At 39.3% G+C, this 563,955-nt stretch overlaps 1 protein-coding gene across 2 annotated transcripts; it reads right to left on the reverse strand.

Annotated features, from left to right (window-relative positions):
- Positions 1–9,219: 9,219 nt before the first annotated feature.
- B3GALT1 (beta-1,3-galactosyltransferase 1) lies at positions 9,220–469,906 on the reverse strand. 2 transcript variants are annotated; one of them, XM_058191300.1, is made up of 4 exons: positions 469,718–469,906; positions 274,960–275,112; positions 130,554–130,662; positions 9,220–13,505 (listed from the first exon to the last, which is right to left on the reverse strand). In XM_058191300.1, exon 4 carries the CDS (start codon positions 13,280–13,282, stop codon positions 12,290–12,292), a length of 993 nt encoding a protein of 330 aa, XP_058047283.1. In that variant the 5' UTR covers positions 13,283–13,505; positions 130,554–130,662; positions 274,960–275,112; positions 469,718–469,906; the 3' UTR covers positions 9,220–12,289. The 2 variants fall into 2 exon arrangements, with proteins under 2 accessions (XP_058047283.1, XP_058047291.1); XM_058191308.1 differs by lacking the exons at positions 130,554–130,662; positions 274,960–275,112; positions 469,718–469,906 and adding an exon at positions 78,899–79,038.
- Positions 469,907–563,955: the final 94,049 nt, after the last annotated feature.

A 563,955-nucleotide genomic window follows, 5' to 3' on the forward strand; every position in this document is an offset into this window, starting at 1 on the left:
CATCTATTGATCATCTGGAGATTTGTGGTCCAGCTATGGGTTCCTTAGGTCAGGGGTCAGCAAAGCTGGCTGAAGAACTCTGGGAGCTGAAGTCCACAAGTCTTAAAGGGACCACGGTTGGAGACCCCTGCCTTTGGTGATACCACTGTGGTACATATTGCTAAAGTATAGGGGTCTCTGCTTGCAATCATAGATATCACTGAGGGCTAAATATTGGTATGGATTATTTTTAATTAGAAATTTCTAATTTAATCTTTTCAATGTGACTCATTTTAATATGACTCAAAGGTGCTTTTTTTCTTCTTCAAAAGGCAACTGGATTGTTTTTTCCTCGAGGAAGAAGAAAACTTTTCGCTTCTCATCCAAGAAGCTTCCTCAGTTCTGAATTTCTTCTTCCTCAAGGAAAAACAGTTCAATTACCTTTTGAAGAAAAAAAGCACCTTTGAGACAACTATGACCTGGATGACTGAGAAGCTCCACAGACATTCTGAACCATGAGTTTTCCAGTCTCTCTTTTTTTCTGTATTTAATGTCTTTCTAGCTTTTGTTTGCTGTAGATATGTGGCCCCGAGGATTTGATCAGGAAATGAGGGACATCACACAATAACCCTCTTAAAAATGGGATAAAAGAAGATGGCATTTTGATCAATTTTATACACAGCTAAAAGGACAAGAAAAAGTTGAATTTGCTACAATTATCTTCTTTTATACAAGAAGACAGGTACAGAATTCGTGGCCTCATATTTTTCATTAATTTTTAAGCCCAGCATGTTAATAAATGAAGTATCCATGCTGTAGTTTTCTATAATGGTACAAGTCATTCATAGTTGTCTTTGGTTGCTGAATTAAACATTTGGAGAAAACATTCACAAAGCAGAAGCTCTGATGCATGTGTTTTTTTTTACAAAATGCACAATTGTTACTTAGTGTAATACAGAAATACTGAATTTTTTTTTCAAAGGCATGTAAATAGATTTTCTAAAAAGTCTGTACAAGACATGACTCTGCAGCTACTATAATTGTTAGAGGCAGCTATTTATTTAACAGTGAGAAACTAACAGTAAGAAATGAAATAATCCTTTTAGGGAAAGTTTCTTTTTGCATATATCTGTTTTCAAGCACATTGTTCTCTGTAGCCTCGTTTCAGTGCTTTTATTGGCTTTTGCACAGCACTGTAGATATGTTCAGAGATCCATGACAATTAACTAAATGAGAAAATAGAGTACTTGTAATTAAGATAATCAAACTCTGAAAAACCCACCCTGCTAATACTAATAGCCAACCTGCTTTAAACTGTACAATAATTAAACCTTAGGTAACAGTTGCAGTCATTCTTTGGCAATTTGGGGGAGGGAAAATTGAAATAATTGGTCACATAAAAGCAAAATTGCTTCTAAAGCATCTAAAATGTCATTGGCTTCATCTGAAATAGGTTAGTTGCCAGCAGGACCTCTGCTCTACTTTGATTTTTCAAGTCTTCATGCTGCACGATACCAAATGCATTCAGTCTCTAGTTCCATTGTGTAGTTAAGAAAAAGGTTTTGAAACCGTGTGAGTTCATTAGTATGGGACTCAAGCTAAGGTTATAAACTTTAATTAATTAACTGCACAAGGAACAAAAGATTGCCAAACCCAGGCAATAAAAAAAAATGTAGGCCCAAAGTACTAGAAATCACCTTTCCTTTAAAGCAGGAGTGTAAAACTCAAGGCCATAGGCCTAATCCGGCCCGTGGGATGCTTACATCTAGCCCTGGGGGTCGGCCTAGAAACAGGAAGGGACTGGCCCGTGGTGCCTCTGCCAGCAAAAATGGAGCTCAGGGGGGCTGCGCGTGCCCCCCCCCAGCTCCATTTTCGCTGGCAAAGAGCTAGCAAAACAAACTAAAAAGAAAACAAAAGGAGAAATGTTTCCCCTTTCGCATTTGAACATCAAAGAAGGAACAGGAAAGGAGAAAGGGGAAGAGGAAAGACAGAGAAAAAAGAAGGAAAAAGGGGAAGAGAGCAAGGAAGGAAAATAAGGAAAGAGGGGAAAGAAAAAAAAGGAGAATGAAGAGGGAAGGAAAAAGAAGAAAAGGATGGAAGGAAGGAAGGGAGGGAGGGAGGGAGGAGATTATAATGAGAGTGAGGGAGGGTGTCAGGGAAGTTCGGCCTTAGCACTTGGCCACCACAAGTGCCCCCGACACAAGTGACATTGAGCTGGCCACACCCACCATGGCCATGCCCATCCCTGGCCCTCTGAGGTCAAACAAAACCCTGATGCGGCCCTCAATGAAATCGTGTTTAATACCCCCTGCTTTAAAGGTAAAGGAGTCTCTGCAGATTTTACTCTGCTAGAGTTTGCAGATTACAAGGGGTGGTGCAGGGGGCCTCCATTTCAAGGCCATTGAATCAGCGCTGTTGGATTACATTTCAGTAGTCATGTGGCTAGCATGATGTCATGGAGCACTGTTACCTTCCCACCAAATTGATACCTATTTAGGGCAGCATGGTGGCTCAGTGATTAAGATGCTGGGCTTGTTGGCTGGAAAGCCAGCAGCCCCAAGTTTGAGACCCGAGCGCCATGCAACGGATTGAGGTCCCATCCACGCACCCCAGCTCCTGCCAACCTTGTCGAAGATCTGAGCAGAAAGTCAAGTCTTCAAGGCCCTCTGAAATACCACTTGGGTAGAAGGCATCTAGATTTCAGGAGGAGCCTCATTCTGTGTGTGTGGGGTGTGTGTGTGTGTGTGTGTCATAATTTTCTAGATTGAATCCCTTTAAATAAACACAGTGGTAATCCATATACTAATTCAGATGAGGCCAGCTCCAAAAAGAAAATAAGGCAATGCCAGCAAATTGTTTATTGCAAATATTGCAATAAATATCTAAACAGCCCTGTCTGGTAAAGTAGGAAGGTGGTAAGTGAAGTTGTTTAAAGCTACAGCAATAACTTTTTTTTCTCACTGCTAATAGAAACCCTACCAACTGTGAGTGTATTTTGCAAGTAAAATAGAAAAGGCTTTCGTATTTCATTTCTGAAAGACAGAAGAAGAAAAGTATTCAAAATATGCTGGCCAAAGAAACCTTGGATTGTTTATATTTTGAGATGACGGGTTTTATTGGATGCCCAGAATTCCTTCTGAGGAATGAATTTGGTTTGTGTGAGATAGGTGGTTTACGTAAATGTCAAGAGGAACTGAGAGGTGTAATGCAAACAAATATTTTAATGGTGGATGCTCTGCAAAACATTTGTTGCTCAACAGGACGTAATCTACTTACATGTGTTAATATTTGGCGCCAAAACTTACCCAACATCAACTGGCATTGTTTTGTTTGAAAATTGTATGGGACGCAACGATGACATCAGAAAGGAAAAAGAATTAGGTATTCTACCTATTCAAATGATGGGTAATCATCCTGTGCCTCAGTCTCACTGAAAATTGATGTCATCCAGATGTTAGTCATTCTGACTGAAGAATTCTGGGAGCTTAGATGCATAATTTTGGGGGGGGGCATTCTTGGGGGAGGGTTTAAAGTTGATGGCCCAGCCCCAATGAACATGGTATTTAGAATGGAATTGTCTCTTCTCCTTTATGGCAATGTGATGTTCCAGCTGGCGAAAGTGCTGGGATACAGTAGCTGATCTATGAAACCATGCATAAAAATGTGTAAGTGATCTTTATTAAATGTGAGATTTGGACTGCTGGCATGATGATGATGATTTATTTATTTATTTATTTATTGAGTATGTATTAGATAATATATAAGTATAACCATGAATTGAATACATAAAATGAATACAATTAAAGGGAACATTAGGACAAGGACCGTAGGCAAGCTGGTGCTCTTATGCACGCCCTTTAGCCTGCCAAACTCACAGATATCGTATCATTCTTATCAAAAGCATAGGAGATGTGGAGGAAAGAAACATACACACCTTAAAATCTTAGTCTGACACTTGATACCAGAAAACTGGTACCTTACCTAGAAAAACAACATTATTTGGGTCTTCTTTTTTCCCCCATGTTGGTCAAAATAAGATGAGAAAGAGGTCCAGGTAGCAAAATTATCTTGACAGCTGAACAACAGATAAATTCTGCAGCAGCTGCCGATGATCATACTGGGAAATGAATCTGTCTTGACTAGCTTTGTGAGGAATATATATGCACTTGGATATGTTTTCTAAGTCACCTGCTGAAAATTCATACAAAGAAATTCTATGGCCTCCCCTAAATAAAAGTTTAGCATATCTTTATGAGTTTTTTCTCTTATGTTGGATTTTATATCTTCCTTCCTTCCTTCCCCTCTTGCTGCCAGCCAAAAGCATTCATCATGGCTCTTGAGCAGAACTAGTAGAGACCAGAACCAGACAGTCTTGTTCTTGTATTGGCCTCTAAAAGAAGCAAGACTTTGGCCAGTGGTGTAGTGACCTCACTGGAGCTATTAGGACTGGAATTTCTGCCCCTTTCTCCTCCCTCTTCATTTTGTGGGATTAGGTTTTTTAACAAAAATTAAAATACATGGGTAGAGCCTAATGGAGATTTAGGGTTTTACAAAAATATTAAAGAAGATGTAATCAATATTGGCAGCTTGTCATTGAGTTTTGGTACTATACTTCTGGAGAGCTCTGAAAGTTCCTGAAAGGAAAGGAGTTTGGGTTATAGATTAGCCATCTTTCATGTAGCCTAAATTCTCAGCTATTTCCTGTCTCTTGTGTGTTGATGTGTCATAGTCACAGCTGTCTTCCGCATTTGTCAATGTATTATTTGGTTTAAGAGATCTGACAAGTTAATAATAAAAGAGCTGCCAAGTTAATATTCCATTATATTAAACACTAACCCAGAAGTAACGGAACATATGCTTCTGCTAAATAAATCCCATATGATTTAATTTGCTTACAAATGCATGATTGCAGTTCAGAATTCCAGAACATAGTCAATGCAAGAAATGCAGATAATTTCTGAGAAAGTTTTTTTTTAACCAATGATGACTATATACACAAATGCTGTTCTTTAATTTATTTCCCCAGTTTTTAAAAACGATCAGCAAAATAATACTCCATCCTCTTCCAATATAACTATACTTGAGCTTCGTGTTATCAGAAACCATTTTATTTTTCCGTAAGGAGTGACAAAATGGAACCTGTCTGAGACATTTTCCATTTCCATAGGGAAATATTCAACTTCATCAGCAACTTGGCTGACATCTCTATAACTCCAAGGTAACATTTTTCAACTAGAAGAAGCACTTTCTGACAATTACATTAGATAAAACAATATATACAATTTTGATAAGTAAATACATAAATACAGCCATTTGTATATAATAGTACATTTACACTTCAGATAATGTCATGTTTCTTTAGTTTATTAGACGTTTCGTTGTAAATCAGCATTCTGTACATAGATCTGTTTTAATCCCAATAAAGGATCAATTTATTGATTGAATCTCAATGACTCTGGAATCCTCCAAAGTCACCCACTAGGAATATCTATAATAAAATAGTTCTCCAGAAGATCAGGTTTCTGAAAGTTTCTGGCAATGTCTGCTTTGTCCACTTACATTTCAAAAATAGAAATCAAAGGTGATTTTTTAATTTAGATTGGGATTACTGCGATGAAAAATGTTTTGTTCAAATAATTTCCCCGCTATGAACAAACCATATGTCTTATAAAAACAATGTTAAAGAACTTAAAATAGGTGTAAAAAACAAAGATTAACTTTTGGTTCTGAACAATCTTTGACCAAATGCTGCCAAGACTAGTGGGGTAGGGAGACCTTAGGAGCTTCAGATATCGTACTACGTTTCCCAGCATCCCTTGCCATTGTCTGAGGCTGCTGGGAGTTGAAGATAGCAAATCTGGAGGTCCCTCCCTCCAGAACTAAAGAAGCTTTGATGTCGTTATAAAATCCCAGTGGTTCCCTTTGCTGATTCCATCTTTTTTCTTGTTTGCTCAAAAGAATTGAGAAACAGATTCGTGTTGTTTTTTTTTAATCACTTTTAAACATCATGTACATTAAGAAAGAAAAAAAATCAGGGCTCTCATGCTTAAGGATCTTGAACACTGACAGAAATTTTGATGCAGCTCCATGCATAACCAAATGTTACATTGCAAATTGGTTCTACACACACACACACATACACACACACACATGCAGTGGGATAGAGAAGAAGCTGACTTAAAATATATACAGCATTTTTAAAAGATGAATATTTACAGATCTGTCAAAGAACAGGAAACAAAAATTAGAAAGAAGACAATCCTAAGCGTTAATGGACATCTGGAGAAGATGTAAACATTTCTGGGCTTTGGTCGATGTTCGTCGCTGAAGGAGTTGTTTTCCACAGGCAGTGTTGCTCCATAGGCGGTGTTGCCATTATTAGAGCCCATGGTTTGCAGATGTTAAGTCTTAAAATTACTTGGGAGTGATTGTATCTCACAATACCGCAGACTATGACTCAATGCTGTGCTGAACTCCCCTCTCTGAGCGTGCAGCTACCTCTTGTGCTAAGGAAAGCTAACAAACCAGTTAAGGCATGACAATCTATGGTTTAGGATCCTGCATGCAAGGAAACCTACATGGGAAAGGCTCTAACAGGGAGTCAGGCTTTGGGTCAGGGTTCCAGCCATACGTTGTCTCCAAGTGATGCTTTCCATTGTTCCCTTTTTGCTTATCCTTTTTATGCATTTAATACCCTGCAACTACGAAGCCTGCTGAATCCTTGCTGGTCTTTTGATTGCCTTACTACTGGGTTTTTGTGTGTGTGTCTGTGTGTTTTAAAAAAATGAAGCTCTACCCTGAATGCATGGGCTGTCCCTCTTGCACTTTGGTAGTCTCATTTTGGGCCTCTTGGGATTTGCTGTCAATTATGATACGAGCGAAGTGCAGGAAGGGGGTGATATTTGCCTCTTTTTGAGGGGGTGAATTTCCAGCCCAGCCTCTCATTTGTGCGCATGCCTCTCCTGTCAGTGTCATGTCATCATGCTGCCCGAGAACTTTCTGTAAAATGGGAAGTTAACACATATTCCATCTTGATCCCTCACACGATGAAATGATAAGATAGTAGAACTACTGAGAAAGTGGAATACAGTGGTAGAAAAGTGGAAATACAGTGGACTTGAATAAAATAGCATCTGTAGACCAGACTTTCTCAGCCTCAAGTTCTCCAAACTTGTGACAGCAATTTCTTTATAACCAACAAGGATGGCCAAAGAAGACTGATCATTCCCTCCCTCCTCCCTCAAATACCAACTTATTGTAAAGTGTCACTGCTATTTTGTTTTTCCTTCATATCGGAAAAAGAAAGTCTACAAGAGGAAAATGATCAGCAAGCCATTTGGAGAACTCAAGATTTGACATGACCGAAAAAGTTAACAGTGTCTTTAAACTCTCAGTTTACATTGTTAACGTTCTCTTATCTAAGCAGTGGTACACGTGAAATGTTAGGTTCCCTTTTGAATGTGGGTTTAATAAAGGACAATTAAAAAAATCCAGGAGACACTGGACAGGCTAACTATTTGGGACAAGAAGAACAAGTTAAATAATACACTAAACATTTTAATACGTGTTAGTACATGCTCAGTGCAATTTAAAGCTTCTTTGCGGCTTGAATTCTGCTCTTCTGTTTCTAGGCCTTTTGACCTATAAGTGCAATTGATCCTTCTTTATAACTAAAGCAGGCCACAGGGTGACATGATAGCAGTGTTCATTTATCTCAAGGGCTGCCACAAAGAAGAGGGAGTCAAGCTACTCTCCAAAGCACCTGAAGGCAGGAAAAGACCAGGCAAATAAGAAATTCAGAGAAAAGAGTGGAGCAATATAGCATTCGGCTTTCAAAATTATGAAATAAAACATTCATAAAAGGAAAGGAAGTTGTTTTTGGAAGGAGAAGATACTCTTTCATGTTCCTATTCTCCAAAGCACCTGAGGGCAGGACAAGAAGGCATGGATGGAAACTAATGAAGGAGAGAAGCAACCTAGAACTAAGAAGAAATTTTCTGGCAGTTAGAACAATTAATCAGTGGAACAACTTGCCTCCCAGAAGCTGTGAACGCTCCAACACTGGAAGTTTTTAAGAAGAGATTGGACAACCATTTGTCTGAAGTGATATAAGGTTTCCTGAGGAGTGGGACAACAGGTTTCCTGAGCAGGGGGTTTCCTGAGTGGGGAATTGGATTAGAAGACTTCCAAGGTCCCTTCCAATTCTTCTTATTATGAAGAACTTTTAGGCCCTTGAGATCTTGGTTTTGGCCGTATATTATATGCCTTCTGATAGATGACTGCCTGGGACTTGATTTATTTCTTTACTTAGAATACTTAGAGGTGACTTCCTTTGCAAGGATTGTATGAAAACTATGTTAAGCAGTGCATAATGATTGTTTCTGAAACACATTAATTATCTAACAATATGGATTAACAATCTAGTGAGTGACAGCCTTGCTCAATGGTTAAGATAAAAGGATTAAGCAGTTGTCTTTCTGCTTAAAGAGGAGTTTCTATCAAGCAACATCTATCTCTTTTGGCTGGCTGAATTATGTAGTTGCTGCACTTGGGCTTTGTAATTATTTAATTGTTTTTAATTTAATTATGTTATTATATATATTATTATTATGTTATTATATATGCAGTGGTGGGTTGCGCCCAGGTTTGGACTGGTTCTAAAGAACCAGTAGTAAAACCGGTGGGAGGCTCCGCCCACTGACCCGAACATCATTAAAAGTGATCTGCGCATGTGCGCGCGGGCACGATACAAACCGGTAGTAAAGTAGAAGGTAAGTAGAACCCACCCCTGCATATATGGTGTATGCAGGGTGTTTCATAGACTTCTTTGATCATTGCAATCACTGAACACAATAAAAAGACATTCGGAATTCAGGATAGACAACGTTTTTGACTTAGTGAATTCCTGAGACTGTCTGTGGTCTTTCTCACAAAATGGTTGCTTCAGCAGGGGATGGCTTCCCTCTTCACAGAATAGTTGCCATGCTAAACATTGATATGAAGCCCTTACTTCCTAAAAGGTGTTCTTCTGCCTCCTGTCTTCTCCTCAATTGACTAAGCTCTCTCTCTCATGCCTTTATCCATTTACCTTGGCTTCGCCCACTACACCCTAGATCAGGGGTCTGCAAACTTGGCTCTTTTAAGACTTTTAAGCTTTGCTGGCTGAGGAACTCTGGGAGCTGAAGTCCACAAGTCTTAAAAGAGCCAAGTTTGCAGACCCCCTGCCCTAGACAACTAAGCATACGATGGAACAAAATATGGGAGTGTATAGGCTTGTGCTGGGCTCTAAAGCATTCCTAGACATGCGTATATGTCAAGGAGGGTTGGGAACTTAGTAGGTATTAATGAAGGTGTTCTTAGACATCTCCGGTATTCATGAATTATGATTTAATCCAATCATATTGTAAGCCTGTTCAAGAAGATGCTATCAGTCTAATGGAGTAAGATGTCCCAAAAATCGAACAAAGGGTACTTAAAAGAGGTCTTATGGTTCAGGATGCATTCAGTCACTGCGGCTTTCTACTCATCTCAAGGAATTAGTCCTCTTATTCATTCTGATTAAAATCACCACATTAGGTATATGGGAAGGGAAAGAAGTGACTACAGTAGAGAGGATTCAAAGAGTTAGTATAATGTCCTGTTGCCTTCCCTTTGAAACAAGTTGACTGGCAAAGTCTGAGTTGCCATCAATAATTTGGATAGCCAAAGAAGGAAATGTTCAAAGGCTACCCAATCGATGGATAAACAATATCCTTATACTATCCCGGTCAAATGGTTGTCCACTCTATTTTTGAAGATCTCCAGTAATGGAATACTGCAACCCCAGGAGGCCAGCTGTTCCAATGAGTTATTGCTGTCACTGTCAGAACATTTCTCCTTACTTCTAGGTTGGATCACTCTGTAATAAGCTTCTACCACATGTTACTTCTTGTCCTGCCCCTCTGGTGCTTTGGAGAATAAGTCAGTCACCAAACTGAACTTGGGGTCCATAAACATGGTATCTTTTGGCTTTTAAAATACTATGCATTACCACTGTCCATAATGTCAAATGGAGTTTTGTATTGTAAATGAATAAAATACCAGCACGTCTGTCGAATTGTGATGCTTGTCGATTTCAAATGTTACTATTGATAAAGCCATTTGGAAGGGCACAAATGAGAAATAAATAATTTCCTATTTAACTCATGAAGCTTTTAGTTCCCTCCCCCACTCTTCTTTACAGCAGACAGATCTATAATTCCAGTGGGCATTCTTTATAATCAAAAATACACATGAGCTCCTTAAAAAACAAAGTGTTGCAATAAACTGTCCCAAAGATACTTTTTTTCAAGAGGTAAGTGGACTTTCTGGTCCATCCAGTCAGAGCTGAAGAAGCTTCTTGGATGAGAAGTGAAACATCTTCAAAGAAAAACCTAAAACTCCAGTTGCCTCTTGAAAAAAGCACCTTTGGGACAACCATGACCTGGGTGACTGAGAATCTCCATAGATGTTGCAATAAACTATGTTTTTAACAGTGTTCCATTCAGAATTTTGGCTGTGAACTTTCTTATCTTCCAATCCATAATTACACATATTGTTTATTAGCATTTGGTTACATCACAGTAACGTTAATTCCTTCCTTAGTTATGCGGCATTTCTACTGATTTTTTAAACACTATTCCTGCAAATAAAATGGCACCGTTGATTTTCAATTAGTAAACAACATTAAAAGCAAGTACTTCAATTGTTAAAAGGGAAGTAATGACAGCATTTAGCAATTTCCCCCTTTAAACACATGTGAGGTTTCAAACATCTCTTCATCACTAACTTGACATTATTACCAATACCTTTTGACACCTTCGTTTATAGATGGCAAGGAGTAGGTCTTGCATTTGGCAAGGTTGTTACAATGAAGAAAATTATATATTACTACAATCTGGAGAATATTTTAAATTGGGGCAGCCTACCCAACTGGTTAGCCTACCCAACTGTGAAGAGTATGTGATCTCCATGCTTTTAAAAACAGTAGGAAAGAGAGAAAGATGTTTGTATCAACGTATTTTTAAATTCCCTCTTCCACAGGATGGAAAGTAGTGGTAAAGAATATAGGTTCTATTGTCCCTTGCTACACTTCATGGACCAACTCCTTTAAAACTCCTTTAAAAATCTTGTCTAAGATTTCCAAGAGTTTTGATCAGCTGGTCTTGGATGTTATTTACAATGACAGTTAAGAAGGATCCAACCTCAGGTTTCCTATTCTGAAGTCAATCTCTCTCCAATCTTACTGGGGAAAATTAGACATTTCCTTTGGTCTCTGGCACTGTTCCAGCGGTTGTTGGTTTGTCCATACTATTTATAGTTAATCAAAGGAGGTCCAGTTGATTTCAATAGGGCCTACTTTTGCTAAGTGGAAGTAGGGTTTTTAAATGAGGAGATAGGGATCCAAAAGGCTTGTGTTCAAACACTGAAATGGTTCTATATATAAAACAGTACCTTTTAAAACAAATTACTTTTAGCTACAGTCCATTTATTAGTTCAGCTGTTACTCATGTCTGAATTTAGGGGGAAATGGTAGGGTCATCGGAAGGAATGATGCATGGATGGAAATCTGCAAAGATTCATTCTGAATCCTGTCATAGCAAAAACTTTATCCTGACAACTATAAGAGCCGAGGTGGTTAGAGTGCAGTACTGCAGGCTACTTCAGCTGACTGCTAGCTGCAGTTCAGCCGCTCAAATCTCACTGGCTCAAGGCTGACTCTCAGCCTTCCATCCTTCCGAAGTGGGTAAAATGAGGACCCAGATTGTTGGGGGTGATAGGCTGACTCTGTAAACCGCTTAGAGAGGACTGTAAAGCACTGTGAAGCAGTATATAAGTCTAAGTGCTAAGTGCTAACTACACTTTGAGGCTAAATTGGCATCTAATTTGGAATAGAAGTCTATCATGGCACCATTTCAGTTTGCATTTTTTAAAATTAATTTCAGTGAGGATGAATTTTCCTCAGAACCAATGATCCACCATCGCCTTAGAGAAGGGTTCCTTTCTGACTTTCTAATGGGAATGAATTTTTATGGTATGCTTGTTACGCTCATCTTCCTATGCATACACTTGATAGACTAGACAAGACAAATGCCTCTTTTGTTTGTTTGGACTGATATGAAATAACACCATTATGTTAGGACCTGCAGTTTGTAAACCAGAAGTTATAGCTGGGAAGACCAGCCAAACCCAAATTATTATGAAGGTTTTTCCTCCTAGAAGTGAACACCCCATTGTCTGTTTGCTCTCTATTCATATAACAAGAACCAAAGTATTTACATCTCAAAAAGTCTTAACATCTGAGATGCTTCTTGCTGGACATATCATTCCAAATCCTGTGCATTTCCTCAGGGGATATTTGATGTACCGTAATAACACGCCGGTATCTGCACAGGCTGTAGGCCATCTTCCAGTGATTGAAGCCACTGTTTTGGAAAGGATGGATGCCAAGCTTCCGCAGACAGAGTCCCACATACACGTCCTCAAGATGAAGGAGTCTAGTATGGAGGGAAGTTTTGTAAATCATCTCTGCCACATCGGCAGAAAATATATAGCCTGTGCCTGAGCAAAATGGCGGATAGTTGCTGTCAGGATACAAGTCCCTAGGCATGTACCATTTGCTCCGGACATCCCTGATGGGGCCTCCGTTGATGACGTAGCCAGTAAAGTACCTTCGTCTTGGTTTGGTGTTCGGTTTGAGCAACTTGTAAATGAGGTTGTCCATATTTACAAAAATGTCGCTGTCTGTTTTCATGATATACTTGGCTTTTGAACAAAATGTGGCCACCCACTTCATTCCCATTAACGTTTTCAGGGTCAGGTTATGATACGAGTCGATGAAATCTTCCACAATGATGTCGTGAAAAATTTGACTTTCTTGCTCAACCATCTGGTTTAACACAGAGTCTGTGTTTTTCCCCAGAAGAAAAAGAGTGGAAATCTTAATGCCTTTGAAGTTGTTCTCATCTCCCCATGTCTCCCGGATGGCTTGCCGAGCATCAAACTCTTTGTGTGTTGTGCTGATTAGAATAACCAAAAAGGGAGCATTCTTCTCACACTTCTCTGGCTCATTTATGAGAAATTCAAATGAATGAGGGTTTATTGGACGAGTCCTTATGTTCCCAAAGGAAACATTTTTTCGAGCCATTGAGATGCTGTCATAAGTTTTGTGAACAGTGTAAGATGAGGTGTAGGAGGAAGTGGGACGTGTTATGCTTAAGTACCACAAAGCACTTGCCCAACATACAACTGTCAAGACATATAAACACGAGACTTTTGAAGGCATTGTTCCTGAAGCTCTTCTAATCAACAGAATGAACCAATTGTCTTCTTGCCACTTGCTTCACTTGGTCCGACAGAGGCAGCATGTTATTTTTCAGATCTTAAAAGTTTGACACAATAACAGCATGGCATTTGCTCATAGAAATCCTTGAAAAGTTTTTAAGAGGGGTGTGTTTTCTTGTCCATTCTAATGATAGCTTCCATGTCTTGGGGATGAGATGTTATTTCTGAAAAACATAAATAAAAAAGGCTTATTGATGATGGGTTTTGAATAGCCTACCTACAAAGCTGATGTTGTGCCTCGCCCGCCCTCCTCTCCGCAGCCGGGCCCCTCTCATCTCCTGTTATCTCAGCCAGGGACTGAAAGTGCAGACAAACGGCCTGGCATGCCTCCAGCCCCCAGTCCTGACACCATGCCCGGACAGACCGAGCAAATAAACCCCTCCCCCACAGTATGTGAACATGAGGAGCCTGAAGCCAGTCACAAGCTGGAATTGCCGGCAGTTGGAGGGTGGACGGATCCACGCTTCCGGAGAATGGAGAGGCGACGTCAGCAAAAGGAAGGGAGGGGCAGGCCTGGATAAGTGCTGAGTCATGGAGCCACACCCCATGGCCTATATAAAGGATCTGCTTTCTGGCATTCTTTGAGTCAGGCAAAGTCTAATTTGGATTGCTGAAGTCACATCTTGGACTCCTGCCTGCCCTGAGAACTCTGACAGAACTTTGGCAAAGCTGCAGAGGCTTTGTGGCCACGCTTGATACAGACTTCCCCAACCCGACCATCAGAGGAGGAGTGGGACACGACAGCTGATGTGAAATGCTAAATTATAACCATCCCATTTTGTGCAGAACATAGTTAATAAACAAAGTAATACAAATGCTTAACTACTTTAAGAAATATAGTATTGGTCTCCAATACTTGTCTGAATGATAGTAAACAGCTCAGGGGTGGAATCCTATTGGTTTAATAACCGGTTCACTGAGCACGCGCTTTGCTCACACACAGGCTAGATGCGTGCTGTGTGTGCATGTACCATTTGCAGAAAACTGAACTTCCGTGTTGCTGAGAGCAAGGAAAACAGCTGGGAAGTGGCAATCCACTCTGCTGCCCCGATCAGCTGGGCTTTGGAAGCAGAAATATAAGTGAGTATAACGCTGGGGCAGGTGGGCGGGCCCACTTCAAAGAATGAGAGAACCAGTTCGCTCACATCTGAAAGTTGGAGCTAACGGTTCACCCGAACCGCTCCGAACCGGTAGAAACCCACCACTGAAACAGCTCCAAATCATTCCTCCTTCAGCAAACCTTAAATATCCATCCCAAAATTGATATTCAAGTTGGTTTGGTTTGGGGCAAAGTCCTAGCATGAACTGAGTCACATGAACCACCATCTTATAAAAGGAATGGGAGAGCACAGACTTGTTGGACCTAACAGATATTTAAGAGCAGTCTTATAGCCATTAATTTGACAGTAACTGTAGTTGAACTCCAGGGCCTGGGAATAAGATTGCACTGTTAATTATTTAAGGTACTTCTCTGTTGTAATTTCTCAGACAACTCTAAGAAGCTTAGAGGAAAACATATATAGTACCACATACTATAAAAATCAAGAAAACAATTTAATACAAATAATTTATATTGATATAAATATCACTTATATTTATAGATGCTTTTATTTGCATGTATTCTGAGTCTATAATAAAGTACTTACTATCACTCTACAAAGAATAATACGTTAAGATCTGACGATCTTGAGTTTAAAAAGAGACAAGTTTGACCAGACCTTGCAGGTTTGGATAAAGAAATAAGCATATATTAACAAATAATAATAATAATAATAATAATAATAATAATAATAATAATAATAATAATAATAATAATAATAATAATAATAATAATATACTTTTTCCTATTGCAATTAGAGAATATGAAACAGTGGTAAATTTTAGAGGTTATAAAATTTATGGAATGAGGATGGAATGTAGAATTCACTTATAGACCAAAAAGACCATGATTTCAAGAATACATAAGCAATTAGCAGGACTGAGCTTTATACACCTATAACAAAATGTAGTAATATTTAGGGTTACACAATTGACTTTGTTATCTAAAGGCCAGCATTTAGGATGATGAGGGCAGGTGGTGACAGAGGTGGAGTCTCTTTATCTGAATGCTGGTTATAATTGGCTGCTCCATTTTGGTTTAATTATTTTTTAATTAATTATTTTTAATTAATTATTTTAATTATTGAAAATATTTACAGACCCTTCACATCCTGGACATAAACTGTTTCAATTCCTACCCTCAAAACGACGCTATAGAGCACTGCACACCAGAACAACTAGACACAAGAACAGTTTTTTCCCGAAGGCCATCACTCTGCTAAACAAATAATTCCCTCAACACTGTCAAACTATTTACTGAATCTGCACTACTATTAATCTTCTCATCGTTCCCATCACCAATCTCTTTCCACTTATGACTGTATGACTGTAACTTTTTTTGCTTATCATTAAGTGTTAAATTATACCCTATGACCATCATTTGTGTTGTAAATGTTGTACCTTGATGAACGTATCTTTTATTTTATGTACACTGAGAGCATATGCACCAAGACAAATTCCTTGTGTGTCTAATCACACTTGGCCAATAAAAAATTCTATTCTATTCTATTCTATTCTATTCTATTCTATTCTATTCTATTCTATTCTATTCATTGCTGGATTAAGTGGTTTTCCTATTGTTGTCAGCATTCTGTCAATTTTTTCAAAATGATGAAATTATTATCTTAGCCTGTATTGTTTTTGGCTTGGTGACACAATGCACAGTTCTGGTAAGATCAAAAAAGGGCATGATTAAATGTTTAGCCGCAATCCCTAGACAGGTAGTCCTTGTTTAGTGACTGCAACTGGGACCGGCACTTCAGACATTAAATGGTTGCAAAGTGAAAAATCACATCACAACTGTACCTAGGATTTTACTTCAGCTTTCCATTGCTCTTACAGCTCAGAAGATGCAACCCCAAACAGTTGGGTGAGTCCATATGGCAGGGAAGGTTTACAGATTTCAACTCATGAAGAATCCGAGTAAACAGGAAACCTTATAGGCCAGAGGGGTCAAACACAGGCCAAAGGCATCATGCGCTGACCAAGCCCATGCCCAGTTTAGCAAAGGGGGGAGGGAGTTGCAATATGTCACATGACAACTCGAGTTTGACACCCCTGTTATAGGCTTTTCCCCTCCATCCCACCCCTTTGTAATGTTCATACTAGTGGTGTATTTACATTCAGAGGAGAGAAAGGGCTTGCAAGAGAGCAACCAGGCATCCCATGGAGAATAGACATTGAAGGAAATGCCCTAGACTGACTGCCTAAACTGATTAGGGTGTTTTTCAGTTTTAGTCAATTTTAGCTAAGAGCTGGCAGCGCATTCTAATCATCTAAAGTCCCAGAGCTGAGTTTTGTTAACTTGCAGTTAGCACTGTTTAGGGATGCACTACAGCAGGGCTGTCAAATTTGATTTCATTGAGGGGCGCATCAGGTTTGTATTTGACCTTGGGGGCCCGAGGTGGGCATGGCCAGATCGACATCACTCGTGTTAGGGGGCTCTGTGGTGGCCCGAGCACTCTGCCAGCAAAAACAGGCTCCCGAGCTCCGTTTTCGGCTGCAATGAGTTCCTGCAACCCTCTGCCAGAAAAAACAGACCTCCCGAGCTCCAATTTTGGCTGAAAAGGCCTCCTGCAACCCTCTGCCAGCGAACATGGAGCTCGGGAGCTCCATTTGCCCTGGCAGAGGCACTGTGGGCCAGTTCTTTGCTGTTTCCAGGGTGGCCCCATGGATCAGATCTAAGCACCCGGTCGGCCAGATCCAGCCCCCGGGCTTGAGTTTGACACCCCTGCACTACAGAGAAAAGCAGCTCAGGAGGAGTTAGCTTGTTTAGGCAAACTCTCTACTCTGCTGGAGGGCAGGAGAGAACTAAAGGAGCCAGGCACAGGACAATACCTACTAACTGAATGCAAAGAGGAACATATGTCTGAGAGATTGGCCAAGAATTGGACACAACTTAATGAATATCATCATCATCATCATTGCTGCAAAGGTTGTAACTGGGGATTGGTCACAAAGTTACTTCTTCATTACTGTTGTAACTGTGAACAGCTGCTATCTGAGGCAGCTGCTAAACAAGGACTACGTGTAAAGAAGAAACTCATCTGCCATCCTTAGTGTACATGGGATGGTAAGATTTATCTTTCTTTCCTAAAAAATATCCCTAGTATGTCATAAAGTTGGCTACTTCCAGATGTCTCTGTAATTCCAAGACAGAACGGTTCATGCCAGGGAATGCTGTCAAAATGTACAGAGGTTGTACAGTTAAAAAGCTCATTTGCCTTCAGAGATTTCATGCCACAACCCAGTAGCATCTCGGAGGATCAATAATCTTCGTGGGTCCTGTTTCATATGAAAACAGCCATCGAAAACTTTCAGAATTCACATTTCTGGTAAAACACAAATGGCAATTGCCATAGGAGGGCTCCAGACCAAAAAGCTGTTCTTTGTAGTTGATGCTGCAAAAATGAAACAGGAGGTGCTTTACTTCAAAGAGCCGTGCGGTAATTGTTCAAGCACTCTTTGTACAGAAACAGACCTACACATATGTCATATCTTAAAATCCACCTTCGTTCTTTATTCACAAAGGTATTTGTTGAAAATAGCATCCCTCGGTAAGAAAAGAAAACAAGAAAATGCTAAGTGTTGTAAGAAAAACCTTATTGCCATTAAGATGATTTTTTTTAGTTTTTTTAAAAAAAATATGACTTTACGAATGCTGCTTTTCTAATTTACATTGTCAAAGTCCAACGGAACCTAGCCATGGTGATCATTTTGTGAAATCAGAGGAATGATTATTAGCAATAGCACTTAGATTTATATACCGCTTCACAGTGCTTTACAGCCCTCTCTAAGAGGTTTACAGAGTCAGCCTACTGCCCCCAACAATCTGGGTCCTCATTTTACCCACCTCGGAAGGATGGAAGGCTGAATCAACCTTGAGTCTGGTGAGATTCGATCTGCCAAATTGCAGGCAGCCGGCAGTCAGCAGAAGTAGCCTGCAGTACTGCATTCTAACCACTGTGCCACCGCAGCTCTTGGGATACTTCTTTTAAGTCCCAAAGGTGCTTTTTCAGGAGGCAGCTGCACTTTCTTGTTTTTTCTTTGAAGAAATTTTGCTTCTCATACAAGAAGCTGAAGAAGAAAAACTAAGAAAGTCCAGTTGTCTCCTGAAAAAGCATCTTTGTGACAACTATGGCCTAGATCAGGGGTCTCCAACCTTGGTCCCTTTAAGACTTGTGGACTTCAACTGCCAGAGTTCCTCTGGGACTCTGGGAGTTGAAGTCTACAAGTCTTAAAGGGACCAAGGTTGGAGACCCCTGACCTAGATGACTGAGAATCACCATAGACTTTTAGCTACTTATTTTAAGTTACAATGCTTTAACTTTTCAGCTGCTGTTAAATTACAACTTTTGATAGCTTTTGGTTTTAGTTACCAACCAGCCAGCATGGCCAGTCTTAGGAACTTTAGCACTAGTTCAATAAGCAGTTCTGGAAAAATACAGGTTCCCCAATCCTGCTTTAATCGGATTGGGGAAAATACCACACAGACACACACACCATGATCATGTAATTGTTGTTTCAAATGCTGTTATTGAGAATTAGGGTTGTTGACAGAAATCTGTGAAATTGCTTAGACTCCACCACCATTATCCCCATTACATTAAGCCTTCAGCATAAGTTTAAACCAGGGGTCTCTAACCTTGGTCCCTTTAAGACTTGTGGACTTCAACTCCCAGAGTTGACAAAACAGGCTGATGTTAAATATGAACTAGACAAAAGTAATGTTAAACTGCACATAAACAATTGACAGAGGGAAAAAATGTATTGTTTTTATCAACACTAAAGATAAACAACGCATGGGAGAAGTGTAAGAGGAGATTACCAGTGGAAAAAGCTATGACAAATTTAGATTAATGCATGAGGGGTCCAACGCCAACAGATATCAGAATGGTCTTTTCAGTAGTAAAACTACTGTCAAACTAAAAACTAAAAGTCACAGTCAAACTACTACTAGAAGTAGTTTGACTGTAACTTTTTGTTGCTTGACTGTAACTTTTTGTTGCTATCATTAAGGGTTAAATTGCAACCTATGACCATCATTTGTGTTGTAAATGTTGTACCTTAGATGAAGGTATTTTTTTCTTTTTCTTTTCTTTTATGTACACTGAGAGCATATGCACCAAAGACAAATTCCTTGTGTGTCCAATCACACTTGACCAATAAAAAATTCTATTCTATTCTATTCTATTCTATTCTATTCTATTCTATTCTATTCTATTCTATTCTATTCTATTCTATTCTATTCTAATAGCAATAGCACTTAGACTTATATACCACTTCATAGTGCTTTTACACCCCTCTCTAAGCGGTTTACAGAGCCAGCATATTTTATTTATTTATTTATTATTTTTATTTTATTTGTTTGTCAAGCATATATAAGATAACAGATAAAAGTATAAACATGATTATGAATACATGAAATGGATAAGAATAAAAAGGGACATTAGGACAGGGATGGTAGGCACATTGGTGCGCTTAAGCACGCCCCTTACAGACCTCTTAAGTATGGGGTGAAGTCAACAGTGACAGTCTAAGGTTAAAGTTTTGGGGGTTTGGGGAAGAAACCACAGAGTCAGGTAGTGCATTCCGGGCATTGACCACTCATATTTTCTGCAATGGAGTTTGGAGCTGGTTATACCTTAAGTTTGTATCTATTGTGTGCTCGTGTATTATTGCCCCCAACAATATGGATCCCCATTTTACCCACCTCGGAAGGATGGAAGGCTGAGTCAACCTTGAGCCGGTGAGATTTGAACTGCCAAACTGCAGCTAGTAGTCAGCTGAAGTAGCCTGCAGTGCTGCACTCTAACCAGTGCGCCACCTCGGCTCTATTAGTAAAGAATAACTGTGAAAACTGGGTTATTTTAAAGAGTGAGAAAGAGAAACGGGTATGACCGAATTATGAATTTGGAAACAGTTACTATGAGGATCCTGGACTGGAAAAAGAGACCATTAACCAATCCTGAACAAAGCAAAGACTGGTTGTTCACAATCAACCAGCAGAAATTCACATTCTTTGGGCCCATGTAAGCTGACTATGGAGTCTAAAATGCATTATGACCAGCAAGGTTGAAGGAAGCAAAAGAGGAGGAAGATGAGAGGGACAGGATTAAGATTACTGGAATAGCCTCAAAACAACAGTGATTTTTTTTTTACTAAAAACAGATCAAAGTGGCAAGCATTTGCCAAACCTCATTAGTGAGAGGGCAACCTGAGTAGGTGGAGCCTAACTGACTTCCAAGATCAGTCGTGGAGAACTAAGCTTTAATGCAGAACTAATATGGTCCTCTGAATGTAGATGAATGCCAAGGTCCTGCATCACTCAGCATTAGCCATGCTGGCAAGGCAGTTGGGAGGGGTTTAATTAGGAACACCTGAACGCCTGCCTGATCCCTGCTCATCTTAATGGCTTTGCCATTGAGATCTGCAGCAGAAAACATACTGTAGATATAGCCTTTTAATGAAACCATCTTTTAGCAAAAATCTCAAGCAGGAAAGGAGGCACAGCAAGAATAATAGAGAGAAGCACTTTACACGTTATGTGCTGGTTAGTGCTGGTTCTTCAGAGTTTTGGGTGGGAGTCTTTCCTGGAGAAGGCCAAGAGAAGAACCTGAGCTCTTCTGCATACAAAACATGTACTTTGCCATTTCTTCACCTTTATTATACAAAATTGTATATTTAATACTGTATGTGCCGTCCCAGAAGCATCAACCTTTTCCTTTCCCCTTTTCGCAGCCTCCTTGAAGTATTCTTAGAATTTCCCCGGATTCGGTGTTGTATGTTAGGTCATCCATGATTACGTCAATCCCAATTGGTTACAGCGCTAATATGTAAATTGCCTCCCAGAGGGCTTACACAGTGATGCAAATTACACATTTCACCTTCAGTTACCATAGCCACTGAGATTCGTTTTCTTTGGTGAGCTCACCCAGTGCAACCTTTCCCCTTCTTATCTCTGTTAAATATAATAAAAACTTGGAGAGGCAAACACAAAAGGCCACTTCTGTGTTCTCTGAGCTCTTTTCTTTGCAGGCAAGAACTCTTTCAACGCCCATTAGCAAACACTCGTCTTCCCAATAACTCTGTTGACAATATTTGCCACTAGTCACTTCAATTATCTCACAGTAATAAGTCAGCCTTTCAGAGACTGGGTTTCTCTCTGCTGCAGGTCTAAACCCTTTGATGTTCCGAAAGATGAGAATGGATGTGGCAGGCTGGGGGGCTTTGATTTTCTGAAGGGGTGATTATGGCCTTTATGATATAGAAGTCTTTGCCACAGCCAGATTTTCAATAAAGGAACGACCGGAGAAATCCTGAAACTAATATCAAGGGCAAGGATAGCTGAAATATTACCTAAACTGTATGGGGAAAAGGGACGGATGCACTTATTAAACCGGATCATGACATATAAACTAGAGATAAATCCTTCCAAATGTTGGCATTAAAAGGACAAACGTACTTGGGAGAGTCCTGAGGATCACAGACCAATGTATCTCCTTAGAATTCTTGTGGGACAAATCAGGAGTTGTGTTTGACCTCGCGGGTCCGGTGTAGGTGTGACCAACTTGATGTCACTTGTGTTGGGGGCACCTGTGATGGCCTAGTGTTAAGGCAGGACTTCCCTTAGACCCTCCCTCCCTCTCATTATAATCTCTTTCCTTCCTTCCTCTCTTCCTCCCTCCCTCCCTCCCTCCTCTTCTTTTTCCTTCCCTCTTCATTCTCCTTTCTTCTTCCTTCCCCTCTTTCTTTATTTTTCCTTCCTTGCTCTCTTCCCATCTTCCCTTCTTCTTTTTTGTCTTTCCTCTTTCCATTTCTCCTTTCCTGTCCCTTATTGTATGCTTAAATGCAAAAGGGGAAACATTTCTTTTTTTTTTTATTCAAAAAGTTTTACAGAAAATTTTCCCCACCCTTTCCCCCCAGCCCCCCTCCCTTCACTAATACCCTCCCCCCTCTCACCTGGCTTCCCTGAACAAGCACAAGGTATAGTTAAAAATAAGACAAACATATGCTAAGAAAATTTTCTCCCAAAACTATTATACCAATTTTCCTTCTCTAGCTCTGACTTCCTCCTAACATAACCAAAATCCTTCAAAAAAAATAAAAAATAAAAATAAAAATTAAGAATTAACAATAGTAAAATATATAAATCAATAGAACAAATTAATCCTAAAGTATTTAAAACCAACTAAAGCATAAAAATCCAATCCAATTCAAAAAAATATGTCCCTTATAACTTCTATAACCATATAATTTCCCCCCCCCCATGTCTTTCTTACATAAGATCTTTTGAAAATATTCTATTTAAAATTTAGTGCAACACCTTATAAAATTTCAATACAGAAAATTACAATATCTATTCAACTTTAGTCCTTCCTCATCAAAATCCAGTATAGATCCAAATATCTAGTCTTTTATGATAGATATAAAACATATAATCAACCCATTTCTTCCAGATTCCTCACAAATTGTCTTTCCGGGACACTAATATTTTTGTCTATTAATATTTTAAAAAACCTTGTTTCAAGAATAATACTTTTGTCTCTTGCCATTTTTTTTGGTGCATTAATCTCTGTCTTTCCTTCATTACTCCTTTTAAAAAGTCAAACACAATATTTCCTAGTAATTCCTTATGTCCAAGAATCCAAAAATTACTGCCGTATATTCCATCAGTCCAAAAAGAGAACTCTTGGGAAACATTAAGCTTGTGAGTCTTTTCCATTTGAGGGACAATCTCCTGTAGCACAAATTCAGGCAGTTCATCCAAACTATTTAAAGAAAACTTCTTTACATCACCTTGTTTCTTCACGATCAAATCTTCATATTTATCCACTTTTATTTGTATCTCCTGCATTCCATTTTCCGAATGATTGCACTGGTTAATTTGCTCCAAGCTCTCATCCAAAACGTCCCCATTTTTTATCAATTCATATTTTTGAATAATTAAATACATACTTTCTGTGTAGTCCTGTATAAAGTCACAAATCCATTCTTCTGAAAGAACCTCCATGACAAAGTTCCTGCTGAGAATCCCCTTGTAAAGTACTTAAACAACGTAATATAATCCAACAGTCCACAGTCAAACACAATAAGATAAAATCTCCATTCAGTTTCGATTCAACAGCAAAGCTCCCTTTGATGTATCGCTCTGCTTTCAGTTTCTCTAAAACAAAACTGAAGGGGGGACAGAAATTTCTCTTTTTTTTTTTAAAAAAAGGTAGAAGTCAGAAAATCAAAAATACTTGCAAACCAATAATTGTTCACTCACGCTTGTTCCGCCTGCTTTTAGTAACCACAAAAAGAAATCAATTACTAGCAGAAGTGGACACCTTCCTCTTTTCCTGCTTTTTCAGGAGCGCAGTGAATACTGGAGGTTGGGGGAGGGGTTCAAGGGGATTCGACCTTTCAGGACTTTGCATTACAAAAACAAAGCCCCTAGGGGAATCTACCACAGTTCCCCCCCCCTGCTCTTTCTCTCTCTTTCAACCAGAGAGAGAAATTAAGCCGGGATCAGTTGTTAGTCCGGCTTTTACCATATTCAATGCGGAGTGCCATAAATTAGCACCCAGCGAGAAAGGTGGCGCCACCCAGAAGCCCAAGGGGAAACATTTCTTGTTTTGTTTTGAGTTTGTTTTGCTAGCCCTTTGCCAGCAAAAACAGACCCTGGGAGGGATTGCACACAGCCCCGGGCCCCATTTTCAGCTGTAACGGCCCCCTGCAGCCCTCTGCCAGAGAAAATGAATCGGGGGTGGGTGGCCTTCCTAAACTCCATTTTTTCTGGCAGAGACACCGTGGACCGGTCCTTTGCTGTTTCCAGGGTGTCCTTGCAAGCCAGATCTAAGGACCCATGGGCCGAATCTGGCCTGTGGGCCTTGAAGAAACCTTTGCTTTAGGCATATCTAAGGATCTACCTGGATAACATGGCAGCTACCAGTTGAGGCCTCTCCATAAAGTAGGAAATTGTAGATTTTATTGTTACCAAATATATTTCCTTATCCATATTGAACATCACTGCAGGAAAATGACCAATGTAGTGATCCAGGAGAAGATTTGAGTTTTGAACCTGCTTTTTCTGCTATATACTTGGAGAGGACACAGAGCATGAGAAAGGCTGTATGACTCCTTCAAGTCCAGCTGGTGATTCCCTGGAAGTGTCATGCATTTAACTTCATAACAACATAGAAATGCTTTACCATTGCCTTTTTATATGATTTTTTCCCCTTCATTTTTGCTGTTGTGGCCATAATCTTAGGATTGCTTGGTGGTTTTCCAACCCAGCAGGTCTAATCTTACTTAGATTTTTTTTCAGATCCTCCAAGGTTAGTTCAGTGACCTTGTTAGGACCACAGTTCATCTAGCATTAACCACAAGCTGTGAATCTTGGAACTGGCTAGCACACAGTTACACACTTTTGGAATGTTTTGAGTGAATTTGAGGTGGAAAGCTTTCACATTTAAAGATGTTGGGAGCCACATGAGTACTTGCTACACAAGCAAAATCAGCTAGATTGAATCTGAGGATGTGGAATAAAATTCATAATAATGCAATGCACTATTATCAATCAATTTGCTTATTGTTGCAAATATTATTGAGGGGGGATCTGCTGCTTGGATAACAGTCTATCCTCCATATTAATCTACCCAAGCCTTGTGATCTGAAGAGGACACTCCAGCTTTGAAACAACATGGGAAGTGGCAGTTACTGGTTATAAATCTGCTTGATTGGCGTAGATCGTGATACCAGGGGCCACTTTCGTCAGTGGGAGAGGTCACTGTACTTCATTGGGAAGCTACCGCCCACCTTAAGCTGGGCAGCCCCAGCCAGTAAGGTGCTGCCCTGCCATGGTCTGTTAACCTCAGAGGTTGCGTGCGGTTTAGGGTCAAGCAGATCGACAAGCAGATCGATAACTTTGCACCATGCAACAAACATAAGAAAACTTTAGCCCTAAAGTTGGGCACCTGGAATGTTCGGACAATGACCCCTGGCCTCTCTGATGATTTACAAGAGACAGATGACGTACGTAAGACAGCTGCCATTGACATGGAGTTGAACAGACTGCAGATTGGGAGCCACATGAGTACACATGAATTGCCCTTCAAGAGACAAGACTGTTAGACTTGGGGTCTGTTAAGGAGAGAAACTTCTCGTTCTTCTGGCAGGGAAACCATCAAACGAGTCTAGGGAATATGGGGTTGGCTTTGCGGTCAGAAACACCCTACTAGGATCCATTACTCTACTTGCTGCAGGAAATGAAACTATTCTGTCCTTGCAGCTCCACTCATCAGCAGGGCTGGTTACTCTTAGTAGCGCATATGCATCAACATTATCATCTTCAGTAGAATCCAAAGACAAATTCTACAACGATCTGGTTGCTACCATCAAGAAAATCCCTGAAAAAGAACCACTGTTTATCCTTGGCGATTTTAATGCCAGAGTCAGAACTGATTATAGTTCTTGGACCACTTGTTTAGGTCTGTTCGGCCTAGGAAGATGAACGAGAATGGCTAAAGCCTGCTGGAGTTTTGCTGCTACTATGGTCTTCGTGTTAGCAATACATACTTTAAAACAAAGCCTCAACACAGTGTCTTGGAGACATCCAAGATCGAAGCATTGGCACCAGCTCGACCTGATTCTTACCAGGCGTGTCAACCTCCCCAATATTACAATCACACACAGCTATCATGGTGCTGATTGCGATACAGACCACTCCTTGGTGTGCAGCAGAATTAAACTGCAAACAAAGAGATTACATCACTCAAAGAAGGAAGGAAGACCACGAATTGACATCAACAAGACCTGCAATCAGGGCAAAGTGGAGGAATTTGCACAAGCACTCAAGGAAATTCTCCCAGGCCCAGCTGAAGTAAATACATCTGAACAATGGGAATATTTCAAGAATGCTGTTTATAACACTGCCTTGTCAGTATTTGGTAAGGAGACCAGAAAGACAGCAGATTGGTTTGAAGCCCATTCGGAGGGGTTAATGCCAGCCATCGAGGAAAAAAGGAGAGCTCTAATTGCATATAAAGCCTATTCCAGTGAGCGCAACCTACAGGTTCTGCAAGCTGCTTGTACCAAAGTCCAAAAGACCGCCAGGAAATGTGCTAACGATTATTGGCTGCAGCTTTGTTCTCAGATCCAGATAGCAGCTGACACAGGCAACATCAAGGGGATGTATGATGGCATCAAACAGGCCTAAGGTCCAACACAGAAGAAATCTGCCCTTCTGAAGTCTGCTACAGGTGAGGTTATCCAGGACTGAGCACAGCAGATGGCACGCTGGGTGCAGCACTACTCTGAGTTATATTCCAGAGAAAGTTTGGTAACTGAAGATGCATTAAATAACATCGAATGCCTGCCTGTCTTGGAGGAGATTGAAAGTGAACCAACTTTAGAAGAACTAAATGCGGCCCTAGACTCCTTTGCCTCTGGCAAGGCATCTGGGAAATATAACATCCCAGCCGAAGTTCTGAAGTGCTGCAAAGAGAACATCCCCACTGAACTGCATGAAATCTTCTGTCTTTGTTGGAGGGAAGGTGGAGTACCACAAGACATGAAGGATGCAAATATCGTCACACTGTACAAGAACAAAGGTGACAGGGGTGACTGTAACAACTACCGTGGCATCTCTCTTCTTAGTGTTGTAGGGAATCTGCTTGCCCGTGTCACACTGAAGAGGCTCCAGGTGCTTGCAGAGAGAGTCTATCCAGAATCACAGTGTGGCTTTCGAGCCAACAGGTCCACGACTGACATGGTATTTTCCCTTAGACAATTGCAGGAGAAATGCAGGGAACAAAGACAGCCACTTTTCGTAGCCTTCATAGATCTTACGAAGGCTTTTGATTTGGTTAGCAGGGACGGCCTTTATAAAATTCTCCCCCAGACTGGATGTCCACCTCAGCTCCTCAACATCATCAGGTCCTTTCATGAGGAAATGAAGAGCACTGTAGTTTTTGATGCCTTAACATCAGATTCCTCTGATATTCGAAGTGGAGTGAAGCAGGGCTGTGTCCTCGCGCCAACTTTATTCGGGATCTTTTTTCCTGTCATGCTGAAATCTGCTTTTGGAACTGCAACAGAGGGTATTTACCTCCGGACCAGATCAGGTGGAAAAATCTTTAATCTCTCTAGATTGAGAGCAAAGTCTAAAGTCCATCTGAAATGCTTACGGGATTTCCTCTCCGCTGATGATGCTGCCATCACTGCTCACTCTGCTGAAGACCTTCAACAACTTATGGACAGTTTTAGCAAGGCCTGCCAAGACTTTGGACTAACAATCAGCCTGAAAAAAACACAAGTCATGGATCAGGATGTGGATTCACCTCCCCATATTACAATCTCTGCACAAGAACTGGAGGTCATCCATGACTTTGTGTACCTCGGCTCAACTATCTCTGACAGTCTCTCTTTAGATACTGAACTGAATAAACATACTGGTAAAGCGGCCACCACATTTTCCAGACTTACAAAGAGAGTATGGCTTAATATGAAGCTGATGGAACATACAAAGATCCAGGTCTATAGAGCCTGTGTCCTGAGCACACTCTTGTATTGCAGGAGAGAAAATTGAACACCTTTCATATGCGCTGTCTCTGATGTATTTTTGGCATCACCTGATAGGACAAAGTTCCAAATAGCACATCCTGGAATTTCTAGCACATATACACTACTGAAACAGCGACGTCTACGCTGGCTTGGGCATGTCATGAGAGTGGCTGATGGTCGGATTCCGAAAGATCTCCTGTATGGAGAATTAGTGCAGGGAAAGCACCTCAGAGGGAGACCACAGCTGCAATATAAGGATATCTGCAAGAGGGACCTAAAGGCCTTGGGAATGGACATTAAAAACTGGGAAACCTTGACCTCCGATCGTTCAGCTTGGAGGCTAAAGACGCAGCATGGCCTTCTCCAATTTGAAGAGACATTTGTTCAGCAAGCTGAGGCAAAGAGGCAGTCCTGGAACCAGTGAAATCTGGGGGCTGGGCAGGAGACAGAATGTATCTGCCCTCAGTGTGGAAGGGATTCCCACTCTCAAATTGGCCTTTTTAGCCACACTAGATGCTGTTTCCAGAGCACGAGACCATTGTCTTTTGAGACTGAAGAATGCCAATAGAAATAGCTTATTATTGCAATCAATATCTTTATTAGATCAACCAAAACACAAAATGATTGCAAACTTTTGAGATTTCAGGAATTCTAAATCAAACAAGAGGATTCTTAAAAATCCAGAGAAAAATATGGCTTGTGTTAAAATGATGTGTGCCTCACATTATAACAGGATAAAACAGGATAAAGTTTTAGCTGAAATGTTTGAGATTTTTGCAAAAAATCAGTTTTTATCATGTTATCATATTTTTCATATTACCTTCAGGTTTAAAAGTAGCATTTGATGACATTGCTGGTCAGATGTTTTCAGAAATATAAAGTCCAATTCTTAAATCAACCAGTGGTCTTTGGGGCACTTGAGTAAGAAAAAAAGAAGTAGCCAAAACTGAATCAGGCATTTGTTTGAATTAATCTGAATTTGGTATTCTCTATCTTTTTTTCCTGAAGTTTCTACCTTCTCCCCATTTCCATATCAAGATGTCAGATGATGTGTTGTCATTTCAATAATGATTGACTTAATTGGGCTCTTTGCTCTCTGCACTTAAGCAATCTCACCTTGAAGCCCACATTCATCTTAATCTTTGCATGGATGCTAACGTGCTGCAAAGTCCCCATTTGTGTGATCATGTAAAAAGACTCAGTCCAAGAACAAGCCCAAGTACTATCAAATGCACGCACAAACAAGAAATGCACTGCTTCCTACAAGTTCCACATTGTGGAGTTTTGCACATTGATAAAAAGATGAAAGTCTACTGAACAAAGATGAAAGTCTACTGAACTTGAATTAAAATGTAATAAAAGCTAAAGAAAGGGTCAAGATGCTAAGAGACCCTTGATTTTTTAGTCAAGGAATCTTTTCACTCCGCATTCTTATACACCTCTCCCCATAATCTTCCAATGAATTCCTAATTTCAACTCTGGTCTTATAGTAGTGGCCCAAATTGTGGAAATCTTTTGGGAAAAGTATATTTTTGCAGTTTGATGGCTAATAACACCATTTTTTGGGGGCGGGGGGAGTTTCAAGATAATCATATTCCACTGCTGGAATGGCCTGGGAATAGCCCAGACCTTAACTGAATTGAAAATCTATGGAGCCGACTAAAGAAACTTGTTAGTCAGAAGCAACCCAGCAATAAAACCCAGTTAATAGAAGCAATCATTAAAAACTGGGAAACCTTGACCTCCGATCGTTCAGCTTGGAGGCTAAAGACGCAGCATGGCCTTCTCCAATTCGAAGAGACATTTGTTCAGCAGGCTGAGGCAAAGAGGCAGTCCCGGAACCAGCGAAATCTGGGGGCTGGACAGGGGACAGAATGTATCTGCCCTCAGTGTGGAAGGGATTCCCACTCTCAAATTGGCCTTTTTAGCCACACTAGATGCTGTTTCCAGAGCACGAGACCATCGTCTTTTGAGACTAAAGAATGCCAATAGAAATAGCTTATTATTGCAATCAATATCTTTATTAGATCAACCAAAACATAAAATTATTGCAAACTTTTGAGATTTCAGGAATTCTAAATCAAACAAGAGGATTCTTAAAAATCCAGAGAAAAATATGGCTTGTGTTAAAATGATGTGTGCCTCACATTATAACAGGATAAAACAGGATAAAGTTTTAGCTGAAATGTTTGAGATTTTTGCAAAAAATCAGTTTTTATCATGTTATCATATTTTTCATATTACCTTCAGGTTTAAAAGTAGCATTTGATGACATTGCTGGTCAGATGTTTTCAGAAATATAAAGTCCAATTCTTAAATCAACCAGTGGTCTTTGGGGCACTTGAGTAAGAAAAAAAGAAGTAGCCAAAACTGAATCAGGCATTTGTTTGAATTAATCTGAATTTGGTATTCTCTATCTTTTTTTCCTGAAGTTTCTACCTTCTCCCCATTTCCATATCAAGATGTCAGATGATGTGTTGTCATTTCAATAATGATTGACTTAATTGGGCTCTTTGCTCTCTGCACTTAAGCAATCTCACCTTGAAGCCCACATTCATCTTAATCTTTGCATGGATGCTAACGTGCTGCAAAGTCCCCATTTGTGTGATCATGTAAAAAGACTCAGTCCAAGAACAAGCCCAAGTACTATCAAATGCACGCACAAACAAGAAATGCACTGCTTCCTACAAGTTCCACATTGTGGAGTTTTGCACATTGATAAAAAGATGAAAGTCTACTGAACAAAGATGAAAGTCTACTGAACTTGAATTAAAATGTAATAAAAGCTAAAGAAAGGGTCAAGATGCTAAGAGACCCTTGATTTTTTTTTTAGTCAAGGAATATTTTCACTCCTCATTCTTATACACCTCTCCCCATAATCTTCCAATGAATTCCTAATTTCAACTCTGGTCTTATAGTAGTGGCCCAAATTGTGGAAATCTTTTGGAAAAAGTGTATTTTTGCAGTTTGATGGCTAATAACACCATTTTTTTGGGGCGGGGGGAGTTTCAAGATAATCATATTCCACTGCTGGAATGGCCTGGGAATAGCCCAGACCTTAACTGAATTGAAAATCTATGGAGCCGACTAAAGAAACTTGTTAGTCAGAAGCAACCCAGCAATAAAACCCAGTTAATAGAAGCAATCATTCAATCTTGGTTTCACATTATAACAGCTGCAGAACTAAAAGACTTGGTTCACTCCATGGGAAGACATTGTAAGGCCAGAATTCATGCTAAAGGTTACCCAACAATTAACTGACATGGTGATAATTTTTGAGTATCTCGTTTTTTCTATGTGTTTCACTTTTCTTCTTTTTACTGTAACTGCTATTCTAATAGCAAATCCTTCATAAAAGTTATTGCATTACATTCTTGATTAAATTATCTTTCCATTGATATATAATTTTACGGTACTACTCCCCCCCCAAAAAAAGGTGGTGTTATTAGCTAGTTTTAGAAAATACACTTTTCCCAAAAGGTTTCCATAATTTTGGCCACTATTGTAGATAGGTGATGCCAGGCTAAATGGGAACAAAATTAGGCCTGACCAGAAACTCATTTGCTCAGAGCAATTCAAAACCACCAAAAGAAGAAGAAGAAGGAGAAGGAGAAGGAGAAGGAGAAGGAGTAGTAGTAGTAGTAGTAGTAGTAGTAGTAGTAGTAGTAGTAGTATATATTCTGAAAGGACACCAGAAGCTGGGATTTTAAGAAATAATCTTTTCAGCCCTCCTTGAAAGCAGATCAGTGATTGAATCCTGGACCCATTGAAATGCAAGGTAGGCACATTAAATACTGGCCTAGCCATGGAGGGGCATCCCCTCTTTGATCCCAAAAGGATCTCCTACCTTTTCCAGGATTGCAACATGTAAGTGAGTTTTAGAAAAAGAGAGAGGGATGCATTTGGTTCCTTGAGTTGTTCAAAGTGGGAAATGCAGGGGTGAAATCCAGCAGGTTCTGACAGGTTCTGGAGAACCGGTAGCGGAAATTTTGAGCAGTTCGGAGAATCAGCAAATACCACCTCTGGCTGGCCCCAGAGTGGGGAGAGAATGGGGATTTTGCAGTATCTTTCCCCTGCCATGCCCACCAAGCCATACCACACCCACCAAGCCATGCCCACAGAACCAGTAGTAAAAAAATTTGGATTTCACCACTGAGGAGAGGCCAGAACTTTTGCATGTGTGAAGCTACGTCTTCCGAGTCCTTGCTGCGTAACTGTCCTGCTGAACACATCTGAATCTCACTTTTGGCCTTCTGTTCTGAGAAAATGTCTACATTGAGAGCAATTGTCAGTTTTGCTTAACCATCCAGCTGAGTCATTTTTAATTAACATTCTTAGTCCCCAAATTCTACTCTGAATTAGAATTCTGTTTTAGATATACTTTAAAAAAAAAAACCCACCAAAAACCCCCCGTATGCGTAGAAATCTGCAGGAATTGGGGGCACTGCTTTAATCTAGGATGGGATTATAATTTATCCATATAACACTGCCATTGCAGTCCATATATCTGTTGGTCTTTTATAGGTGCTTTGTGGCTGGGTAGCCCCTTCCATACTTCAAGCCCAATAGGTTCAAATGCGCAATCAATGTTTGGCCTGACTCAGACATGGCTGAGAATTATGTAGCAAAAACCAGGAGACTACCCTAGTTGTTCTCTTTCTGCTAGTTTCTGCTGTTTTAAATGAAGAGAGAAGGTGCATATTAGAGACCAGGTAAAGGAGTTAAGTAACATCATTCCTGAGCCTCTGATGAATGGTTGCAATTTATAAGAAATTTAGTAAGTCCAGGGCAAAGACTTTTGGTTCGGGAAAATGAGTAGGATAGGTATCCACATCAGGGGTGGGTTCTACTTACCTTTACTACTGGTTCACATCATGCCCGCGTGCGCTTCTGCGCATGCACAGATCACTTTTGATGACGTTCAGGTCAGTGGGCAGAGCCTCCCACCTGTTTTACTACTGGTTCTATAGAACCGGTCCGTACCGGGGCAACCCACCACTGATCCACATTTATCTAGAACAGGGGTGTCAAACTTGATTTCACTGAGGGCTGCATTGGTGTTGTGTTTGCCTTTGGGGACCGGGGTGGGCGTGGCCAGCTCAATGTCACACGTGTCGGGGATGCCTGTGGTGGTCTGAGCACCCTGCCAGTGAAAACGGGCTCCTGAGCTCCGTTTTTGGCTGCAACGGCCTCTTGCAACCTCTGCCAGCGAAAACAGAGCTCAGGAGGAGCTCACACGGCCCTCCCGAGCTCCATTTTCACTGGCAGAGGCATCATGGGCCAGCCCTTCGCTGTTCCCAGGGTGGTCCCGCATGCCAGATCTTAGCACCCGTGATCTAGAAATAAATCAAATTACTTTAATTACGACACTAAAGTTTAAGTCTGATATTTATTTTCTTTATGCAAACACAGTGATTGTGGATGTTAGGCAAGAGCCCCTGTCCTTTTTATAGCCATCTTTTTCAGGGGTAATTTTCTACTGCAAGTTCTTTTGAGATGCTGCCTATGGCTTTCACAGTCATAAAGTGTAATCCCATGATCAAAGGCGGAGAGGAGGTTGAGGGGGAAAAAATAATACTTCCATTATAATTGAACCTCTTTTCCAGAGAGGAATAAAATGAGGACCACCGCTGTGCACAGGGTGCTTTTGATTGAGTCAAGAGTTTCGAAACTCCCATATAAGAAATGGAAGATGAAAACGGTCACCAAGGAGATGTACCAGCAAGTAGTTAATACCTGCAGAAAGGAAATTAGAAACGCTCAAATGAAAAAGGACATGGGAAAATATGCTAAAAGCCACATAAAGAGGGTTTCCCCCCCCTCTTTTTGGTGAGGTCAGTAGAAAAAGAAAGGCGTTAGTTAGTTGGGGAGATGGCAAAAGCCTTCCATTACTTCTCTGCTTCGGTCTTTTCTCTAGGTGGGGCGGTATTCATGTGGATCTATACAGAACAATCAACAAGGGAGGGAATGGTAATACAAAACAAGCAAAAGGTTAATTATAGATCAATTGGCTAATGTGAGTGAGGTTAAGTGTGAGTGAACAGGACCAGATCCGGACTAATCTTATTGTATTTCGTTGACAAAGTGACAAAATTAGTGGACCAGAGGAATACTGTCAATATGATTAACTTGGACTTCAGTAAGGCATTTGATAAAGTAGACCATAACCTACTACTAGATAAAGTAGAAAAATGTGGGTTAGACAGCACCACCACCAGATGGATTCGTAACTAGCTGACCAACCACACTCAATGTGTAGTCCTCAATGGAACTACATCCACATGGAGGGAAGTATGCAGTGGAGTACCCCAAGGCTCTGTTTTAGGCCCAGTACTCTTCAACATCTTTATCAATTTGAATGAGGCGATAGTTGGGGAACTCATCAAATTTGCAGATGACACCAAGCTGGCAGGAATAGCCAATACTCCAGAAGATAGGCTTAAGGGCCTCTGGTGGCTCAGCAGACTAAGTCTGCCTGTAATTACTGCTTGCAATTACTGCAAGTTCAAGTCCCATCAGGCCCAAGGTTGACTCAGCCTTCCATCCTTTATAAGGTAGGTAAAATGAGGAACCAGATTGTTGGGGGCAATAACAGTTGACTTTGTATATAATATACAAATGGATGAAGACTATTGCTTAACACAGTGTAAGCCGCCCTGAGTCTTCGGAGAAGGGCGGGATATAAATTCAAATTTAAAAAAAAAAGATATAGAAGGATCTTGACAGAATTGAACATTGGGTGCTATCTAACAAAATGAAATTCAATGGTGAAAAAAGTAAGTTTCTATATTTAGACAAGAAAAACAAAATGCACAGGTACAGCATATATGGTACTTCGCTCAATAGTAGTACCTGTCTTGGAGTCCTAGTGGACAACCATTTAGATATGAGCCAGCAGTATGTAGCAGCTGCCAAAAAAGCCAACACAGTTCTAGGCTGCATAAACAGAGGGATAGAATCAAGATCACGTGAAGTATTAATACCACTTTATAATGCCTTGGTAAGGCCACACTTGGAATATTGCATTCAGTTTTGGTTGCCATGATGTAAAAATGTAGCAATGGATCTCAGCACTAGTCAAGGGAGTTGGGCTAGATGTTCTCCAAGGTCCTCCTATTTCTTCCGTTCTGTGATCTATGAGACTTAAGTTCTCACGGTCCCAGCCAGCATCACCAAAATAAGGAATGCTCCTCTGTAATTCAGCAACATTTGGAGAACCGCAGGATACTAAAGAACCCTTGGAAATAAGATTTAACTTGTAAATTAGAGACTTTGCTCGTAATGTGTTTTGACTTGGGTATTATTAAATATGCAGTGCCCTTCCTTTATTGGGCCTTGAGGCTTTGACTACTTGGAGGGTTAGTGCTTGCTTGTTGCTTGGCTCTTGGGTCAGCACATTCACAGAAGGGGATTGATCTTCTTGGTCCAGGAAGTAAAAAAGGCTTTCTTGAAAAATGTGCTGAAATAGATGTAGATGGTTGCTGGGCAGCCCAGGCTGTCATGAATGAGACTGATTATCTGGATTGCTTTCACTGCCTTCCTGTCTATCCTGGTCATTTTGATAGATGGTTTTTAAAAGGAGAACTGTTTTCTCCCATTCGATCTCTTGTGGCTTAGATTCTTCATTCTTTACTGCACATTCATAAGATTGCCCAACAATGTATATCTAATAGTCAGATAAAATTTTACCCCAGAATGTCAAACAACAGCAATCTCTTCTTCGAATAGAATAGAATAGAACAGAACAGAATAGGATTTTTATTAACCAAGTGTGATTGGACACACAAGGAATTTGTCTTGGTGCATACGCTCTCGGTATACATAAAAGAAAAGATACCTTCATCAAGGTACAACATTTACAACTTAATAATAATAATAATAATAATAATAATAATAATAATAATAATAATAATAATAATAATGATAATGATATTTTAATTTGTATACCGCCCTTCTCCCGAAGGACTCAGGGCGGTGCACAGCAAAATAAAATACAAAAAGTACACATACAATACTAAGAACAACCCTTAAAAAACTTATTCAATTGGCCACATTTAAATAAAATATCTCCCTATAAAATTTACAGAAATTTAAAACCCATAAAATCAATTTAAAATTTTAAAAATTCAAGCCAGTCCAGCAAGATGGAATAAATAAGTTTTAAGTTCGCAGCGAAAGGTCCTAAGGTCAGGTAATTGTCGAAGTCCAGGGGGAAGCTCGTTCCACAGGGTAGGAGCCCCCACAGAGAAGGCCCTCCCCCTGGGGGCTGCCAGTCGACATTGCTTGGCTGACGGCACCCTAAGGAGTCCCTCTCTGTGAGAATGCACCGGTCGCTGGGAGATAGACAATGGCAGTAGACGGTCCCGTAGGTATCCCGGTCCTAAGCCATGGAGCGCTTTAAAGGTAGTAACCAACACCTTGAAGCGCACCCGGAAGACAACAGGCAGCCAGTGCAGTCTGCGCAGGATAGGTGTTACATGGGAGCTCCGAACTGCTCCCTCAATAACCCGCACAGCTGCATTCTGGACTAACTGGAGTCTCCGGGTGCTCTTCAAGGGGAGCCCCATGTAGAGAGCATTGCAATAGTCCAAGCGAGAGGTAATGAGAGCATGAGTGACCGTGCATAGGGCATCTTGGTCCAGGAAGGGACGCAACTGGCGGATCAGGCGAACCTGATAAAAAGCTCTCCTGGAGACGGTCGTCAAATGGTCTTCGAAAGACAACCGCCCATCCAGGAGCACACCCAAGTTGCGCACCCTTTCCATCGGGGTCAATGACTCGCCCCCAACAGGCAGCCGCAACTGCAGCTGAAGGTGCCGGCATCCACAGCCACTCCGTCTTGGAGGGATTAAGCTTGAGCCTGTTCTTCCCCATCCAGACCCGTACGGCTTCCAAACACCGGGACAGTTAAGTTAACTTAAGTTAATAGAATAGAATTTTTTATTGGCCAAGTGTAATTGGACACACAAGGAATTTGTTTTGGTGCATATGCTCTCAGTGTACATAAAAGAAAAGATACGTTCATCAAGGTACAACATTTACAACACAAATGATGGTCAATATATCAATATAAATCATAAGGATTGCCAGCAACAAAGTTACAGTCATACAGTCATAAGTGGAAAGAGATTGATGATGGGAACGATGAGAAGATTAATAGTAGTGCAGATTTAGTAAATAGTTTGACAGTGTTGAGGGAATTATTTGTTTAGCAGAGTGATGGCCTTCGGGGAAAAACTGTTCTTGTGTCTAGTTGTTCTGCTGTGCAGTGCTCTATAGCGTCGTTTTGAGGGTAGGAGTTGAAACAGTTTATGTCCAGGATGTGAGGGATCTGTAAATATTTTCACAGCCCTCTTCTTGATTCGTGCAGTATACAGGTCCTCAATGGAAGGCAGGTTGGTAGCAATTATTTTTTCTGCAGTTCTAATTATCCTCTGAAGTCTCTGTTTTTCTTGTTGGGTTGCAGAACTTAATTTGTAAGTTACAACACTTACAAATTAAATTAAGTGTACAACTAATGATAGTCATAGGCTACAAATAAGCAATCAGGAAACAATCATCTGATAGAAATGATGTTTATGAAATGATAAATTATATGTACATTGAATGGTTTTTAATCAATGCTGTGAAAAATTTAAAGGTTGTATTTTTCTTGGTACCTAATTGACCTAGAGAGAGGGATTTAAGAAACTACCATATACATGGGTCTCCTTTTTATCTCCAAGTCTAGAGAACCAATTAACTTCATTAATCATCCTTTACAACTACCTCTACCAGATGGTGATTTCCATGATCAATTATTTTCTAGGCAAAAGAGGTTCTTGAAATAAAATGTGAAACTCTTCAGCTCTTCCATTCATTGTAGTTGCTGTGGCTTCTGTCATCCTTCTGATTATGGCTCAAAACCTCCTATTAATACAAACAGTTCTATGGTCTTTGAATATATCCACTGGCTGGTGTGGATAGTCCTCCTCTCCCTCTAGGATCAGTAACTAATTGGTCTTACAGGGCTTGCACAAAACCAGGCAAATAAGAAATTCAGAGAAAAGAGTGGAGCAATATAGCATTCGGCTTTCAAAATTATGAAATAAAATGTTCATAAAAGGAAGGGAAGTTGTTTTTGGAAGAAGAAGATACTCCTTCATGTTCCTATTTTCCAAAGCACCTGAGGGCAGGGCAAGAAGGCATGGATGGAAACTAATCAAGGAGAGAAGCAACCTAGAACTAAGAAGAAATTTCCTGACAGTTAGAACAATTAACCAGTGGAACAACTTGCCTCCAAAAGTTGTGAATTCTCCAACACAGGAAGATGTTGGATAATCATTTGTCTGAAGTGGTGTAGGGTTTCCTGCCTAAGCAGGGGGTTGAATTAGAAGAACTCCAATGTCCCTTCCAACGCTGTTATTCTAAATACCTTAAAAAGCTAAGCAGGTGCTTCCTCACTGAAGAAGGGCAAAGGTCTATTGGCCTTAAGAATATTAATGCTTCCGGGGGGACTTCTGGTTAACGTCACGGCAATACAGACAGAGGAATGGGTCTCCACGTTCCCTGTGCTGAATTCTTCATGTTGGTGGGCTCCAGAAGGAGCCTAAGCTGCCCTGTAGGGGCGGTGAAGCAAAGAGGGGTACCCTGTGAGATCGGGGAGAGTCCCAGTTCTCCTGTCCAGCCCGGGGTCTTTTTTCTCTCTCAGCCATGGCAAGAAGAAGAAGCAGCCTAAAGATGGTTGTTACAAAGCTGGGACAACCAAAGAATAACAGCTAAGACTGGTGCTGGAGACAAGAAGGTGAGCCATGGTGGAACTGGGGGAGAGGATTTTCTTTTGCTTTAAATTGAACCCTAGAAATAATTCAGAACCATTTGCTATATTAACCATGTGTTAAAGCAGCGCCTAAGCATTTTGGGGCGCTCTGGAGAAATACCTAATTGGAAATGAAAGTGCAGGAGAATAAATAACAGATTTTGAAATAAACAGAAAATTGACTCCTAAACTGGGAAGAAGCGGTACTGGGAAGGCATTTTTAAATATTGGAATTATTTATATACAAAACTTATTCTGCTTTTACATTTGTTGTATAATCAAAATGACAATGGACTAGTAAAATGAAATCTATGTGGAGAGTGCCACCTGCTGACAAAAAGGGAAACTACAAGGAAGTGATTCAGTCAATGAGACATTTGAATATTATATTAGAGGATTGAATTTGCAAAGAGGACATAAAGGGGCTTTTGATAACCTCTGGGATTACTCAAATGAAACTGAGTATTAACCTACGAGACATAAAGAACTGGGACTAGTGTACTCCTTGAAGGGTAATTCAAAGACCAAATAAATAGTTCTTGGAATGTTGGATAAAAATAAACTTTCTTAAAAAAACAAAATAAGATACTTAAGAAGGAGAAACGAGTGGAATTGTGCAGGAGATGGATTTACTCTTTCAAAATACAAAAGACATTATGGATAAAGGATTTAAGGACATTATGGAAAAAAATGGAAAATACTATACAAAGGATGATGAGTACAGACCAAGACGTCCAGGAAAGGGAGGAGTCAAAAGAAGAAAGGAAGAAGGAAGAAGAGAAAGAGAAGATAACAATGAAAATAATAGTGATTGATAAATTAAACCAGTGGGAAAACATATTAAGAGAGTTGGAAGATATGTTTGAAATGGAGGCAGGGGCCTTGGTAGAAATTTTAGGAACTAGGCAGTGGAAGAGGATAGAGGTGGGAGGAACACTTAGACTGGACTTCCAAGAAATAGATATAGATGGAGACTTAAGAGAGGAATGTGGGAAGCAAGTAAAAAAAAAAAGCATAGCAATCGAAGTATTGAAGTGGGCAAGAGACGATGGGTAGATGATTTTCTTTTTTATTGTTGTTCTGATTTGCTTTTCCTTTTTCATCTCTTCCTTTTAAAGCATAGCAATTAAAGTATAAGCAGGCAAGAGATGATGGATGGATGATTCCTCTTTTTTGTTGCTGCTCTGATTTGCTTTTTCCTCTCTCTCCCTCTCTATTCTTTTTTTCTCTCTCTTTTTTTAGGCAGATGACATGAGTAGAAGTTAGACAGGAAAGAAAGAAAAAGCTTCTTAATAAAGGGTGACATGATTAAAAGCTAGAATAAGTGATAGAAATAAAGGGAATATTAATGTATACATTTTTATTTGATAAAATGAAAGTAATAATGAGAAATTGGTGGAATAATTGAATAATGATAGACTCTAACCTAAGTATTGCTATTAGAAATACACAAGTTGATTGAATGTCATAATAATGTTTAATCTGATTGCTTTCATTTGTATTGGAATGTATGATCCCCAGGTGCCACACTGTTCATGCATCGATTTGACATTTTTATAAAAAAATAAAAAACTTTTAAAAAAGAAAGAATATTAATGCTTCCAACCTTCCATGGGCAACAGTATGGGAACTTATGCTATTTTTTAGTTCTTGTTTATAAACACATAGATTTAAATCCCTAAACATAACAGTGACAAATACATTATCTGGAAGAAGAAGAAAAATCATTACATATACATTAGAGAAGAGGTAAGGCTCGGAGGCACACAGCTGGAGGTTGGTTTGTTTTTTGCTTTGTCCATACAGGTCATTCAGATCATGAATGTACAGCTGATCAGATTATTTGATTTGGTGTTTTGTAAAAAAAATAAAAAAAAATAAAAAAGCACACTCTTTCTTCTTCGATCTTTTGCAAACATTAGAAAGCTACTCTGGTAAAATTTCTTTTCTTGTAGTTTGGGGAACACAAAGTTTCCTGGAAGGTAGCAATGGATGCAAAATATGGTTGTCCAACCAGCTGCTGAATCTGCACCTTAAGGCTGATTGTGAATCCCACGAAGATGTTTCTGCTGTGACCACCTTTGCTTGTGTGCTTTGGGGCACCTGCAAGATCATTTTTCTCTTCCATCTGCTCATTATACCTCATTCTCCTTGCTTATTTCCTGGGTAAGATAACCAGGAAACCATGATCAAGACATTTTCTATATCTCTAGCAGAGGTGGTATTTAGCCAGTTTGGACCGGTTCGGGTGAACCGGTAGTGGTGACCTGTGCGTGGGCCGGCCCACACACCCCATGCTATGCCGTCCTATTTAACCACATTTTCTAAGTCATGTGCATGCATGCAAGCCGTGCACATGAGCAAATCATATGCACGGAAGGCCGCGTGCATGCACAGAAGGCATGCACGGACATTTTCAGTGCCCGGCCAACCAGTGGTAAAATTATGTGAAACTCACCTCTGATCTCTAGATATAGTTCTGCCCATAATGATGTAGCTACAAGCATCCTGCCTAAATGCTGGAAATGTTTTCAACAAAGCAGGGTAACAAGGAACATGGTTGAAAGCAAGCTACAATAGAAATGTATTCCAAAATAACAGGCTATCTTACAGCCTGAGCCACCACGGCCCACCACTGAGTCAGAGCTGTGCATGACTTGCCAAGGTAAGTTATATCCTCACTTACTCATTGACAATTCATCTTGGAGATACTGAAGACTAAAACTTGCTGCATGAAACTACCAAATACTTGTGCTTATCACAAAGAAAAAGGCATGCAATTGAAATAAGGATAAACATATTGATTTAGAACAGTGGTTCTCAACCTTTATAGTGCTGCGACCCCTTTAATACAATTTGCCACAATGTGGTGACCCCTTTAATACAATTCCCCACGATGAGGCGACCCCAACCAAAAAATTATTTTCGTTTTGAATTTATCGCGCCTGAAGCCATATTGGCTAGCGATCTGAACTGCTTGTGATTGCCTTGAGGACGGAGGCATTAAAGCGGAGACTCCTCCCCTATTAAGTTTATCACGCCTGAAGCCAGATTAGGCTAGCGATTGGGAGTGATTGCAGCTGGCTTTAGAGGGAGACATCAGAGCAAAGATTTTTTAATTGATCACGCCTGAAGCCGAATTCGGCTAGCGATTTGAAGAGCCTGCAGCTGGCTTGTGGAGTCAACCATTGGAGCGCGATTCTTCGACTCACAAGTATACTTCCCATATTTCCGATGGTCTTAGGCGACCCCTGGCAAATTATCATTCGACCCCCAATGGGGTCGCGACCCACAGGTTGAGAACCGCTGATTTAGAACAAAGCAGCCTACGCTAGCGGTAGACGACTAAAGCTTTTAGTCATAATTAATAAATTATTAACTAATGAGCTTTTTCAAAAATGCTTATTATTACTCCCATGTCTTTGGAAGTTACATATAAATATGACCTAGGTTTCTCATCCTCACATAACCATATTGGGTTAGTCATTGAGTCTTTCAGCTCAACCTGCCTGACAGAGCGAGCAGGATAAAATTTGGGGACACCCTCATTCTTACCCTGCTGAGCTCTCAAAAAAGATAGGATACAAATGCACTAAACTAACAGGCAATTTAATCACCTTTGAATCTTTTATTTCAACAGTGATAACTTGGGTGGTTTGGAGAGCAAGGGTTAACAAGTCAGTTGACTGCACACTAGAAGCTTAATCTAATGCAATATTTCTCAACAGGTCAGCTTCTAGAATGCAGTACTGCAGGCTACTTTGGCTGACTGCCGGCTGCCAGCGGATCGAATCTCACCAGGCTCAAGGTTGACTCAGCCTTCCATCCTTCTGAGGTGGGTAAAATGAGTACCCAGATTGTTGGGGGGCAATATGCTGACTCTGTAAACTGCTTAGAGAGGGCTGTAAAAGCACTATGAAGTGGTATATAAGTCTAAGTGCTGTTGCTATTTAAGATGTGTAGATTACAATTCCACACTTTCTGGGGAATTCTGGGAGTTGAAACCCACACAAAGTTACCAAGTTTTGAAAAACACGGATCTAAAGCATCCTTGACTGCAGACCTTCCATACCTAGAGATGAATGAAATCTTCTCCTTCTCATTACAGGGAGGTAAAATACAGTGTTCTTAGATTTGCTGAAAATTTGGCTGGGCATAGAAGAAATGGATGGGCATTTAGGGCATATCCAAAATAAAAAGCACTTTTCTTAAGCCCTTTAACTAAATAGTTTCACCAAACTCCTGGTACAGGAGTAGCATATGTGGCGTGTTAGAAACCGGGTTATAGAAATTGTCTAAAGACCTTTTCATTTTTTCCCCAGGTTTTTAAATTATCTGCACAACAATCTTCTGCCACTTGCCATTTGTACCTGTATTTAGCTATTTTGTACTACAGTGTCTTCTTGTTCGTACTTTAATGAGGTTCTTTTTAATCTGAGAATTATTTCTTTACTACAAATGCCATTATTTTTTTAAAAAAAGGATAGGGATCAGAGGTGGGTTTCAGCAGGTTCTGACCAGGTCTGGAGAACCGGAAGCGGAAATTTTGAATAGTTCGGAGAACCGGTAGTAAAAATTCTGACTGGCCCCACCTCCATCTATTCTCTGCCTCCCAAGTCCCAGCTGATCAGGAGGAAATAGGGATTTTGCAGTAACCTTCCCCTGGAGTGGGGTGAGAATGGAGATTTTACAGTATCCTTCCCCTGTCACGCCCACCAAGCCACGCCAATCAAGCCATGCCATGCCCACTAAGCCCACAGAATCAGTAGTAAAATTTTTTGAAACCCACCATTGATAGGGATCAATCAAAATATAGATATATCCCTCTAAATGAGAAGGAAATTGTGGCACCACTGCTTGGAGTGGTGGTGGTTTTAAAAAAGTTCTTCCTCTACAAAAGTGGAGCAAGAGAAGAGAAGAGAACTGGAAAAGCAATTTGCATCTCTCTCTCTCTCTCTTTTTTTTAATCCTTTAGTAGCGCTTTCCTTGGGGGAAATAACAACAGCTTTAAAAATATTAGTTCTCTAAGCATTTCTGAGCTTCTGTGAGACTGGCAGGAAAGTAATAAAAACAGCTAGACAATTGAAAAAAACAAAACAAAAACAAAATTGTGTAACAACGGGGGTGGAGAGGGGGAAATCAGCCAAATATAAAGAGAGTTATTTTTGCTTCTTGGCTGACTTGGGGCCAGAGAACCTTTTGTACAAAAATTTATTAAGTTTTGACATCTTTTCAAGTAGTTTAGATATCATTATTTTGAACCTGGTTCTGCTCCACAGAGGTATTTACCCCACTGATGTTTTCTTCACATCTGCAGAAAAATCTCATCTTTCTCTGGCGTGTTCAAGTCCTCCTTTCCTTTCTAGCATTTCTTCAGTGGGAGATGGTTTTCCCAATCTGACCCAGTTGGGCTTTCCTTGAACCTGTTCTTCTAAATATTCATTTCTATGACACCAATAACATAAGCAAAAAAAACCCTCAGTTGGTGGCATAGCAGGTGGAAAAAAAATTAGGATTAAACTGTTGCTTGGGGTGGGGGAACCATGAACCTCAGCCATTTCACCAGGATTAAGATAGCTTTATATGAAAGCTTCTGGCAATGCTTCATTCAGTATTTATTATAGATTTATTATAGATTTGTGGAACCACCTTTCCCTTACAGCAGGGGTGTAAAACTTGTGTCGTCACCATGCAATGTATCACATGGTGACCCTTCGCTAAACTGGGTATAGGCGTGGCCAGCGTGTGACGCATCCAGCCTGTGGGCTGTGAGTTTGACGCCCCTGCCTTAGAGCATGTGTTGTGCCTCGCTCGCTCCCCTCACCGCAGCCGGGCCCTTCTCATCTTTTGCCAGACACTGATAGTACAGGAGAATGTCCTGGCATGCTTCCAGCCCCCAGTCCTGGCACCATGCCCGGAGAAACTGAGCAAACAAACCTCCCTCCGATAGCATGTGCGCCTGAAGCCAGCCATGAGCTGGGATTACCGGCAGCTGGGGACGAAATGATGCATGGACAGATCCTCGCTTCCGGAGAATGGAGAGGCGACGTCAGCAAAAGGAAGGGAGGGACAGGCCTGAATAAGTGCTGAGTCATGGAGCCACACCCCATGGCCTATATAAAGGATCTGCTTTCTGGCATTCTCTGAGTCAGGCAAAGTCTAATCTGGATTGCTGAAGTCACACCTTGGATTCCTGCCTGCCCTGAGGACTCTGATAGGACTTTGGCAGAGCTGCAGAGGCATGCTTGATACGGACTTCCCCGACCCAGCTGTCAGAGGAGGAGTGGGACACGACAGCATGCGCCTCTCCTGTCAAATCTGATAAGATGAGCAAGCTTCAGGTCTTGTACAGTGGTGGTATTCAGTTGGTTCTCTCCGTTTCAGGTGAACCAGTAGTAGGGGCTGTGGGAGGCTCTGACCACCTGCCCAGACATCATCATGTCCCATTTTTGATGCTCTGCGCATGCGCAGAAGGCCCTGTGCTCACATTTGCAAACTGGTAGTGAAGGTAAGTCAAAACCACTCCTGGTCCCATCCCTGAAATCTTGCCATCTAGCGGGACCCTGGAAGTTTGCCTTTTTTTGTGGCTGCCCCTGACTTATGGAAACCCACATTCTGTGATCCAGCAGGTTCCTGGATCTTGGGAACCTGACTTTTTGAGGGTGTCTGGATTTGGTTGTGGAGCATGCCAAGGGGATTATTGAGGTGCTAGGTTTTGTCTTGGTTTTATTATCCATAAATATATCAGAAGATTGAACATCTTAAAGTCTAAATTCAGTAGTGGAAATACCAATAATGCACTTAACACATGATCAAATCCATGTGTTAGATATGGAGATGGAATAGTAGATTGGACTCAAGTTGAACTAGAAGCCCCAGATAAGAAGACCAGAGAAATAATGATCCATGCATCAACGTTGATGGACTGTACTTACCAAGGAGCATTGTGGGTATGGAATGTTGCAAGTATATTAAACAGTTGAAGAAGAAAAAAAAAAGGGTATTGGAAGACTATCTGAAAAACAGTGAAGAAGATGCATTGAAGCTAGTACACCATGAAAGCTTACTGAGTACCAACCCCCTCCCAAAAACCCGCAAACTGGCCTATAATGAAGACAGAAAAGAGCAAGGCAAAGTATTACAGTACACTAAACACTGGCAGATAACAACAAGACTTGGCAATAGCTAGCTAAGAAGAGAAAAGTTGAAGAAAGAGCCAGAGGGACTAATTCTGACTGTACAAAACCAGAATCGAAAACATAGCAACAGAAAACAAATGCTACTTCTGCAAAGAAACAGAAACGGTGGACCACTTAGTTAGCTGCTGCATAGACTGACTACTAACAACAGCATGACAAAGTAGCAACAATGGTGCATTAGAAGAACTGCAGGAAACATCAGTTGCCTGCAATCAAGAACTGGTGGGAGCACAAAACACACCAAGTAATAGGAAAAGGAGAAATTGAAGTGTTCCGGGACTTTAGAAATCAAGCAGAGAAGCACCTGCCACATAACACTCCAGACATAACAATCATCAACAGGAAAGGCAAAAAAAGTCTGGATAATGGAACATTGCAATTCATTTCAACACTGTGTTTCCAGTCTATTTCCAGCCTCACTCAAATTGCTGTCATCAAATGTTTCAAATGAAGCTCAGATGGTTTGGAAGATCCCTTATAGTATAAAGACGTCTGCCTGTGTGTACATAGATATGAAAAGTATTTTATCTGAATCCCCGCCTACAGCAAGACATACTGTACTGGTGTGCAAAGGCTCCACATCTTATGTTAATATCCTCAGTGCTTGAAGAGAAGTCACGTAAACCTGCTACAATAATTTCCCCCTTCCCCTGTGCCTGAAACACCATTTCCAACTTTTTGTGTTTTTGTTATAAACAAAATATGTTCTCATTTGTGGATTCGGTCTATATGTGTGTGCGCGTGCATGCGTATGTATATCTTCATAGATATATATCTCTATACAGAATATATAGAGATGCTACCATCTGCTGTATTGTTTAGCATCTAGGGAGGGAGTGAAAACACACAGAAGAGAATTCAAGGCACAGAGAGAAAAACAGCAGAGTTTATTTTGTACTTTAGAGGATCAACAGTGGGAGCAGTTCCATAACCAGTTGGAAAGAGTCACACAAGTGCCAGTTGCTGATCTTCTCCTTCAAAATAGGAGTACCTCTTGAGAACAGTATTTCCTTTAAGTAAGCGGTCCCCGAGCTTTTTAGCTCCACAGACTGGTGGCGGTGGGAGAGAGGGAAGGGGATGGTTTCATGCAACCTAATTCCCCACATGTGCAAATAAAACTTCATGCGCTCGCCTGCTGCTTGTGAAACCCGGTTCCCAATGGGCCGTGGAGCGGTACCGGTTCACAGCCTGGAGGTTTAAGTAACACATAATTTAACTCTCTTGGAAAACAGAACGCAAAGTTGTGGATCTTAGCAATAGCAGTAACACTCAGAGTTATATACAGTTTTGCAGTGCTTTATAGCCCTCTCTAAGCAGTTTTACAGAGTCAGCATATTGCCCTCAACAATCTGGGTCAGTGGTGAAATGTAAAATTTGTTTCTACCGGTTCTGTGGGCGTGACTTGGTGGTGGGGGGAATGTGACTGGGTGGGTGTGGCCAACTGTTTTTTTTTTACTTTTAAAAGCATTTTTTCTACAACCTCTTCGGCCGAAGACATAAAAAAATGCTTTTAAAAGGCTCTGATGATCCCAGCTGAGCCGCACGATCATCAGAGGCTTTTTTTTTTACTTTTAAAAGCATTTTTTCTACAACCTCTTCGGCCGAAGACATAAAAAAATGCTTTTAAAAGGCTCTGATGATCCCAGCTGAGCCGCACGATCATCAGAGGCTTTTTTTTTTACTTTTAAAAGCATTTTTTCGTCGAAGAAAAAATGTTTTTAAAAGTAAAAAAAAACAAAAACTTTTAAGATCGCGCAGCTCTGCTGGGCATGGGGGTGGGGGCAGGGATTTTTGCTGTGAAAGCAAAAGAAAGCAAAAAACCATACTGTGAAAGCAAAAGAACCCCAATGCAAGGGTACATGTGTGATGGTCCCAAATTACTCAGGAAAACCAAATATTTTCCTAGGCAAGAGGAATTCTTTAATAAACATTTTATCCCTCACCCTTTGAAAGCACAGATTAAGTTCTGAAGATATGACTATTCAGGCACTGTCACGTCTGTACCTGTCACTTTGTACATCACTTGTCTATGAAAGTTTTCAAGCTTGAAAATATGGAAGATATCATGGTTGCTTAGAAGCTACCATAAGGACTACACTCAGAAAAAGCCCTCCTGCTGATCTTTAGGGTAAAAATATGATGAATTATTTGGTGGTAGAGTAAGACTGAACTCAGGATATAAGACTCACCTAATTGGTGGAACAATATGAAGAAAATAAACCAATTCTAATGATTGAGAAGATGGTCTGATTGACAGAAGGTAGATGTGAACTTGAGAATTTTCAAGTTTTAGCTAAGTAGCCTGGGGCAAGTGGTAGCTTTTGTTTTGATAGTCTGCACAATGGAAATAATAGTGCATAATAATGGAAACCACACAATGTGATTGTGTAAAGACAGCATGACCACAGAAGAACAATCAAAGAGCTGTGGTTAGAATGCAATATTGCAGGCTAATTCTGCCGACTGCCAGGAGTTCGATCCTGACCAGCTCAAGGATGACTCAGCTTTCCATCCTTCCCAGATCAGTAAAATGAGAAAGCAGATTGTTGGAGGCAATATGCTGCCTTAGAAAAGGCTGTTATTGCTACCAATGTCTGAGTCCCATTGAATTTAGTGCTGGATAGAGAAAAGATCAGATTTTTCTTCTAGAACTCAATCACAGCAAAGTCAAGGCAAAATATTATGGAGGAGGGGACAATATTTGATAAGCAGTAGAACAAGTTGGCAGCATTTTTAATTATCATCCCTGAAGAAGAAAAGGGTTTTTTTTAAAAAAAAAAATTACACTAAAAGATCAAGTAAATTTAAATAGCGCAGCAATTTGAAGTATTGAAAGCAACCTTCTCTTTTGTTCAGAATATTTATATTTTTAGGAACTACTTTTTGAGCTTTGTGATCAAGCAGTGTGACATATTCATAAATCAAACCAATAAGCCCTACAGCATTTCAGATTAGTGATAAATGTCTCAGTAAGCAGATGGTTTCTTTATTTTCTTTAAAAAGCTGCACTTTTAAAACATGTTCCGTATAATACAATAGTTCCCAATCTGTCTCTATCCAGAAAAAACTTAGAAGTATAAATAAACCCTCTCCCACAAGGCACAATGACCTAGCTCAAATTATTCTTCTTTGGACACCTGCAAAGACCTGAAGAAGGCTCTAATACTGGGCAAAATGAAAAGAAAGAAAAGAAGAGGATGCTCAGCAGCAAAGGATATGGACTTAGTTACAGTGGTGATGGGACCACCAGCCATGGTGGCTCAGTGGTCAGAGTGCAGTACTGCAGGCTAGTTCTGCTGACTGCCATCTGCCAGAAGTTTGGCAGTTCAAATCTCACCAGGCTCAAAGTTGACTCAGCCTTCCATCCTTCCAAGGTGGGTAAAATGAGAACCCAAATAGTTGGGGGCAATATGCTGACTCTGCAAACTACTTAGAGAGGGCAGTAAAGCACTGTGAAGCGGTATATAAGTCTAAGTACTATTGTTCTTGGGAGACATGGTTAGGGACAGATGGACTTGGACAAGAATCTACCTCAGTGGTTGCTAAGAGGCAACACCAACTCGATGGCACATAAACAATCAATGGATAAAAGCAGCAATCCCAAATCATGGGCTGAGTTGTCAACCAACCCCACAGGATGAATTAAAGATCAGATACTGTGATTTATTTTGGGATAGTTGATGTAGTTACAGAAAGAAGTGAGGTCTCCCATCAGCAGTCCCCGTTTGCATTCAGCCGTCTGTGTTGCTTATACCAGTCCTGACGCTGGATGAAGAAGTCTGCAAGGAAGAGAAGGTTGATGGCAGCTGTAATCACTCACCTGGCTTGAACGAAGGTCTTTTTCACGTAAGTAGGGGTGGTTTGAATTCTAATCCCTGCCTCTGTGCACAACTATTATATTATTTCTGTCAAAAGCTGAATTACAGCCTATTAGCAATTCAGTTTCCAAGTCAAACTTGACACCCTATTGAAGTGTTAATACCACTTTATAATGCCTTGGTAAGGCCACACTTGGAATACTGCATTTCAGTTTTGGTTGCCACGATGTAAAAAGGATGTTGAGACTCTAGAAAGAGTGCAGAGAAGAGCAACAAAGATGATTAGGGGACTGGAGGCTAAAACATATGAAGAACGGTTGCAGGAACTCGGTATGTCTAGTTTAATAAAAAGAAGGACTAGGGAAGACATGATAGCAGTGTTCCAATATCTCAGGGGCTGCCACAAAGAAGAGGGGACAAACTATTCTCCAAAGCACCTGAGGGTAGAACAAGAAGCAATGGGTGGAAACTAATCAAGGAGAGAAGCAACTTAGAAGTAAGGAGAAATTTCCTGACAGTTAGAACAATTAATCAGTGGAACAACTTGCCTGCAGAAGTTGTGAATGCTCCAACACTGGAAGTTTTTATTATTATTATTATTTTTTTATTACTTTTTTCCAACAAACAAAAAAGAAAATACATTATTACACCCTTGTGCTATACATAAAAAAAAGGAAGATTTGGGTCTTCGGATATGTCCTCATAATTGCCAAAATCCACGTTCTCGAGGTACAGGTACCGAAGCGTCCAATTTTCCAAGCGCATAGTCCACGAATGGTTTCCAAGTCTTCCAGAAAATATCTTCTTTATACACACCACTTCTAATTTTAATATCACATGTCATTTTATCATTTAAGGCTAATTTCCACATTTCAGAATTCCACTCTTCTATTCTAAAAATCACATCTAATTTCCAATATCTAGCTATTATAATTCTACCTATTATAATCATTATTCTAATCAATTCTTTTTCATATTTTGTTAATTCTATTTCCTTAATTACCAACAATAATATAGTTTCCACTCTCAATATTATTACTTCCCCCATCATTTCAAATATCATTTTCTCCAATTGTTGTCAAAACTCTTTAACCTTATCACATTTATACCACATATGTTCATAAGTCCCCAATTCCATCTCACATCTCCAACATTTTTACTAATTTTTTATCCATTTGTGACAATCTTACTGAGTCAAATACCATTTCAAACAACTTTATAATTATGCTCTTTAATCCTTATAGATAAAGTTCTCATAATTCTACTATTCCAATTCACATTCCAATCTGACTCTGGTATTTCAATATTAAGATCTTTTTCCCAATTTGTCCTCATCGCTCTTTGTAATTTTTCATCGGAATTTATAATCTTATAGACCCTACTAACGAGTCCCTTTAGCCCAATTTCATCTTTCATAATCCGAGATACTAAATATTCAAATTCAGTTTCACATCTATTTATTGAATAATTTTCCCTTAATTTTTTTGTCCATTTTTCTATCTGTATTTTTTCAAACCAACTTAACCCTAATTTTTCAATAATTTCTTTATTCCTCCTTTCATTTTCCATAACTTTTATTCAATCTCTAATAATTTCTATATTTTCCTCTTTAATCACTTCATTACGCTTTTATATTATTTTTAATTGGCCATATTCCAATTGTCTGCCCCAAAAAGATTATATCTGGAATTAAAATTTTAACAAATTTATTCCACTTTTTACTTAATCCCTTTAACCAATAACTTCTAATTACACATTTTGAGTTTGCTTTATCTAAAACCACCTTGATCCAAATTTCTATATCCCTTAACTCTAAGTCTCTCCAATAGTTATCTTCACCTATAAATATTTTTACCACTATCCGGATACCATACGCACAGTAATAATTAAATAATTAAATATTGTGTTCCAATATCTCAGGGGCTGCCACAAAGAAGAGGGGACAAACTATTCTCCAAAGCACCTGAGGGTAGAACAAGAAGCAATGGGTGGAAACTAATCAAGGAGAGAAGCAACTTAGAAGTAAGGAGAAATTTCCTGACAGTTAGAACAATTAATCAGTGGAACAACTTGCCTGCAGAAGTTGTGAATGCTCCAACACTGGAAGTTTTTATTATTATTATTATTTTTTTATTACTTTTTTCCAACAAACAAAAAAGAAAATACATTATTACACCCTTGTGCTATACATAAAAAAAAGGAAGATTTGGGTCTTCGGATATGTCCTCATAATTGCCAAAATCCACGTTCTCGAGGTACAGGTACCGAAGCGTCCAATTTTCCAAGCGCATAGTCCACGAATGGTTTCCAAGTCTTCCAGAAAATATCTTCTTTATACACACCACTTCTAATTTTAATATCACATGTCATTTTATCATTTAAAGCTAATTTCCACATTTCAGAATTCCACTCTTCTATTCTAAAAATCACATCTAATTTCCAATATCTAGCTATTATAATTCTACCTATTATAATCATAATTCTAATCAATTCTTTTTCATATTTTGTTAATTCTATTTCCTTAATTACCAACAATAATATAGTTTCCACTCTCAATATTATTACTTTCCCCATCATTTCAAATATCATTTTCTCCAATTGTTGCCAAAACTTTTTAACCTTATCACATTTATACCACATATGTTCATAAGTCCCCAATTCCATCTCACATCTCCAACATTTTTTACTAATTTTTTTATCCATTTGTGACAATCTTACTGGAGTCAAATACCATTTCCAAACAACTTTATAATTATGCTCTTTAATCCTTATAGATAAAGTTCTCATAATTCTACTATTCCAATTCACATTCCAATCTGACTCTGGTATTTCAATATTAAGATCTTTTTCCCAATTTGTCCTCATCACTCTTTGTAATTTTTCATCAGAATTTATAATCTTATAAACCCTACTAACGAGTCCCTTTAGCCCAATTTCATCTTTCATAATCCGAGATACTAAATATTCAAATTCAGTTTCACATCTATTTATCGAATAATTTTCCCTTAATTTTTTTGTCCATTTTTCTATCTGTATTTTTTCAAACCAACTTAACCCTAATTTTTCAATAATTTCTTTATTCCTCCTTTCATTTTCCATAACTTTTATCCAATCTCTAATAATTTCTATATTTTCCTCTTTAATCACTTCATTACGTTTTATATTATTTTTAATTGGCCAATTTCCAATTGTCTCCCCCAAAAAGATTATATCCGGAATTAAAATTTTAACAAATTTATTCCACATTTTACTTAATCCCTTTAACCAATAACTTCTAATTACACATTTTGAGTTTGCTTTATCTAAAAACCACCTTGATCCAAATTTCTCTATATCTCTTAACTCTAAGTCTCTCCAATAGTTATCTTCACCTTTAAATATTTTTACCACTATCCGGATACCATACGCACAGTAATAATTAAATAATTAAATATTGTGTTCCAATATCTCAGGGGCTGCCACAAAGAAGAGGGGACAAACTATTCTCCAAAGCACCTGAGGGTAAAACAAGAAGCAATGGGTGGAAACTAATCAAGGAGAGAAGCAACTTAGAAGTAAGGAGAAATTTCCTGACAGTTAGAACAATTAATCAGTGGAACAACTTGCCTGCAGAAATTGTAAATGCTCCAACACTGGAAGTTTTTAAGAAGAGATTGGATAACCATTCATCTGAGATGGTGTAGGGTTTCCTGCCTGAGCAGGGGGTTGGACTAGAAGACCTCCAGGGTCCCTTCCAACTCTGTTATTCTATTCTGTTCTATGATGCACTTATATGTCCATATAGTTTTCTGGACAACATTGCAAAGTGGTTTGCTCTTGCTCTTACTTCCTGGATGGCCCAAAGGTGCTTTTCCCCCTTCTTTTTTCTTTTTCAGGAGGCAACTTGACTTTCTTGTTTTTTCTTTGAAGATCTTTCACTTCTCATCTGAGAAGCTTCTTCAGCTCTGACAGGATGGTGGGGAATGGAAGGATTATCTATCCTGTCAGAGCTGAAGAAGCTTCTCGGATGAGAAGTGAAAATTTTTCCAATCTAACATACAAATAAGGATGTGCCTGTGGTTTTCCACCCTAGTACCAACCAAGTTGGACCCTACTTAGCTATTCAAGGTCTGTTGAAGTCAGTTAGATGCTGCCACTTAGCTTAGCACAGTCAGGAATTTATAATGAAGAATAATGATAGAAGGATATCCTGTTAGCATGCCCATTTCTCTGATTTCTCTCCTCCTCCCCCAAATGTTGCCTTAGAAAATAATTGTCTAGCTACATAATTTGAATTATGGAAAGAAGGGATCGCCTATAAGATTCATCAAATAAATATAGAATGGAATGGAATGGAATGGAATGGAATGGAATGGAATGGAATGGAATGGAATGGAATAGAATAGAATAGAATAGAATAGAATAGAATAGAATAGAATAGAATAAAGTTTTGTACTGGCCAAGTGTGACTGGGCACACAAGGAATTTGTCTCTGCATAAGCTCTGAGTGTACGTACAAACAACAACGTGATAAGTCATAGATCTTAAATTAGTTACACTCATAAATCATAAGATTGTATCATATTGAAGAAAAGCTTGAATTATTTATCAGTCATGAGCCTTAACAAAAGGCTGTAATGATCACATCCTTAGATCTGGATACCCCTTTGGAGACGGGGAAAAATAGACCCTATACTTAGGAACAATGGCTTAATCAGAAGCCACTATATTCTTTTTAAAAAGCAGATATCAATATATGACATGGGCACTGTGGAGAAATAATTCCCCGTATTAAATGATACTGAAAGAGAAAATGAAACAAGAGAAAAACAAAATATTCCAGGCTTGAAGCCAATATGGATAATGAATGCAGACAGAAGGATAGCACCAGAGATACAAACTATAATGCATCAATTTAATACAGTTATGGGTTTAAATCTAGAGCAGCTGAGCCTCTACAAAGCAAGAAAAGAAGGAAAGCTAAATGTGATTAATATTTTATTAATGGTTTTTTTCTCAAAGTGCTCCTGCACTTGATACACTAAGCATTTTACAGGATAAAGCATTGGTGACTAAGAGTTGAGGCACAATGTGGCAGCCCCAATAGGATGGACAGAGGCCAAAGCAAGCCTAATTTGGCACCACACCCAAACAGCTGGAATAAAGCAGAAGAGTCCGTTGATTGACAAGTGCAACCAATCAAGATATAAGCTACAGTGAGAGTCAAAGATTTAGAAGTGTTTCTCAAACTTGGCAACTTCAGGATGTATGAACTTCGGCTCCCAGAACTCGAAGATGTCCACACACATCTTAAAGTTGCCAAGTTTGAGGTACACTGATTTAGAGGTAGCTGTGTCACATTTCATAAATGAGAAAGATCAGTCAATGAAATTGCAATTAAGCAATCATAATGCATCTCTTGAGCATAAGGTATAGACTTTCCCATCATCACTTAAAGAACTTCAATCTTCTTCTCTCTGTGCATTTGGCACGACAAAGAAGGTTAGCGAGCAATACATCTATATTGTATTAAAAGAAAGATTAAAGTTCCACTTCCAATGGCAAAAAATTACAATAAAGAATATCTGAGCCACGGTGGCAAAGTGGTTAGAGTGCAGTAGTGCAGGCTACTTCTGCTGACTGCCAGCTGCCAGCAATTTGGCAGATCGAATCTGACCAGGCTGAAGATTGCTTCAGCCTTCCATCCTTCCGAGGTAGGTAAAATGAGGAACCAGATTGTTGGGGACAATACGCTGACTCTGTAAACCTCTCCGAAAGGGCTGTAAAGCACTGTGAAGCGGTATATAAGTCTAAACACTATTGCGATCTCATTTCCTCTCCCCCACCCATTTTGTCCATCACTTTTGCTCCCATTCCTTCCGGTCATCTTTACTCCCGTCCATCTTCTCTATCGCTACCCACCAAGAAAACTGACACTGAAAGAGCTCAGACATTTCAGGATGAGGTCTGGGTTCTGAAAACCTGAGCAGGAGAATACTGATCACTGAACAACTGTGCACTTCTGCCTCCCTTTGTGCTCGGAGTTCAGGAATAAATTACCTCCAGGCATGTAGTTAATTGAGAAACTGATTAATGAGCCAAAGGATTGAGCCAAACGCTTCCATCAACAAAAACAAAAGCTTGCTTTTCTCCCCTCTCAAGTCAATTAGAAAACAAAACAAAACAAAAATGACCCTCTGAGTATAACGCTTATTTTCAGTTTTCAATATTATTTGCCATTTAAGAAAGTGGTTGTAGAGATCTCTCTCAATTGTTCCTTTGTTTCAAGTTCTTCTGTCTCCATTTCCTACCAGCATAAATGTCTTCAGGAGCTTCAGCAAGTCAATAAAATGTCTAACATTGAGGCTTGAGGAAGAAAGCTCGGAAAGGGAACAATTTTAGAAGAAAGTGGGCTTTCCTTAATTCTTGGAACCCGATAGGAAGTTCTAATCATATGGATATTACAACTTTTTTCTTTGGTTTCATCATCTAGTGAAAAATACAAAGGTTGCATTGAGTTACTGACAGTCATAATAGACCCCGTACTCAGGGGTGAAATCCAGCGGGTTCTGACAGGTTCTGGGGAACTGGTAGCGGAAATTTTGAGCAGTTCGGAGAACTGGCAAATGCCACCTCTGGCTGGCCCCAGAGTGGGGTGGGAATATCCTTTCCCCAGGAGAGGGGAGGGAATGGGGATTTTGCAGTATCCTTCCCCTGGAGTGGGGTGGGAATGGAGATTTTGCAGTAGCCTTCCCTTGCCACACCCACCAAGCCACGCCCACCAAGCCACGCCCATAGAACTGGTAGTAAAAAAAAAAATTGGATTTCACCACTGCCCCCTACTCTGTGGTGGCTATTCCTGGAGAGATAGACAGTGTACAAAAGAGCAGAGGAAAGAAACATCATTGGATTTTTTTTTTTTTAAAAAGCCATAGTAACTGAATTTTGATTTTTTTTAAATTTGCATTTATATCCCGCCCTTCTCCGAAGACTTCGATTTTGATTCCCACCCTGGAGAAGTCTTTGAAATTGCAGCTGTCCCAGCAGAAATGGGATAGTTGCAGGATAAAAATAGCTACTGTTTTAAATAATGAATGTTTCTTCTGCAGTTAAGTAGTGGCTATTTATATATAGCATCAGTCATTGGATGTGGTGCAAAGAGATTTCCTAAAGGCCATTCACGGAGTCTCATTAATCAATTACTGCCTGGAACTTCCTGTCCTCTCTCTGCTATTTATGTCTACTAGAGAGCCTATCGGGTAACACAGTTTTGAGTCTCCTGGAAGGATGACTTCCTTGACAAATTCCACACATTTATCTGTTAGATTTTAACATGGTAAAACGGAGATGGTGCAAGTTCAGAGTAGATGGGGACTGAGTTTTTAGATACTTGGATCATAATTCCCCAAACTAGGGCAGAAAAATTTAAAATATAACAACAATCAACAATTGCTCAGTTTCAGGACTATGAAGTACATTTAAAAAAAATCTGTTGAAATATAGCAGGAAGAAAAAGTCATGGTTTTGAACTGGTAGATGTATAAGAAGGGGACGATCCAGTCACTTTGACCCAAAGCAATTGATTCTTTTCTATGGCTTTATTCTAGCGTGCAATAAGAATCTGATTCAGCCATGCCATGTTTCTGAAAGCCACTAGCCAAGATCAGACTTATGAGCCAAACTGAACTCACAACTCAGGCCTCTGGTGGCTCAGCAGACTAAGTCTGTCTGTTATTAACACAGCTGCTTGCAATTATGTTAGTTCAAGTCCCACCAGGCCCAAGGTTGACTCAGCCTTCCATCCTTTATAAGGTAGGTAAAATGAGGACCCAGATTGTTGGGGGCAATAAAAGTTGACTTTGTATATAATATACAAATGGATGAAGACTATTGCTTAACACAGTGTAAGCCGCCCTGAGTCTTCGGAGAAGGGTGGGATATAAATTCAAATTTAAAAAAACCCCTCAAACTGTTGAGTTGTACCCTTATTTCCCCCCAAATAAGACATCCCCTGATAATAAGCCCAATCGGGCTTTTGAGCGCATGGCAATAAGGCCGAGCGTTTATTTCAGGGTTCAAAAAAATATAAAACGGGGTCTTATTTTCGGGGAAACATGGTATAGGAATTGCTGCTGCCATTTTGCAGATAAATGGGGCATTATCCAGGGGTGGGTTTCAAAACCCGTCCCTACCGGTTTGCTCTCAGGCACGCATGTGCTCTTGGTTTTAGACATGATGTGCCCTTTGAATATTATAAGCGAAAGAACATGATGTGCCCCCCAAAGATTATAAGTGAAGAGTAATTGTACAAGAATTGTACATTCTTTTCATAATTTGGACCCAACTCTCACAGTTAAAACAGGAACATGCTATAGAGGTAGTCCTCAACTTACGATCACAATTGAGCCCAGAATTTCCATTGTTAAGTGAGACATTTGTTAGCGAGTTTTGACTTGTTTCACGACCTTTCTTGCCACCGTTGTAAAGCAAATCACTGCAGCTGATAAGTTAGTAACCCGTTTTTAAAGTAAATCTGGTTTCCCCATTGACTTTGCTTGTCGGAAGGTCACAAAACCTTCTGTGACTTTGGGACATAGCAACGGTCATAAATATGAACCATTTGCCAAGCATCGGAATTTTGATGAAACGATCATGGGGATGCTACAAAGATCATAACTGTGAAAAATTGTCATAGGACATTTTTTTCAGTGCCGTTGCAACTGAACGGTCATTAAACTGAACTGTTGTAAGTCAAGGACTATCTGTAATAATATTTGTGTATATAGGTTGCAGAATAAAATCTATCCCTTGAAAACCATTTCTTCCTTTCTGTCCCATTTCTAATGTATTATTTCCCCCCCACTCCTGAATTTAAAAATCCACTGTCTTTTCACATATTATTTATATCCAGCCTGAATTTCTGCCCAGCTGTCCCTTTTCATCGAATTAATTATGAGTGTACTGTACATTTCAAAATATATGACTGAATCAGTATCACAGACTTGTTCTTAGTCAAGTCTGGGAAATGAAGTGGTTTTAATTTTGTCTCTACATGATCCTTAAATTAGAGATTTAATGAGAATTGATACCTCATTAATTCCTTACCAGAATGAGGCCTTGCATTGAAAATAGATTTTAGTCCTGGTGAGTCTTGGAAAAAATTAAGCCTCGGAAGCTGGCAAGGAAAACAACAATAATTAACTAAGGCAAGCTTCTTAATATGGAAAAGAAGATAGAAAATTAGGAAGACAATCTTTTGAGAGAATACGAAACTGCGAGTAGGAAGGAAAAGAAGAAAGACAAGTAGAACAGAGAGCTGTGGTCTGAAAAAGAAAGAGAAATGAAACGGTATTTATTTTTTAAGACCCACACAGGGAAAGAGTTGCTTATTTTGGAGAACAAGCAAAAGTCTGTTGAGGAGACCCAAAGGTGTTTTTTCAAGAGGAAACTAGACTTTCTTTGTTTTTCCTTCAAGATGTTTCGCTTTTCATCCAAGAAGCTTCTCTATAACATTTGACACCATTACATATACATATGTACATATATGTGTAGATAGATAGATAGAATTCTTTATTGGCCAAGTGTGATTGGACACACAAGGAATTTGTCTTTGGTGCATATGCTCTCAGTGTACATAAAAAGAAAAAAAATACATTCATCAAGAATCATAAGATACAACACTTAATGATAGTCATGGGGTACAAATAAGCAATCAAGTCATACTAGGAAACAAGCAATATAAAACGTAAGGATACAAGCAACAAAATTACAAAGTCATAAGTGGGAAGAGATGGGTGATAGGAATGATGAGATTAATAGTAATAGTAATAGTAATGCACATTAGTAATGTACATATACATATAGCACTTAGACTGCCTACCAATTAGAAGTCAATGGCTGGTGACTTTGAGGATACCCAAAATAGAGATAACAAGACACCAGGGGTGAAATTCAGCAGGTTCTGACAGGAAAATTTGAGTAGTTCGGAGAACCGGCAAATACCACCTCTGGCTGGCCCCAGAGTGGGGTGGGAATGGAGATTTTGCAATATCCTGCCCCCAGGAGTGGGAGGGGATGGGGATTTTGCAGTATCCTTCCCCTGCCATGCCCACAAGCCATGCCCACAGAACTAGTAGTAAAAAAAAAATTGGATTTCACCATTGCAAGACAACATCAACAAAGATATGCAAGCCGTGGACCTGCACTCTGGAGATGCAGCTGACCATGCAGTGGTGCTCAATGATCCTAAAAATGGACCTTGCACTACGCTAGGAAAAAGAAGAAGAAGGAGAAGGAGGAGGAGGAGGAGGAGGAGGAGGAGGAGGAGGAGGAGGAGGAGGAGAAGGAGAAGAAGAAGAAGAAGAAGAAGAAGAAGAAGAAGAAGAAGAAGAAGAAGAAGAAGAAGAAGAAGAAGACGACCTTTAGAGTTTATAGCACTCTCTGGGCAGTTTACAGAGTCAGCATATTTCCCCCAACAATCTGGATCCTCATTTTACTGACCTTGGAAGGATGGAAAGTTAAGTTAACCTTGACCTGGTCAGGATTGAACTCCAGGCAGTGGGTCGAGTTTTTTTTTTTTGTTTTTGTTTACATTTATACCCCGCCCTTCTCCAAAGACTCAGGGCGGCTTACAGTGTATAAGGCAATAGTCTCATTCTATTTGTATATTTTTTTTTACAAAGTCAACTTATTGCCCCCCCAACAATCTGGGTCCTCATTTTACCTACCTTATAAAGGATGGAAGGCTGAGTCAACCTTGGGCCGGGCTCGAACCTGCAGTAATTGCAGGCTTTGTGTTCTTAATAACAGGCTGTTCTTAATAACAGGCCTTACCAGCCTGCGCCATTCACCGGCCCAAGAATGCTTGCAATGCTGCATTCTAACCACTGTGCCATCAGGGCTCCAGAGACGGAGATGGAGGACAATCTGGATTGGTTCTAGGCTTCACTGGATGTTGAAGATTTGTTGTTCTATTCAAGAGAGTTCAAGGAAAGACTTTGGAAATGATTGTGAGTGGGAAAGAGTCCAAAGACCACTGAAAGAAGCAAAGGACTCACGTGGGACAAATCTACCCAGTGCAGGTGGCTTCTGGGGAGCCAGAAGTGGGAGGGCCAGACAATCTCTTGACTGCTGGAGAAAGAGACTCACAGCCTGAGAGACAGAAGGTTAGCCAGTGTAATTAACCGTTTATTTCTCTCTAAACAACAATGCTCATATTTAACCAAGGCTGTAGACCAGAGTTGTCAAACTCGCGGCTCGCAGGCCGGATGCGGCATGCGCTGGCCACGCCCGGTTTAGCAAAGGTGGGAAAAGGCTCGCTGTTATGTATCTTTAAATATTTTGGCGGGAAACAAGCACGTTGCTGATTGGTTAAAGCCGCCGGTTAAACAGTATATAAGGAGAGGTTTTTCCCCAGCCCGGTCGCTGGGTTCACCCTAAATTAAAGAGCTGTTGTCACTACTCTGGTCTCCAGCCTCGTTACTTCCCGAACTTAACACTGGCGACGAGGATGGGATCTCGAGGCTAAGGAGCACCAGTACCGAGCTGAAGCACGGAAGAACCGAACCCAGCAAACACAGGGCAGAAACGCGGAGATGGCCAGTTACACTCCGCCCGCGCCGTTTGACCCAGCTAGAGAGAAATGGGGAACGTACATGACCCGTTTCGAAAGCTTTCTAGAAGCCAACGAACTGCAAGGAGTTCCAGACAACCGCAAAAGGGCATACTTCTTGAGCCACTGCGGTCCCGAGGTCATCGACATCGCGGAAGCCCTGGCAGAGCCAACGCCGGTACAATCGGTATCGTGGCAAACTCTACAAACCCTACTTAAAAACCATTTCGCGCCAACGCCGTCCAAATACGTGCGGCGTTTTGAATTTGGAGAGCGCCGACAGCTAGAGGGCGAATCCATCGGCGACTACATGGCCGCCCTGCGGAAAGCCTCCAAAGACTGTGGGTACAGAGACCTAGACGAGGCGCTGCTGGAGCAACTCATCCGGGGGGTCAGAGACATGCGTTTGCGGAGGCGACTGCTATCAAAAAGCAATCTAACGCTGGCAAACGCCCTGGACGAAGCCAGAGCGCATGAAATGTCCACCCAAGCGGCAGAGACCCTGCAAAAGCCACTCGCACCGAAGGCGAGTTCAAAGTCAACCCCGGTGCACCAAGAAGAGATCCACACCGAATCCGACCGTGAGGATGAGGAAGGGGTTTGCCGAACCGAGAAACGCGGCAAAGAAGACCGGGACGAATGCGGAAGTTGCGGAGGTCAACACCAGCGCCAACACTGCAAGTTCAAGGACGCTACATGTCGGCGGTGCGAGAAGAAGGGGCACCTAGCTCAAGTCTGTCGAGCTCCCCAACCTTCCCGCCGAAAATTCAAATCGGCCAATCAGAGCGCGGGATCGGCAAGGCGACCCGTGATTGGCTCAAACAAAAAGGGCGCGAACTCGAATCAAACGACGGTGATCATAGGCCGCGCCACAACCCGGGTGGAGAAGAAGATCTTCACCAAGCCAAAAATAGAAGGCGTGCCGTGCCGACTAGAAGTGGACACCGGGTCAGCGATCACCATCATGTCCTGGGACACTTTGGCGAAAGCATTGCCGTCAGTCGCGAAGCGCCACCTGCAAACACAACGGATACGAGTCCACGACTACCAAGGGAATCGCATCCCTGTTCGAGGGACCACCTCTGTCCGAGTCGAGTACGGACCACACAAGAAGACCCTGCCCATCACGATCGTCGAAGGGACCCTGCCTAGTTTGTTGGGACTAGACTGGTTCCGCGCATTGGGCATGGGAGTGACTGGCATCTACAGAAGTGACTGTAACCTAAAAGACATACTCATGAACGAGTTCGAAGATGTCTTCAAAGACTGCCTGGGCAAGTACAAGGGGACCCCTATTTCCTTCAACTTAGACCCCCAGGTAGCCCCCATTAGGTTAAAGGCAAGGAGAGTCCCTTTTGCCCTGAAACCTAAGATTGACAAAGAGCTAGATAAGCTCATAAATCAGGGGATTCTGGTGCCAGTCGATCACGCAAAGTGGGAGACACCAATCGTCACCCCAGTCAAACCAGATGGGTCAGTTAGAATCTGCGCTGACTACAAGGCGACATTAAACAAAGCCTTACAGAAAAGCGCTTACCCGGTTCCCGTGGTGCAACACTTGCTGCACTCGTTGGGGCAAGGGCAAGTCTTTGCAAAGTTAGACTTGGCTCAAGCCTATCAACAACTGCCCGTAGACGCCAACACAGCCGAAGCCCAAACGATTGTAACTCACAGAGGTGCGTTCAAGTGTACCCGATTACAATTTGGGGTGAGTGTGGCACCGGGGCTGTTCCAAAATTTAATGGAACGACTTCTGCAAGGGCTCCCAGGGGTAGTCCCCTACTTCGATGATGTATTGATATCAGCCGAAAATTTAGAGGAATTGGGGGAGCGTTTGAGAAAAGTTCTGGGCATTTTCCGGTCAGCCGGACTAAAGGTTAAAGTGAACAAATGCCAGATAGGGGTAGAATCCGTCGAGTTCTTGGGCTACCGAATAGACAAGAAAGGAATTCACCCCACTGAGAGCAAGGTCAAGGCAATCAGAAAGGCTCCAGCGCCCAAAAACAAAACAGAGCTACAGGCATTCCTGGGGCTAGTGAATTTTTACGCGGTCTTTTTAAAAAACAAAGCGACCGTTGCTGAGCCGCTGCATAAGCTTCTGGGAAAGAATACTGTTTGGTCTTGGGGAAAGTCGGAAGCTAGGGCTTTCGAAGCAGTAAAAAACCTGCTCTCCAGCGATAGCCTACTGATTCAGTACCATAGCTCATTGCCATTAGTACTGGTTTGCGATGCCTCCCCTTACGGGGTAGGGGCTGTGCTCAGCCACAGACTCCCAAACGGCACAGAAGCCCCTATAGCCTTCTACTCCAGAACGATGTCCTCCGCAGAGAGGAACTACAGCCAGTTGGATAAGGAAGCGCTAGCAATTGTGTCAGGGGTAAAAAAGTTTCACGAATATGTCTTTGGTAGAGACTTTGAAATTGTTACTGACCATAGACCGTTGTTAGGGATACTGGCTGGCGACCGCCCAACGCCTGTGGCACTCTCGCCACGATTGACCCGTTGGACTATCTTTTTAGCCGCTTATTCCTACAAGCTGCAGCATCGACCGGGAAAAGAAGTGGGGCATGCGGACGCTTTAAGCAGATGCCCACTACCAGGGGCGATCGAAGACCCCACTCCGGGGACGCCCATCCTGCTAATTGACTCTTTGGACTCTGGCCCAGTCACATCTAAGGAGGTGGCTCGGGCATCATACCGGGACATTACTTTGAGGACTGTACTCGGTTGGGTACAAAGAGGGTGGCCCGCTGCGCCGGGCGAGCGTTTTAAGGAATTTGTAAAAAAACGTGGGGAACTCTCGGCTCAAGGGGGGTGCCTGCTATGGGGCGATCGAGTGGTGATCCCGGAGAAATTGAGGGAAAGGGTATTGGACCTCCTCCACGAGGGTCACCCAGGGATCGTAAGGATGAAGGGGCTAGCAAGAAGCTATGTTTGGTGGCCACTCATGGACTCAGAAATTGCTGAGAGGGTAGGGAAATGCCAGGCTTGCCAAGAGTCCAGACCTCTACCCCCAACGGCCCCAGTCAGGGAATGGGAAAAACCCCAAGGCCCCTGGTCGAGAATCCACATTGATTTTGCTGGCCCGTTCCACGGCCAAACCTTCCTAGTGGTAGTCGACGTTTTCTCTAAATGGTTGGAAATAATTCTCATGAGATCCATGACAGCCGAGGCAGTAATCGCAGCCCTGCGGCACCTATTCGCAACCCACGGGTTGCCTGACACGCTGGTATCCGACAACGGCCCGCAATTCACGGCAACCCAGTTTGAGGAATACCTGGCAGATGAGGGCATCCGACATGCCCTCTCTGCGCCTTTCCACCCTGCGTCGAATGGCCTTGCAGAGCGTTCCGTCCGGAGCGCTAAGGAGGCATTGTCCAGGCTCAAGCCAGGCGACTGGCAAACAAAGATAGACTTCTTTCTGGCTATTCAGCACAGAACCCCCAGCACTGCTACAGGCAGAAGCCCAGCCGAATTATTGATGGGGCGGAAGCTCCGGTGCCCAACTGGACCGTTTAAATCCCCATTACACACCAGAGGGTTACAAGGGGAAACTGGAAAAAACTAGAGAAATGGGCATAGGCGACCGAGTGTGGGCCCACAACTATGGGGACGGCCCAAGTTGGCTAGCAGGGCAAATCATAAAAGCAACCGGTCCAAAATCATACTTAGTTGAGTTAAAAGACAACCGAGTATGGAGGCGCCACATAGATCAGATAAGAAAACGAATAGCCGAACAACCCGAGCTAAATGAGACAGATAATGACCAATCATTACTTGAACCCACAGCTGACCATAACCCGGGGGAGGCGCAAGACTTAGCTGAGTTCCCGGAGGTCCAGCGACGCCATCAGGTTCCCGATGGAAACAGCAGGGAAAACTCTGCAAGTAATCCAAGGCCGGATGGCCTAGAAAAAGAGTCTGCAAGTAATCCAGGGCCGGATGGCCTAGAGAAAGAGCTGGAAGGAGCAAACAGCCCCTCCGACCAGCTCAACCCACTCCCAAGGACTGAACCGCGCAGGTCCGAAAGAATCAGGAGACGCCCAGGTTATTTGCGTGACTACGTTGAGAAATAACATGTAAATAATATGTAAATAGAGGTAAAGTGTTTTCTGGGAGGGGAGGAGTGTTATGTATCTTTAAATATTTTGGCGGGAAACAAGCACGTTGCTGATTGGTTAAAGCCGCCGGTTAAACAGTATATAAGGAGAGGTTTTTCCCCAGCCTGGTCGCTGGGTTCACCCTAAATTAAAGAGCTGTTGTCACTACTCTGGTCTCCAGCCTCGTTACTTCCCGAACTTAACACTCGCTACATCACATGACGACGCTATGATGATGTGAGTTTGACACCCCTGCTCTAGACTACACACATAATAGCAACCACCAAAATCCCCAGAAATGGGGAGCTTTATTTTACTGGCTGTTAATTAATTTAGGCTAGAAATGCCTGGCAACTATCAGTCAAGGGTTTGTTGATTTTACCTCATTTTATGGATTGACTGTCACACTTTGGCTATTTACCGTGAAGGAATGAGAGAAAGGCCTTTGGCTGATTTAGCTCAACTATCATGAAATGCTAGAAATGCTAATACCCCAATTTGTTTTGCTTTGGTATGTTAATACACACACAGAGAGAGACAGAGAGAAAGAGAGAGAGAGGGGGGGGGAGAGGGACACACAGAGAGAGAGAGAGGGAGAGAGGGAGAAAGGGAGAGGGAGAGGGACACATACACACACAGAGAGAGAGAGAGACACAGAGAGAGAGAGAGAGACAGAGAGAGAGAGAGAGACAGAAAGAGAGAGAGGGGGAGACGGAGATGTGGAGAGGGAGAGACAGACAGAGAGAGAGAGAGAGAGAAGGAGAGGGACACACACACACACACACACACACACACAGAAATTTTGAGGCATTTTGTTTTTTGTAGCTTCTGTGCTGGGATCCAATTCATGACTACAGACAATTCTTGGGTAGATGACCTGTCCATTGAGAGGCACTCCTAACTGTATCAAGCGGGTCCTAAAATCCAGAAGCTTTTATTTAAAGACAGGCTGTACACCGGGGTCCTGCTCTAAATTTTTTTTTGTTTAATGTAAAAGAGACATTTTTATGGACAAGAAAGTATGAAAGAACCGGAAGTTGTAGATCATGAAACTGGAGTACTTTACTTTCAGTTTCAGAAAAAAACACACACATTATATATGGAAAATAAACCAGACAAGAAAGAACATTGCCATTCATAATGCAATCCTAGCCTCCTTTATTTCAAAAGTATTGACACCATGCTCAGCAACATGTTCTCCCAAGCGAATTTGCAACCTAAGTTCATAGGTAGTATTTCTACGTTCCTCTATAGCTTAGGTCAAGAATAAAATAAGGGCATGAAATGGGGGATGTGGCAAAGTAGAGGAAGTTCTCAGATAGCTCCAGAGAAATTATCACATGCCCTCCAAGGGATTTTATTACTCTAAGCATTTATTACTCTAAGCATCTTAGCCAAAAAAACACATCTCTGTTATGGCAACTGAGATATCCAGATACGAGCTGACTGTGTGGATTATGCAATTGCAAACACCATTTAGTTTCAAAATGCACAGGAAAAATATTTGAAAAAAAAAGCTTAAACTGAACAGGCAGTTAAACGGGCAGTTAAGGGTGAAGGCAGCATTTGTACTTGACTGAGAATAAAAAATGGGGAGAATTTGGAAGAAAATTGGAATATTGGGAACATTTGATGGACTAAAACCTATCCTTGTTTCTTCTTGGTTAGAATTAGATTGCAGTTGCCACCAACTGCTAGCAAATAGATCATCATTTACTCCTCCTCATAATCATAACCATCAATATTATCGTAATTGTCACCACTGCTGCTCAATACACGAGCTCAAGACACAGTTATTCATCTGTGCAGGACTGGCTTAGATTTTAAATTTATAGGGGTTTTAAATTGGTTTTAATATTTATATTTCTATTTTTAATAATTGGGCATTAGAATAAGCTTTTTAATGATTATTTTAATTTGTATATAAATGTTTTTATATGCCTGTGAACCGCCCAGAGTCCTTCGGGAGATAGGGTGGTATACAAATATGAATAATAAATAAATAAATAAATAAATAAATAAATAAAAGTTGTTTCTCCCACTAATGCCCTTTTCCAGAAATATTCCTGCCATAAATATTAGAAAATGTCATTCATAGTTAGCATATTTCAGTCACTAATCGCATTAATACCACTCATACTACTTCTTTTCTCCCCTGCCATTTTTGCTACAAATGGATTCTCAGCTGCTGAAATTTTGCTTGGCTCCTTGGAAAATCTCAGAATGTGTTTGAGGCAGGTGTGGATTCAGCGGGATTAAAGATCAAGAAGGAAGGAAGGAAGTGATGCCTGGGCTTGAGAGTGCACCTTGAAAATACATGTCTTCTCTGCAAGGAGCAGCAACAACCTGGAGCAAGTTCCTAAGTGCTTCTACAGACATTCCTACCTTGGGAATGTCTGTAGAAGCTGACATTCCTAAGGCACTAAAAAGAGGCGGTGATGATGGATTACTGTCATCATCACGGTAAAACCTGAGGAGGGACCTTGAGGGCTGTAGCCTGCCCACACACCTGCACAGCTTTGTTAAAAGTGATCAGTTTGTATTTCATGAAGCTCACATACAAGGAGTACCTTTCACAACCAGCACAGGGATAGTGTATATAGCAAAAGCTAGGGATATAAAAACAATAATGGATCTTGCTCCCAATGGACTAGTTACTAAGAGCATCCAAGAGATTACAGATACAGATTACAAGAGATTACAGATACAGATTAACAGAGTTGGAAGGGACCTCGTAGATCATCTAGTCCAACCCCAACCCAAGCAGGAGATCCTACTTACACCATTTCTGACAGATGGCATTTCCAGTCTCTTCTTGAAAGCTTCCTGTGATGAAGCTTCCACAACTTCCGAAGGCAAGCTGTTCCATTGGTTGATTGTTCTCAATGTCAGAAAATTCCTCCTTATTTCCAGGTTGAATCTCTCCTTGACCAGTTTCCATCCATTATTCCTTGTCTGGCCTTTGGGTGCTTTGGAAAATAGTTTGACCTCCCTCCTCTCTCTGGCAGTCCCTCAAATATTGGAAGACTCCCCTGGTCCTTCTTTTCACTAGACTAGCCATGCCCAGTTTCTGCATATATTTTAGCTTCCAGTCCCCTAATCATCCTGGTTGCTCTTCTCTGCACTCTTTGTAGAGTCTCAACATCTTTTTTTATACTGCAGTGACCAAAATTGCACGCAGTACTCTAGGTGTGGTCTTATTAAAGCTTTATAGAGTGGTATTAGTACCTCCCTTGATCTTGATTGCATCCTTCTGTTTATACAATTCAGGATTGCATTGGTTTTTTTTGGCTGCTATCTCACACTGTTCGCTCATATTTAATTGGTTGTCCACTAAGATGCCAAGATTCCTCTCACGGTTAATACTATTAAGCCTGGTTTCACTCAGTCTATATGTGTACTTTTCATTTTTCTTGCCTAAGTGTAGGACTTTACTTTTCTCTACATTTGCTAACTTGCTAACATTCACCTTTAATTGAAAAAAAAAACACCCATAAACATGGCCAAAAAGCATGTTTAGCATTGGGTACAAATGGTAGTAACACCATTCAAAGACAGATTATATTGGGAAGGAGTGCCACTTATATTAAAGAAGGCCATTTATCTATTAAGTAGGAATAGACAAGTAGAAAAGGTGGCCTTATTTTTTTTTAAAAAAATCCAGCAATAACTTCAGTACATCAGGAAAACACCAATGTGTCTCATGTATTAGGACACTTTGCCCATGAAGATGAGTAGTTGTTGAATTGATTTATTTTTAATCCATAAAAGACTTGCTACGTTGGAACAGCACTCCACTAAAGTGGACAGGATAAAGACTGGAGTTGGTACTGAGCTGTATGAATGGCCCTTCCATGTCCACCATTCCCCTGTGACCTTTGAAAGCTGCTGCTTCAAGAATGGCTCCTACGACCAGGAAAACCAGCTCCTGCTCCAATGACATAATCACTCAGTAACAGTAATGAAGTTGGAAGGGACCTTGGAGGTCATCTAGTCCAACCGCCTGCTCACGCAGAAGATCTGTACTAGGGATCTGAACCGCCAGACTGCCGACCTTTCTGATCGATAAGCTCAGTGTCTTAGCCACTGAGCCACCTAGTCCATCCTTCCACCATTGATCCAGATCCATCACTGTCTAGCACAGGGGTGTCAAACTCTCATCATCATGGCATCATCACGTGAGCTATCGTGACTTCTTCCCCCTCCCCCACCCCGCTAAACCGGGCATGGGCATGGCCAGCACGTGACGCATCCGGCCTGCGGGCCAGGAGTTTGACAGTCCTGGTCTAGCAGCAGCATTGGATCAGGGACAGTTCACCAGATACCATGTTTGCAGTCTTCCCAGCTGCCTTAAAAGACGCTGGAAAGATGTTGCTTCTGCCCCACTTCTCTTTTCGATTTCCCCACAAGTCAGAGAAATGGGGGGGGAGGGGTTAATGGAGAAACAGAAAAAAATGAGATGGAATTGGAATTGACCTTCCTGAAAATTTCTTGTCCAGAGGGTTGGTTTACCTACCTCACGGCCACTTAATGTTCATTTATCTGCACTCCACGTGGCCATAGGGAAGAAGTGAAAACTGGAATACAGGTAGTCCTTGACTTACAACAGGTGGTTTAGTGGCCTTTCACAGTTACAATGACACTGAAAAAAGTGACTTAGTTACGACCTTTGCAGCATTCCCAGGGTCATGGGATCAAAATTCAGACGCTTGGCATCTGGTTCATATTTATGACCATTGCTGTGTCCCAAGGTCATGTGATCACTTTTCGCGACCTTCTGACAAGCAAAGTCAATGGGGAAGCCAGATTCATTTAACAACTGGGTTACTAACCAATCAACTGCAGTGATTCACTTAATAACTGTGGCAAGAAAGGTCGTAAATTGGGGCAAAATTCACTTAATAAATGTCTCACTTAACAACAGAAATGTTGGGCTCAATTGTGGTTGTAAGTTGAGGACTACCTATATTATAATGATGAGTTGCCTAGAGAAACTCAATTTTTGCAGGGCTTCTCTAGGATTTTATCTAAAAAAACTGGATGAAAGTTAGATTAAGCATATTTATTTATTTCGGAAAGATTGAGGGAAAATAAAGAAGGGGATGACAGAGAACGAGGTGGCTGGCTGGAGTCACTGAAGCAGTAGGCGTGAGCTTCAATGGACTCCAGAGGATGGTAGAGGACAGGAAGGCCTGGAGGAACGTTGTCCATGGGGTCGCGATGGGTTGGACATAACTTCTCCTCAGGATTTGTTGAGTCATTTGATCGTTGTTTTTGGAATTCCTACAACCAACCCTTGCTGGCCCAATCCCAGTGTGTCATAAACAAAAGCTCTTCGCAACCTGAAACCATCATTATCAATTGGTCCTGATGGGCTATGCTCATACTTCTTAAAAAAACTTTCAATAAATATAGCAGAACCCCTAAGCATAATCTTTAATAAAGCTTTCATGACTAGTTCCCTTCCAAAACTCTGTTCTCTAGCCACAGTCATCCCTATCTTCAAAAAAGGAGATCCCAGCCTAGTTGAAAATTACAGACCTATCTCTCTATGTTGCGTCTCATGCAAAGTAATGGAATCTATCATAAACCAATCCATTACACTCCACCTTGAAACTAATAACCTACTCTCTAATAAACAATTTGGTTTCAGAAAAAAATTGTCTTGTAACTTACAACTTCTCCACTGCAAAAACATATGGACTACCAACCTTGATCAAGGGAAAGCAATAGATGCAATCTACATAGACTTCTGCAAAGCTTTTGACTCAGTAGTACATGATAAACTTCTCTTAAAACTAAAATCCTACAGCATTTCAGGATCTATCAAACAGACAACAAGTGGTCAAAATTGGCAACACTCTATCAAATCCTGTTCCTGTCAAAAGTGGCGTTCCCCAAGGTAGTGTTCTTGGACCAACGCTCTTCATACTATACATAAATGATTTCTGTGACCTTATCTCAAGTTATTGTGTTCTCTTCGTTGATGACGACAAACTATTCAATACCACTAACAATACTTCTACCCTTCAAGATGACCTTGACTTTGTTTCCGATTGGTCTAAAACTTGGCAACTTCAAATATCAACCAGCAAATGCTCAGTCTTACATATTGGTAAAAAGAACCCTAACAAGTACAAGATTGATGGACGTTATCTTACTGACGACCCCCACCCTTTCAAAGACTTTGGAGTTTTCATATCAAATGACCTAAATGCCAAAGCCCATTGCAACTACATAGCAAAAAAAGCTCTAAGAGTTGTAAACCTAATTTTACGTAGCTTCTTTTCCAAAAACTCTACACCAGAGCATACAAAACATTTGCCAGACCTATTCTTGAATACAGCTCATCCGTCTGGAACCCATACCACATCTCTGACATTAATACTATCAAACACGTCCAGAAATATTTTACTAGAAGAGTTCTTCGCTCCTCCGAAAACAACAAAATACCTTATGCCACCAGGCTTGAAATCCTGAGATTAGAAAACTTAGAACTCCGCTGACTCTGACATGATCTGTGTTTAACACACAGAATCATCTATTTTAATATCCTTCCTGCAAAAGATTACTTCAGCTTCAATCGCAATAATACAAGAGCAAACAATAGATTCAAACTTAATGTCAACCGCTTCAAACTTGATTGCAGAAAATACGACTTCTGTAACAGAGTTGTTAACGCTTGGAACTCACTACCTGACTCTATAGTCTCTACTCAAAACCCAAAATCTTCAACCTAAAACTGTCCACTATTGACATCATCCCATTCCTAAAAGGACTATAAGGGGCGTGCATAAGAGCACAAAAGTGCCTACCGTTCCTGTCCTATTGTTCCCTTCATTATATCAAATTAACATAGTTGTTGCATACTTTTACTTATATATAATTTTTTTCTCTCATGATAAGTTATTGTTTATGTTGATGATTGTATATACTGTTGTGACAAAATGAAATAAAAAATAATAAATAAAAAAAAAGGAATACATCCTTGAAGTAATAATTCAGCAAATGTATTTTTCTATGCATATTTGTTTCTGGGGATGTGAAGAAGGACTGAATAGGAGCTATTGGCTTCTATCTTTTTGGCCCACTGTCATTTTGGGGCAAGTTCAAAAGAACTTTTTAATGCAACTAATTCTGAATTACAGACCTGGTTTGTTTTAAACTGTTATCCCTTCTGAATCCATTTCTCAGATTACCAAAACAGCAGAGGTTTTCTTGTTCTCCCCCTGAACTCTGTTTCCCTGTCTTAGCAAATAAATTACCTAGTTTGCTTCCTTTGGTCTGAATAATGTCATTGCTACAGAGAGGAGGTGGGTGGGTGGGAGACCACAGCTGCAGATCTGAGCTAATATATGTTTATTCTTTGGGAGATATTTCTCCTGTGAAACTTTGAAAAACACTCCTCTTTGATTCTGAACTGTAGCTCATGATATACGACTAGGGGTATTTTTTAATCAGACTAGATCTATTTGTTTCTGCTCTTGTTTGCCACCAGAATGCAATGAATCTACCAGTCCTATATGTAATTTCTCTTCTTTTGGGAGAGCAATATTAAGGTAAAATAAAATCCTGTATTAACTCTCAACCTTCCGTCTATTCTTTTATGTAGCTGTCCCTTTCCTGCTTCCCATCACTCTTCCGTCCAGCCCTAGGTCAAGTATTATTACTGAAATATGGTTAATAAGCACAGGTAAAGAGGATGATATTGATATGTGTATACCACAAGCCTGCTATGAAAGACTAAAGTGGTTATTCTAAATCAAGGATGTCCAAACTTGGCCCCTTGAAGAGTGGTGGACTTCAACTCCCAGAATTCCCCAGCCAGCAACTTGCTCATATTTCTAGCTCATGCTAGCTGGGGAATTTTGGGAACTGAAGTCCACCACTCTTCAAAGGGCCAAGTTTGGACACCCCTGTTCTAAATGTTAGCCTAGTTGTCACAGAGAGTGTGAACCCCCCACAAGATTTCTTTCAAGAGTTTATCAAGAGTTTCCAAAATGTCTCCATTTGCTGCCTATTAAATTACTCTTTGTGTGACTTATTTGGTACACAAATTTAAAGCGTGAGTTGTTAAATGGTTAAGTATATATGTGTGGGAGTGTGTGTGTGAACTCTTGAAATGACTCTAGCTAAAGCCATGTTTTCCTTGCTTTGTTTCTTAGTCGCCATACTGAACATATTGAACATATTGAAGCTGAAGTAGTCTTCAGCAGGAAGGACATTGTAATAGATGATTTTATGAGTTAAACTCAGGTCATGTTGAAGGCGGCGGAGTTCTAAGTTTTCTAAACCCAGGATTTCATGTCTGGTGGCATAAGAGTTGTAAACCTAATCTTGCATAGCTTCTTCTCCAGAAACACTACATTACTAACCAGAGCATATAAAACATTTGCTAGACCAATTCTTGAATACAGCTCGCCTGTCTGGAACCCATACCACATTTCTGACATCAATACAATTGAACACGTCCAGAAATATTTTATAAGAAAGTTCTCCACTCCTCTGATTACAACAAAATATCTTATGCCACCAGACTTGAAATCCTGGGTTTAGAAAATTTAGAATTCCGCCACCTTCGACATGACCTGAGTTTAACTCATAGAATCATCTATTACAATGTCCTTCCTGTTGAAGACTACTTCAGCTTCAATTGCAACAATACACGAGCACACAATAGATTTAAGCTTAATGTGAACCGCTCCAATCTTGATTGCAGAAAATATGACTTCAGTAACAAAGTTGTTAATACTTGGAATACACTACCAGACTCTGTGATCTTTTCCCAAAATCTCCAAAGCTTTAACCAAAAACTGTCTACTATTGACCTCACCCCTTTCCTAAGAGGTCTGTAAGGGGCATGCATAAGATCACAAGCGTGCCTACTGTTCCTGTCCTAATGTTTCCTTTCATTATATCCAATTAATATAGTTATTTCATGCTTATGCTTATATATACTGTTGTAACAAATAAATAAATAAAATAAATACTTAAGGAGAGGGGAAGGAGGACTTATGGAATGTAGAATATTTTCCTCCAATGTGCCAGACATAACAATGATAAGGCTCCTGAGAACCAAGGCCAAATCACGGTGCCCTAGCAATGGCAGGAGGGAGTGCTGAGAAGTTCATCACCCGCTTGGTTGGCTAGCATGACCCGTGACACAAGGGGGGTGGACAGTATCTATTCTTTAATTATACCAAAGACATGGGAATTATGCAGTGTTGGTTTTATCTCTGACCGTGCCAATATGATGTACCCAATAGACAGGATTTTTGAGGAAGCCAAGGCCTCAGAGTTTTGAATTGGTTGGGAGCATTACTCAGAATCATGACAGTGTGTGTGCGTCTATGTGTATATAAAGACTCTTGTGTCTCTTCACCTTTAACTGGCAAAACGGTGCATCCTGTAGGTCATGAATGTTTGAACCAAGGTATTTTCAATGAATTAACTCAAAGAATGACAGAACCCATTAATTTGGTGGAATGAAATTTGGCAAAGTTGTGGCCACTCCACTGCCACTGTGCCTGCCAACTACATTTCCCAGAAACCCACAGATTTAATGGCAGAAGGGATCTCTGCCCTCTTTCCCTGCCTCCCTATGGTCCTTGTGCTCAGTGGCTGTGTTGTGACCCAGGCCCAAGTAGGTAGTATTAAATGCAATCAGTTCAAAAATAAACAAACTTTATTAGAACAGCTGAGAAGTAACTCATTCTCAGTGTAGTCCAAACTAAATGAAAACATATTCTTCATAACACAATTCTTATCACTAACCTTGGTCTAATTAGGCAAACTGCCAAAGGCTTTTCTTGGCAAAAGTTCAGAAGCAGAAGATGCCGACAAGAAATAAATGCAGCAAGACAAGAAGCAAGTCTATCAACATTGTTTTCTGACAAAGAGCCCAAGAGCCATTGCTGGCCTTTTAAGCCTTATGGGAGGGGCCAAGCATCTCTTGGCCCTATTCCCAAGTCGTCCTCTTTGCATTAACTGCTCTTGCCTTCTGGCAACTCTTCTCATGCGTGCACTAGGAACAGGCTCCCCCTGTTCCTCTGCCTCACTACTGTCAGCCTCTGGAGGCTCCAGAGTCTGCACATCACTCCCAGATGGCCCTGGCCCCATCTCTGCCTCTGACGCAGAGCCCTCATCTGGGCCTTCCCCAGCCTCCAGGACTGGTCCATGTTCTTCCTCAGCCTCATCACTGTCCGAATGCGCTGCCAGCCCTGCAGGCTGCTGGTGGACCACAACAGGCTGATGGCAAAACCCAACAGACTATCAGGCATTGGTTGCTATGGAACTTTGGCTGAAATTATAAATCTCTTAATGGTGATGATGGGTGAGGAAATGATGAAGGAGTGACCCTATCTGCCAGCAAGATAGGGCTGGCTGTGGTCGATGGGTAAGCCTTCCTTCTCCCTGGAGAGAGGAGGTCTGCCAGTTGGCTTGGGGCTCCAATGGTGGAGTATCACACTGCAGATGGTTGACAGATCAATAGCAGATCCCACCTCTCTCCCTGCGCATCCTACTCCTCCCCTCCCATCTTTTGATCATAATTTATATTTTTGCTGTGTGTCGTGTGTATGTATATGTGTATGTGTACCAGTATATGTATGTGTATGTGTATATATATGTATATATGGGTGGGTGTGTTTAATGTTTTTAACATTGAAAGCAGCCCATAGTCACTTTGCTGTGAAATGGACAGCAAACAAATTAAATAATTAAATATTCTGGATTGGATGACTATTATTTTGCTGATGGGAAATTGGTGTTTGCTGACTTAAAAAAAAAACAGATTAAAGCAATAAATGACATATATCAAGTATCACCTCTTTAAGGTAGTCCAGCCAAGAAGCACAAACCATGAGCAGTAAGGCTACCTTTATTGTAAGGTTACAGTAACAGAATTTTGCAAGTCTTGAATACATTTGTCCCCTCCTTTATTTTTACTTTCCAGAATATTAGGGAAAGTCCTTCTGAAGCACCTTCCATCTCTCTTTTCCTACTGTAGGCTGAGAAACCTTGGCATGATGGTTGTTTAGTCTTTAGCTCTTCCTCCTGTCTCCTGTCATTTCCACATACATTACATTAAGACTCTCCATTTGTGCATGTGGCAAACATATATGCAGACGTGAATATGTGCAGAGCCATCTGTCAAAAACTATTGTCATAGGACCATAGGACAGCTCTTAGACAGAAAGTAAATATTAGCAGAATTAATAATTACTAGGAATGCTCGTACATTCAGAATCTATTTTACAATTTTAAAAAAACCATTTATGAAGATTAATGCAACTCTTAAAGCAACAGGATTTGTTTTTCAGGCGTTTTCACCTCTTGGAAACCTGAAAAATTTCAAGTTGCTTTATTGAATAGCAGAGAGGTGCCGTGCTTATGCCATGGTTTGAAGCACTTTCACCACTTCATTTCTGAAGCATGAACAGCCTTATAATTACTGATGATTAATTGCCTGTAAACTAATTGATCTCTCCTTTGTTTATATCAATCAATCTCTCTTATACCCACATGAAATGTGCAAATATTCCCAAACACATTACTCTCCCTGCTTCAGGGAAATAGCAATAAAAAAGAAAATACAATGGTGATGGAGTAAGGGAAGAGGCTAGGTATAGTAGGAATGGAAAAGGAAGAGAAAGAGAAAGAGAAAGGGGACAGAAAACCAAATAGATATGAAGAAAGGGGAGAAATGATTGGTCAAGGAAAGGAAAGAAGGAAGGAAGGGAGGGAGGGAGGAAGGAAAAAGAGAGAAACCTTGCTTAGGATTGATGGAAAAAGCTTAAGATTGAGACAGCCCCTGGCCAAGAATACTTTTCAAAGTATTTATATCTCCTGCTCATTTGCTTATTTCCAATAATGTCTTCTTTTTTTCTCAGCAAATAAACCACAGAATATTGGGGTGCGTATTAGAGAAACTAGAAGGTTCATATCAGTGTCAGGATTGTAGCATAACTGGAAATTCCAACATTTGAGAAAATGGTCCTTTGTAACTTAAGACTAAATTTTCCATTCCATCTTTCCCATCACTTTGTCTCCTGTTTCTACTCTAATATCTGGATGTGACTGCTTCTTTGATCTTAATCCACCTTCAGTCTAATTTCAGAGCAATAAACAAGATGAACGTTCAAAATGATGACGGCTATTGTGGCCTTACATGTCTATCCACACAACACTCGGCAGGGCTAAAGCTTGAATACATATGTAAATGCTGATATAAACAACAGTGTACAGAGACGTTGGCGACAGGAAAAACCAGCAACTTAGCCATAAAGATTTGGAGGAGCAAAAATCAGGTTGCAACTTGTCTGGGAAGAGACACAGTGGTTCTCTCAGCCCTAGGAAGGAGACGATGGCAAACCACTTCTGAAAAACTTTGCAAGAAAATGGCGGGAGTTTCTCCAGGTAATCTCCGAGAATTGGAAACGGAAGGGGAAAATAAGGGTTTTTTTTCTTCTTTTCTAAATCAATACAATACAGTATAGGATAAAATAGGATTAGATTTGATTTCTGGTCACATACTTTTCATGTTGTCTCTTATAGCAGATCTTAGTTTTGCAGCATTTTTGCTCACTTGCACAATATTATATTCCCACTAATTAGCAATTGATTTGGGGGTGGGGATTTGCAGCCAGATAATCACTCATTTGAAGGAAACCCATTCAGATATAATATATAATAGAACAACCCAACCTATGATTTTTCCAGTAGGAAGACTTCTAAGTCTACAAGGTTAAAAAAGTATTTTTAAACATGTGGCTTGACTAATCACACTACATTAATTTATACATCTCCTATCCTGGATGGAGGACAGACTTTAGAATTTCCCAAATAATCCTACATTATGTTCATGTAACTTGATGTGACATTTATCCGCAGAGCACATGTTGTAAGTGACACTCACAGATTACAAGGGCAAGGTTGTTGCAGCAAGGGAAAATACCCCTTTACAGAAAATCCCAAGATATTCAAACATTTTTTATAAATGCCTCCATTTACTTAATAATATACCTTTTAAGGCAGCACAACATAATTTCATTCTGTTTGCATGAGAGTAAACTCATGATATTATTTGCAAATAATCATATTATTTGCAAGTAGCAGTGAATGCAAGTAAAAATGTATGGCATCCAAACGCAGGTTCTTTTATCTGGTTCTAGTCAACTTTGATTTACAGTTTTGTATTCCCATCTTGGCTTTAGCCTGCTTCTACACAACTCGCTGTTCCTCTTTAATAAAATCCAACAGGCGTTGCATTCCAGACATTGGGAGAGACATAAGGATTCTAAGTTATAAAGCACATGCATGCTACTTTTGCTAAGCCCCATTTATCTACTAATAGGTAAGCAAACAAAATCATCATCATGAGCAGATTCGGAATAAACAAGACTCACTGTAAAAAATGCCATTTTGCTCTTTTCAGCATTGGGAGCTTAACATGTTTGATGTCCTCACGGCAGTATAAATAACACAGAGAGTCACAATTTTGCTTTCTCCTAGAGGCGACAACGTGTGTGTCCTCCACATAGCGACACCACCAAACTCCACATCTCTCTGGCATTCATGTTCTCATAGCATGAACTGATGCCAGGATGACTCCTATATCTGGTGTTCGGTTTCCCCTCTGAAACATTTTGGAAAAGTGTATTTGTTTTTGTTTTATACAAAAGTGATACCTATGCTGGAAAAATCATGTATATTTTACATGTAAGGCTCAAAGGACCCATCTACAAGGGACTAGTATATATAAAATATATGAAATAGAATGAAATAGAAAGGGTATACAAAAGAGATGATGATAAGCCTTCATACACAGAGACACAAAGGCAGGCAGGTAAACACACACCAACCCTCTCGCCCACCCCCACACATTCTATATTTTATGATGTTATGGTTGGCAATCATATAATTAAATCTCAGTAGATAGATCTATTAAATGATAGTTTACTAGATACTTCTTCCAATTCTGCAGGCTTTTCAACTTTCTCATGGTAAAGGTGAACAGCTGAAAATATGACGTTCTAAAATGGGTTATATTTAGATGTACTTCCTGTACCAAAGTCAGAGCATGTCGTTGTTAGAAATAAGATACTGAGATACATACAGAAGTACTTTATTAATGATATGTTGGGCAGTAAATCATTCAATTCTCTTCATACTTACTTGAAGGTCATTCATACCACACAAACTACATCTTGTCATTAGTACGAATTCCCTGGAGGTCATGGTCTTTTTATCTGGCATTAACTAGAAAACAGCCCATGTAAACCTTCTTGCATTCCATAGCACAACAAAGGAGAATATTACAATAATACATCCCTAATTGATTGTTTCCTGATTGCTTATTTGTCCCCTAGGACTATCATTAAGTGTTGTACCTTAGAATTATTGATGAAGGTATCTTTTCTTTTATGTACACTGAGAGCATATTCACCAAGACAAATTCCTAGTGTATCCAATCACACTTGGCCAATAACAAATTCTATTCTATTCTATTCTATTCTATTCTATTCTATTCTATTCTATTCTATTCTATTCTATTCTATTCTAAAATCTAAAAGAGGCGGGCTCTTTAGCCCCCAGAGATTTGCATATTATAAAATCCAAATGGAAAAAACTTTTCAAAAACTTCTAAAACCAGAGAACATTCTATTTTTTGGTTGGTGGACCCTAAATCAGTATCTATAGTCTTTTTCCTGTGAATAATTTATTTAACATCATACTTTCACATTACATCAGAATACTTTACTCCACAAATGCAAAGCTTCAGAAGAGGCAATTATTAAATATATTACATGTTGATGATCATGTGTGTAGCTTTTTAAATCATACGTTAAATCATATTTTCAGACAGATATGAATATGTTTATACTAAGCCTTCCAAAATTCTCCATAATCCCTTGCATAAACATTAAACCTCAGACGATCTTAAGAAAGAAACCTGAAAGATCCTGACATATACGTTGCCATTAAATGAGCTTTGGTGCTTTCATTCAAAAATCTCCAAAAATTCATAAATCTTGGAATGACTTCAGCCACTTAAATTTTGTTTAAATTGTTATGCTACATCAAGACGAGAAGGCAGCATTTAGAGCTATGATGGACACGATGGCATCTGTCATTTCTTTGTTTCTGACCCCTAGATACAGTAGTGGCCAAAATTTTGTAAACCTTTTGGGAAAAGTGTATTTTTGAGGTTTGATGGCTAATAACACCACTTTTTTTGGAGTTTCTTTTCTTTTTTATTGCATTTTTACAATTAAACAAATCATACATCTTAAGCATAACTGTGACCATATACATACCATAACATTCCAATTCAAATGCACTCTATACATTTTTACTATACATTTTAATTCTGCTTCTATTTTGTCTATTTCTTTTTCATTTTTCAGTTCTCAGTCCAGTCATACCATTTCTCCTATATTGTATAGTATTCCAAATCTATTTGTCCTTTCAGTTCAATTGTCAATTTGTCCATTTCTGCACAATCAAATATTTTTTTTTAATTACTAAACCTTTGGAAGGTATATTTGTATTTCTCCAGCATTGTGCGAAAACTATCCTTGCTGCTGTTATTATATGTAAAATGATATATATTATTCTTTTGTCGAATTTTCCTTTAACTATCCCTAGGAGAAATAGTTCCGGGGTGTATTATATCTGAAGTCCTGTTAATTCCTGTAGCCACCTGTATATTTTCTTCCAGTATTTTTTTGTTTCAGGGCACAACCAACATGTATGATAGAAGATATCTTGTTTTTGACCACATTTCCAACAGTTCAGGCTTAGATTTCGGTATATTTTCGCTAGTCTAGAGGGTGCCAATTGCCAGCGATAGAACATTTTATACTGATTCTCTTTGTATGTTGCCAATTTAGTTATTTTATAGTTTCTATTCCAAATTTCCCCCCAATCCTCCAATTCAATATATGCCTGACGTTTTTTGCCCACGCTATCATTTATTTATTTATTTATTTAATCAAATTTATATACCGCCCTATCTCCCGAAGGACTCAGGGCGGTGATATCATAACTCCCTTCATTATATCTTCGGCTCTATCAAATTCTAATAAGTAGTTATAAATTTTTGTTATCAATTTTTCATCTGGGCCAATCAATAATTTGTCCAATTGTTGTGGCACAGTCTCAATTTCATACCCATCTTTGTCTTTTTTGTACCGTGATTGACGTTGCAAATATGGCCACCAATCTATGATTATACACTGTTTTTCCAATTCCTGCCTGTTTTTTAGGTTCCATTGACTGTCTAGAATTTCATTATACTTGACCATTTTACCTATATCCAGAGTGTTAGGGTGAATCATCACTTCCATTGTCGATAACCAATTGGGGATTTTCATATAATGTTTTCTCTTGGTCTCTTGCCATATTTGCATCAGAGCTTCCCTTAATTTATGTCTAAACAAAATATAAATGAGATTTATTCTCCTTGTCCCATAGGAAGGCATGCCATCCTTTTTGTAGGTCATGTCCTTCCAGTGTAAGTAGTCTTCTGTTTCTCAGGTTAATCCACTCCCTAACCCATACTAATGTTGCCGCTTTATAGTAAAGTCGCCAATCTGGAAGCCCAAAGATACCCCTGATTTTACTACCTGTTAATTTTATTCTTGCTTCCTTACCTGCCCATATAAACTTTGTTGTAATTCTATTCAAATCTGTAAATAATTTCTTATCCAATTTTATAGGTATAGTTTGAAAAAGGTAGAGCAATTTTGGCAAAACATTCATCTTGATGGTTGCAATTCGACCTAGTATAGATAGCTGTAATGGCCCCCATCTTTCCAAATCCAATTTTATTTGTTGTATTAATTTCACATAATTATCTTCTTTAATCAAGGAACCCCTCGCTGTCAGCCAAATTCCTAAGTATTTAATTTTTTTAGTACTCTGTAGTCCCAATTCTTCCTCTAATTCTCTTTTCTGTTTTAATGCTACATTTTTAACTATCATTTTTGTTTTTACTTTGTTAATTTTAAGGCCCAATACTTCTCCATATTTCTCTATTTCCGGTAATAAGATAGGTCCTGTCTCCCTTGGTTCCTCAATAAAAAATACCAGGTCATCTGCAAACACCTGTATTTTATACTCTTCTTTTCTAATTTTGGTTCCTTTAATTTCTGGGTTTGTTCTAATTTTGGTTAATAACAACTCTAATGTCAGGATGAAGAGCAGAGGTGACAGTGGGCATCCCTGGCAGACGCCTTTCATTATTTCAAATGGTCTTGTAATCTCTCCATTTATTATAATACTTGCTTTTCGAGAAGAATATAATGCTTCAATCATTAGTTCAAATTTATCTCCAAATTTCATTTCTCCATTTTGTTAAATCACATATTGCCAATTTAAATTATCAAATGCTTTCTGAGCATCCAGAAAAACAAGCGCTACTTATTTCTCTGGATGGACTTTATAATATTATAATATGTTCATTATTGTTCTCATATTATTTCTGATTTGTCTCCAAAACCATTTTTGGAGTTTCAGGATAATCATATTCCACTGCTGGAATGGCCTGGGAATGGCCCAGACCTTAACCGAATTGAAAATCTATGGAGCTGACTGAAGAAACTTGTTAGTCAGAAGTGACCCAGCAATAAAACCCATTTAATAGAAGCAATCATTCAATCTTGGTTTCACATTATAACAGCTGCAGAACTAAAAGACTTGGTTCACTCCATGGGAAGACATTGTAAGGCTGTAGTTCATGTTAAAGACTACCGAACTATTAACTGACATGGTGATAATTTTTGTATATCTCGTTTTTTCTATGTGTTTCACTTTTCTTCTTTATACTGTAACTGCTATTCTAATAGCAAATCTGTCATAAAAGTTTTTGCATTACATTCTTGATTAAATTATCTTTCCATTGATATATAATTTTATGGTACTACTCCCAAAAAAATTGTGGTGTTATTAGCTAGTTTTAGAAAATACACTTTTCCCAAAAGGTTTCCACAGTTTTGGCCACTACTGTAGATCTCTTATCCCCAACATATCAAGAATTATAAACTCAAACTGTACAAAAAGTTTCACATAGATTCATTCATCCATCCATTTAGTTGAAAACTCTTAGACAAAAAAGCTTAAGAGTTCAAGCACTATTGTGATAATGGTATGCAAAATAGTAGAGCTGAACCCAATTTCTCATTTGAAATGTAAGAATGAAGCTGCTTGGAAAAAACTTTTCCCTTTTGCTTTTGTGGAACACAATAAGAATGTTCAGCATGTGCATTATAAATATTCTAAAATAAGGCTGTTCTTAAAATATTATGTTAAATTGGATTTGTTTGAATTGAGTGTGAATTCATTATGTTCCCTGCAAGACTTCAGTTTACTTTGTGGTAATAAAGCTGAGAAATAATTGAACTAGGCTGGTATTAAATACAAGACAAATCAACCCACATTTTAAGTAAAAAAAAACCAGACACTAAAAGGGAATGTTGATAATTGGAAGTGTGGAGAAGGGAAGGAACAAGAAGGTCACCACACAAAGAAGTTTTTAGTTCAATATATTTTGCAAAGTACTTTTGTACTCCAGTGCTTCAAATGGCTCTCTCCTAATGGTCAGTTGCTCCATTCACTGAAACGGGAAAGAGCCTTAGATACAGAATGGATATTGATGATAAAACAATTCCCATGACCGGTAAATCAGTAACTGGTAAGTTGACAATGTTGTTCTGTTGTGTGATCAGAAGACCTGAAAGTATACCTTAGATCCATGATGGTGAACCTATGGCAGAGTGTCAGAGAGGGCATGCAGCGCCCCCTCTGTGGGCACGGTAGCCGTCGCCCCAATTCAGCTCTGCTGTGCATGTGCGTGTGCCTCCCGCTGGCCAGCTGGTCTTTGTGTGGGGTAGGCGTGGGTGCATGTGGGTGGGGGCTTGTGCAGGACCCACGGCACCTACATTGAATTTTGGGGGTTTGAGCGCGTGTGCACACATTTACACACGCACACATGTGCTTTGGGCACTCGGTCCGGAAAAGGTTAGTCATCACTGCCCCAGATTAATTTTCATTGGCAATGGGATTTTACAATGTATTTTACTGTGGTCCTTTACTTTGAAAGAAATTCACCATCTCTTTCCTTAAAAACCACTGTGAGAAACCCTTCCATACTTCCACCTCTCACAATACTAGACAACACAGTATCAACAGTAGAAACCTTCAAATTTCAAGGTTCTACCATATCGCAAGATCTAAAATGGACAGCTAACATCAAAAACGTCATCAAAAAAGCACAACAAAGAATGTTCTTTCTGAACCAGCTCAGAAAGCTCAAACTGCCCAAGGAGCTGCTGATTCAGTTCTACAGAGGAATTATTGAGTCTGTCATCTGCACCTCTATAACTATCTGGTTTGGTTCTGCAACCCAACAAGACAGATACAGACTTCAGAGGATAATTAGAACTGCAGAAAAAACAATTGCTACCAACCTCCCTTCCATTGAGGACCTGTATACTGCACAAATCAAAAAGAGGGCTGTGAAAATATTTACAGATTCCTCACATCCTGGACATAAACTGTTTCAACTCCTACCTTCAAAACAATGCTATAGAGCACTGCACACCAGAACAACTAGACACAAGAACAGTTTCCCCCCGAACGCCATCACTCTGCTAAACAAATAATTCTCTCAACACTGTCAAACTATTTACTAAATCTGCACTACTATTAACCTTCTCATCGTTCCCATCACCCATCTCCTTCCACTTATGACTGTAACTTTGTTGCTTGTATCCTTACACTTTATACTGATATTGATTGTTTCCTGATTGCTTATTTGTAGCCTATGACTATCATTAAATGTTAAATTTATAGCCTATGACTATCATTAAGTATTGTAAGTATTGTACCTTGATGAAGGTATCTTTTCTTTTATGTACACTGAGAGCATATGCATCAAGACAAATTCCTTGTGTGTCCAATCACACTTGGCCGATAAAAAATTCTATTCTATTCTATTCTATTCTATTCTATTCTATTCTATTCTATTCTATTCTATTCTATTCTATGAATATATCCATAAAAAATTTTTTTAGTCATGACTCCGAATACACCTAACCCTAACTCTAACCCTAACAATAACACTATTTTCACTTTCATTAGCAAATTGATATTTGCATGTACTTTGCTATGGTCCACAAACAATTCTGAACAAAAAGCTGTCAACGTTAATTTCATAGCAAAACCAAGAAGAATATAGACCTAACAATGGTTTTCAGCCACGACCTAACCCAAACCCTAACTTTAATACTACATTTATTTTCACTGGCAATAGGATTTTCTTATATATTTTCTCATTTTCCACAAACAAATCTGAAGGAAAAGCTGTCACCGATATTTTCCTTAGAAAACTGCTCAAAATATTAATGGGTGATTGGAATGGTGTGTTGGATACTCAAAAAGACAAAAAAAGTTTAAGGAAGATTTCAAGCCGGGCGAAATTACCAAAGGCTTTTTTTGAAATGATGGAGGACTTGAAATTAAGAGATATTTAGAGAGAACATAATACAGAAGAGAGGGATTTTACCTTCTTTTCTGACAGGCATCAATCATTTTCGAGGATTGATTTTATTTTGATTTCTAATGATTTGTATTCTAGAGTGAAGAAGACCAAGATTTGTTCAAGAACTCTATCTGATCATAGTCCGGCTTGGATTGAATTTGATCAGGAAAAGGAGGCTAGGAGATCATGGAGGTTGAATGAGAATTTGTTTAAATATGAACAAAATGTAAATGAATGTAAAAAGCAAATGAAAGAATTTTTTATTATGAATATGAAAAAAGAGACATCTATAGAGATGATTTAGGACGCTAGCAAGGCTTATATGAGAGGAAATCTTATACAAATGAATATTAAATACAAAAAGAAATTGCAGAAAAAGAAAAAGGAATTGGAAGAGGAAATTAAAAAGAAAGAACAGTTTATACCTAATGCTTAAGTAATTCTTAAAGCTTGTAAAATATTACTGAAAATGTATTTGAAAGTACTTGTGTTAAGAGAAAGTTAAATAAAAAGATGTATTAGCTTAAAGAAAAGTTTAGAGTTTTAAAAATGATGTATACCAGAAGAAAAAATTTATTTTTTGAGGTAACTTGGAGGGAGTGATTTAAATTTAATGAGTTAGTTAGAACTTCATTGGTCTAATTGAAAGTGAACTTTAAAGTTTGTACGTTAAGAGGAAGTTAAAGAAAGGATGTATTAGAACTTTTTGATTTTAGAAATGTTTTCTTTTAAAAAGTTGTGTTTTAAAATAGATGAAAAAAAAAAAGATTTTTCCCTTTAAAGTTAAAGAATATGAAATAATCCAGTGACACTTCCCCCTCCTTTTTACCCCATATTTTCTCTTCCCCTTTCTTCTTCTTCTTCTTTTTCTTTTCCTAACTTTCTATTTCTATTTTCTTTTATATTTTATACTTGGATAAAACAATAAAAATCAGAATAAAAAAAAAAAAGAACCAGTTGGATCAAAGAGGCATCTAAAATGAGGAGATAATTTAACAGGCAGTCAAACAACTTGACTGAGTTGTACAGCTGCTCTTTAGCATTTGCCAAATACTTAGTTCATTAATGGTGGGTAACTGCACCTGTAAGACATTATACATGGCACGAATAGGACTTTGTGTGAGAAACAACGACATAAAAAATGGAAATTGACATTATTATAATCTCTCAGAAAAGCAGCTAAATCAGGACTTCATCAATGAATATCATGCTATTAATGCCTGGAGTGGAGAAATAATTTATAATGAATTATTTATTTGAGGAACATTGCCTCTCTGTTTCTCTGCCATGATAATGTGAGTAATTAGGCTGTGATTTCTTAACATCATTCACATATATTTGCATTTTTGTTATGGATTGATGGCACTTCGAGAAACACATAACCCATGATACTTACAGCTATATACTGTAGCTCCCTTTGCTTAATTACAAATTCCTTGTATCTTTCCAGCAGCCAGCAGTGTGCGGCAGCAGCCAAAAAATCCAATGCAATCGTAGGTTGCATTAACAGAAGGATAGAATTAGGATCATGTGAGATGCTGGTACTGTTCTATAAAGCCTTAGTAAGGCTGTACCTTAATATTGCATCCAGTTTTGATCACCATACTATAAAAAAAGATGTTGAGACTCTAGAAAGAGTGTAGAGAGGAGCAAACAAGATGATTAGGGGCCTGGAGGTTAAAACATATGAAGAATGGTTGCAGGAACTGGGCATGGTTAGTCCAGTGAAGAGAAGGACCAGGGGAGACATGATAGCAGTATTCCAATACTTGAGGAGCTGTCATTAAGAGGAGGGGGAAAACCTTTTTTCCAAAGCACCTGATGGCCAGACAAGGATGGAAATTGATCAAGGAGATATTCAGCCTAGAAATAAGGAGAAATTTTCTGACAGAACCATCAACCAATGGAACACCTTGCCTTCAGAAGTTGTGGGAACTTCATCACTGAGGCTTTCAAGAAGAGACTGGACTGCCATCTTTCAGAAATGGTATCGGGGCTCCTGATTAAGCAGGCGGTTGGACTAGGTGAATAGAATAGAAAATTAGATTAGACTAGGCTAGACTAGATTAGACTAGACTTTGGAGGTCTTCTAGTCCAGCCCCATGCTTAGGCAGGAAACCCTATACCATTTTGGACAAATAGTTATCCAATCTTTTCTTAAAAACTTCCAGTGTTGGAGCATTTACAACTTTTGGAGGCAAGTTGTTCCACTGATTAATAGTTCTAATTGTCAGGAAATTTCTCCTTAGTTCTAAGTTGCTTCTCTCCTTGATTAGTTTCCACCCATTGCTTCTTGTTCTACCCTCAGGTGCTTTGGAGAATAGTTTGACTCCCTCTTTGTGGCAGCCCTTGAGATATTGGAACACTGTATCATGCCCTAGTCCTTCTTTTCATCAGACTAGACATATCCAGTTCCAGCAACCATTCTTTATATGTTTTAACCTCCAGTCCCTTAATCATCCTTTTTACATCATGGCAACCAAAACTGGATGCAGTATTCCAAGTGTGGCCTTACCAAGGCATTATAAAGTGGTATAATGCCTTGGTAATCATGTGCCTTCACATGATCTTGATTCTACAAGGTCCCTTCCAACTCTGTTATTCTTTTATTCCCTAACTCCACATTCTCCAAGTGAATGTACTCATCTTCTGAGATTCTGGAGACCCCTCTTAACAACAGCAGACTTGAAATCCCCCTCTGCTTTGTAGAGCTGGTGGAATAGAGTTGAAATGAGAAGATGCCTAGGGACCATCAGAGATCTATCCATCCTGCTGCCCTTCAGATGCAACTTCTGCATCTGAAGGAAGCAACCAAAGGCTCTATTTTATTTATTTATTTTTTATTTTATTTATTTGTCACAACAGTATATATAAGCATAAGCATGAAATAACTATACGATATATAAGTATATATATTGTAATAACTATATGAAATTGGATACAATCAAAGGGAACATTAGGCACATTGGTGCTCTTATGCACGTCCCTTACAGACCTCTTAGGAATGGGGTGAGGTCAATAGTAGATAGTTTTTGGTTAAAGCTTTGGGGATTTTGGGAAGAGACCACAGAGTCTGGTAGTGCATTCCAGGCATTAACAACTCTGTTACTGAAGACATATTTTCTGCAATCAACATTGGAGCTGTCCACATTAAGCTTAAATCTATTGCTCGTGTATTGTTGTGATTGAAGCTGAAGTAGTCTTCAATAGGAAGAAATGATTCTATGAGTTAAACTCAGGTAATGTCAAAGGCGGCGTAGTTCTAAATTTTCTAAACCCAGGATTTCAAGTCTGGTGGCACAAGGTATTTTGTGGTAATCAGAGGAGTGGAGAACTCTTCTTGTAAAATATTTCTGGACGTGCTCAATTGTATTAATGTCCGAAATGAGGTATGGGTTCCAGACAAGTGAGCTCTATTCAAGAAATGGTCTAGTGAATGTTTTATATGCTCTGGTTAGTAGTGTAGTATTTCTGGAGAAGAAGCTACACAAGATTAAGTTTACAACTCTTAAAGCCTTTTTTGCAATGTAGTTGCAGTGGGCTTTGGCACTTAGATCATTTGATATGAAAACTTCAAGGTCTATTGGAGGAATGGCCTGGGAGGGTGCTGCCTGGGGAAGGCCGACTCTTCAGAAAGTTTTAAAACATATGGATAAACTCATTTGCTGAGCAGGAGTGTCCATTCATCGGACATCTCACTGCATCACTGCGGACAGTCATGATGTGACTGCTTAATTTATGCTCCTCATTCATAACGACAGGTCTAAAGAAACCAAAAATTCTGAACTGTATTGTCAGTAAAAAAGATAATTTTTATAAATATAAATATAAAGTTGCCACAAAATCAAAACTAATTTCAAATTCCACGTGCAAAAAACTAATATTTGAAACCAACGTGACTATATTTAAGGAAACTCTGATGCTGGGTGAATAGACAGCACTATGGCATGGTTTATTAAATAAACCACATAATCCTGCATCATAAATGAAATGTTAAGCTGTAAACAGCAAATAAATTATGCTGCAATTTATGTAGTGTAATGCACGAATCTTATTACTCCTTTTATATGTAATATACGTTTAATTGGTTGTCAGATTGTATTTTATCTGAAACTGGCGTCTCTTTGGCCTAAGTCTCCCTTTCATTTTTCTCTACTTGTAACTCATTTTTAGGTAGTAGGCCACCTTTTGTTTTCCTTAGGTAGATATTACTCACAGCTAATTCTGATCATTGTAATCCATTCTGCAATGCATACATGACAGTGTTTAGCCCATAGCCCGCTATGGACATTGAAGAATACGGCAGCTCTGAAAACCATCTGCCCGTTTTGTAGCCAAATAAGCAGCTGTCAGATATCCACAGATAGTAGCAGCCATCTCACATTCTTTGTGCACGACAAAAGAGACACAATTGTTTTACTGAAGTAGGTAGCGGATTCATCAGTCATAAATATGCCCAAATCATCCCCTTGGGTACATTTCAACGGAAAGAGTTGGAAATGAACCATTTCTTGCATCCTTCACAAAACATTATTGTGCACAGCGAAGATGATTGTGTTCCTAATAGCTGCATTCTGAGGATCCTATTCCTAGCACATTGGAAGCAGCACAGTCATACAGCTCTGTGTTTCACAATCTTGGCAACTTTAAGATATGGTGAATGATGGCTGGGGAATTCTGGGAGTTGAAGCCCATATATCTTAAAAGTTGCTAAAGATGAGAAACTCTGGTATAGGTGTTGTTCAGCAGTTGGGATTCAGAAGGTCTGTAGAGCTCTCCAGAGAGAGAGAGAGATGGTTTGGGGTTGTGGTTAAAGTACCAGGCTAGAAACCAACAGACTATGAGTTCTAGTCCCACCATAGGCATGAGCCAGTCCCTCTCTCTCAGCCCTGGGAAGGAGGCAAATGCAAACCACTTCCACAAACATGGCTGTCGTGTCCCACTCCTCCGCTGACGGCCGGGTCAGGGAAATCCGAATCAGGCTTGCCTCTGCAGCTCTGCCCAAAGTCCTAGCAAAGTCCTCAGAGCAGGCAGGAGACCAGAAAGTGACTTCAGCAAGATAAGTTCGACTTTGCCTGACTCAGAGACTGCCAGAAAGCAGATCCTTTATATAGGCCATGGGGTGTGGCTCCATGACTCAGCACTCATTAAGGCCTGCCCCTCCCTTCCTTCTGTTGCCTCCGCCTATCCAGTCTTCTGATGCGAGGGTCACTCCAATCAGCAGCTGTTGGAAATAAACTTTCCTCAGGCTCACCTGCTGTGGAGGAGGGGGAGGGGTCTAGCTGCTTCGTTTGCCTGAGCATGAAGCCAGGGCTGGGGTCGGGGGGTGCTCCCTCCTCTGCAGCCTGCTTGGGCATGGAGCTAGGGCTGGGGCCGAGAGATGCCCCCTCCTCAGCCTGTCTGTGCATGGAGCCAGGGCTGGGGCCGGGAGGACATTCTTCAGCGTTCGGAAGCAGATAAGCAGACCTCGGCTGCAGTGAGAGCGGGCAAGACACAACACTGGCCAAGAAAACTGCAGAAAATAGTCCAGGCAGGCACCAGGAATTAACACACAGACTCTGCTGCTGAGGTCTTTCTGTAACTTTCTGCTTCGTTAAGTACATGCTGCAAGATGGGAAGTAGCCTACAGTCTTAGGGATGACATTGCTACACCATGTCAGCAGAGATCAGTTCATGAAGATGTCAACAGATGACAATGGCATAAGAAATATCACTGGTGGTGGAGGGAAATGAGTTCTTCTGCAACATCTGTGCTTTACGGATTGGCTAATAACCATTTTTTGTCTCCCCAATGGGTGCTTTGATTGGCTTCCGTGTTCTTGAAGATAGGGAGGATCATTAGGACGAAAACAAATGCCACTGTTTGTTGCTTAATGAAGCTGAACATTAAAAGCTGGTGTCCATGGCATGTGAAACCAATTAGCAATTTGATCTATGTTCTTGTAGTACAGACCACTCTGTTTATATCATGGAGTCGGGCATATTTGTGGAGGAAATAGGAAGAGGAAGAAATACTAGGTATGTTCCCTGCTTTGAGTTATTCATAAAAACAATAAAAACAGGATGTCAATACATAAAATAATAATAGTATGGCCTTTACTTATAAGAGGTTGCCTTTCGTTTAGCACTATCTGTTATAAAGGAAAGGAGAGCACTGCATCAAAAGGTGCTGCTCATCACCACTTTAATTCATTTGAGATGAGAGGCTACTTCTGCTACTTTATTATTGAACTAATATACCAAGAAAGACCATTTTGCTTCATGCCACATGTATGATGTACACTGGTCTGGCCTGAGATATTTGCTGCCTGAGATGACTTTGTGTCCTTTGTGTCAGACATTGGCTAGACTGGCAGTTGAAATGTGTGTGATTGTGCTGCCCCTCCCACTCACTCACACATGTAACTGTGGTTTAGTGAGTTTATTAATATTCATGAGCGATTCCCTTCACCCAAAACCCAAAACTGTCCAAATCAAGTCCAGCCACGAGCAGATCAAGGATACTACACAGAGCAAGTCCACAAATTAATTGAAAATTGCTCAAACAAAATTAACTCCACCAGTCAAACTTAAATCCACTAGGCAAAACTTAAATAGAATAGAATAGAATTTTTTATTGGCCAAGTGTGATTGGACACACAAGGAATTTGTCTTGGTTCATATGCTCTCAGTGTAGATAAAAGAAAAGATCTTCAAGAATTCTAAGGTACAACACTTAATGATAGTCTTAGGGTACAAATAAGCAACCAGGAACCAATCAATATTAATATAAATCATAAGGATACAAACAACAAAGTTACAGTCATACAGTCATAAGTGGAAGGAGATGGGTGATGGGAATGATAAGAAGATTAATAGTAATTTCTCCTAAAGTCTACCACCATTTCTACAGTTTTGAGTGTGTTCAGTTCCAGATTGTTACGGTCGCACCACGAGGCTAGTTGTTCAACCTCCCGTTTGTATGCTGATTCATCATTGTCTCAAATGAGACTGATCACTGTTGTGTCATCTGCAAACTTCAGTAGTTTAACAGATGGATCGTTAGAGATGCAGTGATTGGAATACAGAGAAAAGAGAAGTGGGGAGAGCACAAAGCCTTGTGGGGCCCCTGTGCTAATTGTACAGGTATCTGATGTGATTCTGCTTAGCTTCACCTGCTGCTTCCTGTTTGTTAGGAAGCTTATGATCCACTTACAAGTGTGTTTAGGTACCTGTAGCTGGTTTAGCTTAGTTAGAAGAGTGTCTGGAATGATGGTATTAAATGCTATCAAAGTCTACAAAGACAACCCATGCGTAGGTCTTTGGTGATTCAAGATATTGTAGGATGTAGTGCAGAGCCATATTAATAGCATCATCTGTTGATCTATTTGCTCGGTATGCAAATTGCAAGGGGTCTAACAGCAAATCCATGATGGTTTTCAAATGGGACAGCACTAGCCTTTCAAAGGTTTTCATGACTACAGATGCTAGAGCAACTGGTCTGTAGTCATGGAGCAAGTAAAGTTCAGAGTCTCCAAGGCAAAATTCCAAACATGGTGTCAATCCAGAGTGAAGCAGGAATCATGATGATCAAAGAAACAGCTAGAAAACAAACACATTGTTCTCAGCAATTCCTCCACCTGTCTACTGTGATAAACAGTCAGCTTCTGGTATAGCCCATCAAGATGGGCAGGGCCCTCTCCTCTTGAGTAGTCTGGCTGACCTTCTCTGCTGCTGCCTTTTCTCTGCCCTACGTGTTCTCGGATGAGGTGCAGAAGGCAGTTCCTCCTCCTCTTTTCTGGCCATCTGCTACTGCAAATTTTCCCCAGCTGAAGTCTCCTCCAAATCCCTTCTGGACAGCTGTTCAGAGCCATCAATCAACTCAGCTCCAGATATGCTAGGAATGGGCCATCCTCCCCCGATCTGACATCTGAGGAGGTATCTGGAAAGTCATCCAAGGGAGACATCACGGTGATAGACTTTTCTCACCACTATTACCCTATGAGGTGAGAGCAATCTGCCTCATATTTCCCAAGAGCCCTGATAGTTGATGGTGGAGTCGAAACTGGATCATGGCCAATGCCTTAACCAGTACACAATCCTGATTGTCATAGAGATGAGATAGCAGAATTGACTCCTTATTCAGAAAATGTGGCTTTTCCCGTAGTGAGCCGCCAAGCTAGCTTAAGGATCAAAAAAAAAAGCCACTTTGATCTACTGGTTAAGACACCATGCTAGAAACCAGGAGATGGTGAGTTCTAGTCATGAAAATCATCTGGGTGACCTTGGGCCAATCACTTTCTCTTAGCTCAGCGGTTCTCAACCTGAGGGTCGGGACCCCGTTGGGGGTTGAATGACGATTTGCCAGGGGTCGCCTAAGACCATCGGAAATATGGGAAGTATACTTGCGAGTCGAAGAATCGCGCTCCAATGGTTGACTCCACAAGCCAGCTGCAGGTTCTTCAAATCACTAACCGAATTCAGCTTCAGGCGCGATGAATTAAAAAAGAGACAAATCTTTGTTCTGATGTCTCCCTCTCAAGCCAGCTGCAATCACTCCCAATCGCTAGCCTAATCTGGCTTCAGGCGCAATAAACTTAATAGGGGAGGAGTCTCCGCTTTAATGCCTCCGTCCTCAAGGCAATTGCAAGCAGTTCAGATCGCTAGCCAATACGGCTTCAGGCACGATAAATTCAAAACGAAAATAATTTTACGGTTGGGGTCGCCACATCGTGGGGAATTGTATTAAAGGGGTCCCCACATCGTGGGAAATTGTATTAAAGGGGTCGCAGCACTATAAAGATTGAGAACCACTGTCTTAGCTCAACACACCTCACAAAGTTGTTGTGGCAGGGAACACAGGAGGAAGAAGGATTAGAGATGTTCACCAGCTTGAGCTACATATAAAAATAACCAAGGTGGTAATATGACCTCACTCCTCGCTTTAATTTTTTTTTAAAAATTGTGAAGAGTACTCAGTTCTATCTTTATACAGATTCAGGAAAAAGAATTGAGGAAAGCTGCCACCACTGTCCCTCACCAACGTATGCCTGAGGCAATTTTATCATTCTCCCAGAAAGCTGGGCTGAAGAAGCTTCTTGAAATAAGAAGCTAAACATCTTCAAAGAAAAACCAGAAAGTCCAGTTGTCTCTTGAAAAAACACCTTTGGGATAGTTGGGCTGGTGCTTAATGACCAGTATTAAAGTGACAACCACTATCATTATTGTGTTCTTTTAGAAATGGTTGCAGTTACATCCTTCTACAACAGGGGTGTCAAACTCAAGACCTGTAGGGTGCTTAGATCTGGCCCACAGGGCCACCCTGGAAACAGTAAGGGACTGGCCTGCAGTGCCTTTGCCAGTGAAAATGGAGATTGGGAGGACCATGTGCGGTCCTCCCGAGCTGTTTCCACTGGCAGAACGTTGCAGGAGGCCATCACAGCTGTAAATGGAGCTCAGGAGCCCATTTTCACTAGCAGAGCACTTGGGCTGACACAGCCCCCCCCAACACAAGTGACATCAAGCTGGCCACACCCACCCTGGTTATGCCCCCTTCAAGCCCTCCCCCCCCCACAAGGTCAAACACAACCCTGATGCGGCCCTAAATGAAATCGAGTTTGACACCCCTGTTCTTCAATGTGGTGGAAAAATCAGTTTGAACCTATAGGGGCCACCCCTCTCCTACAACCTGGCCACATTGCTTTCCGCCTCTGAAATCTGTTTCCCACTCTTTGATAAAAAGATAAACATTTCTCTAAAAGGGAAGGGAAAAGAGAAGTCCAGTGGAGGAATCTGGCTTTGGTTAGGATACCTCAACTGAATGGCTGTCCTAATCCCCATCCAGATATATAGCTGATGACATATGGATAGCAATTGCTGGTTTGGAAGAAATAAACAGAAAGCTTAGGAAAAAAAATCCATGATTTTCAGGGTCAGCCAATTTCATCTGAGCATCAGCACTTCCAGAATCATTTTGCTAGGGAGCCAGGCATGAATTAAAAAAAAGTGCCAAGCCTCTGGAGATATTGGAGGGAAGGGCCTTGGCATTGCCTAATGATTTAGGCAGCACTATTTCACACTTCATTTAGTTAAATGATTGAGCCTGGAAACAAAAAGTGAGGGAAATGTGCCAATCTCTTTTTAATGACTTACTGAGTGTAGTTTTATTTTCATCTCCCCCTTTTGGGGCAAGAGCAAGTTTCTCGTGATCTCCAGATGTTTTTACTAGCCCATCTCCATAACCCATTACAGCTAGTTGCTGTTGTTATTTTCCAGTTAGTGTCAGAATACGTCCTTTCAGCACCATTACGAAATGGATTACATCGTTTTCTAATGCGTAGGTAGCTGTTCTAATCTGTTCAAGGCAGCGTGGTGGTTGCCACACCATGGAAAGCTGCAATGAAAGCTGGAAGGAGCTGAAATCTTATACGTCGCTACACCTTCCAACTCCAGAAGAAAGGAAATTTATAAGGGAAGTGTGGGAAGGACTGCTTCATATACAAGCGCTTCTGTTTTCCGTGGCTTTTGCTAACTGCTTCTAAGTGCGAATAAACATGACAATAATTAAGCGCATCTTGCACTATCATAGAAAAGGCCCAGGAATGAGATAAATTTCAGTTAAGTCCTTGTCTCCAATTGTATCCTTTTCAGAGTTCTTCTTCAAAAGCTGATTAGGATGCCACAAATCCTGATTATGAAGCGGTCTCACATCTTATTCTGTTACGGGAAAACTTACATTTTCAGTTGAAGGAGAAAAGACCACGAAGAATTGGAGAAACAAGAATTATTTATTTAATTAGCTGCGCAAATAGGTACAGACTTCCACTCATGCGGAAAACAAAGCCTGGACCCCAGGCATCGCCCAAGCATATTCTTTTATAGTATTTGGTACAGAAAGTAGCAAACAGGAAAACACGAGGTGATACGTAATTGGTTTACAGTTAACTTGACCATATATGGCATTATCATACACCTTTCAAGACATGAGACATCCTCTGACACGTGTCATTAGTTACTTTCCTTACCTTATTCTTACCCAGTATGTTCCAGGGGTTAAAAAGTTAAGAAGTTAGCAGTTACAATATGTAGAAACATTCCTCTATGTTTGCAACACATGCCTCTGCCAAGCAAGATAACTTCTGCTTTTACATAAAATAATTTTCCATCAGCATTACAAAATTATATGAGCAGTAAAAGTACACACAGAACTTATTGGTGTTTTAGGGTTGCATAGATATCGGGGTCCTTTATCATTTCCATCCTACATGAGGAGGTAAAGAAAAGTGAAAGTCATTTTAGAGTGGCAAGCTCCATGGACCCATAAGCAACTGCAAAGCTTACTAGATTTCACAAACTTCTATAGCTAATTCATCCCCTCTGTTGCAAAAATTGCCTTACCAATCACAGAACTATTGAAGACTCGGGGAGGGGAGGGAACCCTGGCCCAGACAGCTGCTAAACTGGACTATGGAATGCCAAATTCCGGTAGCCAGGCAGGAGTCGAACCCACAATCTTCTGATCCACAGTCAGATGGGTTTGTCAGTAGGAACAGGGGTCATCAAAGTCAGATATGACACTATTTCCCAAATCATCAAACTGGAGTCCAAACCAAGCCTGATGTGAACCATTAGACCTTCCACTTCTTCAGGTTTGCCCTTAAAGTATCATCTTTGGGCTCAGTTACACCTCCCTTAGACACTACTGATCAGCTAAGCCTAAACCAAGACGGCAGTTTCAAGCTGCCCATAGAGTAGTAATCAGCAACATGGAACAGACCAGGCTCAGGGATAGAACATATCTAAAAGTTCCAAGTATCGTGCATTCGTATCTGAAAGTTCCAAGTATAGTATTGACTATTTCCAGGTAAATCAGATCAGCTTGCAAGTGTAGAAAAAGACAAGCTGGAGAGAATGGAAGGTGGCCTAACAATCGGATTCTGAGGTAACCAGGTAACTATAATACTCCTCTTTCCCAGATGAAATGGAGCTAGAGGAAGGAGAGATCTTGGATTTGAGTTCTGTTTTTCCTCTTCTGATTCTTCTAAGCCAGGTTGACTGTTTATGTATTTCTAAGAATTCAAGTGCTTTCTGCATTACCTAGAGAAAGTCTGCATAATTACTTCCAGCAGAAGGCATGACATGAGGTAGCTTAGCAACCGTGAAAACTCTCCACCTTCTCTATGCAGAAAAATGGCCGTGATCAAAAGGTAGAGGCTGCCTTTTAAACAATTCCTTCTATTGCATACGCAACATTGCCTCCCAATGTTTTTTTTTTAAATTCGAATTTATATCCCACCCTTCTCCGAAGACTCAGGGCAGCTTACACTGTGTTAAGCAATAGTCTTCATCCATTTGTATATTATATACAAAGTTAACTTTATTGCCCCCAACAATCTGGGTCCCCATTTTACCTACCTTATAAAGGATGGAAGGCTGAGTCAACCTTGGGCCTGGTGGGACTTGAACCTGCAGTAATTGCAAGCAGCTGTGTTAATAACAGACAGACTTAGTCTGCTGAGCCACCAGAGGCCTGGTTGTAGAACAGGGGTCTCCAACCTTGGCAACTTTAAGCCTGGCAGACTTCAACTTGCAGAATTCTGGGAGTTGAAGTCCGCCAGGCTTAAAATTGCCAAGGCTGGAGACCCATTGTAGAAGATGGTATACTCTGCCTCTAAGACTTGCCTCAGAATCTGAACAGAGTAAACATCCGAGCTGACATTCTCTGATGAAATGCAATCATATGCATTTGCTAATACTGCATTTGTCCAGCAACACTCACACAGCTCTACTTATGCAAAATCTTCAGATGTCTTATGAAAATGAATATATATATATATACAGTGAAATCGTATTTGGAAATGATTCATAAACATAGAATAATGCCTTCCTATTTTGGGCAGAGAGAGATGAAGTAATTTTTAAGGAGACTTGGCAGACGTGGTTTTAAAAACTGGAAATGATAAAACCCACAAATAGCCACTTCCATATTTAAAAAAAAAACTTTCAAAAGACTAAACACACACATACACACCTGTTTTACCCCTTTTCTCCATTCTCTTTTCCAATATATCACTAATTATTTTGTATCTTGTCATATTCTACGTGAGGCTGCCCATTGAAGACCATCCTGCAGCTATGGTTGGTCCAAAACTTACTTATTTTATTTATTTATTTATCAAATTTATACCCTGTCCATTTCACTAGCTGAGTGACTCCGGGCAATCACCATAGATAAAAGCCATTAAAACCATAGAAAAAGGCAGAGTTAAAAAACAGAATTAAAAGCATAATTAAAAGCAGAGTTAAAAAGGCACAGGGAGCACCTTCAAACCACCAACCACCCCCAAGGTTGCATACTACTCTTAGATCCTCATTCATTTGGCAGTAAACAGGTCTTTGTGGTCTTCCATAAGGTCAGAAGAGTCTTGGGGGGTGGGATGGGGGGTCCATAGGGCAATGGCAGAGAAGGCTCTCTTCCTAGACCTCACCAGTCAAAATTCTTTAACTGACAGGATGTTCTGTCCCCCCACCTCAGTCCGGGAGGCACGTGAAATGACTCAATTAGCCGGCAATTTAGTCCACGGCAGCTATCAGCCCTGGCAGCAAACCAGCGAGCGTCTGCCAAGGTTTTCTTTTATCTTCCTTGATGCCGGTGTGTCAGAAGCTCATTACCAGAGCAACCAGGAAGTCAGGAACAAACAGCAATCCAAGCCAAATGCTCAGTCAAATAGTTCAGCTCAAGTTTTCTCCAGTCAGTTTGATTTGTCCGTCACGAAGTAGTAGAGCAGTCCCTCCTGCTTTTATACCCTGTGGGGTGTGGCTCCATGACTCAGCACTTTCTAGGCCTGCTCCACCCCTTCTTCTGTTGTTCCCGCCTCTCTTGTCTACGAAACCTGGGATCTAACCAGGACTGATTGTCCACAGCTGGGTCTGGAAGCATTGCCTGGGTCAGGGGGAGATACAGGAGACAGAGGCCTCGTCACCTCCTCCACCTGGCCTGCCTCTGGCTCCTGGAGCTGAGCAGAGAGGCTGGCCCTGTGGAGGGGAGCCCTGACGGCCCTCCCCCCTCACTCTCTGAGTCACTCTCTAGCAGGGGGTCAGGCCTGGGGGGGGGGGCTGGAGCCACAACACAGGATGTATAACATACCCTCCTTGCCTGACTTGGGGGGGGGTTAAATTGCAATGGAGACAGTAGCTATGAGCATAGCTAGTAACACCCATATAATACCATTATATCATAAACTCTGTTGGCTTCTTATAGACTTCTGGATGCTATTCAGAAATGATGATTGTTACAGATGAAGGAATAGGGCTGGGTTATGTGTAAGACCATCTCTCTCCAGTGATATTTGCCTGCTTCACACATTCCAATTTAATCTTAAAATATCTGCCTATATTGGATTCCTGAGGGAATTCTTTTGTTCTAGTCATTTTGGCTGAATCACGGTTTTTGATGAGGCTAACAATGTGTTTGCGTACGTTTATTTATGTGGTATGTTTGATGTTTTATGTAAACATTTATATCGTCTTTCATCTTTCTTTTACATTCTTCTTATCTTGGGATCCATAGCCTTTATTTGCGTCATACCCAGTACTAGATTTATTATGATTATAGGTGAGATAACTGAAGGATACACGGGAAGATGATCAATAATCTACCAATAACGCTTTGATTAGATGTAATTTCACAAATAACTTTCCTCTGATGATGATAGCTGCTCTGGTGACACTAGAGATGCCCTCTGACATGGATTATATCATTTTAAAATTATTTTTGTGGTAAGCATCATTAAAGGAGAAATGCTGTACATCTGGTAAATCTTTGTATACACATATGTGTCTCTCAACAGATGGGAAGAAGAGTTATCAGCGAGTGATGTGATTAATAACAGCACTCATGCTCTTGAGCGGTAGCACTAATTATCTCTGTCTGTCTGTCTGTCTGTCTGTCTGTCTATCTATCTATCTATCTATCTATCTATCTATCTATCTATCTATCTATCTATCTATCTATCTATCTATCTATCTATCTAGACAAATTCCTTGTATGTCCAATCACACTTGGCCAATAAAAAAATTCTATTCTATCTATCTATGCAGAGTGGGGAGGGGAGAAGGACAGGGAAAGGGGAAGAGGGAAACAAGAGATAGAAATAGAGACAGATTTTTAAGTTAAATCCTGGGTTTCTGATTTATTTGTTTTACTAAAATGTCAAATAATAATTGCATCTTTTCAGTTTAATTTGACAGCGGCTATGTCTGTGAGATGTAGATTTAAGTACAGTGTGATTTAGTAAACTGCACTGTGCTTTGAAAAGCAATAACAAGGTCAGCTCTTGACAATCAACTCCAAAACTATCCTGCTGAATTGAAAATTCGGTCGGTATATCGGTCTTCCATCCACATAGCTAAGGTCCTGTTCTGCTTCAGTAAAGAATATCATTATCTGCTCTCATCCGCTGTTGAAAATCTAGTCTGTCCTATAATAACAATAGAAAGGGAAGATAATAGTACAGCGAGCAGAATACCTGTTGTGCCATATTTATGAACGCTGTCTTAGCCTACAAAATGCCCAGTTACACAGATTTGACTCTTGCTGATGGAAACGCTTGTGTCACCAGGATAAAGGGAACACGATACCCTTTCCATATTTTTCCACAGTGCTCACAAAACGCATTGAAAGTTTGTGAGGAAAATTAGCAGTCCCCTGAAGTAGACTTGGACTGGGTTGATGCTCTGGAGAGAGAACTGCATTAGTCTTTGTTCTTAGAATGGCTTTACATGCAAATCCTCTGCACTTAAACTTCTGTTTCTTAATCACAATAGCAACCTCTTTGACAAGGAGCTCACATTCTCTCTGTGCTTGCAGGATTCTCCAAGAGCTTAGATATGACAAGTGCTCACTTCCGGCAATGTTAGGATTCAATTTTTTTTTTACTACCGGTTCTGTGGGCGTGGCAGGGGAAGGATACTGTAAATTCTCCATTCCCACTCCACTCCAGGGGAAGGTTACTGCAAAATCCCCATTTCCTCCCAATCAGCTGGGACTCAGGAGGCAGAAAATAGATGGGGACGGGGCCAGTCAGAATTTTTACTACCGGTTCTCCCAACTACTCAAACTTTCCGTTACTGGTTCTCCAGAACTGGTCAGAACTTGTTGAATACAACCTCTGACTTCCAGGGACCAAACTGTTCTGTCCCCCTTCGCCTCCGTCCGAGCGATGGCTTCATTAGTCAGCACTATCAGCTCTGGCAACAAAATAGTGAGCGTATGCCAAGTGACTCTGTTATCTCCCTCGACGCCAATGAGTCAAACAGTACTTCAGCTCTTAGTTAAGCAGTTCATTTGCCTGCTACGAAGAGGCACAGCAGCTCTTGCTGCCTTTATATCCTGTGGGGTGTGGCTCCATGACTCAGCAATTCCTAGGCCTGCCCCACCCCTGCTTCTGTTGTTCCTGCTTCTCCTGCCTACAGAACCTAGGGTCCAGCCAGGCCTGATTGCCATCAGCTGGGTCTGGAGGGGGGAAAGAGTCAGAGGATGGAGGCCTCATTATCTCTTCCACCTGGCCTGCCTCTGGCTCCTGGAACTGAGCCAGGGAAGCCGGTGCTCCTGAGTAAATCCTGACAGCCCTTCCCCCTCACTTTCCAAGTCACTTTCTGGCAGGAGGCCCGGCTCCAAGTCACTTTCTGGCAGGAGGCCTGGCTCGGGGGCCACAGAAACAACACAAACTATGAAAGATCTGATTTGCTCCCTATAGGTCTATTTTTATGCCATTATGAACCAGCTTCATAATGGGATATGGGATAAAGTCGGAACATTATCATTACATAATGATGCAATATTCACATGGCATAATTGTTTGGGGTAATCTTGAGCTATCATAACTGTTTAAGTAAAACTAAATCTGATTTTCCAAGAGAGGTTTGTGTTTTTTTTGCTTATCTCATAATCTTTCAAAGTACAGTTGGATTGGACAGGAATGCTTAGCAAATTCAGTATCTATCCATATCAGGAAAGAGATTTCTTTCACTTCCTGAATGCTTAGGAGCTTGAATTACCATTATTCTTCCTGAAGTAAAATGTCATGGACAGCGTGAATTAAAGGAGAAAATGTGCTGTAGAACATGTCTTGTCTGTTGAGAGAATTGAAGCAGGTTTAGATACTTAACTTGTTCAGAGGAATAACATACAATGCAGTCTTTAAGCTAGTGAGACATTCTGAAGGTAGAGATATTTAAAAACCATTTTCCTCTTCCAGCAAGTACATTTCATTCCACGTTAACAATGATTGTGCTTCTAAGAATAGCAATATTAGAATATTAAAGAGCCGAACTTCTGAGGTATTATAGAGGGAGTTAAAGTTACTGTATTATGCTTCCTGAGTACAGTATTCCCAGGCGCAGTGGCTTAAAGACACTGGAGACAGTCTGTGCTCTGGCGGTTTGAGTCTTAACACCATGTGGCAGAGTGAGCAGAGCATGCTATATGCTGGTAGATCAATAGGTACCACTTTAGTGGGAAAATAATAGCGTTTCATATGGTAGTGTGAATCCAGCTGGTGCTGGACCTTCCCCAATGTGACTCCCGAGTGAGAGATAACATTAGCGGAGGGACCAGCCCCAGATGACCCTGTAGAAAGCCACTAAACCTTTCTGAGTGTGGAGCTAGTTCGCCACATGTGGTGTATCCTGGATAGCGTGCAAGCGTGAACTGAACACATTAGCAATTGTCAGCAGACAAACAAGTACCTTCTACTAACACTGCCATCTCCTGGCTAACATAAAAATCACCATACACTAAACAAACAAACAAACAAACAAATAAGTAAAGTTGCTTCAATAATGAGTAAGTTGTTTCAGTAAAAGCCAATTAAAACTTCCATCCCTATTAAAATGCACTAAAATCACCAATGCAATTCAAATCAGACTAAAAATTGGTGATAGCCCAAGATTAGAGTACATTTCTCTTACCATCTAAACAAAATAGTAATTATTTGCTGATCACTGCTTATTATTATTTCCAGGGAGAAGAATGAAAGCAAAGAAATTAATGAAAAGGATATTCCGTAATAAAAGCCAATTTTAAAAAGAGGGGGGGGAAGTAAGAGTAGGGTGGGGGACTTAGGAAGAAGCATAGTTGTAAAACAATTACTAATTGTGCAGAAGTAAATATGAACATATAATTAAGAAGAAAAAATAAAGAAGTCTAATGGTCTGAATATAACTCAAAGATATAATTATTACATATATTTTATAATACTAAATTATAGTTAATCATAATAATAAATACAATATTAATATAATTATTTTTGTAAACAATAATAATTACCAAATTTTTTGGAGTATAAGTCGCACCGGAGTATAAAACGCACCTTATTTTTTTGGGAGGAAAATAAGAAAAAATCTGATTGGCAGGTGGATTGGCCTCTCAGAATACTCCCAATCAGCTGTTCCCAGAGGTGAATTTTAGCAACGATTCCTTGGTTGTGAGTTCTGTGCCTTGCTTTTCTTTCTGGCTCTAAAACTTCTGAAACTCTGTTTCAGAAAAAAACCTTTTTTTGCCTCTGAAAGCCTCCAAAACAGCTTCAGAAAAAAAGCCTCTGAAGCTCTGTTTGGGGGCTTTTTTTCTGATGCTTTTTTCACCCTCTGAAACCTCCATTTAAGAAGCTGGGTGGGACTACATTTGGAATATAAGACACACCCAGATTTTCACCCTCTTTTTTGGGGGAAAAAGGTGCGTCTTATACTCTGAAAAATACAGTAATCTCCTCTTCTGTTAACAGAACCTTGACGAATAAAATGTTTTCCGCTTCCATTTGATTATAAAATGATTTCTGTGTACCATTTGATAATTTCAGAACACAGACCAACAGAAACCTCATAAAACGTTTAAGATTCTTCTCTTGAGTTACATTTATTACATTAATTTAACATTTTGCTGCACCGTTGAATGGTTTCAGTAAAACTGGATAAATAAAATATGAGACTTTTCATCAGATGCAGAGATTGGGGTACGTTTAAAATTTCATTCCTCATGACAAATCTAAGGATCTGCGCAGAATCCATCAGAAACACCAAAAAAATTGTTGGAAACTTTGGAATTCTTTCAACCTTAATCTTACAATCACCTGACAAAGCCACCATTTCCAAGATCAAAGCTTCAATAAAACAAATTATCTAGTTTTTCTCAGTTCCTTCCAGAATCTCTATGATCTGTACATTAACTTGAAAGGAATGAGATTCCAAAGGCCTTATCTTAACTTGAAGAGTCTTCATCATCTTTAGTAAATCAGCTGTAAATATTTCCACCCATGATTTTTCCACAGAGATACTCTGTTGTTAACTGCATCTATGCTGGAATCTATAATATTAACTGTGTCCTTAATGTCTGTTATAACCTCACTAATCTCAAGGAGAACAGTCAGCTTTCTCAGTAATGTCAACATTATGGCTTCACCAGGGGAAGAAAATGGCAGAACTTTCTTGGATGCTATCCAAGCAGGTAACAAATTCTCCCTGATAAAACATACTATTATCACTGTTTTCTGATTCCAAAGTAGCAAGTAATACATTAAATAAGCAATGATAAATATAACATCAATTGTAGCAGCACGTTAGTCCCACGAGGTGGAACAGATTAGGAAATCAATTCCACGGGAAGGCTAAATGTATTTTTTTTACTGAGAGTGGCTAAATACAAATATTTCTTGACTTACAGCCACAATTGGGGTCAGAGTTTCAGTAGCTAAGCAAGGCGGTTGTTAAAAGGATCACACCTAATTTTATAAGCATATTAGGCGCACACACTCACAACCGGTTGTTAAACCGGTTGCAGCCCACCACTGGACATAAATCACTTTTTTCAATGCCACTGTAACTTTGAATGGTCACTCAAAGAATGGTTGTAAGTTGAGGATTCCCTGTAACAGAATCTTGCAAGTCAAACCATGTTGTATCTTCTTCTCCTTCTTAAAGTTCAACGAAAGAGGGAGGTATTTGTCTGAGTTACTTCCAAAGGTTATCTCATAGTTTTTTAGAATTAAAAAAAATGTTTTATCCTCTTTTATTTAGGCAATGGTTCCTGCCTATCTCTATCAAGGCCATCTTCCTCCACACAGTACCACCTTTTTTTGTTATTTTTTTCCTTCATAGTTTGTGGTGGGTGGGGCTGTTCTTTTGGACGTAACTCTCATATGAAATGGATGGAGAGGATTTATCCTTTCCCCCCCCCCCTTACTCATTGTTTTCAATATTAATAGGATCAAATGAGAGTATAATATGGCAGGGCTGTCAAACTCGATTTCATTGAGGGCTGCATCAGGGTTGTGTTTGATCTCGGGGGGGGGGCTGGAGTGGGTGTGGCTTAAGTGGGTGTGGCCACCTTGATGTCATTTGTGTCAGGGGCGCCTGTGGTGACCCGAGCGCTCTGCCAGAGAAAACGGGCTCCCGAATTCCGTTTTTGGCTGTGACGGCCTCCTGCAACCCTTTGCCAGTGAAATCGGAGCTCAGGAGGGCCACTCTCTGGCAGAGGCACCACGGGCCAATCCTTTGCTGTTTCCGGGGCAGTCCCATGGGCCAGATCTAAGCACCCCATGGGCCAGATCCGGCCCCCTGGGCCTTGAGTTTGACACCCCTGTAATATGGGGTTTTGATTACCAGCTATGTATTGATGAGGCAAACTAAGTGAAATGGCTTCTGCAAAGACTTTTATTTTGTCCCAAGACAAAATACATTTAAAAAAATACTTTTTTTTTTTTACAGAAAACCTATGTAGGTAAGGTTTTTGGCATTACAATTAGTAGATTTATAAAGAGATAGTTGAAAGAAAAGTATCAGATGGAGAAGGTTGCTTCTTAAAACCTATTGTCAGATTGGGTAATGAACATTTAGCATTCCTAAATGTAGATGGTCAAATTACAAGATTCTTCTGATCGAATACATAATGACTTTCAACATTTGCATATAAAGTCAGCGGACCATATAATAGGTGCAGGTGACTTGAATAAAACTTGGGATCATTTTTTTAAAGATTGTAACACCAACCACTTCAGTTGTATGCTCCGATTCATAATGTTTTGTTAGATTAATATAATTTAATGATAAGTGCTAGAATTTAATTTAGCGGTTTTTAGCTCTTTTTTAATCATTCCCAATGGAAATGTTCCTTTCTTATCTCTGCGTATAGGATTGCTTTTTGGCTAGCTTATTTTTGTTTTTTGTTTTGTAAAATAAAAGCATGTGAAGCTACAATTTATTCTCATCTGAAACTTATTTCATGAAAATTTACATATTCTTTAAGTTCTCACAAAATGTGTTTTTTGATAAAAATATTCGTAAACAAATAGAACAGGAAATAGTAGAATTGTTTTCATATTAACACAGTTCGAGTTGCATTACATTATTCTCTAATATAAAGCATGGTTTCTTAACTGACTTTTTGGAATAATGAGCTTCAATGTCCTACACCGCTAAAGTAATGGAAAATTACATTAAACAATGGATATTAATTTCCTATGATGTCCACGCAACAAATATTTTGTGTATGCTGGATACCTCAGAGAACATTTAATAAGGGATGGCTGTAATCACCTTGTTACTGAGCATGTAACTCAACAGTTGGAATATTAAGCAATTGGTCTTATCCTCCTATTGTTGCATTTTGGGCTGACAAAGGATATAGATGATAGATAGATAGATAGATAGATAGATAGATAGATAGATAGATAGATAGATGAAAGAAAGAAAGAAAGAAAGAAAGAAAGAAAGAAAGAAAGAAAGAAAGAAAGAAAGAAAATATCAAGAATTGTGGATTTTCCAGGCACATAAATTTACTAAAATTATTTTTCTTCCAAGATCAGGAAATCACACCTTATTTGTGTTAATAGATACCTGATATATGTTGATTGTTTACATTTGAGAATTAAGTCTTTTTTCTTTCCACAAAGAAGCATAGAAGACAACTTTTAAGCAATACAATAAATATTTCTGTGTTTTTCTGTTGATGAGTTGCACTGTTTATACTTCATTTTTCTTTTCTTTTGTGTTGATTTTTTAATGTTATGGTGCACATTTATATCTTCAAAATTAGTTTGCAATGGACAGCAACCAGACAAATCATCACTCCTGTCTGTTTAAAGACACCTGCAAGTTTGACTAGGTTTCTATCTATAGATCTTTTCTTCAACTTGCAAAAATGGGAAGGAAGGAAGGAAGTGTTGTGACCTAGGCCTAAGTAGTTATTACCAGACACAATCAGTCCTAAACAAACGTATTTTATTAGAACAGCTGAGAATTATTTCATTCTCAGCTTAGTCTATTAAGTCCAAAACAAAGTCCTTCAGAAAAAGTCCTTCGGCCTTATCACAAACCTTTATCTTCTTTGGCACCCTGCCAAAGACTTTTCTTGGCAAGAACCCCATGAAGGTCAGAAACAGGAGACAAGAAATTATTGTAACAACATTGCTTTCTTACAAAGAACCCAAGAGCCATTGCTGCTCTTTTAAGCCTTATGGGAGGGACCAATCATCTCCTGGCCTTACTCCGGAGTCCTTTTTGCTTTAGCTTCTCTTGCCTTCTGGCAGCTCTTCACATGCGTGCACTAGGAACAGGTTCCTCCTGTTCCTCTGCCTCTCTGCTGTCTGCCTCTGGAGACTCCAGAGTCCGTGCATCGCTCCCAGATGGCCCGGGGCCCATCTCTACCTCCGACGCAGAGCCCTCATCCAGGCCTTCCCAACTCCAGGACTGGCCCATTGTCCTCCCCAGCCTCCTCACTGTCCGACTCCGCTGCCAGCACCGCAGGCTGCTGGTGGACAACAACAGGAAGGAAGGAAGGAAGGAAGGAAGGAAGGAAGGAAGGAAGGAAGGAAGGAAGGAAGGAAGGAATAGCTATGCGAATGAAGCAGCTCACATAACCACCAGTGACAAGAGTTAAAGCTGAAACTCCATAAAACTTTGTTTTTTCTATCTTGGCTAGTTTGGAACCCTGGGGGTGGGGCAGGGAGAAGGATCAGTACAGGTCATGGACAAACTTCAAGGCAGTCCATAGACATTTTTCATAGTGCTTCATATTGTGTTCACTGGCATTCAAGCTCATTTGCTTTTCTCACACTCTCATAAATCACCACTGGCATAGTTCAGGTGCAGCAGAAAGAGACGTGCCTTTTTCATTTGCAAGTCACATCATACAGGAGCGATCACCTGTATCGCCAAGCTTTAGCCTATCTACTCCATATGCAATAGCTACATATTGGATGCATGCACCGGAAGTTTAGGGAACTTTCCCACAACAGAAGTATGGATGGAAAAAGTGATGGAACTAGCAGAAATGACAAAATCAGCTGTTTTAATTAGAGAAAAGAACATACCCAGCTAGATTCTGCTTGGAAACTGCTTCTGGACGTTGTGCTCAAAACAGAAAATTCATGAGTTTGATTTTTGCTGATTAAACTAGATCAGGGGTGTCAAACTCAATTTCATTGAGGGCCACATCAGGGCTGTTTGACCTCGGCATGCCCGGGTGGTGTGGCCAGCTTGACGTCACCCATGTAGGGGGTGGCCCGAGTGCTCTGCCAGCAAAAACAGGCTCCCGAGCTCTGTCTTCAGCTGCGATGGCCTCCTGCAGCCCACTGCCAGTGAAAATGGAGCTGGGGGGCACACACAGCCCTCCTGGGCCCCATTATCAGCTGCAACGGCTTCCTGCAGTTCTCTACCAGTGCCCCCTCTCCCAAGCTCTATTTTTGTTGGCAGAGGCCCCACAGGACAGTCCTTCACTGTTTCCAAGGTGGCCCTGCGGGCCAGATCTAAATACCCCATGGGCTGGATTCAGCCCACAGGCCTTGAGTTTGACACCCCTGAACTAAACGGTTGTTATAGCTTGGAGGACTAACAGCGATCAACAGCCAGTAATGTAATGTTGGGTCACTTGTCTGTATATTGTTGACCTGCAGAGGCCAGAAATTCCTTGGCTGTCTTACCCTTTGGAGCAAGTGAGCTGTGAGAACAGTGAAAAGATGGAACAAGATCCTCAACTCATTCTTCTCTTTCTCTTTGGAAAAAGAATGACTTGCAAAGACAAGAGCAAAAGATGGTGACATTCACTGAGAACATCTACCACTGCCTGAAGCCTGCATGAACTAGTTCATCCCAAAGAACAAGTCTCCCAAAGCTCTGATTTATTAGAAAGAAGGTTATGATGCAATTTTACCAAGTACTTTACTTTCAAATGAAAAACCAAAATATAGGCCAATGAGGATGGCAAAGTTTCAATTTCTTTTTTTCAGTTTTCTTTTTTTTTTTTTTTTTCTTTTTCTTTTTTCAAGTTTGTTGGTGATGAAGGGGAGGAGCAGTCTGCACCTGGTGATTGCTGGCAAAATCATATTTGTTATCTTCCCTAAGCTGTTTGAAATCCTGATGGGGAGAAGAATCCACAGTCTTCTACTCTAACTTTCAACACATTGGCACCTGATTTCCCACAACCTTCCTTCTGATAGCATTGTGATATATATATATATATATATATATATATATATATTCTGAGGTTTTCATGGGTGTTTGTATGTAGGTCTTTGGTTATTCGGGTTTTCTCCCGCGTAAAATTGGAAGTGTCTTGGCGACGTTTCGACGAAGTCTCATTCGTCATCTTCAGGCTTCAGCTTCGTGCTTCTGGGAGCAATACATACATACATACATACATACATACATATATATATAATATTGAGAAGGGCTCTGATTGTGGGGCCTTTCCATGAGATCAGGATGAAAACCAGGTTGATTTTTCAAGTTTTATCTCAATATCAGGGGTGTCTAGAGGGGGGGAATTGTAAGAATCAAAATGGCCACAACTACATAATTGAAGCCTCTCCCTTTTTCCAACTGTGCATCCCAGAAAGGTGGGGCTTCAACCACACTTTCGTAAGGTGCCTTCAGGAATGTGGACATCCATCACACATCCATTCCCTTCCCATGTTCCTGCTCAGTATATGGGCTTCGAAAAGACTCAAGGATATAATGAAACCATGTCATACTTCACCCTGGATACAGCTGGGATGAAATGAAGTATGAAAGGGTTAAGGAGACAGGAGGTTTTTTCTTCAACATTAGCCTGAGCGTCTTTATAGATTATGTCTGCCTTTTTTCTTCTTTCAATTGATCCATTGATAGTGCTATGGACAATTTATTGCATGACAGCCTTACTGTAAGTCACTGCAGCACACAAATCAAATATTCTGATAAATAAATCAGAACAAGGGGAAGTAATATCCTTGGGGGGAGGGAAGACAAGCCTTAAAGGGGCTTTGTCTTTCTCTCAGGTGATATATGAGGCATAATCAAGAGGGTACAGCAGCCTTCTTCAACTTAATGTCCTCCAAAAACCCTGGACTTCGGTTTCCTGTATTCATGCCCAACCCGACCATTGAATTAACATGAAGACAAAAGCAAAACCTCTAAAAATGCGTGTTTATGATATTGCTGCAATTATTCTGCTGCACTTTGCGGTCCTTCACATTTTTGAAAAAGCATTGCATATAAATCCATTCTACTCCAAAACATGGGTGTCAAACTCGATTGCATCACGTGATCCATCGTGTGTATCATGATTTTTTTTTTTGCCTTTGCAAGAGCTGGGGTGGGCGTGGCCTGCACATGACGCATCCGGCCCTCAGGCCACCAGTCGGACATCCCAGCTGCAGCAATGTTTCTCAACCTTAGCAGCTTGAAGATGTGTGGATTTCAACTCCCAGAATTCATGCTGCCTAGGAATTCTGGGAGATGAAGTCCACACATCTTCACTTATAAAGGTTCAGAAATTTTCAACTAAAGGCTTGCTCAGCTCTGCACTATATCAAATGTAACAATGAGCTATGAATGGGTCTAAACTGGGCAGCTGTATATCCATATAGAGTCAGTTTGGTCTAATGGTTAACCTGGATAGAAAGCAGAGGACTGTGAGTTCAAGTTCCAACTTAGCCAGGAAAGACAGCTGGGTGACTTTGGGCCAGTCACTCTCTCTCTCATTCAAACACACCTCACAGGGTTGTTGTGGGGAAAATGAGGAGGAAAATGTGTTGGATATGTTTGCCACTTTGAGTTATTTGTAAAAATAATAAAGACAGGATACAAATAAAAATAAATATCACTTGGATTGAGTAAGGTAGGGCAGTGAAGCAAGTTTGATTAAAAAAAAAGTAATACAAGAATGTAAGAATGTATCATGCACAAACTGGCTAAAGATTTTCTTTTGTTTAGTTATTTTTACTCTTTCTAAAAAAACGGCAAATGGAAGTTATTACTTGACATTTTCGTCAATTTTGGAAAGTGGTTTGATAGAAGACCTGAATTACCACTCCTCTCTTGACATACATCTGAATTAAGTTACTCCTTGCTCAAATGAAAGTGAGTGGCTGTTTTTCATACAAAATGCCAAGGTTGGCATTTCAAACTTTTTTTTTTTTTGCTATTTGTGGTGAGAACTTTGAACAGTCCAAGCAGATCCAGTTATCTACTAGATCAATTAAAACATTATCTTTTGATTTAAGACAATGCAACCACACCAATATGGAATAACCAGAAACATGTTAAAGAGAATACTTAGCAAAACTTTTTATCAAATACTTGTTCATCTTTTTCTTTTAGCACATTTTGTAAAAACAGCACCGGTATCCTGACTGGGAAACAAAAAATGTGGTTTGAGTCTCTCCTTCAAAATTCAAACCCAACTAAATCTAAACTAAACTAAATGATACTAAATCTCAATTAAAGCTATGGTCATGGCCCACAACCTAGAGCAGGGATCACCAACCTTTTGGTCCTTAGGGAACACTAAATTCATAATTTTAAATCCCATGGGCCACTAATATGAGTTTTTTTAAAAAGAGAAATAGTATTTAATGCAATATAAAAAAATGCAAATAATTTTTCTGTGGACCACCAGAATTTTCTCGTGGACCACCAGTTGGTGACCACTGACCTAGAGCGTTTTGTGCAGTTAAAGTGCTATGAAAGTTTTTACTCTAAATTTATTAGATTTGGAACTCATCAGTTGGAAGAACAGACAATACTCTTAATTAAGAAATCTTGCTTTCTCCTTGTATAGGACACCTTTATGTCATGACTATAATATTTAATTTTTCCTCAGTTTGGTGTAGTGATTAAGAAAACTGGCAAGACCCCAAGTCCCAATCTTGATTTGGCCATGACTATTTGGATCTCAGTTCTTTGAGATATACCAGACAACCCCCCAAAAAACTTTGAATAATACTTTTATTATAAGATTACAGTAAAAGAATTTTGGAAGTCTGAATATGGTTTCCACTTCCCATCCTTTACCTTTGTGAGAATTAGAGAAGGTCTTATATGAGACACTTTCTCAGGTTACATTTCTGCGTGAAGCTCAGATTTCTTTTTCCTGCCTTGTGTCTTGGTTGTGACTCTTCCTTCCTTCTTCCCATTATACTAGGTGACCATGGGCTAGTCTCTCTCAACCCTAGAAAGCAGGCAATGGCAAATCACTTCTGAAAAACCTTGCCAAAAAAACCTTATCCATGCAGTTGTCAGAAGTCAATACTGAATTGAATTCGTTTTGTATTACACTGATATTTGTTTTACATTCCAGCATACATCTGGCGAACCTCTAGAATGGAACTTTTTTTCTCTCTCTCTCCTGTCAAGACAGAAAAAAAAAGCCAATTGATATCCAACTTGTTGGGTAATACAGAAGAGAAAGTTAATCATAATGGCAGCTGTGCACTCATGAACCAGATCATTATACTATCTACCCAGGTCACCCCCATTATTGCTTTCCAATTTCTACATATTGGGACTACAGCTCTGATGCCCTATAGCAATGGATGAATCTTTGTTTCAATTCACCTGAGAGATATAACATTGGGCAAGTTGATCTAGCAGCCCATCATAATCTCTGACCGAAACTGATATTCTTCACTTATTTTTAGAAGTTGGGAGTCTAAACCTTGGCTTTCCAACCACAAGGAACAAAAAGAGGAAATTATTTCCATTTTACAGATAATAAGCACTGATATGCAATAAACAGCCTTGGTATATTAATTGCCATGATAGCAGTACCTAGAATTCCCTTCAACAGAAGCATGGAAGAACCTCTGTATTGGGCAAGTCGCCACTGACAAGGACCACTTGCCATACAGAAAATCCATGGCTGAATTCCCAGGATGTCTACTTAAAATATCAGGAAGGCGGTGATACAAAAAGGCACTTTACTGGACTCTGGAGAGCTGCTATCAACTTGAAAAAAGGTCGTCATTTGCGGTAGTGGGAGAAAACTTCTGGTTGTTTCCATTTGTATTTTCCTGCTTTGAAATACTAGAAAGCATTCCTTCTGCACAGGACTGTATTGAAGCATGCAAAAAAGTTAAGAAACTTATTTCCCCAATGCTTTATATGATATGCTCTGTGGACCAATATCATTCTATTGCATATTTTCAGCTCTATCGCAGCTTGCACAGCACTGACTATACAATTAAATTCTGACCTGAAACAGGCAACTCTAAGACAGAAGACATTTATGGAGAAAAGCTGATATGGTATAACTGCTCTTCAGTGTGCCATTAGTATTCAGCGTGCACATTTTTGCAGGCTGACACTTTGACAAGACATGGAAAGATGCTTATCTGACCCTCTCCTTCTCCCTCTCCCTCCCCCAAGTAAGATGGATGAAATGAGCCAGGGCTAGAGCAATTACATCTTCCGACTGCAACAAATTAAATCAATCCCAGATTTACTGTCTTCTAAAATACTGAGTTAGATGTTGCATTCCCGAGAAAGACATACATAGCCTGGGGGATGTGTTTAGAAATGCAGTTTCTGAACTGGCATTTTGTCAAAATTTTAAATGGATCTGTTTTGCCATCAAAATTTGCACTGAACTGCAGAACTTTCCCAAAACAATACACAAGAGAGGCTAGATCAGTTCTTTAATCTTCAATTCCTTAAATCCTTAGCAATCCACGTTAGTTAGGAAGTCTGGGAGAAGTCTACCACATCAAGACACAAGATTAGGAAAGGCTGATATACAGATAATATACTCCTCCTTTTAGCTCTGTTTTCTTTTTGTAATGTGATGGGCTGTTCAAGAAAAGATTGAAGGCAAATGAGGTCCAGGCAGAAGAAGAACATCATGGCTTCAAAATCTAAGAGACTGTATTGGATAAAACTCAGCAGTACTTTTTCGTGGGGCTGCTGATAAAAATAGGATCGCCAACATGATCACCTACATGTGATGACGGATATGAAAGAAGAAGAAGAAGGAGGAGGAGGAGGAGTAAAGAGAAAGGGAAGTAAGAAAGGATGAAATGAAGTATATGTAAGAAGTAAAAAAGAAGAAATATATTGTTTAATGTAAAAGGGAGAGGTAAATGAAATGTGAAAGATATAATGGGTTATATGTTTTACTGTCTGAGGATGCATGGAATTGAATTATAGTGAATGGTAAAGAAATATATTTTAAATATTAAAAAGAATAAATAAATTAATTGAAATTAATATATAAAACTGAAAAGAAGTAAAAAAGGAAGAAGTATACTATTTAAGAAAAATAGTCCAGCAGATGAAATGTGAAAGATAGAATGGTTTATAGGTGAAAATAATTGAAAGTGAGATGTAAAATTGAATAAAATTGAAATGTTAGTAAATGATGTATCCTAATGAAAGAGAAAAATAATTATTGAACTGGGAATAAGAACTTAAAGAAAACAAGAGGTGGAAGGTAAAAGGCTGTAAGGTAAAAATGGAATAAGTTGAAAGACAATGTTAATAATTAAAACGTATGAGGGGAATTCTGAGAAATATACTCAATAAATGGGAAAATCGGGGTTGTCTGGACACCATAATGAAAAATATTGAAATGAAAATGAATACAGCAATAGAGAGAGATAAGAAGGAGGAGAGAGATGTAAGAAAGGGAGAAGGAGAGAGAGGAAAAGAAGAAAGGGAAGAGGAGAGGAAGAAAGGGAGGGGAAATAAGAGTAGGAGAGACAGTTAGAGAGGGAGGAAGAATAGAGCAGGGGGAGAAAGGAAGGAAAGTAGAGAAGGAGTAGGAGAGGAGAGAAGAAAGTAGGAAGGATAAAAGAAGGAAGAGAGAGGAATGAGAGAAAGAAGAAAGATTGCTGTAAAACAAAAAAGATGAAATGGAAGAAAGACAATCCCAAACATGTTTGAATATATCAGATTAAAATTGAATTAGTTAAAAAACAATAAAACAGAAAGTATATTAGTAAAAATGGAGAAATTAGAACTCGATGGCGAAAGAAGATGTGGTTTATATAAATGAGCATAGAAATATTAAGACATGATTAAAAATATGGAAAAATAATATTTTGGCAGAAATTGTAATTAAGTAAAATGTATTTGGTTATGTTAAGTTGTATAAGTTATGATATGGCCAATACTCTGTTCATAAAATATGTGGGTGTATGTATGTTGTGGGGGGGAAATCAATAAAAAATTGATTAAAAAGAAGAAGAAGAGGAGGAGGAAGAAGAGGAGGAGGAGGAGGAAGAGGAGGAGGAGGAGGAAAAGGAAGAAGAAAAAGAGGAAGAGGAAGAGGAAGAAGAAAGAGGAAGAGGAAGAGAAAGAGGAAGAGGAAGAGGAAGAGGAAGAGAAAGAAGAAGAAGAAGAAGAAGAAGAAGAAGAAGAAGAAGAAGAAGAAGAAGAAGAAGAAGAAGAAGAAGAAGAAGAAGAAGAAGAAGAAGAAGAAGAAGAAGAACTACTGTTCAGAAGAAGGGAGCAGGCCTTTAAATACTCTGAAAGGTCTCTATGCTTCAGAAACATTTTAGGTGTGCTTGAGGTGTCTGATATGACCAACATATTGAGGCATGGATGGAAGAAATCTAGAAAGCTAGATTCTTGCCAAAAAATTATATTGGGGGGAAGCTTTACACACACTTCTGAAAGGCTGCTCACTTTGAAGTGGGGTGGAAGCCAAACCTTTTTTGAAAGACCCCGTTCATATGAGGCCTTTGTATTTCCTCAAGCGGAAGCTTTGAACATGTTTGTTATTGGCATTTCAATGTGCTTGGACTCTCTTGTTCCTCAAATGCATTTATCATCTACCCTGAGTAGTTTTGAACTTTTTTTTTTTTGGTAGATATTTCTTCCTTTGCTTGGAAAGTCAGTCCTGTCACCCAACAATTTGACAGAGTTGCAGTGTAATGATTCAGCCGCAATGCTGCACTGCTATTTTGGGAAATTACCTAGGAGGTTTGCATGAATAAATAGTTAGCTTCAGAAGCTATCAATTTTGGCATTTTTCAGGGTTTTTTTTTAAATGGCCAACCTATATACTATTATGAAAAAGAAAAGGAACTGAATTATTTAGGTTATCTCACTCCCTTTCTGCAATACTAATGTGTGAGGGCACAGACAGACGTGCACACCTGTTTACCGAGTGTTGCTTCTATTGTTCTTTGTGGACAATTGTATTGTAATTTAAGTTTAAATCATATTTAAGACTGTTGAAGAATCATTGGCAGACAATCAAAGAAAGAATGGAGTGAGCAAGTTTCCAGCTAATAAATTCTCAGGGAAAAATGTGATAGGAACGGGTTTAAAAATATAAGTTTTGTACTATAAGTTGACTTTTCAAAAACTATTTTTTCTGCAGAATAGAACAACCATATTTTGCCAGGATCTTATTAATTCAGCATTAATTCAGGAAAAAAAATAATTTCTTATATACCCCTAAAGCAAAGATTGCAATGCATAAGAAAATTGAATGGCAAAATCTCTCCCCAACCCCCAATTCTCTTTTTAGAAAAGAATAGCAATAGCAATTACAGCACTCTCTGTCATATCAGCCTATTGCCCCCAACAATCTGGGTCCTCATTTTACCGACCTTGGAAGGATGGAAGGCTGAGTCAACCTTGAGCCAGTCAGGATCAAACTGCTGGCAGTTGGCAGTCTGCATTCTAAGCTTTAAGTCCTATCTTTAGACATAAACTTTCTATTGGAGCAAGATGCTTTATGATTGGAAAGAATATTGCTCACATCCTTAGGAAATCATTGTAGCTTAATGAATAAGATTATGAATAAAGTTCAGAAAGTTACCTGCGTGCATTGAGTTAGGGAGATCCATCTTGGACAGAGCTCCAAATATTAGAGGGCATCACAGTTTTGCCAGCTGTCCTTAGTTACTTCACTGAGTTTCTGCAATAATTTACATATACAGACACACACACAGTCCTTAACAGACACTTAGGAAATCTTTTCTTTCCCCCCCTCCAACATACTTATTTTGATCATAGTAATATAGATGCTAACCTAGATTATGATCAACCTGATGGTAATCTTCCACTTGAGAACAACGCAGAAGATTTCGAATTTGCGCAGCTCTAACCTGTCCTTTAAAGATCTTGGTGGCAAACCAGGGAAGACACAGAAATGGGACTGGTGATCTCAGGGAAAATAAAATTTCTTTAACAGTTTCTCAAAGCCAGGGACTGAAGGGGTCCTATCTCAAATCAGATAAGGAGAACAACTAGGAGGACTTGCATTTCCAGGTCCTACTATGCCATGTTAGCAGCAAACTGCTTTCTTTTCCCTGCACTCAGCAGACTTCTCACCCAGTCCTTGAGAAGACCACCATCTTGAGGGTAAAATATTAGAAAATATTCTTAACTAGTCAAACTCTTATCTACAAGAATCTCTGACATTTGACTTGATTTGCTTCTCTGGATATTATTTCTTAGTATATTTTTCCTTTGGATGTTCTGACCTTGGCTTGAAGTTATGAAAGTAACTTGATGGATTTAATGTGCAGATAACAAATTGCAGAGTAAACAGATACTGTAAGAGCAATATAAGCAGTCTGATTCCAGAGGCCAAGCCAACAGGGAGAGCTAAAATGAATTAGGTAAGGAGTTCAAGAAGAAAAAAAGAGAGAAGAGTGACTAGATAAGCTGTATGTTCTGATGAATTGTATTTTGAGGTATGAGAGGTGAGAAGGTCATATCCTAAGTAGTTACTAATTGAAACTATGAGGAGCTACCATTAACCTTTTCCCCTCTAAGTCAAGAGTTTGTGCTTGACTAATGTGAGAATCAAAGAAATCTGATAGGATGACTAGCTTTTACCAGACTATATCAACTGAAGGTGACTTTTTGATTAAAAAAAAACAGAAAGAAAACAGGATTGCCTTGTCCATTAAAAAAAAAATCATTCCAGCTCAGAAATCCAGAAAAAACCCCAACACTCTCAAACACTACCTTGCAATGGTGTGGAAAGCATCTGGATTAAAAGAAGAGGAGGGGCAAATCAAATCATAACCCAGGAGTAAATGTAGATAATGCCTTCCAAAAAAGAAATTACAGATCATTAAAACATACAAGAAGTCATAGTGATTGAAAGATAAAGGAGGCATTTTTTCCATGAAATTCTTGAGCTGTCATGTTGACAGCTGTCTTCTTCATAAGTGGAATAAAGTCCAAGAAGGATCCACTATTCTTGAGTTGATATTCTTCAGTGGGAACATCTTGGTTGAGAAGCAGGAGAAGCAGAAATATTAAGGGAAAGTGCCCATAAAGTGCTGGAGTTCTTGATTTTAAGAGGCACTAAAACAGTCAAACATAAGTCTTGAATCTCAGGAAAGCAGCGTTTAATAAACTCAAAGCAATGATAAATAGAGTCCTTTGGTAGGAGTAGCTAAAATGATAAGACGCTCAAGATGGATGAGAATTCTTAAAGAAGGAGATATTAAAAGAACAACTGGAAGCCAAGGAGAAAAGCAAAGAAAACAAAACGACAACCCAATATAGCTCTACAAATAGATCAGTAAAGATCTGAAAACAAAATAAAACGAAAAGACAAAATGAAAAAGGGCACAAAGGTAGAATGCCAACAGGTAGCCTGGTACTGTGGAAAATAGTATCAGGAAACGAAAAGCTCGGAATGGACTGAAGCTAGAGAAGGATGCTAAGAATAACATAAAGAGGTTTTTTTAGACATTCTAAAGAAAATATGTTCTTCAGACATATTTTTAAGAAAAAAGGACGTATTTTGAATAAAAGAAAAAGGAAACAGTATATTAAGCACCAGGTGAAGAACAGAAAATGCTAATAGGTAAGAAAGAAGAAGCAGAGCTATTTAAATCCTGTTTTGGTTCACTCTTCTTCAATGAGACATTATATATTCCACTAGAAAATTGCAAAGAGCAGTATGAAAGGACAGGCTTGAGAGTGATCAAATATCACATTTCAGTATTGGTATTTTCTTCATTGGGTGGGGGTGGGGTGGGGGGAAGGGAGGAGACCTTTTCTTCTATTTCTTGGTTCTAGATCAGATCATTGAGTGCCACATCAGGGTTATGTTTGACCTGGGGGGCCAGGGTGGTTATGGCCAGGATGGGCATAGCCAGCTCGACATCACTCATGTCGGGGGCGCCTGTGATGGCTCGAACTCTCTGCCAGTGAAAATTGGCTCCCATGCTCCGTTTTCGGCTGCCACGGCCTCCTGCAACCCTCTGCCAGCAAAAATGGAGCTTGGGAGGGCTGCATGCGGCCCTCCCGAGCTTTGTTTTCACTGGCAGAAGCACCACAGGCCAGTCCTTCGCTGTTTTCGGGGCGTCCCCACTGGCCAGATCTAAGTACCCCACCAGCCAGAACTGGCCCCTGGGCCTTGAGTTTAACATCCCTGTTTTAGACAGATTTTTTTTAAAATTATTTGTTAATTTTCTTTAGTATTTTGTTGTACTTTTTGTATTCTGTATATTTCTTCCAATACAATTTAAAAATCCAGTTAAAAACAAAATTGGAAGAAATCACCAAGGAAAGCTTGTTTACATTGAGTGAATTTAAGTGGTCAGGGCAGATGAATGGCATCCTAGAATACTGAAGAAAGTATCTTAAAAAACAAAGGGAAGGGGAGAAAAACCTTCAGCAAGCTACTGATCAATAAGCTTAACATTGGTGTCTGGGAAGGTTCTATAGCAGGTCATAAAAAGTTCCTTGGAAACGAAGTATTTATTATCAGAAAGCATGAGTGGGTGAAGAACAAATATTGCCAATTTTTTTTTAATCAATTCGTTAGCTTCCTTAATAGATTGTGGGAATGCTATAGACGTAATATATCGGGACTTTAGCAGAGTGTATAGCAAAGAGTAAGGTTTGATGTTCCATGCTTATCTCCATAAGTTCTGAAGCTTTCTTTCTTTCTTTTTGCTTTCAAACCAGCACACAGATGGTGAGAAATAACTATTTTAAGATCTCAAAGGATATCTAACCACGTTTCTATCTTTAACAACCTTTATGAATGGAAATTGTAGTCCATTTTCTTGGCACTTTCAGATTAGAGCAGTCCTAGCTTGCATTTTTATTTGTTTACATTTGGATATTAAAGACGAGACAATTCATTGCCTGAGAAACTCATTTCCTGGCTGGCTATAGAGGATGCAATTTCCCCATCTCTTTGGCAAAAGGAAGACGAGCCTTTATGCTCTCCGTTTTATTTTCTGAGCTCTTCACCCGAGTGGCTCTGGCACTGACGCGAGCCCTTGAGCTCTCTCTGTTTGTATAAAATGCGCAATTCCACTTCCACGAGATTCCTTTCCAGTGTTTCGGAAGAGCCATCAGGAACTGGAATACAACAGATGGGTAACGATACCATCACCAGCCATCGGCCGAGGTATATAAAATAAAATTGTAGTCTCTATAAATTGCTGCAATGGACACAAGTCTGCAGTTTGGAAAATGTGCAGGAAGAACGTAGATGACCCAACATCTGCCCGTCCTTGCACCCAAATTCATTTCGAAATCATTTGGCCATCGCGTCGCTTGTTCGTTTCTCATTTATTTTGCTCGCCTGTGATAGCACTTCTAAAAGAAGGCATGCGACTGCGCATCAAAGCTAACGTTCAAAACTAACTCAGGTTTTGCTAACTGCAAAGGCAGAATAAGACTGATTTTCCTTCCTCTGAATACAATGACTGCAAGTGCAAAGCATTCTAAAAGAAGCAAAAAAAAAGAAAAAAAGAAAAAAAGAGCCAGTCAGAGGGTTGTAATACAGCTTCTATAAGTTATTGTTTGTGTTCACTGGCTCTCAATCAATCTTCCGGGAGACTTTGGTTGATTTGTGCTTTTATCCTTCTGGTGTTCCATTCAAATGGTTCATTCGTCTTTTTGTGGTCTCAATCGATCCCCTTTGACAAACCCACCACAAATTGCTACTGCCTCTTCTTATTTTTGTCTATAATTCCTGCCCCCCCCCTCTATTTTGTCCTGAATGTGTGTTTGCTGATTTACCAGGATAGACTCCGAAGTTTCTCTTCTTCTCAGCAGGAACAATGCAGCAATAGGGCAGCACTATCAAAGGAATCACTTTTATTTATTTATTTATTTATTTATTATTTACATTTCTATACCACCCTTCTCCGAAGACTCAGGGCGGTTTACAGCCAAGTTAAAAAGACATATACAAAAATTAAAACACAATATTTGAAATTTAAAAATCTGAAACCATAAGGCCGAATATTAAAATAACAAGAAATAAAACCACTCAATTAAAAATTACTCTTAGGCCAACCCTGCTCGTTGAAACAAAAAAGTCTTGAGCTCGCGCTTAAAGGCCTGGAGGTCGGGAAGAAGGCGTAGCCCCAGAGGCAGTTCGTTCCATAGGGTAGGTGCCCCAACAGAGAAGGCTCTTCCCCTGGGGGCCGCCAGCCGACATTGTTTTGAAGATACTCCATATTGTTGTGCTAAAGGATACAAGAGTGGTGGCTGCCCACCCCACCCCGACTCTGTTGATGGGGTTCATCGACTCGTACAGGGCAAAATGGAAATAAAGACAGTCAGAAATCCTATAAAAATCCCTAAGACTCCAAAAGGTTATTTTAGCAGTTAGAATCCATTTAGAAATAAGATAAATCGGTCTAAGGTTTGTGGGATCTATTTTATTTTTCCAAAAAAATAATAATCTTGAAAGCCACAATCATACACTGGCTGGGGTGAGAAATAAGCATGTACAGTTGATGTTTTAGTTCAGGGTTGAACTGTGGGCTCCTTGGTGCTCTCTAAAGTCGGTTGTTTTCTTGCAGACGTCTCATTACCTAGCTAGGTAGCATCATCAGTTCTAGATGGGGATTGCCCCATTCCATTCTAGCACTGATGATGTTATCTAGTTGGGTAATGAAAGATCTGCAAAAAAGCAATCAAGCTCAGAGGGCACCAAAGACCCCACTTACAGCTGAACTCCAGAACTCATCCAAGCTTACAGTTTCCACACAAATACCGTGTATCTCCTTGTTTTATGCTCGCTTTTCTTCATTTCTCCTGTCTAGTTTAGCAATTGATGGCCCTAAAACAGGGGTGGGTTCCAATTTTTGTTACTACCGGTTCTGTGGGTGTGGCTTATTTGGTGGGCATGGCTTGGTGGTCATGTGCCTGAGTGGGTGTGGTCAACTTGAAGTCACTCAGGGCAAGGTGGGGCGGCACATTGTTGTGAGTGGCATCAAGTTGGCCATGCCCACTCAGTCACATGACCAATGCTGCAGAGACAGGGCGATTTCTCCCGGGGGACAGCCAGAGCTTCACCGCTGCCTCTTTTCCTCAGAGGAGCTGCCTCCAAGTCCTTGCGAAGGGACACACACACACACACACACACAACACAACACAACAGACTCACACACAATGTAAAAGCAGCTGCACTTCACCCAAAATGGCCCCTGCAACAAGCAGGAACCTCACACAGCCACAAAAAGCTCAAAAACCAACTTTCACACTTTACACACACACAACACAACACAACTGACTCTCTCTCCCACACACACAAAATGCCACATACAGCTTTGTGAGATTTTGTGTGTTTGTGTAGTTAGAGTGAAACACTACAGAAACACACCAAATCTCAGAAAGCTGCACAAATATTTTATTTTATTTTATTATTTTATTTATATTTTTTAGATCAGGAGTCTCCAACCTTAGTAACTTTAAGGTTTGTGGACTTCAATTCCCAGCATTCCTTAGCCAGCAAAGCAGTTGCTGACTGAGGAGATGGATTCCAGGCAGGCAGATTCAGTTGCTAGCTGATGCAACTGATGTAAAGCATGGCTTTGCCAGCCCGAAAGAAGCTGTAATCAGGTAAGTGAGGAGAGGGGATTGGGTAGGCCAGAAATTTTTTTTTTAAAGGCTCCTCTGACGATCCAGCTGAAGTTGCCTAATAGCAGCCTAGAAGCTCTTAACTCAGCTGGAATTGCCAAAGGAGCCTTTTAAAACCTTTTGTTTTAACATTTTTGGCTGAAGAGGTTGTTAAAAAAAAACCTGTTAAAAGGTTCTGATGATCCCTGCTCAGCCACGTGATCATCAGAAGTTTGGGTTTTTTTACTTTTAAAAGCCTTTTTTTTGGCTGAAGAAAAGATGCTTTTAAAAGTTAAAAAAAACAAAACACCAAACTCTGATGATCGGGGAACCAGTTGGGGGCGTGGCCAGCCAGCCATTACTACCAGTTCTCCGAACACCAGAAGATTTTTACTACCGGCTTTACAGAACCGGAGCAAACCGGGAGCAACCCACCACTGCCTTAAAATGACTGTAAATTATATAGCAATAGTCAGAATTGCAGAACAATTATACACTAAAACATACACAATGAACTACTGTCATCAGAAGAAGTAAATGAGGCAAGCATTGGACCGTCTTAAAAAAATACACAGACAACTCCCATATTCATTTTGTGGTAGCTTAGATTTTCGTATTGTGTTTACTGCTTGGGATAAATATATGTGAGGAAAGGTATTTATTATAAGCAGGTAAAATCTTGCAATGGTTCATCTGGCAATTAACGATGTCCTGAAGCTTTTCCTTTCTGGTAAACCTTGTTGTAGATGTCCAAAAAGGATTTTGGTATAATGAAGGCATCACTTTGACTGGCTTCTCTCTCCTCTGTGTTTTGCCACAGAGGTGTGTTTTGTGGCAGAGATAATAAAGCTGTGTAAATCAGCCAAGGACTGCCTCATAGGGAGCAGGGGTGAACTGGTGAGTTGCAAGGTCGCTTGGGCGAGATAGGAAAAACATGGCTCTTCAGTCTGCAAACAGATTTTTCTCCTTTGAAAATAGGGAATTATTTTCTAATGGTGTTTTTTTAAAATAACAAGAGGAAAGTAAAATTTTCAGGCAGGGCAAGGAAGAGGAAACAGCTATTTATCTCATTTTCATTTATGGGTAGTTTGACAGTTTTCCATCTTTTTTCCTCCGTCCTACACTTATAGCAGCTGGCAGCACCATCAACCTTAAGTGATGTCCAAAACGCTAAACACGGTCAGACAGGCCAAGTTGGTGCTCAGATGGGAGACTACTAGCAAATCCCAGATCTATAGGCTAGATTGGGAACTTGGGGGGAAAAAACCCAGATGAAGGTAATGGCAAATACCTATCTTGTTGTCAAGAAGACTCATCGGGAATCAAGGTGAATTTGAGGGATCGCTTCACCTTTGACTTTCTACTGTGCTGCAAACCTTTTTCTTTAAGATGCGTTCTTAGGATGCCCAGTGGGCATCACAACTGTCTTGTTCCTAAGGAATTTAGGAAGGTTTGCTGCTGGGAAGTGGTGTACAAAATCTTATGTTATGTGCTATCTTTCCTCTGATGGCTATGTCTATGCAGTATCCTTCCCCTGGAGTGGGGTAGGAATGGAGATACTGCAGTATCCTTCCCCTACTATGCCCACCAAGCCACACCCACCAAGCCACATGACGCCCACCAAGCCACGCCCACAGAACTGGTAGTAAAAAAATTTGGATTTCACCACTGGTGACGGGTGCATTCAGAGAAACATTCAAAGCTACTATGAGAAAATAAATAGAGTACGTTTGTTCCATCAAGGCAAACATATATATACAAGAGACCAACAGATAGACGGATATGCACACAGACTCACAGAAACATTTAACGCCTGGCAAAGGAAGCTATTTTCCACACCACAGTAAGACCATGTTTCCAATAATTGGCTTTGTTAAGTTAAATACCAGTTCTCAACACAGGAGGGCATATTCACACAAAATATTTTCTACGGTCACGTCACCTTGTAGTATCTTTCTAATTGCAAGATGAGTTTTGTACATCATGCCTTCCCCAGACAATTATCCCACTTTTATCTGTATTTATATGTATATTTTTATTTGGTTGTTAACCGCCCTGAGTCCCTAGGGAGATAGGGCGGTATAAAAATACGAAAAAATAAATAAATAAATAAATAAATAAATAAATAAATAAAACCCCAACGCCACAGGGCATCATTGCTCCTGTTGAGGGCTGAAGACCGACCAGTTTCCTAACTGATGGTCATCTCCAGAGTCACAATGACAGCTTTTGAAAAACACAGCAGGTTAAAGGGGTAGACTCAAAACCCTAAAACTCAAATGCAAGTCTGCTGCATCATCAGATACTTGTAAAAAAAAAAAAAGAGAGAGAGAGAGAGATCAATTTCATACAGACAATTACTGATATGAAAAATTCATTTCTATTTTCTTGTCTCAAAAAATCAAAACCAACCCCCTTTTCCATGTTTCAGACTGTCATTGTATTAACAAACATAATGTTCCCTCAGTTTATTTTGTTATTCAAAAAAAATGTTACATTTTGAACCTTTTCTATATATAATGGATAAGCGCTTTAGGCTTACAAAAATGTACCAATAAAGATTTTATTTTTCTTCTTACCTTTTAAAAAAAATATCCATATCACTCTCATTGACATTTCAAATTTATGGCTATTACAGTGAAGACAAGGTGGTAAGGGGGTTTGTATATTTACAAAATTCCTATTTATAGCATGACATTATAAAAGCATAAAGTGTAAGGGTTGGAAATAACTATCCATCCACTTCCATCCACTTAGACTTATATACCACTTTACAGTGCTTTACAGCCCTCTCTACGCGGCTTACAAAGTCAGCATATTGCTCCCAACAATCTGGATCCTCATTTGACCAACCTCGGAAGGATGGAAGGCTTAGTCGACCTTGAGCCATTCAGGATTGAACTCTTGGCAGTGGACAGAGTGACCCTGCAATACTGCATTCTAACCACTGTAACCACCACGGCTCCTGGAGGTCATGTAGTCCATTGCAGTACAGAAAGCCATTGCTGTAGCTTTCCTAGCAGATGATCATCTAGCCTCCATCAGTGAAGGTCCAGCCCTCCTCAAACAATCTGTTCTCATGTCAAAAGCAGGGCACATTTTTTTTTAATTTGCATTTATATCCCGCCCTTCTCCAAAGATTCAGGGCGGCTTACACTATGTCAAGCAATAGTCTTCATCCATTTGTATATTATATACAAAGTCAACTTATTGCCCCCAACAATCTGGGTCCTCATTTTACCTACCTTATAAAGGATGGAAGGCTGAGTCAACCTTGGGCCTGGTGGGACTAGAACTGCAGTCTGAGCCACAGAGGCTCCTGCTTTCTGCTGCTAGTTTATCACTAAATGTTAGATACATCCTCTCATTCCCAAAACGCATCCCTCACAATGCCAAATAGAGGAGAGATAACCCTTACTTTCCATCTCCATCCTGCTGTATACATAAAGAGTTTAAGCCTGGAATAACTCAAAATTCCTCCTTTGGAAACATCTCTGCTAATCGCCTACAATATTCTTTCCAGTGGCCCTTTAAAACAGACAGATATAAAGATAATGGTTGCTTATTCCTCATGCTTTCCTCTACCTGCTTTTCTCTGTTTTATCTGTCAGTTAACCGTTTTGTTGTTGGCTAATGTCTAGTAAATAAATGCATTGAATGGGATATGGCTTTGCTCTGATCTTGATTGACAGGAATATGTTGGGTAGAAGCTAAACTGGAAATTAACCACAGGTAATTTTTCTAATACTAATTTTTAATTTTTGTGCATTATTTCCTGCAGCAGAAATAATCATTTGAAATGGGAATTCAAATAACTCTAGCTGGGTATAAATTTAATTAATGCCATTATATTTCAGGGAATATTCCAGTCATAATTATGAATAATTGAAAATGTAATCCTGCTTGCTCGGCATCTAACTGTAAGTAGAAATTATGGCCACCTTAGCTTTTTAAACACAACCATAAAGGAAAATATAGCCAAGATGAGACACTAACATTTAAAAGATACAGATAACTAATTCCCAGGAAGCATACGTACAATTTTTTTAAAAAAATCACATCCTTTTAATAAGTGTGTATATGAAATGCCACATCATAAATGACTTCCTCATTAAATTCAAATGGAGACACACACTGATCAATTCTGTGATTCATGTGTACTATATAAATAGTTTCATAACAAAATTTCCAACAAGAGCGCAACATTTAATAAAATAAGAATGATTAAATATGATCAAGAACAGAATTCAAGCATTTCTGGCTTTCAGTGAGGAATTCTGCCAAATTGATATCTCCATAGGAATGGAGAGACACGAGCAGGGGGGATGAACTAGAAGACCTCCAAGGTCCCTTCCAACTCTATTGTTCCAACTCTATTGTTTAATATTGTTATTACATCATGGCCAAAAATGCTGATTGAAGGACTGAAATCTTCCTGTATCAAGAGAGATTGTGAGATAACCCTCAAACTTTTTCAGATTACACAAATAAATAAGGGCCTTTAAGGATTTAAAGATTTGAATATTTTTTGCAAAAAGTTTAACAAAAACAAGATATAAGAAACTTTAAAAAGAGATAAAGGGGAACAGTTAATTTCTATTATTATTATTATTATTATTATTATTATTATTATTATTATTATTATTATTATTATTATTATTATTATTATTATTATTATTATTATTCTTGAGAAAAGTACTTTGGCATAAATTTGAAGTAAGCTAGTCAAAGAGACCAGATCTTTATGGCAATAGTATAATCTCTTCAAACAGAGATTTTACCAAAGATTTTTTCTGATTATTGTGTGGGAAATCTAGGGTGGGAAAGGAAATCTAGATATTTTTGATACAGATTAAATGAAGCATTGCCATGGAAAAAAGCAATTGTTGAAGACTGTAAAAAAAAATTAAGAGTTTTTTAAAAAAAATTAAATAAAGGCAGGAATATAATAATGGTTTGGGATGCAAGTAAAGCCTTTATTAAAAGTTACCTGATCAACATAATTCTGTATCTAAGAGGAAGAGAAAATACAAAATATTTTGGATAAAATGGAAAGAAGAATAATTAAAACACTCCCCAGGGAATACAAGCATCTCTCAATTAATTAAGAAAATGTTGGATAACCTTCTATCTGAGATGATGTAGGGTTTCCTGCCTGGGCAGGGGGTTGGACTAGAAGACCTCCAAGGTCCCTTCCAACTCTGTTGTTATTAAATGATGGAACATTTAAACAATAGCAGAAAGATATACTGCACATATATTTGTAAGGTAAAGGTAAAGGTTCCTCTCGTACATATTTGCTAATCATTCATGACTCTAGAAGGGCATGCTCATCTCTGTTTCAAAGCCAAAGAGCCAGCACTGTCCGAAGATGTCTCTGTGGTCATGTGGCCAGCATGACTAAATGCCAAAGGCCCACAGAATGCTGTTACCTTCCCACCAAGGTGGTCCCTATTTTTCTACTTACATTTTTTGCAAGTGCTTTTGAACTGCTAGGTTGGCAGAATAGAATAGAGTAAAATTCTTTATAGACCAAGTGTGACTGGACACACAAGGAATTTGTCTTGGTGCATACTCTCTCAGTGTACATAAAAGAAAAGATACATTCATCAAGAATCATAAGGTACAACACTTAATGATGGTCATAGGAAACAAATAAGCAATCAAATCATACTAGGAAATTGGGACAAGTAATGGGAGCTTACCCTGTTACACGGCACTAGGGATTTGAACCGCTGAACTACCAACATTTCGATCGATAAGCTTAGTGTCTTAGTCAGTGAGCCATTGCATCCCCATAAGATATATTTGTATGGCAGGGCAAAAAAACACCAGTTAAACATAAGGTATTACAAGATGGAGAGGTAAGAAGAGGGTTGGGCCTACCCGATTTAAAATTGAAGATGATTGAACTAAGAGACGGTTAGACTGATTTTTTTGATTACTGAAAATCTGCACTTAGAACTTACTGTAAATTTGTTATAGACTTTTTGCTTGAAACAAAAAAAATGAACATGATTCATGGTTTTGATAATTAGGGGAAAAAATCTAGATAACAGATAAAAGAGATTTTTGTAACCACAAAGAGACAATTTTGTAATTGTACTTGTATTTGCTGCAATGAAAATTAGAAGCTGCTTCTTTCTATTTTTTTATCCTTTCTTTTGCACTTATGTCTTTCTTTTTCTCTTCCCTCCTCTCACTCTTTTATTTTATATTCTTTTTTATCTTCTTTTAAACACACACACACACACTCACTACAAGCATCTGTTTACAGCTAAAAAAAATTCTTGGTTCGGAATGCATTCACGTAATTACAATCCTACAGATGGCTACTTAACAGTACTTCCCCTCCCAGCCAAAGTACTCAGATCTGATAATGCACAGAAATTCAATCACAGTTTTGGTCAATACATTAGTTTACATTTTTGTGTAATACCACTTACCATACTGATAGCAGGATCAGGCCAAATTTCTTCACAGATCCGCCATATGGATTCAACCGCAGATTAAATGATAATCTCCAGCAGAGCCTTTTGTTCAGAAGTACATAGTCTGAAATTAGAAGAGATTTTTTTAGTTGTTTTACAAGACAACAATATTAAAACTTTAGGACAGTGTTTACTTTGAGAAGTCCTTTTCAAAACAGTATGTAAGGAGCTTATACTGAAGTTACATTTGGGGTTTTTGATTCCATTCATACAGGCAAAAATGTTGATTACCCCTAAAGGGCTACAGAATCTAGAGAAGAAATAAAGAATAATAAGCCAAAGATGAAAAGCCTGAGAAGAAAGATAACCAAACCAAACCCAAAAATAGTCAGGACAAGGGATGACAGATGGGACAAAACCAACAAGAAGGGGCTGAGGTTGAAAGTCTTTTTGTTGCCTCTGTGTTTTGCTAATATTGTAGAATTGAAATTGAAATGCAAATACAATATAGTGCATATTCCATTTTAACAATTTTAATGCATTGGTAATGGAATGTAAATCCGCTATAGTAGAAGGCACTGAGTCACACGAAGTTCTTATGAATTTGGACATCTGATCCTGCATTATCTGATTTTCTCTGAAAGGTGTTTTCTATTTGACCTATATCAGAGTCTGAATCTACACAGCCAATCAATTGATGGATTACAGCAGACTGTCCTACTTCAAGAACAAAACATCTTATCATTAATTTGATCACTAATGATCATTAATCATTAAAACTGTGTGTGAACCAACTGGTTTTTGGCTTAAACCTGTCACCAATGTATGCATTTTCTATGGAGAATTTTTAGCTATCTCTAATATGGGATCCATGAACAACTGTTTGTAGACCTTTAATTTAATAATATTTGCTTCTTTGAGGTTTCTGGAATTTTTGCCTATCTTTGCTGGAAAACATTATCAGAGTTTTATATGATTCCTACTGCTACACAAAGGGAGCATAGATATTTCCATTTGTATAGCAGACACTTCTTGAAATTGGTGTGCAGTTTCTTATATTCTACGTAAGAATTTTGGTCCACTATTCCGTAGAGATCTGCTTCAAATTACATTTTTTAGAATAAACCAATTTGAACCAGTTTGGTATAATGGTGGTGCTGGTCTACAAACTAGGAGACTATAATAGGGAATGAGTTTCAGCTAGTCATATTCAAGGGGTGAAATGCTCCCGAATCGGACTGGATTGCCCGATCTGGTAGCGATGGCGGCGAGTGGTTCAGAGAACCGGTAGCAAAAATCCCTGCCCCCCTCCTGCCCAGCTGAGCTGCGTGATCATCAGAGGTTTTTTTTTTACTTTTAAAAGCATTTTTTCTTGGCCGAAAAAATGTTTTTAAAAGTAAAAAAAATGCCTCTGATGATCGCGCGGCTCAGCTGGGATCGTCAGAGCCTTTTTAAAGTATTTTTTCTATAACCTCTTCGGCTGAAGAGGTTGTAGAAAAAATGCTTTTAAAAGTAAAAAAAAAAGTTGGCTACACCCACCCAGTCACATTGCCCCCCACCAAGCCACGCCCACAGAACCAGTAGTAACAAATTTTACATTTCATCCCTGTCATATTCTCTTAGCCCAACCCACCTCACAATGGGTGTTGTTATGGGAAAAACAGAAGGCGACAGCATTAGATAAAGTACTTACGTAGTCTTGAGTCGATGAGATAGATGATAGATATATAGACAGATAGAAAAAATGAAAATCTAACAAAAGCAGCAAATAATAATAGTAATAAGTGGAGCACCCAGTTAGTTGCTGTAAGATCATACAGATTGATCACAAACAACAAATTAGCAACAATGGGGCATTGGAATATTTGCAAGAAATACATTTGCCTACAAACAAGAACTGAGTGGGACCACAAAACAGACAAAGTAATAGAAAATGAAGAAGCTAAAATGCTCCGGTACTTTAGAATTCAAAAAGACAGGCAGCTGCCATATAACATGCCAGCCTTAACAATTGTCAATAAAGACAAAAAAAGTCTTGCCAAGACATCGCAGACAGCAGAACACAAGGAAATGAACTGGAGAAAATCACAAAATATAAAGACCTATGAACAGAAGTGGAAGAAAAGAAAGCAAAGTATTACTATTGCTATTACCAATAGTAATAGGTGCATTGGATGCAGTTTCAAAACATCTGGAGCACCACTTGAAGAGCATTGGCACTGACAAGATCAGTACTAGTAAATTGCAAAAGACAGTTTTACTTGGAATAGCTTACATCCTGACATGATAACTTTAATATTATTAAACAACATCTGTTTATCCCAGGTCCTTAGGCCCAATCCAATCTAAACATCTGGCTGACTGTGTGACTAAAAATAATAATAGTAATAAGTGGAGCACCCAGTTAGTTGCTGTAAGATCATACAGATTGATCACAAACAACAAATTAGCAACAATGGGGCACTGGAATATTTGCAAGAAATACATTTGCCTACAAACAAGAACTGAGTGGGACCACAAAACAGACAAAGTAATAGAAAATGAAGAAGCTAAAATGCTCCGGTACTTTAGAATTCAAAAAGACAGGCAGCTGCCATATAACATGCCAGACTTAACAATTGTCAATAAAGACAAAAAAAGTCTTGCCAAGACATCGCAGACAGCAGAACACAAGGAAATGAACTGGAGAAAATCACAAAATATAAAGACCTATGAACAGAAGTGGAAGAACTGTGGCAAAAGAAAGCAAAGTATTACTATTGCTATTACCAATAGTAATAGGTGCATTGGATGCAGTTTCAAAACATCTGGAGCACCACTTGAAGAGCATTGGCACTGACAAGATCACTACTAGTAAATTGCAAAAGACAGTTTTACTTGGAATAGCTTACATCCTGACATGATAACTTTAATATTATTAAACAACATCTGTTTATCCCAGGTCCTTAGGCCCAATCCAATCTAAACATCTGGCTGACTGTGTGACTAAAAATAATAATAACTGTTCAGGAACTGACACAATATTTTTGTAGGGTTTGGTTCTGGGTTCTGACTTGACTATTCCAAACTTCTGAATTTCTTCTTGGTGTCGTAGAAAGTTAGCACCCACCCTTCCTAGAAGGAGGATATATTTTAGAAAATATAATACAATACAATACAATACAATACAATACAATACAATACAATACTATACAATACAATACAATACAATACAATACAATACAATACAATACAATACAATACAATACAATACAATACAATACAATACAATACAATACAATACAATACAATACAATACAATACAATACAATACAATACTATACTATACTATACTATACTATACTATACTATACTATACTATACTATACTATACTATACTATACTATACTATATTTCCCTTAAAAGAGAAATAGAAATCTTAAGGGAACTCAGAAACTCAGAGCCACAATTCCCTGCCCCCAAGCAGATACTAACCTGAGGCCAGCTTTTAGAAATGCAGATTTGGTAATCCATTCAAGACAGGATATTTTGAACAAAGGCAGAATTAAGTAGAATGGTAAGATCAGAACTCATTCAAGATACAAATTAGGAAAACCAATAGGACACAATAGGAATGGCCCAACACCTTTTCAGGACACAAGCCTCCTCATTACATCATCTCAGAGAGTCCAATCTTCAATCAAACTTAACTCAGACAACCTAAAAAGTTAGCTATGACCCCTACAGCAACCAATAGAACACAGGAACAGGAAACTCAAGGGCAAGGCCCAAGAGATGGTATAAATCAGGGGTCTCCAACTTTGGCAACTTTAAGCCTGGCGGAATTCTGGGAGTTGAAGTCCGCCAGGCTTAAAGTTGCCAAGGTTGGAGACCCCTGGTATAAATAACCCTCACTCTCCACTCCCTATGGTCAGCTAACCAGAATCTCATGTGCTTGGTGGTTCTGCTTCACCATTAAGCCATCTTTCCAATCAGCCTCCATATTTCCAATGTCTTCCTCCCCACTTGGAACTGAACTGGATGCAAATTTCTTCCAACAGTGTTTCCTTTACGGAGATAAAGTTGTTCAGATCCTAAAGCAGCAGATCCCTGACAGTGGATAGGAAGTTTCTATTGTGGAATCCCTTGCTTGGTTTTCTCTGGGTATTAGATAGCTCCAATATATTGTCTCTGTATAGAATATTTTCCCCAAATTCTGGTGTATCACCCAGTTGCTTTCTCAGGACAAGCTTGAGGTAAACATCAATTTTCTTGATCGTGATCCATGATTTTTGCCTTGCCATTTTCTTTTGATTTCCATTTTTATCCAATGATTTAATAGCGATATAGCTAAGGCAAAATAGGACTGCAGATCTATGGCTGTCTCAATACTCTGTGAATGGGTGAAGCTGCAGAAGTTTAGAAAATGTTTTATAACCTTTCCAGACTGAAAGACATCAATGACTATTTAACAGAGGTTTCTGGAAATTTATTTGGAGCGAGGAATTACATGCTTGAAATATAGGTAGTGAGAACACTTTGATGAAGGGTATCAAAGTTTGGTGGATTTATATACAGCAAGGCAGACTCAAATCAGCCATCTTTAATACAGTTTCTAGTTACTGCTGTAATTGAATTGACTGAGAAGGGATTGATTTTACAGACTGGTACATCACATATTGGATGGCTTTCTGATCAATCAAATGAAACAAGGACAAAACGTGGCCATTATTTGTTCCCTCAGCCTCCCTTTATTTATCTGCACCTCCCTTTATTTATCTGCAGGATCCGTGTGAGGCTGCAACAATATTCAAGAGCAAAGAGATGCAGAAATATGCAGATTTTTTTAAAAAAATGGGCAAATGTTATTCCCTTCTGCTCCCTCAGCAAATGGAAGACTCTTCATCAGCTAGTGAATGCTGACAAAGCAGAATATAGTATTCTTATTTGTCACGAAGCATTGATGGAGGCATCATAGCATTTATTTCAGTAAAAACCAAGTGTGGGGCCAAGTAACCAGCAGTTCCAGAAGTTTCCCTTATACTGAATGCTATTTACCTCAGATATTCTCCCTACTCACCATGAATTCTCTGAATACAATATCGCATATCAATTTTTCAGATGCACTGAATATTAATTAGGTACTGGTACTTTTATCTTTCCTGATACGAACGAAGTTGGAATTCATCTCTGGCTACTTTCCAACCCACAGCTAAATTAAATCACTTTCTCATCACCAACCAAGATTTTATGTCCTAACAGAATTTCTCCCTTCTGCCTGAGAGAGCTGTGCAAGCAGTGTTTGAAAATGATCGCACTGTATGCGTGAGATGCATTTAAGATTGTATTAAGAGTCAAATGAAAGGAGACAATGAGTAGAAATACAGTTAACTTTAATTAAAATTTAAATCCAATAAAATGGCAATCAGGAAAAAAGAAACAACTCCTCCTTATACTCTCTCTCTCCCCCTCCCCAATATTCAGCTGAAGTCAAAATTCATCTGAACAATCCCTCTTATCCCTTCTCAGTCTTAAAGAAGAACACTACTTTAAAATGTTGAAAAATGAGGAAAGGACTGTGTGGTCTGAACAGCTTTCCAATGCTAATATTTAAAAGGAGTCACTGTGGAGTGGTCATTGAATTTCCTTTCCAGGAAATAGTGGTGCTTGCCCCACTCAGTTTCAGAGGAAGGTGATAACACTGGAGCACCCCAACAGTCCTAGTTATGATATTTTTAATGAGTTAGAGCAGGGGTGTCAAACGCAAGGCCCACGGGCCGTATCTGGTCTCCTGGATGCTTAGATCTGGCCTGCAGGGCTGCCCTGGAAACAGTAAAGGACTGGCCCGTGGTCCCTCCTGCAGCCCTCTGCCAGCAAAAATGGAGCTCATGGGGGCCGTGCGCAGCCCCTCCCGAGCTCCGCTTTCATTGGCAAAGGGCTGCAGGAGGCCACTGGAGCCAAACAAGAGTTCGCGAGGGTCACATGGCCCCGCAGAGCTCAGTTTTTGCTGGCAGAGGGTTGCAGGAGGCCGTCGCAGCCAAAAACAGAGTGTTGTGCCTCACCCACCCTCCTCTCCTCAGCCGGGCCCCTCCCATCTCCTGCTATCTGAGCCAGAGACTGATAGTGAAGAAGAATGGCCTGGCATGCCTCCAGCCCCCAGCCCTGGCACCATGCCCGGACAGAATGAGCAAACAAACCTCCCTCCTACAGCGTGTGAGCACGAAGCCAGCCACGTGCTAGAATTGCCGGCAGCAAAGCAGGAGGACGGAAAGACACAGTGGACGGATGCCCGCTTCCGGAGAATGGAGAGGCGACGTCAGCAAAAGGAAGGGAGGGGCAGGCCTGGATAAGTGCTGAGTCATGGAGCCACACCCCATGGCCTATATAAAGGATCTGCTTTTTGGCATTCCTTGAGTCAAGCAAAGTCTCATCTGGTTGCTGAAGTCACACCTTGGATTCCTGCCTGCCCTGAGAACTCAGACAGGAATTTGGCAAAGCTGCAGAGGCTTCGTGGCCACGCTTGATACAAACTTCCCAGACCCGGCCGTCAGAGGAGGAGTGGGACACGACACAGAGCTCTGGAGTCTGTTTTTGCTGGCAGAGTGTTAGGGCCACCAAAAGTGCCCCCAACATGAATGATGTCAAGGTGGCCATGCCCATCCTGGCCATGCCTTCCCCTGAGGTCAAACACAACCCTGATGCAGCACACAAATCAAGTTTGACACCCCTGAGTTAGAGGGGTATGAAAATTGACTATAGCTCTAGAGATCACATGTGAGAATGTTTCTTCTCCTCCTCCTCTTCCCCTTCATCATATCATCATCATCATCACCACAGATGAAGGCTAGGATGAAAAAGGCCAAATGAATGGTTAAAAAGGAATGTGCTTTGTGAAAGACCTGAGGAGAAAGAGAGAGAACTGATTTGTGTCTAATGGATTTCAATTTTCTTTTTTTCAAGAGAAACTAGATGAATCAATGCTATTAATGTCTGTGGGAAAATGTAAGATTCAGGTAGTCCAATGGCTTTTCTCAGTTTCTAAAAAGCAAAGAATTGTCCACACATACCTATATGGATTTTTAGTGGAGTTAAGCACAGGGCCAGATGTTTTGCTAGATCTGAGTCTCAGCTGGTCCTTTGCAATTCCCAGGTATACAACTGGGAATTGTATACAACAATTTCTTTAGTTAAAAATTTATATTATTAATTGAACAAGTTCTAATTTATAGCACTTTTTAAATATGAATTCTTTAGGCTCTAGATGAGACAATTAAAGGTTTAGAAGGCTATCTGGATTATGTTGATTAAAATCCCCAATGAGCTCAGTATCATATAACATTCTTTAGCATAATAACGCAGATAGGTATATATGAGGCAATTTTCTTCATTTTGTGTTGTCTTTATATTCCATCTCTATGATTATTTGTTATCTTAACACAATAAGAGAATTGAAAGGGATCTTGCTAAAGGACCTGTACTAAACACTGCTACGTTGCTCATGTAAACCTATTTCCATATCTAAAATTTTCTTTTAATCTCTATCAACATGATGGTATCCTAATGGTCTTTTCTAATGTCTTTACTTCCTTTCTTAGAATCTAAAACAGGATGTCATCAACTGCCTAATGGCAAATGGTCTTTAAATCTTGCCCCACTTATAGAAATAATTTGGGGAAATACAACTTTGTGAAGTTGGACTAAGAAATAGTGAATAGCCTAAAGATGTTCACTGCGTTTCTATGAATAAGCATATATTTGAGCCTGGATCCTATAAAGAGGCTTTGAACCTAGTAAATGAAGGCCCATCCTTGAGAGGGCACTGCAGTGGTCCAGAATGGTTCTTTTGAAGGCTTTCAAACAAATTGAAAACATGACTAGTTTTCCACATGCATGATAGGGTTCTCTAAGAGTAAAACTTCCACCTTACAGGGACTTTTCTATTGAAGCAGTTTAAGATTGCTGGCTTAGAACAAATTGGAATCTATGGAACCTTTTAAATTGAATGCCTAGAGGAAGAATTTTACTTCTGAGAGTTTTACTTCATACTTCAAATATGCTCTAGAGTCTCCTTTGTCTAAAAAAAAAAAGGGAAGCCAATGAAAACATGTTCATTACAATAGAGTGCAGCAATATTTTGTGGGTCAAGAGCCACACTTCACAATTTGGAGGGGACAAGGGCCATATAGTGGGTTGAGAAATTCACAAAGGTCAATTGGGCTGGGTTTTTGTAAAATGTGTGTTTGTATCTTAATCTGGGATACATTTCTTTTCAAATGTACTCTGCAGGTTTCATGTAAGTCCTTCATCAGAATGCTAGGAAAGGATGCCTTCCATTTGCAACAGTCATGGGAACCCAACAGTGCATATGATACTGAGACCATAGGCTATTCACCCCAAATTAGCCAACTGCTAAATACATTTAAGATGTGACAAATTTGCTGTGCTTGACATCTCACTGATTTTAAGAGAAGCAGAGCTCATCAAATTATGACTGGATTCCTTCCAGCTTCTATAGCGTGGTGATGAGAAAAGAGTAACATTTAAGACTATATATAGTATCCTTGATATGCAGATGATACCACTCTAATGGCAGAAAGGGAAGAGGAATTAAAGAGCCTCTTGATGCGGGTGAAGGAGGAGAGTGCAAAAGTTGGGTTGAAACTCAACATTAATAAAACTAAGATCATGGCATCCAACCTTCTCAATTCCTGGCAAATAGATGGGAAAGAAATGGAGGTAGTGACAGATTTTATTTTCCTGGGCTCCAAGATCACGGCAGATGGGGACTGCAGACAAGAAATTAAAAGACGCTTGCTCCTGGGGAAGAAAGCTATGGCAAATCTAGATAGCTTACTAAAAAGCAGAGACATCACCTTGCCAACAAAAGTGCATATAGTCAAGGCTATGGTTTTCCCAGTTGCAGTGTATGGCTGTGAAACTTGGACCATAAGGAAGGCTGAGTGTCAAAAAAATGAGGCCTTTGAACTCTGGTGCTGGAGAAGACTCCTGCAAGTCCCTTGGACTGCAAGGCAGTCCAACCGGTCAGTCCTAGAGGAGATCAACCCTGACTGCTCTTTAGAAGGCCAGATCCTGAAGATGAAACTGAAATACTTTGACCACCTAATGAGAAAGAAGGACTCACTGGAGAAGAGCCTAATGCTGGGAAAGATTGAGGACAAAAAAAGAAGGGGATGACAGAGAATGAGGTGGCTGAATGGAGTCACTGAAGCAGTAGGCGTGAGCTTCAATGGACTCCAGAGGATGGTAGAGGACAGGAAGGCCTGGAGGAATGTTGTCCATGGGGTCGCAATGGGTCGGACATGACTTCGCAACCAACAACAAATAGCATCCTTGTGCCTTCCACTATTTTTTTCACACTACCCACCCACCCACCCCAGGCTTAGGATATCCCATACCTAATCTAAATTAAGCTTCTCCTCCAATTGAGTTAAACTATGATTCTAATGAATTGCTGGCAGCTTGCCCAATTATTCCCTATTTTAGCTCAGCTTGATGGGATTTGTAACCCAACAAGTCTACAGGCCACTAGATTAAAGAAAGGTTGGTCTACATTTTTTTTCTTTTTCTGAGCTTTTGGGGAGATTAATAATTGTTTCAAAATGGTTGGCAATCCAGAATAGAACCCAAGAATAACAAGAGCAAAACCAAGTACAAAAGACCCACAGGAGAAATCTTTGTAAAGTAAATCTTCATAATGGCTCAAGATGATTCATTATGAATATGGGTAGCAGGTTTAGATTTTAATTACCAGACTTTAATTACCAAATTTTCTCCTCTCCTTGGTTTCTTTTTCTTTCTTGGTGTTTAATCATATGTTGACTGATTAATTTTCAATGAGATGATCTATAAGAAATTGACAAATATCCAAATGTGCTTCCAAATACAATCAGTGTCTATAACAAACCCATCAATAATTTCCCCATTGCTAATAATAGTGTTATTTTATTCCTAAGTAAGCCTTGCAAACAAGATCAGTTTTATAACATTTTAATTGACACAATATATGAGCAAAATTATAGGGAGATAAAACCAATGGTGCATAAGAGGCCCATGTTGGCATTTCTGAACCTGTCCACTGGTTTCAGAACAAGCACAGTGAACTACAGATCTTGTGGCTGATTTAGTACACATGGATGGGATCTACTTGCCTAGTTCCAAATCAAGATGATCTGGTGATAGTGCAATTTTTTGCCTACAAAGTTATTGCAGCTATTACTTAGTGTTTATGCTATGGAGATTCTCAGTCATCCAGGTCATGGTTGTCCAAAAAGTGCTTTTTCAAGAGGCAATTGGACTGTCTGGTTTTTCTTTGAAAACATTTTGCTTCTAATCCAAGAAGCTTCTTCAGTTCAGAGCTGAAGAAGTTTCTTGGATGAGAAGTGAAACGGCTTCAAAGAAAAACCAGAAAGTCCAGCTGCCTCTTGAAAAAGCATCTTTGGGACTACAAAGTTATTGTTAAGCACTCTTTTTACAATAGATCTCATAGCAGAGATAGGAACACAGTTATATAACCTTGTACCAATTCTGTTTCCATATATAATTGGACAACATTGTTCCAGTATTTAAGAGTATCGGCCACAATATTTGAGGTTCGTTCATTTGCTGATCTTTCAATGTCACATACTATATGCAGTCAACTGTCAATACCCTTCTACAAATTTTGTAAGACATGTATCTATGCAAAAAAGAAATTGATGCAAAGTTAACATAAAAAAATGTGATATTAGAAGACCCAGTGAGGACTATGTCTTCCTACCCTTGAAATTCTGCTGTTGATCTGTACATTCCTATTTTCGTAGAATTTGAAAGTGAGACTGTAATGTGACATTTAGTCAGTACAATTTGTTAAAAAGTAGATATTTATTATCCATGACTTGGATCAGAGATACGTTATCATACTACACTTGTTTAACTTACCAACAGCAGGATATTTGTGATATCCTAGCTAACCCTACTTTATAACTCAGCCTTGTTAATGAAGTCATTATCATTGCCCACTCTTTCTTCATTTCAGTTCTCGTTGGCATGCCAGTCATGTTAATAAACCTGCAAGTTAAGATAAGCTGATGCATCTAATGAAGTGGCCCCCTGCTGAAAGCTCTTTGTGTCATAATAAAACTCCTTATCTTTAGAAAATGGGTTACAAGTTACAAAATATTATACCACAATCAAGTCATTAGACTATAAGACTACGCTCTGGAAGGCTTGTCTGACACGTTCATTCCTGCTTCATTCTTGCTCCAGATCAGGGGTGTCAAACTCGCATCGTCACATTGTCATCCTGTGACGTATCACGACCTTTCCCCCTTCACTAAAATGAGGGTGGGGTGGCCAGCATATGATGCATCCAGCCTGCGGACAGTGAGTTTCACACCTCAGCTCCAGACTTTGGCCTCTTTTATCTATTTGTTGCCTTGGTTGCAGTTCTTCCACCTGCCCCTTAAGCAATGGTGGGATTTCCCTCCCACACACCAGGTTTTGGGCCTAGTAAGCATCTCTGGAGCCTCCTGGGAGCAAAAATGGGCCACAGGGGGGCGTGCCGTCCCTCCTCCACATGTCCTGTTTTGAGCCTAGTAGGCCTCCCTGCACTTATCTGGGACCCAAAACGGGGAGAGTGGGGACTCCTGGAAGGGGCGGGGACGGGAGGGAAAACAATTTAACAACCGGTTCACCCAAATCCCACCACTGCCCTTAAGGCTATTCCCTCTACTATCTACATCCTGTAAATGAAGAGGGTCTGAAGCAGAAGGGGCAGAAGTCCAAATTTACAATTTCCACTGCAAGCTACCACCTTTATCCCCCTTGTGTGAGGGCAGCAATTCTGCCAGCCCCATTTTGTTGCAGAATCATGGTAAGAAGAACGCTGTGAGGACAGCGGTTTTAAATATTAAATAAAACAATTAAAATATTAAATTAAATTTAAATTTAATTAAATTTAAATTAAATTTAAAATATTAAATTAAATTAAATAAAACAATTAAAATATTAAATAAAACAATTAAATATCTCTCTTTTATCTTGGGGACGAAAGGAAAACTCATCCATTGGACTTACATTACTCAGGTTGGGGAAGACAATTCCTATATAGCACTTTATGAAAGCAGACAATCTGGCATTCATCTGATATAGCCTGAGATTCTTGAAAGTTTCAACAAATCATTACAAAGGCAAAGGCACATACACACTGCTTTACAATCTGCATCCATCACAGTGGTTTTTTTTTTTTTTTGAAGGAACCAAGGGCTATTCATAACACATATTGTAGGTAACAATAAACATTCTGGAGTTTTCTTTCTGTTAGGGATCAACCTGAAACTTCAGATTCTCCAGCTGAGAGAATCTTTACCTAGCCTGCAGATCAGGAATTAGCTGAAAAGAGCACAGCCGATAAGATGCAGGTGCAGGATGAATCAGACGTCCCAGAGCCGTTGGCTCTGCAACACACTACAAATGGAGGTGAGCAAAGGAAATAGAGCCACATCCATGCAATTTCTTTGATTCAGCAAATTAGGCAAGCTGGTTGGAAAGGCTACATCAAGGGGTGTCAAACTCGCGTTGCCATAGTGTTGTCATGTGATGTATCGTGACTTTTCCCCCTTGGCTAAACTGGGTGTGGGCGTGGCCAGCACGTGACGCATCCAACCCATGGGTCAGGAGTTTGACAGCCCTGGGCTACATCAATGAAATTGCTATTTGAGCAGTTCTTTGTGGCCCTCAATCTTGATAACCACAGCACTTAGACTTGGCTGTGAACCGCCCTGAGTCCTTCGGGAGAAGGGCGGTATAAAAATTAAATAATAATAATAATAATAATAATAATAATAATAATAATAATAATAATAATAATAATAATAATATACTGCTTCACGGTGTTTTACAGCAGTTTACAGGGTTAGCATATATGACATTTACAAAATATACAAAATTCCAATTTTGTATTGGAACTGGACCATTTTTGGATTATTTGTAAACTGGAAGTTTGTCTCTTTGGACTATCTGGAAAAAAAAAAGCTTTTCTGTTATCAATCCCTAAGTAGAATATTTGCAGCTTGCATCGTGTTTACATTATTACAGTTTAGGATTTATGACTTCAATAAGTACTTTGAGTTTGTTGCTGGCTGTGTGTGCATAATTGGCAGCACAGAGCAGCATCTGAAAGTGGATGATTTCTTATAATAACCCTCTCTTTCTGAAGAAATGAGATAAAAGGACAGATATAGCCTTGATAATAGACATAGATTTGTTTTAATCTCTTTGTCTCTCATAAATTTTTGTGCTAAACTGATTTATTCTCTGGGACATAGCCAGTCCCCATGGTCACATACAACATTTTCAGAACAAGATGTGACCACCCACAGAAATTCTTACCTTGGGAAGGACTTGCCAATTCCAAAATGGCAATTGAAGTTTAGCACATTAAAAAAAATCCTCAATGTTAAAACTGGTTGATCTCTCCATAATACCTAGCCTCTTAGCAATAGCAATAGCACTTAGGCTTCTATACCCCTTCACAATGCTTTACAGCCCCAAGTGGTTTACAGAGTCAGCATATTGCCCCCAACAATCTGGGTCCACATTTCACCAACCCCGGAAGGAAGAAAGGATGAGTCAACCTTGAGCCAGTGAATGGCCGAATTGCAGTCACCAGAAGTAGCCTGGAATAGTACATTCTAACCACTGCGCCACCACGGGTCATAGGCTACTTATCATTAACCTCTAGCTTTCCTTTTGGTTAAGTTGACAAAAATGAACAAAATGAAACCTGAGGTGCAATCAATCACTGTTTGACATTTAAAGACATACCGTATATACTCGAGTATAAGCCGATCCGAATATAAGCCAAGGTACCTAATTTTACCACAAAAACTGGGAAAAACTATTGACTCGAGTATAAGCCGAGGGTGGGAAATTTTTTTCGTAATGCCCTCCCGGAAAATCATCAATCCTCTGGCATCAGCCATCTGAAGCCTACTCCTTCTGGTACAATTTGCTTGACAAAAGTAATATTTCTTTCTCATTTCACGTACCTGTCTGGGAATCTGCCTCAGAATGGCTATCTCCTGCCCCTATAAGTCAGTGCCCCACTCCTATGTTTTCTAAGAATTTCATCTCTCGCCTCTTCTCACAAATTTGACATGAACCTCTCTAGGAACTGCATGCGTGCGTGCATATTTTGAATTAACTCTATAAACTCGATCCACATCCCAATTCATAAAGTCAACACCTCTCCCAAGAAATTCTCCCAACAGTTTAGTCACAACATCTCTCAAGTCTTCTTGGTCCACTTCTTCCAGATTTTGAAACCTAAGAAAATAAGACATTTTATCCATCTGTAGTCCAAGCACAGCATTGCCTGTCGTCTCCTCTCTTTTCTGCACTGCCCGCATCTCACCCTCCAGACCTTCCACTTTCTGCTTGTTTTCTGCTGAGACTTGTTGAGTGTCCTTTAAATCCTTTTGGATAGTCACAATTTCTGCTCTTATTTCATCCAGTTTCTTGTCCATATTAGATAACTTTTCCAAAATTCTCCATTTCTCCAGCAGTTGGTCTCTGACCTTTGCCATTTAAAAAATTTTTAAAATCCTCAGGCAAGCACAGTATCCTTGTAATTTCCTCCGGATCCACCAGGGGCACTCACAGGAGCAACGAGTCCAGAGTACAGTTAGTCAACCAGGAAGTCAAGGGAAGTGATGTCATCAAGATTCTCATAGTGAAGGCGGAAGCTGGACGCCACCATTGTTCCCCAGAGGAGGGGGCCTCAAACCTCCCTCCTAAATTTCTCCATCACCTCTTCTCCAGAGCTCCACAAAACCGTAATCTTGTTATTTTAAGTTCTCCTCTCTCCAAAGTGATTCGTGCTCCTTCCAGTCGCAGGAGAGAAACCCCCGCACTCCGGAGCACTCCACCACATTTGCCGATATCTCCTTCCTTCTCCCTTCCTCAATTCTTCTCCGTTCCTGTTCGCCACCAGGCTGCTGCAATTATAAATCCAAAGCCCGGTGTCACGGGCACAGCGGCCCAGGCGACGACCAAAATAATGGCCGCGGCCTGAGGCCTCCGAACCCCTCCGAGCCTAGGACGCGCCAGCATCGGTCCCCCCAGTCCTGTATATCGGCTGGGAGACCCCTGGCGAGCCGTCCGTGCGGCAGGTGTCCTTTTCGGAACACCTGGCCCCTAAGGGCCTCGGAGGCGGCCGGATTCGGACACTGGAGGCAGGAGAGGCACCTCCAGATGTCCGTTGCCGCCGGATACCGGAAGTCGTCTCACAAAATTCCAATTTTGTATTGGAACTGGACCATTTTTGGATTATTTGTAAACTGGAAGTTTGTCTCTTTGGACTATCTGAAAAAAAAAAGCTTTTCTGTTATCAATCCCTAAGTAGAATATTTGCAGCTTGCATCGTGTTTACATTATTACAGTTTAGGATTTATGACTTCAATAAGTACTTTGAGTTTGTTGCTGGCTGTGTGTGCATAATTGGCAGCACAGAGCAGCATCTGAAAGTGGATGATTTCTTATAATAACCCTCTCTTTCTGAAGAAATGAGATAAAAGGACAGATATAGCCTTGATAATAGACATAGATTTGTTTTAATCTCTTTGTCTCTCATAAATTTTTATGCTAAACTGATTTATTCTCTGGGACATAGCCAGTCCCCATGGTCACATACAACATTTTCAGAACAAGTTGTGACCACCCACAGAAATTCTTACCTTGGGAAAGACTTGCCAATTCCAAAATGGCAATTGAAGTTGTTTAGCACATTAAAAAAAAATCCTCAATGTTAAAACTGGTTGATCTCTCCATAATACCTAGCCTCATAGCAATAGCAATAGCACTTAGGCTTCTATACCCCTTCACAATGCTTTACAGCCCCAAGTGGTTTACAGAGTCAGCATATTGCCCCCAACAATCTGGGTCCACATTTCACCAACCTCGGAAGGAAGAAAGGATGAATCAACCTTGAGCCAGTGAATAGCCGAATTGCAGTCACCAGAAGTAGCCTGGAATACTACATTCTAACCACTGCGCCACCACGGGTCATAGGCTACTTATCATTAACCTCTAGCTTTCCTTTTGGTTAAGTTGACAAAAATGAACAAAATGAAACCTGAGGTGCAATCAATCACTGTTTGACATTTAAAGACATAATTATCAACCAAGATCATTTGGAGACTTGGCTTTACAACATAGTTGGTTCTTGATCTTTTAAAGAAATGTCAATAATTTTTAAGATTACAAGAGATCTAATTGGGTTCAATTTGGAAGTCCAAGATGAGGCAATTAAAATACAACTTTCACATTGGAATTTGGCTTATTTATTTATTATATTTATTATATTATTATTGTATTATATATACATTATGATATACTGTTAATTGGCCTGGCAGCAGGGACGGGATTTATGCAAAAATGCCAATATATTTTGATTCTTGTAGATGACATTTTTGCATAAATAATCATGCTTTTGTGCACTGGTCAATATTATGATACACTGTATTAGATTATTCTGTTTTGTTTTGTTTTTCTTTCCCAGGATTATTAATGATTTCTTAGATTTATATTTTCTTTCCAGCCCCAAAATCAGAAGCATTTCAGGGAAGTTTTATAATAGAATAGAATAGAATTTATTGGCCAAGTGTGATTGGACACACAAGGAATTTGTCTTGGTGCATATGCTCTCAGTGTACATAAAAGAAAAGATACGTTCATCAAGGTAATATACAAGATGCTGGGACATGATATTATGTCTGAAGTCCCAACGTTTTTGTAAGTGCATCTGAGTTACACGTACATTTAACAGGAGCTGGCCTGGCATCACAATGCCACGCCTGACATCTTGATGATTTTGAAACAAATGCCCTTTACGGTCTTCCGAGTTACTTGATGGACATTGAGATTTTTATATTTAAATCGATAACAGAGCTTGCTAATGCTTTACCAGAATGTATATATATGGTGCAGTGTCTTATCACCAACATACAATACAAATCCCAAGCAAAAATGAAAGAAAACGCATAAGCTACATGGACAAAATGATCGAATGAAGTACTTTCTCCCCTCTGCCCCCCTCCAGTATTTATAGATGATACTTTAAGCCCAATTAACAAGAGGTCTGACATTGTTAGAATGGTCAATCAGCATCCAAGGTGTGAATAGCGTATTCTGAGTGACAATACAGATAGTCCTCAACTTATGACCACAACTGAGTCCAAAATTTCCATTGCTAAGCAAGACATTTATTAAGCGAGCTTTGCCCCATTTTACGACTTTTCTTGCCACAGTTGTTAAGTGAATCACTGCAGAAGGGTACAAAAGGTAATCACATGACCCTGGAACCAGTTGCCAAGCATCTGAATTTTGATCACGTGATCATGGGGATCCAGCAAAAGGTCGTAACTGTGAAAAACGGTCGTAAGTCAACATTTTTTCAGCGTCGTAACTTTGAACAGTTGCTAAATGAACTGTTGTAAGTTGAGGACTACCTGTACCCAGCCTGGGATCCCACCAAGTTGCATCAAGGCAATTCAGTCACTGAAATTCGTTGCATTTATACAGGGGCAGGGAACTTGCAGGGCTTCCTAAATCAATCCAAAGTTGACAGAATATTCAAATCAAGCAAACCCCTAGCAGTGCAATTGTCAAGGTTCCAAGTAATACACCCATAGTAAACAGAACTCCGAGGCAAGCAGGTTCCTCAAAGAACAGGTTTATTGGACATATCATATTAGCACAGACTGTTGAAAACCGATTCTAAAAGTTCCTGTGGTTTTCACCTAATTAAAAGTAAAAGTCCACCCCCCTTCCCCAAACCATCAGTCACATGGTCCAATCAAGGTGCTGTACTGTTGCTTGGAAACTTCATTCCTCCATTCTTCAGCCACCTGTGGGAATGTCCTTGGCTCTCAGGGGAAACTATACAAAATCCCAGCTATCTCTATTCCCGTCTCCCTATCCCTCAGCATCATAGTGGTAATACTGAAGTCTCCAAGATGGCCTCAGTCAGGCCAGCTTCAGAGTTGACAGCAATAGGCAGGAAGAGAGCACAGGAGGCTTAGCTGATTAGCAAAAGAACCTCAGAGGGAGACCCAGCAAATAGCTGCCTTGTGCAAGGACCAGGGCAAAGGGTGTCACCCTCAGTGAAAACAAAGTGCTAAGGAAGCATCTGGTGCAATCCTTCTTCCTCTCTTGGACGGGGGAGTGAAAAATGTTCCAGTTGCCATAACGGAAACCCATTCAGCTCTATTGATTTTCATTGTTTCCCAGGATGCTCGGCTCAAAGGTCTGAATTGGAACAGGTACATGATAGATGAAGCGTACAATCCATGCACCGGGTTTTTCTGCATACAATTAATTATTTTCGGATGAAAGATTAGTGGTCTGCAACTAAGCGCTTACTCATTTGAAGTCTGATAAAAATTACCTAAACCATTCTCTGGATTATGATGAATTTTTGCAGTACAACAGCAAGATTTTTTTTCCTTTTTTAAAAAAAGGCTGTTTGTTTGAGTCTCCAAACCTGCTTTCTTCCCCATTCAATCTTCTGTCAGTGTAAATTTTTTTCTCCATTACTTTTTCCTGCCTCGAAATCAATGATCCGCTAACCAGGAGTGTACAGGAAGGGAGCCTCGAAATATTACTATTGAAATATGTTTTACCTGATTAGTCTTACTGCCTTGAAACTGCCTTGAAAATATTGATCCGCCCGACCTTTTAAAATCCTTACGTCTCGCAGGGGTCACCTTTGGAGTGGTTGCAGAAGGGAGTGAAGAGAAAGTAGGAAAGTAGAAATATTTGTATGGGGGTTTTCAAAGCGGAATGTCATTAGCCTTTCCCTCAGGACAAAGAAAATATCAAGACTATCCTCTGCATATTTCATAGACCTTATAACCATGTCAAAAACAAAACTGATTGGTTTGGGATACAAGTAGTCCTTGACTTACAACCACACATTCAGTAACCATTTGGAGTTACAACAGTACTGAAAAAAAAACGACCTAGGAGCATTTTTCACACTTCCGACTGTTGCAGCATCCTTTCCCAAAATTTGGATGTTTGGCAAACTAGCATGTATTTATGACACCTTTGCAGTGTCTTGGGGTCATGTGATCCCCTTTTGCAACTCTCTGGCAAGCAAGTCAATGCGGAAGGCAGTTTCACTTAACAACCGTGTTAACTGGATTACGTCAAGTGCCTGATCTTCGGACCTTTCGCCGTGAGCTGAAAACATATTTATTTATTCAAGCGGGACTGGCCTAATATTTTTAAATTTTAATTGGGGTTTTATCATTTTAGGGTTTGAAATTTGAAATTTGAAATTTTTAATACTGGCCATTTTTTCTAATTTGCTCGGTTTTAAATTGTTGTTTTAATTGTATATTTTTATATTTCTTATCTTTTGGCTGTACACCGCCCTGAGTCCCTTGGGAGAAGGGCGGTATAAAAATTTAATAAAACTAAACTAAACTAAAACTAACTTAACGGCTGCGGGGATTCACATAACAATTGTGGCAAGAAAGGTTATAAAATGGGGCAAAACTCACTTAACAACCTGTCTTGCTTAGCAATGGAAATTTTGGGCTCGGTTGCAGTCGTAAGTCAAGGACTATCTTCACTGGAAAATCAAACAGATTTTATGATGATCAGGGAAAAAGAAGAAATGGAGGACTTCAACTTGTCAGTGCTGTAGTGGTGAGTAAGAAGTTTAGAGCCGCATTCTACAAACTCGTCCTCAGAGGTCAGTTGGGGACCAACTCCCACGATTGTTAGTGGTCAAAAAAAAAGCTCCCCCCCCAAAAAAAAATACGGTTTGAGAAGAAGACGTAAGATTAGATGTAGAAAATAACAGAAAGGAAGATGGAAGTGAAATAAAAGGATCTGTTTTTTGGAAAGAAAAAAGGAACTTTTCTTTCGGAAGCCAGTCTTTCTCTGCTATGTAGATTCTTCTTCTTATACAAAAGAACCTCAAAGGTGCACAGACGAAAGAGGTGACTGACTTTGGGAAAAGTATTTGTTTACTCACATTAAATCCTTCTTTCTTTCCTATCTACCTGCATGAAATGTTCATCACCATCGTCGCTACGTATGGGTTTGCAGTTAAATTTAAGCCATAGCATCATTGTGGCTCTTCTAGAGTTGGCTTCTGCTGACACAAAACTATATGCATGGCTTGAAGCATCATTTGGTAGAACATGATGATGCAGTTTTAATGTTCGAAACAATGAAATGAAGATTTGAAGCCCTGCAGTCATTGTAGTGTTTTTTTTTTATTTGCATTTATATCCCACCTTTCTCCGAAGACTCAGGGCTGCTTACAACTGTGTTAAGCAATAGTCTTCATCCATTTGTATATTATATACAAAGTCAACTTTTATTGCCCCCAACAATCCGGGTCCTCATTTTACCTACCTTATAAAGGATGGAAGGCTGAGTCAACCTCGGGCCTGGTGGGACTTGAACGTACAGTAATTGCAAGCAGCTGTGTTAATAACAGACTGTCTTAGCAGTATGAGCCACCAGAGGCCCTAGTAGTAGGGGGGGAAAAAGGAGAACTGGGTGTTCTATATACCACCTAGTGTAATAATAGGAAGGAAGGAACGAAGGAAGGAAGGCACTTCTGCATATTCCTTACACTCTGTACTGGTGATTCTCCTACCCACTTCCCACAGGTGTGAGGTGATCCTTGCCTTGCTTTGGTTGACATTGTGCCTTGACTTGGACTTACTTTGATTGGGAAACTTTCAAGTGCCTTTTGGACTCATTGGCCCTTGCTCTGTGGTCTAGGATTGGCCTGCTTGTGGTTGGATTTAATTGGGAGAATTCTGGGTTTTTGGTGAAGGGAGTTGCAGGGGCATATTAATAAACCCACTAAACCACAGGTGTGAGTGTGAGTGTGAGCAGGACATCACATGCAGTGACCAGTACTGAATATACATTAAATAAGAGCGTATCATATTTAACAGTCTCATAAACATTTTCTTAAAAGCCTGCCTGCAATTGCAGCTCTTTTAAATGTACTTATTTCCGTTTTTCAGATATTGCCCGCATGGAGTGAATTAAGAGGCAATTTCTGCCTCGCGTTGCAGTCATTCTGTTTTTGTTTTATCATTTCTACAGGCAATCTGTATTGGGTCCATATCTCTTTATTTTGTAACTAGTTCCAATTCCCAACTAAAATGCAATTTGCAGCTCTGGCAGACTTCAAACTAAGGACAAAAGAGATGGGTAGAAATAACTTTGTGATCTTTAAGTATGTTTTTTGTTTCATAGCTGAAGAGAAAAATAGCTTTTATCCCAAAGAAGTCTCAGCTGGCCATTTTACACCAGACCCTAAATCCCTCCTAAGTCCAAATCTGTGAGCCATTTTGTGGCAATCTGTTATCACACTGAGGGGCTCTTTGAACATCCAAACTAATTTACTGATGCAACCGCAACACTTAGCCTATTATTGAGTTTTTAATTAATAAATCATTACAATTCCACAGTTGCAGCAAATGAGAATAAACTGCAGTGTAGGATGAAAAAGAAAGTACTTAAATGTTCATTAAAGGAAATCCCAAAATCTAATTAAAAAGTATTTGGGGATTTTTTTCCTGGAGTCAAAGGTCACGGGTGATTCAATATATCTTACATATTTGAGAAAGAAATTCAGCAACACATTCACAGAAGAAAGCAAACTGACTCATGTTTTTCTCCCATACAAACGTTCTCCTGATAGAATCTAAGAGCTTTTATATACCTGACAAGACATTCTGAATTGGAAAGGAAGGCGTGCAACATTTTTATCTCTAATGAATTGAGAAGGTTCATTAACTCTGAAGTATTGTTCTTGTGAGTTGTATTCTTAGCAAATAAAATTTATTTCTATAGTACAATAACTTTATCCTTTACTGTATTTCAGATCAGGCACTCATTGTGCCAAAGACGAAAGGCAACAAGTAATGGAGCTACAATTAACTTTATAGAAGAGTAATTAAGTTGATTTCATTGCACTATCTTTACTCAACATATTTCTTTTCTGTAAATGACATTTCCATACTGTGGCAGAAGAAGAAAAAGAAAATGTGCTCTAGTTAAAAAGTAGGCATAACGTAATATCAAATGCTTTCCATTAGTGGATGAAGAACTAGGGGCTCTAGACCAGGGTGTCAAACTCAAGGCCTGCAGGACGAATCCGGCCTGCGATGTGATTGGATCTGGCCTGTAAGGCCATCTTGGAAAATGTAAGGGGCCAGCCCACGTCGCTTCGGCCCAGTCTACCTGTGTCGCTTTGATCTGCCCGGTCTACCCCCATCGCTTCGGCATGGTCTACCCAATACAAAGAGGAAACATGCCAGCAGTTTGGGGAGTGGCGTCAAACTGCTGGCAATGCCCACCCAGTCAGCCCAGCTGGTCCCGCCCAAGCTGGTCCCCCACATTGATGCAGCCATCAATGAAATTGAGTTTGACACTCCTGCTCTAGACATTGAAATACATTGTTAGTATCATCATTGTTGTTCAGCTGGCTTGGACTGGAGTTTAGCCATTGGTACTCCATTCTTTAGTGTAGGGTACAAGTTAATTCACAGAAATAAAATCTAGAGGCTTTTCAGATCAAACTGATGAAAAGGAAGGGCTCTACCATTTCCCTATTTGCTCCAGTATTTTCTAAGGCCACAAGTAGGTATTGCCAGACTTTTGAAAAGATCTATCTGATAAAACTATAGAATTTCCCCCTCTAATTTAACAGAAACCTTTAGCAGGGCTGTCAAACTCCTGGCCCACAAACTGGATGTGTCACGCACTAGCCACGCCCATACCCGGTTTAACGAAAGGGGAAAGTCCCAATATGTCACGTGATGTTGCTGTGATGATGTGAGTTTGACACCCCTGCTATGTAAGATACCAGAATAGCTCCAAGATGTTGATAACACAAGGACTTCTAGAAACTTCCAGAAACTGCAGATGAATACTGAAATGTAAACATGGGATCTAACTTTTCTTTCTAGAAGCATGACCATTATATGTCATGGAGATTCAAAACAGTTAATGGGGAGGGTGTTCCCCATTTCCCACAATAATTTTTAAGGATTAGGTTAGCACTACACCAAGAATGCTCCAGCGCTCCCACCACTGCCATCACTTTACTTGGAAGCAGGGGAAATTTCTAGAAACATCACGTTCATTATTCTATTGAATAAACCAACATAACAAAGATTAGCGTAGCTGTGTAATTATTATTCTTATGAAATCTTTCCCCGTTAATTTCTCCTGATGCACTTCTAATGATATCCCTTTCATGGAAAATAACATTTCTCCTTATTCCTTGAATACTACCTTCTTGTCTGATTGATTGTAAAGTAAATTCCTGGATTATAAAATAGGATTCTTAAGGGATTTCTAAGTGAAAACTTTAATATATAGTATAGGTGGAAGTCAAGAAAACTGCAACTCCCGTGGCTCTCCTAATAACATATAAATTGGCCCCATTACTCACATGTACAAAAAAAAACCCTCCACTGGCAAATTATTTGAAAGATGAAAGTCTTGCCTCAAAGGATACCTTTACTATAATAGGCTAATTTTTAGTATTGTCCCTTTACTTCCAATGGAAGGGAACCTCAGTTCTCAGTTCAGTGATGGACAATCTCTTGATGCCTGAGAGCTGAATTTAGTTTTTTGGGGTGGATCAATGATGCAAAATAGATAGACCAAGTAAGGTGTGTGGGATTTCTCTCATTCATTGTACATTTTTGGGGTGTGGGGAGTGGGCGATAGGGAAGCAGTCTTTTAAAAATATCATGTTTATTCTAGGACTCACAGAAACAATACCTAATCAAGAAACAGCCAAACCACAACTTGCAAGGCAAGCTACCATATATAAAACCATTTCCCATGCACTGCTATTGCCTAACCTTGTAATGAAACATCTGCAGGAAAGCCACCAAGCTCAGAGAACACCAATATAAGCTCAACAAGATTGACATTACAGCTATTATTCTGGTTTTCCACCTAACAATGGCAGGAACGACACAATTACAACATTACGATTCAATGATGCAGACAGAGGGGAGTTGGAGACATCAAAAATGGGTTGCCGAAACCACATCCAATTCCAAGAAGAAGACATTGTCATCCTAAGGAGGGCAATGAATTAGTTGGCTGCTTCAGATCCCCAAGAGTTAAACACTTCTGATAGTTTAAGAAAATCAAGCAATTTTCTTAAACTATTAAGCAAATTTCTTAAACTATTGTGGGTAAATATGTTTTTCTTTACCAAATCCTAGTAACATATGGTTTGAAAGAATAGAATAGAATAGAATAGAATAGAATTTTATTGGCCAAGTGTGATTGGACACACAAGGAATTTGTCTTGGTGCATACGCTCTCAGTGTACATAAAAGAAAAGATACCTTCATCAAGGTACAACGTTTACAACACAAATGATGGTCAATATATCAATATAAATCATAAGGATTGCCAGCAACAAAGTTACAGTCATACAGTCATAAGTGGAAAGAGATTGGTGATGGAAATGATGATGAGATTAATAGTAGTGCAGATTCAGTAAATAGTTTGACAGTGTTGATGGAATTATTTGTTTAGCAGAGTGATGGCCTTCAGGAAAAAACTGTTCTTGTGTCTAGTTGTTCTGGTGTGCAGTGCTCTATAGCATTGTTTTGAGAGTAGAAGTTGAAACAGTTTATGTCCAGGATGTGAGGGATCTGTAAATATTTTCACGGCCCTCTTCTTGATTCGTGCAGTATACAGGTCCTCAATGGAAGGCAGGTTGGTAGCAATTATTTTTTCTGCAGTTCTAATTATCCTCTGAAGTCTGTGTCTTTCTTGTTGGGTTGCAGAACCGAATCAGACAGTTATAGAGGTGCAAATGACAGACTCAATAATTCCTCTGTAGAACTGAATCAGCAGCTCCTTGGGCAGTTTGAGCTTACTGAGTTGGCGCAGAAAGAACATTCTTTGTTGTCCTTTTTTGATGAAGTTTTTGATGTTAGCTGTCCATTTTAGATCTTGCGATATGCTGGAACCTAGAAATTTAAAGGTTTCTACTGTTGATACTGTGTTGTCTAGTATTGTGAGAGGTGGAAGTATGGAAGGGTTTCTCCTAAAGTCTACCACCATTTCTACGGTTTTGAGTGTGTTCAGTTCCAGATTGTTTTGGTTGCACCATAAGGCAGCTTTTTAGCTAACCAGTTTTCTCTGGCAATTAAAAATACATGTCTATTTTATAAGACAGTCTCTCCGTGCTGTTTGGAACTTCACCTTGGTTGGATTTGTGATGGATTCTTTGGTTGAATGCTTGCTCTGCCACCATATGCAGCAGGGTCCCATGCTTGAAGTGACATAAGCTTCTTGCATGTTCTCACAATCAAAATAAAATCTGTTTCGCTTTCATAATTTTTCTCTGCTTTGAAAATCTGTGCTGGTGCAAAGCAGAGCACACTTATCTCTGCCACTTAAGCTCAGTCAAAATTCACATTTACATGGACGTTTAAATAAGCCTTCCTAGTCTATGAAAATATAGTATTCTAAAATAAATTGAGGTCAATGGAAGTTTAATCATACTTAGAATCGTACTTAGAAATCATTAGATTTTTTAAAAGTATTTCTGGATAACTTAAGATTCTTACTTGTAAGCATGACTAAAACTGGATCAAATCCTGTATATTATAAAGCTTGCTTTTAATTGGCTTAGTAAAGCATATCCAAATTAAGGACCCTGGATTGTTTTGCTCTGTAAGAGAACAAGTCTTATTAAAATGTATTCAATGCCATACATTTTTTTTTAAGAATTTTAATATGCATCTCCCTTTACCCTAATGTGATTTGGACACAACTGGTTGCTACTCAAGCTGCTCTGCTGCATAAAATATAAAATGCTGGTAATTATGTATACAGAAGCTGGCAAATAAAGGACATTATCCACCAGCCTGCATATTTAGAGGTTTATGTCGGCCTGATCTGAAATTAAAATGCAATATTCACAAGAAAGGAACCATTTCTTGTCTTTTACCAAATCATTAGTTGCTCCAAGTTATCAATAAAATATCAAATAGTGTCCCTGGAAATGCTGAAACTCAGCTCAACTCAAATAACAGAGTTTTATTTACCCAAATAACTGTATAAATCACATAAATAAAAGTCCAGCATGTATTTAACATGTTCTCCTAATAATCAATTTCCTTCATTTTGAGTACTGTGTACAAACTATATAATTATACACCTCAGGGCCAAGATGTTCTTTCTAAGGAGGCTTCAGCAAAGGGTACCAGAGGTAGAGTCACTCACATGTCCTTGTAGCTGGGGTGCAAAGACGGTTACTTCCAGGATGCTGGAAGGACATGTCCTTGTGATACTGCCTCCATCTCATTCCCAGCCTGTTGCTGAGGCAGCTTAGAACCATCTTTAACTCTACTGGTTTAAAAATGCTATTTTCCTTACTCTCACAATACAAAGCCCCCATGAAAACAATCTAGGGTGCTTAGGGCAATACCCCTAGGGATCATGACATCAGGGTTAACATTATTGTCCAGAGCAGGGATCTCCAACCTTGGTCCCTTTAAAACCTGTGGACTTCAACTCCCAGAGTCCCTTAGCCAGCTTTGCTGATCCATCTCATCCTGGACACCGTTTGTTTGTTTTTTTTGAACTATTACCATCTGGCAGACGGTACAGGACAATAAAGACAAGAACAAATCAGATGGTGGTGTTACAATACAGGGCAATGGAGGGGGCTTTGAGAATCAGAGGCTTGCCGGAAGTAAAGGATGAGGACCTTAAGAAAATTCTATCAGAAGCTTTGGCTGAAATGTTAGGATTTGATCCACAAGAGGTTGCTTTTCAAATTGACAAAGTATATAGGTTAATTCATGGATTGCTAGACAAAAAAAATTGCCAAGAGACATTGTGGTTTATTTCTTGACAAGAACAATGAGAAATCAAATTCTGTAAGCCACGTATCAGAAAAAGTTGCAAATAGGAGAACAAGAGGTGATGGTTCTAAAAGAGATTCCCCCTAAGATGTTAAAAGACAGGAAAGAGTTTATATTTTTTACACAAGAGCTCAAGAAACATCAGATTCAATTTAGATGGGAGGTTCCAGCTGGTCTCACAGTGTTTTTTCAAGGAAGGAGATATCGTATTGAAACTGTGTTGAAAGCAGAAGATTTCCTTTTTAATGTGCTGAAAGTTGATCCAGAAGCAACAGATAAAAGCCCACAAGAGAGGCAAATGAATATGGAAGCCGACGTGGCCCTTTGATGTTATTATCCCAAGAACAGCCACAAGAACAAAGGATGACAAGGGCGGCTACTAAGCGTAAAGAAAAGGAGGATCAACTTCAAAGTAAAAGTCAGGATTCTACTACAGAAGCAGAAGCAGTGGGAGGAGCGAGGCCGAAGACAAGGGGGTGTGAGGATCTTCAGCTGATTGCTAAAAGCTTTGTGAGGCCAGTGATGGCAAATAAATTCCTAACCTGGAATGTTAATGGTTTGAATTCAGCGCAGAAAAGAAGAAAAATATTCCATTATTTGAGACAATTTAAAAATGATGTGATTTGTTTACAAGAGACACATATTGTCAGCCTCCACTCCAATCTTCGTATACTTTTGAATGATTATATCAGTAGATAGAATGTGAAATGTTTATTTCTGTATTATAAAACTATTAAGGAAATGAGATGTATCATACCACCGTACAGGGTAAGGGAAAGGAGCCTATTAAGAGTGTCGGCTGACATAACAGTGGGGGAGGGGTGATTAACGACTGAGTGTTATCAGCGCGGGCTTTTCTAACAGACACTGCATTCCTAAGATGACTGACAACTAGAGACCTGTGGAAGAAGATTACCACGAGGGGCCGAGAAGGAGCTGGCATTGGCCCAGACCAGCCTGACCTCCTGGAGGAGGAGGGACAATTGGGGGGATATGATATGTTAGCCATAATTTGTCTCAGATCCAACTTTACTTAGCTGCTATCAAGACTGTAAATAGTAAAAGTACTTTTCTTTATTCCAAATGAAGTCAAGGTGAATTCTTTCCTAATTATAGTCGGAGGTAGCCTGACATTAAGTTGGATCACATCATCATGTCTACCAACCAGGATTGCAATCGCAATACCGGGGGGGGGGGGGAGAAAAAACAAATGTGATGGAAGGCCAGCTGCCGGCTGAGCTGGGGGAGGCGTCCGGAGGAATTTCTGCTGACACTTTTAACCCTGAGCTGGAAGATTGCAGAGCTCGGTGGGCAGAGCAATTAAAGCTGGAAGGGGAAGGGTGGAAACCAAGCACCGAAGAGCTTCCCTCTGGAGTAACTAAAAGAAAAAAGAAAAAAGAAAAAGAAAGACTTTCGGAAGCAGAACAAGAGATAAGGGACAAACTCCAGTTGGAGGAAGCCTTGCGTCTTTCCCGTGAAGTGAAAGTAAGGCAAGCAGCTCGCCAAAGGTATGAATCCCCTATTCGGTCCTCCAGGTGGGAGGGAGAAGAGGAGGAAGATAATACAAAGGGGCCAGCTAGAGGTGATTCCCAGGGCGGTGAGATTTCTGAAGAGCCAGAGCCGGGAACCCTCTCCCCAGAGGAAGCTGAATTGGATGGGGGTCGCGCGCCACCTGCTGATCAAGCAAGGCTGCGCAGGGGAAGGAAAAAGCCAAAAATTCCCCCCCTATCAGAGAAATTTGATGGAAATGCGAAGGAGTTGGGACTGTTCCTGGCGAAAGTGAATGACCACATGATAGACTGGGGGGAAGATTATTGGTCACAGGCAGCACAAGTGAGAGCTGTGACCCACAATTTGACCGGAAGAGCAGCTGCATGGTTTGTATCGCTATATACCAACCACTCCCCCTTGCTGCAAAACTACGAGCATTTTATGACTGCACTGAGGAGGAGGTTTGAGGACCCCCTGGCAGAGCAGAAGGCCAAAGGTCGAATGAAAACCATCAGGCAAGGGAGGAGACCGGTGGCTGATTATAACCAGGAGTTCAGTGATTTAGTTCCCCTGATGAGAGGGTGGTCGGAGGTGACCCTTGTGGATATTTACAAAGATGGTCTGAATGGAGACCTCTATGAACTGTGTCGAGCACGAGCCTCTCCAACTACGCTGTATGGCTGGTACACCCTGGCAGCAGAGATGGAAATCGAACTAGTGAAGGACCGTGGCAGAAGACAGCGCGCTGGAGGGCCATCCCTTGGCCGGTTCCCGGGAGGCACCTATAGGGACGTCCCTAGATCGGAGGGTGGAAGACCACGTTCGTCTGCGTGCTACAGATGTGGGAAAGAAGGCCACCGAGCAGCCGACTGTAGGGTTAAGTTGATACCAAGCGCGACCTCTGGTGGTGAAAAGGAACCAGTGAAACCAGCGGCTAAGGCGCGTAAGCCGGCAAAAGTGGGGGAGGGCGTTGCCAAGAAGGGCACGCCCATCAAGGAGGATGGCGAAGCGTCGACCGATACTGATGACAGCAAAACCACATCAGAGTCTGATGAAGACCTTCTGGTGAGTTGGGCACGGGGCCCCTTGGACATTCCAGTCAATCTACATGTACCCTCTTCGGGTAATAAGGGGGAACTGCTAGCACTACTCGATTCTGGATGCACTAGATGTATGGTCAGTCCCGAACTAGTAGAAAAAATGGAACTAAGATTGAGAACCCTAAGTAGGCCCATAGCGTTTGCCCAGTTGGATGGCTCTGTGGCAGGGGGAGGACCCGCCCATTTCGTAACAGAACCCATAGAAATGATAATAGGAGACCACCGCGAAATTCTGAACTTCATAGTAGCCCCAGGAATGGACCAACCCCTGTTGCTAGGCCTGTCATGGTTGCGGAAATGGAACCCCCATATTAACTGGAAAACGGGAGTCCTACGTTTCCGTTCCAAAACATTAAAAGGGAAAAAGGGGGAACCCAAGAAGGGATCTACCGTGGCCATGCACCAGGATACGTTGGGGGCAATGATCGAACGGATAGACGGGGAGGAGAGGATACCCAAGGAATACTGGGACTTGCGAGAAGTCTTTAGTGAGAAAGCTTCAGACGTACTTCCTCCCCATAGGCCTATTGACTGTGCCATAGACATCCTTCCGGGGGTAAAGCTTCCAAAACCAAAAGCTTATCCCATGACCCAAAAGGAATTGGGGGAGCTACGTAAATTCATAGACAAAAACCTAGAGCGGGGTTTTATCCAACCGGCTAGACCTCGCGTGGCTGCGCCAGTGATGTTCCGGGAAAAGAAAGATGGCTCCTTTCGTCTTATAGTTGACTATAGGAACTTAATCGCGGTGTGCGCCGAAAACATATACCCCATGCCACTCATGAAAGATATGTTAGCACATTTAGCGAAGGGAAAGTTCTTCACCAAACTGGACCTGCGAGAAGCCTACTACAGAGTTCGTATAAAGGAGGGGGATGAATGGAAAACCGCTTTCAACTGTCCACTAGGATGTTTCCAGTTTCGAGTACTACCCTTTGGACTGCAGGGGGCGCCCGCAGTTTTTATGCAACTAATAAATGAAATACTCCATCAGCATTTGTTCAAAGGAGTTCTTGTCTACCTTGACGACATACTTATCTATACCGAAACAATGGAAGAACATATTAAACTAGTAAGAGCTGTTCTCAAAAAGTTATTATCTGCAGAACTGTATTGTAAGCTATCCAAATGTGATTTCCATCAAACTAAAATAGACTACTTAGGGTATCGCATTTCAGCTGATGGGTTAGAAATGGATCCAGAAAAAGTGAAAGCTGTCTTGGAATGGGCCCCCCCACGCACACGTAAGCAACTGCAAAGTTTTTTAGGATTCGCAAATTTCTATCGTCAATTCATCCCCTCCTTTGCTCAAATTGCTTTACCAATCACCAACCTCTTGAAAACTAAAGGAGACACGAAACCCAAACCATCATTACCTCTCGAATGGACAATGGAATGTCAGGCAGCTTTTGAAAAATTGAAACGACTCTTTGCTGCCAAACCTATTTTAAAACACCCTGACATGGATGTTCCTTTTGTAATACAAGCTGATGCCAGTGATGTAGCAGTCGGAGCCGTTTTACTCCAAAACAATGCTGATGGTAAACTACAACCCTGTGCTTTCACTTCTCGAAAATTGACTGAAACTGAAAGACGATGGGCTATTTGGGAAAAGGAAGCATTTGCAGTTCATTGGGCTCTACGAACGTGGAGACAATTCTTAGAGGGTTCAAATCATCCTTTTGAAGTTTGGACTGATCACAAAAATCTAGAAGCCCTAAAGACTCCTAGAAAACTTTCACCTAAACAAGCCCGCTGGGCTCAATATTTTAACCGCTTTAATTTCACTTTACATTACATTCCTGGGGGGAAAAACTTCTTAGCGGATGCTCTCTCACGTTTGCCCCAATACAATTGCACTCGCTCCGAGGTGGTTCGACCAATACTTCCCGTGCAACAGTTGGCAGCCCCGGCTATAACTGGGAGCCACTCAAAAGTTGAACCCTCACTCCCAGATGAACTGACCAAGTCGTTTAAAGAAGCTTTAAACACTGATGACTGGTACTTAGCGCATTCCCATGAATGCACACTCCGTGATGGACTAGCTTGGATTGGAACAAAACTATATGTTCCTCTATCACTCAGAGAAACCATCCTACAACGATGCCATGATGCCAAAATGGCAGGGCATTTTGGATTTGTGAAAACTTTGCATCTTCTTAAAAGACAATTTTGGTGGCCAAGTCTTAAAAAAGACATTCAAGCATATGTAGCAAGTTGCCCTATTTGCGCATCATCCAAAAGGCCTCCGGGAAAACCTCCTGGACTACTTCAAACGGTAGCCAGGCCAGGAACCCCATGGAAAGAAATATCCATGGATTTCATAGTGGAATTACCTGAAAGTTCAGGCAATACTGTTATATGGGTTGTGACTGACCTTTTCTCCAAACAAGTCCATTTTATTCCATGTTCAAAAATACCCTCCTCAAAAACTCTAGCAAGGTTGTTTGTACAACACATTTATAGACTCCACGGAGTTCCTGAGCGCATCATTTCAGATCGAGGAGTTCAATTCACTTCTCAATTTTGGAAAGAATTTTTACGACTCATTGGCTCCGCCCAAGGATTAAGCTCCTCCCATCATCCCCAAACTAATGGAAGCTGTGAACGTTCGAACTCTGTACTAGAACAATATCTACGATGTTATGTTAACTACCAGCAAGACAATTGGGCAGACCTCTTACCTTTTGCTGAAGTTGCCTACAACAACTCAATTCATAGTAGCACGGGATTTACTCCCTTTAAAATAGCTTCAGGTCAAGATTTTGTTCCTATCTCGGAACTCCCAAAGGAAGAAACTACTGTTTCCTCTTTGTCAGAATGGATAGATCAAATACAAAGCACATGGAAAATGACTCGCAAGGCGATCGACGACGCTCACCGTGCGCATAAAAAACAAGCAGATAAAAAAAGGTCCCCTGAGAACAAATATCAAGTGGGCGATAAAGTTTATCTTTCCACCAAATATCTTCAAACCACTCAGAAATCTAAGAAACTTGGACCCAAATATGTGGGACCTTTCCCCATAGTAAAAATCATCAACCCCGTGACAGTACAACTAGATTTACCAAAAACACTTAGGAGAATTCACCCCGTTTTCCATGTGAGCTTGCTGAAACCTGAACACACATCTACTTTCCGTCCTAACCATACACCCCCTCCTATACCAATTCTCATAGAGGGCGAACAACACTTTGAAATAAAAGAAATTTTAGATTCAAGAAAACATAGAAATAAAATTCAATATCTTATTGCTTGGAAACACTTCCCGTTATCCCAAGCTGAATGGGTGAACAAAGAAGATGTTCGTGCTTCGGAAAAGATAGCACAATTCTATAAAAAATATCCTGACAAACCCTAACTTCTCTTTTTTCTTTCTAGGACTGACGTCCTTCTTGCAGGAGGGCCGAATGTCAGCCTCCACTCCAATCTTCGTATACTTTTGAATGATTATATCAGTAGATAGAATGTGAAATGTTTATTTCTGTATTATAAAACTATTAAGGAAATGAGATGTATCATACCACCGTACAGGGTAAGGGAAAGGAGCCTATTAAGAGTGTCGGCTGACATAACAGTGGGGGAGGGGTGATTAACGACTGAGTGTTATCAGCGCGGGCTTTTCTAACAGACACTGCATTCCTAAGATGACTGACAACTAGAGACCTGTGGAAGAAGATTACCACGAGGGGCCGAGAAGGAGCTGGCATTGGCCCAGACCAGCCTGACCTCCTGGAGGAGGAGGGACAATTGGGGGGATATGATATGTTAGCCATAATTTGTCTCAGATCCAACTTTACTTAGCTGCTATCAAGACTGTAAATAGTAAAAGTACTTTTCTTTATTCCAAATGAAGTCAAGGTGAATTCTTTCCTAATTATAGTCGGAGGTAGCCTGACACATATTAAACTATCAGATCAAAAATATCTAATAAAGTCAAAACTAGGTGAACACTTTGTTGCTTCAGCTTTGGATAAGAAAAATGGTATAGTGGTATATTTGAGAAAAGATATACCAGCTAAATTAATTGAAGCATATATTCAAGGGAGATATATTGCTATTGAACTTGTATTAGAAGGCAAAAAGACACTCTTGATTGATATATATGCACCTAACCAGCAACAAGAAAAATTCTATAGAATGCTGCATGATAAACTGACTCTTTGGGATTACAAATCATTTATTATACTAGGGGATTGGAATGGTGTAATAGATACCCGAAAGGATAAGAGAATTTTCTCTAAGAAAATTCCTACACATGCAAAGCTGCCCAAATCTTTTTTTGAGATGATGGAAGATTTTGAGTTGAGAGATGTATGGAGAATGTGGAATCCTGAAGATAGAGATTATACTTTTTTTTCCTGATAGGCATCAATCTTTTTCACATATTGACTTTATATTAATCACTAATGATTTGCTTTTTAGGGTGAAGAAAACGAAAATATTTCCAAGGCGCTTATCTGACCATAGTCCAGTATGGTTGGAATTGCAACAAGAAAAAGGTGGTAGAAGAACATGGAGAATAAATGAAAATTTGTTTAGATATGAAGATAATGTAAATCAATGCAAAAAACAAATGAAAGAATTTTTTGATGATAATTTGAATAGGGGAACATTGATAGAAATGGTTTGGGACGCGAGTAAGGCTTTTATGAGAGGAGTTTTAATATATATGAATAATAAACAGAGAAGCAAACAACAAAAACAGCGCAGGTACTTAGAAGAGGAAATCCAAAAGAAACAACAATTATTAATACATAGTTCCACATGATCAAAAACTTAAAGATGCAATAAAGATATTACAGAGTCAATTTAATATGATAATGGCAGACCAGGTGGCAACAAACATACAGTATACTAAACATAATACTTTTTGTAATGCAAATAAACCTGGTAGGTGGTTAGCATATATGTTAAGGAAAAAACAAAAAGCACGTATTATAGAAAAAATAGAATATAAAGGTAAAGAGAGATATCAACAGGATAAAATTAAAAAAGCTTTTTTAGAATATTATACAAATTTATATGCTAAAGATACAATCTTGAACATGGATATTGATAAATATTTGAAAGAGTACAAGGCTAAAGGTTTAACCTTAGAACAAAGGGAAGAATTGAATCGGCCTATAACTTCTGAAGAAATTATTTTGACAATAAAAATGGGAAAAAATCCCGGTACAGATGGACTTACAGCAATTTATTATAAAAATTTACAGAATGAGATAATAGGTCCACTTATTTAACCAGATACAATTAGGAGGGGGAATACCCCCATCATGGAGAACTACTTTTATCTCATTGATACCAAAAGAAGAACAGGATTGCTCTAAACCTGGGAATTATAGGCCGATTTCACTTTTGAATAATGATTATAAGATTTTTGCTAAAATAATAGCGAATAGATTAATGTTAGTTCTGCAACAAAGAATTCATACTGATCAATCGGGATTTATAAAGGGGAGGCAGATGAGGAATAATGTTAGACAGATTGTAAATTTATTGGAATATTTAGAAAAGAACAATCAGATTTCAGCAGCATTTATATTTCTGGATGCAGAGAAAGCCTTTGATCAACTGCACTGGGAATTTTTATTTAAATTAATTAATTTATAATTTATAAAAAATAATTAATAGACAAAATGCAATTTGGAGATTGTTTTATGAGAATAATTAGAACGATTTATGGAGAGCAAACAGCCCAGATAATAGTTAATGGTAGTTTGACAGAAGTTTTTAAGATTGCGAAAGGAACAAGACAGGGGTGCCCCTTATCACCATTATTGTTTATTTTAACTCTGGAGCCATTACTGGGTAAAATAAGAGATGTAAAGGAGATAGAGGGAATTAAAATTAGACAACATGAATATAAAGTGAGAGCGTTTGCAGATGATTTGGTGATTATTTTGTCAAATCCTATAAAGTCAAGTATATGTTTGTTAGAAATAATTGATCAATATGGAAAAGTTTCAGGGTTTAAAGTAAATCAGAATAAAACAAAAGTAATAACAAAAAATATGACTAGACAACAGAAAAAAAAATTAGAGGAAACAACAGGATTTGAAATTGTAAAAAAGGTTAAATACCTAGGGGTTTATATTACTTCTTCAAATGTGAAATTGTATAAGAATAACTTTGAGGTATTATGGCAAAAAGTTCAGAAGGAAATGCTCAGTTGGAAAAAATTACAATTATCATTATTGGGGAGAATAGCAGCCATTAAAATGAATGTTTTACCTAGATTTTTATTTTTGTTTCAAATGATACCAATAATTAAGAAAGATAAAAATCTGGAAGAATGGCAGATTGGAATTAATAAATTTATATGGAAAGGTAAAAAAGCGAGAGTTAAAATGAAAATAATTCAAGACATACGGGAAAGAGGAGGTTTAAAAATGCCCAATTTTAAATTATATTATGAAGCAGCTGCTCTTTCGGTAATAAGTGATTGGTTTAATTTAACGGAGGATTTTGAATATAGAAGGTTATGATTTATTATATGGATGGCATGCATATTTATTGTATGATAAAAAAGTGGATAGAGCCTTTAAGAACCACGTGTTAAGAATTGCTCTTCTGTGTCTCTGGAAGAAATACTATTACAAGTTGAATTATAAAATTTCTATTTGGGCAAACCCCAGGCATGCAATAGAGAATATAAATATAGAACAGAAACAGGAAATGATTACTTATAAAGAACTTTTGTATTTTGAGAGAGGTAATTTACAATTAAAATCCTTGCATACATTAAAAGAAGAAGGGAGAAATTATACTTGGTTTCAATATGGGCAATTACGAGCTAAGTGGAAAGAAGACCAGAAAATTGATATCATGCAGAATGAAGAAAACTTGGTAAAACAAATTATAAATCAAACTCAGGCGCATATAAAGAGATTAATGTGTTGACTCTGAAAGGGATTTAATAAAGGATTGTATGATAAAATGGGCACAAAATATTCAGGAACCAATATTTTTGGAAACTTGGGAAAAAATTTGGGTTAGAAATGTTAAATTTATGCAAGCACAGAATTTAAGGGAAAATTTTTATAAAATGTTTTATAGGTGGCACTTAGACCCTAAGAAATTATCATGTATGTATCCAGATATGCAAGCAAAATGTTGGAGATGTAATTGTGATGATGCTACATATTTTCATATTTGGTGGACTTGTAAGAAGATTAAGGTTTTTTGGATAAGGATCTGGTGGAGGGGCCGGGATAGCTCAGGCAATAGAGAAGCCTGTTATTAGAACACAAAGCCTGCAATTACTGCAGGTTCGAGCCCGGCCCAAGGTTGACTCAGCCTTCCACCCTTTATAAGGTAGGTAAAATGAGGACCCAGATTGTTGGGGGGACAATAAGTTGACTTTGTAAAAAATATACAAATAGAATGAGACTATTGCCTTATACATTGTAAGCCACCCTGAGTCTTCGGAGAAGGGCGGGGTATAAATGTAAACAAAACAAAAAAAATTATACAAAATGTTTTGAAAAAGAAGTTAAAGTTCCTACTGCAATTTTTCTTATTGGGAATTATTACGGACTGTACAGTAATTGAGACTAAGTTGATTTTAAACTTAATAACAGCGGCAAGACTATTGATAGGACAATACTGGAAGAAAAAAGAGTTACCTACAATAGAAGAATGGATATTGAAAGTTGCTAATTTGGCTGAGATGGCTAAAATCTCAGCCTTTTTGAAAGACACTACACAAGAAAAATATCTAACTGAATGGAAAAAATGGATTGAATATACGCAAAATAGATATCAGATTAAGAGATATCAGATTGCCTTTGAATGATTAGGATGTATTTATCTCTGATTTGTATGGGGGAAGTTAGGATTTGAGAAGAAGGGGAGGATTATAATTTGTGTTAGGGAAAATTTAGCGAATGATTGTTTTTTCTTTTGAACTATACCTTGCGTTTGTTCTGGGAAGTCGGGGGAGGAGGAGGTGGTTTTGGAGGGGAGGGGAGGGATGGAGTGCGGGGGAGGGGGGAAAAAGGGGGGTGAAAATTTTTGTAAAAACTTTTTCAATAAAAAAAAAAAGACAAGGACAAATAGACTGAAAAAGAGCTTCTTTCCCAGGGTAGTATCTATATTGAATTCTACTGTACAGTGCAATATTAATGCAATATTGGGTTTTCAATTTAATTGTAAAGAATGTGAAGGATGTGTGTTTTTCTTTTATTTTTTTATAGTTTTCTTATGTATAATGTACACTGAAGATGGCGTTTAATTTCATCATACAAGTGCAATGACAATAAAGCACTACTACTAAAGTACTACTACTACTATTATTGGGGTCATGATCTGTTCAGTCCCTACTGGCTGAGAAAATCTGCTGAGGAAACAACACTTCCCTGGTTCACTTTGGTCATTTTGGTCTTGGGTGTGAAAAAAAAAACCCCAAACACTTGACTTCCACAGAGTAGTGGAATAGTGGGATAATTTTTCAAAAATACTTTAAAAACCCTCCAACTGTCAGGAGATATTTCAAATGAAAGGTACAAGACTTTGGACCAAAAACAAAGATGATTTGCCAAGATTGTCTTGTTGCACTCAGCAATTAAAGTGTGAAATTTAGCCAGGTATTCTTGATTGAGAAGCTATTTTGGGAGATTGGGTGCTTATTTTTTTCAGATTCCTTCTTTTGTTAATTAACGCAACAAAAATGCTGTGTATGAGAGTTTATGTGTGTTTTAAGTCAGTCGTGAAGCAGCGTATCTCCATTTTGGTTTAATAATTAGAAAGGGAGGTTAAAAGTTCATTACTAATAAGCCTTGGAGACACAATTGAACTCCAAAGTCACAACCTTTAGGGGCGGCTTGCATCCCTGTAGAATGTTTCCTCTTTTTACCTTTTTTTTCTTTTTTTGGTGTGTTCAATGGCAGAAAAAGAAACTTATCAGACAAGGAGAGGAAAGGGAGAAAAGGAGGGAGGGACAAGTCAGGAAAGTGAGAGAGTGCATGCTACACACTGCATTGCATTGCAACCAAGTGTTTGGCAAACAATCCATACAGAACAGCAGATGGTGCTGCAGAATCTGGAAGAGTGCAGATCACTACCTCTTCTCTGGATTAATACATGATTAAGGAAGATGATCAGAAAACCTGAGACTCAAGGACCAGCAGTAAAACAGGCAATAAAGTAGTAGTCAAAATTGTGGAAATCTTTTGGAAAAAATGTATTTTTGAGGTTTGATGGCTAATAACACCACTTCTTTTTGGAGTTTAAAGATAATCATATTCCACTGCTCGAATGGCCTGGGAATAGCCCAGACCTTAAGCCAATTGAAAATCTATGGAGCCTATCTAAAGAAACTTGTTAGTCAGAAGCGACCCTGCAATAAAACCCAGTTAATAGAAGCAATCATTCAATCTTGGTTTCACACTATAACAGCTGCAGAACTAAAAGACTTGGTTCACTCCATGGGAAGACGTTGTAATTCATGCTAAAGGTTACCCAACTAAGTATTAACTCACATGGAGATCATTTTTGTATATCTTGTTTTTTTTACGTGTTTCACTTTTCTTCTTTATACTGTAACTGCTATCTTAATAGCAAATCCTTCATAAAAATTATTGCATTACGTTCTTGATTAAATTATCTTTCCATCTTTCCAATATATAAATTTATGGTACTACTTAAAAAAAATTGTGTTATTAGCTAGTTTTAGAAAATACACTTTCCCCAAAAGTTTTCCATAGTTTTGGCCACTACTGTACAGATAAACTCAGCTGTAGTTACAGATACCTGAACATTATAGCTGTTGAAGAGAGCTTGCTTTGACTTAAACAGGAAGAACCAGCGGGAGGAATTAAGAGGATGATATTTCCAGCCTGTCAGGGTTTTTTTTTTTTACATTATTTGGTGGGCATATAGTATTCCATGGGAATATTAATCTATCCAAAACAGCAATCATTCCATGCAAACGACAGATTGATAAAACCTAAATTTAGAATCCAAAACTCTCAGCTCAGAGATGACATAACAAGGAAACTTTAACCTATAAAATGGATTTTTCCAACACAGCTGGAAGCAGCTGGGAACTTCAGCAAAGGTGTCTCTTTTATGAGAGTGGAAAAATACATCCCAAACAGAATAGGACTGAATAGTTTCCCTATAACAGAATGGTTTTGTGTAGCATGTTGTTGTTTTAACCATTCAGTTGTATCTGACTCTTGGTGAATTTATAGCAGAGGTGGGTTTCAGCAGGTTCTGACCAGTTCTGGAGAACCAGTAGTGGAAATTTTAAATAGTTCAGAGAACCGGTAGTAAAAACTCTGACTGGCCCCGCACCCATCTATTCTCTGTCTGGCAAGTCCCAGCTGATTGGGAGGAAACAGGGATTTTGCAGTAATTTTCCCCTGGAGTGGGGATGGAATGGAGATTTTACAGTATCCTTCCCATGCCACGCCCACCAAGCCATGCCCACAGAGCCCGTAGTAAAAAGCTTTGAAATCCACCACTGCTTTATAGGCAAGTAGTCTCCTAAAAAGTAACATAGCAAAACTATTCTTTGTATTGTCATAGTGGTATATTGCCATTCTTTATTTCTTTTTGTGTTGATTTTTCACTGCCCAGTATAATGTACTTAACATGGCTAACCATGCAAATTTTCTAAATACATCATAAAATAAAATAATAAAATAAAAATATATATTTTACAATACTGCTTAGAACAGGGCTGCCAAACTCCTGGCCCATGGTCTGGATGCGTCACGTGCTGGCCATGCCCACACCCAGTTTAGCAAAGGGGGCAAAAAGTCCCAATACATCACATGACGCCGCCATGATGACGTGAATTTGACACCCCTGGCTTAGAAGCATACTAAAAATCCTACAAATAAATGTAGTGAAAGTGGACAGAGGGGAAAAAGGGGGAATTGAATAGTGGGAGAAAGATAAAAGAAATAGGCACTTATTTTAGAAATAATAAACTACTTCATTGTGATATATAGCAAAAGATCAGAACTTGTCCTTCCTTTCCATCTGTTAAAAATAAACAAAACAGAAATGTTTTGAACTTGGGACTGTCAACATGCAAATCACTGTTCTAACCTGGAATTATAGTCCTAACCCCGTCCAGGTTCTTTTAAATTTTGAAACTGAAAGATGGAAGGTAATAATTATGATTAGCATACTGCGTGTGTGTCAGTACATTGCATATATCTTATAGCTGGGTAGGATGCAAGCAACAGACAGCCACCGCTCTCTTCATCATCTCTAAAATAAATAATGAAATGCTCTGGAGGCTACTTGGAAGCTACCTGTATACAATTTGGCAGGACCCAAATTGTTAATGGGTAATCGTTGTTATAATAATGCAAAAGTGGAGTTCTGTGTTCTGCATTGGTTGTCAGTAAGGCTCTGGAGATCATTCAAAGCCCTGAATTTGATGTACAAATACATAACTTGGAAACTAGGTATCTTCATGACCAACTATTTGATTTCTGCAGAATGGTTCTATGGAGTAACATGACTTTAACTGAGATGCTGTGGATTACCCCCTATGTTAGATCAGGTTAGGGGGAAGAACAATGTTTCCAATCTTCAGCCGTTTGGAATACTCAGCTCCCAGAATTCTGGATGGTGTCCTCCCTAATGGTTTTTAAGAAAGCGGTAAAAGCAAAACTGTTCTGCAGAGTTCTTAATTTACAATATTGCAATAGCACTTAGACTTATATACTGCTTTATAGCCCTCTCTAAGCGGTTTACAGAGTCAGCATATTGCCCCCAACAATCTGGGTCCTCATTTTACCCACCTCTGAAGGATGGAAAGCTGAGTCAACCTTGAGCCTGGTGAGATTCGAACTGCCAAACTGCAATCAGACGGCAGTCAGCAGAAGTAGCCTGCAATACTACATTCTAACCACTGTGCCACCGAGGTTCTTGGGATACTTTGGATTCCCAAAAGAGTGTTAATTATTGCATAGTTATTCTATTTTAGGTTACGTCTTTAATGAGTAGTGTTTAAAATGTGTATAAAGGTAAAGGTTTCCCCTGTCAAGTTGTATCCAACTCTAGGAGGTGGTATTCATCTCAATTTCTTAGTTGAGGGAGCCAGCATTGTCCAGAGACCTTTGTGTGGTCATATGATTATACCCTGAGATACACTGAATGCTGTTACTTTCCCACCAAAGTGGTACCTATTTATCTACTCCTGTTTGCTTGCTTTCAAACTGCTAGGTGGGCAGGAGCTGAGGCAAGGATGGGTGCTCAGGTCTCAGGCTGTCAATTTTCCAGCTGTCAAGCTTAGTATCTTTAACCGCTGAGCCGTCATGCTCCCAAATTTTGTATAGATATACTATAAGCCAAGAGTACAAGTGGAGTTTGCAATATGTGAATATTGCAAATACATCCATAAATGCATAAAATTTTAAAATAAGAAAGGAAGTTGGTCTAATTATTGAAGCAAAGCAAAATCACAAAGACGGCTGGCCACTAATGGTGCCAGTATTGAAAAAAGACAGCCTACAGATTTAAGTTTGCTTAATTTATGCACAAATAAAAATAAAAATAAATATGAGAAGAAATAATAGATATTAAAAAATTGAAGCAAAAAATAAAATAAAATGAAATGAAACCAACAAAAATACCAGAACCAACAAAACAATATTTCAAAGAGGAAAAGGACCTTTCAGAACAAGTTATCATGTTGGCCAAGAAAAGACAGTTTCAGAAGTAGGAACAGTACAAAGCATGAAACAATAATAATAACAAGAAAATGGTAATCCTTTAATTGTTCATTGGTGGGGAATGCTACTTCCATTAATTTAATTTTAATGGATAGAATTCTATGTTCATTAATTTAATTTTTCTTTTATTGTACTGGATATGCTCCATTTTAACTATCCCATGCTCTGTTTGTACAGTATTTTACTTCTCAAATGCATTAACAATATCACCAAAGATACTTTGAAGAAAGAACCAAGCAAATCAGCATATCTCATCACAAACTTCTGCTTGATCCCTGAAAACATTCAACTCAGAACTTCCAAAAATACAGTTTTGGTTTAGCTGACCATGCATTTTTATGGTCCTTTGGCTTTTGAACCGGTGAAGCGGTGGAGATATAACTGACTGTAGCTCTCACTGTTTTCCAGCTGTGAAAGAACAAGCTATTCCAATGGTAACCTAAATTAAACCACTATTTCTGGACCAGCAGACTTGAAGAGAAGAAATATTAGCAGTAAAAATCAACCTGGCTTTACAGTCTCTGTTCAAGTCTAATGAATGGAAATGGCATCCCAGTGCCATAGACATTTCAAATGCAGTAAAGAAGCAGCACTAACATTTTACTTGGCTGGACTCTTAATTGCTTCATAGTCATTATCTTGATGAGATGACAACAACTTTGTGAGTCAGAGCAGTATTACTGTCTCTGAGTTTGGGTGGGATGCAGTACTGAAAATTGTAATATGTTGGTTAAATTCATCATTGACCTGAAATTGTACCCAATTCTAGGTCATCATCCATAACTCTGAATGTAGAGAAAAATGTAGATCTACAGAAAATTGGAGGAAAAGTCTAGCTGATCTGTTACAGAAAAAAGAAATCCAGAGTCTCATGGCTTAAAACAACTCTTTTAGACAGAGAAAATCTGCTCCCCCCGCCCAACTATTCTCATCTGAGTATGGGAAAAATGTAGATCTACAGAAACTGGAGGAAAAGTCTAGCTGATCTTTTACAGAAAAAATAAATCCAGTCTCATGGCTTAAAACAACTCTTTTAGACAGAGAAAATCTGCTCCCCCCACCCATCTATTCTCATCTGAGTTGATGAAAGAAAATACGTTCTTCAAAATATTTCAGATGAGAGAATTTTGGAGACATTCCTCTTACACATATTTAGTAATGACATAGACAAATCTAAAGATGCTACGTGAGTTACTACCAGATTAACTACCAGAGTGATGTCCTTTTCCCCCCGAATGCCATCACTCTGCTAAACAATTCCCTCAACACTGTCAAACTATTTACTAAATCTGCACTACTATTAATCTTCTCATCCTTCCCATCACCCATCTCCTTCCACTTATGACTGTATGACTGTAACTTTGTTGCCTGCATCGTTACGATTTATACTGATATTGTTTCCTGCTTGTTTATTTGTACCCTATGATTATCATTAAGTGTTGTACCTTAGGATTCTTGACAAATGCATATTTTCTTTTATGTACACTGAGAGCATATGCATAAAATTCCTTGTGTGTCCAATCACACTTGGCCAATAAAAAATTCTCTTCTCTTCTCTTCTCTTCTCTTCTCTTCTCTTCTCTTCTCTTCTCTTCTCTTCTCTTCTCTTCTCTTCTCTTTGTCAGGCCTGGAAACCATACTAGACTTTAGGGTTCCAGACGCTGCCACATTTTTCCCCTGAGGGGAAGAAGGGGGGTTGAGGGGTATGGTAACATTCTTCAAGCGGTCAAGGTCGGATGGTGTTCACATCTGCAGGAAGAGTGGCAAGAAGATATTCGAATGAACTGGGAGAACGTGGGACCATGTGACCAGCAAAGGGGTCAGGGGGGTGGGACTCTTGGGGTTTGTATAACTGGGAAAGGAATCCGGAAGTTCAGTTTTGGAATTTCACTCATCATGTGCCAGTTTCCTCATGCTAGTAAAGAACTCTGAAAGACAATGGCTTCTGAGTTTTTTTTATGCAGAAGAGGTTTTTCTGGAACCTTGACATTATTCCAAAACTGAACTTCCGGATTCTTTTCCCAGTTATACAAACTTGTATAGGGAACAAGGAACAAACTTGTATAGGGAACCTTGACACTCTTCTCTTCTCTTCTACCTTTTATTGTGTCATCTTCTCTCCACTGGCCTGCAACCTCCTTAACTTTAAACTTTGGTACAACTTCTATAACACCGGTGTCAAACTCGGTTGCGTCCCGGATCGTGACGTATTGTAACATTTTTTGCCTTTGTGTAGCCAGGGTGGCCATGACCTGCACATGAGGTATCTAGCCTGTGGGCCACCAGTTTGACAGGTCTGTTCTATATGAAACTGAGGTAAATCCAGGTGCTAGCTGTTAGAAAATAGAAAGAGTTCAAACTGAATTCCTAAGAAAGTTATTCCAGATAGTAAACTGTGTGCTTAGTATTGCTTTCCATTGGAGGCGGACTCCATAACTATCAAAAAAAGGACATAGCTATGAATGTTGTTATTGGCTTAAAAGCTCACTTTCAGCCCCAACGTTCAATGTATCTTAAGATGTAAACATAACTGTTGTTCATCTTGGAAATACCAAATCAAAGATAAATAAGGAAGGTTAAGATTCTCAAGTGAGATGGTGATGCACCTGGAATAGAATTAGGTAGTGGTAGGAAGAATTCTTGATGTAGAATATATCAACAGAATACAACAAGATGACACTTATAGCTTAATTGGAGTTGAGCAACATTTATTTCAAACCAGTATTACACTTGGCTTAATGCTTTCAGAAGGTCTGCATAAAGTTTGTGCGATTTCAGTTAATCTGCCACAATTATACCAGAGTTGTAAATCAGTATTTAGGCTACAAGAAACTAGAATAATGCCAGAGGGATGCATACATATCAACCATGGTTGTAAAGTTTAATAACGCATAAATAAATTTCCATTGAAATTTTCCATGTACAGAATAGCGAATTGGAGAAATTAAAAAAAGAAAAAACAGGAATGAATCAGTATTTAGAACTTTGGAGCATGTAAATTTCATCTGAATTTCTACTTTGCTCACATAATTTCAGTGTTGATCTTTTTCCTCATTTGGTTAAGCTTTTTCTATGTTAAATAAATGCCTGAAAGTCTTTTTTATTATTATTATTTCAGATACCTAGTCAATTGAATGCCCTTGAAAAACTCTCAAGGATATCATGATAGTGATAACAGTATAATTAGAAATGTATCAGTGGAAGGCACATAAAAACAAACGTGATATACAGTTCTTTTTCCTTTACCAGATTGAAAAATTGCCTTTAGGTGATATTATAGCAAGAAAGGCTGGGACCCCTATGAAATATGTATGTATGTATGTATGTATGTATGTATGTAAGTATGTATTTATTTATTTATTTATTAGATGAAAATAAACTCACATGTTAGAGCTAATGTTCAGATCTTTTTCATGATATACAATTGAAAACAAGATTCTTTTTTTGTTTTTATTTTTGCTCTTAAAAGTTTCTCTTGCTTTCTAATCCAGATTAAGAATTGGGAGGGAAGTATAGAGATTAACCAAGGCAATTTAAAATTTTAGTTTGAGTTACAAAATATATCTGTCACAGGCATTATACCATATATGCATGGATGTGTGGATCAGTCTAAATCAGGCGTGTCAAACTCAAGGCCTGCAGGCCAGATCTGGGCCGTGGGCTGCTTAGACCTGGCCCACAGGGCCACTCTGGAAACAGTGAAGGACCAGCCCATGGTGCCTCTGCCAGGAAAATGGAATTTGGGAGGGCTGTCTGTGGCCCTCCTGAGCTCCATTTTCGCTGGCAGAGGGTTGTAGGAGGCTGGGGCAGCCGAAAATGGAGCTCGGGAGCCCGTTTTTGCTGGTAGAGCACTCGGGCCACCACAGGCACCCTGACATGAGTGATGTCAAGCTGGCCATGCCCCCACTGGCCATGCTCCCCAGCCCCCCACCCCCGAGGTCAAACACAACTTTGATGTGGCCCTCAATAAAATCAAGTTTGATACCCCAGGTCTAAATCTAGACTGGTATTGTAGGTCTAGTTCTGAAGGATTTGAACAAAACAAGGCAAAATTCAGCTTGGACTGAAAAACACAAATGCCAGGAAAATCCAGCTCTGGTGCCATTATTTCTGTAGCCCACTTTTATGGGGACTGTAAAAAGTTAAAATTATGGCAAAACAAATTAGAAGTGAACATGAAACCCATAAAATGCTAAAAGAGCAAAGCAAATGCAAACACGAAACAAATAAAAAGGAGGACAGAGTAGCATAAAAGCAATTGATGAAATGCCAGCGGAAAACAACTTTACCCCCCCTCAACATCCAAAGCCACAACATTTGAGGGTATCTTTAATCAGCACGGATGGGAGCTTGTTAAATTACTGCATCTCACAAACCATCCAGCATGTGGGTGGTAGTTATCAACTCCGGAGCACTGATATTTCTCAGAAGCTGATTACAGTACAGCTACCTGTACTCTGAGCTCTTTATAGCCCTGTCAGTGCTAATTGGCTCGTTAGTGCCAATGGCACACTAATTACCTCTTTTATCTAAACCTAAATTATTCAGCAACTTGCACCATGCTTAAAAATGCAGATATGAAAAAGCAATAGTGTACGGAACAGATTTTTTGTTTTGTTTTGCATAATAGGACTTTTAAAAAAATTTAAAATATGCTGCAAGAGCTGCCGTTCCTTCTTTGCAAATAGATTTCAATGTATAAGTATTTCACCTCTCCTAAGTAAATGTTCCTTAAATGTATATTTTCATTTTTTAAAAAATAATAATCATTGCGAGTTGTGCCACAGTGCATATTTACACCTTTACACTTTTGAAGTGAAAATGTAATTTCTATATTTCCTTTTTAAAAGAATAAAGTCTTAATTTCTTTCCCTCTTGTGAGAGTATCTATTCCTGAAAGTTGGGGGCGGGGAGTAGAGGTTCTATGGCTTGATGTTATGCAGCCCAGAGGTGGCATGATAACAATTTCATTTTCTTTTCATTTTCGCCTTTTTATTTGCACCATAATGGGGAGGGAGGGATCTTATCTTTCTCACATGCTAGGGGTTGGAGGGAGAATATAAGGAGGAGGAAGATAGTGATGGTAATTGAAACTAGCAAGCAGCTGCCCCAGGCCAGAACCCAGAGTCAGAGTTCTGAAGACCCAGAGAATTTCTGGGAGGCAAGATCTGAGATCTTCAGCCGACCTCCTTATGATCTCAGCCCTTTTTAAAGGGCTTTTACACTTTTTAAAATTGGCCTTCTGCTCTGTTTAACCTCTTCCAATATTGCTGAAGGTTATGTTGTGACCCAGGCTCAAGTAAGTAGTAGGAAACTCAGTCAATGAAAAAACAAACAAACTTTATTTGAACTTCATTCCCAGTGTAGTTTAACTAAATTAAAGCAAATTCCTCCCAACACAAATTCCTCAGTCCAATCGCAAACCTTGGTCCAATTAGGCAAACTGCCAAAGGTCTTTCTTGGCAAATGTTCAGAAGTCACCGATACAAAAATAAATGCAAGAAGACAAAGCTACCAACGTTGTTTTCCGGCAAAGCCCAAGTGCCATTGCTGGTCTGTTTTAAGCCTTATGGGAGGGGCCAATCATCTCTTGCCCTACTCCTGAGTCGTCCTCTTTGCTTGAGCTGCTCTTGCCTTCTGGTAGCTCTTCTCATGCGTGCATTAGGAACAGGCTCCTCCTGTTCCTCTGCCTCATTGCTGTCAGCCTCTGGAGGCTCTGGAGTCCGCACCTCTCTCCCTGATGGCCCTGGCCCCATCTCAGCCTTATTGCTGTCCGACTCCGTTGCCTGCTCCACAGGCTACTGGCAGACCACAACAGGTTAACTTTGGCCTCTATTGGTAAAATTTGAAAGATTTTGGGATTTAAGAATAGGCAAAGGACAGACCATAACTAATATTAACTACTGTGTTTTAAAACTGTGTTTTTGGAAGAGCTCACCTTTGACTCCAAACCACAGAGAAAGAATACCACAATGCAAAGGAAGGGAAGGGGCAAATTTCTGTCTCTTCTGCATTGCAAATTTTACAGTCCTTGACTTATGACTGGTCATTTAACGACTATTCAAAAGTTACGACAGACCCCCCACCCCCAAAAGGTATATGTGGCTCAGATTCTAAGTTCCAATGATTACCCCATCACATGATCATGTTTTGGGCATTCAGCAACTGGCCCACATTTAGGACCATTTATAGCATCCTGAAGTCACATTACCGCTATTTACTACGTTTTTGTGTGAAACTGGTGTTTACTTCCAGTTTCTGGAAAAATATTCATTGTGGACACTTAATATGGCATTCACTTAAAGGATTGCAGATTTGGTTAACAACTGCCCCAACAGATGTCATAAAATCAGGTCAGTTTCATAATCATCCCGCCCCCCCCCCTTTAATGATCAGCACAACTTATGACTATAATTCCAATTACAGGTTCAATTAAAGTTGTAAGTCGAGAACTACCTATAATTGGAGGTGAAAAAACTACCGAAAAGAGGTTTTGCTGTTAAGACTAAACAGAAAAAATTAAAACGTTAGTCTTTGATTTTTGGATCATGATGATCATCAGAACTGTACTAGTGTACTGAGCCGCGGTGGCACAGTGGTTAGAATGCAGTATTGCAGGCTAATTCTGCCAACTGCGAGTAGTTTGATTCTCATCGGCTTCTATCCTTCCAAGGTCTGTAAAATGAGGACCCAGATTATTGGGAGGCAATATGCTGATTCTGTAAACTGCTTAGAGAGGGCCATAAAGCATTGCGAAGCAGTATATGCGGCTAAGTGCTATTGCTAAGTGCTATTTACAAAACTTAAAAATGGTCACCTTGGCTTGTGAAGTATAGAAACGACAGTGGAGAAAGAAAAATCCACCCACTCAAACAGGCCCTGCCACTAGGGGTCAGTGGATCATATAGAACAGGGGTCTCCAACCTTAGTAACTTTAAAGTTTGTGGACTTCAACTCCCAGAGTTCCTCAGTCCACAAGCCTTAAAGTTACTAAGGTTGGAGGTTCCTGGTATAGAACATATCAACATGTAACGTATATACATTTATATTGCTCAAATTATATTACTCACTTGAATGTTTATATATAGTAACTACTGGGCTGTGGATGTTTTATGTTTGGAATTATTCTCGTACACTGTTGAGGGCTATGTGACTGTGGTGGCACAAGAATCAATCTAAACGGCTCAACAGGGAAATTCTTTGCAATTCTGGTGCAGCTTCGGGTGGAACAGGATCAATTTGGCCAACATGCCCAGCTGGCCACAGAGTGAAGGCAGACCATTGCCTGTTTCTCACTGTCAGGAATGTACCACACTGCCTTCTACCTGTGCACAGTCCACCCATAAGACAAACTTCATCTGTCTTTGCCTGCTGTGTGTCAAAAGCAGTGCTTTGTGATTTATGCTGGCTCAAGTCTCTGGTGGCTCAACGGACTAAGTCTGTCTGTTATTATCACAGCTGCTTGCAATTACTGCAAGTTCAAGTTCAAGTCCCACCAGGCCCAAGGTTGACTCAGCCTTCCCTCCTTTATAAGATAGGTAAAATGAGGACCCAGATTATTGGGAGGCAATATGCTGATTCTGTAAACTGCTTAGAGAGGGCCATAAAGCATTGCGAAGCAGTATATGAGGCTAAGTGCTATTGCTAAGTGCTATTTACAAAACTTAAAAATGGTCACCTTGGCTTGTGAAGTATAGAAACGACAGTGGAGAAAGAAAAATCCACCCACTCAAACAGGCCCTGCCACTAGGGGTCAGTGGATCATATAGAACAGGGGTCTCCAACCTTAGTAACTTTAAAGTTTGTGGACTTCAACTCCCAGAGTTCCTCAGTCCACAAGCCTTAAAGTTACTAAGGTTGGAGGCCCCTGGTATAGAACATATCAACATGTAACGTATATACATTTATATTGCTCTAATTATATTACTCACTTGAATGTTTATATATAGTAACTACTGGGCTGTGGATGTTTTATGTTTGGAATTATTCTCGTACACTGTTGAGGGCTACGTGACTGTGGTGGCACAAGAATCAATCTAAACGGCTCAACAGGGAAATTCTTTGCAATTCTGGTGCAGCTTCGGGTGGAACAGGATCAATTTGGCCAACATGCCCAGCTGGCCACAGAGTGAAGGCAGACCATTGCCTGTTTCTCACTGTCAGGAATGTACCACACTGCCTTCTACCTGTGCACAGTCCACCCATAAGACAAACTTCATCTGTCTTTGCCTGCTGTGTGTCAAAAGCAGTGCTTTGTGATTTATGCTGGCCCAAGTCTCTGGTGGCTCAACGGACTAAGTCTGTCTGTTATTATCACAGCTGCTTGCAATTACTGCAAGTTCAAGTTCAAGTCCCACCAGGCCCAAGGTTGACTCAGCCTTCCCTCCTTTATAAGGTAGGTAAAATGAGGACCCAGATTGTTGGGGGCAATAAAAGTTGACTTTGTATATAATATACAAATGGATGAAGACTATTGCTTAACACATTGTAAGCCGACTTGAGTCTTCGGAGAAGGGCGGGATATAAATTCAAATTTAAAAAAAAGTGATGCTGGGCAGATTGTCTGCTGCGCTCCATTTCACTGTAGACAAACAACAATTCCACTTCAACTTATTACCATTCACACCAGCAGGAATGCCCCCTTCCTTCTGGTCACTGAAAGCAGCTTTTCATGGTCGTTTTAAAAAAACAGGTTCAGCCATAAAAAAGGGAAATGCTGCAGGTCTGGGTTTTTGTTGTTGTTGTTTTATTCTATTGATGAAAATGTTAAATGGTGAATTGGTCCTTTTTTTTTTAACAGGTTCATTTGTGTGGAGTTGCCTTTTTGCTTATTTTTAACCAGATGAAATGGTTTGGCCATTTCTTCCTTCTAGCTAAAGTAACCGGAAAAATGGCAACACCCAGGGGAAGGGCCTTCTCTGTGGGGGCTCCCACCCTCTGGAACGAACTCCCCCCAGGACTTCGTCAACTTCCGGACCTCCGAACCTTCCGTCGCGAGCTTAACATTTATTCATCTGTGCAGGACTGGACTAGATTTTAAATTTATAGGGGTTTTAAACTGGTTTTAATATTTATATTATTTTTAATAATTTGGCTTTTAGAATAAGTTTTTTAATGGTTATCTTAATTTGTACATAAATGTTTTTTATTTGCCTGTGAACCGCCCTGAGTCCTTCGGGAGATAGGAATAAATAAATAAAAGAAATACGAATAAATAAATAAATAAATAAATAAATAAATAAATAAAATTACGTTATGTTTTGTTTTTTTAACCAGTCCAAGAGGGATAAAAAAGAAATGGGATTGTGGTAAATACGGTCAGGAGAGAACTTCAGATCATAAAATGGAGGAAGAGACTGAAACCTGGGAAGGAATTTCTTAACTTGGGGTCATTTCTAGCCAGTAGACAAATGGGAAAAAAGCATTTGAAGGCTGCAGTGCAAAAAAACTGCCTTAGACCTTCTCCAACCTGATGTCCTCCTATTGGGTTGGACTTCAGCTCCTATTATTTCCAACCAGAGTGGTCTTTGGCTATACATTCAATACATATGGAAGGGACCAGTATGGGGAAAACTGCAAAAGAATCTTTCTAAGCCTCAAAACTGGATACAGCCGATGACACATCAACAGGCCTCTTGATTGCAGACTTGAATTTCTAGGAAAAGACACCAAGTCGCCCATTTTTTAAGGCATACTTTCCCCTCCCTCTCATTTGTCTTTTGCAACAATTTGGTTAATGGCAAAGTTCACAGCTCCCTGAAGCTTGACTCACAGCGGGTAATAGCCTGATGAAGAAAAAAAAATCACCACAGGACAAATTTCTATATCAACTCAAAACACAAGGAAACAATTCACACATTCAAAGGCACAGCCTACGTTGTTTTCTTTGGATAGCCAGCTGTCATTTCCAATGCTCAAGGGAGCTCCTATCTTTTTTCTCTCCACAGAATTACCTTGTGAGGCAAAGTGGGGATTTCAGTTTTGGGATTCCGTATCCTGGTTAAATGCATACTGAAAATGGTATATAGTTATAGTTTAAGACATAATAGTCTCCTTAAGTCATAGATAAACCTTACGCATATGTGCTAAATATTATTTCCATTACACAGAGGGAACAGCGTATACAGTAGTAGTGTGCAATTTAAGAAATATAATGCCATATAATAAAATGATGATTTTACCCAAGTATCATTATCAAAGCAATGAATTATGCAGCCATTACACTATATCATACCCAATTGTGGGTTTCAAATTTTTTTACTACCAGTTCTGTGGGCATGGCTTGGTGGGCGTGGCATGGGAAGGATACTGTAAAATCCCCATTTCCTCCCAATCAGCTGGGACTCGAGAGGCAGAGAATAGATGGGGGTGGGACCAGTCAGAGGTGGTATTTACCGGTTCTCCAAATTACTCAAAATTTCCGCTACCGGTTCTCCAGAACTGGTCAGAACCTGCTGAAACCCACCTCTGATCATACCCCCCCCCCAAAAAAACATTTTTTAAAAATAAAATTTTGCTGTCCCACATGCCTGAAAATGGTGAAATAATTGAAATGAAAGATGAAAATTTGTGCAAGCAAAATGGTTTCTCAAGGTTGAATATTTTGTTTTTAAAACCTCTCTTTCTCCCTCCCTCCCTGCTGTTTACTACCTCATTCTACCTTTTGAATAATATTGTTTCACTTCCTTAATAAATATATTCCATTATATTAAGTATATTTCTGTTCTTCAGACCTGGAGCGACAAACATGCCTAAACTTTGATATCTTTTATGAGAAAAGAATTGTTTCCCCATTCAGCAGAGCTGTTTGCTCAGAGGACAAATTTTCCTTTTATTAACATAGTTATCCAGCTGCTGAAGGAAAGCTAGAGATACACTGGCATGAAAGAAGAATTTACTCTCAATATCTCCAGAGTCTCAGAATGGAGGCTGGAAATTCAGGGCTCGTGGAATCACATGTCTCTGTAATTCCCCTGTTTGCAATTATTAGATTCCTTATATCTGCCACAAGTTCTCCATTGCTCCTAGATAGCTCACCAGTGTGTCAGGATTGTCTCTTTGTTCTTCTTCCCAGGAAAAGGAAATTCAGTTTTATCGTATCATTTTTCCCCCCTTTCCAAGGTGCTTATAGTAGTTTTCAACTTACAAGAGGTTGCTTAGAGACTTTCAAAGATATGACTGCTGCCCCAAAAGATACAATCTGTTTTTGAAATTACGACAACTCCCTCCCCCCATGCAGGCATGTGATCCCGTAGGCACTTGGCAATTGGTTCACCTTTATGGACGTTTGCAGTGTCTCATGGTCAAATGCCTATGATTTTCAACTTTTTTTTTGCCAGTTTCCAGCATTTTTACTTCCAGTTTCTGGAAAAAAAATACCCGTTGGGTATAATGGATTCATTTAACATTCACAGCATTTAACATTCACAGCATTTATTTAATGACCATTCATTTAACTAACACCATTGTGTTAGTTAAAACACATTGAAAAAAAAAAGTATTGCCAAAAAAACCCTATTGCAACCAGTCTGCCTTCCATTGAAAACATGTATACTGCACATGCCAGAAAGAGGGCTAAGAAAATATCTGCAGATTCCTCACATCCTGGATATAAACTGTTTCAACTCCTCTACTTGGGATGCTGCTACAGTAAATAAAGAAAGTATAAATACAGCCAAATTAAGTATTCTATTAACAACTGTGGCATTTGCTTAATAACTGTACTGTTTGCTTAACGACCAACGCAAAAAATGTTGTTAAATAAGGTCCAGTCACATGGTGGCATGTTTAATGAGTGCAAAAACTTAAAAGCATAATTCTGGGCTCAATTATGGTTGTAAATTTAGGATTTACCTATAGTATGTGCTTGTGTGAATATGTCCATAGCGTATATATGTTGTGTACAGGATCACTATGTCTTTGTGTTTCTGTGAATATAGCTGTAAAGTAGCACATTGCATATATGCATATGCAGATTATATACCTCTCTTATGTGCTGAGTTTCTTCCTATTTTATATGGTGAGTTTCTCCCTAGTTATATATGCTGAGGATCAGGGATCAAATGCTACCGGTTCGGACTGGTTCATCTGAACCAGTAGTAAAATATTCTACCGGTTCAGGCAAATCGGCAGAAAAAAAAAAAGCTACCGGTCCAGGCAAAGCGGTACTTCCGACGATCAGCTGTGTGAAATCCTGCTTTCTAGTGAATCTAAATCATGAAGCCCTCGCTGTTCTACTTACCTTCGCAGACTCAGAAAAGGCTTCTTATCCTCCTTTTTCAGTGCTGCGCGGTAGCGCTTGCGGTGCGCATGCATGGCATGCACCGCGCATATGCGCGTGAACCAAACCGGCAGCAAACTGAACCGGTAGCAGACTTCAGAGCATTTCACCCCTGCTGAGCATGTTGTAGATGAACCTATGTGAGTCTGCTAGCTCTAGATAGAGAGGTGCAATTTTATGGATAAATAATATATGCACGCATATATGCTATTAGATGTGCACCCAAATGCTTGCATTGACCTCAGATACCCCAAAATATTATCTCCCCCTAGTTTAAATAATCAGGGAGGTCACCTAGGTGATTTCCTTATGTCATATAAACTGTTTATAAACTGTTTCAACTCCTACTCTCAAAACGACGCTATAGAGCACTGCACACCAGAACAACTAGACACAAGAACAGTTTTTTCCCGAAGGCCATCACTCTGCTAAACAAATAATTCCCTCAACACTGTCAGACTATTTACTGAATCTGCACTACTATTAATCGTTTCATAGTTCCCATCACCAATCTCTTTCCACTTATGACTGTATGACTATAACTTGTTGCTGGCAATCCTTATGATTTATATTGATATATTGATCATCAATTGTGTTGTAAATGTTGTACCTTGATGAACGTATCTTTTCTTTTATGTACACTGAGAGCATATGCACCAAGACAAATTCCTTGTGTGTCCAATCACACTTGGCCAATAAAATTCTATTCATAACCTGTAGATCATTGGCTTTTCTTTATATAAGGCAGCTTCTTACGTTCCTATGGATACTTGATGATAAGGTAAGCCGTTAATCCATTTCCATGAACCATGCAGATCGCTGGCAGTCACTTAGCAACTGTCATTTCCAAAATGGAAACTTATGTTAATATAGCTGTAAGTAGCACATTGCATATATGCATATGCAGATTATATACCTCTTATGTGCTGAGTTTCTTCCTATTTTATATGGTGAGTTTCTCCCTAGTTTAAATAATCAGGAGGTCACCTAGGTGATTTCCTTATGTCATATAAACTGTTTATAAACTGTTTATAAACTGTTTATAAACTGTTTATAAACTGTTTATAAACTGTTTATAAACTGTTTATAAACTGTTTCAACTCCTCTACTTGGGATGCTGCTACAGTAAATAAAGAAAGTATAAATACAGCCAAATTAAGTATTCTATTAACAACTGTGGCATTTGCTTAATAACTGTACTGTTTGCTTAACGACCAACGCAAAAAATGTTGTTAAATAAGGTCCAGTCACATGGTGGCATGTTTAATGAGTGCAAAAACTTAAAAGCATAATTCTGGGCTCAATTATGGTTGTAAATTTAGGATTTACCTATAGTATGTGCTTGTGTGAATATGTCCATAGCGTATATATGTTGTGTACAGGATCACTATGTCTTTGTGTTTCTGTGAATATAGCTGTAAAGTAGCACATTGCATATATGCATATGCAGATTATATACCTCTCTTATGTGCTGAGTTTCTTCCTATTTTATATGGTGAGTTTCTCCCTAGTTTAAATAATCAGGAGGTCACCTAGGTGATTTCCTTATGTCATATAAACTGTTTATAAACTGTTTATAAACTGTTTATAAACTGTTTCAACTCCTACTCTCAAACGACGCTATAGAGCACTGCACACCAGAACAACTAGACACAAGAACAGTTTTTTCCCAAGGCCATCACTCTGCTAAACAAATAATTCCTCAACACTGTCAGACTATTTACTGAATCTGCACTACTATTAATCGTTTCATAGTTCCCATCACCAATCTCTTTCCACTTATGACTGTATGACTATAACTTGTTGCTGGCAATCCTTATGATTTATATTGATATATTGATCATCAATTGTGTTGTAAATGTTGTACCTTGATGAACGATCTTTTCTTTTATGTACACTGAGAGCATATGCACCAAGACAAATTCCTTGTGTGTCCAATCACACTTGGCCAATAAAATTCTATTCATAACCTGTAGATCATTGGTAGAATGAGCCTAATTCAATCTAGTATCTTCATGTTGTCTGAAAGGTCTTCTCTGAGAATCTTAAGAGATAGATCATTGGTAGAATGAGCCTAATTCAATCTAGTATCTTCATGTTGTCTGAAAGGTCTTCTCTGAGAATCTTAAGAGATAGATCATTGGTAGAATGAGCCTAATTCAATCTAGTATCTTCATGTTGTCTGAAAGGTCTTCTCTGAGAATCTTAAGAGATAGATCATTGGCTTTTCTTTATATAAGGCAGCTTCTTACGTTCCTATGGATACTTGATGATAAGGTAAGCCGTTAATCCATTTCCATGAACCATGCAGATCGCTGGCAGTCACTTAGCAACTGTCATTTCCAATGCTCAAGGGAGCTCCTATCTTTTTTCTCTCCACAGAATTAGCTTGTGAGGCAAAGTGGGGATTTCAGTTTTGGGATTCCGTATCCTGGTTAAATGCATACTGAAAATGGTATATAGTTATAGTTTAAGACATAATAGTCTCCTTAAGTCATAGATAAACCTTACGCATATGTGCTAAATATTATTTCCATTACACAGAGGGAACAGCGTATACAGTAGTAGTGTGCAATTTAAGAAATATAATGCCATATAATAAAGTGATGATTTTACCCAAGTATCATTATCAAAGCAATGAATTATGCAGCCATTACACTATATCATACCCAATTGTGGGTTTCAAATTTTTTTACTACCAGTTCTGTGGGCATGGCTTGGTGGGCGTGGCATGGGAAGGATACTGTAAAATCCCCATTTCCTCCCAATCAGCTGGACTCGAGAGGCAGAGAATAGATGGGGGTGGGACCAGTCAGAGGTGGTATTTACTGGTTCTCCAAATTACTCAAAATTTCCGCTACCGGTTCTCCAGAACTGGTCAGAACCTGCTGAAACCCACCTCTGATCATACCCCCCCCCCCAAAAAAAACATTTTTTAAAAATAAAATTTTGCTGTCCCACATGCCTGAAAATGGTGAAATAATTGAAATGAAAGATGAAAATTTGTGCAAGCAAAATGGTTTCTCAAGGTTGAATATTTTGTTTTTAAAACCTCTCTTTCTCCCTCCCTCCCTGCTGTTTACTATCTCATTCTACCTTTTGAATAATATTGTTTCACTTCCTTAATAAATATATTCCATTATATTAAGTATATTTCTGTTCTTCAGACCCGGAGCGACAAACATGCCTAAACTTTGATATCTTTTATGAGAAAAGAATTGTTTCCCCATTCAGCAGAGCTGTTTGCTCAGAGGACAAATTTTCCTTTTATTAACATAGTTATCCAGCTGCTGAAGGAAAGCTAGAGATACACTGGCATGAAAGAAGAATTTACTCTCAATATCTCCAGAGTCTCAGAATGGAGGCTGGAAATTCAGGGCTCGTGGAATCACATGTCTCTGTAATTCCCCTGTTTGCAATTATTAGATTCCTTATATCTGCCACAAGTTCTCCATTGCTCCTAGATAGCTCACCAGTGTGTCAGGATTGTCTCTTTGTTCTTCTTCCCAGGAAAAGGAAATTCAGTTTTATCGTATCATTTTCCCCCCCTTTCCAAGGTGCTTATAGTAGTTTTCAACTTACAACAGGTTGCTTAGAGACTTTCAAAGATATGACTGCTGCCCCAAAAGATACAATCTGTTTTTGAAATTACGACAACTCCCTCCCCCCATGCAGTCATGTGATCCCTTGGGCACTTGGTTCACCTTTATGGACGTTTGCAGTGTCTCATGGTCAAATGCCTATGATTTTCAACTTTTTTTTGCCAGTTTCCAGCATTTTTACTTCCAGTTTCTGGAAAAAAAATACCCGTTGGGTATAATGGATTCATTTAACATTCACAGCATTTAACATTCACAGCATTTATTTAATGACCATTCATTTAACTAACACCATTGTGTTAGTTAAAACACATTGAAAAAAAAAAGTATTGCCAAAAAAACCCTATTGCAACCAGTCTGCCTTCCATTGAAAACATGTATACTGCACATGCCAGAAAGAGGGCTAAGAAAATATCTGCAGATTCCTCACATCCTGGATATAAACTGTTTCAACTCCTCTACTTGGGATGCTGCTACAGTAAATAAATAAAGTATAAATACAGCCAAATTAAGTATTCTATTAACAACTGTGGCATTTGCTTAATAACTGTACTGTTTGCTTAATGACCAACGCAAAAAATGTTGTTAAATAAGGTCCAGTCACATGGTGGCATGTTTAATGAGTGCAAAAACTTAAAAGCATAATTCTGGGCTCAATTATGGTTGTAAGTTTAGGATTTACCCATAGTATGTGCTTGTGTGAATATGTCCATAGTGTATATAGTGTACAGGATCACTATGTCTTTGTGTTTCTGTGAATATGGCTGTAAAGTAGCACATTGCATATCTGCATATGCAGATTATATACCTTGTGTGCTGAGTTTCTTCCTATTTTATATGGTGAGTTTCTCCCTAGTTATATATGCTGAGGATCAGGGATCAAATGCTACCAGTTCGGACTGGTTCATCTGAACCAGTAGTAAAATATTCTACCGGTTCAAGCAAATCGGCAGAAAAAAAAAAAGCTACCGGTCCAGGCAAAGCGGTACTTCCGACGATCAGCTGTGTGAAATCCTGCTTTCTAGTGAATCTAAATCATGAAGCCCTCGCTGTTCTACTTACCTTCGCAGACTCAGAAAAGGCTTCTTATCCTCCTTTTTCAGTGCTGCCAGTGGCGCGTGCGCATGCATGCATGCACGCGCATATCTTGCTGAACCAAACCGGCAGCAAACTGAACCGGTAGCAGACTTCAGAGCATTTCACCCCTGCTGAGCATGTTGTAGATGAACCTATGTGAGTCTGCTAGCTCTAGATAGAGAGGTGCAATTTTATGGATAAATAATATATGCACGCATATATGCTATTAGATGTGCACCCAAATGCTTGCATTGACCTCAGATACCCCAAAATATTATCTCCCCCTAGTTTAAATAATCAGGGAGGTCACCTAGGTGATTTCCTTATGTCATATAAACTGTTTATAAACTGTTTCAACTCCTACCCTCAAAACGACGCTATAGAGCACTGCACACCAGAACAACTAGACACAAGAACAGTTTTTTCCCGAAGGCCATCACTCTGCTAAACAAATAATTCCCTCAACACTGTCAGACTATTTACTGAATCTGCACTACTATTAATCGTTTCATAGTTCCCATCACCAATCTCTTTCCACTTATGACTGTATGACTATAACTTGTTGCTGGCAATCCTTAGGATTTATATTGATATATTGATCATCAATTGTGTTGTAAATGTTGTACCTTGATGAACGTATCTTTTCTTTTATGTACACTGAGAGCATATGCACCAAGACAAATTCCTTGTGTGTCCAATCACACTTGGCCAATAAAATTCTATTCATAACCTGTAGATCATTGGTAGAATGAGCCTAATTCAATCTAGTATCTTCATGTTGTCTGAAAGGTCTTCTCTGAGAATCTTAAGAGATAGATCATTGGCTTTTCTTTATATAAGGCAGCTTCTTACGTTCCTATGGATACTTGATGATAAGGTAAGCCGTTAATCCATTTCCATGAACCATGCAGATCGCTGGCAGTCACTTAGCAACTGTCATTTCCAAAATGGAAACTTATGTTAATATAGCTGTACATCTACTACTGCATTTAGAAAATCAGTTCAGATGCAAATCTCTATCCTGATGAACAGGTGCCAATAAAAAGTTTATTAATTAAAATGACATCTTATTTTAAGACTTGATTTCAGACCCCCACCATCATTTGTCATTTGAAGTCATGATATAGCATCAGATGTAGAAAAATTAAATTATGCAGGCATTATTCAGCCCCTGAAATGTTTTCATTATAAATAAAAAAGATTGGGGGGAAAAATGAATGAAATTAGCATTTAAATAACATGTCATATGCAGTAGTAACTGTTGTTCTGAAAGCTGGTTAGCCTCTATTAAAGTACATTATATAATAAAAACATACAATGATGCTACAGATAAAATACAGAATTGAGGTCTCTAACTTTACCCCTATCTTTCTAATCTGAGAAGAACTGACTGCTCAGGTTGAAATAAAATTGCACATCCTTCTTCAGATTGTCAAGACATAAACGGTTGATTGTTCAGATGTGATGAAGTGGGGAATGAGTGGGATGTAGTATCATGGAAACCCACAAGATCTCTCTTCAGTCTGTGTTTTCATTTTTGTATTTCAAAAGACTTGTGTGAGTGGATTTTGCCCACCTGCATATCTGAGAACCCTTTGTATAAGGGTTCTTTGTATGAACATACAAACATCCTTCCTTACATATTTCTATATAGAGTGAATAAGGCTTAGGAAATGTGATTCAAAAAAGGAGAACATTCTTTGGCTTTAAGTCTGGAAAGAAACTATGGGCAAAGAAAACTGTAAAAAAGAAGAAATCTAGAGTTTAGATCAGTGGTAGTCAACCTGGTCCCTACCACCCACTAGTGGGTGTTCCAGCTTCCATGGTGGGCGGTAGGGGTTTTGTCCGATACTGAAGCACTTCCCTTTTTTAAATTTAATTGACTTTTTAAAAAAATTTCATAGCATTATTTAAAAACATTTTCATTAGGTTTTTATAAAATTCCCCGTGACAATTTAAATTTCTGAAAATATACTATTTGCATTGCCCACGCAAAAGTTTAGTTCACGTTATGTAAGTGAAACTAAATGGCGTAATAGTGCGATCGCAAACAAAAGAGCCTCGTCCCAGAATAGCTCGTGCATCTCTCCCCGAACCGGTGGGTGGTTAGAAAATTTTACTACTAACAGAGATACAAAAGTGGGCAGTAGGTATAAAAAGGTTGACTACCCCTGGTTTAGATGCTGGCTTTGAATAATCAAGAAACTCTTAGGGACCAGGTTTCAAGCTCTATTCCTCCATCATTCATCTAATCTTTTTTAAAAAACCTTTTCCTCCCAAAAGCAACCAGCTTTGAGGTTCCAGAGGGATTAGCTATTTTAGAATCAATGTATTCCACAGGTGGGAGAGTTATTTCACAGAAACAATTCTTTTTTAGGCAGGAGTGGATTAATGGATGAATTAATCTGACAGTATCGCACTTCCACTTGTAGCTAATAACATTTGATTTCAGTTTTTATCCAGTTAGCACACTTAGGAAAAATTTTTTTTAAAGGGAAGAGAGTATAAATTTCTATGCTGCTAGAGCTAGCATTACAAAATGGATATGTCTAATTTTCAACACATTTATCAAAGGTGTAACATTACTTATATACAGTGGTGGGATTCAAGTAGTTTAACAACCGGTTCTCTGCCCTAATGATTTCTTCCAACAATCAGTTTGCCAAACTGCTCAGAAAGTTAACAAAGTACCCCAAAGTGGTACGAACTGGCTGAATCCCACCACTGTTTATACACACATACCACAAAGAAAATACAGTTTTAAAACATCCATAGTTATATAGCCATTTTATTTTTTTTTTTTTTTAATTTTTTTTTTTTTGTTCAAAAAGTTTTTATTGGTCAAAAAAGGTATATACAAATACATATCAGGTATGGCAAATTTTCATTTTTCTTATCCTAGATAAGAATTTTACTCAAATTTTTTAACACATACAACAGCCATATGGCAAGCAGGTGACACGAAGTAGCTAAGTTTACAAATCTTACATACGCAATAAAGAAGGGTCAAGAATAAACAGAATATCATACAAAAGAGAATAAGGAAAACCAACACAATACCAAATATCTTTATCACTTCCTAGTTTTGGATCTCAGAACTCTGGGTTCAGCCTGACCCAACTCCAGGGCCGCAACAGCGGCAGCCGCCACCGCCCCATGGTCTATAACCTCCCCTTCTTCAATTCCTGGGTCATCTGATTCCAGGAGGGCTTTGTGTTCCTCCACGTAGGCCGTAGCCTCCGCAATTGTACTAATTTTTTTCCTAATGCCCTCCCGGAAAATCATCAATCCCTCTGGCATCAGCCATCTGAAGCCCACTCCCTTCTGGTACAATTTGCTTGACAAAAAGTAATATTTCTTTCTCATTTCACGTACCTGTCTGGGAATCTGCCTCAGAATGGCTATCTCCTGCCCCTGTAAGTCAGTGCCCCACTCCTATGTTTTCTAAGAATTTCATCTCTCGCCTCTCTTCTCACAAATTTGACATGAACCTCTCTGGGAACTGCATGCGTGCGTGCATATTGTGAATTAACTCTATAAACTCGATCCACATCCCAATTCATGAAATCAACACCTCTCCCAAGAAATTCTCCCAACAATTTAGTCACAACATCTCTCAAATCTTCTTGGTCCACTTCTTCCAAATTTTGAAACCTAAGGAAATAAGACATTTTATCCATCTGTAGTCCAAGCACAGCATTGCCTGTCGCCTCCTCTCTTTTCTGCACTGCCCGCATCTCACCCTCCAGACCTTCCACTTTCTGCTTGTTTTCTGCTGAGACTTGTTGAGTATCCTTTAAATCCTTTTGGATAGTCACAATTTCTGCTCTTATTTCCGTTTGGCCTCTTTGCAAATCATCCAGTTTCTTGTCCATATTGTATAACTTTTCCAGAATTCTCCATCTCTCCAGCAGTTGGTCTCTGACCTTTGCCATTTGGAAAAAAATTCAAAATCCTCAGGCAAGCACAGTATCCTTGTAATTTCCTCCGGATCCACCAGGGGCACTCACAGGAGCAACGAGTCCAGAGTACAGTTAGTCAACCAGGAAGTCAAGGGAAGTGATGTCATCAAGATTCTCATAGTGAAGGCGGAAGCTGGACGCCACCACTGTTCTCAGAGGAGGGGGCCTCAAACCTCCCTCCTAAATTTCTCCATCACCTCTTCTCCAGAGCTCCACAAAACCGTAATCTTCTTATTTTAAGTTCTCCTCTCCAGAATGACTCGTGCTCCTTCCAGCCGCAGGGGAGAAAACCCCCGCACTCGGAGCACTCCACTGCCACCGATATCCCTTCCTTCTCCATTCCTCAATTCTTCTCCGTTCCCTGTTCACCACCAGGCTGCTGCAGTTATAAATCCAAAGCCCGGTGTCACGGGCACAGCGCCCAGGCGACGACCAAAGTAATGGCCGTGGCCTGTGGCCTCGAACCCGCCGAGCCTAGGACGCGCCAGCATCGGGTCCCCCAGTCCTGTATGTCGGCTGGGAGACCCCTGGCGAGCCGTCCGTGCGGCAGGTGTCCTTTTCGGAACACCTGGCCCCTGGGGGCCTCGGCGGCGGCCGGATTCGGGCACTGGGGGCAAGAGAAGCCTCCAGACGACCCGTTGCCCCTGGACACCGGAAGTCGTCTCCATATAGCCATTTTATTGTTATTAGTGGCAGTCTTTTTTAATAGAGCTAAGAAATAGATTCCACATTTGGATAAAATTACCCTTTATTGTTCTTCAAAGATCTTTGCTATTATTTTTTCAGCTATTTTTTTTCCCTAAAACAAAATCACTCCCTAATAGATCAAAAAGAATTAAGACTGGAAAGAAAGAAACTACCAATTAAACTAAACGACATGCAAATTGCATGTCACCCTGCTCCATTTTTCTGATTTTTCTTTTCTTTTTTATACTGTAAATGTTCAGCCCACGTGAAGACAGGCTGGAAATCTAATCTTCCTTTTTGTTTCTCTAAACAACATGGTGCTTCTTGAGTTTTCCCTGTAAATCCTACGCTCCTGTAAGGATTATTCTTTTCAACAAAAGGGTTGAGAAAATGATTACCTTTTCTCTTCCTCGACCTAATTTAGATCAGGCCACCCTGTACTTAGCATCAAGTGAATAAGATCAGATGCTTCAACAAGACAACCTACAATTTGTGCTATTGCCTGCTTCAGGGCTGAGGGAATCCAAAAAGAATAGGTTGACCCCTTCTGAACTGCAGAGAATACCCCTGATGATCTCAATTCAATTTCCTCCAGCTTTATTTCTGAATCTGGCACAATTCTTTTCTGCCATTACTGTAAAGCATTCTTGGAATCAAACTGAAATGGACAGATTTGTACCTGAAAGTACAGCTCTGCACCCCGTTGCAAAGCCATACCAGATTTCACAGTGTCCAATTGAACACGGGCATCCATGGGGAGGTTAAAAATGGATGGCAGCAGTGAACATGTGATCAAGGACACATGACTTCGCCAACTTCCTGACCTTCGAACCTTTCGCCGCGAGCTTAAGACACATCTGTTCATTTGCGCAGGACTGGACTAGAATTTTTAAATTTTAAATTTGGTTTTAATCAGGTTTTATTATTTTATTGGGGTTTTAACATTTGGCCGTATTTAATAAGTATTTTAAATTGTGGTTTTAACTTGTATTTATCTATGTGTATATTTTACTTGGCTGTAAACCGCCCTGAGTCCCTCGGGAGATAGGGCGGTATAAAAATACGATAAATAAATAAAATAAATAAATCAAGACCTCAACCCTTTTAAAAAGGGCAGGACTTCCAACACATTGCTCCAATTGCCACCTTGGGCCCCGTCTCTGCTTCCTGCAGATCAGAGGTGGGATCCACTTACCTTCCCTACTGGTTCACAAATGTGAGCGCGAATTCTGCACATGCGCAGTAGTCTCGCATTACATCCAGGCAGGTGGGCGGAACCTTCCACAGTTGCCGCTACCGGTTTGCGCGAACTGGACAGAACCAGCTGAATCCCACCACTGCTGCAGATGCTGCTGCTGGTGATGGGTTTTGCCCATCTTATTGCAGCAGGCACTTATGTTGAATACGATGCCATTCAAATAATTTTTTCCCATGTTTTTAATCACTGATACGATTTAAAAGTTACCAGCAACATGGTTTAATTGGGAGGAGTTTTCTTATGTGTGGTGGAGATGGCTTCAGAGAGAAGCTCAATTAATTATTTGGCAATTGTTCTGCTATCAATGCCTATAAATAAATGTATAGCTCACGATCTGATACAAAATATAGTACACTGCCAGATACAATATTATACTTTTCTGTCTTCCTTTCATCCAAAGTATTTTTGGGAAGCATATACTGTATATTTTACTTCTGCCACATGTAGCAGAATACTTCTCCATCCAAGTCAAAATTAAAAGGGAGGTTTTGGCAAATACATTTTCTTCAGCTACAAATGCACTTTAAATGAAACTCATTAAGGGCAACCAGAGGGGACATTCGCAGATGGAGAGGAAAAGGCAGGTGTGAGGACAGTTAGGCATCTGTGAGAACTGCAGGAAGAACAACAGCAAAATAAATATTTGGATGCTCAGGGTAAAAACATGAGGCAAGGAGACAGAACAGCCAAGAGAAAAACATTTAAAAAGTTATTTGTTTGTAAGATTTAATTCCCCACAATTGAACCATCAAAGGGCCTCTGGTGGCGCAACAGGCTAATGCAGCCTATTATTAACAGCAACTGCTTGCAATATTGCAGGTTCAAGTCCCACCAGGCCCAAGGTTGACTCAGCCTTCCATCCTTTATAAGGTAGGTAAAATGAGGACCCAGATTGTTGGGGGGCAATAAGTTGACTTTGTATATAGTATACAAATGGATGAAGACTATTGCTTAACACAATGTAAGCCGCCCTGAGTCTTCGGAGAAGGGCGGGATATAAATGCAAAAAAAAAAAAAAGCTTTTGCCAAAAGACTACATATAAAAAATAAAATAAAATGAAAATCCTTTGGATTGTTCCCCCCCCCACTTTCTCTTCTATTTTTAATATGAAACTACCTGCATTTAAAGTTGTAATTCTTGCTGTGCAAAAGAGTAAGGTTTCAAGGAAGCGAGGAAATGTGGACGCTATTTGTGTGTGTGTGTGTGTGTGTGTGTGTGTGTGTGTGTGTGTGCGCACACACACACACACACATCCAAATTCAGACTCAGGCTTCTAATGCTTTTCAGCATTAGAAGATGGTATGTGCTTTTTATATGATTGTTATTTCTTTTTGGGACTCTGTTGTGTTCCAGTTCCACTTTATAGAGTTCAGACGATTTCCAAATAACACTGGGCAACAAACACAAAAGCAGCGTGAAAGAAATATTCCAGCAATTTCTTCTCATAAAAGTTAACTGTATCAGAGGAAGAACAATGCACCAATTTTAACAAGAAGCTGAAATGAATTAAGTATTTTGAGAGTAACCTGGATCTATATAAAGATGAGTCAGTAGGGCGAGGTTACAAAGATGAGGATGTGTCTGTAGCTATTAAAACAAACCTGGTGTTTTTCTCAGTAGGTCACACTGAGGTCTTATCAAGCGACTAAAAGTTAAGATGGAAGTGAGGAAGGTTAACTTGATTCTAATCTCCTGAAAATACCAAAGTTGGGGGCATAGTTAGGCCCTACCAGTAGTTATTCTGAGGCTGAAGTCATTCCTGTAAGGCAGTGGTTATCAACCTTTTCTTCCCCGTGGACCCCCTTTAGATACCTTTTGTGGCTACAGACCATGGCCATGGACCACCAAAACTTAACTCGAGATTCGAGTTATTTGACTGCATCAAATATTTATTTCAATTTTCTCATGAAGGTCTTTCAAATTTGGAGAGAAGGGGAAATAAGCTAATCTGTTAATGCACACAATCCTATTATATCATTATTGCAATGATTCCATATGAATTTAAAGTAATAGTATCAACACTCTTTCCCCTCAATTGGCCCATTTTAGGGTATTCTGATGTGCTAATTCTGAATTTGAAGTTTTTACAATTCTGCTCACCTCTCCCCCTTCCGCTTGTTTGTCTGTGTTCAGTCACCGTATATTTTTGTTTACGGGTCCAGGGCCACCACTTGGAGGAACAGACTTCAGCCCCGTTGTGGCCCCATAGAAGGCCGCTGGGTTAAGAAAATGTGTTTGAGAGAAAAACCGCCTAATTAAAGTGATTCTCACCAACCATTCTAGCACCACAACTACAAACACATGGAACCATTAATATGACATACGCATAAGAAAGTCACATGCAAATGGAAGCTGGAAAATGATATGAATAAAATTTTACAAGTTGTACTTCGCTTAATGCAAGCTGTTGACAAAAAGGGAGCATATTCTATTCATATAATTACAACTAATGAGAATGCTGGTGCTGCATTCACACTCACAAGCCTTGTTATATCCGGCTTAATAGGTGAAACTTGTATTCTGAGTTCTGACTCTTATGTTTCTATGCTTATTCTTAAAATAAACGAAAGCAGATAATGATTTTTTGCACATGACGTTGTTATGAAAGGCATCAATACTTTCATAGCCCTCTTAGTTAGTTCTGGAAAATCTGCTTGTAGGTGAACCCAGATATTTGGAAGGGACTGTACTTTAACCTGAAGTTTCAAACCACCATCTATGGATATTTCTTGAGCTTGTCTTTCTCTGCTGCTCTGAGCCCTTCTAGTTCATACACATTAACTGAAAAAAGTATCTCTAATCCAGTTTTTGCTTGCATCAGGAAACAGGAAAATATTCACGGAAACTGTGCTGCAAATCTTCCAAATATCGTGCAATAAGTGATGTGTCCCCCTTTTTGTTGTTAGTTGCGAAGTCATGTCCGACCCATCGCGACCCCATGGACAACATTCCTCCAGGCCTTCCTGTCCTCTACCATCCTCTGGAGTCCATTTAAGCTCATGCCTACTGCTTCAGTGACTCCATCCAGCCACCTCATTCTTTGTCGTCCCCTTCTCCTTTTGCCCTCAATCTTTCCCAGCATTAGGCTCTTCTCCAGTGAGTCCTTCCTTCTCATTAGGTGGCCAAAGTATTTCAGTTTCATCTTCAGGATCTGGCCTTCTAAAGATACTTCTTTATTGATGGAACAAAGAAAACTTTGTTTTCTTGCTTTCATTTGTTTATTTGGATTTAACTACAAAAAATCATAACATTTCTTCAAGCCTTCGCAGATCCCCTGTGACAACATCATGGTCCCCCAAGAATCCGCAGACCACAGTTTGAGAGCCACGGCTGTTTTCCACTGCATAAATCAGGCCTGAATAAAGAGATGCTGGTTTGAAAATTTGACACACAGGAGAGGTTGGCTGCCCACTCAGTTGAGACACCATTCTTCTTTAAATCTTTCATTCCTTTGACTTTTTTTTTTTTTTGCTATTCTCACTAAAATCCCACTGATTTCAACTGGACAAAGCAGGAACAAAAGGGTACCAATGGGAGATACTTAAGAGGGATGAATTTTATACCACAGGTTTTCAGTAATGGGTAGACCTCTGCTGTGCCATACTTGATTTTTCATCTCTTAAGCATAACACACGTGGCTTCACTATATTCAATAAACAAAAGGTTTTCTCCCATTCATATTTTAAGTGCCGTGATGAGAAGAGATCCATTTTTGAGGCTGACAGTAGTAAGTCCTTAGATTAGCTCAGGGGAACATTATAAGCAGTGTAAAATGGGATCTACTTTCACAAAAGTGTTCATAGGATGGATAGCATGGCTGTAAGAGGTCTGCAGATAGATGAATACAGATTCAATATACAAGTGTTTCTGAAAGGAAAACTATTCATGGTGGCTTAATGACATACTTCATTTATTCTGAAGAGGCCAAAAATCTGCCACAGCATAGCATGTGCTGGTATTTAAGATCTGATGAGGACAGAAATGAATTAGAGAGGCAGTCAAATCCTATTTCAGTATACAATGGTCAAGCATTCTATTATTGTTTCCATTTATATAGGCAGGGAACGCAGAAGAACTGTTAGGGGCTGCTTAGGATCATTTGATGGTTGCCTTATTTCACTGTATTACAAACAGCCCTAAAACCCTCATGGAAAGTTTGCATTAATTCAATATTTGGGGTTTCCCCCCTCAGAAGCATTTTAATGTGCACTAACTGCTCCATTTATTACTCTTTTTGTAAGCAGCTGTAAATATAGAACTTTACAGAAAAACTAGATGCAAATAGATATACATGCTACTGCTTCTGTAGTAAGAACAGTAATAACATTCAGAATACATATATATATATCCCAGGTGCCTTTTTAATAACTATAAGCCACTAAGAAATAAGGTTAATGTCACCAATTTTTTTTTGGGGGGGGGAGGGAAATAAAGTGAATGCTTGCTGACATTTTTCATGGTTAATAGCACAATTCATACCATTCATACCATAACATTAAACATGTTCTTACATGAGGCTAAAATATAATTTGCCTAATGTGATTGGAAAACAGACGAATATCCCATCTTTAAAAAACAACAACAGAAAAAAGCTTCGTGAATTTTGAGTGAAGACAATATTGTTTATTTGTCAATAAACAATAAATATAGAAAAAAGTATTATTTGCTTGGGGTTTTTTTTTATATCAAGAGATAAATCCATGACATACGATTTATAAAATGACTTATCCGTAAAATAATTTGCTGCTGAGTGTGTGGTCCAAACTAGGGGTGGGTTCTACTTCCATTTACTACTGGTTCGCATCGTGCCACGCATGTGCAGATCACTTGTGATGACGTTCGGATCAGTGGGCAGAGGCTCCCACTGGTTTTACTACCAGTTCTATGGAACCGGTCCAAACCGGGAGCAACCCACCACTGGTCCAAACTGGAAATGACTACAATGTGTTTGAGTGTGCAGAGGTGGCTCTTTTAAAACAAGAGTTTTATTTGTTACGTTTGCTTAGATTTCCATGAGTATATTTCCTCCTAACAATGTAGTAATTATCAAGAGCTTAAGAGTTATCTGGAGCCTAGAGCTGGAAATTCAAACAATCAAACTGATGTTTTATTCCTACATGAACACGTGTTTCATGCTGGCGTTTATATGGTGGCTGGAAAGCCAGGTGCGCCTGGAATTATTTTATGATAGATACCCATGTCCTTGTTTTTCACATCACAGTAATCATTGACCAAATTGCTGGATTCCCACATCACTGCTCAATTGCTTCCAGCTGATGAGAGTTGGGCTGAAGTTTCAAATAAGCAGTTGGATTTGAGATCTGATCCAATTGTCACTTTGAAATGGATTTTTGACCAGTTTAGAACAGTCTCTAGCAAGGCACTAGAGAAAGTCTTGTAGATGAAGCACCTTTTGGAGATTAAATCTGAAGAACTGCCATGGTCAGGGATAAGCCTTAGGTAATTTACTCCAATTATCAGATGTCTGAACCACTGGAAATTTAGACAAAGCTTTCAGATGAAATTTAGTTTTTTGCTGTAAGCGAATTTGATCCAAACTTTGCATACTTGATTTTCTTTCTGCAGAAGCTTTCCGTGATATATGACTTTCCCTCATGAATCTGGACTTTGGGAATACTTGATGATGATTTTTTTCTACGACAACAAAATACCCCGAATCACCATATAAAGAGAAACAATATTTCAAAACAATAGCCACTTTTTTCTAGAATTGTGGATTCTATTCCTGCTCTGCTATTTGCAATAGGATGCATGAAAAAAAAAAACACAACCCATTGTTAGTACCTCTAACACATATTCCCAATTGCTGCGAAGCAGTTAAAATGTACTTTTCCAATAACTGAACAGCAATGGTAATTTGCAGAAATATCCCTTTCATTTACAATTTAAAATACAAATTTTAGTTTCTGTTTAATCAATGGTTTATAATGAGATTGCCTTTTTGCATCTTTAAGGGTCAAAAGAAAATTCAATCCCCTTTGGTATTTTACAGAGAGAGGGGTGGGCAATGCTTTACAGAATAGGGCTATATCTCCTGGGAGACTATCGGAAATTATCAAGATTTTTTTCTTGGAGGTTAACTGTGGGAATATGTATGAGAAGCTTCTGGAAGGTAAATGATTCACAGGTAGTCCTCGACTTACAACAGTTCATTTAGCGACCGTTTGAAGTTATAACACACTGAAAAAGGTGACTTATGACCATTTTTCACACTTATGGCTACTGCAGCATCCCCATGGTCATGTGATTTACATTTGGATGCTTGACAACTGGTTCATATTTATGACAGTTGCAGTGTCCCGGGGTCATGTGATCATCTTTTGCGGCCTTCTGACAAACAAAGCCAATGGGGAAGACAAACTCACTTCAACAACCATGTTACTAATTTAACAACTGCAATGATTCACTTAACATTGCCACAAATGTGGCACAAATGTGGCAAGAAAAGTCATAAAATGGAGCAAAACTCACTTAACAAATTTCTCACTTAGCAACATAAATTTTGGGCTCAGTTGTGGTCCTAAATCAAGGACTACCTGTGCCTCCTTAAAACTCTCCAATCAGGCTAAAAAGCAAGGGAGTTAAGGGTAGAGTAGAAGAGGTAGCTTTTCATCAACCATCACTTCCTGTTCCCATATTTAATTCTGAGGGGAAAAAAATCCTCAGAATGATTTTCCTATTGTGTCTGCGGGCCCCGAACCTGGCCTCCTGGCAGAGAGTGACTCAGAGAGTGAGGGGGAAGAGCCTACAGGGCTTCCCTCTGCAGGACCTTCCTCTCTGGTTCCACTCCAGGTTCCAGAGGCAGGCCAGGTGGAGGAGGAGGAGCTGACATGGCCTCTTTCCCCCGACCCCTCCTTCTCCCTGGCAACGCCCCAAGAGCCAGCTGAGGAGGATCAATCTTGGCTAGATGCAAGGCAGCGACGCCGAGGGAAACGTGCACAGCAAAGGAAAGGGAGGGGCCGGCCCAGGGAGTGCTGAGTCATGGAGCCACACCCCACAGGGTATAAAAATGGGTGGAGCTGCCATTGGGCTTTGTGATGGACAAAAACTGACTTTTGGAAACTTTGGCTGCTTTATTGAGAGACTAAGGAATTGGCTTTTGGATTTCTGTTTATTTCTGAACTCTGGGTTACTCAGCAACGGACCGCAGTTGCACTGAAGAGATAGGAGGACTTGGCAGGCAATCGCAGGTTCATTGCCAGAACTGATATCTGTAGTAGGAATAAATTGCTGGCAAATATAGTCAGCTCGCGTGTCTTTTGGGTTGTGGTTGAGGGGGACAGAACACTTCCTGGGTCAGTGTTTGCAGCATGATTGTGAAGGCCAGGGGTCAAGTGGGATGCTGGAGCCCCTTTACAAAGGTTAGAAAAATCTGCAGAGGTTTTTATTTTTATTTTAAATGTACACCTCAGAGAAAAGACTCATATATTCGTTTACTGAAAAGGAGAGGTTAGCAGCATTTTTCAAGGGAGCTATGATCAGCGATTTATCATACAACAAAGGGGAGGGGGGGGAAATCCTCAAATGAACTGTTTTTGATTAGTTCCCCAGACTTGTCAAATAATATGTTCATTACAGTTGTGCTATGTTGTAATTTCTTTCCATTTAACGCATGGATCAATTTATTCTTTGATTCTTTTAAGGAAATGTAGACGCATGTCTTGCAGCATTTTAATAAGTATATGTGTACATGAAAAGAAAAGGCTCTCATAATTATGCTGAACTAGATCTCAGGTACATTACATCAGAACTTTCTATATTGCCCTCCAACCAAGGAATAAATCATGACTGAAACCTGGCTTAATACATCTTGGCCTGAAGATCAAGACTCAATTCTCAGCCATTGTGCTTTCTTTCTTCGACACAAAGATTTTTCCTGACACTGAGTTTTCAAAAGCAGTCTTGGGGCGGGGGGGAGGTTGAATTATGAACAAAAGTTTTATATTTAAACAACTACCTTTTCTTTTCCTGGCCTCTGCTGAGCCTAGATTCTTTAACCATTTTTGCTAACTCACTCACATATTAAGGGAATTGATTTCTTGCCTCCACATAATAGAATCTGAGAGCTGGAAAGGAACATTCATGCCGTTTTTCTGGCTGGGTAAAGGCATCCAGTTAAAATATCCTCAGAAATTGTTTAGCTAGTGACTGCTTTAATAAATGAGAGCCCATCACTTCCCAGCTGGATTCATCATCAAGCCATCTCCTTATGTATCTTGTACTTTATGGAAAGAAAGTTATTAGGCACAAACCTATGACTGTATTCAGAGTCTTACAGTTAGCATTGATTTTTTTTTTTATTTTCTTGGGTTGTTGGGTTCCTGAGGATGCTGCTGTTTCAGTTTGGGAAAGCTTTCTTCAATTAGTGGCTCAATGCCTCTGTGGCCATTCTCTAAGTCTTTCTCCAGCTGGGGAAATGTATTAGGTGGCACTAAGTTAACTTTCCCCAACTCAACCTACCTCCGAGGATTGTTGAGAGGAAACAGCCCTATATCACCTTAAGCAGTGGTGGGTTTCACATATTCTTACCACCGGCTCGCCGTGCGCGCACGCTCACTTCACGTGCACGCTTTCCGCGCATGTGCTTTGCTTGTACATGTGACTTCCATGCATTGTCCGGCCTTGAAAATGTGGCTAAATAGGACAGCATTACGTCTGGGCAGGGCAGCCCCCCTGCCCGCAGTTGCCGCTACTGGTTCGCCCGAACTGGTTTGATCCGCTGAATACCACCTCTGACCTTGAGCTGAGATAGGATAAAAGCTTAACAATAAATAAATAAATAGATGGATTGGGATTATGAGACTCGCAATTCAGAACCAGTTGTTTACTAGTTGGGAAAAAGATAAAACTCTCCTTGAATAAACTTTCTACTAGTTATAACTAGGAATTGAAGAAAGACTTTTCACTCCAATTTAAAAGAAAAAGTCTTTCTTCAATCCCTAGTTATAACTAGTAAAAACAAGACTTAACATGACAAACAGTCCAGTCCGGTCTAGTGCTTAAGGTGTTGTGCTAGAATTGAGAAGATCTGGGTTCAAGACCATCCTTGGTCAAGAAAGTTTCCTGGGAGCCTTGGAGGCCTGCCACTATTTCTGACAGGATTGTTGCTGTGGGGAAAAATTGGCGGAAGGAAGATTCTGCTTATTATCTTGATCGGTTGAATAGAAGGCAGGGGATAACTCAAACCAATAAACCGACTGCATTTTATTTTGGCGGCTTCTGTGGAACAGCACTCGGGAGCGTGAAAAATGACGGTATATTCTATACATGGATTTCAACCTGTCCAATTACAGAAGAATAATCATGCTGTGAAGGACGTATCAGCCACAGGGACCTGGTTATAATGACCCCACACACAAAGATGGAAGAAAGAGAAAGCGCTGTAAAAAAAGAAAGCTTTACATCACTCAGTATTTTCAATCATTTAAAATCAATTCAAAAGGAAACTCTCGGGGCTCCTATGACCCTGAACTATAATTCCTACGAAAGGACCCTTTTCTATGGATGCCAATTCTGCCTGCACTGAACATGGCATCTGCAGACAGAGCTTTTTTGAAGTCTCGACTGCAGCTGTTCTCAAAGCCGCAAGAACTTTCAGCTTTAAAGCTGAGCTTTCAAAAGATTGCTCCCGGGTTCTAAGATTTCTTGAAGGGCTCAACTCCCAAAAGGTGATTTGAAGGTTAAGGAAAGCAAAGCTTATCACCTGCTGCAATTCTTTAGGGCAGCTACATCTTTTGTCCAAAAGCTCCAATCTGAGTCCAACTGATGCTACATGGCCCCATCATTAATCACATTTAGGTTTCTCTCCTTTACCTAGAATAGACGCTCTGTTAACAAAGCCAGAGGCAAAGTGTGTTATTTTTAAAGTTAATTATTGCCTGCTCTTTTATATTGAGCCACAAGATAACACAAATGAAAGTACAGCTAGATGACTAGAAATAATTCAGTAAGGTTTGATTTCAGGGGCTTCCACCTGTTTATATTTTGTGATGACTGCAAACTGTGTCACTGAATATCTGCCTGTCATATACTTGTTTAAAGTGTCAGCTTTTCAGCTAGTGTATGTGGCCAAATATTATAGATTAATGTGGAGGAAGTATGCCTTTGTAGGAAATAGAGAGAGAAATGGAAAGAAATGGCTTGACTTCAGAAAAAAAAAGAACCAAAATGTTGGGTCTTTGGCTGTATAATCTGATTTGTATAAAGAAATTGCTGATGTTTTGGGTTAAATAAATAGTTCTGGGAAATAAATAAGACCCAGACTTGCTGTCAATAATTTAGGCATATTTGCTAAACCTATTCCCAGATATGCTGTGTCCTTTATATTCTTGTATTATTTTCTGCCATGGAAAATTGGTTTAATTCCTGTATCCAAAGAAGATTTATAAAGTGATCTGTTTGCCCAGGGGTAAATATATATATGTTGTAGTTTCTGGTCATTGTTAATGGGATTTTCTTTTGTCTATGGTTGAAAGGTCAGGTTTTAACAATCAGTTTAAAAGGGGAGAAAAATTTATTTTGCTTTATTTTTTTTAAGAAAGGGATAACTTTGGATTATAAAATTGATTTTTGTTAAGATTAAAATATATACTTTAATATGTCTGGTACCTTTTAGTAGCCCTTTGCTGATTAGGACTGAATGATGCAGTATGTTTTTGCAATTTGATTATTTATATAGGATGAGATGGGGAAGATTTCTTTTTTAAAAACCTGCAGTACTGGAGAAGGTGTTAAGTGGGATGTCCCATAGAAATCAGGAGATTCAGACCGTTCAAATAAGTATAACAATTTATTGCGACCTTAGACTCTCTACAAGAATCTGAGCTACTAAAGTTCAAGGGAAATTAGCAGGAGTTAAGAAATTCAAAGTGGACTGGACTCAATTCTCTTGCGGGCGTGCAGGGACTCATGACTTACGATGCATTTGACCCCTCCCTCTGGTTCAGCCTGGTAATCTCCTACATTAAGTTATACAACTTATTTATACTTGTCTTTTTTCTTATTTTATCTCTTTTCATTTTTTTTGATACTTTAGGTTTTTTTTAATGTTTGTATTTTTTGTTAACATTAATAACATTTTTATTTATTTATTTATTTTATTTTGTCATAACAATATACACAAGTATCACACAAAAAGATTATATAGTATATAAACATATATATGAGGAGAAACAAGGAAGTATAAGCATATATATATATAAGAAAAAGAAACAACAGGACAGGGACGGTAGGCACGTTTGTGCTCTTATGCACGCCCCTTAAAGTCCTCTTAGGAATGGGGTGAGGTCAACAGTAGATAGTTTTTGGTTAAAGCTTTTGGGATTATGAGAAGAGACCACAGAGTCAGGTAATGCGTTCCAAGCATAGATAACTCTGTTATAGAAGTCATATTTTCTGCAATCCAAATTGGAGCGATTGACATTAAGTTTAAATCTATTGGTTGCTCTTATATTATTGCAGTTGAAGCTGAAGTAGTCTTTAACAGGAAGGACATTACAATAGATGATTCTATGAGTTAAACCCAGGTCCTGTCGAAGGCGACCAAGTTCCAAGCTTTCTAAACCTAGGATTTCAAGTCTGATGGGATAAGGTATTTTGTTGGTTACGGAGGAGTGGAGAACTCTTCTTGTAAAATATTTCTGGACACGTTCAATTGTACTGATGTCAGAAATATGGTATGGGTTCCAGACAGGCGAGCTGTAATCAAGAATTGGCCTAGCAAATGTTTTATATGCTCTGGTTAGTAGTGTGGTGTTTTTGGAAAAGAAGCTACGCAAAATTAGGTTTACAACTCTTAGAGCCTTTTTTACGATGTAGTTGCAATGGGCTCTGGCACTTAGATCATTAGATATGAAAACTCCAAGGTTTTTAACAGGGTGGGGGTCATCTGTAAGGTAATGTCCATCAAGCAAGTACTTAGTGTTTATGCATTAATTACATTAATGCAAGACAATTGGTTTAATTGCCCTATCCAAATTGGCTGCCTTTGTATATGAATGACTATTTTGCTGACTGTTAAAATAATAATTTAAAAAGAAAAGTAAAGTACAGAGTCAATGTTATGTTAACAGACGGATGCAGGTCAGAATCATGGAGGGTCAGTCAATACAGCTTGAAAGGTTAATAATCTCTTTCGCCTTTACATCGGTGGTATTTTGTGGCCTTTTATAGGCGGGGATGGTTTTTTTTCTGTTGAGGCAAGGCAAGGCAAGGAAAAGGCTTTGAATATTTGAAACAAAAATGATTGGACCTTTGGCTCCTGATTTGCAACTCAGTGAAGTTTGGAAAATACATTTCATAGGAATGAGGGTGGAAACTGGATTTCTGTGCCAGGTTCAGCGTTGTCTCCTGCATCATTTCTTTACAGCTTTGCCCAAAAGACACAAAATCCTTTGCTGTGATGAGAAATCATTACCTAGTTCAGGGGTCTGCAAACTTGGCTCTTTTAAGACTTGTGGACTTCAACTCCCAGAGTTCCTCAGTCAGCAAAGCTGGCTGAGGAACTCTGGGAGTTGAAGTCCACAAGTTTTAAAAGAGCCAAGTTTGCAGACCCCTGAACTAGTTGATTACTTAGGACAGGGATGTCAAACTCATGATGGCCCATGGAATGCTTAGATCTGGCCTGTGGGGCCATCTGGAAACAGCAAAGAAATGGCCCACGGTGCATCTGCCAGTGAAAATGGAGCCTGGGGGGTTGTGCGTGGCCCTCCCAAGCTCCACTTTCAGCCACAATGATCTCCTACAGCCCTCTGCCAATGAAAATGGAGCTCAAAGAGCACGCGGCCTCCTGAACTCCATTTTTGCTGGCAGAGGGCTGCAGGAAGCCATTGCAACATGAGTGACAATGAGCTGGCCATGCCCACCCACTCCCCTGAGGTCAAACGCAACCCTGATGCGGTCCTCAATGAAATTGAGTTTGACACCCCTGACTTAGGACTATTGATCCTACAGATTTCTTATTAAAAAAAAACACAATTAGGATTTAATTACAATGCTGTACTCCATTGGCTGTACATGTTTGTCACATTTTCTATTGCATATCAATACATTGGAAGAATCGGGGAAGTGCCGTTTTCTTTTTTGTCGGTCGAGGTGAGTAAAAAATGAAAGAGACACAGGAGAACTTACTTTATACTTACTCAAAATAATGATTTCTCTCTCGGCACATTGGTTTAGATCTGCCTCTGTCTCTGCAAATTGCCTTCCAAACTCTGATATGGAAGGAAGCCAAAATAATTCCTAGTGTCGTAGCAGAAAAGATTTATCTTTGCAGCTATGCTGCTGGAGTCTGGCTTGGGTCCAGAGTATCACAACATTGCTTCTATTTAGGCTGGAAGGATTTTCTACTCATCCCTTCTAGCCTCGCTTTCCACAAAATTGCACCGAAGTCCCTTTTGCTTACTTTAAAAGATGCAGCTTCCATTCATTATGTTTGGATTGCATTCCATTCATTTCTGTGGCTTAGTTGTAGAAGAGTTACTACTACTACTACTACTACTACTACTACTACTACAGTACTACTACTGCAAAGAAGAAGAACAGCAACAACAACATTTCATTTCACTTGTGTTTTGCTTTTCTTCTGAGGGCTCAAAACAGCTTATATTGAGATCTCATATAATTTTTGTCCGCCGAATAACAGTCCTGTGGGATGCACGGGACTAAGAGAGTAACTAGTCCCATATCATCACAAAGGCTCTCTGGTCAGATAAGGACACAAATGTGTGTTTCTCCAGTCCTGGTGCAAAATGCTTTAATTACTATATATCACTGGCTTCGGGAAATAGAAAAGAAGAGGCCATGGGGAGACCTGTAACTGAGATAGTCAGATTTTTGCAACTTTGTTTTGTTCTCAAGAATTGACAGAGGAGACCAGCCACTTATTATAAATTTTATTCCTTTCATCTAAGTGTTTCTTTTTAAAACAGTGGGGATTCTAGTAACTATCAACCATTGTGGCGCAGTGGTTAGAGTGCACTACTGCAGGCTACTTCTGTTGACTGCCAGCTGCTTGCAATTTGGCAGTTCAAATCTGACCAGGCTCAAGATTGACTCAGACCTTCCATCCTTCCGAGGTGGGTAAAATGAGGACCCAGATTGTTGGGGGCAACATGCTGACTCTGTAAACCGCTTAGAGAGGGCTGTAATCTAAATGCTATTGCTATCAGATCACTCTGAAAGAACTGCCTGCTGTGATGAATGACTGCCATTAAAACGTGGACCAGATTACACTAAAATTACATTTATGAATTCACTCAGAAGTGCAGAATGTAGTCCCAACTACTAGACTGCAGTTGCTTTCCCCAACCAGGTGCTTCCAGTTGGGTTTGGATGTCATCTCTCATTGTTCTCAACCAACAGTTAACCATCCTGGTTGAAGTACTGGGTGTTGAAAACCAGGACTTCTAGAAACACTGGTTTGGAAAATAATCCATTCCAAAGTTCTCCATTAATGATGGCAGTTGCAACTAGATTTGCTATCAGTAAGTGATGCAGTCAAAGTATTAAATCACCACGCTATTTATCAATGGCAGTGTTGGCAGTCCCGGTTACCATTGTAAAAATTGTTAAGCAAGGGCCATGCAGGTCATAAAACAAGGATTTCATGTAATAGCAATAGCATTTAGACTTATATACTGCTCACAGCCCTCTCTAAGTGGTTTGCAGAGTCAGCATATTGCCCCCAACAATCTGGGTTCTCATTTTACCCACTTCAGAAGGATGGAAGGCTGAGTCAATCTTGAGCCTGGTGAGATTTGAACAGCCAAACTGCAGCTAGCTGTCAGCTGAAGTAGCCTGCAGTGCTGGATTCTAGCCACTGCACCACCTCGGCTCTGTGTAAGCACAACCAGCAACTTTCTACTGGCTTCCCCACTGACTTTGCTTTTGAGAAGCTGGCAGGGAATATTGGAAATCCCTACCATCCACATGACTGAAGCTTTTTCCATCATCATCATTATTGTGAACTAGGTACTGAATGTCTAGATTGTGATCATGTGACCTCAGGGTCATTGCAACATCCCAAACTCCAGCGCCAATCATAAGTACCATTCATTAACGCCATTTTAACTTTGAAATAGCATCTTATGGGTTGTCATTAAATGAGGACCGCTTGTATCACGGTCATTATTTAGGATTCCAGTTACAATGGCCACAAAAAAAGCCATTTAATTTCATGATCAAAAGTTGTTTTGAAAAATGACATGAAATTAAAAGTAAATCCTTTCTTGAATTTATCAATTATTTGCTCTGAGAAGTCAAATTCTCCTCTTTAGTATAGCTAAACATTTATTTAACAAGGGAACAATTTCCTGCAAGGTAGATTTTTATTTAATGAACCAAGCAGAAAATCACACAGAAAACGTTCTACCAATGAGAATAACTACCATAAAGGAAGAAGACAAAAGAGTTCACCTTTATCCAAACGACTCATATTTACACTTTTAAGCTGAAGTAAAAATGTAAAAATATCACCAAAACTCCAATAGAAGCAAATTTGGATGTGTCAAGGAAATGCAGAAGTCAAAGGACAAAAACAGAATGATGGGAACTAAAAATGGTCTGTACAATTGATACGCTGGTCATCAACAGCATAGTGACTACCTACTGTACATAGCAACAGCACTTAGACTTATATACAGCTCTAAGCGGTTTACAGAGTCAGCCTATTGCCCCCAACAATCTGGGTCCTCATTTTACCACCTCAGAAGATGGAAGGCTGAGTCAACCTTGAGCCTGGTGAGATTCGAACTGCCAAATTGCAGACAGCTGGCGGTCAGTATTAAGTAGCCTGCAGTACTGCATTTTAACCATTGCGCCACTGAGGCTCTTATATGTTATCTTTTGCTTCACTTTCACAAAGCCATTTGAGGTTGCCTCCAAACTCATTTTCTTCTTCATTTCTCTGATACTGGAAATAATTTTGAAACCTGCATCAGTCACGGTACATATCTCCAGTTTCTATAAGACCCACTCTGTCCTTCACAGAGGTTGTAAATAAATCAATGCATTATTTTTCAAGACTCCGTCCTTATTGAATGTCTTATCACCCATCTTCTGATGAGGAATTTTCCATTGAAACACAAGTGTCCCGTCCCATGGAAAGCACCCATAAATATTTGCCAGGAAAAAAAATATTGCTTTTATGTAAAATATTCCCAGGAGAAAAGAATGGAAGGAATATGGTTTTATATCAGGTGGTTCGCTGAGATTTCTTGGATTAAGTTATCTCATAACTGAATATGAGATTCAGCTTGGTTATTTATTATACCTTGAATTTAGAGCTGCCAAGTGCATGTTTGCATGAAGGGAAAATGCACATTCTAGAGACAGGAAGCAAGCAAGCCATAAATCAGATATATTTCTTAAACAGGATTTCCATAGAAAGCCGCAAACACACACTGCAGCTATAGCTGAAATGTCAGACTGAAAGATAAATGTAATACCCCTCTTGCATCTGTTCATGCCACATATATATCAACAAATTACACTGGACTATAAGCATGGCCTTTAGATGCAAGTAAATTCTGACTGCCCAAGTATCTCCTCTTGATCATCCGTTTTGTGCCTAGCCTCTTTCATTTTGCCTCCTGAATCTCTCTCTGTCAATTTTGCTGCCCAAAGTTAGACAGAAACCTGCTTTTTGTTTCTGTTTTTCTGTGGAGTAAAAGGTCATGTTGATTGTAACGCAAAGGTCTTTGCCCCAAATGGATGATACATGGCTGAAGGTAGCAAGTCTTAGATACAAGAGCTCCCTGCTCTAAGATTTGACATCTTCAGATACAAAGAATTGAGATGGAACTATACAATTGAGGAGCTATACAGTTTCCTGTCAAGACATTTTTGCTTGGGTTTGACTTCTTGGTCAAATGTCTGACAAGGTTGTTATGTATCTTGTAATGTACCAATTGTACGTTGTTGATATACTGTCTTGTATTAAAAGCTATGGAACAAAGGATGTGGAAAGGCATCAATTTTTTTTTAAAAAGGCCTTGATACAGAGTTTGCAATTGTGCTCTGACACAATGAACCAAGAACCACTAATGGGATGGGAGAACGTAACATGCAGAGCGAAGACTCTGGGCAAAATCGTAAGTACTGGATCAGAACAATGATATTATAATGACTTTCTCTGCTTACTGTTTTTACACATGCCGCCTTTTCACAATAATATAGTTGGAAGTGATTTTATCCTTTAGCAAACGGACGGTGTAAGACATGTGGAATCGCTTTTTTTAAGCATCATCAACACATAGCTCTTAAGAAGCATAGGAGAAATGTTAATATTATGCAATACTGAACATTATGGTGCAGTGTCTGCCTAACGTTTGCATAGTTTTACATATAACAGACTTAAAATAAGAGACCTGCCAACAGAGGTGGGTTTCAGTAGGTTCTAACCAGTTCTGGAGAACCGGTAGCGGAAATTTTGAGTAGTTTGGAGAACTGGTAGTAAAAATTCTGACTGGCCCCGCCCCTATCTGTTCTCTGCCTCCCAATTCCCAGCTGATCTGGAGAAAATGGGGATTTTGCAGTAATCTTCCCCTGGAGTGGGGTGGTAATGGAGATTTTACAGTATCCTTCCCCTGCCAAATCCACCAAGTCATGCCACGCCCACCAAGCCACGCCCACAAAACCAGTAGTAAAATTTTTTGAAACCCACCACTGCCTGCCGACACTACTTCATCCCAAACCTTCATGAGTTTAAATTAAAATTACAACAGTTCATATTTTACTTGACATTTCTTAATCCCAAATTCCTATTTCCCTCCAGAAGGGCATTATATTATCAACAATTTTCTTTGTTCTTTGGGGCATAAAATACAATTATTTTATCAATCAAAAGATAAACTAACTTTCTGCAAAACTGTTTTAGGAAACCCCCCCTTTATTTAAGGTAAGCATGCTCGTAACTTGTGGTTGTCTGGAAAATGTCCACATTACCACCATTCCTTCCATATTCATTACCAGAATTATCTAAAATGCAATGGGAGATGGGAGAAAATGCATTTTTAGAAAATGCCCAAATTTGCCATCTAAATATGGTGTTTCGTTTTACATTCTACATATAAGAGCTGTGGTGGTGCAGTGGTTAGAATGCAGTACTACGGACTTTCGGTCTGGCTCCGCTGTGTTGAAAAGCAGTCTTTTTTAGACTGCTAACTCCGGTCTGTAGAGCTGTCAGGACATCGTAAATCAATTGTCCGACAGCTTGTAAATCTCCCCCTCGGGCAAAGAGGGAGAGATGAGCATTCAGGCTGAAGTTGAGACATCCAAAAAAGCCACAGAAAAAGTTTCTGGAGGCTTGAGGGGAGTGCTCTTTCCATAGCCTGAAAAGCTCCAGACTCAGAGGGATCTGCCTTTTGGCAGAAAAAAACGTAGCGTCCAGTCTCCGTGGCAGAAATTGATTTGTGATAGATTGTAACACAGACAGAGCAGAAACTGGAGTTCTAGCATTTGTTTGTAAGAAGACTGCAAGCCCCTAATACAGGATACATTTGTTGCGAAGATAGGAGAGAAGAATGCAAATGGCGTTTTGTGGAATGTGTGTATTGGAAATGAAAGTTAAGGAAATGCTTATTAACAGCTAATGTGGAACTAGGAGATATAAAAGAAGACACTGACTAAATGGAAGAAATGAGAATTTTATGATTTATATTTCTTCTTCTTCTTTGGGATTATAGTGATTTAGAAGAAAAGTTTTTTGAATTTTTCTTTTTTAACCTTTTTTTGTCCGTTGTTAGGTTATATTTTAAAAAATGGCTTTTAAGCAAATAGTACCAAAAGCTACTAAAAACTTTGAAATTTCTTCAGTTCAGATTCAAAAATTAAAAGAAGAAATTAAAGAGGAATTAAGAAATCTTTTACAGGAGTTTTTGGAGATTCGTTTTTCAGAAATAAATCAAAAATTTGATGAAATAGAGAAAGAGATGTTGGATTTTAAGGAAGTGGTGGAAGAGCAGAAGAGGGAAATGAAAATGGTAAAGGATGCAATTGCGCAAATATTAAGCTCTTGTATTCAGATGGAAGATAATTTTGAAGAAATTAATAAAGCTAATTTAGAGTTGCAAAGGAAAATAGAGGAAATTCAAAAGAATCAAAACAATTGGAACTTAGATAATAAGATGGAAGATATACAGGCAAAGGTAGATAGGGCAGATGAAGAAAGAGTAATATTACAATATAGATTAATGGAATATGCTATAAGGGTGAGGGAAAGTAGGAAGGAAAATTTAAAAGAGATTTTTACGCAAGCCTTTGCTCAGATAAAGGGTGTGGAGCCAGAAGACTTTGAGATTAATATTGAAAGAATTTATCGTGTTAATTCTTGGTGGGCAAGACAAAATAGATTATCGAGGGATGTGGTTATTTATTTTACAACTAAAAAGATTAGGTATGAAATCTTGCAAGCCTTTTATAAAAATAAATTTCAAATATTGGGACAAGATATAAAAATGATGAAGGAAATTCTTCCTAAAATGTTAAGAAAGAGAAGAGAATTTGCTTTTTTAGTGGATGAGTTTAAGAAACATCAGATACATTTTAGATGGGAAGTTCCAATGGGTTTGTCAATGAATTTTAGAGGCAGAAAGTATTTTCTTAGCTCAGTTATGAAAGCAAGACACTTCTATATTAATGTTTTAAAGAGTGGGAATCCTTTGTTGTTAGATGCTAAGTTAACTGGTTTGGAAATGATGGAAAATAGAATAGGAGAGGGGAGGAATGTTTAAGATGTGAATATGATGATTATGGTTAATTTTTGGGATTGATTTGTTTAGGATATAAATTATAGGATTTTTGTTATTTGCTATTTGTATGGTTTAAACCTATGGGATGATATTATTTAATTGTGAAGGATGGAAAGTAAAATTTATGAATTTAGATAATGTTGTGGATGTAATGATTTTAACTGTTTACTGTTATATTGTGGATGTAACTTAAATGATTATTTGTTTTAATTGACACATTTATAAGTAAAAGTTATGAAGTTAAGTTGGAAATATTGTATTTGAGAGACTTTATTTGTAATGATATTTGATTGATGGAGTAGTATTGGAAGATCGGACATTAAATGTTATGACAATTGAAGAAATATACAAGTGATGAGAATTTGAGTTCGAGAAGATGGATTGTAATTTAAGAAATGGACTTATGAAATTTGAAGGAATATACAAGTGGAAAAATTTGAATTCGAGAAGAAGGAAGAAGGGAGGAGTGGAGAAGGAGGAGAGGAAGTAGTAAAGTGAAGGAGATGAAGGATGGGAAAGTAGTAGAGGGTAGAGGGAGGTTGTGAAGAAAGAAAGTGGCAGTCGGGCAGGCCCGAATCAGCAATAAATAAAAATGAATGATTAATGATGGATAATAGCTTGTACATAAATATGATGTTGGAAAATGGAAATTAAAAAAAATTATTAAAAAAAAAAGAATGCAGTACTACAAGGCTAACTCACTGTTCACTCCAGGAGTTCGACCTTGATGGGCTCAAGATTGACTCAGCCTTCCATCCTTCCGAGATCAGTAAAATGAGGACCCAGATTGTTGGGGGCAATATGCTGATTCTGTAAACTGCTTAGAGAGGGCTGTAAAGCACTATGAAGCGGTATATAAGTCTAAGTGCTATTGCTATTATCAAAGGGTCATATTATACACAGACATGAGGATTTAAGGCATTGTAGGTAGTCCTCGTTAATGACTTGGACCTAGGAACTTCTTCACTAAGTGTCCATTAAAGAAGATATCACATGACAACGATGGACTTAGATCCTCACTTCTGCAATGGTCCTTTAGTGAAACACCAGAGGCTGTTAAGTGACACGTCACATGACCACAACTTGTGATTTCTACGGTTGGCATCTCCAGTGACTCTCTGTTTTGGAAAGTGTACAAATGATGATCACGTGATCATGGGATGTCATGATGTTTGCAAATGCTCACCAGTTGTGAAGTGTCCAAATCTCAATTTTATGACCTGGTTTCAAAGTTATTTTTTACTGTCGTAACTTCAAAAAGTCACCACACAGGGCAGTCATTAAGTAAGGACTACCTGTATGCTATTCAGCCTATACAAACATGATCTTTAATGTTTCAGACCAGTCTTTTAGACCTTTGAAACCATCAGAGTTTCTAGCTGGCCAGTTGTGTTAACATAGGTGACACTACTTTTCATTCAATCCTTGCATTTTGTTTATGCTATTATTTTGGACAACACGTTCTATTCAAACAGCATAAACATTTAATGTCCCAAAGGTTCCTTTTTCAAGAGGCAACAGGACTTTGTTGAGGTTTATTTGAAGACATTTCACTTCTCATCCAAGAAGCTTCTTCAGGTCTCTTCTCTCTTCTTGAAGAGAAGCACCTTTGGGACAACCATGACATGGCATGACTTAGAACCTCCACAGACATAAACATTTAATATTTGAACCTTTTCCTTGTATGTTTTGCTATTACTATTAGAAGCTTAAGTTTTAGAATAATAAATTAACACCTTAGAGGCTTTGGATTGCATCTCCCAGAATTCCTAGCCAAAAGGGAGTAAATTCTGAGAGCTACCATTAAAACTCCTCCAAAGGGATGAGGAGCTGTGGCAAATCATGAATTTACATGATTTTCTGATTTCATTTAAAATGTTGACAAATATGTATATATGTGTATCCACTCATGCATGCACACTCATTTATCAGGGTTTTTGTGTGTGTGTGTGAAATTTAGGGGTATATATAACATCCTTTTTGTCCTCCATTTATTTACTGGTGAAAAAAACAGGGAGGAAGAATTCTTTGGGGAGAAAATGAAACAATATATGTGCAGCAAGATCTTAAACATGTTTGCTTGGTTCACTAGCGCTTGGTTTCTGCAAAGTGTGTTTAGGATTACAGTCTCATTACAAGAGTATTTGATCTTTTCAATTGCTTTGGCAAATTATGGTCTTTCTATTACCCACAGTCAACACTGAAATGGGTTTCTTTACTTTCCAGTTTCATATGCTGAGCTTCAGTACTGCCCAATGAAGGAAAGGCTATTATGCTACAAGACACTGCAGAGGGGAAAAAAAACCCACAGTACCCCCTCCCTTCTTCATTTTGTTTTAGTCAGCTCCGATTCCTCAGTGTTTCCAATCAATATTTTGTTGCAAGCAGGTATTTGCACAGCAGCAGGAAAGCAGAAGCTTTATAATTATAACACCATGAGGAAAATTGGCAGGGAATTTGGCTCTGAGCAGCCAAAAAGACCTCTTTTGCATCTGCTGCAGAATCTACCCTGGAGCATCTAAGCATTCAAGATGACAGAACACATTTCAAAGATAGACAGACAGACAGACCTTGGTTGAATCCTCTATTGAAAGTGAGAGAGTGTCTAGGAATTGTGTCACCAAGTGTGTGTGTGTGTGTGTGTGTTTATTTATGGGACTTATCTGTTGCCTCAATGTAAGGGACTGTGAGAAAAGTTATTTTCTGATAAAAGGCAATCCCAGTTGATACAGAAGAGAGTGAAGCTGTCCACAAAAGGGCTTCATGTCATCAGAAGAAGAATGAAGAACCTTTTTTGAAGTGTCTTGGTCTGAGAAGTAAAGCTCGGTATAATAAAGCAATTTGCATTTTTGTGGCCAATTTCTGAAATATGGAAGTTATGTGTGTCACCTCCTAAGAAGTATTGTTCCAGAGGTTGTGTCTGTGCTTCTTTTGTGTGCAGTGTAAACAAGCAGCTCTGATTCTTAGAGATGGCTGTATCTGTTTTATCTTATTGAGTACATCCTACACCATTTATGCAGAGGTAGGTTTCACATAATTTCACCACCGGTTTGCCGTGCACCAAAAATGTGAGCACGTGCGGCCTTCTGCGCATGCGCTTTGCTCACACGCATGGCTTGCACGCATGCACATGGCTTAGAAAATGTGGCTAAATAGGACGGCATAGAGCCAGGGCCGCCCCACCTCAGGTTGTCGCTACTGGTTCACCTGAACCGGTCTGAACCGAATACCACCACGGCATTTATGCCTTTTTGGAAGTTTAATTTTTTAAACTAACATGTATACTAGCTTAGATATTCTGATTTGGGTTTAGATTTTGGAAATGCAAATGAAAAAAAATGTTCTCAAAAAGGCCTCTCCGAGCTTAGGAAAGAGGATAACGATTTGTAAAATATAAGCAAAGAACATTTGTATATTTTTCATTTATCAGGAAGAAGAATAACCACCTCCCTACTATATCAACAGACAGTTAGCAAGAGGATCAAGAAACCTCCAGCCCAACCTATTAGGAATAATTGGATGCTTAATTAAATGCAGCTTATTGTCACGATTTCTGCAATCTAATTCCTTTTTCTCTTTCCGTAGATCTGATGAAAAAAGACTCTGAGAATCTTCTTTTTTTAGTTATAAGAAGCTGCTAAGGGCTTAATAAAACCTAACTAATTCATGTTTTGGTAGAATATCCGAAATTTAATGCAACAGATCATATGACCTGAATGTGAAGATAAAGCTTACAGAACACCCAAAAAGCATTATTTCTCAAACATCTTTTAAAAAGAAAAGACTCATTTATCAAACACTCTATCAACGCTCAGATACCTCCCAGTCAGCTAGCTTAGGAAAAAATGTTTAAAGCTGAGAATCCGGTATGCTTTATCTTGTTTTCCTTCAGTTCTCTGGAACTACAATTCCCAGACTCTCAAACAGTAAGAGCAAAAGTCGTGCTGGCTGCAGATTTGGGGGTCTAATCCAATACAATACCAGATTGAGTGAGAGTACTGCTGTTTTCTTCGGCCACTACCTGCAATTATTGACCTGAAGTATGGGTTTCGCGTTTAGAGGAATGATCACCGTTACCCTTAGTACCCTTAGTACTAAGCAAAAGTAATTTTCAGTGATTATAGATTTATTTTTTATTTTTGTTTACATCCCTCCTCCTCCTCCTCCTCCTCCTCCTCCTCCTCCTCCTTCTTCTCATCATCATCATCATCATCATCAAATAACTCAAGGCAGTGAACATATCCAACCATCTTTGTCCTCCTATTTTCTCCACAACACCCTGTGAGGTAAACTGGGCTAAGAGAGAGTGACTGGCACAAGGCCACCCTGTTGGCTTCCATGGCTAAGGTAGGACTGGGACTTATGATCCTCCTACTTTCTAACCTGGTGCCTTAACCACAAGTTTCCCCATCATAGAAAATTACCCTGTTTTCACCCCCTGCTTCCTCCCCAGATATAGTTTCTGTGTGTCTGACCTGGGCAGTCTTTCTCCATGCTGGTCCTGCTCCCAACTCACTGCAAGCAGAAATGCTATGGGAGAACTCATAGCCAGACTATCTGTCACAAGGTTCTCCTTGAATGGAAATGACCATGAGCAAAACGGTGACTCATACCCAGGACAATCATATCCGTGCAGACAGCCACAGGTTCTGTAGCCTCTTTTGTAGCTTCAGAAGTGTTATCCTATACTTCCAATTAGATTTGTGGTGAAAACGAAGTCAGCCCTGCTTGTTACGTGGCTGCTGTTGAAGAACAGGCTCTGCTGTGAATGCATGCCTGTGACAAAATAAATATGACTTGGGGATGTTTATATTTATATACCTGACGTTCCTGTCATTAAACAGGATGACACCTCAGGCAGCAAATACTGAACATCATGAAGGGCAACAAACAATTATTCATTTAATTTATGTTGATGTTTTCATGACCAGGTATGGGGTATACTACTTAATGGATTTTCTGCTTCATCTACATTCTACAATATATCTTGACATGCATGTTGAAGAGAGGAGGCCTGGTTAATCCTTCATTGATAGGTGGAATGGTATCCAATTCTAGGTACCCCAGAAAATAATACTGAGGCCTGTGTTTTTAAACTTTAAGATACGTGGACTTCAATTCCCAGAATCCCAGAAGTATGCTGCAGAATTCTGGGAACTGAATCCACATATCTTAAAGTTGCCAAGTTTGCAAAACACTGATCTAGATCTACAGGAATTTTATCTCATTTTATTCATCTACCAGCAAAAAAAATAAATAAATTTAAAATGCTGTAAAGGATATTTAGAACTACTGAATGCAATATTAATCCTAATGGCGAAACATTAATCCTAATGGTGATTAACCATTACTCCAACATTAATCCTAATGGTGATAATTCAATTTCCCCCTCCCCCCATTTCTGAGCACATTGACCTTTCCTTGATTTATTTTTTCACCAGAGATACAAATACATTGGATGAAATTTTAGCACCCTTATCCTTCCTCTGACGTGCTAGAGCATGATAAAGAGTAAATGGTCGTTGACAGAAATAATAAAAGTAAAAAAGGTGGGTTATCAGGGCAGAACCATATATACATGCTAATAATGTCTTCTTGCTTCTCTACATGCACAGTGTCTCACGTAGAACAACGATTGATTGTTCTCTGATGATTCTAAATACTACTTAGAAAACAAAAACCCAACACTCATCATGTGAAAAGTGTAAGAATTCAAGAATTATAGAACTTAAGTAATGTAACCTATGTAGATTGAAAGGGACATGCAAACTGCATTGGCATCTGAAATCTTTTTTTCCTCAAAAAAGAATTGCCATTGTTTACAGTACTATTACTCCCTAGAAAGGGCCTTTTGGATCACCATTTTTAGGCGCAGCAGTGCAGCGCTCTACACTGTACGCAAAATATGATAGGTTACTACCACCATGGCACTTGTTCCATACTCACAGAAAAATCCGCCCTCCATCAAGTCTCCCTTAAAATAAATATCAAGGAGATTGGGAGTGGAGGGGTGTGTGTGTCTCAGTCCTAATGATTATGCAACAGGGAGTTTGATTGATTATATGCCATTAAGTCTTCCTCGACTCTTAGCAACCACATAGACAGATTTTCTCCATGCATTTGGAAATACTTGCAATTTTGTTGTTTTTAAAAGAAATAATCTTGCTTCTTTTATTGATGCAGCCATCCATTATTATTATTCAAATAAATGATCATTAACAGTATGCATATGTATTGACAGATGAGAAAGATTTCTCTCTCCCTCCCCCCCTTCCAAATCTTTGGTAAATTCTAATGATTATATATGTAGACATTTTTATCAGCTGTCTCCAAGAAATGTGGTAAACAAAGGCAATCCATCGGCATTCCATTTGTGCTTTCTTTCACATTAAGCAAAGTGTTAAATAGTTATTTCCATACAGAGTAGGATGAATTTTATTATTGCCAAGGATTGCAAATTACTTCAGAGACTCCCAGTTTGAACCATTCAGGGTGGCAGATGTAGTAATACCGTATATACTCGAGTATAAGCCGACCCGAATATAAGCCGAGGTACCTAATTTTACCACAAAAACTGGGAAAAACTATTGACTCGAGTATAAGCCGAGGGTGGGAAATGAGGCAGCTACTGGTCAATGTAAAAAATAAAGATAGAGCCAAGTAAAATAACATGAATATTTATTTGAACGAAAAACAATAAAAGTGCAAAAGGGGGTCCCCAAAAAGAATATGGTATCAAAAATACAGTATCTTTAAAAGTAACAGCAACCAAGCTAACGAGAGCTAAAATCCCTCAAAACTCTCCTCCTCATCATCTGTTTGTCCAAACAGAGCTTCAGCTACTTCAGCGTCTGTGATGTTATCCGCATATACGTTGTCATCATCACTGAGTTCACAGTCGTCATCATCACTGCTGTCACCCTCATACAATGCGCTGTCTTCACTGCCATCCATAGCATTACTAATGCCACATTTCTTGAAGGCACGTTGCACCATGTCCTCTGGAATATCTTCCCATGCATCACGAACCCACTGTGCTATTAGTTGTATGTCTGGCTTTCTCAGATTTCCAACTTTTGTCAGTTGAGCTTGACCAGATGTCATCCATTCATGCCACATTCTTCGACACGGTCCTTGAAAGGTTTATTTAAACTGACATCTAGGGGCTGCAATACAGATGTAAGCCCACCTGGAATAACGGCCAAAGTGACTTGAGATGACTTTGCCAATTTTTATGTCATCAGATATGTGGGCTCTGAACATATCCCAAACTAACAGTGATGGTTTTTTCTTTAAGGCTGCTCCTGGTCGTCCGTTCCAAATTTCTTCCAGCCATTTTTTTGTTCCATCTTCATCCATCCAGCCTTTAACATGTGCACGCACTGTAATTGTGGCGGAATTTTACCTTTAGGCAAGGTCTTTCTTTAAAAATAATAACAGGCCTCAGCTTGGTTCCATTAGCCAAACATGACAGAACGACTGTGAAATGGTTTTTCATTTCCTGTGGTTCTTAGTAAAATTGTTTTGTCTCCCAAACTTGCCACAGTTCTGTTGCTTGGAAGATCAAAGGTCATAGGCGTTTCATCCATATTTCCAATATCTTGAAGGTCATAGTTATGGATCCTTCTTTGTTTTATGATGAATGAATGGAATGACATCACTTTTTCATCAAGGTCTTTTGGCAGCTTCTGTGCAATCTTTGTTCTTTGCCGCAAACATAGGCCAAACCTATTCATGAAGCGGGTACACCATCCTGCTGATGCAACAAATTTTCAGTGCCTGGTACTTTAAATTTTTCTTCTTTAGCCATTTGAAGGCACGTGCGAATTCCCATACGTGTTACACAGTAACCATTTTGACGACACTCCATAACCCATTCATGCAATTCAGTCTCTAGAGCCCCAAATGGACTCGTTAAACCACGTCGAGCTTTTTTTGCCTTTGGAAGCTTTTCCAAGTCAGCTTTCATTTTCCGCCACTCCTTACTTGTTTTTCATCAACACAAAATTCTACTTGCAATACTGTTATTGCTTTCTTCTGCTCTTGACACAACCTTAAGTTTGAAAGCAGCAGATGACTCATGCTTTTTGTTTTGATGGTCCAGGATTAGAAGTACTGGGATCCATTCCTAACAGGAAAAAAAAATTATTACGACGTCAACTGCCATCAGGAAACCATCACCCCCAGAAAGCTGTCCAAAGAGACCCATGGACTGGCAAGCTATCTTTTCCAAAGGCGAAAAGAGGGCGAGTGAGAGGAGGGCGAGTGTGTCAAACGCCAAGAGGCGAGAGGAGGGCGAGAGTGACAAATGCCCCCTTTTTAATAAGGGAGACGATCAAGAAAAGGTCTTATTTTAAAAAGTTGCTTCCCAATACACTTCACAAAAGGTTGATGATATGGATGACACAGTCATCCATTTTCATTCCCTACCGTTCCCTTTTCTTTTCTTTTCCAGTCTGTGTTTTCTGGAAATGCTGTAACTATCACACAGCAATTTATATAACCCTGCAACACATCATCACAAGAGACAAATACCGTACATTTGTTTCTATACAAATACGTTTTCAGGTCTCTTTATATAAATGGATTTTCCGCTTCATCTACATTCTACAATATATCTTGACATGCATGTTGAAGAGAGGAGGCCTGGTTAATCCTTCATTGATAAGTGGAATGGTATCCAATTCTAGGTACCCCAGAAAATAATACTGAGGCCTGTGTTTTTAAACTTTAAGATACGTGGACTTCAATTCCCAGAATCCCAGAAGTATGCTGCAGAATTCTGGGAACTGAATCCACATATCTTAAAGTTGCCAAGTTTGCAAAACACTGATCTAGATCTACAGGAATTTTATCTCATTTTATTCATCTACCAGCAAAAAAAAATAATAATTTTAAAATGCTGTAAAGGATATTTAGAACTACTGAATGCAATATTAATCCTAATGGCGAAACATTAATCCTAATGGTGATTAACCATTATTCCAACATTAATCCTAATGGTGATAATTCAATTTCCCCCCCCTCATTTCTGAGCACATTGACCTTTCCTTGATTTATTTTTTCACCGGAGATACAAATACATTGGATGAAATTTTAGCACCCTTATCCTTCCTCTGACGTGCTAGAGCATGATAAAGAGTAAATGGTCGTTGACAGAAATAATAAAAGTAAAAAAGGTGGGTTATTAGGGCAGAACCATATATACATGCTAATAATGTCTTCTTGCTTCTCTACATGCACAGTGTCTCACGTAGAACAACGATTGATTGTTCTCTGATGATTCTAAATACTACTTAGAAAACAAAAACCCAACACTCATCATGTGAAAAGTGTAAGAATTCAAGAATTATAGAACTTAAGTAATGTAACCTATGTAGATTGAAAGGGACATGCAAACTGCATTGGCATCTGAAATCTTTTTTTCCTCAAAAAAGAATTGCCATTGTTTACAGTACTATTACTCCCTAGAAAGGGCCTTTTGGATCACCATTTTTAGGCGCAGCAGTGCAGCGCTCTACACTGTACGCAAAATATGATAGGTTACTACCACCACGGCACTTGTTCCATACTCACAGAAATATCCGCCCTCCATCAAGTCTCCCTTAAAATAAATATCAAGGAGATTGGGAGTGGAGGGGTGTGTGTGTCTCAGTCCTAATGATTATGCAACAGGGAGTTTGATTGATTATATGCCATTAAGTCTTCCTCAACTCTTAGCAACCACATAGACAGATTTTCTCCATGCATTTGGAAATACTTGCAATTTTGTTGTTTTTAAAAGAAATAATCTTGCTTCTTTTATTGATGCAGCCATCCATTATTATCATTCAAATAAATGATCATTAACAGTATGCATATGTATTGAAATATGAGAAAGATTTCTCTCTCCCTCCCCCCACTCTCAAATCTTTGGTAAATTCTAATGATTATATATGTAGACATTTTTATCAGCTGTCTCCAAGAAATGTGGTAAACAAAGGCAATCCATCGGCATTCCATTTGTGCTTTCTTTCACATTAAGCAAAGTGTTAAATAGTTATTTCCATACAGAGTAGGATGAATTTTATTATTGCCAAGGATTGCAAATTACTTCAGAGACTCCCAGTTTGAACCATTCAGGGTGGCAGATGTAGTAATAATTCAAAAATGGCAAGACAAATGTTTTAATAATGAAAATTGCAAAATTCCACCTTAATGGGACAAAAAAAAAATCAGTAATACATTCATAGCTGAGGGAAGTCTAAATTTATCATTGTTGTAAAAGGAAATGCAAATCAACATTTTCCCTCTACTTTCCAGAGTGACACACAGTCAGTTTATGTACATAGTGGGACAGAAACCAGATTGAGGAATAGTTGGGAAAACTGGATTTATTTAACCTGGAGAGGACAAGTTGAAAAGAGCGAACAACTGTAGTTTTAATATATGTGAATGTCAGATGTGTTTTCTGTTGTTCGACATAGAATTATTAAACAAATTGATAGAAATTAAAAAAAAACAAGTTTTGTCCTCAAGCACTGTATAGTTGGAATTGACTTCCAACTTATAAGGATGTAATGCTCCTGATGAAAACATGAGGCAAGGTGTTTCTTTTCCTTCATGCTCTATCACTGTGTGACGAAACAGACTTAACCCCAGATTTTGAGTTCTTCATTCTTGATCTACACATTATTTATTTTTAGATATTTTTAATTCTGCCTTTTCGCTATCAGTCTGTCCATCTATCAAGATGGTGAACATGCTAATATTTTTATTCATCTATTTTCCCCATAACATTAGCTCCATGACATGGGTTGGGTTGAAAGAGAGTAACTCAGCTGGATTTCATGCTTAAGGAGGGTCTAGAATTTATAACCTTCTGGTTTCTACGGTGATACCTTCATTCCCTATAGTAAACTAGTTTTCTGCATTGGAAGCTGGAGAAACATCTATCATGTCATGTCCAACATTGACTTTATTTATTTCTTTATTAAACATCTGTGCCAACCATCTTGCCTGGAAGTAAATCTACAGTAGGTGGCTTACAATAATTGAAAAACCAATATGAAACATAAAAACATTAACAGTTTTAAGAACTAGTTATGTATAATCCATAGGTTCTGTTTTTATATCTTGAAGGAAACGCCAATGAATAATCGTAATTGCTGTGTCATTGTATTAATTCCTCTTCCCTTTTTAAACACATTTGTACACCAAAAACTAAGTTCCACCAATAAAATAGCAGTCAAAATAGAATTTAAATTTGACGATGTCATACATTGTTGTCGTTTCTCTTACAGCTCATGTATTGATCACAAGTCTCTCTCTCTCTCTCTCTCTTTCCCCTCCCCCCTCTCTCTCACACACCTGATTTTTTTTCTGATTTCTTTTCTTTTCATTTTTTTTTGCTTTCTTTGTTTTTTCTAAAACTTCAGTTAGAGCCCACATCTCCATAAATTCTACATGGTTGATGATTTTGACATAGTTCCAAAACAGTTGCTAATTATATTTCTTCAGTAATCTACTACTAGGATGGCCAATTCACAGGTTACTTAAATATCTAGTATTTCATCTGTAGTTCCCTGGGATTTCAGAGCAGGCACAGCTAAAACGTTTGGACTATTTTATTTTTTTAAGGACATAACTTGAAGACGTTACAAGACAAAGTTTATGTCACTGCAAATATTTCTCACTGCCAACTTTTTCTATAGAAGCCTTAAGGGGTAAAATAGGATCCTTAATCATCTTTAAGATGTGGCCATCAAGTTCATACTGAATAATTCAGGCCCCAACTCCCCCCCCCAAATAAAAACAACAGCATGTGGGCTTGAAAATTTCAGTCCCACCCATTCTGGTGATGATGTATCACACGCTAGTTTTCATCTACCAGCAGAAGACAATGTTATTAAAAATCCTATCTGGCTGAAAAAGATAATTTACTTCTGGCCCGTATAAATGGCCTAGAAGAACTGTGCTTTTGCTGGAAAAAAGTTAGGAATAGTTCCTACTGATTGATGCTCTGAAGTGGTTTATCTTATACAGCATGTCTTTGGTTTTGAGCCAACAGTGGCATTAAATGAGAGGTGTTTGAATGGCACTGTGGTTTAGTGTTAAGATTTCTCTCTTTAGGAAAGATGGATCTAAAAAAACCTCATTCATGGTTTTTCATGATCCAACAGCCATTTTGGCTTGGTATATATTTGCTTATTCTGGCTTATCCCTCTGTTGCAAATGTGCAGCTCTGACATTACCATCCAGCCTCATTTCACAGTCAGTCTATTCTATAAGCGAAGTGTGGCTCTGGGTCATGTACAGAGTCAATTTCCCCGGCTCTTTCCACAATTAGAGATGAAAGGATTTGGTTTTAAAGAATAAAGGGTAATTGAACTGGGAAATAAGCCATAAGAGAGCAGTTGGACATGGTACGATTAAGGTGGGAGAAAAAACCGCAGAAGAAATTTATGAAACATTATTAAAACTGCCTGTGAGTCAACTAAATCTTGCAGTCACTTTGGGTATCATGTGGAGATTATTAATCTGTTTCTTCTCTTTTATTATATGCTAAAAATCTTTGATATAACTTACATCCTGTTGCCTGAAACTTTTCAACTGCAGCCATTTCCTTTTTAGTATTGTAAGGAAAGTACAGCATCGTCATTGGCAACCAAATAAGGAGCCCTGAGCCCTTGCTGCCAATTTATCAATTTATGATTGTCTCCAACAAAATGGGCTTCAAGGAATCTCTCTCAAGGACTTTTCCACTATAAAGTTGAAGAAATGCTCCATTTGAAGGATATTTTTTTCGACACTGCATGCAATACTTTTGAAAATATTGCTATTAATAGTTATTAGAAATTTTATTAGAAAATTTATATTATCGCCTATTTGTACATGGCGACTCAAGGCAGCTTACAGGGATATAAAACATCATATATAAAAAATAAAACTAATAAAAGAAAACAATCAAATCATAAATTAATAAAATAATATAATAGCTCCCTACCCCTCATCCCTCAACACAGCACACAAGCCATTTAATGTGCTCCATCCCGCCCAATGGCAGAACCAGGTCTTCAGCACCTTCCGGATAAGTGTTAGAGTGGGGCCCATTCTAATCTCTGTGTCACCTATCTATATGTTACAGAGAAAGCCAATTTTGTGTAGTAGTTAAGGCATCAGGCCAGAAACTGGGAGAGTGTGAGTTCTAGTCCCGTCTTGGACACAAAGCCAACCATGGGCCAGTCATTTTCTCTCAGCCCTAGGAAGGAGGAAATGGCAAACCATTTCTTGCCATGAAAACTGCAGGGCTTGTTTAGGCAGTCTTTGAAAACTGGACATGATTGAAGGGAAGAAAAAAAACCACCCTGTTACAATACAACTTCTTTGAAAAAAAAAGGAAAGCTAGAAACTCTGCAATCTTCATCACTAGTAATCTTGTTTGATCACATCTGTTTGCATCATGCAGCAGGTAACTAGAACTGGGGTATTTTGGCATTAAGATGCTGCCCTAATCTATCATTATGATGAATGTCTACTCTTGCAAGAATTTTTCCCCTTCTCCCATCACTTTGTTGTTTTAAATTATCTTCCCCCTTGCGCAGACAGATCAGCCTAAGATATTTGTATACATTATTGTCACGCGTGAGTAAGTGCATGGTTGAAATGGAAAGCGATGCAGTTAATAGGTTTCAGAGAACAAAATGTGAACGATACCAATTATTTAGGCTAGAAAACTGATACACAGAAAGGTTTAGTGAATAATAGAGGAGGAACATAGTAATACTCTTGCTCAGTGATTCTCTTCTCACTAATCAGAACCCCTTAATGGTCCAATAACTAAATTATGGTTAGCCGTCTAAATTGCCTGTTATGATAGGATTAGCTTCAAAAAGGAAAGTTGGAAGTGAACAATGCATTACAGGCACTTCCTGAGAGGACTGGCCAGCACAGCATAGTGGTTAAGATTCTGGATAGGTATCAAGGAGGGTTATTCACACTCAGTCATGGAATTTCATAAGATAAATTTGGACCAGTTGTTAATGCTAGAATGCCAACAATTTACAGCAGCATTATGTATCTCTTTGACAATATAACCACTCTACTGATACATTATGTGGATGATGTCTGGATGGTGCTATAAATCATTAACCTGATACCTGTTCAACCTATCCTCACCCTGACAGATAAAAGCAGGGTGTAAATTTATTTATTTTATTTATTTATTTATTATTTAAATTTTTATACCGCCCTTCTCCCGAAGGACTCAGGGCGGTTTACAGCCAGATAAAATAAACATTCTTATTACAAAATAAATACTATTAAAATACCACTAAAAAACTTATTCAATTTGGCCGCAATTAAAATTTAGCAAATAATAAAACCCATTAAAAACCCATTAAAAACCCATCGATAAAACCCAATTAAGAACCCATAAAAAGCTAACCCAGTCCAGCGCAAATAAATAAGTGAGTTTTGAGCTCATGCAAAGGTTCGGAGGTCCGGAAGTTGACGAAGTCCTGGGGAGTTCGTTCCAGAGGGCGGAGCCCCCACAGAGAAGGCCCTTCCTGGTGTCGCCAGACGACACTGTCGCTACCGACGGCACCCGAGGAGTCCCTCTGTGAGAGCGCACGGGTCGGTGAGAGGTATTCGGTAGCAGCAGGCGGTCCCGTAAGTAACCCGGCCCTATGCCATGGAGCGTTTTAAAGACGTTCACCAATACCTTGAAGCGCACCCGGAAGGCCACAGGTAGCCAGTGCAGCCTGCGCAGGATAGGTGGCACTCGGGAGGCACGAGGGCTCCTCTATCACCCGCAGCTGCATTCTGGACCAACTGCAGCCTCCGGATGCCCTTCAAGGGGAGCCCCATGTAGAGAGCATTGCAGTAGTCCAGACGAGACGTCACAAGGGCGTGAGTGACTGTGCACAAGGCAAATAAATTTAGTGCATAATATGTAAATTGTGCATGAGTTTTGCTTATATTAAAATTTAAAAACATACATTGAATGAATTTACATCTGTTACAGGTTTCAGAGAACAAAATGTGAACGATACCAATTATTTAGGCTAGAAAACTGATACACAGAAAGGTTTAGTGAATAATAGAGGAGGAACATAGTAATACTCTTGCTCAGTGATTCTCTTCTCACTAATCAGAACCCCTTAATGGTCCAATAACTAAATTATGGTTAGCCGTCTAAATTGCCTGTTATGATAGGATTAGCTTCAAAAAGGAAAGTTGGAAGTGAACAATGCATTACAGGCACTTCCTGAGAGGACTGGCCAGCACAGCATAGTGGTTAAGATTCTGGATAGGTATCAAGGAGGGTTATTCACACTCAGTCATGGAATTTCATAAGATAAATTTGGACCAGTTGTTAATGCTAGAATGCCAACAATTTACAGCAGCATTATGTATCTCTTTGACAATATAACCACTCTACTGATACATTATGTGGATGATGTCTGGATGGTGCTATAAATCATTAACCTGATACCTGTTCAACCTATTCTCACCCTGACAGATAAAAGCAGGGTGTAAATTTATTTATTTTATTTATTTATTTATTATTTAAATTTTTATACCGCCCTTCTCCCGAAGGACTCAGGGCGGTTTACAGCCAGATAAAATAAACATTCTTATTACAAAATAAATACTATTAAAATACCACTAAAAAACTTATTCAATTTGGCCGCAATTAAAATTTAGCAAATAATAAAACCCATTAAAAACCCATTAAAAACCCATCGATAAAACCCAATTAAGAACCCATAAAAAGCTAACCCAGTCCAGCGCAAATAAATAAGTGAGTTTTGAGCTCATGCAAAGGTTCGGAGGTCCGGAAGTTGACGAAGTCCTGGGGAGTTCGTTCCAGAGGGCGGAGCCCCCACAGAGAAGGCCCTTCCTGGTGTCGCCAGACGACACTGTCGCTACCGACGGCACCCGAGGAGTCCCTCTGTGAGAGCGCACGGGTCGGTGAGAGGTATTCGGTAGCAGCAGGCGGTCCCGTAAGTAACCCGCCCTATGCCATGGAGCGCTTTAAAGACGCTCACCAATACCTTGAAGCGCACCCGAAGGCCACAGGTAGCCAGTGCAGCCTGCGCAGGATAGGTGTCACCGGGAGCCACGAGGGCTCCTCTATCACCCGCGCAGCTGCATTCTGGACCAACTGCAGCCTCCGGATGCCCTTCAAGGGGAGCCCCATGTAGAGAGCATTGCAGTAGTCCAGACGAGACGTCACAAGGGCGTGAGTGACTGTGCACAAGGCAAATAAATTTAGTGCATAATATGTAAATTGTGCATGAGTTTTGCTTATATTAAAATTTAAAAACATACATTGAATGAATTTACATCTGTTACAGGTTTAAGTGGGAAAAAACATGTAGGAGCAAGCAACGCAGCACTAAAGAGTATTTGTTAAAGGGCTTTAAATAAATTCTAATAGGAGGCAGGGGATAATTAAACACTCTCTGTGGAGTTACTCCTTTAACAGGAAACAGGCATGTTATTATTACAGTAGGTTACTGATCATATAATAATCTTTGCCTAATAAGCTTTAGTAAATGCCAAGAATGAGCATCTGGCTTTTCACCTATTCTTACAGAGCTACGGAAATGCTTTACATAAATATTTTAGAGTGGACAGCTGTGTATTCAGAGTGTGCGATAAGAAATAAAATGGAAGATTTTAAGTGGAATGTAAACTATGAAAAGGGTGCTACATACAGAGTGAAGAACAATTACCAGCATGAACCAAAAGAGAACTGATGGGTTTTAGGTTATGTTTTCCAAAATCTGACTGACTTTTCAACAGCAAGGCTGCTCCAAAATCATACTGAATGCGGGCCTGCAGTGACACCATATGATCATCACAGGCCTGGAAAAGACCCTAGCAGATGGCAAACTCTGATTCTATAAACATTTTAATCATATAGGAAAAAGGACAGAGAAAATTCCACCTGCACTTAACACAGGCCAATTTGTGGGCCAGCTCAGCTACTCGGTTGTACCTCCGTTGCATTTGGGCTTCTAGTCAAATGCATCATAATCAGCGGTAGGATTCAAATATTGTTACTACCGGTTCGCCCAGCACCGGAAATGTGAGCATGCGTGCGGTGTTACAAAACACGGCAATTCGCTCGTTTGCGCCATCTGCACATGGCATCAAAAACACCGCGATATAGGATGGGATTGCGCCACTACTGTTTCGCCCGAACTGGTCCAAACCGGCTAAATACCATCCCTGATCATAATGTGAACACAAAGAATGAACAAATACCTGAATGACCGGGGCCTACATGAGATGGCTTGGCATCATACTGAATGAGAGACATTTTGCCCTGTGAACTGTTTTTCTTAGGAAGGCAAAGAGTCTTCACTAAAAGAACTTCTTGCATGACAGTGTCAGCTGGAAGATGAGAGAGTTCGTGGAAGCTTCTGAGCATCTGAAAGCCACGTCTAGAAGCCTTTTCCAGTTATGGAAACTGCCAGACAAATCCTCAGAGAAACAATGCAGCTGCTGTGTTTTGAAAGGTGGGAGTGGGAGGAAAGGCTATGAAACTTCACAAAGCAACTTTGAACAGGTGCTTTGCATGAATCTAGAGTGCTGACATAAAGAATTTTCAGAGAAATTTGAAGCAAAGCACCCCTTTAAAGCTTTGCTTCAAACTTCCCCTTTAAAGATGCTTCCCTAGTTCTAGTAGGGAAACAGAATTATTTAGGTTTATAAGAAACTCATTGTCTACCATCTGTTTCACATAGGAACTTGACTATATTTTATATGCTTATAAATAAAAGCTTAAATAAAGGGGAATACAACAGCAACCAAGCCTCTTTGTATCTTTTTCCTATGGACAATTTAGACAAGTTACAAATAATGCTATCATGCACTATTTTTCCAGTCCACTCCTAAAGCTTTTCCCTGTAACGAAAGCTTTCCTACCCTGTTTCCCCAAAAATAAGACCTCCCCAGATAATAAGCCCAATAGGACTTTTGAGTGCATGCGCTAAAATAAACCCTCCTCGAAAATAAGCCCTTTCCGAAAATATTTAAATGCATGCACAACCGGTCCCCGTCATTTCCTCTGGTTAGGGTTAGGGAGACAGAGCTGGAAATCAGGTAAGACGGCAAGAGGAGCCCTGTCGTGCTCCACGCGCCCCAAAATAATAAGACTGCCTCAAAAATAAGGCCAAGCGCTTATTTCAGGGTTCAAAAAAATATAAGGCGGGGTCTTATTTTCTGGGAAAGACGGTAATCAAATTGCTAATTCCCATCAATTAGTTTCTAACTTGTGAAACCTGCCTGTCTTTAAAAAAACAAAAGCAAGGAAGAATTTTGCTATCAAAGTTTGGTGAGGGCCCAGTTCTCTTTGACAGATAGTTTGCTGACAAAAGATCATTCCACTCCAACTGCACAGCTTGCATTTCCAAAGCATACAATAACTAGAATACAATCACCTTATGGCTTGCTGCTATAGAAATCAGGAATCTTTTCACATGGTGAGAGAACCATCTCCCAATTTCCCATCGTGTTATGAGGGTCAATGAAATATTTGAGCTGTCAGCCAGTGAAGCAGACTGCCAATTGGCATGGTGGGTTCTCCTTTGTTAGAAGTCTTCAAGCAGTGGCGGATTAAGGCTCTAAGGCCTTAAGCACTGACAAATCTTGGTGCTCCCGTCCTTTGTACATACTGTACAAACTAAAGCAATCTTCATTGGGTTTTTTTTTTCTTTCTCAACTTTGTACTGCCCCCTTTGGGCCTGGTGCCCTAAGCACGTGCTTAGTCTGCTTAATGGTTAATACACCACTGTCTTCAAGCCTGGATGGTTATCTGTCCAGTGCCAGATGACCAGTGCGCAGTATTCAGTGGTGAAATCTGAACTGGTTTACTACTGGTTCGCTGGCTGCGCATGCGCACACAGTGCGCACCAAAAGGAGGCATGGGACAAGTAGAAGAGCATGGGGGGGGGATGATCAGCTGTGGCGCATGATCTTATTTTTAACTTTTAAAAGCATTTTTTTACAACTTATTCGGCCATACTTACCCATACTTTTAAATGCTTTTAAAAGTAAAAAAAAAAAAGGCTCTGATGATCGTGCGGCTGAGCTGTGATTGTCAGAGCCTCTTTTTTTAACCTTTTAAAAGCATTTTTTAAAAGGAGCAGCAAGTGGGGAAGTGGGCGACTGGGCACTTTTTGCTACCGGTTCTCTGAACCACCCACCACCATCACTACCGGATTGGCCGATCCTGTCCAAGCCGGGAGCATTTCACCCCTGGCGGTACTTCTTAGCAACTCCATGGTTTCTATCAGGACTTCAGTTATTTGCTGATAATCTTGGCTGGGAAATGAATAAATACAAAATGGCTGACCTGCAAAACGTTAAAGTGAGTGAAGCATGACATATTATCCTGTACAAAACTGCAACCTCCCACATCTTACATGCCTGAAATGTGCGATTTTACTAACACATGGGGAAAGCCTACTTAGCATCCAAAGAGCAACTGTCCCATTTTAAAGGTGTTACTGGTTCATCCCTCGTGTTTTATCTACGTTTTAATCTAGATATTTGTAAAACCGCCTATGGATAATTCACTTTTGTCCAAGCTAATGGGTAACAGGTTTGTTAAATCATATTTAATTTACATAGGGCCAAAATGAAAGTGCTTTTTAAATAATAATTTTAAAAAGAAAATCTTCAGAGACATTGTTGCATAAATTGTCAGCTCTCAAGGGTAGCCATGGGTAAAATGCCCTTTCTTATTAAATGTCACAAGATTGAATGTCATAGTGTAATTGGGATGAAGGGATAATTGAACTCAGCTCAACATGTCTTTTCCTGCCACCTCATTATTAATCTGCAGGAGTTTTGAAATACATTAGAGAAAGACCCAATTCTCACAGAACTAGTTGGCAGCTTCTAGAAAGAAATTTTTTTTATAGCACTTCATTTTGGAGTACTGACATAGGGAATATACAGAGAAATTTGATTTGCAAGTGAAATGTGAGAGAATTAGGCACTTATTTGTGAAGCATATAATTTTTGAGCAACAAAATGCTCATATGCTTGTTCTATAGCATTATAGTATCAAGCTAAATAAGCTTGAAAAAGAATCTCAGTACCAAGCTTATTTTTAAAGTTTCTCTTAAGCTTTCAAAGATGAAAACAAGAGAGTGAAGTGTATGTGTATGTGTATATGTATGTGTGTGTGTGTGTGTGTGTGTGTGTGTGTGTGTGTGTATACACACACACAAGGGGAATATATATATATTAGCAGACATCTGGAAACTAGCCCTAGTCAACAAACGAGTCCAAGCCACGAAAACTGACACCGGACCCAGGATAACACACAACGCCACCACTAATCATCCTCACCAGATTCAAACCCAAACCCATCCCATAGACGAAACACAACCACCATCCAGAAGCCAGACCACGCTGGCACCATTGGCTGCTGCGCCCACCTCCGATCCCCACACAAAGAAAACTGACACATGCCATGAGCACATGACAAGACCTCAAACTCGGAGCCAAACCAAAACCCGGGATGCTGCATCACAGCCATCTGCTCAGGACATTACATCACAGAACCCAAGAGGCCACAACACCAAAGCTCAGGTTGTTACAACACAACCTACCAGCCAGGATGTTACAGCACAAGACTCAGGAGGCCACATTCTCAGAACTCAGGACGTTTCCACACAACCCATTACCACTACAGGAGATCACATTCCCAGAACTCAGGACATTTCCACACAACCCATTACCACTACAGGAGGTCACATTCCCAGAACTCAGGACGTTTCCACACAGCCCATTACCCAGGTCGTTACAACACAGAAGACTAATGGGCACACAACTAGGACCACACCCACACAGGATGCTATGAAACAGCTGACTAATCTGCAAACACCACTCCACCTACCAATCAAGATGTAACTACACAACCAACCAACCCGCTTACAGCAACAAAGCCAACACTCCCCACCACCCCACCATTATTTATAGAGAGACGGCAGCTCCGACCATGCTTTGCTTGCACAAGCACAAAGCCGTAAGCACCAGCCTTAACATTATGTGAGACCTCGTTGAAATGTCGCCAAGTTACTCTCAATCTTACACAGGAAAAGACCCAAATACGCCAAGACCTATGAACATATACATACATACATACATACATACATACATACATACATACATACATATATGTTTTCTGAGGTTTTCGTGGGTGTTTGTATGTAGGTCTTTGGTTATTCGGCTTTTCTCCCACATAAAATTGGAAGTGTCTTGGCGTGTGTGTGTGTGTGTGTGTAGTCTTTGGTTATTCGGGTTTTCTCCTGCGTAAAATTGGAAGTGTCTTGGTGATGTTTCGACGAAGTCTCATTCGTCAACTTCAGGCTGGTGTTTACAGCTTAGTGCTTCTAGGATCACACATTGCTCCTAGAAGCACGAAGCTGTAAACACCAGCTTGAAGATGATGAATGAGACTTCGTCGAAACATCACCAAGACACTTCCAATTTTACACGGAGAAAACCGAATAACCAAAGACTACACACACACACACACACACACACACACACACTATATATATATATATATATATATATATATATATATATATATATATATATATATATATATATATATATATATATATAAATTTACTGACAAAGAAATAAAGGGAGACTAGTATAGATCTATTTCAAGCTATTTAGCTCTCATTAGCTAGCCATACCCTTCTGGGATTTGAACCTGGGCTTGCTTGCATATTAAGCAGATTTATTTATTTATTTATTTATTTATTTATTTATTTATTTATTTTGTCACACAGTATATATAAGTGTAAGCATGAAATAACTATACAATATATAAGCATATATATAAGTGTAAGCATGAAATAACTATACAATATATAAGCATATATATAAGTATGACTATGTAATAATTATATTAATTGGATATAACGATATGACTATATATATAATCAAAGGGAACATTTGGACAGGAACGGTAGCCACGTTGGTGCTCTTATGTACGCCCCCTACAGATCTCTTAGGAATGGGGTGAGGTCAATAGTAGACAGTTTTTGGTTGAAGCTTTATGGATTTTGGGAAGAGACCACAGAGTCAGGTAGTGTATTCCAAGCATTAACAACTCTGTTACTGAAATAATATTTTCTGCAATCAAGATTGGAGCAGTTAACATTAAGCTTAAATCTATTGTGTGTTCGTGTATTGTTGCAACTGAAGCTGAAGTAGTCTTTGACAGGAAGGACATTGTAATAGATGATTCTATGAGTTAAACTCAGGTCATGTCGAAGGTGGCGGAGTTCTAAATTTTCTAAACCCAGGATTTCAAGTCTGGTGGAATAAGGTATTTTGTTGTATTCAGAGGAGTGGAGAGCTCTTCTTAAATATAAAAATAAGCCACAGGTTCTCCTCTTTGTCAGCTATACATACACACACACACACACACACACACACACACACACACACACGCATGGGGAATATGACATATTACTCAAAACCCTCTTACAATGAAATATATCCATTTATCTTTCTCTCAGAATTCATATTGTCAAACAACACCAATGAGGCTAAGTACTCTCCAAGAGAAATTTATTAATTAGGATTTAAGCCTAATGCATGCACTCTCTTTTGAAATTGGAGTAGAGAAAAATGAAATTTGATTACATTTTTCCCTGAGCAGTGCCTTTCTTTTAGTGCCACTGAACAATTCACATAGGCCTTCATTTTTATTACTTAAAGCAACATAATGGAACCTATTCCCTCTATATGTTCTTAAAGGTGTTAAGGCACAGTATTATGCAGGTCACAATTAGGCAGCATTGTTGCCTTTATCATGTACTCTGTAACCAAAATATTCTCATAGTGGTTCCTCCCATCCATTTAGAATACGGGTATCAAACTTGTGGCGTCACATTCCTATCATGTGATGTATTGTGACTTTTTTTTCCTTTTGCGGAGCTGGGGTGAGCGTGACCTGCATGTGATGCATCTGGCTCGCTGGCCACCAGTTTGACACTCCTGGTTTAGAATGACCAATGCAATTACAGCAACTTTCCTTGCCCCCACCCCTCCACCAACAACACCCTCTGGAACAATTTTTATTTAGCCCACCTCTGAATTTCACAGGTGAGAAATTGCTAGAGTTTGCAGCAATCCAACCAGCACATAAGTAAATAATTCAGCAGGATTCATGTATAAAAGAAACTTCTTTATATAGAGTAATATAAAGCATGATGCATGTATACAATACCCATGCAGCAGAAGCCAGAACCAGAACTCAGAATCCAGGAGGACAAAATCTATATAATCGCAGAAGCACTAAAACAATAAAATCCTTATTAATCAGCAAACACAAATTTGGTACAAAATAGTTTGTCATGAAAGCGACTACATGAGGGCTCCTGGATTGGAGTTGAAAGGCAAAAGGGAAGCAGTATACTCCCTCCCATGTGGCTCCAAGCCATCTGTCATCGCTCTCAGTCACCAAACAGCTCCCATTGGCTGACTTCTTGTTATGGCTATCCCAGCTCATAATTACATTGACAGAAATCATCTTGCAAAAATGGAATGTTATATTCATGTTGCCGCTTAGGGAGCGCCAATATCTTCAAAATATAAGAAAGCAAACGGTGTTACTTGGTTAAAAGTTTTAGAGGATGGTTGACTTGATCTTTCTCACTTTTCTATTTCATTATTGCTGATTTTATTTCATGTTCATGTATAACAAAAAAAAAGACAACCCCAAAATAATATTTATTAGTTGTAATCTCCCTTCAGAGAAACACTTGCATTTTTTCTCTCAAGCCAAAACAACGTGAGCGACATGTTGTGAGAAATGCAGTTGGTGTCTCAAGCAGCAAAATATCTTGGGTTACAACTGTGGTAGCATGAGGATTAAAATGATACAAAATTGTATTACAAAACTTGCCTCGTGTATTAAGTTTTGGATAACTATGTGTCAGTGTAGACCAAGACATCTTTTCTCTAGGATGCCCTCACATAAGAAATGAGCTGGAGGAGATTCAAGTTCAGATCAATATTATGTTTCGGAATGAAAACCTTTTGCTCTATTGACATACAGGCACAATGAATAGCTAGATTATTTGCTAGGACCTTCTGGCTCTGAAGGCAATTGTGACAAGTTGCATTTTGTCTCGCTGCTGGTCCTTCCTTATGGCCCATTTCATCCATCACCACCCAAGCTGTTGTTTTTGATGATAAGGAATAAACGCAGGAAGAGGCCTGGAATATGGAGCAAATATCAGAGGGCTGATAGTGAAGACAAGAGAAATGAAGCAAAATTGGTGCTTGTTCTGAATAAGCTCCCCAAACACGACAAACCCTCTGAGATGAACTCAAAAGATTCCTTTATTAGGAGTGCCAGCAGCCCCGGCAAAATGTTTCTCTCTCAACGCAGGCTAACAAGGCCTTCCAGCAGGAATAAATAATAATAATAATAATAATAATAATAACAACAACAACAACAATAATAATAATAATAATAATAATTTAATTTCTATACCGCCCTTCTCCCGAAGGACTCAGGGTGGTTCACAGCCAGATAAAAACCAACAATAGATAAATACAATACAAATAAAAACCAATATTAAAAAACTTATTCAATTTGACCACCTAGTTAAAATACATTAAAACTATAAAACCCCATTAAAATTAAAACTAATAGTAAAAATTCTATGCCAGTCCTGCGCGGAAGAATAGATACGTCTTCAGCTCGCGGCGGAAGGTCCGGAGGTCAGGAAGTTGTTGAAGTCCTGGGGGAAGTTCGTTCCAGAGGGTAGGAGCCCCCACGGAGAAGGCCCTCGCCCTGGGGGCCGCCAGCTGACATTGTTTGGCTGACGGCACCCTGAGGAGGCCCTCCCTATGAGAGTTATCTATTCATCTCCACCCCCTGCCTTTTATCCCCAGAATTAGAATAGGGCCTTGTTAGCAGCAGCTCTTCCTTCCCCAGGATCGGCCCACAGCTTTCCACTGCTCTCCTCTTCTCTGCCTTCTGTGCAGCCGGGCATCAGGCACTGGACCCAGCTGTTCCTCCTCTTTTTCATCAACCACCTCCAGACCTGGGGGTTGTTGACTCTCCATCTGAGGGCTGAAGGATGGCCCAGGCTCCGCCTCTCTCTCCCCCCCCTCTCCCCTAGCTCCATTCCCTCTTCCCTCTCGAAGCTGCCAGGTTGCCCTGATGGTGACCCTGCATCCTATGCCTCCTCCTCCTCCTCTGATTCGGCTGCTGGAGGGGTTGGCGACCGACAGGCCACACGGTGCTTTAGGAAGGGCAGCAGTGGCACCGTATATCTTTTGGCACCACATTAACAAAGCTGCCTCTTTTCCTGGGATCATACAGCAGCTGCATGAAAATAATCTTTGAGATACATAGGCACAGCATGTAATAAACTGTTCTGGAGCAGACGTGGGTATGCTATGGATGCCTTCTTAGTTCATAGGCATATTTTCCTGGAATCATGCAGCTGCTGTGCCAGTCCATAAGAGGCTTGGTTTCCTTTAAAAGAGGGGCCCAAATGTTCAGGGAGTCTGCCTACATCCCCCCGAAGGATCCTCTTCTACTCCAGATTTGAAGAATTGTATTTTTCTAGCAAAGAGTAGAAATATTTTCAAGTAGTCTTCATTTAAAAACTGCCTTGTTTCGCAACCATTTCTAGTTATGACGGTGAAGAAAAAACTTTATGAGCAACCCTTGCATTTACTGAAATCCTTCACAGGTGTGTAAAGCAAAGCAAGTGGAAGTAAGGTTGTAAACGCTGTTGAGGTTAGAGAGAGCGGGTCTCTTCTCCGCTGAATTGCTGGTCCCAAATGCGGCTGCTAAACGAGGATTACCTGTGATTGTTAAATATTGTTCGCTTCTATTCGAATTCCAATATGAAGAGCTGGGATATACGGTTGTTCCAGGGAAGTCTGTGAGAGATGAAATTTCCCACTGGGGATTATAACACCATGCAAGGAGTAACTGGGAAGGATTGGGGAAGATATACTTATCCAGGGAAATTCAAGGAACTGGATAACAGCCTGTAATGGAAACAGGCATTTGATCTCTTGTGTCTACATTCTTGCTAACACTTGAAACAGGGATTACTGAAATCCACATTTGTTTTTGTTCCTTCTACTTCTCCTCCCTCCCTCCCTCCTTCATATACTGCTTCTGAAACCTTAAAGAGAGAGTTAAAATAAATAAATAAAGTTCTGAGTAATTGGAACTGAAGTTCTGTTTGGTATTATGAAAGCAATAGCATCTTCCTCCATTTCGAAGAAATATCTACTCTACAACTAAAGAACAGAAACTACTTTGGGCCGGATGCCAGCGTGGGAACAGTGTTCCACTAAATGCACCCTCATCTTCACATAATGAGAGTTAAATTGGGCTGAAGCAGAACTTAATACTTACCAATTCAGAAGCCTTTTCTGTGCTGCACATTTCTACATGTGTCAGATTTACTGTTCGGATTAGATCAGTAATTGGGAACCATTGAGTACAATTGCATTTCCTGAATATATTGATTTTAGATGCCATCAACTGCAGAGACTTTTGTATTTTGCATATACAGCATGTCCTTTGGCTTTCCAAAAAGGTGTCTAATCTCAGTGGGTGGTTTTTTTGTTTTTTGTTTTTTTGTTCTAGTGGCAAATACCTTCACAGAAAGAATTATTGTGCATAATGAGTAACATGGCCTTCACAAAATGACAAAAAGGCTGAACATTTTGTTTCTTGCAGTATAGACACCGGAGCATAAGACTCACCTTAGTTTTTGGGGAGGAAAATAAGAAAAAAGCTGATTGGGGTGGATCGGCCTCCTGGAATACTCCCAATTAGCTGTTCCCAGAGGTGAACTTTAGCAACAGGTTCATTGGTTGTGAGTTCTGCGCCTCGCTTTTTTTTCAGCCTCTCAAACAGAGGTTTCAGAGGCTTTTTTTTCAGGGCTACATTTGGACTATAAAACGCACCCAGATTTTCACCCTCTTTTTGGGGGTAAAAAGGTGCATCTTATACTCTGAAAAATACAGTGTGTGTGTGTGTGTGTGTGTGTGTGTGTGTGTGTATGGAGTTCTCGACTCACAACAAGTTGTTTAGTGACTGTTCAAAGTTATAACAGCACTGAAAAAAGTGACTCATGAGTATTTTTTCACACTTGTGATGGTTGCAGCATGCCCATGGTCAGGTGATTAAAATTTGGACACTTGGCAACTGATTCATATTTATGAGGCTCGTAGTGTCCTGGGGTCATGTGATCACCCTTTCTGACCTTCTGACAAGCAAGGTCAATAGGGAAGCCAGATTCACTGAACAACTTAATTTAACAAGTACAGTGATTCACTTAACTTCTGTGCCAAGAAAGGTCACAAAATGGGGCAAAACTCACTTAACAACCGCCTCATTTAGCAACAGAATTTTTGGGCTCAATTGTGGTCATAAGTCGAGGTCTACCTGTGTCAGTCTACTCTCTTGGGTTTTGTAGCTGTTGATGAAACTGGCTTATCTTCACAGTGAAATCTGTGAAATTTAAGATTATCCCAGATATTTAGGACCCTTTTAAGTATATATGATCTGCCGAATCATTAAACTGTAACATGTTTGAAAATGGTTTTTGTGTGTGTTCCTCCAAGAAGTTTGTTTTTCTACTTGTACTTGATAGTAGAGGCCCACCAGAACATTATGTGAATCAAAGGAAAGAACGTTTACCTACCACTAGAAATCCTAAATTGCATATAACACCATGAATTTTCCCAACATGTCATTTCTTTCGGAGAAACCTCAGGTTTTCACTGTGTTTGCCAATCAACCCAGAAGTGCTGTCTGAAAAACGAGACTGAGACGAATCCCAAATCAGAGAAACGTATTTCAAAGGCCGTTCCAGTATTCTGAGCATCTGAATGATTTACAGTCGGCATATCTAGAAAATGTAGCTTAACTGAATAGGGAGCAATTTGCAGCCTATAGGTTACATCAGTTCTTCCATTTGCTACAAGAGGCTACAAATTCCAAGAGGCTACGAATTATAATGTATATGCTTTCCCCCACTTTTTGGTAATAATATTATAATTATAATTATAATAATTATAATATTATTATAATTAATATTGAAATGGACCTGGTATTTCTTTCTTAGGGTCTCCCCCACCACATACGCGCTCCAATTGTCACATGGCTGAATGAGCAATCACAATTACTGCTTCTACTTGTTGTGATCAACAATTGAAATTTGGTAGACTGCAATGACAATTAAGCAACTTTTCCTATCATCCATCATCTCTGATTCATTCACCTTAAGTTTCCTTAGCCTCTGTTAATATTAATTAAGACCTCTTTCTCCACTGTTGACCCCATTCCATTTTCTCCAGCATCCATTTCCAACAGAGATGATGCCAAATGGGCAGTGGGATATTTTGATGCAAGCTCTACCCTTTTGTACTTGTATTATGATGTCAGAAGGAAGAAAGGGCCACCTTCACAACATCACTTCCCCTTCCTGCTTCTTGCTGTGGATTCTTAAGCTCTGCTCTTGAATACTGTAAATTTCTCGTTACTGTATTGATGTGTGATTCTTTTAGCTTTACTTTTAGTTTTTCTGTGCTTTGCATAATTCTCTTTGCTCTGAAAAGGAAATAGCATGATGAGTACATGTTTATACATGTGACTATGTATGCTGAAAACTTTATCTATCTGCCTGCCTATCTATCTATCTATCTATCTATCTATCTATCTATCTATCTATCTATCTATCTATCTATCTATCTATCTATCTATCTTATCTATCTACAGTATAATATTGCGTGCTTAGGATAAAGAAGACAACTACAAGTCAATCTAATATATAAAAGAAAAGGCAGCCTTTTGACGCCCATCATTTGTTGCTCTGAAGCACTTGAAACAACCTGTCAATACAATTCATGTCTTTCTGATAACTCTGGGAAATATCAATGCAATTTAGATGCTGGAGTGTAGCTAAGACCAAAAAACACAACACAACAAAACAAATCCATTAGATATAAAACACAAGGAAAAAGCCACAATCTGCTTAAAAATAGCTGAAGGAACAAAAAGAGAGTCTTCAAGTACGACATTTGTAGAAAAGTAAACCCAGTTGATAAATGAAGACTGGAGGGAAGAATAGATATTCCTCTCATGCAATTACTCAGTTTAGCTTGAGATGATTAGAAATTGCTTGATTAACTGCCTATATTGGAAGTCACAGAAAGGTAAGATAAAATGAACTTCAACAGAAGGTTGTTCTTAGTATTAAGGCTTTGCCACTATATAGTGTGATAACTTTCTATAAGCAGGAAGTTTTTTAAAAAAAAATAACAATGGGAAGGGACACTCAGATGTGTGCAACTCTTATTAGACATTTAAAGTAGAATAACTGAAAAGCTCTGCAATCTACAATCTACGGTCTACAATCAAACTGCAATTTCCAACTTCATCTTAAAAAACCTTCTTGACAAAATTCTGAGAATTTCAATCTTCGCATAATTAGAGGGTACTAGGTCAGGAAGGCTAGCATCATCTACATTGGATGAGTGAGAATAAGATATCCTGGGATTAGAAAACTTAGAACTCCGCCGACTCCGACAAGACCTGTGTTTAACACACAGAATCATCTCTTGCAATGTTCTTCCTGTTAAAGACTACTTCAGCTTCAATCGCAATAATACAAGAGCAAACAATAGATTCAAACTTAATGTTAACCGCTTCAATCTTGATTGCAGAAAATATGACTTTTGTAACAGAGTTGTTAACGCTTGGAACACACTACCTGACTCTGTGGTCTCATCTCAAACTCCCAAAAGCTTTAACCAAAAACTGTCTACCATTGACCTCACTCCATTCCTAAGAGGACTATAAGGGGCGTGCACAAGAGCACAAAAGTGCCTACCATTCCTGTCCTATTTTTTCCTTTTATTATATATACGCTTATATGTTGTATAGTTGTTTTATGCTTATGCTTATATATACTGTTGTGACAAAATTTAAAAAATAAATAAAAAATAAATATAGCCTGATTCCAGAATGTGCTGCTAGAATGTAAGTCTATCCCTCATTTGTCCTGTTATAAGACCCTGCTACTGGCATGCAGCATGCATTCAAAATGCACACATTCTTCCAGGCTAAGAAAAAGAAATGCTATTTTACTCAATAGATTTAACACCAAAAGTACCAGATAATTAATCATTACCCAACTGATCTATGTTAGAAAGCCAGAGAGAATACTTCAAAGAATGTAGGACAATTATCTCCTAGTTGAAAGAGCTCCTACCTTTAAAATACATGCCATTTTTAGAATTGGAACGAAATAAATAAACCAACTGTTTGAAATTTATGGAACTGGCAGCATAAAAATAACACACATTCCTTCATTAAAATAACTTTTCTTTAATGATGTAGTTGATGGACATTAAGACTGCCCAAATCACGTAGCAGTTCTATGAACGGATTTGACTATTATTTGTGGTTTAAATAAAACCTATATTTGCTCAATATTCATATAAAATAGAATAGAATAGAATTTTTTATTGGCCAAGTGTGATTGGACACACAAGGAATCTGTCTTGGTGCATATGTTCTCAGTGTACATAAAAGAAAAGATACGTTCATCAAGAATTCTAAGGTACAACACTTAATGATAGTCATAAGGTACAAATTTAACACTTAATGATACAACACTTAATGATAGTCATAGGATACAAATAAACAATCAGGAAACAATATCAATATAAATCGTAAGGAACCAAGCAACAAAGTTACAGTCATACAGTCATAAGTGGAAGGAGATGGGTGATGGGAACGATGAGAAGATTAATAGTAGTGCAGATTTAGTAAATAGTTTGACAGTGTTGAGGGAAATATTTGTTTAGCAGAGTGATGGCGTTTGGGAAGAAATTGTTTTTGTGCCTAGTTGTTCTGGTATACAGTGCTCTGTAGCGTCGTTTTGATGGTACAGAGATACAATGCTTTGTACACATTGATAACCATTTTGCAGCCTTCTTCAAATCTAGTTACTGAAATTATAATTCCCAAGAGGTAAAGAAAAGAGCTATAAAACTGAAATATTTCAGTTCATTTTCTGTGGCCCATGTTTAACCAAAAGTACAAGTGACTAGAATCACACTCACTAGAGATATCCAAAATTAGTATAAGATGGGGGGAAAACAAGTAAATTATATCATAGAATTACATAACATAACATAACATAACATCAGAGTTGGAAGGGACCTTGGAGGCCTTCTAGTCCAACCCCCTGCCCAGGCAGGAAACCCTACACCATCTCAGTCAGATGGTTATCCAACATTTTCTTAAAAATTTCCAGTGTTGGAGCATTCACAACTTCTGAAGGCAAGTCGTTCCGAAGTTGTGAATGCTCCAACACTGGAAATTTTTTTTTATTCTTCAATAAAAAATCTGCATCTCTTAGAGCCTGCTGTTCTCATGATGGGAAATGGAAAGGATTACTGAGGAAACAGGTGGAAGAGTAGGAATCTAATCAGAGGAAAGTACAGCTGAGACTAAGAGAGAAACAAACAAATGCCTTATGTCTGGGGTGTTAAACTCATGGCCTGAGGGCTGGATGCATCACACACTAGTCATGCCCACCCCATTTTAGCAAAAGGGAAAAAAGTCGTGATATGTCACGTGACCACAATGTGACGCCGCGAGTTGGACATCGCTGCCTGAAGTGGTCAAAAAGATGAAAAGTGCAAAGGGTTAATGCTTTTGGAGTTACATCTTCCACAGTAACTCTGCATCAGAATGCAACTAGGGGTGCCGGTTGCGGATTCTTATCTCTCAGACAGATTTATGAAACTGTGATAGTTGGCCCTAAGAATTTTATTTCACACAATGCATTGGTTTGCATCAATAATAAAAGCAGCAACTTGCCTTCCAATGTCTGCCTGGATAAGAAGCTGAAATTTGGAACAACAAATAAGAGCAGCTTTCTCTAGCAAACAAAATCCAATGAGCCAAAATATTTTTGATCAGCAGTGGTTTATTAAAAATTAGTTAATAATGGGGTTATTTTTGTTTTCTTTTTTCCAAGTTACATTGATTTTTCCATTTCTGTCAATCCCAACACAGGAGCCTGACAGCAATTACCACTCCAAAAAGGAGACACTAATAGGTGACATGGCAGTTCTTCCTGCAGTGCAATAATTAATTTTGAATGGAAGGACAATAAGCTGGTATGCTCCTGTCAGCCTGCTTGGTTTTCCAATCAAATTGAGAAACTCCAGACATTTGGATCATATGACATGAAAAATGCATGAGAAAATAAGGTGGGCAGGAAGTTACTTCTGCCATGAAAACTTTTTTGTTTTTTTTAAAACTTTTACAGCAACAATAATACTGAAGGAATAACAATTCTGGTGTTGCTGCAAAGGAACCGTCAATACCTGGCAGAAATCTGTAAGGCATCTTTGCTTCGTTGTTCTGAAATGTTTCTACTATGGTAGAATATTCTTGAAAATATATGAGCTTGAGGGGGGAAAAGATCATATTTTCCAACTGGAAACCTATTCGGTAATAAATATTTTCAGTTTTGTGATTAGCAGGATGTTGCAGAATTCAGGACCAGATGGTCACCCTATTGCTTAATTGATACAATGATCTACTACCAAAATTAGGGGCCTTCCCACCGGATGTTGAAGTATCCTGTTTTTATTTTCATAATACCTGATTGCCGAACTCCAGATGTCAAACAGGTGGAAACAACAAGAAAGAGAGTAAAAGACAATTACCACCACAACAAGAAGTAACTCGGCTACATCCAGAAACAAGATCGGTTAAGGATCACTGGCTTCTTAGATACCTTATTTATAGTTTTATATGGAATAATAATACTATTTCTAAAGGCTGGCACATCATTTTTCCCATTTCAAGTCTGCAAAACCTTTAATTCCTTCAGAAATGGGATGTTTACAATGTTGACTAAGAAGGAAAAAAAATGATTTCAAGAATGGTAGCCAAAGAATGCTGCAAACATTTATTCCAAGAGAGTGTTTGCAATGGATAGGAGAACAAGAATGAGAGGTTTTTGTTTTGTTTTGTTTTGTTTTGTCTTAGAAACCAAATAGAATTTCCTTGCTTTTAAAGAAGCCTTTAATGTTTATTCTGGAGGGTCCTGTAGAGATTTCCTATGTTGCTTGCCTTGAATGACAGGAATCGGTGTTATCTGTGTTTTGTCAAATGTATTGGTGAAATTCAGCACTGAGATGGGACACAAGCTCTGGAGGCCCAAAAACTGCTTGCTTGTCTGTAGTCTATTTCATACCGAGTCATCCTTCCACAGTAAATCCATGTGGATTCTGCTGTAACCAGTGGTGGGATTCAGCCAGTTTACACCACTTCGGGAGAACTGGTTGTTAACTTTCTGAGCAGTTTGGTGAACTGGTTGTTGGAAGAAATCATTAGGGCAGAGAACCGGTTGTTAAATTATTTGAATCCCACCACTGGCTGTAACCCTTTCCAAACTAAGTTCAGGATAGTCATTTTTCCCACACAGGAAATCATAACGTCAGAATTGATTCAAACTGTAATGGGAAAATGAGATCAGGAGGGAAGGAGTCTGAAATTGCTCTGCGCATGCGCAAGATGGCGCTGTTCTGAAGACTCGGCTCCGGCGAAGAAAAAGGCCCCTCCGATGCTGGCAATGTCTGGCGGCCCGTCTAGCCGCTTGCTGCCCCCGGCCCGGGAGATCTCTTTTCGAGCAGCCATGGGAGAGGTCTTTAGACCTTCTCTGATACATGGCTGCCGAGAACGAGGCCGGGTAGGCTGGCGGTGGATTCGGAGGCCATGTTCTGAGGCTCGGAGGTGGGGCGATGAGTCGGCGTTTTCTAGCCGGCCGTTTTTCGGCCGATTCATTTCGCTGGCGGGCCTCTAGCCATTGGACTCGTCTTCCGGCCCTCTTCTGACCATCGACTTCGGACTTTGGGGGTTTCAGCCTCTGCAACTTGGATGAGAGCGGAGGTATTACATCTACCCTTACTACTGCCATCTGCCTCTTGTGCCACGGTTTGTTGGCTTTCTCCTGCTGCCGGATTGTGGACTTGGCAGCCTTCATATCCTCCAGCCTCTCGGAGAAGTTCAGCCTTTTATATGGGCCTGGCCTCTTGGGGGGATAAGGCTGGAGAGACCTGGCCTCTGGGGTGGTTAGGATTTATTCCTGGCCATGTCTGGAGGGGGTTGTTGGAGGTTTGCGGGGAGATGATGGAGGCATTCCGGAGCGGTTCCCCTGTAACCAGTCTGTGGTTGTGACTGTGATAACATCATCCATGCCCCCCTCGGCCTTTTTGGGACTTCTTTGGCCGTTTTTGGTCCTATTAGGACTTTTTGGGGGAGACAATGGGACTTATTTGGGGACAGAGGAAGACGGAGGAGGATGTGCCCAAGGACTGGAGTGCCATCTCCCCTCACCCCCGGTTCCAGGATGTTTTGGACTATACACTCGACAGAATACCACCTAGACTGTCATTTGGTGCCTATCGCTGTTCCATTCTGCGTCCGTCCTCATTCTGGACTAGTACCATCTGCTACCACCTGCCATTCGGAGATGGAGCTTTTGTTTTTGCCGATTCTTAGTCTCAGCTGCTACGCACTATACTCATGAGGAACTCTTGCGCCTGCGAGGTGCCCCCGCCTCGCAGGAATGGCCCTCCTCACTACCGAGGGCCGGCCTCCATGACGGGTCTTGGGACCCACAGAGGTGGCATGCGAAAAAGAAGAGCTTGTGGGGTTTTTTAGAGAGGGAACTTTTAAGGGGTGGGAGGGTAAGGGCGGGCAATGGGGGTAACCCGTCGGGTAAGGGGCCAGTCTCTGCACATGCTCGCGGCGGTCTTTCTTTATCAGGTTCGGAGGTTATGGGGGTGGAGGGTGTTCCTATTGATGAGGGTGGTTCTATTGACACGGTAAGTGGGAGAGGCAGATATGGCGGAAGCGAGGGGTCATACCAAGTTTCGGGAGCGCGTGCTCGATGTCTGAAAGCGATCACGCGCCCGACCCCTTGACTTCTCCTGCCTCGGATGGTCAGGATCCTCAGAGCCCGGGCCTCGTTGATGTTGTGCAATGCTCGGTCCGTGGTGAACAAAGCCCCTTGTTTGTGATCTTATTCAGGGGGTTCCATGGACCTTATAGGCATTACGGAGACCTGGTTGGGCACGGAAGGGGTGTGCCTCGTGAGATGTGCCCGCCGGTTTCCGTGCATTCCATCAACCGAGGGCCCAGGGTAGGGGTGGTGGGGTGGCGGTTGTGATTAGAGAGAGTCTAGAGCCGAGGGAGACCACTGTGCCTCAGATTGCCGGGTGCGAATCCTCTTGTGAGATGGGGTCATAGGTGTCAGATGGGTTTGCTGATCGCACCTGGCTCCTTGCTACGTGACAGCTGCCCTGCCCGAGCTCCTGGAGGTGCTGGCCGGGTGGTAGTTGAGACCCCAGACTTTTAGTCATGGGGACTTTAACTTGCCATCTTCCGCCCGTCATCGACAGCGGCTCGGGAGTTCACGGCTTCCATGACGGCCTTGGACCTGACCCAGGTAATTGATGGCCCTACTCACATTGGGGGTGGCACTCTGGACCTGATTTTTCTCTCTGGTCAGTGGTTGAGAGATCTGGACTTAAAGGAAATAGTCACTGAACCTTTGTCATGGTCAGATCACTCTCTTCTTCGCCTGGACTTTCTGACCGCCATTCACCACCGCAGGGAGACGGAGCCGACACGCTGGTTCCGTCCCAGGCGCCTGATGGACCCGGATGGGTTCCGGACGGAGCTTGGGCCATTTCCTGAGGGTCTGGCTCACGGCTCGCCGAGGAACTTGTTGCGGCCTGGGAACGGGCCGCGCGGGGCCTTAGACCGAGTCGTGCCTTTGCGGCCTCTGACCCGGCGCAGGGCCCAACCGCCCTTGGTTCTCCGAGGAGCTGAGGGGATGAAGCGCCGGAGAAGACGCCTAGAGAGTTCCTGGAGGTCTAGCCGCTCGAAGCTGATCGGACACTAGTGAAGTCCTATACTAGGACTTACCTAGTGGCATTGAGGGAAGCGAGGCGAGCTACGCCTCCTCCTCATTGCATCGGCAGATAACCGCCCGCCGCCCTGTTTGGTGACTCGCCTCCTTCATCAGGGGAGCGGGATGACCCGCTGCAGGGACGGGCTGAGGAGTTTAACGGTTATCTATACGATAAAATCGCTCAGCTTCGGGATGGTCTGGACCAAGATTGCGGTGATGCGGGTGAGACGCCGAGGGTGGTCTTGGCGACATTATTTGGGATGAGTTTGACCCTGTGGCTCCGAGGACATGGACAGGTTGCTGGGTAGGTTGAATGCCACCACGTGTTTACTGGACCCGTGCCCTCCTGGCTGGTGCTGGCCACCGGGAGGTGACACGAGGCTGGCTCCAGGCGATTACGATCGCTTCTTTGGTGGAGGGTGTCTTCCGCCGCCTTGAAAGAGGCGGTGGTGAGGCCCTCCTCAAGAAGCCTTCCTGGACCCGCTGTTTTAGGTAATTATCGTCTGTCTCCAACCTTCGCGGCGAAGGTTGTAGAGAGTATGGTGGCATATCAGCTTCCCTTGCACCTGGATGAAACTGTCTATCTAGACCCGCTCCAGTCCGGTTTCCGACCCGTTACAGCACGGAGACGGCTTTGGTCGCGTTGGTAGATGATCTCTGGAGGGCCAGGGATAGGGGTTGTTCCTCTGCCCTGGTCCTATTAGACCTCTCAGCGGCTTTCGATACCATCGACCATGGTATCCTGCTGCGCCGGTTGGGGGATTGGGAGTGGAGGCACCGCCATCGGTGGTTCTCCTCCCATCTCTCCGACCGTCGCAGTCGGTGTTGACAGGGGGCAGAGGTCGCCCCGAGGCGCCTCACTTGTGGGTGCCGCAGGGTCGATTCTCTCGCCTTCTGTTTAACATCTACATGAAACCGCTGGGTGAGATCATCAGTGGTTTCGTGTGAAGTATCAGCTGTATGCGGATGATACTCAGCTGTACTTTTCACACCGAACCACCCCAACGGTTATCAAGTGCTGTCCCGTGTCTGGAGGCCGACGGGTCTGGATGGGGAGAAACAGGCTCAAGCTCAATCCCGCCAAGACAGAGTGGCTGTGGATGCCGGCATCCCGGTACAGTCAGCTAAATCCGCGGCTGAACATCGGTGGCGAGTCATTGGCCCCGGCGGAGAGGGTCCGCAACTTAGGCGCCTCCTGGATGAACGGCTGTCTCTAGAAGAGCATTTGACGGCCGCCTCCAGGAGAGCGTTCTACCAGGTTCGCCTGGTACGCCAGTTGCGCCTTTCTGGACCGGGATGCCCTATCCACGGTTACTCACGCACTCGTGACGCCTCGCCTGGATTACTGCAATGCTCTCACATGGGGCTCCCTTGAGGGGCATCCGGAGGCTACAGTTAGTCCAGAATGCAGCTGCGCTGGTGATAGATGGAGCCCTCGTGGCTATATGACACCTATCCTGCGCAGACTGCACTGGCTTCCTGTGGCCTTCCGGTGCGCTTCAAGGTTTTGGTGACCACCTTTAAAGCGCCCATGGCATTGGGCCGGGTTATTTACGGGACCGCCTACTGCGACCGAATACCTCCCACCGTCCTGCGCCTCACAGAGAGGGTCTCCTCAGGGTGCCGTCAGCGAGGCAATGTCGCCTGGCGACGCCCAGGAAGGGCCTTCTCTGTGGGGCTCCCACCCTCTGGAACGATCTACCCCCGGACTTCGCCAGCTGGACCTTCGGACCTTCGGACCTTCCGCCGCGGGCTTAAAACATACTTATTTAATTGTGCAGGACTGAGCTAGATTTTAAATTTTGGGTTTTAAATTGGGTTTTATTTCTATTTTTAATTGGACGGGCTTTAGAATAAGTTTTTTAAATGTTTTATATTGTATTTATATTCTATTTATCTGTTTTTAGTGCCTGTAAACCGCCCTGAGTCCCTTGGGAGATAGGGCGGTATATAAATACGATTAAATAAATAAATAAATAAATAAATAAATTGATTTGGATTGAGAGGAAGTGACTGGTTCAAAGTCATCTAGTTAGCTCCCATACCTAAGAGAGAGCTAGATTGTGTCCCTGTGCTATGGAGGAACTGATGTGTTCACTTAATAATATAATTCTCTATGGGTAGAATTCTGTTAGTTTACTCTTAAACAGTGCAGAGAAGAGCAACTGATTAGGGGACTGGAGGCTAAAACATATGAAGAAGGGCTGAAGGAACTGGGTATGTCTAGTTTAATGAAAAGAAGGACTAGGGAAGTCATGATAGTCATGTTCCAATATCTCAAGGGCTGCCACAAAGAAGAGAGAGTCAAGCTATTCTCCAAGGCACCTGAAGGCAGGACAAGAAGCAATGGGTGGAAAGTAACCAAGAAGAGAAGCAACTTACAGAATAACAGAGTAATTTCCTGACAAGTTAGAACAATTAATCAGTGGAACAATTTGCCTGCAGAAGTTGTGAATTCTCCAACAATGGAAGTTTTTAAGAAGATGTTGGATAACCATTTGTCTGAAGTGGTGTACCGTTTCCTGCCTAAGCAGGGGGTTGGATTAGAAGACCTCCAAGGTCCCAACTGTGTTATGATATTCTAACTTTTATTAATTAGACATTTGTTTTTAGCAATTGGGTTGCACTCTTAATATTCTGCTATCCGTATTCATTGAATAAATTTTCCTCTTTATATATGGGAAACACCTAAACTTTTGGAAATGGATTTTCTGTGAAAGCTCAAAATGACAGATCACGTTGGATAATTTTGCCCATCTCCTGGTTGTAAGAAACAGTGACCGGCCTTGGGTAAATTATAAGTTTTCCTTTTCAATAAATAATTGTGAATCTGAAGGCTTTAAAAGAGGGATGGAGTAAAAATTTAAAAACGAAAAGAAATGAATTGGTAATACGACTTGAAGAGGTCTACACCCATATTTACCTATGAGTACATTCAAGAGAGGCATCATGTGATTTCTTGCCCTTTATGCCTAAGGATTCAAATTCCACCAAAGTCTATTAATCTTGAAATTCTGAGCACACACATGGATCTTCCTTTTTTTTTTTAAAAAAAAAATCACAATAGCTATAAATGATTCAAATGAATTCCAGCAAAAAACCTGCATAGCTACTGCTGGATACCCAGTTCCTTAGTTTTAGCAGATTTTCTCCCGTCTCAGAGACAGATATGATTTTTTTTTCCTTCCTTCAAACTGACTGAGTTAATGATAAGAAAATTGTACTATCTAAAAACTAAAAACCCAGGAAGCAGCTGCCATACTTCTGGGGCCAGTGGTTGCAGGGAGACGAGTCATTAAAACCTGCACCTGGTAACAAATGGGACGGGGCAGATGCAGTGGAATGTTGAAGTGGACTGTGTTGTCCCCACCCGTAGCATAAAACTCTTCATTTTCATTCATTAAAACAGAAAATCCAATAAGCCTCTTCCTTCATATACTCTGACCAGCTGTTTACATGACATATTAGAAAATGAAATATGTGCAAAATTAGCAGATGTGCACCAGCAAAGATTTTTTTTCCTGGCCCTGCCTTGTATCAAACTTCCACAAGAGGAGGAGTTTTAAAATGTGATTTATCAGGGAGGAGAGCTTTTCAGCAGGGAACTGCACAGAGGGCCTCTGTGGCTCAGACTGCTAATGCAGTCTGTTATTAACAGCAGCTGCTTGCAATTACTGCAGGTTCTAGTCCCACCAGGCCCAAGGTTGACTCAGCCTTCCATCCTTTATAAGGTAGGTAAAATGAGGACCCAGATTGTTGGGGGCAATAAGTTGACTTTGTATATAAATATACAAATAGGATGAAGACTATTGCTAACATAGTGTAAGCCGCCCTGAGTCTTCGGAGAAGGGCGGGATATAAATGCAAATAAAAAAAAAAGAAAGAAAGAAATGTGGGAATATAAGAAGAATGCACATATTTATTCTTATGGATCATGATCCGATACTTGCTATCAGGGCAGAATATCAAAGCAATAGGTTGCAACCAAAGAGTTCATCGCCGCCCTCCACGCCCTACTCTTGATAGAAGTGATTCCTTCTTTGCCTTGCAGAATCTTATGGTCCTTCCCTCCCTCCCTCTCTCCCCAAAATATAAATTTTTGGAGAGTTCAGCAGATGCAGACCGCGTGCTGTTCAGCAAGGATAAGACTACTTATTTGATCCTTGAAACAGCTTACTCTACTTGATATTATTAAGTACCAGAATGTACCTTAATCCTGGAGGATTACAAATTACCATCTCAGTGCTTGTTTTAAAAACTGACTAGAAAGAGAGAGAGAGAGAGAAATCCAAATTATATAGATTTTCTTTACAATTCTCTGAGTATCTTAGCAAACTGTTGGTAGAATTTGATTGGAGACATTACTGTCTCCGGGTAATCTGTTCTTTGACTCCCAAAGCTATTTTCCTTATCTGTTCCTAATAAAAATTGAGAAAACATATAATGAGAAAGGAAAACTTTGGACTAAGAGCTGCTGAAATAGGGCTGTCATTCAGATAAATAAATATTTATTGAATTAATCAAACAAGCTTAATTGACAATCCAATTCTAGCAAGTGGATGTAAACCATAGAATAATTTTTAAATAAATAGTTGATTTTTAAACTAGTAGTTCCTTCTTATAGAAGGAGAAAAGGAAACTTATGGACTGTATTACTGTAGAAAGTTAGCACCCATCCCTCTCCTAGAAGAATGAAATATTTTAGGAAATATTAAAAAAGGCAGACTATTATATTTCCCTGGATGAGAAATGGAGAAACATATTTTTTTAGAGGCAGGAAGCAGGCTCACTCATAATAGCCACCACCTTTCTTAATAGCCCACAGCAGATGTCAGCACAAGAGATAAAGAGATAGATATCTCTATTCATAAGCAAATCCCTTGCAGCAAGGCCTGAACAAAGGTACAATTAGCCCTCAGCCACAATTGGAATTGCCCAACAAGTCAATTCATTGCATCCACCAAATGTCAATCAAACTTAGCTCAGACAAAATCCTAGGATTGGTACATGGCACCCTGAGAGTCTGACAACGGCCAATAGAATACATGTTCTTGCACAGGAACAGGAAGTTCAAGTGCAAAGTCCAAGAGAAGGTATAAATACCCCCCACTCTCAACTCCATGTGCTACCCAGAATCACATGTGCTTGGTGGCTCTGTTTCATCAATAAATAACCCTCTTTCCAATCAGCCTCCAGCCTCCATTTTGTCTCCAGCGCCTTTCTCCTGGCCTGGAACTGAACCAGATGGATATTTCTCCCAACATTACATTACGATTATATCATGTAAATATTCCTCCTATATATTTAGGCCAGTAGCTTCTGCTCATATGATTTTTGAAAGTCAATGTAACTTGTTCACAAGAATGAATCTTATTGAGGGTTGCATTGCCTAACATATAGTTTCTTGACTGTTTACTGGTAATAGTAGGGCTAAACTTGAAAGGGACTAGAGCTACAGTGAATAAATGGGATTAGAGTCAAGGTAGAGCCAAAAACTGCCAAGTGGAAAAGACAGAGGTCTCTCTCTCTTTGCCCAACCCACCTCATAGGCTTGTTGCTGTGGGGGAAAATAGGAGGAGCCAGGTATCCGGGACATATTTGCTGCTTTGAGTTATTTGTAAAAATGATAAAGCTGGGATACAAATAATTAATGAAAGAAAAGAATAAAACAAAATATAATTAAATTAAAATAATAAAATAAAATAAAAATTCTTGAGAATAGCCAGAATTTACTGTTAATTTCTCAAAATGAAATGTCCACCACTGAAAGCCATTATTTGTGTTCTGCTGATTAAAGCATGCCCTAGAACAACGGTCTCCAATCTTTCCAGCACGGGTATGTGTGTGTGAGTAGCAGGTGCACAGGCGTGTGCAGTTCCATGTGTGAGTAGCAGGTGCGCACACACTTCACTCACGTGAATGGAGCTTTGCACATGAGCGGAGGGTGCTTTTGCTCACATGCGAAGCTCCACTCGTGTGAGTGGAGGGCACTTGAGCCAGAAGACGCTTGTGCTTAGGCATGAAGATCCACTCGCGCTTGCCCATCTCTCCTGCGCCCTGGTTTCAAACAGACCGTGGCCTGGTAGTGGGCCGCAGCCTGCGGGTTGGGGACCCCTGCCCTAGAAAGTTAAATTCTCCTGCTGAAGCACATAAAAATATATCACTTTCATTTCATCTTAGAATACTCTGCAGACAAGCCAGAATTCCATAAACAAAGAAGTCCTATGCGTTAGATATTCCTTTTTGTTTCCAGGGATTCCATGTGGCACACATTCTTGAATCCTGAAATGCTAACTTTATTCAGGATTATTTATTAGGTAGTTTATCTCAGTTCTGAGGAAGGATGGAAAAAAAACCAAAACCAAGCATCTATGCATGACTCTCGCAGATTCACTTGAAGATTGTTTCTTATCTCTCTCCATCACTCAGTTGATTAGAAGTAGTAGAGTAGGATGAATTCAAGAGAGTGTAAAACTGTATTTCTTCCTCACTCCATAGGGTATCATGCAACAATGAAGTTCTAAATTTGAGCTAGATTGTAGAGGAAACCTCATCTCGAGTGTCTTGAGAAACTTGTTCCCACACAAAGCTACAGAAACAAGAAAACCGAGAAGATTTGGCACTTGGAGGGAGAGCTCTCCTGGTCATGCGCTTTTCAACAGCAGGATGAAATGTATTGTATTAGTACTTGAATTATGCAGTAATAAATATTTCTAAGGCATTCCAATCTGCATCTATAATTTGTATAAGCATTTATAGTAATTTGCACCTAGGCCTATTAATCAACATCTGAAAAAGATTTGCAGATACCTGTCTGTTTGTCTACGTGATATGAAAATGATCAAACTAGTTCTGATCCACATTTTTTTTCTGTTCTAAAATGAAATGCTATACACATTTCTGGATTTAATAAACAGATCTGAAAAAAAATTGCCTGTAAAATCTTGAAAATATCCTATTTTTAATCTGATAAAGATTACGGTTCCCTCCCCTGCACTTTTTTTTTTTTTAAGTGGGATGGAGATAAGATGCATCTCTACAATAAAGCAGTTTTTATAGATGTTGCCCAATGGTCAGTAAAGGGATAATAAAATTCCATTCGCACCCAAATTTTAGTTTCCTTGGACCAATCAGTCTGAAACTCAGCAGCTAGATCTCCATATATCATATAACTGGTTTTTTTTCCTAAACAAGAGAAATAATAATTTCCTTGATTAGTAGTTAAAACATAGATATATAAAAAAAACAGAGTAGTATCAGTTATTACTCTGAGGAAGAACTTTGTGGTTATTTAAAGATGAAAATGTCACTTAATATTTTTTATTTAGAAAATTTACAGTTCCTTATTACAATTTTGAACAATTTCAGGCAAGTTCGGTTTCGTTATTTGAAAACAATATTCAGTTCTCAATTAACAAAGCAAAATTAGATAGCTGTAACAGTCATCAGTATCTCCTGCATATCTTTTAAAAATTACTTTAAAAGCAATGATTACATAGAATGTTTGAATCTTAATATCTATAATAATGGCATTTTAGGAAAGGCGCATGCATATGTGATTAGTCTGATTACAATGTAATAATCCCTCATCATTGGTAACTATTATAACATTGTAAAATATTATTCAGTAAACTATAAAAATTCACAAACCTAATTGAAAATGCTAGTTTAGCATAATTCCCAAAAGCCATCATTCTTTAAGATTGTAAAATGAATTAGGTTCTCGTGAAGCTATTAATTGATACTGACAGCAATAACCACTCGAATGAAACTCCAATTATGAGTAGCAATTAATCACTTTTACTGTCATCTGTGGTGTCAAGCAAAATTCAATAAAGTTCTAAACACTAAAGTAAGAGAGGGTGAGAGGGAGGGAAGGAAGATAACCTTTGTGGCTAACCATATTTCATTTTTTAATAAAAATTTTAAGAAAAAAGACATTAGAAAGATAAAAACTAATACAAATTAAAAATAATAGAGAGAAAACAGAAAATGTAGAAAAAAGAAGGGAAAATAGAAAAGGAAGGAAAAAAATGTACAGTAAAGAAAAGAACTATAGAAATGACTCCTCCCTTCATCACAAGAAGTGAAAATAATTTTGGTAACTTATTACCTCTTAAAATGAAACAAACGATCTCTTCTTTCCATATTCCATTTCTAATTTATAAACAATTCCTCACAATTCGGTCTTGATCAGCAAAGTCCATTTAAAGGATAAATAAGCGTAATATTCCTTCCTTTTACTTTTAACAATCTTGTTCTTTAATCCCTTCAAATAATATCCTAGAACTTGATTTCTTTTCATCTTCTCATTGTCCATTCTCACAATCCCCACCCTCAAGTTTAATGTCACTGTAGTAGGGGTTTTGTCCGATACTGAAGCACTTTCCTTTTCTTTAATTTAATTGACTTTTAAAAAAAATTTCATAGCATTATTTAAAAACATTTTCATTAGGTTTTCATAAAATTCCCCGTGACAATTTAAATTTCTGAAAATATACTATTTGTATCACCCGCGCATAAGTTTAGTTCACGTTATGTAAGTGAAACTAAATGGTGCTATAGTGGGACTGCAAACAAAAGAGCCTCGTCCCAGAATAGCTCGCGCATCTCCCCCCACACCACCCAGCTGTAACAGACAAGCAGAGCTGGTAGCCGGTGCCCCCCCCAAACCCAATCCACGATGTGCAGAGGCATGTGCAGAGGCATGCGCAGACACACAGCGCATTACTGTGGAACTGGTGGGCAGTTAGAAAATTTTACTACTAACAGAGATGCAAAAGTGGGCAGTAGGTATAAAAGGTTGACTACCCCTGGTATAGATGGTAAAATGAACAGTAGTCCCAATCCCGGCTCTGTTATCAAGTTCAACTGTCGGCAAATGGTGAAGACCAGCCCCAAGCAAGATAGTCCTGTTGGCAGTAGACCCAAGACAGATATTGCAGAGTTAAAAGAAAGACGAAACTATACCTGAAGGCTACATAGGGCTGTGGTGTGGCTCAGGCTGTAAGATAGCCTGTTATTAAACACAGCTGCCTGCAATTACTGCAGGCTCGAGTCCCACCAGGCCCAAGGTTGACTCAGCCTTCCATCCTTTATAAGGTAGGTAAAATGAGGACCCAGATTGTTGGGGGGGGGGGCAATAAGTTGACTTTGTATATAAATATACAAATAGAATGAGACTATTGCCTTACACAATGTAAGCCGCCCTGAGTCTTCGGAGAAGGGCGGGATATAAATGTAAATAAAAAAACAACAACATAGTAATGTTATATTATAAGGAAGTAGAAAGCAATAGATAGAAAGTTATAGAAACAAATAAGGTGAAAGAACTGTAGACAGAAAATAAGTAAGACTAGGAATCTGGCACTCTGGATTCAAATAAAGTGACAGGAAGAATAGTAAAATAGAAATGTAAGCTAGCACAGATATAAAGAAAATGGAATAGAATTAAGAAGATTTAAGATAGTCCCTAGGAATAATAGACACAGAAAGGATAAAAAGAATGTAAATAAGCAAAGTGCCTTTTCTTTGCAAGTAAAATAAACCCTGGCATTGAATTTGTGGGCATACCATCTCTGAAGCTCTGATGGGGTGAAGGAATGGCTGCAGCGAGAATTCTTGCATCGTTTCTTTTCCCTTCCTCTCCCAGTGACTTTAGAAGGGGTCACCTGGAATAAAGCAATTCCTTTATGACTTATTGAACTGCTTTACCAGGAGAGTTGCTTAATTCACAGAGGTCATCAAAAGGAGGAGGATGATTTTGGACAGTGGTGGGATTCAAATAATTTAACAACCGGTTCTCTGCCCTAATGATTTCTTCCAACAACCACTTCACCAAACTGTTCAGAAAGTTAACAACCGGTTCTCACAAAGTGATGCAAACTGGCTGAATCCCACCACCGATTTTGGAGTATCAGAAGGCAAAATAAAAAAGTTGAAGAGCCCAAAGATACTACCAGAAAAGGGAATCTGCAACCAGTGGTGCGTGAAGGATGTGTAATTGTGTATGTATGATCTGTGCTGGGGAACTTCAATAACAGAATAGGGGAAAAGGACTGATGCTGGCAACTAGAGAGAATACTTTGGAAGGACTTGGTGATGGTGGGCCTCTCCAGGCCAGGAAGAGAAGAAAAGGCAATCACCCAGGAAGGTGGTACCACATGAAGTAGGTTGTCCTGGAGGTCACAGGGGAGCAAAAAATCTAACAGGGATCAGCAATGAAGGTATCTTTGTCTTTTATGTACACTGAGATCATATGCACCAAGACAAATTCCTTGTGTGTCCAATCACACTTGGCCAATAAAAATTCTATTCTACCTACTCTACTCTACTTTATTCTATAAAGCCAAAACCTATAACCTGGGTAATAGACTAGCTTAGCATTTCCTAAGTGGTATATTTCAAGATGGGTACTTCAGGAAACTCCCGCATTTCCCCAGCCAACATTGCCATTGCTCAGAATTCAGGGAGTTGAAAACCATATACCTCCCAGGTTGGGAAACACTGGGCTACCTCAACCCCAACACCATCAGCAATGCAAGCAAGAAATCTGAGTAAGCCAAGGAGAAAGTGACTTCGCAAAGCTGAAAAATATATAGATGGTAAAATGAACAGCAGTCCCAATCCCACCTACCAGACACCTGTGTTTTCCCGAAAATAAGACCCTGTCTTATTTTTTTTGAACCGCAAAATAAGTGCTTGGCCTTATTTTCGAGTAGGTCTCGTTATTTTGGGCATGTGGAGCAAGACGGGGCTCCTCTTGCCATCTTACCTGACTTCCAGCTCTGTCTCCCTAAACTTAACCAGAGAAAATGGCGGGGACCAGCTGTGCATGCTTTTAAATATTTTTGAGAGGGCTTATTTTCGAGGAGGGCTTATTTTCGAGGAGGGCTTATTTTCACAGGGGCTTATTTTCGAGGAGGGCTTATTTTCGAGGAGGGCTTATTTTCGAGTAGGTCTCGTTATTTTGGGCATGTGGAGCAAGACGGGGCTCCTCTTGCCATCTTACCTGACTTCCAGCTCTGTCTCCCTAAACTTAACCAGAGAAAATGGCGGGGACCAGCTGTGCATGCTTTTAAATATTTTTGAGAGGGCTTATTTTCGAGGAGGGCTTATTTTCACAGGGGCTTATTTTAGTGCATGTGCTCAAAAGCCCAATTGGGCTTATAATCGGGGGATGTCTTATTTTCAGGGAAACAGGGTAATTAATATAACGTAACGTAACGTAACACAACACAAACAACATAATGAAAGGTTCTAAGGCAGTCACAAGATAGTTGATTTGGATGAGTGCCAGTAAATAGGAGCCAGGCCAGGAAGAGATCTTGGGAGTCTGAAGGTATGGAAAAGTTTTATCCCAGATGAGAAATACAGAGGACAAATATACACGACGCTATAGAGCACTGCACACCAGAACAACTAGACACAAGAACAGTTTTTTTCCACACACCATCACTCTGCTAAACAAATATTTCCCTCAACACTGTTAAACTATTTACTAAGTCTGCACTATTATTAATTTTCTCATCATTCCCATCACCTATTTCCTTCCACTTATGACTGTAACTTTGTTGCTTGTATCCTTACGATTTATACTGATATTGTTTCCTAATTGCTTAATTGTAGCCTATGACTATCATTAAGTGTTGTATCACTGTTAAATTTGTAACCTATGACCATCATTAAGTGTTGTGAGTGTTGTACCTTGATGAAGGTATCTTTGTCTTTTATGTACACTGAGATCATATGCACCAAGACAAATTCCTTGTGTGTCCAATCACACTTGGCCAATAAAAAATTCTATTCTATTCTATTCTATTCTATTCTATTCTATTCTATTCTATTCTATTCTATTCTACCCTACTCTACTCTACTCTACTCTACTCTACTTTATTCTATAAAGCCAAAACCTATAACCTGGGTAATAGACTAGCTTAGCATTTCCCTAAGTGGTATATTTCAAGATGGGTACTTCAGGAAACTCCCACATTTCCCCAGCCAACATTGCCATTGCTCAGAATTCAGGGAGTTGAAATCCATATATCTTCCAGTTTGGGAAACACTGGGCTACCTCAACCCCAACACCATCAGCAATGCAAGCAAGAAATCTGAGTAAGCCAAGGAGAAAGTGACTTCGCAAAGCTGAAAAATCAGCTCAGTGGTAGTCAACCTGGTCCCTACCGTCCACTAGTGAGAGTTCCAGCTTTCATGGTGGGCAGTAGAGGTTTTGTCTGATACTGAAGCACTTTCCTTTTCTTTAATTTAATTGACTTTTTAAAAAAATTTCATAGCATTATTTAAAAACATTTTCATTAGGTTTTCATAAAATTCCCCGTGACAATTTAAATTTCTGAAAATATACTATTTGTATCATCCGCGCATAAGTTTAGTTCACGTTATGTAAGTGAAACTAAATGGTGCTATAGTGAGACCGCAAACAAAAGAGCCTCGTCCCAGAATAGCTTGCGCATCTCCCCCCTCACCACCCAGCTGTAACAGACAAGCAGAGCTAGTAGCGGTGCCCCAAACCCAATCCACGATGTGCAGAGGCATGTGCAGAGGCATGCGCAGACGATGATACACAGCGCATTACTGTGGAACCGGTGGGCAGTTAGAAAATTTTACTACTAACAGAGATACAAAAGTGGGCAGTAGGTATAAAAAGGTTGACTACCCCTGGTATAGATGGTAAAATGAACAGTAGTCCCAATCCCGGCTCTGTTATCAAGTTCAACTATTTGCAAATGGTGAAGACCAGCCCCAAGCAAGATAGTCCTGTTGGCAGTAGACCCAAAACAGGTACTGCAGAGTTAAAAGAAAGACGAAACTACACCTGAAGGCTACATAGGGCCGCGGTGTGGCTCAGGCTGTAAGATAGCCTGTTATTAAACACAGCTGCCTGCAATTACTGCAGGCTCGAGTCCCACCAGGCCCAATGTTGACTCAGCCTTCCATCCTTTACAAGGTAGGTAAAATGAGGACCCAGATTGTTGGGGGGGCAATAAGTTGACTTTGTATATAAATATACAAATAGGATGAGACTATTGCCTTACACAATGTAAGCCGCCCTGAGTCTTCGGAGAAGGGCGGGATATAAATGTAAATAAAAAACAACAACATAGTAATGTTATATTATAAGGAAGTAGAAAGCAATAGATAGAAAGTTATAGAAACAAATAAGGTGAAAGAACTGTAGATAGAAAATAAGTAAGACTAGGAATCTGGCACTCTGGATTCAAATAAAGTGACAGGAAGAATAGTAAAATAGAAATGTAAGCTAGCACAGATATAAAGAAAATGGAATAGAATTAAGAAGATTTAAGATAGTCCCTAGGAATAATAGACACAGAAAGGATAAAAGAATGTAAATAAGTAAAGTGCCTTTTCTTTGATCTGTTAGCATTTCCCTAAGTGGTATATTTCAAGATGGGTACTTCAGGAAACTCCCACATTTCCCCAGCCAACATTGCCATTGCTCAGAATTCAGGGAGTTGAAATCCATATATCTTCCAGTTTGGGAAACACTGGGCTACCTCAACCCCAACACCATCAGCAATGCAAGCAAGAAATCTGAGTAAGCCAAGGAGAAAGTGACTTCGCAAAGCTGAAAAATCAGCTCAGTGGTAGTCAACCTGGTCCCTACCGTCCACTAGTGAGAGTTCCAGCTTTCATGGTGGGCAGTAGAGGTTTTGTCTGATACTGAAGCACTTTCCTTTTCTTTAATTTAATTGACTTTTTAAAAAAATTTCATAGCATTATTTAAAAACATTTTCATTAGGTTTTCATAAAATTCCCCGTGACAATTTAAATTTCTGAAAATATACTATTTGTATCATCCGCGCATAAGTTTAGTTCACGTTATGTAAGTGAAACTAAATGGTGCTATAGTGAGACCGCAAACAAAAGAGCCTCGTCCCAGAATAGCTTGCGCATCTCCCCCCACACCACCCAGCTGTAACAGACAAGCAGAGCTGGTAGCCGGTGCCCCCCCCAAACCCAATCCACGATGTGCAGAGGCATGTGCAGAGGCATGCGCAGACGATGATACACAGCGCATTACTGTGGAACCGGTGGGCAGTTAGAAAATTTTACTACTAACAGAGATACAAAAGTGGGCAGTAGGTATAAAAAGGTTGACTACCCCTGGTATAGATGGTAAAATGAACAGTAGTCCCAATCCCGGCTCTGTTATCAAGTTCAACTATTTGCAAATGGTGAAGACCAGCCCCAAGCAAGATAGTCCTGTTGGCAGTAGACCCAAAACAGGTACTGCAGAGTTAAAAGAAAGACGAAACTACACCTGAAGGCTACATAGGGCCGCGGTGTGGCTCAGGCTGTAAGATAGCCTGTTATTAAACACAGCTGCCTGCAATTACTGCAGGCTCGAGTCCCACCAGGCCCAATGTTGACTCAGCCTTCCATCCTTTACAAGGTAGGTAAAATGAGGACCCAGATTGTTGGGGGGGGCAATAAGTTGACTTTGTATATAAATATACAAATAGAATGAGACTATTGCCTTACACAATGTAAGCCGCCCTGAGTCTTCGGAGAAGGGCGGGATATAAATGTAAATAATAAAAAAAAACATAGTAATGTTATATTATAAGGAAGTAGAAAGCAATAGATTGAAAGTTATAGAAACAAATAAGGTAAAAGAACTGTAGATAGAAAATAAGTAAGACTAGGAATCTGGCACTCTGGATTCAAATAAAGTGACAGGAAGAATAGTAAAATAGAAATGTAAGCTAGCACAGATATAAAGAAAATGGAATAGAATTAAGAAGATTTAAGATAGTCCCTAGGAATAATAGACACAGAAAGGATAAAAAGAATGTAAATAAGTAAAGTGCCTTTTCTTTGCAAGTAAAATAAACCCTGGAATTGAATTTGTGGGCATACCATCTCTGAAGCGCTGATGGGGTGAAGGAATGGCTGCAGCGAGAATTCTTGCATAGTTTCTTTTCCCTTCCTCTCCCAGTGACTTTAGAAGGGGCCACCTGGAATAAAGCAATTCCTTTATGACTTATTGAACTGCTTTACCAGGAGAGTTGCTTAATTCATAGAGGTCATCAAAAGGAGGAGGAGGATTTTGGACAGTGGTGGGATTCAAATAATTTAACAACCGGTTCTCTGCCCTAATGATTTCTTCCAACAACCACTTCACCAAACTGTTCAGAAAGTTAACAACCGGTTCTCACAAAGTGATGCAAACTGGCTGAATCCCACCACCGATTTTGGAGTATCAGAAGGCAAAATAAAAAAGTTGAAGAGCCCAAAGATACTACCAGAAAAGGGAATCTGCAACCAGTGGTGCGTGAAGGATGTGTAATTGTGTATGTATGATCTGTACTGGGGAACTTCAATAGCAAAATAGGGGAAAAGGACTGATGCTGGCAACTAGAGAGAATACTTTGGAAGGACTTGGTGATGGTGGGCCTCTCCAGGCCAGGAAGAGAAGAAAAGGCAATCACCCAGGAAGGTGGTACCACATGAAGTAGGTTGTCCTGGAGGTCACAGGGGAGCAAAAAATTTAACAGGGATCAGCAATGTCTAACTTACGAGAAGAACCAAAACAAAAAAAATGAAAAGCAATTAGTATTTTCCATCTTGGGAGTGCCAAATAGCCAATAAAAAGTTAGATTTTTAAGAAAATCTTGAGAGAAGAGCTGGTATAATCTGGAAGCCCCACCCCGCACGGTGTTGGAAGTTTATGGTCTTGGTAGCCATAGGACTTTGCTATTGACAATTGTTGTTTTGTGATATTGTATTGCAGTTTTAATCTTCTTATGGAGAAAAGGGAATGTATGCTGCTCAGAACCTCCCTGGACGGGAGTGGCAATATAAGTACATAAGTAAGTAAAATGAAGCAGAGATGAGACCTAGGAGGCTTAGTAGAAGAGACTTAAGAGGGATCTACAAGAGTGGGCCAGAATCACAGTCAACTAGTGCTTTTATAAGCATAAGTCAGTTATCTTTGAGGAAGGTGGACGGTCAAGAAATGTAAAATATAAATAAATAAATCTTAACAGCCAGAAGGTTGGAAAGGAGCAAAGCAGCACGGCAAAGAAGAGGTATAAAGGAAAGCCTGAAAAACTTGGATATTGCAGTGGGACGAAGCCAGGTGACATCTGGCTCTGACTCTGGCTCAGGGTGATAGGGCCCATTAGTGTTGGCTCTTAGGATTTTCTTTTTCATGACCACCTGATTTAACCTTTTCTTTGATCTGTTAGTATTGTTCCAACCACATTCAGAGACAGAAGTGGAAAGAGCAACATGTGGCTCTGGTGAGGGATATCAAGCCACACCAGCAGGCCGAACAGCATGATGACCAAGTCCACCTGAAGCCACTGACTGCAGAAATCAGCCCACAGGTACAGACAAGAAGTGAGATGTAGTTGATATTATCTGGATCTGGGATCAGGATAGATAAGAGTTAACACAGAGGTGAAGGTAGAATAAAATGGTTTATGGCAGGGGTCTCCAATCTTGGCAACTTTAAGACTTGTGGACTTCAACTCTCAGAATTGAAGGGGCGTGCATAAGCGCACCAGCGTGCCTACCATCCCTGTCCTAATGTTCCCTTTTATTTTTATCCATTTCATGTATTCATAATTATGTTTATACTTATATCTGTTATCTAATACATGCTTGATGAAAATAAAAATAAAATAAATAAAGAATTCCTCAGCCAGCTGACTGAGGAACTCTGGGAGTTGAAGTCCACAAGTCTTAAAGTTGCCAAGGTTGGAGACCCCTGGTTTATAGGCAGATAAAAATAAAAGACAAAATAGAAATAGAATAGAATATAGACGATTAAAGTAGTTTATAGAAATAGGAGACATGTGATAGAGAAACTGTAAATAAGAAAAGGACAGATAGTCTTTCTTTTATAATGAAAAACTACTTATTTTCTAATAAAACGTTTCCCCTTTTTAAAATGAAGTTATTAGAATTTTAAGTTCAGAATAAAAACTGACAAGAACATTCTCATAGTAGTTCGTTAATTGATTAGTTTTAATGATCATATAAAAAAACTAAAAATACAGGATCTAATCCCAGGGTAAAATAGATAAAAAGAAAACATGGTAATAAAATATGTATGTAGCAAAGTATAAAGAATCAGTATTCAGCTTTGTTTTTATATGGCATGCTGATCTGTAAAGGGCTTTTTAGTTTCTTTGGGCACTAATATCTAGGTTTCTTTGTTTAAAAAATCTTCTTGCCTGCGAGGCAGTTGGAAGTAAATAGTGGAAGTAAATGTTGTGAAATAACTTTGGTAAGTTGACTTCTAATATTTAGAATGAAAAAAAGAGGAAGAAAACAGAGAAAGAAGAGAAGCGCAAAGACAAAAGTACAGAAATAAAGAAAAGGAAAAAAGGGATTATAAAGAAGTGATTTACGATTTTCCTTTACAGCCTGTCATAAATATAAGTGTTACTCTATGTTACAGCATTGTTTACATTTTCTTTATTATCTACTAGTTTTATATAATTTTTACATCATTATCTATTATATTATATGTCATGACTTCATTTTTTTCTTTCTCGCAAAAATCAGTAAGAGGTTTCCAGTCATCATTAAACTTAGATAAATTCTATCCCTAATTAAAGCAATTTGGCCGACTCAGCAAGTTCCATCATCTTTACTACTTTTAGTATCCTTTACTATCCATTCCTCCATTGTGGGTAAAGCTGAATCCTTCCACCTTTGTGCATATAACAGTCTTGCTGCATTTATCATATATAAAAACAAAGTTCCTTTTTTAAGATGGTAACTTACATAAGCATTGAAGACTCTTGAGGTACACACTCTTTAAAAATTCAGTATCAAGACATCAGACCCATCCCTATAGTTCCTGGTTATTTAAGTGTTTCCAACATTCAATAAATAAAACATCATAAAACATCATAAAACCTCATTATGAATCGCCCACACTACAAGCTAACTACACACTACACACACTAACTTCTGGCTCCAGTTCAGAGTTCTTACAATGGCATCTTAAAATGATCTCAGACCAGAAAGAAGGCTAGTGGAGGAACTCATTAGACAAATAAAATGGAGTATGAAAGAGTAATGCTTTTTTATTCAATTATTCAAATATTCAGTATTACTTCAATTGCATTTTAATGACGTATCGGGAGGTGGTACATAGACCAGTCTCTTTTTTCCTGGAGATTAAAAGTTGTTGTGGTTGATTTGATTTTGAAAAGCTGATATACTGTAATTTGGGCTTGTAAAACTGAAAGTAAGGCACTAATCTAGTTATAGAGATACCAAACCGGCTGCAATCAAAGCAGTGGACTATTATTTTTTGAGCTGATTTCAAGCAACAACCAAAGCAATAATTGCAGTTAACTTTTCTCATGCTTAGTTTTCTTCTTAACATATATATTTTTTTTAAAAATCGTTTTTCATTGTTCCAACATCAATTTTGAATGCTATCCTCAAAAAAATAAAATAACAGAAGGACTGCTGGAATTTAATCTTCTTAAACTTGAACAAGGCAGCTTTATTATCAGAGCAATTGTCATTTTCCATATCATTTGAAATCTTTAATATTAAGCTCACAAGCATATACACACACTGAGAGACAAACATGGAAATTTAAAATGTGCAGCTTTCATAGAGGTGCTTGATGTGATCGGTCAAACATCCATTTTCTTCCATACATTAAAAATAAATAAATAATGGAAATGCAAATACAGAGAAACCAGAAATAGCAAAATTCAGGAACTTTAGAAGAAATTGCAATTCTTCTTTAACTGGCCAAGTGGGCTAATGGGGGCGATGGTAGAAGTCTGAGCTGGACACAGAAGCAGCTCAACTCCTTTTTTTATTTAATTTAGTTTCATATATTGTTGTCCAGCCAGTTCAGGGACACAAGATTTGCACTGTTGCTAGGTGAGTTCAGAGGCTAGAGAAATTACTCACTTTCCTCCTTGAGCTTTCCTGCAATTAGCAGAGGCAAAAAGGTATCAACTTTCAGCATTCCTCACTTGCTTCCTCCTTCTTTGGTGCCCTGCCCCTGGGTACATGCGCCACTCTGAGCTTGTGGCAGTTAATCCATAAAAATGCTCTGCTTTTGCCTTCTGTATAAAACCCATCTGGGCTATATACCCCCAAGTCTCCCCACAGAGGTAGCTCACTTCTCTTATTCTGCCAAGAACAGGAAGGGGAAAGTTGATATCTTTTTGCCTTTTCCATGTAACTGCAGCATAAGACAGCAAATTATGCAAACAATGTTCACAATTGCTAACCTTCTGAAGGAACCAATTTAGAGAATTCCCCCCCCCCTTTTTTTTTTGGAAGGGATTACTTACACCCATGGGACCCATCAGTGAATGACTCACATTTGGCTTAGAGTGAAACATGGTAATTGCTAATGGAGAGACAGCCATGATATTTTTCAGTGCAGGAGAAGGCTGTTTTACATAGTTGTCATCCCCAAGTAGTCTTCTCTGGATTAGGACAGACATAAATGATAGAATATAGTTGAAGATATACTGCAGCAGGGATATTCCCTAAGCTTGAGGGAACACTGGTGTTTTCATAGCAAGCCATAATTCCCCAAGTGAATTAGATCAGGTATCAACCAGGGGTGAAATGCTCCTGGATCGGACCGGATCGCGCGATCTGGTAGCGATGGTGGAGCAAAGCTCCACCCATCCACCCAGATGTCATTACTTCCTGGTTTTAACCTGAAAGTAATGTGTTTTTTACCTTCTGCTTATGCACAGGTTTTGCGCGTGCACAGAAGATCTGTGTGTGCATGTGACGCACGCGAGCAAAGCGAGCACGTGCACACAGCGCAGGCACTTCCAAACCGGTAAGAAAGGTAAGAAGATTTCCCCCTTGGTATCAGCCCTCTGAACTACTTCAGCCATGCTTACTTTCATTTCGTTTCTCAGTTGCCATTCTTGGGGGGAGGAGGGGAGTCAGAAAGTATTGGAATGTGGTGCCTTGAACTGCAAGACAAAACATCGACCAGCTACGGTCAAGGAAACTAACATCTGCTGTGACCGAGCGGGAAACTGCCGCTGGACTGATTGGTTAACGTGACCTAAGACACCTGAGGTGGGGTGGGAAGTTTGTATTCTTTTAAACTACCCTAAAGCAAAGGAATTACTTAGAGCTAGCTTCACCTTTCTACATGCCAATATGATGGACTCAATAAAAGGTATTTGGAGCCTGATGAAAGCCTCAGAGTTCTGACTTGACTGGGTTCATTACTCGGAACCATGATATCAGGACCCTTAAAAAAAAAAAGAATCAGGGATGTTAAAAGAATAATCCCTGCAGAGACTTAAGACACCCCTTTTTGCTCCTTAAACTATATTTTCCAAATCCGAATAATAACATGGGCCTCATTTTGGGGCTTCATACAGTCTTGGGGGGCTGTAAGGGTTGAAAAAGTGTAAATAGGGCATCTAGGCTCGTAGGCAATGCAATCCACATCATAGAAATGATTTTTTTTCTTCGTTTTGTATTCTTTTAAGTTGCTTCATGGCAGGGTTAAATTGGGTCTAAAATAAAGATGACCCACTTCTGAAGTCCCAAAGAGCTAATCAGTATAGAATAGGGTGGCTAACTTGAGACATTCATGTGTTGCTTAATCATACTTTCTAGCAGCATCAACTAGCATGATTAACAGTGAGGAATGCTGGAAGTGGTAGCCCAGGAACAATCTGAGTTACCCAGTCTTGGTGCTATGAATAATACTGAACTAGCTGGAATAATGATTTCACAATCTAAGTTTTTATTTTTTAAAAAAAATTCCCTTCCTCATACATAGATGTAGTAATGAAACTAATAAGTGTAGTTGCAAAGCAAGAGTACAATGCGGTCTAACGGTGAACTATTGATAGATGTGGGGAAGATATAAAAATTGACATAAATATACAGTGGAATCCATAGTGGAAGCCATCCAGTGGTGGGATTCAAGTAATTTAACAACCGGTTCTCTGCCCTAATGATTTCTTCCAACAACCAGTTTGCCAAACTGCCCAGAAAGTTAACAACCGGTTCTCCCGAAGTAGTGCGAACTGGCTGAATCCCACCACTGAAGCCATCCCCATGCAATAGCCTTACTTAGCAGCTATGTGCAAAGTTTAATCAGATATACAATATTTTGATAGTGGATTAACCTGACTTTTTGAAGGGGGACAATCAGCTTTTTCCCCCTTCATTTTTTAATATAAATCCTTCTCTCTTGTCCTAATTTTGAAATAATTTAAGAATCTTTTCCCTTAATCCATTCTATAAATGTTTTTGCTAATGCTAATTCCAACCAGTATATGTAGATATTTGCTACAGCTGTGCATATGCAGAATCTCTTTTAGAGATTATTGGATTAACATTTCTGGAGATTACCTAGAAAATCTGAGGCACAGTTGCGTTGTAGTTGTCAAAGAGCCAGCTTTGGATTTTTTATTTATTTTTTTAGCTTTGATTACACTTGATTTGTCTGAAAGGCTCCGAAATAAAGTAGCTAAAATTTTCTTCTTATTCAGATAGTTCTAATAGGATTACATTGTCTTTCAGGCACTACGTCTTTAAAGTAATACATTAAATCCCAAGATCCTGCATCAGTTTTCCACAGCTTCTCAATACAGTGTTATCAAAAATTATAACCTTATCATTGTTTCAATTCACCATTATATATTAGCTTTTTTTTCATTCTTGATGTATTCCTGGAAAAAATAAATAATATCATGCTACAAATGTTAGGACCAATTGCTATTCCAAGGAATTTGTGGAAGGTAAAAGTAAAGGTAAAGGTTCCCATCGCACATATGTGCTAGTTGTTGCCGATTCTAGGGGGCGGTGCTCATCTCCATTTCAAAGCCGAAGAGCCAGCGCTGTCTGAAGACGTCTCCGTGGTCATGTGGCCGGCATGACTTAACACCAAAGGCGCACGGAACGCTGTTACCTTCCCACCAAAGGTGGTCCCTATTTTTTCTACTTGCATTTTTACGTGCTTTTGAAACTGCTAGGTTGGCAGAAGCTGGGACAAGTAACAGGAGCTCACCCCGTTACATGGCAGCACTAGGGATTCGAACCACCGAGCTGCCGACCTTTCAATCGACAAGCTCAACGTCCTAGCCCCTGAGCCACCTTTAATAATTTATCTAAATTTGTTAGGTTTGTATTCTACAGCTTGCTAATAGAATCCTGATTCAGAATTCTGAGCAGAAGGTGTGAATAGGTGAACTATAGACCTACAGTTCTGAAATCTTAGCATCTGGTGAAGTAGAAAGAAAATCCATTTGTCTCTTTTAATACACTTAATTTTTTTCTCTGGCCCCTTAAATACAAAACTCAAAGTTACCAGAAATGAGTTTCTACCGGTTCGACCCGGTTCGGGCGAACCGGTAGGGCAGTTGTGGGAGGCTCCACCCACCCATCTGGACGTCATCACGGACGCTCTGCGCATGTGTTTATATCAGATGCAGAGAAGGTCCTCCATGCTCCATCACTTGAGGTTTTCAAGAAGAGACTGGACAGCCATTTGTCTGGAATAGTATAAGATCTCTTGCCTGAGCAGGAGGTCGGACTAGAAGACCTCCAAGATGCCTCTCAACCCTATTATTCTATGTTCTAAGAATAAAGGAAGGTTTTTTGCTTTTGCAGCAAAATAAGATTTTTCTAATACAGGTGCTCAGAGTTAGCTGGAATTGGGCAGTGCCTAAACTGAATTAAATAAATAGAAAGACACTGCATGAAAAATACATATAAGCTATAAAGCCTTTCTGATAACAGCACGCCTTTGTTCCTCACTGAGATGCCAACAGTCTTCTGTAATATTTCTTTCTTTCATTTACGACGCCAGAATCAAGGGAATAATAAAATATTTCTTTTTCATCACATCAAGCCAAGGATTTCTGTTCTCTATAAGCACTTACAAGCAATTTTACATGTTCTTATAAGAGGGTAAGTTCCATGTAAATCTGTGGAAAATACACATCACAAAATTACTACCACCCCTCGCTCCTTTCAAATTCCTTAATCGCAACCTAGCCTAAATATAATTAACACATGAGCACTTTTCCATACTTATCACTTGTTTTCAAAACCCTTAAAATTAATTAACAGCTGCATAAACTCAATCTCATATAATAAGATAGTGTAGGATAAGAGAAACTAAGCAGTGACATCTCTGTACAGCTGAGATAATTAATTGCAGAGTTGAATTCTCTGTAACATGCTAACTTTTTCTACCATTATGAAGGGCCTTAATTTAAGAACTCTGTCCATAGTTTCTTTTAACTCATATGAGGATGAAGTGGTTGACAGAAAAGCAAAAAAATAAAAAAAAATAAAAAAATCCCCCCCCCCCAAATGACTTATTACAACCTGTCATCCTACAGATGTCCTGGCTTAAAACTTCCAGAATTTCAAAATGTTAAACTTCAACTAGCAATAGGTTAGGGTGAGGTGGGCACCTGGGATGGGTCTGTTGCATGCATCTGAGAAACATGGTTGCGAGACACCAAGTTTTTGTTTGTACTGTTTGTTTTTTTTAAAAAAACTATGTAACTTACCTATCCTCAAGTTGCTTCTGTTTAAATTTCGGATGTCATGCCATGGCTTTGCCGCATCCATAATGCCAGTAGTTCTTCAACGTCTGCCATACTTGAGCATTTCTAACTTTTAATATCAAAGTGGGTTTTGTTGCATGCTGCTGAATCTGTATGCTTTAAGAGAGGGGTGGGGGTGGGGGAAAGAGATATTGAGATTTCATGAGCTGCTCAGAGGGAATTATCATCTTTCCCCCAAAATAAGACCCTTTCTTATAATTTTTTGAACCCTGAAATAAGCGCTTCGCCTTATTGCCATGCGCTCAAAAGCCCGATTGGGCTTATTATCAGGGGATGTCTTATTTTGGGGAAAATAGGGTAGCATATACATTTGCAAAGCTAAACACAATTCATTGAAAATAGGTCCTCATAAATTACTTTGCCAACATACTTGTTAAAAAATAATAATGTGAATGATAATGTTGCTTATTTGCAGGGTTATCCATAAACAAGGGCAGAAGACATGTTTGACAGATCAAATCCACTTATAGATATTGTTAGGGATGATTGAGAGTTTACAAATCAAACTAAACCAACCAGACACAATTTGGAGAACATCAGTTTAGTCTAGCCTTCAAACTGACAAATCCACAGATGTGTTAGGATATATCTAGAACTTCTAGAATTTCCCAGCTGAGCATTCAGTTGGAATACCAATACAACTGGATGATATTTGGCTCAGAAAGGCTGGTTACAATTTGCCAAAGACAGCTTACAATTATTATTATTATTATTATTATTATTATTATTATTATTATTATTATTATTATTATTATTATTATTATTTATTAGATTTCTATACCGCCCTTCTCCCGAAGGACTCAGGGCGGTGTACAGCCAGAATAAAAACAAACAATACAATATACAATTAAAACAAAATTAAAAAACTTATTACACAATTGGCCGAAAACTTTAAAACATTTAAAATTCTAAAAACCCATTAAAATTCATATAAAATTTAAAAATATGAAATATAAATTTAAAAATACAACAAAATTTAAGCCAGCCCCTCGCGAGTAAATAAATGTGTTTTCAATTCGCGGCGAAAGGTCCGAAGGTCAGATATTTGGCGTAAACCAGGGGGAAGTTCATTCCAGAGGGTAGGAGCCCCCACAGAGAAGGATCTTCCCCTGGGGGCCACCAGCCGACATTGTTTGGCGGACGGCACCCTGAGAAGTCCCTCTCTGTGTACGGGTCGGTGGGAGGCATGAGGTAACAATAGGTGGTCCCGTAAGTACCCAGGCCCTAAGCCATGGAGTGCTTTAAAGGTAGTAACCAGAACCTTAAAGTGCACCCGAAAGACCACAGGCAGCCAGTGCAGTCTGCACAGGAGTGGTGTTACATGGGAGCTACGTGGAGCTCCCTCTATCACCCGCGCAGCTGCATTCTGGACTAACTGAAGCCTCCGGGTGCACTTCAAGGGGAGCCCCATGTAGAGAGCATTGCAATAATTTGCCACCTTCACAAGTGACTTTTGACTAGATTTTTTAAATTGCTTTCTTGTCTTTGGATCTCAGAAGGAAATTCCTTCTTGGTCTGCAGTACTACAACATATATCACACACCAGAGATTTTATAGTGGTTTGTGAGAATGACTTTGGGAGACAGGGGGAAGAGTCACAGCAAGGAAACAATCAGATAAGAGGCAGTTTATTGCAGGAAAATGGACATGACCAATGTCTCAGAAGGGATTCTCCTTAGTTTCATGCACTGCAAAAGCAACAGGGGAGACTTGTAATATTGATTTCAGCCTAGTGAGGTAGCCTGGACAGGAAATACAGCCAAATGAATAATAATTCTATTTTACTGTAAAGTTACATTAACACAAACTTGAAAATCTAATGAAGGAGAATGTTTGTAGCTCAGGGCTGACATGAGGCTCCTTGGCGCTCTCTTGTTCTCTCTTGTTCTCTTGCAGACATCTTCATTACGTTTCATTACACCATCAGTGCTAGATTAGCACCTAGTTTAAGTAATGAAACATCTGCAAGAAAACCCCCGAAGATGCTTTTCCAAGAGGCAACTGGACTTCCTGGTTTGACATGACTGGACAGAGCTGAAGAAGCTTCTTGAATGAGAAGCGAAACGTCTTCAAAGAAAAACAAGAAAGTCCAGTTGCCTCTTGAAAAAGCACCTTTGGGACAACCACGACCTGGATGATTGAGAATCTCCACAGACATCTGCAAGAAACAAGCAATCTCAGCAATCTCTCACTTGACAGTCTGAAATTACATCTCTATCCCCAAGCCTTGACTTTACAGGCCAAGAAATTAGACAGAGTCCTTTCTGCGATATTTGCCCATTACTTCTGTGGGCTAAGCTGGCAGTGGCTCTTTCCCATGTACCAAGGTCATTCCTACCTACCATTAAAAATGTCTACCGTACAGACAGCCAGACCTCCCACACAGAAAGCTGCATTAACAGTTTGTGGAATGCTGTAATTATTCATGCCTTGATGTAATTTGAGGCCTGCTCTGCTTTTCCTTGGAGCATGCCACCTTCTATTAACGCGTCAAGCATTTTTAAATGAAAGCAACTCATAATTTGCCTCAAAATGTGTAAACTTCATTAAAAAGCAGCGATTTAGCTTGCTGAAGATTTCTCTCCCTTTCTCCCCAGTTCTTTCCAAAGCTAAGGCAGCATATAGAAGAGATATGTATAGAGGGATGTTTACTTTTGTAAAGGGCCCCGCTTGCTTGCTCTTTATTTCGGTTAGCTTGGAGGGGAAGGACAAACCATCAAAGGGAGAGTCTAATTTACAAGAAGAGAAGCATGCCGACTGTGGACCAGCAGGCTTTTATCATCTTGAAGAAAGACGACCAGGTTCCAGGAAGACAGGTGCACCAATTTACAGCTAGAAGGACAAATCAAGGTGTGTGATGAGGCCCAAGTAGCAGAGAAGGAGCCATTCCATCAGGCTTTCCCCCCAAATAAGCAAATAATTCTATTCTAATGATAATGATAAAATACTCATTTTTAAGCCTAGCAAGTAGGAAGAGCTTTCACAGATGTTGCATATCCATGCCCTGACAAATACAAGGTTGTTTTTAATTGTTTATTTTTCCCCTTTGTATTTCAGTGCTTAGCAAAGTGAAATGAAAGAGGGAAATAAGTATGTGTCGCAACCAAAAAAAAAGTCAAAGATAAACTGGGCTCTTCATAGCAATCAATCATATGATTCCTATGTATTTCCCACATATTATTTCGCCGAACTTCCTCTCTGGAAATCTCACATGCAAAGTCTTTCATGCTTCTACTGGTTGACCTGGTCAAAAATGGCTCAAAAGCCAGGGAAAAATGGAAAGAGATATAGAGGAGCCATCAAAAAAATATAAGAAGTCATACAATGCTTAACAACAAGGCTTTTTTAATGTTTTGTATGGGTTAGACAACCTTTCGTGATTTTTTTCCCCCTCCTCATTTTTTTAAAAAAGAATCTTGGGGGCTTTTTTTCTTGCTTGTTGATGAAGTCATACCTATTCTATAGTTTATGCTATTGTTTTTTATGCATATTCTGCCAAGAGGAAAAGAAACCGTAGCCCCAATTTTCACCAGAGCAAAGAGAAAAAAAAGAAGTTGGGGTTCAGTTGCTCACTTCACTATATATTCAATTGGGATTAGGTTTTAGCTAAGCCTGTATAGCAAAGGCTATGTGGTAAACTGAAATTCTTACTTCAGGGCCGCACCATTGATATACTTATCTAATACAGACAGACATCGATGTAAGGCCACAGCAGTTTGAGAGCATGCCAACGCTTGCAAAATAAATAGGTACCACTTTTGTGGGAAGGTAACTGCGTTCCAAGCGCCTCAGCGTAAAGCCTCAACATGACCACAGAAGCATCTTCAGACAACTCCAACAGCTAGGAAATGGAGATGAGCACCGCCCCCTAGAGTCCCACACGATTGGACAGGGAAAATCTTACTTTAATCCCCATTCCAGTGGAATTTCCTTCATTAACAGAATTGGGAGGGACCTTGTAGGTTATCTAGTCTAACCCTCCACTCAAGCAGGAGACCCTACACCATTTCTGACAAATGGCAATCCAGGATCTTTTTGAAAGCTTCCAGTGATGAAGCTCCCACAACAACTGCTGAAGGCAAGTTGTTCCATTGGTGAATTATTTTCATTGTCAGAAAATTTCTCCTTATTTCTAGGTTGAATCTCTCCTTGATCAGTTTCCATCCATTATTCCTTGTCTGGCCTTTGGGTGCTTTGGAAAATAGTTTAACCTCCCTCCTATCTGTGGCAGCACTTCAAATATTGGAACACTGCTATCATGTCTCCTCTGGTTCTTCTCTTCACTAGACTAGCCATGCTCAGTATTTGCAAACGTTCATTATGTTTTAGCTTCCAATTCCCTAATTATCTTGGTTGCTCTTCTCTGCACTTTTTCTAGTCTCTCAACATCTTTTTTATAGTGTGTTGACCAAAACTGGATGCAGTATTTCAGGTGTGGTCTTATTAAGCCTTTATAGAGTGATATCAGTACCTCACATGACCTTGATTATAAGCACATTGTGAGTTGCCTTCTAAAAGGCAGAATAAAGTACTACATTTAATGTTTCTTCTATTGTGCTACAGTAGTCTGCTGTTTTATGCTTTGTTTTATGGTGTTCTTCACTTTATTGTGGCTATAACAACATATTTTTACTGAATTCTGTTTCTTCCCTTTGTCAACGTTTTTGCAATACCCACGTGATAAACCATTGCTTTTATGGCAGCTCATAAAGAGATGAATTGAATGAAAAAAAGCCATTAGTTTTTTGTTACAGTAGTAGTATTTCTATTATTTGATATTACTATTTTAGTCCAAATGATACGCTTATAGTTGACATGATGCTTTTTAGTTATTTGTCCATCCTCTCCCCGCCCACACAGCCCAAAGATTCTGTTCTATTTGTTGATTGTCTCTGTCATCAGAGAACATTTTGCTCTGCTCATATCAATGAGAGTTATGTCATTGAAAAGATTTTTGGGAACACATTGTCAGGCATATTCACAGCTACCTACAACTTTCTGGTGCAGCCCTGGCACATATTCATTCTTCAACATGAGAAATGAAGGATTGAGTATTGGATGCGTAAGCATATCCTTTTTGAAAAGGGATGATAGTAGTGACAGCAGCAAGAAAGAATAAAAGATGAGAGCATCTGGCTTACAAAGCTTTAATTTCTGAGGCTGGGAATTTCAATAAAAAATATTAATATTAATCACCAAAGACTGTGAAGTCTTTGGATAATTTTGAATTCATCTGTTTGAATATATACGCATGCTGAATAGCTGGATGAAAGAAAAGCATACTTAAAAATAGTGGATAAAAAAACATTACAATTTGGTATGTTCTTCTAACCGTCTTCTAATAAAACTCTGTTAAAAATATAAAAGGAAATTTTGTGTTTGTGTGAAAAACAATTAATTTTTTGATTCAAGATACGGTGATGATTTTCTGACTTCTTCTGACTAATCAAAGATACTTCTCCAACTCTACTCCATGGACCGTTAATCACCAGAGGTCCAACTTTTTAAACTGTTCACTCTAATCCTGAGGGTGGGGTATATAGAGGAACAAAATACAGGTAGTCCTTGACTTATGACCACAATTGAGCCCAAAATTTATGTTGCTAAGTGAGAAATTTATTAAGTGAGTTTTGCCCCATTTTACGACCCTTCTTGCTGCATTTTTTAACTGAATCACTGCAGTTGTTAAATTAGTAACACGGTTGTTAAGTGAATCTGGCTTCCCCATTGAGTTTGCTTGTCACAAGGTTGCAAAAGGCCACCACATAACCCTAGGGCACTGCGACCATCGTAAATGTGAGTCAGCTGTCAGGCATCTGAATATAAATCATGTGACCATGGGGATGCCGCCACAGTCATAGGTGTGAAAAATGGTCATGTCACTATTTTCATGCCACTGTAACTTCGAATGGTCACTAAATGAACTGTTGTAAGTCAAAGACTACCTGTAATTGAAAGGTCCGTCCACCCAGATAGACACAGGCTATAATTGTCAACTCTGAAGCTGGCCTGATTGAGGCCATCTTGGGGACTTCAGTGTTGCCACAATGGTGCTGAGGGATCGGGAGGGAGGAATAGTGATAGCTGGGGTTTTGTAACCAAAACAAAATAGTTTCCCTTGAGAGCCAAGGCCATTCCCACAGGTGGCTGAAGAAAGGAGGAGTCACGTTTCCAAGCAACTGGACAGCACCTCGATTGGACCATGTGACTGATCGTTTCAGAAAGGAGGGAAAACTTTTACTTTTAATTAGATGAAAACCGTGGGAACCTTTAGAGTCAGTTTTCACCCATCTGTGCCAATGTGATATATCCAATAAACTTGTTCTTTGAGGAAGCTGCTTGCCTCGGAGTTGTGTTTGCTACGGTTGTATTACTTGGAACCCTGACAATAATCTTTCCCTACTAATAAATGATCAGATTCTCTGAAATGAAGCTTGGGAGGAGACATAAGACATGCATTGAGAAATGTACTTTTAGCAGAAATTGTGTGATGACAGGATGTGGCAATACAAATCACAGTGATTTATTGTTTATGGATAGTGTGATGTTTGTGTGGTTCATCCCCCAGGTTACAACTTCTAAGTGAGGAAAATGTACGGATGACTAGACCTTAGTCTTCAGAATTCTTATTTTCAAAGATCCTAAAGGGAAACATTGAGATAAAAGCATTGCATATAATAGACCAGGGATCAGCAACCCATGGCTCTGGAGCCTTATGTGGCTCTTTCATCCCACTGTTGCGGCTCCCTGTTGCTGGTTGGCTCCACAATTGATAGGGCTTATGGTTAGGATAGGTAGAGGAAAAAGGATGCTGCGCTAGGAGAAGAATCTATGGTGGGGGAACTGGACTTCTGGTCAGCAGAGGAAAAAGGATGCCATGCTAGGAGGAGACTATGATGGGGGAACTGGACTTCCAATAGCTCCAGAATTGAACAGGGGCTTCCGGTTAGGACCTTTGGGGTTCTTTGAGTGTTTAAGGTTGTCAACCCCTGTAATAGATAAACAACCTGTCAACATTTCTCTGAAGAATTAATTTTTTGGTAATAAAATGACATATGCGGTGTTTGCATACTGTACCTAATTTTATAGTTAAGGTGAAGCTTTCTTTCATCTCATATTAAAGACTATTTATAGTTTTGAAAGGTGCCTTATGAAATATTCAGAGAGTTCTGAAAGTGGCAGAAAAACCATCAAAACCTGTTAACATTGAAAAAGGGAAAACTACCACCTATTCGAAGATGGGAAAAACTAAGCTAAACATATGCTCAGAAATATAAGCCTGTGCTTAAGAGCGTGGGACTCGTAATTTCTGCTTCTGAATTGAATCATCCAGTGAAGACAATGGCAAAACTCATGTTTCAGGGCAGAAATATGACCGTGCCAGGCACGACATTCTTCATAAAGAGGCCGGATAACCAGTGTCTACAGCAAGCAACCCTTTTCTTCTCAAAATAAGTTTATTCCTGGGAACAGCGATACCTGAAATGCAAGATTAATTAGTAGCTGCAGTCAGTCATAGTTTGATCCAAGAACGAATACAAAGAATTTGGACAAAGTGTGAAATGAGCTATATTTTTCACACCACTGTAGTCTGTATTCAAACGCAGCTACACTTCTGCTCCCATCACACCTTAAATTATGACATAGTGCCAATGGTAAGCATCTCAGCAGGTGTCATTAGACAATATTTCAAGTAGGTCACAAAAGTTCAAATTGCCATTAGGTGGCAGCAAAAGGATATATAGACAACTGCATATGGTGCCGTTTATTGATTATTCAGATTTTTACAGTCTCGATTAGAAACTCTACCTAATAGGTGTTTTGATTTGTTCCTTTTTTTAATTGTTACAATGACATATGGTTCGTAAATTAATGTAGACTAACTCTATGACCTTCCTAGCATCCAACATGGCAATAACATCTTAAGCTACCCCTGATCGATAGAGAAGTATGGTCTCTTTTAACTGAATCTGTATGAATGACTCTTCTTCAAATGCTTCATTCCTTAGTGTTGTTTGCCCATCACGTTAACATTATGCTATTTTATATTATTTACGTATGGTGGTGAAAGCAAGACCATACTATCCATCCTTGATAACCTTCTTAGTAGAGAAAATCGCAGCACATTAGAAAGCCAAACCTATCAGAAATCAACTCTCACCAAGATCTGTGTAAGAACATTATTTAGACAGTACAACCACACTGCAGTAACCTGGAACACCAGCAAGGCGAACAAGATCACCTATGCAACATCTTCTAACAAAATGGATACCAATAAAAGTTTATCAAAAAATGCCTGACCACAAAAACTGCAACAGCACAATCAGTACAATCTATGGAAAGACTAACACACTGTACATGAAAAGACATTTCAGAAACAACCAAAAGACTATTACAACCACACAGTATCACTGCAGCACACAAACCAAGTGAAGCTCTCCAAAAGATTCTAAGCAAATTAAAAACTCAATAGCACTAGAAATAAAAACAGGAGTCATCTACAACATGTAATGAATGGACTGTAGCAGCTCTATGTAAGACAGAAAGATAGAAGACTAGCAGAGAGCACCCCACAAACCTCAGCCAGCAGTCAGAGAAAACTCCTAAGCTAATGCCATAACTATTAAGAACCAAACTGGCTCTTTAGACCAAACCAAATCCAAAAACGCTAGGTAATTCCTAGAAGTTTGGCATTCAGAGAAATCAGTCATCAATTGAAACATAGAAATAAACTACATTTACACATGGCTCAAAAGGAATATCTAATAAAGAAACAAAAAGACTAGATCAAATTCCTTCCAGAAGTCAATTTAGATAAGCATGGATCAACATTAGACAAATTATTAGGAAGAAAACAATATTCTAATCAAGAGCCACCAAGAATGAACCCATTTCACATCAAAACTGCTGGGTACACACCATCCACCAAAACTTCAAGGTATAAGCAGGGGTGGGTACAGGGGTGTCAAACTCATCTCATCATGGCGTCATCATGTGATGTATCACGACTTTTTCCCCCTTTGCTAAACCGGGTGTGGGTGTGGCCTACGCGTAATGCATCCGGTCTGCAGGCCACGACTTTGACACCCCTGCTATAGTATATAGACAGGAAGAAAACCCCACACTCACTTGCACTGATGACATTACCTAGTTAGTAACATCTAACTAAGTCTAATGCAATCAAACAACCGAGCTCAGAGAGCACCAAACCTCCACAGTTTGACCAAATATTTTCTGCAAATATTTTCTTCTAGTTTTTAGATTAAAAACTAGAGTTTTTACATTAAAAACTAGAGTTTTTACATTAAAAACAATTTTCTTTTTATGAGACTACTAATCTGGATTATCTTTACAGTTTTCTCTTCACATTGATTTTGTTAAAAACATTGGTAACTTTTATCTCCTATAGAGAAAATAAATGAACCTATGGAAGATTGTAGGGGGAAGGTGGTATGTTTAGTTTGATTTATTGGTTTTGCTAATTTAGCTTTTAATAAAATAGATATTTGTCTTTTTAAATCCAGGTAATAAATTAAAACTCTATGCATAATTACTGAATTTAGCAATTTTCTTCTGAGCTGGTATAGGACTGCATTGGAGATTACTTAGTCTAACTTCAGTTTATATGCTACCTGAACATCACTGATCTGTTAGTGAATCCCAGACAATAAAACAAAACCCACTTAAGTCTTTCTCTTATTTAGGCTGAAACTGACTAAGCCTATCTTTCAATAAGGAAACTGTCAATTCAATTAAAACTAAGGATCTCCTTGGGTCCACACACACAATAGGACTCCCCCAACATTTAAACTCATCACTGAAGGTCAACATCTGGACATACAAAGGCTCAAAGATTATCATACTCCATAGGGTGGGAAACTGCATTTCCTCCCCACCAGATTTAGCTTACTCTCCAGGGTGGACCTTATTCACACACTTCCTAAAACAAAGAACAGACCTTTCTATAAATATAATCAAGGTTTAATGTAAAGCCAGCTTTGATTGCTAAGATGTCTGTTTTGCTGTCAAATAAACCTTTCCTACACATCAAGCAGTGTCTTGTCAAACTAGCGTTGTCACAGTGACATCATGTGATGCATTGGGACTTTTTCCCCCCTTCACTAAATTGGGTGTGGGTGTGGCCAGTGCATGATGCATCCTTGCACGAGTTTGATAGCCCTGTCCTATATTCATTGGAACCCAGCTTAAAACGGTCCAGAATTTTCTTCCAATGGCAGTATAATAGATTTGCGTGGCTGTGATACCACCTTGCTGTGCACAATGCTGCATGGTACCTATAACATGGAATACTCAACCATGCAGTCAAGGATATGGGTTGGAGAAATTTCCATGTAAGGAAATTGGATGTTATTTGCTTTTCAGGAGCTGTTCTGAAAAACCAAGGAGCAGGGATTTCATGGGTCTTTTGCCCCCATATTAAATAATGTAATCCCAATACTTGTGCAGATTGTAGATATTGAGATGAATATCCTAACTAGAATAATGGCAGTGAACTTTGACTTAACCAGTTTTTGGGGCATATACTTCAGAATGCAGACAGCTCTGACAATATTTTCTTCCTCACTTTTTTGCCCAAGAATGGATCCCTTCTTCCTGAGTAGGTTATCAGAAGTCAAGGCTGATTTGATTTTGTTGGAATATATTGAGTGTATTAAGAGGTAAGAATCTACACAAAATCTTGGGTGTGATCTTGATGTCCCAACTAGGGTGGGAGGGGAATTTGAATAACTCAATAAATAAATTTCTGTTTTAGGGAATTAAAGCCATACATCCATCTAAACTCTATGTACCAGCCTGGATTGTAAATAAGAAAAAAAGACACAAAATTGAACTTCTTCACCTTTATAGAGGATATTTCCAATTATTTTGCTTAAATTATGTTTTCTTCCTTTCTTCATATATTCATTTCCCCTACTCCCTTGTCTCATTTTTAGTTTAGACGCTATTTTCACAGTGTCAGCTTATTTCTTGCTCTCTGTCCTTTGAAGCAGTACTTATAAACATTTTAAAGTCAGCAGGGATACTGTGATTACACAAGAAACCTATTTGCATAAACTAATAAACGCATCTTATAGATTCATTCCTCCCTCGCATCAGATAGTTTAGTAGCTATGGTTCATGCATCAATATTCAGATAAATATATGATTGGAGGCTGTTTTTCTCCTTCCAAAATCAATAAGCCTTTGTTAAACTTGACTCAGTTTTCTGTAGCACATTTCTGCATAATTAGAATAAGTTAATTGCAGTGAATGGACAAATTACCCCTACCCACCCCCTCCTTCCGCAGCTTGCCTGCCAAACGCCCTTAAGCCAACTCTGACTGCCATCTCAGGCATATCCAATATGCATTCTTTCTTGAGCACAGCACGCTGCCAAAGGGGCTTCTCCAACCTCTGGGGACAAAAAAGGGTTTGTTTTTTAAAAAAATCCAAGTTGGGAACTGGGTACAAATTTGGAGGAACAATTTTGCTCCCCTGACCTTCAAATGAAGGACAACATTGACAAGAAGCTGTAATCTACAGGGAAGGAATAATTGAAGAGTGTTTGTCTCTAAGAAATAGCTAATAGATTTAACTACAGAAGAGTTGGAAGGGCCCTTAGAGGTCTTCTAGTCCAATCCCTTGCTCAGGCAGGAAGGCTTATACCATTTAGGCCAAATAGTTGTCCAGTCTCTTCTTAAAAGCCTCCAGTGATGGAGCACCCGAAACTTCTGAAGGCACGCTAGTTGGTTGTTGATTGTTCTCACTGTCAGGACATTTCTCCTTAGTTCTGCTGTAAGTAGTTTCTCTCCTTGATTAGTTTCCAGCCATCGCTTCTTGTCCTGCCCTCAGGTGCTTTGGAGAATAGCTGGACTCCCTCTTCTTTGTAGCAACCCGAGATATTAGAAGACTGCTATCATGTCACCCCAGTCCTTCTTTTCATTAAATTAGACATACCCAATTCCAGCAACCGTTCTTTATATGTTTTAGCCTCCAGTCCTCCAATCATCTTGGTTGTCAACTAGAATGATCGTGTAAGGTTATCTTTTATTTTTGGAAAGTATTGTTAGCCTTGTAAAATATTTTTGATAAGAAGCATGCCCAGAATGCTAGTTCTATGTTTATTGTAAGGTTACATTAACCGAAAGTTGCAAATCTGAATGTACATTCTCCCTACTCCCCTTTACAATACAGGAAATTAGGGAGGGTCTTCTCTGAGCTGTTTGCCATACCTCCATTGCTTCTGCAAACTCTTATGTGACACTAACTAGTCTGTAATTTTTCCTCCTGTCTCCCAAGGCAGGGGTGAAATGCTTCTGGTTCTGTCTGGATCTCGCGATCTGGTAGCGATCGTGGCCGGTGGTTTGAACCACCTGCGATACCCGCCACCGGGGTGACATTTTAACCAGGAAGTAATGTGTTTTTTACCTTCTGCGCATGTGCAGAAGGTTTTACGCATGTGCAGAAAATCTGCGTGCACATGTGACACGTGCGCGCACTTCCAAGCCAGTAAGGAAGGTAAGTAGATTTCACCCCTGTCCCAAGGTCATTCCTATGCAATATGTGTGGTCTTAATAATGCAGCCATTTGTTTTTTATTATTATTCATAAATTTTCTAAGATCTCTTTGTTCAGTTTTATTTCCCTTAGAGAAACTATTTAGAAAACCAAAAATTGCAAAAAAGAAAAAGGAAAGAAAGAAGGAAAGAAAGGAAAGGAAAGGAGAGGAGAGGAGAGGAGAGGAGAGGAGAGGAGAGGAGAGGAGAGGAGAGGAGAGAAGAAAAAGAAAAAAAAGGCAAAATCAGCCAAAGGAATTCAAGGCTTTCTCCAGAGAATATTTGACATTCACATCTTTTTTTCCCCTTCATAAAAGGCAAAAAAAATATATTAACATTTCTCAAATTACAGGTATGAAAATTAAGTCAGCTGGAGGCATGTGTCTAAAATATGCATTATATTTCTGAAACCCTTTGTAATGTTAACAGCCAACCTAGGGAATGCAACAAAAACAAAAAATTAATGAAGTAAATTAATGAACTAGAAAATTATTGGTAATGGCTAATCTTGCAACCTGCCCTGAATAGAAAACAACAGCAGATCTTCAACTGCTGACTGCCCCTTTGATCAGCAAGTGAAAACTCACAGGCTCTGGGTATGTGTTATATGAGCAGAGAGTGGACTATAAAAATTGGAAGATAAAGAGAAGTATACTCTAAGTGGGAAGACTAATTGTAAGATGAAGAGATGGGATCAAAAGAACCAGTAGAAGAGGTGTGTCAAGGTTGCATCATCATGGCGGTGTCACGTGGCATATTGTGTCCTTTTTTCCCCTTCACTAAACTGGGTGTGGGCATGACAAGCACCTGACACATTCAGCCCACGAGTTTGACAGCCTTGCAGTAGAATGACCGTTCAAAACTACAAAGTTTGGATGGAAAATTTGGCTATGAAGGCAACTAGGATTTGAACCTTTCACTGCAACATCTCACTCTCAAATCACAGAAAACACATTCATGGGTTATACATGCATCACCTTTTCAAGAATTCAATACCAGAGGCTTCTGTTTATATGTGTGAAAAAGTACTTATCAAATATGTCAACAGATTGTGATAACCAAACTGCAACTTAAGCCATCTCCTCTACGACCCAAAGTATTACAGACATTGCATCTATTTTGTTTTATCTCTTTATTTAGTAGCAGATATCCAATCACAACCCAGGAATTTGGGAGACTCCTGTGGAAAAATTATTTACCAAGAATGAGTTGACGATACCAGTTCAAGATAATCAAATGTAATTTTGAAAAATAGTACCAGGTTTAGCAATATTCACAAAGCAGCATAGAATGGAGTCTTATGAATACTAAACATCTTTTTGTTTTCATCCTATTTGCATCTCTTTTGCTCTGCTTCATGTATCAATAGAAAAACAATCTACAGTACATGAAAAATAATTCGGTACTGTGGATTAATCTGTTGTAAAGCCCTTTCAAAGACTGTTTATGCTTATTGATTCATCATTCTATCAGAAAAGGAGGAACATAAATTGAAAATAGCAACCATTAATAGAACTTTGAATAAATGAGGAGAAATGAGGAGGTTTTATTTATTTATTTGCTTACTATATAGCAGTGATAGTCAACCTGGTCTCTACTGCCCACTAGTAGGCATTCCAGCTTTCATGGTGGGCAGTAGGGGTTTTGTTAAATTGTAAAATTATAAATTTTATAAAGTAAAGTTACTTCCCTACTTTATAATTCACCATTACTGTGGAACCGGTGGGCAGTTAGAAAATTTTACTACTAACAGAGATACAAAAGTGGGCGGTAGGTATAAAAAGGTTGACTACCCCTGCTATATAGGTTGTCTGAATCCTAACAACTCTGGCCAGCTTAAATTAGAAACACACACACAATTGTAACAAAAGAAAATTGATCCCAAAGGAGCTCAGCCTTTCCTCTGCCCCAGATCCTGGGAGAGTAGCCAGGTCTTTAATAATATCCTGAATGTCATCAGAGTAGGAACTTTCCAAATTTCTGGGGGAATATCATTCTAGAAGGCAGGCACCATGTTTCTTGAGTTGTACAAGATTACACTTCTTTAGCGATAGGACCTGGAGCAAGCCCACTCTGCTTGATCATGTCAGAAAGGCAGACACTAACAGAACTTGTATGAGCTTGAAGACATTAATCTATTTTTCATTACTCTTGCCAGATGGCATTCTACTAGTCATTAATTTTTACTACTGTGTTTTAAATAATGAGACAAACCCTATACTTGTCTGCTTTCTCTAGTTAGGGTAACTAATCTGAATGTAAATTCAAGAGGATTTTTTTAAAAAATTCACATTGTCCACACAAGAGATTTCATATTCTCAAAACCCGAAGTTTATTGGCTTAGTAAAAGTCTGACTTTGCCTTGATGTCTTTGATTGACAAGCTACATTTTCCTTGCTGTACAATCTTCTGCTAACATTCACATTTAAGAATAGGCAAGGCTATGAATAGTAAATTGTGTTTAAACCCATTCAAGTTTCAGAGCGAGGAGGTTTTTCTTGCTCCCCCTTTTTGTTCTGTCAATTTGTGGTTTACAGAAGCACACACAAAAACAAAACCCTTTAGGAAAAAAAATCTAAGGGAGCCAAGACAGTCAAATTAGGGCAAGGTTTCCCCAGCAGAACGTTGATTTACTAATGGAATGAAAGAGAGACTCTTAGAGAAAGGGTTGTTTGAGTGGAACATTTAGTGGAAACCACCCAGAATGTAACATTTCAATCTGGTCTTGGTCTCCTCCTCCATCCCTTCCCTCTTCTTCCTCTACTCCTCCTCCTCCCTCCCCCTCTTCTTCCTGTCTTCTTACTCCTCTTACTCCTCCTATAATATAGAATATATATTTGGCAAGCACAAACTTAGCACTTTCATTTAAAAACAAAATAGTTCACAAGCAAACAAACTGAGCAGGTTAGCATGGAGTGACTCATTATAAGGAAAGTTCATATGGTCAGATGCTTGTTTTTCTTTTTGGAAAGCACTATTGGTTATTTTCTCCTTTTAGAAGTACAACTTGATCTTACCAAGCCTCTATTAAAATGAGAACAAACTACTGTATTTATATGATCACTCACATTCTTGTGGTAACAATCTGTACTTGTAATTGTATACATGTTTACTCCTAGAGCACGAAATTACGTATTTTTATTATTGTTCTCTGGTACAGATACAAAAACACCATGATAAAAAATAAACATAAAAGTAGGGACATTGAAGTTATGAGTATCTAATAAAGAATCATAGGAAAGAACAGTATCTTTCTTTTAAAGCATGCAAGTTCTCTTTCACGAAAGATGATTTTATTTATTTATTTATTTATTTGTCACAACATTATATATAAGCATAAGCATGAAATAACTATACGATATATAAGCATATATATAAGTATGTAAAACTATATGAAATTGGATATAATCAAAGAGAACATTTGTACAAGAACGGTAGCCACGTTGGTGCTCTTATGTACGCCCCTTACAGACCTCTTAGGAATGGGGTGAGGTCAATAGTAGATAGTTTTTGGTTAAAGCTTTGGGGATTTTGGGAAGAGACCACAGAGTCTTGTAGTGCATTCCAGGCATTAACAATTTTGTTTCTGAAGTCATATTTTCTGCAATCAAGATTGGAGCGGTTCACATTAAGTTTAAATCTACTGTGTGCTCGTGTATTGTTGTGATTGAAGCTGAAGTAGTCTTCAACAAAAAGGACATTGTAACAGGTGATTCTATGAGTTAAGCGCAGGTCTTGCCGAAGGCGGCGGAGTTCTAAATTTTCTAAACCCAGGATTTCAAGTCTGGTGGCATAAGGTATTTTGTTGTGATCAGAGGAGTGGAGAACTCTTCTTGTAAAATATTTCTGGACATGCTTAATTGTATTAATGTCCGAAATAAGGTGTGGGTTCCAGACAGGCGAGCTGTATTCAAGAATTGGTCTAGCAAATGTTTTATATGCTCTGATTAGTAGTGTAGTATTTCTGGAGAAGAAGCTATGCAAGATTAAGTTTACAATTCTTAAAGCCTTTTTTGCAATGTAGTTGCATTGGGCTTTGGCACTTAGATCATTTGATATGAAAACTCCAAGGTCTTTAATGGGGGGGGGGGTCATCTATAAGGTAGTGTCCATCGAGTTTGTATTTATAGTTCAGATTCTTTTTTCCAATGTGTAAGACAGAGCATTTGTTGATTGAGATTTGGAGTTGCCAAGTTTTTGACCATTCCGACACAAAGTCAAGGTCTTTTTGAAGGGTAGCTGTATTGTTTGTAGTGTTAAATAGTTTAACATCATCAGCGAAGAGAACACAATTGCTTATAATATGGTCACAGAGATCATTAATGTATAATATGAAGAGTGTTGGTCCAAGAACGCTGCCTTGGGGAACGCCACTACTGACAGGAACAGGATTTGATAGGGCACTGCCTATTTTGACCACTTGTCGTCTGTTTGATAGGAATGCTGTTATGCAATTGTGGAAGGGTCCAGAGATGCCGTAGGATTTTAGTTCTAGTAGAAGTTTGTCATGTACCACAGAGTCAGAAGCTTTACAGAAGTCTATGTAAATTGCATCTATTGCTTTGCCCTGATCAAGATTTGTAGTCCATATGTTTTTGCAGTGAAGAAGTTGTAAATTACAGGATAATTTTTTTCTGAAACCAAATTGTTTATTAGAGAGTAGGTTGTTTGTTTCTAGGTGGAAGGTAATGGACTGGTTGATGATTGATTCCATTACTTTGCAGGTGACGCAGCATAAAGAGATTGGTCTGTAATTTTCAACTAGGCTGGGGTCTTCTTTTTTGAAGATAGGGATGACCGTGGCTAGTGACCAAAGTTTGGGAAGGGAGCTGGTCGTGAAAGCTTTTTCAAAGATTATGCCTAGGGGTTCTGCTAAGTTAGTAGAAAGCTTTTTTAAGAAGTATGCACATAGACCATCAGGTCCAATAGATAGAGATGGTTTCAGTTTGCGAAGGGCCTTTTCGACATTATCTTCTGTGAAATCTATTTGTGTTAGGTCATTGTTTATAATTTATAATTAATTTCAACTGTGAGCCTACTGCGTTTATTAAGGATAATCTTTGAGAAGTGAAGAAGTAACTAGCTTATTAATTTGGTTCTTAGAAAGTAGTCTCTGAGACATGCAACAAACTGACTGATCGAAAACTATCAGATTATACAATCATGAAAAAGAAAAAGAAAAGAATCAAAATGATTTTGTGGGAATAAGATGGTGTTTTAATTTAATGGGAAGAGAGAGGGAGAAAGTGAGTTTTCACATTAAAAGAGGGCAGGAGGTAACAAACTTCCTTTAATTTCTCTTTTTACAAGAAACTATACTGAAAGAGCACACCAAATCTGATTCAGGAGATCAGGGGGAAACCTAGGATATGGATGAGGAAACAACAGATGAATTTTCTGCTCCCCCCCCCTCTATTTACTGAAGTGTCTGCTGGATTCAAAACCATTATGTGAGAAACATAGCAGCACTGAACTGAAATATTTGCTAAGCATACAATATTTGGCAAATGTTCTCCCAATTCATGTGGGACTAATTACTTGATAGTTTCACATAGACACTGCATCTGCCTGGAAATAGATATGTATTTCACCACTTTTTAAATTTACACGAGAATCCTGAAAAGCACATTCAAAGATGCTCAGAGGACATCTGTGACTTCAAGGATTCCTCTGGAATTGTTAACATTTGCATATTGTCCCCACAGCAATGTAAATGAACTTGTACCAGTCCTGCTCATTAAATAAGAGCAAGGACAGTTTGGGATGTCAGATTTTCTTTAGAGTTTCTGTAGGACAATTATAGAATTCTGGATTCTCTAATACTTAAAGTGAAAGGAATAATTGCATTGGTTCTGCTTGCATTTGTATATGACTTTAAACCAATCCACATTCTCTTGAACTTAATTGTGGACAAAGATTAATGCGTATGCAGGCATTCATACTCTTCAAAAAGGTTTTGATGTGATTTATAACTCAAAACTAAGGAGAATCATTTAGAAAAAGTGTGGACAAGGACTGTAATTGTTCCCGATGGAAGATGGAGAGAGGTTGGGGAAATAAACAGGGCCTTTGTAAGCCGGTTCCATTATTCCTATTTTAATTTCCTGAACACTGTCCAGCCTTTAAAGGATGTATTAAAACAAAGCAGGGATCGACTGCCTTTTTGACTAATGAAAACCTTTCAAATTTTGTGAGTTTGTTATGGATGGTTTCACAAAATGGCTCTTGCAAACATGCTGAGTGTGGCCGAGCTTTTACTAGAATACAATTCTATTTGTCACAAGTTACTCTCTGTTATTGCTCCAAAAGTTCCAGGATTGACTTTGCTGTTGCTGGATTCTTTTTTCTAGATAGGTGCATACTTTCAAAGGAAACAGTGGACTCCAGCATCCCACCACTAATTTTTTAGAATATCAGTCGATATATTGTTGCTCAGATCTCAAAGATGACACTCTGCTTAGCAACATGCCACTCATTCTTTTTTAAAAAAAAATAATCTTAACAAGGAAAAGAAGTGAACACTCAGAACAGAAAAATCTGCTGGGCACCAAGAATGTTATCTTCAGGTGGCGTATTATCTATGCTATTAGTATAAGTAGTACTATTATTTACAGGTAATCCTAGACTTACGACCACAATTGAGCCAACAATTTCCATTGCTAAACAAAACAGTTAAGTGAGTTTTATCCCATTTTATGATTTTTCACAGTTGTTAAGTGAATCACTGCAGTTGTTAAGTTAGTAACACGGTTGCTAAGTGAATCTGGCTTCCCCATTGACTTTGCTTGTCAAAAGGTCACAAAAGTCATGATATGACCCTGGGACACTGCAACCATCGTAAGTACATGCCTGGTGGCCAAACACCCATAATGTAGACTTGTAACCATGGAGGTGGGTGGGGGGAAGACGGGTTATAAGTACCCCCAGATGTAAGTCTGTCAGAACTTTAAATGGTTGCTAAGCAACTGATCTCATGTCAAAGAATACCTGTAGCCATTTCACCCCCTACAGACTTGCTAGATAGTTAAATTACTGTTCCTAAACTAAACTAGGCTTCAAGTCTAGCATGGTTAACATACTTCCATTGGCAGATTTGGAGGGGAGGTAACTGAGAGACTCTGCCCATGTGGTGAAGGTGTCAAAAAAATCATCAAACATGACTTACCATACTATCCATTTCATTCCAAGGATTGCTGTGAACTGCTAAATCCACATCTAATATCCTGGTTACTCTGATCTGCTCTATTAAATCTCTGTCAGATTCAAACAACTCTCTTTAATTGTGGCCAGACTCTGCCACATAATATGTAACGTGCGTAGCAACCTGTCTGATAGATCTGTTCACCTAACTAACAAATCAATATCAATTTTATGTATCCGAGTGCATTACAGACCCGTCATTGACTGCAATTGGTGTATGCTCAACATTAAATAATAAGAAATCAAGGTTACAACAAACATTTGGGATGGATTCCAAATTATATTGGCTTCAGGTAGACCCACTGGATTCCAGCTGGCAGTGGTGGTTAACATGTCACATGTATTCACAACATGATTAAATTCAGGTCCAATTTGTAACAAAGTTAAACATTTTGAAAAAAGAATTGAGTTAAACGTTACATATCATGTGTTGTAAAACAATTCACATGGTAGAATGAACTAGACAATAAGTTCTCACACATGCTGTAGAATTTTGTCTTTACATTTCTTTCACCGTGACTAGAAAACCAATACTTACAGTACATAACGGAAATAGGAAGAGACAAAGTTCTCATTAAAAAAAAAGGCATTATAGTTCAATTTAGCAGCAACAGCAGGAAGTACACAGATGTTTGAAGTGTGCCTCATAATAGACTACAAAGTGGCTAGTCTTTTCCTTGCGCAGCCAAATTTTTAATGAATAATTGACCAAAAAGAAGAAAAAAAGACAAAAGCTGTACCAAGAGCTAAAGGGTCATAAATTCTTTGTTGGAAGACTACATAGTGCTTCGTATGGCACATCATTTGTCAGGAAATAAGCCACATGTAGAGATTAGCTGAAATCAAGGTAGATAATGATATACTTCTTACGATACATGGATTGTCACAGCAAGGTGAGTGGCAATGATATATCTATGATGGATGGGAAAAAAAGCTTCTGTATTTCTATAACGAGTGTGAAGAATGCTCCTGTCATGCAAGATAAGTGGGAATTTCCTATTGTCGCTCAAATTTTTAGACTCTAGTGAATTCTCCGAGCAGAAAGCATTATGAAATTATGAACAATAAAACAGGGGAATTTGTTTTTGGACAGCACACTTGTTTTGCATGTAGATCTCAGACTGGTCAACCTATCCTCCAAAGCACCAGAAGGCAGGGCAAGTAGCAATGGATGGAAATTAATCATGGAGAGAAGCAACCTAGAACTAAGGAGAAATTTCCTGACAGCACAATCAGTGGAACAAGTTGCCTTTAGAAGCTGTGAATGCTCCAACACTGGAAGCTTTAAGAAGAGATTGAACCACCATTTGTCTGAAATGGTATATAGGCCAGTGATGGTGAACCTTTTACTTACCGAGTGACGAACAGGAATGCGCTTCGCGTGCTCGCATGCCATCCGTGCTCATGCGTGGCTCCTCCCCATGTGCTCTGTGCGCAACCGCACCATCTGCGCATGCGTACAACTTTCACGCATGTGCCCCAGTGCATGCTGCGCGTGCAATCTCACCGTCTATGCTGTCTGTGCATGCGCATGCTGCACACCAGTCATCTTGCGTGCATGCACAAACTTGCGCGCATGCGCCGAGAGCTCCGAAGATCAGCTGGGTCCCCTGAATTGCGCGCATGTGCGCTAGAGGCTTGAACACCAGCATGCACAGCTTCAGGTGAGTTTGGTGATGTCTCGCGTGCCTGGAAAAATGGCTCTGTGTGACACTTCCGGCACGCGTGCCATAGGTTCGCCATCACGGGTATAGTTTTTTTGCCTGAGCAGGGGGTTGGACTAGAAGACCTCCAAGGTCCCTGATAAAAGTGTAATGGATGTCCCTATTAGTTTCTGCTAATAACATTCTTTCATTCCCCACCCCCAATCACAACTGCATGTCTGTTTCAGAGTGAGAAGTTTCAAGTAAAAGCGGAATTAGATACACTTAGGTAAGATTGGGTTATTAAGCATATTTCAATCTTCCTTGCTCCAGGTCAAACTATCTCAGAAACAAATAGTTTGGCATTCTAACTTTATATTCTACTTATCTTCTACAAACTTATAACTATGAATATTGTTAGGGTTTATCATGGGTTCTTTTATGTAAAGATTATTTAAGTCTCATTTTAAAACATCTGTCTTTTTCATGATTCCCATTTTCTAACCCAATAGGGATTAGAATTGTGATCTTTTGGGAGTTGGGGGAGGTTAAAACTGGAACATAGGGATCAACTGCAGATTGCAATTTGAATAAATGTAAATTGTGAATGTCTACAAAAATATAATGTTATAGTCCCAAAAAGACAGATGTGTAATATCTACGAGAAATGTTAGAATATTCTGGTTTGGGAAACTGGTACATATTAACCTCAGAAAATAAGATTCAGAAATGGGTAAGGTGGCATTTTCTTCAAATATAGATTTCTAATGATCTAGCCGGTTATGTACTTATTCCAGGCATTCAGTGTAGCTGTAAGTACTTTATTTTACTTCATTTGTAGCATTTTTACCTAGCTTTTTCATCATTAAAAAATAAACCCAATGCTATTTTTACTAGATGATATGCTGTGTTCAGGAAGAAGATTAGGGAGAAAGAATAGATGAGGAATGCTAATAAGCAGTTCACCTTTTTTTTTAAAAAAAATCAGTTTGCTTGGTATTTGCATATATCATAAAAATGAAAAGAAATGGTAGGCTTAAATAGTTCAATGTAAGTATAAGAGCAGAGAACCAAGGGGGCAGAGATGCAAGATGATGATTTATTTATATCTCACTTTATTATTTTTATAAATAACTCATGGCAGCAAATACACCTAATACTCCTTACTCCTCCTATGATAGCTTATTCTAATCCTGGGGGATAGGCTGCAAAATTGTAGATGAGGATTCAATTTATAATAGCTAGACATCATTTTTGAAAAATAATATACTAATATATAGCTCCTACTCAGTGGTGGGATTCAGCCAGTTCGCACCACTTCGGGAGAACCGGTTGTTAACTTTCTGGGCAGTTTGGCAAACTGGTTGTTGGAAGAAATCATTAGGGCAGAGAACCGGTTGTTAAATTACTTGAATCCCACCACTGCTCCTACTCGATGGGATATTATAAACAGTCCATTGGCTTAAAAGATAGTTAGATAGCTTATGTAGAACAACATGAGCATGAGTGGGATAAAAGTGAACTCTGCGGTACACTGGCTAAAATGTGCCAAAATTGACTAATACTGCTCCTATGGTCAGGAGAGAATACTGCTTACGGCACAGGCATGACTAGGAGTGGCGAACCTAGTTTGCACCTCTTCTCTTTTACACAAAAAAGGAATGTGGAAAAACATTGATCAAAGTCATGAGACCTATGGGTCTCCATCGGGGTGAAATCCAAAATTTTTCCCTACCGGTTCTGTGGGCGTGGCTTGGTGGGCGTGGCAGGGGAAGGATATTGCAAAATCTCCATTCCCACCCCACTCTGGGGCCTGCTAGAGGTGGTATTTGCCGGTTCTCTGAACTACTCAAAATTTCCGCTACCGGTTCTCCAGAACCTGTTAGAACCTGCTGGATTTCACCCCTGATCTCCATCTATAACCTTTAGATGTTTCCTTTGTTTTTCTTCTTTCTGATTCGCTATTCCTTACTCCTTTTCTGCACTCTGCATATGCTTTGCTTACTCTGAAAAGAAATGTTATGAGTATTTATGTATCATTTAAATGTTAAAATGTTATGAGTACTTATCATTTTAAAAGACCTTAAAATATCAAATAGCTATTAGAAACAAATATTATATAGGATAAATATGAGAAGCCAATGGCAAGATAGACTCGGTTACAATGGCAATGAGCGCACCATTGGAAGACCTGAAGCATCAAGTTAGAGACAGATCATCATGGAGAAAATTGAACTGTGTGGACACAAAGAGTCGATACTGACTTGATTGGCAGATAATCAAAATATGGGCAATGAGAAAAACCCCCAAATGAAATATATTTGAAATAAAATATATAGTAAAGTCAGAAAGTGGTATCTATTGGCAATTTCATGCATCACTTCTTAGGAATATGACCCAGTCAAGGTGAGTTTAAGCCCGAACCTAAGACTGACTATACACATATAGGACCGCACCTCGGACGGGTCAAATTTTTCAATTTTCAATTTCCAAACATTAGGGGGGCTTAAAAGTTGTAACATGCCTTGCGGATTGTAAAGATAGTTTGGTTACTTTACTATAATTTAGATGTGCTTGGTAAATAACTACGTAAGTATCATAACTTTTAAACATTTTGTTTCATATTGGGGTAAGTAATAATTCTGCCAATAATTCTATTTCCTTCCTGGATTCATTTGTCTAACTTTGTTGGGATCCAATTTAATAACATCTGGTTTCATTTTCTTTGCAAATACTTGTGTCATAGGCAAGAAAGATGGCAAAGCGTGACAGTAAAAGCTAAGTAGGGAGCAAAAACAATCCCATTCCTTCCTGTTTTTAGCATGTATGCATTCTGGCGCTCATGGATGAGGGGTGTTGATGTTCTCCTATACTCCCTTGCTCTGCAGCTTTCCTTCCTTTTCAATACCACTTTAAAGTTGTGAATGGTAGAATGGGTGGGCTGCTGGCCAGAAGCCAAGGCCTTAGTGCCTGCCCTACATAAGAAATGGAAGAAATGCAGTGACAACTTTGTACCCTTTTTATGACAGGCATATGCAGAACTATTATTATTATTATTATTTATTAGATTTCTAGACCGCCCTTCTCCCGAAGGACTCAGGGCGGTGTACAGCCAAAATAAAACATAAACCATATACAATTAAAATGAATTAAAAAACTTATTATACAGATGGCTGAGAAATTAAAATATTTAAAAAAGCTAAGACCCCAATTTAAAACATAGATAGAATTTAAAATTTAAATCTAGGCAATTTAAAAAGAAAAGCCTTAAGCCAGCCCCGCGCGAATGAACAGATGTGTTTTCAATTCGCGGCGAAAGGTCCGAAGGTCAGGTATTTGGCGTAAACCCGGGGGAAGTTCGTTCCAGAGGGTGGGAGCCCCCACAGAGAAGGATCTTCCCCTTGGGGCCGCCAGCCGATATTGTTTGGCAGATGGTACCCTGAGAAGTCCCTCTCTGTGTGAGCGTACGGGTCGGTGGGAGGCATGGGGTAACAGCAGGCAGTCCCGTAAGTACCCAGGCCCCAAGCCATTGAGCGCTTTGAAGGTGGTAACCAAAACCTTGAAATGCACCCGAAAGGCAACAGGTAGCCAGGGCAGTCTGCGCAGGAGAGGTGTTACATGGGAGCTACGTGGAACTCCCTCTATCACCCGCGCAGCTGGTGACTGCGTTCTGGACCAACTGAAGCTTCCGAGTGCATCTCAAGGGGAGCCCCATGTAGAGAGCATTGCAATAATCCAGGCGAGAGGTAACGAGAGCATGAGTGACTGTGCATAAGGCATCCCGATCGAGAAACTATGATAATAGAGCAATCTGCCTGGGGTTATAAATGAAAGATAGTAACATGTAACATGTGGCACAATGACTACACCTTTTCTCAAAATACCCTCCAAATCAACAACTAATTATTCTTCTGGGAAAGGAAAAAAAACAACTGGTGGCCAATACCATCAAATCACAGCCAAAACTTTGCCTCCTAGAATCCAATATGTTTTTATTCCTAAATACACCCTCACACAGATGTACAATTCCCACCTTTTTAGCAGAACGATAGGAGATCAGAAAGGAAGCCGTTGTATTGACAAGCAGGCTCAGTCACAGCTGAGCACAGACCAAACAACCTCCTTCAGTGCAGTTATTGGTATTCTACACCCCTCTGTTAAATTTGCATTTTATTAGTTTAATAGCAATCCAAGTTAATGTAGAAATAGCAGTAACACCTGAACCTATTTATGAAGCATCTCATATACAAGATGTTTCAATATGATTTAGTTACAGAAGAACAAGCTCTGCCCTTGGGCTTATAACATTTACAAATCAGGAAAAAAAACAAAAACCAAAACAAGCAAATCTCCCAACCAAACGAACTACCAAATCTACCTGAAGGAGGGAAGCAGGTTAAAATCACACATGAAGAGAATAGCTTTTCAATACCACTTTAAAGTTGTGAATGGAATAGGTGTAATGGCATGGTTCTGACTTCTGAGTTGGTTTCTCAATAAATATCTCTGAAAGGATAACCCCAACCAAGGGTGAAATCCAGCAGGTTCTGACAGGTTCTGGAGAACTGGTAGTGGAAATTTTGAGCAGTTCGGAGAACCGGTAGCGGAAATTTTGAGTAGTTCAGTGAACCGGCAAATACCACCTCTGGCTGGCCCCAGAGTGGGGTGGGAATGGAGTTTTTGCAATATCCTTCCCCCAGGAGTGGGGAGGGAATGGGAATTTTGCAGTATCCTTCTCCTGCCACGCCCACCAAGCCACAGCCACAGAACTGGTAGTAAAAAAAAATTAGATTTCACCACTGATTCCAACGCATCTCAGGTTTTCTAGTTCCTCTTTTAAATCCAGGGGTTTGGGAGCCTGGTGAGCAATGTGAATGAGTGATGTAAAGACACACTAATTGCTTTGGCCACCATATTGCCAATCCTTGCTGTTCTCCTTTCCCTTATACAATCACAAAAGCATTAACCTTAGGCACAGCCTTGCTGGGGAGGGGATAGGGTGGAGTGCATTACTCAAAGCAGGAAAGAAGAAGATAAGGAAGGGATTGATTTAATTTAGACATTTAATTATAAATCATCAATACTATCAATGGGACTATTTCCCTTGTATTTGATAATCCCTTCCTTTGATCATAATGAAAAGGGCCCTTCTTTGACAAGTTTTACTATACCTTAGCTAGAGTTACTATATGAGTACTGTAAACCTCTGGACAACCATTGGAGGCTTTCTAAAACACTTTGCTACCACCTAAGGGTTCTTCCAGCTGTTATGGCCCAGACACAGTAATTCGGAGCTTGGCACTTTTTGCAAACCATACTAGAACAATATTACATATTGGATTCAGAAGACGATGCCTGCAGCCTTATGAAGACTTTCTTATCTACTCAGGATTTTTCTTTTTGTCCATAGATTTATTGCTTGTATTTTAAGATTGCATTAGGTTGATGATTCCCAGTCATACTGTAGCCTTCTGCCCTATTGCCACTTGGAGCACTTCCAGTAGCCAAACAACAAAATCTGCTAATTGATCATCTGTTCTTAAATACATGACCTGGGTTCTTTTGTGGTATTGAATTACAGCATAATTCAATTTGGAATCGTTCTTGATGAGAAACAGAAAGCGGCCCAAGGAAAAATTAACAGTACTTCTCAATAAATCCGATCATCACAACCCACTCCCTGCACTCTGCAGCCAGTACCTGGGAGGGAGTGGGGTGAATGGATTTGTACGCTAAATAGATTGCCTCTCATTCCTGCTTACACGATTACTCGATTTTCCTCTCTCTAAGGGGGTGGGGGCAGGGATCAGCCATCAAAAACAGAGCTGAGATCTATAATAATTGGTGCTGGCAGAAATGTCACCCCACTGCCAACCTGGTAGAAAGTTGCATCAGAGGCTGAATGCTGACAATTCGGTCTGCAGAGAAATCTTCTGTTCCCTCTAATTAAACTGGATAATGTAACTCATGAACGGTTTCTGGATTGCCGCTTTTCTTACTTGAAAGGAAATCAATGGGGGGAAAAAAGAAGTTGCCTTTTTTCATGGAGGAAGCAAGAAAAAAAATTCTTAAGCAATGAGAAAACAGATTGCGAAGATAGTTCAAGCAGGCTGGAAGGGAACATCGAAGTCCTGAGAGCCAATCTGGCCAGCGATGGAACGTGCTGACCAGCCGCACAATTACTCGCTGGATTATTCATTGGTAATAGTAGCAAGAAGCCACAACCATTGCACAATTTCGCGGAAATAAACCCTCCCTCCCCCAAATACAGAAGAATTTATTTCCAAGTAAATAATGACAGAATGTGATGAGATCCCAAATGATTCCCTTTAGACAGGAGAAGAGACATAATCTGGGAAACAAATACCTTCCCTTTTGTTGTAACTAACACTAATTAAGACCCCTGCATAACCTTTCTGAAGAAATTGCAAATTACTTTTTCATCCAGAGAATAAACTTGCCTATGCAATACTTTTCCGTGAAGAAAGTAAAAGAAAAAAGAAAAAAGATGAGTTCATGGAGGCCAGATCCCTTGATGCTTATTAAGGAAGCCCTATGATTAGAAGCAGCCTGCTAAGATACCCCCGGCTTGGAATCAACAGCCAAAAGGGAACAACTATTGTTAATATGCTTCCTCAAAAAAACAACTGGCTAGTCACAAGGTGGAACAGCACAAGCTGTTAAGTTTCACAACGTTATCCTAATCCACTGTATTATGAAAAATTCACCAAAATATAAACCTGCAAATGGAATTCACAGTGAATTTGTTTGCAGATCCCATAAAAAAAATTGCTCCCATGGAAAAGTTTTAAAATGTGTTTGAGGGCCTGTTATGTCAATCAAAGTGGGGCTGGGAGCAGGGGATCTGCAAAAAATGACTGAATGTCATAGTAAAAGTTAAAGCATACACCTCACTTTGATAAACCATTTTTTGAGGAGTCCTTTGTGCTCTCTGACTTGATGGTTTTCTTGCAGATGTTTTATTACCCAAACTATCTAACAACATCAGGGCTAGTAAGCAATGGGGTTTGTTCTCAACTTATCTTCTAGTGGTTTGCCCTCTCAGTGCTGGTGGGAGTGGTCTTGGAGTTTTTTTGGTTGGACTATTTATTATCAGCTTCTTTAACAGTTTCATGATTGGGATATTATTTATTTCTTGATTGTTGGTCTGTTAATGTTGATGTTAATAACCTATTTTCCTCAAAACAAGACCTATCCAAAAAAGAAGCCGTAGCATGGTTTTTTTACATGTGTGCCTAATATAAGCCCTACCCCCCTCCAAAATAAGCCCTACTTAAGAGCCTGCGCAGCCAGCTACTCACAGTGCCGTGAGTAACTAGGCGAGGCAATGGTGGAGCTTCTCCATGTGCCCTGCACCGACTTACCTCAGGGCCCCTGTACCCAGGCCATGCACGCCTCAACACTTGCCTTGCAGTGGCAGTACCAGCATCCATGTGCAATAGGAGCCCACATGGCTGCCGGTCCACTTCTGCTTGCTCGCAAGTGTTGGGGTGTGGATGTCCTGGCTGCAGGGATCCTGAAGTAAGTTGATGCGTGGCATGTGGGGAAGCTCCACCCCCACATGTTGCTTGACTTCTGCTCCATTGTGGCCACAAGCGAGCAGAAATGGGCCAGCGGCCACGTGTGGTCCTGCTGGACGGGGCTACTGGAGCTGCTGCCGCAAGACGAGGCAAGTGTCAGGGAGTGGGTGGCCTGGCTGCGTGGGCCCTGAGGTAAACTGGTGTGGGGCGCGTGAGGCAGCTCCATCCCTCTGCCTCACGGTGGCAGCACTGGAGCTCTGCATAGCCTCCTGCCTCATCCCGAGCAACCAGAAGTGAGGTACATGGGGGGGGGGTGAAATAAGACACACGCACCCCGGAAATAAGCTCTAGTGCTTATTTTGGGGCCCAAAGAAAAATAAGACCTGGTCTTATTTTCGGGGAAACATAGGTATATCTTCATCTGGTGGGGGAGGTGCTTCGTCTTTTTGTTCCTTTTTTGGCTTGGTTGATTGCCTCTTTTGCACAGTACGTAGATGTTTTTTGTATCTGTGTGTCTACTGATAGCCGATTTGTCAGAGTGCCAGGTTTCCAAGAATTCTCTAGCATTTTTGAACTTGGCTTGACCTAAGATGGTCACAGTTTCCCAATCAAAACTATGGTTAAGTCTGTCCATATGTTGAAAAATTAAAGAGTTTTCATCATGCCTTTTGACTGCTAGTTGGTGATCATGGATGCATTCTGCTAATCTTTTGCCTGTTTATTCCATCTACATAGTGGCTGTTACAATCTTTACGCTGTATATTGTAAATGACTCCTGTTTCTTCTTCTGTGACTGCTGGGTTTTTTGTTGTTGTTGTTTATTTAGGAAGTTTTGGATGGCATTAGTTGGTTTGTGTGCCATGCTGATTCCATGTGATTGTAATAGCCTGTTGGTGGTTTCTGGGATGTTTCTGATGTATGGCAGGGCTATTCTTTTTACAGCTTGTGTTGGTTGTGCTATATTGGGTTGATTGGTCAACCATTTTTTTGATGAAGCTGCATGGATATACAAATTGACATCAAATCCAAAAACCAGAATTGTCTACAACATAAGAAAGGCATTTCCAGCATAGATCTGGATTCAAGAATTTTCCCAAGCTTCCTATGAGATAAAGCAGAAATCCTTGTTTGAAATTGAAACTTGTTCTTACATTCCTATGAATGTGAGCAGAACATCAACCAGTCATCTCTGAGAGATGAAAGAATGAAGGAGGAGAATGTTTATTAAATGTATACATTGCCCTTCTCTTATTGAAGAGAATCTGTGGAGCATCCAAGAAGGGCATATCAGATTTATCTATTTGTCTGTCTATTATGTACATTACTTTGTTTGAACAAGGTTTCATCTTCTTCAGAATCCACCACCAATCCTCAATCTGATATATCAGCAGTGGAAAGAGGAGCCATACACTATAGAGAAGGGTTTCAGCAGCTTCTGACCAGTTCTGGAGAACCGGTAGTGGAAATTTTGAGTAGTTTGGAGAACCAGTAGTAAAAATTCCGACTGGCACCGCCCCCATCTATTCTCTGCCTCCCAAGTCCCAGCTGATTGGGAGGAAATGGGGATTTTGCAGTAACATTTCCCTGGAGTGGTGGGTGGGAATGGAGATTTTACAGTATCCTTCCCTGACACACCCACCAAGTCACGCCCACCAAGCCATGCCACGCCCACCAAGCCACACCCACAGAACCGGTAGTAAAAAATTTTGAAACCCACCACTAATACAGTATCACATCAGGCAATTGCCATGGGGGTGGGTGGAATAGTAACCTAGCAGCCCTTCATGGATAAACCTAAACCTGTATTTTCCCAGCAAGCCTGGAAGGCACGCAAGATGACATTGCCTGATTGGAACCCACCCAAAAGATTCCAAAGGATAAGACATCCAGATTTTGCAGATCTAAATTTCCACTCCTTCCCACTTCAACTTAGCACACTCCCCTTCTGATATGTTATTGAAAGGACCTGGTTGAATTTAAAGGTTGCCTTTCCCTTTTACTTTTGCCCCTCTCCGACGAAGACAGTGTAATCTACATAATATGCAAATTAAGAGCTAATTACACAATTTGGGTATACAAAATTAGCCTACCCAATTTGCATAATTCTCAGCCAGTTTCTATCCCTGCTCTTACCACAAGCAGAAAACAGCAGGTGGGGAGCCAGAGGGGGCCTGAACCATTTCTTTAGTTGCAAAGGGAAAAGGGCTACTCATACCAAATTCTCTTTATGTCAGTATTGTAGCTGCACTTTTATTTGGGGTGGGGGGGGAAGGAGGAGAATTTTAGTTCATCTCTGTTCTTCTGTTTTCATCTCTACGCTGGCCTTAATTCATTATGTATGGAATTCTAGCAACACAATGCCTGAGGTTCAAGCTTGGTTATTCACCTCAGTTTCCAGCAAGTCATTTAAATACTTAATATACATATTTTCCTTCCATTTTCTCAAATTCTCACAATTAAGTTCATGCAGGGATGAGTCCCCCCCCCCAAGGATATCAACCTGCAATCTCATAAATCGTAGCTACATGGTTAGGTGTTACAGATGATGCGAGAGGCTTAACAACATTTGGGGAGCCAGATGTTCCCTATACCAGATCTAAAATAAGGTGGTGTTTGGATTCTTGGGATGTGCCCAGTATTCAGACACTGAATATTAAAACTCCAGTCAAATGCCTAAGAGCATGGGTGTCAAGCTTATGGCGTCACATTGCTGTCATGTGATGTTTCACACGTTTCCCCCATTTGTGGAGCTGGGATGGGAGTGGCCTGCGTGTGACGCATCTGGCCCATGGGCCACCTGTTTGACACTTCTGCCTAAGAGGAAACCACCATACTTGCAGTTAGCAGAGAAAATAAATCATTTAAAGAGTAAATCCATTTTCTACATTATAAAATCTACAATACTAAGGGAATGGCTCACGTGACTGACCGCTGTTCCACACAAGACTATATGGATAGCTCCGTTATCTGCAAGTGAGTCCAGCAATGACTTTCAAATTCAAACCTTTATTGTCAATACACAACATGTGTACAGTGAGATTGGATGAGCCTCCCTATTCTTCCAAATAGGGAAATCCAACCACAGGCAGAACGTCTTTTTTTATTACAGACTTTTATGATTTTTTTCACCTGAGGTAAAGGTTAAAAAGTAAAATAGTCCCTGTGAATTTTACTCTGCTAGTCATTGCCAACTACAGGAGGCAGTGCTCATCTCTGTTTCAGGGCCACTGAGCCAGAGCTGTCCAAAGACATTTCTGATCACGTAACAAACATGACATCATGAAGCTTTCCCACTGAAGTGGTACCTATTTATCTACTTGCATTTTCATGCTTTCAAACTGCTCGGTTGGCAGGACCTAGGGCAAGGACAGGAGCTCACCTCATCGCAGGGCACTCAGGTCTCAAACCTTGCCGGCTTTCCAGCCAACAAGCCCAACTGTTGAGCCACCATGCTGTTCTTTCCTCTGAGGGACATGCTACAATACCAATTGTAGCTACAATAGCAATATGTTGAAAAAGATTATTTTAGATTGGCAGGTGGGCTGGTTGGCATTAAACATTATATAGCTGTAGTCTTTTTTTTATAGGCAAAGGGATGTCATCACCCTAGCCTTCAAACCACAAGGGCAATAACCTGTCAGAACCAACATTTTGGAGGTTAAGATCAATAGTAACCTGCTCTGTGGGGCACACTCTCTTGCCCACTTCATAGAAAAGCTTTTATCTTTATGTGCTACAATGCCTGTCCAGTTTTGCCAAAAGTTTCCATAGCATTTTTATACAAGACTTTGCCCCTGACACAAGGCAAAAGTAGCTCATGTGCTTCTGTAGTATCTTTCCAAACAGAATGGGGAGTTGTACTAATATAGTACCTCCTCATAACTGTTCAGAGAAGTTCTCTTCCTCTTAGCTGACAAGGCACTGGATATCAACAGCAAAACCAATCAATCAACTACTGCAACTTCCAACATCTGCTGCTGAGATGACTGCTTAATTGGAAGGTTGGTTCTGATTGCTGCTTTCAGCTGAATTTGCTGATTTACTCATGATGAGATTTATCTGCAATTATAATCTCTTAAAACTCCCTTAAAATCCAAGTCTCACTCTAAGCAATTAAGCAGGCACGTTCATGTTGTTTTCTGGGCATTCTGCAGCCCGTCTTCCAAGATTTTTTTCTTCTTAATCTTCTCAGTCACACCTACAGCGTTGGGATTTATTTATTTTTTTTGATGATCCAAGGCAGTGGTGAAATCCAATTTTTTTTACTACCGGTTCTGTGGGTGTGGCTTGGTGGGCTTGGCAGGGGAAGGATGCTGCAAATCTCCATTCCCTTCCCACTCCTGGGGGAAGGATATTGCAAAATCTCCATTCCCACCCCGCTCTGGGGCCAGCCAGAGGTGCTATTTGCCAGTTGTCCGAACTGCTCAAAATTTCCACTACTGGTTCTCCAGAACCTGCTGGATTTCACCCCTGATCCAAGGGCTGACTAGATTTATTTCAGCTTAGCATTCTGAAAGTACTCGTGGTCAGATGGAATTAACTTCCTAACCGATTGAAACTACCTTTTTAAAGTGGCCAAATCAATTTTTAAAAAATTGTATGGAATTTGAAGGATTGAGTGTTCTGACTAAATTCAGCTGTTTAATATCTTCCAAATCCAACTACAGGTAGTCCTTGACTAACAATCACAATTGGGAGCAGAATTTCCGTTGCTAAGTAAGGCAGTTGTTAAGTGAGTTGCGCCTGACTTTATGACCTATTTTGCTATGGTTGTTAAGTGAATGGCATGGGAGTTCAGTGGAATCTAGTTTCCCTCATTGATGTTGCTTGTCAGAAGCTGGCTGCAAATCACATGACCCTGGGATGCTGCCACCATCATAACACACAGTACGTACTGGCTGCCACATGCCTGAATCTTGATCACATGATCATGGGGTCATGTGTGATGGTCATAAATGTGAGGAATGATCATAAATCACTTTTTTTCTGGTGCCGTTGTAACTTTGAATGGTCACTAAACAAATGGTTTGTAAATGGTCACTAAATATAAACCTGTAATTCCCAGATCTTGGTCATAATGTTACAAGACTGTAAACTATAGGTTCCAAGAGGCTTTTCTCCACATCTTCTTGCACAGGCTGTGAAGCATTTTTTTTACAGAAAAGTTCAGCAGTTTTATTTTACCCACAGAGTAAACTGTCAATTATCCTACCTAATTTTGTGATAAATCCCTTCTAGCGTGAAAGGTGTCAAAGGAATTCATAAATTAAAGGGAGAGCCAAATGACCATAGACACTAGTTGTGCCAAGTATCAGAAGAGGAGCTTATGGAAAGCCTGCACTCTTCCTCTGGTAGTGGCAGTTTTTCCCACTCAATCCTTTTTTAAAAAACTATACAACAATTGAGATAGGCGGCTACAGAAATGAATGAGTGAATGAATGAATGAATGAATGTTCTAAGACAGCTGCTATCCTCCTGCTAGGGCCATTTAACAGGTCAATATTCAGTTCTCTGCGAACATCATTTTTGGGCAGAAATCTATTGAGCATTAAAAAACAGATGACTGAGGAGGCAGAAGCCATGTAGAAACTCACCGGTCCAGTTCCCTACACCTTCACTTTAAAAGAAGTGTCAAAATGAAAAAGGGCAATCAAAATGAAAAAAGATCTTGCTTAACATTATAGTTTGTAAGCCCTGATTTATGGATTGGTATGATCTGTGAATCTATGGGTAATTTAATAAATTACAGTTAAGCAAACTATGACTTAGCACAAGAATGTTTCCCTCTAGGACAGGGATGTCAAACTCGTATCGTCATGGCATTGTCACATGACGGATCATGACTTTTTTCCCCTTTGCTAAACTGGGCGTGGCCAGTGCATGACGCATCTGGCCCGCGGGCTGCAAGTTTGACACCCCTGCTCTAGGGCATATTGTATTTCACCTTTAACATTTCTATAAAGCTGGCTATTTCAAGCACCATGGGATGGGAGCAATGAAGCAAAGCAATATGGTTGCATCACTTGACTCTTAGAAATGAGGGGAGGGCATATGCACATTCCTAAAATATGCTTTCGAAAAGGATTTTCTTCTGTTTTACTTTTTTTTTACATTCTTTTTTTTTTTTTACATTTGTGGACATATCGTCCCCCATACTTTTGATTTGAGTTTTTGAAAGGAGAAAAGGACATTCATTAGCAGCCTGCATGGTGGCCAATCTGTAATTCAGCAGATTTCATTTTAGGAGGTTATACAAGTTTCACTTGCATTGCAATCTTTTTTTTTTGTTTTGTTTTACATCCCTACTAGAAGTTCTTCCTTTTCCCCCAAGTCCACTTTTTCCTATTATTCTTTTTTTGTAGCAAGAATTGTCTCGGGAAATTTTGAAACTGCTCTATGATGAATTCCAGAATTCCAGAGTACTGAGTTTTTATTACAAAAACACAAGGGTGATTCAGATTGATGATCAAAATGCATCAACTGTTACCGGTCTCCTCAGTCTGCCTGAAGACCCACTGAAGACTATGTGCTGAGTGGCAGGTCCCCCACATTTCACATGCAGAGCTTACTGGCTCGATAGTAACAATTATTTTTCAATACTGATCATCCGCTCTTGAAGGCATTAGGATGCTACAGAGTGATTGCTTGGTTCTTTTTTCCAACACGTTGCTATTGATGAGCAGGTTTATTGCTCTTTTGTGGTCGTGTTAAACTTTTAAACACATGGCTGTTATGTTTGTTTTGTCATTGTTTTTGCTAGGCAGGCTAAATTGTGAATTCATTTTGTTGTACAGAATTTCGGGGGCTCTCGTGGTTTTCTCCTGATCTGTGCTTAGCAATATACTGTATGTGCTACCGCCTCTGAGCATCTCCATCTGCTGTGACTATCTCTCTCAGCCTAACAACAGAGCTGTCTTTCATCCACACATAATCAGATGCAATATCCGAAGCCATTTCGGTATTGGAGGCAAGAGTTATTTACAAGCAACCTTCTCTAACGGTAGCCAAATTCAGGGCTCTAATCCCCAGTCTCTGATGATACTTGGTTAGGACCTCTTGGCTGAAGTAGAGAATCCAAGCAGACAAACAAGGTTTCGATTCCAGCATTCACAAACTTGAATTACACTTCATTCAATCTGTCGGTGTTTACAGCAGCTGCAGTCTCTGAAAGCATCGCTTTTCTGCTGTTTGATTTATATATTCCCATAAAACCCGGCTTCCATAGGCTGACAACATATAGATAAACAGTGATGGGGAATAAAAAACAACAACAACCTCACTCTTTAACGATGATGAGAATTGTCTAACATGGAAAATTAGATTGGAAAGCAGTTCCAAGAATAGATGTTCCTACGACTTTCACTGACCGTCTGATGCTGCAGTTTCCCTGAAATGGAAAAAAAATAATAATAATCACCCGGCTGCCTCCTCTTTATACTCACTTTCCTGAATTCAATCAAAGAGCTCTAAGCTGAACTGAACTTTCGTTTCCTTCAGCTCCAAATAACCTTCTCAGGGGTTAGTGGAAGTGGATTTACCTGGCAATGTAATTTCAAGGAGGGGAGCAATTTTGCCCTCATGCCTGATAGAGGCCTGTAATTTTCATGGCCCTGGAGAAACTGGCAGAGAGAACTTTGGCAGCTTGCCACTCCCCTTAATTGGAAAGTTTTAAACAAGTTACTTTTAAATTATGGTTATAAATGTCATTTTAGAAAGGTATTATGAGCTTCCCCCTGGAGCCAGGGCTTTGAATAAATAAATAGAAAATAAAGAAGGCTCTTTTTCAAAGGTTGAAAATAGTGTTGCCTGAACTGAACTGAATTGATGCACAGAAATCACTCAAGAGGACTTAGAAACTCTACAAAGGACAATTCAGCTATAAAAAGGGTGAACCAGAGACATGAGGGGAGGTTCATCCCATGCATATATCAAAGTTGACAAAGCATGAAGTGGAAATTGTCCCCCAGTGTCCCCCCAATTGTCCCCCCCAACGATCCCAATGTTGGGACAAAACAGCCATGACATTCAGAAAATCAGACTTGACCAAGGTTGCTCATAAGACAAAAATTGTGTGCATTATTAATTGTGCATGAAGATTTTAAAATGGAAGAGTCTTTTAGATTGAGTGAAAATATCCTGCAGGGAGTTGATGACTTTTTGTTTCTCTATTGTTTTTTTTCTCCTTTGAGAAGAGGAGAATACATTAATTTCAGGGTTGACTTTCCCAATATCAAAATCTTAACCCCCTGTAGATTAACTTCCACCCCAACATATCTGCCGCATTCATCAGTCAATTTAAGTTTTGGATATAATTGAAGATTTATATACAGAACAATTCCATTTTTTTTCATTACTGCTGAAATAAATTCTTCATCCAAATGTTTGTGTTGTGACCCAGGTTCCTGGACCCAGACTCCTGGACTCGGATGATTCAGAAAATGAGGGAGAAGACCTGGCAAGCCCTGTTTCTCTTGAGCCCTCTCCCTCCCTGGCACCCACTCAAAGGGAGGAGGAGGGGCCGGCACGGCCTGATTCTCCCGGGCCTTCTTCTGATTTGGCAACGCCCCAAGAGCAGTTTTGGAGTGACGCAAGATTACGAAGACTTGATCGACGTGCGCAGCAGCGGAAGAGTTGGGACAAAGCCAAGTCATAATTGTCATGCAGTGACATCTGCAGAGACTATAAATAGGAGGCGGGACTTCCTGGTTTTTTGTCTTGGACAAAGCAATGAATTTGGCGCGAGCTAACTATTTCATGGAGGGAAGAATATATTCGTGAGTAATTCTGGCCTTATCTATAATTTCCTCGTTATCTCCAGAAACTTGGCAGGCCCGTGGGTAGACGTGGCCAGGACATGTATCTATGTAAATAAAAGGAAAAAAGGAAGGCCTCTGACGGACTCTTTGCTGGGAGTATTGGGGGAAGGGAAACAGAACAGTTTGTGACTCAACTATCTTATATCTTTTCCCCTAATATGTGTTTCTTGTAAAACAGCATCTTGTTTTAACTTTGTTAAATAATGGAATATTTCTTTTCTCTTTTGCAGAACTACTGCTTCATTTATATTCCACATTAAGCATTTATAATCCATAGTTATGTCAAAAGACTATTTTTGTAGCACCAAACACACATCATCTTCAATATCTTGTATTTGTTGGTGCAATTGTTTAGACACATCAGTGATCCTCACTTCTATTTGCATTTATTCCAATCTCTTTGAATTTTCCCTAGAAACATTTGCTTTCTGCACAGAGATCAGTCTAAATCTTTGCTGTTTAAAAGCAAAAATCACTCCTTCCAATATATCCGAACTGAATCTTCTTCTACTTAAGTATGTCAGAAAAAAGTATTCTTTCCTCTTACTTTATATTCTAATTGAAATTTCCTCAAGTTCAATTTGTCCTGTATCATGAATTCTCTACTGCAAAACCTGATCTCCAGTCTTCCTGACGGTGTACAAGGACATCCCTTGGAACATTTCTTAATTTTGCAAGTGGATATTGATCCAGTAAACCTTTTCGATTTGTGTCTCAATGTCAGCTTCATCCCAATCCCAAAAGTTAGACAGATACTTAATCATCTTTTTTTCTGATATATTCTCCCTTGAAATTGCTCTAAATCTTAACTTTTTCCCCTCAGTTGCACTAATTCCAGATCTTTCTCCCTCTCTCTATTTATAACCTATCTTGTTTTCCAAAACTTCTACTTTGCCATTAATTTGTTTTATGTCTCCAGCCAATTATTTTACATCTTCTTTGATTTGTCTTTTTTTTATTATCCCTTTTTATCCCTACAAATCCAGCTAGCATTTCCGTTCTAAAAGCATTCAAACTATTGGCAACTGTTGAGATCATCTTCTTGCCAAATTCCTCAAACATTTTCTGCAATAAATCTGGTGTGGTGCCTTTATCTGTAAGTTGTTCTAATGAAACTGTCCTCCTCCTATTTTTGCTGCTTTTTTTTCTAGGATGAAAGTAAAAGGCATGCTTCTCCCCCCCCCCCACCCTCTTTTGGTCTTCTCTTTCTTTTAACTCTTCTCTTTCTTGCTCTTTTCTTTCTTTAACTTTTTAGTCCCAGTTAGCTTTCCATAGTTATAGTCACGCAGTCTGGTTCATATTACTGTGGTTTTTATTTTGTAAAATCCACCAATTGTCTACATTCTTTAAGCAATAATAAGTTAAGGTAATAAGCAATCAACATTCCTACGGCGGTCCCACCTGTTTTCTTGTTAACTTTTCTACTATGTTCAAAAGCACTTTCATCAACAAAACAAAATTATTCTTCTATTTTTTTTAAAATTATCAGTCCCTTTATCCATTTAAAACTTTCTTAAATCACGATTTTGTTAAGTTTTTTACTTTCAAGTCAAAATCCTTTAAGATCTTTTTTTTAAATTTCTTAATTAGAACAGAAGGTGATCAAGTGCTTTTGTTCTTTCAGAACATCCCTCTTAAGCTGTGAATTAATTGTATTCAAAAATGTTTAAGAAAGTGAAGCTTTTGCAGGTTATTTATTCATAAAAGCTACAAAATGGTTTTGAGCACAATGTGGATCTCTCAGCTTCCAAGCTGCCCAACTCACAGTCAACCACAAGAGATTCAATTCGTATGGTCTCCTCACGAAAACCAATTATCCATGGTGCAAGTGGGCAATCCGCCACTCTCCCCTTCTACAAATAGCAATAGCACTTAGACTTATATACCGCTTCACAGTACTTTTTTATTTATTTATTTACATTTATATCCCGCCCTTCTCCGAAGACTCAGGGCGGCTTACAGTGTATAAGGCGATAGTCTCATTCTATCTGTATATTTACAAAGTCAACTTATTGCCCCCCCAACAATCTGGGTCCTCATTTTACCTACCTTATAAAGGATGGAAGGCTGAGTCAACCTCGGGCCAGGCTTGAACCTGCAGTAATTGCAGGCTGCTGTGTTCTAATAACAGGCTTCTAACAGTCTGAGCTATCACGGCCCCTTTACAGCCATCTCTATTTTTTTTCACTTTATTTTTATTTTTTTAACAAAAAAGAACAATACGTAACATACATTGACATAAAGCATATATTCCTTCTTTACATCAGCTTCGTTTCCTTATTCTTCTCATATTTACATCCTTATTCCCCCCCTCGTTTCTTTTACTTGTACTTTTCTTTTTTGTCCCATTCTCTCTTATTTCTTTTTTCTATCCTATCTATCCTTCTAACTATTCATTTTCTTTCATACATTGCCATTTTATATACATATATATATATATAAGCTTTTCACCTTTTTTCATCATCTAGTGTTTCTAGTCTCTAGCCAATTATACAATTTGTTCCAATTCTCCATGGAAGGAGAGAGGCTCTAGCTCAGAAACATCAAGGAATTGAGATTCTGATGTCCAGACAGCAATAGCAATAGAAATAGCAATAGCACTTAGACTTATATACCGCTTTACAGTGCTTTACAGCCGTCTCTAACTGGTTTACAGAGTCAGCATATTGCCCCCAACAATCTGGGTTCTCATTTTAGGATAGAAGGCTGAGTCAATTTTGAGCTGGTGAGAATTGAACTGCCAAACTGCTGGCAGCCGGCAGTCAGCAGAAGTAGCCTGCAGTACTGCATTCTAACAACTGCACCACCACAGCTCACAAAGAGAATTTAGTTAGCCAGAACCTGCTGCCTGGCCATTGATTTCATCTAAGTTCTGTCCCTGCTAATGGAGATGCTCATAGGGATATCTAACCTGCCATAAATTCTCATCTGGAAGCCCGGATCATGTTATTGTGGGGGTGCTGGCACAGTGGGAACTTTTGAGGATTGGTTTTAAGTACCATTTGTTCAGCACCCTTATAAATTTGAATTTTTCTCATTGAGTTGATAACCAAGGGTGACCTGTATGTAACGAGATACCATCTGCATACTGTTGATATCTTACCTCATGCAAATAGCCCAGTGGTTTCGTGTAGATGTTAAACAGCAGAAGAGAGAATACCCAATCTAATCTAGGAAGAGAACCACTCAGAATAGTGCTTCAAGACCTGTGGTGGCACAGTGGTTAGAATGCAGTGCTGCAGGCTATTTCTGCTGACTCTCATCTGCCTGCAATTTGGTAGTTCGAATCTCACCAGGCTAAAGGTTGATTCCTAGGTGGGTAAAATGAGGATCTGGATTGTTGGGGGCAATAGGCTGACTCTGTAAAACCGCTTAGAGAGGGCTGTAAAGCACAGTGAAGCGGTATATAAGTCTAAGTGCTATTGCTATTCTCACTCTTAACATTTATAGCCATTCTAGAACTATATATAGTGTATCACAAAACAAAAGTTGAGATTACTTCTTACTCTGCACTGGCCTCAGGAATGCTAAAATTCCAAGAAGCTGTTTCCATTTCTCCATGGTTCTGGGAATGCTACTGCTGCTGCATTGTGTCAAGGGCCATATTAACTATACAAGATCAAAGAAGCAAGTCTTCAGTAAATTATATTTGATGTTGGTCATGAAATAAGTTAAGAGTTGACAATGATTTAATGGCACAAAATCAAAATCATCATCCTACCCTCAAAACGAGGCTATAGAGCACTGTATACCAGAACAACTAGACACAAGAACAGTTTTTTCCTGAATGCCATCACTCTGCTAAACAAATAATTCCCTCAACACTGTCAAACTATTTATTAAATCTGCACTACTATTAATCTTCTCATCGTTCCCATCATCCATCTCCTTCTACTTATGACTGTATGACTGTAACTTTGTTGCCTGCATCCTTACGATTTATATTGATATTGTTTCCTGATTGCTTATTTGTACCCTATGACTATCATTAAGTGTTGTACCTTAGAATTCTTGATGAAGGTATCTTTTCTTTTATGTACACTGAGAGCATACGCACCAAGACAAATTCCTTGTGTATCCAATCACACTTGGCCAATAAAAATTCTATTCTATTCTATTCTATTCTATTCTATTCTATTCTATTCTATTCTATTCTATTCTATTCTCAGTCTTGGGATAGATCATGGAAATTTCAAAAGAAATTTCTAATCTATCTATCTACCCCCCTACCTACCTACCTACCTACCTACCCACCCACCTACCTATCTCACTTAGAAACATCTGTGTCCTTCACAGAGTTATAATTTATAATGAGTTCATGGAAGTAGAGCCATTTCAATTAATTAAATACTTCTCTTTGTCAAATTTCAATAATAATTTATGGATATGTCTAAACAGATCAGTATTTTTCAAACTTGGTAACTTTAAGGTGTATGAACCAAGTCCCTGAATTCCCTGGCCAGAATGCTTTGGAATTTGAAGTTCACAAAAGTTAAGGTTGCCAAGTTTGAAAAGCACGGTAATAGATTATCGTGGTTTAGTGTAAGTGTTTCAAATTCTATCGTCCAAATCTTATCTGCCAAAATTTTCAACTACAAATAATATGGGAGAAAGTAGAATCCTGTAAAGGTGGAATTCAAGGATGTCCACTCTTTTCCTGGGTTTCCTCTCAGCTGGACTGAGACTCATTTTCTCTTGATTGCTATGTCCACTCTTACTTTCATTCCTTTCTTAGCCTCCCCATAATCTTTCACACACTGCTGATTGGGAAAGGCTTTTAGAAAGAGAAGACTACGTAGGAGATGTAGGTGTAAAATGTGAATTCTTCCAATTTTATCTATGGTGGAGAATAATCTGGAAGTTTTGATGTATGTCTTTATGAGCTTTCATAACTTTGTGGTGAGCTTGGTATATACATCTTGCTGGCACATCCATTACAAAGTGGGTCTTTTAACACTGGTCCTTTCTTTCCTTGTCCTTGCTGCATTTGCAGTAAAATATATTACGTAACTGAGGCATAAATTTTCCGCAATTGCATTAATTCCCTTCTGAATTTGCTTGAAATACAATAAAACAAAAGTTCAGATGGGAAAGGATAACATACTTTTCTTTGAATTATTTCTTTTTCTATGAACAGTCTAATAACTTCCCTGACTCCTTGAGCAAGAAGTGGATACTGCTCAATGCAGCTACAACCTTGAAAACTGTCCTTGAAGTAGTAGAGTATTTTAAAAACCGAGAAATATGAGAAATGTGTCTTTCATAACAAAAAATAGGAGATATTTTTTTTTCTCTTAAGAAATGTCGAAACTTCCTTGACACAATGTCCTCTCTTGCTAGTTCTTCATTGAGAGATGTAAGAGAAACAGGAGTCATGGTCAAAAAACAGCATCTCAGGCTGATATGTTAGGGTGTTCCGGGTGTTGATTCTCACACGTTTGCAGAAAAGTTCTTAAGGAAAGCAATCTAAAGGTGCAATGACAGAAAACTTTCTTCGGTGACCAGAGAATGTTGTGTTTGAATTTGAAGAGGGCAGCAGAATGCAGCACTCAACTTACAACAGTTTGTTTAGTGATTGTTCAAAGAGCCGAGGTGGCGCAGTGGTTAGAGTGCAGTACTGCACTCTACTTCAGCTGACTGCTAGCTGCAAAATCTCACCAGGTGTTGTGACCCAGACTCGAGCAGGTAGCAACAAATGCAGCCCTTAATGAAAATAAACTTTATTCAAGCAGCTGGGAATTGACCCATTCCCAGCGTTGTGAAACTCAAAAGAAAGCAAAGGCTTCTCACACAAAGCAGTCTGTCATTATCTCCAACCTGGTCCAATTTAGATAATTGCCAAAGTCCTTTGCAGATAAGCGTCTCGAGCAGAGAATGGAGAGCTGCCAATGTCTTCTCAGAGAAACATCCAGAGCAGAGAATGGGACGAGTGCAGCTCCAACGTTGTTTTCCGGCAAACTGAGACACCGATGCCGGTCTCCTTTTAAACCTTGTGGGAGGAGCCAATTATTTCTTGGCCCTACCCCCGAGGTGACCTCTTTGCTTGAGCTGCTCCTGCCTCTTGGCAGTTCTTCTCATCGGGCATTAGGGACAGGCTCTCCCAGTTCCTCCTCCTCCTTGCTACTCTCAGCCTCTGGAGGCTCTGGAGTCCGCACCTCACTCTCACTACTCTCAGGCCCTGGAGGCTCTGGAGTCCACACCCCATTTCTCGACAGCCCTGGCCTCACATCCGCCTCATCACTGTCTGATTCTGCCACCAGCACCGTAGGCTGCTGATGGACCACAACACCAGGCTCAAGATTGACTCAGCCTTCCATCCTTCCAAGGTCACTAAAACGAGGACCCAGTTTGTTGGGGGCAATAGGCTGACTCTGTAAACTGCTTAGAGAGGGCTGTAAAAGCACTATGAAGCGGTATGTAAGTCTAAGTGCTATTGCTAAGTTACAATGGTGCTGAAAAATGTGACTTATGACCGTTTTTCAAAGTTTCGACCTTTGCAGCCTCTCCATGATCACGTGATCAAAATTTAGATGCTTGGCAACCGGTCCATATTTATGACCATTGCTGTGTCCCACGGTTGTGTGATCCCCTTTTCTGATTGTCTGACAAGCAAAGGCAATGGGGAAGCCAGATTCACTTAACAACCGGGTTACCAATTTATCAATTGCAGGGTCGTAGAATGAGGAGACTTTACAAATGTCTCATCTAACAACAGTAATTTCAGGCTCAATTGCAGTCGTAAATCAAGGACTACCTATGTATTGGAAGAGAGCTGGCACAGCCGACAGACTAAGAAAGATCATGGAACTACAGTGCAGCATTTTGACAGATGACACCTGTGCTCTCACAATAATTAGAGGAATTAGAGATCAGAAGCCTTGATCAGCAATTCTACTCCACCCTGTCCCTCCTCAGTAACAAATAACAAAAGAGTAATGCATCATAATAGAAAAGAGACTCAGCCAACCCATTTGATAATGAAGGGCTGCTTAAAAGTGCCTTCATTTGGGGTGGGGCGATTGAAAGAGGGGGGTTACTAGCCACGAGGAGGCATTTGGTAGGAAAAAGCAAGATTCATGAAGAATGGAACCACTACGCTCTTAAATTTCACCTGTGAAATTTTGCCTACGTCCAACATTCTGCCCCAATTTGGCATAACTTGAGAAGGACAGGTTAGGAACCTTCATTTATCAAGGTGGGTTTTCATTATCACAATTGGGTAGATAACATAGCTGTGTTCTGACTCAGCCTTAGCAGAACCAATAAACAGACTCCTTGTCCTGAAAAACCCCTCTTTATTTAGCTACTGTGAATTAATGGCATTCACACACCAAAAATTCCAGGCAATAATCCTTCAAAGGGTTAACTGCAGTAACACACCTTATCACTTCCTTGAGATAATTGATAGGCCGGGAGCTTCCAGCCACAAGACTGTAAATTAAGTTCTGGCAAGCAGTCTCTGAGGCACTAACCATGATGAGCAAATCTTCCAAAAGAAATCTGAACGGTTGTCTCCTGCAAATCACCCCTCCCCTTTTCTTCTATTTATTCCCCAGCCCGGGAGGGGCTATTCAGCATCCACGTGTGCTTTTCTTCCTGAGTCGGCTCCTTGTCCTCCATTGTTCTCCTCTCCTAATAGCTCTGCACATGTGTGCATCTGGAACAGGCCCCAGCTGTTCTTCCTCCCCACTTATCTCCACCTCTGAAGGCAGCTGGGAAATGTTGGACGGCCCTGGCTCTATCTCTGCTTCCAACGCAGAGCCTTCCCCAGACTCCAGGACTGGCCCAAGTTCCTCCCCAACCTCCTCATCGTCCGAGGAGCTGGCGGGCCACGACAAAGTGTTCATTAAAATGCTGAATACAGTGAAGATGGCAGGGAACAAACTGACAGTGTTGTGGGTGAAAGCAAGTTATATTTCTTTCTTTCATTTGTTAATGTTTTTAACTCCCATTCTTTTTGTAATGTTTCAGAAGTAATTTGAATGTCACAGGTAGTCCTTGATTTATGATCACAACAGATACTGGAACTTCCATTGCTAAGCAAAGCAGTCATTAAGTGAGCAATGTCCAATTTTATGATCTTTTTTTGCCTGGGTCACTAAGTAAATCACCATGGGGACATGAATCAGGAGTTCATTACGTGAATTTGGCTTTTCCCCACTGACTTGGCTTGTCGGAAGCCAGCTGGGAAGGTTGCAAATGGCAATCATGTGACCTCAGGATGCTACAACCATAGTGAATACATGCTGGTTGACAAATACCTGATTATGTGATCGTAAGGATGATACAGTGGTCTTAAGTCACTTTTTTTCAGCGCCTTGGTAACTTCGAATAGCAACTAAATAGATTATTGTACCTGTAGTTCTTATATATCAACAGAATCTAATTCAATTGGAAAGATTATGAAAAAACATGGATATAGCCATACTTTTAGTTGCCTTCTAGTGTGCAATCTTCATTATGGAGGCAAAGTGACCTCCATAAAGTGACCTCACCTTGCACAGACCTATTTAAAAGTATGGTTGAACAGAGAGGCTAACTTAGACTTTTGCAAGCTAAGAATGCAGAACCTTCTACCTTGATGTATAGGCAGAAGATGTCCCACCTTCCATCCTGCAAAAATTGTAATTCTTCCACTCCCGTTCATGAAGAGAGTTGTGAACTTTGACTTCTCAGAGAATGGATTGAATGAAATCCTCCATCACCACAGCCTCCACGAGAGCACTGATAACACCCTTTAAAAATCAAATAGCAGGGTTTTCTATTATTTCAAAATGTTTCCATATAGCCACTCACCCTCCCTATTTTCTTCAAGTCTTCCTCTTAGCTCATTCTACAGTAGGTGAAGGTATCAAATAATTCATGCTATGGCATTATAGGAAAAGAAAACATGACAAAATTCATCACTATTTTTTTAAAAAAAAAAATACTTTGCATCCAGGTAAATAACATTTCAGAAAAGCAAAATCTAAGTCCTTGGTATTTTAGTTTTCGAGAAGCAGGAAATTATGAAGGAACTACATGAAGATGTATTAATCAGCTATTATGTGTATTGATGAGGAATGAAAGCTGACAACATAATTCCTTCTAAATCAAATTACAGTTTGATTTTAACTGTACTTCCCACGACATCTAAGACATTTTTGGAAGCATCTCATGATGCCAATTAAAAGATAGTAACATGGCTTCCGGTGGTTTCGTTTTCCCCGAGGAGGACGCCTGGAATGGCGTCCCGAACTGAGATTCTGTAAAAGCTGGTGAAACAGCGGGAGAACGGCTGTTAGCCAGCTTCAAAGCTTTTCTCTGGGTGAAAGAGAATAGCGAAGAGTGGCTGGATAGCAGAAGATTGCCCCAGGGGCTCTGCTTTCTTATGCAGAGTCTCGGAGGGCTGCCTGCATAACCCAGCCCCACTCCAGACTCGGCTCGATCCTGTTAATTAAGCAGGACAAGAGGAAAACGCCCACCTCTGCTCAATTGATTCCGTTTTGAATAACTTAAAGCAGACGGGGCAAATACAAGTGATCGATTACTGGGGAAGCAAGAAGAGAGCTGACTTCTACTCCTTTTTAAAAGGGGAAAACTTTTTCTCACTTGAACTTAGTGAAGGAAGAAATGGCGTCTGAGAGGAAGTGGATTGGAGGCTGCTTGTGAGAGAAAGTGAAGTTCGTCTTTGTGGATTTTAGCTGAATAGAAGCTTTCCAGAGGAGGCAAGGTGAAAGTTTTTATTTTACAACTTTAATTGGAGACTTTTTGAGACTTTGAGATTTTATAATTCTAATTAGAGACTTTACTTAAATTAAAATGGCTTCTAAGCCACCAAAAGTTCCCATGACGAGAAGGGGGTCTGAAACTAATTTAGAAGATATATTAAAGGAACAGAATAGAGTTTCTGAAGAGCGATTTAAAGAAATTATGAATAATATTCATGGTGTGAAGGATCAACTTAGGGAAGAAATTAAAGAGACTAATAAAAAAATTAGAGAAGATTTATTGATGGTTTTTCAAGGTTTGGCAAAAAATTTGGAAGTAATGGAGGATAAAGTGGAAGTAATTAGTCAAGCAAATCAGTATTTGGATAATAAAGTTGGAGAGCTTCAAAATAAAGTGGATAAAATGAGGATCATGTGGTGGTATTGCAATATAGAGCGTTGGAGAAGGCTTTGAGAATTAGGGTCTTCAAGACCGGAAGGAAGAAGATCTTAAAAAGTTATATCAGAAGCCTTAGCTGAAATGTTAGGCATGGACCCTGAGAAGTTGATTTTCAAATTGATAAGGCATATAGGGTTAATTCTTGGGTAGCGAGGCAGAAAAAGCTCCCAAGAGATATTGTAATTTATTTTTTAACTTCTACAATAAGAAATCAGATTTTGCAAGCTACATACCAAAAGAAATTGCAAATAGCAGAACAGGAGGTGTTGGTTTTGAAAGAGATCCCTGCTAAAATGTTAAAGGATAGAAGGGATTTTAGGTTTTTTACACAAGAGCTTAAGAAGCATCAGATTCAATATAGATGGGAGGTTCCAATTGGTTTAACAGTATTTTTTCAAGGCAGGAGATATCGAATTGATACTGAATTGAAAGCAAAAGATTTTCTTTTTAATGTATTGAAAGTGGATGTAGAAACAGTGGATAAAAGTCTTCAAGAGAAACAGAGTGGGGAAGCTGAAACTGCACCTGTGATATCAGTACCTCAAGAACAATCTCAAGAACAAAGAGTGACAAGGGAGCTATTAGGCGAAGGAGATGGAGGAACGACTTCAAAGACAGGAACGGATTCTACTACTGAAGCTGTGGAGGAGCCAAGCCGAAGAGTGAGGGTCTTCAGCTAATTGCTCAGAAGCTTCAAGAGGCCAGAGATGGCAAATAAATTTTTGACATGGAATGTTAATGGTTTAAATTCAGCACAGAAAAGAAGAAAAATATTCCATTATTTGAAACAATTTAAAATGATGTGATATGTTTGCAAGAGACACATATAAAATTATCAGATCAGAAATATTTGATTAATTCAAAATTAGGTAAACATTTTGTTTCTTCTGCTCCGAATAAGAAAAATGGTATAGTTATATATTTGAAGAAAAATATATCAAGTAAATTAATTGAAACGGATATTCAAGGAAGATATATTGCTATTGAATTGATTTTAGAAGGAAAAAAGACACTTGTGATTGGCATATATGCACCTAATCAACAACAAGAAAAATTTTATAAACTGTTACATGAAAAATTGACTTTTTGGGACTATAAAACATTTATTATATTAGGGGATTGGAATGGTGTAATGGACACTAGAAGAGATAAAAGAACTCTTTCTAAGAAAATTCCTATGCATGCAAAATTGCCTAAATCTTTTTTTGATTTGATGGAAGATTTTGAGTTGAAAGATATATGGAGAAGGCAGAATTTTGATGATAGAGATTATACTTATTTTTCGGACAGGCATCAATCTTTTTCACGTATTGATTTTATATTAATTACCAATGACTTGCTTTCTAGGGTTAGGAAAACAAAGATATTTCCAAGGTGTTTAACTGATCATAGAGTTGCAATATGAAGGTGGAAGAAGATCATGGAGAATAAATGAAAATTTGTTTAGATATGAGGATAATGTAAATCAATGTAAAAAACAAATGAAAGAATTTTTGATTATAATTTGGGAAAGGGAACCTCGATAGAAATGGTGTGGGACGCGAGCAAGGCCTTTATGAGAGGAAATTTGATATATATTAATAGTAGACAGAGGAGAAAACTACAAAAACAGCGTAGGGATTTAGAAGAGGAAATTCAGAGGAAACAACAATTATTGGTATATAATCCACATGATTTAAAAACTACTGAAGCGATAAAGATATTACAGAGTCAATTTAATATGTTAATGGCAGATCAGGTGGCAACCAATATACAATATGCTAAACATAATACTTTTTGTAATGCCAATAAATCAGGGAGGTGGTTGGCTTATATGTTAAGGTAAAAGACAGAAAGCACGTACTATTGAAGGAATTGAATACAAGGGTAAAGTGCGATTTCAACAGGATAAAATTAAAAAAGCTTTCTTGGAATATTATACAAATTTATATGCCAGAGATACAATATTGAATATGGATATTGATAAATATTTGAAAGAATATAAGGTTAAAGGTTTAACTAATGAACAAAGGGAAGAGTTGAATCGGCCTATAACTTCTGAGGAAATTATTTTGGTAATAAAGCAATTAAAAATAGGGAAATCCCCAGGCACAGATGGACTTACAGCAATATATTATAAAAAGTTACAGGATGAGATAGTTGGTCCACTTATGGAGTTATTTAATCAGATATTGATGGGAGGAGGAGTACCACCATCATGGAGGACTACTTTTATTTCATTGATACCAAAAGAGGATCAGGATTGTACTAAGCCTGGGAATTATAGACCGATTTCACTCTTGAATAATGATTATAAGATTTTTGCAAAAATAATGGCAAATAGGTTAATGGAAATTGTACAACAAAGGATTCACACTGACCAGTCTGGTTTTATAAAAGGGAGACAAATGAGGAATAATGTTAGGCAGATAGTGAATTTATTGGAATATTTGGAAAAGAAAAATCAGATTCCGGCAGCGTTTATATTCTTGGATGCAGAGAAAGCTTTTGATCGTTTGCATTGGGAATTTTTATTTAAATTAACAGACAAAATGCAATTTTACGAATTACTTACGAATACTTAGGGCAATTTATGGAGAGCAAACAGCTCAGATAATAATTAATGGTAGTTTGACAGATAGTTTTAAAATTGCGAAAGGAACAAGGCAGGGGTGTCCTTTATCACCTTTATTGTTTATTTTATCTTTGGAACCTTTATTGGATAAGATAAGAGAGTTAAGGGAGATAGAGGGTATTAGAATTAGAAGATATGAATATAAAGTCAGAGCATTTGCAGATGATTTGGTTGTTATGTTGACTCAGCCTATAAATTCGAGTGTATATTTGTTGGAAGTAATTAATCAATATGGAAGGGTCTCAGGGTTTAAAGTGAATCAAAATAAAACAAAAGTGTTAACCAAAAATATGATTAAGAACCAGAAAGAAAAACTAGAGGAAATAACAGGATTTGAAATTGTAAAAAAGGTTAAATATTTAGGAGTCTTTCTTACTTCATCAAATGGAAATTGTATAAGAATAATTATGATGTGTTATGGAAAAAATTCAGAAGGAAATGACATCCACGTGTGCTTTTCTTCCTGAGTCGGCTCCTTGTCCTCCATTGTTCTCCTCTCCTAATAGCTCTGCACATGTGTGCATCTGGAACAGGCCCCAGCTGTTCTTCCTCCCCACTTATCTCCACCTCTGAAGGCAGCTGGGAAATGTTGGACGGCCCTGGCTCTATCTCTGCTTCCAACGCAGAGCCTTCTCAGACTCCAGGACTGGCCCAAGTTCCTCCCCAACCTCCTCATCATCCGAGTCTGCCACCAGTTCTGCTGGCAGCTGGCGGGCCACGACAAAGTGTTCATTAAAATGCTGAATACAATGAAGATGGCAGGGAACAAACTGACAGTGTTGTGGGTGAAAGCAAGTTATATTTTTTTCTTTCATTTGTTAATGTTTTTAACTCCCATTCTTTTTGTAATGTTTCAGAAGTAATTTGAATGTCACAGGTAGTCCTTGATTTATGATCACAATAGATACTGGAACTTCCATTGCTAAGCAAAGCAGTCATTAAGCGAGCAATGTCCAATTTTATGATCTTTTTTTGCCTGGGTCACTAAGTAAATCACCATGGGGACATGAATCAGGAGTTCATTACGTGAATTTGGCTTTTCCCCACTGACTTGGCTTGTTGGAAGCCAGCTGAGAAGGTTGCAAATGGCAATTTTTTTTTTAATTAAACTTTTATACCGCCCTTCTCCCGAAGGACTCAGGGCGGTGTACAGCCTTCATTTAAAACAATTAATATACATACTAAAATAACAATTAAAAAGCTTATTCAATAAAAGGCCGAAATTAAAACCGTCTAATAGACCATATAAAACACCCAATAAAATTACAATTAAAAATTAAAATTTAAAATTTAGAATTTAAAATCAGGCCAGTCCCGCTTGTATAAATAAATAAGTTTTCAGTTCCCGCAAAGGTCCAAGGTCAGGCAATTGGCGAAACCGGGGAAGTTCGTTCCAGAGGGTAGGTGCTCCCACAGAGAAGGACCTTCCTGGGGCCGCCAGCCGACACTGCTTGGCGGACGGCACTGAGAAGACCCTCTGTGAGAGCGCACGGGTCGGTGGGAGGCATGTGGAACAGCAGGCGGTCCCGTAAGTACCCGGCCCTAAGCCATGGAGCGCTTTGAAGGTGGTAACTAAAACCTGAAGCGCACCCGAAGACCACAGGTAGCCAGTGCAGACTGCGCAGGAGTGGTGTTACCCGGGAGCAACGTGTGCACCCTCAATCACCCGCAGCTGCATTCTGACTAACTGAAGTCTCCGAGTGCACTTCAGGGTAGCCCCATGTAGAGAGCATTGCAATAATCCAGTCGAGAAGTGACGAGAGCATGAGTGACCGTGCATAAGGCATCCCGTCAAGAAAGGCGAACTGGCGGACCAGGCGAACCTGGTAAAAGCTCTCCTGGAGACGGCCGTCAAGTGATCTTCAAACGACAGCCGCTCATCCAGGAGAACGCCCAAGTTGCGCACCCTTTCCGCTAGCCAGTGACTCGCCTCAACAGTCAGCCGCGGTTGCAGCTGACTGTACCGGGATGCCGGCATCCACAGCCACTCCGCCTTGGATGGATTGAGTCTGAGTCTGTTTCTCCCCATCCAGACCCGTACGGCCTCCAAGCACCGGGACAGCACTTCGACAGCTTCGCTGGGGTGGCCTGGGGTGGAGAAGTACAGCTGGGTATCATCAGCGTACAGATGATAACTCACCCCAAAGCCACTGATGACCTCGCCCAACGGCTTCATGTAGATGTTGAACAGGAGAGGCGAGAGAATCGACCCCTGCGGCACCCCACAAGTGAGGCGCCTCGCGGCCGATCTCTGCCCCCCTGTCAACACCGTCTGCGACCGGTCAGAGAGGTAGGAGGAGAACCACCGATAAACGGTGCCTCCCACTCCCAACCCCTCCAACCCGTGCAGCAGGATACCATGGTCGATGGTATCAAAAGCCGATGAGAGATCCAACAGGACCAGGGCAGAGGAACAACCCCTATCCCTGGCCCTCCAGAGGTCATCCACCAACGCGACCAAAGCTGTATCCGTGCTATACCCGGGCCGGAAGCCGGACTGGAACGGGTCTAGATAGACAGCTTCCTCCAGGTACTGAGGGAACTGCCATGCCACCACACTCTCTACAACCTTCGCCACAAAGTGAAGGTTGGAGACTGGACGATAGTTACCCAAAATAGCTGGGTCCAGGGAAGGCTTCTTGAGGAATCATGTGACCTCAGGATGCTACAGCCATAGTGAATACATGCTGGTTGACAAATACCTGAACTTTGATTATGTGATCGTAAGGATGATACAGCGGTCTTAAGTCACATTTTTTCAGCGCCTTGGTAACTTCGAATAGCAACTAAATAGATTATTGTACCTGTAGTTCTTATATATCAAAAGAATCTAATTCAATTGGAATGATTATGAAAAAACATGAATATAGCCATACTTTTAGTTGCCTTCTAGTGTGCAATCTTCATTATGGAGGCAAAGTGACCTCCATAAAGTGACCTCACCTTGCAGAGTGAGTATGGTTGAACAACAAGTATGGTTGAACAGAGAGGCTAACTTAGAATTTTGCAAGCTAAGAATGCGGAACCTTCTACCTTGATGTATAGGCAGAAGATGTCCCACCTTCCATCCTGCAAAAATTGTAATTCTTCCACTCCCGTTCATGAAGAGAGTTGTGAACTTTGACTTCTCAGAGAATGGATTGAATGAAATCCTCCATCACCACAACCTCCATGAGAGCACTGATGACATCCTTTAAAAATCAAATAGCAGGGTTTTCTATTATTTCAAAATGTTTCCATATAGTCACTCACCCTCCCTATTTTCTTCAAGTCTTCCTCTTAGCTCATTCTACAGTAGGTGAAGGTGTCAAATAATTCATGCTATGGCATTATAGGAAAAGAAAACATGACAAAATTCATCACTATTTTTTTTTTAAAAAAATACTTTGCATCCAGGTAAATAACATTTCACAAAAGCAAAATCTAAGTCCTTGGTATTTTAGTTTTTGAGAAGCAGGAAATTATGAAGGAACTACATGAAGACGTATTAATCAGCTATTACATGTATTGATGAGGAATGAAAGCTGACAACATAATTCCTTCTAAATCAAATTACAGTTTGATTTTAACTGTACTTCCCACGACATCTAAGACATTGTTGGAAGCATCTCATGATGCCAATTAAAAGAGAGTAACATGCAGGACCAGGGTTCAGAAAAGTAGACCTTCAGATCAGTGATGGGTTTCACATTATGTTACTACTGGTTCGCTGCACGCGTTCTCACTTTGTGCGCACATGTGCCTGGTTCATGTGCACGCCTGCCTTCCACACATGTGCCCAGTCTCAAAAACATGCCTAAATAGGACGGCACAGAGTTGGGACAGGTGGTCGGGGGCGGGCCCACACATGATTTCCACTATTGGTTCCGGTGGATCGGTCCAAACCGGCTGAATACTAATTTTGGTTCAGATGTACTACAGACACATTATCTGCAGGAGTCTGGTTCTACTTAAGGGGTGTGTTGCTGAACCAGGCTACAACATGTTTCTTGGTCTCTTCATGCATCATTATATTGGCCCTGGGATGATTTTCTCATTAGTCTGGCTGCTAGTAATGCAGTGAGAAATCCAGGTTTAAATATTTGTACTGGACACTTAGGGGGAAAAAAAAAGCCAAGTAATGATTTCAAGGGAAAAGCAACAGTGCAAAGGAGAATTGAAAATGTTCTGAAAGGCGAAGCGGTCTGTAAGATTTCTTCTGAAGAGATGTCAGAGAGAACATCTTCACAGGTAGTCCTTAATTTACAACAGTTCATTTAGTGACGATGGCATGGAAAAAAGTGACTTATGACCATTTTTCACACTTGCAACCGCTGCAGCATCCCCATGGTCATGCAATCAAAATTCGGTTGCTTGGCAACTGACTCATCTTTATCACCATTGCAGTGTCCTAGGGCAGGGGTCTGCAAACTTGGCTCTTTTAAGACTTGTGGATTTCAACTCCCAGAGTTGAAATCTGGGAGTTTCAAGATTTGAAACTTTGCTGGCTGAGGAACTCTGGGAGTTGAAGTCCACAAGTCTTAAAAGAGCCAAGTTTGCAGACCCCTGTCCTAGGGTGATGTGATCATCTTTTGTGACCTTCTGACAAGCCAAGTCGATGGGGAAGCCAGATTCATTTCAGAACCCTGATCCTAACGTAACAACTGCAGTGATTCATTTAACAACTGTGACAAGAAAGGTCGTAAAATGGGGGCAAAACTCACTTAGCAACAGAAATGTTGGGCTCCATTGTGGTCATAAGCCGAGGACTCTGTATCCAGAAAAGTACCTTGGAAAATGGCTGCTGCTTCAGCAGAAAGTTACATTCACAAGCAGCCTCTGCAGAGTTAACACTGTATCTAGCTTATCTTCTTTTCAAAAAGATAACCCAAATATTGTCCATTGTTTTTTGTTTGCTTGCTTATTTGTTTAATGAAATAAAGACGTCATCAAACCTATTCTTCAAAGTAATTCTCCTTGGAGAGAAGATAACACTCCATTTTAGAATGCTTTGAAAAATTAGGACACTTCAGCACAACATAAAGTTGAGGTGTGCCACTTTTGGAAAGATGATAAAGATGGAGTTATTATGAAGAAGTTATTATGAAGAGAATGAGGCGGCTGGATGGAGTCACTGAAGCAGTCGGTGTGAGCTTAAATGGTTTCCAGGGGATGGTAGAGGACAGGAAGACCTGCCCTGGAGGAAAGTTGTCCATGGGGTCATGATGGGTCGGACAGGACTTCGCGACTAACAACAACATTATGAAGATCCTTACAAAGTTAAAATAACATTATGCTTGTGGGTGCTATTTGATGACCAAATGGCAATTGATTCACTTGTTATTGTATTTTTCTTCTTGCTTTGATCAATATTTTGTTATGATCGTTTTATTGTAAACTATCGTAAAATAAATGCACTATTCCCAGCCTTCTCCAACCTGGGTATTTCAAAGGGCTTTTTTGAATGCAACTACCAAGCATTCGCTGTAGTTCAACACATCTGAAAAGTCACCAAGAAAGACATAAGTGATTTATGCACTTGGAATATGAAAAAGGCTCTTGGCTTTTGAGTGGTCATGTGCAAGCAAATACACAATTTAATATTATCTAAATGATTGTAGATACTTGGATTGTTAGTTCATCAGAGGTTCCCATAAATTTTGTAGCAAAGTTCTAAAATTACTCTTGTCCACTTTTGCATATAAGCCATGCTGGCACAGTGGTTAGAGCACAGTACTGCAGACTACTTCTGCTGCCTGCTGGCTGCCTGCAATGTGGCAGTTCAAATCTCACCAGCTCAAGATTGACTCAGCCTTCCATCCTTCCAAGGTGGGTAAAATGAGGATTCAGATTGTTGGGAGCAATAAGCTGACTATGTAAACCGCTTAGAGAGGGCTGTAAAGCACTATAAAGCAGTATATAAGTCTAAGTGCTATTGCTATTGCTATCTGGACATCAGAATCTCAATTCCTTGATGTTTCTGAGCTAGAGCCTCTCTCCTTCTCCTGACCCCATGTTTTATAACAACATATTTGCACAACATTTCCACTGATTTTAGTGCCTTCGAGCATCTTCATTTGGGAAAGGGACCATGCGTTGAACGCAGAAAATTCCAAATTCTGCTCTAGCAGCTTCAGCTAAAAGGATCAGATGGCAGGTAATGGAAAAGATACACACTTGAGATCTGAAAAGCCCATACTAGGGGTGTAATGGTGGTTGAATGGACAACAATATTACCCTAATTAAGGCACTTTTCTCTGATTCCCAATTCTTTCCTTATATATAATGACCTGTCATATGGCTTTATTAAAGCTACTTTTCTATGATGTTTTATAATATGTGAGAACACCTAAAGCATTGTAGGCCTAATTTTGTTATCACACATATCATCATATCAAGACATCTTCTCTCTCTCTCTTTTAACATTGTTACTATACAAAATCATCTCGGAAATATAACAAGTAGAAAGAGGCAATTGAATTTAATTAAGCTGAAATCTGCTGCAAAGTGCACCTAATACAGCTCTAATTTTGAAATTCAATGTAAGTTATCCCTGCAAGTTAAAACTGAAACGAATGAGCAAAATACGGTCTCAAGTGGCAATAAAGCAATAGAACAGAGAAAATTATTTTTGCATTCAAGTTTAGTAATACAACAGGGGAAATTATTCTTGCACTCAAAATCTGGTGAGATTAACCGTGAAAACCCCATATGTGCCTATGCAGGAATTCGACAGTGTTTGCTCCAGGTAAGAATTTATATATTTACAGTCTGAAATCCCATTTCCAGGATAGGATCAAAAGATAGAACTGATATGCATTCCATCTCTTTAATAACTCAGTGGTAAATGGTGCATATTTTACGCAATATATTGTTAAAGTAGGAGTCCTTAAAGCACAGGTTAGGAGTCACAGGAGTCGGTATCCAATTAAAAGGTTTAACTGAAGGAAGAAAACAAGAGCTCCTGGTCAGTTTATCTGGACAAAGTTGAAAAACTGGCAAAACTCACTCCAAGATCCTCATCTTTTTCTCGGCCAAACCCAGCCTGTGCTATACAGATTAAAATAACATTTAACGATTAAAAGTCGGTGGTATATTTACTTATTGCCCAACCCTAGCTTCAATGAAATTATTCATTTTAAATCATTACTTTTAAATATAAAGGCAAGGGGAGGGAGATTATGATAAACTATTTTATTGTATCATTCATGCAAAATTTGAGGACTTCTGAACTGAACTATGGAATTCCCTGCCCACCAAAGATGGCCATTAATTTAGCAGGTTTGAAAGGAGGGAGCGGGCCAGGTGTGAAATCCAGCAGGTTCTGACAGGTTCTAGAGAACTGGTAGCAGAAATTTTGAGTAGTTTGGAGAACTGGCAAACACCACCTCTGGCTGGACCCAGAGTCGGGTGGGAATGGAGATTTTGCAATATCTTTCCCCTGCCAAGCCACACCACATCCACCAAGCCACGCCCACAGAAGTGGTAGAAAATTTTTTGGATTTTACCATTGGAGCAGGCCCAATTCATGGAGGCCTAAACGAAGAATGGCTACTGCTCTTGTTGGCTGTTTTCTTGTTGGCAGTATACAGTAAGCATCAACCACTGAGGAGCAACTCTAGAAAAAGGCTCAAACTTCCCATTTCTGCTTATGATTTTTTCCTGAATGCATCTGGTCACAAAGTCATCTAGCAGGATTTTTCTTAGTTCTGTATTTATATTCAAAGGAATGTGTATTTAGGACTTTAATTTATTTGCAAATTAATTTTGTCTAGACCTGTATCTAAAAAAGATGGCAGCTACAACATTTTGATACACTCGCTTAATTGAACATGGTGCAGGTAATCCTCAACTTACAACCATTCAGTTAGTGACCATTCAAAGTTACAACGGTGCTGAGAAAAGTGACTCACAACTCACACTTATGACCCTCTTAATCACGTGATCAGATTTCGGGCATTTGTTAACGGGAATGCATTTGTAACAGTTGCAGTGTCCCAAGGTCACATGATTGCCATTTGCGACTTTCCCAGCTGGTTGCCAACAAATCAAGTCAATATAGGAAGCCGGATTAAGGAACCCATGATTCACTCAACAACCATGGCAAAAAGGTTGCAAAATTGGGTGTGACTCACTTTGTTGAGCAATGGAAATTCTAGTCTCATTTGTGGTTGTAAGTTGAAGATTGCTAGTAGACAGAAGTAAAGCATTTCAAATAGAAGAGTGTTTAAACTTCTATTATCTACACTTCTCAGTGTTGTATAGCAGAGTGACTTCCTAGTACTTTTAGGTCAGTCTCATACTCCATAATAGGGTAGGTTTATTATAAATATAAATCCCTAGTGCCGCGTAATGGGGTGAGCTCCTGTTACTTATTCCAGCTTCTGCCAACCTAGCAGTTTGAAAGCACGTAAAAAAAGCAAGTAGTAAAATAAGGACCACCTTTGGTGGGAAGGTAACAGTGTTCTGTGTGCCTTTGGCATTTAGTCATGCCGGCCACATGATCATGCAGACATCTTCGGACAGCACTGGCTCTTCGGCTTTGAAATGGAGATGAGCACCGTCCCCTAGAGTCGGGAATGACTAGCACATATGTGCGAGGGGAACCTTTCCTTTTATTATAAATTGTATCTCCCTTTTTAACCAGTCTGGCACATTGGGGAAAGGCTATAGGATTCGTTGAAATAATAAAGGGAGAGAGGAACTCATGTGGTTTTTATCCTTCAACTGGTTTTGTGGGACTTCACAGTACAGAACCTTATTATTTGTGTCTCTTAAAAAACAAGCTTCTAATTTGGATATCAAAAAGTATTTATTTGCAAGCTCTACAGTCTGTTCCTAATGCGTATCAAAGCCAGTAGGGAAGTGTATCAGTTTAAGCACTTTCCTCACTGTCAAGTGCGCCAATTATAGAGAAGATATTGAACTACCTACCAGACCTTTTTCAAACCTGTTATTACAAAGTATCTTTCAGTGTGCTTGGATGAGCTGGGCCTGGCACTTTCCCGTTGAAATAAAGTCTAGTAAAGCTGCTGCATTTCTCTTCCTTTTCCTCAAAAAATGATTCGTCTTAACCCGAATCATTCATTTAAAACAGGATTCCTCCCCCCACGCTTGTAAAAAACCAAAGCAAAACAAAACAAAACCAATTGTAGTCCGAGAAGCATGAGCTCGTGAATCCTAAGGTGGAGGTGTAAACTAGATAAAAAAAAGAACCCCCAAATTAGCTTTTAAATAAAGATCCTGTAGGAGTATGAAAATGAGGGCATGCAAAGGATGAAGTAAGCATCAAATGCAGCCATCACATCGATCCAATTATGTAAGTTGTGGCATTTGCATGTCATCCTTTGTCTTTGCCCCTTAACTCAGACCTGGGCATTTTATGGCCCAAGGTCACATCTAGCCTATGAGCTGTTCTAGCCTGGCTTGCAATGGCAGGTGGCATTCCTGGTGGACAAAATAACCTCAGTGGTAGTGAGGCATGCATTGTCATTGGGGAATGGGCACATCGTTGTCAGGGACTGGGGCATTAGCGGTAGGGAGTGGGGCATTGGCAGTGGGGTGTTGGTGTCGGGGGGGGGACAGGGCATTGAGGGCAGGGTATCAGCAGGCCCTCCACAACAGTTCCAGTTTCTCATGTGGCCTCTTGGGAAAATTAATTGCCCCTCCCTGCCTTACCTGCTATGTCTGCGAAGCTGCTATGTAGCTAATGAGAAACTCTCTTGCTAGGTCAGGGGTGTCAAACACATGGCCTGTGGGCGGGATATGGCCCCTGTAGGCCACACCCACCCCAGCTTCGCAAGGTCAAAAACAACCCCGATAGGTCATGATACAGTCCGTGATGCGATTGGGTATGGCATTCCTGCTCTAGGTTATTGTATTTTACTACTATGGAAAGTTGTATATTCACTGAAAGAAAGGAGGTCAATTCCATATTCACACACGCACACGCACACGCACACACACACACACACACACACACACACGGTAAAAGTAAATCTGCAAATTGGTCATATTTTAAACTGCTGCAATTGTGCTTATACAGAGGTAGGGATTACATTGTGTGATTTTAAAATTGGTTTCAAAGGAACTATGCATCGAAATGGGACAGGCTTATCAGGAGACAATCCTCCAGATACAAGTATGAAATGATTCCATCCCAAAAAAGGCCAATGGCATGGGATGATGGTCTTAAGCCGATGGCAGCATCTTATATAGGCCCAGAGGGTAAGCAGAGCTGGGCCAGATTAAGGACTGAGAACATCTTTGTATTGCATTGACTGACATCAATACAATTTAACGTGTCCAGAAATATTTTACAAGAAGAGTTCTCCACTCCTCGGAATACAACAAAATACCTTATGCCACCAGACTTGAAATCCTGGGTTTAGAAAATTTAGAACTCCGCCGACTCCGACAAGACCTGTGTTTAACACACAGAATCATCTATTGCAATGTCCTTCCTGTTAAAGACTACTTAAGCTTCAATCGCAATAATACAAGAGCAAACAATAGATTCAAACTTAATGTTAACCGCTCCAATCTTGATTGCAGAAAATATGACTTCAGTAACAGAGTTGTTAATGCCTGGACTAAACTACCTGACTCTGTGGTCTCTTCCCAAAATCCCCAAAGCTTCAATCAAAAACTGTCTACTATTGACCTCACCCCTTTCCTAAGAGGTCTGTAAGGGGCGTGCATAAGAGCACAAGCGTGCCTACCGTTCCTGTCCTATTGTTTTCTTTCATTAAATCCAATTAATATAGTTATTACATACTCATGCTTATATATATGCTTATATATTGTATAGTTATTTCATACTTATGCTTATATATACTGTGTGACAAAATAAATAAAAATAAAATAAATAAATAAACAGGCAGTGCCGTTTGTTCATTACTTGTTTTTAACTCCAAAACACCACTTGTTCATCCACTCGATTATCCCCTTCTTTACAACCTGGAGAGGGAAACACTTTCAACATTTGACATTTGTATTAATTCAGCTCTTGCCTGAAGAATAAATTACATCTATCAACAATTACTTGCTCACCTTCCCCAGATTGCTTTTTACACTTTAGTTTCATTAGCAAGCACAAATTGTGTCTGTAAAAGAAATTTCACTTCAATAACAAGCCTATTTGGCAAATTGCTTTCCACATCAACAGTGGGACTCTGCAGACTGTGTCAGGATCCAACCACCCAGGCCCACATCCGGCCCCTGGACTGACCCAGTCTTGCCTGTAGCAGAAGGCATCACTGAGGGTGGAGTGGGGGGGGGGGGCGGAGAACATCATTCGTGATGGTCATTGCCCCCCCATCACCACTTTCCAATTTCTTTGAATGGCCAAAGATATTTACATTACTTCTCTTCTTGCCTCACGTATGGGTTGCCGCACAATGCTAACTAAAGACTGTAAGGAAAAAAGAAATCTGCTACCAGCATCTAAAATGGCTTTCTTTCTTTCTTTCTTTCTTTCTTTCTTCCTTCCTTCCTTCCTTCCTTCCTTCCCCCCCCTCTCTCTTTCTTTCGCCATTTGTGCAAACTGAGATTCCCTTTCCAATCCATACACGGAAATCCACACCTCAGTTCAGCAAATCACAGCTTGGTGTAATTTAATGGAAGCCACTTACACAGCTCTTGACAAAATTCTACTTCCTAGGAAAGATTTCTCTGGCTCTAAACTTCTTCCTTTACACTAAAAGTTATCAAAAAGGAATACATTTGGAAGGCTAGCTTGTCAGCTAACTGCCACTTTGGCTTTTTGAATTCCACTTAAATTGTGTTCTAATGCTAAAGGAAGAACTGGGTAACATCATCAAAACAATTATTTCCTTCTTTTTGGCTGCCTGAATTTAGTTCTATAGATTGCTGAAGTTAATAGGATAGCATTATGTTGAACCAGGGCTATATACAAAGACAATAGCACTTGAATTAAGTGTCTAATGAGTGAGATAATCAAAATTCCTGGAGTGGTTTAGAGCAACTCAAAGAGGGAAGGAGAGGGTCAGAACAGCAAACCATTCAGTGAATAATCAGGAAAGTTGCTGCTGGAAATCAACTACTATAAAAGTGTTAATTGCATACCTGGGGAAAAAGCTTTTAAAAATTCTTTGCGGAGATTCAGAATCTACCACAAAGAGCTCTGTTATAAAAAAACAACAACTGTTTTACCAAAGAGTTCATCTTCTGAACCTCATCTTCCTCTTTTATACCATAACAGAACTCCCAAGGAGAGTAACAGCATCACATTATCTGCATGAGTTCTCCTGGCTATAGGAGTATCTAGTAATATGGATAAATTTGAAACTAGGGAAATAAAAAATGACTTTCCTTTTATTAATTCCACTCCCAGGATGAGACAAATCAAAATTTGTTTGGATCTGGCTTATATAGGTGTTGCTACCACCAAGTTGTTTGGAAAGAAAGAAAGAAAAGGAAGGAAGGAAGGAAGGAAGGAAGGAAGGAAGGAAGGAAGGAAGGAAGGAAGGAAGGAAGGAAGGAAGGAAGAAAGGAAGGGAGGGAGGAAGACTGTGTGAAAAAGTAGGAAGAAAATCCATAGTGAATAAAAACCATGGAATTCAACCGATTCGCACAGCTTCAGCCCAAACAGTTGTTAAATTGCTGGCTGGCTGGCCCAGCCCTGCCTTGCCCCTCCTCACCTGACCCTTCCAGAATTCCCCACACGCCCTGTTTTGGCTCCCAGGTAAGTGCAAGGTCCAAAACGGGGCATGCCCCCTCCCACGGCCCATTTTTGCTCCCAGGAGGGTGCAGGAGGCTGAGTGCTGCCTGTCACACCTCCTGTCCACGCCCACCATGCCCACACCCGCCCAGCCAGTCATTAGGACACAGAACCTGTTGTTAAATTATTTTGAATCCCACCACTGCACGTATTTAACTATATGAAGAAGGTCAGGAAGATCATTCCTCTTGGAGTGCATGGGAATTATAATCCTGTTTTTTGGAGCAACAGTTTGAATAGGCTGCCAGTGAAATCCCTCTTCAACTCTGTGGTAAACAATTATGATTAAGTCCTTACCTTCCTAGATAAGGTCCATAAGACCTTTGCAGTTTCTACTAAGCTTCATCCCCTCCTGGTTTCTCCTTTCTTTGCCAGAATACTTTGGTTCAGAAAGGTGAAAAGATTCACAGCAAGGGGTGGGAGGCAGACTCGAAAGTACAACTTTCTTTTGAGTTTTGTTTTTAAAGTTCAAAAAAAAAAGAGAGAGAGAGAGAGAAGCCCTTCCAGTATAAATATGCATAGCATAGTGGGAGGTAGGGAGCGGAGAGACACTTTGAACTAAAGAGCTTAGAAGAATATAACAATGAGTGAAAAGAAACGCTACAGTCAAGAAGCTTGTTTCTGCCTTTGGGCACCTTATGATCGCCTGCAAATCTTCAGGAGGTATGTGGGATCTTTTTAGCTGCACAGTCATTGTTGCAGAGCAGATAATTCCAAAAGCTACATTAAGGAGAGGAAAGAAAACTGATTTCTGCATGGAAAAGAGGCATCCAAAATACCACTGCAGTTGTCTGTGTTTAGAAAACACGGATTTCTGCAACTGATACAGCCAGAAGCAGGCAAGCTGGTACCCTATAAATGTTTTCGATAAGAACCTCTTACTTTTTAATAAAAACATTTATATATATATAGCATGTCACTTAAATAAAATATAATAGTATAGAAAACTTGGAACTCCGTCGCCTACAACAAGACCTAAGTTTAACTCACAGAATCATCTATTGTAATTTTATTTATTTATTTATTTATTTATTTATTCGAATTTTTATACCACCCTATCTCCCGAAGGACTCAGAGCGGTGTACAGCCAAATAAAAACATAAGAATAATACAAATAAAAACAACAATTAAAAAACTTATTAATTAGGCCGAAATTAAAATATCACTAAAATAATATAAAACCCCATTAAAACTAAATGTAAAACTAAAAACCCTAGGCTAGCCCTGCGCAAATAAATAGATGTGTCTTAAGCTCGCGGCGGAAGGTTCAGAGGTCGGGAAGTTGGCGCAGCCCTGGGGGAAGCTCGTTCCAGAGGGTGGGAGCCCCCACAGAGAAAGCCCTTCCTCTGGGTGTCGCCAGTCGGCACTGCCTGGCGGACGGCACCCTAAGGAGTCCCTCTCTGTGAGAGCGTACGGGTCGGTGGGAGGCAATCGATGGCAGTAGGCAGTCCCGTAAGTAACCCGGCCCTATGCCATGGAGCGCTTTAAAGATAGTAACCAAAACCTTGAACCGCATCCGAAAGGCCACAGGTAGCCAGTGCAGTCTGCGCAGGATTGGTGTAACATGGGAGCCACGAGGGGCTCCCTCTATCACCCGCGCAGCTGCATTCTGAACCAACTGCAGCCTCCGAATGCCCTTCAAGGGGAGCCCCATGTAGAGAGCATTGCAGGAATCCAAGCGAGATGTCACAAGTGCATGAGTGACCGTGCATAAGGCATCCCGGTCTAGGAAGGGGCGCAACTGGCGGACCAGGCGAACCTGGTAAAAAGCTCTCCTGGAGACGGCCATCAAATGATCTTCAAAAGACAGCTGTCCATCCAGGAGAACGCCCAAGTTGCGCACCCTTTCCATCGGGGCCAATAACTCGCCCCCAACAGTCAGCTGTGGGTGCAGCTGACTGTACTGGGGTGCCGGCATCCACAGCCACTCCGTCTTGGAGGGATTGAGCTTGAGCCTGTTTCTCCCCATCCAGACCCGTACGGCTTCCAGACACCGGGACAGCATTTCGATAGCTTCGTTGGGGTGGCCCGGGGTGGAAAAGTACAGCTGAGTGTCATCCGCGTACAGATGGTACCTCACCCCAAAGCCACTGATGATCTCACCCAGCGGCTTCATATAGATGTTGAACAGGAGGGGCGAGAGAATCGACCCCTGTGGCACCCCACAAGTGAGGTGCCTCGAGGCCAACCTCTGCCCCCCTGCCAACACCGTCTGCGACCGATCCGAGAGATAGGAGGAGAACCACTGATAAACGGTGCCTCCCACTCCCAATCCCTCCAATCGGTGCAGCAGGATACCATGGTCGATGGTATCAAAAGCCGCTGAGAGGTCTAATGTCCTTCCTGCTAAAGACTACTTCAGCTTCAATTGCAATAATACTAGAGCAACCAATAAATTTAAACTTAATGTCAACCGCTTTAATCTAGATTGTAGAAAATATGACTTCTGTAACAGAATCAACAGTGCTTGGAATACTTTACCTGACTCTGTGGTCTCTTCCCATAATCCTAAAATCTTCAACCCAAAACTGTCTACTATTGACCTCACCCCATTCCTAAGAGGACCATAAGGGGTGTGCATAAGCGCACAAATGTGCCTACCGTTCCTGTCCTATTGTTTTTCTTTTCTTCTTCCTATATATATATATGCTTATACCTCCTTATATTTACCCATATATGTGTTTATATATTATATAATCTTTTTGTATGATACCTACATATATTGTTATGACAAATAAATAAATAAATAAATAGTTATCATATAGTTATTTTTAAAATTACTGTTGTAAAATAGCATGCAAGCAATACCTATATATCAAAGAAAAAGATATTGCTCTTTTTTTTTCTTTTGCATCGTTGAAAATATTGTCTTCTCCGAAACAGATTACACATTCCAGAAGTCTGATCTTTAACATCTGGAATAATATGCCCACTGCAATCATAATTTCTCATAGACAGTCAGGCCCCAAGTTTTGGGGATATAATATCACATTAACCATATTTAACAGATATTTCACCATAATTTACTTACGTACCTTGAAAAAAAAGATACTAACAATACACAAGACCCGATCATATGGATCAGTGATCCCTCAACTTTGTTGTATTTCCAAAAAAAGAAAATCTGATGTCCACCCTTTTAGGTACATTGCATTCTTTTGTGAGTCCAGTAAATTCAGAAAACAATTTATTTTGATAAATTGATTTTATTTGCAAATACATTAATACTACTTTGATACTTTTTAAGAATTCACAATTATTGATTCGGCTTTATCAGAGATTCTAATTATTTAATCCATGATTGAGAAACATATTAATATCTACTTTAAAAAGATAAGTTAAAGATAAGTTGTAGAATTAACTTCTATTATACCATAGTTTCAATCAAATGCGAAAGAATCTCAGGTACTTTTGAAATGGCCAAGGTATTTGGCTCATATTAAGCCAATAAAACATGCTAGAGTTGAAAATACTGCCACTGTTGTGAAGTAAGGAGACCAAATTCAATTTGAAGCTAAGAAAAATCCTTAAAGTAATCATTGTATAATAATTGATTTAAAGGTCATACTTTCTGTCATACTTTCCAATAAAACTTTTTATTACCTGTTTCTTAGTATAAAATTATTTTAAAGAGTTATATATTCATGAATCTCGATATAAAAATTCAATCAATTTTTGGGAATACAGTATAAAGCTCCAAATGTTAATACAATCAGTTGAAACCACAAAACCCAACTTTTTATATACTTGTGTTGATACACTAGGAGCTAAAGAAAAATAAGCAAGGTTTATCCCAATTAATCTTAGAGCCAGAATGCTTTTCAAAATACCATATTATCCAAATAAAATTAGGCAGAGATTACTTATCTACAATTGCTAAAATATTGTTAATTACCTATGTTTGCAACCCACCACAGTAATATCTGCAATATCTGAAGATTGCCTTACGCTAATAGCCAAAGATTTAAAAATTAAATGAAAAATCAAGGACAAAAGTTGGCAACCCTGTCAAGTATTGCAATACAACGCAAAGGAATCTGAAATCATTTCATTTGTTATAACTCATGCAGAGGGTTGTAAATAATATATTTCAGTCCAATGAATAAAATACATTAGGAAATCATATCTAATCATCGTTTTAAGAATTTATCCTGAATGCAGTGCTTTTTTCCTGCATCAAGAGGTTTTTTTCTGCATTAACTACTAAAAAGTCCTTTCTATTTTTAGCTACATCCAATATGTATATTAATAAATGAAAATTATCTGATGCTTGCTGATTTTTAATGAACCTACATTGAAACGGGTAAATTATATAAAATAAAATCTATTGTAAGTTAGGATCTTGGTATCTACATACATTAATAAAATAGGCCTATAATTAGCACAAAGTGTAGGACCTTTGCCTGGTCTTAAAATCAACCTTCTGTAAGTGTCATGAAACAGTAATGAAATTTTCTTGCAACTAACCCCAACTAACGGTAGTTGGGACTTATGGAAAATAAAGTTTTAAAAAAGTGGAAGGCTCCAGGTAGCCTCCCTGCCCTACTGTAGAACTTCAAGCAACCCTTAAATGTCTCTAACTTGATTAATTAATTAGTGTAATAAGTAGCTGGAATGAATAACTCTCCTCAGATCAATTCAGAATCAGCATAATTATTTACAAGCTTTCTCCTCTGAATCCTCCAATTCCCACTAGTTCAATTTTGTAGTCTTCAACAGTCTAATTATGCAAGAAAAAGAGGAAAATGAAGTGCCTACATAAGTTGTGATAAGTTTGAACTAACTATATTCATGCTTTCTCTTATTATTATGCCAATGCTATAAGGAAGAGGCAAGTCGTAGACATAATGCAGTTTTAATTACTGTGCTTTTTCTTTGGAACAAGTTTCGTATAATCATATAATTTATATAATCCTCAGAATATTATGCAGGCTCATTCCATTTCATATAAAATAAGGAATTTCCACCTGATTCTCCCTTTGGCACTTTTTCAATACTTCTTTTGCTAAAGGAAGCCTGTCAATATAGTATTAACAACATCTGTTTGTGGTCTGAAGATCAAGTCAAATCTGTCTTCTATAAGCAACATTTAAAAAAAACAAAAAAATGCCAGGTGGCTGCAGAAGGAAGTAAACAACTAGTTAAAAAGGTACATTGACAAATGGTTCTAATAACCCACCAGCAGTAGCCACCGCAGATGAATTTGTAATGAACTCAATTATATTTTGTTAGACATGCTCTTCTGGTGGCATCATTTTCCATAACACGGTCTAGTAATTTATAATAGATTAAATGATAGCAATCAATTATGAAATTACCCTAGCATTTTCCCCTGGACATTAATTTTTCTGCTATTATTTCAAGCCTTATTATATTGTCTCCTATGTCTTTCCACCAAATGTTCTTTTGTTGCACAGTATTGTCAAGGATTTCCATCCATTCATTACACAGCATAATTCTTGAGAGAATCATATTGCATAACAGATACTAGCATTTTCTTTTCCCTGCATTTTATTGAATGAAGTCATATCCTGCAGCTCTTATCTTGGTCCTTACAAAGGATATTGGGAACCTGCTTGCTCCTTAGTAGTAGTAGTATAGGGTCATACTAAAGTTTATGTCTTCTGGGCAAAAAAAATTACTATTTCTTTTTCATAGAAAACTTCTACAGTAGCTTTGTCTTCCTCCCTCCTTCCTCCTACATCAAATATGTTCTTGATACTGTATATACAAGACAGTAAGCAGGTATTCAAGCATTACAAAGGACGACGGAGTGGTCAGGAGGTAATAGCAATAGCACTTATACTTATATACCGTTCCATCGTGCTTTACAGCCCTCTCTAAGCAGTTTAGAGAGTCACCATCTTGCCCCCCAAAATCTCAAGGTCAAACCTTGAGCTGGTCAGGATCGAACTGCTGGCAGTGGGCCTGAAATACTGCATTCTAACTACTGTGCTACCATGGCTCTTAATAAAACCTGAAGGTTTAAAACTCAATTGTCCCTTTTCAGCTAGAAAGCACATTTGCAATCACATGATTTCTCACTTAGGGACAGAGTTAGCAGTCCCAATTAGGGTGTTAAATAAGCACTTCCTGTATATTCATTTTTACATAAGCCCTAGCCAAGAAAGATTTAGATTTAGATTTTCCACCTATCAAGATCTTGTTTTATTACTTTCTATGTTTTATTATAATTGTTCTGAAATATGTCTTTGTTGAATCATGACAGGCAGAATCCCATATATTTCAGAGGTTTTTTGTTATCACAAACCAGTGTCTTTCCCACTCCCCAACATTTCTTTGTTTGGTATTAAATATCTTGTTATTGTTTTTTTTTAATTAGTTTTGTATCCACTGTGTTTGATTATTTTCATCAACTGTCTTATAGAACTCTGTGGTTGCTTAATAGCTAACACTATGTCATCTGCATAACATTTCATCTTGTATTCCTCTCCCTGAATTTTAATCGCAAATATTTGTCTGTTTTTCCAATAAAACAAGTACAAATAATTAGAGTGAACCTGAATGTGAATCCAGATCATTTCAGCCAAAGTCCAACACGTGATTTATTATTTCAGCCTTTGTTAGTTTCATTAACCTGATGCCACATAGATCTTTATATTTTTTCTCTCTCTCTCAACAGAAAAATAAGTTAGACCTGAATGGATAACGTATGGCCTCTAGATGTCACTCAGATACAAACTTCAGCCCTATAACCTGGAGGGCAAAACAAGAAGAGGCAAATGACAAAATGTGTGTGATATTATCATGCAAATTTCATGCCTTACGAACTTGGGCAAGACATCAGAAAGTGTGTACAAAATGTCAATATTTGCATGATGAGGTCACAGCTTGTGTGATATTTTGGTATTGCACTTTTCTGTGAGCACCAGTGCGTATAGCATCCCTAATCATTTATGTTGCTAAGACTGTTGTTTTGTACCATCTGAAGAATCACTTTGCTCTTTTGGTTAAGTCGTACAGTGATTTGTTTGGCTTTGGCTTAGCATGATACAGTATATGGATCCAGATAATGGTGGTGTATTAAAAAAACTGTGAAAAAGCACAATTTTATGGTTTTAGCATGTATGAACCAGATCACTAACTCCACCTATGCGAGAGGACCTCTGTTCAGGAATCTTACTCTTGTGTCAGATGAATGTGACCTCCTGTAGTAGAAAGCCCATTACCACTACAGGAGGTCACATTCCCAGAACTCAGGACATTTCCAGAAAGCCGATTAACCAGGTTGTTACAACACAAAAGACTATTGGGCACACAACTAGGACAACACCCACACAGGATGCTACGAAACAGCCGACTAATCTGCAAACACCCACTCCACCTACCAATCAAGATGCAATCACACAGCCAACCAACTCGCTTACAGCAACACTCCCCATCTCCCCACCAGTATTTATAGAGAGACGGCAGCTCCGACCATGCTTTGCTCGCACAAGCACGAAGCTTTAAGCACCAGCCTGAAGATGACTAGTGAGACCTCGTCGAAACGTTGCCAAGATACTCTCAATGTTACAAGGAAAAAGATCCGAATATGCCAAGACCTACATACCTATACCCATGAAAACCTACGAAAACAAATAGATAGATAGATAGATAGATAGACAGACAGACAGACAGACAGACAGACAGACAGACAGACAGACAGACAGACAGACACTGTAGATATATAGATAGATATATACTTAACCTTCTTCTTCACTGTTATGGGTTGTATTGATATTTAATAATTGTATTACTTTGCATTTAATTCAGAGAATGACAGCCTAGAAATGGCAGCCTAAAAGCAACTAACCATCAATAGCTACATAAAATTAACTCCCAACAAAAATTGTAAACAAAAATAAAATTGCCAGGGAAAATTAATTTCCTGTAAAATCTTTGTGCCATCACATAATTAATATATACATTTATAGTCACTTTTGAGTATCTCCTCCTATGTGAAATTCAATATGCAACCCTTTAAGACGGCATCTGAAAATTGTTTCTTATACTAACTAGCCTCCAATAGGGAGGAAATACATTTGTTCCCAGGTTCAGCACATTTCTCTAGCTTTGACTCCTTCTGTCATTTTTCACCTGTCTACAGCATAATGGTATGTGAGAATGACCTTGAGGAATGGGGGGAAGAGATGCTGCTTAGGAAATGATCAGACAAGAGAGGGGGGAAGCCCCCAGTGGCTTAAAGGATGATGAAACAAACTGCTGCCACTCAACTGGAGCAGATGATTTACACAGGATGGTACAAATAAGTGACACAGCTATATTTCCTTCTCACAGCTTTTCCCTTGGGAATTTGGGAGGGGAGGATGAGTCTGAGGGAATGGCGATGGGGAAGGAAGGAAAGAGATACTGCCCAGGAAACTATAAGACAAGAGAGGGAGGAGTCTGAGGTTGCTTAACAGTCAAGGAAAGGACCCACTTGCCCTAATTGATCAGATGGTTAAAAATGGCGGTGGGAAGTTTGTACCTTCAGACTTGCAAGATTCTGTAATGTAGACTTGCAATAAAATAGAATTTAACTTAATCTAGTTGTGCTTCCCGTCTGGTTTAGCCGAAAGGGCTGACAAACAGTTTATACTAGATCATCTTCAGCATCTCGTTTCCATGAAGGTCATGCCATTTATCTTGAAGATACAAAGATGTTCAATTTTAGCAAGCAAAATATTGCTTTTGGGAGAAAATAAATACCAGCCAATATATTTTCTCCTCAATTTGTTCATACCTGAGTAACACATTATGTAGTCCGTTTATCTATGCACGGCAGTCTAATGCCTTAGTTGGTTGTGATTTACTTAAGTCACACAGAACAAAAATGTGATAAGGAAAAGCAACATGTGAGATGAGGTACAGTGATTCATAAAGACCTAAACACAGGTAGAAATGTGGGTCTTCTATTATTATGCCAAACAACATTCAAACTGTTAAAACTAGAACTTGATCAACCTGATTATCCCCAACATTTATACATATTGTTCTATCTGGCCTTTCAATATAGAATGCAACCTGCAAATTTTAAGAATTCATTCAAAATAAAATTCCATCCAGACAAAGGTTGGAAAACCTGAAAATTGTATAGACTGCAATGACAGATATGTGTTTAACATTCACACTTAAATGACTAACTGAATCACAATCATGTGTTTCAAAGAATAAATGTAATAAATTATTTCTTCTTTATAAATAATTCCTGATCAGAACCTTTTCATTCCTTTAACTCCCATCTCTCTAATCAGTGGACCCCAATATTGGTATAAATCCATGAACACAAGAAACTTAACTGAACTGGATGATACATTAATCCAAGAACTACTTTGCTTATACTTGCTGGTACTAATGACTTTGTGACTGGTTGCTACTGCTAAATAGAAAGGGGTTTATCTTTATAACTGCATAGATTACATAGGAATAATGACTTTATTTATTTATTAAATTTATATGCTACCAATCTCATGATTTGAAGCAACTCTGAGCTTCTATCTCGTGCCTTCTATATTTTCATTTTTTTAAAATTCAAAGATAGTTATTATGCATTCCATAATTTTCCTATTTTCTTGTAATTTTTTTTAAAGTAACATTATAATTATCTCGAAGACCTTCAATTATTGGAACAATTAAAAGATTTTTTAAAAAAATAAATAAAATGACTTTAGAGTTAGTTGAGTAATGGATTGAAAATACATATTAAAAATTATCGCTGCCAACCTACCAGTAATGAGATTTCAACTTATAGGTCTATAAACACACACCTGAAAATAAACCTCATAGAATACAGTAGAAATTACTAGGACCCAGAAGACTTCTAAAGAATTTGAGGGGGGGAAGGACTTCATGCTTGGCATTAGTCTAGCACAGCGGTTCTCAACCTGTGGGTCGGGACCCCGTTGGGGGTCGAATGACGATTTGCCAGTGGTCGCCTAAGACCATCGGAAATATGGGAAGTATGAAGAATCGCGCTCCAATGGTTGACTTCACAAGCCAGCTGCAGGCTCTTCAAATCGCTAGTCGAATTCGGCTTCAGGCATGATCAATTAAAAAAGAGAGAAATCTTTGCTCTGATGTCTCCCTCTCAATCTGCAATCACTCCCAATCGCTAGTCTAATCTGGCTTCAGGCGCGATAAACTTAATAGGGGAGGAGTCTCCGCTTTAATGCCTCCGTCCTCAAGGCAATCGCAAGCAGTTCAGATCGCTAGCCAATATGGCTTCAGGCGCGATAAATTCAAAACAAAAATAATTTTATGGTTGGGGGTCGCCACATCGTGGGGAATTGTATTAAAGGGGTCGCAGCACTATAAAGGTTGAGAACCACTGGTCTAGCAGAACCACAATTAACTAAATGTAGGGGTTCCCCCCCCCCTTTTTTTTCATGCTTCCACAAGAGCTGGGGAAAAGAGATCCCATTGCTTTAAAAAGGTTGACTGTTAAAGCCCTAACACACCTTTGTTCAGATTTACATGGCAGCCGAAAAGAAACAGTCAAGCAACTCTAAAGAATAGTGAAGAGCTACTATGCTCATCCTCATGCCAGTACAATGAACTTCTAAATTATTTTCCCAATGTGCACGGTTCCATTTTTAAAACATACAAATAATTGCAATGATAATTTAATTTTGACCTGTGGTATCAGCTACCGCTTTGGTGTGTAGTGGCTTTACTGCCGTTTCCTCATTTTTGTGGCTGTTCTTGTAAACTTTTTGAATGATGATTATTTGTTTATCAATGCCACCACTGAAGAAATCCAAATGACATATTGCCTATTATACTATTGTTTACATAAGGGGACACATTTTTTTTTGTCCTCACCATATATTAAATGAATATGAAATAAAATATTTTCTATCTTCGCTTTTATAATTATTTTACCATGGAAATTGTTTTTATAAATACATTATAAAGTACAGGGTTGTTGTTGTTTTTTTTTTAAAAAAATTCTATAACAATTCGTGATTTAAAAAGTCATGTTAAAAAGCTCATAGTTCACATTATAAATTATTTTAATCAGTTTATTAGCTCCACAATAGATTCACACCTTGTGTCAGTTGTGATATGTTGCAGAATATCAATAAAGAACAACACACCCCCTCTCAATTCTCTTAAAATAGGCATACCAATTTATTCAGCACAGATGCAGCTTGCTATTGTGTGAAATTAACTAAAACCCCATAAGCAAGAAGTTTTTCTTAAAAAGTGACTGTAGATTCAATCGAGGTCAGTATAAGGCCTTTTTGCTTGTAATGGAAGAAAACTGGCTCCAGGTGTCTGGGCAAAATAGAAGACAACTGGTTGCGATTCAACCAGTTGTTTAAGTATGAATGTTAAACACATCCCTGCCATTGCAGTCTATAAAATTTTAAGGTGATCCATCCTTTGCCTGGATGGAATTTTATTTTATTTTTTATTTTGTTTATTATACAATTTATCATAATTATAAACCAGTTTCTTTCTTTCTTGATTCAGAACTTGTGAGTATAGGGACTCTGCAAAGCAGACTTACATTTTACTTAAGGTTTAATCTGGTACTCAATTAAAAACAAATGCAGGACACCCAAAAAAATGGACTTTTATCAAAAGTCCCTTAAGTATCGTGAAAGGCCAGATACTGCTGCATAATCTGTTTCTAGTGCCCTGGGTCTTTTTATCTTTTTTAAATTAAAAGATTGAAAATGATTAATTTCCCCCTTGCTAAGGTCTACAATGAATTTGACATCTCAGTCTGTACAATTTTAAAACATCAAAGAAAGGTCAAAGCCTAGAAGTATTCCTAATGATACAAATGCTCAATTATTCTATGAGTCCCTAACTTAATGACCTTACATTCCTTATGTCCTTCTATATATCGCCTTTCTAACAATTTATTTTTACAACTGAAAAAAAATATTAAGCCACAAATTAGGCAGTTTCTCTTAGATGTGAATTCTCTTTTCATTTAATTTTTAATTCCTTTTATTTAAAAAATATAGTTCCAGAAATTTGTAAGGATTGTATTTTTAATTTCTCTGGTGGCTCAACAGACTAATGCAGTCTGTTATAAACACAGCTGCTTGTAATTACTGCAAGTTCAAGTCCCACCAGGCCCAAGCCTTCCATCCTTTATAAGGTAGGTAAAATGAGGACCCAGATTGCTGGGGGCAATAAAAGTTGATTTTGTATATAATATACAAATGGATGAGACTATTCTTAACACAATGTAAACCGCCCTGAGTCTTCAGAGAAGGGCGGGATATAAATTCAAAAAACAAAAATGGCATTTCAGACTGTGTTCAGGTATCTTGATTTCATAACTTAATAACAATATATTGAATATTCTTGCATGAATATGATTTGTGTTTGTTGTTGTACCTTATGTTTGTTGTTGTACCATCTGCTGGATGTGTTGAAATAATAGCTTTCAGAATTTAGGTACACGACCCCTCAAAGTTACTTATGACCCAGTTCTGCTGGCTGTCCCTCATCCCCCCTCCATTCACACAATCACATTTTGGGCACTTGGCAACTCATCTTTATGCTGGTTGTGGTCATGTGACACAATTTATTACTTTTTTGCTGGAAATCAGCCTTTTCAACAGAAAACACTCATAGCAACGCGCTAATTCGCTTAATAATAATAACAACAGAGTTGGAAGGGACCTTGGAGGCTTTCTAGTCCAACCCCCTGCCCAGGAAGGAAACCCTACACCATCTCAGACAGATGGTTATCCAACATTTTCTTAAAAATTTCCAGTGTTGGAGCATTCACAACTTCTGCAGGCAAGTTGTTCCACTTATTAATTGTTCTAATTGTCAGGAAATTTCTCCTTAGTTCTAAGTTGCTTCTTTCCTTGATCAGTTTCCACCCATTGCTTCTTGTTCTACCCTCAGGTGCTTTGGAGAACAGCTGACTCCCTCTTCTTTGTGGCAACCCCTGAGATATTAGAACACTGCTATCATGTCTCCCCAGTCCTTCTTTTTATTAAACTAGACATATCCAGTTCCTGCAACCGTTCTTCATATGTTTTAGCCTCCAGTCCCCTAATCATCTTTGTTGCTCTTCTCTGCACTCTTTCTAGAGTCTCAGCATCTTTTTTACATCGTGGCAACCAAAACTGAATGCAGTATTCCAAGTGTGGCCTTACCAAGGCATTATAAAGTGGTATTAACACTTCACGTGAGCTTGATTCTATCTCTCTGTTTATGCAGCCCAGAACTGTGTTGGCTTTTTTGGCAGCTGCTGCACACTGCTGGCTCATATCTAAATGGTTGTCCACTAGGACTCCAAGATCCCTCTCACAGGTACTACTATTGAGCGAAGTACCACATATACGGTATCTGTGCATTTTGTTTTTTTGGCCTAAATGTAGAACCTTACTTTTTTCACTGTTGAATTTCATTTTGTTAGATAGCGCCCAATGTTCAAGTCTGTCAAGATCCTTCTGTAACTTGAGCCTATCTTCTAGAGTGTTGGCTATTCCTGCCAGCTTGGTGTCATCTGCAAATTTGATGAGTTCCCCATCTATCCCCTCATCCAAGTCATTGATGAAGATGTTGAAGAGTACTGGGCCTAAAACAGAGCCTTGGGGTACTCCACTGCATACTTCCCTCCATGTGGATGTAGTTCCATTGAGGACTACATGTTGAGTGTAGTTGGTCAGCCAGTTACGAATCCATCTGGTGGTGGTGCTGTTTAACCCACATTTTTCTACTTTATCTAGTAGTAGGTTATGGTCTACTTTATCAAATGCTTAACAACTGTAGTGTTTGCTTACCAAAGAAGGTCATAACATTGGGTCGGTCATATCAGTGCTTCACGTTATGACCATCATGATTTATGATGGAAATTTTGGGGTCCATTAAGTTTATAAGTAGAGGACTACCAATACCTAGGTTGCCTAGGAATTCTGTAGCAGATCTGGAAGGTGTTAGGTTAGAGCTAATGTACATTAAAATGCAATCAAATGCTAACTCTTAGAGTCAATTTCATTGAAATCAATCAGTGCAATATTAGTGATAGGCAGATGGCTACAACTATCTTAAGCTGCTTTACAAATATAGTTCAAGTAAACTTGAAAATTAATTTGAGGTTTTAAACAGGATGCTGGAGGAGATGGATAGTCTCTGGTCCTTTTTCAGGAATTTAACTTAAACTTAACTTTAACTTAAACTTACAGAACATTGCAATCCAGGGGATAACATCCACGACTCCAGAAATCTGGTATTAGATTATTTGATGATGAAACTTGTACACATGAAAGCCTTATTTCTCTGCTATTGCAAGCTACTTTATGAACAGCTTGTCTGTCATCCTGCATATATTCTAAATAAACAAATGGAGCGTGAGCCAGGATTTCCCCAATAATATCCATATTTCAGCCATGAGTTCACTTGGCAGACTTAAGGAGACTATAATTGTTTAGCATTAGCCCTCCATCCATTTCTGAAAAATATGAACAATATCAGTCAGGTGTAGCATGCCATCTCATCCTCACAGAATTATTAGAGAAAATCTTCTGTATTTAGCCTTAAAATAGCATTATATTGTCTTCCCAAGGCAGATAACGAAGTAACTAAGTTAAGTAAACCATTAAAAAAATTGAAATAAAGATGAATGAAAAACAGCACCAATTTACCATTTCACTCATTTATTACTTTATTACTGCATTCAGTTTTGGTTGCCATGATGTAAAAAAGATGTGGAGACTCTAGAAAGAGTACAGAGAAGAGCAACAAAGATGATTAGGGGATTGGAGGCTAAAACATATGAAGAATGGTTGCAGGAATTGGGTATGTCTAGTTTAATGAAAAGAAGAACTAGGGGTGACATGACACCAGTGTTCCAGTATCTCAGGGGCTGCCACAAAGAAGTGGGAGTCAAGCTATTCTTCAAGGCACCTGAAGGCAGGACAAGAAGCAATGGGTGGAAACTAATCAAGGAGAGAAGCAACTTAGAACTAAGGAGAAATTTCCCGACAGTTAGAACAATTTATCAGTGGAACAACTTGCCTCCAGAAGTTGTGAATACTCCAACACTGGAAGTTTTTAAGAAGAGATTGGATAACCATTTGTCTGAAATGGTATAGAGTTTCGTGCCTGAGTAGGGGGTTGGACTAGAAGACCTCCAAGGTCCCTTCCAACTCTGTTATTCTATTCTATTCTATTCTATTCTATTCTATTCTATTCTATTCTATTCTTAGATATACATCCCACGTTCAGGAGTTTGAAAGGCATGCCTCCTTCACACTTCGCCCCACAGTATCAGTGTGAGGTAGGGGGGAACTGAGTCTAGGACTAGCTCAGAGTCACTCAGCGAGCCTTGGTGGCTGAAGATAGACTTTCATCCAATATTTTAACTACTATAACCACATTAATTCTTAGCATCAGCAACAGTGACAACTGCGATCTATAGCCTCCTATGAAGATTCAGTTTGAGAAGTACTGAAACATTTAAATTTTGGGGTCCATTTTTTTTAAAAAAGAAAAGAAGTCTAGATGTTTGTCTTTGAAAAAAATTATTAAGCAATGATCAGGCCCATACCAGAAAAAATAAAAATAAAAATTACTTGTTCTTGCCAAGGCAAGACTGGACTACAGCTCATAAGTAGGGCTTCCATGGCCAATTTTACAGTCCCAGCATATTCATACAGCTGTAGAAAGCCTTTCATAGCAATGCTTTGAGAGCTTAGAAAAATATTACTCTGACATTATTGGATGTCTGGCATATGTTTTCAAAAGCCCCCAGAACTTTATCTGGCAGTGTGGAGGCCACTAGAACAAGTATTGCTGCTTCTGCTATTCCCCATTAACTGCTAAATGATTCCCATGAATAACAAATAAATTTTGGACAATTATAAGATATTTGTGGATTAACAGCAAGCAAAGTGATTAGAGGTATCAAATTATTTACTGCAAATTACTTCCCAGTTCTTGTTAATTATCTGCAAGTAGCAATTCCAGCCCTGCCATTTGCAGTCTCCCTATAAAAGAAATTAAAGTCCAGTGAATGGGCAATAGGGAAATCCAACAAGTTTAAATAGCCTCTCAAGAAAATTAGGACATTTATAAAATACACAATATCATAACATACTAAATTGCTATGGCAAGAGTTCTCTTCCAGAGGTGTAATGTTCCTGCCCATGTTGCTTCATAATTAGTGAGCGATACTCTTTGGCTCGTGAGAGGCCTCAGCTGTCATCACAAAACAAACCTCACGTAATTAGTCCTCTGGTCTCAAATAGCATGGGCACACTTACGATTCCTTTGGTCATTAAACTTGGCAGAGGACTTCAAGTCACTACCTTTGCAATAGGACTATAAACCGGGATCTACTACTAAAATACTGAAATGGCTCACAGTGCAAATGGCATTTTTAATGACATTAAAAAGCATGAGTTGTTGGGATATTCAGTTCTTTCCATTTCAGAGCAAAGTTTCTTGGTTTATTTTTTGGCAGTTACTGTACACACTATGGGTTCATAGCACATAGCTGGCTTTGCTGGCCAGCAGCCAAATCAGAGAAGGAGGCATAGGAGTTAGGGTCAGCAGCAAGGCAACCTGAGAGCTCCGAGAGGGAAGAGGGAATGGAGCTGGCAGGGAGAGACAGAGACGGAGCCTGGGCCATCCGTCTGCCCTCAGATGGACAGTCAACACCCCTCAGGTCTGGAGGCATGAGAAAGAGGAGGAACAGCTGGGTCCAGTGCCTGACACACAGATGTGCAGAAGGCAGAGGAGAGAAGAACAGTAGAAATCCATGGGAAGGAAGAGCCACTGTTACTAGCGAAGCCCCACCCTAGCTCTGGAGATAAAAGGCAGGGGGTGAATAGATATGGCAGACAACTATTCATCTTCTGGCTGGACAGACTTATTAGTCTGAGGTGAGAGAGAATTTTTTTTTGCTGGGCTGCCAGCACTCCTAATTAAAGGAATCTTTGAGTTTCATATCAGAAGGCTTGTCATGTTTGGGGAGCTGGGTCAGAACAGCTGGCATGTCACCACTTTAAGGTTCCCGCCTAGAATTAGGAATTGGAATATTTCTAAGTGGAGAAGAAAGGAAAAAACATAAAAATAAAGAATATTTGTAGAAACCGCAAACATTTCCATAATTTCTTGATTCTTGCAGCAACAGGAATTTATGGATTAGTTTTTCAAATAGGTAGTACATTTCACACGGATTCCATCTCAACTACAGAAATGTGTGACAATTCAGTGTGCTATTACATACTTAATCACCCATGACCCAGCAGATATTGGATTTTGACAGTCATCCATCAAAACTCCTAAGCTGCGCTGTGGTGCTGCAGAGGTTAGATGCAGTATTGCAGCTTAACTCTGCCTGCACACCAGAAGTTCAATTCTGACCAGCTCAAGGTTGACTCAGTTTTCCATCCTTCTGAGGTTGATAAAATGACTGTTAGGGGCAACATGCTGACTCTGTAAATGGCTTAAATGGGCTGTAAAGCCTTATGAAGCGGTATATAAGTCTAAGTGCTATTACTATCACTAAGCAAATTTTGCTGCTAAGGCATAAGAGGTGATGTGTTTTCATCAATTGGCAAGTGATTAAAAAAACCAGGAAGGAGAAAGTAAGAATAAATACAGGGGTGTGTTGCCAATTTGTTACAAAGAGGCTCTTCTTCGGTCATAGATGGAAGGAGGAGAAGAAGGAGAGAAAAGTCTGTTTTTAGTGGACTGAAAAAATAAGGTTACCTTCTTTCTTCCATGTTCTTTTTCCTGTCTGGAACCAAGTTAGCTAAGAGTGATGAGAGCGATTAATGCTGCCAGTAACAATCTGTGAATACCCGCGCCCTTTCTTGGTTTCTTCCTTTAATGCTCTCACTGCCTTTCTCTCTTTTGCAGGATAAAACTGCAGCCTTCCCAGGAGCTGCCTTAGTCCCTTTGCCCCTGGCAGATGGAACCAGGCAATTACCAGCAGATCTTCACTGCTCTTCTCTGCATTACCTCACCACCCTCCATGGTGGCAGTGCTAAATTTAATCACTTCCTCCCACTACTACCAAGGGATTCCCACAAGACCTCTAAATAAATGGACAAGTTTCACACTGGCAAGATGTGGAAAGACGGTTCCACCAGGGATCAGTACAGGGACTTATATTTTCAACTTGCACTTTATAAAAGTATATTTTAATAAATCTGTGGTTAGGGCTAAGAGGAAGGTAGCACGATATCAAACTCTTCAGGGTGGCAAAATAAGAAATGGATAGCGTAGAGCTCCGAAGGATCTCTCCAAGTTAGGTGAATGGGTTTCAATATGGCAAACACAGCTCACCACCACAAAAAAAGTTTAAAATCCAGACTACATCAATATATTAATGGAACCTTAAGGTAGCAGGGACTGATCAGGAAAGAGATTTTGGAGGTACGGTATAATGGAAAGGTCAACCTGCCTGCAAGACTGGAACTATAGGAAGCAAATGTAAATAGCTATCAGTGGCTACTGATATTGGAGGCTGTTGATTGCTCCTTGAATTATAGGCAGCAGACCTTATGTACCACAAGCAGTAGTGGGAAAGGTTGTCACTCCAGTTCATGCTGGTGAAATTCCCAGATGCCTTCCCTTAACCACTAAGCGCTATAGAATGATGAACTAGGTGGGCTTATAGGCTGGTCCAGCTTTCAGGTTCCCTCCTCTGCCTAGCCAGAACTCTGAAAAATCTCCAAAATAGCATGGTGACATAAGAAACTATTTCTTACTAGAACGAAGCTACTTAAAAGCAATTGATTGCCCTTTGTAAAAATGAGAGTGAGGTCCCTCTCATTCTTATTCCTCTGTCTTTTTCTCCCTTTCTGTCAGGTTACTGGATGTAACTTCCTATGTTTCTTTCCTTTTTCTTCTCTTTATTAAACATAATTTTGTGGCTGCCCAACTCACACATAGGTGACTAAGTATTCATTGAGTATTGACACAAATACATTCCTATCCTGGGAAATTCTAGTTCCCGACATATTCCCTAATTTTATGCAGGCCTTTTCATATGGTGCTGTGGACAACACTGTCTTGATCTGTTTATAGAGATCTTTGTTTTGGAGATGTGGTGTGGTGGCCTAGAGGTGGATCTCTCGCCTCACAATCATGAGGCTGTCAGTTCGATCCTAGCTAGAGGCAGGTATTTCTTTCTCTGTGCATGATGAGAATATATCTGCTGAACAAAGCTCCACATTGGCGACTGGAAGGGCATTCAGCCAGTGATGCTAGCTCCATTCAGTTGCCCAGACTCCACCCTGCAAGGGATTATGGGGTCGTTAAATGATGGTGATAATAGAGATCTTTGTCTTCTGAATGGCAAACCGGAGCTGTATTTAAACAAGTTACGGAATGTAATATTTCTGTTGAAAAATGTGTTTGTCTTTGTGCATCCTTTATTGTTTTTTTACCTTATGGCACTTACACTTTGAAAAAATATAAAAGAAAGCATGTAATAGATTTTATCAATCAATCAAAATAAATTAAAATATTATCAGTCATAACACTGTGAACATATCAAATAAAATGTTTGAGTATTCTAAAGCAACCTCTTCTTTGTTTTGATAGATGTATAAATGAAAGAAGATTTAGATTCTCTGAGATTATATGTAAATCTGGAATGGTACATTTAGTAATACTTGCACCACATGAACTCTTCTAAGTTTTGTGTTTCTATTCTATGCCCGATTCTGTGTTGTTGGATTATCTGAGGCAGTGATTTGTAGCTAGCAAGTCAGAAAGAATGCTAACCTAATCTCAAACTCAAAGTTATAACTGATAGATTTTTAATAATTTTTATTTAATAAAATCTGTACATGTTTTTATTTTCAAAACATACAAATATTCAAAGTTGAAGAGGGTGGAAATCTGTATGAAGTGTTTTCAGCTGGTTCAAAGTTCAATGTCAGAGAGAGAATTCTACCTCAGCATCTATATAAATCCACTCATTCTTGAGTTGGCACATAGAGAATACAACACATTCAAGAAAACACTACTAAATCTTAATTAACATGGAGAATATATTAGGCACTGAAAATCTGGAGGCACTGAACTTGATATTGGCCTCCAGTGAAGCCACTATAATACTCTTTTTCAAAACCTGGCTGGTGTATCCTACGCCATCCACAAAGGCAGTTTATATGCTGTAATAATCTAATCTTGAGATTGTTGGTATGACAACTGTTTAATCCAGAAGAGTTATCTCTGATGAATTAACTGGAGCTGGAAAAGATATTCTTAGCCGAGGTGGTGCAGTGGTTAGAGTGCAGCAGTGCAGGCTACTTCAGCTGACTGCTAGCAGCAATTCGGCAAGTTCAAATCTCACCACTCAAGGTTGACTCAGCCTTCTATCCTTCCGAGGTGGGTAAAATGAGGAGCCAGATTGTTAGAGGCAATATGCTGACTCTGTAAACCGTTTAGAGAGGGCTGTAAAAGCACTATGAAGCGGTATATTAGTCTAAGTGCCAGTCCTATTGCTATATGATGGTAATGAAACAAGGAGCACCCATGATTAGTTTGTAGTTCTTTCAGAACGACGACAATCCTATCCAAAGCATGAACCTTCTCTAGTTCACAGAAAAGGGATTTCCTGAGTCAAGGTGTCTCTGTCTTGTCATGATTAAGCCTCACTTACTGGCACTCATTCAACCTGTTGGTGCATTCAAGCAGTTTGAATCAAATAATATAGCAAGTAGAGTAACAAATAATATAGCAAGTAGAGTTAACAGCATTTTAGTGATTTTGTATAGATTTCTTAAATCATTCTCTCATTTGTATACAATAAGCAGTTTGCCTCTTCATTCTAAACTGTCAGGCACCACAGTCACAATATCTTCTCTAACATCTCTTTATTCAATAAAACTTGTTTTGAAGGAACTACCAACTAACATGAAATAATCTTGATGATATCACACCCGGTGAAGCCTTCTTGGGTTCCAACCTTTTAACTATGTTGCTTTCAAATCTCCTTACCTCCCTCCAGTCATCTTTTATTACTGTATTATATAGTCTACAATATTACATAGTAAATAATCTAAATACAAATATATTATCTATATTTTCTTGCCTAAGATCCTCATTTCTTGGTGGGAGTCCTTAAAATCCAAAGGAGATTTACAGAATTTAAAATAGGGTAGATATGTTATTTAGCAACACATTTTAATTCTAAAAATCCTGTATGGATCCCTGATAATTTAAAAAAAAAATACTTTGAGTCTGAATGGTTTCTTTGTGATACCAATGAATGATACAACAGCCTTGAAATTAATTCATTTAATACTACATTCAATCTTTCTTAGGAGTATTAGAAGTAAATATTTAACTTGGAGGTTTTTATACTAGAGAAAACATTGAACCTGAGTTGTTTCATATACATTTTTCATCTTCATGGTCACAAACCTTGCAGCTAATCCTCTTTCTATTTCACTTTGAATGAGACCCCAAGGTTCAAACAATTTAATTCTCTAGTGAACTGCCATTGCATCCTTCAATATTTCACAGAGAACATTCATTTATTGCTAGCTAAAATGGTCACCATACAGACCTTTTGTCAGAAACTTTACCTTTTGGTTTCACTGATTTTTCAGTGGAATAACTTGTATTTTTAATGCATTTTTCCTCTAAAACAAGTTTTTCTTCCATAGAAAGAGACTAGGAATATTAGCTATTTCCCATGATGGTATCAAGAATCCCAAATTGCATTGTATCATTCCAACAGCGACCACAGCATGATAGACTTTTGTCTCAATATACGCCCTTAATAAAGCTTTCACGACCAGTTCCCTTCCCAAACTTTGGTAACTAGCCACGGTCATCCCTATCTTCAAAAAAGGAAACCCCAGCCTAGTTGAAAATTACAGACAAATCTCTCTGTTGCGTCACCTGCAAAGTAATGGAATCTATCATCAACCAATTCATTACCCTCCACCTAGAAACAAACAACCTACTCTCTAACAAACAATTTGGTTTCAGAAAAAATTTACCATGTAATTTACAACTTCTTCACTGCAAAAACATATGGACTACAAATCTTGATCAGGGCAAAGCAATAGATGCAATCTACATAGACTTCTGTAAAGCTTTTGACTCAGTAGTACATGATAAACTTCTCCTAAAACTAAAATCCTACGGCATCTCAGGACCCCTCCACAATTGGATAACAGCTTTCCTGTCAAACAGACAACAAGTGGTCAAAATTGGCAATGCTCTATCAAATCCTGTTCCTGTCAAAAGTGGCGTTCCCCAAGGCAGCGTTCTTGGACCAACACTCTTCATATTATACATTAATGATCTCTGTGACCATATTGCAAGCAATTGTGTTCTCTTTGCTGACGATGTCAAACTATTTAACACCACCAACAATACAGCTACCCTTCAAAAAGACCTTGACTTTGTATCTGAATGGTCTAAAACTTGGCAACTCCAAATCTTAACCAGCAAATGCTCAGTCTTACATATCGGAAAAAAGAACCCAAACACTAAGTACAAGCTTGATGGGCATTACCTTACAGATGACCTTCACCCTGTTAAAGACCTTGGAGTTTTCAGATCAAATGATCTAAGTGCCAAAGCCCACTGCAACTACATCGCAAAAAAGGCTTTAAGAGTTGTAGCTTCTTCTCCAAAAACACTACACTACTAACCAGAGCATATAAAACATTTGCTAGACCAATTCTTGAATACAACTCAGCTGTCTGGAACCCATACCACATTTCTGACATCAATACAATTGAACGTGTTTAGAAATATTTTACAAGAAGAGTTCTCCACTCCTCCGAATACAACAAAATACTTTATGCCACCAGACTTGAAATCCTGGGTTTAGAAAATTTAGAACTACGCCGCCTTCGACATGACCTGAGTTTAACTCATAGAATCGTCTATTACAATGTCCTTCCTGTCAAAGACTACTTCAGCTTCAACTGCAACAATACACGAGCACACAATAGATTTAAGCTTAATGTTAACTGCTTCAAACTTGATTGCAGAAAATATGACTTCAGTAGCAGAGTTGTTAATACTTGAAATACACCACCTGACTCTGTGGTCTCTTCCCAAAATCCCCAAAGCTTCAACCAAAAACTGTCTACTATTGACCTCACCCCATTCCTAAGAGGTCTGTAAGGGGCCTACCGTTCCTGTCCTATTGTTTCCTTTCATTATATCCAATTAATATAGTTATTACATACTCATACTCATATATATGCTTATATATTGTATAATTATTTCATGCTTATGCTTATATATACTGTATGACAAATAAAATAAATAAAAACAATGTCAGAAGAGCCTTCCAAAGGCTCTCCCTCCACCTCCTTGTCTGACTCTGCAGCTATCTCTGCTGGCAGCCGACGGGCCACAACATTTCAGTGTATATTATTAATATACAGTAGAATGTTATTATTTGTTATCAATAAACATTCTCTTTTTGAAAGACAATACACAAGAAAGATACTTAAAGGAATGGAAAAAATGGATTGACTATATTCAAAGTAGATATCAGACTAAGAGTTATCAGACTGTTTTTGAATGATTATGATGTATTATTTTTGATTGTTTTCGGGGGAAGTTAGGAATTGATGATTGTAGGGGTATAATTAAGTTGGGACGAAATTTTTTTAGAATATGTTTGTTTTATTTTTAACTATACCTTGTGCTCGTTCCGGGAAGTCGGGGAGGGGTTGTGAAGGGAGGGGAGGGGGAAAGGGGGAAATTTTCTGTAAAACTTTTTGAATAAAAAAAAAACATTCTCTTTATAAAAGAGAATATTCTAAAGAATGCTCTTTTTCAGAGTTTCCAATGATCTACAAAATTCAGCAATTCTTTCCACAAACTGGCTTAATATTGATCTAAGATAGGAACTGGGTTATGCATAAATGTGCAACAACAATTTTTTTGCCCGTCCCAATTCTTGGCAGATTTTGATATTTTTTCCCCTCTCCCCTGACTCTATACTAATAGATGTTCAGAGGTTCTCTGGTACTCAGAAATGTCCATGCCAAAAAGGGGCCAAGTAGAAAAAAGAAGCTTCTGGATGAGATTATTGTAGCATTCAATACTATAGCCAAGTCAAATAAGAGAAATATCAGGATACTCATTCTAATAATGTTTTATTGGCTGTTGATCCACTTCGGAGCTCAGATTGCCGAGATGCTACTGAAAATCCTAAACAATCTGGGATCCAGAATGCCTGCAAGAGCACTTTCCTTCTTGATACCAGACAGCCTTTAAAAGCTATAAAAGGAAGCTTTGCTCCAAATGCCATTTATACATTATCTGAAACAAGAAACAGAGTGCTTTTCTGTTGTGGTGCTCCAAAAATCTTTCCCTTGGATGCTTTGAGTGCTGCTGGCAGTATATTCTTTCAGCTCCAGGTCAAAATGTATTTATTTATTCTGGCTCTGGTTTATGAAGCCATTTAACGGAAACTACCTATTTTATGCATTCCCTGTCTTTTTATTGCTGCAGTTTATTGTCTTATCATTTATAGATTCTAATGTTTTAAAACACCAATTCATAACCAGCACGTTGCATTGTAACTTTAAATGTTGTTACAGATTATTATAAATATTAAGTGCATTAAAAAAAATCTTACAAAACTGAAACCCAAAATTGTTTATATGCTGAAATGGCCAAGTATGGGCCAAGTTTCAGATTATTATTTTCTTTTTTTTTCTCTTTACGCTAGCGTTGTAACGTACAGGCCACTTGCACTGTGCATCAATATTCAATTTTATAAGAAAGGCAAGAGGCCAGATAACATCATTCAAGAAAAAAAAATATTTATGACTAATCCACAGACACGATAGAATTACTGATAAATTTCAACATTGGGTTGGAAATCACTTTCTATTTCAACAGATTTAATGACATGAAATATTGACAGTGAAATCACTTATGGAATGCTAATGTCCATATTTTGCATTAGAACTGCCTTGCTACAGCTTCCTTTGACAGCTTAAATCTTCATATTTTAAGGTCTCTGCAAATAGATGTCTAGTCCTCCAATTTGCAAGACATGCACATTCTAAATTTTGATAACCCAGCTGCAGGCACCTGAAATCTAGAATGTGTTGTAATGCATCCTAACATTAATAAATAATCTATCTATACGTCACATATATTTGCATGCAACATTCATATGTACAATAATAGACACTGCTTGAACTAAGGACAAAATCAATTCTGATTGAATATTAATTGTAAAAAAAATATTTTTTTCTGTAACATAAAGATAGAAACTTTTCTGTAACGACAGTGTTATATTTATAATAAAAACACTTTTTTAATTGGAACTAATCTGTATATTTTATATCATCACCAAAACTGTGATGGAGAGGGCAGTCCTTCAAGTAAAATGCAGCATGTCAAGAAAGGCTAAAATTTTATCTTCCTAGTACAACTCAAATTATCTGACTCCCAGAACATGGCTAACACCCCCTGGTATTTTTTGGAACCAGTTTTGGAAACTGGTGCCAGTTTCACTAGTTTTTTTATTGATCGCACTAACAAACATTAGCACTAACATTAATGTTAGATGTTTGGTGAAATAAGATCCTAGCAATTTCTGTGTTGATTGCCAGTCAATTTAAAAGTGATACTCGTTTATTATCCATACCAAGAGAGAAAAAAAGCCCTGCCCAGAATGCAATTAAATGGCACTATCATGAAAATCCCCCAGAAATTTCGATTATCTTTCAAGGATTTCAGCAATTAGAGGTATTCAGAATAATTTCTGCAATTAAGTATGAACTTCATCAGTAATTATTTATAAATATTAGATGGTAGTAAAATCTTTTATAAAATAAAAGTAAAGCAGTAAAAGCAAATTGTGTGTGTGTGTGTGTTCTAACTGTGGTTTCTTTTCTTCCTAATAGACTCACATCTTTGTAGTGGATACAGTAGTTTTTTTAAAATGCTTGATTGCTAAATATTACACTGTTGAACTATCTATATAGGATATGACTTTTATAATTAGATCCTCGTAAATCATCCATGCATCCATTCAGTACTAAATGCATTTTGTATTAAATAAAAAAAAGTGGTAGGGAAGTTAAAATGTTATCAGTTTCAGAGAAAATGCCAAGCATTTATCAGAGGTCTGTTTATTGCTAAGGGCCATTAAACCAAATTTTAAATATGAAATCGGTTTCTGCTAAGTTCTTAACTTTATGACCTACAAGTGTTTTAAATTACCAACAGTGATTTACATAAATCATAAGCAAATACACAAAGGCTATATTAAAAAGTGCATCTTCATTATTCCTATTCATCTGAGTTATATATACATTTATATTTTAGTTCATTTTTATGCTAGCATAAGCAAATGAACATTAAACTGCTGATATCAGAAAGATGGTAAATCCTGCATACAGATAATAAATACCAGGAAACCTTGCTAATTACTCCAGCCAAAATCTCTAGTTTTTTTAAGACAGAATAATAATAAAAAATTGCCCTGTCATCTTCCTAGTAGGCTGCTTTCTACCAGCCCTTGCATATTATGTCTGCTATTAGATGCCACAAAAATGACATGCCTATATGAACTGATCACTCTATGTCCGTGATGGCGATCCTATAGCATGCGTGCCAGAGGTGGCACACAGAGCCCTTTCTGTGGGCACGTGCACCATCACCAGATGCTCTTCTGGTTTCTGTCCAGCTGGTCTTCGCGGGCGCCAGAGTGCCAGAAAACAGCCTGAAAACAGCCAAAAACCAGGCTGTTTTTCCTGGGCCGTTTCGGGGGCTTTTTCGAGCCATTTTCCGGGATTTTTCGCAAAAAAAAAAGGCCCTGAAAAATGGTCCCCCCCCAAAAAAAAACCAGCTGGAAAACAGGCTGGAAAACAGCTAGAAAACGGCCCCAAAAAAGCCTGAAAACAGCCAAAAAACAGGCATGCCCGTGCCAGCCAGCTGGTCTTTGGGTTTCCAGTGCTCTGGCACACGCATTCCAGTTTGGGCACTCGGTCCCAAAAAGGTTCACCATCACTTCTCTATGTGATAATGCTGAGGACTTATAACTTACATGCCACCAGGTCAAGCTGGTGAGGGCTGAAGGCAAAAAAGATACTTAAAGATACTTAACCTGAAAACTATAATCAGCTGACCTCCCCCCCATTTATATTTGAATAAGATTTCACTAAAAAAAAATGTTTCCCTTCTTTTGCAGTGTGTCCATTAACATATCATTGAAAGGTTGTTGTGTCCCTTAGTCCAATGAAAGCCTCATCCCTCTGGAAAAAGGAGGATGGTGTAATTACGCTAGCCTATATGGCAAGGACAGCAAGCAGCACATTCCCAACATACAATTCCTTCTTAGTTCGATCAATTGTGGTTGTAGTTTCAACCTATGTGTAAATATCGTAATCTGTTGTTTCATAACTTCACAGAATGTAACAAAATTTTAGGTACACTTTTCATATATCCATGTATAGCAGGGGTGTCAAACTTGATTTCATTGAGGACTGCATCAGGGTTGTGTTTAACCTCGGGGGTGGAGGGCTGGGGTGGGTGTGGCCAAGGTGGGTGTGGCCAGGTCAACATCACTCATGCTGGGGGCACCTTTGGTGGCCCAAACGCTCTGCCAGTGAAAATGGGCTCCCGAGCTCCATTTCCAGCTGCGACAGCCTCCTGCAACATTCTGCCAGCTAAAATGGAGCCCAGGAGTGCTGCATGCAGCCCAAGAAAGAGAAGAAGGATTAGAAGGAGAAGGAGACTTACCAAATTCTACAATAAACTAAGGAGACAATGCAGAAATGCACTGGGGAAAAGTTTAACTCACATGGGCCAAATCATGGATTTAGTTATTCTTTTGTACCACATTTGTTTACAAGTAAAGTCAACTGAAAGTATTTAAGATTTCAATTGCTAGTATTTTTTTTAAAACTAGCATTAAATAGGAACAAGGAAGACTTTGTCTCAGGGATAAGCTAGTTTTTCTAATTAATTGACCTAATTAATTGACACTTCATGGCAAGCATCCTGAAAGAAGAAATTATTTGCATATTCACAGTTCATGCAAGAAATCTCCGGAGTTCTCATTACCAGAGAATTACAGTAATGCAATCATCAGTGCCTTTGTCATTTGCAGCTAAAATAGTCTCTGGAAAGCTGTGAAGTATTTCAAGGTCTCTTGTTGATATCAGAGATGCAGAGGGTAGTTATGTCACTCTGAAGCACCCCTTCATTGAAAAAGCCAGATGTGGGCTGTGGCCTAGAGTGCTTTTATTCAGAAGAAAATCCCAAAGAGTTCAATTGGATTGCTTCTCAGGTAGGGCATACAGAGGTCCATTTGAGTTAGAAAATGATCTGGAGATCTACCACATTCTAGAACATATAATCAGACACAATAATGCTTAGGAAGGTGAGAGGTTGACCCAGGGCTGTTAGGATAACTTAGTCTTTGTGCCACCAAGGTTGCCTTATCAATGGCAAAACTGTAGGTCTGCTTTCAGATGGATTTGTGCACCCTAACTGGCTGATAGAGATTATGAAGGGGCTTGGAAACCCCAGCATAAATCACATGACATGAAGAGCTAGCGCAGGGGTGTCAAACTCAAGGCCCATGGGGCCGGTTAAATTTGGCCCATGGGGCCGGTCTGGAAATGGTAAATGACTGACCTGTTGTGCCTCTGGTAGCCAAAATAGGGCATGGGGTGTGTGTGTCTCCATGGCCACTCTGTGCCCCGTTTTCAGCCTGGATGGCCTCCTGCAGCACTCTTGTCAGCCAAACACACACACACACACATCCCGCGCGCCCTGTTTTGGCCAGCAGGGTGCTGCAGGAGGCGTCCGTCCAGTCTCCCCCCCCTCCGACCGGCCCATGGAGAACTACAATGCTGATCCAGCCCTCGAAGAAATCCAGTTTGACACCCCTGAGCTAGCAGATCTCTGCTTAGTGCTATTATGCTGTTAAAAATAATCTTTTCAAAATGAAATTTATTATCAAGATTAATTTATATTCTAAGAGGGATTCCACTTTTATTGCCTATTACACAGATATGTAAGTTAATGAGAAAAAATTTAAGCCAGGCTGAAGTCCCTCAAATATCCTCAGGAAAATTGAAGCTACCTTATGATGACAGTGACTTCAACCTCCCAAATTTTGGGGTATTTCACTGTGCTTTTATTTTATTTAATATTTTGACTTTAAACAAGACTTTTTTAAGGATTATTTCCTTCTTTAGCTTCATACGGATAGCAGGCATGTAACATTCTGAAAATCTTGGTAAGTGAACAGACAGAAACTGAAGTAGCAATAGCAATAGCATTTAGACTCATATACCACTCCATAGTGTTTTACAGAACTCTCTGGGTAGTTTTCAGTGTCAGCATATTGCTTCCAACAATCTGAATATTCATTTTACTGACCTCAGAAGGATGGAAGGCTGAGTTAACATTAAACCCCATCAGGATCGAACTCCCAACTGTGGGCAGAATTAGCCTGTAATACTGCATTCTAACCACTAGCCACCAGGGCTCCTTAGCCTGAAGCTCCTTTGAAAACACCTTTGTGGCTTTCAGTATAATAAGATTTACAGACAAAAAATGATAAGTAAGCACAAATGGCTAAATTCTCATGAGATATAAGAATTTTATCAAAGTGAACATAAAAGAAAACCAAGAAAAAGTCTAGTGGTAAAAGGACATACTTATCAATAGTTCTCTTATGTACAATAATTAGAAAGATTTAAGAGAGATAAAATAATTTTTGGTTCTGAACAGTCTAAGACTGAATTCAAAATAGAATAGGACACAAATGATGAAAATGTTATCACTAAAATGTATAAACTATATTGAAATGTGAAAAAATATAATTTATTTATTAATAATTTAAAATATAATGAATTTGGTTTTGCCTGTTGGTTTAGGAATCTGAGGGCGGTTTGACTAGATATGCCGTCCATATCTATGGTTCTAGGTTTTTGCATAGTTTTTTTTAAAACTTTAATTCTTTTTCTATTTATCTTTTTATGGTTTTTAAGCTGCCTAGCGGGGAGATGTAAATTTGATAAATAAATAAATCATAAAATAAAATGAAGCAAAAATTTTTGATTACAATATAAAAAAGGAGCAGTGGGAGAATATGTGGTTGAACGGACTGAAATTTACATTATGTTATAATCTTAAAGAGAACTTCTACAAAATTATGTATTATTGGTATATGTCACTGGAGAAATTGTCTAGAATTTATAAAGGCAATTCAAATGTATGTTGAAAATGCAAACAACTAGAAAGGACTTTTTAAAATCATGCTTGCTGGATGTGTAAAAACAGAAAGTTTTGGATCCAAATAAATGCATACTAATTCAGAATATTTTAAAAATTAATATAAAGTTGAAACAGAGGTTTTTCTTTTTTGACTGATTAATAAACAGTTAGAAAATTAACATGATAATTGCAGTGGGATTAACATATGCACAAAAGTGAAAAATTTCGATGTTACAAATGGTGTAGTTGATAAGAGTTTGGGATGGCCAAATTGACTTCTTTGATCAAAGAAAAAAACATTACAGTATCTATATTTATTGCTTAGAGACTTTATAAGTGACACAGAAAAGAATGAATTTACGATTTATGGTTATTATTATTTGAAAAAAAAATGGATAAGAGAAAAAATGAGAGATGTACTATATGTTGCAACCATACAGTAAGAGGTAAATTTAGAACTGCTGTAAAGAAAATTGGAATTTACTTTTCAATATTTTCTTTCTTTTCTTTTTTAGGGTTGTTTTTTTGGAGGGGGCTTTGCCTTTTTCTCCTTTTTTTCTTTGTTAGTTTTTATCTTTATTTTTAAATTTTTAATAAAATGTAAATTGTAAAAAAAATAAAAATTTTGGCAAATATGCTAAATAAGAATCCCCATTTCCAACACTGAAAGCTGTGAAGCTCATTCAGTTAACGATGAATAAGCAGATTTATTTTTTTCTAAATCATATGAGAAACTGATGCAGTAGAATTCAAATTTGCCAATGACTAGAGAAGAGGTTTTATTGGGATGCTTGAGCTACACAACGGATCAACACTTTTTAAATTCCCTATAAAATTAAAGTTTTGATTTCTTTTCATCTGCATCTTTTAAGGATCATGATGATTATTGGACCCTCTCAAATAATGTTTAAAAAGAGATGAACCTTAAAACTTTTTATGCTGGCATTTAAAGAAATCTGCAGGTTCTTTAACTCATATTATCTATTTTTGCCCATCTATAGACTTGTTTACATGTGTCAATACAATGTAGGGAAGAAATACTGTAGTTAAGAAATTAAATGTGATATTGAATTACATATCTAAAATTGGTCATTTTGTGAAAAGCTTTGGGTCTATGAAGGAGGGGGTATGGCAAAAAGGATAACTGCTCATTATTGGGGGAAAACTCACTCTTCTGATTTCAAAGAACGGATCCAAGACATGAGTTGCTTATTTTTGTCTTTCATTTCTAAAACAGAAGATGATGCAATATGTTTCTCTAAGATCTAGAATTAATGATAAGCTTTTAGGACTGAATTATTTTTCTATTGTTAACTGAAGTTGTTACGTAGATTTTTTTTCAATAAATTACGTATTATCATATCTGCTTTATTTTAATCATTATAAATTTAGATTTTCTTGCTTCACTGTATTAGTATGCTTTCTCTTTTGTTTTATTTGAGGTGTCATAGTATTTTTGTATTTCACTAATTAAAGTTTCTTTAAAAAAACACCATCCTGACACATCATGAAATCATCTCAGAGGTCCCAACTCTATGATGGGAAACTTTCTTTCTGGATCACCTCTGTGGGAAGAAATATCCATCTGGTTCAGTTCCAAGCTGGGAGAAAGACACTGGAAACATTGAGGAGGAAAGGTGGTTTATTGATGAAGCAGAACCACATGGGTTTGTGGTTCTGGTGCAGCTGGCAAAATGGAATGGAGAGTGGGGGTTTTTTTATACCTTCTTTGGGCTTTACATTTGAATTTCCTGTTCCTATGAAAGAACATGTATTTTATTGACTGTTGTCAGATTCATATAGCGTCATGTAGGGGTTATGTAGGGGTCATAACTGGCTCTATAGGCAAAAGAGGAAATGCAAATCCTAGGTATTTGTCTGAGGTAATCTGATCAACCTCTGACTTATTGTTTATCTGAGCTCCCAGCTGAAATTTGGACTGCTCTGGGATGGTGCAATGAAGGGACTTGTGTGCTGAAAGGGTGTTGGGCAATTCTTATTGTGAATTATTATGGCTTTTGTCCTGTTTTGGAACTTTTTTTTTTAATTTATATCCCACCCTTCTCCGAAGACTCAGGGCGGCTTACATTGTGTAAGGCAATAGTCTCATTCTATTTGTATAGAAAGTCAACTTATTGCCCCCCCCCAACAATCTGGGTCCTCATTTTACCCACCTTATAAAAGATGGAAGGCTGAGTCAACCTTGGGCCTGGTGGGACTCGACCTGTAGTAATTGTAATTACAGGCAGCTGTGTGTTAATAACAGGCTGCATTAGCCTGGTGAGCCACTTCCCAGCCCTTGAGTGAGGGGGCTGCTTCTAATCCTACCATTCTGCCTTTGTTCAGACTTTGCTGCAGGGAGTTTCAAAATATCCTGTCTTGAATGGATTTCTGCCTGCAGTATTTACTTTGCCTATGAATAGAGCTATCTAGATACTTGTCTTCCTCTTTCAATAAGCTGTTTATCTCTTATGTGCTGGCATCTGCTGTGGGTTATTAAGGAAGGTGGGGGCCACTTCCTTCCTCTAAAAAACATGTTTCTCTATTTCTCTCTTTGGGGAAATATAATATTCTGCCTTTTTTAATATTTCCCAAAATATTTCATTCTTCCAGGAGGGGTAGGCGCCTCCAAACACACATCAATTCCTGAAATGCTAGAATATAATACAGGGACGTTAACATATTCAACAATGGCAGAATTTTTGTTAAATGGAAAAAAAGTAGCACACAGTTCTCATTCCAGCACTTTCTGAAACTTAAGCTTCAAGCCTAAACATTTATGCCAATCTGAAACTAAATATTATCTAGATTTGGATCAAAGTTGATTGGACTTTAGGAGTTGTGAGACCATGCTTCCTCCCTGTCAAAGATAATCAATAGGCAGTCATTACACAAGAAGCAAGAAATCAATTCAAGATGCAAAGCTAGAAATGTCATGCCAGGAATCACAGCAATAGTTACAAGAAGCAGAACCAGGAAAAACTGCCATCACCCACTTCAGATCCAATCCCAAAGCCCATCTGAATGAGTGGAGCCACTCCAGTATCCCTGGAGTTTTCACTGGCCAAGAAGTGCTTGTATCTCTAGCCTGGGAGTTCTTCACACAAAATCTTTTGGCTTCCTAATTCATTCTGTGAAGTATGAATTATGGAAATAACCCAAACTGAAAAGGCAGGTTCAAGGGGGGTGTTTGGATTGCAAAAAGAAAGCCAGTTGTCTCCCATTTTTCAGCACTTGAAATACTGACGGATAGATGCGCGGAGCAGCTTCCCCATATTCCACTGTGAATCTATGTACAGAATAGCCACAGACTGATCATAACGCCAAGTCTTAGACAATTCAGGCACACGCACTTGATTTTACAATAATGCGGAAAATGTTTTGGGTAATTTGGCCTGTGCACACCGTGAGCCTTAAAAGTTAAATCTTAGATTCAGCTTTTATCAGAGGGAAGGAAGATTCCTAATGCTGGATTATTCTCATGCCAATTTTGCATTCCCTGAGGATTTCCCCCCCCCCCACTTTCAAATAAGAAATGTTTGGGACAAGTTCCAAAATTTCTGGCAGCCTTGTCACCATCTGCTGCTCGTACCCACAAGGGTATTTAACTCCTGCTCAAAGAAAAACACATTCATTAGTTACTGTTTTTGTTTTGTGCAGCCACACATGGATGTGTGAGCTTCACTGATTGCCACTTAAGAGATTTATGATCCTATTTCATATTCCATCAGCAGGCACAGGGCCTGGCCTGCATTTACAGCAGGGCCATCCAAACTTAGAAACTTGAAGACTTGTGGACTTCAACTCTCAGAATTCCTTGGCCAGCGTGGACTTCAACTCCCAGAATTCCCCAGCCAGAATTCTGGGAGATGAAGTCGACAGGTCTTCAAGTTGCCATGTTTGGACACCTCTGATTTACATCATTTTGCTACAAATGTACCTGAGTTCTAATAGCAAAGAACAGGAAAGAGGCACCCTGCCTGACAGGTACCAAGCAGTGGTGGGTTTCAAATTTTTTTACTACCAGTTCTGTGGGTGTGGCTTGGTGGGCATGGCATGGCTTGGTGGATGTGGCTTGGTGGGCATGACAGGGGAAGGTTACTGCAAAATCCCCATTACCTCCCAATCAGCTGGGACTTGGGAGGCAAAGAATAGATGGGGGCGGGGCCAGTCAGAATTTATACTACCAGTTCTCCGAACTACTCAACATTTCCGCTACCGGTTCTCCAGAACTGGTCAGAACCTGCTGAAACCCATCTCTGATACCAAGCCCGCAAGATCTCAGGTGTTTTATAAGTTCCCTTTGCCAGAGATGCCAGGAACTGAACCCAGAACTTTCTCCCCATCAGATATGTTCTGTCACTGAGCCACAACTCTTCCAAAAGAAGCTAACACGACTTTCAATGAGGAAAATCAAATGTAGAGTTTTATTGAAAGACTCTCCCAAGCCTGATATTTTTTTTTTCAAATCTATGAAAGCTGACAAAACATTATGATGTTGGACTTCCGGTGGCGCCACCTCCTTTGTCGGGCGCCTAAACAAGGCGCTCCGTGCTGAAACTTCGTAAAAGCCGGCGAAACAGCGAAAATCAGCTGTTCGCCGGCTTCAAGCACTCTCCCTGGGAGAAAGGGAGAGTACAGAGCGGCGGGGGAGTGGTAGATCTTCCCAGGGGCTTGGCTTTGTGAAGCGGAGCCCCTGAGGGTTGAGTCCCACTGAACTCCGCCGAGCTCCGAACTTCAGCGCACTCCTGTAGAAGCAGGAAAAGAAGAAACTGACCATCTCTGCCCAATTGATTTTCTCTGCGGATTTTTACATGCAGACGGAACGAGCACGAGTGAACGATTATTGAATTGCAAGTATTCCTGACTTCTAACCTTTAAAAAGAAAAACTTTTTTTCTCTGCTTTAATTGACTGTTTAAAATGGTGTCTGAGAGGAAGTGAAAGTCAGAAGCTGGCTGCGTAACTAAGAAACGTTAATTTTGGATTGTAACGTACTGAGCTTTCCCATATTCAAAGGGAAAAAGAAAGTTAAATTTTTGACTTTATAATTGAATTAAAAAAAACAAACCTGAGATGGCTACTAAACCACCTAAGACTGCTGGCAGAAGGGGATCCGAAGTAGCTTTGGAAGATATGCTTAAGGAGCAAGGAAAAATGTTTGAAGATAAGTTTAAGGAAATGATGGAAAATAATGAGAAAATAAGAGAAGAAATAAACGAGAATAATAAAAAAATAAGAGAAGATATCTTGATGGCCTTTCAAGGTCTGGCAAAAAGACTGGAGGGGTTGGAAGAGGAGGTGCAAGAAATTGCCCAGTCAAACCAGCGATTAGAAAATAAAATGGGAGGAATGCAAACAAAATTGGATAAAAATGAAGATCAGGTGGTGGTGATGCAGTATAGGATGATGGAAGGAGTTCTGAGAATCAGGGGGTTACAGGAGGAAAAAGGTGAAGATTTAAAGAAAATTTTATCAGAAGCCTTGGCTGAATTTATTGAATCTGACCCACAAGAGGTTGCTTATCAAATTGATAAAATATACAGAGTTAATTCGTGGATCACTAGGCAGAAGAAACTTCATAGAGACATTGTGGTTTATTTTGTGAAAATAACAATGAGAAATCAGATCCTGCAAGTTGCATATCAGAAAAAGTTGAAAATAGGAGAACAGGAGTTGAAGGTTTTGAAAGAGATTCCTCCCAAAATGCTAAGGGATAGGAAAGACTTTATATTTTTTACACAAGAACTTAAAAAGTACCAGATTCAATTTAGATGGGAGGTACCAGTTGTTTTGACAGTGTATTATCAAGGAAGAAGATATTGTATTGATACTGTGCTTAAGGCCAAAGATTTTCTCTCTACTGTGTTGAAAGTTGAAATAGAACTAATAGAAAAAAAGATTTCAAGAGAGTCAAATGAGTGTGGAAGCTGAGGTGACCCTATTGATGTTATCATCTGAGGAACAGCCACAAGAACAAAGAGTGACAAGGGGAGCCCTCAAGTGTAAAGAAAAGGAGCAACAAATTCAAAGCAAAGGTCAGGATCTTACTACAGAAGCGGTGGGAGGAGCAAGGCCGAAGATACGGGAGGAGGATCTTCAGCTGATTGTTCAAAAGCTTCAGGAGGCCAGTAATGGCAAATAAAATTCTGACCTGGAATGTCAATGGTTTGAATTCAGCCCTGAAAAGAAGAAAAATATTTTATTATTTGAAACAATTTAAAAATGATGTCATTTGTTTACAAGAGACACATATTAAACTATCAGATCAAAAATACTTAATAAATTCAAAATTAGGCAAACATTTTGTTGCTTCAGCTTTGGATAAGAAAAATGGTATAGTGGTATATTTGAGAAAGGATATACCAGCTAAGTTAATAGAGGCAGATATTCATGAAAGATATATTGCTATTGAACTTATACTAGAAATAAAAAAGATTCTTTTGCTTGGTATATATGCACCCAATCAGCAACAAGAAAAATATTACAGAATGTTGCATGATAAGTTGATTCTATGGGACTATAGATCGTATATCATATTAGGAGATTGGAATGGAGTAATAGATACACGAAAGGACAAGAGAATTTCTTCTAAGAAGATACCTGCACATGCAAAGCTGCCTAAATCCTTTTGTGAGATGATAGATTTTGAGTTGAGAGATGTATGGAGACTGCAGAACTTGGAGGAAAAAGACTATACTTTTTTCTCTGATAGGCATCAATCCTTCTCACGTTATTGATTTTATATTAACTTCTAATGATTTGCTTTCTAGGGTAAAGAAAATGAAAATATTTCAAGATGTTTATCTGATCATAGTCCAGTTTGGATGGAATTGCAACAAGAAAAAGAAGGCAGAAGAACATGGAGATTAAATGAAAATTTGTTTAGATATCAGGATAATGTAAATCAATGTAAAAAGCAGATGAAAGAATTTTTTGATTATAATTTGAATAAGGGAACATCGATAGAAATGGTTTGGGATGCGAGTAAAGCTTTTATGAGAGGTATATTAATATATATAAATAATAGACAGAGGAATAAGCAACAAAGACAGCGTAGGTATCTAGAAGAGGAAATTCAAAAGAAACAACAATTATTAATACATAATCCGCATGATCAAAAACTTAAAGATGCAATAAAGATATTACAGAGTCAATTTAATATGATAATGGCTTACCAGGTGGCAACAAAACATTATAATGTCGCTGGGCTACAATCTTTAGATTTCTTTTTATATAATCTATGAAGCACCAAAACAAAAAGTACATTGCTTTTTTGCAGTGTCGAAAATTCTGGTTAAAAACTGTGAGCTGAGCTTGTTTTCAATCCTAACATTGAAATATGCCCACCTAAGATATGAAAGCCAGTTGCGTGACTTTGGGCCACTCCCTCTGTCTCAGCCCAACACACCTCACAGGGTTGTTGTGGGGAAATTAGGAGGAGGAAGGAATGTTAATTATATTTACCACCTTGAGTAACTTATAATAGGTTATGTAATAATATATAGTATAATATAATATAACATAATGTAATGTAATAATGTAACATAACATAAATACCAATAGAGGCAGAATAAAAAGGTAATAAATAAAATATGCATTTGAATTTAGTGAAATAATTATTCAGAATTCTATTGGAAACTAGTCTCAGTGAGTGACTAACCAGGTGACCTTTTTAGAAGAAAACAGCTGGCTCACTTTCAAAATCCAACAAAGTGAATCATTCAGGAAATCAATCTGCTGTAGAAGATTTAACTGAAGATTCTAGGATGGAAAGACAATGGTAGAAGATGGAGGAGAGAACATTCCCAAGATTTTTAGAACATGGAAAGGATCCAGCAAGAAGACTGCAAAGAGAACTGAATTTCCTGACCATCATCCTAGCGGCCCAACCCATCCAAATGACAGTAATATAGAGTTCATCAGTTTTCAATATTCACCACAGATATACAGTCATGTGCAAACGGGCATTTTTCATCTCAATGTAAATGTTTTTCACACATTCAGCCAGTAACAGAGACAAACTTTATTTCTCCAGCGCCAAATTCCAAACAGATTTATACAACGTATGCCTTATTTATTCAAGTTTTGCTCTTTTGAAAATGTCACCAGTTCTGCAACAGGTAACATTATTTCAATTTCATCCCTTTAATGTTTCACATTAACATCCAATAGCTGTGCAAGACTAAGACATATGACGCCCTTGTCTTTCATCCAGACAACGCATTGTTGAGAAAAACAATGGGGGTATGCTTTATTGTTAAATAAATAAACATATAAAGTGGAGAAACAATTATTGCAACCATTATGAAAATTAAGTAGTCTTTGAAGGCAGTATAACTATGAAATTCAATGTTCAGAACAGTTTGCAGTTAGTAAATAAAAAATAAATACTTGATAACAAAGCTTTTTCAAAACTCATCTGCCAAGAAGCAAATGTATATTTATCAGTTTGTTTCCTTTTGCAATTTGAGAATGGATTTGACCGCCGCTCTACAAATGATCAAAGCCCAATACTGATCATGAAGATTGCCTTTATTATCATACTGTATGTCATATGATACAATCTTTAATTGATTTTTTTTCAGAAACTGTTTTTATTGAAGCTATTCTACATGCTACAGAGTGAAAAAGTTATGAACTGCGATCTGCCCACCTATTTTTCATTGGATATTTATACAATTATTCTGGTGGGAATTGCAATTTTATTTTTAAGCATTCATTTCTACAGCAGTGGAACTCTTAATGTATTTCTCTATGCAGGTAATCCTTGAAGTACCGTGTTTTCCCAAAAATAAGACCCTGTCTTATATTTTTTTGAACCTTAAACAAACACTTGGCCTTATTGCCATGTGCTCAAAAGCCCGATTGGACTTATTATCAGGGGATGACTTATTTTGGGGGAAACAGGGTAGCCTTCAGCTTAATGACCATTCAAAGTTATGATGGATCCCCCCAAAAGATACTTACAACCTGGATTTGAAGTTATGATGGTTGCCTTCCTGGAGTCACATGTCAGCATTTTGTGTGCTCAGAAAACAACTCTCATTTATGGCTGTTTGCCTGCCCTACAATCACTTGATTACGGTTTATTACATTTTTGCTGAAAACCAGCATTTACTTCCAAATTCTGGCAAAAGTACCCATAGCAACAAAAGGGTTTATTTAACAATTGCTTAACAACCACTGCAAAGAAAGGGCATAAAATTGTGGGCAGTCATGTGATGAGCTGCTTAATGACCATCATGACTTATGACAGTAATTGAGGGGCTCAATTATGGTTGTTAAGTCAAGGACTATCTGTGCTCTAGTAAGAATATTAAAAATATGAAGTCAATGCTGATTTCAGCAAAGAAATGTACTCACCGGATTCTTTGGAAGGCTTTCCTGTTTAATTAAATAAATAAATAAAATAAATATAGCAGAGCAGGTTAATTACTCAAAATAAAATAAAAACGATAGCATGATATTTTGCTTTTATTTGCAGTTGCAGTGTTATAAATGGTTTATGGCATGCATGTATCCGGTAATCACAAATCGTAATATGCACTTACAGAGACACATGAGCTCTCCAACTAGGTTTACCTTCTCCTCAATTAAAACATTCAACGTTAACATGTGGCACTAATTGGGCTGTACTGTATTCATTTGGAATCCCTATTCCCATACCTGTCAGTACAGGAAATGTGCTGGGAAAAAACACTAATGGAGCAGCAATAGCAGCAACTGAAAAAGGAAAGAGACTCAAGGGCTCAATGAAACAATAGACTGAATTCTACCACAAGGGTAGCTTCGATGAAATCTTGGAACAAAATGCTGAAGTCCAAGAAGTGTTTATTTTAATAAGTTGGGTGGACTTTATTAAACTGAATTGCAGGCTATTTAGGATATTTTTAGGTTTATGCTATTCTTTAGTAGGCTAGGCATAGAAAATCATTTGTCTTTATTTACTTACTTACATTGTATTTCCTGATCTTTCAAAATAAGTTAAATCAACAATGAATTAAGAGCACAAGTAGAAGAAACTAAAATGATGCCAAAAAAGAATATCTGAGAGGAAATATAAGTTTTAAGTTCCAGGATTTACCGTGGAAATGTTTCCTATATTATAACACCTGTCACAAATAATTCTATAGTAAAGTAGGGTCATCTACTGTATCTGGGAGCAAGATTCATGGGCTATCTGTCCTGATTTTTTTGCTCCAGGAAATCTTTACATAATTCATACAGGAAGTATGAAATTAAATGTACAAGATTTATGTAGGATCAGCTGAGTTTTCATTGATTTTCTCTGAATGAACCGTTTTGAATAGACTGATCTCTTGTGTTTACAGTGGCACCCTGAATGGCATATGAACAGGTATAGCAGCTTTCTTCACTTTCTGTACTCCAAAAAAATTGGACGACAGTTACCTATATCATCTGCAACTAATATGTCCACTAGGTACCAATATAAGTGACAAGCTATCACCATCATCATTTAATAATCCCCATAATCCCCTGCAGGGTGGAGTCTGGGCAACTGAATGGAGCTAGCAGAGCGTTTTAATGGCCGGATGCCCTTTCTGTCGCCAATGCAGAGCTTTGTTCAGCAGATATATTCTCATTGTGCCCAGAGAGAGAAATATCTGCCTCTACCTAGGATCAAACTCACAGCCTCCTGATTGTGAGGCGAGAGCTCCACCTCTAGGCCACCATACCACTCTAATATAAGTGCCAAGCTATGGAAATTAAAGTCCTTAAAAATACTTATTTCACACAGGGTGATAAGGGTCACTGTGGGCAGAGCTGAAGAAGCTTCTTGGATGAGAAGCGAAAAGTTTTCAAAGAAAAAAAAAGAAAGTGCAGTTGCCTCTTGAAAAAAGCACTTTTGGGACAACTATGACCTGGATGACTGAGAATCTCCATAGACATCTGAGGACAGAGAGATGATGCAGAGCAGGTACAGGCACGACATGAACATTGAGAAGGCTGGTTCCCCTCCTCACCTTCCATTTTAGGGCCAGTTTGCAAAAAAAAAAGTACTAGGGCAAATCTGATCCAGGGCCTCAGGTTGCCTACCCTTGATTTTATTTTATTAAAATACTCTCAAATCCTCATGTAAATAATCTCACAATGTCATAATATACCATATCAAAATGGTAAGAATTGTCCAGAAAAGAATTAGGAATGATTTCCATAGATTCTAAAACCACACCAACACCAACACTATCCTCTGTCAAGGTTTTAGCATACCTAGGTTGTTTCTACATTTTATTCAACTGTACAGAACTATGCATGTTTTATGCATTTTGACAAATTTGGGTCTATAAAAATATACTCTTTAATCTTGAATGTAGGCCACCTGTAAATATTTATTACTCTTGCTTTGATCTGACAAACCTATTTAGAAGTACTACCCTCTTAGTGACCTCTTTTCCCCCCCTTTTTTAAAACAACAAAAATTGTCAAATGATTTACTTGGATAAATCAGGTCAATACCATCTTACATTAATCTTCTGTTATGTAACTGTATTGATTTTCAAAAAAGATTCAAAGTTAAAAGATAAACAGAAAATAGAAAATTAAAACAAAAGCTCAGAAAAGAATAAAAGTAAAAATACAGAAAAGAAAAAAAGTAAAAAAAGTAAAAAAAGAATGACTTCCAACTTTCTCTGATTCAGATATGGATATAAAAAAATACATCAAATTTTTTACTCTAAGGTTAACGTTGGTCTATATCATCGTGATAACCCCATATAATGCCGATTATAAAGCCTCCAAATAAACCTTTCAGATCTTTCAGTTTTTTGCAAAAAGTCCAATAATGGTTTCCAAGTTACTGTGGAAATAAAATTTGTTAAAAGTCTTTTCTTTCATTAAGGCAGTCAATTTCTCAATCATAAAGGAGACAATTTTGCCTTATACCTATTCCAAATTCTCAATATGGGACATCTAACAAAATAACAACCCTTTTACATTTTAAGTTAATCTACACAAATGGCAAAACGTTGTACACATTATTCCCCAGTTCAGCCTTACTTTTAATTCATGTTTCCTCTCTTGTTATTTTTTAATAGGTTGTTTCGGATGCTGCATTAACAACAACAAAAGTTAACTGCATTGTGTAAGATAACACATGCATTTGTAGTCTAAGAAATTGAGTAAACAGCTTGTTACAAATAAATTACAGTTAAACTTTTTTATTGAATTCTGACAACGTGGGAAGCCATAGTTAATTAAAAATGTAAATGTAAACTTTCTGTTTATCACATTCAAAAAGAAATTTGAGGTCCCCCCTCCTTTCTTTTTTCTAGTAAGGCCAAAGAATTTGAAAGAATGCAATAAATTTTGTAAATAAAAATGGTGACAGTTCACAAAGATTATGAGGTGCAAATAGAAATACACATTATTTCCATAGCAAGGAAGATAAAGCAGGAATGGTTAAATTGATAACTTTATTTAAAGAGGAAAATATGTTCTTATTTGGATATCACTTCTGGAATTTGTGCTTGTGAAGAAAAAAATGATCTTGGTTTTGTTGATTAGAAAGATTTGGTATTATAGAAACGGCTAGTTATATATTAATGTGCAAAAGCAAAAAGTTGAGGTTGGAGTGTGTTTATCTTGTACTATGCTAGGAAGAGTTGGAAGTCAATGTCCCCTTTTCTTTCTTTTTCTCTTCCCCTTTTATTTCACACCCTCTTTTCCCAGTTCCCTTTCCCTCCCTTAATTTCCTCTTTTTTCTTTTCTTTTCTTTTCTGTACTTTATATGATAAAAAATAAAAAAGATAAAAAAGGGAGGGGGGAATTTGAGGGATCATTTTCATCACAATAAATCCAATGCAGCATTAGTGGGTGTCATCTCTAAATGGCAATTAGAGATCTCCATAACTTTTCATTAAAAAAAAAATCTCATAAAGTCCCTTAATCTTGTGAAATTTTGACCTAAAAAAACATTTTTCTCTTAGGCCATCATTAAAATAATTTAATGGCACTTACTGTTTGAAAAGATTTACAAGAAACAATGGTATATCATACTATTGATACACTGATTTTCTCATCTCTCTGCCATATTCAAAGTCATTGGCTGCAACTAATGAGGCTGGGAAAATGCCTGATATGAAATCCTGACATAGCTGTTTCTACTTAGAACCGGGGGGAAAAAACATATTATGCAAAAACACAAAGAATGAGTCAGTAATTTCGTTCTTTTCACTGGCCAAGTTGCTGTTTCACCCAACCCTGCATCAAGAAATACTTCTTCTCTTACTTAATGTAAATGTTTAATTTTGAGTCAAATAGTAATTTGTAGGTGAGCGCAAATTGTAATTTAATTTGTGATGCAGCTGTCATTAAATAATGCCACACAATAGCCTAGCAAAATCTTGCATGAAGAAGAAATCATTCTGCAGATTGGATAAGTGTATAAACAACATTAAAAGGCTTGGAGCGTTCTTTTATAAGCAAAGTAAATAAAGGTAATGATATTAACAGATGTTCCCCTTTCCTTTAAAGCTTCAATATGCTAATTTCAAAATCAACTCTACAAGCTGCTAAAATAGAAGCTCCTTCTTAACCATTGGGATAAGGATTGCTGATTTATCAAAAAATCATGCAGTTACAAAGATAGTTAGCTAACCTATTGAACGGAGCCATGCATAGCAATTATTGGACACATCTTAGCAGATAGCTTTGAGGGCTATGATGGCCAAGCCAGATGGTACTGGGAAGGGATGTAAAAAACCCCCAAGAACAACAGTAATTACACTGAGGGCTGTTTGGAATTAAGAAGTGCCAGCCTTGCTAGCTATGTGCAGTATAAGAGAAGGAAGTTACAAGTGAAATGACTGGGGCTCCATTTGAGAATTAAAGTTATGAAATTAAAGTTATGAAATAATAAGGGATGCAACAATCACAAGAATCTGTGCTGTAAATCTCATAATTTTTCTCGTAATTCAAAGTTTTCCAACCCAAATGTGGGTAGCCTTCATTTTTTAAGAAAGGAGATTTCCTAGCATGGAGTGGTGTGGTGGCCTAGAGGTGGAGCTCTTGCCCCACAATCAGGAGGCTGCGAGTTCGATCTTGGGTAGAGGCAGATATTTCTCTCTCTGGGCACACTGAGAATTTATCTGCTGAACAAAGCCCTGCATTGGCGACAGGAAGGGCATCTGGCCATTAAAACACTCTGCTAGCTCCATTCAGTTGCCCAGACACCACCCTGCAAAAGATTATGGTGTTGTTAAATGATGATTTAACATCACAATAGTTGTGAAATTAGTCACAATGCTTGGAGGTACATATTATGAAAGGAGAAAGAAAAATGAGGGTCCAACCTAATTGGACCATTTCACACATGTTGATCTGCAAGTGCTGGCCCCAGGCATGCCACTGGTTTTATGACGGGACGACGACACCTGCAACCAAAAATGTAGAGGCATAACTGCATCAATAAATAAGTCTGTCATCATGACTCAAGTGCATTTTTTTTCATTACCTTGCCAGTCACTAGCGAAAGGAGGGAACAAGTCCAACCTTTTGGATGCAACTTAGAATATTCTTATTTTAGTAGAAAGGAGGAACAGAACGTGCTGACTCCTTTTTTGTCATTCTGTGATTCACAAGTATGCAGTTTCTTCTCACTTACGGCTTACCAGAGTTGCTTCAACAAAAGCTGGACTGAATAGCTACGATGGGGGAGAAAAAAGTACTTAAGAAACATTCTCCTAATCCAACAATTCTGGAAATTTAATGAATAATGTGTAATATTACGTAACTTGTAGCCATGTAGCAGGACCCCTATGATTATGCCTTGCCATATAACTGATGAAGCTACTGTCACGAGAACCTGATTTTGACTCATGAAAGGGCAGCTGTGTTCTTTTCTTTATGTTGTTGTTATTATGAATGTGTTTCTGCTAAGGTTAGAGTTAGGGCTAGGCATAAAAATTTTTGAGAGTCTGTCTTAACCACCAAAACAACCTGGCCAGTCTAGATCTTATAGAAATTTGATAGAAATGTGATGCTATTTACTGCTCTGAATCTCAGCCTATGCCTTCAGAAATTCAGAAGATAAATCTGGTGAATGGCAAAAATCAACTATGGGCTCCCAGTCTGATAAATCAAACACAAAACACTCTATCAACTAGATGTCATAAATGAGAAGGAACTCTGCTAGTAGAGATCTTTTCCATTTCTTAACCGCCATCCTGGTCCTTGATAGAACTGATGGGCTTTTTGACATACTTTTCTATTACAGAGATAAAAAATTATCCCTTTTCACACCCCTATCTTTATATTAAATTTATTCAGAACAGATATGCTCAATACCGTAAATTTTTCTCGGTTTGGAAAAAGGGTGTATTAATCCAAATCCACAGATTGTAGCATTTATCTTTGGAAAAAATATCTTTTTCTAAACGGAATTTGAGAGAAGAGGGCAGAACGTAATCTATTTTTCATAATACATTTGTTCCTCTGATACTACCCAAAATTTTTTTACATTTTAAGCCAAAGACCTGAAACAAACCCAATACTTAGCATTATAAACATACAGCAGTGGTCTATAAAGATTAATTAGACTAATTATGCATATGTGTATTTATTATACAAAACAATAATAAATAATGAAATGATAAAAAAAAATTCAAATCACAGAAGAAAAAATAGTGTCTCATTCCACTTTATGGAGAGTAAACAACAAATACCTATGTTGATTATGGGAAAAAAGGAATGCAAATTCTCATCAAACCATGGCTTCTTTGTGGCAGACTGCTAGACATTATCTGATATTTGCACTACTGGTTTACGAGCAATTCAGTGTGCCAGCTCCATACTAATTGATGGTGATGTTAAACTTTAGACTTAATGAATAAAACACTTGATCCAATTTTTTGGACATTTCTGGTTTTTTCCCCTTTCTAACTTGATAAAACATTCTGGAAAACATGTACAATACATTCTTTGGAGACATTATGCAATATAAGTGGTTATGCAATCATGAACCTTAAAATCTCTTACACAGGGACTGGCCAACTTTGTTGGCAATTAAAATCTTCTTAAGGGCAGGTGTAAGTGCTGCCTAATGAAATGAAAAGCATCACTGACAATGAGCACTTATTAGTTTTACTGTCACCATCTCTAGTGCCTACAAATTTAAAAATGAACTCTTGACTAGAAAGATACTTTCATGAAATCTTGATCTGATCACTTCCACCCTCACTCTAATGAGAGTTTGCATTTACTGGAAAAAAATAATTCCTTATTATCCAGGAATTTACTTTCTTCTCAACTAAATTCAACTCCCGGTGATTTCATGGCTGTAGGAGATGATCAAGCTGGTGGGGTCAAATGTATCATCAGTTTGGAGTCTCTCTGCTCCCACGAGAGACTTACGTCCAGCCCCCCCCCCCCCAAATTCTGTTGACTCTTTTCTAGCACCGATTTGCATTGATGGTTACTATAGGTAGGTAGTACATTCCTTGTGTATAGGTAGTGTGGAATTTACCTGAAGTACTTTGAACTAAACTCCTATTCCTGGTTACTTGCCTGACAATGGGCATACTCAGGTAGGTTGTTTGGGAGAAATAGCACTTGCCACTGTTGTCTTTTATTCTGATCTCTCATCCAAATGCTAAATCAATCTGATCCTGCTTAGCTTCCAACCTTAGGCAATTTATCCAATAACAATTTGTTTATTATACTATAACCTGTTATTAACATTAATTGTTAATACTAATATTAATATATTATAATATTTACTAATATATTATAATATTTCTTATTGTCATTATATAATATCATATATTCTTTAAAATTGCAGAGCAGCTTACACAAATAAAAAAAATAAAATACAGAACCATAGTTAAGAACTTTATGAGTTAATAAATCACATATGTGCATTAAACAGACAGCTCTATCAAAAGAACCTAGAATTTAAGCGAAGTCTGAAAACCAACTGGCCCTAAATTTACACGGTGAAATGCTTTGACCCTGTGTTACTTCACAAGTAGCAGCAGAATGAGCGGCTTTGTGTCAGTATTTCAACACAAGCGCAAAGGAGATTCTTTGCTTCAGTGCAATAGCAACCACCAGTTTTTCCAGGGAGGGAAACAGTGACAGCAATATGTTGTCTAGGGACCATGAGAGCAGCTCTGCTTTTCTCCTTCAAAAGATTGAGGGGAGAGCAGTTCTGCTCCACAGTTCTCTTCCTGTAGCTTCTGCGGTGAAGGCTGCAAAGTAAACAAACAGTTCCATAACTTGAGAGTATTCTTGCCATGGAAGCTGATGGCCAGTAACAAGTTCTTCGTTAGTAAAATAATAATAATAATAATAATAATAATAATAATAATAATAATAATAATAATACGAGACCGCCTGCTGTTACCCTATGCCTCCCACCGACTCGTACGCTCTCATAGAGAGGGTCTCCTCAGGGTGCCGTCCGCCAAACAGTGTCGGCTGGCGGCCCCCAGGGGTAGGGCCTTCTCTGTGGGAGCATCGACGCTCTGGAATGAACTCCCCCCTGGCCTACGTCAAGTGCCTGATCTTCGGACCTTCCGTCGTGAGCTAAAAACATACTTATTTATCCAAGCGGGACTGGCATAATAATTTTGCTTTAATTGGGGTTTTATTAACATTTTAAATATTTTAAATTTAATTTTAATCATTAGCCGTTTTGTAATTTTGCTAGGTCTTAATTTGTTTTTAATTGTATATATTTTGTATTTTATCTCCGGCTGTACACCGCCCTGAGTCCTTCGGGAGAAGGGCGGTATAAAAATTCAATAAATAATAATAATAATAATAACAACAACAACAACAACAACAACAACAACAACATGCTGTGACAAAAACCATGTTGTGAAAAACAGTGTGTCAGATGAAGTAAACCGAAGAATAGTTAGCTCTAAGACAAACAGACCTAAGAAACATGATTTAGGACAAGAACTGCACACAGTTTTGGCCTTGATCGGGATGCCTTGTGCACAGTCACTCACGCACTCGTTACCTCTCGCTTGGATTATTGTAATGCTCTCTACATGGGGCTCCCCTTGAGGTGCACTCGGAGGCTTCAGCTAGTCCAGAATGCAGCTGCGCGGGTGATAGAGGGAGTGTCGCGTACCTCCCATGTAACACCTCTCCTGCGCAGACTGCACTGGCTTCCTGTGGCTTTTCGGGTGCACTTTAAGGTTTTGGTTATGACCTTTAAAGCGCTCCATGGCTTAGGGCCGGGGTACTTACGGGACCGCCTACTGTTACCATATGCCTCCCACCGACTCGTACGCTCTCATAGAGAGGGTCTCCTCAGGGTGCTGTCCGCCAAACAGTGTCGGCTGGCGGCCCCCAGGGGTAGGGCCTTCTCTGTGGGAGCATCGACGCTCTGGAATGAACTCCCCCCTGGCCTACGTCAAGTGCCTGATCTTCGGACCTTCCGTCGTGAGCTAAAAACATACTTATTTATCCAAGCGGGACTGGCATAATAATTTTGCTTTAATTGGGGTTTTATTAACATTTTAAATATTTTAAATTAAATTTTAATCATTAGCCGTTTTGTAATTTTGCTAGGTCTTAATTTGTTTTTAATTGTATATATTTTGTATTTTATCTCCGGCTGTACACCGCCCTGAGTCCTTCGGGAGAAGGGCGGTATAAAAATTCAATAAATAATAATAATAATAACAACAACAACAACAACAACAACAACAACAACAACATGCTGTGACAAAAACCATGTTGTGAAAAACAGTGTGTCAGATGAAGTAAACCGAAGAATAGTTAGCTCTAAGACAAATAGACCTAAGAAACATGATTTAGGACAAGAACTGCACACAGTTTTGGCCATTGGGCCAGAAATAGCCCACTAGCTGTGTGTGCAGCTGCTGGATGCTTCACAAATTCTCCCTTCTCTTTTCATAGACCAAGCACATGAGGAACTCAAGTGATTTAGCAAATTCCAAAGGGCAGCTACTCGGAAGAGGAGACATTTGGCTTAAAGTGGTATGCCTGGGGTGGGACTTCCCTGAGAATAGCTGCCAGCTAATGATGGAGACCTCTAGTGAAAGAAGATATCTATCTAGGCCTGCACGCCAATCCTGAGAATGGAAATGGAAAACACCTTTCTCTAATGTAGACGCAACATTCAGAAATCATTCAGGGTCCCTTCCAGCTTAATTAAGGGTTAGGGTTACCACAAAACCACAGGCTGTTCTGAAACACACTAGCCTAATTTTCAGTTACAAAATGTAAGAGCCGTTTGTCCATGGAACAGCCTAGCAAAGCCGTTCATCTACAGTAAAAATTCTGATAGTCACTAGGGGCATCTCACAAGGGAACTTTAACAGATTAACAGAGTTGGAAGGGACCTTGGAGGTCTTCTAGTCCAACCCCCTGCTTAAGCAGGAAACCCTGCCTGAAGTGGTTATTGGATAACCACTTCAGACAAGAGGTTATCCAATATCTTCTTAAAAATGTCCAGTGTTGGAACATTCACAACTTCTGGAGGCAAGTTGTTCCACTGATTAATTGTTCAAAATGTCGGAAAATTTCTCCTTAGTTCTAGGTTGCTTCTCTCCTTGATTAGTTTCCATCCATTGCTTCTTGTTCTACCCTCAGGTGCTTTGGAGAACAGCCTCACTCCCTCTTCTCTGTGGCAGCCCCCGAGATATTGGAACACTGCTAACATGTCTCCCCTAGTCCTTCTTTTCATTAAACTAGACATACGCAGTTCCTGCAACTGTTCTTTGAATGTTTTAGCCTCCAGCCCCCTTATCATCTTTGTTGCTCAGTTTAGGTTACCCAGCATTGCTTTTGCTAGATGAATTACGGAATGCCAAATTTTAAAATCCACACTTCTGTAAAAATGAACATCTTGCAGCAATCTGTATTTCAAAGCAGGCTTCCAAAAATGGTGGTTTCTAAGTGAAATGAGCCTGCAATTCTCAGAATCCCCTGTGAAGACTGAGAATTGCAAGTCCGAGACCTGTTGGCAGTATCAGGTTGAGGAAGGATGATTTACTTAAAGACTAATGTGCTAATGTTACCATCAAGGTTTGGTTGCACAAGTTATGGCTTTGCACGTACAAATCAGGAGCTGAATTAGAAATTGCTCTGGACTTTACTTGGACAAGCTGGCTGTAGGCTTACCCAGGTGAAGTAGGAATGTGTCCTTAATGAAGATTCAGGTTGGATGCACATGTCACAAGGCCTATACACCAAAACCTGGAGCCCTATCAGAATTTGATCTGGGCTTTGCTTGGACTGTCTGCTAATTTACATTATCTATCTATCTGTATCAAAAATCACAGAACGTTTCTGAAACAATACTATGGAAAATTAGCATGGACAATCTCAAAGCGAATATCTTTTGGTTATTTCAGTTTTTTAACAATGTACGTTACAGAAGCAGGACAGAGGTGGAAAATATGATACCAAGTTATCCTTTCTCTATTCTACACCATTAAAGGAACAATTTGCTGGGCAGGAATGATATATCCTATATTTGCGGGGGGAGCACCCAGAGCCAAGTGGTTCTGTGTAAGAGATAGACTGAGAAAACAGGTCTTCTCGGAGGCGGAGAACGGGATGGAGATAGAGATGGCTGCTTTCTTTGATTGTGGTGACAGTGGGGGTGAGATTGCCAGGAACATATTAAAAAGTGGAGGAATAAGGACATTAATAGTATGTAGGGTACTGAGCAAGCAATTATGTTAAGCTAAAGGGGAAAGGGGGAAGGAATCAGGGAATGATCCAAGAGAAGAATGAATGAATGCATTCTTTGGTCACAAATAGAGAAATATATAGTGGTAGGCACTGGGCAGATCCTTTAGAAGGGAAAGTTGATAAAGAACTTGGTTTTAGTTATAGCTTCCTTGCACAGCGGCTTTATTCTGAGATTCCAATTTATCCACATGTCATGAATAAAAAAGTGGACCTGGCCTATATTTCCTGAAATTTGATGGGCTTAGAGGAGAAATTTCCCTAAGGGATATATATACCCTCTTCAGTTGCAATTCCTGCATCATTTATGACCAAGGGGAAGAGTTACAACAATTCTTTGAGAAAGTTTGGTGATGATCTGGAGTTCTACCTACAGGAGGTGAACTCTGTTATTACTGATGTGCTTTTTTCTTTTGTGAGTGGGGTTATGGTTCATAACCTTGGGGTTTTGTGTGTGTATGTGTGTGTGTTCTTAATGCTTATACTCTGCCCAAAGTCATTTGTGCAAGACCCATAGCCCAGCAGTCCCCAACCTTTATGGCTTGGTGGCCTAGCAGGGCGGAAGATGTGAATCATCCCGCACAAGTGGTGGACTGCCACATGAGCATATGTGAACGCACTTTGGCTCGCTGCATGTACAGGTTGAGCTGCATGTGTGTGCGTGTGCTGGTCAGCTACTCACATGGCCCAGTTCTAAACAGGGCGCAGTCTGGTAGTGGGCCACAGCCTGGGGATTGGGGACCCTTGATGTAGCCAAATAAATAAATAAATAAACCTGGTGTGTATTTTACATAATCCTCATAATCCTCTTTAAAGAATAATTTTGTTCAGTTCCCCAATATAAATCAGTTCCCCAATATAAAGCATTTTTAATATTACTTTCTTTAATACACACAGCCTTGCGCTTATTTTCCACTAACATCCATTTTAATTTTTGAATTGCATTACAATTTTGGGGAAAGGAAAAATTTTGAAATTCACATTGTATACTGTTAAAAAGGAAAACTTAGATTAGTGCAGGGGTGTCAAACTCAAGGCCCGTGGGGTGCTTAGATCTGGCCTGTGAGACTCCCTAGAAATAGCAAAGGACCGGCCTGCGGTGCCTCTGCAGCAAAAACAGAGCTCCGTTTTCAGCCATGATGGCTTCCTGCAGCCCTCTATCAGTGAAAACGGAGCTGAGGGGGGGGACTCCCAGGGTCTGTTTTTGCTGGCAGAGGGTTGCAGGAGGCTGTCATGACCGAAAACGGGGCCTGGAGGGACTGCACGCAGCCTCCCCAAACTCCATTTTCGCTGACAGAGGGCTAGCAAAACAAACTAAAAACAAAACAAAAGGAGAAATGTTTCCCCTTTTGCATTTGAGCATGCAAGAAGGGATAGGGAAGGGGAAAGGGAAAGAGAAAAGATGAAGAAAAAGAAAAAGAAAGGAAGATGGGAAGAGAGCAAGGAAGGAAAAATAAGGAAAGAGGGGAAGGAAGAAGGAAGGAGAATGAAGAGGGAATGAAAAAGAAGGAAGGAAGGAAGGAAGGAAGGAAGGAAGGAAGGAAGGAAGGAAGGAAGGAAGGAAGGAAGGAAGGAAGGAGATTATAATGAGAGTGAGTCAGAGTTTGAGGGAAGTCCTGCCTTAGCACTTGGCCACCACATGTGCCTGCGATACAAGTGACATCAAGATGGCCATATTCACTCTGGCCATGCCCCCTGGCCCCCCAAGGTCAAACACAACTCTAATGTGGCCCTCAATAAAATCAAGTTTGACCCCCCTGGATTAGTGCATTTAAATAATTCACCCTATAAATGTTTAAAATATGAAAATTTATATGTATATTCATATCAGAACTAATTCTTCTCTACTTCAGAATATGTTACACCTTATGTCTTGGAGTTTTAGGATGGAAGTTTATTAAGTTTCTCAAAACAGGATCTGATGAAGGCATATAATTATTTGGAAATGAATGTACTACCCCTCATATTAAATCTCTGCTTCTACTGTGTCCCATTTTTACGTAGGCCCTTTGTATAAATGAAAAGCAACCAGAGAAAGGCACATTAAATCTAACTGTTGAAACTGTGAAGAATTACCATACTTAAAAAAATACAAAGATACAAAAATGAATGATCCTGGGTATCCTAGTTTTACTTTTTTTTTAAAAAAAAAAAGTCCAATAATGCTAAGAAGATTGATTGGTCTAATTTCAAAAGAAGCAAAATGTGAAATTACTTTTCTTTTTTTAGAACTGGAAAGACTTAATGGGATTTGCCGCAGTTACTGGAAATCAAAATCAATCCGGAGCACTCTAAGCCAACAAATTTAAGCAAAGTTATTGTGTCCTATTGGAGATACATATTGCAGCAAATATACTGGAGATGCTTGTGACAGAATACCTTTGGGTACTTTCATTAACTTGTGATTATAGGAATCAGTTAATGAAAGTATCCAAAGGTACTCACCATCTAAGAGCAGAAGATCTGGGCCCTTCTTGTGGCTACTTATGACAGAACACTGGACAGTGTGCAATGAATTCATATCAAGTCCAACTGATGGCACAATAACATAGCTTTAGTCAACACTTTTCCTTCTTTGCTGTTTGATGAAGAGATTCTAATAAATGGTTTCTGCTGAAGTGTTAAGAAAGTGGTGTGTCATGGAAGACAGCTGCATCAATTATTTACGAAAGGATCAATCATGCAGTGGTTGGATGGATGGATGGATGGATGGATGTATTGGTGGGTGGGTAGGTGGGTGGGTGGATGGATGGATGGATGGATGGATGGATAGATACAGTAGATGGACAGACACAGGTAGGTAGGTAGGTAGGTAGGTAGGTAGGTAGGTAGGTAGATGATAGATAGATAGATAGATAGATAGATAGATAGATAGATAGATAGATAGATAGATAGATAGACAGACTCCAGAAAAATATTCATTTTTTTAAAAAATTTGAATTTATATCCCGCCCTTCTCCGAAGACTCAGGGCGGCTTACAGTGTATAAGGCAATAGTCTCATCCTATTTGTATATTTATATACAAAGTCAACTTATTGCCTCCCCAACAATCTGGGTCTTCATTTTACCTACCTTATAAAGGATGGAAGGCTGAGTCAACCTTGGGCCTGGTGGGACTCGAGCCTGCAATAATTGTAACTGCAGGCAACTGTGTGTTAATAACAGGCTGCATTAGCCTGGTGAGCCACTTCCCAGCCCCTGGCACTCATTAATGGCACTCATTCACTTCAGGTATTCCCAAGATGAACAGAAACAAGAATATGAGACTTCTGAATCTGCCAGGAAAGGACTGGCTTTTTTTCTTCATTTACCAGTCAGCTCCCTTTGAAATGTAAGTTTCTGAGAACACTGGCGCAAAGAGACAGGTATTATCATTTCACAAGGAGAGAATGGCAATGATCAGATGCTCTTTCAAGGCAGAATTTTTGATAGGCACAGCATGATTCTGTGTTCAGAGCTTTGATCACATGGTTTTTGACCTGCAATCTTGACTTTTTTAAATCTGCTCTCCAGATAGCAATAGCACTTAAGACTTATATACCGCTTCATAATGCTCTACAGCCCTCTCTAAGCAGTTTACAGAGTCAGCATATTGCCCCCAACAAACCGGGTCCTCATTTTAGCGACCTTGGAAGGATGGAAGGATGAGTCAACCTGGAGCCTGCGCGAATCGAACTCCTGGAGTGAGCAGTGAGTTAGCCCTGCAGTATTGCAATCTAACCACTGCCATCACGGCTCTTATAAGATGCTTCTGCATTAGCCCAAGATTGATAGATCTGCCACTGGGCCCTGGGCCCTTATCAAACAACCTTCGTTCCCCAGTATCAGAAAAGGATTACACTGCCAACTAATGTAATAATAAGTCATTTCAGACTTTATAGAGAAAAAATACATTTGCCTTTTTCTGCGTTTTCCAGGCTAAGTCATAAGCAAAGATGCCATAAATATGTGTATGGAAGCACTACTCTAAGTCTGAAGGAGTGTAATTCTGTTTAGTGCAGATAATGGTCGGTGAGACAATATTTGCTGTCCAACACTGTCAAATAATTGCAAATCTGAATTCAGGGAAAAATGATGTGCTGTGTCAGGTTGTCAATCCCATCTACATCATTACTAGTACCTAACCGCTACTATGTGCACACGCATACACAAAGTCTCTTTCATTAGAGTCGACAAATTCACAACAGCTGGATACTGTGTTCCATTTTTCTGCTCACTTTGCCAAATAAATTCTAGGAAGAGACTTTATAGCAATGAGAAAAATACCCAAATATATCGAATGCATTTTAGGCTTTGTCAACTAAAGAATGAGGGAATTGATTTCGTGTATTTCACTTTCTCTTCTGCTGTAGATTCTAACAGCATTTCCAGGGTCTGCCAAGCTCCAAGTCAAGGAAATGATAAAATTGCACTTTGATTGTAGATCAGAATTCTTAATTTCTAGTCAAAATTCAATTCACAATTTCCAGGGTGCATATAAAAAAATAATTTGAAAAATCCTGAATTCTTTGTATGAACCCATATGAAAAAAAAATGCCAAAGAATGGGAATAACACATGGCCACATTAGGCCGATGAGTTAGCTTATGTGGACGGTCCCCTATTTATGAACTTTCGAGTTACAAACTTTTGCTGATACAACAAACCTGCGCAGAACTCTGACCTAGAAGATTCTAGAACACAGGTGGAATAGAATTAGTTTTTGGCATGCTGCAAGCCTCCTGTTGGGAAGGACAACCACGCCACACACCTGAGAGGCTGACAGAACACCTTGGCCAAGTGAAGTGGGCACAGACCCACCCAAAAGTGGATTCAAGCATCCTGACAGGGGGACAGATCATGGAGGCAGGGAGGAGTCTGCTCCACCGAAGAGAAGGCTTGATTGGGGGAAGAAGAAATAAAGGTGAGCTACTGGCACACCCAGAAAGGCTTGCAGTGAGGAAATAAGGGGTGTGAGAATGACCATCAGAACCTGTAGCTGAAGCCCTCCACTGCAGGGAAACCTCCACCAAATGCATGTCTACTTGTCCCAGTGAAGAATGGAATGGCGGAGGAAACCAGAAGCATCGCGGCGATACTGGTTGGGAAATAGCGAAGCTCCGATGAGCTTTGCGAAAACCCAACCAGACAAACCGCTGTCGGGGGATCTTCAGACTGGAACTGTCTTGGAGGGACAGGGGAGAAAGAGAGGTGCCTCAGAAGACCAAGAGAAACAGGCAGGTTCCTCGATAGGTTGGAGGCAGCTCTTTGACCCGGCGGCAGGGGTGGCTGCCATTGATGTGGCCACTACAAGCTGGGGCAACCAGGTTAAGATTTGAGCAGGAGCGGTGATTGAACAGAGCATTGTTACCGGGTGAGTGATTGGCCAACTCACAGGTAAGAAAGAAATATTTTTAAAGCTTGAAAGAAGTCCCAACCCAAAATTAGTGGCTAATTAGTACACGGGAATTCAAAGTGAAGGAAAATAAAAAACAAAGAGGAACTTCAAGATTAAAGCCCTAAAAGGAAAACTTTCCATCTGGATTTAAAATTGGACTTGGAAGAAACTAAAATAACAGAAGAAAAGGAAAACTGAGGAAAAGCATTCTTTAACAACCAAAGGATTTAATTGAAGAAGAGGAAGTAATTATCGTGGATTAACAATTGACATTTTGTTGCCGGGGGATTTGTGAATTGGAGAGAGACATCTGCTAAGGAAAGAAATCATTACATTACTCAGACCATCGTGAGAAACTACTAGAGAAGTATTTGTTTAAACAGCTTTAGCACAATTTCAAAAAGGAATGGAAGGAATAAAGATTCAAACTGGAATGGTTTAAATGAACATCTGAATTGGACATTATTTGGAAAGAAAAAAAATTATATGGACTTGAATTTGAATTATACATAAGTCAAAATAATAAACTCAAAAGTCCTTTCTCTTTAAATTGATAATTTGGAGAGTTCGGAGCATGAGTATGAGGAACTAAGGGAAATGTTTCAAAAAGTGCAAGAAGTGTTTAAGAGAAATAAAGAAGCGGAGGACTGATTAGAATTTAAAAAAAGGAAAAAGAAAATATGAGTGAGCAAGAATACAATGTTGAAAAGGAAATGATTGAAGATAAAAATATAGATGATTACACTGGGATTGACAGTGTCAGAATAAAAATGGATAGGGGGAAGTATCTCTCAAAAAAGAAAAGAGAAGGAAATTAAAAGAGTAAAAATTAGAGAAAAGAGGCAGAAAAGAAGATACAAGAAAAAGAAAAAGATAAGAGAATGGGAGAAAGGAAGGAAAACATTAAGAAATAGAATTTTGGAGAGACCAAAAGAAAATGGTTAAAAGGGGAAGAAAAATGGATAGCAGAAAGGAAATTAAAACATCAATAGGTTGATTTAAGGGAAGGATATTAGTAGTAGAAACTATGTAAGAAGTTAATTAGAAGAAATATATAGATTATTGCAAAAGGGAAGTAAACAAGGATAAAATGAAGTGTATGTAAGAAGCAAAAAAGAAGAAATATACTGTTTAATGTAAAATGGAGAAGTAGATGAAATATGAAAGATAAAATGGGTTATATGTTTTGTTGCCTGAGGATGTATATAGAGAGAATAATAGTGGATGGTAAAGAAATATGTTTTAAATATTGAAAAGAACGAAGAAATTACTTGAAGATAGAATGGTTTATAGGTGAAAATAATTGAAAGTGAGATATAAAATTGAACAAAATTGAAATGTTAGTAAATGATGTATGCTAATGAAAGAAAATAATTATTGAACTGGGAATAAGAATTTAAAGAAAATAAGAGGTTGAAGGTTGAACTAACTAAAAGGTTGAAAGGTAAAAATGGAATAAGTTGAAATGCATTGTTAATAATTAATATGAGGGCAATTCTGAGAAATACATTCAATAAATAGAGGAAAAATCGGGGTTGTCTGGACACTATAGTGAAAAATATTGAATTGAAAATGAATACAGCAATAGAGAGATAAGAAGGAGTAGAGAGACGGAAGAAAGGGAGAAGAAGAGAAGAGAAGGAAATGGGAAAAGATTGAGGGGGAAAATTAAAAGAGTAAAAATTAGAGAAAGGAGGTGGAAAGGAAGATACAAGAAAGAGAAAAGGAAGAAGATAAGAGAATGGGAGAAAGGGAGGAAAACATTAAGAAATGGAATTTTGGAGAGACCAAAAGAAAATGGTTAAAAGGGGAAGAAAAATGGATAGCAGAAAGGAAATTAAAACATTAATAGGTTGATTTAAGGGAAGGATATTAGTAGTAGAAACTGTATGTAAGAAGTAAATTAGAAGAAATATATAGATTATTGTAAAAGGGAAGTAAGCAAGGATGAAATGAAGTGTATATAAGAAGCAAAAAAGAAGAAATATACTGTTTAATGTAAAATGGAGAAGTAGATGAAATGTGAAAGATAAAATGGGTTATATGTTTTGTTGCCTGAGGATGTATGGATTGGAGAGAATAATAGTGGATGGTAAAGAAATATGTTTTAAATATTGAAAAGAACAAAGAAATTACTTGAAGATAGAATGGTTTATAGGTGAAAATAATTGAAAGTGAGATATAAAATTGAACAAAATTGAAATGTTAGTAAATGATGTATGCTAAGGAAAATAAAAATAACTATTGAACTGGGAATAAGAATTTAAAGAAAATAAGAGGTTGAAGGTTGAACTAACTAAAAGGTTGAAAGGTAAAAATGGAATAAGTTGAAATGCATTGTTAATAATTAATATGAGGGCAATTCTGAGAAATACATTCAATAAATAGAGGAAAAATCGGGGTTGTCTGGACACTATAGTGAAAAATATTGAATTGAAAATGAATACAGCAATAGAGAGAGACAAGAAGGAGTAGAGAGACGGAAGAAAGGGAGAAGAAGAGAGAAAAAGAGAAGAAAGGGAAGAGGGGAGGAAGAAAGGGAGGGGAAATAAGAATAGGAGAGAAGGTTAGATAGGGAGGGAGAAAGGAGGAGAGGGAGAAAGGAAGGGGAAGTAGAGAAGAGTAGGAGAGGAGAGAAGAAAGTAGGAAGGATAAAAGAAGGGAGGGAGAGGAAAGAGAAAAAGAAGAAAGATTGCTGTAAAACGAAAAAGATGAAATGGAAGAAAGGCAACCCCGAACATATTTGAACATATCAGGATAAAAACTGAATTATCTAAAAACTAATAAAAGAGAATATGTATCAGTAAAAATGGAGAAATTAGAACCTGAGGGCCAAAGAAGGTGTGGTTTATATAAACAAGCATAGAAATATTAAGATATGATTAAAAATATGGAAAAAGAACATTTTGGCAGAAATTTTAACTAAGTAAAATATATTTGGATATGATAAGTGGTTTAAGATATGATATGGCCAATACTCTGTTCATAAAATATGTATGTGTGTGTGGGGGGGGAAATCAATAAAAATTGATTAAAAAAAAAGAATGGAATGGCACAGGGCTGCTCATACATTCAAGTCAAATAGCATGCGCCTCATCACCCTGCTTGCAAGTTGTGCACGGTAGAAGTGCTCAGTTGCCTTGCCAGCAGCTCTTCCCAATGTGGTTCCCAATAGCCCATGGATTGACTGGTCTGCCCTGGCGCCCATGACTAAAACCTGCAGATCAACACAGGAGAGGTCTTCAGGACCCCACTGCTGGGAGAACATCACCTCAACTGCCCGCTGTGAGGAGCAACAGGAAGCTGAGGTGCTCACTGCTGCTTGGAGGGTGTAAGTATGCAACCGATTGGATGGAGAAGAAACATAACATGTAAGATACGAACTGTACTGTGCATTTTTAATACTTAGTTGGAGTTACAAACAAAACATTCAGGGGTGGTATTCACTTACTTCCCCTACTTGTTCGCAAATGTTAGTGTGTGCATGCACATGCTTGCTTTGCTCAAACGTGCCACATCCATGCATGTGCCCAGCCTTCTGCACATGCACTTTGCTGGCGCACGTGCCTTTCATGCATGTGCCTGGCCTCAAAAAAATGCCTAAATAGGATAGAATAGATCTGGGGTGAGTGGCTGGGTGAGGCCACCCGCGATTTCCGCTACCGGTTCGGGCAAACTGGTCCAAACTGGCTGAATACCACCTCTGAAAACGTTCCTATAAACTGTCCCTTAGAACAGGGGTGTCAAAGTCGATTACATTGAGGGCCACATCAGGGTTGTATTTGACCTGGGGGGGGGCAGGGTGGATGTGGCCAGCTTGATGTCACTTTTGTCGGGGGCACCTGTTATGGCCCGAGCACTGTGCCAGTGAAAACAGGCTACTGAGCTCTATTTCCGACCGTGACAGCCTCCTGCAATTCTGCCAGTGAAAACAGAGCTTGGGAGGGCTGCGTGCAGCTCGTGTAAGCTCCATTTCTGGCTGCAATGGCCTCCTTCAACCTGGGCCAGATCTAAGTACCTAGAAAGCCACATCTGGCCCGTGAGCCTTGAGTTTGACAGCCCTGCCTTAGAACATAGCCTGTTCGTAAGTAGGGGACTGTCTGCATTGTGCCCTAAGCTACGGGTTGGTTTTTTTATCATGGCAGTATTGACAAAATACACCTAGCTATAACTCGTAATCTGCAAAACGTAACAGTTAACTATGACTTGCATTACACAACTCGCTAAAGCACAACTAAGCAGCTACATTGTAGTTTATCAGCTAAGAAAGAAATCCAGCACTTTCAATTGTTTTTGCACGCCTGTGAACATCAGAGATAAGACACTAAGTATTCAATCAAGGTGAGAAAGTGAATTGGAACTAGCTCCTCTTTGGTTAAATTCCAGCAGTTAAATAAGAATAAACTTAAAATTGAGATTCCCACATGTAAGAGTCTACTTCATCTAATGCACATATAGTTTGGATTGATGTTCTCTACTAATTTTGCCTTTTCAGGAGCCTGATTTATAGCAGGAATTTAATGCTTAATTTTGCTTGATTTTTCTGTTTACGAAATGGTATGTAAATTGTACAAAATTCCACCAGACAGGTGCTGCCATGTAATTTATTATCAGAGAAAGCACAATTAAGAGTGCAAGGTATCATTAACTCAGGTGTAGTTTAATCAAGTTTCACCCATGTAAACTCGTCAGAGAAATCGCTGAACAACCTGGAAACAGTAGTAAAAGTTAATTTAACACCTAATAGACTAGGTAACAGTGCTGCCTCAGATGGATACCCTACTGTTGTTAAGTGTTTAGGTACTAGAAACATGTCACGAGTCAGCAAACTTCAGATATAGGGACTAATAAATGTAGATTAAAAATAAATTAAATCTCATTCCTAAGATTGCACATGATTTTCTACATGTCCCCAAATCTCATGAAATTATTTTTCAGCTGGCTGGGATCTCATCAGATATGGGGATCTCATGAGATCTCAACAATTAAAACAAAAATCTGTAATCAGTGAGGCCATGATCACTTTGGCCATGACAAAGGTCTCTCATTTTTAACCTTTACTCTATATCCAGTTTGAATATTTTATATTGCTTGACTTCTACCAATGCAGCAATGGTGAAATGTTCTGTCTGCAATCACTAAATTCCCCATCTGGAAGTGAGAAAGTGTAATTGATATACAACCATTAAAATTTTGTAAAATTGTTTATTTAGGGCCACTTTCTCTAATAACAATGTATTTCATCTCTGCAGTTCTAAATAAAGGAGCATTAAACGATTTGTAAATTATTCCTTTGTTAATTTTTTCTCTATTTAACTATTTTTAAACTTGCTGGTGTTTTGTGATTTGGTCAATTTAATTTTTTCATGAGCCATTTTTTAATGGAACATATCCAAATATATATAAATAAATCAAGACAGCCAGCTGGGCCCAATGTCAGTTTGATTTTCCACAATACTTGTCAGGTAGTAGAAAAAACTTGAAATGGTTAACATGCAGATAATCTAAAGAGAGTAGGGGCTTTATATATAGAACTGGTCATTTTTCTTCCTCCAGATCGCTCATTCTATTCTTAGATAAATGTGCCGTTGAGAATCAGGAATGAAAGAGAAACAAGATTCATGGCAGCTTAGCTTTCTTTACTTAATCGTTTGTTAGATTTTTATGCTGCCCACCTCCCCTACAAGGTGACTAGGCAATTTACAAGTTATAATATAAGTAAAAATTAATTAAAACATTAAAACTCCACCAATTTTATGTTTTTAAAATGATATTTGCCATTTGCAAGCCTAGGCAGAGTCTCCTCGCAGCAGGATCCTCCCGGCTGCCATTTTCTACTGCAGAAGTTCCAAGTCAAGGGGACCCCCTTATTATAAGGTATAAGTAAGATGGTTGCCTGATTCTGGATATCATGAGATACCAACAAATTGTTAGCACTTTAATTTTTCATTAAGGTTTTCCTATGAGTAAGGAAAGCTTTTTATCAGATATTGGATTAGTCTACCTACTTGAAGATGAACCTGTAGATTAGTCTACCTATCTAAACATGAGGCAGGCAGCAATTATCTCTCAAAGTGGTCCTATTGCACTTCTTACATGGAAGTGAGCATTTCAATGAAAATTATCTTCCCAAGGTCCGACTTGACCAGATAAATATTGTATTGTGTCATTATGGAAAATTAAAAAATAGGAAGAAAGAGAGACAGTTATACCTGATGTTGCTAAGATCAAAGTATATGGAGAAAGAGATTTAAGGAAGGAAGGCAAGGACAAGACAAGGGTCCTTGAGTGGAGCAGACTGCTAAGACAGTCTATTATTAACAGCAGCTGCTTGCAATTACTGCAGGTTCAAGCCCCACCAGGCCCAAGGTTGACTCAGCCTTCCATCCTTTATAAAGTAGGTAAAATGAGGACCCAGATTGTTGGGGGCAATAAGTTGACTTTGTATATAATATACAAATGGATGAAGACTATTGCTTGACATAGTGTAAGCCGCCCTGAGTCTTCGGAGAAGGGCGGGATATAAATGCAAATAAAAAAAAAAGGCAGGTGTCAACACCAAGGTTGAGACCAGAACACCTTCATAAAGAGCTGGGACCCTATTTAATCTTCTATAGCGGCAGTCACCAATTGGTGGTCCGTGGACCACTGGTGGTCCGCAAGAAAATTTTGGTGGTCCGCAGAAAAATTATTTGCATTTTTTATATTGCACTAAATCAGGGGTCCTCAAAGTATAGCCCCTGGGTCGGATATGTGCAATGAATATTGTGTTGCTGCAGAATCTTCTCCTTTGGGATCTTTTTGTGTGGGTTGGAGGTGGGGGGGAGAAATTCTGACTTGGGGTCTGCTTCAGCCTCCTGGTATGGGGCTGGAGGGAAGTGCCGCTGGTGGCGAAGAGCCAGAGGGCCTTGTTCCAGTGGGACTGCATCATGGCCTGGAACTGGCTGACCATCTTAGCCTGCTGAGTCTCCAGGCGCCATTACCTGGCCTTGCACTCCTGCAGTTCTTCCCTCTGCTTGGAAAGCCTATGCTCATAGTCCTCAGTACGGTGCTTCTACTGAGCCTCCTTCTCGGTCAGACCCAATTTGAACTGAGCTTTTTTGCCAACTCTTTCTCCTGGTGCTGCTTAGCTCCAACAACTGGTTCCTGTCAGGGCCCTAAGGAGCTTGGGTGAGGAGACGAGGAGTGGCTGAGAGAGGAGGGGTGAGTAGAAGCTGGCGACATGCCCCTCGATGTGAGTGACATCAAGTTGGCCATGCCCACTCAGTCACATGACCACCTAGCCACACCCACCCAGCTGGTCATTAGGCAGATCATATTAATGGTCTGTGGGATTTAAAATTATGAATTTAGTGGTCCCTGAGGTCCGAAAGGTTGGGGACCCTGTTCTATAGGATAATACAGAATGCATAGTGGAGATATTTTGTAGGTCAGATGACGATATCATGGAAAAATAGTCTAGTCTTATCAGATATTTTGAGATTGTTTTTTTAACCCCTGCAGAATATGCAAATTGAAATAGCGTGTATTCTCATTTAAATTTTTAATTTACTGAGCAATTATTTCAAGATGATAGGTACGTCTTTATACCAGGACACATCTTCCTCTCTGATGCACTGTATTTACCTATTTTCTATTGAAAATATGAGCTATTTTCCACCCTATACACTTAATGTTAGAACATTTCAACAATTTAATTCAAACATCCTTAACTGGGAACAAAAATGAAACTATTTTTTTCTTCTGAACTCAAATTGTACACAGCCCTTATTTGTATATATGTTACCAGTTTACTAGAAATCCTCATGTCCCTACAGTACAGACTTGCAAAATGCTATTTACCAGGTTAAAAATGGTTTCTAGGCACCCAAGGCAGCAACCTTCTTGCAAAGTGGAAAAGAGACACATTTTCCCTCAAAAGCAGGAAATTTCACCTTCTCCTCACTCCTACATAATTTCTGTGACTGATTCACGGCCCAAAGATACGAACATATCCCCCCAAAGGGGTGAGGATTTGGCTAGCAAGCAGGATATCTCTCTCTTATTGATGCTTATGGGATGAAGGGACCTCTACTGGCTAAAGGAGTTCAACACATCAGTAGGCCCCAGGTTCTATGAAAACCTCTCTGAAATCATTTTTTTTTTCAAATTTCACTGATGCATATGTTGAATGAATAACACACTTGGGAATCATAGCAGCCTAACTGCTTCAAAAGATCAGAAGGTATACTGTGCAAAACACAAAGACACACCAAACTAGAAGTGCCAGGCAACACAATTGTATACCGCATCAAAACATACACTTTTAAGTTGAATAAGAACAAATAGTAGAGCTTTTCTATCTGATTTTCTAGATTCTTTCAACAATATGCAACACAAGAGTAAATCAAATGGATGGGGTAAAATATCAACATACCAGAGTCTCTATTAAAGCAATAACATAAGCTAATATAATAATGTATATTAATAAACTATGCAAGTCTACAGTCTGTAAAATAAAAATGCATGTCTTCTAAAATAATGTAATACAAATACACTAATACCATGTCAGAAACTCCCTAGAATCCAAGTAGTTATTCTTGGAACCAGCTATGCCTTATTTTCTTTCTTTTTTAAAATATTTTATTTATACATTTTTCTTTAACATATATAAGTGCTTGGTAAACAGTGTATTATATGGGTCAATTTACTTATACATAATCATGATTTCCAATTTCTAAGTTCTACCTCTATTGTCCAACCATTAATAAAACAAATCCCATGTTTAAAAGTATTCTGTATCATCTTTATCCTTTATCTTTAATGTCAACCTATCCACTTCTGCCCAATCTAGTATTTTTTAAATTATATTTTCTTCTGTAGGTATTTCCTTATTTTTCCAATGTTGTGCAAATACAATTCTCGCTGCTGTCAAGACTTGTAATATTAAATATATATTCCCTTTATCATATTTTTCTGGTAGTATATACCTAGCAAAAATATTTCTGGCTTTAAATCTATATGTTGCTTTAATAATACACTTGGGAATCATAGTAGCCTAACTGCTTCAAAAGATCAGAAGGTATACTGTGCAGAACATAAAGTCACACCAAACTAGAAGTGCCAAGCAACACAATTGTAATACCGCATCAAAACATACACGTTTAAGTTGAATAAGAACAAATCTGATTTTCTAGTTTCTTGATTCCCAACATGGTACTTGCCATGGACTGAATTTACATTTCCATGACAACCACTATATTCATTGCCCCCTATCTTGATTTTTCTTTGGAAAAAGTTATAATTTTTTTAAAAAAATTAATTTAAAAAAAACTTGTAGAAGATAAAAGCACAGCATTTTTATTTTTAAGCACAAGCTTTTTACATACCTCAGGAAATTCTTACAAAACAAAAATGATCAGGATCTGCAGCCAGAATTTTCTTATAGACATGGAGATATGATCCCTTGCCCACAAAAAAGGACACCTGTAAGTTGAAATGATCGAATATTTAGAGGACTAAGGGGAGAAAGCTAACTATTTTGGGTTTCAATAACTGCTTGCATTGTGGCATAACCTCTAATTTGGAATAGAGCTTTCAACATGCTCTTAAAATTCCAAGTATCCTAGAGTCAAAAGGTTGGGGATCCCTATTCCAGGCAAAGGCTAGGAAAGGATTAAAACAACAACTCTATTCGGATCCCTTCCTAAACTATCACCTTCAAGGATTTGGATTTGGAAACTATATTATAAAGAAAGTATTTAAGTAGGGTTTTTTTCCCTGCTAACTGCCTATTAATTATGGTTTTCACCGAAAACCCCTTTTCGGAATGAGACTGAGTGTTATATAGGTATACATCAGAGGTGGGTTTCAGCAGATTCTGACAAGTTCTGGAGAACCGGTAGCAAAAATTTTGACTAGTTCAGAGAACCGGTAGTAAAAATTCTGACTGGCCCCACCCCCATCTATTCTCTGCCTCCCAAGTCCCAGCTGATTGGGAGGAAATGGGGAGTTTACAGTAACCTCTCTCTGGAGTGGGGACAGAATAGAGATTTTACAGTATCCTTCCCCTGCCATGCCCACCAAGCCACACCCACCAAGCCATGCCATGCCCACCAAGCCACACCCACAGAACCGGTAGTAAAAAAATTTGAAACCCACCACTGGTATACTTGATGTGTGTGATGTAGCTAATCAAACACACACACAAAAGCAATACAGATCACGTTTATTAAAATAAAGTATATTCATTAACAATATCGCAAGATTTCTGCTCTACATTGGATAGTATTTATGTTCCCTTGTAATAGATTATCACACATAAAAGTTTTACCAATGCTTTGCCTTGGAGACTTCCTTAACTGGGATCCCAAACCACTGGGAAACCGATTGCGACATTGACACTCAGTGGGATGCTTTATCTTTCTCCCATTCATATAAGAAGCACCAAGGAGTTTCCTAGTTGAAAGGATTAGCCGGTGCCATCACTGTTGCTTGGAGGACACCTGATTGGGGGCTGCTTTCATGTCCCCCTTAACGTCCCCAACAAAATGGAACCTATCTACTTGTGAATGCACACTTTCGAACTGCTATATTGGAAGGAGCTGGAGCAAATGATTGGAGCTCACCCTGTCACACAACACCACACGGGTCTCAAACCAGGGCTTGCTGATCATCCACCCAACATCCTAAGCATGTGAGCCACCATGCTCCTGAGGCTTTACCTAACAACAGGTCATCCAAACACAAACCTCTAAATGCATATATCCATAGAACATGTAATGATAAGGGCATTTCTGAGTTACAGTAAAGCTCTCTTTGTTCAGTAACTTATGATCATGTTGTGGCAATGTGTAAGATCACTTATTATAATTAACACTGAATACACACACACACACACACACACACACACACACACACACACACAGAGGCAGAGGCATACAAACTATTTTTTTCTGATTAGCACCACCTATTGATTAAAGAGGATAATAGAAATCTCATTTGATCTAGATAATTGCCAGCATTTTACAAGAAACAGGAAATTCAGAAGCACTCATATCTTCTAAAAATGCAGATTAATAGAATTAATTAATAAAGAAAAAAGATACAGACTCAAAGGCGGGCATTTAAATTGATAAAATATAGCCTATTCTGAATATGTTCTACAAGACCTGAATCAAATTAGGCTGAGCAGACAAATGGAGGCTGTAAAGCAGTGAAAAGAAATGATGAGTTATATCCCAAGAGAAATGAATAAATAAAACTACAAAGAAGAAGAAAGCCAAAGGTAGGAATGAGGAACTGACCACCCAATGGAAAAATGGAAGAGAGTGCAAAGAGAAATACCTGGCAGAAATTGCAGGGCGTTAAATCAGAAAAGGAAGCTAAATACAATGAAGGTTCACAGAGATTGTATCGTAGAGTAACTAAGAGATAGGCAAGTATAATTTCATAAGGCAACATCATGACAAGGGAAGTGGTTCATATTCACCAGAAAATGAATAATAAATTAAGGCCTATGTCCAGGTACAACCTGTCCAGAGACTGCAGCTGAAATCTTCCAGTGGTCTGGAACAATGCTTCATCAAAAATAAATGTTCATTCCAGGGGGCGATGGTTAGCATCGGTCTTTCACTCCAACAGCAGAAAAAAAACAAAAAACCAGGCATTTTCACTCACTGTTTTACCTCAAATCCCCTTTTCCAAACTCACTCTAAATTTCTGTTTCCCAAAATTTGGCCTAGCAATACAAAGACTAAGCTTTCCTTATACATAAAAGTTTCTGATGAAATGAACTGAAATAACGGGAAAAGAAAACAAAAGGAAAAGGACATAGGATGAACTAATATATTATTATTTTTATTTTATTTTATTTTTTATTATTATTATTATTATTATTATTATTATTATTATTATTATTATTATTATTAGTCACAACAATATATACAAGCATCACACAAAAAGATTATACAGTATATAAACATATATATGAGGGACTATTAGGAGGTATAAGCATATATATATATATATATATATATATATATATATATATATATATATATATATATATATATATATATATATATATATATATATATATATATATATATATATATGAAGAAAAAAAACAATAGGACAGGAAGGTAGGCACGTTTGTGCTCTTATGCACGCCCCTTATGGTCCTCTTAGGAATGGGGTGAGGTCAATAGTAGAAAGTTTTTGGTTAAAGCTTTGGGGATTAAGGGAAGAGACCACAGAGTCAGGTAAAGTGTTCCAAGCACTGATGATTCTGTTACAGAAATCATATTTTCTGCAATCTAGATTAAAGCGGTTAACATTAACTTTAAATCTATTGGTTGCTCTTGTATTATTCCAATTAAAGCTGAAGTAGTCTTTAACAGGAAGGACATTACAATAGATGATTCTATGAGTTAAACTTAGGTCTTGTCGAAGGCGACTGAGTTCTAAGTTTTCTAAGTCTAGGATTTCAAGTCTGGTGGGATAAGGTATTTTGTTGTTTTCAGAGGAGTGAAGAACTCTTCTTGTAAAATATTTCTGGACATGTTCAATTGTATTGAACCATATTGATTTTTAGGCAGAGGTGAAAATGGAGAAGAAATGCGATCAGGTTTCTGTGAATTATATAAAGATTCACAGCTATGAAGGGGTATTATCCTAGCAAGAGAAGTGAATGATTATCTACTTTATAGAGAACTCATAAACTTTTAAGTGTTGGCTGGCCATAAAAACAAAACAAAACAAAACCCCTGCTCGAGTTGTTTTTTTGATCAGTGTTAAGTCTGCATGATAAACAGCTGAAGATTAAAGTAATTTTAAGAATATCCTGTAATAAAACTGAATTGTGTCATGCCTGTTTTTGATGATTTCATGATTGTGTCAGAGAGCCAGCGTGGTCTCATGGTTCAGGAGTTGGATGGGAACTAGACAGATGAAGGTTCATGTCCATCCTGATCATTGGATGACTTTGGGCCAGCCTCTCTCTAACTCAATTTACCACACAAGCAGTGGTGGGATTCAGCTGGTTTGGGAGAACCGGTAGTTAATTTGCTGGCTGGCCACACCCCTTCCTGCCCTGCCCCTTCCAGGAGTCCCCACGTGCCCCATTTTGGCTCCCAGGTAAGTCCAGGGAGGCCTTCTAGGCCCAAATAGGGGCACGGGGGCGCGTTCTCCCTGTGGCCCGTTTTTGCTCGACAGGAGGCCGAGTCCTGCCTGTCACACCCCCTGGCCGTGCCTACCAAGCCATGCCCACAGAACCGGTAGTAAAAAAAATTGTATCCCACCACTACACACAAGTGATTGTTTCTTTCCTTCACATGGGAAAACTAAGGATGAAGTATATCACTTTGAGCTCTTGAAGGAAAGGTAGGATATGAATCTAGCAGTAAGTAAATAAACAGCACTGAAAAAGAGGTTATTTTTATAGTTAAAAACAAGGATTGGGACCTGTTGACCCACCAGAAATTGCTGAATTGCCATGGCCATTTGCCACCAGCCATGCTCATTGGGATTCCAATAGTTGTAGTTCAGCAATAGGTAGCTTGGGTATGAGGTTCACTCATTCGGTTGCATATATTATAATTAACACACACTGCATCAAGGCTCCATCTAACTGTAGCTACCAAAAGCAGATTGTTTCTTTAAAGAAACAATATTGCTTTAATACAGGAAACAATATGCATTATCTAACAATGGAGAATATCACAATAAAGATAATAAAGTAATAAGCAACTAAAGAAAAATATAAACAATTTCACTCTACATGCATCGAGGAGTCTAAGACCAAATACAAACTATTCTTGAGGAAGTATTATATTGTGGGAAGCCACCGCCCCACCAGAAGAATGATGTAGTTTGAGGAATATTTAAAAAAAGGCAGAATATTATATTTCCCAAAAATTAAAATGGAGAAACATGCTCTTGGGAGACAGAAAGCAACCCCCACTTTCCTTAATAGCCCCAGCAGATATTTTGTGCCCATTAAGAAAAACTGGGCCAGCCTATCTACAAAACAACTCCATGTGGTCAGCTGCACCAGAACCATGTCCTTGGTGGTTCTGCTTCATCATTAAACCATCTTTCCAATCAGCCTCCATGTTTCCAGTGTCTTTCTCCCAGCTTGGAACTGAACCAGATGGATATTTCTTCCCACAATATCTAATCTTATCTCCATTTCTTTTCCAATTCTTTCGGTCAAATTTTAGATGGCAAGCATCTTGTGGACAAGAAATTTATTCCTTTATTTTGAAAACAAGATCATATTATACCCACAGGATCATCTCCACAACCTCAACTCAGTCAATCTTTAAGACAAGTACTGAGTGACTCTACCTATGAAAGGTAAAAGGAGTGGGGAAACAACAAACTTGGTCCCCAAAATAGTGTAAGGAATACCCTCAACCATTTTGCCTTTAAAAAGTCCCTGAAAACCTTCTTCTATCAAGCATTTGATGGAGCTTGGGCTGCCTAATTCATTTGGACAGCTGAGATTGTTGTTTTTGTTGATTAATATTATTGTAAACAGTCTTAAATTCTTGTGAAATGGGAAGTCTATTAATCATTGTGCAGTCATTTTTCACTGAGTAAATTTCACTGGTTACATTTATCATTCTGCCAAATAAATTCCATTTTGATACCATATTGTCCTCTATTGATTTTAAATTATAACAAAACACAACCACTTATCTGCAATGTCCAGCTCTCTTCTTGAATTTGTTTTCTAGAATAGCATATCCATTTGCCCATTTCTGTGAGATCAACACATTTTAGAAGCTATCTTCATATTATAAGCAAGCAAAGAAATTTCCTATTAAAGCAAGTGAAACAAATTTTATAAATCTTAATAGGGCTGCAACATTAAATCTTAAAAGTTCTAGTAATTTAGTGCCTCCTTAAACTAACAAGATGTGTGATCGTAATACATGTAGAATATTTTAGTGCTACCTTCTCTAGGTAATTTTATTCCCAGAGAATAAAATTATTTTCAAAATTTTATTTTCAAAATAAAATTCTGAAGAAAACATTCTTTGCCATTCAGCAGGATGACACTGATAACTCATTATATGCACCTAGCAATGACTAACTTGGGCTTGTGGACTGTAAGAATACTAAGTCCATGAGGATGTTTCATATCAGGGACATACCTACACAACCTAGGCACCTTCCACATACCAATTAAAATTGATTATATTGTATACATTATGACATGTGTACAATATCTAAAAGAACCCCAAATACACCTTTGTATTAAAATATAATTTTTTAATAAAAATATGATCTCCACTGAAGCTAAGGAACCTAGTTGAGAGAGAAAATATTTCCAATGGAGAAGGTCCCAGTTGAAGAATTCTTTCCTGGGCAAAACCCTCCTGGTGTTTTCTTTGACATCTCTTAAGGAATAGGCAAATTCCCTCCAGTTCACTCGAATGTGTCAATGCATTTAAATGTATGCATCTAAGTCGTGGTGGGTTTCATTTTTTTTTACTACCGGTTCTGTGAGTGTGGCTTGGTGGGCGTGGCAGGGGAAGGATACTGTAAAATCTCCATTTCCTCCCCATCAGCTGGGACTCGGGAGGCAGAGATGGGGTGGGGCCAGTCAGAATTTTTACTACCAGTTCTCCGAACTACTCAAAATTTCCGCTACCGGTTCTCCAGAACTGGTCAGAACCTGCTGAAACCCACCTCTAAGTCAGGGCTTCTCAACTTCAGCATTGTTAACATGTATGGACTTCGACTTCCAGAATTCCCCAGCCAGCATTTTCTGAGTTGGGTAATTCTAAGTCCATGTGTTCTGTCCCCCCCCACCTCAGTCCAGGAGGCATGTGAACTGACTCAATTAGCCAGCAATTTAGTCCACGGCAGCTATCAGCTTGGCAGCAAACGTCTGCCAAGGTTTTCCCTGAAGTTACTGGAGCAACCAAGAAGTCAGGAACAAACAGCAATCCAGGCCAAATGCTCAGTCGAATAGTTCAGCTCAAGTTTTCTCCAGTCAGTTTGATTTGTCCGTCACAAAGTAGTAGAGCAGCCCCTCCTGCTTTTATACCCTGTGGGGTGTGGCTCCGTGATTCAGCACTTTCTAGGCCTGCTCCACCCCTTCTTCTGTTGTTCCCGCCTATCTTGTCTATGAAACCTGGGATCTAATCAGGACTGATTGTTCACAGCTGGGTCTGGAAGCGTTGCCTGGGTGGGGGGAGATACAGGAGACAGATGCCTCGTCACCTCCTCCACCTGGCCTGCCTCTGGCTCCTGGAGCTGAGCCAGAGAGGCCGGCCCTGAAGAGGGGAGCCCTGACGGCCCTTCCCCCTCACTCTCTGAGGGGGAAGGGCCTCAGAGGGGGCCAGGCCCGGGGGGAGGCTGGAGCCACAACACCATACACCTCAAAGTTAGTGATCTAAGCAATTGTTCTTACTATTGTCTAAATTGCTTTATACTTATCCCATGGGAATAATTTATATTGATATTGTGGATTAGGATCTTTTATTATACTTTTGGCTGATTTGGTTAATGTATGCAATTATAAGTTAACAATTGCAAACTAGTAAAAACAAATAAAATATAGAGGCTTCTTGAACCACGAATCTGTTTAGCCTTTGATTTTTCATTCAGTCTAATGCAGGTACTTCTTGCTTACCAGCTGCAATTGGGACCAGCAACTCTATCACTAAGTGACATGATCATAAAGAGAAAAAACATGACACTGCACCTGACTTACTAGGGCACTTTGCCAGTTCTGGATACAGCCATTAATCCACAATATCAATATAAATTATTCCCATGGAATAATAAATCTTAATAGTCAAGGGACAGCAACTCGCAAGTTCCTGCCTGATTTTGCTTGTTGGAAGCTGGCTGTGAAGGTCACAATCCCATGACTATGGGAAGCTATATCCATCATAAATGTGCACCAGTTGCCAAGCATCCAAATTGCAATCACATGACCACAGGAACACTGCAATAGCCACAATGTCCAGGACCGGTAATTCTCCTTATTCAGCACCATTGTAACTCTGAATGATTGCTAAATGAATCATCAGTAAGCAAGGACTACCTGTAACTCCAATGCTTCCCCCATTTGCAGGAAACTAACATGATTCCTGGGAACAGGAAACGTTTGCCATATTGGACCTCCCAGGCCCAGCGCTACGACCTGTTGTATTTTCTGAATGGAAGCAGTTTGAAAAGAGGAGAAAAATAACAGTGAAAGCAGCTATTGCCCATGGCTTCATCTTTCCAAAGCTTCTCAGCAAAATTTGACACACACACCCCCCTCAGTTTGGGCAAACTGAATGAGAACATAGGAAGAGCTCACCCCTTCCTAATTAGTATGCTCTAAGCATACTTATTTTCAGCGACATTAATGGTAATAAATACTCTGTACTTAGAAAAAAGCAGATACATGCTAGCAATTAAAGATCATTAGTTTCCCACATGCCTTTTTTGATGTCAAACAGTGAAAAAAGAGGGTTTGACATTAAGGGAAAAATCACTCCCTGTTACTCACAGAGACAATTGCTAAGTTTTGTGGTGTATTGAAAATTCAATAAAAATTCAAATTCAAATCAGGGCCTCTTTTATCTGTCGGCAAAAATAACGACCCAAGTTACTACTTTAAAATGGCAGCTGCAAAAATCTAACTTCCCAGGAGTTTTTATTCTGAGATTGTTCTGACCCAGCCTTCGCAGAAGCAAGAAACAAATCCCTCCCAAAGAAAAACCCCTCTTTATTTACACCTTGTGAATTAACTGCATTTACCCACAAAGTCAAGGCAAGAGTCCTGCAAGGAGTTAGCTGAAGCAATAGGCCTTATCAGCTTGTTACAATAATTGCAAGGCCATGAGCTCCCAGCCGAAAGTCTGCAAATTAAATCAGTTCAAATAAACAAACCTCAGTTCTGTCAAGGCAGTCTTTGTAGCACGAAAACACAATGAGCAAAATCTCCAGAAATGTGAACGTCTGTCTGCTATGACCACCACTTCCCTTTCCTCCTATTTATTCCCCAGACAGGGAGGGGCCATTCAGCATCCACGTTTGTTTTGCTTCCCAAGTCAACTCCTTGTCCTCCATTTTTCACCTCTCCTATCTGCTCTGCGCATATGTGCATCTGGAACAGGCCCCAGCTGTTCTTCCTCCTCGCTCATCTCTGACTCCAAAGGCTGCCTGTCCGGTGGCTGGGAAATGCCGGATGACCCTGGCTCTGTCTCTGTGTCCAAAGCTGAGCATCCATCAGAGCCTTCCTCAGACTCCAGCACTGGCCCAAGTTCTTCCCCAACCTTCCCACCATCTGAGTCTACCACCAGCTCCACTGGCAATGATAGCTGAAAACACACAGCTTTAAGGACTGTATTAGTGATGAAGTAAAATCTTTTGACAGTATACTATTTCATTTATGGACAAGTTCTTTGTTGAGTAACAGAACACATTTTTAAAGAAAAGCAGATGTTAAATTCTAAAATTGTCATTTTCGGAACAGTTTATATGTCCCCAGGCTAATCAATTTAGTGGCGATTCAGAACAAAACACTGAGAGGCTGACACCAGAACATTTTACAGCAACTTCATCCCACACTAGGCCAATACATTTGTCTCTTTATATCTTCTTTACATGCTTGACAATATGGGCTGCAACACATTTACTGGAGAAAAATCCTTTTGAGAGTACAACTGATTTAATTTCAAATTACATTTCACGAAAATTCCAGTTATGGTCCAGTTTCCAAACAGGACAAAACTTTCTGGCTTTATTTTGTGAGGCAGATGAACATCTTGGTTTTGTTATTCTTGTTCCCTCTGTCCACGCTTCTGCTCCCATATTCCATTTTTGTGCCAATAATTTAATCCTGTTTGCTGATTTTAGCTTGGGCTCCCAAATATTAACATCTGGCTTCATTTGAGAATGCTGGGTGGAAGGTGAGATGTGTCATGTTGGTATCTCCTATCACCTTGCGCGTCTCCATCCATCTTTGATGACAGCCATTGTGTTTCTTTCACCCTGTGGGCAGAACAATTTACCCAGAAAGATAGGTGAATATCCACCTGCTCTGTTACACTTAACAGGCATCTGTTTGCAAGAGTTCAGTTCGAGGATTTGTTCACCTCTGTCTCTTGTGAACTGTTGGAATTGCAAAAGTCATCTTATAGTGTATGATTTAGCAATTTTCTACTACCTTATCAACCTGCTTCACACTTTTCCACAACCCATAGCTCTCTTGTTGATCCTGCTGCTGAATTCTCCTTAATTTTAAACGTGGCCCACATTATCTGAGTCTGCTGCTATCTTTTTTTAATGCCGTTATCATCTAGTTTCACTAGTTTGGGCTTTTCAGTCCATTATGTCCCCACCGCTTTCTAACTCTCAATATTTTTTCTTGCCATAGTTATTTTTACCTTGTCAACAGAAGGTATCCCTTTATCTTTTTGCACTGATTCCAGCTGATTAGCATTTATGCAACTCAGTGTTTTTCTGCCCTTACTTCCCTTAGTCATTTATTTTCTCCAAAGGCCTGCCTTCCAAATAGCTATTCCACCATTTATTCTGCCTCCTACTCTATCTATCAGATTTAATTCTTTAATATATTTTTAAAAAATAGATGGGGGCCATCCTCCCAAATTGAATATGCAACCTCATCTGCATATATTTTCTACCTCCAAGCCATACTCTGATGATTGTCTAAATGGCTTGATTTTTTTTCATCTTCACCCTCATTTATTTATAGTGTGACTATGACACAGAAAAGTAATGCCACCTGACAAATTAACTGCACTTTTATCCTTGTTTACCGGGGACATAGATTTACAAGAAAACAAAGATAATGAGAAGGCAGTTATTTTAAAATAAAGGAAGTAGCAAATATGGAAAACCACTAATTTTAAAGTCAACTCATGTGAAACCACATATGTAACACCAACCTAGAAAAAAAGGATTTTGTTAGTTATGTTAATTTTTAGATAGGGGAGAGTTAAAGGCAAAGACAGAATAACAATTTGTTTATATTTGTGTGTGTATATGTGTGGAGAGAGATAAGAGTGAAAGAGATGTCAAAGCACATTTTCTGCATAAAAATATTCTGCTCAGCTACATATAAAAATTCTATTATAATGGCCCCATACAACTATTTGGGAAATTCAGTTCTCATAAAATGCTCATGTTAGGGTATATTGAAAGTCAAATTGATCTCTAAACAATGTTTTAGAGACAAAGAAAATGTTTTTTCTACTTCTTTCAAAAAGTGCAAGGGGAGAAATTGGAGGTAACCTTTTACAAACTTGCCAAGAAAAAGTTCCCATACCACGTATGCTGAGCTGGAATGACTTTATCTGGCAATCCAATTGAGAGCACCAGGGACATCTGAAATAGTTTTATGTGTGGCAGAGATTTTGTTCCCTGAATCCACAAACAGCTCCCAGAAATGCTGTCACATGGACATTTACTCCCTAGCATCTCAGTCTGATGTAAATCAGAATTTTAAACAGTGCACCTAGTAGGATATTTTCTTAGGAACAAAAATGGTTTTCTTAGAAAGCTCACCTTCATATAGGTTGAAAGTAAAGCTGAACTGTAAACTGTGCTTTGAAGATACATTTTATAACCTCTGGCTCTTCCTATTTTCAGATGCTGGAGAGGCATCCAAGTAATTTTGTCAAATCAGGGTTGAACTATGTATAGCGGATAATGGCAGCAACACTGTCTAGCTAGGTTAGTGTAGTCACAATTATATATCAGGAAAATTCCTAAAAGAAACAGTCCTAGAAGACTGTTTGGTTGCTAATGAACTTTCAGCAAAACAACAGTGTGATAATGTCTGTTGTGGTCTGGCAGCAGCATGTGGAGTTGGCAGCAGAGTCGGACAGTGTGGAGGCTAGGGAGGAACATGGGCCAGTCCTGGAGTCTGGGGAAGGCTCATACGAGGGCTCTGCATCGGAGGCAGAGATGGGGCCAGGGCCATCTGGGAGCAATGCACGGACTCCGGAGCCTCCAGAGGTGGACAGCAGTGAAGCAGAGGAACTGTCGTGTCCCACTCCTCCGCTGACGGCCAGGTCGGGGAAGTCCGCATCAAGCGTGCCTCTGCAGCTCTGCCAAAGTCCTATCAGAGTTCTCAAGGCAGGCAGGAGACCAGGAAGTGACTTCAGCAATCCAAGTTAGACTTTGCCTGACTCAGAGAATGCCAGAAAGCAGATCCTTTATATAGGCCATGGGGTGTGGCTCCATGACTCAGCACTTATCCAGGCCTGCTCCTCCCTTCCTTTTGCTGACGTCGCCTCTCTACTCTCCGGAAGCGAGGATCTCTCCAGCCTCCAGCTGTTGGTAATCTTAGCTCATGACTGGCTTCACATTCTTCAGGCTCACATGCTGTGGGGGAGGGGTTTAGTTGCTCCGTTTGCCTGGGCATGGTGCCAGGACTGGGGGCTGAAGGCATGTCAGGCCCTTCGTCTTGCTCGGCCTGTCCGGGCATGGTGCCAGGGCTGGGGGCTGGAGGCATTCCAGGACATTCTTCTGAACTATCAGTGTCCAGCAGGAGATAAGAGGGGCCCGGCTGAGGCAGGGGGAGCGAGCGAGACACAACAGGAACAGGAGGACCCTGTTCCTAGTGCAAGCATGCAAAGAGCTGCCAGAAGGAAAGAACAACTAAGACAAAAGGGACGACTCAGGAGTAAGGTCTGGAGATGATTGGCCCCTCCCATAAGACTTAAGAGAGGAACAAAGGCATGTGGGCCCTTTGCAGGAAGCAACTTTGTTAATTCTGTTCCAAGTTGGCATCTCTTTGTTAATTCTGTTCCAAGTTGGCATCTCTGGACTCCATGTGGCTTTGCCAATTAGGTCTTTGGTAGCATGTGAAGGGAGATAAAGGTTGGTGATTATCCTGAAGGCCTTCTCCCGAAGGATTTTTTGCAACTAATTGGGACTAATCTGTGAATGAACATAATTCACAGCTGTTGCAATAAAAGAGGTTTTTGGGACTATTCATGTGTTTTAATGACTCAGGAAGCCTGGGTCACAACAATGTCTGGGTTTACACATCATGTATTTAAGCCATGATGGGATTGTGTCTTACATTACAGAGTGCAATGTAAAAAAAAATCACTGTAGTCTGTAAATCATATTTTATGGCTTGGCATTTTGTGTCAATCTAGCCAATGATTAAGGAAATAATGGCTTAGCAGGCTGTATCTTACAGTGTTAACATGATTTCTTTCAAATATCTGAAATAATTTTTGCTGTACTCAATGCATTCAAATTTGATTGATGCCATTGAGAGATCAGTGAAGTTCTCAGATATATGTGAAATCTTAATGCATAACACAATAAATGGACATATATCAGGGATACAGTGAAATATATGAATTACACAAAAGTGATCTAAGATCTTTTAATTAGAATCTAAACATGGGTCTTTATAGCAGGGGTGTCAAACTGGCAGTCCATGGGCTGGATGCGTCATGCGCAGGCCACATCCACCCCAGTTGCACAAAAGGGAGAAACGTTGTGAAATGTCATGACAGCAACGTGACACTGCGAATTTGACACCCATGCTCTATAGCATCAAAATCGCACGTAAATCTTGGAAAAGATAACATTCCTCACAGTTGTTCTATAAATGTGGCTCCAAGTTTATTGGAGCAATTATTTGCAATTATTTTAATATTGCAAAAAGATTCTGCAGAATTAACATTTTGATTATAGTACGTATTTCTCATACTGTATTGCCCGAAGCATAAGATAGTATCTCCTAGACACAGAGATCAATGGGCACTTTACACAATTACAGAAAAGAATTTGGTAATAATCCAAATTTGGTCAATATTGTAGCATATAGCTAAAACATTACAGCATGGTAATCATAGTGGTGATTGTCAAAAATGATGACATGTAGGGAACATACATGAATTTTGAAATTATTTTGAAAAGTACTTTAATCAGTGAAGAAATGTACTTTCTGAAATATGTCAAAGATTTCTGTGTGATGGACTGAGGGAATAAATACTATTGACTAAGTCCATCAGAACATGCAATATAAACCACCACTTAGTTGTTTCAGTGATTTCATCAATGCAACATTGTGGAGCACATAAAAAAAACCCAGGAAAGAGAATAGCTTCCTATTCCAATTGCACATAAAGCAGGCTGTAAAATCACAATGAGAAGCATTTGTAATGCTGTTTCTATCGTTTACTCGAGTACCTTCAAGGAGGGGGTGTAATGGTTCAGTGATTAAAGATGCTGAGCTTGTCAGCTGGAAACCTGACCAGCTGTGTTTGAGATCCATGCGCTGCCCAATGGGATGAGTTCCTGCCTCAGCTCCTGTTTGCATTTTGAAAACATGCAAATGCGCATAGATAAATAAGTACCACTTCAGTGGGAAGGTAACAATATTCCATGTGCCTTGGCATACAGCCACGCCAATCACATCACCACCTGGAAGTGTCTTTGAACAACGCTGGCTCCATCGGTTAAAAAACAGAGATGAACACTGGTACCAAGAGTTGGAAATGACTGGACAAGGGAAATGTCTATGGAGATTCTCAGTCATCCAGGTCATGGTTGTCGCAAGAGCTGAAGAAGCTTCTTGGATGAGAGACGAAATATCTTCAAAGGAAAACCAGAAAGTCCAGTTGCTTCTGGAAAAAGCACCTTTGGGACAGGGGGAATCTTTACTTTTACTCTGAAGGAACCTAATCTTTTCTGCTCTACTACAGCTGATATGTGCAGTTTGTCCTTTTGCAAAAGACCCCGCCCCCCATCTCAATCTTATCAATCTTCCCAGTTTGATAATTGTAAGCATTCATTTTCCTAATTTCTAGAAGGGCTCTATTTTAGTAACATGTTGATGCTTTTTGGTCAGAATACAAATGATTTGTTTGTTTGTTCATTTATTTGTCTAGTGCAATATAAATACTTCCATAATATCCATATGAATATAAATTTGACTGTGACATTTTGATAAATAAATAAATAAATCACAATAACTCTTCAGAAGTAACACAAAAATATTTTGAAAAAGACTAAAAGGAAACAATACCCGGATAGCTTATTTGTAAACTTGTTTTGGAAACACATCATCCTCCATGCTCCTCTCTGACTGCTGAAGGAGACAGAGCTTTTGGGAGACTTTTTTTTTTAATACAGCAAGCATCCACCTTGCTTGTTTCCACAGATTTCGACAGGAGGCTAATCTAGTGGACGATTTGGCCCAAGGAATATATTTACTGTACAATACAGGCAAGATCAACATGAACCAGGAACAATTTATTTCAAGATCATGTGATCTCTATATAATAGTACAAACTTGATGCCTGCTTATTAAAAAGAGAAAAACTTTTCATCAAGGTGAACATAACTGATGAGGAGAATAACTATACACCTATGGGGCGGTGCTCATCTCCGTTTCAAAGCTGAAGAGCCAGCACTGTCCAAAGACGTCTCCGTGGTCATATGGCCGGCATGACTCAATGCCAAAGGTGCATGGAACACTGTTACCATCCCACCAAAGGTGGTCCCTATTTTTTCTACTTGCATTTTTATGTGCTTTCGAAACTGCTAGGTTGGCAGAAGCTGGGACAAGTAATGGGAGCTCACCCGGTTACACGACAGCACTAGGGATTCAAACCGCCGAGCTGCCGATCTTTCGATCGACAAGCTCAATGTCCTAGCCCCTGAGCCACCGCTTCTATATGTTTTCTATATAGAGTCCACATAAAATGGCCAGGGAATCAATGCTCTTAACTACTCTAGTGGTGAAAATGGAGACTATACTTGTTGGAAATAACCATGTTTGGTTATTATTTGGTTATTATTCTTTGACATCAAGACTCAGGTCATATGACAAATTTCTTAAAACAATTTGCCTTCTCAAAAAGATCATATTTGAAAATTTATTCCATTTTTTTCAAATCTCAGGACAAATTCTCTATATTAGAATCCTGCTATTCAGTGTAGCCTCCACAAGGTGAAATTGAAATCCACATTAGAAATTGAACAGAATTCTGCTTGTGAGAAATAATTCCTTCTTTTTGGGAATTACCTCCTTTCCCTAGCAGGCCCATTCCACATGATTTCCTTTTATAGAGAATTTATGAGAGGACTCAAGGGGATTGTCACCAGAAGAAGTAATAGAGAATTGACTTACAACTACAACTTAGTCTTGATCCAAGACTTACCTTACTGTGTTCAATAGAAATTGGATCCAATTTCGGTTTTTTTCACTTAGAGTAATGGCTTAAAGCATATTCAGAGGTAGTTATTGAAGAACGAAAACTTAAATGAAGACTGCTCAATGAGAAACACACCATGCTGAATGGTTGGATTTATTCAAGCTCCTGTAGTTCTATATATCACAATAAACCTGCCTTTGTCAACTAAATGAAATAAAAAACCATGCATCTGCAACCCTATTTTAATTATTTCTTTTTCCTCTGAAGTGCCTCTTAGAAAAGAAATAACATTCCAACACACTAAAATAATTCATTCTAGTACTCTTTTATACATATAGCTTGCACTTATAATGAATTAGCTATTTCTTCTGAAAGCATTCTGGAGGAGAGAAAAGGTTTGTCAACAGACTAATCTGGTGTGAAATGAATAGCAGAAGAGTGTTGACAGATTGCAAAATATTTTTTCTTCATTGAATATATTCTCCCAATTCCAGATTAAAAACTCGGGCTTCAAATTACTTTTCAAGAAAGCATAGATGTCAGCTATTACATTTTGGTGTTAAGGGCTGCAATACTTGTAGTTTCTGTGGTAGAGATGTGCAAAATATTCTGTGAACAAACTGTTCCAAGAACAGCTGCTTTTGGATGGTCTGTGTACAAACCACAACATACATAAAAGTTGTCTGGTCCATGTAGGGAATAAAATATGTTTGTTGGGTTTTGTGTAGGAATGGGAATGTTTTGATCAGGGCAGCTGTGACAAGGAGTGTGGGGGGGGGGAGAAGCCATGGACATCAGCAGCAGAAGAGAGGCACCAAAAATAAGAAAAAGGAGGACTACTGGGTTTTTTTTATTTTTTTTTATTTACATTTATATCCCGCCCTTCTCTGAAGACTCAGGACGGCTTACATTGTGTAAGGCAATAGTCTCATTCTATTTGTATATTTACAAAGTCAACTTATTGCCCCCCCAACAATCTGGGTCCTCATTTTACCTACCTTATAAAGGATGGAAGGCTGAGTCAACCTTGGGCCTGGTGGGACTCGAGCCTGCAGTAATTGCAAGCAGCTGTGTTTTAATAACAGGCTATCTTACAGCCTGAGCCACCCACGGTTTAATATAGATGAAAATTTATCATGCAGATTTTCTGCAGGTTTATGCTCTCCGTTCTTTTATTTTTGCCATACTTAGTGGTCCTGCTATTCCTCTCCCAACAGGATCCATTTTCAGGCAGATGAAGAATGAATTGCCACAGTTTAATATTCTCCTTTTGTCATCCTCCATTCATTTAGCTTGGAACAATGTCAGCACGTTGAGCATTGTGAGAAAACAGACGTTGCCCCTTGAGGTTTTAGAAAGCGTTGTACAAATATATCATTGTCATGTGCTTCCAAGACTCAAGTTTAAAATATAATTTTAGGTTTCAAAAATCTGTTGGATACTTATGAACACTGATATCCTTTTAGGCAGTTACATTTATGTATCTTTTCATACAAGATATGCTTGTAAGATTTCTGCAAAGTGCAGCTTCGGAAGATTTATGACCTCTATAGCACTAAAAGACTTTAGACCAGGATATATTAAGAATCTGCCTCTCATTATCTTATCTCCTGCGCATAATTTTAAACTTATAATAACAAGTTTAACGAGGATTTTCTCTATGTGCAGAAAGTTCAGCTTCGGAAATGAGAAAGAGTATTCTTTGTGACGACCAATTTTGCCCCTCAGCCTCTCTCACAGGGTCATGTCATAAAATATTTCTTTATGCAAACTTTTGATGGGTTTGGTTGGGTGCCTCTGAAGTCTGATATTTGTTTTATTTTTGGACCTGTTTCTGCTGTTGTTGTATACTTTTCCAGGAGCACTCAACAGCCAATTATTTTTTCTAATTATTGTTAGCTCTGCTTGCTGGTTTATTAAAAAAGGTGGAACATGTATGATGTAATGTCATTATCATTTTCAGCTAATTTTATTTGGCTCCGCAGATAAACTGAATACCATTTTGTAGTCAAGAGTGATTGGCAATAATAACTACTGACCATGGAAACAGAAGAGATGAGTTCCACCATTCCTCCACTTACATTACAAGAATTATTAAACAACAACAAAGGACAGAGAGATGCCCAACAAGTATCTTGAAAGTTCCTCTTGTTAAATCAAGGGTAACTATTATATTTATTGTGCAATGTTTGACAAGTACTGAATGTGAAGGTCTATGGAGATTCTCAGTCATCCAGGTCATGGTTGTCCCAAAGGTGCTTTTTGCAAGAAGCAACGGGACTTTCTGGTTTTTCTTTGAAGACGTTTCGCTTCTCATCCAAGAAGCTTAAGAATAGCTGACGAAGCTTCTTGGATGAGAAACAAAACACCTTCAAAGAAAAACCAGAAAGTCCAGTTGCCTCTTGGAAAAAAGCACCTTTGGGATTATTGAATGCGATTGTATTTATCTAATTAATTTATATTCAGTTTTAATTATTGTTCATGAATATTTCAAGATGGTGAGCATATCCATCACAACTCTCTCCTCCTACTTTCCCCACAACAACCATCCTGTGAAGTGGGTTGGGCGGAGAGAGAATAGATGGCCCTAAGTTACCTATCTCGCTTTAATGGCCCAGGCGGGATTTTTCATCCACTAAGTCCAAAAACTATTGCTATTGCTTGACATAGTGTAAGCCGCCCTGAGTCTTCGGAGAAGGGCGGGATATAAATATTAAAAAAAAACAAAAAACGTTTTGCCCAATGAAAAAATGGAATATGGCTAAGAAATGGGTTCTCTCTGTAATCTGCTATGCCATCACCCATGCCTATTTGGGAGCACCCTAGAAGAAAAACAGAAGATGTAAAGGGGGATTCAGGAGAGTTTTGGGACACCCGAAAGATCAAGGAACACTACTGTGGGAGGAGCCAAGATGCCCACACACTAACAGCTTCTGAAGGGCCTTCACCCTTCTGGCTGAACTCAACACCCCTAAAATGCCACTCAAGGACAAGAAAAGAACCAGCTCCAGCTATATTATTGGAACCCATAAATGCAACAAGGCAAAAAAATAGATAAGGACTCTACCATTGTGTGGGGGAGAGAGGGAGAGACCTGTTAAATAGATAGCAAATTTGCCTTCTCAAGTTTGTCATCCTGCTGTTCATAAACTTGCTATCAAAATATATATTACCATATTTTTAATAAGACACACCTTTCCCCCCCCCCAAAAAAGAGGGTGAAAATCTGGGTGCGTCTTATACTCCGAATGTAGCCCCGCCCAGCTTCTCAAACGGAGGTTTCAGAGGCTGAAAAAAGCATCAGAAATGGAGCTTCAGGGAAAAAGCCCCAAACCAAATGGAGCTTACAAAAAAAGCCCCAAATGGAGCTTCAGAGCCTTTTTTTTCTGAAGCTCTGTTTCAGAGGCTTTCAGAGTCAGAAAAAAGTTTTTTCTGAAATGGAGTTTCAGAGGCAGAAAAAAAAAGCAAGGTACAGAGCTCACAACCAAGGAACCTGTTGCTAAAATTCACCTCTGGAACAGCTGATTGGGGGTATTCTGGGAGGCCAATCCACCTGCCAATCAGCTTTTTTCTTATTTTCCTCCCCAAAAATTAAGGTGCACCTTATACTCCGAAAAATATGGTATATTAATACTTAAATAAACCCAATATAAATAAGAGGCATTGTTACTACTCTTAACAGGATTTTCTTGTCTCCAGTGGTGGGATTCAAAATGTTGTACTACCGGTTCTGTGGGCGTGACATGGCTTGGTGGGCATGGCAGGGGAAGGATACTGTAAAATCTCCATTCCCACCCCACTCCAGGGAAAGGATACTGCAAAATCCCCATTTCCTCCCAATCAGCTGACACTCCAGAGACAAAGAACTGATGGGGGTGGGGCCAGCCAGAGGTGGTATTTACCGGTTCTCCAAACTACTTAAAATTTCCGCTACCGGTTCTCCAGAACTGGTCAGAACCTGCTGAGTAGCACCTCTGCTTGTCTCCCACTGAGATGTCTTTCCTTTCTTTCTCTTATTTAACCATTTCATTAAAAGCTAGTATATAACAAGCTTGGTTTTTTTTAAGGTTTTCTTGTCCTTGTTTTCCTTGTTTATTTTTATAAAGTGTAAACGCCTCCCCCAATCCCCAGAAACTACCTTCATTAGCAGTTTCACGCTTTGGCCCATGATTCTATCTATAATTAGCAGACAATACACTATTTTAAATAGAAGGAAGGAAGGAAGGAAGGAAGGAAGGAAGGAAGGAAGGAAGGAAGGAAGGAAGGAAGGAAGGAAGGAAGGAAGGAAGGAAGGAAATAAATCAACCAGGATAAAATGTAAGCAGCAAAAGTTTGGAAAGAGAAGGCTCACAACAAACCACAAAGCCAGTAGACATGCTACAACTTTAGTGTAATAGCTGCATTGTGTTTTCCTTACTTTCCTGCCTTGTATATAAGCCATTTAAATATAATGTGTTGGCAGCCCACCAACCCCGCTCCATCTCTTCTGCGAAGCTGCTGATGTGTTTAGCTACGTTACAATCATTCAATATTGCCTTCTCTTATTTTGAACTAGGCAAGTGGAGGTCCTTGAGAGTAATGCTCAGCCTCAACCTGCTTCTGAGCAATTATCAGCCTAGTATATTTGCCAATAAATGACACTGTGCAGATTTACAGCTCCCTTAGCAACTGCAGCCATGTGGGAGGTGGAGGGAGGGAGCTGTGCCTCTTACCTTCTTTCTGAAGAAGTTTGCTTAGATCTTTTTGATTAGAACATTACAACACGATGCTTCCATTATTTGAATTCACTAAACCTAAACTTAAAATAGAAAATCAAAAGGCTGCGTGTTGTCTTTGAACAATGCAAACTGAATAGGATTTGTTCTTATCATCTTTCTCTCTCTGCAGAAACCATTGATGGATAGAAACTCATACAAAAAGAATTCTCCCCCTCTCCCTCCAGAACTCCATTAGTCTCATCTCATTGGGCACAAAGCAGTAACCCTCATCAGGTTTTAAAGCAGCCATTTCTCATCTGACAGCTTTGGGGTGGCAACTTCCAAAATTCCATCTGGCCCTGTTGGTTAAAAATCCTGGGAACTGCAGTTTTAGCCTATTTGGAAGGCTGCTTGAAGGATTATTGTCAGCAGCAGAAAACCTACAGCAAAACATTTGTGTACTACAGTTCATGTAATATTTACCACCCCACCCTGTAATTTCCGCCAAGATTTGCAGTAACCCAAGACCACAACCACCATTAAAACTGTGTCCCCAGGGAGACTTTTTACCACAGAGAAATAAAGAATATTTTACCGGTGGCTTTATTGTGAAGAAAGGACCATGGGGGGGGGGTTGGTCATTATACGAGAATACCAAGCAGACACAATTCTTTGCTTCTCTAGTCAGACCCATCATATTCAGCCTTAGTATCAAGGAAAATATAGGAGGAGAATTCCACCAAAACATCCTCATTTTGGCTACCAATTTATTTAATTGTGGACTTGGGAATTGAAGGATTCTAGATGAGCATCTTAGTGTGATGATGGTAAAAATATATCAGTGTTATAGTATTGCCACCCTCAATCTTTCAATTTTGGGTCTTGCTTCTGAATTCCCTCAAAAAGAGAATTACCAGCTTGATACAAAGCAAAATTCAAGATATACAGTATATATATTGTGAGGGAATAGATATACTGAAATACTAGAATTAGTAGAAACTTGCTAATTGTTTCTTGCAACATATATATGTATGATATATGATGTCTTTGTATTCCTGCATGCTGTAAATAGTTGTTTCCTGTGACACAAACATATATATTATGCCCTTTGTAGTTATAACACAAACATGCCACATTGACTAACTTCCTGGACTTTTATTGGGGTCTCTTGTGAAGTATCTGGCATTTGTCAAAATATATATGCCACCTTTTGATCAGAGCCTTATCTCTCCCCATCCTGCCTAAGAACGTATCTCATCTTTGATCTTTTGAGTTCCCTCCATTCCAGGGGACCAAATAGCCAAGTGTGAACACAAAGAAGATGACCAGGAAAGAGATAACGCTAAATGATGCTCATTAAGAGGCTCTACCCTGTTTCAGGGGATATACAAACCAAATGTTCCAGGATACACAAATCAAAGATGCCAGAATTGAAGGTTTATGACGTTCCTAAAGAATATAAAAGGGATTCGGATTCCCTCTCTTGTTTGTAGTTCTTCCCTGCATGTATCTTGTATGTTTGGAACAGCTAACCATTTAAGCTTGATCAAGATTAAATGCTATTTTACTCAAGCCTCTGTTTAAGTTTCTTGTTTGGCATTTATGAGCTTAAGCATATTAATATTGGACCTTACATTTTAAATGCATAAACCCCTGAGAGCCTTCCCACAAATGTACAGTATTGGCCAAGTTCTTAAAGAAACAATATTTGCTCAAGAATCCTTTACTGACGACCCAAGATAAAGTATTCTTCATATAAATACTCTGGCTATGGAATTCCATCCTCATTAAGTGATGGTTGATGCTGAACCTCATCAGCTTTCAACAGTAGCTTAAGATTTTCACTCATACTTTTGCCTAAAATGGTACTGCTCTGCTTATATGTTTATTTATGTTTATTTAATTTCTATACCACCCTTCTCCCAAAGGACTCAGGGCGGTTTACAGCCAGGATAAAACAACGAAATACATGATCTGGTGTTGTTGTTCTACACGTCAGATTTTTTACAGTCATTTTAGATTTTAGACATATTTTAAAGAGCTCTATTGTATTTATACTTAATTATTTTTAAACTCAATCTGTTTTGTTTATTAATGATTTACATCCCACTTTGGTATAATTCATTACTGTTTCTAATAATAAAACAGGCTAGAAACGCAATAAATCAATACATTTTATGAATCCAGGCGGGGCCACTTAGTCCCCCTGAACGCTGTTTACTTGTCACTTAATGACCATATAAATGGAAGAATGTCAGCGGGGAACAACATCCTGCTCATTTAATTGGCTTAGATAATGGACAATGAGTCTGAGAAGAAGCCCACAGACATCAATGTTGAGGCCAAGAGTGTACTTCCTTTATCCCTTCTATATTTAGGATAAATGCATAGATAAATTCCTCTTAACAACTGTGAAGTACTATAGAAATTTTCTAGTTACAGAACCCAAATTGCAACTTGTTGTTGCTTTTACTTAATATAAAATTAGAAGCAGACACATCATTACAATATAGCCTCTTTCAAGTTGAGCAGAACACATGATTTTATGGACATATCTATGGATTTTTTTACACTATAACACTGAAGTTGTTTTTCATTATCTTTTTCTATAATGGTTTTTTTTTTCAATTTCCCAATGTTCCCTACAGTCCTGGGATTTTTCTGGTGAAATCCACCCAAGCCTTTGCCAGATTGGATCCTATTTAGCTTTCTAAGATCAACCAAGAATGGCTAGATCTTGGTCTAGCCATGAGGCCACTTATTTAGGTTCATATAAAATTGAGCAGAATAATGACTCAGAAAAGTGCAGAACCAAAAACAATTCCTCTTACAGGTAATCCTTGACTTACCTTGTCCTTGACTCCTTGACAACAATAATGGAGCCTAGCCATTAGAGATAAGTCATGACTGTCTAAATGACTCACCCACGTGACTGACTCAATTTTACAACCTTTGGTGGTGATTAAGAACCTCCACAGTCATTAAGTGAATCAAGTGTTCGCTATGGGACAGATTCATAAATACATGCCAGTTGCCAGGTGTCCAAAATGCAGTCACATGCCATTAACTCTACCATCCATTCTTCCATTATGGATATATGCAAGTCCTTCCATCTCTGTCTACAAAGAAGCTTGTGCTGTTGCCATATATAAGAACAGTGATTCACAGTTGTTTTCAATCTCTTTATCCATCAAACCTAAAAGAAAAGCCTCTGACTTTTCAGAGTATAAGACGCACTTCCCTCCCCCAAAAGTGGGTGAAAATTGGGGTGCATCTTATACAATGAATGTTGCCGAAGCCCCACCCACCCATCAGCCCCCACCCTTTGGCTGTTTTTGTCCTCCGCATGTCGCATTTTTGGCCTCTGAACACACCATTTTAGTCCTCCGCACATCGCATTTTTGGCTGATTCCAGGCAACGGGGATTGGTGGTGGCGAAAGGGCCGCCATGAACAGGCTGTGGCAGCGGTAAACAGGCAGTGGCGAATGGGCCACAGAGAATAGGCTGTGGTGAACGGGCTGTGGCAGTGGCAAACAGGCCACCGCAAACGGGTGGCGATGAACAGGCCAGATGAATACCAGATGGATGCTGGGAGGCAAAGGCATATTTTTTTTCCTTGTTTTCCTCCCCCAAAATGATAGGTGCATCTTATAGTCTGGAGCGTCTTATACGCCGAAAAATACGGTGTATATATTCAGTTTAAGAATTATATAGGTTAAAATACATTTCTAATTCCAGTAAATCTTTCGCTTTCTTACATGCCAGAGGTGATAAAAGTGCCTTCAGACTGTTTACATTTCCAAACATTTGTGTTATCTATTAATGTAGAGTGGACAATAATGCCAAAGACTGGGTTTCTTGTCTGCATTAAATGTAATTTAGAGTTTACATGATGGTTTCATGTGTCAAAATGTGTAGAAACTTTTCCCAAACACTTAAAAAAAAAATCATGTCCATAATGAGCTAATTAGGCCTGCTCAAAAATTCTTAACCACATCAATCAAAAATTTCAGAATTTCAGTCAGTACAATGGTTAATGTTTGTCCGTTTTGGTATTGGAGAAATGCATACTTAAATCTTAGCCATATATAGATAGTCTGGGACTTAACTTAGTCTGGGATTGGAATTTCTGTAATAAGTTGTTGTAGTTCTATGTCAAGTAGGAAATGATTTTATAACAATTTTCACAGAGGTCATTAAGCGAATCACATATTTGTTAAGCAAATTCAGCTTCCCCAATGGCTGTGGGGGGTATTGCCAGAAATCGGCTAAAATGTCACAAACCACAACCATGTGACCATAGAGCCAGTCATAAATGCAAGCCAGTTGCCAAGCATCCAAATTGTGGCCATGTGACTTCAGGAGTGGTACAGCAGTCATCACTGTGAGTACAAGTCGTAAATCATTTTTTCTGAGGATGTCACAACTTTGAAGCATTGTTAAACAAAAGGCTGTAAGAGGAGGATTACTGTAACTTGTTCACGTGCTCTTGTCAACGCAGGAGAAGCCTGCATGTGGTACTAAATGACGTGACTACTTCTTGAAATGTTATAACATACAACATTTTTAGAGAGGTCAGTTCAGGATATAAATTAAACCAGTGCATTCTGTGTATGGGGTAGTCTCGAAAACTTTTTGGAAATGTCCATTCTCTTAAAAAACCTCTACCATGTTATTTTCCCATGCTCACTTTCTACAGAATGTATCTAGACAATGTTTAAGCATCTTATAAAATATGCAGCTATAAATTAAGCTATTGATTATTTGATTTTAGGTCAAGTTCCAATCATCTGGATCACAAAATTAATTAAAAAGACCGCCTAAAACAATATAGATTTTTCTAAATCTGGACTTGTATTTAATGACTCCTGGAACATTTTCTAGAGTACAGAGAGTCATGGTGTGTGACAAACAATAGATTATTTCTTTCCATTTGTCTTAATATGAAAAAGAAAATGCCTTATACACTAACCAAAATTAATATTGGCCAAAATGAAGAGTTACAGATGATCGAATTTGCTGACACTGTTGTAATTCTATCATTAAAAGAGACAAATATTGAACACTTTCTGCCTTAAAAAATTAATTGAACATGCCTCTATGAAAAAATCTGATTTTCCAAGTTTAAAATTTCACATTTTAAACTAGACTTTCCCAATGTGGCACCTTCCAAAAGCATTGGGCCAATTTCCCAAATAAAGGGTAAAGAATAACACAGGCTGGAGAATGCCTTGAAAAAAACATATGAATCATAGTTAAATACAAAAATGCTTGCAATGTCAGGAATGTTCTGTGAATAGTTAACACTGATATATTTTTTCATCTTTCATTTATTATCTCCCTTAATACCATCTGGTTCTTGGAACCTGTGATAGCTCCAATGAGAAAGAAGACTTGTGCTAATTGCCACATAAATTTAATAAATAAGTTGTGACCAGTCCAAAGAAAAATTGGCTACTTAGGAATCACCACCTCAAGCAAAGATCTTACCTTCTCCGCTCAAAATCTTCTGTAGGAACTTGCTTGGGAAAGGAGAGGAAGGGAGGGAGGTGTTGAAGCAGGATGATGTTGCAGAAGGTAGGACAGGCATGTGCCAAAAATTGGCCATGGCAGTTTTTCACAATCTAAATAAAGATTGTGCTCATTATCTCACTTTTCCCATTGTACCTATAGAAATGCTACAGATACTCCTGGTGTATTTGAGTAAAATTTTTCTCCCTTATAAATAAATATTGTTGGGAAATACATTGCCATTGCTACGGTAGGTAAACCCCATAGCATGTGATAGTATCAAGCAGAGGTGTCAAGGGGCTGGATCCGGCCTGCAGGGTGCTTAGATCTGGCCCATGGAGCTGCTCTAGAAACAGCGAAGGACTGGCCCGCGGTGCTTCTGCCAGTGAAAACGGAGCTCGTGTGGGCCACATGCGGCCTCCCAAGCTCCATTTCTGCTGGCAGAGGGTTGCAGAAGACTGTGGCAGCTGAAAACAGAGCTCGGGAGACTGTTTTTGCTGGCAGAGCACTCGGGCCACCACAAGTGCCCTCAATATGAGTGACATTGAGCTGGCCATGCCCACCCCGGTGGTCAAACACAACTCTGATGCTGCCCTCCAATGAAATCAAGTTTGACACCTCTGGTATCAAGGGACTATATGAGGGAACAAGAAGTTCTTAAGTTTCTTAAAATGTAATAATTTGGGTGAAAGGTTCTCCTTCTGTTCCAAATACAAATGTTGATTGTATTTGAGATTTATTCACAACTGGGCAAGGATTCCAGCTGTATCTAAGGCAGCAAACTAGCTTCTGGAAGAGATTACCAAAGGCACACATAGCTCCATCACTGGAAAGCAGGCATAGCCAATTGTCTCAACTGAGTTGCTTTAATTTGTGTAATAATTGGGCTGGCTCTGGATTCAAGACCTCTTTGAAAAAAATATACGGTATATTTTGAAAACATGATGGAAGAATGGATAAAACAGAACAGGAGGGGCCGTGGTTATCAGCAAATAACTGCCTATTGCGCTATCACAATAATAGCTCTTTGCCCTTCTTTAACTTTCCCATCTCAGTTCCTATTATTTTATATTATTATGGAGATTTTGCCCTTTTGAAAGATAAAAAAGATAGATGAAACTCCCTCATCTGGATAAAGGAAGCTCTGTAATAATCAAACATAAACCACCCAAAAATGATTTTCAAAAATAGATCTCTTAAAGACAATAATCTGCCTCCCATTCTTTTTAGGAGAGCATGACACAATCCTAACAAACTTTTCTTTTTCATTTGTATAAAGTTACTAAAAATTGTCCTCCTTTTTGCTGTGCTATAAAGGGGCAGCCGCATCATATGTGCAAAAACAAAACAAACCATTAACATTAAGAATAACTGAACTGAATGGGAAATGGATTTCCTAAGAGACCCCTAAAATTATTTGGGGGGCAGAAAAACAACTACTTACTAGTTTATCTATATATAATATTATGACTTTTTTAAAAAAAGAATTTCAGTTCCTAAGAACCATGCCTGAACCGGAGAGTTAAATCACAGTAATTGAATTCCTTCCCATTATTGCTTCAGTATCTCTTAAAAACACATGTACAATGTTGACTTAATTAGACTTCGAGTTTATATTTAGATATCAATATGTATCTTCTAAATCTACTATGTTTTGGCACATATCTTCTTTCACATAAAACTATAGGCCTAGTTAAATGGCAACGTCTCAGACAATGGAAAAGAGAACACTTAAGAGTTTAAACACTGGTTTGTTCAGATAGAAGCTCTTATCGGTCAGTGCTTCAAGATGGAGATGTATTATCATCATCATCCTCTTTTAATGACCCCATAAACACTTGAGGGTTGGAGTCTGGGCAACTGAATGGAGCTGAGTGTTTACTGGCCGGATGCCCTTCCTGTTGCCAATGTGGAATTTTGCTGTATCTGTGGTAGCAGAGCTGTTTATACTTAGGAGAATACAGCTGAATGAGTACTGTGCTTTCAACTGCTGTGTATGCACCTATCTGGGCTTTAAAATCAGGCTTGGCCTAGCTTTGTGGTGAGCTTCCAACTGGTGGAGCTTATAGGTATGTTGTTCTCAGCAGCAGTCCTGTCCAGTGGTGGGATTCAAATAATTTAACAACCGGTTCTCTACCCTAATGATTCCTTCCAACAACCAGTTCAACAAACTGCTCAGAAAGTTAACAAACGGTTCTCCCGAAATGGTGCGAACTAGCTGAATCCCACCACTGGTCCTGTCCTTATGGATGAACCTGATCTCAATGAATAACAAGATTCATGATAATAGTTCCCAGGGTTTTGAGCTGTGCTGCTTTAAAAATCTTGGTTACCCGGAGGCAGTATTTTTGATGAAGTCTCCAATTAACGGTATCCCTTTTTCAGGAACATCAATGACATTATTGCAGAGAAACAGGTTGGGGGGCAGCTGTGCAAACAGAAGACATTCTTTCAAGGAACAATGATGTATTTTTCCAAATGTCGTGAATAAATTGAGGCTGCCTGCCTATGCAGCTAGGCTAGAAACAGGCTGTTAAAATAATTGGAGTCAATTAAGAAAAAGAACGTACTGTATCGGAAAAAAGAAAGCACAAGATGGAATGGACTATGGAATAAATAATACCCAATAGTGAATTATTACATTACTAACTAGAGCATACAAAATACACTACTAACTAGAGCATACAAAACATTTGCCAGACCTATTCTTGAATACAGCTCATCCGTCTGGAACCCATACCACATCTCTGACATAAATACAATAGAAAGAGTCCAGAAATATTTTACTAGAATTCTTCGCTCCTCCGAAAACAACAAAATACCTTATCCCACCAGGCTTGAAATCCTGGGATTAGAAAACTTACAACTCCGTCGACTTCGACATGACCTGTGTTTAACACACAAAATCGTCTATTGCAATATCCTTCCTGTAAAAGACTACTTCAGCTTCAATCGCAATATTACAAGAGCAAAAAATAGATTCAAGCTTAATGTCAACCGCTTCAAACTTGATTGCAGAAAATATGACTTCTGTAACAGAGTTATTAATGCTTGGAACTCATTGCCTGACTCCATAGTCTCTACTCAAAATCCCAAAATCTTCAACCAAAAACTGTCTACTGTTGACCTCACTCCATTCCTGAGAGGACTATAAGGGCACAAAAGTGCCTACCGTTCCTGTCCTATTGTTCCCTTCATTATATCAAATTAATATAGCTGATGCATATTTTTTTACATATATATATATGTAAATATATATATATATATATATATATATATATATATATATATATATATATATATATATATATATATATATTCTTCATGATATGTTGTTTTATTGTTTTATTGTTTTATTTATGACAATGTTTGTGTATACTGTTGTGACAAAATGAAATAAATTAAAAAAAAGAATTCACAAACCACAGTATGTCCACTACAGAAGCCAAATTAATGCAGCAAGCCAAAACAGCTAGCAGTCGGCCTCAAAGAAGAAGACCCATTTGCCACGGCCCACTGACTGAGAATGAGCAGAGGAGTGCAAATCTTAATAAAAGGAGCCACATCATATCCAGGATGATGTGGGAACAGTCATGCTCATCTGATCACTAGATGCAACTTGGTCTGAAGGGATTCCTCCAAGTAATTGAAATTCAATGCTCTGGGCATTACAGAGATCCTTCCATACGGTGATCCACATGCATTGAAAACCTCTATGTGCATTATAATGAATATGCATTCTCTTACAGAATATTTTAGCAGTTAAGCAGTTAAGATTAATATGGTCACAATATCATGGTTTTTGCCATGGGAGGACCAATATAAGTTTAGGAGGATGGACTTACCTATTTACACAATTATACACTAGGCCTGCAATGTCTAAAATGTACATTTTAGTCCACAACACATTCAGTACAAAGCTTTTAACAATATGATCCCATACATATCCAGTTGGGAGTATAGAATATTTATTTGACTGGGGCTTATTTCTATGTAAGTGAGAATATTTCTATTTTAAGTACGTAATGCAAATCACAGGTATTATTAAGAATTATTTTATAACAGGCAGTTTTTCTTATATAAACACAGAATTTTTTTCTGAAAAATCTACATACACTCAGATCAAATGTGGAGTGGAGATTGTTAAAATACGTACATTTAATCAGTTAAAATAATACACTAATTTTAAAAACGATTAACACTTCATTCTCTCACATTTTCTCTCTCTGAATTTAGCAGTTACAATTATTGATAAAAGCTTTCATTTAGCCCAATTGTTTATAAGCACATATTAATAAGATAGATATTAAATTAAAACAAATGAACATAAAAGAGGTGGTCCTTAATTAATGACCATGGGTTTAGCAACTGTTTTCTGATGGCCACAGAGTGTGATCATGTGATCACAATTTACAACCTTTCCTGCTGGATTCCTATAAGTAAAATCAATGGGGAAGCCAGCAGGAAGTTGGAAATCTCTATCTCATGAGGTTCTCACTTAGCAATCTACAGTGATTTCCTTAATGACAGTAACCAGGGTCTGCCGGAAATGCTGTTGTAAGTTGCATAGTCATATGACATCACTTAGTGACAGACATTCCACTCCCAATTACCACTGATAAGCAAAGACTGCTAATTTTCTTTATATAGCAGAGAGCAGTTACTCTAGAAAGAAGCAATAAATAATTCTGCCCCAATGAATGAAGCCAAAGAAGAGCCATTCATACATTTAGATTGAATAGCAATAGCCAGAATATGGAACACTTTGCCCAGCAAAGGGATGAGATCTCTTATCCCTGGTGGTTTTTAAGGATGTAAGACAGAACTCTTTGCCAAAATTTTCTGCCTTGAGCTTGGTCTAGGACAGGGGTGTCAAACTCACTTTCACTGTGGGCTGTATCATAGCTGTGGCTGACCTCAGGGTGTCAGCCAAGAGCGGCCAGCTGGGTCGGTGTGGTCAACTGGATGGGTGTGGCCAACTGGGTGGGTGTGGAAAGCTTGACACCACTCCCCAAACTGCTGGCATGTCTCCTCTTCGCACTGGGTAGACCAGGCTGAAGTCACGCTGGCCCGATCTTTCCTCTTCGCACTTGGTAGATGGGCCTTGAGTTTGACACCCCTGGTCTACATGCAATACATACCATTTAGTAATTCTATTGGGTTGTACTTTACAATTCTGCAGATTAACAAACCGGAAGTCCAAGCATGGTTACAGAGAATATTGCGAACTAATATCAAAACCTTTTTTTGTGAAAAGCCAGATAGACCATCTGAATAAATCTGAATACTAAAGCAGGTTATTTTGTTTCTTGGACCTGGATATTTGGACTTACTGCAAAGTACCCAATAGCAATAATAAGTCTATGCTGCAAATTAAGTAGATTTCTAAATAAGATTGCACTATTAAAGTGCAATCTATCATTTTTGTGCTAGAACATGAACTTGCACGAGACCTTTGTGCTAAAATATTTATGCTAATATTTCCTTTACTGTTTCAGCCAAAATACCTGAAGAAAAAAATATTACCGAATGGTGAAGATCAATTATAAAGCTGTCATAAATTCCTAGGAAATTATTTGCCTCTTGGTGAATATAAACAGTTTATATCTGCTATTATTCTACACTTCAAAGAAGAGGAAAGGGAAATTATATTAAAATTATGTATTCCTAAAATTTAGAAAAGAAGGGTGGGTAATCAAAGCTGCCAATGCTAATCCTCCACAGAAATAAAATGCTGGTACAAAATCCATCATAACAACATTAAATTAATGAGCTGTTCAAAGAAACATAAAAGAGGTGGTCCTTAATTAATGACCATGGGTTTAGCAACTGTTTTCTGATGGCCACAGAGTGTGATCATGTGATCACAATTTACAACCTTTCCTGCTGGATTCCTATAAGTAAAATCAATGGGGAAGCCAGCAGGAAGTTGGAAATCTCTATCTCATGAGGTTCTCACTTAGCAATCTACAGTGATTTCCTTAATGACAGTAACCAGGGTCTGCCGGAAATGCTGTTGTAAGTTGCATAGTCATATGACATCACTTAGTGACAGACATTCCACTCCCAATTACCACTGATAAGCAAAGACTGCTAATTTTCTTTATATAGCAGAGAGCAGTTACTCTAGAAAGAAGCAATAAATAATTCTGCCCCAATGAATGAAGCCAAAGAAGAGCCATTCATACATTTAGATTGAATAGCAATAGCCAGAATATGGAACACTTTGCCCAGCAAAGGGATGAGATCTCTTATCCCTGTTGGTTTTTAAGGATGTAAGACAGAACTCTTTGCCAAAATTTTCTGCCTTGAGCTTGGTCTAGGACAGGGGTGTCAAACTCACTTTCACTGTGGGCTGTATCATAGCTGTGGCTGACCTCAGGGTGTCAGCCAAGAGAGGCCAGCTGGGTCGGTGTGGTCAACTGGATGGGTGTGGCCAACTGGGTGGGTGTGGAAAGCTTGACACCACTCCCCAAACTGCTGGCATGTCTCCTCTTCGCACTGGGTAGACCAGGCTGAAGTCACGCTGGCCCGATCTTTCCTCTTCGCACTTGGTAGATGGGCCTTGAGTTTGACACCCCTGGTCTAGGATAATACATGCAATACATACCATTTAGCAATTCTATTGGGTTGTACTTTACAATTCTGCAGATTAACAAACCGGAAGTCCAAGCATGGTTACAGAGAATATTGCGAACTAATATCAAAATCTTCTTTTGTGAAAAGCCAGATAGACCATCTGAATAAATCTGAATACTAAAGCAGGTTATTTTGTTTCTTGGACCTGGATATTTGGACTTACTGCAAAGTACCCAATAGCAATAATAAGTCTATGCTGCAAATTAAGTAGATTTCTAAATAAGATTGCACTATTAAAGTGCAATCTATCATTTTTGTGCTAGAACATGAACTTGCACGAGACCTTTGTGCTAAAATATTTATGCTAATATTTCCTTTACTGTTTCAGCCAAAATACCTGAAGAAGAAAATATTACCGAATGGTGAAGATCAATTATAAAGCTGTCATAAATTCCTAGGAAATTATTTGCCTCTTGGTGAATATAAACAGTTTATATCTGCTATTATTCTACACTTCAAAGAAGAGGAAAGGGAAATTATATTAAAATTATGTCTTCCTAAAATTTAGAAAAGAAGGGTGGGTAATCAAAGCTGCCAATGCTAATTCTCCACAGAAATAAAATGCTGGTACAAAATCCATCATAACAACATTAAATTAATGAGCTGTTCAAAGAAACATAAAAGATTAATCATACAGGGACACACAAATGAAGATTTGTACTTTAGATGGTATTTTGGATCAGATATAAATTAATTGATGGCTATGTATTACCTCTCCCCAATTTCTAGGGAATTTATGCTGATTATTCTCTTTGCAAAGTGTCTGATTGGCCTCACAGAACAGAATGTTAGAATAGATGGGACTCTGAATTGATCCAGAAGCTTATTTCTTGTACTTCTATAGCTTAAAGCAGGATTAAAAAAAGAAAAAAAATTACTTGCTGCAGAATCTATTAATTTAAAAAAAGAAAACAAAACGAAACAGAAATCCTAGGACCCTGATCAAAAGGGAAGAACTAGTAATAGAAAATTGGCAATAAAAATAAACTTGTGCTTGTTGTGTTTATATTACACTTATTTATTTAATATACTTATTTAAGCACTTAAATTGTACTTAATATTACACTTATTTGAATTTCACAGTTCTTAATTTCAGAACTGAGATTAGTTTCACTTTTTCTATTTCACCTTTTTTTCCAACACTTTGCAACTGTACCAGATTGTATCCAATGATCCATATCTAGAAAATGTACAATCCTTTAAAACTAAAGCATGCAGGGACTTAAGTGGTTTGGGAAAAGCTGCACAAAGTTCTTTCTCTTTATATATATATATATGAGTGTGTGTGTGTGCATTTTATACACACACACACATTATATACACATTCATACATACATACATACTTTTTATGGTCCTTATACTGATTTTAATATATTTATTATTGTTTGCTGCCCACAGTCATTTGTCTGAGATGGATGGCTATAGAAATTGAATGAATAAATAATAAATAAATGAGTAAAGGGTACCTTCCAGCTCTATTCTGATTTTAAATAAACAAATAAGCAAGTGGTGGGGGAGGCAAGAACAGCAAGAATAAGTGAGTCTGGTTGTCCCCTTTAGTCTCTTGTAGAGACTGTTCTCTTTCTTTTTTTAAAGGAAATAAATGGTGTAGTATGAACAGAAAATCATTTATTTCATACTGGTTTCAACTACAATTTAAAGCTTCCTATTTAAATTACATGATGGTGTACACATGAAGCATGCAACTATATTTAGTCCTACAGCTCAAGAGAGTTGCAACAAGAACATTGAAGACTGATTTTTCTCCTTTCCCATTGCACTACTCTGGCCCATTTTCAAAATCCTTTCCAGAGAGTTTGGTGGATTCACAAAACCCGTAAGAATAAAAATAAAATAAAACAACCTATAATAAAAAAGAATAAAAAGCCTGTAAGAATAAAAATTCTGTTGTGCAAGTAGACTTTTATTCACATATCATGGATTTCGCTTTTTCATGCAATACCTCTCAAACCTGAAGAAATGTCCTTCTCTGTAGGGTCAGGATCTGCCTCAAAGAATCATCTAAGTGTGCAGGTCAACAATGCAACAAATATTTACAGTGAATATTACATATTTAAAATCCAACTCCATTTGTATTTCTTGGTTGAATACCACACTCTGCTCAATTCTAGAATGAGCGTCCATGAATCTGAATCTAAAGTACTCATGTTTCCCCGAAAATAAGACCCTGTCTTATATTTTTTGAACCCCGAAATAAGCACTTGGCCTTATTTTTGGGGAGATCTTTTTATTTTGAGGCACGTGGAGCAAGACGGGGCTCCTCTTGCCGTCTTACCTGATTTCTAGCTCTGTCTCCCTAACCAGAGAAGGAGGGGACCGGCTCCGCAGGCGGTTTAATATATTCGGGGAGGGTTTATTTTGGCGGGGTGTTATTTTAGCGCATGCACTCAAAAGCCCGATTGTGCTTATTATCCAGGGAGGTTTTATTTTGGGGGAAACACGGTATAAATGGGTACAAAACTTGTATTAATGCTTGAGTGCTTGTTGTGGGTAATGGAAAGGTTAGGTTCCATGACCTTTGTTTCCACATATTTGGGATACAGTGGATATTGATGCTAGCATCTGAACTTCTTTACATTGTCATAATAAGCAAATGCAGGATTGGAGGTATAAGACACTGAGTGACATACTTTCCTGAGAAGCACATGTTAGTATGTTCCTTACAGCTTATTCCAAAAGAAGCTTGCATATAGGTAAGGGGTCAACCTTATTTTCTCCATGCTTTGACGAAACAACCAGTTATAATGAAACATAGACATAGCGCTCCATGGCTTAGGGCCGGGTTACTTACGGGACTGTCTGCTGCCACCGACTGCCTCCCACCGACCCGTGCGCTCTCACAGGGAGGGACTCCTTGGGGTGCCGTCCGCCAGGCAGTGCCGACTGGCGACACCCAGGGGAAGGGCCTTCTCTGTGGGGGCTCCCACCCTCTGGAATGAACTTCCCCCGGGACTTCGTCAACTTCCCGACCTTCGAACCTTTCGCCGCGAGCTTAAGACACATCTATTTATTTGTGCAGGACTGGGCTAGGATTTTAATTTTAATTTAGTTTTTAATGGGGTTTTATTATTTTAATTATAATTTTATAATTTTAAATTCGGCCTTATTCAATAAGTTTTTTAATTAGTGTTTTATCTTGTATTTATATTTGTGTATTTGTGTTTTTAATAGGCTGTAAACCGCCCTGAGTCCCTTGGGAGATAGGGCGGTATAAAAATGTGATTAAATAAATAAATAAATAAATACCTTTACAAAGAGTGGTGCAGTGGCCTAAAGATGGAGCTGTGACTTCAATCCTAGGTAGAGGCAGATATTTCTCTCTCTGGGCACAATGAGAATATATCTGCTGATCAAAACTCTGAATTGGCGACAGGAAGGGCATCCGACCATTAAAGCACTCAGTTAGCTCCATTCAGTTGTCCAAACTCCACCCCGCAAGGGATTATGGGGTCGTGAAAAGATAATGATAGAGATAGTTTTACAAGAGTACAATTAAAAAGAAGAATTCAGTCTCCCATAGAAGATGATGTAAAAGAGATATATGGATTTTGGAAATGAACACTAGGTTCATTTAAAATATTCATTAAAATTAAAATAAAAGCAGCATGCTTGGATTCAAATGAAACAACACCAGATAGCAAAGTATATTTATTACACTTCTATCTGACTGCTTCTGATTCATCGAGTAATCGATTTAATTCAAACCTGCATGGTTTTAAAATTGGAAATTCTGTTCAGGATCCTTCAGACCTTGTGCAATATCTGTCTGACAAGATTAAGTGAAGGCAGATGAAGTTGATACCGTTTGAACTGCTTGCTGATATTCTTGCCAGAAACACTAAATTTATTTGTGCTCAAAGACATTGGGAGAAACAGAAAAATAAAAAATTGAAAAGATAATGAAACTTCTTCAACTTTCTCTACTACTCCCATAGTTTTTGACAAACATCTTTTTTATATATACAATGTTTTTTATTTTTTTAAAAAAACAAACATAAAAAGTACAATATTTTTGAATAGAGTATTGACCGAGTCAAAATTTACAGCTTATAACGTAAGTACTTCCCAAATATAATTTATATATTTCAATTTCTGCCATAATATATTTTTCTATTTTTTTTTTATTTTTCATCTCTACTTAATATTTAATTTATAATCAATATTACCATCTGCCCTAACCTCCAATCTTAATCTTATTTCATTTCATTATCTTATTTCTCCATTTATCACATATATTTCTCAAAATCACATTTGAAAATTATCATCAATTTGTTTCCTCTTATTTCCTTTTTTCTATTGAAACCCTTTAATTTAAACATCCTTAGTTTCTATTTTTTTAATTATAGCTTGATATTTCACATTTATCTCTTAATGTCAATTATTTTCTATGGTGGACCAATTTATCATTTTTTATTTCCCTATTAATCATTTTACCATTTTACCAAAAACAATATATTTCTTCAGATTTGTTTTTCACACCACCTTTTTCAGATACAATTATCTTAATCTCTTAATCATCTTCTTTTTCTTAATTTCTATTAATATCTTATTCAATTTCAATTTCATTTGAAGTTCCATATCTTTGTATTTCACAAATTATATCATAATTCAATTTTTACAATACTGATATTAATACAATTCATTTGATTCTATTAAGTATACCGCATATTTCCTTTCCTCCTTTCCCTTGAACAAACAACAACATCTTGATGACAACAACACCAAATGATTTTTCGCTGATCTGAACAAAGCAAAGTTCTTTTCCTTTTTTAAAATATTTTTTTTTATCCCATCTTTTTTTTCTTTCAAGTGACATTCCACAACTCATTTCACCATTCCCATGATATTGGTGGCCTAATGACCAGAGTTATTATCAGTACATACAGCGCACTTCTAAATACAAACCAACTTCCCTTTTAATTATTCAAATGAACTTTAATCACTGGGTACTGTCATTTCAAAGCTTGTCAAAGAGTTTGAAATGTCCAGAGGTAAGTAACATTAGGCGAATATTTCAGGCAGATCATCTGCTTCTTTAAATGATTCTTTCTTACTGCCAAAGCAAGAGATTCAACCAAGATGTTTCTCTCATGATATTTATGATTACATCTTGGTATCTGGATGTTATTTTTGCCTCATGCCTGTTAAAATAACATTTTCTATGCTATCTTAATAAATCATGTGTTAGTTAATGAGCTGTGATCACACAGTGGTTAGAGTGCTGCAGGCTACTTCTGCTGATCACTGGCTGCCAGCAGTTTGGCAGTTCGAATCTCACCAGGCTCAAGGTTGACTCAGCCTTCCATCCTTCTGCGGTGAGTAAAATGAGGACCCAGATAGTTGGGGGCAATAGGCTGACTCCGCTTAGAAAGGGCTGGAAAGCACTGTATATAAGTCTAGTGCTAGTGCTAGTGCTAGTGCTAGTGCTAGTGCTAGTGCTCCAACACTGGAAATTTTTAAGAAAATGTTGGATAACCATCTGACTGAGATGGTATAGGGTTTCCTGCCTGGGCAGGGGGTTAGTTAGGCTAGTGCTAGTGCTCCAACACTGGAAATTTTTAAGAAAATGTTGGATAACCATCTGACTGAGATGGTATAGGGTTTCCTGCCTGGGCAGGGGGTTGGACTAGAAGGCCTCCAAGGTCCCTTCCAACTCTGATATTATGTTATGTTATGCTAGTGCTAGTGCTAGTTAACAGCTATACCAACTATATGGGCATTCATGTTCTGATGAGAATAAAGGTACAGTTCTGAATTATACTTCCTAATCTTCAACATTTCATTCTACAATGCATTACACGTCTATCATTCTGAACAGAATGTTATAGTAAGAGATCCAGGGAACATTTATTATTTATTATTTATTTATTTATTTGTCAACAAGTACAAGAAAACAAGTAATAGAATAGACATATGACATGGACACATGAAAAAAACTGGCACACAAAAAAAGGATATAAATAGGGAAAACATAGCCATAAACACATAGAATGATTACATAGAATTGGGAACAGTAAGACAGGGATGATAGGCACGCTGGTGCACTTATGCACGCCCCCTTAGGGACCTCTTAAGAAACATGAGAGGTCCATGAGTAAAAGGCGGGAGTTTTTTGCCTTACACATTAATGCTAAGCAATAATAACAATATTTAATTATTTTAGGCATAGAATAATGGACAGCCATTGTAGTTTACCCAACATAGGATGCTTGGAAAAATCCTATCTTGTACTTTTATGTGAATGACAACACCAACAAATGTTTAGTCAAAGCTTATAACAGAATTATACACAGTTTGATTCCCAGTTACAGTCAATCAATTTGTGCTTTTTTTGAGCATCATCGCATTCAGTTAAGAATCCAGTAGATTTGCTTCTTCTTTTTTTTTTATAAATAATTTTTTATTTCCATTTTTCAACATCATATTTATGTACAAACTATTATCCATCATTAATCATTAATTTTTATTTATTACTAATTCAGGCCTGCCCGACTGCCACTTCCTTACTACACAACCTCCCTCTCTACCCTCTACTACTTTCCCTTATCCTTCATCCCCTTCACTTTACTACTTCCTCTCCTCCTTCTCCACTCCTCCCTTCTTCCACCCTATCTAACCCTCTTATTCCCCTCCTCCTTCTCTACACTTTCCTATCTACTTTCTTCCCTCCTTCTACTCCTCTCTCCTTTTCTTCCTGAAATGGCAGTCGAGCATCCCCAATATCATTTTAAATTTTTTAATTTCACATCTTCGAAAATTACTGTACATTAATAATCAGTCCATGTATCACTTGTTGATTCATTTTTCCCCCTCCTCCCCTTCCCCAGACTTCCCAGAGCAAATACCGGGTATTATAACCAACAATCACAAGCTAAAGTATACAAAATATACATAACCTCCCACCCTAAAAAAATTTAAAACTATAGATCCCCTCACAATAAAAATCATAGTAGATTTGCTTCTTGACTGGGCTCCAATTGGTGATGCTACTAATTGGACAGTGAGATTATAAGGCTAATGGCCTTTAAGACGCTCTGTCATGGGTTTATCTGGAATTGCTTCTGCTAACATGAATTGTTCAATTAGAGCACAAGAGTAAGTTGGTTACTTCAGAACAACTGACAATGAATACAACCAATCAATTCAATGCAAGGCAGCCTAGCCATTGTCCTGAAAAACCTTAATCTGATGATTCACCATGGAATTACAGGAACAGACAACTTTAATCCAGGAGAAAATGCCTGGATCTCATTAATCACTATTTTACACAAATATAGGTAGTCCTCTACTTACAACTATTCATTTAGTGACCCTTCAAAGTTACAAGAGCGCTTTAAAAAGTGACTTATGACCATTTTTTACACTTACGACTTTTGTGGCATCCCCATAGTCACATGATCACAGCAACTGGTTCATATTTATGATGGTCACATTATTCTGGGGTCACGTGATCCCCCTTTTGCGACTTTCCGACAAGCAAAGTCAGAAGGGAAGGCAAGCCAGATTCACTTAACAACCGGGTTGCTAACTGATCAACTGTACTGATTCACTTAACAACCGTGGCAAGAAAGGTTGTAAATTGGGACAAAACTCACAACATATGTCTCATTTAACAGCATAAATTTTGGGCTCAATTGTGGTCATAAATCAAGGACTACCTGTCCTTTTATTTCTGACTATCTGATGCACAATTTTAATACAATATAGCAATAGCAATTGGACTTAAATACTGCTTCACAGTCCTTTGCGGCCCTCTCTAAGCAGTTTACACAGTCAGCATATTGCCCCCAACAATCTGGGTCCTCATTTTACCCACCTCGGAAGGATGGAAGGCTGAGTCAACCTTGAGCCTGGTGAGATCTGAATGGCCAAATTGCAGGCCGCAGAAGTAGCCTGCAATACTGCATTCTAATCACTGCGCCACCACGGTTCACTATACTTAATGGACTTAAATAGTAAAGAATTAAAATGGTAAAGAACTGGGTTAGTTCTGGGTAAAGAACTAACCCAGAATTCTGAATTGGCTTGTTGAAAGCACACTTCTGCTTGAGATAACAATATACCTGACTTCTGTATTCCACCACTACCACTTCTGCTCGTCTTTGGGAACAGCATCCTTCAACCTCAAGCCCTCCAGATATTTTCTAGTTTCATATAATCTATTTGTATTATCAGCTGGAACACCTGGAACAATGTATTGGGGAAGGAGCATAATGCAAAGAACACAACACAGGAGAATTATGAAATGCCTTAAGTAAATGCAGGTGTCACAGGTAGTGAAAAAGCTACCACCTGAAATAACAGGTACATGCCATCCCACCATTCCCCTTCAGAAGTAATACTTAATGCATAATGCTTTTTCTGGCATACTCAACTCTGAGTTCCCTATAGTGAAGTGACAAAAACAAATTATTTTCGCTCCTTTCATTATTCATTCCTCACAAGACTACAATCCACTTAATTACCCCATGTTTAATTTTTTCTCTCCTTTTTTATGTTTTTTAAAAAAGACCTTTCTACTAAGGTGGTCTTCTTCTTCTTCTTCTTCTTCTTCTTCTTCTTCTTCTTCTTCTTCTTCTTCTTCTTCTTCTTCTTCTTCTTCTTTTCCTTCTCCTCCTCCTCCTCCTTTCCTTCTCCTTCTCCCACTTCCTCTTTTTTTTTTGCAATTTATGTATCACTTACAATTGTCCATTCTCTTTTCCCTGACAAGCTCAATTACCTTGGTTCTTGATACATTAATTTTCAGATCTCTATTCCTCATTCTATCATACTATCTTAATAATTTGTGCTGCAAATCACTCAGGTTCTTAGCCAAACAACATGGGACCACCTGCATATAAAAGTACATACGTTTACATTCCCTGAGTTTTGACTCCTGCTGACTGCTTAGATAAATTCCTACAGTTTTCTTGGCAACTTTTTGGAAGTAGTCTGCCATTGCCTCCTTCCCAGACTGAGAAAGAGCGACTTGTCCAAGGTCACACAGATGGCTTTGTATCTAAGGTGGGACTAGAATTCATAATCCCCTGGTTTCTATCCCAGTGTCTCAACCACTAAACTGGTTCATTAGTAGCTTTACCACAAACCTTTCTTTCCATAAATACATTAGGAGGCACACACATTCTTATCTTATTCTCTGCTCAAGGTTGAACCACTTAAGTATTCAATTTATTCTTATATTTATACTTTACTTCCATCATATGCCACTCTTACTATATTCAGCAACCCACTTACAACTCTTTGTATAAACCGTTTTAAACTTCAGGTCTAGTCATGATTTGCATAAACCAACAAAAATACAATCAACTTTCTTTCATTGATATATTTCTCCGCTGAAGAGCAAAATCTGTATTTGGGACAGATGGAGGGGCATACATTGATTTTAGTTCAGACTCCGGGTCAGCAGGAGCATATGTGATAGTACAGCAATGCCCCCAGAGTAAGACTAAACATTTTCACTCCATAGCGGTTTCAGGGAAACTATGACTTGGCCCAATCCTTCTTCTGACACTTTCTTACCAGAAATTATATCCTTAGAAATCAGCCATTGGCCACCAAACTTCAGAGAAACGATCTTAACATGCTCCGGAATTTATTTTATTTATTTTATTTATTTATTAGATTTTTATACCGCCCTTCTCCCGAAGGACTCAGGGCGGTTCACAGCCAAACTAAAACAGTAGATAATATACATAATAAAAACAATTATTAAAAATCTTATTCAATATCAGGCCAAATTAAAATTATTTAAAACCATAAAAACCTCAAATAATTTATATCAGAATATTAAAACTGCTAAAAATTTCTATGCCAGTCCTGCGCGAATAAATAGATAGGTCTTCAACTCACGGCGAAAGGTCCGAAGGTTAGGTAGTTGGCGGAGTCCTGGGGGAAGTTCATTCCAAAGGGTGGGAGCCCCCACAGAGAAGGCCCTTCCCCTGGTGGCCACCAGCCGACATTGCTTGGCGGACGGCACCCTGAGGAGTCCCTCTCTGTGAGAGCGCACGGGTCGGTGGGAGGCAATCGGTAACAGCAGGCGGTCCCGTAAGTAACCCGGTCCTAAGCCATGGAGCGCTTTGAAGGTAGTAACCAAAACCTTGAAGTGCACCCGAAAAACCACAGGTAGCCAGTGCAGTCTGTGCAGGAGTGGTGTTACGTGGGAGCCACGACCGGCTCCTTCTATCATCCGCGCAGCTGCATTCTGAACTAACTGGAGTCTCCGGGTGCTCTTCAAGAGGAGCCCCATGTAGAGAGCATGCAGTAATCCAAGGAGAGGTAACAAGAGCATGAGTGACCGTGCATAGGGCATCCCGGTCAGGGAAGGGGCGCAACTGGCGAACCAGGCGAACCTGATAAAAATTCATAATTCATAAACTGAAGTCTGCAAGAATGTATACACCTTGTGGAACAATAGGTTGCCCATCCATGCCAAACAATTTATCTTTCTTTTTACTGTGTTTTTCCATATACTTATGTTTGACTTCAGTTTACAAAATAAGTCTAATTATGTAGAGTCATGATCTTTTAAAATACAAAAAAATGTATTGTTCTCTTTATTGTAGGGGGAGAAGTTACTTAATTTGAAAACAGCATTTTCTAAGGACACTATAACCTTCAACAGCCAAAAATAAAACTCTATCCATACGTTTCCTAAATTTTAACATCCTTTCCTGTTTAGAATCATATTGTTTATTTAGATGAAATATTTATATTAACAAATTCATTAGAAGATGTAAGAATATAAGCTAGATCGGGGTGTCAAACTCGCGGCCAGCGGACCACATGCATCACATGCTAGCCACACCCACGCTCAGTTTAATGAAGGGGGGAAAGTCATGCTACATCTCATGACAATGCCATGACAACACGAGTTTGACACCCCTGTGCTAGATCATAATGCAATCCATTCGTTTCAAACTCTCCTATTATGGACAAAATTAAAAATAAGAGATAACCCTGTATGATTTACATAGCAGTTTCCATTATTTCTTATTTAGCACTTCTTAATTTTTTAATTAAGAGCCAGTTTCATGATTAAGATATCAGGCTAGAAATGCTCCATTTTTTCATTCAATTATTTTATGCCTAATTCAGCAAAGCTTCAGCATCCTTTTAGTGAGATTCTCAAGAATAAAGCAAAGAATACTGAAATTTTATTTAGTTGCTAGAATAAAATACCAATTAAATAGAATGTGAAAAATAAAGTAGCCTTTTGCAAGGTCTGAATGCTAGATAAGCTCAACATTAAATTGTAGGCATGTGATTGGAAAAGCAATGAATATTTAAGAATAGTTGTATTGTTTACCTCTGTATTATAAATTACAAATTTGCTCTGTGATAGCAAGGTGGCCAGCATATAAATTTAAATAAACAAACAATGTTATGTTTATCAAGCAAATCAAATACATTTTAAGTGGTTTTCAGTGTTTTTTGTTATCTTGGATATATATTAATAAGGATGGACAGAAGAGAAGTGATTTTCTTTAAGTTGGCAAGGGTTTTGATTCCTGAATGTTAAATAATGAGTGAGAAAAAATACCTTCTTTTCAACTTTGTACACACATTTCATTGAACTTTTGTGCATACCATTTATTTAAAAAAAACACTTTCTCTAAATGAAAATGAGAAACTTTTTTTTTTAAAAAAATGCACATAGGTATGAATAGAATGGACACATATAACCGATTTTTCTGGCTTCACACAATGTGCCACTAACCCAAAAAGAAACAAACCGCACAGGCTTCAAAGAAACAACCCATACTTAATTTTATTGTTTTAAAATGGTTGTTTTGTCTTCCAGACATTTGATGGTTTCATTTGCATTTTAATTATTGATGTTATCATACAGCCTAGACTCACTCTACAGCAGTAATTCTTGTGAATAAAATAAAAAGTATAGTTTATGGTGATACAGAAAGTCAGTTGCTGTTGCTCAAAATTAAGGTGTTAGAATCGCTTGCATTTTTTTTACTTATGATTTGCTCCTTACCCCAACAACTTTTTCAGAGGTACGATGGTGACCTGTAAACTCTATGATATCTCCTCATTTTTAACAGCTAGGTAGGGTAGCAAAATGGTTTTTCTTTGTAGAAAAAGTAAAGAGTTTTTATCAACTTTGGCATCTGCCCACATTCTCAGAGTATGTATCTGAATTCCAGATTCAGTTACAAAGACACACACACACACACACACACACACACACACACACTAACAAGCTTATTTCCCAGACACTATCTAAGCCTGGCTGTACTTGCTGGATTTCTGCTTTTTAATAAAAGAGGTAGAAATGTTCTATGCATTTGATATAGACCCACCATACAATTCTTTCTGTTAATATTCTCTCCTGGCTCTTTAACAGGCATGTTAAATTAAAACATGATGCAAGGGAGAGAGAGAGGAAGAGAGACAAAGATGGCATCAGCTAGAAGGACTAATTTTTAGATTTGCAGCAGATGTGGAAAAGTGGGTTTTACTCTTTACCCTCTATAGCTGAAGAAAAATCGTTGAACAAAGATATTTGGACTGGAATGTTTCCATTGGAGTAGAAGAGTGCCTGCAGTAAGGAAGGAATTGTTTTTTGTTATATTTATGAAAACCCCCATGAAACATGTTCCCTAAGGGTAAGTATATTATAATAACAGAACAGAAATCATGATAAATCTCCAATATATACCCAGGCCTAGAAATCCAGTAAAGATGGTCCAATACTTCTCAGTGCGTGCTAATATAGAAAACTAATTTATTATGGTGATTAATGTCATTACAATTAAGTTCTAAAGTGTTCCTTCTATGCTGTTGAAAATCCGTAAAACATCATCTAACTTTATTACTATAAATTAACATTGATCAAACTGAAAATCATAAAACCCCAAAAATATATGGATTCAATTACCAAAAAATGGAATGGTTGTGGTTCATAAAATTAATGAATTTTGTTAAGAGATCAATAAAGCATAAAAAATAATAAATTCAAAAGCTGTCACTGTTTAGAATGTCTACTTATGTATTATTCTTTAATGTCACTAATTTGCTTTTTTTAATTTGCAATTATTGTTATACTTATATAACATTATAATCTATATTCCTAGAAAATAATAGAATGAAAATCACTTCAAAGAGACAAATGATATGTCTCCAATATATATATTGGAGACGTGTGTGTGTGTGTGTGTGTGTGTGTGTGTGTGTGTGTGTGTGTATTCTGAGGTTTTCGAGGGTTTTTGTATGTAGGTCTTTGGTTATTCGGGTTTTCTCCCGCGTAAAATTGGAGGTGTCTTGGCGACGTTTCAACAAAATCCCATTCGTCATCTTCAGGCTAGGTGTTTACAGCTTTGTGTGTCGTGTCCCACTCCTCCGCTGACGGCCAGGTCAGAGAAATCCGAATCAGGCGTGCCTCTGCAGCTCCGCCAAAGTCCTAGCAAAGTCCTCAGGGCAGGCAGGAGACCAGAAAGTGACTTCAGCAAGATATGTTTAGATTTTGCCTGACTCAGAGAATGCCAGAAAGCAGGTCCTTTATATAGGCCATGGGGTGTGGCTCCATGACTCAGCACTTATCCAGGCCTGCCCCTCCCTTCCTTCTGTTGCCTCCGTCTATCAAGTCTTCTGACGCGAGGGTCACTCCAGTCTGCAGCTGTTGGCAATTGACCTCCCTCAGGCTCACATGCTGTGGAGGAGGGGGAGGGGTCTAGTTGCTCCGTTTGCCTGGGCATGGAGCCAGAGCTGGGGGCTGGAGATACTTCCTCCTCTTCAGCCTGTCTGGGCATGGAGCCAGGGCTGGGGCCGGGAGGCATACTAGGACATTCCTCCGTGTTCGGAAGCAGATAAGAAGGCCCCAGCTGTGGTGAGATCGGACGAGACACAACAGCTTCATGCTTCTAGGAGAAATGTGTGATCGCAGCTGTTTCTTCCTTTTAACTGCTAGTGGGGGTTTGAACTGACTGGTTGGGAGCTTGGCTGTGTTCTGATTGGGTGGAGGTGTGTTCTGATTGGTTGGGAGTTTGGCTGTGCTCTGATTGGATGGTAGGGTTGTCTGTGCTCTGATTGGATGGGGATATGTTCTGTTTGGGGGGGGCTTGGTTGTGCTCAGGTTAGTCTGAGTTGCAGGGGGATTTGAGTTGGTGAGCTGCATTCCTGTTGTTTGGCTTCGCATTCGTGGTCGTGCTACATCTTCATGGTGGGTGTCAGTCTGCTGCATGTATGGATTGGAGGGGTTTGAAATGGCTAATGATGCAGCTGCGGTCTGGTTTCTGGTCCGTGGTCGTGCTTTATCATCGGTGTGGGTTTGAGTCTGCTTTCCGCGTGGATGTGTGGTGGTGACATGCCGTGTGGCGCTTGTAAGTGTGGGTCATGCATCATTCTTCAAGTTAGGGACTCGTTTGTCGATAAGGGCGGGTTTCCAAATGGATGGTAGGCGGGATGTATCATCTCATTTATTCGTGCTGTGTGGGCGTTTTTCTATCTCGATGGCTTCTCTGATTATTCTGTTGTTAAAGAGTTCAGTTTTGGTGATAGTTCTGGTATTTTTAAAATCAATTTTATGTCCTGTGGCTTTAAGGTTTTGGACCAGGGAAGAAGTTGGTTCCTCTTTTCTGACTGAGTTCTTATGTTCTTCAATGCATGCACTTATTTTTCTGCTGGTTTGTCCGATGTATGTGGTGCTGCATGCGGTGCATGGGATTCCATATACTCCTTGATTTTCTAACTCAATTTTATCTTTGGGGTTTCTTAGGATGGTGGATATCACCACACATCCACGCGGAAAGCAGACTCAAACCCACACCGATGATGAAGCACGACCAGGGACCAGAAGCTAGACCGCAGCTGCATCGTTAGCCATTTCAAACCCCTCCAATCCATACATGCAGCAGACTGACACCCACCATGAAGATGTAGCACGACCACGAACGTGAAGCCAAACAACAGCAATGCAGCTCACCAACTCAAATCCCCCTGCAACTCAGACTAACCTGAGCACAACCAAGCCCCCCCCAAACAGAACATACCCCCATCCAATCAGAGCACAGCCAACCCCACCATCCAATCAGAGCACAGCCAAACCCCCAACCAATCAGAACACACCTGCATCCAATCAGAACATAGCCAAGCTCCCAACCAATCAGTTCAAACCCCCACTAGCAGTTAAAAGAAACAGTTGTGATCACACATTGCTCCTAGAAGCACGAAGCTGAAGCCTGAAGATGACGAATGAGACTTCGTCGAAATGTCGCCAAGACACTTTTAATTTTACGCGGGAGAAAACCCGAATAACCAAAGACCTACATATATATATATATATATATATATATATATATATATATATATATATATATATATATATATATATATATATATATATATACACACACACATACATACACATACATACATATATACATATATACATATACTGAAACAGTAATTGCAGATGGAGTGAGGGATATTGGGATGAAGGGGGAGCCATTTTAAACCAATAAACAAGAAGCCATGGAAAACATCCAATAAGTCAGCTATGTGCAGAAGGGAAAAATAATATTCAGTGGTTATTAAGAGAAACTGGACCACAATTGGATCATTATTATGCTTCCTCTATGGGGACTGACTCCTCACCCTTTAAGCATACCTTTAATTATAAATAGACCGGATTCTTCTATAAAACAAACACTGCCATCTCAAATGCTTTCTCTCAAATGCTTTCTCTCAGTGCTTCTCAGTCATGTAACCATTCCAGTTAGTATGTAACAGGTGATGGTTTTCCTTATGAACTTGATAAAATACCAAGGGGTCTCCAACCTTGATAACTTTAAGCCTGGAGGACTTCAACTCCCAGAATTCCCAAACAGCAAAGCGGGCAGAGCAAAGCTGGCTGGGGAATTCTGACTTAAATTATGAAAGTTATTCAGAATCTCAATAATGTATGATTTTAAATAAAAAAGCTCTATTCCCAATATGATTATTTCATGTAAATATGAGACAATTTAGGTCTTGCTGCAAGAACTGTAACCTTCATTTTTATCTTTGATGGTAAGAATTATTTCTCAAAGGAAGAAAATTGCAGATTTCTCCAAAACAGTATTCCAAATATACCTGATTACATGCATTTCAACAGAAAAATTCCGGGGTTTTTTCCTTGCAATTACTAGAACTGTAGTGGTTCACTAATTAATCTATAGCAGATCTGGGGGCACATGCAAAGAGAAAATAATATCTGATAGCGAAGAAACTCATGTTTTGTTAAATCATTTCTTTTAATTATTACCTGAATTCTGTCTTGTGCTTAAAACATTTTGGATTTGACATGGTATTTAAAAGTTTTTATGGCCAAACCCCTAAATTTAATACATGGCTTGTTTTCATACACTCATCCATATATTAATGTTAAATTAATTTCAGATTTGCAAAACAAACTACACTGAATCAATCTATAATAATATTTGTTGCCTGCTGATATCCTCTGAAAACGTGTGAAGTATTTTGCCAATCTCTTTGCAGTCATTATAAAACTTATTAAAGGACAAAATGATTAGGCAATCCATTTCATTATTTCTCCTGCTGTGGTTTAGTAAACTTCACCTATGCTCTCTGTAAAATGTCATATTGTATTTCCAGCTCTTCATCCAGAACAAAATCAATACCATATGTACAGTGGTGGGATTCAGCCAATTCGCACCACTTCGGGAGAACCAGTTGTTAACTTTCTGAGCAGTTTGGCAAACTGGTTGTTGGAAGAAATCGTTAGGGCAGAGAACCGGTTGTTAAATTATTTGAATCCCACCACTGCATATGCATAGAATTTTATTTATTGGCCAAGTGTGATTGGACACACAAGGAATTTGTCTTGGTGCATATGCTCTCAGTGTACATAAAAGAAAAGATACGTTCATCAAGGTACAACATTTACAACACAATTGATGATCAATATATCAATATAAATCATAAGGATTGCCAGCAACAAGTTATAGTCATACAGTCATAAGTGGAAAGAGATTGGTGATGGGAACTATGAAACGATTAATAGTAGTGCAGATTCAGTAAATAGTCTGACAGTGTTGAGGGAATTATTTGTTTAGCAGAGTGATGGCCTTCGGGAAAAAACTGTTCTTGTGTCTAGTTGTTCTGGTGTGCAGTGCTCTATAGCGTCGTTTTGAGGGTAGGAGTTGAAACAGTTTATGTCCAGGATGCGAGGGATCTGCAAATATTTTCACGGCCCTCTTCTTGATTCGTGCAGTATACAGGTCCTCAATGGAAGGCAAGTTGGTAGCAATTATTTTTTCTGCAGTTCTAATTATCCTCTGAAGTCTGTGTTTTTCTTGTTGGGTTGCAGAACCGAACCAGACAGTTATAGAGGTGCAAATGACAGACTCAATAATTCCTCTGTAGAATTGGATCAGCAGCTCCTTGGGCAGTTTGAGCTTACTGAGTTGGCGCAGAAAGAACATTCTTTGTTGTCCTTTTTTAATGATGTTTTTGATGTTAGCTGTCCATTTGAGATCTTGCGATATGATAGAACCCAGAAATTTGAAGGTTTCTACTGTTGATACTGTGTTGTCAAGTATTGTGAGAGGTGGAAGTATGGAAAGGTTTTTCCTAAAGTCTACCACCATTTTAATGTACATTAAAATGTATCAACAATCACATTTTCAAGCATATCATAGTTTTTATTAACACTTAAATGTTATCTTTTCCTGTACACCTGTCATGTATAATATATATCATCCTTCAGCTGATGTAGGAATACATAAGTATTTAAAGTTTTGTACCATCAGTCAAGATCCAATAGTTTATTTATTTATTTATTTATTATATTTGTATACCGCCCTTCTCCCGAAGGACTCAGGGCGGTTCACAGCCAATAAAAAACACAATACATAGAATACAAATTAAAAACTATATAAAAAACTGATTCAATAACGGCCTAAAAATTTAGATACAATTTAAAACCCCATTTAAAACCCCCAATTAAAACCCATAAATTTAAAAAAAATTAAAACAAGAAAGCAAGCAAGACATAGAAGAGACCCAGATTGTCACTCAAGCTGATCCAACATTTGAATGATCTCAGGCAGAGAATTAAAGACAAGATGCTTTCGACTATCCAAATATACTGGCAGTGATCACAGTCAGTTGCAAGGGAATACTTCCAAGTATACCACAGCTTCCAAAATTCTTCCCCCCACCCCCATCTTTTTCTCCTTGTTGGATGAAACAAAACAAAACAACCAGTTCACAAGTGCATGGTACAACATAGGGGATCAAACCCATCACGACAAGAATCAGTGGTCCATCTGAATTTGAAAGACAAAGGTCACTCTTTTGAAGAAAGCAAAGTCCACATTCTGGACAGAGAACACCACTGGTTTGAAAGAGGGATCAAAGAGGCCATCTACATTAAGATTGAACAGCCTCATCTCTCAACAGAGGGGAAGGAATACGACACCACCTATCTCCAATCTACAACACACTCTTTTCAGCAGTTCCAAGAAGGTTCTGTTTGCACTCTGATTCAGGTGAACCTGAGAGCACAGATAAACCCCCAAGTGGCCTCAACAGCTCTCAGAGAGAGCGCTAACAACCAGATGACTGCAAAGAAATATGACCCTTCCATGTCCCCCTTACCATTCTGTCAGAACTAACCCTCCCATCCCCTCACCATGACAACTGAAGAAGCTTCTTGGATGAGAAGTGAAACATCTTCTTCCTCTTCCTCAAGGAAAATCAGTCCAGTTGCCTTCTGAAGGAAAAAAAAATGCCTTTGAGACAACTATGGCTGAGGATCTCCATAGACAAGTGGGTGACTGAAATTCTACATTACGGTTGAAATACATATATACATGAGAACCATGATACCGTCAGCACGACTCCGTCAGCTTCCGGACCTTCGGACCGGAAAATAAACATATTTATTTAATTGTGCAGGACTGAGCTAGATTTTAAATTTATGGGTTTTAATTAGGTTTTATCTGTATATTTTAATTAACGGGCTTTAAAATAAGTTTTTTAAATTGTTTTTATTCTGTATTTATGTGTTTTTAAGTGCCTGTGAACCGCCCTGAGTCCTTCGGGAGATAGGGCGGTATATAAATATGATTAATAAATAAATAAATAAATAAATACTGGTATTAGGAGTACCAGAAGCCCAAATCAATCCCCGGTCTTATTTTCTAGATGAAGCCCTTGCCCCAGAATGCCTGTAGTTACCTACAGATGGCATCCCGTGATATATTAAATAATCCTGCATTTTGCATCCTGATCTGCTACTTTGTTCCTGCTGGAGCACAGCAATTAGACAATTTTAAATGAGCAAAATCCCATATAGTTTTTTTGTTTAAAACAAATAAAACCTTTAAAATATTCTCCCTCATATTAAGTTTGGTTTTTGGTGCATATATTGCCACTGCCTTCTTCCAAGTTTCTTTTTAAATGTACCAGTGTAACTCACAGCCCTGTGATTTTGAGGCAATTTTCTATCTAGTGCTAACCAGGCTGGGACTCTTTTTACATTATTTGAGATTACCCAAGGGCAGTAAAATGCTGCCATCTGCTGTGGCAAGCACAAAAGGGAAAGGGAAAAATGGAAAGGGAAGATATGATTTCCAGAGCTTTTTGAAAGAAATGGGGAACACACATGGCTTCTGTAGCCTGGGGCAGGACTGCATATCAGATACACAAAGCTCTGCTAACAGGAAACTCTTAATGACTGCATAGATTCATAATGGTATTATGAGGAGGTGGTTCCTCTGATAAACCTTAAAGTCCCAAATGGCTTACTTTGTGTAACACCAGTAACCTTAACTACACTTTAAAAGCCACTGGCAATCAGTGGAGATTTTTCAATAGAGGCATTTTGTAGCAACCGCGACTTCCAGATAATTTCATAAGGTCATACTGTGGCTTCACATAGGCAAGTCAATCATAAGACAGAATAACACCTCCCTCACTCAGCAATATTTTTTTTTAAAAAAATTCATCAGCCCCACAAAACTTAAAAGGCTCCATCATTCAAAACGGAGGGAAGATGAGGTAAAAGGTTTGTTAAATTTAATTCTAAAGTAATAACATCTTCCATAAATAAGATATACATTATAAAACCAAAGAAGAAGACACAGTGAAAAAGGCCAATAAAACTCTGGGTCATAAGTAGCTTTTTGGGGATCTGTTGTAACTTTGAACAATCACTAAGTTATAATTTGAGGACTATCTGTCAGCATCTTCTGGCATCTTGCATGTGAGAATGGAATGGAGCACACGTTAAAGTTGATAATTTTTAAAGGCATTCTAGGACTTTACTAATTGTTTTATTGAAAACTACCATGTATTCATGTCAGCTTCATTACTATGATGTGGGTAAAAAAAAAAAGAGGTGAAATTAGCTATGTTTTTTATACTATAATATTTTTATCCTATCCACCTTGTTTCAGGTGACCCGCTCCCTCCTTCATCAGGAGGTGCGGGATGACCCTTTGCAGGGACGTGCCGAGGAGTTTAGTGGTTATCTATACGATAAAATCGCTCAGCTCCGGGATGGTCTGGACCGAAATTGGGATGATCCAAGTGGGGGAGAGGAGGCACGTCTTGTCGAGTCTGTTTGGAATGAGTTTGACCCTGTGGCTCCCGAGGACGTGGACAGGTTGTTGGGGAGGCTTCACGCCACTACATGTTTACTGGACCCGTGTCCTTCCTGGCTGGTGCTGGCCACTCAGGAAGTGACACGAGGCTGGCTCCAGGGGATTATCAACGCTTTTTTGTTGGAAGGGGTTTTCCCTGCCGCCTTGAAAGAGGCGGTGGTGAGAACCCTCCTCAAGAAGCCCTCCCTGGACCCGGCTATTTTGGGTAATTATCGTCTGGTCTCCAACCTTCACTTTGTGGCAAAGGTTGTAGAGAGTGTGGTGGCATGGCAGTTCCCTCAGTACCTGGAGGAAGCTGTCTATCTAGACCCGTTCCAGTCCGGCTTCCACCCGGATACAGCACGGAGACAGCTTTGGTCGCATTGGTGGATGATCTCTGGAGGCCAGGGACAGGGGTTATTCCTCTGCCCTGGTCCTATTAGACCTCTCAGCGGCTTTTGATACCATCGACCATGGTATCCTGCTGCCGGGTTGGGGGATTGGGAGTGGGAGGCACCGTATATCGGTGGTTCTCCTCCTATCTCTCTGACCGGACGCAGACGGTGTTGACAGGGGGGCAGAGGTCGACCGCGAGGCGCCTCACTTGTGGGGTGCCGCAGGGGTCGATTCTCTCGCCCCTTCTGTTCAACATCTATATGAAGCCGTTGGGTGAGATCATCAGTGGCTTTGGGGTGAGATACCAGCTGTACGCTGATGACACCCAGCTGTACTTTTCCACCCCGGGCCACCCCAATGAAGCTGTTGAAGTGCTGTCCCGGTGTTTGGAAGCCGTACGGGTCTGGATGGGGAGAAACAGGCTCAAGCTTAATCCCTCCAAGACGGAGTGGCTGTGGATGCCGGCACCCCGATTCAGTCAGCTGCAGCCGCAGCTGACTGTTGGAGGCGAGTTATTGGCCCCAAAGGATAGGGTGCGCAACTTAGGTGTCCTCCTGGATGAACGGCTGTCGTTTGAAGATCATTTGACGGCCGTCTCCAGGAGGGCCTTCCACCAGGTTCGCCTGGTTCGCAGTTGCGCCTCTTCCTTGATCGGGATGCCTTGTGCACAGTCACTCGCGCGCCTGCTACCTCTCGCTTGGATTATTGTAATGCTCTCACATGGGGCTCCTTGAGGTGCACTCGGAGGCTTCAGTTAGTCCAGAATGCAGCTGCGCTGGTGATAGAGGGAGCTCGTAGCTCCCATGTAACACCGCCTCCTGTGCAGACTGCACTGGCTACCTGTGGCCTTCGGTGCACTTTAAGGTTTTGGTTACGACCTTTAAAGCGCCCATGGCTTAGGGCCTGGGTACTTACGGGACCGCCTGCTGTTACCGCATGCCTCCCACCGACCCGCACGCCTCACAGAGAGGGACTTCTCAGGGTGCCGTCCGCCAAGCAATGTCGGCTGGCGGCCCCAGGAAGGTCCTTCTCTGTGGGGCTCCACACTCTGGAACGAGCTTCCCCGGTTTACGCCAAATACCTGACCTTCGGACCTTCCGCGAACTGAAGACACGTCTTTTCATTCGCGCGGGGCTAGCTTAAATTTTATCGATTTTAAATTTTCTATTATTAATTTTAATGGGGTTTTAGTTTTATATATTTTAAAGTTTTTAGGCCAATTATAAAATAAGTTTTTTAATTTGTATTTTAAATTGTATATTGTATTGTCTGTTTTTTACTTTTGGCTGTACACCGCCCTGAGTCCTTCGGGAGAAGGGCGGTATAAAAATCAAATTAAATAAATAAATAAATAAATAAATATCTCAAGGTCAGGTGGAAGATACATTAGTGCAGCTTTGTGGATGTAGCCTGATAAAGATAACTGGTGTACCTATCAGCCAAATATTTTTGTTTTGTTTAATGTTTTTAAAACTCATTTCCTCTTCTTGATCAATTCTTTTGAATTAAAACTTTAACCCAGATGACATTATAATCCAAACACCTTACAAACAATGAAATAAAGTTAATCCCATAACCAGTTAGAAAAAAAGAGAGAAAAAAAATTTTGTCCAGATTTTTTTTCCCTATTACAAAGAGTAAATTTCTCTAGGAAAAATATAACCACAATCTCAGTTTTAATTCTTAGTGATTAAGATTTAACTTCCTGATTAATTGTTTTGATCTTTTTAATTCCTCTGTCATTGGACAGGCATTGAATGGTCAGAGTTTTGGTCTGTATTTTCTAAGACTACATTCCTACAATGTAGTGGCTAGGACAGCCTTCCTCAGCCCGATAATTTCTTCCATAATGCTGGTATTATCTCTCCCAGAACATGCGGAGGATGCTAGGCTAAGAAATGTTTTATTAGGTAACAAGCTCTAGTGAATATATTTTGATATATTTCTCCATAAACATGAAAGGAATTGCATTATATAGTCCATTGCATAATAGTATGTCATGTGCTTGATTTGAACCAAAATATGAAATTCATTCAGACTGGCCTTAACCAAAGACTGATTTACATTATCTTCCAGGTGAATATCAGTACGGGTAGACCTTGACTTATGACTAGCTGTTTGATGACTGTTCAAATTTATGGTGACATCGGAAAGAGTGCTTTAGGCCAGTAAGGCGCTTCCAGCTGTTGTAAAATATTGTTTACGGTGCTTGGCAACCAACTTACATCTATGATTAACTGCCAAGTGCCCCACGATCATGTAATCGCCGTTTGCAATCGTCTCTGCCAGCTTCCCAAAGTCAATGAGGAAGCCAGCAGAGAAGGTTGCAAGCAGAGAGGAAAGAGGGCAGCTGAAATCACTTTGCAGGCTACTGGAACAGAGCTGAGATCTTGAGGATTTCAGCTCGATTCCTGTGCCCCCATGAATGATTTCCCTTCTATACATGGATGGGAGAGAAAATCCTTGGGCAGGCTATGGAAATGAAGCTGAAATCCTGAAGATTTCAGATGCATAACTGGCATCCACCGAAGGGCACTGAAAGCTTTTGGTGGGTGCAGGAACATCTGAGCGTGAAAGGGTTGCCCGCTAGGAGGATTTCAGTTCTTTTTTGCTCCATCCCCTTAATGACCTGGGAGATCAATTAACAACTGCAACCAGGAGTGCTGCGATGTGATCATTGAGCAAAGCTGTCATGTGGACATTTCACTCAACAACTACTTCACTCAATGACCAAGATTCCAGTCCCAATTGTGGTTGTAAATTGAGGATTACCTGTACATCCTTTTGTCTTACCAAACTAATAGATGTCCAAAACTGAATTTGTTAACTTTGACCTCCATAACTATGGAAACCAGATTAGGTGTTCATGATATCCCAAATGACATTGCCCAGATTCACAAGCCGTAATGCAATTTCTTTTATTCCGGCTTAGAATGGGCTTAGTGGTATTATGTGAATCCAGTATCTGTGGGTTATTCATCAACCTTAGTTGAACCATTGGTTTCATCATAATTTAGCACAGTCATTGCATCTTGCATTTTACACTGCATTTTTCAATATGGGACTTTTACAGAAATGTTTTTTCTTTCTTTCTGAACATTCATCTGCCAAAGAATCGTTCTGCATTGTTTGGCAGAGTAATGAAATGTGATCCTAATCAATGAACAGGAGAATGAACTCACATCTTAAGGAGGCAAGAAGAAGTTCAGAAAGAAGCAGGAGTTAGCTAGGGAGTTTGGTCCTGTGCTAATAAAAGCAAATTAAGATTATGAGCAATTTATACTCATATATAAATTACTAATATATAATTTATATATTAGTTATAGTGCTGTAAATAAATCAAACTGAACTTTTATTTATTTGGAAAGTTTACACAATTGCCTACAGATGGTCCTCAGCTTACAACCATCCATTTAGCAACCATTCAAAGTTACAACAATACTGAAAATAGTGACGTACAACCAATCCTAACACTTATGAGCATTGCAGCATCTCCATAGTCATGTGATCAAACTTTGGATGCTTGGAATCTGGCATGTATTTATGATGGTTGCTGCATCCGAGGCTCATGTAGGGTTACCATTTGTGACCTTCCCAGCTGGCTTCCAACAAGAAAAGTCAGTGGGTGATTTGCTTAACAACCACATGCTACACTTAACAACTTAACAACTGTGGGAAAAACGGTTGTAAAAGTTGACTCACTTAGCAATCGTCTTGATTAGTAACAGAAATTCTGGCCTTAATTGTGGTCATGAGTCAATGATATACAACATAATCCTAGCAGCTCACAAAAACATTCCATAATTTGGAATGCTTAAATGCTTAAATTGTAAATATAGTGTCACATTAGATAATGTTGCAGATTTGTCAGAATCCTCAATGCAACTCCCATGTGAAGCCTGAACTCCTAGTGTTTACAATCTTGCATGCCAAGGGTCTTCTTCTGGATGGCCTACTGGAACAACAACTTCTCTTGCTACAGAATTGCTACCCAATTGTACATAGCTGGAGAAAGCCTTATGCCATGAAATCTCAAGCAGAGCACTTTTGTAAACCTTTTCCAGAGTGAAAGCTTTTACTGCTGCCTTAAATAAAGATGGCTACCTCACCACTGAAGGGGAAAAAGAAATCTGACATATTTCTTACCCAAAAGAAAAGAAAAGACTTACTTTCAGCAAAACCTATTAAGGTCTACATAAGATAGATGCATGAGAAATCAGGTGACTGTGAGTTTGGAAGAATGAGGACTAACACAGGCTAACTGGCTAAATCCGAAAATACCACAGAATTCCTGAAAATTTGGTATTTAGAAAATTAGCCATCCGTAGACACATAGAGATAAACCACATTTATATATAATTCAAATTAGACAATAAAAAGCTAAGAAGGAAAGAAAAAGGCCAGAACAAATGCTTTCCAGCAATAAACACCCATATAAGCAGGGATTCACATCAGACAAACAATCAAACAGAAAATAATATTCTAATCAAGGAACTACTGAGCCCCACCAACACTGGCAGGCATGCTTTCTGTATTCTTCCACACAACAACAACCCTGTTGTTGGATTGGACTAAGAGAGAAGGACTGGCCCAAAGTCACCCAGATGGCTTTCATAGCTAAGGCAGGACTTGAACTCCTGATTCTAGCCTCGTACCTTAACCATTAAACCAAACTGGCTCTCATTATTATATTGCCTAGTTAGGCAATGAAACATCTGCAAGCAAACAACCATCATATTTCAAGATAAATCCAAAACTGCTACAGAATTCTTGAAAACTTGGCATTCAGTCAAATCAGCCACCAATAGATAGGTAGACCACAAAATACTGCAAATGACAATAAATGCAGGTCACTTGCTGACCATCTGAAATGTGGTTATATGACTGGAGGGACAATAGTCAGAACTCCAGAACCAGGTCATAAGTACCTTTTGGGGGAATGTGTCGTAAGTTGAGGGCTACCTTTATTACAACGTACTCTTCTACTTCCACTGAGGAGATCAATCCTCCATTTCTCCATTTCTCAGGTAACAGGCAACCAGAAGGTTTCCATCTTCTCCTCGCCTCCAAGCCTCTCTCTATTTCCTTTCTCCTGCCCAGGGATTTTGGAAGGAGGAGGAAGAGGGATTTTCATTTCTTCTTCAACATATATTGGAGAGGCTACCATCCATTCAAGCCCTACTACTGCCTCTTCTGACATCAGAAAGCAGAAAAGGGAGGATTTCTGACTCTTAGAAGTTTTTTCATTCCAGAAATGTCCTTCTTAACTTCAGACTAAGCAGTCTCTGATTTGGTCTTTTCAGTCATATTAGTCTATTTTCCCCTCCACAAACTACTTCACCCTACTCAGAATTGCTGGCAAGTGATAAAAACGGAAAACATGAATCGATTTGGTAAAAAGAAAAGACACCAAATCTCAAAAACTGTGATACATTCCTTAAGAACACATTTTATATTTCATCTTGTGGAGGAACACAAAATTCCACATTTTGTTTTCTCCGTGCTTGTCACTTTATCGCTACCAATTCCACCAGTGATATTTTAGTGCTGTGGTATAATCTTTATTTGGACAATTAAGTCAGGCAGCAGGATGGCATATGCTAGAATGACTGTGGCAGTCCAGATTTAAAACAAAAACAAAACAAAAAAGCTATGGCTGTTTAGAAGCTCCTTCCTGCACAAATCCAAAAAAAAAATGCACACAATCCAGAAAAGCTGGAGTTTTGTTCTAAAATAACTATGGTAGTTTGCAAATTATCCAAGGACATTTATACATGTATTATTTTGTATGTCATTAAAAGACAGAACCGATTATGCAATGTTAAGAAATACAAAGTGTAACAGAGGTAAAATAAATCAACCTCATTATGGAGGAAAGTGCAAAATCAAATAAACATATTAACCTTTTGCTCCTTAGGGAATGCTTTTCTTTAAAAAAAATAACCAGTTTTCTAAATACAATAGGTGTTATCTACATTTTGTAGCTAATTCCAGTGGATTTTTCAGCAACTTTAAATACAAATGTTAAATACACTATCATAGCAATAGCAATAGCACTTAGACTTATCTACCGCTTCATAACGCTTTTACAGCCCACTCTGAGCAGTTTACAGAGTCAGCATGTTGCCCCCAACAATCTGGGTCCTCATTTTACCCACCTCAGAAGGATGGAAGGTCTGAGTCAACCTTGAGCCGGTCAGGAGCTACTGGAGTGGGCAGTGAGTTAGTCTGCAGTATTGCATTGTGTCCACTATGCCACCACGGCTGTCTTAATCTCTCTATCAAAAAGCAGTTTTGTCTTTATCTGTAAAAAATGTAAGGCTGAAATTCTGTATTCACTCCCTACCCACCTAGTTTCAGTATATTCTGAACATCAGAAAGAAGAGAGATCTTTCAGCGATGTTCCTTCCTTCTATCATTTTTATTAGTAGACTTTTGCCAGCTGTCAAACCTACTTTATTGACTGATTTAGTGAGGGATTTTTTTAAAAAAACAAGTCATCATGAGACTTTTAAATTGTACGGTTTTTGGATGTGAATTGCTTTTGTTTCAGTTGATGGTTTTATTGCTATATTTTGACTCCTAGTTGCAGTGGCTACTTTAGGCTTTTGTGGGCTAAAAAGCCAAGCAAATATTATCAAAATAAATAAAAATAAAGTAACTGTTATATATCTCTATTCATAAGAATAACGGTATTGACAAATAAGTTTCTTAATAGGAAAAAATAGTGCCCAAATGTATGTCATAGAATAGAATAGAATAGAATAGAATAGAATAGAATAGAATAGAATAGAATAGAACAGAATTTATTGGCCAAGTGTGATTGGACACACAAGGAATTTGTTTTGGTGCATATGCTCTCAGTGTACATAAAAGAAAAAAGAAAAAAAAAACCTTCATCAAAGGTATAACATTTACAACACAAATGATGGTCATAGGTTGCAATTTAACCCTTAATGATAGCAACAAAAAGTTACATTATATATTGTAATGTATAAGCCAAAGCATAAGAGAAATTGGTCTTTGGGAAGAAAAAAAAGTCTCATTTACTAAATCATTAGAAAATCTGACATACTCCCTGTGTGTAGGGCAAGAGAAAATAATATAGACATAGGAATAATATAAGCTGTGCATAATTCTTCAGTGTACCTGGTTACTTACCAGAAGAACTAAATCAGAATTTTCAAACATGCAAGCAGAATTATGCAAGCAGAATTCCACTCATTGAACAGGGTTTCACTTCCACTATCTTCCATCTGAACCCTAAATCTGACATAGCATAACTTTCTAGACCTGATTTGGGCCACAAGTAAGAAAGGAGAAAGCAGTAGATTATTCCATTAGGAGCTGTATTTTATTGATAAGATACATAGGGATTATGCTCCTTTAACAATTCCCTGTGCATAAATTGGATTGTAAATAGTAAGGGTAAAGTTTAGACATCCAAGATTAAAATTTACTCTTAATATTTACAATCTAACTTTAAAAGCATCATTAGTGCAAAAGCACAGTGATGCAATATTAATGGCAATCCGACTGCTTGCCCTGCCATATTTCAAAGGACTGTTTCAAAACTCAGTAGCGTCAATAGACAGCAGCTATCAGTATTCTAGAATGCATTTATCTGAAAACAGGTTTTAGTGGACTCAGGTGGGATTACTTCTGAGTAGACACAGCTTTGTAAATTAATATTATCAATTACTATGAGCTATAAATTTGAGCTAAGATGAGGATTTTAGTTTAAAGATCAGTGTTTAGAAGACTACAAGTAGTCCCCAATTTATGACCTCAATTGAGCCCAACATTTCTGTTGCTATGTGAAATATTTGTTAAGTGAATTTTGCCCTATTTTATGACCTTCCTTACTACAGTTGTTAAGTGAATCACTGCAGTTGTTAAGTTAGTAACACGGTTGTTAAGTGAATCTGGCTTCCCCATTGACTTTGCTTGTCAGAAGGTCGCAAAAGATGATCACGTGACCCAGGATGTTGCAACTGTCATAAATATGAAGCAGTTGCCAACCATCCGAATTTTGATCACGTGATTATGGGAATGCTGCAATAGTTGCAAGTGTGAAAAATGGTCATAAGTAATTTTTCTTCAGTGCTGTTGAAACTTTGAACGGTCACTAAATGTACAGTTGTAAGTCGAGGACTATCTGTATTAGTACATTGTGGGTTTTTCTCCTTCCTTCCTTCTTGTGAAATAGTTGTTCCTTGATACCAGAATTACTGTGTCTAATGCAAGGCGGGTAGTCCAATTGGGACCCTTGGTTGTTAAGTGAAACAGTCACTAAGTGAAATCTTGACTGTGCTTATGATCTTAATTCAGCTTTCCTTTGCTTTACAGATCTGTGAAGGCCATAAATGTAAGACAGTGTTTCTGAACCTTGGCAAGTTGAAGATGTGTGGACTTCAACTCCCAGAATTTAACTCCTGTGGAATTCTGGGAGTTGAAGCCCACATATCTTTAAGTTGACAAGGCTGAGACACAATGATGTAGGGAGTAGTCATAACATACTTTTTCATCATCATCTTCATAACTTCAACTGCAAATGGTCATTAAACAATGCAGTCATTAAAAGATGAGTATCTGTACCTTAATCTGAATAGGCAAACTAGAGTCTGGGCTATCATCCAAACCATGGCTTGAAGCTGATTTGCAAAAAAAATAAATATTACTATTGTTAATCAAAATCTGTACTAGTCAGATGACTAGGCAAAACATGGATAGAACCGCTTCAAAAAAAAAAAGGAAGATATATGCAAAATGGAATGAGATTATATACATTTGCAGGATAGAGAAACAGAACAGAACAGAATAAATAGAATTTTTTATTGGCCAAATGTGATTGGACACACAAGGAATTTGTCTTGGTGTATATGCTCCCAGCATACATAAAATTAAAGATACGTTCATCAAGAATCAAAAGGTACAACACTTAATGAGAGTCATAGGGTACAAATAACCAATCAGGAAACAATCAATATCAATATAAATTGTAAGGATACAAGCAACAAAGTTACAGGCATACAGTCATAAGTGGAAGGAGATAGGTGATGGGAATGATGAGAAGATTAATAGTAATGCAGACTTAGTAACTAGTTTGACAGTGTTGAGGGAATTATTTGTTTAGCAAAGTCATGACCTGATGTGTCATGCAGATTGCCTATAATTAAAAAAAACCATATGGCCAAGGCTTCTGCAGGTCACAATTCCTCATTTAAAAAACCACTGGAATAATATAGACATTAGACTTCACATTAGCTGCAAGATTGCAGATATATTAGACTTTTCCCAATGCATCCATATCTAACTCAGTCTTGATCCTAACTGCATCACTGGCAAAAGGATTTATCGAACCTAAACACTTTGGTCCATAAAATTATATTTCATCTCATAATTATGAAGCTTAGCACTTCATTGGAGAGTTAATGTTTTTCCTCATGAAGTTATTCCTTCTTAGAAAGTAATGAAAAAAAAACAACAGTCAAGCTAACATAAAGCCTCAAACCAATTCAAAGTCCATTTTTCCCCCTACATGTATTATTTACTCAGGGTAAGTTTTCATTGAGTTTAATGGGGTAAATTCCTAGTAAATATGCACTGGATTATAACCACTAGAAAAAATATAGCACACAACAAGTTCTCCAGAAGTTTTATTTCACATTTTTGCTTGTACTCTATAAAATGACCATAAATATGTCCATAAAACATGAATTCAGCTTGTCTGGCTTAATGTTTATTGGGTGTATTCTGGAAGTGTTTGATGCAGCAAAGGAGTTAACTCAGATCTTACATCTGAGAAACGTCTAAAACTACACTCTGTTTTACTGTTAGCAAGTCAAGGGCACACAAATTTCTTTAAATGAATGTTCTGCCACCAAGACTGGAATAATGTTGCTAGTTCCTATACAGATCTTGGGCACACATACCTTTTTAAGACTGTTACTTTCTTTTTTTTCCCCTTTCCGGATATTCATGCAATAGGGTGTTTTTTCTTTTCTTCTTCGTTATTGTCACTAGCCTTCCCAATCACCCCCAAAGAATGCTGAGTAGTTAAATGACTGAATCTGCATATCCAATTAGATTTATACAGCAATAAGTTTCACCGAATGAAGTAGAATTCGCTTTTGAGTGAAAATGCTTACAATTAGGTTGCAAACCTCTAAGTAAAACAAGACTAATGATTCATTCCGTTTAACCTCTCGCTTGCCAGAATCAACACTACGAATCTGGTTACAGATGCCATCCAATGCACGCTTTAGGCAACAGCAAATCCTTTTGAACTTCCACCACAAGAACACACTTAAGACCGTGAGGGTTTGCTGCCCTCAAAAGCTTAGAGCGCATCACAACAGATCTACTTGTTTCCACATCACAACAGATCTACTTGTTCTCACTGCGCTGAGATTCATTTGGCAATTTTTCTACACATACACACACATACATACACACACACATCCCTAATGATCCGTCTCTAAGGTGTTGCGTCTTTCGTGGCAAACCTCCCTGCCCCATTTGCGGAGTTGCGATATCCCCGCCAATAACCTCCTTTCCGCAATATTTAAAACAAAACCTGATTTATGTGAGATTTCCTCAGGCAAAACAAAACAAAAAAAATCATTTATCGTCTAACAACCTTCCTGCGGAATGATGTTAAAGAGGGGGGAGGGGAGGGGAAGGGGGAAGAAGTTAAACCCATTTCCTTAATCTGCCTTCCTGAAAGAAAGAAACCAACAAAAGCTATTTTCCCAACATCTAACTCTCCGACGGCCAAGGGACAAGTTGTCCCGACATCCAAAACACTTTGAAAGTCAAGCCTGGCGGTCTGGCAAAGGAAGGAAGGAAGGAAGGAAGGAAGGAAGGAAGGAAGGAAGGAAGGAAGGAAGGAAGGGAAAGAAAGAAAGAAAGAGAAAGAAAGAAAGAAAGAAAGAAAGAAAGAAAGAAAGAAAGAAAGAAAGAAAGAAAGAAAGAAAGAAAGAAAGAAAGAAAGCCGGCATCCCCAACTGGGGCGAACTTACAGATCCCGGCCTGAAAGCCACCTGGACTTCTCAACTCTCTCCGGGCATTCAAGAAAACTCTTTATGTAGAGATTCTCAATTATCCAGGTCATGGTTGTCCCAAAAGGGCTTTTATTGGTTTATTTTATTTATTTATTTGTCAATCATATATAAGATAACAGGTAAAAGTACAAACATAATTTGGATACGTGAAAAGAGTAAGTAAAAAAAAAAAGGAATATTAGGACGGGGACGGTAGGCACGCGGGTGCACTTATGCACGGACCTCTTAGGAATGGAGTGAGGACCAGTTGCCTCCAGAAAAAGCCCCTTCGGGATAAGAAAACGCTTCCCGCCGCCCTCACCCAGGCTCGCTTTCTCCCACTCGCCGGAGCGGCTGCAAACTCGCCAGACCTGACCCCGAACCTGAAAAAGGAGCACGGAGCACGGAGGCGGCGTAGCATGAAGAAGGCGCCTCTTGCAAAAACTCTTCGGCGTTCCGAGCCGCGAAAAAATCGCAGGGGGACGGGGGACGGTCCCCGATTTTGACTTCGACTTCGGGTTCACAGCCCCGAATTCCCCTCCGCCTCCCCACCTTGGGGCCAAGCGCTGCCCTTTAGGTTCTCTCCCTCGGCTGGGCGAGGAAGCGCATCTCTCTCCTCTTCCATCACCCCCCACCCCCCCTCCATTCCCTCTTTAAGCGCCAGGCGCCGAGGGCATCGCCCACCCGACTTTCGAGCCGACCCCTCTTTAATCCAGGCCAAATAAAAGTTTAATCGTCCGGGTTTTCTGGCCTTTTTTTGGATTCGGTGCCGATTCGTTTCGCCCGGGCTTTTGAGCGCGGCGGCGTCGCTCGCCTGGATCTCCCTTCCTCTGCAGCGAGGCTTCCTGAAGGGCACCGGAGCCGAAGAGAATGCCGGGGGCAGTCCGCTCGCGAAGTGTGCGCGTGTGGTGATTGTGGAAGGGGGGGGAAAGAACCACCCTTCAGGTGCACATGGCCGGCAGCTTCAGCCGTGTCTCTCGCCCCCCAAACGCTTCCCCCTCCCCGTAGGGAGCTGATCCCGTTGCCCTGCGTCGCCGGCATGTCCAGCCCTTTTGGATCTACGGACGCCCCGCTTGAAGGATTCGACCCGTCGCGTACACGCGCGGGTACACACACACACACACAAAGCGAGAGGCGGGTAAACGTGCGCGGTGCTAACCTTTTTACCGGTGGGGCTGGGCTGCCTTCGCCTGGTTTAGCGGCGCCGAGGCTTCAGCGGAGCTCCGGCTCCCGTAGCCAGCCTTTGTCTTCCCGCAGCCTCTGCGCTGCGCGAGTCTCCATGTAGCCAGCATCACTTCTCCATCCAGCAGCCCCGCAGCCAGCCAGCCAGCCCAGCCAGCTCTCCGCAGCTGCACCAGCCGCCGCGGCAGCAGCAGCAGCAGCAGTTCCCACCGCACGCCCAGCCACAGCAATGGAACTTGGCCCTCGGCGACTGACAGGCGCGAGCAGCCAATCGCCGCCTCTTTCGGCTCTCGGGGAGCCCGAGGTGCGGACCAATCAACGGAGGAAGGAACCCCTCCGTGGTCGCCTCCTCTCTCTCCCTCTCTCTCTTTTCCTCGGCAGCCTGGTTTCCGGGAGAGTGGGAAGCGCGAGGAGCGTTCGGGGTCTGTGGTCTCGCGCCCGGCCGCTTTGGCATTGGGGGCGGGCGAGGGGGGGGGCAGGGAAACGGGACTCAGAGCGCGCGCCGCGGGCGGGCGTGTATGTGCGCGTGTGTGTATGTGTTGCATTATTTCCGAATAGAATTCGAGTAGATTTCCTCCTTTTCCCTCTCTCTCTTTTTCTTTTTTTAAAAAAAAGAAATCTCTTGACTAACCGTACGGGCGATGGAGCCCAGAAGACATCCTTGAGGGGAATGACTTGACCGAATATGAGAATTCACTTTAAAACTGCCTTCTGGAGAGTTAATGTTGAAAGTCAACGGACCGGCAGGTATTTGCAAAACGGCAGATGGGCGATTATCTTGAGCTGGAAGAAGGATTACCCCCCGCACTTGCACCGCTTTCGCTTTTTCCACCTTCAGCGCCACCTCTGAGGTTAAACCGTGGTGCTTTGCTTTCCCTAGGCTTTACTTTTTCCTCGAAGCAAAAAGGAAATAATAATAATTATAATGATTCGTCTGCGGTGTGAATGAACGGAGCAGATGCGCGAAGCAACGGAGAAGGAGCGCTTAGGAACTCCTCGTGGTGGCTTGTCTCTAGAAATGAGGAGTTAACTAAAACGGCAAAAACACTCAGGACAGCCAGTCCAGGGCAGAAAAGTTAAAGGATGAAATTCTACCTCTCTCTCTTTCTCTCTCTTTTTTTTTTTGCCATCGAATAGTCCTCTGGATTCTTGCAGCCCAGATTTGGTAGCCTAATCCTGAGGTGGAAATAAATGTGTTTATTTTTTTCACAGCCTTCTCTTAGAGGTTCATGCTCCCTGACAGGGGCTAATAAAATAACTGGGTTTATATATTTTTTTTAAAAAATGGCACACGCTACTTTTTAACTGACTTTAAAAAGAAACAAAGCAACTGAAAAGTACATATAGAAAATAAGCAATCAATAAAGAAATTAGAATTTTCTAGGGAAACATTTCAGTCCTGCATGTAGACCCTCATAGTTCGTTCACTGCAACTTTTTTTCATAGGACATGTTTCTCCACAATGGGTAGAATGGTGGTTTCTCAGCCATTTTTCTCAGTTTGTGTGATACGCTGAATCATATTTTAAAGCAGGTGGGGGGGGGATGTGAAATCATAGCTGCAAAAGTAGTTGGCAAGCTTATGATCTGCCACAATAGGTGGCAGCCCCTGCCTGACCTTGGATGGTCTCAACCAGAATAGTTTTAGATTTTTAGGCCCAGTTGTTCCTTCTGTTTAGCTGTCCTTTCTGACTCTACATTTCCTTAAAAGCTTTCTGGCCCAGTAGTTTTACCTTCACTATCCCAAGAGACATTTTCATGGAAATGCATTTTTTTTTGTTTGCTTATATATATTTTAGACTCTCCTTTTATATTCAAGAAATAAAAGATGTTTGAAACTCTTTTTTAAGAAACCCAAGTAAACTCTTAAAAAAAACCTAATGGCCTCCCATCTAAATCCTTGATTTAGATGGAAGACCATTGGAAAATACTGTAGACCAGTGTCAGCGAACCTATGGCACGCATGCCGGAAGCGGCATGCAAAACCATCCCGCAAAGTGCGCGGCCTCGCTGCCTCCTATTCCATGTTCCTGCGATCACACACGCACCGGTTAGCTGGCCGTCGTGGAGCAGCAGAACCCAGAAGAGTGGTGTTCCGTCACATATGAGCAGGCCACCACCCAACCTTCCAGGATGACGTTGCGCACATGCACGATGGCCAGCTGTTCATCGGGTGCGCTTCCATGCCGGTATCCAGGTGTTTAGGTGCCGGCTCGTGCATGTGCAATGGACCACCGCTCTTCTGGGTATCGGTGTTCCCACGCACGCGAAGGCCAGTGGGGCCGCACATACCTTGCAGGATGGTTTCACGTGCCATTTCTGGCACATAGGCTGGCACACGGGCACATCAAAGGTTTGCCATCACGGCTGTAGACTATTTAAAGAAGTTTTTTTTTTAAATTATCAGAAGAAGACAATAGCAAGTCACTTCCATATTGTTGTCAGAAAGTCAAACATGGGCTACCTATGAAACCCCCAAGTTATGCACAATTAAAGAAACAAGTTATCTTTTTTACTTTGTGTTTTGACATGTTGTACATATAAGTTATGAATATTATTAGGTATGGGTTTAATTATTGTTTCTAGCAAAGTTTCTTTTTTATATCAGTTTTTTTTTCTTTTTAATATCACTTTTTTTTCTGCGAGGAATTATAGGGGAAAATGCTGACGGAGGAAAAGGTGATAATGGGAAACTGATTAATAAGTGGATTGGATTGTCATGTATATTTTTTAACACAGGTCTTCTCTTTCTTGTTATTGGGCTATTATATTGCACAAATTAATTTTTGTTTCCATTTGCAAAATAAATGTGACCATTTTGGAGAAGCTGTAATGATTTCAAACTGTAAAAAAATGCCTCTTAGTCTGAGGGGGGCTCTCAGAGTGACCTCTTGAACTGAGCCTTACAAGATCTTTTCCAACTGGGTATCCTCCAGGTATGTTGGACAACCAATTTTCACAGTAGTTCAATCAACATGAGAAACGCTGCCTTGTGGAAATTTATAAGATCAGATAAACTAAGAATATAGTTAACCACATAATCTTTTCTTCTCTTTTGGCTTAATATATTGTACAGTCCATTCTGTGCAAGCCATGTTTTGTTTAGCTGGATTCTGCCATTGACTGGGTTTGCCTAAAACTTAGTCAAAGCCAAAGAAACCACATTATGACTAAGTTTGCTATGGTTTATACATAAAGATTTATGGTTTAGTTTGCATGAATCCAGTTTGCGTGAATCTAGTGCAGTGGCATGAAATCCAGTCAATAGTGGTCAACTAAACCATGGATTACTCTGAACTCAAGGGGAGGAAAGTCAGTTTGTGAAGAAATGTAGGAATCTCAGTTGTCCATCTTTAAATACCAAAATCTTATTATTCTGCCCCTGTTGTATAATTGAAGATAGTGTTTAAGGAGTTGAACTCAAAAAGTCTTGTAACCTAAAAAATATTCAGAGCTTGAGGGATGTTGAGCGTATTGTCCTCAGGCTATGTGAAAAAAACCCAAACAATAATTAGGAAAAAATAGTAAATGAAATAACGTGTGCTGTTCAATCAGTTTAACTGAGAATTACTTATTAAAACACCAATATCAATATCAATACTGACTTGGTGTGTTTTGGTAATCCGTGGAGGTCTGCTGGAGCTCTACAGAAATTTAATGTGAAGTGATGAAGCTGAACTGAAGACACTCGTTTTCCAGTTGTTGTCTTGACTTTACAAGGAAAGAAACTCTAGCTTCTTCAGTAAAAGGACCCCATAGTCTCTTGAATGCAGAGTACTTAAAGAGCAGAGCATGATCCAGAGGCTGATAAAATCCATGCCTATATGTCAACATTGCTTGGGATAATTACTCCTGGGTTTTAGAGAGTCTGAGAGTTTGTGTGCAGAAAACATCTAAAAGGAGTAGCTGATTTCTTGTTTGTTTTTGTAAGTAACATTGCCTCATTTTGCAGATAAGCAGATCATTAGCTAGAAGTCAAAGTATAAACCCTCTTGATAGACTGTCAGTCCAAATATGTGAAAAACTAAGGTAAACACTCATCACAGGCAGGTTATCTGTGCCACAAAAGGAGGGAAAGAATATTCAGTAGAGATCTTATAAAGGGAGAGATATGTTAGCCAAAGATCAGGACCTAACTAAACATTTTATTAAAAGGCATAACATTTCATAAGCAGCAGCTCACTTTACTGGATGCCAGTCCTGTAAATGGCAAATTATCTAGAAACAGGATCTTGAACCGAGTAAAAGTCTGTTTTTCTACTCATTTCCAGAGGATTATGTATTTGAATCTGTCACATTTGGTTAACATAATTTCTGCGGTGGGACTCTTTATTGCTTTGTATCCACATCAAAATTCAGTAGTGTTTTCCATTCTATACCATCACAATAGTCTTTTCATTTCAAGCTGTTAATGTCTCAGTTTGGTGTAGTGGTTAAGATATTAGATGGGAAGCCAGAAGAGTGAGTGACAGTCCTTCCTTGGACATGAAAACTGGTTGAACAATTTGAGGCCACTCAGCTAACCCACCTCACCAGGTTGTGGTGAGAAAAACGGGAAGCAGGAACAATATGTACATCACCTGAATTGAATGAAGGTAGGATATAAATCTAAACTCTCAACTTCAGAACATCAAATGCCTTAAAAAGGGTCTCCAGTCCTCAGACCATGGACCGGCACCAATCTCTGGCATGCCAGCAACCAGGCTGCGCAAACAAGCAAAACCCCATCCACGGGGTGGAGACAGCACACAAAACCGTGCCCTCTCTTGTCCGTGGAAAAACCTCTCTCCACGGAACTAGTCTCTAGTACCCAAAAGGTTGGCAGCCACTGCCTTAAAAGATAATGGGTTGAGACGGTTTACGATCTTTTGTCTGCTAATCCATCAGGATATAATGGATTTTACATCTCTTTAGGACGGACTGCCTGTCTCTTCTTTCCATCTCTTTTTTCCATCCGTTACCGGACTCCAGAATGACATCCCAGTATAACATCTCGGCTGCCAAATGGGACATAGTCAGCTGATGGTTGATTCTATGCGTTATTCGCCACAGGAACTCTTGCGCCTGCGAGGTGCCCCCGCCTCGCAGGAATGGCCCACCACATTATCGAGGGCCGGCCTCTATGACGGGTCTTGGGACCCACAGAGGTGGCATGCTAAAAAGAAGGGTTTATGGGGTTTTTTAGAAAGGGAATTTTTAAGGGGTGGGAGGGTAAGGGCGGGAAATGGGGGTAACCCGTCGGGTAGGGGGCCAGTTCCTGCACATGCTCAGGCGGTTTTCTTTATTAGGTCCAGAGGTTATGGGGAGGCGTGTTCCTATTTGTGAGGTGGTTCTATTGACACGGTAAGTGGGAGAGGCAGGTATGGCGGGCGAGGGTCATACCAAGTTTCGGGAGCGCGTGCTCGATGTTTGAAAGCGATCACGCTCCGACCCTGGACTTCACCCGTTCCCGGATGGTCAGGATCCTCAGAGCTTGGGCCTCCGGCTGATGTTGTGCAATGCCGGTCCGTGGTGAACAAAGCCCCTCGTTTGTGACCTTATACAGGGGTTCCGCGGACCTTATGGGCATTACGGAGACCTGGTTGGGCACTGAAGGCGTGCCCTGGTTGAGTTGTGCCCGCCGGGTTTCCGTGCATTCCATCAGCCGAGGCCCAGGGTAGGGGTGGGGGTGGCGGTTGTGATTAGAGAGTCTAGAGCCGAGGAGACCACTGTACCTCAGATTGCGGGTGCGAATCCCTCTTTGTGAGATGGGGTCATAGGTGTCAGATGGGTATGCTGATCACGTACCTGGCTCCTTGCTGCGTGACAGCTGCCCTGCCCGAGCTCCTGGAGGTGCTGGCTGGGGTGGCAGTTGAGACCCCCAGACTTTTAGTCATGGGGGACTTTAACTTGCCATCGTCCGGCTCGTCATCGACGGCAGCTCGGGAGTTCATGGCTTCCATGACGGCCTTGGACATGACCCAAGTAGTTGATGGCCCTACTCACATTGGGGGTGGCACCCTGGACCTGATTTTCTCTCTGGTCAGTGGTTGAGAGATCTGGACTTAAAGGAATTAGTCATTGAACCTTTGTCATGGTCAGATCACTCTCTTCTTCGCCTGGACTTTCTGACCGCCATTCACCACCGCGGGAGGCGGGCCGATCGTTGGTTCCGTCCCAGGCGCCTGATGGACCGGATGGGTTCCGGACGGAGCTTGGGCCATTTCCTGAGGTCTGGCTCACGGCTCGACTGAGGAACTTGTTGCGGCCTGGGAACAGGCGCGGCGGGCCTTGGACCGTGTCGTGCCTTTGCGGCCTCTGACCCGGCGCAGGTCCCAACCGGCTCCTTGGTTCTCCGAGGAGCTGAGAGGATGAAGCGCGGAGAAGGCGCCTGGAGAGTCTCTGGAGGTCTAGCCGTTCGAAGCTGATCGGACACTAGTGAAGTCCTATACTAGGACTTACCTAGTGGCATTGAGGAAGCGAGGCGTAGCTCGCCTCCTCCCTCATTGCATCGGCAGATAACCGCCCAGCCGCCCTGTTTGGGTGACTCGCTCCCTCCTACACCAGGGGCGGGATGACCCGTTGCAGGGGCGTGCTGAGGAGTTTAACGGTTATCTATACGATAAAATCGCTCAGCTTCGGGATGGTCTGGACCAAGATTGCAGTGATACGGGCGAGATGCGTGAGGCGGTCTTGGTGACATTGTGTGGGATGAGTTTGACCCTGTGGCTCCGAGGACATGGACAGGTTGTTGGGTAGGTTGAATGCCACCACGTGTTTACTGGACCCGTGCCCCTCTTGGCTGGTGCTGGCCACTCGAGAGGTGACACGAGGCTGGCTCAGGCGATTCGACTGCTTCTTTGGTGGAGGTGTCTTCCGGCCGCCTTGAAAGAGGCGGTGGTGAGGCCCTCCTTAAAGCCGTCCTTGGACCCGGCTGTTTTAGGTAATTATCGTCCGGTCTCAACCTTCGGCGAAGGTTGTAGAAATATGGTGGCATATCAATTTCCCTTGCACCTGGATGAAACTGTCTATCTAGACCCGTTCCAGTCGGTTTTCGGCCCGGTTACAGCACGGAGACGGCTTTGGTCGCGTTGGTGGATGATCTCTGGAGGGCCAGGGACAGGGGTTGCTCCTCTGCCCTGGTCCTATTAGACCTCTCAGCGGCTTTCGATACCATCGACCATGGTATCCTGCTGCGCGGTTGGAGGGATTGGGAGTGGGAGGCACCGTTTATCGGTGGTTCTCCTCCTATCTCTCCGACCGGTCGCAGTCGGTGTTGACGGGGCAGAGGTCGGCCCGGGCGCCTCACTTGTGGGGTGCCGCGGGGGTCGATCCTCTCGCCTTCTGTTCTTTATCTACATGAAGCCGCTGGGTGAGATCATCAGTGGTTTCGTGTGAAGTACCAGCTGTATGCGGATGACACCCAGCTGTACTTTTCTACACGGACCACCCCAACGGTTATCAAGTGCTGTCCCGGTGCCTGGAGGCCGACGGGTCTGGATGGGGAGAAATAGGCTCAAGCTCAATCCCTCCAAGACAGAGTGGCTGTGGATGCGGCATCCCGATACAGTCAGCTAAATCCGCGGCTGACCATCGGTGGCGAGTCATTGGCCCGATGGAAAGGGTCCGCAACAGGCGTCCTCCTGGATGAGCGGCTGTCTCTAGAAGACCATTTGACGGCCGTCTCCAGGAGAGCGTTCTACCAGGTTCGCCTGGTACGCCAGTTGCGCCTTTCTGGACGGGATGCCCTATGCACGGTCACTCACGCACTCGTGACGTCTCGCCTGGATTACTGCAATGCTCTCTACATGGGGCTCCCCTTGAAGGGCATCCGGAGGCTGCAGTTAGTCCAGAATGCGGCTGCCCGGGTGATAGATGGAGCCCCGTGGCTCCCGTATAACACCATCCTGCGCAGGCTGCACTGGCTACCTGTGGCTTTCGGGTGCGCTTCAAGGTTTTGGTGACCACCTTTAAAGCGCTCCATGGCATTGGGCCGGGTTACTTACGGGACCGCCTACTGCTACCGAATATCTCTCACCGACCCGTGCGCTCTCACAGAGAGGGTCTCCTCAGGGTGCCGTCGGCGCGGCAATGTCGTCTGGCGACACCCAGGGGAAGGGCCTTCTCTGTGGGGGGCCCCACCCTCTGGAATGAACTACCCCCCGGACTTCGTCAGCTCTCGGACCTCCGGACCTTCCGCCGCGGGCTTAAAACGTATTTATTTAATTGTGCAGGGCTGAGCTAGATTTTAAATTATTGGTTTTAAATTGGGTTTTATTTGATATTTTAATTCTAAATTTACGGGCTTTTTAGAATCAGTTTTTTAATTGTTTTATATTGTATTTATATGTTTTTTAAATGCCTGTACACCGCCCTGAGTCCTTCGGGAGATAGGGCGGTATATAAATTTGAATAAATAAATAAATAAATAAATAAATAAATGCAAAGGACCAATTAGGAATGGAACTACAAGAAAATGTCTTAGTCCAAGGTAAACGAAAGAGGGTCATAATTAGCAAATTATGCATTTCCCTGTTTACGGTGTTTTGTGGGAAAGGGTACACAGCTTGTAGATCATCTATTACAGTACTGCCTGACAAGCAACTTGAGAAATACAGCACTATTCTAGCATCCATTCGACCCTGAACATATAGCAAATTAAAAGAGGGGAGATGTCCAACTCCCCTCCACTTTTTTCCAATTTCTGCATTTACAGAAAAGAAGTCTAAAGATGTGTAAAGGAGGCTTCTGCAGCAGGTGGAAAACTTAAATTTGTAATCAAGCTTTCAGACTTCCTGCCGGAAGGATGGATCTACACCTCTTCTTTCCTTTCCTTGAATCTTCACTTGTTTAGGCAAAGGCCTTGTCTTATATAAATTAAGGATAAACAGTCTTAGAGATGTCAGAGGTAGTGAAGCCCGTCTTGGGCAGAGTGAATAAATAAAATTGGAGGGTCAGTGACAGTATTTGAGTAGTTTGGGAATTTCCATTTCCCAGGTTTGTAGTGGGAGTCTGAGGTTGTTTTCTTTGTTTTTTCATTATATTAAATCTATTCTAGGTTTCATGTAACAGATTTTTGGACCTCACCTCCAAAAGGAGAGACCTCACCTGTTTGTGTTTGTCCACTGCAGTCAGAGATCACTGCAAAATGTGGCTACAAATTATCCGTCTGAGATCTCCAAATGAATTGGACATGTGGAACATCTTAAATGGAGAGCATTACATGCTTGTTTTAAAATAAAAGATAGATTACCATCCATCCAGAAAATTTGTATAGTTGGGGATTTTCCTTTTCTGTGTCCTGGACAGTAAAGTCTCTGCACAGAAGCCTTAAGTCCATAATGAACTAATCTTTAATTGGTTTTGCAATCTTCAAAATCCCACAGAGAGCTGGGTTTTGTTTTGTTTTTACTATTTTTAAATATAGCAACATTAGAATAAAAACTAATTATTGATTGAAAGTTTCATGTAATATTCTAGAACTAGCTCAGGTATCAGACAGACAACATAATTATAAAAGTGTTAAACTGGCTTCTGAATATAAATAAACGCTTGTGTATAATCCATTTAATATTTTGTTTTCCAATTGTATAAATCTTTCTAACCAGGACTGGGATAATATTCTTATGTCCAGATTTTTTTGAGTACCTGGGAAATAGGTTCAAATGGAAAATGTAAACAGAAATCTTCAGCTATACCTTTTGTACAATGTTCAAGATTCAACCTTCTGATTCAGTTTCTTCTCATCATATAATACCTCTGGTACAAATAATAGCTATTTTCTTGCCCAGAAAAACCTGCCCTCAGCCTACTCAGAATCAGTAATGTGTCTAACCCAATTCATCAAAAGAGCTGAAGAAAAGTAAACAGCATTTGGTTGGAATACAAAATCCATCTATTGTGTGTGAAAAGCTGTACCATGGCAGCCAGTTTCAAATGTGTCCTGGGAGATAAATAAAATGATTAGGAATCTATCATTTTGATAATCTGTCTATTATTTTCTTGTATACAATGCCAAGCAGTTTCAATATAATGTGAAAGCTAGTATCAAGGTGCTCTCACTTCCATTGAGGCTTAAAGGAAGTTTTGTTTGTATGGCCTTTATTCTCTTCCCTTAAAAGAAGCCTCAATGTAATAGAGGAAATAAGGGCCATAGAAACAAAACTAGAGTGTCCCCTAGGTGCTGCCTGTAATCTGGATGCTATATTTTTGTTGCCATAGAAATGTTACGACAGAGAGATGGATGCAGATGGAAACCTTTGCCACTCAGGGTCAGGAGCCTGACAGAAGAAAGTGACTTGGAAATGTTCAGGTTTTAATAGGTTTCTTTTTAGACCATTCCTTCAGAATGCTAGGGAAAGGAAGAAGCTAAACCTGTTTGTATTTTCTCAGTTTGTAATAACTTTTTATTAAATAGCTGAGCTTAATTACCTAAAGTAACCTTTCCAGCAGAAATTGCATGCTATTGTTCGTTTATTTCTTTGAAACAAAATGTATCCATATTTTCCTTTTAAGAAGTCTCGTTCAAATTGTAAGCCTTTTGATTTACTTCTCAAATATCAAGTCATGACCTAGCTTTTTCATATGCTTACCATGTCTTACACAGAATAGTAACACTTTTTTTTAACAGAAGAAGGGAAAGGTTGTGACAAAGATAGCAGGTGTCCTGTCCAGTGGTGGGATTCAAATAATTTAACAACCGGTTCTCTGCCCTAATGATTTCTTCCAACAACCAGTTCACCAAACTGCTCAGAAAATTAACAACCGGTTCTCCCGAAGTGGTGCAAACTGGCTGAATCCCATCACTGGTCCTATCCCACTCAAACTTGCACTTGCCATGCGGGTTAGAAGTCTTTATTGAGACTTTCCAACCCCAAATAGTCTTCCCCAAAAACTTCCCCACACCAACAACTAGTGCAATCCCCAAGGAGTTCAATAGTCCAGGAAAAGCCCAGCACAAATCCACAGGGCAAAGGCAAGCCCGCAAGTCATGGTCAGAGTTCAAGAGGCATGATCCAAAGTCTGAGGTACAGAATCCAGGTCCAATGGCAAGGCAAGAATCGCGGCAGCTGAAGAACGCAGAGCAGGAAAATGGCTGGCTGACCTTCATTGTGCTTCAGCCCTATGTGTTCTCAGATTAGGAGGAGGAGGAGGCAGCTCTTCCTCATCTCCACTATCCAGCAGCAGATGCATTCCCTCTCCACCTGAAACCTCTGGGCTTCCCAGCTGCAGCTGTACCTCTGCTGTCCCTAGCTCAGTTGGCTGCTCATCTAGTTGTTCCTCCTGTGACCTCTCCGTTGTGCTCGGCCTCCCTGCTCCTGGCTCAGAGCCTCTGGCAACATCCAGATGTTCCTCCATGTCTCTCCTCTCCCAGTTCCCCCAACATCCCTGGAACCAGCTCTTTCTTGTTGGAACTGGCGTCTGGAGAAGCATCCGGAGAAGCCATCATAATAGAAGTGTCAATTTCTTCCAACAATGCCCTTTCTCTCAGGGTATCTGCTTGAACAGACCTGAATTCCTAGCTCTCATTCTTAGATTTGGAAAGATCTGTAGGAAACTCAAAAAGATTATAATAACAATGTTATTATGCATAAGAGAATCTGAAGATGAATTTAGGGAGAAGCTAATATCAAGAGAGGAATCTTTCAAGGAGACTCACTATTGCCACTCCTGTTTGCCATTGCATTGTTTTCTTTGTCAATGATGCTGAACAAGTCATGGGGCATGGCTATCAAACATCCGCCAACCTACCTTAACCTCTTATACATGGACAATCTGAAGCAGTATGGAAAAACAGCATTGCTGCCCAGCACTGTTGGAATACAGGTAGTCCTCAATTTAGAACCACAATAGAGCCCAAATGTTCTTAAGTGAGAGTTTTGTTACTTTGTGACTTTGCCCCATTTTGTGACTTTTCTTGCCACATTTGTTAAGTGAATCATTGAAGTTGTTAAATTAGTGACTCGGTTGTTAAGTGAATCTGGCTTCTCTATTGACTTTGCTTGTCAGAAGGTCGCAAAAGGGATCACACGACCCTGCGATACTGCAACTGTCATAAATATGAACCAGCTGATAAGCATCCAAATGTAAATCTCATGATCATAAGGATGCTGCAACAGTGTGAAAAATGGTCATAAATCACTTTTTTTCAGAACCGTTGTATCTTCAAACAGCCACTGAATGAACTGTTGTAAATTGAAGATTATCTGTAAACAGCCAAGTTATTGCAATGGAATTTGGTCTGGACAAATTTGCCATCAACAGAGGAAAAATAGGAATCAAGATGCTTTATTATTATTTTTTTATTTGCATTTATAACCCGCCCTTCTCCGAAGACTCAGGGCGGCTTACACTGTTAAGCAATAGTCTTCATCCTATTTGTATATTTATATACAAAGTCAACTTATTGCCCCCAACAATCCGGGTCCTCATTTTACCTACCTTATAAAGGATGGAAGGCTGAGTCAACCTTGGGCCTGGTGGGACTAGAACCTGCAGTAATTGCAAGCAGCTGTGTTAATAACAGACTGTCTTAGCAGTCTGAGCCACAGAGGCCATGAAAATGATGTCAAGTGTCTACATGAAGTAGTTCATTAGAAATACTGGGGATCCATCAGGCTGACAAGATCAAGCACACTGAAGCCAAGAGAAAGGCTAGAAGTGAGTACATCATGAGACTGAAGATCTTAAAATCCAAACTCAGTGGAGGAAATGCCAACCAGGCAAGTAAGACATAGGCAATTTCAGTCATTAGCTATATAGATGAAATAGTTGACTGGACTCAAACAGCCCTGAACAGGAAGACCAAAAAAAAAAAAGCAATGAATCATGCCCTTCAAAGGGGCGTGGCCAGCATTGCTACGGGATGGCGATTCTCGGGGCTCCTGGAAGATCCTGAGGATCGCTGATATTCCAGCCATTTTGGGGATCCCTTTTTGGGATCATAGCTGTCCTGTAGAGACAGCAAAGAAAGGAGGCACAGATCGGCACGAACAGGGAAGTGGCAAATTCCCTGGAGCGCCAACATCAGCCTCCAACCCGACAGCATGGGAAGACAGCCATTGAGCTGTCACTAGCAGGGGCGACCGTGCTAAAAGATTGGAGCAGGAGAGGTGACCGAATGGAGGATTCTTACCGGAAAAGTGATTTGCCATTATATAGGAAAGAAGAAAAATTACTAAGGCTTGAAAGAAGTTTTTAATTTGAATTAGCGGCTAAATTGGCACGCGGAAGTACAAATAGAAGGGGAAAAAATGGAACTTGGAAATTAAAGCCCCAGAAAAACTTTTCATCTAATTTTAATTTGACTGTGGAAGAGACTAAATATTAAAAGGAATAAAAAACTGAAAGAAAACATTGTTTGCTAACAAACAAATTAAGTCAGGAAATGATAAATTTGGTGGACTAATAATGGATACATTTTAGCTGAAACATTTGTGAAAAGGAAAGAACCATCTGCTGGAGGAAAGAAAGTATCAGAGCATCTAGACCAGCATGGGAAAAAAGCATTGTCTGGACATCTGGTGTGAACTTGCAAAAGAAGGAGGGGAAGCAGAACGGATAAATACTTATTGGAATATTTTAAAGACATACTGGGTGGACTCTTCCAGAAATAAAGAAGAAAAGAAGAAAAGAAATATATGGACTTGAATTTTGGTTATAAATAGATTTAAAAAGTCTTTCTCCTTGTACTGGAAATATGGAAAATTGGGAGGAATTGTGAAAAACGCTTTCGATGATCCGAGAGTCTGTGAGACATATGGCTGGAAAAGAAATCAGTGAGGAGAATGCATATGATCATACTGGGATTGATAGTGGAAAAGTAAAAATGAAGAGAAGGAAAGAAATTTTAAAAAAGAGAGGGGGGAAAATGAAAAAGAAAAGATTGAGATGGACAATTAAAAAATGAAAAAGATAGTGAGAAAAATAATTGATTACACTGGGTTTAGCAGTGAAAGACAAAAGAGAAGAGGAAGAAATAGAGAAAAATTGAGGGGGGACACCAAAAGAGTGTGACAGAGAAAAGTGGGAAAGAAGGAAAAAGAAGGGGAGAAAGAAGAAAATGAAAGAAGGGAAGAAAGGGAGGAAAATACTAAGAGCAGGGGTCTGGGAGAGACTGAAAGAAAATGGTTAGAGGTAGGAGAAAAATCGACAAAAGAAAAGAAATTAAAGTAGTGATAGATTTGCTTCCTTATCTTTCTGTTTGTGTGTGTGTGGGTTAATGCATGGAATCAGGGAAAACTAAAGTTGATGATCAAGAATCCAGCAGAGGAAATTTGGAATGGCACGGTTTATAAATGAAGATAATTAAATTTTAAGATGTAAAATGGGATAAAATTGAAAGGTTAGTAAATGATGTATATTGTTGGAAGAAAATAACAAGTATTGAATTTTGAATAGAAAGATAAGATAATAAGATAATAAGTGGTGGAAAGTTATATTAACTGATTACATGATATAAATGGAATAAGATGAAGATAATGTTAAGGTTTAAAATATAGGAGAGGAGGTTGGAAAAATATGTGTAATAAATAAGAGAATTGGGGATGTCTGGACATTAGAAAAATTGAAAATAGATACAGAAAGAGATAGAGATAAGGAGAGAGGTGGAAGGGAAAAAGAGGGAGAGAGAAGGAAGAAAGGGACGAGGAGGGAGGTAAGGTGAAGGAGATAAGTGCAGGAGAGAAGGTTAGATAGGGAGGAAGTAGGGTGGAGGAGGATAAGAGAAAGGGAAGTAGGGAAGGAATAGGAGAGGAGGGGAGAAGAAAGTAGGAATGAAGAAAGGAGGGAAGGGAAGGTGTGTAAGAAAAGGTTGCTGTGAAAAGGAAATGGAGAAATGACAACCCCGAAAATATTCAAAGAATAAAAATTGAAATAGTAAAAAAGGAAAGGAATGAAAGGGAATGAATATGAATAAAAATGGAGAAATTAGAAAACAAAGGGCGAAAAAAGATGTAATTTAATAAAATAAGCAAAGACATATTAGGAAAGGAATAAAAAGTTAGGGGGAAAATATTTTGGCAAAAATTGTAATTAAGAAAAATATATTTGAATAGTTTGAACTGTATAAGATAAGGTCACTACTTTGTTTATGAATTGTGTTTGTGTGGAGGGGGGGAAATAAAAAACCAATAAAAACTTGTACAAAAAATAAAATAAAATCATGCCCTTCATCCAAGTAGTGATGTTGACAGACTCTACTTACCAAGGAAAATAGATGGGCATGGAATGTTGCAAGTACATCAGATAGTTGAAGAAGAAAAATGTTGCTTGACAGTGCAACCAACTACGTAGTAACTCTTAGACAAGAAACCATACATTTAAATGTGAAGATAAAGTTTTCCCATAACTTTACAGCATCATTCTTACTTACATTTTTTTCAAAATTCTTAGCTAGGTCTGGAATATCATCAACCACTTCCAGTTCAGAAAACTTACTAAAACCAAATGTTCCAATGGTATCCGGAATATCTAGTCCCCAGATCGATGAATTTTATGTACAACTATTTTGCTCTGCCATAAATATGCATGCATGCACACGCACAGAGAGAGAGACGGAGGGAGGGAGAGAGAGAGATTCTCTCTTTGAACATGAAACTATTGAATTTGGTACACATTATCCTTTCACAAACAATTACTGCTTTTGAAAATGTCATCCGATTAAAAATAAAATAGGCAAAATAAAGGATAATGGTTTGCTAATTGCTAGTTTATGGCAGATTTCGTGAAGATTTTTTTTTTTCTAAAAAAGATTAGAATCTAACTCTGAATCAGTCACCTTGAGCTAAAATAGGCAGTTTTCTAAACTATGTAATTAATGTTTGAACTAGCCCTTGTGGTCTGAACAAATCCCTAAATCAAACCACGGTGTGGCATTAGGACCAAAGATGCCTGCCCTAGTCTCCACTGCTGTCTCTTCACAATAATTTTGCTCAGGAAATTGGGCTCAAGGAAAACAAGCCTTGTAGCAAGCAAATTGGGCTTCCTTTTTTTACCTCCTTATTCTTCTTTCCTCCACACTTCCTCCTTCCTTTCTTCGCTGCTTCAAATGACTCAAAGTCTAGGTTTCTAATAAGCACTGGAAGGGTGGTCTGGATCAAGGACTGGGCCAGTGTGCAGACTTTTCTTGTCCTACATAACATCTTGATGTGCTGCAGCTTTGATGGACGTGCAGTGAGAAGAGCAAAAGAAAAACAACCCCAAGAAATAACAACTCTTCTGAGTTCTGAGTTGTTATTAGGTTATATGCCCTTGTCCAAGACTGTGCTGCGCTCTCTCTTCATATGGAGAATGATTGTGCCCTAAATTAGCCAACTTCCCATTTGCTGACATTCACCTCTGGTCATTCACAGTCAGCAAATTGTTTGAGGTACAGATAAATTTCTATCATCACTGATTGATTGCATCCAGATGGGGCAATCTTCTTTAGCATTTGCTTACCTGAAATAATTTGTATAATTTAGAGCTTTACACTAGCTAGCATAATGAGTTATTATTCATACATTATTAGCCAATACAAAGCTACAGTGCAAAAAAATAAAAAACCCTTTTAAAAAATAAAAGCCGTCCTTTTGGCAGCCTGCCTTTGTTGGAAAGTCATCTTCAGCATGCCATTGTAGCTATTTGACAAACACTTTAAGATCGGTGATACTAAGCCTGCAGTCCTATTTCAGCAGACTGCTGGACAGAGATATCATCCTGCCTTCTTTTTCCCCATTATTCTCCTTCCATTCAAGGACAGGAACGTGTGATGCCTTTGCATTGTCTCCTTTCTGGTTTAATCAAATTCCAGATTCGATTAAGCTTGAGGCATTAAGCAGGGTTTACATAGGTTGAGATGTAAAATAATCGAGTTTAACGTCATCGTATTAATACAAATCCCCCTTGGCAATCCCCTTGCTAGGGCCTTCAAGGAATGGCCCATAACTCTGAAGCTGACCAGTCAAACAGCAGCCATGAAAAACCCTGTGTTAGCTGATCACAAAAAGACTACTTGGCTCTTGCCAGAATTTACACGATAGGATCTTGGTATCTCAGGATCTTTTCCCTCCAAAAGAATGTCAGGGACAAAAAAAAAGATGCCTGGATTTGGTGGTGCATATTATATCAATCCTTTGCATCACCAGAAGAATTTGATTATATCTCCCACTGTTCACTTCCACTGCAATTTGAAATGTTGGGGCCCAAAAAAGTTAACATCTCTGTAAAGATATACCAACTTGGACATACCATGGCATGAAGTGAATCTAGGGACAGTAATGGTGGTCCTATCATTTTTCCAATCTCTCTCTTTCACACACACACACACACACACACACACACACACACACACACACACACAACACACCCTGCTTCTCCAGTCTCTAAACTCTTCAGAGTGAATCAAAACAGGTGCATCAATAGATGAAAAAGAACATGATTGGAGCTGATTTCCATGCTCTTTGATGATTCAGTCCTATCTTTAGTTATGAGGCAATGAAAGTTATCGTTGTATTCAGTGTGTGTTAGCATCTCCAGTGGTCTGCCCCTTATCTGGTTTCCAACACTTTGTTTAAATTCCAAAGGTTTACATCATGAAGGAACTCCTTCCACTGGACTTCAGTATCATCCTTAGTGAAGCATACAAACCAGCGTCTGCATTTCCTGCGTTGGATGAGGAGAGCACATCTTTCTCTTTCTATCCTGGCCACTTTTTACAGAGGCATGACTGAGAGCATTTTACCAAACTGCATCACTGGTTTGGTTTGCAGTGCCTGAGATAGAAAGTCCATTCAGAGAGTGGTAAGGACAGCCGAGAAGCTCGCTTCCTGTCATTCAGGATACTGCTTATAAGTGCTATATGCTTAGAGCTCGAAGCATCGTTAGAGACCCCACACACTCACTTCACGGTCTGTTTCTATTGCTCCCCTCTGGGAGAAGGTTTTGAAGTATTTCTAGCAGGACTACAAGATTCTGTAACAGCTTTGTTCCCTATGCCATCCGTCTGGTAAACTTGCAAGATTTGTTTTTCTCACCATGTACGTGCATACATCTGAACTAGACTGCGTTGTTTCTCTGTGTCATATATTATATGTGGGTATACATAATTATGCAAAAAATGCATACATAAAAAAACATATGCATATTTATTTATTTATTTATTTATTTAGTCATGTTTATATTTATATTAGAAATGGAGATCCTTTGAGAGCTGTATGCATCATCATTTTATTTTAATGTATGTCGATTAGTGTACATTCAAAGTGACAATAAAGTTATTCTAAGTCTAAGTCAGTGCTACCATTCTATAATGGTTCAAGGAGTGTGGAGAAATCAAGTCACCCATGTTCACTGTCCACTGAAAGAAGGTGTTGTGATCTGCCAGCAGCCTATGGAGCTGGCAGCGAGTCGGACAGTGAGGGGGCTGGGAGGACAATGGGTCAGTCCTGGAGTCAGGGGAAGGGCTGGACAAGGGTTCTGCGTTGGAGGCAGAGATGGGGCCAGGGCCATCTGGGAGCAATGCGCAGATTCCGGAGCCTCCAGAGGCAGACAGCAGAGAGGCAGAGGAACTGGAGAAGCCTGTTCCTTGTGCACGCGTGTGAAGAGCTACCAGAGGCAAGAGCAGCTAAAGCAAAAAGGATGACTCGGGAGTAAGGCCAGGAGATGATTGCCCCCTCCCATAAGGCTTAAAAGAGCAGGAACAGCTCTTTGGCTCTTTGTAGGAAAGCAACATTGCTACAATTGTTTCGTGTCTCCTGTTTCTGAACTTTGTGGGGTTCTTGCCAAGAAAAGCCTTTGGCAAGGTGCCAAAGAAGACAAAGGTTTGTAATAAGGCCAAAGGACTTTTTCTGAAGGACTTTGTTTTGGGCTTAATTTGAACTAAGCTGAGAATGAAGTAATTCTCAGCTGTTCTAATAAAATATGTTTTGGACTGATTGTGTCTGGTAATAACTACTTGGGCCTAGGTCACAACAGAAGGTAACAGAAAGAAATGAATTGACATTAGCCATATCTTAGACAAAGAGGAGTCGGTGATAGAAGGGACACAGAGTACATTCTTAACTCTCTATCTGAAGTCTACTGTCCCCTTTGATCACTCAGTTATAAAGTAATGAAGTGTCAATGCCATTGAATTTTGACTGCCAACAGCAACAAAGCCTATGGAACTTGGGCTTCTTTCTACTAAATAATGATGAAGAAGATTGCATTAGAAAGGTTTCTGGGATCAAGTAAGGTTAATACCATGTTATTTCCCCCCCAGTTTATCTGGGCTGCAGTTACCAAGGAATATGAACTTAAGAATAACAAAGAAATAAAGGGAGACTAGTATAGATCTATTTCAAGCTATTTAGTTCTCATCAGCTAGTCATACCCTTCTGGGATTTGAACCCAGTCTATTTACATATTAGGTAGATGTATTAACCTCTAAGCCATGGGCTCTCCTTGCTTTGTTGGCTATACCAGGGGAGATATTAAGTGTTTTTTCTGGTGAGACTGGTCTGTCAGGGCAACCTGGTCTACCCAATTATGGGACGAAGCATTCTGCTTCCGCTTGTTGTTCCACTGATCTTGTTGGCTTTCTGGAAGAACCTGAAGGTTTGCTATTTGGCCTGGCAATCTGGTGATGTTGGTGGAGAATCTGTTAAATGGGTCTCCTTTTAGGAAAATCAATTATACTCTCCAGGGGGTTATGTTTTTTATGGTTTATATAGTTTTATTGTTTCTAATAATTTTTTTTGCAAGTGGTTGTTTGTGCATTTTTAGCTTTGCAACCCACAGCAGTGAGACAGCCGGCTCTATAAATGTAATAAACAAACAAATAAATAAATAAGCCACAACCAAATCCTACATAACTACAATGGTTATTTCCACTCCTTGCTATTTTATTTTGTTCCGTTTTATTCCAGTATTTCTTACTGCACTGTAGTGATTGTGAAAGAGCAATGCCCTAATGTCACCGAATTGTGTGAAACCATTTTTAAAATTTCTTCTTGGAGTGTAGGGTTATTCAGTAGACACAATATGTGCATTAACTCCCCCTACTGTGTGCGAAGAATTTTTTTTCTGTCCATGTTAAGTATGCTTTGGAGGGCATTAAGTGAATTCTACCTTGCTGCATCCAGACTATGAGCTGTGAGTTGTCCATTGGTGCTCTGTGCAAATAGCCATGTCCCTATGGTTCCTCCAGTGGCCTCTGCCTGTAATAAGATCTGGTAAGTATTCAGCTAGACAGTAGTTCAAGGATAATATTAATGACCACCGTGTAATTGATTTCTTGTAATTCATTAAATATACTGTATGCAATAGAACGATTGCTTGCACTGCATGCTCTTTGAGTGCTCTCTCTCTCCCCATTAATAAATGTTTTTATTGGGATGGAAGAGATGAGCTTAACATGACATCAGTAATTAAAATCCCTATTTTCAGACTTATTTTCAGAAATAATATCAAGTACAGGTAGTCCTCAACGTACGATCACAACTGAAGCCAAAATTTCCATTGCTAAGCAAGACAGTTGTTAAGTGAGTTTTGTCCCATTTTATGACCTTTCTTGCCATGTTTGTTAAGTGAATCTGGCTTCCCCCTTGACTTTGTTTGTCAGAAAGTCACAAACATCAGTTGCCAAGCATTCAAATTTAATTGCATGATCAGAGGGAAGCTGCAATAGTCATACCAGGGGTGAAATCTAAAAATTTTCCCTACCGGTTCTGTGGGTGTGGCTTAATTGGTGGGCGTGGCTTGGTGGTCAGATGACTGGGCGGGTGTGACCAATAACAATAAATAATAAAAATAATAAACAAAGTATAAAAAAACAATAAGAGGTACCAAAAACCAACTTTCACACTTTACACACACACAACACAACACAACTGACTCACACACAATGTAACAGCAGCTGCACTTCACACTTCACACAGCCACAAAAAGCTCAAAAACCAACTTTCACACTTTACACACACACAACTCTCTCTCTCTCACACACACACACAAAATACCACATACAGCTTTCTGAGATTTTGTGTGTTTGTATAGTTAAACACTACAGAAACACACCAAATCTCAGAAAGCTGCACAAACATTTTATTTTATTATTTTGTTTTATTTTATTGTGGACTTCAATTCCCAGAGTTCCTCAGCCAGACAGCATTAATCACTCAGTGGTGAAATAGATTAGCTAAATTTAGATTAGTTCAGTCTGGTGCTAAAAGCAAAACTGGGGCTTTCTGGCTGTGAGAAAAGCCATGAGGTAGATCAGTAATCAGGTAAGTGTCTTAGACTCTTTTAAAAGGAGTTTTTCTACATGTTTTCTACAGAAAACATGTTTTTTAAGGTTCTGCTGATGAGGAACTCAGGTGAGATCCCCAGAGTAGCCTTTAATTTTTTTTTTTTTAAAGTTTCAAGGCTGCTGATCTCAGCTAAGGAGCAGGATCCTCAAAGGCTTTTTTTTACTTTTAAAGGCAGGTTTCGGCTGAAGCAAAACCTTCTTTTAAAAGTAAAAAAAAAAACCTCGGCAGATGGTGCGACTCAGCAGAGGCAGGGGGGCGGGGCCAGGGATTTTTGCTACCGGTCCTCCGAACCAGCAGCCACCATTGCTACAATCTGGGAGCATTTCACCCCTGAGTCATACGTGTGAAAAACAGTCATAAGTCACTTTTTCGGTACCATTGTAACTCTGACGAGTCACTAAACAGATGGTTGTAAGTCAAGGGCTACTTGTTTTCAAACACAAAAAATAAATTTATGCACAAACATGCATAACTGTCAATGTAATTTATAGCTTAGTGATATTTCTGATTATGTTTGGTCGTTTCATAAGATTTTCTGCTTCAGATTTAGCTTTGTAAACAAATAAAGGTAGGAATGTAAATGTTCCTTTCCAATTTTAGCCTTTTCTGCTTATGATCCAATTATAGAAATATTAATAAGTGTTTGTATATAGATTGGAGCCTGATAATTTTGTTTGCTGTGAGAGCTCAGAATAATTTTTACATAACATGCATGGAATAACTATCCAATGTTTTCTATTGAGTTCTTAAAGAATTTAAAGGTATAAGAGGATTTCAGGTGTATAATTTTTAAAACATCTTACATGTTTTACCTTGTTTCTTTTGCACTTAATTACTGAAACACCTGTTGCCAAGCACCTGAATTTTGATCAGGTGACCTTGGGGATGCTGCAAGGGTTGTAAATGTGAAAAATGGTCATAACTCATTTTTTTCAGTGCTGTTGTAACTTTGAACAGTCACTAAACAAATGGTTATATGTCAAGGACTACTTGTATTCAAACATTAAGGATCAAATTTATGCACAAAGATTCATAACCTCTTGAGGGGAATGTTGGCAGGATGAATTGGACTTTATAATATACTAAATTAAATAAAATTACTAAATTTATAATATACTAAATTTATAATTACTAAATTTATAATATACTAAATAAAATAAAATAAAGGGACACGGTGGGTCAGGGGCTAGGATGTTGAGCTTGTCGATCGAAAGGTCGGCAGCTCAGCAGTTCGAATCCCTAGTGCTGCCGTGTAACAGGGTGAGCTCCTGTTACTTGTCCCAGCTTCTGCCAACCTAGCAGTTTCGAAAGCACGTAAAAATGCAAGTAGAAAAAATAGGGACCACCTTTGGTGGGAAGGTAACAGTGTTCCGTGCGCCTTTGGTGTTGAGTCATGCCGGCCACATGACCACGGAGACGTCTTCGGACAGCGCTGGCTCTTCGGCTTTGAAATGGAGATGAGCACCACCCCCTAGAGTCGGCAAAGACTAGCACGTATGTGCGAGGGAAACCTTTACCTTTACCTTTACTTTAATATACTAAATGTTTCTGTCACAGAACTTGGAATGTGTCCTTTTTTTTTTCTTTTTTACTTCTGATGAGATCACCACAGAAAGTGGTCTTAAGATAAACTTCAGGTAGTCCTCGACTTACAACAGTTCGCTTAGTGACCGTTCAAAGTTACAACGGCACTGAAAAAAGTGACTTATGACTGTTTTTCACAGTCATGTGATCAAAATTCAGACACTTGGCAACTGGTTCATATTTATGACCGTTGCTGTGTCCCAAGATCATGTGATCACTTTTTGAGACCTTCTGACCAGCAAAACTCATTTAACAAATGTCTCACTTTTTGTCTCACAGAAATGTTGGGCCCAATTGTAGTTGTAAGTCAAGGACTACCTGTACTTCTTTCATTTTTTTTATTCAGCCTAAGATTGGGCTGCATCTTGCTATTGCTAATCTTGATTATCTACTCACCCTTAACAGAACTTCTTGGGAGCAGTATTGTATTCAGAGCCTTGATGAAAACACCCATTCAAAGTTCTCCTCAGAGAGAAGCAGCAGTCAGTATTTACCACAAATTTGGCATGATCAAGTCACATAAAAGCAACAATTTTAAGAGTCTTCTGCCGGCCCTTCTGCTAGAGCTACCACATCCAGAATAAATAGTCACTGTATGTAGAACATAGAATATAGAATAACAGAGTTGGAAGGGCCTCAGAGATCTTCTAGTCCAACCCCCTGGTCGAACAGGAGATCCTATACTATTTCAGACAAATGGTTGTCCAGTTTCTCTTTTTGAAAGCTTCCAGTCAGGTTAACTATTCCATTGGTTGATTGCTCTCACTGTTAGGAAATTTCTCCTTAGTTCTAAGTTGCTTCTCTCCTGCTTACTTTCCAACCATTGTTTTTTTGCCTTGCCTTTTGGTGCATTGCTGCCTTCTAATGGTAGGGATTTTTTGCAGGACAGATCCAGTGAGAGGTTCAGTTTTCTACCAGTTGGTGAATTGAAGAAAGATATAGAGAGAGCAGCTTATAAGAATCCCCAAAGCATCCCTTGTGACTGTTAAATTTGCAAGTCAGTTTGATGTCTTGTCCGCCATGAAATTATTTAAAACTAAATACAGTATGGAGTTGAGATGTGTATCTCCAAGGAATCCCAAGCTTAGACATCATCCAATCAAAAGTATTAAAAATTAAAACACAATCCCTCAGTTGACTACTCGTAATTTAAGCCAGTTAGAATTTGTCTATATCACTTTTGGGGCTGGCTTATGATTCTGCCGACTCAAATTTTGACTGAAGCAAGTTTTGGAGGGAACTTCCCTGGTCCAACATTAACAACATTGCACGTTGTCCTCTTGCTTGGCCAGAACTTCCGGCTCTTGGCCTGGTGAAACTCTTGCTCAATTAAAGCAGAAAATTTGGGACTTACAAATAGATATTAAAACTGACACAGCCAACATTTCTCATATTTACTATAAGCCAGGGGTGAAATTTAAAATTTGTTACTACCGGTTCTGTGGGCATGGCTTGGTGGTGGGGGTAATGTGACTGGATGGGCGTGGCCAACTTTTTTTTATACTGTTAAAAGCATTTTTTTCTACAACCTCTTTGGCTGAAGAGGTTGTAAAAAATGCTTTTAAAAGCCTGTGATGGTCAGGCAACTCAGCTGGGATCGCCAGAGGGAAAAAAGCTTTTAAAGGGTTCTGACGATCCCAGCTGAGTTGCCTGATTGCCAGAACCTTTTAAAATCATTTTTTTACAACCTCTTCAAAGAGGTTGCAAAAAAAATGCTTTTAAAAGGTTCTCGCGATCAGGCAACTCAGCTGGGATTGCCAGGGGAGCCTTTTAAAAGCTTTTTTTTACAACCTCTTCAGCCAAAGAGGTTGTAGAAAACATGTTTTTAAAGGATTCTGATTATCCCAGCTGAGTCGCGTGATCATCAGAGGGTTTTTTTTACTTTTAAAAGCATTTTTTCGGCCGAAGAAAAAATGCTTTTAAAAGTTTTTAAAAAGCCCTCTGATGATCACGTGGCTCAGCTGGGGCAGAGGGGGGCAGGGATTTTTGCTACTGGTTCTCCGAACCACCCGCCGCCATCGCTACTGGATCAGGCGATCCGGTCCTAATCGGGAGCATTTCACCCTGCTATAAGTGGAATTGTTTCCCTCTTCTTGAACTATCCCTAGATATTTTTAATATCTAACATGTTCTTCATGAACTTTTTACTCTGCCATAAATTGGCATGATGCCTATTAGGGTGAGAACAAGCAGATTTCGCTGATCTTTGGTATCTAAGCCTGTGCTTAAATCTGCATCACATCTGTTATTTAAATGTCCATTATATACACAGTGGTAATCAAAATTTATAACCTCAATTGTAGTAATATTAATTGCTTCTGTATTAAGACATTACTGCTCGCCTTCTATGTGATCGAGCGAGTCTCCAAAAACCTCTTAAGCAGGTAACAAAGGTCTTATCAATATTCATGGCTTTTAGTAACTGGTGCCATCTTAACAATACTACTGTAACTGTCTTGGTTTTTTAAAAAGGAAATTTAATGTACTTTTATTCTTTTATTTACTGTATTTGTTATAATTTTTTTTATAATTGATATTTGACTGCATGTTTTAAATTGTATTATTTCAATGTAAGTCGTCATCAGGAGTCAGTTAGTCATTAATTAATTGATTGATTGGATTGGATTTATATTGCACCCATTTTACAATTAAACCTGAATGGCAAACACAACAGAAACATAAATGTGATTGTAAGGACAATGTTAAAAAAAGAAAGTAAACGCATTATTTCTTCCTTTTCCACTTTTGTCGAATTGCAGCAGTCTAAAAATATGTGTAATAAACAAATAGATAATATAACTTGTTTGGTTTGTTGCATGAATTGAGCCATTGTGATTTGTAAAGACATGATACATGATTTGGTAGGATGTTAAACCCATGCATTGGGCCTTACAGCAAGCTGTGGCTTAAAGCATTGTGTCTGAACTTTCCCATTAATTATGTCATTGTAAGAGGAAATGGTGAATGGCCATGATTTAATTGTACAGCTATTTGTTCTTTGAGAATATCAGTTTTAACAAAACGTATTTCAGTAGGGAGAATCCATAGAGATGCTAAGGGGAGAGGAGAGCAAGAACAATTCTGAGGTGAAGGGACAATCTTGAGATGGCATGCAATTATCAGATGATGGGCATCTCTTGATTTTTCTCCACTGTTTCTATGAATGGGTAGCTTTCCTTTTCATGTGGTTTTCTCTGAAATGGGCAATCATTATCTCGCAAACAAGAAGCCTGGGTTTTTGTAATAGCTTATCTTTTTCTACTTAACTCTGGTCCGTTTCTTTCCTCTCCCTTTACCTGGATTATTATATGCATGAGAAGAGCTGGAAGGATGATCAGGTAGCAGTCAAAACAGCCAAGATCAATCTTGGATATGTTTTATACTGGAATCAGAAGGCTTGGAGACAGAAAAGCTATTAATCTGGAAGTGTCCTGGGAATTAGAATTGAACAACATCTCAAAAGCTACAGGCGTTCCTGCATAATGAGGACACCGTGTAGAATCCTGGGACAGAAATGCCTTTGCGGTATTTTTTTAAGGACAAATTGGTGAGAACTGGGGACTTTTAGGTGCAGGTGCTTTAAAAAAAAAGTGCTTGTGCTTATCAGCTCTAGCATACACAATCAGTTGCTGGTTTCTAACTTTTGTAAAGGATATTTATGTTTGGCAACACAGATGTACAGCCATAACCTAATGTTGGTGAGGTGAGACAGAATAGCGAAAATATCCTCCCCTCTGTAGTATCGTTGTTGAAATGGTTGGCAAAGTTGTTTTCCATTTAAAAAGCATCTTATCTGTGTTTAAGCAGGTCTCTGTGTAGACCAGGGGTGTCAAACTTGATTTGATTGAGGGCTGCATTAGGGTTGTGTTTGACTTTAGGGGGGCACTGGGGTGTGTGGCCAGGATGGGCATGGCCAAATTGACATCACTCGTGTCAGGGGTGCTTGTGGCCCGAGCGCTCTGCCAGCGAAGACGGGCTCCCAACCTCCATTTTCGGCTGAGATGGCTTCCTGCAGCCCTCTGCCAGCAAAAATGGAGTCCCCCAAGCTCTGTTTTCACTGGCAGAGGGCTGCAGGAGGCCATCCCAGCCAAAAATGGAGCTTTCCTGAGCTCTGTTTTTGTTGGCAGAGGCACTGCAGGCTGGACTGTCGCTGTTTCCAGGGCAGCCCCATGGGCCAGATCTAAGCACCCCAAGGGCTGGATCTGGCCAGGCCTTCAATTTGACACCTCTGGTGTAGACCATTTGACTTGGCTATTATGCAATGGTCATAATCATGGAATATTCTAATAATTCATGGCACACCCTGTCATAATCCATTTGTCACAATCTTCACTCAAGTGGGTCCTCATTTGCAGGGTCTCGAAATTTAAAGGATTTCTAGGGTAGACTCAGAATGAAGTGCAATTGACCAACTCCCAGGTCACTGTCCACAGCATTGCAGCCTCCGTAAATTCCTATTCTCATCCCCTCTCTCCCCTAAATAACAAGCCATCTGTTTCACATCACATTTATGCTATCAGGAGAGGCCATTAATTTTTCCTTCTAAAAATTAATCCAGTTTTGAACTGGATTAACCGAAGAAAAGAACATTAAGCTCTCAGCTTGCACAAAGTTGTGATTTCCTTTAATCGTGATTAATATTTCATTTTACTTATCATTTGTCATGTAATTTCTTTCTGGAAGCTTTCACCAGATAAACTGACCAATGCTGCTAGCTCTAAGGCTGAGAAGACAACCTTGTTCCCTCTTCTGTTAAACTAGTGTCACAAAGCAATACAGGAAGCACCCAGGTTTTAACAAACCATAGCCAATTTTGGGAGTGGGAATTGAAAAGCAGATTCATTCTAATAAATTTAGAATATAAATCATGGCTGAAAAGAACTCTGCAGCAAATGGAAATTCTGTCTATTGGGAAAAGGGTAGATTTTGCTTTTCTCCTGCAGTGTGGCTTGGAATTGGGGTCTTATAAAAATATGTTTTCCCCAGTTTTGTGTCTCTCAAGCGTCATTTCAGATATTGAAATTCTCTGATAAGGAAACCCAAGAGACAGTCACCCGCAAGAATTGAAATCCAGGACCAGGGAATGAACTGGAATTTAAGTAGGCCTAGGTGGAAATCATGTATATGTGATATAATAAAATAAGGTGGAAGGAGGAATGGAAGTTCTTTACACACACACACACACACACACACACACACACACACACACACACAAACACGAAGTGTTTTTCTGTCAAAGCACCTAGTCTGCCCCAATATGGGAGGGAGCATACTCGAATCCGAGTAATGGTATGGCTAGCTGATGAGAACTAAATAGCTTGAAATAGATCTATATTAGTCTTCCTTTATTTCTCCATCAGCAAATATAAATTTTCATATATATATATATATATATATATATATATATATGTAGGTCTTTGGTTATTCGGGTTTTCTCCCACGTAAAATTGGAAGTGTCTTGGCGACGTTTCGACAAAGTCTCATTCGTCATCTTCAGGCTTCAGCTTCGTGCTTCTGGGAGCAATTTGCTCCAAACCCGAATAACCAAAGACCTACATACAAACACCCGCGAAAACCTCAGAAAATATATATATATATATATATATAGGTCTTTGGTTGAAGCCTGAAGATGACGAAGTCTCATTCGTCATCTTCAGGCTTCAGCTTCGTGCTTCTGGGAGCAATGTGTGATCGCAGCTGTTTCTTCCTTTTAACTGCTAGTGGGGGTTTGAACTGATTGGGTGGGAGCTTGGCTGTGTATATATATATACTTTCCCCTGTAAGGTTGAGCGTATCTTGGCGACGTTTCGATGAGGTCTCACTCATCATCTTCAGGCTGGTGCTTTTGGCTTCGTACTTGTGGGAACAAAGCATGGTTGGAGGTGCCCTCTATAAATACTGGTGGGGAGGTTGGGAGTGTTTCTGTGAGCGGGTTGGTTGGCTGTGTGGTTGCATCTTGGTTAAAGCCATTGCAGGTTGATTCTGAGATAAAATGAGGATGGCAAATAGATGGGCATTCTAACTTTGCTAAACTCCTATCACACTTCACTGTTGGCTGGGTTTGCCAGAAGTGATACAGCAGCAACATCTGGAGGGCCTTGGATTGCCCACCCTGGGAGAAAATACCATCAATGTTTGGCATTTCTTAATCTTGGGCATTAAAGGAGATGCAATCACATTTCATCTGTGGTTCTGACCCAACTGATTCCTCGCATCTTACATATTTTACTGAAGCTCCATTTCAGCACTCCCTTTTTAGACAGCGGAAATGCAGTGGGGTGCCTTATCTTAACTCTGCACTCTGCACTCTAACTCTTAACTCTATCTAAGTGGCTAAGAAAGTGTTCCAGCTTAACAAGGCAAAAGCCAAGAGAAAGAATACATGTTCAGAATGTTTAAATACAGCAGCGCGATACCGTACGGGTCTGGATGGGAGAAACAGACTCAGACTCAATCCATCCAAGACGGAGTGGCTGTGGATGCCGGCACCCCGGTACAGTCAGCTGCAACCGTGGCTGTCTGTTGGGGGTGAATCACTGGCCCCAACAGAGAGGGTACGCAACTTAGGCGTTCTCCTGGATGGACGGCTGTCTTTTACAGATCATTTGGCGGCCGTCTCCAGGAGAGCCTTTTACCAGGTTCGCCTGGTCCATCAGTTGCGTCCCTTTCTGGACCGGGATGCCTTATGCACGGTCACTCATGCTCTCGTCACTTCCCGTCTGGATTATTGCAACAGGCGTTCTCCTGGATGGACGGCTGTCTTTTACAGATCATTTGGCGGCCGTCTCCAGGAGAGCCTTTTACCAGGTTCGCCTGGTCCATCAGTTGCGTCCCTTTCTGGACCGGGATGCCTTATGCACGGTCACTCATGCTCTCGTCACTTCCCGTCTGGATTATTGCAATGCTATCTACATGGGGCTACCCCTGAAGTGCACCCGGGGACTCCAGTTAGTCCAGAATGCAGCTGCGCGGGTGATCGAGGGAGCTCCTCATTGCTCCCGGGTAACACCGCTCCTGCGCAGTCTGCACTGGCTACCTGTGGTCTTTCGGGTGCGCTTCAAGGTTTTGGTTACCACCTTTAAAGCGCTCCATGGCTTAGGGCCCGGATACTTACGGGACCGCCTGCTGTTACCGTATGCCTCCCATCGACCCGTACGCTCTCACAGAGAGGGTCTCCTCAGGGTGCTGTCCGCCAGGCAATGCCGGCTGGCGGCCCCCAGGGGTAGGGCCTTCTCTGTTGGAGCACCTACTCTCTGGAACGACCTTCCCCCCGGTTTGCGTTTAATATCTGACCTTTGGACCTTCCGCCGGGAATTAAAAACTCATTTATTTGTTCAAGCGGGACTGGACTGATTTTTAAATTTTTAAATTTTTAAATTTTAAATTTTAAATTTTTTAATCTTTTGTAATTTTATATGGGGTATTTTAGGTTGGTCAATCTGATGGTTTTAATTCGGCCACTATTGAATAGGTATTTTAAATTGATATTTTTAACTTTGTATATTTACTGTTTTTTATCCTGGCTGTACACCGCCCTGAGTCCTTCGGGAGAAGGGCGGTATAAAAATTTAAATAAATAAATAATAAATAAATGGGCCACTTCTTTGAAATGATAAGAATCCCCCAAAGTGAGTGCTGTTTAATGAGAACAGTGGAAGGTTAAATTCCTTCATTTCTGACGGTTCAAGGCTCTTCTATACTGGTAGCGCTGCCAACTCTTGAAGGCCAACTGTGTTTTATGAATCGGCCCTAACTTTTCCCTTCGCAGGGAAGTGGCTTTGGTGCAGCTTGCAGGAATAAGAGTGTTTTCCTTATTGCTCTCCAAGATGCCTTCCCAGCCCTGCCTACAGAGCCCCTGTGTGCTTATTAGATCCGAGCAGTCTAAGCCCCCTCACCCACCCAGCCACCCCTGAATTTGACAGTAAATCATTTCCTTGCAGGGTTTTATTTGTTGACTAGAATCCTCTTGGCTAGCTTAACCATATGATGCCTTTTAAACAAAAAGGCTTTCGAAGGGCAATCATGCACTGATGGCAGGATTACTCAGTTGTGAAACAGAAGGAGCTTTGAAACCCTTTGTGCTTGGCTTCTCTTGCCAACAAGCCAGGTTGGAAAGGCTTCTGCTTGAGACAAACTGATGGTAGCTTTAATTACCAAGAGCCTTTCAAATGGTCATTTCTTCTTTTCCGTGTACTGAAAAGGTCTATTGCCAAGGACGATCAGAGTATTTCCTCTTATAACTATTGAACTAAATGCACTGTTTTCACTGATAATTTTTCACAGCTTTAACGATCAAGGGGTATTGATCATGATGGCGGTATAGATATAAGAATAAAATCCAAGTTTTATGTTGGTTTTATTTAGATATTGATCCAACATAATGGAGGTGAAGGCAAGGAAGTCTGTCCCAGATTTAGTAACCAACCTCATCATGGGGGAAGAAAATCCACCGCAATATTTGAGCCAGATGCAGTGACTGGAGGACATACAATACTATGTCAAGCTATTTTATTTATTTATTTATTTATTTATTTAATCAAATTTGTATACCGCCCTATCTCCCGAAGGACTCAGGGCGGTTCACAGGCCAATAAAAAACATATAAATACAGATTAAGATCACAATTAAAAAACTTATTCTAAAGACAAATTAATTAAAATGATATAAATACTAAAACCAATTAAAATCAATATAAATTTAAAACCTAGTCCAGTCCTGCGCAAATGAATAAATATGTTTTAAGCTCGCGGCGGAAGGTTCGGAGGTCCGGAAGTTGACGAAGTCCTGGGGGGAGTTCGTTCCAGAGGGTGGGAGCCCCCACAGAGAAGGCCCTTCCCCTGGGTGTCGCCAGACGACACTGCCTAGCTGACGGCACCCTGAGGAGTCCCTCTCTGTGAGAGCGCACGGGTCGGTGAGAGGTATTCGGTAGCAGTAGGCGGTCCCGTAAGTTGCGCACCCTCTCCATCGGGCCCAATGCCTCGCCTCCGACAGTCAGCCGTGGACTCAGCTGACTGTACCGGGATGCCGGCATCCACAGCCACTCTGTCTTGGAGGGATTGAGCTTGAGCCTGTTTCTCCCCATCCAGACCCGTACGGCTTCCAGACACCGGGACAGCACTTCGATAGCCGTTGGGGTGGCCCGGTGTGAAAAGTACAGCTGGGTGTCATCCGCGTACAGCTGGTACCTCACACCAAGCCACACCCACAGAACCGGTAGTAAAAATTGGATTGCACCACTGCTCAGAGCCTAATAGAAAGCAGAAGGATGTTTTCCTTATTGCTCTCCAAGATGCCTTCCCAGCCCTGCCTACAGAGCCCCTGTGTGCTTATTAGATCCGAGCAGTCTAAGCCCCCTCACCCACCCAGCCACCCCTGAATTTGACAGTAAATCATTTCCTTGCAGCGTTTTATTTGTTGACTAGAATCCTCTTGGCTAGCTTAACCATATGATGCCTTTTAAACAAAAAGGCTTTCGAAGGGCAATCATGCACTGATGGCAGGATTACTCAGTTGTGAAACAGAAGGAGCTTTGAAACCCTTTGTGCTTGGCTTCTCTTGCCAACAAGCCAGGTTGGAAAGGCTTCTGCTTGAGACAAACTGATGGTAGCTTTAATTACCAAGAGCCTTTCAAATGGTCATTTCTTCTTTTCCGTGTACTGAAAAGGTCTATTGCCAAGGACGATCAGAGTATTTCCTCTTATAACTATTGAACTAAATGCACTGTTTTCACTGATAATTTTTCACAGCTTTAACGATCAAGGGGTATTGATCATGATGGCGGTATAGATATAAGAATAAAATCCAAGTTTTATGTTGGTTTTATTTAGATATTGATCCAACATAATGGAGGTGAAGGCAAGGAAGTCTGTCCCAGATTTAGTAACCAACCTCATCATGGGGGAAGAAAATCCACCGCAATATTTGAGCCAGATGCAGTGACTGGAGGACATACAATACTATGTCAAGCTATTTTATTTATTTATTTATTTATTTATTTATTTATTTATTTATTTATTTATTATTTATTTATTTATTTATTTAATCAAATTTGTATACCGCCCTATCTCCCGAAGGACTCAGGGCGGTTCACAGGCCAATAAAAAACATATAAATACAGATTAAGATCACAATTAAAAAACTTATTCTAAAGCCAAGTTAATTAAAATGATATAAATACTAAAACCAATTAAAATCAATATAAATTTAAAACTAGTCCAGTCCTGCGCAAATGAATAAATAAATAAATAAATAAATAAATAAATAAATAATAAATAAATGGGCCACTTCTTTGAAATGATAAGAATCCCCCAAAGTGAGTGCTGTTTAATGAGAACAGTGGAAGGTTAAATTCCTTCATTTCTGACGGTTCAAGGCTCTTCTATACTGGTAGCGCTGCCAACTCTTGAAGGCCAACTGTGTTTTATGAATCGGCCCTAACTTTTCCCTTCGCAGGGAAGTGGCTTTGGTGCAGCTTGCAGGAATAAGAGTGTTTTCCTTATTGCTCTCCAAGATGCCTTCCCAGCCCTGCCTACAGAGCCCCTGTGTGCTTATTAGATCCGAGCAGTCTAAGCCCCCTCACCCACCCAGCCACCCCTGAATTTGACAGTAAATCATTTCCTTGCAGGGTTTTATTTGTTGACTAGAATCCTCTTGGCTAGCTTAACCATATGATGCCTTTTAAACAAAAAGGCTTTCGAAGGGCAATCATGCACTGATGGCAGGATTACTCAGTTGTGAAACAGAAGGAGCTTTGAAACCCTTTGTGCTTGGCTTCTCTTGCCAACAAGCCAGGTTGGAAAGGCTTCTGCTTGAGACAAACTGATGGTAGCTTTAATTACCAAGAGCCTTTCAAATGGTCATTTCTTCTTTTCCGTGTACTGAAAAGGTCTATTGCCAAGGACGATCAGAGTATTTCCTCTTATAACTATTGAACTAAATGCACTGTTTTCACTGATAATTTTTCACAGCTTTAACGATCAAGGGGTATTGATCATGATGGCGGTATAGATATAAGAATAAAATCCAAGTTTTATGTTGGTTTTATTTAGATATTGATCCAACATAATGGAGGTGAAGGCAAGGAAGTCTGTCCCAGATTTAGTAACCAACCTCATCATGGGGAAGAAAATCCACCGCAATATTTGAGCCAGATGCAGTGACTGGAGGACATACAATACTATGTCAAGCTATTTTATTTATTTTATTTTATTTATTTTATTTAATCAAATTTGTATACCGCCCTATCTCCCGAAGGACTCAGGGCGGTTCACAGGCCAATAAAAACATATAAATACAGATTAAGATCACAATTAAAAAACTTATTCTAAAGCCAAATTAATTAAAATGATATAAATACTAAAACCAATTAAAATCAATATAAATTTAAAACCTAGTCCAGTCCTCCGCAAATGAATAAATATGTTTTAAGCTCGCGGCGGAAGGTTCGGAGGTCCGGAAGTTGACGAAGTCCTGGGGGGAGTTCGTTCCAGAGGGTGGGAGCCCCCACAGAGAAGGCCCTTCCCCTGGGTGTCGCCAGACGACACTGCCTAGCTGACGGCACCCTGAGGAGTCCCTCTCTGTGAGAGCGCAGTCGGTGAGAGGTATTCGGTAGCAGTAGGCGGTCCCGTAAGTAACCCAGCCCTATGCCATGGAGCGCTTTAAAGATGGTTACCAAAACCTTGAAGCGCACCGGAAGGCCACAGGTAGCCAGTGCAGTCTCGCGGGATAGGTGTCACGCAGGGAGCCACGGGGCTCCCTCTATCACCCCGCGCAGCCGATTCTGAACTAACTGCAGTCTCGGATGCCCTTCAAGGGAGCCCCATGTGAGCATTGCAGTAATCCAGGCGAGGCGTCACGAGGCGTGAGTGACCGTGCATAGGGCATCCCGGTCTAGAAAGGGCACAACTGGTGCACCAGGCGAACCTGGTAAAAGCTCTCCTGGAGACGGCGTCAAATGATCTTCAAAGACAGCCGTTCATCCAGGAGGACGCCAAGTGCGCACCCTCTCCATCGGGCCAATGACTCGCCTCCGACAGTCAGCCGTGGACTCAGCTGACTGTACCGGGATGCCGGCATCCACAGCCACTCTGTCTTGGAGGATTGAGCTTGAGCCTGTTTCTCCCCATCCAGACCCGTCGGCTTCCAGACACCGGGACAGCACTTGATAACCCGTTGGGGTGGCCCGGTGTGAAAATACAGCTGGGTGTCATCCGCGTACAGCTGGTACCTCACACCGAAGCCACTGATGATCTCACCCAGCGGCTTCATATAGATGTTGAACAGAAGGGGCGAGAGAATCGACCCCTGCGGCACCCCACAAGTGAGGCGCCTCGGGGCCGACCTCTGCCCCCCTGTCAACACCGTCTGCGGCCGATCGGAGAGATAGGAGGAGAACCACTGGTAAACGGTGCCTCTCACTCCCAGCTCCTCCAACCGGCGCAGCAGGATACCATGGTCGATGGTATCAAAAGCCGCTGAGAGGTCTAATAGGACCAGGGCAGAGGAACAACCCCTATCCCTGGCCCTCCAGAGATCATCCACCAACGCGACCAAAGCCGTCTCAGTGCTGTAACCGGGCCGGAAACCGGACTGGAACGGGTCTAGATAGACAGTTTCATCCAGGTGTAAGGGAAACTGATATGCCACCATACTCTCTACAACCTTCGCCGCGAAGCGAAGGTTGGAGACCGGACGATAATTACCTAAAACAGCCGGGTCCAAGGCAGGCTTCTTGAGGAGGGGTCTCACCACCGCCTCTTTCAAGGCGGCCGGGAAGACTCCCTCCACCAAAGAAGCACTCGTAATTGCCTGGAGCCAGCCTCGTGTCACCTCCTGAGTGGCCAGCACCAACCAGGAGGGGCACAGGTCCAGTAAACATGTGGTGGCAAGCTATGGTTGGTTTATTTGCTTATTTGAATAAACCACTGTTAGCCGAGCTCCCATTACTGTTGTTGTTGTTGTTGTTGTTGTTGTTGTTGTTGTTGTTGTTGTTGTTGTTGTTGTTGTTGTTGTTGTTGTTGTTGTTGTTGTTGTTGTTGTTGTTGTTTTCATTGTTGTTGTTGGTTGTTGTTGTTGTTGGTTGTTGTTGTTGTTGTTGGTTGTTGTTGCTGTTGTTGTTGATTGCTGTTGCTGTTGTTGTTGTTGTTGATTGTTGTTGCTGTTGTTGTTGATTGCTGTTGCTGTTGTTGTTGTTGTTGTTGTTGTTGTTGTTGTTGTTGTTGTTGTTGTTGTTGTTGTTGTTGTTGTTGTTGTTGTTGTTATTATTATTATTATTATTATTATTATTATTATTATTATTATTATTATTATTATTATTATTATTATTATTATTATTATTATTATTATTATTATTGTTGTTATTATTGTTATTATTATTATTATTATTATTATTATTATTATTATTATTATTATTATTATTATTATTATTATTATTATTATTATTATTATTATTATTATTATTATTATTATTATTATTATTATTATTATTATTATTATTATTATTATTATTATTATTATTATTATTATTATTATTATTATTATTATTATTATTATTATTATTATTATTATTATTATTATTATTATTATTATTATTATTATTATTATTATTATTATTATTATTATTATTATTATTATTATTATTATTATTATTATTATTATTATTATTATTATTATTATTATTATTATTATTATTATTATTATTATTATTATTATTATTATTATTATTATTATTATTATTATTATTATTATTATTATTATTATTATTATTATTATTATTATTATTATTATTATTATTATTATTATTATTATTATTATTATTATTATTATTATTATTATTATTATTATTATTATTATTATTATTATTTATTATATTTGTATACCGCCCATCTCCCGAAGGACTCAGGGCGGTTCACAGCCAATAAAACAACAGAAAACATATAATACATATAAAACAGCAAAAAGAATAGACAATTAAATTCAGTTGATGCCTTAAAACTTTTAAATACAAATTTAAAACCCATTTAAACCCCTGATTAAAAAACCCCAATTTAAAACTACATTCAAGCTAGTCCTGCTCTTTGAAACAGCAACGTCTTCAGCTCGCGGCGAAAGGACCTGAGATCGGGGAGTTGACGAAGCCCCAGAGGGAGCTCGTTCCAGAGGGTAGGGGCCCCCACAGAGAAGGCCCTCCCCCTGGAGGTCGCCAGCCGACATTGTTTAGCTGACGGTATCCAGAGGAGGCCCTCTCTGTGAGAGCGCACTGGTCGGTGAGAGGCTAATGGTGGCAGTAAGCGGTCCCGTAAATATCCCGGCCCTAGGCCATGGAGCACATGACATTAAACTCGGTGGCATTGTATAAATCCAGCAATCCAGATCATTATGGCTTAGTCAATGAACCACAGCTAAAATTAGAACATTTTTGTGATTTCCATCATGTCGTTTGCCAGCTACCCCAAGGATATACATAAAAGGTGAAGGTAAAAGTAAAGGTTCCCCTTGCACATATGTGCTAGTCATTCCTGACTCTAGGGGGCAGTGCTCATCTCCGTTTCAAAGCCAAAGAGCCAGCGCTGACCATCTCCATGGTCATGTGGTTGGCATGACTAAACACCGAAGGTGCACGGAAACTTGTTAACCTTCCCACCAAAGGTGGTCCCTATTTTTTCTACTTGCATTTTTTATGTGCTTTCGAACTGCTAGGTTGGCAGAAGCTGGGACAAGTAACGGGAGCTCACCTCATTTCTTTAAACAAAAGTCTTAAGAAGGAAGACTGTTGCCTTCAAGAAGGCAAAGAAAGGGGGAAGAACAGATAAAGGAAGGAAGGAAGGAAGGGAAGGAAGGAAGGAAGGAAAAGAAAGAAAGAAAGAAAGAAAGAAAGAAAGAAAGAAAGAAAGAAAGAAAGAAAGAAAGAAAGGAAGGAAGAGAAGAGAAGAGAAGAGAAGAGACCCATGTAAACCGGTCTGAAGTCTCCAAATCACGTGCAGAATATATCATCTACATATCTACCTCATATTCCTGGGAAGGACTTACAAGGAGATTTCCACCTCATTTCTTTAAACAAAAGTCTTAAGAAGGAAGACTGTTGCCTTCAAGAAGGCAAAGAAAGAGAGAGAGAGAGAGAAGAGAAGAAGAGAACCTCCTCCAACTTCTTGCCTTCTCAGCCCAGGGCTCAGGGGAAGGCGAAGGAACGCACCGCTCGAAGGGTCGCAAAAAAGCGGAAGGCACTCCGGAGAGATGAGGGTTTGGGGAGAAAGGAAGGAAGGGAAGGGAAGGGAAGGAAGGAAGGGAAGGAAGGAAGGAAGGAAGGAAGGAAGGAAGGAAGGAAGGAAGGGAAGGAAGGAAGGAAGGAAGGAAGGAAGGAAGGAAGGAAGGGCAACATGATAATTGCAGAAGGCAATTAAAGGGAACAAAGACCCAACAGAGGATAAAAGTTTTTTCTTCTGAAAAACATGTGACAGTGGGAACCAAAAGATGCCTATCTGAATTGACTCTAACAGACCTGTAAACATATTTCTTGGAACAACTTAAGAAGAAGCAGAAGAAACAGAAAAGAGAATCCATGTTCCAAGTGGACTGGCCAAAAAAAAAAAAGGGTGCGGGAAAGACTCCTGCATTTCTTTCCAACCATATTGCTCCTCTACAAAATTACTCTATTTGCAGAAGGTGGGGAGGAAATGGGGATTTTGCAGTATCCTTCCCCTAGGAGTGGGGAGGAAATGGGGATTTTGCAGTATCCTTCCCCTAGGAGTGGGGAGGAAATGGGGATTTTGCAGTATCCTTCCCCTAGGAGTGGGGAGGAAATGGGGATTTTGCAGTATCCTTCCCCTAGGAGTGGGGAGGAAATGGGGATTTTGCAGTATCCTTCCCCTAGGAGTGGGAGGAAATGGGGATTTTGCAGTATCCTTCCCTAGGAGTGGGAGGAAATGGGGATTTTGCAGTATCCTTCCCTAGGAGTGGGAGGAAATGGGGATTTTGCAGTATCCTTCCCTAGGAGTGGGAGGAAATGGGGATTTTGCAGTATCCTTCCCTAGGAGTGGGAGGAAATGGGGATTTTGCAGTATCCTTCCCTAGGAGTGGGAGGAAATGGGGATTTTGCAGTATCCTTCCCTAGGAGTGGGAGGAAATGGGGATTTTGCAGTATCCTTCCCTAGGAGTGGGAGGAAATGGGGATTTTGCAGTATCCTTCCCTAGGAGTGGGAGGAAATGGGGATTTTGCAGTATCCTTCCCTAGGAGTGGGAGGAAATGGGGATTTTGCAGTATCCTTCCCTAGGAGTGGGAGGAAATGGGGATTTTGCAGTATCCTTCCCTAGGAGTGGGAGGAAATGGGGATTTTGCAGTATCCTTCCCTAGGAGTGGGAGGAAATGGGGATTTTGCAGTATCCTTCCCTAGGAGTGGGAGGAAATGGGGATTTTGCAGTATCCTTCCCTAGGAGTGGGAGGAAATGGGGATTTTGCAGTATCCTTCCCTAGGAGTGGGAGGAAATGGGGATTTTGCAGTATCCTTCCCTAGGAGTGGGAGGAAATGGGGATTTTGCAGTATCCTTCCCTAGGAGTGGGAGGAAATGGGGATTTTGCAGTATCCTTCCCTAGGAGTGGGAGGAAATGGAGATTTTGCAGTATCCTTCCCCTGCCACACCCACCAAGCTACACCCACCAAGCCACACCATGCCCACCAAGCCACACCCACAGAACCGGTAGTAAAAAAAATTGGATTGCACCACTGCTCAGAGCCTAATAGAAAGCAGAAGGATGTTTTCCTTATTATTCTATCATTAGGCTAGAAAAAGTATGTGCACTGTTTTTTTATGCCAAGACAGCATGCCTGTAAAATATGACATTTCTATTCCCAATATCTACAATTGGGATTCTGAAAATGTTCAGAATCTTTCAAATAATCCCTGAAAATCCAGGTTGTTTTTTTAAAAAAAGCTGCTTCTAAAATATGTCGCCCCTTCATCACTGTTAAACAGTGTGGCCGAGAATGAATTTAATCTGCAGCCAGAAACCAGAGGATGTAAAAATAAAAATAAAAATAAAAATAAAAATAAAAATAAAAATAAAAATAAAAATAAAAATAAAAATAAAAATAAAAATAAAAATAAAAATAAAAATAAAAATAAAAATAAAAAATAGGAGGATTTGTAGTTAAACTATTTTCAATTCCCTTTTCATTCTTTTGTAAAAATAAAAATAAAAATAAAAATAAAAATAAAAATAAAAATAAAAATAAAAATAAAAATAAAAATAAAAATAAAAATAAAAATAAAAATAAAAAATAGGAGGATTTGTAGTTAAACTATTTTCAATTCCCTTTTCATTCTTTTGTAAAAATAAAAATAAAAATAAAAATAAAAATAAAAATAAAAATAAAAATAAAAAATAGGAGGATTTGTAGTTAAACTATTTTCAATTCCCTTTTCATTCTTTTGTAAAAATAAAAATAAAAATAAAAATAAAAATAAAAATAAAAATAAAAATAAAAATAAAAATAAAAATAAAAAATAGGAGGATTTGTAGTTAAACTATTTTCAATTCCCTTTTCATTCTTTTGTAAAAATAAAAATAAAAATAAAAATAAAAATAAAAATAAAAATAAAAAATAGGAGGATTTGTAGTTAAACTATTTTCAATTCCCTTTTCATTCTTTTGTAAAAATAAAAATAAAAATAAAAATAAAAATAAAAATAAAAATAAAAATAAAAATAAAAATAAAAATAAAAATAAAAATAAAAATAAAAATAAAAATAAAAATAAAAAATAGGAGGATTTGTAGTTAAACTATTTTCAATTCCCTTTTCATTCTTTTGTAAAAATAAAAATAAAAATAAAAATAAAAATAAAAATAAAAATAAAAATAAAAATAAAAATAAAAATAAAAATAAAAATAAAAATAAAAATAAAAATAAAAATAAAAATAAAAAATAGGAGGATTTGTAGTTAAACTATTTTCAATTCCCTTTTCATTCTTTTGTAAAAATAAAAATAAAAATAAAAATAAAAATAAAAATAAAAATAAAAATAAAAATAAAAATAAAAATAAAAATAAAAATAAAAATAAAAATAAAAATAAAAATAAAAATAAAAATAAAAATAAAAAATAGGAGGATTTGTAGTTAAACTATTTTCAATTCCCTTTTCATTCTTTTGTAAAAATAAAAATAAAAATAAAAATAAAAATAAAAATAAAAATAAAAATAAAAATAAAAATAAAAATAATAAAAAAAATAAAAATAAAAAATAGGAGGATTTGTAGTTAAACTATTTTCAATTCCCTTTTCATTCTTTTGTAAAAATAAAAAATAGGAGGATTTGTAGTTAAACTATTTTCAATTCCCTTTTCATTCTTTTGTAAAAATAAAAATAAAAAATAAAGTCTAGAACATCTGTGCATGCCTTTCTTTCAGGGATTTGAAGACCATAACCTTAGTCTTCTCAAATCTAAACCAGGGGTCTCCAACCTTGGCAACTTTAAGCCTGGAGGACTTCAACTCCCAGAATTAGTAGTACATGATAAACTTCTCATAAAACTAAAATCCTATGGCATCTCAGGACCCTTCCACAATTGGATAACAGCTTTCCTATCAAACAGACAACAAATGGTCAAAATTGGCAATGCCCTATCAAATCCTGTTCCTGTCAAAAGTGGCGTTCCCCAAGGCAGCGTTCTTGGACCAACACTCTTCATACTATACATTAATGATCTCTGTGACCATATTACAAGTAATTGTGTTCTCTTTGCTGACAATGTCAAACTATTTAACACTACCAACAATACAACTACCCTTCAAAAAGACCTTGACTTTGTATCTGAATGGTCTAAAAATTGGCAATTCCAAATCTCAACCAGCAAATGCTCAGTCTTACATATTGGAAAAAAGAACCTAAACACTAAGTACAAGCTTGATGGACATTGCCTTACAGATGACCCCCCACCCTGTTAAAGACCTTGGAGTTTTCATATCAAATGATCTAAGTGCCAAAGCCCACTGTAACTACATCACAAAGAAGGCCTTAAGAGTTGTAAACCTAATATATATATATATATATATATATATATATATATATATATATATATATATATATATATATATATATATATATATATATATATATATATATATATATATATATATATATATATATATATATATATATATATATATATATATATATATATATATATATATATATATATATATATATATATATATATATATATATATATATATATATATATATATATATATATATATATATATATATATATATATATATATATATATATATATATATATATATATATATATATATATATATATATATATATATATATATATATATATATATATATATATATATATATATATATATATATATATATATATATATATATATATATATATATATATATATATATATATATATATATATATATATATATATATATATATATATATATATATATATATATATATATATATATATATATATATATATATATATATATATATATATATATATATATATATATATATATATATATATATATATATATATATATATATATATATATATATATATATATATATATATATATATATATATATATATATATATATATATATATATATATATATATATATATATATATATATATATATATATATATATATATATATATATATATATATATATATATATATATATATATATATATATATATATATATATATATATATATATATATATATATATATATATATATATATATATATATATATATATATATATATATATATATATATATATATATATATATATATATATATATATATATATATATATATATATATATATATATATATATATATATATATATATATATATATATATATATATATATATATATATATATATATATATATATATATATATATATATATATATATATATATATATATATATATATATATATATATATATATATATATATATATATATATATATATATATATATATATATATATATATATATATATATATATATATATATATATATATATATATATATATATATATATATATATATATATATATATATATATATATATATATATATATATATATATATATATATATATATATATATATATATATATATATATATATATATATATATATATATATATATATATATATATATATATATATATATATATATATATATATATATATATATATATATATATATATATATATATATATATATATATATATATATATATATATATATATATATATATATATATATATATATATATATATATATATATATATATATATATATATATATATATATATATATATATATATATATATATATATATATATATATATATATATATATATATATATATATATATATATATATATATATATATATATATATATATATATATATATATATATATATATATATATATATATATATATATATATATATATATATATATATATATATATATATATATATATATATATATATATATATATATATATATATATATATATATATATATATATATATATATATATATATATATATATATATATATATATATATATATATATATATATATATGCTTATATATACTGTGTGACAAAATAAAAAAATAAAATAAAAATTCCCCAGCCAGCAAAGCAAAGCTGGCTGGGGAATTCTGGGAGTTGAAGTCCTCCAGGCTTAAAGATGCCAAGGTTGGAGATCCCTGGTCTAAACCTTTCTAAGCCCTTCCGTCTCAGTTACTTTCAAATCCTTAATACTTTCTCTTAATCCTTCAGAAAGTGTGATGCCTAGAATTGGACAGAATATTTTGATCTGGAACCTGTCCAAGTAGAACCGTAATTTCCCATTTACTTGCAAATTATTAATATTTTCTTGATGTAACCCTATCACACAGTTGGCTCAGATTTAACGCTTAATGATACAACACTTAATGATAGTCATAGGGTACAAATTTAACGCTTAATGATACAACACTTAATGATAGTCATAGGGTACAAATTTAACACTTAATAGTACAACACTTAATGATAGTCATAGGGTACAAATTTAACGCTTAATGATACAACACTTAATGATAGTCATAGGGTACAAATTTAACACTTAATAGTACAACACTTAATGATAGTCATAGGGTACAAATTTAACACTTAATAGTACAACACTTAATGATAGTCATAGGGTACAAATTTAACGCTTAATGATACAACACTTAATGATAGTCATAGGGTACAAATTTAACGCTTAATGATACAACACTTAATGATAGTCATAGGGTACAAATTTAACACTTAATAGTACAACACTTAATGATAGTCATAGGGTACAAATTTAACGCTTAATGATACAACACTTAATGATAGTCATAGGGTACAAATTTAACACTTAATAGTACAACACTTAATGATAGTCATAGGGTACAAATTTAACGCTTAATGATACAACACTTAATGATAGTCATAGGGTACAAATTTAACACTTAATAGTACAACACTTAATGATAGTCATAGGGTACAAATTTAACGCTTAATGATACAACACTTAATGATAGTCATAGGGTACAAATTTAACACTTAATAGTACAACACTTAATGATAGTCATAGGGTACAAATTTAACGCTTAATGATACAACACTTAATGATAGTCATAGGGTACAAATTTAACACTTAATAGTACAACACTTAATGATAGTCATAGGGTACAAATTTAACACTTAATAGTACAACACTTAATGATAGTCATAGGGTACAAATTTAACGCTTAATGATACAACACTTAATGATAGTCATAGGGTACAAATTTAACACTTAATAGTACAACACTTAATGATAGTCATAGGGTACAAATTTAACGCTTAATGATACAACACTTAATGATAGTCATAGGGTACAAATTTAACACTTAATAGTACAACACTTAATGATAGTCATAGGGTACAAATTTAACACTTAATAGTACAACACTTAATGATAGTCATAGGGTACAAATTTAACGCTTAATGATACAACACTTAATGATAATCTTTACAGCATGCCAGGATCAGGATACACGGAACAAAGGTAAATCATGTGTACACATAATTTAGAAGTTAGGCTTCTTTGTCACGCAGCCCAGTCTTATTGACATAATATTGTGGCTTTCCACATTGTGAGTTGGAATTTTTGACTACTAGGTGAAAAATGTAGGGATTGAAATTCAGACCTTCCACTCTTTGAAAACAACATCCTTATTTCTTATTAAATTTTGTCTGAGACTTATATTAGCAGTAGCTCTAAATTATGAATAGGCAAGGATTTTCTTATGCTGTGCCATTATTTTGTCTCATATGTATGCACACATAAGCATTCCTATACATCTTTCTCATCTAAGTGTCTTTAGTCTATGATATCATTCTGGGGTCTTCAATACACACACACAAACATACACACAAAGTTTTGTGAAAACACCAAAAATCTTTTGGCTCTTCCAACCCATTAGCAGCTAAATCTGAACAGGCTCTCTGAATGACAGTGATCCTAATAGATTGTGAAATTTATTTATTTATTTATTTGCTAACACATGGCGCCTAACCATTCAAAATGTTTTGATATATTATGAAGATGTAGAAATGGATTATCAGTGGCAGCACACACACAAACACACACACACATTATTAGAGTCACTGTGGCACAGTGGTTAAAATGCAGTAGAACAGAATAGAATATAACTTTTTATATGCCAAGTGTGATTGGACACACAAGGAATTTGTCTTGGTGCATATGCTCTCAGTGTACATAAAAGAAAAGATACCTTCATCAAGGTACAATACTTACAACACTTAATGATAGTCATAGGGTACAAATTTAACGCTTAATGATACAACACTTAATGATAATATAGGGTACAAATTTAACACTTAATAGTACAACACTTAATGATATTCATAGGCTACAATTAAGCAATCAGGAAACAATTACAGTATAAATTGTAAGGGTACAAGCAACAAAGTTACAGTCATAAGTGGAAGGAGATGGGTGATGGGAATGATGAGAAGATTAATAATAGTACAGATTTAGTAAATAGTTTGACAGTTTGAGGGAATTATTTGTTTAGCAGAGTGATGATGTTCAGGGGAAAAACTGTTCTTGTATCTAGTTGTTCTGGTGTGCAGTGCTCCATAGTGTTGTTTTGAGAGTAGGAGTTGAAACAGTTTATGTCCAGGATGTGAGGTATCTGTAAGTATTTTCACAGCCCTCTTTTTGATTTGTGCAGTATATAGGTCCTCAATGGAAGGCAGGTTGGTAGCAATTATTTTTGCAATATTGCAGGCTAACTCACTGCTCACTGCCAGGAGTTTGATTCTGACCATCTCAAAATTGACTCAGCCTTCCACCTTTACGAGGTGGGTAAAATGAAGACCCAGATTGTTGGTGGGGGGGTACTCCTCACTTATTGCTATGACATTTATTTTCTAAATGCAAATCATTATACGCAAAAAAATTGAATGCTGCACCAGCTTCCTTCCTTCCTTCTTTCTTTCCTCTCTTCCTTCCTTCCTTCCTTCCTTCCTTCCTTCCTTCCTTCCTTCCTTTCTTCCTTCCTTCCTTCTTACCTTCCTTCCTCCTCCCTCCCTCCTCCCTCCCTCCTCCCTCCCTCCCTCCCTTCCTCCCTCCCTCCCTCCTTCTTTTTTAGGTAAAGGTAAAGGTTCCCCTTGCACATATGTGCTAGTCGTTGCCGACTCTAGGGGGCTGTGCTCATCTCCATTTCAAAGCCGAAGAGCCAGCGACTTCCGGTATGGCTCCGCTTCGTGGAGAAGCAGCTTTGATTAGGCTGCTAACTCCCTAGTCTGTAGAGCTGTCAGGACATCGTAAATCTGGTCCGACAGCTTGGAATTCTCTCCCTCGGGCAAAGAGGGAGAGATGAGCATTCAGGCTGAAGTTGAGACACCCAAATATAGCCACAGAAGCTTCTGAGGCTTGCGGGGAGTTCTCCTTCCATAGCCTGATAAGCTCCTGGCTGGGGGAGGCATCTGCCTTTATGGCAGACAAACGAAGCGTCCAATTTCCACGGCAGGAATTGATTTATGATGGATTGTAACGTGGACGGAGCAGAAACTGGAGTTCTAGCACTTGTTTGTAAGAAGACTGCAAGCCCCTGAGGATATATTTGCTGCGAAGATAGGAGAGAAGAAAGCAAATGGCGGTTTTGTGGAATGTGTGTACTGAAAACGAAAGTTAAAGAAATGCTTACTAACAGCTAGTGTCGAAATAGAAGATATATAGGAAGATACTGACTAAATGGAAGAAATGAGGATTTTATGATTTATATTTTTTCTTCTTCTTTGGGATTATAGTGATTTAGAAGAATTTTTTTTTGAATTTTTCTTTTTGAATTTTATTTTCTTGGTCCGTTACTAAGTTATATTTTTTTTAAAAATGGCTTTTAAGCAAATAGTGCCAAAAGTCATTAAAAACTTTGAAATTTCTTCAGTTCAGATTCAAAAATTAAAAGAAGAAATCAAAAAGGAATTAAGAAATTCTTTACAGGAGTTTTTGGAGAGTCATTTTTTAGAAATAGATCAAAAATTTGATGAAATAGAGAAAGAGATGTTGGATTTTAAGGAAGTGGTGGAAGAGCAGAAGAGGGAAATGAAAATGGTAAAGGATGCAATTGCGCAAATATTAAGCTCTTGTATTCAGATGGAGGATGATCTTGCAGAAATTAATAAAGCTAATTTAGAGTTGCAAAGGAAAATAGAGGAAATTCAAAAAAATCAAAACAATTGGAACTTAGATAATAAGATGGAAGATATACAGGCAAAGGTAGATAGGGCAGATGAAGAAAGAGTAATATTACAATATAGATTAATGGAATATGCTATAAGGGTGAGGGGTTTGAAGCAAAATAGGAAGGAAAATTTAAAAGAGATTTTACGCAAGCCTTTGCTCAGATAAAGGGTGTGGAGCCAGAAGATTTTGAGATTAATATTGAAAGAATTTATCATGTTAATTCTTGGTGGGCAAGACAAAATAGAGTACCGAGGGATGTGGTTATTTATTTTACAACTAAAAGGTTAGGTATGAAATTTTGCAAGCCTTTTATAAAAATAAATTTCAAATATTGGGACAAGATATAAAATGATGAAGGAAATTCCTCCTAAAATGTTAAGAAAGAGAAGAGAATTTGCTTTTTAGTGGATGAGTTTAAGAAACATCAGATATATTTTAGATGGGAAGTTCCAATGGGTTTGTCAGTGAATTTTAGAGGCAGAAAGTATTTTCTTAATTCAGTTATGAAAGCGAGACATTTTTATATTAATGTTTTAAAGAGTGGGAATCCTTTGTTGTTAGATGCTAAGTTAATTGGTTTGGAAATGATGGAAAATAGAATGGGAGAGGGGAGGAATGTTTAAGATGTGAATATGATGATTATGGTTAATTTTTGGAATTGATTTGTTTAGGATATAAATTATAGGATTTTTATTATTTGCTATTTGTATGGTATAAATCTATGGGATGATATTATTTAATTGTGAGGGATGGAAAGTGAAATTTATGAATTTAGATAATGTGGATGTAATGATTTTAACTGTTTACTGTTATATTGTGGATGTAGTTTAAATGATTATTTGTTTTAATTGAGTAGTATTGGAAGATTGGATATTAAATGTTATGACAATTGAAGAAATATATAAGTGATGAAAATTTGAATTTGAGAAGCTGGATTGTAATTTAAGAAATGGACTTATGAAATTTGAAGGAATATACAAGTGAGTGAAAAAAAAATTGAATTTTAGAAGATGGACTAATTTTTAAAATGGACTCTAAGAAGAACGGACATTAAATGTTATGGCAATTGAAGAAATATATAAGTGATGAAAATTTGAATTTGAGAAGATGGACTGTAATTTGAGAAATGGACTTATGAAATTTGAAGGAATATACAAGTGGAAAAAATTGAATTTGAGAAGATGGATTAATTTTAAAAATGGACTGTAAGAAGAAGTAATATGTGAAGTTGGTATTGCTTCTTTTCTTTTTTCTTTTTTCTTTTGGTCCGTTATTGTTATATTTTTAAAAAATGGCTTTTAAGCAAATAGTGCCAAAAGTCATTAAAAACTTTGAAATTTCTTCAGTTCAGATTCAAAAATTAAAAGAAGAAATCAAAAAGGAATTAAGAAATTCTTTACAGGAGTTTTTGGAGAGTCATTTTTTAGAAATAGATCAAAAATTTGATGAAATAGAGAAAGAGATGTTGGATTTTAAGGAAGTGGTGGAAGAGCAGAAGAGGAAATGAAAATGGTAAAGGATGCAATTGCAAATATTAAGCTCTTGTATTCAGATGGAGGATGATCTTGCAGAAATTAATAAAACTAATTTAGAGTTGCAAAGGAAAATAGAGGAAATTCCAAAAAATCAAAACAATTGGAACTTAGATAATAAGATGGAAGATATACAGGCAAAGGTAGATAGGGCAGATGAAGAAAGAGTAATATTACAATATAGATTAATAGAATATGCTATAAGGGTGAGGGGTTTGAAGCAAAATAGGAAGGAAAATTTAAAAGAGATTTTACGCAAGCCTTTGCTCAGATAAAGGGTGTGGAGCCAGAAGATTTTGAGATTAATATTGAAAGAATTTATCGTGTTAATTCTTGGTGGGCAAGACAAAATAGAGTACCGAGGATGTGGTTATTTATTTTACAACTAAAAGGTTAGGTATGAAATTTTGCAAGCCTTTTATAAAAATAAATTTCAAATATTGGGACAAGATATAAAATGATGAAGGAAATTCCTCCTAAAATGTTAAGAAAGAGAAGAGAATTTGCTTTTTTAGTGGATGAGTTTAAGAAACATCAGATATATTTTAGATGGGAAGTTCCAATGGGTTTGTCAGTGAATTTTAGAGGCAGAAAGTATTTTCTTAATTCAGTTATGAAAGCGAGACATTTTTATATTAATGTTTTAAAGAGTGGGAATCCTTTGTTGTTAGATGCTAAGTTAATTGGTTTGGAAATGATGGAAAATAGAATGGGAGAGGGGAGGAATGTTTAAGATGTGAATATGATGATTATGGTTAATTTTTGGAATTGATTTGTTTAGGATATAAATTATAGGATTTTTATTATTTGCTATTTGTATGGTATAAATCTATGGGATGATATTATTTAATTGTGACGGATGGAAAGTGAAATTTATGAATTTAGATAATGTGGATGTAATGATTTTAACTGTTTACTGTTATATTGTGGATGTAGTTTAAATGATTATTTGTTTTAATTGAGTAGTATTGGAAGATTGGATATTAAATGTTATGACAATTGAAGAAATATATAAGTGATGAAAATTTGAATTTGAGAAGCTGGATTGTAATTTAAGAAATGGACTTATGAAATTTGAAGGAATATACAAGTGAGTGAAAAAAAAATTGAATTTTAGAAGATGGACTAATTTTTAAAATGGACTCTAAGAAGAACGGACATTAAATGTTATGGCAACTGAAGAAATATATAAGTGATGAAAATTTGAGTTCGAGAAGATGGACTGTAATTTGAGAAATGGACTTATGAAATTTGAAGGAATATACAAGTGGGGAAAAAAATTGAATTTGAGAAGATGGATTAATTTTAAAAATGGACTGTACGAAGAAGTAATATGTGAAGTTGGTATTGCTTCTTTTCTTTTTTTTCTTTTTATTATTCTTTCCTATCTCTTTATTTTTATTGTGAGGGGATCTAAAGTTTTAAATTTTTAAAGGTGGGAGGTTATGTATATTTTGTATACTTTAGCTTGTGATTGTTGGTCATAATACCCGGTATTTGCTCTGGGAAGTCTGGGGGAAGGGGAGGAGGGGGGAAAGGGGGGGGGGAAATGATACATGGATTGATTATTAATGTACAGTAATTTTGAAGATATGAAATAAAATTTAAAATGATATTGGGGATGCTCGACTGCCATTTCAGAAAGAAAAGGAGAGAGAGTAGAAGGAGGGAAGAAAGTAGGTAGGAAAGAGTAGAGAAGGAGGAGGGGAATAAGAAGGTTAGATAGGGTAAGAAGGGAGGGGTGGAGAAGGAGGAGAGGAAGTAGTAAAGTGAAGGAGATGAAGGATGTGAAAGTAGTAGAAAGTAGAGAGGGAGGTTGTGAAGAAAGGAAGGGGCAATCGGGCAGGCCTGAATCAGTAATAAATAAATGGCAATTGAAGAAATATATAAGTGATGAAAATTTGAGTTCGAGAAGATGGACTAATTTTAAAATGGACTGTAATTTGAGAAATGGACTTATGAAATTTGAAGGAATATACAAGTGGAAAAAATTGAATTTGAGAAGATGGACTAATTTTAAAATGGACTGTAATTTGAGAAATGGACTTATGAAATTTGAAGGAATATACAAGTGGAAAAAATTGAATTTGAGAAGATGGACTAATTTTAAAATGGACTGTAATTTGAGAAATGGACTTATGAAATTTGAAGGAATATACAAGTGGAAAAAATTGAATTTGAGAAGATGGATTAATTTTAAAATGGACTGTAATTTGAGAAATGGACTTATGAAATTTGAAGGAATATACAAGTGGAAAAAATTGAATTTGAGAAGATGGATTAATTTTAAAATGGACTGTAATTTGAGAAATGGACTTATGAAATTTGAAGGAATATACAAGTGGAAAAAATTGAATTTGAGAAGATGGATTAATTTTAAAATGGACTGTAATTTGAGAAATGGACTTATGAAATTTGAAGGAATATACAAGTGGAAAAAATTGAATTTGAGAAGATGGACTAATTTTAAAATGGACTGTAAGAAGAAGTAATATGTGAAGTTGGTATTGCTTCTTTTCTTTTTTCTTTTATTATTCTTTCCTATCTCTTTATTTTTATTGTGAGGGATCTAAAGTTTTAAATTTTTAAAATGGACTGTAATTTGAGAAATGGACTTATGAAATTTGAAGGAATATACAAGTGGAAAAAATTGAATTTGAGAAGATGGACTGTAATTTGAGAAATGGACTTATGAAATTTGAAGGAATATACAAGTGGAAAAAATTGAATTTGAGAAGATGGACTGTAATTTGAGAAATGGACTTATGAAATTTGAAGGAATATACAAGTGGAAAAAATTGAATTTGAGAAGATGGACTAATTTTAAAATGGACTGTAATTTGAGAAATGGACTTATGAAATTTGAAGGAATATACAAGTGGAAAAAATTGAATTTGAGAAGATGGACTGTAATTTGAGAAATGGACTTATGAAATTTGAAGGAATATACAAGTGGAAAAAATTGAATTTGAGAAGATGGACTGTAAGAAGAACGGACATTAAATGGTATGGCAACTGAAGAAATAAATAAGTGATGGAAATTTGAGTTCGAGAAGATGGACTAATTTTAAAATGGACTGTAATTTGAGAAATGGACTTATGAAATTTGAAGGAATATACAAGTGGAAAAAATTGAATTTGAGAAGATGGATTAATTTTAAAATGGACTGTAATTTGAGAAATGGACTTATGAAATTTGAAGGAATATACAAGTGGAAAAAATTGAATTTGAGAAGATGGACTGTAATTTGAGAAATGGACTTATGAAATTTGAAGGAATATACAAGTGGAAAAAATTGAATTTGAGAAGATGGACTAATTTTAAAATGGACTGTAATTTGAGAAATGGACTTATGAAATTTGAAGGAATATACAAGTGGAAAAAATTGAATTTGAGAAGATGGATTAATTTTAAAATGGACTGTAATTTGAGAAATGGACTTATGAAATTTGAAGGAATATACAAGTGGAAAAAATTGAATTTGAGAAGATGGATTAATTTTAAAATGGACTGTAATTTGAGAAATGGACTTATGAAATTTGAAGGAATATACAAGTGGAAAAAATTGAATTTGAGAAGATGGACTAATTTTAAAATGGACTGTAATTTGAGAAATGGACTTATGAAATTTGAAGGAATATACAAGTGGAAAAAATTGAATTTGAGAAGATGGACTGTAAGAAGAAGTAATATGTGAAGTTGGTATTGCTTCTTTTCTTTTTTCTTTTATTATTCTTTCCTATCTCTTTATTTTTATTTATTTATTTATTTATTTATTTATTTATTTATTTATTTATTTTTATTGTGAGGGATCTAAAGTTTTAAATTTTTAAACATATAGAGACAGACACTCTGAAAGTTAACTTCTGGGTCCATTGTTCACAGATATCCTTCAATAGGTTCAAGGTTAAAGTATTTGGTTCCATACTGTATTAGTAAGTCAAATCTATGTGTTCTTTTCCTTTAATGATAATCTTTACTTCTTTCTCATTCCCTCTAATATCCAACATTCAAATTCCCATCTTAGCGTGTGTCTTTTTTAAAAAAATAAAAACCAGCATTTTTTCATGGGAAAGATTCTTATTATTAATTAATTGAAAATCTGATTTCAAATCTACTTGGATCCTTAGTCCATTTGTCCATCTCACCAGCTCAAGGTTGACTCAGCCTTCCATCCTTCTGAGGTGGGTAAAATGAGGAGCCAGGTTGTTGGGGGCAATATGCTGACTCTGTAAACCTCTTAGAGAGGGCTGTAAAAGCACTATGAAGCAGTATATAAGTCTAAGTGCTATTGCTATTTGTACCTTTCCAAAAATCAATGTTCTGATCATCTTTTTGCTGTTTATTAAAAAAAGACATTTTTTTTAAAGCCCTTAAACTTATTTTTAAATCTCCATTCAATCAGGATTAAAGGAAACTCACCTGATGCTATAAAACCTGTTACTCCAAAAGGTTCCCAATAGTTGAAAAACAGTTAAAAATTTCCAAAAATGATTTAAGAAATGAAGCTTGGCAAACTTTATAACCATAAAAGCTATATTGTTGGGGGCAATATGCTGACTCTGTAAACCGCTGAGGGAGGGTGTAAAGAGATAAATATAGAGAGGTGTTGTGGCTCCCACCCCCGAACCTGGCCCCATGCCCAAAAGCTGGGAGCTGGGCCTGCTGCCAGAAAGTGACTCGGAGCCGGGCCTGCTGCCAGAAAGTGACTTGGACAGTGAGGGGGAAGGGCCATCAGGACTTACATCGGAGGCACCGGCCTCCCTGGATCAGCTCCAGGAGCCAGAAGCAGGCCAAGTGAAAGAGATAACGAGGCCTCCTTCTCCTGACTCTTCCCCCCCCCCAGGCCATGCCTGTAGACCCAGCTGACAGCAATCAGGCTTGGCTTAATCCCAGGTTTCGTAGGCAGGAGAGAAGAGAACAAAAGAAGCAGGGGAGGGGTAGGCCTAGGAAGTGCTGAGTCATGGAGCCACACCCCATAGGATATAAAAGGCAGCAAGAGCTGGTGTGTCTCTTTGTATCAGGCAAATCCACGGATTGACTAAAGCTGAAGGTTGTGACTCACCAGCGTCTTGGCAGCCAACGAGGGCTCTTGGCAGACGCTGGCTTTTTTGCTGCCAGAGCTGATAAGAGCCGGCTAATTAAGCCATCATTCGGACGGAGACGAGGAGGACATAACAAGAGGCTATATTATGCTTATAAGCTTGGTTGAAATCCCTTGACTCTCAGCTGCTCAATTTAAGAGTGAACTGCCAAATTCTCAGTCCCTACAATCGACTCATGAGCAGCAGTTGTCTGGAGTACAAATGGATGATCTCTAGATCTCTCCTTTTCTGGAGAGACTTTGCTGGCCAGAATTTGCCATGTGGCCATCAATCTCTGCCGCAATGTCATTTTTGCTCCTTCAGGGACACCTAGTTTGCCATGAATCCTCCCCATAAGTCAAGAAATCTCTACTTTCCACTTAGTCTCTTTATACCATTTTTTTCTCTTTGTCTTTGTCACCTCTCCTTAGCTATATGGCCATGATCCAGCAAAGCTATATAATCTTCTATCCTTAAGAGGAAAGATACCATCTAGTGATAAATGTTTGGCAGCAGACTTGTCTTTAGAGAGCCGTATCTGCGGGGGGGGGGGGGGGAGGGAGGACAGAATGATAAAAGCAGTGTAATATTGTTGTGAGCCAAATGCCCCCCCACACTTTGTACAAGAAGCATAGCATCACACACTAGTCAAAAAGAAGCAGGGGAGGGGCAGGCCTAGGAAGTGCTGAGTCATGGAGCCACACCCCATAGGATATAAAAGGCAGCAAGAGCTGGTGTGTCTCTTTGTATCAGGCAAATCCACGGATTGACTAGAGCTGAAGGTTGTGACTCACCAGTGTCTTGGCAGCCAACGAGGGCTCTTGGCAGACGCTGGCTCTTTTGCTGCCAGAGCTGATAAGAGCCAGCTAATTAAGCCATCGTTCAGACAGAGGCGAGGAGGACATAACAAGAGGCTATATTATACTTATAAGCTTGGTTGAAAACCCTTGACTCTCACCTGCTCAATTTAAGAGTGAACTGCCAAATCCTCAGTCCCTACAATCAACTCATGAGAAGCAGTTGTCTGGAGTACAAATGGATGATCTCCAGATCTCTCCTTTTCTGGAGAGACTTTGCTGGCCAGAATTTGCCATGTGGCCATCAATCTCTGCTGCAATGTCATTTTTGCTCCTTTAGGGACACCTAGTTTGCCATGAATCCTCCCCATAAGTCAAGAAATCTCTACTTTCCACTTAGTCTCTTTATAACAATTTTTTTCTCTTTGTCTTTTTTACCTCTCCTTAGCTATCTGGCCATGATCCAGCAAAGCTATATAATCTTCTTCTATCCTTAAGAGGAAAGATACTATCTAGTGATAAATGTTTGGCAGCAGACTTGTCTTTAGAAAGCCGTATCTGCAGGTGGGAAGGGAGGACAGAATGATAAAAGCAGTGTAATATTGTTGTGAGCCAAATGCCCCCCCACACTTTGTACAAGAAGCATAGCATCACACACTAGTCAAAAAGAAGCAGAAGATATCATGTGCAGTGCTGCATGTGTCATATTTAATACAAGCAGCTACAAGTTGTGGAAATCCATGTCTTTAGCGATATCTTTGGCCTTCTAAAAATTAAGACAACCCACAATATTTATTAGGCCTGGATCCAACTGGACCAGAGGTGAGTTTCAGCAGGTTCTGACCAGTTCTAGAGAACCGGTAGTGGAAATTTTGAGTAGTTCGGAGAACCGGTAGTAAAAATTCTGACTGGCCCCACCCCCATCTATTCTCTGCTTCCCAAGTCCCAGCTATTCAGGAGGAAATGGGGGTTTTGCAGTAACCTTCTCCTGGATTGGGGATGGAATGGAGATTTTGCAGTATCCTTCCCCTGCCATGCCCAACAAGCCACACCCACCAAGCCATGCCATGCCCATCAAGCCACACCCACAGAACCGGTAGTAAAGATTTTTGAAACCCACCACTGAACTGGACCATCCCAATTAATTGCTCTGCTCTGGCTAGGACGTCAATTCTGAAAATCAAGACTCTTCCCCACAAAAGACTTGTATGGGCCATTCAGCTGGATGCAGCCAAGGCTTTGCTTGGAGGGAAAAGAGCCTCTACACAAAATCTGCCCTTAGGTACATGATAGCAGTCTTCCAATATTTGAGGAGCTGTCACAGAGAAGATGGATCGGCCTACTCTCCAAAGCACCTAAGGGCAGGACAAGAAGTAACAGGATGGAAGCTTATCAAAGAGAGACCCAGCCTAGAATTAAGGAAAAAAATTCCTGACAGTGAGAACAATTAATCAATGGAATGGCTTACCTCTAGAAGTTGCGGATGCTTCATCACTGGAGAAGAGATTGGACAAAATGGAATAGGGTCTCCTGCTTGAGCATGAGGTTAGACTAGAAGACCTCCAAGGTCCCTTCCAACTTTATTATTCTATATTCTGATCTGAATAAAAATGGAGGTTTGGCTCAAAGCTCCTGAAGCACCACTTCAGTTTAAAGATTTTCTGTAAAAGGAAACTTTGAGCAACGCTTTATCAACCTGAGGATCCCCCTGCGTGAGCCTAATATCACCATACTAATAATATTTTGGTGTTTGCCAAAACAATTGAAGCTACCAAAAACCAGTAGTGGGTTGCTACTGGTTCTCCCCAGTTTGCAAGAACCGGTAGTAAACATTTTGAGTAGTTCGAAGAACCGGTAGTAAAAATTCTGCCTGGCCCCACCCCCAATCTATTGCTGCCTCCCAACTCCCAGCTGATCGGCTAGAAGGAAAAAATCAAGACTCACTTCTCGAAGAAGAGGAAAAAAAACCAAGACACCGTCCCTTTAAATTGAGAAGCCAAGAAGCTTCCCAACTGATCGGCTCGCTTCTCAGCCAGGAGATCGCTTGGCAAAGAAGAAGGCGGCGGCGGGGGGGACGCTGTCATTTTAAATTGTCAGAGCGGCTAGAAGCTCTTTTCTGGGTCAGCTGAACAATAAATTGGGTAAGAGGAGGAATTCTTATAGGGTTCAATGTTTTTGAAGTTTTGAAGTTTGTGCAACACGGGCTTTGTGTTTCTAAAAAGGTTCTAAAAAGGTTTGGGCGATTTCCATTGTGAAGTATCCTGTCTTTGCTTTTAAATAATTTTTATTTCCATTTTCCAACATCATATTTATGTACAAACTATTATCCATCATTAATCATTAATTTTATTTATTACTGATTCAGGCCTGCCCGACTGCCACTTCCTTTCTTCACAAGCTCCCTCTCTACCTTCTTCTACTTTCCGATCCTTCATCTCCTTCACTTTACTACTTCCTCTCCTCCTTCTCCACTCCTCCCTTCTTCCACCCTATCTAACCTTCTTATTCCCCTCCTCCTTCTCAACTCTTTCCTACCTACTTTCTTCCCTCCTTCTACCCCTCTCCTTTTCTTTCTGAAATGGCAGTCGGGCAGCCCCAATATCATTTTAAATTTTAATTTCATATCTTCAAACATTACTGTACATTAATAATCAATCCATGTATCATTCCCCCCCCCCCACGTTTATAGACAGTAAAAGCTGGAAATATTGTATTTGAGAGATTTTATTCGAAATGATATTTGATTGATGGAGTAGTATTGGAAGATCGGACATTAAATGTTATGACAATTGAAGAAATATATAAGTGATGAGAATTTGAATTTGAGAAGATGGACTGTAATTTGAGAAATAGACTTATGAAATTTGAAGGAATATACAAGTGGAAAAAAAATTGAATTTGAGAAGATGGATTAATTTTAAAAATGGACTGTAAGAAGAACGGACATTAAATGTTATGGCAATTGAAGAAATATATGTGATGAAAATTTGAGTTCGAGAAGATGGACTGTAATTTAAGAAATGGATTTATGAAATTTGAAGGAATATATAAGTGGAAAAAATTTGAATTTGAGAAGATGGATTAATTTTAAAAATGGATTTTAAGAAGAAGTAATATGTGAAGTTGGTACTGCTTCTTTTCTTTTTTATTATTCTTTCCTATCTCTTTATTTTTATTGTGAAGGGATTTAAAGTTTAAATTTTTGAAGGTGGGAGGTTATGTATATTTTGTATACTTTAGCTTGTGATTGTTGGTCATAATACCCGGTATTTGCTCTGGGAAGTATCCTGTCTTGGATGAGTTTTCTGCCTGCTTGTAAATGGAGCTGAACTTCCGGCTTCCACTTTATATTATCTGTAAGCACCGGTAGCTGTTTTCTGCTTACAAAGTTTCCTTTATGCAGCTGGCAGGAATGTGGAATTCCAGGCAGGTTCCTTGCTAGCAGCTTGATTATTCCTTAATTATCTGGGATATTTTATTTGGGAAATGAAGAGGGGGGAGTTTGATTCCTTCCCAGAACAGATTAGTGGGGTGGGGAGGAAATGGGGATTTTGAAGTAACCTTCCCCTGGAGTGGGGAGGGAATGGGGATTTTAGGCTTGCTGTCAAACATCAGCCATAATACTAATGATTGTTTTGAACAATATGCAGGTTGTATTACATGAATGGCTATTTTATATGTGAAATTATGACTGAAACCTATATAGGTTCACACTGTCAGGAAGTTTGTCCTTAGTTTTAGGTTGCTTCTCTCTTTGTTGAGTTTCCATCCATTGCTTCTTGTTTTGCCTTCTGGTGCTTTGGAAAATACTTTCCCCCCCCCTTCTTTCTAGCAGCCCCTTAAAAGACTGTTGCCTATCACACTCTTGGGCAAAGCATGTGAGCCATTTCCTCCTTTCAGTGGTCCATGAAAGTGCATCTATAGCAGAGGTCTCTAACCTTGGCCACTTTAAGACTTTAAGACAGCAAAGCTGGCTGAGGAATTCTGGGAGTTGAAGTCCATAAGTCTTAAAGTGGCCAAGTTTGGAGACCCCTGATCTATAGTATGTAGATAATAAAGTTGCAAAAAGGTGAACAACATTTTTGCAGAACTATAGATACGTTGAGGCTGGGTGTGACAAGGAATGGCTGGGAGGGGAGGGGCCCAGGCAAGGTACCCCTTGACATAAGAGACATTGAGTTGGCCACGCCTACCCAGTCACATGACCATCAAGCCACACCCACTGTCACATGACTATCAAGCCCCACCCACAAAAAAGCCCCGCCCACAGAACCGATAGTAAAAAAAATTAGAACCCAGCCCTTCCCAAAACTGATAAGAATTGCTGCCTGTTGAATGAAACATTACTGTGTGTAAATTTCAAATTTAGTGGGCACCCAACAGATTCTTGTTCAATCCCTATATACCAATCAGAGCAGGCACACTGCCCTCATTTCAGCTAGCAAATATTTATTAAACATCAAAAACTGTTAAGTGGCCAAACAGGACCAAAATGCAGGGCAAGAGCAGCAATAGATAAGGATAAAATGAAAGAGGATTTAGTAAGGACAGTCTATTCTCTATTACACAGTTTTTCAGAGCCCCTGGGAATAATATTGTGGGTAATCAGCATGGGGATCCTCCAAAGGGTTGCCTTTAGGTGTTCCATCTTTTAACTCCTTTTATCGCAGTAAAATAGAGCTAGAAAGTAGATTATACCAAGTAATCTCTTCTCTATTCAGTACCATGAAGGAAACGATTCAATAAACGAAGATGATGTATCCAACACCAGCTATGAAAAAAAACTACAATAGGACCTTGGTGTTGTGCCTCGTCCGCTTTCCCCGCAGCCGGGCCCGTCTTATCTGCTTCCAAATGCTGAGGAATGTCCTAGCATGCCTCCCGGCCCCAGCCCTGGCTCCATGCCCAGACAGGCCAAGGAGGAAGAAGTGCCTCCAGCCCCCAGCCCTTGCTCCATGCCCAGGCAAATGGAGCAACTAGACCCCTCCCTCTCCCCCACAGCATGTGAGCCTGAGGAAGGTCAATTACCAACAGCTGCAGACTGGAGTGACCCTCGCTTCAGGAGAATTGATAAGCGGCGTCAACAGAAGGAAGGGAGGGGCAGGCCGGGATAAGTGCTGAGTCATGGAGCCACACCCCATGGCCTATATAAAGGATCTGCTTTCTGGCATTCTCTGAGTCAGGCAAAGTCTACTTTATCTTGCTGAAATCACTTTCTGGTCTCCTGCCTCCCTTGAGAACTTTGCTAGGACTTTGGTAGAGCTGCAGAGGCACGCCTGATTCGGATTTCCCTGACCCGGCCGTCAGCGGAGGAGTGGGACACGACACTTGGCACCCACAATTCCCATAGAGAAATTGTAATGCAAGAGGCTATTAAAGGCATAGCATTGAATCATTTATTGAACCCCACAGGCAGGGGTGCTATTCAGCAGGTTCTGACAGGTTCTGGAGAACTGGTAGAGGAAATTTTGAGTGGTTTGGAGAACCGGCAAATATCACCTCTCGCTGGCCCCAGAGTGGGATGGGAATGGAGATTTTGCAATATCCTTCCTCCAGGAGTGGGGAGGGAATGGAGATTTTGCAATATCCTTCCCCTAGGAGTGGGGAGGAAATGGAGATTTGCAGTATCCTTCCCCTAGGAGTGGGGATGAAATGGGGATTTTGCAATATCCTTCCCCAAGGAGTGGGGAGGAAATGGGGATTTTGCAATACCCTTCCCCTAGGAGTGGGGAAGAAATGGGGATTTTGCTGTATCCTTCCTGCCATGCCCACCAAGCCATGCCCACAGAACCGGTAGTAAAAAAAAATTGAATTCCACCACTGCCCAGAAGTCTAAATCATCCATAATGCTAAACTATAGAATCTGGATTCTCACACGGTGCTACGATACCATAGGGACCTTTTTTTGATCTGGATCACAGATTGTGGCTTGGCAATCCCTTTGGTGTACAATCCTTTTTTGGGCCAAGTTTGAGCCTTGAGAAGCTTTGTCTTCAGGAATGGGTGGGATGAATGTGGAAACTGAATAAGATTTGATTGAAATTACACTTAATTCAGTTAATTAGACCCTGTCAATATTTAGTAATTTATGCCTTTTGCTTTATTATATTGTAATTCAGGAGCAACTGTTAGAGGCGCTCTAGAAGCCTGAAGTAAATCATTGCTCTATTTTTTAAAAAAAAAAAAATCTAATGTGATTCTATTTTAGCTTATCATTTATCAGACATATTTAGAGTTTTGGAGGTACACTATTAAACTTGCCTCTGACATATGTCTTCTGATATCTCAGAAGCACAGTATTTAGCTTTAGATTATTCTTTAAGACAAAAAGTGTCTTTTGTGTTACTATTTAAAAACAGACTAAAGGAACATTAAAAAAAATTGAAGCATAGCATTGTATTTTCCTTAGTAAATCACTAAGACATTTTGTGCATTAAGATTATATGCATAATCTGACTGAGACACCCTATCAATGGCTGGATCTCACCATTTTGGATAACTTTAATCTCATCTCCCAACTCCTCCTTTTTTTATATACAAGGTGGTTGAGAAGTATTGCGTGGAAACTTCAGAAGATCCTATCTGGACTCTTTTCAGATGGGTTTCAGACCTAGTAGGAATGGGATGAAGGTAATGCATTCATCCTTGTTCTTGATCTCTTGGCACTTTTTGATACCATTGATCATGGTAACCTTGTAGACTGGCTTTGAAGTTTAGGAGTAGGACCAGTGGTGGGATTCAGCCAGTTCGCACCACTTCGGGAGAACTGGTTGTTAACTTTCTGAGCAGTTTGGTGAACTGGTTGTTGGAAGGAATCATTAGGGCAGAGAACCGGTTGTTAAATTATTTGAATCCTACCACTGAGTAGGACGCTTCTCCTTTCTCTGGGTGCAGTCAGTGTTGATGATGGAGAGGGAGAGAGCGATAAAGCCCACAGCCCCTCCCCTGTGGAGTCCCTCAGGGCTCAGTGGTTTCCCCACTCCTATTTAACATCTATATGAAGCTGATGTCAGCGTTCCAAGTAACACACACATAGAAAACAGAACTCCAAGGCTGGCAAGTTTCTCAAAGAGCAGTTTTATTGGACACATCATATTGGCACAACTGGTGAAAGCTGACTCTAAAAGTTCCCATGGCTTTCACCTAATTAAAAGTAAAGGTTTATCCTTTCACCCAAGCCACTGATCACACTGTCCAATCCAGTTGCCGGCCAGTTGCTTGGTTACTTTGCTCCTCCTCTGGCTAGCCACCTGTGAGAATGTTCTTGGTTCCCATAGCAAAACTTTATTATTTTGGCTACAAAACCCCATCTATTTCCCCCTCCCTCTGTTGTGGGGCAACCCTGAAGCCACTAAGATGGCCTCAGCCAGGTTCACTTCAGGGTTGAGAGCTACTGGGTGAGGTTATCTGATAGCATAGGGTCAAGGGTGAAATCTAGCAGGTTCTGACAGGTTCTAGAGAACCGGTAGCAGAAATTTTGAGTAGTTCAGAGAACCAGCAAATACCACCTCTGGCTGGCCCCAGAGTGGGGAGAGAATGGGGATTTTGCAGTATCCTTCCCCAGGAGTGGGATGGGAATGAAGATTTTGCAGTACCCTTCCTCTGGAGTGGGGTGGGAATGGAGATTTTGCAATATCCTTCCCCTGTCACGCACACCAAGCCACACCCACAGAACCGGTAGTAAAAAAAAATTGAATTTCACCACTGCATAGGGTTAGCTGATAATACCCAACTCTATATCTTTTCCTGGGATTTACTGAGTGATGGACATTCTGTCTTTGTGTTTGGAAGCTATAGGAGTCTGGATGGAGGAAAACTGGCTTCAGCTCAACCCTGGCAAGAAAGACTGAATAGTTTTGGGTTTTAGGGCCCCCTGGATCCAATGGTCACCCATCTTTGGATCTGGATGAGTTTCATTCTCCCTAACAGAACCAGTGTGCAATATGTAAGTCCTTCTGGATTCACAATTCTTGTTTCAAGAGCAGTTGGGTTTTTGCGTCACTTCATTTTGTGTACCAGATGCACCCTTTTCTGGACTTGGAGGCATTGCTCACAGTCACTCATACCTTAGCCATCTCCACAGTGGATTACTGCAATGACATCTGCCTGGAGCTATCCAGAAGTTGCAACTAGCCCAGCATATAGTGGCATGGGTAATTATGGGTGCATCTTGGTATACTCATGTTATCCCTCTGGTTTGCGAGTTGCATTGGCTCCTAGTGTATTTCTGAGTGGAGTTCAAAGTACTGGTTGTCACCAATAAAGACCTTTCTGGCATGGGATCAGCTATTTGGAAGACTGCATCTCTCCAGTTATTTGCACTTTATACCAGGTTTGACAGGAGAGGCACACTCTGGGTGCCCTCAATTAAAGAATGCCCTCTAATGAAATCTAAAGCTGCAAGCCACTGCAGGGTTTTATGCTATTGGTATCATTGTGTTGTCTTGTTTTAATGTGTCGTGGGTCACCTAGAGTTGCATTCATGACCTAGACCACCATATCATTTGAAGACAGAAAAAAAGAACTCTTCATTTCTCAGAAACAAAACTATTTAATTGGATTTGGGGGTAGGCCAGAAATAAGTATACCACATACTGAAATACACTTACAATTGTGATTTCTCCCTTATGGCCTACCACCCCTGAAGTTGCTCATGACCCTCCTGTCTTAGCCTAATATACCAATCCCACCCATGTTGTTTTTATTTTGTTATGTTGTGCAAGCCTAAATAAATGGATTAAGGGTAAACCACAGTGTTATGAAAATAGTGCCAGGCATAGAAGACACAGTAAAAGATTTAACTTATTTACTTTCAATCTTGGGGTTTTGTAAAAAAAACTGCTTTAGAAATAGTTTTTTCTTCCATTTTCCCAGTATGGTAGCAATCTTTCTTTTCCAAAGCCACATATTTATTCCTTTATTTATTTATTTATTTATAAGGGCGAAGGGGGGGCAGGCAAAGGAAATGTCAGATCTGCCTCAATTTGAACCTTTAACGGTCCTTGACTCCATTTGATGAGAAAGCTATAGTTTACTAAAGGTCATGTGAAATATAGTAGAGCAAAGCCAGAACTGAAATCAACACCAAATCTTCAAGGGTAACTTTCCCCCTCTTAGGTACTTCCTATTGTTGCCCCTCTGTTGTGACCCAGGTTCCTGGACCCGGACTCCTGGACTCGGATGATTCAGAAAGTGAGGGAGAAGACCTGGCAAGCCCTGTTTCTCTTGAGCCCTTTCCCTCCCTGGCACCCACTCAAAGGGAGGAGGAGGGGCCGGCAAGACCTGATTCCCTGGAGCCTTCTTCTGATTTGGCAATGCCCCAAGAATAGTTTTGGAGTGATGCAAGACTGCGCAGGCGTGATCGGCGTGCACAGCAGAAGGAGTGTTGGGGGAAAGCCAAGTCATAATTGTCATGCAGTGACATCTGCAGAGACTATAAATAGGAGGCGGGACTTTCTGGTTTTTTGTCTTGGACAAAGCAATGAATTGGCGCGGGCTAACTGTCTCAATGGAGGGAAGAATATATTCGTGAGTAATTCTGGCCTTATCTATAATTTCCTCGTTATCTCCAGAAACTTGGCAGGCCCGTGGGTAGACGTGGCCAGGACATGTATCTATGTAAATAAAAGGAGAAAAGAAGGCCTCTGACTGACTCTTTGCTGGGAGTATTGGGGGGAGGGAAACAGAACACCCTCCTTTGTCCTATGCACCAAGACAAATTCCTTGTGTGTCCAATCACACTTGGCCAATAAAATTCTATTCTATTTTATTCAATCAATTTTGAAGAAGATATTTTTGAAATGGTCACTCTGGGTGTGAGCTGGCTTGCAGCTGCATTCTTCTCACAGTGGAGCGCCCTTGAAGTGCCATCTCAGAGAGGTACATTTACTTCCATTACTTTCACTTTCCCCCAAGAATTCTCCTTCCCTTCCACCCTCCACCCAGAGTCCATGGCAGACAGGTACTGAGTAGAGGTGGGTTTCAGCAGGTTCTGTCCAGTTCTGGAGAACCGGTAGTAGAAATTTTGAGTAGTTCGGAGAACCAGTAGTAAAAATTCTGACTGGCCCCAACTCCATCTATTCTCTGCCTCCCAAGTCCCAGCTGATCGGGGGAAAATAGGGATTTTGCAGGAACCTTCCTCTGGAGTGTGGAGGGAATGGAGATTTTACAGTATTCTTCCCCTGCCACGCCCACCAAGCCATGCCACACCCACCAAGCCACGCCCACAGAACTGGAATGAAAAAAAATATGAAACCCACCAATGGTACTGAGCGACAGCAATATGCAGGCGTGAGCTGGCAGTTCTGACAGAAAGTCCTAATAGAAATGAATTGATAGCATGGTCCTGTCCCGAGTCCCATAAATATTGGCTTAAAATTAAAGATTGGCTACAGGAAACAAATAGAATTAGAACCAGAACTCTTTCTATTGGGGATTTTCAAAAAAAATATATGTGAAAAGCACAAAATACCTAGTACTACAGATATTAACTGCTGCCAGGATGGCCTTCGCTCAATGTTGGAAACAGCCAGGTATACTTTTGTTATACAAAAGGTCATGAACTGTGCAGAAATGGACAAATTAACACTGAGTTTAAAAGATAAAAAGGCATCGATATTTTATAATGTATGGGAACAGTGGTATAAATGGATAGAACGGAGACAGATATGGGAACAGTGGTATAAATGGATAGAACGGAGACAGATTAAAAATAGTTAATTATTAAGTATAAGCAAAAGATAAAACAAGAATGTAAATACACACAATTTAATCTTTGTATATAATGCATGGAATATTGTTATAAGAAAAACACCACAAATAACTGTTAAGTGATTTTTTTTTATGTTTTTAATGTAATAAAAGTTCAATAAAATATATTGGGGAAAAAAGAAATGAATTGATAGCAGAAGACAGCAGTAAAACTATTAAAAAAACAAAACAAAAGGAAGAGGGAGTTTAAAGGAAAAAGAAAAAGTTACTTAAAATAAATTCCCTAACCCCAAAAGTAATCACCAAATAATCAGGAATTTCTAGTGTGTTCCCCCCCTCCCTCTTGTCATCTCTTATCTTTATGCCTTTTAATCCCCCAAAATAAGTTGGCTGTCAGTTTTGGAAACCATATTAGGCTAGAAGCTTCCATGCTGCCATTTTCTCATGTGTGGGAAAGTGGGAGGGGGGGATTTAGTAGAGGAGTTGCCATTAGACAAAATAACATTCTTCCTGCCGGTCAAGGTCAGGCTGATCCTGCATCTGGAGAAGGAGTGGTCGGAGTGATGTCTCGAGATGGGATGGTTGGCGATTGGAGCATGTGATCAGCAGAGGAGTCAGGGGGTGGTTTGGGGGGGGGTTATTACTGAGGGAAAACCCGGACCTCTCGGATTCGGGTTTTCCCAGATGTGGCAGTTTACCTATCCTAGTAAATAGAATTTTGAAAGATGCTTGCTTCGGAGTTTTTACTTGGAGGGGCGGCGGTTCTGGAACGTTGACATTGGCCCTGAATGATGGCAACTTCATCATGTTTAAGTTGTATCCCTCATGAAAGTAGTTCACGAGTTAGTCCTATGAATTGATTCAAGAGTTTTTAGTTCATTTTTGTCACTTAAGCAAGTGATCATGTTTAAATTGATTTGCACATTTAGTACTGCTGCCTTTAAAACTTTAATATACTTGTCTTCTTCAAAATCAGTTTACTAATCAAAAGTTAATACTCACTCATTAGGGAGTCATTTAAAAAAAGCTAACATGCCACAGTTTGTAGCTGAAGTCATTCAGAATTCCGAATTTTGCATAAGTAATTATAATTATTTTCTATGTCGAAATTGAAGCTTGGACTCCAATTATCTGAACTCAAACTGAATACAAATAAACTAGCATGTGGCATACTGCAATCATCAATGCAGTTATTAAAAAATGAGCTATAAGTAATTACTGCAGCACTGAGCTAGAACTAGAAAAAGTTACAGGTAAAAAAGACCCATTGAAATTCAACATGATTAACAAGTTCTACCAATGTAATTAGATTAAATTAGAATGGATTAGATTTAGATAGAGAGATAGGGAGATAGAGAGAAATACGTAGATATAGCAGATTAACAGAGTTGGAAGAGACCTTGTAGGTCATCTAGTCCAACCCCCATCCTCACCCAAGCAGGAGCCCCTACACTATTTCTGACAAATGGCAGTCCAATCTCTTCTTGAAAGTTTCAAGTGATGAAGCTCCCACAACTTCCAAAGGCAAGCTGTCCCACTGGCTGGTTATTCTCACTGTCAGAAAATTTCTCCTTATTTCCAGGTTAAATCTCTCCTTGTTCAGTTTCCATCCATTATTCCTTGTCTGGCCTGCAAGTGCTTTAGAAAATAGCTTGACCTCTCTGTGGCAGCCGCTCAAATATTGAAAGACTGCTATCATATCTCCCCTGGTCCTTCTCGTCACTAGACTAGCCATACCCAGTTCCTGTAACCGTTCTTCATGTGTTTTAGTCTCCAGTCCCCTAATCATCCTAGTTGCTCTTTTTTGAACTTTTTCTAGAGTCTCAACGTATTTTTTAGAGTGTGGGGACCAAAACTAGATGCAGTACTTTAAGTGTGATCTTACTAAGGCTTTATAGCAGTGGTGAAATCTAAATTTCTTTCCTACCGGTTTTGTGGGTGTGACTGGGTGGGCATGGCTATGTAACCATGTGACTGGGAGACAGAACTCGCTAACAATGTCCTGGTGGAGCAGGGTTGGACTAGGTGACCTCCAGGTCCCTTCCAGCCTTGGATTATCCTCTGAAACTGCATCTAGTGGCAGGTTTGTAGTCCTTCCTTTCTTTCCTTTTTCCTCCCTCCCTCCCTCCCTCCCTCCCTCCCTCCCTCTTTCTTTCTTTCTTTCTTTCTTTCTTTCTTTCTTTCTTTCTTTCTTTCTTTCTTTCTTCCTTCCTTCCTTCCTTCCTTCCTTCCTTCTTTCTCTCTCTCTCTCTCTCTCCCTCCCTCCCTCCCTCTCTCTCTCCTCCTCCTCCCTCCCTCCCTCCCTCCCTCCTCCTCTTTCTTTCTTTCTTTCTTTCTTTCTTTCTTTCTTTCTTTCTTCCTTCCTTCCTTCCTTCCTTCCTTCCTTCCTTCCTTCCTTCCTTCCTTCCTTCTTTCTTTCTCCCTCTCTCTTTCTCTCTCTCTCTCCCTCCCTCCCTCTCTCTCTCTTTCAAAAATGAACCCCCACCCCCATTTTTTGCCTAATCTCGCCATTTTTTGCCTAGAAGACTTCAGCTGTGATCGTCAGAGCCTTTTTTTTTAACCTTTTAAAAGTATTTTTTTACAACTCTTCGGCAGAAGTGGTTGTAAAAAAATGCTTTAAAAGTAAAAAAAAGAGGCTCTGACGATTGTATGGCTCAGCTGGGCATGGGCAGCGGGGGTGGGGGGACACACAGGGATTTTTGCTACCGGTTCTCCAAACCACCCTCCACCGTTGCTGCCAGATCGGCTGATCTGGTCCGAACTAAGAGCATTTCACCCCTGTTTTATAGAGTGGCATTAGTACCTTACTTGATCTTGATTGTATCCCTCTGTTAATGCATATAATATAGAGAGAGCTAAAGAGTTGACAGATAAAGAACTATAGGTGATAGATTAGATAGATGATAGATAGATGATAGATAGACAGACAGATAGATCGATCTCAACAAATGCCCTGAAAATCTCCTTGCCTGCATTCTATATCATTCTATATGCTATACTTTCAATGGGACATAACAGTGTTTGTGAACCTTTCCCAACTGTTATGATTACAAGTGAGCTCTGGGAAGCAAATGGGGGTGAGAGTTGGGAGAAAGAATGGAAAACAAGAGGACAAGAGGAAGGAAGTTGTATGTATGAGAACTACCTGTTAATAACATTGCATGCGGATTGATTCAGAAGTGCAGAGATATACAGTATTTTTTGGAGTATAAGATGCAGCTTAGTTTTTGGGGAGTAAAATAGGAAAAAAAAATCTGCCTACCAGGTATTCATCTGGCTAGCGTTCTTAGTCTGGTCAGCTTCTGCACATTAGTTTTCTGGTTTTGAGCGCTCGTGCTTGCTTTTTATCCCCTGCTTGGGGAATAAAAAACAGCTTTAAAAGCACAACTGATCTTTGAAGAGAGAAGCAATGAGAAAAGCAGGCAAAGCATAGAGATCGCTTCACTTGCTAGTGTTTTGTTAGGGCTGAAAAAAAGCTTCTAAAGGATAGCTGAGAGTCGAAGGGAGCAGGCAAAGCCCGGTAGATCGCTTCACTGAAAAAAAGCTTCTAAAGTACAGCTGAGAATCAGAGGAAGCAGGCAAAGCACAGAGATCACTTCACTTGCTAGTGCCTCTTTAGGGCTGAAAAAAAGCTTCAAATAAGTTTCATTCGGAGTATAAGATGCACCCAAATTTTCAGCCTCTTTTTTTGGGGGGGAAGTGTGTCTTATACTCCAAAAAATGCAGTATGCCTATACTTAAATTCACCCATTACACTTCCATGAAACATTTTTTGGGAAAGTGGCCTCAGTGAAAGTCATCAGCAAAAATAGATTCAATTTCTCAGCCTTACCTGAATCCAGACTAGAGACAAGAAAATGTCACTTTACATTAACTTTTCACACACTCTTTCTTTATAAAATATGTCCTGGTAGAGTCAGCTCTTTCTATTTTAAAAAGGGAAGGATTTAACTATTCTTTCTATCCTGGAAATTGGTCAAGGAGGGCTATGCAGGATGTGGAGGCACCCAATAATGAGGATGGAAATAAAGGAAGGAATGGGGCTAATTATGTGATTCAAGGACGGCATTTCCTCTCTATACAAATCCATAGAAAACAGAGCAAAAGAGGATGAACTGGAAATCTTAATGTAGAAAGATGAATATGATTTAGTGGGCATTACTAAAATTTACTGGAACAAAACGTAGGCATGGAATGAAAGGATGAGAGGATATCAATTATTCAGAAGGGATAGGCCAGGAAAAGGGAGGAAAAAAAAGTGAAAAAATTGCATGCATGTATCGAGATCAAGAACCTGGATGCTAGGCAAGAGCATTTCAGCAAAAAATACAAAGCTGCAGAAACAGTAAAGATATTCTTGCAGGCTATGTTATAGATCTCCAAGTCAGGCAGAAAACCTGGATAATGATCTCCTGGACCAGACTACAGGATAGAGAGTTATTGTAATCTTGGGAGACTTTGACTATCTGTTGGAAAATCAATTTGGTCAAGACAGCAAAGTTCCAAAATTTTTCCATGGTCTTGATGACTGTTTCATTTCTCAGAAAGGCTGAGGGAGTTTATTGAACTATGTGATCATTGACCAAATGTACATAAGTTAAAAACAGATTACTCAATTATATTGGATAGGCATCCAATAAAAGCCTATTCATGTCTGCAGTAGATAACCCGGGAGAGCCATCGCGTCACGAAATGTCTAATTGTCTTATGATGGTACATTTGACTATAGTTCTTGAATTTCTTTCTGATTTTAATTGTTTAGTAAGTGGTGCATGATTACCATATGGCAGCAGTCTGAATAGTTTGTAATTAGAGGGGAAGTGAACTCTTCCCTTCCAAAATGGTAGAATGAAAATCTCTGAAGGAAGTGCCCTACTATCTCAATTTCAGTAGGCTTTGGCCTTTCGCGTTTACAATTCCCTCACACCTGTGTAATTTCTTAGTCTCGTTTCACAGGAGCATCTTCACCTTGCCACATCTGGATGGTCTCTCCTAAATATTGTTGGATCCAATAATGTTTCTTACCAAGAATGGCCATTCATGTATTTGTTCAGAAGGTTAAAAGAGAAGAAGAGGATTGGCTTTCCTAGAGCGGAGCTTAACTTGTAGGGCAGGGGTCTCCAACCTTGGCAACTTTAAGCCTGGTGGACTTCAACTCCCAGAACCCCCCAGCCAGCAAAGCTGGCTGGGGAATTCTGGGAGTTGGAGTCCTCCAGACTTAAAAGTTGCCAAGGTTGGAGATCACCACTGTAGGGAATAATTGTTTGAAAACATAAAGCATGACCAGCTCTAAGGACAAATTAGAGAGAATGGCTAGAAGGGGAATAAGCAAGATGGTAAAGGAACTGTAATTTAGGATGGTAAATTGAAGGATGATTGCAGGGAGATGTGACAACTCTCTTCAAGTATCTAAAGCAGGGGTCTCCAACCTTGGCAACTTTAAGACTTGTGGACTTCAACTCCCAGAATTCCTCAGCCAGCTTTAAGGAACTCGGAGAGTTGAAGTCCACAAGTCTTAAAGTTGCCAAGGATGGAGACCCCCGATCTAAAGGGTTGTCATTAAGAAGCTGGGGCAGAATTGTTCAAAACTGTTTCAGAAGTTAGAAAAATGAACAACAGGTTAAATTACAAAGTTGTAGATTTTAGTCGGGCATCAGTAAACATGTACTAATAGTGGGAACTGTTAAATTGTGGAGTAGAGTGCCATGGGAGATGGTGGATTCGCCTGGCTGGACTTGTTTAAACAGAAGCAGTACAATCATCATTTGGGGATGCTGTAGTACCGGATTCCTGTACTGACTGAGGTTTGGACCTGATGATATCCAAGTTTCTTTCTAAGTCTTAATTCTATGGTTGTCAAAGGAATGATAAAAGAATTTTTGTGAGGGTTTCAAAATGGCAGCCAGTGGATTATCAAACCCATAGGCTGGATAGGCATGTCATATTTGGAATGAAAAATATCCAGATGACCACCAGATGGCAGTAAAGAGATACAGAAAGGTCTGATTATTTTGTATTGCTTTTGAATGTTTTCTCTCTGGCTCTACAAAACCCATATATTAGATATAGCATATCTAGTATAGTGCCTCCATTAAGATGGCTGCCTAAGTACTACTTTGTCATTGACTCATCTGATTTAATAAATGGCAAAGATGTTTCCATGGAAGAAATGCTGATTTACTTTTGAACTGATCAAAATATGTATTGCAGGTGACTTCTTCTTCTTTTTTTTTTTTTGCAAAATTTTTTTATTTTTCCATAATAATTCCCACAATTTGACCAGTGTACAATACAATCACTTATCCGACAATCAGTCCTATACTCAAATTATACTCAGTCAGGGCTGCTCGACTGCCACTCCCCCCTTTAATCCTTTCTTCCCTTCTCATCCTTCTTAAACTTCCCCCACCACCTTCTCCTCACTTTCCTACTTCCCCTCCTCTTTCCCACTTCTCACTACCATCCTTTCTAACCCTCTATCTTCTCCTTCTTCTCCTCCTCCTATCCTTTCTTCTCCCTCCCTTCTTTCCTCCCTACCCACCTACCTACCTACTTTCTTCCTTCTTTACTCCTCTTTCCTTACCCTTTCCTTCGGGAGTGTTTGCCGAGCAGTCCCGACATTACACCATTCCAACTTGTTTAATTCTACCATTATTCCTGTACAATGGCAACCAATCAATTTATAGTCTTCCCTTCCCGCCTCCTTCCCCGAGACTTCCCAGAACAGAATACAGGGTATTGTAACTAACAAACATAATCTAAAATATAACATAAAACATATTCCATTTCACACCATCACACTATCAATTCCTTCTTTCTTAAACTAATACATAATAATTCCTAACTTCACTCAAAAACTAATTTATATATTTAAAATATTCATATAGCTGAACTGCTGAAGAAACATCCAGTACTTTAGAAATTATGTGTTCAGGGATAAGTACCTTCAAGTGGAGAAAAAGCAAATCTTTAGAAATGTACTTTTTCACACAGTTTATCGAAGAATCAGGCGTAGTGATTGTAATAAGTAGACTAGCTTTCTTCATGCTAATGCTTAATAGATCTTCTGGACCAACTCTCATAATACACAGTCAACATACTCAATGGCTGCTGTAGCCAAAGAACACATATTTTACATATTTGAATACTATGCATCTGCTCTCTATGCTCTTCCTGTAGGAAATCACTAGTAGTGAATAACTTCAGGAATACAGATATACTAATTCTGCACCTCATCTCATTGCACAAAGCAATGGGAAACCAACTTCTAATTGTCTCACTTTGGGTGTCAAAATGGATAATCACTGGGAATCCACCAACAGACCAGACAAAGACTGCATCATCTTATAAGTAGCCTGTCCCTGAGCTATCAGAGATCCTGGAGCAACAAAAAATAAAACGAAAAATCTTTCACTGCCATGCTGTAATAAAGAAACTGCATAATGCAAGCAAATAAATACAAACTGTTAAGGCTCCCTTCTACATATTCATTTTGTGGGACATTGGCAAAAAATAAACAGCCGATTGATTGCTACACAGGCAACCTAGTTGCCAAGACTCCTGCTGTTTCTGCCGTTGCATGAAAAAGCTTCTTGAAGATGGGAGAGTGAAAGGATGGTAGGTCGACATCTCTGTAACTTTCCGCAATAAATTTAATCCTGATTGCACATTTCTGCAAGGCCTAGAGATACTGTAGGAGAATGGAAGGTATAAATAATTTTAATATTTTAAATAATTTTAAGTAATTCCTACAGATAAGTAGCAGGAACAGATTTTTGAAGCTCTGGGATTATGAAGCATGGAACCTAAAGAGGAAGAGGAGGTGGTGTGATGGACTATAGTGAAGTGGCAGTTTCCCAAAAAGGAGAAAGCACATTCCAAGGAGTGGGGGGTGATACAAGAGGCAGCCTAGCCTGGAGCTGGATAGGAGACAGAGGAAGAAAGTCAGATGAGCCAACTCCCTAGAATTTCCCAGAGAATATCTTTTGGAGCGAGAGTCATAAAGGTTTGGTCTGGCAAGATTCTGTCTATTGGAGATAAGTAAATAAAGAGCTAGACTTTGGCTGGATTATTTTTATGTCACTTTTCTGCCGGGTCTGACATCAATCTTGCCAGACTCAAGGCTATCACTAGCAGATCAGTAGTGGGTTGCTACCGGTTCTCCCCAGTTCGCAAGAACCGGTAGTAAACATTTTGAGTAGTTTGGAGAACCAGTAGTAAAAATTCTGCCTGGCCCCACCCCCAATCTATTGCTGCCTCCCGACTCCCAGCTGATTGGCTAGAAGGAAAAAATCAAGACTCACTTGTCGAAGAAGAGAGAAAAAAAAAAGACACCGTCCTTTAAATTGAGAAACCAAGAAGCCTCCCAACTGATCGGCTGCTTCTCAGCCAGGAGATTGCTTGGCAAAGAAGAATGGGGGGGGGGGAACGCTGTCATTTTAAATTGACAGAGCTCGAAGCTCCTTTCTCGGTCAGCTGAACAACAAATTGGATAAGACGAAGAATTCTTATATGGTTCAATGTTTTTGAAGTTTTGGGGTTTGTGCAACATGGGGCTTTGTGTTTCTAAAAAGGTTTGGGCGATTTCCATTGTGAAGTATTCTGTCCTGAATGAGTTTTCTGCCTGCTTGTAAATGGAGCCGAACTTCCGGCTTCCACTTTCTATGATCTCTAAGCATGCTGTTTTCTGCTTACAACGTTTCCTTTATGCAGCTGGCAGGAATGTGGAATTCCAGGCAGGTTCCTTGCTAGCAGCTTGATTATTCCTTAATTATATGGGATATTTTATTTAGGAAATGAAGAGGGGGGAGTTTGATTCCTTCCCGGAATAGATTAGTGAGGTGGGGAGGAAATGGGGATTTTGAAGTAACCTTCCCCTGGAGTGGGGAGGGCATGGGGATTTTAGGCTTGCTGTCAAACATCAGCCATAATACTAATGATTGTTTTGAACAATATGCAGGTTGTATTACATGAATGGCTATTTTATATGTGAAATTATGACTGAAACCTATATAGGTCACACTGTCAGGAAGTTTTTCCTTCGCTTTAGGTTGCTTCTCTCTTTGTTGAGTTTCCATCCATTGCTTCTTGTTTTGCCTTCTGGTGCTTTGGAAAATACTTCCCCCCCCCCTTCTTTCTAGCAGCCCCTTAAAAGACTGTTGCCTATCACACTCTTAGGCAAAGCATGAGAGCCATTTCCTCCTTTCAGTGGTCCATGAAAGTGCATCTATAGCAGAGGTCTCTAAACTTGGCCACTTTAAGACTTTAAGGCAGCAAAGTTCCAAAATTTTTCCATGGTCTTGATGACTGTTTCATTTCTCAGAAAGGCTGAGGGAGTTTATTGAACTATGTGATCATTGACCAAATGTACATAAGTTAAAAACAGATTACTCAATTATATTGGATAGGCATCCAATAAAAGCCTATTCATGTCTGCACTAGATAACCCGGGAGAGCCATCACGTCACGAAATGTCTAATTGTCTTATGATGGTACATTTGACTACAGTTCTTGAATTTCTTTCTGATTTTAATTGTTTAGTAAGTGGTGCATGATTGCCATATGGCAGCAGTCTGAATAGTTTGTAATTAGAGGGGAAGTGAACTCTTCCCTTCCAAAGTGGTAGAATGAAAATCTCTGAAGGAAGTGCCCTACTATCTCAATTTCAGTAGGCTTTGGCCTTTCACGTTTACAATTCCCTCACACCTGTGTAATTTCTTAGTCTCGTTTCACAGGAGCATCTTCACCTTGCCACATCTGGATGGTCTCTTCTAAATATTGTTGGATCCAATAATGTTTCTTACCAAGAATGGCCATTCATGTATTTGTTCAGAAGGTTAAAAGAGAAGAAGAGGATTGGCTTTCCTAGAGCGGAGCTTAACTGGTAGGGCAGGGGTCTCCAACCTTGGCAACTTTAAGCCTGGCGGACTTCAACTCCCAGAACCCCAGCCAGCAAAGCTGGCTGAGGAATTCTGGGAGTTAAGTCCATAAGTCTTAAAGTGGCCAGGTTTGGAGACCCCTGATCTATAGTATGTAGATAATAAAGTTGCAAAAAGGTGAACAACATTTTTGCAGAACTATAGATACGTTGAGGCTGGGTGTGACAAGGAATGGCTGGGAGGGGAGGGGCCAGGCGAGGTACCCCTTGACATGAGAGATATTGACTTGGCCACACCTACCCAGTCATATGACCATCAAGCCACACCCACTGTCACATGACTATCAAGCCCCGCCCACAAAAAAGCCCCGCCCACAGAACCGGTAGTAAAAAAATTTAGAACCCACCCCTGTAGCAGATGCAGAAAAAGATCACAAGATATTTAGAACACAACAGTAGGATCTATAGATATTTCTTTCTGATTTTAATTGTTTAGTAAGTGGTGCATGATTGCCATATGGCAGCAGTCTGAATAGTTTGTAATTAGAGGGGAAGTGAACTCTTCCCTTCCAAAGTGGTAGAATGAAAATCTCTGAAGGAAGTGCCCTACTATCTCAATTTCAGTAGGCTTTGGCCTTTCACGTTTACAATTCCCTCACACCTGTGTAATTTCTTAGTCTCGTTTCACAGGAGCATCTTCACCTTGCCACATCTGGATGGTCTCTTCTAAATATTGTTGGATCCAATAATGTTTCTTACCAAGAATGGCCATTCATGTATTTGTTCAGAAGGTTAAAAGAGAAGAAGAGGATTGGCTTTCCTAGAGCGGAGCTTAACTGGTAGGGCAGGGGTCTCCAACCTTGGCGACTTTAAGCCTGGCGGACTTCAACTCCCAGAACCCCAGCCAGCAAAGCTGGCTGGGAATTCTGGGAGTTGAAGTCCTCCAGACTTAAAAGTTGCCAAGGTTGGAGATCACCGCTGTAGGGAATAATTGTTTGAAAACATAAAGCATGACCAGCTCTAAGGACAAATTAGAGAGAATGGCTAGAGGGGGAATAAGCAAGATGGTAAAGGAACTGTAATTTAGGATGGTAAATTGAAGGATGATTGCAGGGAGATGTGACAGCTCTCTTCAAGTAGACACCTGTGGACACAAGTCTTAAAGTTGCCAAGGATGGAGACCCCCGATCTAAAGGGTTGTCATTAAGAAGCTGGGGCAGAATTGTTCAAAACTGTTTCAGAAGTTAGAAAAATGAACAACAGGTTAAATTACAAAGTTGTAGATTTTAGTCGGGCATCAGTAAACATGTACTAATAGTGGGAACTGTTAAATTGTGGAGTAGAGTGCCATGGGAGATGGTGGATTTGCCTGGCTGGACTTGTTTAAACAGGAGCAGGACAATCATCATTTGGGGATGCTGTAGTACCGGATTCCTGTACTGACTGAGGTTTGGACCTGATGATATCCAAGTTTCTTTCTAAGTCTTAATTCTATGGTTGTCAAAGGAATGATAAAAGAATTTTTGTGAGGGTTTCAAAATGGCAGCCAGTGGATTATCGAACCCATAGGCTGGATAGGCATGTCATATTTGGAATGAAAAATATCCAGATGACCACCAGATGGCAGTAAAGAGATACAGAAAGGTCTGATTATTTTGTATTGCTTTTGAATGTTTTCTCTCTGGCTCTACAAAACCCATATATTAGCTATAGCATATCTAGTATAGTGCCTCCATTAAGATGGCTGCCTAAGTATTACTTTGTCATTGACTCATCTGATTTAATAAATGGCAAAGGTGTTTCCATGGAAGAAATGCTGATTTACTTTTGAACTGATCAAAATATGTATTTCAGGTGACTTCTTCTGTTGCAGAGGTTCATACTGAATTAAATGTGGCTCTGACAAAGACTTCGATGAAAAGTCCTCGTAATAGTATTTCTACACAAAAGTTTTAGATTGCTGCCTCTCTTCTACTAAACTGATTTTTCTTCTGAAGAGAAATACTTTCTTTCAAGCCAGAGCAAATGATGAAACATTTAATGTCACTTTTAGTCACAATTCTTTGGCAAGAGTGTAAAGTGGTACTTGCAGCTCAATGTCTTGGTTCACAGACAGCTCTGGCATTCAGAGGGAGAATTGTTATAGGTGTGTGTGTGTGTGTAGATTTGTGCTGAAATTCACAAGCTGTCCTAGCAGCCTCTTTTTTTCAGGGCAGCGGCTTTCTGTAAAATGAGAACTAAAATTGAGATAAATTTCAAAATCAATTTTGTGGTGTGATGTGATGGACCCTCATGAGTACATCTAAGGATATGAACAGATTTTCAAGAAATCTCAAAGAAATGTGTGGAATTTCTTGGAGGAGTCACGGGCATCTACTGTATATTCCCAGATTGACTTTAGGGATTAATTAAAGGACTCACTCAAACCCCCCACACATGGTGTGTTCCCACTAACTGATAAGGCTTTGCTTTGGTTTGGCAAATTGCGTGAAGTGAATTATTATGTTTGTAATCCATGGCTTAAGACTTAGCATGTTGAGCGAACCCAGCTAAGGATGATTTAGCCAAACTTTATTGAATATATCGTTTATTTATTTATTTATTTATTTATTTATTTATTTATTTATTTATTTATTTATTTATCAAATACATAATAAATAATATATATAAGTATAAAGCATGAAATAACCATACAAATTAGATACAATCAAAGAACATTAGGACAGGAACGGTAGGCACACTGGTACTCTTATGCACGCCCCTTAAAGACCTCTTAGGAATGGGGTGAGGTCAACATGCACGGTCACTCACGCTCTCGTCACTTCTCGACTGGATTATTGCAATGCTCTCTACATGGGGCTACCCCTGAAGTGTACCCGGAGACTGCAGTTAGTCCAGAATGCAGCTGCGCGGGTGATTGAGGGAGCACCGCGTTGCTCCCGGGTAACACCACTCCTGCGCAGTCTGCACTGGCTACCTGTGGTCTTCCGGGTGCGCTTCAAGGTTTTGGTTACCACCTTCAAAGCGCTCCATGGCTTAGGGCCCGGGTACTTATGGGACCGCCTGCTGTTTCCACATGCCTCCCACCGACCCGTACGCTCTCACAGAGGTCTTCTCAAGTGCCGTCCGCCAAGCAGTGTCGGCTGGCGGCCCCCAGGGGAAGGTCCTTCTCTGTGGGAGCACCTACTCTCTGGAACGAACTTCCCCCCGGTTTACGCCAATTCCTGACCTTCGGACCTTCCGCCGGAAACTGAAAACTTATTTATTTATACAAGCGGGACTGGCCTGATTTTTAAATTTTAAATTTAAATTTTAAACTTTTAATGGTAATTTTATTGGGTATTTTTATGGTCAATCGACGGTTTTAATTTGGCCTTTTATTGAATAAGTTTTTTAATTGTTATTTTAATATGTATATTAATTGTTTTAAATGGAGGCTGTACACCGCCCTGAGTCCTTCGGGAGAAGGGCGGTATAGAAGTTTGATAAATAAATAAATAAAAATAAATAAACAGTAGACAGTCTTAGGTTAAAGTTTTGGGGATTTTGGGATGAGACCACAGAATCTGGTTGTGCATTCCAGGCATTAACAACTCTGTTACTGAAGTCATATTTTCTACAATCAAGATTGGAGTGGTTCACTTTAAGTTTGAATCTATTGTGTGTTTGTGATTGTTGTGGTTGAAGCTGAAGTCATTGACAGGAAGGACATTGTAGCAGATGATTTTATGAACTATGCTCAGGTCACACCGAAGGCGGCATAGTTCTAAATTTTCTAAACCCAGAATTTCAAGTCTGGTGGCATAAGGTATTTTGTTGTGAGCAGAGGAGTGGGGGACTCTTCTTGTGAAACATTTCTGGACGTGCTCAATTGTATTAATGTCCGATATGCAGTGTGGGTTCCAGACAGATGAGCTGTATTTGAGAATTGGTCTAGCAAATGTTTTGTATGCTCTGGTTAGTAGTGTAATCTTACTGGAGAAGGAGCTACGCAAGATTAGGTTTACAACTCTTAATTCCTTTTTGGTGATGTTGTTACAGTGGGCTTTGGCACTTTGATCATTTGATATGAGTACTCCAAGGTCCTTAACAGAGTGAGGGTCATCTACAAGATCATGTCCATCTAGTTTGTATTTTGTGTTCTGATTCTTTTTGCCAATATATAAGACAGAGCATTTGTTGGTTGACTTACGTGATCTCAAAATCTAGACCCATATTTGAAAACCTATAACACTCACCTAATCCATAGTGTGGGTTTTCCAAATTGGGGGTTCTCTACATGTTACTTCCAGAATACCTAGCCAGAATTCTTAAAATCCCAGTGGATCCAGGAGATTCGCCTCACGCCCTTCAGATTCCCCCATTCCTAAGATGTCTGTTCATTATAGTGCTTTAGTCTGACTTCCACATCTCCTCAGGAGTTGTTTTAGCATATCCTAGCATATCCTCAATTGTATCCAATTCTCAGTTTATCCAAAACTTTGCAAGAAAGAGAAGTGAAAATCTTTTTTCTCTCTCAGCCCGCTATTGAATATTTCCAAGGTCATTACAGGACGAATGAGTCTTCCTCAATCTCTTGGGCTGCAAATTTTTATGCTAACAACTCTGCATAGCCCTTGCTGGTTCTATTTTATTTTAGCATTCATTTTCTTTCAGTCACTCGCCTTCACTGAAATTGATGGGGATTTAGGCAAGTGATCCATGTGTTTCATTTCGGGTATGGATGAGCTACCTCATTTTTATGTCCTTCAGGAGAGATTTACAGTACAGCTTAAAGTTTTAGATTATTGTGTAACAGGAAAAAATATATATACGGAAAAAGCTTTTCTATGAATTCTTTGGACTTGTAATCATGTGTGCCACAGATTTTATGTCTGAAAGTCACAGTTCTTGCCAATCATTGTGCTGCAAGATAGAATAATGCTATATACAATAATTCTGAGGTAAAAGATGCAACTCTTCCCCACTATAAAAATGAGGAGCATATAAACAGTTGTCATCAATCATATTGGTGATAAGGATTGTTTATTATTTATATATTTAAAATATTCATATAGCTGAACTGCTGAAGAAACATCCAGTACTTTAGAAATTATGTGTTCAGGGATAAGTACCTTCAAGTGGAGAAAAAGCAAATCTTTAGAAATGTACTTTTTCACACAGTTTATCGAAGAATCAGGCGTAGTGATTGTAATAAGTAGACTAGCTTTCTTCATGCTAATGCTTAATAGATCTTCTGGACCAACTCTCATAATACACAGTCAACATACTCAATGGCTGCTGTAGCCAAAGAACACATATTTTACATATTTGAATACTATGCATCTGCTCTCTATGCTCTTCCTGTAGGAAATCACTAGTAGTGAATAACTTCAGGAATACAGATATACTAATTCTGCACCTCATCTCATTGCACAAAGCAATGGGAAGCCAACTTCTAATTGTCTCACTTTGGGTGTCAAAATGGATAATCACTGGGAATCCACCAACAGACCAGACAAAGACTGCATCATCTTATAAGTAGCCTGTCCCTGAGCTATCAGAGATCCTGGAGCAACAAAAAATAAAACGAAAAATCTTTCACTGCCACGCTGTAATAAAGAAACTGCATAATGCAAGCAAATAAATACAAACTGTTAAGGCTCCCTTCTACATGTTCATTTTGTGGGACATTGGCAAAAAATAAACAGCCGATTGATTGCTACACAGGCAACCTAGTTGCCAAGACTCCTGCTGTTTCTGCTGTTGCATGAAAAAGCTCCTTGAAGATGGGAGAGTGAAAGGATGGTAGGTCGACATCTCTGTAACTTTCCGCAATAAATTTAATCCTGATTGCACATTGCAAGGCCTAGAGATACTGTAGGAGAATGGAAGGTATAAATAATTTTAATATTTTAAATAATTTTAAGTAATTCCTACAGATAAGTAGCAGGAACAGATTTTTGAAGCTCTGGGATTATGAAGCATGGTACCTAAAGAGGAAGAGGAGGTGGTGTGATGGACTATAGTGAAGTGGCAGTTTCCCAAAAAGGAGAAAGCACATTCCAAGGAGTGGGGGGTGATACAAGAGGCAGCCTAGCCTGGAGCTGGATAGGAGACAGAGGAAGAAAGTCAGATGAGCCAACTCCCTAGAATTTCCCAGAGAATATCTTTTGGAGCGAGAGTCATAAAGGTTTGGTCTGGCAAGATTCTGTCTATTGGAGATAAGTAAATAAAGAGCTAGACTTTGGCTGGATTATTTTTATGTCACTTTTCTGCGGGTCTGACATCAATCTTGCCAGACTCAAGGCTATCACTAGCAGATCAGTAGTGGTTGCTACCGGTTCTCCCCAGTTCACAAGAACTGGTAGTAAACATTTTGAGTAGTTCGGACAACCAGTTGTAAAAATTATGCCTGGCCCTGCCCCCAATCTATTGCTGCCTCCTGACTCCCAGATGAACGGCTAGAAGGAAAAAATCAGGACTCACTTGTCGAAGAAGAGAAAAAAAAACAAGACACCGTCCCTTTAAATTGAGAAGCCAAGAAGCCTCCCAACTGATCGGCTCGCTTCTCAGTCAGGAGATCACTTGGCAAAGAAGAAAGGGAGGGGGGGGAAACGCTGTCGCTTTAAATTGACAGAGGGGCTAGAAGCTCCTTTCTCGGTCAGCTGAACAACAAATTGGATAAGAGGAGGAATTCTTATATGGTTCAATGTTTTTGAAGTTTTGGGGTTTGTGCAACATGGGCTTTGTGTTTCTAAAAAGGTTTGGGCGATTTCCATTGTGAAGTATCCTGTCTTGAATGAGTTTTCTGCCTGCTTGTAAATGGAGCCGAACTTCCGGCTTCCACTTTCTATGATCTCTAAGCACGCTGTTTTCTGCTTACAAAGTTTCCTTTATGCAGCTGGCAGGAATGTGGAATTCCAGGCAGGTTCCTTGCTAGCAGCTTGATTATTCCTTAATTATCTGGGATATTTTATTTGGGAAATGAAGAGGGGGGAATTTGATTCCTTCCCAGAATAGATTAGTGAGGTGGGGAGGAAATGGGGATTTTGAAGTAACCTTCCCCTGGAGTGGGGAGGGAATGGGGATTTTAGGCTTGCTGTCAAACATCAGCCATAATACTAATGATTGTTTTGAACAATATGCAGGTTGTATTACATGAATGGCTATTTTAAACGTGAAATTATGACTGAAACCTATATAGGTTCACACTGTCAGGAAGTTTGTCCTTAGTTTTAGGTTGCTTCTCTTTGTTGAGTTTCCATCCATTGCTTCTTGTTTTGCCTTCTGGTGCTTTGGAAAATACTCCCCCCCCCATTTCTAGCAGCCCCTTAAAAGCCTGTTGCCTATCACACTTTTGGGCAAAGGATGTGAGCCATTTCCTCTTTTCAGTGGTTAATGAAAGTGCATCTATAGCAGAGGTCTCTAACCTTGGCCACTTTAAGACTTTAAGACAGCAAAGCTGGCTGAGGAATTCTGGGAGTTAAGTCCATAAGTCTTAAAGTGGCCAGGTTTGGAGACCCCTGATCTATAGTATGTAGATAATAAAGTTGCAAAAAGGTGAACAACATTTTTGCAGAACTATAGATACGTTGAGGCTGGGTGTGACAAGGAATGGCTGGGAGGGGAGGGGCCAGGCGAGGTACCCCTTGACATGAGAGATATTGACTTGGCCACACCTACCCAGTCATATGATCATCAAGCCACACCCACTGTCACATGACTATCAAGCCCCGCCCACAAAAAGCCCGCCCACAGAACCAGTAGTAAAAATTCTGCCTGGCCCCACCCCCAATCTATTGCTGCCTCCCGACTCCCAGCTGATTGGCTAGAAGGAAAAAATCAAGACTCACTTGTCGAAGAAGAGAAAAAAAAACAAGACACCGTCCTTTAAATTGAGAAGCCAAGAAGCCTCCCAACTGATCGGCTGCTTCTCAGCCAGGAGATTGCTTGGCAAAGAAGAATGGGGGGGGGGGGAACGCTGTCATTTTAAATTGACAGAGCTCGAAGCTCCTTTCTGGGTCAGCTGAACAACAAATTGGATAAGAGGAGGAATTCTTATACGGTTCAAAGTTTTTGAAGTTTTGGGGTTTGTGCAACATGGGCCTTTGTGTTTCTAAAAAGGTTTGGGCGATTTCCATTGTGAAGTATCCTGTCTTGAATGAGTTTTCTGCCTGCTTGTAAATGGAGCCGAACTTCCGGCTTCCACTTTCTATGATCTCTAAGCACGCTGTTTTCTGCTTACAAAGTTTCCTTTATGCAGCTGGCAGGAATGTGGAATTCCAGGCAGGTTCCTTGCTAGCAGCTTGATTATTCCTTAATTATCTGGGATATTTTATTTGGGAAATGAAGAGGGGGGAATTTGATTCCTTCCCAGAATAGATTAGTGAGGTGGGGAGGAAATGGGGATTTTGAAGTAACCTTCCCTGGAGTGGGAGGAATGGGGATTTTAGGCTTGCTGTCAAACATCAGCCATAATACTAATGATTGTTTTGAACAATATGCAGGTTGTATTACATGAATGGCTATTTTAAACGTGAAATTATGACTGAAACCTATATAGGTTCACACTGTCAGGAAGTTTGTCCTTAGTTTTAGGTTGCTTCTCTTTGTTGAGTTTCCATCCATTGCTTCTTGTTTTGCCTTCTGGTGCTTTGGAAAATACTCCCCCCCCCATTTCTAGCAGCCCCTTAAAAGCCTGTTGCCTATCACACTTTTGGGCAAAGGATGTGAGCCATTTCCTCTTTTCAGTGGTTAATGAAAGTGCATCTATAGCAGAGGTCTCTAACCTTGGCCACTTTAAGACTTTAAGACAGCAAAGCTGGCTGAGGAATTCTGGGAGTTAAGTCCATAAGTCTTAAAGTGGCCAGGTTTGGAGACCCCTGATCTATAGTATGTAGATAATAAAGTTGCAAAAAGGTGAACAACATTTTTGCAGAACTATAGATACGTTGAGGCTGGGTGTGACAAGGAATGGCTGGGAGGGGAGGGGCCAGGCGAGGTACCCCTTGACATGAGAGATATTGACTTGGCCACACCTACCCAGTCATATGATCATCAAGCCACACCCACTGTCACATGACTATCAAGCCCCGCCCACAAAAAAGCCCCGCCCACAGAACCGGTAGTAAAAAAATTTAGAACCCACCCCTGTAGCAGATGCAGAAAAAGATCACAAGATATTTAGAACACAACAGTAGGATCTATAGATATATCATCCTGATTGATGTATTGTTAGCTAAATCTGAATGAAATACCAGCCACTTATGCAGGATTTAAATTTAGGATAGAATACAGTGTGTACCTATTTAGACAGCCCCTTATTAACCATTTTCAAAGAAAGAATAGGTTAATAGAAAAATGCAGTGTGAAGAAAGTCCAGCATGCACATAATTTATCCCTTTGAACAGAAACAAAGAGAAAGAGACTTCTTGTATATACTGTATTCTGAAACAGATTTGATACTTTAAATGAAATGCAACTTCCTATGACTGTTCTCAGAAAATATGATCCATCTGTATTTCCCTACAAATAGGCTATATCCGGACCTGTTATTTGAACAATTTTCAAGAGCATCAAAAATGAATTGTTACAAGCCCTGAACAATTCAAATCCTATTTCTGAGACATACCACATTTGCAATATTTTATGGATGATTTGGGAGCTTCTCCAACTTTACCTTTTAAGGAGATATATGAATGAGGCTATTTCTGTGATGTTCATTTGCATTGCTATTGCGGAGAACTTTCTTTACCATCATTTTGGCCAACACCTGTTTTACATCTTAGCCCAAAAGTAGAGAATAGAAGGCTTTTAGGACACGTAACTCCCAACAACCCCAGACTAATAAGTAATATTTAGGAGAATAGGAGAATCAGATTTCATATCCTATCTAATACATATAGACAAATGTATTCCATAACATGCTACCGATCATTTGTACTCTCCTCCCACTTTGAATTTTGTCTTTGCCTTTGAAATAAGGAAGGACATATATAAGATCTGGAAAGAGAATAGATCCTTGAGGTAGCATAGATAAGAATAGTACAGAACTATACAGATTATGTCAGAAAAGCTGGAGTTTAGAATTAACTGAGGTTGGCAGAGAAAGCTAACAAAAAGGGTTCTTTTTTATTTCTGTTCAAAACAAAAACAGTGGAAAAAAATCAATATACCATCAGATCGGTAAAGACTCAAAATGCTAACAGATAAGAAAGAAAAGGCAGGGCAACTCAATTTCTTTTTTGGTTAGGACTTATCCCTCAAGAGTATATGGGTTCCTCCAAGAAATATTTCTAGAACATTGTGAAAAGCAGAATGAAAGAACAGGAATTGAGTTAGCCATTGGTAGAAACATGGTCGGAGAAAGCCTATTTACCTTATTTTTATATAATTATCTAATGGTGGATTGAACATTTAAGTGTTCTCTTTTAAAAAGAAAACATTCCAGAGGACTGGAGAAGTGACCTATGATTACAGGAATACAAATATTAACTCAATTTTCTAGCAAGAAGAAAAGGACGACACAACAGCCAGATTTAATGGGTGTATCTGGGAAGATTCTAGAATGGATCATAAAGAAATTGATCTATAAGCATCCTGAAAACAATTTTTTTTAATTTTGAATTTATATCCCGCCCTTCTCCGAAGACTCAGGGCAGCTTACATTACATTACAAGAAATCCTCAGGGATTTGTCAAGAACATATCTTGACAGATTAACCCTCTGCATCCCTTTTTTTCTCTGGCATTTTAACTTCCTTAGTAAATCATGGGAATGCTTTAAATATATTTTTCTTTCAACAAAGTTTTTGTCAAAGTATCTCACAACATTCTAATTTGCAAGTTAGTTAAACATTGGCTGGATGGCCTGATGTTTAAGCTGATGACTGACTTGAAAATCAAGGGGCAAGAAGATGGATTGAGATAATTCTTAGTATAATTCTGGGTCCTTTACTTTTCAATATTCAGTAGATGATGTGGTATAAGTCATTTGTTGAGATAGTCAGTTATAGAAATCAAGTAAATAATAAATAAATAAGATTTTTAAAATATAAACTTTCAGGGCAGTTTGCCCCAGTTCGGGTGAAGCGGTAGCAGCATCGGTGGGAGGCTCCGCCCACCTGCCCGGACATCATCAAAAATGCTCTGTGCATGTGCAGAAGTGCCACATGCTCACAAAGTGAGCACACGCACCTGCACACTCCCAATAGCAAACCGGTAGCGAAGAAAATTGAAACCCACTACTGGTTCAGGGTGAAACAAGGATGGGATAGCTGAAACTTTAGACGATAGAAATAAAACTAAAAACCATCTTGCTAGAATAACAGGTTGAAAATAACAAAATGAAATTTAACAGCAAATTGTGAAATACTTTACTAATAAAAATCAAACACATGGATATAGGAAGAGAGATACGTATATTGGTATATTGTCTATACTGCATACTGTGCCTGTAAAAAAATGGTAAATGCATTTCTATGCTGAATCAAGAAGTAACATTTCTATTTTATTCTGTATTGGTCAAGTGCTTATATCGAGGATGCCACTGAATCAGACGAGAACAAGTTCAAAGAAAAGCAAGGAGGATGTGGAAAAGAGGTTTTTGAAGCTAAGTCCTATGAGCTGAGATTTAAGCAGATGAGATGTTTAGCCTTGAGAATTTGGAGAGGGAAATATGGTAGCACTCCTCAACTGAAGTACAGAATAAAAGTTACATAATGGAAGGTTAAAAAAAACCCTGTTCCTCATTGTTCCAAAGAGCAAGATACAGAATGATGGATTTGACTTACTAAACTCAGAATCTGATTAAATAACAGAAAGAAAAGCCATAACGTTTTTACAATGTTTTTACAAAATTGTCCGGAGAGTTGGACTTCCGGGTGGCTCCACCTCTTCGCTGAGCCCTAATTAAAGGGGCTCCGCACTGAACATCGTAAAGCCAGGAAAAGCCGGCTTTAATCTTTTTCCCTGGATGAAAGGGGAAGATAAGAGCAGCAGGAAATGTTGGTAGACCTCCCCAGAGGCTTTGTTTTAATTAAGCAGAGCTCAAGGGTCGACGGGTCCCATAAATATTCCTGCCATCTCCGACTTCAGTGCGCTCCTGTAAAAGCAGGAAAAGAAGAAAGTGTCCATCTCTGCTAATTGTCTTATCTTTATGGATCTCTTTAAGCAGACGGGATGAGTGCCAGCGGACAATTATTGGATTGCAAGTATTTTTGATTTCCTGACTTCTACCTTTTAAAAAAGAGAAAAAAATTGTTCCTTTGTTTTAATTGACTCTTAAAGATGGCGCCTGAACGGGAGTGAAAGTGACGAATGGAATTTCAAACAGTCTGTGCAACTAAGAAGATAAGAAATGTTATGTGTGGATTTTAATGAAGTGAACTGAGCTCTTCTATATTTAAAGGGGAAAAGAGAAGTTTCTAGATTTATATTTTGTGAATTTTAAAACTGAAATGGCTACTAAACCACCTAAGACTGGGGGCAGAAGGGGTTCTGAACCAGCTTTAGAAGATCTGATTAAAGAGCAAGGGAAAGTGGCTGAAGAAAGGTTTAAGGAGATTATGGATAATAATGAGAAAATAAGAGAAGAAATAAAAGAGAATAATAAAAAAATAAGAGAAGATATCTTGATGGCTTTTCAAGGTTTGGCAAAAGACTGGAGGTGGTGGAGGAGGAGGTGCAAGAAATTGTTCAGTCAAATCAACAAATAGAAAATAGAATGGGGAATGCAAATCAAATTGGATAAAATGAAGATCAAGTGGTGGTGATGCAGTATAGAATGATGGAAGGAGCTCTGAGAATTAGAGGTTTGAATGAGGAGAAAGGGAAGATTTAAAAATTTTATCAGAAGCTCTGGCTGAATTTATTGAACTTGATCCACAAGAGGTTGCTTATCAAATTGACAAAATTTATAGAGTTAATTCTTGGATTGCTAGGCAAAAGAAACTTCCTAGAGACATTGTGGTTTATTTTTTGAAAAGAACAGTGAGGAATCAAATTTTGCAAGTTGCTTTTCAGAAAAACTTGAAAATAGGGAACAGGAGTTGAAGGTTTTGAAAGAGATTCCTCCCAAGATGTTAAGGGATAGAAAGGACTTTACATTTTTACACAAGAACTTAAGAAATACCAGATTCAATTTAGATGGGAGGTTCCAGTTGGCTTGACAGTGTATTATCAAGGAAGGAGATATCGTATTGACACAGTGCTTAAGGCCAAAGATTTTCTTTCTACAGTGCTGAAATTTGAAATAGAAATAATAGAAAAAAGAATTCAAGAGACTCAAATGGGTGTGGAAGCTGAGGTGATTCCAGTGATGTTACCATCAGAGGAACAACCACAAGAACAAAGACTGACGAGGGGAGCCCTTAAGCGTAAAGAAAAGGAGCAACAAACTCAAAGTAAAGTTCAGGATTCTGCTACAGAAGCGGTGGAGGAGCACGTCAAGATACGGGAGGACGATCTTCAGTTGATTGCTCAAAGGCTTCAGCAGCCCAGTAATGGCAAATAAAATCTTGACTTGGAATGTCAATGGTTTGAACTCAGCTCAGAAGAGAAGAAAAATATTTCATTATTTGAAACAATTTAAAAATGATGTTATTTGCTTACAAGAAACGCATATTAAATTGTCAGATCAAAAGTACCTAATAAACTCAAAGTTAGGTAAACATTTTGTTGCTTCAGCTTTGGAGAAAAAACATGGTATAGTGGTTTATTTGAGAAAAGATATACCAGCCAAGTTAATAGAGGCAGATATTCAAGGAAGATATATTGCTATTGAACTTACAATAGAAAGATGGCGAAGATATCAGCCTTTTTGAAAGACAATACGCAAGAAAGATACTTAAAGGAATGGAAAAAATGGATTGACTATATTCAACGTAGATATCAGACTAAGAGTTATCAGACTGTTTTTGAATGATTATGATGTATTATTTTTGATTGCTTTTGGGGGAAGTTAGGAATTGATGATTGTAGGGGTACAATTAAGTTGGGATGAAAATTTTTTAGCATATGTTTGTTTTATTTTTAACTATACCTTGTGCTCGTTCCGGGAAGTCGGGGGGGGGGGAGGGGGGTTGCGAAGGGAGGGGGGAGGAGGGGGGGAAAGGGGAAAAAAAAATTTTTGTAAAACTTTTTGAATAAAAAAAAAAAAAAAAAAAATTGTCCGGAGAGTTGATAGACTCCTCTACATTGAATATCTTCGAATAGCTGGTCATCTCTCAGGGACACCTTAATTTGCATCTCTATCAGTATAGGGGGTTGAAATGGCTGTTTTCAATTTTATGAATTTGGACACGTTATGTGAAGACACAGTTCTGAGTGGTGCGGTGGCCTAGAAGTGGAGCCGTCACCTCACAATCAGGAGGCTGTGAGTTCAATCCTAGGTAGAGGCAGATATTTCTCTCTTTGAGCACAATGAGAATATATCTCCTGAATATAACTCCGCATTGGTGACAGGAAGGGCATCCAGCCAGTAAACACTCAGCTCCATTCAGTTGCCCAGACTCCACCCCGCAAGGGATTATGGGTTCATTAAAAGGAGATAATGATGCGAAAACATAGCTGTCTGATAACCAGTCGCAAGGTGGATTGATTTATGTCCAGTAGCTATGGGTACATCATCAGAACACCAGATTAAAGCAGATCATCATGGGCATTTTTTAAATGTGATCATTAAAAGTCAACACCAACTTATCTGTACATAATCAGCAGTGGTAAAATTCAAATTTTTTAATACTGGTTCTGTGGGCGTAGCTTGGTGGGCATGGCAGGAGAAGGATACTGCAAAATCTCCATTCCCTCCCCAATCCTGGGGGAAGGATACTGCAAAATCCCCATTCCCTCCCCACTCCTGGGGGAAGGATGTTGCAAAATCTCCATTCCCACCCTACTCTGGGACAGCCAGAGGTGGTAATTGCTGGCTCTCCGAACTACTCAAAATTTCCACTACCGGTTCTCCAGAACCTGTCAGAACCTGCTGGATTTCACCCCTGATAATCAGTTAATGTTATGATTCCATCTTTATATACAATAACTCTCTCCACTCTTATCTGATTCCATTTAAACAGAGAGGTCTCTAATTTATTATTCTGATTATTCGAGCTTTAAATCTGTGTGCAAAAAAACCCCCATGTGCTGGTTCATTTCTTTTATATCATAAGCATATAGCCCCAACTAGGTTGCTGCTTACTCTGTAGCTTTTCCTGCTCTCACCTGATGCCTCTGAAGTCAGAGGAGACCTCTTTCGATTGGATAAATGAACAGGGAAATGTTTATTTTCTAATCTGCATGGAGCAAAGTGAATTGGAAATTAGCATCTATGAAATGAATTATGAAATAACAAAGACCATTAGCAGCTGAGCAAGAGTGGACTGGATATCAGGTGTCATATGTAGGTTTTTATAGCCTAGAGTGCTTGGCATAAGGAACAACTTCTCTTGAAGGACACAATATTGTATGAAACGAAGAGGCTGATCTGGAAGGCAGGGTTAAAGGTGTCACTTTAGTCCAGTCCAGTCCCCCATGAATTCTGTTGACTCTTACCTACTGCTAATTTAGCTTCCACTGTTAGTTGACTAGATTCTGGTATTAGAGGTAGCAATAATAAACTCTACTCTGAACTCAACAAATGTTCCTTGTTATTTGCACCTGACATTAGAGAAAAATTGAATGTAATAAATCATTCTAATAAAGATAAATCAGGAATTTAGAAAGATGGTGGCATTGGTCTGTGAACAATTTTGAAACCCTTCTGTGTTCTGATTTTACCTTCCCTCTTGCTCCCTATCTTTTTCTAAGCTTAGAGGGCAAAGTAAAAAAAATGGCTATTACATTATTTTATTTATGTCTGTTTATTTATTTATCAAATTTATATTGCCATCCATCTCACCAAAGGTCACATTAATGCAGCCTGAGCTAATAACTCATGGTTCTGTTTAGTTTACTACTAAAATAAATATGGCAAATGACCTAGTATTCTGCTTCACAACAATTTATTTGAGTAATAGAAAGTCGTGGCTCAAATATATCTGTTATTCCTACATCTGCTCTAAGTAGGACAGAGGTCTAAGAGGGATACTTCTGGTGCTCTTCATGCTTGAAACTGAGCTCTGTTTGTCTTGTGGTTCCTGGATTGATCTGGCAAAGGCGGTTGCTTAGATTCTATGGACTGAAGCAGCATGAAAGTCCAAATAAAGTAATCAATGAAGAGCCACATACGGTATCTGTTTCAGTTAGAAAATGGGTGTTTAGAAAGAGGGGAAGGAGAATAAAATTCTTCAACCTCTCTAACATCTAGTCAGCATGTCTTACGAAATGTATAAGTGCAGCCCAATTCTTGGGCATAAATGTAATCGAAGTTCTTACATTTTTATGTCTTCCCCATCAGCAGGGTGTTGTTGTGCCTCGTCCTCCTCAGCCGAGCCCCTCCCATCTCCTCCCGGGCCTGTTATCAGACTCCGAGTCTGGTAATGAAGATGAACGGCCTGTCATGCCTCCAGCCCCCGGCCCTGGCCCCATGCCTGGAGAGGAGTCAAGGAGTGAAAACAGAAACCCAATACAGCTCGCTCATACAGTGTGTGTTCCTTTGACGCAGCCGTCAGAGCAGGAAGTCACCAAGTGGTGCAATTACCCGGACCTGCTCCCTCTGACCCCTCCCTTTCCCAGATGCCGACAGTAGAGACAGCTGAAGACAATTCAGAGTGGGAGGATCCTCGCTTCCGGAGATCTGAGAGGTGACGCCAGCAGAAGGAAGGGTGGGGCAGGCCTGGATAAATGCTGAGTCATGGAGCCACACCCCACAGCCTATATAAAGGACCTGCTTTTGGCATTCCAACCTTGAGTCAAGCAAAGTCTCATCTAGTTTACTGAAGTCACAACTTGGACTCCTGCCTGCCCTGAGAAACCTCGACGGAATTTGGCAAAGCTACAGAGGCTTCGTTGCCACGCTTGATACGGACTTCCTAGACCTGGTTGTCGGAGGGGGAGGGGGACACGACAGGTGTGATACTAGATAGCAATAGCACTTAAGACTTATATACCGCTTCACCGTGCTTTACAGCCCTTTCTAAGTGGTTTACAGAGTCAGCCTATTGCCCCCAACAATCTGGGCTCTCATTTTACCCACCTCGCAAGGATGAAAGGCTGAGTCAACCTTGAGCCTGGTGAGATTCGATCTGCCAAATTGCTGGCAGCTGGCAGTCGGCAGAAGTAGCCTGCAGTACTGCATTCTAACCACTGCGCCACCGTGACTCCTAGATGCTAGAACTTGGAGGTTATTCAGTGAAAATAAATGAATAAACAGCAATTTTTACAATGTTATTTTCACATTATTAACGCTAAAGGCCTGTGAAAAAAAATGCCACATTATTTAGGGTTAAGCTATGATGATTAATTTTCACATCAATGAGGGTCGCTGCTTTATGCAGCTTGAAAAGTTACCGAATTTAAACATTTTCATGAAATATGATGATGATTATTTATTGGGAACACTTAATAATATAACTAACTGGAATCTCTCTGCACCAAGGTGAAGTGAATTCAGTGAATACTAGATTTAAAAGTGGAGCTTAGAAGTAATACTGTGGGAAATAGCTCATCATTGTGTCCGTATCTTGGCTATGTAAGGGAGGTACTGGGCCACTTAATATCAATTATTACAGTACTAGATTATCATTCTTCAACATCACCTGTCCTTAAGTCCTCTTTATGACTTCCTGCTGTCAATATTGCAAACAAGATGTTGAACAGTTTATTTTTTGAACCAAAATAATGTAACAAGAAGAAAAGAATGATTTTGAAAATCAGATTTCACTGTACGGTCAGTATTCATTTTTGAAATATTTACTGCCAAGTAATTCTTGCATTCTAAAAGGATTCAAATAATTTGCTATACAGTAAGCAGTTTTCAAGTGCAATGGGTCTAAAATAAATTCAGAAACAGCATTTTGTAAAGTGCTTTTTATTCAGTTTTGTCAATTGCCTAATGAAGTATTCTCATGCAAGCTCGGCTAACCTAGGAAAACCATTTTATTCAGTACATAAGGACAAGCATCAACATTGCTAATGTGACTAAGTACACACAGATTCTAAAACTGAGCTTGGTTTGCTTTCCAAACAAGTTGGAATAATTTGGTAAATTAACATTAGTTCCTCAGCTCACCATTTCTGTTAATATTTTCCATGTTATTCTCCCTTCTGCCTTTTGACTTTATTGCTGAACGAAGTCCAGTGAAATTTTACCGAGTTCATTTCTTATTGGATTCAGTGGAAGATAATCAGCTTAATTTTCTTTCATTAAAGGCAAAGAGAGTTAATATCCTGTATTTCTGGGAGCAAAGTCCATTAAACTTAATGGGAAATTTCTCAGTAGACATGAAGAGAATTGAACTGTTAATGTGTAATCCCATGCACCCTTTTTTTCCGGTTGTATTCAGCAATGCATGTTTCAATTTTGGTTGGATTCTGCTCTTGTTGATTTTCAAGAAACAAAATGTGCATGTTATGTGGCCTGAAAACTTTCAAGGCAAATGTACTCTAGGAAAACAAAAAATAAAGAGTATAACTCACAA

The sequence above is a fragment of the Ahaetulla prasina genome, chromosome 1 (genome assembly GCF_028640845.1).
Source record: "Ahaetulla prasina isolate Xishuangbanna chromosome 1, ASM2864084v1, whole genome shotgun sequence".
Taxonomy (NCBI): domain Eukaryota; kingdom Metazoa; phylum Chordata; class Lepidosauria; order Squamata; family Colubridae; genus Ahaetulla; species Ahaetulla prasina.

Coding starts and splice junctions, on each gene's coding strand:
- B3GALT1 (XM_058191300.1), bottom strand. CDS start 13,282: ATGCCTTCAAAAGTCTCGTGTTTATATGTCTTGACAGTTGTATGTTGG.